General features: G+C 46.1%; 10 protein-coding genes and 4 non-coding genes across 17 annotated transcripts; 7 read left to right on the top strand and 7 right to left on the bottom strand.

Annotated features, from left to right (window-relative positions):
- Nucleotides 1-2720: 2720 nt before the first annotated feature.
- On the top strand, nt 2721-15885 carry Dph1 (diphthamide biosynthesis 1). Its single transcript, XM_051157950.1, has 12 exons — nt 2721-2886; nt 7564-7716; nt 7832-7895; nt 9699-9820; nt 10297-10454; nt 10575-10696; nt 12868-12936; nt 13277-13433; nt 13559-13659; nt 14830-14908; nt 15477-15653; nt 15811-15885. The coding sequence occupies exons 1-12, from the start codon at nt 2826-2828 to the stop codon at nt 15883-15885; spliced, it is 1338 nt and encodes a 445-aa protein (XP_051013907.1). The 5' UTR covers nt 2721-2825.
- Nucleotides 15886-16027: 142 nt separating this feature from the next.
- Ovca2 (OVCA2 serine hydrolase domain containing) lies at nt 16028-17033 on the top strand. The gene is made up of 2 exons (XM_051157949.1): nt 16028-16211; nt 16494-17033. Exons 1-2 carry the CDS (start codon nt 16028-16030, stop codon nt 16991-16993), a joined length of 684 nt encoding a protein of 227 aa, XP_051013906.1. The 3' UTR covers nt 16994-17033.
- Nucleotides 17034-26040: 9007 nt separating this feature from the next.
- On the top strand, nt 26041-30756 carry Hic1 (HIC ZBTB transcriptional repressor 1). Of its 3 annotated transcripts, none has more exons than XM_051157948.1 (2): nt 26041-26195; nt 27663-30754. In XM_051157948.1, exon 2 carries the CDS (start codon nt 27683-27685, stop codon nt 29831-29833), a length of 2151 nt encoding a protein of 716 aa, XP_051013905.1. In that variant the 5' UTR covers nt 26041-26195; nt 27663-27682; the 3' UTR covers nt 29834-30754. The 3 variants fall into 3 exon arrangements, with proteins under 3 accessions (XP_051013905.1, XP_051013904.1, XP_051013903.1); XM_051157947.1 differs by having other exon boundaries at nt 26058-26218; nt 27663-30755; XM_051157946.1 differs by lacking the exon at nt 26041-26195 and adding an exon at nt 26994-27301 and having other exon boundaries at nt 27663-30756.
- A 961-nt stretch (nt 30757-31717) lies between these two features.
- On the bottom strand, nt 31718-268250 carry Smg6 (SMG6 nonsense mediated mRNA decay factor). Its single transcript, XM_051157931.1, has 19 exons — nt 268070-268250; nt 263279-265037; nt 262439-262631; nt 261786-261896; nt 256227-256333; nt 255894-255972; nt 246191-246301; nt 245663-245875; nt 208716-208777; nt 200666-200811; nt 160219-160335; nt 157229-157397; nt 145165-145366; nt 58810-58986; nt 54982-55128; nt 39950-40103; nt 36679-36890; nt 35829-35910; nt 31718-32416 (listed from the first exon to the last, which is right to left on the bottom strand). The coding sequence occupies exons 1-19, from the start codon at nt 268155-268157 to the stop codon at nt 32286-32288; spliced, it is 4260 nt and encodes a 1419-aa protein (XP_051013888.1). The 5' UTR covers nt 268158-268250; the 3' UTR covers nt 31718-32285.
- Nucleotides 254742-254844, top strand: LOC127200869 (U6 spliceosomal RNA). The gene has a single exon (XR_007832093.1). It is a non-coding gene; the product is annotated as a U6 spliceosomal RNA (small nuclear RNA).
- Nucleotides 268251-268384: 134 nt separating the features above from the next.
- Nucleotides 268385-284831, top strand: Srr (serine racemase). The gene is made up of 9 exons (XM_051157944.1): nt 268385-268464; nt 273510-273732; nt 279319-279490; nt 280904-281030; nt 281212-281315; nt 283108-283227; nt 283517-283591; nt 283960-284169; nt 284576-284831. The coding sequence occupies exons 3-9, from the start codon at nt 279323-279325 to the stop codon at nt 284789-284791; spliced, it is 1020 nt and encodes a 339-aa protein (XP_051013901.1). The 5' UTR covers nt 268385-268464; nt 273510-273732; nt 279319-279322; the 3' UTR covers nt 284792-284831.
- Nucleotides 284832-284946: 115 nt separating this feature from the next.
- Tsr1 (TSR1 ribosome maturation factor) lies at nt 284947-296461 on the bottom strand. Its single transcript, XM_051157943.1, has 15 exons — nt 296150-296461; nt 295889-295992; nt 294673-294892; nt 294436-294570; nt 293173-293597; nt 292336-292495; nt 291668-291825; nt 290066-290259; nt 288793-288955; nt 288286-288396; nt 287545-287677; nt 285945-286061; nt 285493-285633; nt 285315-285389; nt 284947-285218 (listed from the first exon to the last, which is right to left on the bottom strand). The coding sequence occupies exons 1-15, from the start codon at nt 296244-296246 to the stop codon at nt 285040-285042; spliced, it is 2412 nt and encodes an 803-aa protein (XP_051013900.1). The 5' UTR covers nt 296247-296461; the 3' UTR covers nt 284947-285039.
- On the bottom strand, nt 287359-287448 carry LOC127200898 (small nucleolar RNA SNORD91 family). Its single transcript, XR_007832116.1, has one exon. It is a non-coding gene; the product is annotated as a small nucleolar RNA SNORD91 family (small nucleolar RNA).
- LOC127200895 (small nucleolar RNA SNORD91 family) lies at nt 288092-288181 on the bottom strand. The gene has a single exon (XR_007832114.1). It is a non-coding gene; the product is annotated as a small nucleolar RNA SNORD91 family (small nucleolar RNA).
- A 986-nt stretch (nt 296462-297447) lies between the features above and the next one.
- On the top strand, nt 297448-336562 carry Sgsm2 (small G protein signaling modulator 2). Of its 2 annotated transcripts, XM_051157941.1 has the most exons (24): nt 297448-297532; nt 303433-303508; nt 317269-317431; nt 317600-317761; nt 318058-318125; nt 318224-318369; nt 318640-318774; nt 319219-319343; nt 320244-320311; nt 321451-321611; nt 321746-321872; nt 323299-323433; nt 327082-327235; nt 327874-327938; nt 328020-328165; nt 328561-328689; nt 328960-329142; nt 332199-332579; nt 332833-332957; nt 333399-333481; nt 333620-333729; nt 334950-335046; nt 335854-336021; nt 336267-336562. In XM_051157941.1, the coding sequence occupies exons 1-24, from the start codon at nt 297476-297478 to the stop codon at nt 336353-336355; spliced, it is 3153 nt and encodes a 1050-aa protein (XP_051013898.1). In that variant the 5' UTR covers nt 297448-297475; the 3' UTR covers nt 336356-336562. The 2 variants fall into 2 exon arrangements, with proteins under 2 accessions (XP_051013898.1, XP_051013899.1); XM_051157942.1 differs by lacking the exon at nt 323299-323433.
- Nucleotides 336563-342196: 5634 nt separating this feature from the next.
- On the bottom strand, nt 342197-355006 carry Mnt (MAX network transcriptional repressor). Its single transcript, XM_051157937.1, has 6 exons — nt 354486-355006; nt 349266-349851; nt 348820-348861; nt 348580-348691; nt 343425-343617; nt 342197-343227 (listed from the first exon to the last, which is right to left on the bottom strand). The coding sequence occupies exons 1-6, from the start codon at nt 354556-354558 to the stop codon at nt 342461-342463; spliced, it is 1773 nt and encodes a 590-aa protein (XP_051013894.1). The 5' UTR covers nt 354559-355006; the 3' UTR covers nt 342197-342460.
- A 14936-nt stretch (nt 355007-369942) lies between these two features.
- Nucleotides 369943-414048, bottom strand: Mettl16 (methyltransferase 16, N6-methyladenosine). The gene is made up of 10 exons (XM_051157938.1): nt 413886-414048; nt 411835-411962; nt 399868-400067; nt 396691-396831; nt 389933-390048; nt 386559-386701; nt 378811-378880; nt 377452-377541; nt 370794-370967; nt 369943-370650 (listed from the first exon to the last, which is right to left on the bottom strand). Exons 2-10 carry the CDS (start codon nt 411960-411962, stop codon nt 370051-370053), a joined length of 1662 nt encoding a protein of 553 aa, XP_051013895.1. The 5' UTR covers nt 413886-414048; the 3' UTR covers nt 369943-370050.
- LOC127200889 (small nucleolar RNA SNORA48) lies at nt 406195-406339 on the bottom strand. Its single transcript, XR_007832109.1, has one exon. It is a non-coding gene; the product is annotated as a small nucleolar RNA SNORA48 (small nucleolar RNA).
- A 61480-nt stretch (nt 414049-475528) lies between the features above and the next one.
- Nucleotides 475529-505294, top strand: Pafah1b1 (platelet activating factor acetylhydrolase 1b regulatory subunit 1). The gene is made up of 11 exons (XM_051157939.1): nt 475529-475546; nt 479202-479416; nt 488401-488485; nt 488721-488795; nt 489781-489987; nt 494786-494954; nt 496944-497046; nt 497961-498189; nt 499505-499606; nt 502630-502786; nt 504503-505294. The coding sequence occupies exons 2-11, from the start codon at nt 479385-479387 to the stop codon at nt 504574-504576; spliced, it is 1233 nt and encodes a 410-aa protein (XP_051013896.1). The 5' UTR covers nt 475529-475546; nt 479202-479384; the 3' UTR covers nt 504577-505294.
- Nucleotides 505295-506269: the final 975 nt, after the last annotated feature.

The following is a 506269-nucleotide window of genomic DNA, read 5'->3' as shown; positions in this document are numbered from 1 at the left end:
GATGCTAAGGTGGAGGCCGGCACCCCCTACTGGCTTGTGATGAGAAGGACTCCGAAAGAGGAAAAAGCCAGGTCGCTCGTTGAACACATTAAGAGTTATATGTATTTACACTATGAAGGTGAAAAGAGGTTTCTGTCGTCCTGAAGTTTATAGTCTAATAGGACCAAACGAGAAAAGCCCAGGTTATTCTAAGTGCCTGGAAGAAAAACAAGTAGGGTACTGCTCTGGAGCTGATCTGGGGCGGGAGTTGGGGTGGGAGTGGAGTTGATTTGACGGCTGCCATCTAAACAGAGATCTACGTTCCCTGTGGAGTAAATTTGTGATAGAAATCAAAAGCCAGGCCGCCATCATTCACGGACTCATGCAGGCCCTCAGGACCCTAAAGCCCCCTCAGACCCCCCCAAGGCTTGAGCTCAGAATACATGCTTCAGGACAATCAAAAGTATGAGATACAGAAGAAAGATCCCCAAGCTGTGTGCGCAGATAACAAAGTTTACAAGGCACGGAAGGGCTAGCCAGCAAGCAACATGAAGGCATGAGGGAGAATCAGAGAAAGGCACCCTTGAAGTCTGGCTTCAACAGGTTGAGTGGAAAGGGCACCCAGGAAGGACAGAATGCACAAAATGTTTGAAGATCCAAAGTAACCTGATTTAGAGCATTACTCAGCTTGGGCCCTCTAGGGCTGGGAACACAGGCTGAGGCGTTTCTCCTCTTAGTTCCTGCCACCTGCAGGACTCCACTGGCCTTGCCCCCACCTGATTCTGGCCAGATTAAACTCTATAGGACAGAGCTGTGGGGCCCCAGACAACTTAAATGGCTTGGCTTGCTCAACAGCACCCAGAAATCAGTGATAAAGTGTGGGCCCGGTGAGGGTACGCTGCTAGTCCTTTTCCCATCTTCCCACACTGCCTCCCCATGACCCCCTTGCCCCCCAAACTCCAATATACCGGGTAGAGTTGGGCGGCATGAGTGTGAGCAGCAGTTATTTTGGGGTCTAGGAGGGCTGGTGTTGACTTGGAGTCCAGCCAGGGGAAGGGGGTGGCTGTAGGTTGGTGGTGTAGTGTAATGGGGGAGGGGGTTTACATTGAGCCTGTCTTTCTCATCAGAGAGTGACTCCTCAGACTGCTGCTGAGTAACTCAGAAGGGGGACCCCCCACGGACAGACGGAAGTGTGCTGAGTGGCAGCTACCACTGTCCTGTGTGCCCACAAGGTCTTGGAGACACAGTCACGACTGTTTTGAGCTGCAGTTTACCTCGGTACCACCTGGCTTCCTAACGGGGATGGGGGTGGGGCAGGGCTGCTCATTGGCGATAGAAGCAATGCAGCAATGTTAGGGGATGGAGCATACCTCTCTGACCAGGGAAAGGCCCTAGCAGGATGAGGGAGGCGGCTGCTGGGAGAAGCCACTGAGCCACTGGTGCCATTCTTTCCACCACAGAACTTGCAGCTTTGCAGAGCTAGACCAGAAGGAAGCTCCCCACAAGCACGCCAGCCTCTGGTATGCTGAGGTGGCAGAGTGGGCTTCCGTAGTAGAGTTCAGACCTGAGGGGTGGGGATGTCCAGAGAAACTGGGCAATATAGGAAGTTCAAGCTGGACTCCTATCAAGTGAAAGATGGATGAGAATATTCCAGGCCAAGACACACAAGTCTAAAGAGTTGCAAAGACTAGGGGGTGGGGGGTGGGGGTGGGGTAGGAGACTCACCCTCTATCCCTTCCCTTGGCTGCTCACTCGCAGCCTGCCTAGCTCTCTCTCCTCTAAGCAGCCTTCCAGGCAAGGCCTGTCCCTGGCGCTCTCTCTCTCTCTCTCTCTCTCTCTCTCTCTCTCTCTCTCTCTCTCTCTCTCTGTGTGTGTGTGTGTGTGTGTGTGTGTTTTTAAACATCTCTCCGCACCTTAATTAGGGGTTTCCAAGCAGGGAGGGCCTCCAGGGGAGCCTGAGGCCACAGAGCTGTCTTAAAGGGACAGCTGTGCTCACCACTGCAGAGGGAGGGAGGGAGGGAGGGAGGGAGGGAGGGAGGGAGGGAGAGACAGAGAGAGAGAGAGAGAGAGAGAGAGAGAGAGAGAGAGAGAGAGAGAGAGAGAAGGGTGGGAGTAGGGGGGTTTCAGAGTCCTGGTGACCACGGTTCAGACTGCTGAGGGTAAGTAAGGCCTGCAGGTGCTTTCTTCTTCCAAAGGTCAAGGCTGTCTCGCTGATGGCTGCCTTCTCATTGGGCTCCCAGGAGTGCTGTCCACTGATCAAGGGAAAGGCTATAGCCTGAAGGACAGCGCCAAGGCTCGCCAGGGCTCAGAAGGGTTAGGGAATTGGAGGCCTCAGGCTGCCCAGACCTGCCTAGAAAGCCTTTTCAGTTTCCAGCTTCTCTCCTCGAGTGCCAGCATCTTTCATGCCAACCCTCCACAAAGTGGGTTCGCAGCAATCTTCATCATGCTTTCTGGGCTGTTAGGCGGTAAGGCTCCATCCTGTCGGGACAGCAGAGTTCTCTGAGTCTGCTGACCGATTACAGTTTACCAGGCGAGGGCGGGGAGCAACAGGAAGACAAGGTAGGCCAGCGGAACTCGCATAGGCACACTAAGCGGCGAGTGACAGTTTTGAACCAGGCCAGGGAAGAGCATGGGGACAAGGGAGACCACTGGGGAAGCCGCAGAGTCCTGAGAGTCCAATCCTTTGGGACCAACCAGGGCCTAGTGTAGTACCGCCCACATCTGTTTAGTCTCCGCCCCGCGAGAATCCCCGCCCTCTGCCGGCCTCTCGGCAGTCGATCGTGCTGCCTGGGCTTTCCGCGTTCCTCCAGCGCTGCCTTTTTGGTCCCCACGTGGGCTGCAGGGAGATGGCGGCGCTGGTTGTGTCCGAGACACCGGAGCCTGGAAGCGGAATCGGCCCCAGCAGAGGTGGGTGCAGCAACGCTGTGGCCTCCAGACCTCACAACTCTGGGTGGAGCCCTCAGGTCCGCGACAGGGCAGGAGGTGACTCCTTTCTCCTTGAGACCCGAGAGTCTCCAAGCTGTTGGACGTTCCGGGCGGGCTCGTAAGCAACACTAGAGTCCCAGGGACCAGTCTTTTCTCTCGGGAAGAGAAGAGCCTTCTCTCCTGGGAGCTTATGATCCGCAGGGCGAAACGACACCCTGTTTTGGCTAGCAGACAGACTCCGGAAGATTGACGTATAGCACAGGTCCGACGGGAGGGAAGGGACTTGTGGCGCGTTTTACAAGTGGGCTCAGAATGAGGCGCTTGGTATCCTTCACCAGGCACTAGCCGGCGCCCACTAAATGTCCGCCCTGTGCTAGGTGTAGGGACTACAGTACCATACTGATTCAAACAGACGATGACAGACTGGATGAAGGAGGAGGTGCCTACTGCTCCTCTTCCTCTAGCTCCTCCTAGCAGTTGCGGTGCCCAAAAGGCCACAGGAGATTTGGCGCCCAAAGTCATGAAAACAACTGACCAAAGGCTCTATGAGTGGTAATCCTCAAGTGTGATCTCAGGAGCCCAGCCTTCCGGACTATGGAGTTCTTCCGTGCACTCCTCCACCGAAGCAGATGAAAGCACTGGTCAGGGAGCATCGCCCCTGTCATAGGGGCCCCAGGAGAATGAAGTACATAACAGAGGCTCTGTAGGTACGGAGTTAATTTTTTGTCTTTTCACATCTCCAGATTGGCTCCTGGTGAGATACGATGTTGAGGAGAGAAAGATTTCCAGCATAAGGCTTGCTGAAGAGCCTCGGTCTTGTATTTTGTTTTATTTTTTGGTTTTTCGAGACAGGGTTTCTCTGTGTAACTCCCCCCCTCCCCGACTGTCCTGGCACTCTCTCTGTAGACAAGGATGGCCTCGAACTCACCGAGATCTGAGATCTGCCTGCCTCTGCTGGGATTAAAGACCAGCACCGCCGGGCTCAGTATTTTTTTAAAAACTTAGTTATTATTGTTTACATATTCATGTATTTATTTTACATTATTTACACTTATTTGACCAGTGTGTCACAGTGCCTGTGGAACTCAAAGAATAACTAGCCTTTAATCCCAGCACTCGGGAGGCAGAGGCAGGTAGCTTGCTGTGAGTTCGAGGCCAGCCTGGTCTACAAAGCGAGTCTAGGACAGCCAAGGCTACACAGAGAAGCCCCATCTGGGAAAAAGCAAAACCAACCAACCAACCAAACTAGCGGAGTCAGTTTTCTCCATCTGGGCTAGAGATGCAACACAGGTCCCCAAGGGTAGTACCTCTACCCACTAAACTGTCTTGCTGGCTTCAGTGCTTTCTTTTTTCCTTTTTTGTTTTGTTTTTTCTTTTTTCGAGACTGGCTTTCTCTGTGTCACCTTGGCTGTCCTGTAGACCAGGCTGGCCTCCAACTCACTTTGATCCTCTGTCTTCCAAGTGCTGGGATTAAAGGCGTGCTCCACCACGCCTGGCTTCCATAATTTCTTCCTTGTTCAAGGGCTTATTTGTGTCCCTCTCTGCCCAGGCTAGGGAGTGTTAACTCCTAAGGTGTATGTATGGTCACCCTTCTGTCCAGAACTACTAGAGTGAGCTCTTTCTGGCCTTCCTCCATTGACATACAGATTAGGGAACTTAAGTCAATTCAATGTATGGTGCTTATTTCCCTATAGTTAAAAAACCTTTTTTTCTAAGTTTATTTTATTATTATTATTTTGTTGTTGTTCTTTTTGTTTTTGTTTTTCGAGACAGGGTTTTTCTGTATGTGTCCCTGGCTGTCCTGGACTCACTTTGTAGACCAGGCTGGCCTTGAACTCACAGGGATCCACCTTCTAAGTTTATTATTTTTTTAAAAAAGATTTATTTATTAAGTATTCAGTGCTCTGCCTGCATGTACACCTGCAGGCCAGAAGAGGGCATCAGATCACATTATAGATGGTTGTGAGCCAGTATGTGGTTGCTGGGAATTGAACTGAGGACCTCTGGAGGAGCAGTCAGTGCTCTTAACCTCTGAGCCACCTCTCCAGCTCCCTAAGTTTATTTTTTATGTGTCTGTGTGTCGCCTATGTGGGGCTGAGAGTATCACATTCCTCTGGAGCTGGAATTACGGGGTGGTTGTGAACGGCCTAATGTGGGTGCTGGGTATCAAACTCTGGTCTGCTAGAAAAGGAGCAAATGGCTCTAAGGACTGAGATGCCCCACCCCCAATTGTGGCAGTTTTGAGACAGGGTCTCAAACATGGTGGGCTAGGCAGCCACCATGACCACCACCACCACCACCACCAAAATTTAAGAATTACACACGGACACACACAAACACGTATGTCCCCCACAGATTCACACAGATACAAACACACATGCACAGCATACCCAGATAGACTCACGCAGACATAGAGATAGATACAACACAGGGGCTACTGGGGATTGAACCCAGAGCCCTGCCCATGCTAAGCAAGCAGTCTGAGTTATACGACCAAGCCTCTTTTCAATTTAAGACAGTCTCATTATATCACACCTAGTTAAATTGTAGTGTGTGTGTGTGTGTGTGTGTGTGTGTGTGTGTGTGTGTGTGTAGAGACCAAAGGTCAATGTCAGGTATTTGGTTTTTTGAGACAGGGTTCTCTGTGTAGCCTTGGCTGTCCTGAACTCGCTTTGTAGACCAGGCTGACCTCGAACTCACAGTGATCCACCTGCCTCTGCCTCCACCTCCCAAGTGCTGGGATTAAAGGCGTACAACTCCACACCTGGCTTTTTTTTTTTTTTTTTTTTTTTTTAATTATTAAAAAGAGGAGGTTTTTGGAGCTGGAAAGATGGTTCAGTGATGAAGAGCTCTCACTGTGCTTCCAAAGGTCCCAACTTCATTTCCCAGGCCCCCGTATGGCAGCCTGGAGAGGTGGCTCAGAGGTTAAGAGCACTGTCTGTTCTTCCAAAGGTTCAATTCCCTGAGTTCAATTTCCAGCAACCACATGGTGGCTCACAACCACCTATAATGAGATCTGGTGCCCTCTTTTGGCGTGCAGGTGTACATGCAGGCAGAATATTCTATAAATAATAAATAAGTAAATCTTTAAAAAAAAATACATAAGTAGCCAGGTGTGGTGGGGCACACCTTTAATCCCAGCACTCGGGAGGCAGAGGCAGGTGGATCACTGTGAGTTTGAGGCCAGCCTGGTCTACAAAGTGAGTTCAGGACAGCCAAGGCTACACAGAGAAACCCTGTCTTGAAAAACAAAAAAACAAAAACACTTATTTGTTGTGTATGTCTGTGTGTGTGCATGCATGTGTGCTCGTGTCACACACCTGTGTGGCGGCCCGTGTATAGAGATTATGACTCTTTTACCTTATGCATTCAGGGGGTTGAACTCAGGCCCTCAGGCACCTTTACCCTGGGTCATCTTTTCAGTCTTCATTTTAAAACTCATTTTTAAATTTATGTGTGTGTTTCTGTGTTGCACACATGTGTGCAGGTACCCAAGGAGGTCAGGAATGAGTGTTCGATCCCCTGGAGCTGGAATTATAGGCTATTTCAGTAATAGGTACTCATAACTGCCGGACCGTCTCTCCAGCACCTCACCTTTATTTTTTATTTTTGTTTTTTCGAGACGGGGTTTCTCTGTGTAGCTCTGTCTGTCCTGAACTCAGTTTGTAGACCAGGCTGGCCAGGAACTCACAGAGATCCCCCTGCCTCTGCCTCTCAAGTGCTGGGATTAAAGGTGTGCGCCACCACGCCCAGTTAATTTTTTTAATTCAGTCTATTGCTGAAAATGGAGCTCCTTGATCGGCTGGAATGGCTAACAAGCCTCTGCGCTGGGATCACAGGCCTGCTGTTGCGATCCACTTTACATGAGTTCTGCAGATATGAACTCAGGTCCTCAGGCTTGTGTGACGGGCACGTTACCTTTTCTGCACTCCTGGTTTGTCTGTGGATTTTTGTTGTTTTATGAGACAGGATCTCACTATGTAACTCTGAGTGGCCTGGAACTCCCTATAGAGGCCAGGCTAGCCTCAAACTCAAAAAAGATTTATTTATGTAGATGAACGCTCTATTTGCCGTTTTAGATGGTTGTGAGCCACCATGTGGTTGCTGGGAATTGAACTCAGCACCCCTGGGAGAGAAGCCAGCCAGTGTTTTGAACTGCTGAGCCATCTCTGCAGCCCTGTTTTTTTTTGTTTTGTTTTGTTTTGTTGAGACAAGGTCTTGTTATGTTGTCTTTGCTGGCCTTGACATCTTGATCCTCCTGCCTCAGCTTCTTGAGTGCTGAGATCATAGATGTGCTCACCAAATCCATCTTTCTTACCCTTTTCAGGAAGGAAAGGGACAAAGGCATGGCTTAATCAACGTGGGCCGAATCAATGGGGCTTTGCAGTTTAGTCTTTGTGTGTGTGTCATTTCTAGTCCTGAGGGGTGAGCCCTACCCCCATTTGTGTCTGGCTAGTCATCTCACGGCATAGAAGTTAATTGTGCAGACGTTTTCCCCCCTGGCTTATGGGCTGTCTCTGTCTGTAGGATGAGTTCAGTTGGGGCAAAAGCTGGGTGATGTCCTTTGTGTGCGGGATCTGGGCCTTCAGTTTAGAGTTAACAGACTAACCGCCTGTGCTTGTACGGCAGGTGCAGACTCAGGCCTTGTGTTTGTTCCAGGTCGCCTGTCTCGGGGCCGACTGGCCAACCAGATCCCCCCTGAGATCCTCAGTGACCCCCAGTTACAGGCTGCTGTCCAAGCTCTGCCTTCTAACTACAACTTTGAGATCCCCAAGACCATCTGGAGGATCCGACAAGCCCAGGCCAAGAAAGGTGAGCCCTGAAAGGATGGAGCTGGGGTGAGAGTGAACAGAGGTTGTCTGCACAGACGTGGGGCCATGTCCCCGTCCCAGCCTAGCCCTCTGCCTTTCCTGTATTTGTGTTGCAGTGGCCTTACAGATGCCAGAAGGGCTTCTACTCTTTGCCTGCACCATTGTGGACATCTTGGAAAGGTGAGGCCTGGGCACTGGAGAGCAAGCTGACCCTTCATCTAGTATACTTATGCCTCTTGGCATAACCTTTCTCTTCTAGACCACTGGCTAACCCCTAAGCCTCTTACACACATACACACACACACACACACACACACACATACTCTCTCTCTCTCTCTCTCTCTCTCTCTCTCTCTCTCTTTCCCAGGTTGCTGAGAACCTGGTTTGTCCATTTCCCTTCCCCTATAGAATCTGGGCAAGAGCAAAGAAGTTAATTTCAGTTTCTAGGCCAGAGCAAGTAGTGGCATCTGGGAGGAACCTGAAAAGCTAACCTTAAATGGGCGAGGGTCTGGCTGTCAAGGGTGGGGCAGAGTGGAGGGATGAGAGGCTGGGGGAGTTGAAGAGGGTGCATCTTTTTCTCAGGCTCAGTTTGGGTGGGAGTAGGCATGGGTGGCGGAGGTGATGGGAAAGGTGTTCAGTTCCTCTGCCCCCTCCTTCTAAGTTTCTTCGTGACAATGAACCATTGCTGGGGGTGGGGGGTGGGGTGAGGGAGGAAGAGTAGTGCTCAGCCATCTGGAGCCAGCTTGAGCACAGGGAGGGGAGGCCATCTCTCTCGATGGGAACCTCCTACTTCCCTGCCCTCACCCCTCTCCCTCCCTCCCTCCCACCACAGACCCACTTCCCTGCTCCCACCCTCTTACCCCTTGGGGATGCTCTCTGGGGCTCAGGCCAATTTGCATACATTTTAATCTATAAAAAATTAAGTGCTCTGGCTGACTCAGAGCCTGGGCTGCATTCTAAGGAGCTGAATAATCTGCTTCTGTGCACAGCCTGATTTGGGGAAGGGGGTGGAGGAGGGGGGCAGAGTGGCCGCAGTTCAGCTTCCCCCACCGCACCCCAGAGGAAGAGTGGGGGGAACCCAGTCAACAGAGGCAGCCTCTATGGCGTCTAGGTGTGGCCCCTTCCTAGGAGAGCTCAGCTTCCTGCTCTGTCCAAGCAGTGAGTTTAGGAGTTCAGAGTCTTTCCTAGCCACCCTGCCCCCCACCCCCAGTGATTCAGACCTGGCAGCAGATCTCATAACAATGTGCTGTCCAGAGCCCACTCTTCCTGATGCAATGAGGAGTGTGGGCAGCGCCATGTGCTGTGGGGGAGCTGAGCATGGGTCCTCTCCATCCTGGGCACTCATGGCCTTGCCTATGGGTGGAGCTGGCGGGGTCCGGGCAAGGGGAGACCATGTGTATCCATTCATCCAGGTCCACACAGACAAAAATGCCAGAGCTTGGTGGAGGGTTAGGGGTGGGGGGTGGGGAATCTTTACCTGCCCTGGGTAGGGTGGGTCAGAGTCTTGGGGTCTGTGATGGACTCTGCACATGCACTTAATGAGGGTTAGTTTTTTTGTTTTGTTTTGTTTTGTTTTTTTTTGGTTTTTCGAGACAGGGTTTCTCTGTGTAGCCTTGGCCATCCTGGACTCACTTTGTAGACCAGGCTGGCCTCGAACTCACAGCGATCCGCCTGCCTCTGCCTCCCGAGTGCTGGGATTAAAGGCGTGTGCCACGACGCCCGGCTTAGGGGTTCTTCTTGTAGTCTAAGGCTGGCCAGTGTGCTGCAGACATATCCTCACATAGCAACTGTTCCAGGAACTGCTGCCAGGGCTGAGGGAAGTGGCAGCTGCACCCCTCCTACTCTTGGTTGGCAGCTGCCAACTCAAGGAGTTGGAAGATGTGGGCAAAGAAGATCTGGGTCCTGAGACACCTCCAAAGTTAGGACTATCTCCCACCTCAATCCTTGCGTCTCTGTCCCATTGTTTCCCAACCACCCCTACAGGTTCACAGAGGCTGAGGTGATGGTGATGGGTGATGTGACCTATGGGGCTTGCTGTGTGGATGACTTTACTGCAAGGGCCTTGGGAGTCGACTTCCTGGTACACTATGGCCACAGCTGTCTAGGTATGGTAGGCTGGGACGCCCGACTACTGGCGGGGAGGCAGGCTGCACGCCAATCTCCATCACGTGTTTTTCTTGTTCTGCTCACAAGCACAAAGTCCCTTCTGGTTTCCGGGGTGGCCTTGGCCTTTCTGCTCCACTGGTGGCTCTTTGCTCTGGATCTGGCTGCCTTGAGAATCAGGCTACTGTGTCAGATGTGCATGTTTGATGTTTTTGTTTGTTTTTTTGAGACAATCTCACTCGGTAGCCCAAGAAGGCCTGGAACCTAACAGCTATCCTCCTGTTTTAGCCTCCCAGCTGCTAGGATTACAGGTGTGAGTTACCACACCTGGCAGATGCACTTGTTTGAAAGGCTCGTCCTGGTAGAACAGGCTGGGTACCCAGCTAAGGGATGAGTTCTGGGACTGGGCCGGGCTCTCTGCTCCTTCTGCCTTTCAGAACACCTTTTTTTTTTTTTTTTTTTTAACTCTTCTCTGTAGTCCCCATGGATACCTCAATCCAAGACTTGCGTGTGTTGTATGTCTTTGTGGATATCCGGATAGACACTGCCCATCTTCTGGACTCAGTCCGCCTCACCTTTACACCAGGCAGCTCACTTGCTCTGGTCAGCACTATTCAGTTTGTGTCAACTTTACAGGTAAGTAGATCTAGGATTGCCAGCATCCTGTGGGGTAGAGAGGCTACCCCAGGGTGCTACCGCCTCCTGTGCCTGGTGCTCTGGCCTGTTCCTCCCGCCCTTCCATCTCTATCAACACAGGCAGCTGCGCAGGAGCTGAAAGCTGATTATCACATCAGCGTCCCACAGTGCAAGCCCCTGTCCCCTGGGGAGATCCTAGGCTGCACATCTCCCCGACTACCCAAGGAAGTAGAAGCTGTTGTGTAAGTTAAAAACGGAGGCCAGTTTATAGAGACATACAAAATACTTACTCAGGGAAGGGAAGAAAGAAGCCGAGTCTAATGCCCCTAACCTGTGTGCTCAAGGTCACCTTGCAAGATGGGGCCCAAGAGGGGACTACAGACTTGCATTCCCTGGTGTTCCATCCTTCATCCAGAAGGCTGTGCCTAGTGTGGAGACAGAACTCAGAGGGCCTGATTCGGGCATCAGGATGGGTAGAAATGGAGGGAATATAATTGGAGAAGATGGATGGTCACGCCCAGGCTGCAGCCCCATTAATTTAGCATCCGGACAGCTAACAAGCAGGAGCAGCGTGTCTCCTGCCGCCTAATTATTTTAGGTAATGGAAATGCTTAATGTTGTGTGAATGCAGCCAGCCTCGCAGCAGCAGCAGCCGACAGCCCCTCCGGCTGGGACTGGGGAGGGGAGTCCTTTCCTAGCTAATGGCAAGAAAGGAAGGAGGGGCACCGTGACTCAGCCCCACCCCTAGGAGCTTCGGGTACTGGTTCCACAGGTTTTGCTACACCCACATAGGGTACTCCTGCCTTTAGGCCCACATACAGGCCTACCATAGGCCAGCCCTGGAGGCCTGCTCCCTGAGAGCCTCTCCTCATGTCCTTGTGCCAGCATTTATGGATGCCCATCATCTGGGGCCTCAGGGTGTGTGTTGAGGGAGGTAATCTGAGTGTTGGCCTCAAGAGGAGGTATAGACCATATAGACGGAGGGCAGCAGCTGCTATGGGTAAGCTATCTGGTAAGCTCTGGACTCTGCAGGTCCCAGGAAGGTACCATGAGAGACTGCATCTCTGCAGGTGTGTTCCATGTGGCCCTAGTGGTGAAACCTGGTATCAAATCTCAGATACACTGCTTGATGGCAGTGTTGATTGAGCAAGTGGGTTTTGGTTTATTTGCTTGTTTGCTTGTTTGTTTTTGAGACAAGGTCTCACTATGAAGCCCAGGCTGGCCTCAAATTCATAGAGATCCCCCTGCCTCTGCCTCCCAAGTGCTGGGATTAAAGACATGCACCACTATGCCTGGCTTGAGCAAGTGTATTAAAGTCCTTGGACCTTAGGTGTATCTCCTGTAAAATGGCAATAGTGCATGTGTTTTAGGTCCTTACTTCAGGCCTGGAACTCAGAAAGTACAAGAAATAGTAGCTGTTATAACCCAGCACTGGATCAGTGCCGCTGAGGCCCAAGAGCAGCCAGTGTGCACCCTGGAACCCCTTCGATAGCCTATGTATTTTTAAATTTTGTACTTTATTTTTGTTTATTTTGGATTTCCTAGATGGGGTTTCCTCTGTGTAGCCCTGGCTGTCCTGGAACTCAAACTGTACCCCTGGCTGGCCTCGATTTCAGATGTCCTACCTCAGCCTCCTGTGGGACACCACCGCCCAGCTTCTTTATTCTTACTGTGTGTGTTGCTTTTGTGTATGTCTGTTTGCTACCCGTGTGCTTGATCCATGGGGAAGTCAGAAGAGGGTATCAGATCCTCTAGGACAGGAGTTACAGGTGGCTGTGAGCCACTGTGTAGGTGGTGGGAATCGAACCCAGGTCCTCTGAAAGAGCAGTCAATGCTCTTAACTAATGAGCCATCTATCTTTCCAGCCCTGAGCACAGACAACATCTTGAACACAACTTTATTTATTTATTTATTTATTTATTTATTTATTTATTTATTTATTTCCCGAGACAGGGTTTCTTTGTGTAGGCTTGGCCGTCCTTCACTTTGTAGCCTAGACTGGCCTCAAACTCACAGCGATCCACTTGCCTTTGCTTCCCAAGTGCTGGGATTAAAGGTGTGCGCCACCACCCGCGGCTTGAACACAACTTCTTATGTCTATGTTGACCTTAATAAAAAACTGTCCCTCAGCTTTCAAATTAGGCTCTCCTGGGCCCCAGTGGCCTTTCCTTGGCCTTGGCACCACCTTGACTTTTGCCATGGGAGACCACTGCATTACACAGCTAGAGGTGTCTCTTGGGCATCTTTACTGTACAGATGAGAGGCCCTAAGAGGTGAACTGAGGACTGTCAGTTTTCACAGAAATCAGCAGCACGGGTGGCTGAGAACTCAGTCCCCTGCTCTGTAAGCCCCACCCCCACCCCACCCCCCTTGCTATCCTGTACCACACTCACACAGTCTTCCCACCCTACAGGTATCTTGGAGATGGCCGCTTCCATCTGGAGTCTGTCATGATTGCCAACCCTAATGTCCTTGCTTACCGGTACGGCTGGGGAGGGCTGGCCATCTGGCAGGGCGGGAGTCCCTCATTAGGCCGAATTGCCCCTCACTCCCTGGTCAGTGGCCGCCAGCTCTAACTGAAGCACATCTGGAATTTAGACCCCGGGTTGTTGTTGCCTACCTCGGAGTCACCCCCAAGCTCTTAAAACACTCTTCTGCTCTCCCCTGCTCTCACTGGGGGACTTATCTCTTGTTAGTAATCTCAGTAACAATCCTTGTTTCTGACTAGGGCCAGATTTCCTAATTCCATGCTTAGATTCCATGTCAGAGAAGCACTTAGCAGACTCTGGGCTGCTGTGGTGATTCTGGCAGCTTCTTTTCAGGTATGACCCATATAGCAAAGTCCTATCCAGAGAGCACTATGACCATCAGCGCATGCAGGCCACCCGCCAGGAAGCCATTGCTGCAGCACGCTCAGCCAAGACCTGGGGCCTTATTCTGGGAACTTTGGGCCGCCAGGGCAGCCCCAAGATCCTAGAGGTAAGAGGGCTCAGCATCAGGAGGAGGGGGCTGACAGGAATGCAGCTGAGAAAAGCAGGGAGCTGAAATATCTAGCCTTGGCTGCTTCATCGCAGAAACACCACCCGGCCCCCTTCTCCCAACAGCACTTGGAATCTCAGCTCAGAGACCTGGGACTTCCCTTTGTGCGACTGCTGCTCTCTGAGATCTTCCCCAGCAAGCTGAGTCTGTTTCCTGAGGTGGACGTGTGAGTTCCCCCACCTTGCCTATGTAGGGTGAGCAGCTTAGAAACCAGGTTCTAGGGCCAGAGAGATGGCTCAGAGGTTAAGAACACTGTCTGCTCTTCCAAAGGTCCTGAGTTCAATTCCAGCAACCACATGGTGGCTCACAACCATCTATAATGAGATCTGGTGCCCTCTTCTGGTGGGCAGGTGTACATGCAGGCAGAACACTGCATAAATAATAATTTTTTTTTTTTTTTTTTTTTTTAAAGAATGAAACCAGGTTCTAGCCTGGTGTAATGGCACACACCTATAATCCCAGCACTCGGAGACAGAGGCAGGTGGATCTCTGAGTTTGAGGCCAGCCTGGTCTACAAAGTGAGTCCGGGACAGCCAAGGCTCCACAGAGATACTCTGTCTCAAAAACCAAAATGGGGAAAAAAAAAAAAAAAAAAAAAAAAAGGTTCTGCAGCACAGGCTGTAGCCAATGGGAATAGCATGTGGTCGTGAAATCTTAATATTTATCAATTTCTTATCCAGCAGGGGCTACTCTTGACCCCGGGCCGGCCACCTGCATTGTCTGGTCATCATAGTAGTCTGGTGGCATGAGTTTAAGGGTACAATGTGCAAACTTTAGTTCTAGGTGGGTAATTGCAAATTAACTGTTCCCAGAAAGCTCTTACGGGCCTGGGGAGATGGCTTATGGAGCAAAGGTCTGATGACCTGAGTCTGATTGATTAAGGTAGGGTTGTTTTCTTTTGAATGTGTATTAGTGTAGATCTCTAGTGTCCACCCTGAGGTGCTGTCCCACTTCCCCCCCCACCCCCCCCCCAAGACGGTCCCTTACTGACCTGAAGTTTGTCAAGTACTCTAGCTGGCGATCTACCTGTCTGGACCTCTCCAGTGCTGGGGTACAAGTGTATATCATAACACACACACACACACACACACACACACACACACACACACACACACACACTTTTGGTTTTTAATGCAATGGTTCTGGGTGCTAAGGTCAAGTCCTTGGTTTACAAGGCAAGCACTTTACAGAGTTACCTTCCCAACAGTATAGTACTCTTAACCGTAGGATCAATACATGCCGTTGACAAATGGGTAATTAAGATACTGTCATCTTCAATGTGGTACCCCAGAGAGAGGTGGTCTCCATGTCACGTCTTACTGACTTCCCTTCTTAGGTGGGTGCAGGTGGCATGTCCACGCCTCTCCATTGACTGGGGCTCAGTCTTTCCCAAGCCACTGCTGACACCTTACGAGGTAACAACCACATTTTGAAACTCTGCGGGGGTAGTGTGCTTTGTACCTTCTCTCCGTTGTGAGATGTCTGGCATGGGTAAGCAGCACTTAGGATCTCTGGATTCTGCCAGGCAGTGGTGGCGCACGCCTTTAGTCCCAGTATTCTCGAAGCAGAGCTCTGTGAGTTTGCGGCCAGCTTGGTCTACAGATCGAGTTCCAGGACAGCCAACGCTACACAGAGAAACTCTGACATGAAAAGCTAAAGAGCAAGGGAGAGGGAGATGGGGAGAGGGAGGGATGGGAGGGCGAGATTGAGTCACCATCTTGCTGTTCCCTTTTTTTTTTTTTTTTTTTTGTATTTAAGACTTCGTTTTATGTAGTCCAGGCTGGCCTCAGTTGAACAGTGTTGAGGGGCATGAGCCATGCGTCCCACCTGACTCGCTGTGTAGCTGTGCCTCTCTTCACCTCACATTTTCTTTCTGCAGTATATATATTTACCCTTCATAAGCCGTGGTCTAATTTGCTAGTGCAGAGACTATAATTACATATATCTAAAAAATTCGAGACACCATTGCCTTTTCTCCTCTAGGCAGCCGTGGCTCTGAAGGGCATTTCTTGGCAGCAGCCCTACCCCATGGACTTCTACGCCGGCAGCTCCTTAGGGCCATGGACAGTGAACTACGGTCGGGACCGGGCACCCCCGGGGCTCCGCCAGCGGCCATCGCGCAAGGTAGGAGGGGACTACAACCTAGGGCGGAGAGGCAGAGCGGTAACCACCCGTGGGCGCAGCCTTGGCCCGGGCTGCCGTCCGTGCGACGTGAGCCTCGGCCGCCGCCCTGAGGACACCGGGGGAAATGCAGGGGGGCGGAGTGGGGGTCGCTGTAGAGACTTGGATCGGTCCGCTACCTCAGGTGCACCAGGAGTCCAAAGTCCCGGCCTGTGAGGGTTGCAGCTGCGCAGACCAGAAAGCCGTGGCGCCGGCCCCGGGAGACGTCTGAAGCGGCAGGTATTAGCAGCCACACACCCCACCTTTTTGTCTTAAGTGTGAGTCCCGCCTTCGGGGTGTTGCCGGCACGGGCCCCGCCCCCTCGTAGGTTCTACTTCCTCTTGGGGAAGGCCCGCTTCCGGTGGCGCTGCGGTATGGCGGCGCGGCCGCCCCTCCGTGTGCTGGGCCTGGCCGGCTTCCGGCAGAGCGAGCGGGGCTTCCGTGAGAAGACAGGGGCGCTGAGGAAGGCGCTGCGGGGCCGCGCGGAGCTCGTGTGCCTCAGCGGGCCGCACCCGGTCTCCGAGGCAGCGGCCCCCGAGGGCGCCGGGCCAGACTCCGGTGAGACAAGCCTGCTCCTTAAACACCCCGCCTTTGCTGGTCCCCATCACACACCCGGACCCCGAGATCTTCTCACCCAGCCCCTTTAACTCGGGCTCTGACCTGCGCCCCCGGGTTTTCTCTTTATCCGTGTCCAGTCCGTGCCAGTTCCCCTCTGCAGTGTCGTCCCCTCCGCCCCCCTCCCCCCAAGTCCCCAGCTGTGGCTTCCCCAAAACTCTGCCTTCTTTCTTCCTCCCCATCCCTCTAAGGCTGATCCTGGGCTCTTCTCCCACCTGCTCGTAGGACCCTGTGCTCCCGAGGAGCAGCCTCGAGGCTGGTGGTTTTCTGAACAAGAAGCAGATGTTTTCTCTGCGCTGGAAGAGCCCACCGTGTGCAGGGGGCTGGAGGCGGCGCTGGAAACGGTGGCCCAGGCCCTGGACACGCTGGGGCCTTTTGACGGACTTCTTGGCTTCAGCCAGGGGGCCGCACTCGCAGCTTCTGTGTGTGCCCTGGGTCAGGCAGGCGATCCCCGTTTCCCCTTGCCGAAATTTATCATACTCGTGTCGGGCTTCTGTCCCCGAGGCCTTGGCCTCAAGGAACCCACCCTGCAGAGCTCCTTGTCACTGCCTTCGCTCCATGTATTCGGGGACACTGATCGAGTCATACCTTCTCAGGAGAGTATGAAACTGGCTAGCCAGTTCCTTGGAGCTGTCACCCTCACCCACCCTGGCGGTCACTTCATACCGGCAGCTGCGTCTCAGCGTCAAGCCTACCTGAGGTTCTTGGACCAGTTTGCAGAATAAAGGATCAACAAATGTCTCCGGACTGCACCGGCTTGCTCCAGCAGCCAGTTGTCCCATGCCTTCCATGCCACTCCTCACCGTGGCTAGTTAAAAGACAGCTGTCAGGTCTTAGGACACATGTAAACCCTGCCCTTTACTGGAACAAAGCATAGCAGGAAACCTCAAGAGACTTGGATTTAGGATAAGCATGGAAAGGCCAGAGCGCCTGTGTGACCACAGTGATGGGCAAGCAGAGACTGGCACCCCTGTTATTTCGAAAAAAATAAAGTGATGGGTTTAGATTGTGAACATCTTTTTTCCTGGTACACAGACCCCAGGGTACCACCATGCTAGCAATCACTTGCAGCTGTGAGCCTCCAAAACACACTTTTGGCGGGAGTCATTTATTGTTTTGTGTCTTTAAATTCTGCGTATTTGTTGTATGGGTGTGCACATGCTATCACACAGGTGGAGGAGGTTGGCGGATTAACTACAGGGAGCTGGTCCAGGCTTGGCAGCTCGCCTTCACCTGCTGAGCCGTCTCACCATCCGTTGGTGGAAGCCTTAAGTCTCAGGCTGAAGCAGCCGCGTGTCTTGGTGACTGAGTCAGAGAGAACATTTCACATTTGGAGAGTTGGGCAAGAAAACTCTTGTCACACCTTCGCCTGGACCTGTCTGCCTTCTGGCTTCCTAGATGCTGAGGACTGAGAGTTGGCTTTCTTTTGGTCCGTGGCCCTGTTCTTTACTTTCTCTACCATAACTGCCCATCCCTTCTGAACTCTGAGCTTGAAGGCTTAGGTAATACCACGTGTTGGATCAAGGCCAAAGACAGCACAGAATAAACTGCCTTTTCCTAATGAACCCATCTGCAGGGCTTCTGAGATTAATGCTATTCATAATTGATGATGCTAATTACTGATGTGTTGAGGAAGCCAAAGCTTAAGTAGCCTGCCTGACTTGCCCTTGGGGAGTGCAGTCAGTCTCAGGCACTTTAAGGCTTGCCCTCTTGCCGTTTTCTAAGATATTACAAGCTCCTACTTAGTCCCAAGCCACAGTATCCTTTAGGGAGCTTGGTAACTGAGCAAGAGTTGGAGCTGGCCGGATACCCCAAGTCATTCTTGTAACAGTCACCTTCACCGGTTCAGTTACCCAAAGTAAGTGTTTCAAGTTATGGATGGGGCAGGGGGCTGCAAAAATGGCTTAAGAACACAGGCTGCTTTTTCAAAGGATCCAGGTTCAGTTCCCAGCACCTACACTGTAACTCACAAACATCTATAACTACTTCCAGAGGCTCTAACCTCAGGTCCAGGCATGCATATGGTATAGCTTGAAATCAGTGACCTGCTGGCCCAGTGTGGCGGCACATGCAGACAGAGGTAGGATCTCTGACTTAGAGAAACCCTTTTTCAAAAAACAGCCAGGTGGTAGTGGCACACGACACTCGGGAAGCAGAGGCAGGTGGATCTCTATGAGTTTGAGGCCAGTCTGGTCTACAAAGTGGGTCTAGGACAGCCGAGTCTACACAGAGAAACCCTGTCTACAAAACAAAAATGTTAGACTGAGGCAGAGCCTTCCAGGTGTTAAGTTCCCTCAAACTCGAAGATAACTGATTCAGTTACCAAGGCCTCTGGCTTCTTTAGTCTGGGACTTAGATTTTCACCAACAGACAAGGTGACAGCTCAGCAGGTGAAAGCATTGATTGGCTGGCAACATGTGCAAACAAACATACACACCAAGTCTTTTTTTAACATTTTACAAAAGGATAGACTGGAATTATACCCAAAAGCCCAACTTACTGGTTTTAAAACCCTTCATAACAAAGCTGGGGTAGGGAGTTGGTCTCTGTGCCTTGCTCTCATCTTACAGGGTTTGCTTCCTTGACAAAAGGAGATTGCCTGGCAGCGGTAGGACATGCCTTTATACTTGGCACTTGGGAGGCAGAGGCAGGCGTATCTGAGTTTGAGGTTAGCCTTGTCTACAAAGCGAGTCCAGGACAGCCAGGGCTACACGGAGTAACCCTCTGGAGAGACAAAAGACAAAAGGAGATTGCAACAGATGAGATTATCCCTATAAATTTATTGGCTTTGGTCCATTGGTATTCCTTGCGTTTCTTAGCAAATCAGTACTCAGACCCTCTGGCAGGCATAGGCTGCCACCTGTAGGTGGGCGCCAAGCTGGGGAAAAGGATGACTTGCACTCCTTGGGAGCCCTATAATGAAAAAAAGGGGAAGATCTATGTGAGTGGTCTCTTGGCCCTGGCTCTACAAGGAAAGAGGGTTCAGGTGGAACAGAAGTGTTCTTGCTTGGGGTAAAGAATGGCACTGGCTCCCAACAAGTGGGGTGTCACCTCTCACCATGCAGAATGAACCCAAAGACTACCACATGCACCTCCTGTGGGAATTCCTAGAGAAAACTATAGAGCTACTTGACAGACTGCCCCTGGTCATGCCTTGGGTAGACTTACGCCTCTGGTAAATATGTGTTATTAGGAAAGAGCCTTTAATGTGACTCAGAACCCTCTTGGGCAGAGAGAAAGCAGGCCTCCTGAGCAATTACTGTTCTAGCATTTTCAAATCATAGCCCAGGCAGATAAGGTCCAGAGGCTAGAAATAACATTTACTGAAAATTAACTATACCAGACAACGGGATAAGTGGAGGCCTGTCATCTAACTTATTTTTGAGACACGGATGGTCTCAATGTAGTTCTGGTTAGCACTGAACTCACAGAAGTTCACTTATCTCTGCCTCCCAAGAGCTGGGATTCAGAAGCATGCGCCACCATGGCCTAATTCATTTATTTTTGGTGCCAGGAACCAAACCCAGAACCTTGGGCATGCTAAGCACAGACCGTACCACAGAGCTCTATGCCCAGGCTCCTCCTGTTGCCTAATTTCATTTTTATAATTTCATGAATAAAGTACTGTTATCAAAAAAAAAAAATAAAGTATTGTTATCAACCTAATAACTGACCTTCACAATTGAGGAAACAGGCATAGAAAGGCTTAGTAACTTACTCAAGATTGGATGATTCAAATCCAAAAGCTCACATGCTTGTCTGTCGTCATCACCACACCACACCACACCCCACCCCACTCCTGTTTTGAGACAGATCTCATATTTATCACCCAGCCTAGCCTGGAGCTTCCGGGCTCAAGGGCTCACTTGGCTCAGTCTCTTGAGTAGCTGGGACTGCAAATATATACCACTGCTCCCGGGTGTGGTTGTTTTCTCTATTGCCCCGTGGAAAGCGGAAACTCACGATAGGCTAAACGCTTTCCTATGCGTGAAGCCAGGGAGGAACGCATGGCTTAAATGCTTTCTAGGACACCAAACGCTAGCAGCATTGTCTAGTCAACCTTCAAACCACATCTTCTGATGGGTTCAATCTACAAAAGATTTGTCCTCTGTTCAGAATATCCCTGCTGTTTGTTTTCTGCAGCTTAACTACACATAGGAGTCCTAAAGCTTTGCAGGAAGCCAGTAACCTAGCAGAATCAACAGCCGTACCGGCGGCCTCTGAGGTCCTCCTTTGTAGGATGCGTTATTTCGAGACCCACTGAAGGGAGAATGCTGCCTGATACTTTCAGACAATTCACTAGGGACCAGGTTAACTTTACTACCCTGCCAGCTTCTTGCTGGTTAAGGACCCTTTTAATCATCTCTTGGGGCTCAGGAGGAAGTTGGGGGATGGACTTATAGGAGGCTGGGGCTCTATTGGGAAATGGATTCTTTGCTCTCTTCCCTCTGTCTGCTCGCCTAGCGTTTTCTGGAAGAAAGATGTGATAAAACTTCCCAGGAAACGTGACTTCTTCCTCCTTGCGGGAGTCCTGGTTCCATCAGTTCTCCACCTCCCATGAGATAAGAATCCTTATCGCAGAAGCGCCCGTTTTCTCGCCGCCCTTAGGCAGCGATACCTCGACTGGAAAGACAGGATAGTCACTTAGGAGGATGCTCAGACACTCCGTGGACCTTGCTTGCTTCTGTGCCCGCCCGAGTGGATGCGCAGCAGCCTGCAGGCAGCCTCTCTGAACACACCCCCTGCCACCTCCCGCATACTCATCGGCCGTTGCGTCGCCGCCCCGCCTCCTCTTGCTCTGCATCTGCCCAAACCCAGGCTGACAGAACTCGGCGTGGTGGGGAGCGTGGGCGTGCTGCGGGGCGACCATGGCTGTAGACTGTTACCTCCGGTTCCCACAGTAACAATCGAAAGCCACGGTTGCCCTGGAGACGCGGGGGCGGAGCTTGCAAGCTGACGTCAGCACCGCGGGCGGCGGGGGCTATGCGAGCGTGTGGGGGGGGGGGGCAGCGCCCACCGCCGCCCACTGGGACCTTGGGACGGGCGGGCCCGAGGGAAGCGCTTGCGCTGAATCAGCACCGTGGACAGCGGCGCAGGGAGGGGCGGAGGGGCCCGGGGCCGCGGTCTTGGGGCGGGGCCAGGCGTCGGTGGCCGTGACTGGAGACTGTTACTGAGGGCGACCCGGGCAGTAAGCAGTCTAGAGCCAAGGTGCCGGCGCGCTGCCCGGGCAGGGATGTCCCATAGCCCCCCTGTTGGGGGCGCTGCTGCTTCTTACGTTCCCCTTCGCCCAAGCGCGCGCGGACGGGCACGCGACCGCTGACGTCAGAGTCCTGTGACGTCAAAGATGTCCCAGCGGGAGGCACTTCCGGCAGTGGGGGGCGGGGCGGCCCGATCGAAGTCCCGCCCCCGCCTGGTCCTGAGAGGACAGCTCCTCTTGCAGAGGCGGGAAGTCCTGGGCACAGTGGGACAGCACGCGGGACAAGACCGGACGGGACAGGGAAGGGGCGCGTGGGTAGCATGCGGGGTGGGGTGTTCCGAGAGAGCCGCAGGGCCGAGGTGTGCATCTGTCTGGCGTGGGCACCCTGGCTCAGTCAGTCGGGGCCATCTAGGCTGAGTCACCGCGCTGCGGACAGGGGAAGAGAATGAGGGGGCGCGTCTCCTGAGACGCCAGCACCTTCTCACTTTATTGAAAGGATGGCGCAGGAGCCGCTCAGCCCAGGGAAATGCGGTCGGGGGGCTTGGTTCTCCGCTAGATGTTTCTCCAGAGTGTCTGCTTCTTGATCTGGGTGCCGGCAGGTGCTGCATAGGGTTGGGTCAGGCTCCGGCCCCTGCTCCAGCAAGCTGCAAGAAACCTTCCTCCCTCCCACTCTGTCCCCATTCTCACTCGGGAGCGACCCTCCAACCCGCCGCCCACCGGTCCCCTCCTTGCCCTCCCACGGTGTCCGCGCATTGGCCCATCTCCGACTGTCTGTGGGTCCTTACCTGGCGGGCCGCGTCGCGCCAGTGCCGGCTTGCCTCCCGCAGCCCGGCCGGCGCCGCCGCTTTTATAGGCGCGCGTAGTACTCGTGCGGCGGCTCATTCATGCGGCTGCGGCTCCTACACACTGACGCGCTGCCGACGTCAGCAGGGAATTTAGGAAACGGGAAAAGAGGCTATTTATAGTGGCTAGCGAGGAGGGGGGGGCGTAAGGGAGGACGGGACGAAGCGGCAGGGAGTTGGGAGCGGGAGGAGGATGCGCGCGCGGAAGCAGGATTGGGCAGGGCTTGGGAGGGGAGTACCTAAGCCCAGGCTTAGCCTCTAAGGGGTTAACTTTCCGGAACTGCAGGCGGCGGGCTGGGGGAGGATAGTGCAGGGAGGGTGCGGCTTCGTTATGTGTTTATTCACTCTCCCCTTCCGGGGCTTTAGGAGTCCTGGGAGCTCAGACCTCAGACTTCTGGACCTTGGGGGTTCCTCCCCTGGTAGCCCCAAACCACATTGCTCAATTTCTAGACGTGACGCCAGAAGATGCCCCGCGGTGTTATCGCGCCCTATATGGTTGGTTACTGTGGAGTCCTCACTTTCTCTTGAGGGGCCAATGAAAGGAAACTGGACTGGCTTAGGAGGGGAATAGCGCGTACCTCAGGCTTTGGCGTTTAGGGGCTGGGGGTAAGATAGATGGAGAAGCTTGGGAGTCTTGAAAGGCTTCCGGACTGGGTCCTCTATAAGAGAATTTGGGAAATATGTCCGAAGCTTCTACAAAAGGAGGCGCTAGCCTGACAAGCGGTGGAGAAGGCAACTTGGCAGAGACCAGGTCTGGCACCGCGGGGCCACCTCAGTACTTATCTGTGGGATAGGCTTAGGTAGAACCTGTGAGAGAGGGAACGAGACTAGGGCTCAGCAGCTCGCGCGAGAGGGTGACAGGGACCTCTTTCTAGGAGTTAGAATTCACAAAAAGGGCCCATGAGATGGGGAGCTGGTTCCTCTAGAACAGCCCTGTTCTATCTCCAGGTTCTAAGTGGGGGTGTCATGTGTTCAGCGAGAGGAGAAAGCGGCATCAGCCTGACCAGGGGAGTTTAGGAAGAAGGGAAAAATAGAGTTAAAAGGCGGGACATGGTAGTGCGCATCTGCCACTAATCCCAGCACATGGGAAGCAGACAGATCTCTGTGAGTTTATGGCCAGCTTGGTCTACAAAGCGAGTCCAGAATAGGCAAGGCTACACAGAGAAACCCTATCTGGAAAAACCATTAAAAAGCCGGGCGGTGGTGGTGCACGCCTTTAATCCCAGCACTTGGGAGGCAGAGACTGGTGGATCGCTGTGAGTTCGATGCCAGCCTGGTCTGCAAAGCAAGTCCAGAACAGGCAGGGCTACACAGAGAAGCCCTGTCTCAAACAACAACAACAAAAATAAATAGAAAATAAAAGAAAAAGTAGGTGGAGTATAGTGGAGAGAGCTAGAACAAGAACGAACGACACAGAAGACCTTGTACGGGACAGACTCCGTTTTGTAAAAGACACACAGAGGCTGGAGGCTTCTTTCCAGACTCACACATCTAACTCCATTAAAAGGAGAAAAGACTAAGACAGAAGCGCGATCAGAGGCACCCTTGCTCGCCATTTGAGATTTGGCCTCTGATCTGGTGGGAGAATCCCTGTTTGTCTGCCAAAACCTATTCCTAAAAGCGTACTGGAGAGCCTGCTCATTCCCAGCACTCTACTTCAGCTCCAAAGCATTGTCTCGACAGTTCTAGAGCTCAGGAATTACGGAGCTCCCTGTGGAACTGCAGTGCTTGGCTTGTATGGATACTGTAGGGAGATGCTAGGAATTGCATGGATTAGATGGAGGCGGAGCACACCGCGGAACCCTGTCGAGGGGAAATCTTGAGGGCTTGGTTGTACCAGAAGCCTAGGCCAGGCACAGAAGTCTCCTGCCAAGGAAACGCAGCCTTTAGGGGGCGCCCAAGACCTTGGTGTCTCACTGGAACAGCCAGAGGCCGTGCCGGCGGCCCCGGGCGAGTGACTCAGCCACTACCTCAAGCGGGGGCGTGGGGGCTCGAGGACAGCGTGGGGTGCGGCGAGCGGGGCCCCCACCCGCCCAGCGATCCTGCGCGGTTGCTAAGCTTTCCAAGGCCTCCGAGAGATGAGATCCTGGGAACCTCATTGGTTACCATAGTAACTCTGCGCCCCAGCCTCTCCGGCTTGGCCACGGAGGAAGGCACAGCCAATAAGAAGCTGTGGGCGGTTTGGGGGGGACCCCCCCATGGTGTGGGCGGGGGTCAGGAGGTGCGGGGGAGAAGGCGGAGCGTGGGCCACCGAGGCGCGATGCTTGCTAGGGTGCTGGTGCAAGCAGCTATGTATGCAGGGACATTTCCGGAGAGGACCCACGAACTGGAGCATGGTCTCCTCCCTTCTAGAAGAGGAGTCGCCAATATGAATCGAGTCCTCCCTCTTGTGGCGTGTAGGATCTTTTGGGAGTGGGTGGGTCTCAAGCCGCTGGTTCTGATGATATTTCTTGAATGGTGGATTGGGGGGAAAAAACAACGTATGATCCCTCAAAACTGCTTATAGGAGGGATGAGTTGGTTGGGAGGCACGTCCCCAAGGAGCTTTGTCTAGCTATTTCCAGTCGAGGGTTCCAGGGTCCTTCTGGGGACCCGAAAGTTCAGGGAAGCCTTTTTGGTAAAACCTCTACTCTGTTTCACAGGGTACTCTATGTAGTAGTCTCCAGTAGCCCTAGAGTTGGGACTCCGGGAGGTGGCGGGCTGCCTGTGTAAACACGCGCGCCATTGAGTGTCACTGCTTGGACAGCGTTTGAGTGTCGACGGTTTATGATGTGCATACTGATAGCATGTGCCTGGGGGAGGGTTGGGATTTTTTTTTTTTTGAGCCTGAGTCCAAGTGGATAGTGGTGTTCAGAAATGCCTAATAAAACTCACCCCCGCGCCGGGGGTGGTGGCGCATGCCTTTAATCCCAGCACTCGGGAGGCAGAGGCAGGTGGATCGCTGTGAGTTTGAGGCCAGCCTGGACTACAAAGTGAGTCCAGGACAGTCAAGGCTACACAGAGAAACCCTGTCTCGAAAAACAAACAAAAAGAAAAACAAAAAGAAAAGAAAAACCAAAAACCAAAACAACCCCCCACAAACAAACAAAACAAAAGCAACAAAAGAAAACTCACCCCCACCCCGCTCCGAACTTACCTTCATTTCATTTAGGATTTCCAAAATCACCCTCTCACACCCCACCTTTAAAGAAGGGGCCACATGTTGTCGGGGTGGACCTTGAACTTGGTGCTAGGATTAATAGAATGTGCCACTAGCCTCGGCTTAAGAGTTCCCCTTTTGAGCCCGGCATTTTGGCATACACTGTAATCCAGCACTCAGGGAGGCAGAGGCAGGCGAATCTCTGTGAGTTCGAGGGCAGCCTGGTCTACAAAGTGAGTCCAGGACAGCCAAGAAACCCAGTGGAGGGGGGGAAAGTTCCCCTTTTGAAGACAGAACTTTCCCCGAATTGGTGCCATACTTCATAGAAATATGTACTCAGGAGCCAGGAGCACTCAGCTCAAAACCCCAGGGTTTATGGGACTCCCAGGTCCGATATATGGGTCCCCAGATGGGCACATCTGGAAGCCCGAACCTGCAGCTCTCCAGCTTAGCTCCGCATCTGCAAATCTCCAGCCCAGGTGTGCGCCAGAGGTCTCAGCTCGGCCGTACGCACACCCTGCGCGGCCGCGAGGTGGCGCCATGGCCGCGGCAGGGTCTGCCGGTTCGGGCCGCTCCAGATAAGAGTGTGCGGAAAGCGCGGCGGGGCTGAGACGCGACCGGGACGCGGGGAGGACGGACCGGCAGGACAGACCGACCGGGGGCCCGGCGGGCGGAGGGCAGCGCATTGCAGCCACGTCCCCCCCTGGATCCGCCGGCAGCCGGGCCCGGGGCTTCCGACATGCCCCCCAGGTGGGTCCTCGAGTTGGCGACGGGTAAGGGCAAGGGACCCGGGACAGCCTGGTCCTCGCGTGCCTGCCGACCGCCTCGGGAGCATCCTCAAGGCGCGGTGCCCGAGTCGTGGCTGGCGTTTAGGGCTCTAAGTGTCTTCCCTAGAGGACTCGGGACGGCTGGGCCGCTGCTCGGCGCCGGGTTCACAGCGGGGTCAGCGGCCCGGGGCCGGCTCTGCCCGCACATGGGCTGGGGAGGAGAGGGGAAGGCTAGGGGAGCCGGCGGGCGGGGCTGGCAGGGGCGCTGCCCTGGCACAGCTCGGCGCCTGGCAGCGGGGCGGGTGGGGCGCAGGCTAAGAGCTGCCACCGCCTCGGGGAGGGAAGCCGGGCTGGGCTGCCGCCGCAGGTAATGGGCCGGCGAGGCCCTGCGGGCCAGGCGGGGAACAGGGGCCCAGGCGCTCGCCGGAGGGCAGGGCGGCTTTAGATTAGGCGTGCGTTCCCCCTTGGGCCGCCAGGCTGCTGAAATTGGGGGCCTGGAGGAGAAGCGGGGGGCTGGCGGAATTGGGGCCGGCGCGCTCGTTCCGCCCTATCTGAAGTTGGGAAAAGTTTCCCCCAAGTTTGGGGCGGCAGAGTTTCGGGAGAGACGGGGAAGAGGGGAGCTAGGGAAGAGATGTAGAGCCGAGGCCGGGGCTGGGTCCGGAACGCGGGTAGGGCGCAGGCCGGGGTCAGGGCCGCAGCTGGCTGTGCCCGCCCGGGGCGCTGCCCCCTCCCTCCCCTGGGAGCTGCGTGGCTCCCCCCTCCCCCCCCACCTGCTTCCTGCCTCAGCCTCCTGCCCTGATATAACGCCCTCCCCGCGCCGGGGCCCGGCCTTCGTGCTCTGCCCGCCACCGCAGCCACTGTCTCCACTCCCCGCGACGGGGCGGCGGGCCCAAACGAAGGCCTGACAGCCCCCGGCCAGGGCGGCGCCTGGATGGGCATCGTGCTCCGGTCCTCCTTATCACTTCCCCTAATTGGGGCAACTTCTCTGGAGGCGGGAGGCGCTTCTTACTCAGCTCCTTTTCTCCCCACTTGGGCAAACTTCTCGGCCCTGAATGACTTTTCCTGAAGCGGACATTTTGCTTAAATCGGGTAATTGTCTCCGAAAGGGTCATTTCGTCCGAACAGTTTTCTCCTTGCAAGTTCCCAAAACCCAGCTCGAGTGCCCAGCAGCACCTGGGTCTGGGACAAATAGGCTAACCTGGCCTCCTCTCCATCCATAGCCTTTCTCCTCCTGCTCCTTCTGTCCGGGGTCAGCGGGCCTAGGCTTCCACTCCCGGAGGCCGCTGATCCTCCTCCGGCTAGTGTCCAGGCCGTGGTGCTCCATGTCCCTGCTCAGCTGAGGGGAAAGGGAAGCGGAGGGGAACAGTGCTGGGCTGGGTACAATTAGCCAGGGCACTGCACTGCGTAGCTCTTACCCAGCTGGTGTGTGTCGTCCCCCCCCCCCCCGCAGGAGAGTGTGCTGGGCAGACGATGCTGGACACGATGGAGGCGCCTGGTCACTCGAGGCAACTCCTGCTGCAGCTCAACAGCCAGCGCACCAAGGGGTTCTTGTGCGACGTGATCATCGTAGTACAGAACGCCCTCTTCCGCGCCCACAAGAACGTGCTGGCGGCCAGCAGTGCCTACCTCAAGTCCCTGGTGGTCCATGACAACCTGCTAAACCTGGACCATGACATGGTGAGCCCGGCCGTGTTCCGCCTGGTGCTGGACTTCATCTATACGGGCCGCCTGACTGACAGTGTTGAGGCCGCTGCCGCCGCAGCAGCAGCGGTGGCTCCGGGGGCCGAGCCGAGCCTGGGCGCTGTGCTGGCCGCTGCCAGCTACCTGCAGATCCCTGACCTCGTGGCTCTGTGTAAGAAGCGCCTCAAACGCCACGGCAAGTACTGCCACCTACGGGGAGGAGGCAGCGGCGGTGGCGGCTATGCGCCCTACGGGCGGCCCGGCAGGGGCTTGAGGGCCGCCACACCCGTCATCCAGGCCTGCTACTCGTCCCCAGCCGGGCCACCGCCGCCGCCTGCCGCTGAGCCGCCGTCGGGCCCGGAGGCAGCGGTCAACACCCACTGCGCCGAGCTGTATGCTTCAGGCCCGGGCCCAGCAGCCTCACTCTGCGCCCCGGAGCGTCGATGTTCCCCACTTTGCGGCCTGGATCTGTCCAAGAAGAGTCCTCCAGGTTCCTCGGTCCCCGAACGACCGCTGAGTGAGCGCGAACTGCCTCCACGCCCGGACAGCCCTCCCGGTGCGGGACCCGCAGTCTACAAGGAGCCACCGCTTGCCCTGCCGCCGCTGCCGCCTTTGCCCTTCCAGAAGTTGGAGGAGGCCGTACCGACTCCAGACCCGTTTCGAGGAAGCGGCGGCAGTCCTGGACCCGAGCCCCCCGGCCGCCCCGATGGTTCCAGCCTCCTCTACCGCTGGATGAAGCACGAGCCCGGCCTGGGTAGCTATGGCGATGAACTGGTCCGGGATCGAGGCTCCCCTGGCGAGCGCCTCGAGGAGCGTGGTGGGGATCCGACCGCCTCACCCGGGGCCCCCCCGCTCGGCCTGGTACCTCCGCCACGCTACCCTGGCAGCCTAGACGGGCCAGGCACAGGCGCCGACGGCGACGACTATAAGAGCAGCAGCGAGGAGACAGGTAGCAGCGAGGACCCCAGCCCACCCGGCGGCCACCTGGAGGGCTACCCGTGTCCGCACTTGGCTTACGGCGAGCCTGAGAGCTTTGGTGACAACCTGTATGTGTGCATCCCTTGTGGCAAAGGCTTCCCCAGCTCAGAACAGCTGAATGCACACGTGGAGGCTCACGTAGAGGAAGAGGAGGCACTGTATGGCAGGGCAGAGGCTGCAGAGGTGGCTGCCGGGGCCGCCGGCCTCGGGCCTCCCTTTGGTGGCGGTGGAGACAAGGTCGCTGGGGCGCCGGGTGGCCTAGGAGAACTGCTGCGGCCGTACCGCTGCGCGTCCTGCGACAAGAGCTACAAAGACCCGGCCACTCTGAGGCAGCACGAGAAGACGCACTGGCTGACACGGCCCTATCCGTGTACCATCTGCGGGAAGAAGTTCACGCAGCGCGGAACCATGACACGCCATATGCGCAGCCACTTAGGCCTAAAGCCCTTTGCGTGCGACGCGTGCGGCATGCGCTTCACCCGCCAGTACCGCCTCACGGAGCACATGCGCATCCACTCGGGAGAGAAGCCCTACGAGTGCCAGGTGTGCGGTGGCAAGTTTGCTCAACAGCGCAACCTCATCAGCCATATGAAGATGCACGCTGTAGGTGGAGCGGCCGGTGCAGCCGGGGCTCTGGCTGGCCTCGGGGGACTACCTGGCGTCCCCGGCCCCGACGGCAAGGGCAAGCTCGACTTCCCGGAGGGAGTCTTTGCTGTGGCCCGCCTCACAGCTGAACAGCTGAGCCTGAAGCAGCAGGACAAGGCAGCTGCGGCCGAGCTGCTGGCGCAGACCACGCACTTCCTGCACGACCCCAAGGTGGCGCTCGAGAGCCTCTACCCGCTGGCCAAATTCACGGCCGAGCTGGGACTCAGCCCTGATAAGGCCGCTGAGGTGCTGAGCCAGGGCGCGCACCTGGCTGCGGGACCGGACGGCCGGACCATCGACCGTTTCTCTCCCACCTAGAGCACCCTTCACAGGTGCACCCGGTGCTGCCCGGCGGCCCGGGGACAACTGGTAGCAGTGGCAGCGCCGCAGTGGTGGCCCCACCTTTGTACGCCTCACCTGGCCTCACTGTTTTGTGCCTTAGCCCGGGGCCGAGCCGGTGGGGAAAAACCCCGGGACGGGGGTGGGATAGGGGAAGGGAGATTTATATTTTTGATATCAGCTTTGACCAAAGGAGAACCCTGCCTCTCCCTGTGGTTCGTTGGCCCCCTCCCACGGCTCCGTGCTGCTCTTGGGGGGGAGGGGTGTCATCATTCGGACGCTCCCAGCCCTACCTCCGGCCCTTGCGACCACACCCATTCTCACTGTGAATCTCCCCGCTGGGGTCGGAGCATTGGGCACAGTTGGGGAGAAGGGAGGGGACTGAGCCGGCGGAGGGCCTCCCCGCCCCCGCTCCTGCCCAGCCCGGGACTGATAATGTGAAGTTCCTCGTTTTGCACAAGTGGCACTAGCCCCAGGGCCAACCCTTCCCTTCCTCACCACCAGGGTAGGCAGCTTTGGAGCCAGGGATGACAGCCCTGGTCCACCTGTCTCCGCTTCCAAGGTGTCCCCCTCCTCTCCCTGGGGCCCCCGACCATATTTATTGCATGCGCCCCAGGTGGCCCCTATCCTGAGCCCGGCTTTAGCTGGGCTGGGGCGAGGTCTCCTTAGTTCCCTTTCTGTCCCCTTTGTATATTCCCTACTCTGTACACAGGCTCTTCCAGAGCCGCTTCCATTTTCTATACTCAACCAAACAGCAATAAAGCAGTAACCAAGGCCCCTAATCTTGTGGCTCTCTTCTGATCCTGCACCAGGGTGGGTGGCAGGGCCCCAACACAGGTGTACAGGCTTGAACCCACTTCTCCCCAGTCCCCAAAATAGACCAGCAGAAGGTCAATTGTTTCATAACTAAAAATTTATTAAGGAAACAAAACCAGGGTTTCAAATGGGACAGAAAGAAGAAAGGTGTTCCCCACCCCCACATCCCCAGCCAATGGCCTACACAACCAGGGGAGAGGACATCAAAGTAAGTGCCCTGGGCCTTACAACTTAAGAGAGCCATCTTCTGAGCCCTGGGCACTTGTACCCCCGAATCACTGTTGGGGGGGGGGGGCTCTCCTGGTGGGATCTTGAGCACCAAGAGCAGAGTACCCTTGGTGCATCAACCAACCCCAGCGATGGGACAGCTGGGCAGTGGGCTGTGTGACCCTGCTCCACCTGAGATTGCCTTCTCAGTCCTTTACCTCTGTGCTGGACTGAAGGAATTCATTGCTGGTAGAGAGCCTCCAAGTGAGGTTGTGAACAGAGAGGCAGGAAAAACAAAACAAAAAACAAAAACCAAAAACAAACAAACAAAACCCTCAAAGGCTAAAGGGCCCCCTCATCCCCTTGTGAGTAGAGAAATGGAGGACAAAGGCAGAAACTGGCCCACCTCAACTCTACCTCTGGGTTTGGCTCTATCAGTCTGGAGGCTTCTCAAGAGGTGTGAGGGGCACTGGGAAGGGAGGGCAGCTGGGAAAGCTTTATTTGTTGTGGGCAGGGTAAGATTCAGAATGAGAAGCCCCACAGGGAACTGAGGTGAGGAAGCCTTGGGGCCTTGGGGGTGATGAAAGGGCCAACTAGCAAGGGAGGACAGGCGAAGAAGGAACAGGAAGAGTCTGAGGAAATTTCCCCAAGAGGGTACTAGAGTGAAAGGAAGGCCATTCAGGAAGCACAGACTGAAGACCAGATGTCTCTTCCCTCTAGACCCATGACTGCCCAAAGGGAAAAACAAGGGCAAAGTGCAAGGGCAAAGATTGATGTGGACAGGAAGAGAAATGTATGTTTGTGCGTGTAAGAGTGAGTCTGTGTGCGTGCACGCGTGCGTGTCGGTGTGCAGGGCTAGGGCTGTTGTTATGGACAGAATTCAGCGTGGGTCCATAGGGATGGAAGCCTCAGGGAGATGGACACCTGGGCACTCTTTCTGACAGCCAAAGCCTCTCAGACATTCAGGTCAGAGACTCTGCAGACTGAGGGGTCTACACTTCGCCTGCATCTGATGGAAACTCTCGAACCTCTGTCCATTGCCACTACAGAGTTGGCTGGGTACCCAGGGTGAGTAGGTTTCCCTCCAGCCCTGGAACCAGACACAAATAAGAAAGGCTGGGAGCTTGGTGGCCTATCTGGCTTGTCCACCTGTTGTCACTGTAGCCAGTCACCTCCCTGCTAAATCTTGGCAGCCCAGGAGGGTCCCAGCAGCTTCTGCCTGACCCTCGGGAGGGGCTCTGTGAGGAGCGTCTCCCCCACAGCACGGCCACGGCGTGAGGTTGGAAGAGGATGGTTTATTTTCTGGGTGGATTGGTGGCTCAGGCACGTGGACATCTTCAGTGCTACACTGGGTGCCTCGTGGCCTCTCAGGAATGGTTCCATGGGGGTGGGCCCCAGTGTGGACCCCTCAGCCCACCTGGGCCCACGTAAGGAAGGCTGGGATGTCCCTCACAGGCACATTCCTTGTCAGTGCCTTTACACGCAAGTTGCGATCGTCAGTCAGCAGCACCACCTCCCGTAGCAGGCGGATGGGTTCCTCTGTTGGCACAGAAAACAGATGGGCTCTACTGAGGATACAAGTGTCAAATGCCATCTCTTGTCCTGGGCACCTGGGCAGAATGTGGTCCTTTCCTTGTTCCAGACTCAGAGCACCACTTCCCTGATGCTTACAGGGTCAAGCTAGGCATGAGCTGTGCCGCTGCTGTGAACTCCCTCCCACACAGGACTCTTGTGCCTAGTGCCTGAGAGTACTCAAACTCTTGGCATCCACAGACCTGCCTTCCAGGATTCCCAAATTAATAGGAAGCAGCCCCTTGCCACCGACTCCGGACTACGCTACTGGCCCTGGAGTCCCACTGCCACCCCAGCACATCCTCTCCTTCCGAGGCTGGAGTGTGTGTGTTAATGTTTTATGTATCGAAAGGTTAAAAAACCAAAGATGAGCAGAAAGTAGGAACAGAGCTTACAAATGTGGGGAAAGGGGTGAGCACCAGGATAGGCTAAGCTAAAGGGGCCTTGTGGCTATGGCCAAAGGATCTACTAATATTAAATAAGCAGTCTACGTACATCTAACAGTACAGAGAATAAACAGAAAAGCAGAGGCAGGACTGTCCACCTAGCTATCTCATGCCCCAAGTAGCTCTGTGCCTTCTCAATTTCCTTGTGCGCTTTTGTAAATACTCACTGGAGAATGTACAGATTCTCCCTGTAACACTGAGATCATATTAGCCACACTTTTTTTTTACTCAAATTTTACACACTTAAAACATCCTTCTGGAGCCGGGCGTGGTGGCGCACGCCTATAATCCCAGCACTCAGGAGGCAGAGGCAGGTGGATCGCTGTGAGTTCGAGGCCAGCCTGGTCTACAAAGCGGGTTCAGGACAGCCAAAGCTACACAGAGAAACCCTGTTTCGAACAAACAAACAAACAAACAAAACAAAACAAAACAAACAACAAAAAAACCAAAAAACATCCTTCTGTACCAGTACAGACACTCCGCCCCCCCACCCTCTTTCTCCCTGAAAACAGGTTTCTCTCTGTAGCTCTGGCTGTTCTGGAACTTGTTCTGTAGACCAGGCTGGCCTGGAACTCAAGCCTTCATCTTTTTAGATAACTTTTACAGAAGTTTTTCCCTGTCTCTGACCAATATACACGAGAGGACTTAAAGAGGGGGCCCAGAAATCACTCAAATGACACTCTAAGCCCTAGGCATGCCTGCTTGGGTGGCAGGTCTACCCTTCAGCCCTGCCCTAGCACTTCCTAGTGGAGGTCTGGCAGAGAGCAAAGGCACAGGAAATGTCCTGTGGTGTTTGGGGACTGCTAGGGCAGGCGGACTAGGGGATTGCAAACATCCATGTCTGACCTGAGTAGTTCTGGGCTTGCCAGCTCCAGGCAGGGAGGCTGAGAATTGGCTTTCAGCCTAGGGAGGAATTTGGGGATGAAGAGGGAGAGGCTCGTGGGGCGGATGGGGCTGAGCAAACGAGAGGAGGAAGGAGAGGGCTGTGCATAGACGGTGAAGAACCTGCTTCATGATTCAGGGAGGTCTAAGACCCTTCTGCTGCTTGGGCCTGGAATGTGAGTGTGTGATGGGGTAGTGGTGTGGGGTGCTACATGGGGTTCCCAGCTGTTGTCTGGGTCTGTCTGCCATGGGCCTCAGCGCAGAAGAGCCCTAGGCCTTGGTCAGCCTACAAAGGCCCAGCACTGCCGGCAGGGTCTGCAGGGGTTTCTGTGGATACTTTGAGACATTTTTAACAATAAACATCCTCTGTTTTGACACTGGTAACTTCACTTTGTTAGAAACCAGAGACTGTCATCTTGTCAGGCTCCATCCGCCATAATCCACATGATTTTAAAATTCAACATCGTTTACACATAAACATTTGGTGACGGTTTCTCTGTGAATCTGACAAGTTAATCTGCTAAGAATTCACACTGACAAATGGGGTTTGATTACACCAGCCATTGCTGATGTAATTTTGATAGGGGCGGTCCCCAGGACGGCAGTGGGTTTCTGTAAGCTATTTGGGGGTAGCAGACTAGTAGAGGCTGAGTCCAAATGCATCTGGGCTAAGAGCAAAGTAGTTTGGTGTCTGAGAGTTATTGGAGCCACGCTTCTCCACAGGACCTCTGCAACCCTGCTTTCCTCTTGGAAGCTGCCCTAGGGCAGGGCACAAGCTCCTCTGTTTGGCTCAGGCAGGAGTCTAATTTGTCAGTTGAACATTCCAGGTCTGGCCCTCAGGGAGAGTGCATGTGGCAGGACCCTTTATGGTGGATTCCTGACTAGCTCCCAGTATGGAGACATAAGCACGAGTGAGGGCTACACTAATACAAGGGAAGAAACACCGAGGGGACAGCTCCTGGGCCAGACAGCCAAGGCTAAGGGCACGGCCAGAGGAGCTGGAGGTGTAAAACACACACAAAGAAATTCGCGAGGCTACACAGGTGTCAATAGAGACCCACTGATGAGAATTCCTAGTTTGCACACGACACTGAGCTAGGAGGGGCTAGGATTTTCTTCCACAAGAAGAAATGCCAGAGTCAGCCAGGCGTGGTGGCGCACGCCTGTAATCCCAGCACTCGGGAGGCAGAGGCAGGCGGATCTCTGTGAGTTCGAGGCCAGCCTGGTCTACAAAGTGAGTCCAGGATAGCCAAGGCTACACAGAGAAACCCTGTCTCGAAAAACCAGAAAAAATAAAAAAATAAAAAAGAAATGTCAAAGTCTTGGGAATCAGTTGCAGAACTCCCTGTGTGTCGCTGGCCCCATGAGGGGTGAGGTGGCCAGGCACTTGAGCGTTCTAGGGCGGCCCAGGGTGGGAGTCTGCTCACCAAAACATTTCACAGCTCAGCTACAGGGCTCGTTCTTACAGTTCTCCCCTCCCTCCTGCTCTAGTTAGCCTGTACAATGCTAGAGCTCACTGCAGTAGAGACCAGGAAGGAAGGCCTATTCCAGGCTGAGGGGAACCTCTACTGCAGGCCTGATATGGCTGACACTCAGAGGACACCCTGACATGGGTAGGGAGGTGAGCATGGCCAAGAAAGAGTGCCCACGAGAGGCTCTAGGGCTAGAGGGCTGGACTAAGGAGACCATGGCCTGAACAAGTCATACTGAATCATAGAGACATTCTTGCTGTCTGAAGGAACTCACTGAGGACCCAAGAAAGGAAATGGATGCAGACGGAGTGGGAGAGCTCATTGCCTAGAGCAGTGCTTCCTGGGCTAGAGAGGCTCATCCCTAGCTGGCTCCAGATCACCTGACATTCTCTGGGGACAGGGAAGCTATGACAGGAGATGTAACCTCTGGGAAGGTAGGACAACATGGCCTCAGGCTTGTACAGGCCCTGTACGGACTTCTCAGGCCAAAGTCAGTAGAGGGACTCTTCCTAGGGACTGTGGATGGTAGGACAGAGTAGGGCAGAAGGATGGGTGGCTCAGGGAGAGGGTGATCTGTACCTTTGCTGGTGGGCATGTAATCCTTAGCCTTGTCTTTGCAGTAGTGCAGGCAGCAGGAGAGGATCAGGTCATCGTTGTTACCCTGGAGGAAGACAGTGTGAAAAGCACCACTGGGCAGGAGGGGGCGCCATGCAGAGGCAGAGGCACTTCCAGGGCTATGTCCTAGAGTCTTGTTCAGGCATGCTCTGGCTCTGTTTGGCTGAGTCTAACAGTCCTCAATGATCTGGGGAACAAGGACTGCTCCCCTTCCTGGGTTCTTCATGGTGGCTACCCCTTAGCTGCCCATGTCAAAGGCCTTCTTTTACTCCCCTTTTGGGATTTTTTTTTTTTTTTTTTTTTTTTTTGGTTTTTCATGACAGGGCTTCTCTGTGTAGTTCTGACTGTCCTGGAACTAGCTCTGTAGATCAGGCTGGCTGCCTCCCTCTGCCTCCCTGAGTGTTGGGATTAAAGACAAGCACCAGCCGGGTGTGGTGACGCACACCTTTAATCCCAGTACTCGGGAGGCAGAGGCAGGTGGATCGCTGTGAGTTTGAGGCCAGCCTGGTCTACAAAGTGAGTCCAGGACAGCCAAGGCTACACAGAGAGACCCTGTCTCAAAAAACCAAAACCAAAACCAAAACCAAAAAAAGACAAGTACTTTTAATCCCAGCACTTGGGAGGTAGAGGCAGGAGGATCAATGTGAGTTCGAGGCCAGCCTGGACTACAAAGCAAGTCCACAACAGCCAAGGCTACACAGAGAGACCCTGTCTCGAAAAACAAAAAACAAAACAAAACAAAACAAAAAGACATGCACCATCATGCCTGGCTCAGGAACACTTGTACTAGCAGACTTTTTCCTGGGGGTCTCACCAGCTGTCCAGTGATGTCCTCACTACGGAAGGCGATAGATTCAAGTTCATTGCCACGGCTGGTCAAGGCCCGAAGGCAGGAATCCCGGCTCTCAAATCTCCTTTCGAGGAACTCAATGGATTTCCGGGCCTTTTCTTGCACCACACGGGCATAGCCCCCAGCGCGGTGGTCAGTCTCCTGCCCTTTGGCGAGGCCGTCCAGCTCATTGATGACTGATGAGACAGAGTTTATAGTCAGCAACTACATCTGCCCTCACCCCTGGCCTCTGATGAGTTCCTTCCTCAGCCAGGCCCCTTCACAGACGACAGAGGCTACCTTTCCACAGGAGGTTTCCACAGACACTGTGGTAGGATAGGCACTTGTGGGGATAAGAAAGGGTCCAAGACTTTATTGAGCCCCAGCTCCTTTCTGTGTCTTCCTCTGAGCCCCATCTTCCTCCTGGGAGGAACTTAATGGGGTTTCTGGTGCCAGCATTCCTCAGTTATAGAATCAAGTTAGAAGAGCACCTTGGGAGCACAGCGGCAGGGTAAGTGCGGGGCCTGCACCAGCTGCTTGGAGCTCAACAGCAGCATAAGGGGCAGGTCCTACTGCTTGCTCTAGCAGAGTACCGAGCAGGCCCCAAGGGACAAGGACAGCTAGACTTTCTTGCAAGGGCCCTGGTGTTTCATAAAACCATAACCTTGGCACATTACCTCCTTGATACTACACGTGTGTGTGTGTGTGTGTGTGTGTGTGTGTGTGTGTGTGTGTCTGTCTGTCTGCTGCTTGCCTATGTGTCTGGGACATGGCTTCATTTTCTGGTGAAGATTCTTTCCAAAATTCCAGCCAAAAGCCTGAGGTCAAGTGGGAAATATGCAGTCCTCGGGGGCTCGGGGAGAGTTTGGGGTCTGAGGCCTCTCCTCAGTACAATGATTCACGGCTCGGGGAGTCAGCGTGAGCATGCTGTTCCATGGTGAGCCTGGCACTCATTGTCTGGGTATTCAGAAACATTTTCTGAAAAGGGCCCATATGGGAACACACACATGGACACAGATACACAAAGGCATGTGAACACACAGACGCACAGACACACACATAAAGACACAGATACACACAGACACATGAACACACACACACTGGCCCATGCTTTTAGTGCCATGAAGCTGAAAGGTCCACACAATGTGTGGCAGTGGTGGATGGGTGTATGGTACAGCAAACAGAACATCAAACAGGAAAAACTGGTATTCTATCCCCAAATCTGCTTTCCTGCTTCCAAACTAAACAGGCTTCAAAGGGGCCGCTTGTTTGTGCTTCTGCACCAGGCGGGACTTCTCAATGCTGGGGTCAGACCTAAAGAGCACAGAGCAGGTTAAAGAGCACAAGACACAAGCAGGGAAGGCTGTCCACTTAACCCTTTGTTGCTCTGGCCATAAGGCAGGAGTTCACCAAGGAAAGCAGGAATGAACAGAAGCTCCCCTTACACCCTGCGCATAGGGATCTGCCTAGCTGATATGCAGGGTCAAAGCTCCTAGCCCAAGTCGCTGCAATACAGCTGTTAGTTGCTAGTACCCTTAGGGTCACTGGCTGTGCTCTGAATGTATCCTCTATGTTTTCTTTTTTCGAGACAGGGTTTCTCTGTGTAGTCTTGGCTGTCCTGGACTCACTCTGTAGACCAGGCTGGCCTCGAACTCACAGAGATCCACCTGCCTCTGCCTCCTGAGTGCTGGGATTACAGGCGTGCGACACCACGCCCGGCTCTCATGTTTTCTTATGTTTGTCCCTTTCCTACCAAATCTGGATTTTTTTCTATCAAACTCTTCAGGGACAAAGAGATTAAGCACACAGTAGGAGCCCAGGCAGCGCCAGCGACTGCTAGCCTAGGCAGGGTTAGGAGGCGTCTTCTCAGTCTGCTGAGGCAACCTTGAGGCATCAGTGAGCGTTCTTGGTTACACTGCCTACAGGTCATAGAACAAAAGGGACCAATCTATTTTCTTTTTCCTAACTAAAACCCTCCTGGGAGGAAAGTGCAGTGAGATCGCCTGTAAGCCAGTCCACCCAGTACCCAGAGGGGCAAGCAGAAAGCTCTGGGCAACGTGTGGTCTTGTTGCTTTGTCTTATGACAGAAGCTGCTCTTCTTTTGAAGTGGAGCAAACCTTCCCTTAGGTCTAAGGGCCTGGGTTTAAGAGGTTCTGTCCAGGCCACATGGGGAGGGGGAAGGAAGACAGGCAGGGAGGAGGACTGCTTCAGTGCCAACATTCTCAGGTGGTGCTAACGTGTTTCCCACAACCCCCCAGGGTTCTGCAGGCTCTGCAGGGGCGGATGTTTCCTGCCCTTTGTTTCCACCCCCATCTGGCACTAAGACACTTGGGACTGGGAGGGGAGGCCCAATGGAACATCTTGGCATGGATGTCAGAGGTGGCCTGTCAGGCAGACTGCCAGTCTGGTGCCTTTTCCAGAGAACAGTGTTCTCGAACTTGCTTCAAACGGCTGCTGGGAGAGGGACATTAAAGATCCTGGGCTTTGCAATCATCCTACACACCCCTTCCCCCCCCTCAGCCCCCCCCCCCCGCCCCCAGTACAGCCATCAGCTATAGTAGCTACATCAGCTGTATTTGACAGGTACCTAGAGACCAAAGCATAACCAGAGGCTGACCCACCATAAAACTGCAAGAACTAAGGGCACCCAATAGTCTCCCATGAGCACTCTGGCTAGGAAAAGCAGGCTTGCTGGACCCTGAGATGCTAACCAGTACCAATGGCCCAAGTGGTAGGAACTGAAAGGCATGAGCCAAAGGTCTGACTCTGAAGGGTTCCTGTCAGTCTGGCCTTAGGGTGACACTGGCCAGAAGAATGTTACCTCGAACCAACAGAATGGTCATGAAAAGCTACAAGACAATCAGACCAAAGGCATCTAACCACTTCAAAATCCTCCCAGCCTCCCTGCCAGACCACCCAGCAGCACTGCCGTTATCTGCCAGGGCTGAGTGTTTACCAATAACGGGAACCAGCTTTGCTGTTTTACTGCAAGCTTTATAAGGAAAAAACAAGGGCTGGGCTCATGCAGCCGCTGGTTGCTGGGACACAGGAGTCCATTTGCTCAAGCAGTTTAAGCCATGGATCAGCCATAATAATTTGAACTACTCTGATTATTAAACAATTTTCCTTGCCCCACACATTCCCTGCAAATCCTGTCTTACACACGCACAGCCAGGTCAGCCTGCCTGCCTCCAGCCATGTGTGGAGGGGGCTGCTGTGCACATGCAGGGCCGCTCTGTCCTCCCACCCAGCTCACCGATGAGGGGCACCACCAGGATGTACTTCCTGCTGTCCAGCAGCCGAGCCAAACTGGCCAGGTGGTCAATGAAGCCATTCGTATCTGGTACGAGAAACAAGGGTCTGATCTCCAGCTCCATCTGCCTCATCTGACTCTGGTCTTCCAAAACAGCCTACAGGGACACAGAATATGAGGGAGCAAAAGAGTGAGCTTGCGGATGAAGGAGGGCCCTGACTCAACAGCGTGTAAGCATCCTGCCCGATACAGCTCTTCCCCTCCAGAGGCAGAGCCTCCTCTTCAGGCCTGAGGGGCAGACGTACAGGCCGGGGGAGCAGTGCAATCAAAACCAAGAGAGGCCAAATGGTCCAGGCTAAGTGCTGGGATTAAAGGCGTGTACCACCACACCCGGCTTTTTTTAAAAAATAACTTATTTTTATTTTATGTGCATTGGTGTTTTGCCTGCATGTATATCTGTGTGATGGTGTCAGATATTGGAGTTACAGACAGTTTTGATTTGCCATGTGGGTGCTGGGAATTGAATTCGGGTCCTCTGGAAGAGCACTCAGTGCTCTTAACTGCTGGGCTACCTCTCCAGCGCTGGTGAGACCCTGCCTTAAAACAAAACAAAATCGCCGGGTGAGGTGGCACACACCTGTAATCCCAGTACTTGGGAGGCAGAGGCAGGCAGATCTCAGTGAGTTCAAGGCCAGCCTGGTCTACAAAGTGAGTCCAGGATAGCCAGGGCTGTTAAACAGAGAAACCCTAAGCTGGGTGTGGTGGCGCACGCCTTTAATCCCAGCACTCGGGAGGCAGAGGCAGGCGAATCGCTGTGAGTTCGAGGCCAGCCTGGTCTACAAAGTGAGTCCAGGATGGCCAAGGCTACACAGAGAGACCCTGTCTCGAAAAACCAAAAAAAAAAAAAAAAAAAAAAAAAAAAAACCAGAGAAACCCTGTCTCAAAAAAGAAAACACAACACAACAAAATAAAACATGGATTGGTAAGATACAACTCCTACAAATTACACTTATACATTATACACATACAGAACGTAAAAGAAATTTAAAAGTTGGATATTAGCAGAATGCTACTTATCATTTCCCAAACCAGGAGTCCATGAAGTAGTTATGACCAACCCACACAATCAGATCACAGCTGCTACCGCCTTTCCTTTTTTTGCACAGTATCTCCTAAATGTGGGTCTTTTTTGCTCTGTGGTGCCCCGCTCCCCTCTTTTTTTTTTTTTTTTAAGAGACAAGGTTTCTTCTCTATGTAGTTCTGACTGTCCTGATACTCAATATGTAGATGAAGCTGGCCTTGAACTCATAGAGATCTGCCTGTCTCTGCCTCCTGCTGGGGATAAAGGCACCAACCATTCAAGCATTTCTGCACTACTTTTAACCCTTTGTTTGCCACAACAACTCGGTACCAGTAACATCATTATCATTGTCTTCGATTTTCCTTTAAATTGGCATTAAGACCTTTGGTCTTAGGATTTTAGGGCTAGTATCTCTAGGATATTAAGGGTTTCTTAATCGTGTTGTATTCTAGTAGAAACTGAAATGACATAATAAAGTGCCCAGCCATACTACTCAACAATTGCCTTCATCACTACCAGCATGTCTGTGTACCAACCATTCTCTCTCTCTTGGAAGCTCACAAGACAGGGACTATTTGTGCTACAGGTTTCCACACCTCTGGGAAGCTTTGTAAACATCTGACAGTATTACATGGGTGCCGATGGGCTGCTGAGATGGGGTTAAGGTATAGCTGTCTCTACAGAGTATATTTAGCTGGATCTATCTGCTCTGGCAGAATTCTATGTAGGGAGCTAGCCAGTACCAATGGGAATCCAGAATAGCAGGTGGGTGGGTCCCAGCTCCCTCACTTCCTCTATGGGCTTCTGAAACAGCAACTACAAGGATACAGACCCAGAAACATTGTAGAGGAAGTGTATGTGCGTGCCAACTGAGATGGGGCCCACAGTGCTGGGTCTGGCCACCAACAGTCAGCAAGAAAGCTGCTTAGGCTTCACTCAGGGTGACAGTAAAACTGAAAGGGCATGCCTTCAAATGATGGGGGTGGCTTTTCGGTGACCTACCAGGGACCTTTCCCTATGAGTAAGTTGTTGCTGCCACTGCCACCACAGTTGGCGAAGACAAAGGCCACAGGACAGTGGTAGCATGAGAACTGTGGCTGAGAGGCTCAGTCTGCTGAAATTCTCTACTTGATCTCACCTCACAAGGGGAAAGTGTCAGCCACCTTCCCAGGGGTTTTGTCCCTCCCCAGAGAACTGCCAACAGGACAGTAACACTAACTTTTCCTTTTTTGTTTTTTGGAGACAGGCTTCTCTGTGTAGCCTTGGCTGTCCTGGACTTGCTTTGTAGACCAGGCTGGCAATTCAAACTCACAGGGATCTGCCTGCCTCTGCCTCCCGAGGGCTGGGATTAAAGGCGTGCGCCACCACGCCTGGCAACACTAACCTTTCTAACAGGACATTCTACTAATTTTGGCTTGGGCATTGAGAAGAATAGGAATGGTCCTGCTCAGATCAGATTCAGCAAACACTCTGCTGCCCTGCGTGCTGGAAAGCAGCCTTTTCCCAGGCTTCTGTCCTCCATACAACTCTACCAGAATGCATCTCCTGGAGCCCTGAGCTCCAAATCATTGTCTTTCCAGGAGACAGGAAATAACAGGCTCTGCCACATGGCTGGTAGATGATAGGAGACACTAGCACCTATAGAGACACACAGGCCCTAGTCTTAAGGAAGTACCATATCTCTTCCTCCCACATCTCTGTTTTTCTACTTAAAGAAATGACAGCCCTGGTTAGACTTCCATTAAGGAAATCACTGACTGTCATTTTTTTCACCCTGCACGAACAATGGGTTGCTAAGACCCTGATCGTCCCACTCGTACGCTGGTGGTATGCCGGAGGGCCATTACGCCAGGCAGCCGAGGCAGGCTGGGGACAGCCTGGTGTTTGAAGACAGGATAGATGTAAGGCCCAGAGTACGGTTTGGAGAAGCATTACTTCCTTGAGTACCTGGAGCTCTGGAGTCTGGCCAGAAAGGTGAACTGGCCACAGCCTCTCAGGGAGGTAGCACACGCTTCCCTGAGAATGCGACAGGCCAAGCTGCGTGTGGTGGTCAAAGCTGAGCTGCCCTCATCCGGTCCCAGGGACGCCTGCAGACAACTTCCCCTAACCTGGCTCTGCCCAGTGAGTCACCACACAACTGCTTCCTGTTCCCCACATGCCCCCATGGAGTCTCAGGAGATTAGACAAAGCTGCAGCCTCTTCTTTTGGGGTACCAGTGGGTTTGGCAGCTGAGGAGAGTAATACTTGGGTCACAAGATTAGTTCAGCACCAATAAAAAGAAGGGCAGATCAAGAAGACCTTAGGAGTCAGGCTTTCTGCGATGGGTGTCTGTGTTTCCGGCCCTTTCTGAGTGGCGCTGTGTGTGTTTAGCATTTGCCCTCCCAACTTTTCCAGATTTTACCCGTCAGATTCCTGGCAGCTGTGCACGGCGCCTGTGCTGGCCGTCACGTCCCATTCTGATCTCTGGGCCGCACGGTGAGAGGAGGACACAGGACGCACAGCGAGTGAAGAAGCGATGGCGATGGGGAGACTGCCAAGTCCCCACTCACAGCCGTGGGGCGCTCTGGGAGAAGGGGAAGCAGCTCTGTGCAGTGCAGAGGCCAGGAGTGAGATTTATTTTTGTTTGTACGAGTAAAAAGCTGCAGAAGCCTCTGGTGGGAGTGAGGGGGGGTGGTGGTGGTGCAACTGGAATGCTAAGATTCAGACAGCTCAGCCCTGGCCTGGAGTCAAGAGTGCTGACCCGGAAGGAGAGTTCCACGGGAGCCCTCCAACTGTAGCTCAGCCTGGGCCACACTGGTTCTTAGACAGTGCACTGGGAAAGTGTAGGTATTCCAAGGTGTGTGTGTGTGTGTGTGTGTGTGTGTGTATGTATGTGTGTGTTGGTGGCAAACAGGAGGACAGTCAAGATCATCCTTGGCAAGACATCTAAAACAAAAACAAAAACAAAAACAAACAAGCAAGCACAGAAAAGACTTAAACAAAAATAAAAATAAAAAGTCAGACTGGTAGCAATAAGGACCATGTTGACATGAAGTGTGCAAGAGAAAAATAACTTAAAATTTGGGAAAGTGCTGAGTGCCCAACTATCTCTGAGCAACAGGAGCTTTCTAGAGCAAACTGACTGTTGAGAAAGAGACACAGCATGGGACAGCTAAAGCAGAGGATGGGGTGCGTCTTTAAGTCTCTGGAAAGGCTCCTTCACAAGTTCAGTTACAACAGGGCGTGGTGGTGAACACCTTTCATCCCAGTACTGGGGATGGGGGCAAGGCCCCCCAAAAACAATCAAACAAACAAAAAACACCCAAAAAATCCAAGTTCAGTTCCTTCTACACAATGAGCATAATTTTATAATGCTAACTCACTGAAAATTGAGACACAAAATTATAGACAGACAAAAAAAGCAATGCATTTGGCTGAAATGGAAGGTGCACAATAGATTATAAAACAAGGCCAGACCAGCAGGGCGTGGTGGCGCATGCTAATCCCAGCACTTGGAAGGCAGAGGCAGGTGAATCGCTGTGAGTTCGAGGCCAGCCTGGTTTACAAAGCAAGTCTAGGACAGCCAAGGCTACAAGGCTACACAGAGAACCCCTGTCTCAAAAAACCAAACCTAACCAAACAAAACAACAACAACAAAAAACAAACAAACAAAGCCAGACCAGGTAGAGGTGTTAAGTCTTCTTTCTGCTTAAAAAATCCATACACAGTGCGGCTGCTCCCTTCCTTTCAAAGCTGATGGAATCTGGTAGGCTCTTTATGACTCGGGAGCCAGAGCAACGCCATTGCCACAAATAAGAGGTCTTATAACATGGCAGACTTCCATAGTCACCTTGCATGCCAGAGTACCTAACTTTGGGCCTGACACACATTAGTAACAACAATGACAATTCCTAATCTTCTTGAACAAGTTTCTGTTACATTCTGTGCCTCTGAGTGGCCATCAAAGACATCAGTAACTGGGAATAGGAAGAGGAGGCACAGGAGTATTTATTTCTTTTTAAGAACTTATTTTTTAGGAGGCTGGAGAGATGGCTCAGCAGTTAAGAGCACTGACTGCTTTTCCAGAGGTCCTGAGTTCAATTCCCAGCAATCACATAGTGGCTCACAACCATCTATAATGAGATCTGATGCCCTCTTCTGGCCTACAGGGGTAGAAGCAGGCAGAGCACTGTATATATAATAAATAAATAAATCTTTTTTTTTTTTTTTTTTGATTTTTCGAGACAGGGTTTCTCTGTGTAGCCTTGGCCATCCTGGACTCACTTTGTAGACCAGGCTGGCCTTGAACTCACAGCGATCCGCCTGCCTCTGCCTCCAGAGTGCTGGGATTAAAGGCGTGCGCCACCACACCCGGCTAAATAAATCTTTTTAAAAAATTATTTTAGCTGTGTAGTGGTGGTGGCACACACCTTTAATCCCAGCACTCAGGAGGCAGAGGCAGGTGTGAGTTCGAGGGCAGCCTGGCTTACAAAGGGAGTCCAGGACAGCCAAGGCTACACAGAGAAACCCTGTCTCAAAAACCAACCAAACAAAAAAAAAAACCAAAAACAAACAAAAAACCCTTATTTTAGTTGTTTGCGATTATTTGTGTGTGTGCATGTATGTATGTGCACATGTATGCAGGTGGCGATGGGGGCCACAGGTATTGGATCCGCTGGAGCTGGGGTTAAAGGTGGCTCTAAGGCTACGGTTGCTGGGATCTGAATTTGGATATTCTGGAAGAACAGTTAAATGCTCCTGAACTGCTGAGCCATCTGTCTGGTCCCAGGAATATTTGTTTTCGTTTTGAGACTAACAGCAGCTGGGTAGAGATATGTCATGTAATCCCAACTACCTGGGAGACTGAATCAAGAGGACTACTTGACCCATCTGTGAGTTCAAGGCCAGCCTACAGAGCAGAGCAAGACTCTCTCCTCTCCTTCTCCCTCTCTCTGGTGTACGTATGTGCACATGGGATATAAGTATGTGAATTTATGGACACATGTGCCCAAATATGCATATATAAAGGCCACACCAAAACATCCAGGTATCTTTCTCCATGGTTTTCCACTTTGTCTGGAGACAGGGTCTCTCTGGAGTGGAAACTTGGTGTTTCAGGAAGGCTGGCTAGCCAGCAGACTCCCAGGTCTACCTGATGTGTCTTTCCCCTCACACTAGGGTTACAGCGACACACAGCTATGTCTTGCTTTTTGCGTGGATGCTGAGTTTTCTAACTCAGTGTGCATGTGAAGCAAGTGCTTTACCCAGCGGGTGAGCTCCTCTGCCTCACCTTGTCTTTCAAGAGAAAAAGATACTTCTGATTTTCATTATTTGTTAATTTTTTGTTGTTTTTTTTTTTTTTTTTTTTTTTTTGAGACAGGGTTTCTCTGTGTAATAGCACTGGTCATCCTAGATTTGCTTGGTAGACCAGGCTGACCTCGAAACTCACAGCGATCCACCTACCTCCAACTCCCGAGTGCTGGGATTAAAGGTGTGCACCACCATGCCTGGATATTTATTTTTTTTGTTTGTTTGTTTTTTCGATACACGGTTTCTTTGGGTAGCCTTAGCTGTCCTGGAACACACTCTGTAGACCAGGCTGGCCTGGAATTCACAGAAATACACCTGCTTCTGCTTCCTGAGTGCTGGGATTCCAGGCGTGCTCCACCACTGCCACACGGCTTGGGTAGTACTCCCCTGCCCTGACTCCCCGAGACAGGGTTTCTTTGTGTAACAGCTTTGGCTGTCCTGGAACTCGCTGTGTAGACCAGGCTGGCCTTCAACTCCCTTGAACGGCTGGCTTTGGGTAGTACTCTGACTGTTGACCGATGTCTATTTTTGATAGAGGTTCACTATATTGCTCAGATTTACCTCATCCTTCTGATCCTCTTGCCTTGGCTTCCTGAGTAGCAGAAATCACTCAGCTGGTGTGGTGGCGTATGCCTTCACTCCCAGCGCTTGGGGAAGCAGAGGCAGCTGGATCTCTGTGAGTTGAAGGCCAGCCTGGTCTACAAGGGGAGTCTAGGACAGCAAGGACTACAAGAGAAACCCTGTCTTGAAACAAAACAAAACAAAAAACCAAGAGTGGTGCGATAATCATTGGCAGAAACTATAGGGAGCAGATAATACACTGGCTGTTGAGAAATTCTTAGAACTCCTTTCTGGATGTCCAAAATCACCCAGGGATGAGCTGGTGCTTCAGTCAGGTGTGGTACATGCTCACAACCCCAGCACCTGGGATGGGGAAAAATATATGAGGGTTAGCTGGGTGTGGTGGCGCACATCTTTAATTCCAGCACTTGGGAGGCAGAGACAGGCAGATTGCTCTGAGTTCAAGGCCAGCCTGGTCTACAAAGCAAGCCCAGGACAGCCAAGGCCACACAGAGAAACCCTGTCTGGAAAAACCAAAAAGAAAGAAAACCTGGGGGAGTTAAAACTTTTCGTATGCACAAATTACTTGCCTGCATGTATGGCTGTGTATCATGTGCATGTGTAGTGCCTCTGGAGGCCAAACCAGAGCATCAAATCTCCTAGACCTGTAGTTATAAACAGTTGTTTGTATCTGCCACGGTGATGCTGGGAACGGAATTCAGGTCTTTTAGAAGCAGCCAGTACTTTTACCAATGAACAATTGCTCTAGACACTGAATGTTAATAAATAACCCTTGTTCTGAAAAAGCCAAAGCCAGGTGTGGTGGTGCACACCTTTAATCCCAGCACGCAAGAGGCAGAGGCAGGTGGATCTCTGTGAGTTTGAGGCCAGCCTGGTCTACAAAGAGAGTTCCAGGACAGAGAAACCCTCTCTCTGACCCCTTCCTCCACCCCCCCAAAAAAGGAAAGAAAAAAAAAAGTATGTGTTCTCTCTTGCGGAGAATGAAGGGCTATGTCTGACACTTCTGAGGCGACTACAAACATCAATCTAAAGGTGCTTCAGCCAAAGGCTTGACTATTCTAGGATTCTGGGGAAGACAGAACCCTGTGGATGCAGTGGGAGCCAATGAGGTGGCAGAAGCTGGAGGCAGGAGCACCATGGTGTACAGAGAAGCTGGGGCAGGCCTGGGCGGTCCTCAGCTCTGTAGACTGATAGGCTTCCCGCCAGGGGTGAACGTGCCCCTGGACTGGTAGTATACTGGCCCCCACACTGCCTCCGACAGCTAGGAGCCAGGGCTGAGTGTCTGTCTTCCGCTAGCTTCCTTCCATACAGGTGTGTGTGTGTGGGGGGTGTTCTGTCTATACCCCATTGTTGCACAATGCCCTCCTCCTCCGGGCTGGGTGGCAGTGTGAATGGACTGTGACTATATTTAGAGCGAAACTCCTGGGGCTACCACAAAGGAGTGATTGCATCTTCAGGAGGGTGGGTGGGCGGGAAGGGGACAGGAGAGTGAAGCTATTTTCAGAACACATGTCATTGCTGGCTACAGAGCAAGACCATGGCCGTAACGCAGAGGGAAACAATAGCTGTGGCCAGAGGAAGAGCCTGTTATGTTTCAGGTGGGATGTTTGCAACTGCTCAGGAAACCTGACCCCGCCCAGCAGCAGCACAAATCACAGGAGAGACTCAAGGAGTCTGGGGAAGAGGAGAAGATTCACAGGGCCAGGACAGTATGAGGTGCCAACAGGCCAAGCCTGTGGCTGGAAGAGGATTTTCAGTGACTGCTTGGCCTTGGCTGCCTGGTTAAGAATGAAACCCTTCTGACCAACTTCTCAGACAAACCATGTATCTTGCTAAGAACTCTGAGCACCCCCCAAGGATGGCAGCGTAAATAAAAACACAGACAGAAAGCAATGAGGTAGACAAGACCACTACAGTAGGAGGTACCATCTTAGGCAACAAGGCAAGGCCTGGACTAGGCCAGAGTGTGTGGTCGCAAAGCCCTGAGTGGGTGGACTTGGCACCCCCCCACCCCCCGCATGCAGGGGCCTGCCTGGGCTCTGCAGCTCTAGTTGCACAGGCCCTGAGAGCTCCCCACACCCCTTTTCTGACCTCTAGTCGGCCCCACTCACCAGCCTCTGTGCAGTGCCGGAAGCAGGGAGGGACCGGGCTGCAGAAGGAGGCCAGGCCTCACCTCCCCCATCTCCACAGATGAGCCCAAGGGTCTATGTGGGAGCAGGGAAGTGGAGGTGTGGCTACAGCCCCAGGTCTCACTTGGACTTTATAGCCATCCTGGGGCGAAGGGGCTTTTGTTCAACCCCATCTTCATATCCCCTTCCCGAAACATGTGTGGTTCCTGTTTTGCTGCATCTGTAAAAGGCGCTGGGAGCTCAGGACCTGCCTTACACCTCTCGGTGAACACCCTGGAGACTGCTGGAGTTCAGAGCAGTGTAATTTACAGCCCATCTCTCCCATCTTAATTCACTAGATGCTCCTTTCTTCCTTATTGTATTAGTGTGACCCAGGTACCTGCCAACAATAATGGTCTCTCTAGCTTGGAGCCTCTCCCCTACTCCCAGGACAATTTATACCTTTTCCTTGGGATTTTCCCCCTTAAATTAAACAAAAAGAGGAAAAATAGAGAAGGTTAACACGGGTTTGAAGCACTGAGGCCCCGTGGTTCTGGGCAGGGAGCCAATGGCCTGAGGGCACACACATGTGTGTGCTCTCCCAGAAGGGCCTTCACCGGCCCTGTTTTACAGCTACCTCGGCACAGACTCCAGGGTTCACGCATATGGCCAGACAGATGTGTCTGGCTTACGTTCAAGGCTGGAAAATGAAGAATTATGGAAGTGAAGGGCCCCGGGCATTAAAGAGAAGGGGGAGGTAAAAGGGGGAATTTTTCCTCTGCTGAGAAATCCTCCTGTGGCTGTGGGGCTGGAGGAAGGAGGCTGACAGGAGGCAGGGCCGCCAGCAGTGGTGCATGTGGGGCCTGTTCTTAAAGGGGCCACAGCAGCCTCCTCTAAACAGAGCTGTGAGACACAGTTAGTCAGTGGTCCTGAAGTTAGGACTGCTTATTGCTTGCATGGCCAACCTGGACAGTGTACTCTGGCCAAAGACAGAGCTGCTATAGCACGTGTTCTCACAGCATCCGTCTCCCAGTTCAGGAGGGTCTCACCATGTAGCCCAACCTACATACTTCAGACTGCACAGCCCAACTCTGACCTTGAACTTGTAACCTTCCTGCCTAAGCCTCTTGAGCGTCAATCCACGAAGCTGTATTACCCTGGCTTTCAAAAATAATTTCCTAGCTCTCCTCTCTCTTTCTTCTCTCTCTCTCCTTCCCCTCCCTCCCTCCCTCCCTCTCTCTCTCTCTCTCTCTCTCTCTCTCTCTCTCTCTCTCTCTCTCTCTCTCTCTCTCTCCCTCTCCCTCTGTCTTGGAATTTACTATGCAGATCACGCTGGTCTCAAAACTTGAGATCACCTGCCTCTGCCTCCTGAGTGCTGCGACTAAAGGCATCTGCCAACACTCTCAGTTAATACCTGATTCTTTTAAAAGAAAATAATAGCTTCTCAAAGGGCGGTGGTGACATACACCTTTAATCTGAGGCAGAGGCAGAGTTGGAGGTCAGCCTGTACTACAGGATGAGTTCCAGGACAGCCAAGGCTACTCAGAGAAACCCTGTCTCAAAACAAACAAACAAAAAGCCCCCCAAATAAACCAAAAAACCTATAAGAATAGCATGTACGAAGCTGGGCGGTGGTCGCGCACACCTTTAATGCCAGCACTTGGGAGGCAGAGGCAGGTGGATCGCTGTGAGTTTGAGGCCAGCCTGGTTTACAGAGTGAGTCCAGGACAGTCAAAGCTACACAGAGAAATGCTGTCTCGAAAAACCAACCAACCAACCAACCAAACCAAAAAAAAAAAAAAAAAAAAAAAAAAGGCATTTACACTGTGCACTGCATGGTCAGCTCTAAGAGGCGCCCCCTGTGCATTCAGGCCATGAGAGTCAATGCTCAATACTCAATACCATTTGCTAGAGTAAGCTGAGAGCATGGTCCCTGACTCCTAGAAATTCATAGTAATGTTGTGTGAGGGGAGGCCCACAAATAACTGTAATATGAGATATAATAGCAGTCCCACAAATGAGGTATAAATCAACACTGCAGGAAACCTAGAGCAGAGAGACAAATTCCTCCTGGGAAAGGTCCGGGGAGGCTTCACTGGGGAGATGGAGTTTCATTGGGGAATGCAGGGAAAATACAATTTCAACAGGTAACAGAAAGTATGGGGCAGAAAACAAGCCCTCCAGATCGAGAGACAGACTCAACAAAGATCTAAAGGTAGGAAAGGGCAGAGTAGGTGTAGGGCAGTGAACAGAGAGGAATGTTGCCAGGCGTGGTGGCTCATGTTTTTAATCCCAGCATTCGGGAGGCAGAGGCAGGCGGATCACTGTGAGTTCAAGGCCAGCCTGGTCTACAAAGTGAGTCCAGGACAGCCAAGGCTACACAGAGAAACCTTGTCTCAACAAAACAAAACAACAACAAAAAACTAAAGAGAGAGAGAGAGAAAGAGAGAGAGAGAGAGAGAGAGAGAGAGAGAGAGAGAGAGGTGTGAATGTCACCTGGACTGGCATTTTAGAACACACTACAGCTCACCCTGAGAAGGTATAGCAACTGTGAGGCAGGTGCTGTGCTGAGTTCATTTTACAGACTCAGAAACAGAATTGGAAAAGTCAACCACTTTGCCTAGTGTCCATTTACTAGCTAATAATGTCTCACAGGGAGTGTTTTAATGGGAAACAAAGTAGGAAAAGCACACTGGGAGCAAACTGGAAGCCTAAAACGTCATTAGAAGGAATTAAACTTTAAGTCACTAGGCAAGCAAAGGCAGTGGTGATTTCTGATTAGGGGAACGGCTCTATGGGAAAAGAACTGTGAGTTCATAGTATGGCTGGAGCCTGGTGGCCAGACTGAGTATTATGTAAGTCCAACAGGGGCCACTCACGGATTATAAAGCCAGTGCCACCCTCTGGAATTATCCAGTGTAGAGCCATGGTTGCTATTAGCTAGCCCCTCAGCTACAGCAGCAGTGGCAATGGGCCTAGAAGAGGAGAACACACAGGTTATGATAAGAAATCAGATGCCAGGGATAAAAGGCCATGCTAGAACTTCAGATGATATTCTGCTTGCTGCCATCAATGAAGTCAACTAAAACTTTCTGTTAAATACCAACTCAGCTTGCTAGACTAAATCACAGTAGAAAGGATGGTGTAGTGAAAAAAATGGCGATAGGCTGGAGAGATGGCTCAGTAATCAAGAGCACTGTTTGGGGCTGGAGAGATGGCTTAGCAGGTAAGATCAATGTCTGCTCTCTCAGAGGTCCTGAGTTCAATTCCCAGCAACCATCTATAATGTGATCTGATGCCTCTTGTGGCCTGCAGGTGTCCATGCAGTTACAGCACTCATATACATAATAAATATGGGCGAAGAAAGCCTGGGAACATAGCTCTGAGTGGCAGGGAAGACAGCAGTGCTCACTGTGTCAGTGGGAACATAGCTCTGAGTGGCAGGGAAGACAGCAGTGTGCTCACTGTGTCAGTGGGAACATAGCTCTGAGTGGCAGGGAAGACAGCAGTGCTCACTGTGTCAGTGGGAACATAGCTCTGAGTGGCAGGGAAGACAGCAGTGCTCACTGTGTCAGTGGGAACATAGCTCTGAGTGGCAGGGAAGACAGCAGTGTGCTCACTGTGTCAGTGGGAACATAGCTCTGAGTTGCAGGAAAGACAGCAGTGCTCACTGTGTCAGTGGGAACACAGCTCTGAGTGGCAGGGAAGACAGCAGTGTGCTCACTGTGTCAGTGGGAACATAGCTCTGAGTCGCAGGGAAAACAGCAGTGTGCTCACTGTGTCAGTGGGAACATAGCTCTGAGTCGCAGGGAAAACAGCAGTGTGCTCACTGTGTCAGTGGGAACATAGCTCTGAGTCGCAGGGAAAACAGCAGTGTGCTCACTGTGTCAGTGGAAAGCTAGAGGAAAGAAGCTTAAGAACCCAAAGCCATGTGCAACTATAACAGGACTAGGGCTTTTTATTTTTTATTTTTAAAATTTTTGCTTTTGTTTTGTTTGTTTTGTTTTTCAAGACAGGGTTTCTCTGTGTAGCCTTGGCCATCCTGGACTCACTTTATATACCAGGCTGGCCTCCAACTCACAGCGATCTGCCTGCCTCTGCCTCCCGAGTGCTGGGATTAAAGGCGTGCGCCACCACGCCCGGCTGTTTTTATTTTTTTAAAAAGTGCATTTCAGGCTGGAGAGGTGGCTCAGTGGTTAAGAGCCCTGTCTGTTCTTCCAAAGGTCCTGAGTTCAATTCCCAGCAACGACATGGTGGCTCACAACCACCTACATTGAGATCTGGTGCCCTCTTCTGGTGTACAAGCTCACAATGCAGGCAGAATACTGTATAAGTAATAAATAAATAAATCTTTTTTTTTTTTAAGTGGGTTTCATGTAGCTCAGGCTGGCTTTGAACTTGCTTTGTAGCTGAGGATGGCTTTGAAATCCTACTTCCACATCACAACGGCTGGAATTACAGGCTGACACCTTCATGCACAGCAGGGCTAAGTTTGGTAACAATAGCTGGGCTGTGAGTTCGAGGCCAGCCTGTACTACAGAGTGAGTTCCAGGACAGTCAGAGCTGTTACACAGAGAAACCCTGTCTCAGAAAACCAAAAATAAAATAAAAATAAAATTAAAAAAGTTTGGTAATAATAGGTCCTAGGTGATTTCTGGCAGTAGTTTTTTTTAACAGCTGGACTGAGAGCCAAGACATGGAAGTAGTGACTTGACATGAAACTTTTTTGAAAGACTGATGGTGAGAAAGAAAATGGCAGAAAAAGAAGTGTGAGGATAATGCTGTTCTTTGGGCCACAACGAGGTCTACAGCCAGAGCCATGGGAAGGAAGTCTGTGCAGCGGGCACACTGGAACAGGCAGGCATGTAGGGTGCTGTATACTATACCCTAGCAGCAGCAGGACACGGCTATGTCCATACCAAAGACCTACGCCAGCTGTTACCGCTCCTCTCCTGGGACAGGCGGATGAGACTACTACCAGACAAAGGAAACGTCTGTCGGCTAAGCACTTTGGTGGCAGTGTCTCATGCCTCTGCAGACAGTAAAAGGGAGGCATTATCACTCTGCTTTGCAGATGAAGAAACAGGCTCTTCAAAGTTAAATAATTAGTTCAGTGTTAATAAGGCTAGTAAGTGTCAGACTCTGAATTACATCAAGTTTGCTTGGCTTTCTGAACTAAACCATACACTCAAGAGGAGAACAGAATGCCAGGAGTAGCAACAGCTGCCTTTGGAGGCACTCTGGATGCAGAGGCAAGTGAACTCTGTGAACATAAGGCCATCCTGGTATACACAGTGAGTTCCAGGCCAGCCAGAGCCACACGGGCCTTGTCTCCAAATGGAGAGAGGGAGGCGCTGGGGGCTGGGCAGGAGAAAGAGATGGATGGGAAAGAGAGGGAGAGGGAGAGGAGACGAACATCTGAAGAGAGACCTAAAGAAACATGCCTAGAGAGATAGGGAGAGAAGTTCACTGCTTCTCCAAGTACAAAGTCTATAGAGGGAGCTGAACTTCCTTGGAGAAGTAAGTATTTAGTACAAGGAGACAGATCTCGGAAGGCCAAGGAGCAAGGAGAAAAACTTGCTGGAAACGAAGGCCTAGACTTCCAGGAGGGCTGACAGTGAGGTCACCCCTGAATGTAGACTGGGTAGCTACTACCTGGGAGGATGTGGACGACGCTCTGTCCAACGGGGCCTCTCCCAGTGCCCTGAGAATCCAGTTAAGCAGCTGTGGCTCTGGCATCCCACGGGAAGGAGTGCCCTCCCTGAGTATCTACACATGGTGAAGAGATGAGTCCCTCACATTGTATGAAAGACGGCATGAGTGGTGTTGTCCGAGAAGACCCTCCCCCTCCTCAGAGCTCACCATGTGATGCTCAGCCACCCCCTGATCACATCATTTCCTGCCTTGTATGCACAGTAACACCCTCATGATAGCCACATTCCTCAGTGGAAGCAGAGTCTCCAGTGAGGTTTCACCTGGATCTTTTCCTGGCGACGCTGCTGCTCAGCTATCTTCCTTGCTAAAGCCAGTTTCTTGGCCCGAAGTTCCCTGATGTCATCCTCACAGCCACTGCCTTCAACCTCTGAATCTTCCTCAAAGTCTTCAATCACCACATCTTCTTCCTTGGGGTGAAGGCACAGACAGGGAGAAGGAGGAGATCATAAGCCATGGTACGTGGCTGACCCACCCTCTGTCTATAGTCCCCACACCATGGGGGGGGGGGCAGGGCAGTGGGCGGGGAGGTTACTCCTTGCCAAGGGTTCCCTGGAATATGTTGGCTGGAATTATTGTTCCCCTCAAACTGCACCCCAACATGCTAGAGCTTTTCTTACACACTCATACCTATGTCACTCATAATCACATACATGCTTGTGTTCACACTCCTTATTCTCCCTTGAACACACTCAACACAAACTTTGGACCTGTTTTCATTTTGAAATTACAAATGAGTCAAGAGGTAAACAATAGAGAAAGCTGAACTGCTCAATTTAAATCTAATTCGTGCTAATATCTGACAGGACTCATTCTGGCCAACATCTGGGAGTTAAGCAAGGAAGCTCCCTCGCCCCAGACAGTATCAGGAGTAGATGCTGCAGCTCTACAGACCTTGCTCTGATTTCTTTTTAAGACTACAGCCTGGTGGCGTGGGGACTTCTGGGCCCCATTAAAAAATTCACATAACATGGCCTTGCTCTGCTGCCCTCCAAGGGCCTAGGCAGAGTGAGGAGGAGGTGGCTGGCTAGTTTAAGGAGCCTCCTTGCCAGGCTGATGGAGCCTTCCCCAGGGATGGCACTTCCTCACTTGCAGACTTAGTTCTCAACAGCCACTGCTCCCCGGGTGGTCCTAGCTCTATTCCTCACTCTCTCACTTTTGGCCTTGGTCAGGAGAGAACATACAGCTGCCCAAGGGGACGGGGCTAGTAGGGGAACATAGGGAGTGATTCAACAGGAGAAGGAAGATTCCTGTAATTCTAACAGGATGATAATGATGACTACACTGACAGCTACCAGCTACTCAGTGCTTTTTACGGCCTGTGTACCGGGCTATGTGTTTTTCATACATTAACTCTTTTAGTTCTCACAATGGCCTGTGCAATAGCTATTGTCATCATCTGTGCTTTATAAATGAAGAAGGTTAGAGTAAAATGGCCTGTTCAGAGTCACAGAGGTGGCAGGAAGCAGAGCAGGGATTCAAATTCAAGTGAGACTGACTCCCATGCCTGCTCTTACCAACCACAACGCAGGACTGGGGTTCGGAATTGAGAGAGCAAGCTCAGATCCAGCCCTTAGAGGCTCAACTTTGTCAGGTCTGGGCCTACTCAGACAGACAGGGACTCCCTCCTTGGTGAAGAGTAGTTTATAAGTGTAGGTAAGGTGATGAGGAGGAGGACCTAAGGAAGATGGGTGGTTTGACATTATCCCTAAGAACTACAAATTGGCTGGGTGGTGGTGGCACACACTGTTAATCCCAGCACTTTGGAGGCCCAGCCAGGTGGATCTCTGTGAGTCTGAGTCCAGCCTGGGCTATGCAGAGAAACTGTGTCTTGAAAAACCAGAAAACCGAATCAAACTAAACAAAAAACCCAAAAAACCAAACCAACAAAGACAACCCCCTTCAATCCAAAAAATGGTGAAAAGAACTACAATTGTCCTTCTACACCCCCCCCCAACTTCTTCCAATTATTTGGGGAGATGGGAGCTAAGGATAAATAAAATATGTAACAGTCTGAGGGGGTCCAGGGTGCTGTCCACAGGCACCATTTACTTATCAATATCTGGCCATGGGAAGGAAGAAGACTGCACATTCATTTCCTTGCTGACAGGGTTAACTTGGACAAGAGCAAGTGCAACAAGATGCCTGCTGGCTCACGGAGGAAGAGTGTTCCTGCCTGCTCTGACCAGGCTGGGATGGACAGTTAGCACTGGTTTGGAGTGAGTAGGTTTAAGGTCAAAGGAGGGTCAGAGAAGCTTGTCTGAGGTTTGTTCAGCTCTCATAGCAAACGAGGAAGTGCAAGGTTATGAAATTACACAGACCAGGGTAAGTAGGGTTTCCCAGGGACCACTAACATAAAGGAACCCAGGAGACTCGTGGGAAAAGGAACAAGTGGGCAGCCTGGTGTGGGTCACGAACCTTTGCATGGTCTATAAGCCTCAGAAGGAGAGTACTGTGGCACAGCTAGAGCAGGCACCAGAGGCAGCCTGCTTCTTCCCGGGTGGGAGGAGAACCTTTTTGCCAAGCTAGGCTTGTGCTTCAAGCTCTACTGCGGGGAGGCATTTCCTACAGCCGTGCCGGCGAGCTGGCTTTGGTCATCCTCCACTGCCTCCGTTAGCCTTCCAGCATGGGTGAGAAAAAGGACAGAGGTACGGGCATCATGGACCTGTGTTTCCCGCACTGTTCTGCCTGCTAAAGTTTGGACACTTCAACGGCTCTGGCAGCTCCATTCTCTCTTCCCATGCTGACAGCTCATTCTTTCCCATTATTCCTTGCCCAGGTCTCATCTGGAGAGTCTGGAATCGTGGGCTTAGCTATAGCCCTGGAACCACCTCTGTCCTGGAAGCTGAGCCCTGTGTCATCAGGCATGGGGTGGAGCTCTCCAGCTATCCTAATGAAGCCAGGCCAGGACTGCTTCTCTGAAGACTCTGTTCCAAAGGTGGCCACTCTATCACCGCCTGAATCCTAAACGACAGCTTCCAGCTGACATCTGGCTTCCTTGGCCTGTTGCTGATTTCATCCCTGTACCCCGCCCTGCTCCACCGGGCGCTTGAGACTGCTGCGGGCCAAATGACTGTGTTGGCCTATGGTGACCTGGCCTTTGGCTAGAATTGCTTCCGTCCCTTCTCTCTATCCCATGTTTCTTTCTACCTAAGACCCCTGTCTTTAATACTATGGGGTAAACAGAAAAGAGCCAACCTTCAGGCAAAAGTGAGACGTGTGTACGCACCAAGACAAGAGTTACCCACATCCACACACAGAGCAAGGAGGCTGACAAGGGTGCTAAATGCACACATGCTCCATTTCCACCACACAGTCTCATTTACTCTGAACCCACAGACCGAAGGAGAATGGGAAGCAATGCTCACTTAAACTGACACACAACTGGGCCATCAGATCATATTCAATAGGGCAACTATCAAGGAAGTCTGCAGAGCTGGGTACACAGGCAAACATGCATAGTGGATACACACACACACACACACACACATAAACACACACACACACACACACACACACACACACACACACACACACACACACACACACACTTCTGGAGTGAAGCAAAGGCTACAGGAACAACCAAGGGCAAACAAACAAGAGGAGAATTCCTTAATCACATCAGGATGTGCAGGAGGGAGGGAGGGAGGGAGTAAGAGAGGGAGAGCAGACTGGGGGGGGGGGGCGGGCGGCGGGGTGATTTTCCACATGGGGCCAGCAATGTCAGCTCTTCCTGTACGTGAGCCGGAGGCCGGAGTTCAGGCCTGTGCTGTGCTGAGCTCTGCACATCTATAAACTTGATCCTCAGCCTGAACCCTAACACCCCTCTCTCTCTACTCTCTTTCCTAAGCCTCCAGAGCTGAACATTATTAAACTCCTTCCTCCAATGCAACATTAAAAAGAAGCATCTGGAACTCGTAGATGGAGGCATTGGGTGGACTGGCAGGAAGGGCACCAGCAGAGTGCACTCTTGAGAACAGACACTGAAGTGAGAGGTTATAAATAACCCCAAGGAGAAGCTCCAGCCTGGGCATCAGGGCATGGGGCAGGGAGCGTTCCCTCTGCCATAGCAGGCTCTTCCCGCATTGTACCTCATCTTCCAGTTGTTTTCCCTCTTGGCTTCCCATTTCCTTTCCCATGGTGTCTGGGACGGGTGCCACTGACACATATTTTCCACCCTTGAATGCCAGCAGAGGCTCTTCTTGTCCACAAAGGGCTTCCAGAAAATACTTCAGCACTGTGACCCTTTTGCAGTCAGCTGCAATAACCTACAGGGCGAGAGGGAGAGAAGAAAAACAGCGTCTTCTGAGAGGGGGATGAAGATGAGAGACCTTGTTAGCTGCAGGGCACATGAGAATTGTGTCAAAGTTCCTGTGGAGGGAGGCAGTATGAGCAACAGGAGTGTGCGTGTGGATGGAGGCAAGCAAGGACCAAGGTCTTCTGAAGGAAGGAAGTCACCAGGGCCTTGCTTTAGGTCATCCCTGGGGCAGCAGACAGCCTCAGGGCCAATGCCAGGTACCTTCAAGGCTTGTACTTTTCTCAAGTCTTATGAAAAAAGGAAAAGCAGAAAACAATTTCTTCTCTGTTTGGAGTAGAAGTAACAGGACAAGGAATGTACTGCAGCAGGCTGGCTGTCACAGAAAACTGCTTTCTAGTACCCTTGGCACTGCAGCTGCAGACTCCCTCCAGGACAATCTGCAGATTCAAAGATAAGCTTTCTGGGCCGTTTCATCTTAGCCGAGTCATTCTGAACTTACCTGGATGGGTCCTGCTTCACCTTAGAACTAGGTAGGGAATTATCAGGAGAGGCTGGGGCAGAGCAGGCGAGTTCGCCAAACCTCTGTCCTCCACGGCTCACACTGGCTGCTCCCATTTTGCTATAGCAGCACACACGACAGTGCTGTCCGAGAAGCTGGGGTTCAGTTAGCTGATGTGTGACTTATTATCCTGAGCAACTGTCAAATCTGTCAGGTCTCAGATGCAGTGTCCATAGTCATCTAGACTGGAATCCTCCCTACGAGACCATATATGCATACCTTCACCTCTCACTGTACCTGCGTTGCTTCTACTGTCCTCCTCTCTGCTATCTGGGGCCCTGTCTTGCCTACTGACTGGATGGTCATCAAGGAAGAAGAGGGCCCTGCTTGGTGTGCATTTAAGAAACAGAGGGCCATTTCCATGCCATATTGGTCAGGTACGACAGAGAGCAGCACTTTTATCATCAATGACTCCAGGACACACTAAATGACCAAGGCCCATTTTAAGATGCTATTTTACTTTATTTATGTGTATGGGTCTTCTGCTTGCATGTATGTTTGTACACCACATATATGCCTCGTGCATAAGGAATCCAGAAGGTGGTGTCAGATCGCCCGGAAGTGGAGCTACAGGTGATTGTGAGCTGCCATGTGGTGCTGAGAATGGACCCCAGGTCCTCTGGAAGGGCAGCCAGTGCTCTGACCTGATGAGTCCTATCTCTAGCCCCACCTTCTCCCGACTCATCTTCCAACCTGATTTCTGAATGTGAAAGGAGAGGTGAAGGACTGAGGTGGAGGCTGGACTGTGCAGGTCCCCACTTCACCACTTCACATGCTAACCCCTGCAGTCAGAGGGCAAGCCCACTGGTGCCAGAGATTGCATCTTGAACTTCCCACGGTTCCCTGGCAGGGTGCTATAAGAATAAAGTGGACACATACTAGGCTCATGGGGAAAGACTGGCAGCCACAGAGAAACCCACTGGGGATCACAGCAACAGGTGATCCAGGATGACCCATGCCTTCTAAGACAAGGTGGCACGAGTCAGCACTCTGCTAGGTGGCTGGCCAGGGAGAGTGCAGCGCATACCAGTCGTCTGTGCCACAGCCTCATTCTCTGCCACCTTCTCCCGTGCCCATGTGCCACTCACCTATGGCTACTGCCACCACAGGGTAGAATATAGGCTAAACATCTGACCGCCTCCATCTAGAGGTCCCCTGAAGAGGCTTAGAGCCCCTTGAACTTAATGGATCCTGGAGACCTCCTTGAAGGGCCAGAGCAGGTAAGCGTGGTGAGGAAGGCCAGCAATACAAAAGCAGGGGCTGAAGGCAGTAAAGAACAGAGCTGAAATGAGTAACAGCCTGGCAGGCGGCACGCACAGTGGCCTCCCTGCATCCCCAGTCTTTCACTTGCAGAGGAAACTTCTGCATTTCCACAAGACTGCCAGTTTCCTCTCTGTGGTCTAATTTTAACCACCTTGTCGTTACAGTGTGTGTCAGCCACCTGACCCCAGTATGACCTCTGACCTTATGCCCCAGCTACTGCTTGCACTATGGAGAATTATGTAATGGATACAGGACTTTCCTTTCTGGCATGAGACCGCTGCCACTGAATGGGGGTGGGAGTGAGGGGAGGAGAGGTAAAGGAGCGAGGAGAGAACAAGTTTGCAATGGTTGGTCCTTGGCTCACCTGGATGGTGAAAGGGCTCCAGGAGTCCCAGGCCACTGTAGCAGAAACCTGGCCAGGAGCAGACGGGTGTGTGCTTGGGCAGTGAGAAGAAACACCTTTGTCATTAAGGCAGGCCCTGGGTGGGTACATGGCTCGGGAAGCAGTGTGATTCCTCGCCAAGAGGGAGAAAGGCCACATGTGTGGACGTGGGACTCCTGGAGATGGGGATTTCCAGGGCACAGCAGGAGCCTGGGGTGCAGACATCCTGAGCCTGCCTGCAGCACATCCTTAGAGGTTCAATAGGAACTATCATGAAGAGAGACAAATGAAAAGGAACTCCTACTTTGCCCCAGCTCTCATTTGCACACCTTTCAGAATGAACCTGGTCTTCCTGGGAATTTTGTCTGCTATGGCCATTCAACCTTGTCCTTAAAGGGAATGACACTTCCTGTGGCTGGTAAAAGAGATTTGCTCCATTGGAGTATGTAAGTTGGAGCTAAGAGGTCTCAAAAGGATTCTACCTGTTTATATAGGACAATTCACCCAGATTTTGTAAGAGGGTCTTCTCTTCATTGCAATCCAACCAGCAGGAAGGACACAGTATTCTTGTTTGTTTGTTTTTTATTAAATAAAAATTTTTTACATATGTATTGTTGTTTTTGCTTTTGGAAACAGGGTCTCTCTGTGTACCCTTGGCTGTCCTGGACTCACTTAGTAGACCAGGCTGGACTCGAACTCACAGAGATCCGCCTGCCTCTGCCTCCTGAGTGCTGCGATTAAAGGTGTGTGCCACCACGCCCAGCTACATATACATTTATATTACACATATATACAATAAACTACCTACAGCAAGAAGAACCATGAAACAATCAGGAATTATATTAATGTTACATTTAGCTGGGCATGGTGGCGCATGCCTTTAATCCCAGCATTTGGGAGGCAGAGGCAGAGGCAGAGGCAGAAGGATCACTGTGCGTTCTAGGCCAGTTGGTCTACAAAGCGAGTCTAGGACAGCAAGATAACATAGAGAAACCCTGTCTGGAAAAACCAAAGAAACAAAACAAAACAAAAATAAATGTTACATTTTTTAGTATTTTGGCTATTTGTATTTGGCAGCCTTGAAGAAAACATCTTTTCTATCTTGGTGCATCTAAAATTCTGAATATAAATCAATATCTATCTTATCTTGTCATTATCAACTTAAAACATCTATCTAGACCTAAAAAGATCCTTTTTTAAAATGGTTTTTTTGAGACAGGGTTTCTCTGTGTAGCCTTGGCTGTCCTGGACTCACTTTGTAGACCAGGCTGTCCTTGAACTCACAGCGATCTGCCTGCCTCTGCCTCCCAAGTGCTAGGACTAAAGGCATGTGCCACCACGCCCAGCTCCTAAAAATATCTTAACCCCTAAATAACTAAGCGTAATTGTAAAACTAAACTATCTGGTCTTAATCCCATCAGAAACTTGACAAGGAATAAAATTGATTACCTGCGTATACAGGGAGTGCAGGTTAATAGCTTCCCAAATGAGAAGATGACAGAGACAGTTTGCTACCAGAGCCCAAAACGTACTCTTGGGTTTTTAAAGTACACTGTGGTGGTAATAAATGTATTCATGCTATTTTGTAAACTGGGAAGGTGAAGGGCAGAATGTCCACCGCTTGCACAAAGACACAGGAAACCTGTTCCCAGCATGCTGTGCTGGTTGTAAGAGCATTCGGCCGTAGGGTGGGAGTTGAATAAGCCTGGTGGAGAGAAAAACACAGTTCTCTTGACTCTGGAAGAGCTTCTCCCATATAAAGGAATCGAGCAGTTGAATCACAGAGGGACAAAATAACAAACAGTTTAATATGGTAAAGGATATATCAAAATAGAGAGAGTCCTTGGACCACCTGCTTTAAAAAGCAAACTCCAAGATGGGTGTGGTGGCGCACACCTTTAATCCCAGCACTCAGGAGGCAGAGGCAGGCAGATTGCTGTGAGTTTGAGGCCAGCCTGGTCTTCAAACAGAGTCCAGGACAGCCAATGCTACGAAGAGAAACCCTGTCTCAAAAAACCAAAACCAAAAACAACAACAACAAAACAAAACAAACAAACTCTAAGATGAGCTCTACTTGGCAATGAAGTTTCTGGCAGAAGGGTTAAAGGTTAAAGGTTAAAAGTTAAAGTTGGTCCTCTGCTTGGAAAGGAGGGAATACCTATGAAATCTATGACGTAATCCCCACTGTAACTCCATCAGAAGCATATTTTCCATTCTGTATCAACTTGAAAAGCAGAGAATGTAAATGGTTGGGTAGGACGAAGTTCCTTTCTGGACTGGGGCTAAAAGTGGGTAAAGGGCTGCTAGACTAAGAACAAAATGTCTCACATAAATCATTTCCACTTTGAACAGAAAACGGGGGTTCAGTCAGGGAAGAGCTGAAAGAAAAGCACCCTAAGAAAGCCCCTTTGTATCTCCTTGCAGGTCAGTGAAGCGCTCCCCACCAGCAGCAGGAACCGAAACCCTGAGCTTCAGGGCTCCAGCTATCTATCAGCCCATCGGGTCCACACGCCGTGGCACCACGCAGAAAGGAAAACTGAAAGCTCGATGTGGAGAGGTGATATGTGCCGGTTCTGTCCTAGCTCAGTTCCATAGAGAGATAAAGTAAGCAGGTACTGAGGTGGGGGCAGGGGCTAAGAGGCAGGTCCTGGGAAAAGCACAAGGAACCTTTAGGCCAACATAGGAAAAGGTTGGTCTATGGTCTGGGGTATTTTAGGTGAGGAGGTGGACAAACAAGAATGGTGGAAACTGAGCAGAGGCCCACACAGGAGCAGCAAAGGAGACAGGTTACTTTATGGAGTGTGGGGACAGCAAGAGAGAGGAAGGGAACCAAGCATCAGGCACCAGATACTGATTGATGTAAGCTGAGTTTCGAGATGCAACACCTCACAGCAGCCTTGGGGAAGGGAGAAAACCTGAACCAGGCAGGAAATAGGAGGAAGGGTTGGAATGCCGACAGGCCTCTGGAGCACGCTCCTCAGGCTTGCTGCTCAGTGCTCAGCAATAGCTAGTTTTCTGGCCACAATCCCTCCCCTTGGTTTAGGGGAGTCAGAACATGTACCACCAGCCAGTTCTTTTTTTCTGGTCTTGAAAGTCCAGCTTGCTACTGCTCTTCTGGTTACAGAAGGGGGTGGTGGGGGTGGTGAATAAATGAATATCACACGGGTTTCCCCCCTGCAAACTCAAGTTTACAGGTTGTTTTTCTTGTTTCTCTAAATGGAGCCAATTATTCTCACATTTGTTGAAGCCTTCAATCAAGCTTTATAGCTTGTTAATTTTACAAAATGTCCTTAGAGCAAATAAGATGCAGACAGGAAAAGTGAAGTCTTTACTGAGATTATTAGGAAACCTTAAAATAGACTCCAAATCTACCACCAAGGCTGGTAAAATACAGGCTGCTTGGCTGGCTTCTCAGGTCAATTAGCAATGGGTTAATTATCATCTTTAATGAGCCAAGCCTAGAGGATTGGCTATAAGAAACTGAACTCACACGAATGTGTTTTCACAAACCAGGAACTTGTAGCTATGGCGGACTCACCCTCACTGGAGACTGAGGGTGGGAAGCACACTTCTGCAGCAGCCAAGGGTGGGGCAGCTGAAGAAGGGGGTCTGCCAATGACAATTCAGACACAAGAAATAAAGAATCCCACACAGGGAATCCTCTGGAGCTGGGAGGACAGAGGAAATGGTTTATTCACATTCCTAGGGGGAGGGGCTTCCTGGCAGGGAGCAGACTCTCAGAGGCAGGAGGGAAACTGGCCACAGGATGCACAATCACTCTGAAGACAGAGGCAGTAGTTTAGGACCAAGAGATACACACTCATGGTCTGAGTCAGAAGAAGCAGGTATAAAATGGAGACAGGATCAGAGGTCAGAGGGGTGAGAAGGAGCTGCACTCAGGCTGAGTGACCAAGATGGAGAAAAGCCTGAGTCCTGCATGAGATACGCTGCTGATGACCCGGGGCGGACAGTGTCCAAGGGAGCAACTGAAACAGCCTTTTCCTGATCCCTGGCTAAACAACAGCCTCATTTCTATGCAATATGTCCTGCATAGGCCACTTTTGGTTACCTCGGATTCCAATGTCTAGGTCTAGCTCTCCTTAGATCCTCTGGTTGACTGTGTAGGCTAAGGGAGGGGTTAATAGGTCACAGGACAAAGTGCTAACAGCACTGCTCAACCCACAGCAGCCGCAGCATTCCACGACCTGGGTCCTATCCCTGCTTCTTCAGAGAAGGCAACGTGAACTGTCAGGCATCAGTGGGCACAGACGCCTGTTCTCCACACCCATGCTTGCCACACGTGCACACACACGCACAGCAGCAAGTCTCCTAAAGGCTGATAGGTGAGGTGTGGTAACCGGTTGGGTAGGAGGACTGCATAGCAGTAGGGTTACTGACAACTCTAAAAGGGGGGGGAGTCTGACCACTGGGAAAGAGGTCCTAACTGTGACTTCCTAGCTGTGCCTCTAAAGACAAGTTCATTTCTCGGAGCCTCTATTTGCTCAGGGTGTTTCTGTGGTGGAGAAGCTATAATGCATAGCAGATATTTAGCAAGGTGCCTGGCCCAGGAAGTGCTTAATAAAGTGGTTGCTATTGTTTTCCTTCCTCTCTGCTTCACTCTGTTAAGAGGTGTCTAACATCACTGAGAGGTTTAGAAGGCAGACTCAGGAAAGGCGGAAACAGGGCCGAGACAGACCAGAATGCTTACTAGCACGATGAGGTGCTAGACTCAGGCGACTGAGTAGGTCAGCTGATGGAGAAAGCCTGGCCTCTCTTTAGCACTCCTTTCTCTATTCCTAATCGCCAAAGACCTGGACCTAACCACAGGCATGCACGCACTCTACAAGGCTCTGAAGAGGACCTAAGGACCTCACCAAGCATGCCACTAGTAATATGACTTATCAGAAACAAAATCCCATCTTAAACCAAGTTCCTGGCCCCTTCACAGTGGGGTTATAGGGAGTAGATTTGCCTTAAATAAGGCTCAGCAACATCCTTGCCCCAGGTATTCTGATAGAAAAGTAACGATGAAAAAATATTCTCTCTGCAATTTTGAACCCACCTGAATTTCCTGATCTTCTCATGGCTTGCTCTTCATGAACTGTCTCCCCAAGAAGAAACTATTCTGTCCTCTCAGAGCGCAGAGCTCTGCTGTTTCAGCAAGGTGTGCTCTCTTCAGCTAGGGCACCGCACACAGCAGGCCAGGGAGCAGTAGCTTGGGCTGCAGTCCAATCCTGCTTCCCTTGCAGAGCGCTTCAGAGCAACCACCCACATTGGCAGGGGCCGGGGCGGAAACTGGCACTGCCAACACAAGCCCTTCAGGTCTGGCTAGCTTTAGCTGGTCTGAAACCTGGAACTCAGGCACTGGGAGCTCACTTATTGAACCAGCAGGGGAGGCTGCAAGCTCAGCCCCTGGGGATGAAAGCCCTCATTTGTCTTAATCTGTCTCCACACTGACAGCAAGTTCTGGGCCAGAATCACAGCATCTCATGAGCTAGTCGAGTGGTTCTCAACCTTTGGGGGTTGACTGACCTTTTCCTGGGGGTTGTTTAAGAGTATCTGTATATCAGTTATTTATGTGACGGTTCATAGCAGTAGCAAAATTACAGCTATGAAGTAGCAAGAAACTAATTTTACAGCTGGGGTCACCACAGCATGAGGAACTGTATTGGGGGTCGCAGCGTTAGGAAGGCTGAGCTCTAGCTGCTCTGAGCCACATTCTTATTTGCCTTTCAAATAGCCAGGTGCGGGAGCCCACTCTTTAGGGTTATATTCAGGCTCCCTTACCAAACCTGTTCCTAATTTTATTTATTCTGTGCCAGGAGAAGTATCCTTTTTCAGTCATTTGCAGCATTTGACAACACAGGCAACATTCAGTCATCAAATATTTATTAAGTGCCTACTGTATGCACAAGCATCACTACAAGGTCCCCGTTCCAGTGGGTAGGGACCACATTCATGCTAGCTAGAACAAGAGTCTCAAGTGCTTTTGCATTCTGCTAGGCAGAATTCTTACTACTCTTTCCTCAAAGGAGGATACAGCCTTACAGATACAGAGGCCTGACACACTGCTGCTTCATGCCTTTCAGGCTGACGGCTGTGGAAAGGCCAGGAGAGAGACCTCCCGCAGGCCCAGCCTTACTGCACAGCAAATTCCAACCTCTTCCTATTCGCTGTAATCATGAGTCCATACAGGTCACCGCTCCTGTACTTCTATTACTTCCTAAGCCTGGACTTCAGGCTCCAGGCAGTGACTCCTTCCCCCACCCCCACCCCCATTTGCTCCTTCTGTGACTTGGCAAATTTTACAGAAGACTCTCCAGGCTATAATGACTTTGCCTTTATGCAGTCACTTCATTCCTTCATTTTCCTTTAAGCTTGATAAAAGTAACTTCCTTCCTCCCTCACCTCCCTCTGAGATAGTTTTACTATGTAACATATTTTGATCTCATACTGGTGAGCGTCTGGCTCAGTCTCTGAAGTACCTGACTGATTTTAAAGCCTTTCTTTGTAAGAAGCCAATTGGCCTTTATCTACCCTACCCTGCTACTGCCCATAAATCTTTGCTGAAGACTTTTATCTCATGATAGGAGCTATGATAGACATCCTGAGCACCTAAGACAGAACTAGGTCAACAACAAGCCTTGATGTCACGGGACTCTCAGTCTAGCGAGAAGTCCCACAGATACCTGTGTGCTGTTCCTTCAGTGCCTACGTGCCAATGCTTTTTTCTCTTTTTTTGGTCCTATTTACAGTACTTTTGTTTTTTGGCTTTGTTTTGTTTTTCCAAACAGGGTTTGTCTGTGTAGCTCTGGCTGTCCTGGTATTTACTTTGTAGACCAGGCTGGCCTCGGACTCAGAGAGATCCGCCTGCCTCTACCTCCCAAGTGCTGAGATTAAAGACACACATACATCCCCAGTTATAAGTCAATTTGTTTTTACCTAAATAAACAGGTTTCTAACAATTCTGTGCCAGATATGGTAGTGCTTGCCTTTAATCCTAGCACCTGGGAGGCAGAGGCAGGCAGATCTCTGTGAGTTTTAAGGCCAGCCTGGTCTACAGAGCAAATTTCAAGACAGCCAGAGATACATTGAGAAACCCTATCTTGAAAAAACAAAACAAAACAAAAAATTCTATTAAATGGCCAGTCGTGGCCGTGTAGTATGAGAGGTCTGTTACTACCTGGGAGCTACCAGAGGGTTTACTTTCAATAACAGCATGGTAGCACATCCCTGAAATACCAGCACTCGCGAGGCAGAGGCAGTCAGAACTTGTCTCCTACCAAAGGGGAAAGGACTCATTTTCTAGAAGGAAATGAATCCATTTCTGTAAACATCTATCTCTTGCAAGCCCAAATCTGCCTCCTAATACATCGAACTCTTTTCTCTGGGGCCCCATGTAATTGGTAACTTGCACCAGATTGGTCTAAAATTCTTTGAGACCCGTTATGTTATACCTCCTCTAGGTTAGGCAACCCGTATCTGCTGCTCACTTTAGCTGTCTCCTCAGCATCCTGCTTACTTCACTAAGACTAATATACCAAATTCTCTCACTAAAATTAATTTAAAGCCCTGTACTAATGCTAATGCTTAGACAAAACAGCATTATCTGATGAAAAGTGATCTCTACTTTTTGCCTATTTTATCCACAAATATAAATGCAGCATGGAACATGGAGGTCCATGCCTGTAGGTCCCAGCACCTGGGAAGCGCAGGAAGGAGAAGCAGGAGTTTGATGAGTTTTGAGGCCAGCCTGAGATACACGGACGTTCACCCCCACAGAGTTCTTAACCCAGTGACGCCCAACCTTCCTAGTGCTGTGGCCCTTTAATACAGTTCCTCCTGTTGTGGTAACCCCCAACCATAAAATTGTTTTGCTGCTACCTTATAACTGTAATTTTGCTACTGTTATGAATTGCAACGAAAATGTCTGATATGTGATCCTTATGGGGTTTGTGACCTACAGCCTGAGGACCATTGCTAAGGCAACCTGAGATTTAACAGAGGCCACAGAGTCTCATATTCATAGCAGTCAGATCTACAAAGAAATACTTTTTAAAAAAGATTTATTTATTTATTATGTATACAGTGCTCTGCCTGCATGTATTCCTTCAAGCCAGAGGAGTGTGTTGGATCTCATTATAGATAGTTGTGAGCTACCATGTGGTTGCTGGGAATCGAACTCAGGACCTTTGGAAGAGCAGATAGTGCTCTTAACCTGTGAGCCATCTCTCCAGCTCCTGTTTTTTGTATTTTTGAGACAGGGTTTCTCTGTGTATCCTTCACTGTTCTGGTACTCACTTTGTAGACCAGGCTGGCCTCAAACTCAGAGATCCGCCTGCTTTGCCTCCTAGTGCTGGGATTAAAGGTATGCACCACAGCCACCCAGCTGTTTTTAAACTTTTTAAAGCAAGTCATACTAAGAACTGTCTAACTTCTGAGTGCTGAGATAAAAGATATGTGCCACCACATCTGGCCCCTTTTAAAATTATTTTCTGATTTTAGGATAGTATCTTGTTAAGTTAACCAAAGTGACCTTGAACCTGCTATCTAGTTCAAGGTCCTAACTTCCAATCCTCCTGCCTCAGGCATGCACTGCAGCACATTTGGCTTACTTTTAATATATGCTACTTCTACTGTAGCTAGTTGAATTTTTTTTTTTTAAATATCTGAGAAGGCACTAATTTTCTCTGAAGCTCAAACCACCCATAAACTTGGCCATAAACATTCATAAAGTTTGCAGATACTTTTCAGTATTTCTCCCATTATGATGCCTTGATTATTATTCTCCTAGATATGTGAGGATGTGTGTGTGTAAAGTAAAATCTACCTGTAGTGTCTAACACAAGCTGTGAGTACTCTGGCAACATGTCTAAGATCAGGGCATAAAGGACAGGGTGCCCGCTACACTGTACACATGCATCCTAAAGTTGTGAAGTACAGACCCCTGGGCCGACACAGAGGTGCAAGCTTGCTGAGTGACAGGCACGCTCTGCCAGCCTGCCTACCTCTCGAGGTTCTAATGTGAAGGAGTCTTCGCGAAGCAGAGCTCTCTGGGCATGTCTTACCTTGTCTTAACTGGAGGCTGCTGCTCCAGGGCAAGACATGACGCACACTGCACTGAGACCAAAGGTGAAACTTAATGCTCTTCAGAGCACTTATGACATGCTTTTTTTTTTTTTTTTTTCCCCCCTTTTTGGTACTGGGATTAGGATTAAATTCATGGCTACACACATGCTGAACACAGGCTCAGCTACACTGCTAGTGTTCAATGTTATGCTCTGAAAACAAACCCAACTAAGAACAGAACCCCACCATTATCTGGAAAGACTCCATAACACATATTAAAATATACATAGAGAGTCGGGCGTGGTGGCGCATGCCTTTAATCCCAGCACTCGGGAGGCAGAGGCAGGCGGATTGCTGTGAGTTCGAGGCCAGCCTGGTCTACAAAGTGAGTCCAGGTTGGCCAAGGCTACACAGAGAAACCCTGTCTCGAAAAACCAAAAACCAAAAACCAAAAAAAAAAAAAAAAAAAAGATAGAGACAGCCAGGCCCAGTGGCACAAGCCTGTAGTCCCAGCACTAAGGAGGCAGAGGCAGGTAGATCTCTGTGAATTCCAGGCCAGCCTAGTCTACGAAGGTAGTTCAGGACAGCCAAGGCTACACAGAAACCTGTCTCAAAAAGCAAAACAAAATAAAACAAAAAAGAAAAAACTGTATTTGTGTTTTTATACTATGTGTCCGAGTGTTTTGATGGCATGTATGTGCCACATGCTTGGTGCTGCCAATGCTAGAAGAGGGCATGGGAGCATTGAATCTCCCAGAACTGGAGTTACAGATGGCTATGAACTGTCATGTGGGTACTGGAACCAAATCTGGGTCTTCTGTAGTAAGCACTCCTAACTGCTGAGTCATCTTTCCAACTCTGAAATATGCACATAAAAACATTTTTAAATTTTATTTTGAATATATGGCTATTTTGCCTGCATGTACAACTGCTATGTAGAATAGGCTGGCCTTGAAGTCACAGAGAGCTGCCTGTGTCTCCCAAGTGCTGGAATTATAGGTGTGTGTGACACCACACCTGGTTTATTTTATTTTACTTATTTATTTTTAAATTAGGGTTTTGCTTCTATTTTGTGTACACTGGTGTTGCCTGCATGTGTGTGTGTGAGGGTGTTAGAGCTCCTGGAAGTGGTGCCTGTGGATGTGGATGTGGGTGCATAGTTGCGCACTCGTGCACGGAGGCTAGAAGATGACAGTGGCTATCTTCCTCAGTGGTGTGTGTGTGTGTCCATCTGGCTGTGTGGAAATCGGAGAGGATGATTTTGGTATCTTGCTTTTTTTTTCCTTGTTCTTTTGCGATGGTGCCTTTCACTGAGCCTGGAGCTAGGCTGCCCCAACAATCTTCCTATCTCTGTTCCCTATAGCTCTGGCTTTTTACATGTGTCCTACGGATTCAAATCAAGTCCCCATTTTTGTGCAGCAAGTGCTCTTCTTCCTACTCTCTCTCTCTCTCTTTCTACCTTAGTTTTTGAAATAAGGGCTTTCATTGAACACGAAATGCATACATCTAGCTAGACTGGTGGAGATGAGAATGACTTTTCAGGCTAGAAGGTGAGCAAGCAGTATGGCTCACTCCTGTAATCTCAGTCTTGGGAGGCGGAGGCAGAAGGATCACTGTGGATCTGAGGCAAACCTGGACTACATAGTGAGACCTTGTCTCAGAACAAAACCAACAACAAAATGATTAAACAAGGAAATAGAGGATGGAAGATTATGTCAAAAGTCACAATTTTATTCTATTTTTCAAAATACAATTTTATTTTGGCTAAGGTGTAGTATACAATCTTATTTTTTTTTCTTTTTGTGGTATAGGAATGGAACCCAGACTTCAATTGTGCTAGGCAAATACTCTACCACAGAGCTACATGCCTAGCTCACCTTTTTTTTTTTTTTTTTCTCTCCCTCCTGAGACAGGGTTTCTCTGTGTAGCCTTGGCTGTCCTGGACTTTATAGACCAGGTTGGCCTTGAACTCACAGAGATCCATCTGTTTCTGCCTCTCTGAGTGCTGCGATTACAGGCATGCACCGCCATGCTTGACATTATTTTTGTGTATGACGTGTGTGTGTGCATGCACATGTATACATGTGTCACAATGTACAAGTGGAGGTCAGAGGACAATTTTCAGAATTCAGTTCTCTCCTCTCAGGTGAGATCTGGGGATTGGACCCGGCCATGAGGTTCTGCGGTATGGTTGTGCTCACCTATGTCTCCTTATGCTGCCCAGGCTGGCTGACAGTTTTTCTTAAGTAGCTGGGAAAATAGGTATGAACCATGGTATCCAGCTCATACTTTGCAATTTTCTTTTCTTTTTGAAAGTGATTTATTATTAGTATTTTTTAAATTTTGTTTTGCCTACATGGTAGTCTGTGGGAGGGTGTCAGGTCCCCTGGAACTGAAATTCCAGAGCTGCCTTGTGGGTGCTGGGAATTGAACCTGAGTCTTCTGGAAGAGCAGCCGGTGCTATCTCATCAGCTCCCCATACTTTGCATTTTTATGATCTTGAAAATCCTCAGCACTCTATGAAGTAGTTACTACTCTATCTAGATGACAGACAGAAGGGAAACCGAAATCCAGCTCAATTAAATGAGATGCTTAGCAAAACTAAGATCTGAAAGCACACGCACTAATTTTGTAGCTAAAGGCTCCTGCCACCTCATACGTGTCTTCCTGGGAGAGTACCACTGGGCCTCCCAGGACACAACAACAAACCGCTGCATGCTCCACTCACCCTTAGCAGCTATGGCTAGTGCTCTGTGAACAGCTAATATGTGCCAGGCACTGTGCCAAATGATTAACAAACAGATTCAGGCAATCTCCACAACAACTTCACAAAGTGGGCACCTCATTATGTCAGTGATCCAGAAGAAGAAATCAGGCACAGAGACGTGAAGTGCCTTTCTCAAGGTGTGCAGCAGTGATGAAAGTGACTCTGCTTTCAACTCACTACTCTAACTGCTCACAGCTTTCAAGAATCTAGCACATTTGTATGTGAGGCAGAACCCTCAGCCTTTCTACAAGGGAAAAGGTCTGATTCAGTATGGAAATTCACAAGAATGGCAAGGGACACCCTATTGTTGCTGACTTTTATTGAAAAGAGGTCTCGTTAGCCGGGCAGTGGTAGCGCACACCTTTAATCTCGGCACTCGGGAGGCAGAGGCTGGCAGATCTCTGTGAGTTCGAGGTCAGCCTGGGCTACAGAGTAAGTCCAGGACAGCCAAGGATACACAGAGAAACCGGGTCCCAAAAAACCAATAAATAAATAAGAAAGAAAGAAAGAGAAATGTGGTCGAGTTATACAGGCCTCAAATGGTCTTGGACTTGTGATCCTCCTGCCCCAGGCTCTAAATGCGGAGATTACAGGTGTGTACAAACATCCTATAGCTATCGTGGGTTTTTTTCCTTCCTCACCTTCCTTCCCATGTAGTATGCATATGTGTATGTATGTTCACACGTGTACAGATGCATGTGGAGGCGGAAGGTTGACTTTAGTAGGAGTCTTCTTTGGTAACTCTCCACCTAGTCATTGAATCCAGGTCTCTGAGTTACCTCAGAGTTCACCGATAGAGCTAGTCTGGCTCGCCAGCTCGCTCCCTGTCTCTGCCTCATGAGCACTGAATTACTAGTGGGCCTCCATGTCCACATGGTATTCACATGGGTTTTGGGGAGCCAACTCCAGTTCTCACACTAAGCATCGAGCACTTTAACCTCTGAGCTATCTCTCCAGCTTCTGCTGCAGATTCTTGAAGAGCTAACTCCTGGTGCACTCCACAAGTGCAGCTGGCACGCCAGAGCAGGTCTGGGGAAGACCACACCACACTCTTAACTTCTATCAGTCCTGGGATTGCTAAGCTTTGACTGAGAAATGTTGATGGTGCTCGAGCACTCTCTAGAATTTTGTATAAAAATTTTTTGTTTACTAGTCCTGGACATGGTAGTTCTCGTCTGGGAAAAGAAACACCATGAGTTCTAGGTTATCTTGGGCTACAGAGTAAGACTTTGTCTCAATAAAAAATAAAATAGGAGGTAGAGAGATGGCAGCTACTCCTCCACACATGGTATGTGGATTTCAAAAACAAAAACAATAAAATCTCAACCAAACAACCCACCCCATGCTTCAGATTTCTTTTGTCTGAGGCTTTGTACCCTTTGGCCACCGACTTCCCACACCCTCCAGCCCCAGCCTCTGGTAACGATAACCACTATAACATGCTGTGCTTCTGTGAGCTCTGTCTTTTGTTGTTGTTTGTTTTAATGGTGCCAAGGGTTGAATCTATGGCCTTGTGCCTGCCAGGCAAGTGCTCTACCACTGAGACATGTCTCCAGCCCATTCTTATTGTTTTATATTCCACATAGAGAGACTATATGGAGTCTGTCTTTCTGTGCCTTGACTTACTTCATGGATAATGCTCTCCCATGCAGTTCCACCATGTTATAGTAAATGAAAGCATTTTTTTCTTTTAAAGGCTGTGTATTCACATACACACACTCTTTCCCTTTTGTGTGGCATAGGCCCCTGCGCTTGCCGGTGTGTGCTCACACAGAGGCCAGAGCTGACTCTGGTGTCCTTCTCCATTATGCTCCACCTAGTGCTACATTTTATCATCCCACTGATGAGCACTTAAGTTGATTCCGTAACTTGGCAACTGTGAACAATGCTGTCATGAGCATGGGAAGGTGTCTTTTGAACAAACTGATTTTTAGATTTGGGTGGGGGAGGGGTAAATATACAGGAGCAGGATTGCTAAATCGCTTTTCATTCTTCAAAGTCCCTATGATCCTGAACCTTGTAGAGGAGAAATGGAAAGACAGTTTGCTACAGAGTTTGATGCTGCAACTCAGCTTTTAGGGTGTAGTGCCAAGAGCTGGGTTTGGCCCTCTGGAAGAATTAAAGGCTCACAATGTGAACTGATAGCAAGAGGCTGGAGAGGATTCTGGTAGAGAAAGATGGTCCAGGTTCTTCTCATACGATAAGCTACTCAAAGAAGATGTGGAGGGTTTGAAGGCAACATCAGCATAAAGTTCTTCTGTGGCCGGAGCAGAGGAAGAAGTAGCAGACCAGAATGGAAAATCTCTACTGCTGTCAGCTGGCTTTCCTGTGAGGCTTGGACAGACTTACCCTGATGTTTTAATCACCTGGTTAGTGTTCTGGAGACTCCTCTCAGGGGCTTCAGTGAGCTTGCTCCAGCAGGCAGAAAGGAGCTCCTGGCTCACACACACTATGCACTAGGGTGAGCTGTTTCTTTCCCATGGCTATCTCCAACATCCCCCAACTCCCTCTGGGCCACATGGAGAGTGTAAGCCAAAGAGCCCTACAGGAGACTGGGCGGGCTGTTAGGCTGACTTCTCATCAGATCTGATGTTAGGTTGGACCCTTTAAGAGAAGCAGAGATGTACAGAGGCACCAGTCCACGGCTCTGTGTGTCCCAGTGACACCTCTGCTGTAGCGAGGAAGCAGGCTTGCCTTCCAGGACAGTCATTCTGAAGCTCTGAAGCCCTTGGCTACTGAGTGTAAAGCCAGCCAGTGCACTGTGGGGCTAAGTGCAGCCAGTCAACACTTTACTTCTCCTGCCTGCACTTTCCACTGGTCATAGTTTCTTAGTGGCTGCAATATCCCATTTTATTGGGAAAGCTGGGATGTGGGTGAAGTAGTGAGCGCAGCGGCATGGTGTTGTTTTATTTGATTATCACAGTAATCTTGTGAAAGCAAAAGAGGAAAACTGAATGGCAGAAAAAATGAGCATCTAATTAGTGAGGAAGCTGGATTTAGACTCAGAGTTGTCTCACTCCAAAGTCTGTACTCAGTCTTACCACTATGTGGCCTCTCAGGAAGGAGAGACAACGCTCCAGCAAAGGGAATACGGCTTCAAGTCATTGCTTAAAGGCACTTTACCTAGCTCAGTGACAGTCCCAAAGCAACCAGGACAAAAGAACAATTTTGAACAGTAGGTAACTAAAGATGAAAAACTTCTCAGGGAAAGAAGTTTTGTTATTTAGATAACTTTCATTTTCCTAGACAAAATACAGTAAGGCTTATTAGCTCACGAGACAGTGAGTTGCATGGATCTAAGAAACTAGTCCTGGCTGCATTGTTAGCATATAGGCAGCCCGCGAGCCCGCTCCTAGGTTGCCTAGCAACCTGACATCACCATCTGCTGCAGCCAGGTGTGTGCACACTTCAGCTGCACACCAGATATAAAGGAGAGACTAGTCACTAAGCTCTCTCTCTTTCTCTGCCTAGGTTTCTCTTCCCTTCTCCATGTCTGGGGTGCTCCCCTCCCCCCTCACTCTTATTTCACTCTGTCTCCCTCCATGCTCCCCCACTGCCTGTTTCTCTCTCTGTCCCTCCCCCCACTTCATACAATAAATCTCTTTGTACCAGGTCTGCTGTGTGGCATCATTCTTTATCAATACTATAACATGCATGCTCAGCTAAGGCTTACATTACATGGGTACCCTCTTTAAGGGGTCTGCTGTGTGGCATCATTCTTTATCAATACTATAACATGCATGCTCAGCTAAGGCTTACATTACATGGGTACCCTCTTTAAGGTCTTTGCGCTACACATATGTTTCGTCCCCAGCTCTGTCATGGTACAGTTTAAGGAGGTCAGTTGCCACCATGGTCTTTACTGGAGGAAGGGAGGGAGGGGAGAGGGCTTGAGGGAGGGAAGGAGTCTTTCAGGGAACTCTTGTTAATCAAGTGAGAGAGACTATAGCATTGACCAGCACACACTACTCTTCTTTGGAGACTTCAGAGGGAATCTACTTACAAAGGCTGTAGTGGGAAGGAGAGCTGAGAGTGGTGGTGCACGCCTTTAACCTCAACATTTGGGAGGTCACTGTGAGTTTGAGGGCTGCCAGGTTTACAAAGTGAGTCTAGGACAGCCAAGGCTACACAGAGAAACGAAGAAGAAGAAGAAGAGGAGGAGGAGGAGGAGGAGGAAGAAGAAGAGGAGGGGGAGGGGGAGGAGGAGGAGCAACAACAACAACAGCAACAACAGCAAAGAATGGGAAGGAAAATAAGAAAATAAGACAGATTCTGGAGGTCTCAAGTCCCACTGCAAAAACTAACTCAGTGAAGACAAAATTAACTAGACTCATGTGACTATAACAGAAAGAAGGGCATAGAGAGCAAACTTCTACGGGCTAGTGTAGGCACAGCAGATGGCTGCACGTTGGAGACAGCATTCAGATGATGACAAGGCAGACAGAAAGCTTCCATGGCCTTGCTGACAGGAAGGGAAGAGTGAAATTCTGGGTCTTGTCTCTTCACAGGATTTTCAATAGGCATCCAGGCCCCCACTCTCACCCTAGGATGTGCTGACAGTGGGGAATACTGTCCTTCAGGTCAGACAGGGCAGGGATCTAGACCTCTTAGGAGTTCATGAAGAGGTTCACCAGGATTCAAACCACGAGCCCAAACAAACAGGGCTGCCATTTCCTGTTAGGTTTCTATGCCATAAAAAGTCGGGGAGAACTGCCAGTTACAAAGAGCTCTCATTGTCTTCTGTGGAAAATGGCGTAGCCGGTCCAGGGTGACTTGTAAATCTAGGTGAGAAGCAGTTGCTAGTTGCTAGAGGCTTACAGTGCTGAGGAGGACGCTCTCCCCACTCCTCACCACCCTAAGGCCCTTCTGCTCCCAGCCCGTGGGCTTCCAGGGACATGAGGACGGCTCATCTTGGGCCATCACAGCAAGAGCAGTCTCAGACTTTGGCAGCTTCTTCTGGACCCCACTTCATTGTGCTGTGTTCTTGAACAGCTCTGATGGAACAAGCCATCTGTGAGGGTTATTTAACTTGGAGCTGGAAGAGGGTGAGGATGTGGAAAAAAAATAAAGCAAGGAGCCAAAGGATGGGGCCAGAGAGAGAGAAGGCAGGTGGCATGTCCCTGGGACTGGGTGCCAAGGCTGGATGGGCGGGGCTGTAGAAGGAACGGTGTGGAGAGGATGCCAGCAGAGAAAGGCAGCAACGCCCACAACAAGGTTTCATTTCCAAAATTGGGTGTGTTCCTGCAAGGGCTGCAGGCCCTGGCTCGGCAAGATTCGGTTTCTAGGAAAATCCTGGGGTGCTGTGCCTGTGAGCACACCTGTTTTGCCTTCTGAAAAGTCACCTAAGCCGGGCTCACTTCTGTTCTAGGCCTGAATGTTAGCCTACAAAGTGAACCTAACAGGGTTTTGACAGCCAAAGACTCAAGGCAACAGCAACAGCTCAAAGGGGAGATAATGGAAATGTGTCACAGAAAGCTATCTGTGTGAACTATAGAAACCCTAACATGTTTATTGCAATAGAGGAGTACGGGTAAGACAGCCCAGAGAAGGCAGCAAAGAAAGCAGATAGGAGAAAGATGTGCTCAAGCCCAATAGGTTGGGTCAGCCGCAACAGACTCCTCAGCCACAAAGGGTGTCCAAGGACCAAAGGCTGGGCAGAAGGGATTGCATTTACATGTCAGAAAAGCATGTGACAAGTGTGTATGCGCTCTAGTCTGAATACTGCCTAGAAGGAACTCCAATACCAATGCAGCAAACATCTGGATGGTCTTCAACCATTTCTTGTTGTTGTTGTTTGTTTTGTTTTTCAAGACAGGGCCTCTCTGTGTAGCCTTGGCTGTCCTGGACTCGCTTTGTAGACCAGGCTGGCCTTGAACTCACAGTGATCCTCCTGCCTCTGCCTTCCAAGTGCTGGGATTAAAGGCATGCGCCACCACTGCCCAGAGGTCTTCAACCATTTCAAAGACCAGAAACAAGCGCAACTTTTTTTTTGGTAAAAATGAAATTTTTACTTTGTGTACAAAAGGTGTCTGTGTATTTGAAGGCTTATGGACCACCTTTAGTGCCTTTCTCCACAAGGACTAGATAGTTTCCACTCCATAGAAAGTGTTGTGGTGGCACTTGCTTTTAGTCTAGGAGGCAGAGGCAGGTGGAGTGTGAGTTTGAGGCCAGCCTGTACTATAGAGTGAGTTCTAGGACAGGCAGAGCTACTGAGAAAAACCCTGTCTTAAAAAGCTACCACCTGTTCCATCCCAACGCACCTGCCACCAAAAAAAAAAAAAAAAAAAAAAAAAAAAAAGAAAAGAAAAGAAAAGAAAAGTAAGGTATTTGAGGTGTTTCAAGCTGATTTCATAGTTGGGGGGGGAGGTGTGGCAAGTGAGTGGGGCCCTCTCTAGACTACATTCTAAGGTACATCAGTGAGTGTCTGTATTAAGTATTTGTTACAAACCTGGTGTGGTGTGACAGTTCCTATTTCATGTACCAGGAATACAGCAGTGAACAAAACAATGTTCTTGCTCTCATAGAGCTTAAACTTTTCGAGAAACTAAGACTCAACTCTATAGACAGTGGTGGGATTTACTACAGGAAAGAAGAGTACAACACAGCGAGACATGTCACTGACATAAGAAGACACGTAAAGGTTCTGAGATGAAGTCCACATGGAAGCCACACACAGGAAAAAAGAAAACCACCTTGAAAGCCCAGCCCTGTAAGAAGAGTTTATCTGGTTTACACACCCTCCATGCAGTTTCTGGAAAGCTTCCATCACAGATGAGAATTTTATGTTGAGTTTTAAGTTTGACCACAACTATTTAAACTTCCCTGGATCACAAATACAGCATCTTCTTGTGGTTTTGATGGCACCAAGAATATATTTACGAATCTCTATATGTCTGCCTGTTATTTAAATTTCTTACAGAAGTGCCAACATTTTTAGCTGCACTTTACCACTCTCCACTGGTAGGTAGTACCTCAATCAGGCTGATTCTTGGGGAAAGGAGATGTCTTTTTTGTTGTTGTTGTTTGTTTGTTTTTTCAAGATAGGGTCTCTCTGTGTAGCCTTGGCTGTCCTGGACTTGCTTGTGTAGACCAGGCTGGCCTCGAACTCATAGTGATCCACCTGCCTCTGCCTCCTGAGTGCTGAGATTAAGGGCGTGCGCCACCATGCCCAGCTGAAGGAAATGTCTTTACAAGTAACATTCAGGGCCCTCTTAGTTAAGTCTTTTATTACTATATTTCTTTTCAAAACATGTCAACAAAGAACCTGTTCCAATTCCATGCATTTGCCTTATAATACAAAATTTAAAAAAATTACTATTCTTTCCCCAAATAGAGTTGAGAATAAAACTTAAGAGTTTTTGTTTTTTAATTCAACAGGATCTCTTTTTGTAGCCCAGGTTGGCCTTGAAGTTGAAAGTTCCTGCTTTAGTGTCCTGAGTGTTAGGACTACAAATATGAGCATCATGCCTTGTTAAATAAGCAAATCTTCATTTATAAAAAAAAGCAATAATCAGGAAACAATAAGCAGGAAATCTAAGATATGAGCCCCAAACTTCTAAAAAGGGCTTTATTTTCATATTAATTCCTAAAAATTATGCCCTGCATGAACACTGAGAAGACACTGTAGTCAGTCTTGACAAGCTGGTTTTGGAAAAAGGGCTTTGGCTCCATAAGACCATAACATTTTCAAACGTGGGTTACTCCTAACTCAACTTCTCCCCTACAGCTGCCAAAAGGGCCATGTGGCACTCTTGTCAAATAAAGGCATTCAGGTAAGTCACCTGGAACTTGAGTGTCACAACAATTGCCCCTGCTTCACTCTGTCATCGCCTTAACCTTGCTCTTACTGAACTCCTGAACTATTGTCCTGCCTCACATCAGTGTCTGCTGCACAAGTAGCAAAATGGATGCCCAGCACAGAAAGACTAGAGGGGGACACCTTCATGAATTACTGGGCTGTTCCCTCCTAAGTTTTTGTTTCTTTCTTTGGTTTATCGAGACAGGGTTTCTTTGCGTAGCCCTGGCTGTCCTCAAACTCGAGATCCACCTGTCTCTGCCTCCTGAGTGCTGGGATTAAAGGTGTACATCACCATGTCTGGCCTTTTTCCTGAGTTTTAAAGGATGGCAGCAGAAGTGCTTGTTATAAAGTAACAAATCCATGCATATAAATCCATATAAGGCAGCTATGGAAACGGCTCAGGAAATAGCACTTACCGTGCAAGAATGAGGACTCACGATATAAGACACCGGCCATGCTGCAGATTCATGTAATCTAAGTACTTCGGGAGGCAGGGTCATCAAGATTGCAGGGTCAGGAGTTTGTTGATAAAGAGTTTTAAAGCCATACAAATACATTCTACGTGAAACACCCATAAAACGAACAACTATCAAAATATTTAAGCTGGAAACCAGAAACTTAGGAATTAATTTTTTCTTCTTATGACTCAGAAGAAGCCAAGGTATAACCTTTGGTCATTAAGAGCCAAGGTTCACCTGACAGCAGATGCTTTCACCATGCTCCCCAAACGTGACTTCAGTGAGATTAAAAATTATATGTAAGGTAACTGATGGTGAGGTCAGCCCCACATCTGGTCTGGTCCCAAAAGGGAACTTGCAAGACAACCGGAGATGGACAGGTCTGCAGATGACAGTGACACTGACCATTCAGAACAGATGTGCCCAGACTCACTAGCTGGTACCTTCTGCTCTGCTCTGATCATCAGAGCCCACAAGGTACCACTAGGAGAGGGGGAAAAAAGAGGAAAACATTAAAAATATCAGAGTTGTCTGCCTGTTTTTATGAGATAGGCTCTAGCTATGTAGTCCAGATTAGCACTGAATTCATGATGCCAGTCAGAGACATTGTGCAGCCATTCTGCAATCTCTGTAGCAGTGCCTACTAAAATATTTTTATTCTTTGAAATTAATCATTTTGTGCTGTCTTTAGTTGTACATGTATATATGTGAGCACAAGAGTCCACGAATGCCAGATGCTTGTGAGCTTCTTGACATGGATGTTGGGAAATGTACCCAGGTCCTCTGCAAAGGGTACCACATGCTCTTAATCACTGAGTCATCTGTCCAGTCCCCATAATATCCCCCAGCCTCTTTTTTTTTTTTTTTAAAGATTTATTTATTTATTATGTATACAGTGCTCTGCCTGCATGTACACCTGCATGACAGAAGAGGGCATCAGATCACATTATAGATGGTTGTGAGCCACCATGTGGTTGCTGGGAATTGAACTCAGGACTTCTGGAAGAGTAGTCAGTGCTCTCAACCTCTGAGCCATCTCTCCAGACCTCCTCTTTTGGTTTTTTGAGACAGGGTTTCTCTGTGTAACCTTGGCTGTCCTGGATTCACTTTGTAGACCAGGCTGGCCTCGAACTTACAGAGATCCACCTGCTTCTGCCTCCTGGGTGCTGGGATTAAAGGTGTGCGCCAACGTAGCCTGGCTTCTTTCTTTTTGTAAATACCCTTCCTTTTATATTTTTATGTTTCGAGTTTTGAGACAGGGCTCAAGCTGGCCTTGACCTTCTGATCCTTCTGTTTTAGCCTGTCAAGCAGCCTGTGCTATTGCGCCTATCCTAAGTATACTTTATGACCTAATAATCCCACTTCTGGATATATATCAAACAAAATAAGAGTATATGGTCAACAAAGACACACACAGAAAAATGTTCATGGAAGCATTATTTACAATAGCCCCCAAACTGTTAGAACAAACAAAAAAGGTTCAGTATAATAAATAGAACACTATTAAAATATTATACAGCAATAAACAATGTATTACTCTAATATGCAATAAAATGGATGAAACTCTCATAGACAAATAAAAAGGCTATGCACTTTATGATTCAACTAATATGCATACCAAAAACAGATAACTAAGAGACACTGAAGGAGGTACAACAAGAAGCCATAGAGAAGCAGTGAGAAGTGGCGTAACGGAAGCTGCTGGGATGTTAGACACGCGCTGATCTTGACCATGGTAGCAGTCAGCATGAACAGAGCTATGAAGATGGAGGACACCAGGTGCTAGTGCACATCTGGAATTCCAAGTCCTTGGGAACCTGGGCACAACTGCAGGAGTTGGAAAGTAGCCTGGGCAACAAACACTTTGAGTCAATCAATCAACCGATCAATTAATTGAGCTTAAATTCAGTATATTACTCCATGGGGGTTAAGGGTCAATAAAAAAGGTAAAAATCTGACTGAATTTCAATCTGGAGTAGGCAGTCAGACAGAGAAAAACAATTAGGAAAACAACCACAGGAAATGTGGTAAGCACCATTTAAATAGAACAACAACAACAACAAAAAACCCCGAATTAGTCAAATAAATGACTTTTTGGAGCTTTTTCTACAAGACAAAAGAAAAAGATAAAGATGAACATAAGGGGGCAAATTTTTAAAAAGGGAATAGACATTTCCTCCACGCGACTCTACAAACAAGAACCGCCAGGATAATAAAGGAAAGAGGACAAGAACACTGGGAATCAAAAAGGTGGCAGGAGCCAGTGTGGTGGCGCACGCTGTTAATCCCAGCACTCGGGAGGCAGAGGTAGGCGGATCTCTGTGAGTTGAAGGCCAGCCTGGTCTACAAAAGAGTCCAGGACAGTCAAGGTTCTGTGTAACATAGAAATCCTGTCTCGAAAAACAAAAAACCAAACCCAAACAACAAGGTGATAGGACAGAGCTGGCAAGTATGCTGTAACAGAAAGGTGACACAAAAGACAGAGCCTGGGTCCTAAGGAGAGGGAAGCCCACGCCACAGCAGACAAGAAGCACTGGTGACAACAAATGGGCAGCCTTAGCTCCAAGAGAAAGTCAGGGCTCTTCAGAGCTCTAAATGCAGCACAGGGTTTGGTCTGGTTTAAATCAACCTGGCACATTAGCATTGAAGAATGAATCTACTATTTCTCATCCCACAGCTCAGAGTGATACAGTCACATGCCACACTGAAAGTTTTTGAGTTTGAGATACTCTGGGAATCTGAAAGCCACCCTGCTACAATGTCTAGGTGGAAAACAGCCAGGCGAGAAAGGGGTAGGAATTAGGGGACAGATGATGACCATCTGAGTTAAGTGCCTGCTATGAAGGGCATAGGGGTGCAGCTGTTGGTTCTCTACTCTCTATATGCCTGTGTATGACTGGTGGCCAGGGGACGGCTTAAGTGATTTCCTGCTCTGACCTCTGGCCTGGCAGATGGATGGTTTATTACTGGGTGGGGTCTGAAAATGTTAAGTTAACCCTCAGGGAAGCGCCTGGGTCTCTTGGTTCTCCTCTTCTAGAGCAGAACTGAGCGTTGTGTTTGCTACACATGGAGGAGGGGGTCAGAAGAGAGTAGAAACACACTTGGTTCACAACTCACAAAGTTAACTGGGGCCTGCTCACTGGGCTCTGGCTATGCAAAGGAAGCTGAAATGAAGGTCACTGGTCCTCAGGTGCTAAACTGTTGCATGCTCACAGTTAAGCTGCGCCTGCTTGTAAAGAAGTTCTTTCTATTGGCTGATGGATTCTGACCGTGGCCTACAGATCCCCCTCCTAGAAGGAGGGTGTGGGAGGACCAATGGACTCTAGGCTGCTGCTCTGTACAAGCCATGTATATGCAATCTGATCTCAGGGAGCAGTCAGGGCACAGAGGTTGGAGGAGACTAGAAGAGGACTGATGGTTCATCTTGGTTGTCAGCTTCACTGTATTTGGAATCAACTAAATCCCAAGCAGCTGGGCAAGTCTGTGAGGGATGTTTTTGCTTGGATCATTTGAGGTGAGACACCCCATTCTAAATCTGGGCCACACCTTCTTGCAGTAGCCCACAGAAAAGAACAGGCAGGCAGGCAGGCAGGCAGGCAGGCACACTTTCCCCATTCTATCAGATGTATTCCTTAGAGACCCCTGACTAATACAGGGGCTCCATCAGCCGAGCTGGAGAAAGACTTCCCAGGGTGGCTCTTTCATTTGACCCTGCTCTTGTTAGCAAACCCTGACTCATGTTCTGTATAGGCACCCAATAATCTCACTGGTTCCCAAGGGTGAACCGTGATGGAATCATACCTTGATTTATTGTCAGGCCTCAGGAGGAAAGGGTAGACATTGTTCACATCTCTTCCAGGGAAAGAATTGGCCAGCCTAGCCTTCGGCCCACACACAGCAGTAAGCAGTGTGGCAGGAGTGGTGAGCTACAACAGGCTCCCACTCAGACGCATGGCACTACAACAGAACTGGGGGACTGCACCAATTGGGAAGAAGAGTCTTCAGTTGCTCTGTGCTTTTAAAAGACAGTTCTTGTCAGACATGGTGGCGCACGCCTGTAATCCCAGCCCTCAGGAGGCAGAGGCAGGCGGACTGCTGTGAGTTTGAGGCCAGCCTGGTCTACAAAGTGAGTCCAGGACAGGCAGGGCTACACAGACAAACGCTGTGTGGGGGGGAGGGGAGGAGGATCCTAACCAATAACTGGAAGAGAAAGCCATCCCAACAGATGGGCAAACAGTAACATGCAAGAAACAGGAGAAAGTCTCTTACTGGCCTTGGGATCACCAGGCAGGCTTTCTGCTTCCAGTAGCCCAGTGCTGAGACTATAAATATTTGTCACCTTACTGACAGAGCTATCTCCCTAGGTTTGAATGTTGAATTCTATGAAACAGCTTTTTAAAAATCCAAAATATTTTTGTTTTGTTTTTTGAGACAGGGCTTCTCTGTGTAGCCCTGGCTGTCCTGGAACTAGCTCTGTAGACCAGGCTGGCCTTGAACTCACAGAGATCCGCCTGCTTCTGCCTCCTGAGTGCTGGGATTAAAGGCGTGCGTCATCACCGCCTGGCATCCAAAAGATTTTTTAAAAGGTTAAATGTGGGAAGGCAAGATGGCTCAGCAGGTAAAATAAAAGCACTTGTTATACAAGTCTGATGCCTGGAACTCATGGGGGAAGGAAAGGATGAACTCCTGAGTTGTCAATGGTGTACTGTGGTATACCTGTGCTCACATACGTAGCCAACAACAAAATTAAGTTCAAAGTATCAGTGTAGTGCTGGGCGTGGTGGCGCACGCCTTTAATCCCAGCACTCAGGAGGCAGAGGCAGGCGGATCGCTGTGAGTTTGAGACCAGCCTGGTCTACAAAATGAGTCCAGGGCAGCCAAGGCTACACAGAGAGACCCTGTCTCTAAAACAAACAAAAAGTACCAGTGTAACTGCTAATGTCTGGCAGTCCTGCTCCTACTCTATACAGCATGCTCCTGCTCCCTGCTTGCTCAAGTTGCACTCTTGATGGCTTGCAAAAAGAAAAAGAAAAAAGGAGGGAAAAAGATTAAGTATTATTAGGATATATTTTTTAAAAATCTAATGTAGGGGGCTGGAGAGATGGCTCAGTAGCTAAGAGCACTGTCTGCTTTTCCAGAAGTCCTGAGTTCAATTCCCAGGAACTATATGGTGGCTCACAACCATCTATACTGGGATCTAATGTAGAGCATTCCTACATAAAATAAATAAATCTTTGAAAAATTTTTACAAAATCTAATGTAGAAATAAAGTTAAGAAAAAAACCCCACAAAGATAAAAAATATTTTAAAAAATTCATCAATAGAATATTACTTTTAAAACCCGATTAGAATGCGGCCAAAGTATTAGTAATGGCATATTTAAGGCCATAAAGTTTATACATACATAAACTAACAGAAAATGAGATAGAAGATGCATTCTAAGTTAAAAAAAAAACCAAAGTGAATTGATGTAAGGAAGCATTTTTGAAAAACTAAGATATATATGTTGATATAAATTAAAAAGAGAGAGAGAAAATACAAATAGAATTAGGAATAAAAGAGGGTTATAAACAATAATCCATTCTTAACGTTTCGTAGAAGAAAGGGTCTCACCGTGTAGTGCACTCTGGCAACACTCTCCTACTTAGTTTCCTGAGGGCCAGGATTACGGGGAGCACCATTCTGAGCTCTATCCTCACTTCTCATGAGCTAAAGGGATTCCAAAGTAGATAATATTAAAACAAACAACCCCCCCCCCCAATGCTGGATGAGGTGGCACACAACTTTAATCTCGGCACTCAGGAGGCAGAGGCAGGTGGAGTTCTGAGTTTGAGACTACTCTGATCTACACAGTGAATTTCAGGCCAGTTAGGGCTATAGAGTGAGACACAGTCTCACTATATAAAAACAAGACTTGACACAGAACATATAAACCTGAGCTGGAGTTATACTTCAGTGGTAGAAAGCTTGCCTAGCATGGAAAAGGTCTTGGCTTTGTTCCTACCAGTGCAAAAATCCTAAGAGAGGGTGAGGAGACTAGGGAGAGCCATGGGCAGCAGTGATGAGATGGCTCAGCAGTTACAAACACTTGTTGCTCTTGTAGAAGACCCAAGTTCAGTTCTTAGCACCCACATGGCAGTTTACAGCTGCCTATAATTCTAGTTCTAGGTGATCCAGTGCCCTTTTCTGACCCCCTTGGCCTCCTGCATACATGTGGTACACATAAATAACTCAGGCACACAGGTACACATAAATATGTTAAAAAGTTTTTCTTTAAAAGCTACTATAGCTTTTGATCTTATCCATTCTGATAGGTGTAAGATGGAATCTCAAAGTCATTTTGTTTTGCATTTCCCTGATGACTAGGGATGTTGAGCATTTCTTTAAGTGTTTCTTGGCCATTTGCTATTCCTCTGTTGAGAATTCTGTTTAGCTCCGTACCCCATTTTTAAAATTGGATTATTTGGTTTGGTGGTGTTTAACTTCTTGAGTTCTTTATATATTTTAGATATTAGCCCTCTGTCAGATGTAGAGATGGTGAAGATCTTTTCCCAATCTGTAGGCTGTCGTTTTGTTCTGTTGACAGTGTCTTTTGCCTTACAGAGGCTTTTCCGTTTCATGAGGTCCAATTTATTAATTGTTGATCTTAGAGCCTGGGCTGTTGATGTTCCGTTCAAGAAGTTGTCTCCTGTGCCAATGAGTTCAAGCTTTTCCCCACCTTTTCTTATAACAGATTTAGTGTATCTGGTTTTATGTTGAGGTCTTTAATCCACTTGGACTTTAGTTTTGTGCAGAGTGATAAATATGAATCTATTTGCATTTTTCTACATGCAGACATACAGTTATTCCAGCACCATTTGTTGAAGATGCTGTCTTTTTTCCATTGTATGGTTTTGGCTTCTTTGTCAAAATCAAATGTCCAAGGATATGGAGAAAGGGGAACACTCCTCCATTGCTGGTGGGAGTGCAAATAACCAGTTTGGAAATCAATCTGGTGTTTTTTCAGAAAATTGGAAATAGTTCTACCTCAAGACCAGCTAGTCCACTCCTGGGCATGTACCTGAAAGATGTGCCACCACACAACAGGGACATTTGCTCAACTATGTTTCATAGCAGCTTTATTTGTAACAGCCAGAATCTGTAAACAACCTAGATGTCCTTCAACCGAAGAATGGGTAAAGAAACTGTGGTACACTTACACAATGGAATACTACTTAGCTATTAAAAACAAGGAAATCTTGAAATTTGCAGGCAAATGAATGGAACAAGAAATGATCATCCTGAGTGAGGCAACCCAGACCCAGAAAGACATGCATGGTGTATACTCACTTATAACTGGATATTAGCCAACATAGATGTCTTCTGAGAGACTCCACCCAGCAGGGGATTGGGACAGATACTGGGACTCAAAGCTGGACTCTGGGCAGAGTGCTGAGAATTGTAGGGAAGAGTGGGGGGATGGACGGTCCACGAGGGAGCAGGAGCCTCACAGGGAGATCGTCAAGGCCTGCGGATCTAGACACAGGGAGGCCTGCACACACTGATGCACCAACCAAGGACAATGCATGCAGAGAACCAAGACCCTCTGTTCAGATGTAACTGATGGACAGCTCATTCTCCAGGTGGGGTAGGGGAGGGGGGCTGCTGCTGAACCTCTGGCGCCCACAATTGGTCACTGCCCCTAGGCAAGACGGCCTAGGAGGCACACAGAGGAAGGGGATGCAGACCTGAAAGGAGAGAGCCCTAATAGGTTGTCACCAGACAGTTGGGATAGGAGGGACCTCCCAACAGAGGTATAGGGTAGGGGAATTAAGTAGAAGAGGGAGGGAGGGTGAGAATGGGAAGATAAGAGGGAGGGGACAACAATCAGGATGTAATGTGAATAAATTATAATAAATAAAATATACATTGAAAAACTACTATAAGCTGAATAGGCTTTATTGCTGAGTTCCTTCAATTCATTTATTTATTCAGTCAATTAAAATTTAGGAATTGCAGGGATGGGATTTATGGTCTAAGTGCCTTGGATTAGGACTGTAAATAAAAACTTTTTTTTAGTTTTTCAAGACAGGGTTTCTCTGTGTGTAGCCCTGGCTGTCCTGGAACTCATAGAGATCCACGTGCTTCTGCCTCCAGAGTGCTGGGATTAAAGGTGTGAGCCACCACCACCCAGCTAAATAAAAACTTTTAAAAAATATTTTCACAGGTTGGAGAGATGGCTCAGTGGTTAAGAGCACTGGCCATTCTTCAATTCCCAGCACGCACATGGCAGCTCACAACTGTCAGTAATTTCAGTTCTAGAGGATCCAATACCCTCACATAGACACATATATAAGCCAAACACCAAATTTACATATAATTTAAAAAATCTTCACAAAGGGATAAAAAAATAAGGAAAATAAACTCAACATTCAGTTGATGGCACATGCTAAGAATACAAGTTAACCTACGTTCTTAAGAGCTAGTGTCTGTGCAGAGGGCTCAGGTAAGCCATCCATCAAGGAAGTAGCCCCTGGTAAGGCCGGCCTCTGCATAGGTATCTGATGGAGTTAGAAAGCAGGCGCGCAGTGCAGTAACAGTGAATGGCACAGAGGAGAAGCACAAAGGCCTGGCAGCGTGAGCTGTCATGACTACAGAATAACTAGGACAGAGGGAACGAGAAGGACACGTGACCAGAAAGGAAAGGAAGTAAGCCTTGGTAGGGACTTGGTATTTTTCTCCCCACGAGTAACATGAAAAAAAGTATAGAGTAAACGTGTTCAATGCTCCAGTTTACATCTTAAGACATTACTCTGGCTGTAGTTTGGGGACTGGATTGAAGGGGGTAATAATGTGAACAAGGCTACACGGGAGAAAATAGCATTGCAGACCAGAGTAGACTCTGTATACATGCCAAAGCCAGTGAGAGCACTGTGCACAGACCCAAGGTAGGATGTCCAAGTCTGTTTTGTTTCTTTGGTTTTTCAAGACAGGGTTTCCCTGTGTAGCGCTGGCTGTTCTGGACTCACTTTGTAGACCAGGCTGGCCTCGAACTCACAGCGATCCGCCTGCCTCTGCTGGGATTAAAGGCGTGGGCCATCACCACCTGGCTTGGATGTCCAAGTCTGGAATGGCACTCCACTCAATTATTTATGATACAGAAACAGAGACTTGCTTCTCAGTTCTCATAAAGACAGGGTCCTAATACCCAAAGAAAACAGAGCCAAGCAGAAAGACTAGATGGAGTTATGGAATGGATGTATCTTAAGCAAATTAACTTGCAGATTGTTAAAATACAATTATACTGACTCCCAGAAAAGAGTATTAAGAAAATGACACACATTAAAAAAAAATAGGTGCAATAGTTGCTGAGAAACCATACTAATTTTCAAAGCATATTTTTCCTAACCTGATATTCAATAAATTAAAATAAAAAGGGCTTTAAAAAATACACTTAATATTGTCTTTAAAACCAGTCATTATAATAATGTTTAAAATCTTAAGGTAGCCTACCAAAGTATAAGAAAAATTATTAACATAATTTAACATAAAGTTTCAGATAAGTGGATTGAAAAAGATAACTGGCCAGACACAGTGGTGAAGATTTATAAGCCTAGAACTTGGAAATTGTTGGAGATAGAAAAACTTTTGAGTTCAAGGGCAACAAGGGTAACAGGGCAAGTTCTAGAACTTCTGGCCAACTTAGTGAGATCCTGTTTCAAAAATTCAAAGAAGATGATGGGTGTGTAGTGGCACACACCATTAGCCTCAGCACTGGGGATTCAGAGACCAGCTGGTCTATGTAACAAATTCTGGGCCAGCCAGAGTTCCATAATGTTACATTCCTTTAACCCCAGCATTCAGCTGTATCTCTGTGACGTAGGCCAGCCTGGTTGGAATATCAAGTTCCAGCCCGCAGCGGCCTTATCTTTAAAAATGAAAAAAAAAAAAAAAAAAAAAAAAAAAAAAAAGTCCAAGAAAGAAAAGACAATGTTGTCAGTATATGAAGCTAGCATGCACACAAAAAATCCAGCCAGGGGTGGTGGGGCACATTCTTTAATCCCAGCACTCCAGAGGCAGAGGCAGGGGGATCGCTGTGAGTCTGAGGCCAGCCTGGTCTACACAGAGAGTTCAGGACAGCCAAGGCTACACAGAGAGACCCTGTCTCTAAAAACAAACAAACAAACAAACAAACACAAAATACTTAGATCTTCCCAATTACTAGTCCATTTAAAAGTTCCATTCATTATAGCAAGAAAATTAATGAAAAATATGAGCATACAAAGATGACCATGTTCTAATAAGAACATTTCCCCTCTCCCTCTCTCTGAGGACGTGTGTGTCCACATGTACCATACGTATGGAGGCCAGAGGTTGAGGTTGAGGTTCAACTGCTCTGCATCTTTTAAAATGAATTTTTATTTATGTATGTGTGTCCCTGACAATGTATGCATGTGTGCCAGTGCTGAGGCCAGAAGAGGGTGCTGGATCCCAGGGAGCTGGAGTTACCAACAGCTATGAACCACCAGACATGGGTGCTGAGACGCGAACCCAGGTTCTCCCTCTGAAGGCCAGCAAGCACCATTAACCACTAAGCCATCTTTCTAGGCCTCCATCTTATTTTTTTAGATAGGGTCTGTCCAAGAACCGGAACTCACCAATTTGGCTAGACTAGCAAGTCTGAGTCATCTTCCTGTTTCCACCCTCACCCGCTCCTGCCTCCCACAATGGGATTACAGGAGTGCACTGCTGCTCCCAACTTTCTACCTGAGTGCTGGAATTCAAACTCAGGTCCCTATGCTTGCATGACAAGCATTTTATCAACTGAGCCATCTCCCAAACATCAAAGTGCTTCCTTTTTATTTATTTACTTACTTTTTTGTTTTTTCCAAGACTAGCTTTCTCTGTGCAGCCTTGGCTGTCCTGAACTTCCTTTGTAGACCAGGCTGGCCTCCAACTCACAAAGATCTGCCTGCCTCTGCCTCCCCAGTGCTGGGATTAAAGACAAGTGTGCACCATCACGCCCAACTTATTTATGTACTTTTTAAAGTGGGGGTGTATGGGCTAGAACTTAGGGCCTCACACAGCCTAGGCAAGCGCTCATCACTGAGTTGTAGGCCCTGCTCTCAGGAATTTGTAAAGGGAGTGCAGCTCCAACTGAAATGCACCAGTGTATATTTGATAGATTTCTGGGTTACCTAGGTACATATACTATTAGAACCTAGCAAAGGCACACTTACTATTTATACATTTCATTAGGGGTAAATTTGGCTTTAAACACTAAAAAGTATACTAAGATGAGTGTGGTGGAGCATGCCTTTAGTCCCAGCAGTCAAGAGGCTGAGGCAGGCACCTCTGTGAGTTTGAGGCCTGGTCTATAAAGTAGTTCTAGGACAGCTAGGGTTACATGAGGAAACTCTGTCTTTAAAAAAAAAAGCAAAAAGAAAATTGAAAAAGTATACTGATGACACACGCAGAAGAAAAGAGTGGACAGAGAAGGATCAATAACAGATAAGGCAAAGACAATGAAAAGGTTTTGACAGACTATAGGTATGTAATATAACTAAGCTTGCTAGAAATTTCTTTCAAATTTGTTACATAATAAAATGTTGGAAAATGAATTATATCATTAGAAACTAGACAACGATCAGATGTGCTGAGCATGGCTGGATTAGAAACAGAAAATCTGCCTCTATTCTTATGACCTTCACTAAGACACTGCCTGGCTCGCTGGTTGTTAAGGAAAGCAGCGGTGGAAAGCTGGCTGAGTCACCTGGAAGCAGCTGTCAGCCGCCGACTCCTAACCCTGCTGCTTCTGTAAATCTGCAGTCTGTAGGACAGAGACGATGTACATGCATGCGAGAGGCCATTTCAGCGCCCTGGAGGCAGGACTAGAACCAGAGGAACATATTTGGCTGAGGCGGAGGGTGGGGAGAGGCAACGGTCAAAACTACCTCAAATGGCAGGTCACAGCTCAGGTTCCCGCACTTGTGCGTCTGGGCATCAGCCCCATATATTGTCTAAAAACCCAGAAAAGCTAGACAATTTCACCAGTGGGACCTGCCAGAGCCCTTGAAATGCATCCAGTAAACAATAGATGTTTATCTGAGCAGATAACCTGGCAGATAGCCCCAGCCTGATCTTAGGAGCCTTGAAACCACACAGCAGGACACTGAGTGCAGAGGGGCCCTTCATTTGTGCCACATGGGTAGGAAGCAGAGATGGAAGGTGGTCCTGGCTTCTGCCACAAGAGAGGCAGCAGGAAGCTATTTTCTGCAAGTGCCAGCTTTTCCCCTACTGGGTGATGGCCAAATTCCCTGGCTTAAACACAGAGGGTGGGGATAGAGAAGTCAAGTCAACCAACACTAAACAATGCCACCGCATAAAGCTGGCTGTTACACCACAGCCCCGAAGGTATGAGGAGCTCTGGCGTATTTGGCTGTTGCCACAGGAACCACATTGGCTGAGGGCTTCCCCAGGCCTGGGTGGGTGGCTCATCAGTGACTGTGGCCACACACACAGGCTCAATCGCCACCTCTGTCAGTGGCAAACAGCTGCTGAGAAGGAAGAGTAGACTTTGGTACTGTGCACTGTACAGCAAACCACCCACAGGAGGAGGCTAGCTAACATTCTCAAGAAATCAGGAAGGTACCAGGTGAAACGCTGAGAGTGCAAGAGGCAGCTGGAAGGACTGGGCATAAGCTGATTGACAACTGACTACAAACCACGTTACTCCTGGTCTGAAACACGCACACTCCCTAACAGAGGGACTGGATTTTGGCAGTGGCTCTCCCTCCCACCTCGGCTTCTGCCTGCATTCTTCTTGGAAGTAGAGCAGGCATGAAAACAACCCAGAGTGTGCCTAGAGGAAAAAGTTCAGCTGTCATTCAGCAGGCTACTGCTGAGCGCTCCTCCAGAGCAGAGCAGGGCAACAGTCTTAACACAGTGCTTTGCTCTGAAACAGTACCACAGTTTAAGCCCAGCAGAAAAATAAGGGTGTGGGTCTTGGATGGAGTCTATCTGTTGCTTTTATTTTTTTGAGGCGGGTGTTCCAATCCATTTTTTAACTTTATTCACACTTACAGTTGCTTTATAATCATTTCCTGAAAACACAGAAGAAGAGAGTGGTATTTACTCACTCCACCCTCCATCCATGTCTACCCTAACAATCCAAATATGTGCTTTAAACTAAGAAGAGGCCAGCCTCTTGCCTTTGGCAGCCCTGAGGGCCAGACATTACCAGCACTCCTGTGACCAGCTCAAGGCTCCACCCACAGCAGACTACACAGGCTGAAACCCAGGAGGAGTATCATTCCAGCACAGCCCACCCCCACCCCCCCACCCTGGGCGGGGACAGCTGAGGAGCGGGGGTGGAGTGCTTGGGACACTCGTAAGGTCTGACAGCAGAACACCCAAGTGGTAGCGCAGGCATTTTGGTAGCATGGCAACAGATGAAACTGCAGTGTGGGAAAAGCCAAATGTTATAATAAACTATCTCTGTGCAAAGAGAGAGAAGGGTGGGTGGGGTACAGATGTTAGGGTGGCAGGTGAAGTCATCTTCAGGCGACTGGCTAGCTGCCAGGCTAGTCTAATTCTGGGAACACATGGGGCAATCAGCTTCTGTGTTTTGTATGTTTGGAGATAGGTTTTCTCTCTGTAGCCCTGGAACTCATATGTAGACCAGGCTGGCCTCTAACTCAGACATCCATCATTAAAGGTGTATACCACCAAGCTGGGTGATATTCGGTTTCTTTACAGGAGAAGCAGATGCTTGTGACTATGGGCGACAGAACACAGGAGTCATACTCTTGTCTAAACTGGACTGGAGGATTTCTCTGCAGCAGTAAGAAGAAAGCATTAATGGAAAACAGTAAACCCACTGCTTCTGGCTGTCCAAGGCCTTTGGAAAACACCTTCTTCCTGCTCTGTCTGATAGCCCCTGGGCACTAAGGTCCTAACATGCTTGTTAGTTTTCCTGTTTACTCCCTAAGAAGATGGAGAGCTCTCCCCTAGGAGTCTCTAGGAACAAATATGGGAGGGGAGTGGCTGGGACACTACTATAAACCCTGGAAAGGGACAGCTCTTTCACTCTACTATTCACTACTGTGTGTGTGAGTGAGTGAGTGGGGGGGGGGTGAAAGGGAGGGAGGGAGGGATAGATAGATATGCTGGGGCCTGGACTGAGCTCAGGGCCTTGCATGTTAGGCTCTACTGCTGAGATATATGCTTAGCCTTTTCTTTTCTTTTTTTTTTGGTTGCAGTTTATAGTGTTTCTTTTTGAGATAGGGTCTTAAACCACACTGGAAGACTGAATATTTTTAAGATGACAAATCTATACAATGTAATGTAGCCCTACTAAACCATGATGAATGCTGTCCCCCACCACGACCCTTAATAGAGAGGGTTTGATTATGCACACCTGCTTTAACTTATCACTGTGCAGATACACTGATCAATCTGGCTTTGAACCCTTGGCAATCCCTCTGCCTCAACCTTCCACATGCTAGGATTAAGGGAAGGGTATGTCTCACCACGCCTGGCTACAATGTCTGTATTTACCGAAACAAAACAGGATATTCTAAAGTTCATGTGTGCTCTCAAGGGACCCCAAATGATCTTGAAAAATAACAAAAGTTAGAGGCTGAAACTTCCTAATTTCAAAATGAACCAGCTATATAAACTACTGTAGGCAGGCACAGTGGCACATGCCTGTAATCCCACTGTTCAGGGAGTTAGAGGCAAGTGGATCACGGAGAAACTCTGTCCTGAAAAACCTAAACAAACAAACTACTGTAAAATACTGCACGATAACATAGTATATGATCAATGAAGCAGGGCTCTCAGAGATAAACCCTCACATGTATGTATGGTTACATGGTTTTAGTTTTTGTTTGTTTTTTATTTTCTGAGACAGGGTTTCTCTGTGTAGCCCTGGCTGTCCTGGAACTTACCCTATAAACCAGACTGACCTGTGCCATCACCTCCTGGCTTTAAAAAGTTTTATTTGGAAAGATACTAGAAAAAAAGCCAAGAGCTGCTTACATAAAACAGAAATAAAAAGGGGCACATTTGTCCTACTAGGCTTTGTATTGTTTGCTTTTGAAAAAGACTTATTCATGTACCCCAGGTTAGCCTGGATGATAATCTTCTTCTTCTCCTCCTCCTCCCTCCTTCCCTCCTCCTCTTCTTCTTCTTCTTTTTTTTTTTTTTTTTGGTTTTTCGAGACAGGGTTTCTTTGTGTAGCCCTGGCTGTCCTGGACTCACTTTGTAGACCAGGGTGGCCTCGAACTCAGTGATCCGCCTGCCTCTGCCTCACCAGTACTGGGATTACAGGTGTGTGCCACCATGCCCAGCAGCCTCGGTTACCGTAGGAAGCCATTACTGGCCATGGACTCACAATCTCTTGCCCTAGCCTCCTGACTGTAGGGTTTCTCTGTGTAGCCCTGGCTGTCCTGGACTCGCTTTGTAGACCAGACTGGCTTTGAACTCACAGTGATCCATCTGCCTCTGCTGGGATTAAAGGCGTGCGCTACCACGTCCGGCTTTTTTGATAATTTCTTAACCTAACAACAAAGTGATTAAAAGCACTGGAAAGACGGCTCAGTGGCTGAGAGCACAGGCTGCCCTCCCAGAGGACCCAGGTAAGATTCCCAGCATCTATATGATAACTCACAACCATCTGCACCTCCAGTTCCAGGGCTCTACAGCCCTTTTCTGATCTCTCTGGTGCCAGTCACATATGCAGCACACAGACATACATGCAGCCAAAATATCTATACATAAAAAAGTAAAACTGTAAAATTTAAAAACAAATCAAACCAGACATTGTGGCCTGGGCCTGAAGGCAAGGGGATCAGGGGTTCACTCATCCTCAGTTATATAAAAAGTTGGAGGCCTGCCTGGGCTACTGGAGGCTCTTTCTTAAAAATATAAAAACAAACAAAATCAAACCCCAAACAACTATCACCACCAAACAAACAAAAGAAAACTCACCAAACAAAACATAAAAAGATCAAATAACAAAGTCTAGAACACAGATAAACAAATCTTTAACTTAACACACAACATTATAAGCATTTTTTTTAAGGCATTTGTTTTGTTTTGTTTTGAGACAGACGTTCTCTGTGTAGCTTTGATTGTCCCAGACTCACTTTGTAGACCAGGCTGGCCTTGAACTCACAGAGATCATCTGTCTCAGCCTCCCGGAGTACTATGATTAAAGGCGTGTACCACCACTGCCTGACTTGCATTTGTTTTTTCTATACAATAAAAATTTAAAAATATTTGCAACAACTATATTTTATTGGTCTTGTTTTAATTAAAATTGTCTTCTCAGGAGGGCAGTGGCCCATGCCTTTAATTCCAGCACTCAGGAGGCAAAAGCAGGTGTGAGTTGGAGGTTAGCCAGGTCTACAGGGCAAGTTCCAGGACTGCCAGGGTTATACAGAGAAACTCTGTCTTGAAAAAACCAAACCAAACAACACCCTACCCTCCACCCCAAATGAACCAACCCAACCCAACCAACCAACCAAACAAACAAACAAAACTCCATAAAACCAAAACCAAACAAATAACCCTGAGAAACTTAAAATTGTCTTCTCATGGAAAATCTCTAACATACTCAAACACACAGACAAATGTAGTAAATACATTTGATTTACATTACTGTCACCCAGCTTCAACAACTGATAATACATGGCTAGTACTGCAAACCCAGAATGAATTTGTACTATTTTGTTTTGGTTTTGGCAGTACTGGGAATCAAACCAGTAACTTGTATGTTAGCCCAGTGCTCTAACACTGAGCTAATAAATCTCTATTTGAGGAACACTTTGCAATTTCTTTGAAACAGGGTCTCTCATTATTCTGCAGCTCAATGTTAGGATGGACTGGCTGACTAGGGAGCCTCTTGTCTCCTGCTCTCCAGTGCTGTAACTGTAAGCACGAACTGCCGCCCCCACCCCCGTTTAAGAACACATGGAACATGAGAACGCATGCATTTGCAGTACTGAGATCGAAGTGGGCACAGTCACTTTGAAAAGATAGGAAGTCCACGGTGAGCTTATTGACAACCTAGCAACCCTTCTCTCAGCACCTGCTTCCTTCCCGACTCCTGGACAGTGTTTCCTTATGTTGCCCAAGGTAACTTACGGTTCCCGGGCCACAGTGTTACTGTCACCACAGCCTCCCAGGATGTGGGGACTACAGGTACCTACCACTGTGCCCCTCTTCTTTAAAAAAAAAAAAGTGTGTGTGTGTGTTGCATGTGTTCACGTGTGTCCATGTGCAGGCACATACCACATACAAATATACACGTGTGTGAGATAATATCAGGCGTCTTCTATCACTATCTTTCTCCATCTCATTATTGTTTGGTTGCTTGTTGGATGTGTTTGTGTGTTTTGCTTGTTACACACCTGAACCCTGTAGAGGCCAGAGAGGGCATTATGTCTTCTGAGACTGGAATTACTGGTGCTGTGTGAGCCACCGTACGAGGGCTGGCAACTGGACCTGGGACCTCTGGAGGTGCAGCCTGTATTCTTAGTTGCTAAGCCATCTCTCCACCTTATTTTTTGAGACAGGAGCCTGAAGCCTACCAATCTAGGCAGACTGGCTGGGATCCTCTTGCCCTCACCTCCCCAGGACTAGGGTCATAGGAGTGTATGCAACGGCCAGCTTTACACGTGTTCTGGGGAGTCAAGCTCAGGACCCTGTGCATGCACAGGCAACGCTTTCCTTTACTGAGCTATTTCTCCATCCTCCTCCTCGTAAAGGAGAGCGCATATAGTAAAATAGACTCAGTGTTGCTGAATGATACAATGTTACGTCTGTAAGAGAACAGATGAAGTATATATAGCCAGAACTGGGCAATAATACGCGAACCAAAGTGAGAAAGACACAGAACTATACACAACAACACGGATACATCTAAAAATTGTCAGACTCAGTATGAAGAGCAACGCAAAACAGAGGAGCAGAGTCAGTATGCCATGTTCAAAGTACACACAGCAAAGGAACAGTACGTGGTTTATGAATATATACATGTTAATAAGATGCACAGATGCAGTGAATAGGAACAGGGCCCTGCAGGGGTAATAAAAGAGTTTGACTTTATTTAGGATATACTATTTCTTTTAAAGCTAGCTAGGTAGGACCTGAGGGACTTCTGAGAGGGAAGTGCCTGAGTGACGCCTGGTGGTGTTACAGGAGAAGGGGGAGGGGTTGAGATGTACTTTTCCAGAGGATCTGGCTTTAACTTCCAGGACCCAAATGGCAGTTCACAGCCATCTAACCTCCAGTCTCAGGGGACCTGACACCTTTCTTCTGGCCTTCTTGGGCCCTGCAGGCAGATGGTGCACAAACATATACTCAGACAGAACACTCATACATGGGAAAATAAAAATAATGGGCTAGAGAGATGGCTCAGTGGTTAAATCATTTATTGTTCTTTCACAGAATCTAGGTCTGATTCCCAGTACGCACATACCAGCCAACAACTGTCTACAACTTCTGTTCCAGGAGCCCCAACAGCTTCTTCTGACCTCTGCAGGCACCAGGAATACATGCGGTGCACAAATATATATGCGAGCAAAACATTCATCCATATAAAATAAATAAGTATGTAACATCAAAAATAAAATTTAGGTAATAAAAATGAAAAGAAAAAATAAACCAAAACCCAGCAACAACCCCAACTTGAAAAGCAGAAGAATGCTCCATTCTACCACCACCAGCGTGTACACATGGAATTCTGTGAGGAGGTCATCATTTGATGCGCCCATTTGACCTTGGGTCTCCAGACCTGTGGGCCATACCTAGCTGCTGTTTCTTCTTCCTTTTTTTTCCTCCCTCCTCCCCAGGCCCCCCTCCCCCCGCCCTGACACTTTTTGAAGACAGGGTTTCTCTGTGTAGCCCTGTCTATCCTCGAACTTAGAGATCTGGCCGCCGCTGCTCCCAAGTGAATGCATTTGCACATGACTGTGAACCACATGTGCATAGGTGCCTGTGAGGAGGCTAAAAGAGGGTGTCAGACCTACTAGAGGTGGAATCACAGGCAGCTGTGAGCCCTATGTGGATGCTGGGAACTGGAACGCTCTGCACTTAACCACTGAGCCATCTCTCCAGCCTCAGGAAATATTTATTTGGCTCATGTTTTCAGAGCATAGTTGGCAGGCTCCACTATGTGCAAAACACAGTGATGCACAGCATCATGGTAGAGATTAGCTGCTTGCCTCATAGCAGCTGAGAAGCAAAGATGGGGCAGACAGGCAAGCAGCCTAGACAAGATGCATCCCTCAAAGACTTGTCCTTGTGATTAACTGACTTCCTCCAACTAGGTCCTAAGGTTCAATTGCCCGTTCAGTATTAATTCAATCACAATCTGTTTCCAGACCAACCCCTCTTTGCATCTCTGAACTGTTCACCATTAACATTTTTCTGCTGTGTTATGTTATTTTCCTTGATCCCCACTATAACTCTAGGAGGCATTATCACACTTTATATATGAAAAAAAAAAAAAAACCCTCAAGATTTAGAGCGATGTATTTGAGCTCATACTGCAAAAGCAGGCCAGAACCCAGATATCACTTAGGTTTAGGTGATTAAAAGAGTAAAAATACTCCATAGAAGATCATGAAATCAGCCACTTTGGAAAAATATCCAATATCCTGAAAATTTTACTAATAGCTTATTTTAATTAGTATCTGTTGTTTACCTGTTTTGTTTTGTTTTGTTTTTTTTGAGACAGGGTTTCTCTGTGTAGCCTTGGCTGTCCTGGACCCGCTTTGTAGACCAGGCTGGTCTCAAACTCGCAGCGATCCGCCTGCCTCTGCCTCCTGAGTGCTGGGATTAAAGGCGTGCGCCACCACGCCTGGCTGTCATTTACTCTTTGCAGTCTACTGCCTTTGATGCTCAATCACCCCTAATGAAGTGGTTTTAGACATTCAGATCTCCTCTTCACAGCTCTCCTCATAGCCTCCATGCAATTATTTACAAGTTTTATTTTTAACTAAGAAATACAGCACTCAGGTGCCAGAGGCAGGTGGATCTCTGTGAGTTCGAGGCCAGCCTGGTCTGCAAAGAGAGTTTCCAGGACATCCAGGGCTATTATTACACAGAGAAACCCTGTCTCAAAAAACCAAAACCCAAACCAAACCAACAAACAAAACACATGCGCACGCGCACACACACGCGCACACACACCACAAACAAATAAACCAAAAGTAAAAAAAAAAAAAAAAAGAAAGAAAGAAAAGGAAAGAAAAAGAAAGAAAGAAAGAAAGAAGAAAAGAAATGCAGGGAGAGGGACTGAATGGTTCATCAGGTAAAGATGCCTCCAAGCACAATGACCTAGTCCGATACCTAGGATATACATGGCAGGAGGAAAGAATTGACTATTGCATGTATACTATGGCATACTGGCTCACCCCAATTTTAAAAAATAAACAAAAAAATTAGCAAACAAACAACACTGGCTTGTTGGAAACCTGACGGCTTGAGTTTGTCCCCTGCAGCCTACAGAGAGCTGGGAGAGAACTGACTCCACAAAGTTGTCTTCTGATCGTCACATCCTCACGGTGACACATACGTACTAGAATGATCAGATTTTTAAAATTAGCACATAAATAGGATATCTTACTTTTACCACTTGATTATTTTTGTTTTTTGAGACAGGGTTTCTCTATGTTTTTGCCCATTCTAGAACTCTGTAGACCAGGCTGGCCTCAAACTCAGAGATCTGCCCCCCTCTGCCTCTGAGTTGCTGGAGTCAAAGGCATACAGTGCCACCACTGTCAAGATCCATTGGATTGTCTTAAAAATACTTAAAATAATTCATTCTTTTATAAAAGCTGATTTGAAATATGCACTGCTTTTAGCCACTGCACTATGTGCTAGATGGGCCGTCATAAACCTCCTTTAGCTTTACTGTGTGTGTGTGTGTGTACATTAGCTGCTTGCCTCAAAGCAGCTGAGAAGCAAAGATGGGGCAGGATAGGCAAGAAGCCTGGACAAGATACGCGTGCCCCCACTGCACTCCCCACCATGGAACCCACAGAAGACAATTTGCAGGACTTGGTTCTCTCCTTCTACCAAACACTGTTCCCTGCCCAGCCATCTTGTAGGCCCCTTACCGAAACTTTCCCTTGCGCTTCTTCAGTCTCTAATCCTAATTACCAAGTCAACCCCTTGACTCTACCACACAACAGTGCTGTCCCAAGAGAGCTGGCAATGATAGACATTTTCAATACCTTGACAGCACAGGCGTTCAACTCACGTGGTAGCTGACCACTTGAATGTGGGTACTATGATCAAAGAACTAAAATTGACTTTTGTTTTGTTTTCTTATGGTATTGGGCATGGAACCCAGGACTTCATGCCTTTTGCCTCTGCTTCCCAAGTGTTGGAATCAAAGACCAACTGACTCTATGCTTGTTAGGCAAGTGCTGTACCACTGTACTAAACTCCCAGGACAATTGATTTTAAACAAACAAAAGTGGTTACTTATTATGGGGTTATTGGTTACTCATAACCAGCAACAGAATAAGCATTAAGAGAAGTAAATTACACACACACATACACATATATGTATGTATGTATTCATTCTTATGTATCTTTTCTTCTCAATATTCTAAGCTAAACTACTTCTTTCTTGACTATTCCTGATGTGACCCTAAGTCCTTGAAGTTTATTTCCTTGTTTAGATTCTGGTGTACTTTTCCCCAAAGAAACAGGCACATATGTTCAACACTCCTTTAAAAAAAAGTACCCGTATAACAAGATTTAGGGACCATGCTGAAAAATGCATAAAAGATGACTTAATTCTTGAAAAGGCTAGCATCCTTTTTGGCTGCTCACAAATTTGTAACAGGATGATCTTCCTGCCTCCCAAATGCTGGGATTACTTTGTAGTTGAACACTATAAGGGATAATTTAATGTTATTCTTTTTGATAAAGTACTATATAGCCAATATAAATTTTCTAAGTCTTTTTAATTAAATAAAATAAGAGGGGAAGCAGGCATGTTCTGCTCCTGGGAGATCAAATCTAAAAGAAATGCTTAAATCATGTTAAGTGATCATGGGAGCTTCAGGGCCTATAAAATAAAGCTGCTCAAATAAGCAACCTAGTCTGGAGTGCTCACATACACCCAGATTCCAGCAGTTAGGAGGCTGAGGCAGGAAGATCTTAAGTTCTGGGCTCTGTAGTGAGATCCGTGTGATATATTCTCTCTCTCTCTCTCTCTCTCTCTCTCTCTCTCTCTCTCTCTCTCTCTCTCTCTCTCTCACACACACACACACACACACACACACACACACTGACCAATAAAATAAGCTCCCCATTAACTAGATAAACTAGTAGTTTTATGATGAGGCAAAGGAAGTTTGATAAAGTAATGATGAAGATAATCTGCCTCCTAGGAAAGAGCTGTTACTTCTCAGCAGAGCGAGCCAAATCTCAGCAAGCACACATGATGGACAATTCATTGTTCTGTTTCATCTGCCTGGACAATGGAGGTCATTAAATTACAATCTGTGTATTGAGCTCAGGAGTGGGCATTAAACACCATCCTCAATACTTTGGCTCTTTGAGACAGGCACTCATAAAACTTTGAGGCTAGTCTTAAACTGATCTTAGCTTTCACCTCCCAAGCAGTGGGATTACTGGCATATGCTACATCTCCTGGCTGGGCAGCTTCTTTTGGTTTTCTACTCTCAGACTGACAGACTCGAGGGCAAGATAAATTCTGCTTCAGACAAGGTCACAGAAATGTTCCCTTGCTCACAGGACAGACCTGGGACAGACACCCTAACCTGATGGCTCTCTAGGCTCATTTAGGTGTTCATGTTTTAGATGGGAGCAAAGGATAATTCCTTCAAAAGCCCCTTGGTGTGACTCTAGAAAGTGATGTCACAGCACTTGCTGTAGATTTCCCTCAAAGGCACATCAGTATGACCCTTTCTTTCTTTCTTTCTTTCTTTCCTTCTTTCTGGTTTTTCAAGATAGGGTCTCTCTGTGTAGCCTTGGCTGTCCTGTAGACCAGGCTGGTCTTGAACTCACAGCCTGCCTCTGCCTCCAGAGTACTGGGATTAAAGGCATGCTGCACCATGACTGGCCAGTATGACCTTTTCAAATATAGACAGGCTTATTCAGTACAGCTGTCATATTTCTTGGGAAGAGTTTAAAAGAAAAGGCAACTCTCCCCCGCTGACTGAGCCATGGCCTGTGGCCAATCCGGATGAAGAAGGGCAGGCTAAAGAACACCTTCCAGAATGACCCCAGTTGAGTTTACAAGGCCAAGGGATTCTATCAGGACAGACTCTAGCAGAAAATGTCAGTCTTTGGCTTTACCGTCTCTCTGCTGATGTCTCACAACCTGATGCATTTAGTACAGCCCTACTGCTCACTCGCTTAGATATTCACTGATTTTCATGGAGAATACAGAAGTCCCTTATCTCTAAGTCAGCTCTCCAATGTCTTGAGGAATGTCTATAAACCATGTCACTCAGCCGTGCTCCACAACACCAGATACTCAGGGTATCCATTCCAAGTCTCAGGGAGCTCTCTGCTCATTCTTGGTAAAGATGCAGTATCACACAGGCAAACACAGGAGGTACAGAATAAAAAACAAGGAACTTCAGGAGAGACTAAGATGAGTAAAGGCTGCTAGTGACTGAGATGAAGAAAAACAACAGAATGAAAGATTAGATACTTTTAAGTTTAAAGGCCAAAGAGACAAGAACTAGAAATTCAAACATGCCTAAATTAAGGAGCTTGTTCCCACCTACAGGAAGTTTATCCCCGACATCTAAATAGTCATGTTTTAAAATCAACAAGTTTGCTGGTTTTCAGCTGCCACTGACTGCTACCCCCAGTGGCTCTGGCCCACAGTGCAGGCAGACTGTGCCCAGCCAGACTAGATGAAGACATGCAACCGGAAGCCAGCCAGCCAGCCTCACCCCTTCCTACTTCAGAAGTCTGAGCAAACTGTTACCCCACTGCAAGAGCAGTATACCAGATGCTTTAACCCTAGCCACACAGGACTGTATCACTGGCCCATCATCCAACCCAGAAAACTCCAAGAGTAAGTGGTGTAGGGCCCAAGGGGATTCCTAGAATGAGAACGGAAGCGTATGAGCAAGTTCAGCGGGACCTTTGCTGCCCTCCAGCCTCTGCCATGGCAGTTGCATATTCACGTCCATAGACACATAGTTTTAAATTTTGATATAATTATCTCCTAGAAATTACTGTATGTAGCCTTCTGGGATCTAAAGTAATTAAGTGAAGATAAATTTCTTTCATGGAGCAAGCTGTCAAAGGATGAAGCAATTTCATTCCCCATTTGAAGTGGAAGCTTTGGGTCACGCATGGTTTACTTGAAACAATGCCATCACCTAAAGCTGCTGATCTTATCTCCAACTCTGTTCTCCATTTCAAACTGCTGGAGATATGCAGCGTGGCACTGCCTGAAGTTATGACATCTGGCTCAAGGCCAGTAAGAGCAAGCCAACTTCTCTACTAGGTTTCAAGCAGAAGAGGACAAAAATCATATTAAAAGAAGATAGCTACACATCTTTAGTCTGCTAAACCCTAAAAAGGAGGAAGTAGTCTCAAGGCATTTGTTGAGCGTGATGAAAGAAGCGCCCTAGTAAAATGAGGTAGTGAAAGACTAGGTGGGGCGGCCTCCTCCTCAGAGGAGGATGGGGGTTACACATGCCAAAGAAGTGGGTTTTTCTATTTTATGAGACAACAAACCAGCAAACAAACAAACAAGCCAGCGGAGCTTATTTCACAGCTATCTGATACATGGAAAGCGTACCGACCAAGAAGCTCTAACCACCTACTGTGGGGCTGGCTAGGCTTGGCATTTAGTGGGATGGTTCCCTTAATTATTGCTCGATTTGTGTTGTGTGGGTGCGTGCCAAGCATCCATGGAGAGGTCGGGAGACAACTTATATGAGTAGGTTCTCTCCTTCAATCACGTGGGTCCTGGGGATCAATCTCATGTCCTCAGGCATGTTGGCAAATGCCTTTACAGGCTGAGCTACCTCACTGGCCTTGGCACCTTATTTTTTTGAAAGTCCTCTGTAATTACATGTTATAATATGCAGTCAGTGTGTTAGCAAACGACTTCAGGTAAAATGTATACATTTCACGTCTAAGTATGACTTTTAGCTTGAAGACCAAGAATTGGCTCTCAAATGTCAGGACACTGGGATTAGCAAAGGAGTTTGTCAAACTAGACTGCTGCACTCCAGGCCTTGAGTTTTCTGATTCATAGGGGTGTGAGAGAATTCACACCAGAACAGATTCTCTGGGGACTGGTGGCACACTATGAGAAACAGAGATATAGAGGAATTGGGAACCAGGCCAAGAGAATGATCTAGAATGGCAGTGTTAAAAATTGTTTCTGTTTCTCAGGTGCAGGAGTCACATTTCTAATGTTCAGCTGTCACAGATGACTAGTGGCCGCTGTATGGGATGCCGTAGGAAGAGAGTGACTCCACTGCCACAGAGAGTGACTCCACTGCCACAGAGAGTGACTCTACTGCCACAGAGAGTGACTCCACTGCCACAGAGAGTGACTTTACTGCCACAGAGAGTGACTCCACTGCCACAGAGAGTGACTCCACTGCCACAGAGTGACTCCACTGCCACAGCAGTTCTACCATATCGCCAAGCCCCTTCTCAAATAAGCAGTCTATTTCCTCTAGTTCCGCTGCTTCAGAAGGTTTGCTCAGAATCAGAGAGCTGCTCAAGCAGCCATCTGAGCACATGCTAAGGTGGTGCACTCCTTTAATCCCACATCTAGTAAGGGGTCAGGGTTGATAGTGCACACCTTAAATCTCAGCACTGCGGAGGCAGAGGCAGGTAGATAGGTCTCTGAGTTAGAGGCTGGCCTGGGCTATGTATCAACTTCATAGAGAGACCCTGTCATGCATGTGGTGCACAGACATACATGCAGGCAAAACAAAATAAAAGAAATGAGAGGCTGGAGAGATGGCTCAAGGTTCTGAACACTTGTGACTCTTGTAGAACATCCAGGGTTAGTTCCCAGCATTCACATGGCAGCTCAAAACCGTTTGTAACTCCAACTTCAGGTTCACAGTCACCATATGTATGTGGTGCACAGACACACACGCAGGCGAAACACGCACAGAGTAAGTAAGTCTCTTATAAGACTACACACACAACCAGACATCAGTTCACTTGCACATAGATAGCTATAATCAAAAAGGTACATGACAACAAGTGTTGGTGAAAATATGAAAAAAAGTTAACCCTACATAGATGTCACTAATGAGAACAAAAAATTTCACACTACCTTGGGGAACAGTCTAGTCTGGAAGTTTTCATATGACCAAACAATTACGCTTTTAGGTATGCACCCAAGAAAAATGGAACTATGTCTACACAAAAACTTAATTACAAGTTCAATGCAACATTATTAGTAATAGAAAGAAAAAATAACTCAAAATGCCCATCAACTTATGAACAAATAAGAGACATGGAATTTCCATACCGTGGATTATTCTTCCACAGAACGGAATAGAATTTTGATACATACCACCACATGATGAACCTTGAAAACATCACAATGAAAGAAACCATACCAATTCCAGTTACATAAAATATCCAGAGTAAGGCTAGGGTTTGGAGTTGGCTGATAGACTGCCTACCTAGCATGCATGAAGACCTCAGTGTAACCCCCAGCACTGAATAAACTGGGTAAAGTAGCATATGCTTGAAATCCTGGGTGGCAGAAGAAAGAGAAACAGAAGTTAAAGATCATCCTTCGCTACACTGAGAGTTTGAGGCCAGCATGGGTTCCATGAGACCTACTCAGAAGGGAGAGAGTATAATAAGAGACACAGACACACACACACACAAACACACACACTGTAGCATGTACATATACACCCCTACACAAAAGTAAATAATGTAATTTTAAAATGTTTATTTATTATTTTATTTTTATGTATGTGAGTGCTCTATTTGCATGTACACCTCCAGTCCAGAAGAGGGCATCAGATCTCATTATAGATGGTTGTGAGCCACCATGTGGTTGCTGGGAATTGAACTCAGGACCTCTGGAAGAGTGGACAGTGCTCTTAACCTCTGAGCCATCTCTCTAGCCCATAAATGTAATATTTATTTATTTATTTATTTTTAGTTTTTCGAGACAGGGTTTCTCTGCGTTGCTTTGGCTGTCCTGGACTCACTTTGTAGACCAGGCTGGCCTCAAACTCACAGTGATCCACCTGCCTCTGCCTCCCGAATGCTGAGATTAAAGGCGTGCGCCACCACACCCAGCCATAAATGTAAGTTTTAAAAGGTTAAAAAATAAACAAGGATTCTTGAGAGTAAGGCTGCCTGCTGCCAAGCCTGATAATGACCTGAGTTCAATCACCAAAACCAATGGATGGATGTAGAGAACCAATTCCAGAAAGTTCTCCTCTGACCTCCACACTAGCATAAATAAATGTGGTAATATAGACTATGAGTAAGGGTAGGTGAGACGCTCAGAAGGTAAAATTGCTTGTTCTGCAAGCCTGACAACCTGATCTCTGGAGCCTGAATGCAGCGGCATGCATCTGTAATTCCAGCACCCCTATGGGAGATGGGATTTAGAGACAGGAAAGTCACCCTGGGAGTTCTTGGGCTAGCTAGTCTGGAGTACAAAGTATGGCAGAGACAAGAAAGACCCATCTCAAAACAAGGTGGAAAGGGAAAAGTGCTTAAAATTGTCCTCTGACTCCCACAAGACCCATATGCATACACACAAATCATAAAATTACAAAATGAAAATGAGCAGCATCAATGTTTATGTGCAAGTCTTTGTGCAGACGTAAGGGTTTGCTTCTCTTGCTACCTTTCCTTTAAAGGACAGATTTGCTGGGAATGACAGGTCAGTTTCTCCAGCATATTCAAGAGCATGGGTTGACTTCCATGTCTTTTATCTATGGAAATTCTTTGTGACCTGACATGAAGTTGTATTTCACCTAAAAAGATTTTTCTTTGCTTCTGCTAGTCTGGGATACTAGCTAGAGAAACTGTGTTTAAGGCCTTTCAGAGTAAAAGGCAGTATTGAGACTGAGAACCTACCTGAGGGTTAGCTCGTGGTCACTGACTCTCCCAGTGAGGTTTGCTCCACTGCCCTCACAGTAAGGATCTAGAAGGATCTACTGTGACTCCTCCTGAGGTGGCTCCCATACTTTCTCACCTGTTCTTCCCACTCCAAGAAAGCTTTCTAAGTGGAAGCTCTTGTTTCCTAGCATTTGACATAAATTACCAGGCCAGTGCCAGCTGGCTTGGGCACTCAGAGCTAATGCTGGGCTTGGTGGCTCATGCCTCTAGTGCCACCGCTCCAGAGTTTAAGGAAAGAGGATTATCAAGAGTTCAAGTGAACCCCAAGCCCACCTTTGTCTTGAGAAAACAAAACAGAACAGATCTACAGACTCTTGTCATCATGCCTGCCCCGGAAGTAGGATATTAAAGTCAGCATTTGGTTGTGTCAATGAGGAGGACCCTCCAAAGGGCCCTACCGTAGTAGCAATGGTGAAAGACACTAGTGAGCTCTCTTTATCTTAAACGCCTCATGTAAAAGTGGGGGAATTAGAGCAGGGCATGGTAGCACACACTTTTAATTCTAGCACTAGGGAGGCAGAGGTGAGTGAATCTCTCGAAGTTCAAGGCCAGCGTGGTCTATGTAGTAAGTTATAGGACAGGCAGGGTTACAAGTGAGACCCTTTCTCAAAAAACCGAACCAAACAAAAAAACTACTTCCAAACTCAAACCGAACAACAATTAAAACAAACAAACAAACCTCGGAGAATTAGATAGATCTCAATACTGCTCCTCAGTAGAAGTATAGCTTGCACAAGTCACCTTATAGTTTCAGTTTCCTCATTCTATAAAATGGAGAGAGAGAGAGACATCACATCTTCCCAGGCTACTGGGAAGACAAAGGGAAAAAATCTGGGGCTAAGGGTACATATAGCTCAGTAGAGCAAACCTGTGCACGTAGCATTGTGAGGCTCCAGCACCACCTACAAAAAGTTAAAAGGAAGCTGAGCCTTTATGGTACATGCTTGCAGTCCCAGAGCTCAGGAGACTAAGGCAGGAGGTTCATGAGTTTGAGGCTAGTTTAGGCTATATGGAAGACCTTGTGTCAAAACAAACCAGGTAAGCAGAGAAAAAAAATCCAAGTGCTTAAGATGGAAGGCAGTACACAGTGAATACACATTTCACAGTTGCTAGTATTGTCACTAGCCTTACTTTACCATCATCATTGAATATTCCATGAGCCAAGAAAACTAGAGGATTCTCATATGTGTTTCCATAAATAAGCTTTTAGGAAAATTCAGAAGGTCAAAAGAAAAGAAAAGAAAAGAAAAGAAAAGAAAAGAAAAGAAAAGAAAAGAAAAGAAAAGAAAAGAAAAGAAAAGAAAAAGATAGTTAAAAGACCTTTGTAGTACTCTGAGTATCCTACTTCAAAGTAACTCAGCAAAGCCGAGGAACTAGGATGCAGAGAAAGGCGGGGCTGAGGGAAGGCTCTGCAGGTAAAGAAGCTAACGGAGGCCTGGTGCTAGGAGCAGCTGTGCTGTGGGCTGGGAGGCAGGGACAGGAGACCCCCTACAAGGTCATAGGTCAGCTTGTCTCAAGCAGGCAGCTCAGTAACAGAAGAGTGCTCTGTCTCAACAAGCACAAGGCAAGAACTAACTCCTGAAAGTCATCATGACCCTTAATGAGCACTCCCCCATCTCTCTCATACACAAACAAGTAATACATAAAAATTAAAATTTATGTTTAAATAAATAAAATGAAAAGGAGATACCTGTTTTCTCTTTTGGTAGCCACAGCACTTCTCTAGTTCCAAAAATGGGTCATGTACACTGAGAGAATTTGGGAAACAAGGCTGCACTGACAACACTGCCTAGCCGGGCATGGCGGTACATGCTGACAATCCAAGTTCTTGTGAAGTAGATTCAGGAGGATTAAGAGTTCAAGGTAATCATCAGTTTATAAAAGGCCAATCTGGGCTATATGAGACTCTCAAAATGCCAAAAAGCAAAGCAAAACAAAACAAACCACCCTAAACAAAATAAAAAACAAAAACCTGAATCCACTTTTCGATGTAAGAAGGAAGTGAAATCTATGTGGTAAAGTGTAGCTGAAGTCCCCATTTTTTTCTCCAAAAATTTCCAAAGGAAAATGCAGGTACTACTTTGGACCAGCAGCCAGATGGAGGAAATCTCCTTTCTCACCATCCATTCTGAGCTCAAGTAGGTGTCTATGTGGACACTGTGGGTTCTGGAGGGTAGACTCATCTTGAAGTTTCTGCATCTGTTCCTGAAGTGGATGATGCTCATCTAAATCTTTACTGTGTTTCATATCTTCTAGTCATTTATATCATCCCTCCCTCCCTAAATATTTTCTTTTTTGCTGTAAAGAAACAGCAGCATAAATGAGTCTAGATACATAACTAAGAAAAACAATGTGTGTGTAAGCACTGAGTTCCAAACCAGCAAAGTTACATGTCAGTGAAAGCCAGTGAAGTGTGTGAAAAGCATTAACACAGTGCCGGGAACAAAGTAAGTATAAAATATTCCCTTCATGTGCAAGTCTATGCCATCTACACCTCTAAACAAAGCTGCTCTGACTTTGTGGTCATGCAGCAAGGGAAACTATGTCAAGGATTTGACCCTTGACTGAGTTCAGAGAGGCTCCCTACGTTGGGAGATAGAAAGATAGGAAGATCAGCTGTGCTCTGCTCCCCTCACCTACCAAAGAAGCCCTGCCTTCAGCTTTGATAAAGGATTCTACTGACAGTGGACTTAAAGAGCCAGAATGATGTTATCTATATAGCATTTTCATAAATGTTTACAAGGTATTTTCACAAGCTTGATCTCCTTTTATTCGTATAGACAGCTATTAGAGTTGGGTAGGACCAATATAGCTTCTCTTGTTTTACTGAAAAAAGATAAAGGAGTCCAGAGAGGTTATATGAATTGCCGAAAGCCACACAAGTTGCCTATAGTAGGGGTAGATTGAAAGCTATATTTGTGCTTTACCTCAGAGGGGGGAAATGTTGAGACAATCCAAGGCCAATAAACTGAGAAAGCAGAAATAGTGTTTTTAAAGACTTATTTAATTTTAAATTATGTATATGTGTGTGTGTTCGTACGCATGAGCATGCTGGTGCCCAAAGAGGCCAGAAGAGGGTATCAGGTCCTCTAAAGCTAGGGTTACAGGCGGTTGTAAGCTGCCCTACACGGGTGTTGGGAACAACTGGTTCTCTGCAAGAGCAGTAACGGGGTATAATTCGGTAGGAGAGCATTTATTTACTATGTGCTAGATCCTGTTTGACTCACAGAAGACACACAAAAACACATGTAACAAAAATATACGAAAAGAAGCTCAGTCAGTAACTATGAAAAATTAGTACCATCATGTACGATCTGGGTAAGATGGTGCACTCCTTCAACCTGTACTTGGGAGACAGAGTTAGATGCTAGGCTATGCTACATAGCAGAGTTCTAGGACAGCCAAGGCTACACAGTGAGCTCTTGTCTCAAAACAACAAAAACAAATAAAACCAAAGCCACGCGCGTGTGCAGGCAGGCAGACAGACACACCCACACACCCACACACACACCCACACACACCCACACCCACACACACTCTACAAAAAGAAAATCAGAACTACTTCACATTTATTAGTACAGCATTATCACACAAAATCAAAATATAAACAGGGGGTGTAGAGTTGACTCAGCAGACAAAAGATTTTTTTGAGAGGACCTGGGGTTTGACTCCTGGCACCTTTATGATGGTTTCCAATCATCCTTAACTCTGGTTCCAGGGCTCTAATGCTTCCTTCTGACCTCCGTGGGCACCAGGCATATATGTGGTATACATATGTACAGGCACTCAATCATATTAAATAAGTAAATAGCTAAGTAAGCAAGTAAGTAAATCTTAATCTGTGTCAATCAACAGATGAATAGCTAAACAAAGTGTGGTAGATACCTACAATGAGGCAACTTAAAAGGAAGGAAATTCTGACATAGTTCACAGTAAGGATTATCCTGAAGAGGCTACACTAAGTGCAATCAGCCAGTCACAAAAAGAGAAATACAGAGTTTATAGCATAGTCAGATTCAAGAGAGAGAAAACAGAATGGTAGTTGTCAAGGGCAGGAGTTGAGGGAATGAGGAATGGGTGCAGAGATGCAAATGGAGAAGATGAAAAGCCCTGGACGGACGATGGTGATGACTGTATAACAGCGTGAATGTACTTAATGCCACCGAACTACACTTCTAAAAACAGCTAAGACGCTACGCTTCATGTTTTACCACAACAGAATGAAGACACTTTGAAGAACTAGACTAACCACATGTGGCAGCACATAGCTCAATCCCAGCACCCAGGAGGCAGAGGCAAGAGGGTCTCTGAGTTTGAGGCTATCCATAGAGAGCTCCCGGATAGCCACGGCTGCACAGTGAGACCCTGTCTCAAAAACCAAAACCAAAAGCAAAACCAAACCAAACCAAAACAGCTAAGGAGAATAATTAGAAAAAAAAAACTTAAAAAAAAAAAAAAAGATTTTAGTTCTGAAGCCCCTTGAACTGTCTGGTAAAGGAGTTTCACAGATTCTGGTAAATAAACATGGGCTTCCCTGTGAGCCTGTGGCTTCTGAAGATGCACTCCAGGCAGGCTGTGGGCTCTCCTGAATATTGTGGTCTGATTCGCAACATCAAAGGTCAGCTCTGTCTGTGTAAGACCCAGAGTTAGGAGCCATAAAAGACTCTTTCAATTGTCAGACTATAGCAACCCTACAGGAAACTGAGCTCTTATTTCTGTAAGATTAGAAATGGTCTTATATAAAAACGTAAGCCAGTGGTAGAACAGCAAAGGCCAGCATCCAGTGCTATGTCCACAGGTGTTTAATGTTCTTACAGAGATGACCCAGTAACGCTTTGTCTCCAATGGCAGACTGCTTGCCCACCCCCACTTTTTTTTTTTTTTTTGAGATAGTGTCACTGTAGAACTCATGTAGACCAGACTGTCTTGAACTCACAGAGAACCACCCCCTGCCTCTGCCTCCTGAATGCTGGGACTAAAGCTGTATGTTACCTTTCCAGGCAGGAACTCCTGTCCTTTAGTATTCAGTTTACTTTGAAGGCTAGAAAGGATACAGTCTGGATCTTGGGAGGATGTCTTCTTTGGCCTACTACTGTACCAAGGACCTTATACTAAAGTGTTGGATGGATACTGCTTAATGATTTCTACCATGCTCATCGATATCTCTTAAAAACAAAACACAACACACACTTATGAAGGTTAGGAAGATGGTTCGGGTTGTAAAGAGCTTGCCACACAAGCATCAGGACTGGAGTTCAACCCCAAACACGCATGTTAAAAGCCTGGAACAGTGGCATGTGTTTCTAATCTTAGCACTGGGGAGGTAAAAAGATGGGATCCCGGGAGCTTGCTGGCCAGCCAGCATAGCCCAGGTCCCAGGTGAGAGATCTTGTCTCAAAAAACAAGGTTAACAGCACATTAGTGGATTTCTGGCCTCTGCCTGTATGCATGAGTGTGAGCACATATGGACATGCACACAACAACAGAAAGAAAAAGAAAGGAAGGAAAGAAGGAAGGAAGGAAGAGGGAAGGGAAAGGGGGAAGGGAGGGAGGGAAAGAGGGAAAAAAGGGAATGGGAAGAGAAGGGAAGAAAAAGAAGCCCCACTCCTCCCTAAAATACACAGAAACTCCAGTCAGGGCTGGCAGTTCATCTCCCAGCTGCTGAAGTTACTGTGGCCTTGAAGGCCATGGTGGCAGTGGTCAGCTACAATTCTGATGGCTATCTTGAGCCGTTCTTTTTTACTGTACTTTGTATGTTGTTCCTGGAATTAGACAAAGGCAAATCATGAAAGATGTTTTCCTGTATGTCTAGTAAAACATGTTTTTTAAAAATATAAACAGCAGGATAGGGACTGGAGAGATGGCCGAGCAGGTAAGAACGTGTACTGCTTTGGAGAGGACCCAAGTTCCATTTCTAGCTTCCATGTCAGGAGGGTCACTACTATATCTAACTCCAGCTCCAGGGGAGCTGAGGCCCTCTTCTGGCATCTATGGGCACCTGTACACATGTAGCATAGACTGAGAGAAAACACACACACACACACACACACACACACACACACACACACACACACACACACACACACACACACAAAACCTACCTTTAAAATTATTCAAAAGGATTGATGTATTTCGGATAATTATTCTGAAGCCATTTAATACCTTTTTCCTCAACTCTCGAGCCCAAATCTCCGAGGGTGGAAGACCTTTTTATCCATAACCAGCTGTGACACTTGCCTTCCACCTCTACCTGTACAAGTGTTTCCTGCAGAGGGCTGCTCCCTCAAGTAAGATGTGTAAGGCTTCTGTAGATGCTGGGGAACAAGATGCAACAAAAATGCTTCACACCTGGCTCCCAAATTACAGGAACGCTGGACCGGAGCCAACATAAGCTGGCACAGCACCAGCTGAAATGGACATCAATTAATGAGCCTGTCATCTTTCAAGACTACAGTTTTTTGTTTTTTTTACTCCTCAGCCCGCATTGCTTCACAGCCCTGCCACAGCACCCCTCGTAGGGTTTTCCAGATGGGATTATTTCCTCAGATTCCACACTTGCAAATTTACTGCAGAACTTGTTTTTAGCCGCCCCCCACCTCCGTTTTTTAAACCGAAGTGATTACTCCACATTGCAGTTTTATTAAACTGAATTTATTTGTCCTTAGTGAAAAGAGAAAATTGTACCTTCAAAAGAAGAAAAAGAAAGCTCAGAGCTGCCGTGTTTACTAGAAGGCATTCTGAGCGGCTCAGGTGAGCAAAGGGTCAGAAATCCTTCTCTGCACACATCATTTCTCCTGGAGTCAGAGGTCACAGAGCGCTGCCCAGACATCATCCTGGAGACACGGACAGCCCTCCGGTACTTAAGCAGGCCTCCTCTGACCACAGCAGGCAGTGTCAGTGATCCACACCACATACAGAAAGGAAAAGAAACTCTGCTAATGTCTAGTCAGAGGCAAATGCTGTTTGAGAAAAATTCCTCAACAGGGACCAGCAATTAAAAAGTCACAGGATTCACCTGAGTGATGGCACACTCCTGTCATCTTCAGGAAGGTAAGATGAGAGGATTGTGAGTTGAGACCAGCCTGTGTATACAACAAAAAAGAAACAAAATTCCACACAGCATCTTCTCTTTTCTTTTGTCCAATGGGCAGAACATGTTTTCTATGCTGCACCTAAGTAAGATGTTGGATGTTCTGTGGAAAGAATTCCAAGGAACATGGAAGAACTTATGGTAAATATCCCATCGGTAATTAATGTATATTCTGAGAACAGAATCCAGCTGCCTTGGGGGCCGTCTACTGCGGCCATTTGTTCTCCTGTGGAGCCCATGTGGCAGAGCCCTAAGCTCAGCCGTCTCCTGTTTGAGTCCAGCTCTTCAAAGCAGGTGGCTCCTTGGAGGGGTCATTTTAGTGACTACTATCACAACTTCATTCTGGGACACACACAAAGCCTGTTCTCCGAAACTGACAAGGCTTCAGTGGGCCAGGAGTTGATGGCAACAGAGCCAAGGTGAAGGTAAGAGCACAGAATCAACATCAGAAGCAGGGACAGGAAATAGGGCTGAAGAAAGCATCACAGGCCTACCTGCAGACCTCAATCTCCACGCCCCCTTCTCCCTTTAAAAGTTTAAATAAACAGCTTCAAATAGGGTTTCTGCTGACTCAGGTCACCATCTCCTTACTTTCCTCTACCAAGAGCCTGGAAACGCCAGGTCTCAGCACTTAGTCAGTCTCAACAATCTCTGGAGTAAAGGACATGCCAGAGCATAAGAGAAAATATTTACAATACATATTTGACACAAGACCTTTATCCAAAACATATGAAGACCCTTTAAAACTCAGTAAGAGGGCTGGGTTTGCAGCTAGCTGGTGGGCACTTGCCTAGGATACAGGAAGCTCTGGACTTGACCCCAGCTCCGCACAAACCAGGCATGGCGCTACATGCCTGTAGTTCAAGCACTTGGGAAGTAGAAGCCAAAGGATCAGAAATTCGAGGTCATCCTTGGCTACCTTGTAAGTTCCAGGCCAGCCTCAGCTACATGAGACCATGCCTCAAAACAGACTTAGTAAACAAATCAACAGCCTTGAACTTCTGACCGTCCTGCCTCAACCTCCCAAGCACTGGTATCACAGGTGTGTGCCACTAGGACAGACCACCAATACTCTATTTTAAAAATAGGTGGGGCTGGAGAGATGGCTCAGTGGTTAAGGCTACTGACTGCTTTTTCAGAAGATCAGGGTTCAACCGCCAGCACCCACATGGCAGCTTACAACTGTCTGTAATTCCAAGATCTGACACCTTCATACATACTGACACGCAGGCAAAACACCACTGCATATAAAATAAAACAAAACAAAACAAAATAAAAAAATAGACAAGAGATGTAACCAGACACTTCATCAAAGAAGACATATAAACAGCAAATAAACATGAAACAATGCTCAACATCCTTAGCCACGAGAGAAATGCATATTAAAACCATGTATGAGATATCCATCACATGATTTGAAAACAAAACAAAACAAAACCAACAAGCCCCTCCAAATATCAAGACAGTGCCAAGTCCTTAACCACGCAGATACGGGGACATAGAATGGTACAGCCACTCTGGAAAAGAGCTGAGCAGTTACCCTTACACTATCCACCTTCCCATTGCTAGGCATTCATTCAAGAGAGATAAAAACTTAAACCCACATAAAAACCTACTCATAAATATGTACAGTTGTTCTATCTATAATTACCAAAAACTGCAAATGGCCGAAATATTCGCTAACCAGTGAGTTGATAAGCAAACTGTGGTCTATCTATACAATGCTTGGCAATGACAACAGGAAGAGTTACTGATAAAGGCAGCAACCTGGATGAATCTCAAATGAATTATATCACATGAAAGAAACCAGAGTGAAAAACTGTATATTGTTACGATTTTGTTTAGTGACATTCTAGAAAGGTTGGAGTAAAAAAGATAAAAAGCAGGTGAAAAGCTGCCTAGGGACAGGGTTGTATGCAGGAGGGAATTTTGGGGGTGATGTAAAACACTTTATATTTATGTATGTATGTATGTATGTATGTATGTATGTACGTATGTATGTGTGTATATATGTATATATAGGGATAGTTACACAATTACGGCTGTTTGTTAAACTACAAATCAGGGCTAGCAAGATGGCTCAGCAGGTGAAAGTGACTGGGTGTGCAAGCCTGAGGCCCTGAGATTTGTTCCCCAGAACTCATGGTGAAAAAAGAGAACTGATTGACTCCTGAAAGTTGTCTCCTGACTTCCACAGTCATACTATGGCATTTGTATACTTGCATGAACATGTGAGCGTGTGTGTGAATGTGTAAATTAAAATGCAACCCCCCCCAAAAAAAACTGAATTGGAGGAAAAGGGAACAAAACAAAGCCCCCATAACAACGGTGACCAACAACTTGGTCCATGGGGAAAAGAGATAAACTAGAGGACATGACTCCATTCTGAAGACGTACACTAGCTCATAATTAGTATACAGGCTTGCACCCAAGAGTAGAGGCAACAGTAAAAGAGAATCAACTTTCTATTAAAATAAAAGGCACTTTATGCTCCTAAATTTTCATTGTTACAGAGAGAAAACAACTTCATTATGCAGATAAAAATATACTAAGTCCTAGCCTGGTCCTCCTCTTCTCCCTCCTCTTTCTCTCCTGATTCTTTTGGCTAGCAGTCTCAGCTTCCGCAAACAGCAGTGTGTGAAAGCTGAAGTCACCAGGGAAGTCATGGGCCTAGGCTTGAATGGGTTAATGTGTACAGAACCTAATAAAAGCAAATCTTCAGACACATGTTTAATAAACAAACACCTGCTAAACAATAAAGAAACGTATACTTGAAGAAACACTGTGGTCTTTAGGAAGTGAAGTTAAAGACATAAAGTAGCTGTGCAAGGACAGCCTTTCTTTTTCTAGGCAAAGCCTTTGCTGTCCAGCAGGTTTCACCTGATTCGGGCTGACCTTAAACTCACTATGTAGCAGACGCTGGTTTGAGCTGATCTTTCTACCTCCACCTCCCAAGTGGTAGGATTTCAGGTAGGCACCACCAAACCTGGTAATATACATAGCTAGTGTTATGTATATCATTATCTCATAAAATACAATTCAATAGTGTGAAAGAAAAACACACTGTTTATAGTGAGGCCACACAACCAAGGGAAGTGAGTATGTTGTACGGCTAAGGCGAGCTGGGAAAGCCACGGCTTGAGCTGAAGAGCATACTCCCACTCCTGCAGCGGGGCTCAGCTCCACATCGCTGTCTCCCAGCACAGCCCTTCAAGTTCTTCTTGAGGGCTTCAAGAGAGGAAGGCACACCTGGAAACTCAGCACACACCTTTAAGGACACACGCATGCAGCCTAAGCACATACTCACACACAGGCAGAGAAAGGGCTTTCTCATTTAAATGGAGGAAGTTGCCATGTCTGCCTCTATAAGCAGAAGTATTCATCATCCACCGTCTGGTTTTAATCCTATGTTCCTGATCCTGCATCTGAATGTATTGTTATCAGGGGAAGGAGCATTTCTGCTCAATCTTATTCACCAGCCAAAAACCTGAAAATGTGAAAACCACATTGGTGAAGTACCTTCTTGGGGACCCAGAAAAACTGTGAACTAAGTTGCTTTTTCATTTGTTCTCAGCACCCTTCATCCCCCTCCCGCACAATGATGAACAAATGTGAATTTCAGAGAACTGGGGGTGGTGGTGAGGGCTCAAGTTGGGAAAGCTCAAGTTACACGTCTTTTCATATCTTGGAGTGACACTATCCTCAGGGAAATTAGCACTTTCTCTTCTGCATTTCCCAAAGGGGATCCTGCCAAACGACCTGACAGACATCAGCCTGTCAGATGCAAGCTTGGGCACCCAGGTGTATCCCTTACAAGCATTTACAAATGAAATGGCAAGCCTGAACAGCAGGCTTGCTTTCTTCTGCTTTGTGCTTTGCTGGCATTAAAAGCCGGGTCCAAAACGTGTCTATAGCCAAGCATGCTTTTCTCACTGTATGTGTTGGAGACCCTTCCCCCCTTCAGGGTAGCCCCACCAAGGGTCCCAATGCCCCCTATGTGTGCTTGAGTGCCTTCAAAGCCATCAGTCACCGCTCTTGTAGACTCACTCCAAAATACACATGGGGCCGCCAGGACACAAAAACTCTGGCAAGACTAGGGGATAGCACAAGCAGAAGAAACCACAATGTGCCTGACCCTCCCAGGGGAATAGTGCTAGTGCTGGTAGGGAACAGACTGACAGACAGAGCAGACAGACTCTAACCAGGCCTCCCTCTGTTTTTGATGCAACACAAATGTTTTTCATTAGAAGTTCTCTGCCCCACAAACACTCATACGTGCGGCTATGAAATCCACATACTTCTGCTTTCTTGGCAGCCTGACCCAACTACCTCTCCTATTTCTTGGGAAGAGAGCAGAGAGGAGGAGGAACAGATTCCAGTATCCTCAGTACAGGTAAGTGGAGGCAATCAGAAGCAAGCCTAGGAAGCACAAAATGTGACAGAGCTGCCTACAGCCCAGGGACGAGCAAGAACATCCCTTTCGCTGAAACAAGCAAGTCCTGGCTGGATCGTACTGACTGGTACCCATACTTCAAGCTTAAGGTTTGGCTTTACTTTCCCATAAAGTCTGTAGCCGATCTTCATCAGGTGGTGTTGACCAATACTAAAAGCAAAATAGGCAAACCGTCTCAGAACACTGCAAAATTCTAGTACTAAGACACTAGGGAATGCAGGCTGCTTAGGAACTCCGCTTCAAACACTCAGAAGCAGTCGAGCACATACTTGTAAGCAGCAGCTGCACCACAAACTCTGATGCCACGAGGGAACGCTGCTCTGCCCATTTCAAGTCAGATCTGAAGTGTGGGCACATGAATGTTTTATTAATCTCTTTAAAGAAAGACTAGGAAGAAAAACACATGATAAAACTTCAAAAAAAAATTAATGAAAAGACATAAACAGTGAAAAAAAGTGTAAAAGTAAGTGGCCTGTAAGAAATCAAAAGGAAATCCCCTATTCTGGCTGCATTAAAGTTCCCTAATTTCACAAGAGCACAAGACATTCCAGGCCAGGGAGAGGGCTCTGAGGGTACACCCACTCACCACCAACCCTGCCAACCTGAGCTCCATCCCTAGAACCCACATGGTGGAGGGAGGCAAAAATTCTTCCAAGTTACCTTCTGGCCCTCACCTCATGCTGTGCAAATGCCCCTTTCCCCACCAAATAAGTAAGTGCAATGAAAAATGCTTTAAGGAGGACCCTATGCTTTGCTAAGCAATTGCTCAACCTACACTCATTGTGCAACTCCAACCTTCCAAAGCTTTTGCCGCACACATGCAAACCATGTTTTCCTTTGCGCTCCAGAATTAAGAACAGTTTCTCATTTTTCTCTCCTTTAGTTGTGAGAGTGCATATGAAAAAAAAAAAAAAGGTATTGCTTGATAAGCATTACTCCAAATAAGGCTTGTACATGATTTCTGAGTTAACTGGTAGTAAAAAACATTTGAATTTTGTCTTTGGCAGCTAAAGATTAATGTTTTCTATCACTAATGGTAATGGTCACAGACAGACAGACAGACAGACAGAAATACAAACACACACACACACACACACACACACACATCAGCCCACAAAATTATCAAACTCTAAAAGCTTTTGTTTTGAATGATGACAATACTGGAATATATTCAGCAATTAAAAGTGGCAGTCTCCACTTCAGACTGAAAATTCCAATGAAAGCCTGGATGTACCATGGTGGACTCTGTTAATAACAAACTTTCTTTTTAGAGACACCAAATTAAACAAACAGAAAAAATAATAGGTATACTCAGAAAGAAGCATGACTAAAACCTGAGTGGTCACATAGGAAGCAGACACATCTGCCTATATAAAAATCTCAAGTTGTACATACGGTAAAAAAATATAAACAAGTTATTTATTTATTTAATGTGTATTAGTGTTTTACCTGTATATGCCTGTGCACCACATGCATGAGTTACATACAGTTATGAGTGGCCAAATGGTTGCTGGGAACTGAACCTAGGTCATCTGGAAGAGCAGCCAGTGCTCTCAACTATCAAGTCATCTCTCCAGCCCCATTTAAAAAATGAAAGAAAAAGTTTATATAAACAAGCCACTAACGAGAAGAAAGTATTTTCAATATGTAAAACTATAAACATATTAAAAGAACTCATATACCAATAACAATAATGATATAAAAATAAGCAAGGCCATAAATGTACAAGGAAGGTATATAAATAGATAATAGACAGCTCTTTTATTGTACTAGTAAATACATGGCAATTAAAGGTGTGTGTGTGTGTGTGTGTGTGTGTGTGTACACGCACGCCAAATTAGGACCATTCCCTGGGGATAAGAGAACTAGAGTCTGAGCTGCCAGAGTAAAGTGATTGTAACACTGTAACATTCATTATGAATAGCTACATTTGAGGAAAAAAGATCACACCTACAGTTAGGCCTAATTCATATTCCCTCCCCCCTCCCCTCCCCCCCCTCACACACACACACACACACACACACACACACAATTTGAGTAGTGTGTCTGCATGTATATCTGTGTACTACACGCAAGTCTGGTGCCTGATGAGGCCAGAAGGAGTGAGTCTCCAGGAACTGGAGTTACAGACAGTTGGGAGCTGCCACATGGGTGAGGGAATCCAACCTCGGTCTCTGTTAAAAGCACCCTTGAAGCTAACTAAACTATCTCTCCAGCCCTGAAACCCAGCTAGGTTAAAAGCCAGCCTAGAGCCAGACATGGAGGCTCACCTCTACAATCCTAGCTGAGGCAAGAGCTCCAGGCCAGCCCATACTATACAGTAAGTCTGTCTCAAAAAACTAAAACCCAGCCCACAGCAAAAAAAGTGAAGAGACATAAATATCACATGTGACAAATATAGGTAGGTGTCTACTCATAAATGACTGAAGCTGTGGATGCACTGAGTTCCTACATAGCTACACTAAGAAGATACAAACATCACGCTACCTGAGTGAGCTGTTGAATGCCTTTAATCTCAGCACTTGGGAATGAAAGACAGGCAGACAGATCTTTGAAAGCTCAAGGCCAGCCTGGCCACACATCAAGATCCTGTCTTAAGACAAAAACAAAAACAAAAACAAAAATCAAAAAAAAATAAAAAATAAAAAATCCCTTAACTTTTCTCCCCAAACCAAGCTTACCCAAGTACAGCATGATCAGACAGTGCTTTACTTACCAACTAAAATCACAAAAACAAGATTCTCCAGAGGACAGTAACAAAATCCAGAGTCTATTTGGACTAGCCAACACAAGGTCCACTGATATTAAAAGCCACTAGACATAAAGAAAGAGAAAAGTAAAATCCACATATGATAGAAAACAAACGTGAGATGGCCTAGATGCTGGAATTAGCCGAGACTTTAAAGACTTAAGAATCCCCACTTGATAATAGGGTCTTACTATGTAGTTCAGGATGGCCTTGGCCTCATAGTATCTCCCAACTCAGCTTTTCTTTTCTTTTCTGCCCCTCCCCCCACTCGCCCTCTTAAGACAGAGTCTCTCTGTGTAGCCTTGACTGTCCTGGACTCACTTTGTAGACCAGGCTGGCCTCGAACTCACAGAGATCCGCCTGCCTCTGCCTCCCGAGTGCTGGGATTAAAGGGCACCACGCCCGGCCAACTAAGCTGTTCAAGTGCTGTGATTGCAACACGATGAGCATAAATTTATAGCCTCATTGGGTGGAACTAACAGAAAATGACAGAAAAGAAAAGGAACTTATAAGAACGAAATGGAAATTCATGAACTGAAAAGCAAGGTGTTGAGAAAAAAAATGTACCAGACGAGTTTAACAGCAGATTGTGATAGTAGAAGAGGGGCTGAAAGCATCCATCTCAGTGCCTACCTAGCATGCATGAAGGCCGGGTACCAAAGCCAATACTTAAGAAAGATGGAAGAAGTCAGTCTTAACGGCTTTTACTTGTAATACTAGTGCTTGGGAGGCTGAGGAAAGGGGACTGCCGTAAGTCTGAGGCCACCCTGGCCTGCAGAGTGAGTCTGAGGCCAACATGGGTTAAGGAATGAAAGCTTGTCTCAAAAACAAACAAACAAAAACAAAGCACCAACAACCCAAGTCAGGCGCACTGGCTGTTTTTGTTAGTCAACATGACCACATCTGGAGTTAACAAACCCAATGGCTGACAATATTGAGGGACTTTTTTCTTTTCTTTTCTTTTTTTTTTTTTTTTTTTTTTTGAGACAGGATTTCTCTGTGTAGCCCTGGCTGTCCTAGACTTGCTTTGTAGACCAGGCTGGATCACTCACAGTGATCCACCTATCTATCTGCCTCTGCCTCCCAAGTGCTGGGATTAAAGGTCTGCGCTACCACACCCTGCTGTGATTTTTTTCTTAATCAAATGTTTTGACATGGTAAGATTCACTTTTAATCTGGATCTTTGAAACGGGAAGATCCACTTTTAATCTGCGCCACACCTGCTGGCAGTCTATATAAAGGACACGGAAGAAGGACGCTTGCTCTCCCTTTGCCTCTTAGCTTTCCTGGCAACCCCATTCTTTGACTGGCATTAGAGCTTACAACTTGGAGGACCAAACCTCCTGGACCAAACACTACCAGAATCTTGGACCTTCCACTGGTAGACAGCCATTGTTGGACTAGCTGAACCACTGCCTATAAACCATTCTAGTGCCCCTCCCTCTCCCCGGCCACATGCCTGGTCACAATGGAGAGTTCCAGGCCAGCCAAGGCTACATGGTCAGACTGTTTAGGAAAAAAAATCCCAAAAGGAACAAACAAAAACAATGGTGAGAAAGAGAGAAAGGGAGGAGGAAGAAGAGGAGGATGAAGAAGAAAAAGAGGAAGAGAAGGAGAAAAGGAGGAGGAGAAGAAAAAGAAAGATAGAAGGAGGAGGAGAAAAAGAAGAAGGGAGGGAGGGAGGGACAGGAAAAAGTCAATAAAATTGAAGGGGAAAAAATGAAAACAAAAACAAAAACAAACAAAACAAAAAAACCAAACCAGGAGCCTCACCAATCTATGGAGCCATATCTAGAGTTTTAACATATACATATAGAATTACAACTGGGTGTGGTGGCGCACGCCTTTAATCCCAGCACTCTGGGAGGCAGAGGCAGGTGGATCAGCCAAGGCTACACAGAGAAATCCTGTCTCAAAACAAAAAACAAAAAACAAAAAACAAAAACAAGGCCCCCAAACCCAAACAAACAAAAAAAACCCAACAAAAACAAAAACAACAACAACGAAAAAGAATTCCAAAAAGCACAGAAGAAAAGAGTATCCGAAAGATACTCTAAATCTGATGAAAACACATCAGCCTACAGGTCTAAGAAGCCCAGTAAACAAACGAATGAACAAACAAACAAACAAAACAACTCCAGAGAATGTAAAAGTAAATCCTCTTGACACAGATCTCAAACCTCTAAGACTGCAGCTAAAGAGGAACACTAGAGGGCCGGCCGCAGCAGGAGCCTGCTTGCTTTGCGTACAGGAGGCCCTGAGCTCCACCCATGCAGCCTGCATGGCGGGTGGCATGTGCTTGTAACTGCAACCCAGGAAAGGCCCTTGGGCTTGCTGGCTAGCTAGCTAGCCTAACTGCTGAGCTCCTGGTTAACAAGAGACCTTGTCTCAAAGGAGGAAAAAGAGAACACTTGAAGGTGTCCTCCGGCTTCACCTTACAGATGTGCACACTCATATACCCATGTGCATATAAAAACAAAGAAAAAAATGCAAAGGTGTGAGAGTAAAGCATTACAAAGAGGCCACGAGAATGGCTGCTACCTCCTTATGAAAAGCAGTGTCCCCTAGATGATAGTACAATCACATCCTGAAAGTGTGCAGTAAGGAAAAAAACCCCTTCAATACATAATTATATTAAAAAAAAAAAGCCACAAAAATTCTTTATGTGTGTGCATACATGCTCATCTATCTGTAGGTGCACTATGCATGCAGGTGACCGCAGAAACCAAAAGAGTGTCGGATACCCTGGATGGCGTTACAGGTGGTTGTGAGCTCCTTGGTGTGGGTGCTGGGATCTGAACTGAGACCCTCTGTAAGATCAGTTGAGTGTTCCTAACCATTGAGCTATCTCTCCAGCCCCATAAAGCAGAAAATTTTAAATCAATGAGGCGGGAAAAAAAAAAGATATACTTTTAAACAAAGGCTATGGAACCTGGATCTGGTGGTGGTTCCCTTAGAACTGGTCTCTAGAATCACTAATAGTGAATGATGTGTGTGCATGAGGGTGTATGTGTGTGCACAGTACGTGTGTGTGTGTATGTGTATGTGCGTGTGTGTGTGTGTGTGTGTGTGTGTGCATGTGAAACCAGTTTAAGAAGATAAAGTAGGGGCTGGAGAGATGGCTCAGCGGTTAAGAGCACTGACTGCTCTTCCAAAGGACCCGGGTTCAATTCCCAGGACCCACATGGCAGCTCACAACTGTAACTCCAAGATCTGGCGCCTTCACACAGACAAACATGCAGGCAAAACACCAACGCACATACGATAAAAATAAAAAAATAAAAGAAGACAAAGTTAGGGAGTTAGGGAGCTGGAGAGATAGCTCAAAGGTCAATAGCACTGTCTGCTCTTCCAAAGGTCCTGAGTTCAAATCCCAGCAACCACATGGTGGCTCACAACCATCTATAATGAAATCTGGTGCCCTATTCTGACCTGCAGGCAGAATACTGTATACATAATAAATAAAAAAAATATTAAAAAGACACAAAAAATTCAGCCGGATGTGGTGGTGCACACCTTTAATCCCAGCACTCAGGAGGCAGAGGCAGGCAGATCTATGTGAGTTTAAGGCCAGCCTGCTCTACAAAGCAAGTCCAGCATAACCAAGGCTGTTATACAGAGAAAACCTGGTCTAGAAAAAAGAAAAGAAAAGAAAAGAAAGGAAAAGAAAAGAAGAAAAGAGAAAGTGAAAAAAAAAAAAAAAAAAAAAAAAAGCAAGCAAACAAACACAAACTACCAAAATAATTCGCTATTTCTTCTCTGTAAACACAGTGACAAAGGGAGCCCACAACATGAATGAAATATTCACAGGTATATGTGACAAGTATTTGTATTCAGAATATATAAAGAGCTGTTACAATACAACCAGAATCCAAACAGCAAATAGTATTTATAAAACGCCAGCAGACCTGAATAGTTTCCAAGGGCACACACATCCCTAACTTGGAATGATTCAATTCAGAATTTTTTTGACATTACAATAGTGTGAGAGCACAGTATATTCAATAGAAACTATATTTCAAATTTTGAATTTTGATCTTTTCCCCAGCCTAATGATAAAATAACTGGTAGTCTTCAGTGTGAGGTGTTATGATTTTGGCATTTTAAGTATATCAAATGCATTTGGCTTAGAGTATTTCCAACTAATAATGGGTTTATTGTCCGCTGAGCATCTGTAGCGTGAATTGTCACCTTGAATATGATCACCAAGACCCACATGGTAAACAGAGAGCCCACTCCCACAAGCTGCCCTCTGACCTCCACACACATGCTGCAATACTCATACTCCTCTCAAACTAAGACATAAAAAGAAAACAACAAACACTTCCACCAAGGTGAGATACTACTTCTTACTTAATAGCAGACATAAAAATAACAAAGATTAGAGATACCAAGTGGTAGTTGGGCCTGTGTATAAGTTTATAATCATAAGCACTCAGGAGGCTGAGGAAGAATCTCCAGTTCTGAGCTCGTTTGGAGACTGTCAAATAAAAAGAAAACAAGACAAAACAAAACAAACAAACAAAAAGATGTAACTAGGAAATACCAAGTGGGGGCTAGAGAAGTGGTTCAGTGGTTAAGAGCACCGGCTGCTCTTACAGAGGACCCCAGTTCTGTTCCCAGCACCCATATGGCAGCTCACAGCCTATGTAACTCCAGTTCTAGGGAACTGAGGTCCTCTTTTGACCTCTAAGGACACCACGCACACACATGGTGCCCCAAAATTCATGCAGATAAAATGGGCATACACAAAAAAATCCTTTTTAAAAAAAGATTTATTTATTTATTATGCATACAATGTTCTGCCTGCATGTAACACCTGCATGCTAGAAGACGGCACCACATCTCATCATGTGGTTGCTGGGAATTGAACTCATGACCTTTAGAAGAGCAGGCAGTGCTCTTAACCTCTGAGCCATCTCTCCAGCCCCCATAAAATAAATCTTAAAAAAAAGAAAAAGAAAAACCCAAGTATTGGCAAAGATACAGAACTACTGGGACTTTCACACACTGCTCCTGGGAATGTAAAATTATGAAATATAGTAATTTTTGAAAAAAAGTCATAAAGTTACAATTTTTCAAAAATTATAAAACTTATGAAAACTCATAAAGTTGAGATACATACATACATAGACACATACACACATACATACATGACTAAGCAGTTATACTAGCTCTGTACCTGAAAGGAATGGAAACGAGGTGGGTGTGGCAGCACAGATCTATAACCTTGGTACTAAGGAGGCTGATGAAAGACTGCAGTGAGCTCAACACAAACTTGGGTTACCAATGAGCTCTAGGACACCAGGGCCAATGTGTGAGATGCTGCTACCCTGCCAACCCCTAAAATGGGGAAAAAAATTTATCTGTCTATCAAGAGACTTACAAAGTTTCATACAATAAGACAAAAACAGCTCAAATGCTTACTATCAAAGAATGAATAAAGTGTGATATATTCAGAAAATGGAATGTTATTCATCAATAAAAAGGAGTGTACTACTGAAAAAAATATAATGGCATGGATGAATTTCACATGCATTATATTGAACAAAAAGACAAAAACCATAAAAGTACAAGCAACAGTGTTTGGTTTATAGCTGGATGTGTTAATTCACATCTATAATCCAGAGTTAAGGTCACCCTTGATACATAATGAGTTCAAGATTAGCCTGGGCTTTGTGCATGGTGACAAATATGGGTCCAATTACATTTTTTCTACATGTAGACATCCAGTTAGCCTAGCACTCTTTGTTGAAGATGCTATCCTTTTTCCATTGAATAGATTTGGCTTCTTTATCAAAAATCAAGTGACCATATGTGTGTGGATTCATTTCTGGGTCTTCGATTCGATTCCACTGATTCACCAGCTTATTGCTGTGCCAGTGCCATGCTGTTTTAATTACTGTTGCTCTATAGTACAGCTTGAGATCCGGTTTGGGAATTCCTCCAGAGGATCTTTTATTGTATAGGATTGTTTTTACTATTCTGGGTTTTTTGTTTTTCCATATGAAGTTGAGAATTGATCTTTCAATGTCTTTAAAATATTGTGTAGGTGTTTTGATAGGATTGCATGAATCTGTAAATTGCTTTTGGTGAGATGGCCATTTTTACTATGTTAATTCTCCCAATCCACAAACAAGGGAGATCCCTCCATCTTCTGATGTCATGTTCAATCTCTTTCTTCAGAGATTTAAAGTTATTTTCAAACAAGTCCTTCACTTGCTTGGTTAGAGTTACTCCTAGATATTTTATATTGTTCGTGGTTATCGTGAAGGGTGTAGTTTTCCTAATTTCTTCCTCTGCATGTTTGTCATTTGTATATAGGAAGGCTACTGACTTTGTAATTTTGTATCTAGCCAATTTGCTGAAGGTGTTTATCAGCTGTAGGAGTTCTCTAGTGGAATTTTGGGGGTCACTTATGTACACTATCACATCATCTGTAAATAGGGATGATTTGAATTCCTCCTTTCCCATTTGGATCTCCTTTTGATGTCTTATTGTTGTGGCTAGAACTTCAAGAACTATATTGAAGAGATATGGAGAAAGTGGGCAGCCTTGTCTGGTCCCCGATTTTAGAGGAATTTCCTTGAGTATCTCTCTATTTAATTTGATCTTGCCCCTCAGTTGAAGAATGGATAAAGAAACTGTGGTCCGCTTACACTATGGAATACTACTCAGCTATTAAAAACAAGGAAATCCCGAAATGGATGGGACAAATGGATGGGACTAGAAATGATCATAATGAGTGAGTTAACCCAGAAGCAGAAAGACCCACATGGTATATACTCACTTATAATTGGGCACTAGCCCAAAAGGCACATCCCACAAAAGTCTTCACTTAGCAGGAGATTGGGATAGATGTGAGGACATCCTACTGGGATTCTAGGTAAGATAAATACAGAAGATGGGGAAATAGAAGGATCCAGAGGGTTATAGAAACCTACAAGAAGAACATCATGATGGGTGGATCAGGGCTCAGGGGGGTCTGCTCAAACTATTGCACTAACCAAGGACAATACAAGTAGTAAACATCAAACCCCTACTCTGATCTAACTAATGGACAGGGCATTCTCCAGAGTTATGTGGAGCGTGGGGACTGACTTTGACATGAACTCTGGTGCTCCATATTTGACAACCTCCCCTTGGTGGGGAGGCCTGGTGGCACTCAAAGAAAGAATAAGCAGGCTACCAAGATGAGACTTGATAGCCTATGACCATATAGTGGGGGAGGAGGGCCCCCTTGGTCATAGGCCTAGGGAAGGGGAATAGGGTGAAAGCGGGAGGGAGGGAGGAATAGGAAGATACAAGTGATGGAACAACAACTGAGTTGTAATCTGAATAAATTAATAAAATTAAAATAAAAAATAAAAACAAAACAAAAACACACCTAATTAAAAGTGTTTTAGTTGAAGATTTGATAGGAAAAAGGATTCAAACCAATACATAAATTAATGGGTTTATCTTGTAAATTATGCAAATACCAATAAATAAAAACATTTATGTAAAAAAAAAAAGAATAGCCTGGGCTACATGGAATCTAGAAACCCAGTCTTCGAAATCTATAGTAATTAAATCAATAGTTGGCTGGAATAGAGAATGAGAAAGAAGCCAACAGCCCTTGGGAACACACTGGGGAAATGGAAATATTTTTATCTCCACATTGCCCTTCCACATGTGTAGCACATAGAACATTCAAATGTGAATCTGACTGTAAGTCATATATCAAAATTAACCAAAATTTACATTTTAAATGTAATTGTATATCTCTAAAATTATTAAGTAAAATATTTTCATTAAAAAATTAACAGCTGGAGTAGAAAGAACTGGGACAGATGTTCACACCCACAGTTTTACTCTAATGATATTATGTCCTTCTCTTACCAATTCCATTGTTGTTTTGTGTCTTTAAGACAAGGTCTCATTAAGTAACCCCGCAGGCCTGGAACTTGCGATGTATACCAAGCTGGCCTTGAACTCACAGAGATCCACTTGTCAGCACTGTGATCACCACATTGACCCGTTGGCTGTTTCTTAAATCATTTTTACTTACCTATTTTTTGGCAGCTTTGGGGTGGCAGGGGGTGAGGGGGATGGGGGAAAGAAGGAGGTATGCATGCCACAATACGAACGTGTAAGTCAGAGGACGCCTTGTAAGAGCCTGTTATCTCCTGCTATTCTTGTCCCTAGGATCGAATTCAGGTCGGGCAACAAGTTCCTTTATCCACTAATATGCCTGACGGTCCTGTTGGTTTGAGGCGTGATCTCACAACATAGCCTAGCTGGAATTAATTCACTGTCCTCCCAAGTGCGTAAATTATAGGTGTTTGTCATCACATTCAGTTTCAAAGGCTTTGTTGTGGGGGGTATAGGTGAGAGGAAGGGAGATTTTTAAATTTATATTTATTTATTTGTTTGTTTGTTTATTTATTTTCAAGACAGGGTTTCTCTGTGTATCCTTGGCTGTCCTTGACTCACTTTGTAGACCAGGCTGGCCTCGAACTCACAGAGATCCGCCTGCCTCTGCCTCCCAAGTGGTAAAGAGACACCTGAAACAGACATTCTGCCTCAAGTCCCCATTCGCCTACTCTCCAGCCACCCCCCGGGGTGTGCTGTGGTGAACCTGTGGGCATGTGTGTGTCTTAGCTCCATAGAGAAGTCAGAGGACACCTATCTAGTGCCACCATAGGGGTCGCGGGACTCCAACTCAGATAGTAAGGACGAGGAGCAGGCATCCTTACCCGAGCCAACTAACTCCCCAGGCTCCTTGCTTTAACTCTAAGAGTGACAGTAGTCCGTTTTCAGCCTAGTCGAATTTAACACCACCAGTCTCCGGCCAGTTCACCTAATAACCCCGGATCTCAACAGACAAACTGGAAGGGAGATTTATAGCTCAAACAGTACTAGAATTTGCCTAATCCTTCTCTTCTGTCTCCTAGATGCAGGTGTTTATCAACCATGAATGACCACCAATTTCACCCATTTGTATGTGTGCGTGTGTCTGTGTGTGTATGTGGAGGCCAAAGGCTGATGTCTGGTGTCTTCCCCAATTGTTCTCCGCCTTATCTTTCTAAGATAGAGTTTCTCAGTCAACCTGGACTGTCTCTGATTGGCTAGAATGGCTAGCTAACACGCCTCAGGGACCCTTCTGTCTCTGCCCTAGTCCTAGCATGAGATTACAAGCACGCACACTTGCCACGTCCAGCTTTCTATGTGACCCTGGGAATCCAAACTCAGGGCCTCATGCTTGTTCAGCAAACACTTCCTGATTGAGTCATTTTCTTTTTTTCTTTTTTGATTGAGTCATTTTCTCAGCCTCCAGTTTATTTCTAATTGTGGGCCCAAATTTATTAAGACTAGAGCCGGAGATTGCTTGAATACCTGACTGCATTTAGGTAGGTTTCACAGGTAAGGGACTCAGGCTGCTTACACAGCTGACTTTCAGGTTTTATCTATCAGTTTTTCATATCCGTCAACTGCACGTGTAATTACTGGTTATCTACAGGCTGTCTTGCCTGGAGAAATTAAGAGTCCAAGACACTATAAAGGTTTTCTATGTGGGTTTAGAACTCACTTCTAAAATGTACACATCAGCCTAAGAACACTCGTTGGAGAATTCACAATGGTTTGCTTTTTTTTTTTTTTTCAATCAAATCTATTCTCCAAAGACTTACATTCTAGATACTCAAAATTTTTTCAAGATTTGAAGACACTCAACCCAGAGAGAAAGCCAGAATGAAAGAAACTCAATCCAAGTTCTTCTGAAGAACTATTCTGAAAGATCAGATATCTCCCTCAAACCAGGTTAATGGTTCCCAAGCTCCTGGTGAGAAACCACGTTTTTCAGAGGTAATAAAACTGTCACGGTCTCAAGGACTGGAAGCACCAAGTCACTGTTTGTCCAACCATACTCCTCCTGCACTTCTCCAAGCACACACATTACACTTAGATTTCAAGGATTTGAATCCACCATGCTTAGCTATGCCATCCTGGGCACTGTTTTTTTTTTTTTTTTTTTTTTGGTTTTTCGAGACAGGGTTTCTCTGTGTAGCCTTGGCCATCATGGACTCGCTTTGTAGATCAGGCTGGCCTCGAACTCACAGCGATCCGCCTGCCTCTGCCTCCCGAGTGCTGGGATTAAAGGCGTGCGCCACCACGCCCGGCTCTGGGCACTGTTTTAAGGCTTAACATTACTCCAGGGTTTCCTGGAACCTTAAAGGAAATAACGTAAAGCCTTCTGACAGCAGAGATCCGTGATAAGCACTCAGTGTCAGCTGTGCGGCTCAGAGCCCTCTTAGGAAAAGAGACTATCCAGACCTGTGACTCTCTGCTTACGTTCACGAGAGAGAGGTTCATAGCAATCTAAGGAGATTTTTGATTTTTTTTCCCCCTTGAGCTCAGAAAGTTACCTGGCAAGAAGAGGTGTGGTGTGTGAGCTCTCAGATGATATTTCTGCATTCAAAAGTTAAAGCCAGAATTGGTAACTACTACTCATAATCTTCCTGTAAGTTTTCCAAATATCCATGGAACCTTTATTCTTACCAAAAGCTTCACCTTGTAGCTACAATTTTATCAGGTATTTAGTCCCTAAAAACAGCTGTTCTCAATATGTGGAACCCTTAAGACTAGCGTGGCCTAAGAATGTGTTAGAAATACAATTTCAGTCTCTCTCTCCACATCGAGGAACATTTGTGTGAAGCTCAGAAACTGGTGTTTTAATAAGCTACCAACATGGTTTTAATGAATGCTAAAGTGCGAGAATTACTAGCCCAGAACTAAAAAGAATACTTAAGACACTTGACTTACCAAAGACACAAACATAAAAACATTGTCCCCACGGCTGGAGATATGGCTCAGAGGTTAAGGACTCTTGTTGCTCTCACAAAGAGCCTAGGTTTGGTTCCTAGCACCCACAAGGTAATGACAATCATCTATAGCTCTAAGGTATCTAATGTCCTCTTCTGACCTCCATGGGCAGCAGGCACATAAACATACATGCAGGCAAAACATTAATTCACATAGAATAAATAAATCTTTAAAAAATGCCAAAAAAAATAGAATCTTGCATCTGAGGAATTAGATTTATATATTAAACAACAACTGATACAATCTGAAAATACTGGAGTAAATCAAGGTGATAATAATTCATAAAATTACAAAGGATTCATAAAGCGGTAGGAGAGCACAAAAAGATAAGAGAGAGAGAGAGAGAGAGAGAGAGAGAGAGAGAGAGAGAGAGAGAGAGAGAAAGGCATATAGAGAGACATACAGTAAGATGGTTACGGCCAGCAAGATAGCTCAGGGGGTAAAGCTACCTTCCACCAAACCAGATTGACGTGGTGATAGGATAGAACAGATTCCTAATAAATGCCTCCTGACTTCCACAGCTACACTGTGGCATGTGCATCTCCCATGCAAAATAAGTAAAACATAAAAAGAGAGGTCAGTGAAGGTCAGAAAGCCATTTGTGAAATAGATAATGAAAAGTTCCTCATCTAAAGTGAGAAAAGGCATGCATTAACAAACAAACAAATAAATCTGGGCTTATAATGTTTCCTTCCTATAACCAGAGGACTTTACAAAACAAAATATATGTTTACACTCAGAACAAAGACTCTGGATCATACAGATAAAACAGAGAAGGAAACATATACATAATAGTTTGTTTCTAAAATTTGGCTGGTTTAATTTTTCTGCAGATACCTATAGCTGATGTGTGCGCTACTTGCATAAATGTCTGACCACCAGCTGCAAGCAGTGCCCAAGGAGACCAGAGAGGATGTCGGAGTTAAAGATGTTGTGAGCTGCCATGTGGGTACTGGGAATTGAACCCAGGTCCTCTGGAAGAGAAACCAGTGCTCTTAACTACTAAGCCATCTCTCTACCCTGAAACATTTCTTTTTTTTGAGACAGAGCCAGCCTTAAACTGTAGCTGAGGATGACAATGAGCTCTGATCCTGCTGACTCCACCTGGGATTATAAGCTCAGACCGCCATGCCTGGCTTTATGTGTTCCTGGGGATCAAACCTAGGATCTGCATGCCAGGCAAGGACTCTCCCACTGAGCTGCATCTGCAGTGGGAGTATTTGTTATTACCTATATAGAGAAAAATGCTGCACCTCTTCTTCCAACAGCTCTCCAAATTCTCATTTCACTCAACATAAAAACAAAACAGCTACACAAGACCAACTGAAGGTGCTGAGTACGGTGACCTGTCTTCAGTTTCAGCATGTGGGAGGCGGAAGATATTTTTGTCCATCTCAGGAAAAGTTACAAAAAGCTAAATTATTCAGCATTGTAAGGAGGTTAGAAAGCAGATACTCTTATATTCTACAACTGGTCTTATACAAGAAAAGTCCTAAAATTTGGCACAACCCTTATGGTCTAGCAATTCTACTCACAAGTTTATCCCTGTAAAATTAATGAAGAAACGTGTGTGTGTGTGTGTGTGTGTGTGTGTGTGTGTACACACATATGTAATGTTGCTTGATATGACATCATTGATAAAACAGTAACTTCCTAAATATAAATGACTAAGGGACTACACAAAACTTCATGACATGTGATATAAACTATATAACCGCATGCATTTATGTTATAGGAGATAATTCAGCATTGTTTGTTTTGGTATGGTTTAGTATGGTCTCACTATGTTCCCAAAGCTTTGAAGTCCTGGGCTCAGCCACTGCTCCTGTCTCAGCCTTGCCAGCAGGCTATACTGATTTCTATTAAGCTTTCTATAGTCATACGACAACATGTATCTTTTTCTAATATTGTCCTTCTCATCGCTTCCCACCAGGTACTACTTACACAGCTGCTGGGATTTTGGTGAGAAGATGCATATGTGAAAAACTTATTATCACATTGCCTGGAACACGATCAGTGGCGGAAAACAGTTGCTATCAATGCTATGGCTTCATGACTTGCACTGTAACTTAAACAATACAACGTGGTAGAGAGACAACTGTGTTTTTATTTGCCTTCAAGATGGCTTGGCAGGTAAACGTACTTGCCACACAAAGCTGACAACTTTAGTTAAATTTCTAGAACCTAAATGGTGGAAGGAGAGAGCCAACCCAAAGGTGTCCCCTAACTAGTTCCCCCTGCGCCTTATGAGGCATGAGCGTGTGCGTGGAGGGCTGCCGCCAACACTCAAGCCCTCGTCACCTACTGTGTTTAAGATCCTGGGTACAATTCCTACCCCACCAGCAAACAAAACATGAGTAAACAACTAAAGAGAAAAGTTGTTATTCTTTTAAAAACTTTTAATGAAAAATTTATATACATAAGAAAGTAGAATGTTGTAATGGATTCAACATATCTATTATTCAGATTCAACAAGAACCAACATTTAGCTTCCCCATCCCGTTAATATTTTTTCCCATTTATATTCTTAAAAAATATTTTGTTGGCTGGGCGGTAGTGGCACTCGCCTTTAATCCCAGGACTCGGGAGGCAGAGCCAGGTGGATCACTGTGAGTTCAAGGCCAGCCTGGTCTACAAAGAGTCTAGGACAGCCAAGGCTACACAGGGAAACCCTGTCTCAAAAAACCAAAAAAAAAAAAAAAAAAAAAAAAAAAAAAAAAAAAAAAAAAAGTTATAATTTATTCACATTACATCCCAGTTGTTATCCCCTCCCTTGTATCTTGCTGTTCCTACCCTCCCTCTTCCTTCTGCCCTTTTCCTCTCCCCTAAACCTCTGACTGGGGGGTGGGGTGGGCTCCTCGACCACCAGCTGACCACAGCCTATCAGGTCTCATCAGGATAACCTGCATCTCTTTCCTCTGTGTGCCAACAAAGGGGCCCTGCCAAGGGGAAGATATCAAATCTCAGGCACCAGAGTTCATGTCAGGGGCAGCCTCCACTCCGCCCTCCCCTCAAGTGGAGAATGAGCTGTCCATCAGCTACATCTGAACTGGGTCTAGGTTGTCTGCATGCATTGTCCTTGGTTGGTGCTTCCGTTTGTGGACACCCCCCCCCCAGATCCGCTGGCCTTGATGGCCTCCATGTGGAGCTCCTGACCCCTCTGGGTCCTTCCATACAACTCTCAGCTTCTGCCCAGAGTCCAGCTGCCAGTCCTGATATCTGCCCAAATGCCCTGCTGAGTGGATCTCAAAGGGCATCTATGTTTGGCTACTATCCACTTATAAGTGAGTTTATACCATGCGTGTCTTTCTGGGCCTGGGTTACCTCACTCAGGATGATCTTTTCTAGTTTCACCCATTTGCCTGCAAATTTCAAGATTTCCTTGTTTTTAATAGTTGAGTGGCATTCCATTGTGTAAACGTACCACCGTTTCTTTAACAGTTTTTCAGTTCAGGGACATCTAGGTTGTTTCCAGATTCTGGCTATTATGAATAAAAGGCTGCTATGACCACAGTTGAGCAAATGTCCTTTTTGTACCATGGGGCAACTTTTGGCACTATTCCAAGTGTTCTGAGACAGCACCAGGTATGTTTCCAAAGTGTTGTACAAGTTTGTGTAGTAGATTTAAACATGGCTTTTTGGTTTTGGGGTGTTTTTTTTTTTTTCCCCTGATCCCAAGTGAATATGAAACAGACCTGTGTAAACGTAGGCAATGTTTTTTCACTGAAAAGAGACTTGTGAGAGAACAGGTGATACTTGTCCACTGGAAAGGGAACCGTCTCTTGTGGGGGCACAGTCTTTGCCCAGTGATAAAGATCCTAGGATGGCCTCTGAGAGGACATATATGTGTGTGTGTGTGTGTGTGTGTGTGTGTGTGTGTGTCTCTCACACACACACACACACACACACACACACACACACACACACACACACACACACTCTCTACTTCGAGATGCTCCTAGAGAGAACAGCTCCAGTGAACGCTTTGAGGTTCCGGAATCCAGTGGCTGCGGTTGTGGTCACCTTTGCTGAATTGCTGGTGTGCTGTTTAATGGGTCTGCTGGAATCCTGCCGACTATGCCAATGGAATAATTCCAAGGAACTGAGTCTAAAAAGGTCTACTTCTCCTGTTCCCATTAACCTCTTTTCTCTCCTATCTAGGGTAGGTGGGTTGGAAGGGAGGTGTAAGCATTAAAGAACCCCAAATAAAGTAGGTCTTAAAAAGTTCAAAGCCTACAGGTTTGCACTCCCCCAGCAATGGAGGAGTGTTCCCCTTTCTCCCCATCCAGCGTGTGCTGTCACTTGGGTTGTTACTCTTAGCCATTTATATATGCTTACCTGCCTCCACTCACCCAGCTAGTTTTGAGGTAAATCCTAGTATACATTAGAGATTTCTGGTGGTTTTTGTTGTTTTGTTTTGAAATCTGTTTTTGCTGATCTGGTTTCTGTTTTTGTTTTTTAAAGATTTATTTATTTATTACATATCAGTACTCTGCCTGCATGTATGCCTCCAGTCCAGAAGAGGGCATCAGATCTCATTATAGATGGTTGTGAGCCGCCATGTGGGTGCTGGGAATTGAACTCAGGACCTATGGAAGAGCAGCCAGTGCTCTTAACCACTGAGCCATCTCTCCAGCCCGACTGTTCAGTTCTTTACTAGGTAGTTCACTTTGGTTTGCAGAGCTTAGCTATCTACCCTCTGAATTTAGGTGCCCACCAGCTGCTCAGTGAGATCACTTTCCTTTTTTCCCTGGTGGTTGGCTCTAGATAGGTCCCTCCCTACTTCACTGCTATTTTCCCCTCTCCCTTCTCCTGGCTGACTTGGAACATGCAGTGAGTCACCATGCTTGCTTATACCTGAGCTTTCTACTATGGCTTCTTTATTACATACAGAATATTAATCCTTCAAGATGTTCAGAACACTCAAAAAAGGCAAGGGTTGGGCTGGAGAGACGGCTCAGTAGTTAAGAGTACCTAAGTTTGGTTTCCAGTACTCATGTCCCGACAGCTAACAACTGCCTATGACTGCAACCCCCAGGGATCGCTTTCTGGCCTTCATGGTCACTTACACACTGATGTCATCCACACACACACACATACATAAAATAAATCTAAAGAAGATCAAGAGTAAAGCCAGACTGAAAAGTTTACAAAGGCTATCCCTGTAACAAATTTCATAATATAAAAGATCCAAGTCATTCAGTGATGTGCCCTGCTTGTTTCAATGAAAAGCATTCATTTTTATTTATTTAATTTATATGTCTGAGTGTCCTACTTGCAAGTATGTGTATGTGCACCACCTGTGTGCCTGATACACACAAAAGGCACCAGATCTCCAGGAACTAAGGATCTGGAGTCATGGATAGTTATGAGCTACCTACCACTGGGATCTGACCCCAGGTCCTCTGCAAGAGCACCGAGTATTACTCACCACTGAGACACGCTCCTTCCCACAATTGTATTTTCATTTACAACTCACAACTCAAAAACCAAACCAAACCAACCCTAGAGTACCACAGGACTTGCCTGGGAATGTTGATATCAAATCAGTGCTCATAAGGCAATGCATTCACCATCTCAAGAAAACCCACCGGGCTCCTCGTGTCTTACAGGGTTCAGTAACTGTATGTGGTACTGAGCATCTATATACACCACAGACGGTTTCCCAAACTGGCATGTTTGCTGTATGTGTTTGGAGAACCTACACTGTGTGGGTAGTTACATGCTCAATGAGCTTCTGTTGACCAATCTCTACCATTAATGAAGTCACTAATGTTACAATGAGTTCTTGAGATATTTCACATTTCTTAGTAATAGCCACTAGAGGCTCGAGAAAATGCCTATCAGATTGCTTAAAAGGCCAGGAGTTCCTGAAGATTCTTTCTGGCATGTTCATACATATCTTCTGGGTTAGCCATGGAGGTGACCTTTGTGAGTTTAGCATCATCCTTTAGTCCCCTCTTGAGCCGCTGCCCCTCTTTTATAAATGCTTAGATAAGTGTACCGAGAGGAAATACTAGACAGAAGACTCTAGTTCACAGCCTAACGTGTGATAGATGATTGATTTTGCCCTGCCATGTAAGTCAACGGAAAAAGGTAACATTTTTAGACAGGGAAGACAGTTCCAACAAGGTGACAACCACAAGGAAGTGATCACCCATCTGGTTCAGAGCATTTCTAGATTAGGCTAGGAGTAATTGCAGAGACCCCAAGGCATGCATGCTTGGTCAGTCTGAGGAATAGCAAGGACGACCAATATGCAATGTGACCAGAGAGCTCAGCGAGGACAAAGAGGGCAGTAGGAGCTGAGGTTGGAGAGTTAGCACGTGAAGGCACTGTCAGATAAGAAAGGGTACTGGAGCCCATTTTTAAACTTTTGGCTTTTTACTTCAAGAAGAAAAGTTATCATAATGTTTGGAAGTAAAATTAGCATGATGTGGTGACTTTATTTTAAAAAAATTTGGGGGGGGGGGGCAGGGCTTTGTGTATACTAGGAAAGCATCCTTCACTTTGAGACCAGGCCTCACTAAGTTATCCAGTCAGCCCCAAATCTGCCCTGTAACCCAGGAAGGTCTTGAATTTGTAATGCCCCTGCCTCCACCTCCTGAGTAGCTAGGATTACAGGCCTATACCACCAGTGTCAGCTCTGATGTTCTATAATCACAGGTCACGGTCATTACTATGCCAGGAAACAGATTAGGAGCTAGAAGCAGAGTTAGAAGGTACTTCAGTGAATGGAACAAAGGTATGGAAAAAAATCATACCTACACACTGTTAAAGGTACTGCTAACGAGATACAAAGATCTGAGAAAACAAGAGCCAAGAACTCTAAGATTCTGCAACAAGCAACCAAAAGCCATGCTCCTATTTCCTCAGGATGGGAAAGAATAAAGACCAAATTTAGGAGCTAGTAATGAGAGATGACATCTCTGAAATACCTTCTCACACTTGAAGTGAGTTACTGCTGCCATCGGGCAGCTGGTGACCACCTACAATAGGGTGAGGGTGCACAGAGGACCTCATTCTTCTCCATCCAGGCCGCAGACTGGCATCCAACACTATAGCTGGGAGCACCAATGAGGTAATAAAAATGAGGCAAAGGAAACTTAAGCTGGTTAGGACCCCTCCCTTGTTTTGCACTAAGTGACAGTTAACTCCCAGAAGGATCTTCTGGAATCAAGTCCACTTAGTGATCAAAAATATCAGAAGAAAGAGAGGAAGATAGCTCGACTGGCTGATTACTAAATGCATGTACCCAAGCTACTGATAACTAGTTTTTCTCTTACCTCAATATCTTCCTCAGAGGTATAAACAGTTCTTTGCTCTCTTCAGCCTCCTACTATACAAACTCTTATTATTACCACCTTCTGAGACCAGACAAGCAGGGCAGAATTTTATCCTCTTTTTTCCCCACAAAAGCATAAGACAAGTATTCCTCTTTGGAAAGAAAGGTTCTCCCAAGAGTCACTAGTTATTAAACATATCCTAAGAGTGTGATTTTTAAAAGATTTATTATCATATTTTGTGCCTAAGTGTTTCTTCTGCATGCATATCTGTGTACAGGTACCCACAGAAACCAGGGAGGGCAATGAATCCCATAGAACCAGAGTTAGTGATGACTGTGTGCAACCACACGGGTGCTAAGACTCAAACCCAGGTCTTCTGGAAGAGGAGCAAGTGTTCTTAGCCACTGCCCCACTTTTTAGCCTCTAGTTTTTATTTTTATTTACTATTTTCTTATTTTTGGTGCTAAGGATTGAACCCTGGGCCCTTGCACAATCTAGGTAAGTTTTTAACCTTTAAACTATGCCCCCAGGGCTTACTTGCTTTCTTTTTTGAGGCAGGGTCTCCTGTTGTCCACACGTCACCTTGAACTAACTTATATAGCTAAGGATGACCTTGAACTCCTTACTACTCCGGCCTCCACTGTTCAAGTCACCAAGGGGTTACAATGGTTGCTGCTGGGCAGTTGAGTATTGACTTCGGTTAGGCCCATGCCTAGAACCTCTCTTCACTTAAAAAGAAATTTAACTATAGGAAATAAATACATGCCCTAATTTTGCTATAAGGCATAAATTCACTGTTTATAATAATAATAAAAAAATCAGGTTCCACCTCTCTTGGGTTGATAAAACAAAGACTAAGTAAAGAAAACTCAGCATGGGCACGGTAGCATGCCAGTAATCCCAGCACTCAGGGAGTCAAAGGCAGGCAGATCTCTGAGAGTTCGAGGCCAGCCTAGTCTACAAAGCGAGTCCAGGAAAGCCAAGGCTACACAGAGAAACTCTGTGTTGGAAAAAACAAAACAAAACAAAAAACCAAAACCAACCCCTCCCCCACAAAATCTTGGCACATAAAAAATACTAAGAAATCATTTTTAAAAATCATTCCGGCTGGGCGTGGTGGTGCACGCCTTTAATCCCAGCACTTGGGAGGCAGAGGCAGGTGGATCGCTGTGAGTTCGAGGCCAGCCTGGTCTACAAAGTGAGTCTAGGACAGCCAAAGCTATCACAGAGAAACCTTGTCTCAAAAAAAAAAAAAAAAAAAACCAAACAAACAAAAAACAAAAAACATTCCATATTTGGTTCCCTGAACATATGACAATTTTCACTTAAGAATACATTAAAATATGTGAAAAGAGACAATAGTGCATACATGACCCCACGGTTTTAGTTTTTTGCTCTGTACTTATTTTCCTAGTGCTGAGGATCACACCTAGGGCCGCGTGCTTGGGAAACATCCTCAGTCCTTCTGCTTTACTTTTATTTTTGTAATGATTTATTTATTATGTATACAGCATTTTGTCTGCATGTACACCTGCAGGCCAGAAGAGGGCACCAGATCTCATTATAGATGGTTGTGAGCCACTATGTGGTTGCTGGGAATTGAACTCAGGACCTTTGGAAGAGCAGCCAGTGCTCTTATCCTCTGAGCCATCTCTCTATTTCACTGCTTTTTTTTTTTTTTTAAAACCATGCATGTTTAAATTATATTAATAAATAAACATAGTCACTTAGGCAGCATATTAATAAAACTTCTCATAGGCCAGGTATGGTGACACACGTCTTTAATCCTAGCACTCAAAAGACAGAGGCAAAAGGATCTCTTTGGATTCTATGCCAGCCAGGGCTATATGGTGAGACCCTGAACCAAAAATAATTAAATATTTACAGGTCATGTTTAGAATTCAGTTTTTATTTTCTACCCTGGTGTGGGAAATTGAACTCAAGACATTAAAATCGTGTGTGTGTGTGCGCGCGCGTGCATGCGCATGCGTGCGTGAAGTGGTATTTTGCCTGTACATGTTTCTGTGTGAGGATGTCAGATCCCCTGGAAGTAGAGTTATAGACAGTTGGTAGCTGGCTGCCATGTGGGAGCTAGGAATTGAACCCACATCTTCTGGAAGAGCAGCCAGCGCCTTAACCACTGAGCCATCTCTCCAGCCCTTGAACTCAAGGCTTTGAGCATGCTAGGTCCACGATCCTGGAAGTCAGTTTACTGACTTTTATGTACTTCATCTTGATCAGAAGACTTCTTCCTCCTTTCTGTGGTGACACGTATCTTATCTCAGCGTTTGGGAGGTTTAGACAGGAGAATCATTAGTTTAAGGCCAGTCTCTACTACACATCCATTTTGAGGCCAGCCTGGGCTATATGTGAAACCCTTTCACAAAAATCCAAAACCTAAAAATAAAAATTCATAAAAAAAAAAAAAGACTTCCTCCCGAGAAGTCATTCACAGAGTACTCCCCAAAGGCCTGTCCCTTAGGGAGTGTGAAGTCACGCACTCTGTGAAGCATCAGGCACAAGTGCCTTAGCACAGGAGATGCTGCTAACTCCCCATGACTGCTGTGGAGCAGCCCAGACTGCCCTACTCTCCACTGGCTCAAGACCCAACTGTTAAATTAGAAGCTACACCATCCCCACCAGGGCAACAGGGAATGGCCTTTGTTTTCTATAAACAGACAAGAAAAAAGTCAAGTTAAAACAGTCTTTAGAGGAAGGAAAATAGAAACCAGGCAGCGGAGAATGCTTCATATTCCTAAAAGCTTTTTTTGTAAGTTAACACATGGTGTCTGCTTCCCTCTAGTCACCTATTTATCACTCTCCCCCTTAGAGAAGGGAAAAGGCCCTGGCTGTTTTCCTAGAGCAGAGTTCTGTGGCTGGGGAAGGAGGGAGAGGGAAGGAAGGAGGGTGCTTTAAGCATGATGCAAACCATTTGGAGCTGAGTGAGAGCACTGCCAACACAAGCTGCACTATTTAAACAAGTGAGGAAATGATCGTATATACAACATGCCAGGAGTGCGCGCTTGCGCTCTCTCTCTCTCTCTCTCTCCCTCCCTCCCTCCCCCCACACATGTACTTGCGCGCGCGCGCTCTCACACACACACACACACACACACACACACACACACTCCAGAGGAAGTCAAGAGAGATTTTTTTTCAGGACACAGAAGTGGATGTCAGCGGCTAAAAGGTCGATATTTTCCCTTAACACCCTTCTCAATGACTTAATCATGTTCCGTTTGCACAGAAAACTTCCCAAGAATAAAAAAAGTCTGGAGAATTAAGAGAATGGGTAAACGGGGAGGGATGTTTGGCCTGCAGCTGACCTTATCCGAGGTTTTCTCCACGTAGCAGGGGTCCTGGGGGGCAGCCAGCAAGGGGACAAAGCCAGAGAGAAGCCGGTCCTCTTCCAGGGTGAGGAGGGTGAGGTCATCATCTGGGTCCTTGTACAGTGGCACCTCAGACTGATTCACCGCCGTCAGTATGTTACAGAAATCAGCCAGTGTCGCCCACACATCCACAGCAACCCTGTAAGAAACGAGACGAGACAAGAAGAGTGGCTCTAAAGAGGAGATCGTGAATGTGTTCTGAGTGCTTTGAGGACAGAAAGGTACTTGCAACAAAAGCTGCAAGGCTGGCCGGCAGCTGCCCAGACATACTCTCAAAACCGCAATATGAAGCTGCGCCCATGGCAACCATCTGAGGTGTGCGTATTGCTCTGTGTAAAGCTGAAATTGATTAGGGGAGTTTTAATCCTAACCAGAGAGGAGAAAAAAGAATTTTGAGAATCAGTTGCCTAATGCAGGTCCTGTCACCTTTCCAGGCAGTGTGATGAGACACTTACTCAAACACTCTAGATACCCAGTGCCTGAGGCAGTTTCCGGAAGTCCCTGCTCCTGCACAGTCAAGTGTATGCCACACAGACAGAAACTGGGCAGTCTCCTCTTTCCTTCAGCCACAGGCACACAGAGAGCAGGCACACTGTGTAGCCACACAGGTTTCCCTCTTAGAAACGCTTTATACATGTATTCTCTATACACAAGCAGTGAAATGAATACACATCCAAGAAAATCCCCCTCCATGTCCTGCCAAGATCTATCTGCCCAGGAAGGGAAAGCGCATGCTCACCTCAACACTGTCTTGGCTACCCCATGCCTTCTTCCTTCTCTTACTTGCACATTAGACACAAGATGACTAACCATCCTGGGGACTGTCCCAGTTTTAGCACTAAAGTTTTCACATCCCTTAAGTCCCCTAGTCTGACACAAACCAGGATGATTGGTCACCGTGGTCCCACATTACCAGGTTCTGACTGAACCTGAGAAGAAACATTAAAAACACAAAACCTTTCTCTCTCTGCTTAAAACTCCAAGATAGAATTGGCTCTATGGCTCAGATTCTTGTTTGGGGCGTGCTAAACATCCCCCAAACTTTACCTGTCTAGGTAAACCTCAAATTGTAGTTGGATACAATGCCTGCCAAGTTCACAGACTTGACTTTCTCCTCCAAAAAGCCTCTAAGCCAGGAGCCTGGACTAGGAGGTGCCCTCTAGAGAGATGCCAAGGTATGAGATGTTAGGAGAGTTATAATAATAAAAAGAAACAAACAAAACCACACTCCACAGGAAAGATGGACTATGAAGAAGCACTATGCCAAGAAGTTCTAAGAGTCCCTCTGACATCTCCCAGGAGTCCTGGCCTACCTGGCAGGGAGAGGTATTAGACCTAAGCCATTCATTCCCCACCGAACCCCACCCCACCGCATCCCGCCTCACCCCATCCCATCCCCAGATGACAGGAAAGAAGGCATACCAGCAAGTGTCACTGAAAGGGACGCTAGGGGAGAATGTGGACTAAGGAAAGGTATGGGGACTTCCTCAACGGCTCCAGGTGGAAGGAGGCTGAGCTGGTTTATTTACTGTAATCACTACACTAGGAAAAGGCAATGAAATGAAACATCTTGTTTTCAAGAGCGTCCTGGGAACCAGGCGGAACACAGTCCCATTAATCACATAAAGGCACATAATCAACACACGTGTACTGCAGAAGTAACTCACTTCCCAGGCCCTGCCTAGGAAAAAGAGCACGTTTGGGGAGAATCACCAGAGGGATGAGAGCTCTCTAAGCCCCTCTGCACGGACACCAACAAGCAGACTCATTCACAAAGCTCCATCTTTTGGCTCAGCTGAGTTTGGCTGTCAGAAATGTTTAAATATGGAAAAAAATAAACAGTTGCAACACGTTTCTGTGCAGAAATCTGCCTGGGCTCCTCTGTGATGTAATGGGAAACGCGGCACTCAGGCTACCAGCTGTAGAATAAACAGAACTTTGAGGGTTAAAAGGAACTGAACTTTCCACGACCTCATCTGCAGAGAAGAAAATAATAAGAGGAATGATGCACTGCCCCACAGCTCTGATAGTTTATCCTCCGGTCCGGCTGCAGAGACAAGCACCGGATGTGATAGGGCTGCTCAGGGCTGCCTCTGAGGTTAGTGCTGCCCATGGGAGACACACAGGGAGGCTCTTCCAGTCCCCTGCTTCCTCCCCCAGTGCCCTGCTGGCCACTTGAGCCCACTGCCTGAGTCTGATCCCACAGCTTGGTGAGCTTTGGCCAACAGGCACTGCTCGGCTGCAGAGCAGCAATTTAGAAAATAAACAGGAAAAACGCCAGTGAGAAGGAAGAAGGTGAAAAGTCTCCCATCTGAATTCTTGGCTTGGAGGCCCTGGTTGGTGCTATACAGGTCAAGGCTGCTTGAGGACATAGTTAAGGATGGGGGTGTGGGCAGCAATATCCCCAGCCAGAGAGAGGCGGCAGAAAATCACCCACAGTTTCCTCAGTGGGAGGCCCCACATCCCTCTCATCCTCCCACCCTTACCATCTTGGATCCAAGAAGAAGAAATATGTGGTACCATGTGGTTCTCATTACCATGCTCTCCTGTCCCCTAAGGCTCAGATAAACCAGACTGCCTCCTCCCAGAGGCTGCGGCCACCACGAGGGACCCCTGCCCACGCCTATCTTTTGCCCATTACCACCCACCTTGTGCCAAACCTTATGACACACTGCAGTGATAAGGTGGATGAGAGAGTTCTTACCCTGTTGATTTTATAAGACAGCAACTGGTGCCAAAAGACATAGGAAGTGCCCTGAGTTCCCAAGTCAGAAATATAAATAAAAGCAGTCTAAGGGTCAAGCTAGACTGATCAGAATCAAGGGGATATACAAAAATGCTTCAATGAAAAGTCAGCCCTGCAGTCAGTTCAGCCTGATCTTGTTGGTACCCACGGGCCAACCTATGACAAGGATGTGGGAAAGGGTCTCCAAAAACCATGCCGAGCTGCCTGAACTCAAAAGCTAATGTCTGCAAGAGGATAGTGTAGTTTCTGAATGCTCACTGCAGCTGGGCCACTAGGCTGGTCAGTTCCAGGAGTCAGTTCCATGGGTGCACAGTTTCCTAAGTAGAAGGGGGACATCTTCAATATTTTCCCGTGTTTCTTCCTTATCCCAATAAGAAGTGCCATCTAACCTTCACCTCAGAGCAGCCCTTGGACCGCAAGGAATCAAGGTTGGTGGAAGAGCACAACATCAAAATCTTTTGGCTATGAAGAGCTTGAGAATCCTGTGGGGTTCAGTCAAGCCCTCATCACCGATTCCTATCCAGCTTTTTCCTGAGAAGGAGACTGGAGGGTTACAGGTGGGCCGGAGGGTTGGCAGCTGGGTGTGAGAGTCTCACTCTGTAGTCCAGGCTGGCTTCATGGCCTCAGTGATCCTGGCTCCTATATTTGGCTCAAGAAAACCCTTCTGGTTTCTTTTGTTGCAACTTGTAGTTTGGGGGATGTACCAGAGCCCACAAAATCCCACTAAAGTTAGGGTACACTCACACCAAGCAGACCCAAATCAGCCAGAGAACAGAGAATACGAAATTGTGTTCAATAAACCCATTTGTGGTTCCCAGAATGGTGGCAAGGGAGTCTCTCAGCAGCTGGGGTGCCATTAGTGCTCAGAGATATCAGCAGCTGCAAGGTGACCCACTGGCCCAACCTCACAGACCGTACCACACACCAGGGAAACAGAGCCCTGGCTTCAGTCTGAATGCCAGAGCCCAGCCTGGGACAGAGCAGAAACAACTAGTTAGAGGTGTGCACTCAGTACCAAGGTTCACCACAGACATGCATGCACTTACTCCACCAGCAAGGGAAAAAAATAAGAGTTAATTTACTTTTTATTGCCTCAGAATTCCAAGGTTTAATGTAGCTGTCAGTTTGAGTGCAGTGCAGCTGCTGGCCGATACAATGCAGCCCAGGCCAGCCCAGGCGACTGGGGAAACACATTTCACAGAAATGAACCAACACACACTCCTGGCTGCTTGTTTCGAGGATATTGACTTGGGGAATCAGATTAACCCTTCAGGCTGAGGTAAGTTCTGAAAATAGCATTAGAAGGCTCTTCGGTCCTGGGAGCTGAGAAGCTTTCCTGTCAGGTGGGCCCACAGTTTTCTGTGTTTCTAAAGTTCTCGAGTTCTCTCACAGGTGATGCTACACAGCTGTGTGCCCTGCAGGACTAAGGTGTGGAACATACGAGGCATGGTATACCACAGCCATCATCTCCTTGCTGGAAACTCAGGAAGAGCCAGGTCTGCTCTCTGCCAGGGGCAGAGTTGGAGAGGACTGTTCCCAAAGCGGCAGCAGACAAAACTAAGGCAAGGCAACAACAGGTTGGAATGGTCTAACCAGAGCTCAGTCTGTCTTTCTGGAAAGACAGGGGAAGACTAAGCACTCACACACTTCTTCATACTTTTGCTGGGGACTAGGCTGACTGGTGATTAATATCGAGTACAATGACCCCATGTTACAAGCCTGCAGGGGCCTGTGGAGGTGGCCATTTCCTGTGTAATACCAGCTTGTTTAAACACTAACATTCAAACTCACAGCTGCAGAACAAACCCGGAAAGAGTTGAGCGAGAAGAAGCCCTGCATTGTGTTTCAGAGCTGTGGAAGATCAGAGAAGCAGGACAGATGGGAAACAAGTTGGGTTTTGGGTTGCTGGGGTGAAGAGATCTGGAAACGGCCAAGGTGGTACAGAAAGTAAGTACGCGGGAGCTGAAGGCCCACTCGGCACAGACTCCCTGGGAGAGACGGAAACCTATCAAGCGCACGCTTCAAGACTGGCATCATTCCTTCTAAAACATGTTTTTCCCTCTGGGAGCCCAACTCACTGGTGACAGATAACAGCAGCCCCTGGTCGCCTCGGCACACTCGGCATTTCCCTGCAGAAAAGTGGCAGGGTATTAGCAGGTGGTAGCAGAAATGGAACTAAACCTAACAAGTCTAATGGTGTTAAAAGAATAATCTTTGAGCTTAGCACAGTGGTGTACCCCCTAGCACTCGGGAGGCAGAGGCAGGTGGATCACTGTGAGTTCCACGCCAGCCTGGTCTACAGAGTGAGTCCAGGACAGCCAAGGCTACACAGAGAAACCCTGTCTCAAAAAACCAAAACAACAACAACAACAACAACCAGGTTTAAAATGTTAGTAAGTTCAGTCAAAAGTCTGTTTGCAGTGGGATGAGTATATGGTTCTGGAACCTCAGTGCTAGAAACTGCAGTAAGCTCTGTGACAGGGTGGAGATGCACCCCTCTCAGAGACACAGGAATTACAAAGCTTGTGTTTTTAGATGCTGCCATGATACAAAGAGATCACTATTCTAGGAGGTAAGACAAGCGGCACGGTACTATGCTCCATGAGAACATAAGATCTGGTTGAAGACTCTCCCTTTAACAATCCTAGTTCATAGAAAAGCAAGTGAGCTGGGGCCTCTGAGAAAGCACTCTGCCCTAAACCAGTTCCGCCTAGAACAGCAAAGCAGATTCTGACGCTGTACTAGAGCAAGGACATAGCTTCTCCATGTTTCCAGGCAGTGAAGCTAGAACCCTCCAGTCAGTAGCAGGTCACTGCAATCTCATGGTAGGATTTCTCAAGTACCGAAGTGTCTCTCCTACGTCATCTCCCCAAACTTTATCTAGGCCACCGCCTTATTTGATTTCAGTTCACCATGCTCGGATGTATGGCCTCTGTAACGTCACTGGGGTGTGTTAAACCCATCAGCACTGGGTTTGGGAAAAAGCGGCCCCTAGGGGATTCTGACATCTCCATGGCCTGAGCAGAGCCCTTGGCGGCCTCCCTGGTGCGGATTCTCACGGTTCCTGCCTCTCCAAACTTTTAGCTGTAACCACTCCAACACGTCTTCTCAGTTTAGCGTACACTGGACCCAAATAACCTTAGCCCAGTGCTGGAAAGTCTCTCCCTGGGGTCATCTGCTGTACCCTGCTAGGGTCAGACTAAAGCCTTAGCCCAACACCCCTTCCTCTCACAAGGAGTCCTGTGGGAGGAATGGGGAAAAAGACAGAGGCTCCTGCCATGGGAGAGATCATGTGTGCCCCACACTCAGCTCTTAGAGGAAGAGGAACCCCTTGGTGCCAGGCTGCAGTGCTGACACCTCAAACTGGAGCCAGGGAGACTGGGTGGGGAGCCAGGGTAGCAAAGGGGCTTCCCACTGTCACCAGCACTTCCTTCAGGGAAGTGCTGATGGGCTGTTACTTAGTAACCTCCTAAAATGCTCATTGGGAAGACTTACTACGTGTCCTTGAAAGGCTGCCGGTTAGACTTGGGATTAGTTCTCATTCACAGTGGCCTATGAGGGTGCGTGAACTAGCTGCTTCTTTAGCTCAAGAATTTCTATCTCATCTACAAGGCCAGCATATGTGAGCTCCCTGAGGACACGCCCCTTTTCTCTCTGATGAGGGAGCCACAGAGAGCTCCCTCGGAGTATTTTCAAGTATGCTATGCAAACTGTATAGGACAAGCAATGGAAAAGCAGCAAGTCCAGGAATTTCTAGATTTTTTTAAAACAGTACTCCAATCCAACAGTGTGATAAATGCATCCAAGCTACAATTAGGAAGATATATAGCATCAGAATGCGAAGGTCTGGGCAGCCTGGTGAAACGCGGGCTCTCCAGAGCCCCAGCTATGTTTCCCATTATGTAACCCTGGTCATGGGCAGACAGCCAGACTCCAAATGAAAAAGAGACTCTGGCTTGGCACTGGTTCTATTTTCCTATCCTCATTCGGGGTCAGCACAGTGTCATACAGCTGCAGAGAAAGCTCTGGGGATTAAACCTGGGAAAGCCTCCAAGACCAGGACCTGGGTTCAAGTACCAGCTGAAAGCAATAAACCAACTGCCACAGCTGGGCTAGGTTTGGATGTTCTCAAAGTCCCCTGACTCTTTCACTTACTGAGAACTAGAGATCAAGATGAGGGAAGATTTGGCTTCAGCAGAAACTGTGAAATGAGGTAGGTTGTCCCACTGCCCTGGCTCTGCCCAAGGTCCTGGGATACAAGGAGTTCCTATGTCTAGGTTCATGGAAGACTGCTGCTCAGCTTCTCTTCCCTGGCTGACATTAATACCTTTCCTCGTGGTCATTTGGTGAAGTTGAAAGTAGCTTGCCTGCCTTTCCTGCCTCAAAAGAGACGTGGTGTAGTAGAGCTAAGAAACTGTGCTACCTAACAGGTCAAGTAGGTGGTCCCTCCAAACCCTGAAGTCTGTTCTAAAGTCACCAAAACCCTCTATACTACCTTTTACAGTGGGCAAGGAAGCCACTTGCCACAGCCTACTACAATGCTTCTGCATATAAAATCTCCTGGGACACGAAGCCAGTCTATCACACCTTTTAGCAGATCCAAGTTAAGTCTCCTTACCTACATGCTGACTCCAGATCTACTAAATGCTGCTGTGGAGAACAAGTGGCCCTGCACACCTTCCTTTATGAGCTCCTCAAGAACGATGAGGCTCTGTGGCCATCGTTCTAAGTGCTCCCCGTGTGCCTGCCGAGGAGCAGTAGGAAGAAGAGGACCAAGAAGACTCGGGGTGAGCTTTGGAACCCCAAGACAGTGGAGGCCTGTGTGTCATGAATCTCTCTAACATCCAGGGAGAGAAGGCAACAAACGAAGAGGTCAGAGGGGTCATCAGGAGTGGGTTTCCTAGGGGAAATGCAAGAGGAAGTATGGATTATCTGGTCACCTTATCTTAAGATCAGGAAACCTGTCTTTTGCAGAGAAGTGCAGGCAGAGACCAATGAAGGCATATAAGTGGAAGCCATTTCTTTTTTACTCCCTGGAGAACATTCCCAAATCTTTAAAAAAGGAACTTTCCAGTGTCAGGGGTGTTATGGTTCTGACCTCTACAGAACTATCTAGGGTATGTCACTGCCTATGGCCTCAAAAAATGACTTCATAGAAGCCATGTCTGGTAACTCACACCTGTAATATCAGTACTTCAAGGAAGACTACCACAAATCTGAAGTCAGCCTAGACTACATAGTGAGTTCCAGGTCAGCCTGGGTTATAGCTGTCGAATACCAGACAGACCAAATGAAAACAAGAGAAAGGAAAAGGTCTCCATGGAGTGGATGGATGAGTACAAGACACAATTTGAAAGGGACAGAGTCACCAAAGCTTGTCAATGATCTCAAGCATGGTATTTACTGGGAGTACGCAGGTGGCTAGTTATAGAAAAAACTAGAAAAGAGAAAAAAGAAAGAAGTTATTTTGGTGTAGCCCAGGCTGGCCTCATGATCCTCCTGCCTCCGCCTCCTTCAGCAAATGCTACCGCTGTGCACCACCACAACTGGCAAAAAGTAAAGTTCTTAATTCACCTTTGCAATGCTCAGGTCTTAAGGCTGGAAGGCGGAACTACCCCCTGTGTTAGTCACACCAGGTCTGTTCTGCTGAACTTAGTCCTTATATGACCATGCCTTGGGGTCAGGCCCAAGGACAGCAACTGCTGCTTGACACTTAAACTTGCATTCCAGAGACAGTCAGCTGCTGATCCTGATGAGGGGAAGAGGAGGGAGAAGAGAGGAGTGGAGGGAAGAAGAGGGGAGGGGAAGAGAACAGGAGGGGAGGGGAGGGGAGGGGAGGAGGGAGAACACAGGAACAAGGGGACCTAGTTCCTGACCACACTGACATTTCTCCTGCCGAGATTCACAGGAGTGAATGTCTATAGTCGCAAAAACGTCTGTACTGGGAAGTCACATTCAATATAGTATTCGGTCAGATTTTTTTTTTCCCTGTGAAGTCTGAATAAATGAAGCAAGCAGGATTCACGTGAACCAACCGCCTCCAGTTCTACTGGAGATGGCTGTAGCTTGGACCACGGGTTTACCTACTGATTGAGCCTTTAATCCAGAGATGGGCAGCAAGACACAGAGTCGGCAAGGGACCATTTGCTCCAACATCCAAAGGGAAAACAAGCTCAGCACCTCCTGTATAAGCACTGAGTTTCAAAAGCCAAACAAAAGCCAAAGGGAGGAAAGGAGAGAAGGATGAAGGGAGAAGGCTGCCGAAGAATTAACAAACCTGACGACCCAGGACATGGGTGGACCTAAGGGATCATGTGGGCTGACATGACCCAGAAAGACTCAAGCTCCAGGGACAGATGGTCTGCTTCCCTGTCCATGACAGAAGAAAACACTACTCAGTGGCCCTTTACACATCAGAAGCAGGCTCAGATACTAGTTACTTTTCCCCAAAACTTGCAAATTGCCTAGTCTGCATTACAGATTAATAGCCCAAAAAGTTGAGGCTGTAGATGCTAGCTCTTCAGGGATCACTGCTGGGAAACAGCTGCCCTGGCCAGCAGGTCTATTAGTTCTTTTGTGTAGCTCCAGCTGCCCAACTCAGGGGTCAACCCTGCTCCAGAGACTTCAGTCTGGAACACATTTTGGAAACCCAGGAAGGCTCACAGGAAGCATGTGAACTGTCGGATGCCGAGAACACTGAGAACACAAAGCCTGAGTTAGGGAGAAACCAGAAGAAGCAGGAGGAACAGTCCTGGGGTGCCTCTTGGGTTGAGGGACAAGGAAAAGTAGACTAAGCGTCAAGACTCCACAACCCACACAGAAAGTTCAGTGACTACTGAGCATCAGTGCCTGCTGCAGCCTTCCCTCTGTGGGTCACCCGTGAGCACAGAAGATGTACATGCCTGGCAGCCGATCCAAAGAACCCCTCCTCATTCCCCAGCAGCAGCAGCCACGGTGTCCATACTCTACCCTCTAATGTTTCCTTCTCCTGGAGAAGAGCCTTGGGCATGAATGATGAGGTACTAGGTACAAATGCTTGTTCCAAAACACATAATCACACAACTATACATCCCCCAGAGTAGTTTCCACTGCACACACCTATGGGAAGAGAAAAGGGAGAAGCTGAGCGTTAGGTGGATCAGAGAGAAAAATCAGTGACATGGAGAGAGATCACGAGATAAGTGGAGAAAAATAAGAAAAAGAGAAAGAGGGGGAGAGAGTACTAATAGAGATGATGCCTACATGCAGACACTACTGTGAAAACATAGAATAAAAGAATGAGAGATTAGAGTCTTCTTTGTAATGGGCTGTGGAGTCACTATTTTAGGCTTTGTGGGCTGTATGGTCCCTGTGCCAAACACTCAACTTGCTGCTGTTATATAAAAACAGCCATAGACCAAAAGTAAACAAATAAGCCTGGCTATGCTTGCATACATCATCACTGAAATCTGACTTGTATATAATTTTCATGAGTTTAAATTAGTTTTCTTGTGATTTTTTTCAAACCATTTAAAATGTATACCATTCTTGGGTGGCGGGATGATTTGTAGAGCCCTGATATAATCATATATACACCTAATAAAAGGAGACAAAAAAAAGACAAATAGAAACAAGCTGGAACAAGCAGAGACAGACACCAAGACACAGACAGACCCTCAGACAAAGGATCTTTCTCTAACAGAGACTTTCATATTAGCACACACAGACAATCAAACTGACAAATATATCATATCAATGTATAAATTTGGATAAAGGCATGGGCTTTCAAGACCAACTGAGGTAGTGGAAAGACGATGGCTTAGTGGCTCAGAGCACTTATTGTTCTTACAGAAGATCCAGGTTCAATTCTCAACGCCCCACATGGCAGCTTACAGCTGTCCATCATTCAAATTCTAGAGGATCCAATCCCCTCTTCTGAACTCTGTGGACATGCGCGCGTGCACGTGTGTGTGTGTGTGTGTGTGTGTGTGTGTGTGTGTGTGTATGTATGTATCAAGCAAAACATTCATACACACACACACACACACACACACACACACACACAAAGAATGAAAAATACATCTAAAAAAGAAAAAGACACTGACATCGATCCAGACACTGGAACAGACAGACCCCTTAAGGGAATGAATGTATGCATGATTCCAAACACAGACCTAAGAACACAAAAAGCACAGATGCAAATGGGCACAGGCCCAGACAGAAACATGTCATGTGTATATAGCACATGTAGCCATAGACTGATATACATAGACACATATAGACAGTCACATATAGACACATATTGGCATATTGAATTGCTCCTCAACAGTCAACCACAAAGAAGTAAAAACACACAGAACTTCATACTTGGTGCAGACAGACACAAAGACACACAGATCCATAGATACACAAGGACAGGGCTAGTAGACTAAATCCAGACATAGACAAAGAGCACACCTGGTTGTGTAAAATTCTGGGTGTAATTTATGTCAATGAATTGTAATTACAGAAATTGTTACAATGTCAAATTCCATTATATGTTTTACTACTATTTTGAAACAACAAAACTCAAAAAAAACCTGCCCTATGAATACACAGATCCATACAGAAGACCAGCTTTGCAAAATTACATATCCTCAGACCAATACACCTCACCCCAATAGATAACCCTAGAGACACTGCACAGAGACTGCACGAGGCAAAGGAAAGCAGACAGGGAATGAGTGAACAGAGAAAGAAGGCAGAGAGGGATGTATCCACTCATGCCCTAGCACACATTAAACGCCACAAGAGAAAGTGAAAAACACTTAATACAGAAGGTAACATACACTGAAGTGACATCAGTTCACAAAGAAAAACTAAAAAGGAGAGAAAGAGGTAAGTTTCACACATGCATCAAAATATATCCGCACCGCAGAGCCGCTGCAAAGACGGTCAGCATGGGCAGTATGAGGGAGGGCGGGGCAGTAAGAACAAGGACAGAGAACCAGACAGACAACTACGGAGCAAGAAAAAAGAGTAGAGTTCAAGAGAAGCAGAGGGAAGGACTAGACAACAGGTTAAAATTACCTAAAACATCAGAGACAAGGAAAGTCTTATGTAAGGGAATGGAAAAAAATCAGGGCTCAAATAAGGAAGAAATAAAGAAGCTTCCTTCTAGAAAGAAGCAGACAATGACTAGGGACTGTGTGTGCGTGTGCGTGTGCGTGCGCACGTTGGGGTAGGAACACACTGAACCACTGTCATAGTGTGGAAGGAACAGGCAAGCCAACTTACTGCAAGGGCAGATCCAAAGATGTGGGTGGAGGATTCCAGGTGTCTGGGTAGCCAAGCATCCAGTCTGACCAGACTTTCACACTGGGGAGCAGCTCCTTCAGGTCCGGGACGAAGGAAGATACTTTGATGTCATCTTGGTCCTCTTGGTCCTCAGGAGAGGCCAGCTGAGCTGCAGAGGCAAAGCATGAGAACTGGGCCTATGTGCACTGTGGCCCTGCAGTGAAGCCTGGAGTGCTGGGACAGCAGCAAACTTCTTAGCAAAGGGAGATTGAGCTTGTAAGAGAGCTGGGCCCAAACGTGAGGACATGCACCCGCACCTTTGGGGACCCTGAAAGTAGGACAAAGAGGGAACCAGTGACTGGCTTCACCTGGAGACACCTTAGGGTCCAGCACAAGTCTCCACTCTGGCCTCCACTCACACTGTTAGAGTCCCTTTAGCATAGTGCCAACACGGCATCAAAGTTCCTGTCACAACTGCAAAACCAGAACGCAGTAAAAGGAAACATCAGAAAAGCCCAAATTGCGGAACATTCTACAAAGTAAATGGTTTATACTTCAATAATATGAAGGTTATGAAGGACAAAGAGAGATAGACTGAAGGAGACTACATACAATGTGTGATCCTGGATTAGAGCCTAGGGCAGAACCCCACTCCCACCCCACCCCCACCCTGCAGCACAAAGAACATTATCAGAGCTGAACACAGCAGCACATGCCTGTAATTCCAGTATTCAGGAGGCTGAGCCAGGAGGAATTTTGAGTTTGGAGTCAGAGTGGGGGACAGAGTGACTTTACACATTTCTTTCTCAACAAAGATCATTATCAGGAAAATTCATAAAATCGAATAAGGCCTACAATAGTACTCAATAATAGTACTATATGAACATTGATTTTCTAATTTTGTTTTTAAAATTGATTTTATTTTTAATTATGTGTACTTGTGTGTATCTATATGTGGGTATCCACACATGAGTGCAGGTGCCCTTAGAAGCCAGAAGGACATTTGGATGCCCTGGAGCTGGAGTTACAGGTGGTTGTGAGTTGCCCAGTGTGAGTGTGGAAGAACAGAACTCGGGTTCTCTGCAAGAGTGATATGTGCTCTTAGGCACTGAGCCAGTCCTGTAGCCCCGACGCCCTGGTTTTGGTCATTGTTCTTATTTGTTTATTGTTTTTCTAGGGATATAACCTAGGGCTCATAAATGCCAGGCAAAAACTCTACCACTGCACTACATCCTCAGCCCCCAGGTTCTGGTAACTGCTAGGACATGGTTCTTACTGTAAGGAAACACAAGGTCAAGTATTCAAAGTCAAATGGTCACCACGCTTGCAATGTAAGATCAAATGGTTCTCCCAGCACTCGGGAGGCAGAGGCAGGAGGATCGCTGTGAGTTTGGGGCCAGCCTGGTCTACAAAGTGAGTCCAGGGTGGCCAAGGCTACACAGAGAAACCCTGTCTCGGAAAAAAAAAAAAAATCAAATGGTTCAAAACAGAAACAATAAGCGTGAATGGGACATGGTGAGATATTAACTACCTGGAGTCTAGAAGAAGCATATATAAAATGCTTTGCATTATTCTTTTAAATTTTATTATTACCGTGTGTGTGTGTGTGTGTGCGCGCGCGCGCGCTCACATATGAACATCAGGGAACAATTTTGCGGAGTCAGTTGTCTCCACTTTTAAATGGGTTCTGAGGGAGGAACTCAGTTTTCAGTCTCTGTGCTTTACCTACGGAGCCATATTGCTGGCCCTATTTTTGTTTTTTGAGACAGGGTATCATGTAGTCCAGTCTGATCTCAAACTCTATAGCCAAGAGAGATCCTGAATTCTTCTTAGTCTTCCTGGTTCTACCTCCTGAGTCACTGGGATTACAGGCATACACCACTAAACTATTTTGTAAATGTGAAACTGTTTCAAACTAAAAAGTTGTTCCTATCCTTAGACAAAAGGCAACTCTAGAAGCAGGAAGCAGTCACAGTCCCGGTATAATGGGGTAACAGAGGGGGAGCCTTACTGCTTACCAGTACTGACACAAGAGCTGAGAGGAAGGTACGGCCTTAGTCTCACCTTTCTTGGCTACAATGCTCTAAAGGAGAATTCTAGATCAGGCATAATACCTCAAGGCAAGGGCTAGTAGCACCTGCTTAGTTCAGTGAGCGTCAGACAGCTGGCCCACAGTGAGTACAGCAGCTACCACATACCAAAAAGAGACACAAATACAAAAGCATAAAAAACAAAAATTGTGAAAATATAGGGAAACATCTTTAGTCCCTAGCACTGGGCAGATAGGAAGATGAAAGGGAAGGCTCATTTCTCAGTCTTCAGATCTTTTTATTTGTTTTTATTTTTTATGTGTGTGAGTGTTTTGCCTACATATGTCTGTGCACCACGTGCATTCCTGATGTCCTCAGAAGCCAAGAGAGGGCATCAGAGCTCCTGAAACTGGAGTTACATTTGGCTGTGAGCTAACATGTAGGTGCTGGGAATCATATCCAGGTCCTCTGAAAGAGCAGACAGAGCTCTTAACCACTGAGCCGCCATCCAGTCCCTCTTCAGGGCTTTGTAAAGATAAGGGAGCACATGAAAAGCCAGGTATGATGGCTTATGCCTTTTTGCAGCACAGCGGAAACAGAGGCAGGCAGATCTTCTGTTGAGTTCCAAGCCAACCTGGTCTATATATAGAGTTCCAGGCCAACAAAGACTTCACAGTGAGAGAGAGAGACCAAGCCAACAAGCAAACAAACAAAGGATCCCACATAACAGCCCACAAGCAGAATGAAATTCCTAACTACTAAAAAAGAAAAGAGAAGGAACAGAGCCACAAAGGGCAGAGGGCCAGATCGGCCACCAGACTTTAGACATAGATGGGCTGGTTGGTGCAACAAAAAGAAGGACATGCTGGGAGGAGGAAGGCCAGAGAACAGGAAGAAGACTGAGCACCGCACTCTGAGATTCATCTGGCCAGGGCTATGGCCAGGGGCCCTCCTGCTTACCTTTGGCCGAGTCCTTAAGTAAGCATGTGCAGCGCTGCACCAGTAGAGAAAACATAGCCAAGCCCAGGGATGCAGCTTGTTCCTGGATTACAGAGCGACACTCCTCTGAGAAGCAGTCTGCAAAGAAGCAAAGGAAGCTCCATCACATTCCAGGGGCCAAGTGCTAGAAAGGGCCTCCCTGACCACACAGCTAAGCTCTGTTTTCTCCCTCTAAAACTAGAGGTGGTGGTAGTGAGCTCTCTTGAAGTAGATCCAAATGGCCTTGTGTTATATTTGGAGCACTTACTAGGAGGCCATGCACACAGATAACTGTGTGATAATATCACAAAAGTCCCCTATATAAGTCTCTTAAAATTATTATTTTTAATAAAAAACATGTATCACTTGTTACATGGACTTAAAAAAAAATCTTTACAAATTGGGGCTGGAGAGATGGCTCTGCTCTTCCAAAGGTCCTGAGTTCAATACCCAACAACCACATGGTGGCTCATAACCATCTATACTGGGATCTGATGCCCTCTTCTGGCACGCAGGTGTACATGCAGACAGAGCACTCATATACATACAATTAAAAAATATATATGTATTTTAAAAATCAGCACAAATCAATTTTAGGCTCCTCTTGAGTACACAGTATGAGAAAATTTTTAACAAATAAAGCGTGTTTAAGAAGGCAGTACCGCAAAGATACCTTCATTTTTAGAATGCTCAAGGTTTTTTGTTTTTTTCCGGAGACAGGGTTTCTCTGTGTAACCTTGGCTGTCCTGGACTCTCTTTGTAGACCAGGCTGGCCTCGAACTCACAGAGATCCACCTGCCTCTGCCTCCCAAGTGCTGGGATTAAAGGCGTGTGCCACCATACGCTGCTGGGTTAGATAATGGAAAAGGTGCTCAACTGTAGCGTGTATATTTATTTTAAAAAATATTTTAATTCATTGATAATGTCATACATGTAAACACTATAGCTGGAGCATGTTCGCCCTGTGCCTTTATCTTGCCCCCAGCCAGCCAAGCCCCTTGTACTTCACAAGTTCCCCTCCTATTTTCACCTTTTATTTTTAATTTTCATTGTTTTAAATATTTTAAAATTTTTATTTTATGTGCGTAAGTACTTTGACTACATGTAAATATGTAGACTGTGTCCATCACTACCCTGTGCCTGGGGAGGCCAGAGAGGGCATGGGATCCTCTGAGAGTTCTAGACAACTGTGAGCCTCCATGTAGGTGGTGTGACTCCAGCCCCTTTAGTGTCTTTGAAGAACATTATTTATTCTTTGGTAATTTCATATATGAATGCATTTAGATCATATGTACCTCCCCACTCCACCCTCTTTTATTTTCAGTGACCCGCCATGATTATCGCTGCCAGCATGAGCATGGGTGTTTAAGCAATTCCCCACAGGCTGGCTGCACCGCTGATGACAGATGATTCCTCCCTGCCTGTATAAAGTCACTTCCGTGAGCCCCACTACCTCATACTGGACAAAATGGGCTGGAGCTCGAGAGTCTCTGTTTTAGTTAACTACTGATAATTTAAAACTATAATATCAAAACCTTATTTTATCAGCAGGAGCACAATCAACAACAGATTTAAACTTATCTTCTCAGATCACCAACTTTGGTTCTAGGCCTAGGCCCTCTATATTCCTCATCCTGAGACAGCACACATGAGATAAAAGCACATTAACCTATTTTTGCTGAATGAATTACTTTTATAGAATACAATACTTATCACCTAATGTACTTGATCAGTGTTAGCTTTTCTTTTCCCCCACTAAAAACATAAATCTGGGTCCTAATACCCACACTCTTGCCTCTTACTCTTAAATCCTGGCTTTAGGGCTCTAGAGATGGCTCAGAGGTTAAGAGCACTGTCTGCTCTTCCAGAGGTCCTGAGTTCAATCCCCAGCAACCACATGGTGGCTCACAACCATCTATAATGAGATCTGATGCCCTCTTCTGGTGTTCAGGTGCACATGAAGTCAGAGTACTGTATACACAATAAATAAATAAATAAATAAATAAATATTTTTTTTAAAAAAATTCTGGCTTTAACTTCCTTCTAGTTTTAGGCCGCTGAAAGGAGCCACTCTGTTGATGGGCGGAGTTAGTCTCTGATAGGAGCTATATAATAATATCCCACATCCCTGCCTTTACCTACATATTATCAGTGGTCTCCTCAGCACCCATTCATCCGGGCTTGGGAGCAATCAACAGCATGCTAGAAGCAGTAATTTAACTTCAGCCTCAGAGGAGGAGACAAGCAACATGCACAGGGAGATGGCAAAGCTTTGACAACAGTTAATCTGTTAATCCCCTCAGCAACACAGGAGAACTCTGAATCCCCAAGTGCTAAAAGGATAATTATCCACACATTTGGTCTCTGTTCCTGCCTGCTTTTTGACCTGTCAGCTTGCTAGTCTTGCCATGGACCTAAACAAGTAACTCCAGGAGACACTACACAACCACAGCTACTCCCAAGTCTCCACCACAGGAGCAAGAATGCCTGGAGCACACAATGCCTGCCCCACACCACTTCCAAAGTTCTCGACATGAGAAGCCAGCTGCTGCTCAGAAGGGCTTCACATATGAACAGCATAAGGGAGCAATCCTTCTATTGTGGTTTTCCACCATCTTTCCAGATGCCCAATGGTCCCAAATGTCACCCTCTAACTTTACAACTCAACTGTGGCAGGCAGTAAGGAAGTGGTAACAATCCAAGAGATTAGAGTAAATCACCACTCCCTGTCTTCTGCTAAGGCGAAACCTCTGTTTCAAAAGATAGAAAGCAAGAGAGCAGGTGAGATGGCTCAATGGGCAGGGGGCACTCGCCTCTAAGCCTTAAAACTTGAGTTAAATTCCTGGAATGCAAACACTGGAAGGGGAGAACTGGAAACTTGTGCTTTGGCTCCCACACGTGCATGCACGTACATGTAAATATGATCATTTTAAAAAAAGAGACAGAAAGGAAACAAGCATGTAAGAATCAAGAGGAGAAAGGTTATAGGCAGAGAAGAGGGAGACCTGTAATTCATCCCAAGAAGAGCTGCAGCGTTGCTTTGCTTCCCAACCATAGGCAGCAGCACTGTCAATTCCATTCTGTCTCAGCATGGCTTCCTGCAGGCCACTGCCAGTTGCCTGCCTGTTCTATGCAACAATGTCCAGAGTCAAGGAGTAAGACCAGGACAGAGGGATCTGGGAGAGGATGAGCAGAGGCCATGTCCTGGTAGCTGACACACTTGATCAAATTAGTATCCCCTCACCAACTGGATATCTTAGGCAGAAGTCACCTGCAAAGGATACAGGGATGGAGAGAGATGTCTTTGCTCCAAAAAATACTGGCTACAAGTAGTTTATTCTCAATAGATGTAAAGCCGCCAGAGAGAGATTACTTTCTCCAAGCTCATCTTTACTTTTATGATAAACAGCAATCTCAGACTGAGTTCAAAGTGGGAGCGAGGGCACAACAGGAAGAATGAAGAGCTTAAGGGCAATGGTATCCGTGGCCTCTGAGGAGTCGGCTGGGTAATCTAAGAAGGTATAGAGCCAGCTAGACAAAACCATGAACCCCTGGTGTAGAACTGGAGGAGAGCCTGAAGGCAGTTTTGCGTGTTCGCCTTTCTCTCACCATGTTCTTTTAGGCAGAGAGAGGCTCCACAGCACAGTGCCTGCTAATGTGGGTGGCCCAACTAGCAAGAAGGCACAAACTAGGGGAGTGGTCTGCATTAACAAGCTATCCAAGAATGTCTGGGTCTTGGTCAGCCCGAAACTGGCCTTGCTATCTGGCAACACTTAACAGGCTTGTTCTCCAGGGCTTGGTGGTATGACAAGAAAATACCAAGCATCTATGATGTGCTAGATTCAGTAGAGGACATAGCTACAAATAATTGTGGTTTTATAACTAAAGGATCTTTCAGTAGGTTGATTAAAATTATTATTTGCCCAAGTAACCATGACAACCACAGACCCAATACATTGCAAGTGAAAAAATGTATTGAGCATGCAGTATATTCAGGATGCTCTTGGCCTCATATAGGCTTCTGTGAGCTAGATGTAGGAAGACACCGTTCCACGAGAATACTCACTCTGATGAAAGTAGAAAAACAGCACCTAGAGTCCAGAGCCCACCTACTTCAGAAGCAGATTTAGGAAGCTGGCCCTAGTCTCATGAACATCCATATATATCCCTGAAGTTGGGCTGGGGCAGGCCAGCAAGTGATGTGGGTGGGGAGGAAAAGGCATTGTTTGCCTTGATACTTGCCTGGTTCCTCTGGCTTTGTGTCAGGTAGCCGAGGCTGACATGAGCTGAGGAACTCATTAACATTGTGAAATAGCCTTTCCCCTTCTTTCCAAAAGCAGGCTTTCTTAAGGATTTGGGGGATGGTTTTGGCTAGGAATGTCAGACGGAAATATTTCCTACCAAGAAAGTCCACTGAGGTCTAAAGTTGGCTTTGCTCATTCCTACAAGTGGGCAAGTGACCATATTTCCCAGTGTTCCTGGGGCCAAATACCTGCTCAGGCAGAAATGCTCTTCTTGCTCCCATGTAACAGGGATACTTTCTCATTTTTCTGAGAACATATTCATGGAAAACATAAACCAACTGTCGTCAAAGTTGTATGAAATCAGGAAATGGGGCGGCCGGGAGAAGGCTGCCATGTGGCCGGATGTTATGTATTTCTAATTAGTGCTATACATCTTTCAACAGCAAGTGTCCTTCTGCTGGAAACACAACACACTGCCCTTGTTATTGTAACTGTCAGAGAAGTGCTTAAACAGATAATCTCCAGGAAAAGTGATAAACACGTCCCCTCTCCCACCAGTGTGTGTGTGCAATGGTGCTGCCAAAGCAAAGTTGTGCCTGATGGCTCCAGGATGGCAAAGCATCCTCCTGCAGGAAATGGGAGAGAGGTGGGGAGGGGACAGGAGGAAAGTAGAATAGAGGCCTGCCCACCTGCTTGGACCTGTAAGCCCAGCCAAGAGACAGTGACTCAGAATCACTGCTTTTGATCAACTCCGGGGATAGGGTACCAAGTCTTTGTAAGGGAGAGATTTGGAAAAAAAAAAAAAACCCTAGTAGTGGGATGGGGTTTGGCTGGACATAGGAAAAAGAAAAAACAAACAAACAAACAAACAAAAAACTTGCCAGCAATGAAACCAGCAGAATTCTCTTAGTACACATAGCCAGCTAGCTTCCTGGCGAGAGGCTGGGAACAGTAATGAAAGACTGACTCAGGGTGAGTGCTATGTAAGTCCACTACCCTGACAGCAGTGGGAAAGGTGCAGAGGGCACTGGATTCACCACCCAGCCTATCACTGACAAGCAACTATCTCCTTGGCTGCCTTACTAACAACTAAAGATAAATGCTGTCGACCACTTCTTCACAGATTCCCTCCCCCATCTACTCTCAGAGGAAATGAGCGGCCAGCCACCTCCAAACTAGCACCACCTGGAGGCAATTTGTTGGCTCTTTTGTATCTTTCAGACATCAGGCTGCTTCTCTCATGAGTCAGTCACCAGTTAGATGCAGGGCTGGCATAGGTCCTATACAGCCCACCCAAACCTCCCTGTCTACAGGAAGTGGGCAGAGAGAGTATCCCTCTGCTGTTCTTGAGCCACAGAGTTCTCTGTGGCAGCTGCTGGCTAATGGAGGTAGGAGGTAGGAGTAAGATCTCGGATCAAAAGCAGAGATGTGTTCAAAAAAAAAAGCAAAGATGTTCTTGCCCTTGGGGCATTTTATTCCCTGAAGCCTGAAGTATGGCTTCATGGTAGATCCATGGTATGGAACACTGGTAGATCCAAGCAACATGCTCATGCACACTGGGGGAGAGTTAAATTAACTGAGTCTACAGCAAGCTGTGACATGTCCTAAACAGGGTACACACAGGCAAGAGATCAGACAGACGGACATGGAAACTAGTGTTTCCTCCTGATGAGCCTTCACTGACATACCTGATGCTTCTATTAGGTCTTCCAAGATTGTAAAACTGTCTTCTTTTGTAAAAGTTCTTTCCAAAGTGGTAGATGTAGGGGAAAAACCATCTAAACTTCCTACCAAAGTGACCTCTCCCAAATATTTATCTAGATGTGCAACTGTAGGAAACAGAAATTTAAATAGGATTCTGGCCACATAAAGATGATAATTTGGTTTGTTCTGTTTCCCAGACAGGGTTTCTTTGCGTAGCCTTGGCTGGCCTGGACTCATTTTGTAGACCAGGTTGGCCTTGAATTCACAGAGATCCGCCTGCCTCTGCCTCCCGAGTGCTGGGATTAAAGGCAAGTGTCACTGCACCCTGCTTTGGGGAGGGGGGATAATCTAATGAAGAGAAGTCATAGGGAAGCAGGGAAATAGATGCCTTTGCCTCTGAAAAGAAAGGAAAATAATTTCATCTACTATCTATCAAAGGTTTTATGGAAGAGACCATTTCTGAGTTGGGTTCGGCTGTAAGATATGAACACTCATAGTGGCTGACTCAGGAGGAAACGTGTACGTTACACAAGGGATGCAGGTTAGAGCATATAAAACACTCAATGATCTTTCCCTGTAGCAAAGCAGGAGCCAAAACATACAGAGCCTGCAATGCAGAGACCTGACCTCAACAGACAATAAGAGAGCACTCACTTAAGATTCGTGAATGGGAAAAAAAAAAAAAAAAAAGATTCGTGAATGAAGCTATGTTGAGTATTTTTTAAGATTAATCTAGTTAAGGGCTAAGGGTAAAACAGCTCAGTAGAGAAGCGCTTGCCTAGCATAAGTGAGGTCCTGGGCTCAATCCCAGACACCACACACACATGGCATTAACCTAGTAAAAACACCATAGATTAGGAGGGTAGCCAGAAAAGGGCAATGGGGGAGGAGCAGTTAGAAAGCTAACAAAGCATGAATGCATTTGAATTAAGAGAAATTATATAATTATGTGGGTAGGGCATAGAAGAACATGCTTATAATACCAGCATTTGGGAGATGGAGGCGGGGGATCCGTAATATAAGGTCAATTTCAGCTACATGGGCCAACCTAGGCTCCAAGAGACACTATCTCAAAAACTAAGAAAATGTGTATAACCCTTGTAACACCAAATAAGTGACACATCCAAGTGTGGAAAGTCCTGCAGGAGGAGCATGAGAGAGGGCGACAACAGAAGGATGTTGGGAAGCAGCGGCCACTAGGAGAGGGGACTGTCAGCGTGATGCTCTCCTCCAGCTCCACACAGTCTGGCCAACTGAAGACCGACAGCCTACACCAAAAGAGACGCAACAAAGGGGCAGAGACCTAGGACTGCAGAGCACCTGGAGACCAGGAAGTGTCTCACCGAGTCCCCAGTACCTCCCCCAAAACACACACACACACACACACACACACACACACACACACACACACACACACACACACTTGGCTCTGGGCCAAATCCTGTCTTTCCAGAACAAAGACACTTCAGGGGGTCAGAAATACTTGGGGGGGGGGGAGCTGCAGGAGTAGGCCTGGGAAGCCTGACTGGGCTATCCCTGTGGAAGCTATTAGATACTCAGCACTTCATTTGTTTCCAATCCTTGGAGGAGTACAGCTCTGTGCTGTGGGGTGAGAGGCTCCTCTCTGACGTAATCAGGAAGCAGCTGCAAAATTAAGGAATCCCTCATGACATCATAAAAAGGGTCGATGGTTTACTGGGGAAAGTATAAAAATTAATTATATATCCCCACATGACTCCTTTCTCCTCAATCTCTATGTAGCCCCCTTTACACTCACACATTCTCTACCAACAACACCCAGAAGCTGCTCAATGGACAAAATATAAAAGGGGGGAAAAAAAAGCCTGGAAGCGAATGTTTTCCGACACACTGTGTTCCGTGAATTTGGAACGCGACAGGTAATACCTACCTTACCCTAGCACTATGTTTGTGGCGCGCTTCACCAACAAGATTCTAAGTTCCTTGAGGACAAAGCTATTTCAAGATCTTATACCCATGACAATCAGAACCATGAGGAAGCTCAGGAACTGAACTATTCATGTCAAGCAGGCACATGCCTCTCACAGCTGTGGGCCTAGCTATGCACGGCACAATTCTACCACAGCCAGGCGTGATGTCTACAACACGAGATCTGGGTGGTGCTGTCTAAGATACAGTGAGATCTGTGTTACGCACTCAAAATTTAAATACGTTATTTCAAAACTCTTCTGGCATTTATGCAGAACCCATTGTTCCTGTTTTGACATCTGAAGAAATGAGCTCAAAAGGACATGTCCATAGACACAAAGCTAATGATACCAGAGCTGCGACCCATGTTGCTTCCATATCTGGTTTTCTTTTCTTCTTCTTTTTTTCGTTTTTCAAGTCAAGGTCCCTCTGTGTAGTCCTGGCTGTCCTCAAGTTCAGAGATCCCCCTGCTTCTGCCTCCTGAGTGCTGAGATTAAAGATATGTTCAGCCACCACTTGGCTCCATATCTGGTTTTTTTAAGGCCTGTGACTCAATCTCTCCACTTCAGCTGTGCCTCTCTTTACCTTGTATAGAAGAAAAACCTCAGATCACTCTAACTACAGTTCTACATAAAAAGCCCTAGCCAGGCGTGGTGGCGCACGCCTTTAATCCCAGCACTCAGGCAGATCTCTGTGAGTTCGAGGCCAGCCTGGTCTACAAAGCGAGTCCAGGACAGCCAAGGCTACACAGAGAAACCCTGTCTCGAAAAACCAAAAAAACAAAAAACAACAACAAAAAAGAGGACTTGCTGCTGCTGGGGCTGGAGAGATGGCTCAGTGGTTAAGAGCACTATCCGCTCTCCCAGAGGTCCTGAGTTCAAATCCCAGCAGCCACATGGTGGCTCACAACCATCTTTACTGAAATTTGATGCCCTCTTTGGGCATGCAGGTGTACATGCAAACAGAGCATTGATACATACAAAATAAATAAAATCTTAAAAAAAAAAAAAAAAAAAAAAAAAAAGAGGACTTGTTGCTTTTGCAAAGGGCGTGGGATCAATTCACAGCACCCATGTGTCAGCTCACAGTAGTCTGTAGCTCAGTTTCAAGGGACATGACAACCTCTTCTGGCTTAGATGGGTGCTGGGTACATGTGTACTTCACAAAGATGCACACAAACATTCAAGCACATAAAAATAAAGAGGAGGAGTTCGAGGAGGGAGCGGAGCAGAGGAGGAGGAGAAAGACATCAACTAAGCCATGGCCTGCTCCTCCAAAGGACCTTGATTCAGTTCTCAGCATCCACACATTGGCTCACAGCTGTCTGTGACTCCAGCTCCAGCGGATCTGATGTCCTCTTTTTTGCTCCACAAGACCATGCATGCATGTGGGGCATATAAGCTCACACAACCACACACATACATATAAAAATAAAAGGCACATAAATAATTTAAGAAATGAAAACCTTTTGCTCTACAAAAGACCCTGTGAAGAAGATGAAATAGCAAGTTACAGGGAAGGACCAGGTACCGACATCACCTACCAGACACTGACAGCTAGATGAGGAAGTCCTTAGACTATATAAAGAACTGACAAAACACAACAAAATAAATAGTATGTTTATAAAGTGAGCAAATTACATGAGTAGGCCTCTCACAAAAAATTATATGTAAATAGGAAATAAGCACATGAAAACATGTTCAATATTGGACATTAGAGAAATGAAAACTAAAACAATTATTACATCTATCCAAATGGTTGAAATATCACCAAATTGTTAAATGCTGAGAATATGTTGTGAGTGGGGGAAAAAGAATCATATTGCCATTCTAAAAAATAGTTCAGCAGTTTTTTTTCTTTAAAAAAAAAAAAAAAAAAAAAAAAGAGCCGGGCGTGGTGGCGCACGTCTTTAATCCCAGCACTCGGGAGGCAGAGGCAGGCGGATCGCTGTGAGTTCGAGGCCAGCCTGGTCTACAAAGTGAGTCCAGGACGGCTAAGGCTACACAGAGAAACCTTGTCTTGAAAAAACAAACAAATAAAGAAATAAAAAGAGTCCTTATAATGTAACATCTAGCAATTCAACTTCTGAGATTTATCTAGAGAAACGAAAATATGTACACCAATATCTACAACACTTTTATTCCTGACCGCCTAAACTAGAAAAAACCTAAATGTTCTCCTATAGGTGAAACTGGGGAACATTCATGCCACAAAATACACTCAGCAATAAAAATAAACAATAGATACAGGCAACATGATAAACAGACCTTCAGGAAATCCAGTGAGTGACAGATCCAACCTGAAAAGGTCATGCACTATACCTGGGTTTGGGGCGGCCTGTATTTCAGCACTTGGGAAGTAAAAGCAGGAAGACTGAAAACTCAATGTTATCCTCAGACACATAGCAAGTTCAAGGCCAGCCTACGCTACATAAGACTTTGCCTTTAAAAAATAAATAAGATGGTTCTACATTATATAACTCAATTTATATTCTACTAAAGTAATGTAATTATGGAGATGAAAAACAGAGTCGTGGTTGTAAAGAGGGACAGAAGGAAGAGGGGAATCTTAATGAGAACCGTGAGGGAGCCTTGTTGTAATAGAGCGGTTCTGCACATCAATTTTGGAGTAGTTTGTGAAACTGCCATTGTGGTAAGAAACCACATAAAGCTATGCACACATATATCCACATGCCTGCATGTGCATGAACACACACAAATGAAAACACAGGTGAAAGCTGAATAAAGTTTGTAGATTATGCTATAATCTGATATGTACTCAAGTTATTTAGTGTGAACTGGGAGAAGTGGTGACTGGTACACAGATCTCTTTGTTGTTCTGCTTATTTTACTGTTGCGGGACAAAGGTCTCACTATGTAGCCTTGGCTGGCCTCAGACTCACTATGTAGACTCTGCCAGCCTTAAGCTCAGAGATTTGCCTGCCTGCGTCTCCTGAAAGCTGGTATTAAAGGTGTGCACCATCATACTTGGCTTTTGTATGTTTTCTCTTGTTTTTTTAATTTTTGTTTTACATATATGGGTGTGCTGCCTGAATATGTCTGTAAACCACCAGCATGTATTATCCACTGAGGCCAGAAGAGGGAATCAGATGCCCTGGGACTGGAGTGGTTGTGAGTCACTACATGGATGCTGGGAATTAAACCTGGGTCCTCTTGCAAGAACAGCCAATGATCTTAACTGCTGAGCCACCTCTGCAGACCTTGATTTGTGCTTTAGAGTCATGGTCTTGTCCCACAGTGCTGGGATTAAAGGTGTGTACCACTACAACTATGCCCAGTTCATTGTACATTTTAAACTAAATTCCTATGACTCTAATTATTTCCAACTAAAAAGTTTAAAACAAGAAAAAAAAAGAAAAAAAAAAAAAAATAAAAGGCAAATAACGGCCCCCAAGAAATCTGTTATAGGATGTCAGAGACTTTTCTATATATAAAAAGGTAATTTACACATTTGGGGGACATTTTCTCTATGAGCAGTGGTTGGTAACCTTGCCCTGCTTATTATTTTGTGGTGTGTGGTCTGAGATGATGGAGATGTCCAGGCATCCTGTCCTTACAGGGCGCAAGCAAGACAATGTCAGGTGCACCAGAGAAAAGTAAGACAAAAGGGAAGGCCCACTGAAGACAGAACTTCCACCTGACACGTAAGGCCTAAACAAGACAACTCCTTCAGCAACGATACGATTCATCAGATAGTAAAATCCACAAGGTGAAGGTGATGAGAAAGTGAAGACAGATGGCGAAAACAAGCAACTGCAAATACTAAGTGAACTGTTCAAACATGTCCTGCCTCTCAAAAATAAAAGGGCAAATCTCAAGCCAATGGTATGTGTATCTTCCAAGAAAAGGCAGTCAGGGGGGAAAGTTGATTAAAAGAGAGTCTTAACACTGTTTTTTTCATAAATGAAAACTGTTTGCACATTTTCATTGCATCTTTGTATCATTAATCAGACAATGCTGAGATGCATTTAAAAAAAAATAGGTAGCCAAGCTGCAATCCTTTGTTAACAACTCGGCACTATATCTGTAACACTAAACTTAAGAAAAATGTCCTCACTAGAAGCTGGGCTTTAATCTCAGCACTCAGGAGGCAGATCTCTGTGAGTTCTAGTCCAGCCTGGAACACAGTGTATTCTAGGCCAGCTAGAGCTACATAATAATAAATACACTGTCTCAATAGGTATATGTGTATGTGTATGTGTGTGTGGTATGTATGGCATATATATATATATATTGCATAAATATACACGTATGCATATAGTGTATACATGTATGTGTAGTGTATGTGTGTGTGTGCACATGCACATGCACGCTTTCCAGTGTGTGTACATGGAACCTGGGTCAGTGTCAGATGTCTTTTCTCTATTGCTCTGTACCCAATTTTCTAAAACAAGGTGACTTATTGGATCTGGAGCTTGCAGTTTTGCTGCACTTACTGGCCAGTGAGCTCCTGGCATTGACCTGTCTCCACTCTCAAGCACTGGAGTTACAGACACATGCCACCACAGTCAGCTTTTACATGAGTGCCAAGAGTTCAAACTCAGATCTTCATCCATACCTATTAGGCATTACAACGTCATCTCTCCAGCCCCTATATATATTCCTCCTCCTCCTCCTCCTCCTCCTATCACCACCACTACCACCACTATTATTATTATTATTATTATTATTATTATTATTATTATTATTATTATTATTAGTGTTTTGCCTGCATGTATATCTGTGTGAGGGTACTGGATCCTCTGGAACTAGAGTTACAGACAGCTCTGAGCTGCCATGTGGGTACTGGAAACTGAAACCAAATCCTCTGGAAGAGCAGTCAATGCTCTTAACCTCGGAACCATTTCTCCAGCCTCCTCCCCTTTTTACTTTTTATCTTGAGACAAAGTCTCACTAAGTTGCCCACCTGGTCTTGAACTCACATTGTAGCTAGCTAGGGCTGTAACTCATGACCTTACTGCTCCTGCTTTGTGAGTAGTTTTACCTAGTTTTACAATCCCATAATCCCAGCATCTGGGGTAGAAGAGACAGGAGGGTTTGATCATGTTTTCCCCTCCCCCACTTCCTCTATAAACTCTTGCTAACTGGCTTGTAGGATGCCCAGGTTCTGTAAGGTGTTTTCGGCAGCCTTTGGGCTAAGAAGGCAGCACAGACTCTATCTCGATGCTCCAGGGCAGAATTCATCCTTGTCGAGCTGACAGGCGAAGAAAAGCTGAAAATGGTGTTGTATACAAAGCCAGGCGGGCCAAGGTGTGATGCAGCTGTTGAGTAATTTGGATAACCCTGTGTTTTATTTAATTAATTTATTCAGATTTCAACTCAATTGTTATCCCATCACTTGTATCCTCCCGTTCCTCCCTCCCTCCCGCTTTCAACCTACTCCCCTCCCCTAGGGCTATGACCGAGGGGGACCTCCTCCCCCATACAGGGTCATAGGCTATCAAGTCTCATCTTGGTAGCCTGCTTATTCTTTGAGTGTCATCAGGCCTCTCCACCAAGAGGAGGTGTTCAAATATGGGGCACCAGAGTTCATGTCAGAGTCAGTCCCCACTCTCCACATAACATGTCCTGACCATTGGCTAGATCAGAGTAGGGGTTCGATGCTTACTACTCGTATTGTCCTTGGTTAGTGCAATAGTTTGAGCAGACTCCCCTGGGCCTCGATCCACCCATCACGATGGAGAACCCTGTTTTTAAAAGCTTCTTACTTTAACAATATTCCTAGGAATCTAAATCAACTCCTGAGGTCCTTGAGGAGAATCTCTGTGTTTGCTGACCAAATTCTAGCCTCAGTCAAATACCTAACCCTGATTCTAATATATTTGTACCTAAGCCGCAGGTTTGAAAGGGGGGAAAGCAAGGCAAGCACTACAACATTAACAGCACCACACGCTCTGAATGCCAATAATGAGCTGTTCTTACCAATGGCATTGTAAAGAGAATAAAACTGGCCGTGGTAGCACATGCCTGTAATCCTAGCATCAGGGAAGCAGAAACATCAAGATTAGAAGTTCAAGGTCATCCTTTACTATGTAGCAAGCTCAAAGGCAGCCTTAGCCACAAGAAATCCCGTCTCAAAAGAAAAGCCTGAGCCACACATCCAGGTGTTAGTGGCTGATAGCCTTGATTACAGTAAACTGAAGGACTGACCTTCTGTTTCCCTGGCCCAACACAGGAACGCAATATTCTTCCATGGCTCACTGACTTTCCCTTTTTCTTCTGGGTGTGACTGGGAATTCCCACATCTGCCTCTGCCTCAATTTGGCCTACCCAACTACCAAGCCAAGGCCAAAGCTCAAAGTGTTGTAGACTTCCTAAGAGCCAGTGTGACTGTGTTTCCTATAGAGATCTGAAAACCTGTTGAGGTTCCAAAAGCCAGCACCAATTTTCAAATCTGATCAGGAGCTCTGAAAGTCAGTTACCATACAGCTGAGTGAAATATTTTTCATAAATTTAACGCCAGCATGTCTGTGTTTGGAAACTTTGAAAATCATGTTGTATGGTTTACTACACTGGAAAAGGTGCCAAACAGTTTCAAAGGAGGGGAAGTGTATAACTGTTTCCTTTCAAATGCATTTTCCAATGGGATCCATTCAGGGAAAAGGCTGGAACTAACTAAAACATTATTAAAAACTGTTATGGAAAGAGACAGAAAGATGGAAAAAGATAAACCCCCCCAAAGTGAAATATATAACCAAGGAGAAGACAAGGGAGGAGAAAGAAAGGCGACCTGGGCAGAGAGACAGGTTGGGGAAGGGAATGGGGTGAGATAGAGTTTTGTCTGGCCGTTGCCCTTCGTGGTTTGTCATTGTTGCAGAGCAATCGATCAGGACTGCAGTGCTGCTGGCCCAGTGGCATAAGACAAACCACAGAGTTGGCGTCAAGCTCAGCACTTGCGAACTGCTGGCCTTCAGTTTTCAAACCAAAAATATTCTTTGGGAAGCAGTAATACCAAGCTCAGTTCAAGCAGCTAGCAAAGCAAGGGCCCCTACCCTGAGCAGCGCCCTATTCAGTTACAGCAGGCACCAACACTCTGCAAGCATCAGCTAGGAAGGAAGTTTGCAAACCTGAAACTACACTACACCCTACCAAACCAGCTCCAAGCTCTGACTCAACCAAGTGGCAGCAGCTGCTGGATGTTGCTTTAACCAGAACCTACTAAATGGGAAAGCTGGTCTCGCCCACACTGCCATAGATAAAGCAATTCCTGCTAAGGTCACATGTGCATGATCCAGGGGACTCTGTATACAATGTTTAGGACAGAGTTTGGTGCTGCACACCCCACCCGCCTACCAAGCCCTCCCCCACATACACAGTTTGTACGGAGGGTTCTTTTTTTGTTTGTCCCCCACACACCCCTAAATTCCTCTAGCTAGAGCAAAAACTCCATCAGCTAAACTGAGATCCTTCTGAAAATTGAAGAATGTGCCATTAGTAATCTTTTAGAAATAGGACTATACTCTGGGCAAACAAGAATTTTTTTCCCTATCCTAAGCCACTGTAGTATTTGGATATGAAATCTTAGCTCACAGGAATCTATTTTGAAAGGAAGAACAGAACCACGCTCCTTATCAGTGCCAAAGTACTTTCTTTTTGAGCTCCTCCAATGGAGAGGTAAACAAATCAATTAAGTTAACTGCAAAAACTAACAAGACTGAGCTGACAATTGGGATTCTAGAACTCAAAATTCCAGGCAACAGCTTCAGGAGAAAGGGGAGATGTGCCACAGATGGGGCTGTTGGGGCTAATCTGCAGCCTCCCAGTGCTAGGCCTTCCGCCTCAGCCAGCTTCAAACAGCGTAGGGCGGGCAGACCTTGGTGCAAGCTTGCTGAGTTCCAGGACATCATTCTTGAGGGTGTAATAAGCATGGGCTGTAGCACACATGTTGAGGGATGAGGGAAAAAAATAAACAGAGAGACAAAAGAATGAGGATGCACTGCCAATTTCAATTGTGCAGCTTTTATTTTTAAATGCTTATCAAGCTGAGAGAGAGCAGAGTTCTTGGAAAACAAGGTTTCCTTTTTTCCAATGCCAGTGTCAAACACCCTCAAGGACGGGCACTGCACAGACTGTAACAACAAGGAACGTGGCTTTGCATCCTCCCAGCACCACTGTTCTCTACGGGTCCCACGCTGCTCTGATTTCGGCTCAGCTGAGAACTCTAAGTAACAGGTCCATTGCCTCTGTTAAAAACTGTTCTTTTTACGTTTTTGAAATCTGGAAACTGGCTGCATTACAATTATAGCCCATCACACACCAGCTCGCTCCACTAATAAAATTAATGTGTAAAATGCCTAATTATTACTTTTACTGAACTACAGTGCTTAGGGATCAAATACAGGAAGCTGAAGGCTCAACTAGTTGTTAGCTACAGCATAGAAGGAGGGGCCAAAGGAAGAACTACAGTTAGCGGCAGGAAAGAACATTAAGTCCCGATACAAGCCTTAAAAGCCCATGCCCAAAAAGAAACAAAGGGGCACTAACCCTGGTTTTGTTCTGACCAGCTCCACAAGGATTCATGCCATCATGGCACGCTGGGAGGCCTGGTATGAGTTAGCCCGGCCTAAGCTGCTCACGCCCCAGCTCAGCACAAAAAGAAAAGTGTAGTCCAAGACAGATGGATCCTGCCTGACCACTCAGCAGAGGGCCTGGAGAGTCTGACCAGTAAGGAAACAAATAACACATCTTCTTCCCCATCCCCAAACCCTGCCAGGTCCCAAAAGAGGCAAAACAAAGGACAACAGAAGCAGGCAATTATACAAGATCTGTGTTGTGAAGGCGAGCAGACTACAGCCACTTCTGGACTGTGCCCCATACCGCATCCCAGAACGCTGATCACAATGCTGGAAATGTTACTCACAGGATGAGCCAGTCGGTCCCTCCTCAGGGCCAGTGCTGAGAAGTCTGACTAGAAACTGGCAGTCACCTCTAACATGCTCATTTATAATAAAAGGTATGCATAAAACAAACTTGCCTGAACCTTTAACAAAGAGTAAGAGGGCAGATCATGACTGTCATCCTGTTTTATTGTGTTTTGGTTTTAAACAGTGCTAGGGATTGAACCCAGGGCCTCATGCACACTAGGCAAGGGCCCGGCCACTAAGCCACTCCTCCAGCCTGTGACTGTCACTCTTAATCACCCACAGACTCCTCCTTGGCAGATCTTGCCCACCTCTTGGACTCTGACAAAAGGTTTTGTTTTGTTTTTGTTTTTGTTTTCTCATTCAGCACACATGAGAAAGCAACTCCCTCATAAAGAAACTTAGGAAGAAAACCAAAGGCAGGTAAGTTAATAAACCTGTTGTGGACATCCCTTCTGGGGATGACCAGACTGGAACAGTAATTCACAGAGGCAGAGGGGTCTGCAGTCACTCTGCATGCCATATGTCTAACCCTTAAGAAGTGAGGAATGCTCTCAACAGGAAAAACACAGCAGCAAATGCTATGATACCAAAGCCACAACTCCATAGGTCCCTGGAGCCTCTCAAACTAAGCTGCCAGCTAGGGAGCTAACACTAGCTTTGGATGAAACACAGCTCTGGTAGAGTAATTAATTTTTTTCTTAACTAGGATTACATTAATTTTCAAGGACTAATGGAGTCCAGCTGTAATGGGAAGAGCGGCTGCTGATGCACAAAGGCACTTGTGCTTACAACATTATAAACACATACATACACAGAGAGCGAGACAGAGTGAGAGACCTATAAAAAGGATCCACTATAACAGGATATTTTTAGTTTCTACAATGTTGCACTAAAAATACAGCCCTGGCTGATACATCATGGCAGAACTATTCTCTCCTTATCCCTTCAGGAACAGTTTAAAACATTTATTTTTGTTTCCTTTTGCGATGGTCAGAGTAGAGAGAGAAAATAGCAACTCATTGATAAGAGGAAACGAGAGAGACATGAAAAATTGAAAACTACCTAAAAACTCATGGAGAGGTTTATTTTATTAGTTCTTAATAAATATCTTGCAGATTTCCTCAGGAAATACACCAGATCACATGTAAAATAGTTTGATACTGATGTCAACTGCATCAACATATGAAGTCTATTAGGGTGAAGCCGCAGCAGGGTGATCAGCGAGCTGAAAAACTCCACAGTACTTGGGGAGGGGGGATCTCATGGCCTTCCAAATTCTTCGAGAGGTAAAAAAGTCAGCCAAGACACAGAGAGAGAAAGAGAGGAAAAAAAAAAAAGAAAGAAAGAAAGAAAGAAAAAAAAAAAAAAATCCCACATCCTGCTTTCAGCTGCCAGCAATGTGAAGTGCCCAGAGATTAATTCTACGTCTGGCCTGGAAATGTGACTTTAAAGCACGAGGGAGGGGAGGCTGGGGGAAGGGGTGAGGAGGAAAGAGGAGGGCAGGCTAACTGAGGCTGGCAGCAGGCCACCAACCCCCTCCCAAGCCATGTTTCAATGTAGACAGAAGTAAACCCCAACAGACAGCAGCGCCTCAGCCTGCCAGGGCCTTACACCAGCTGCAGTGCATCTCGCTTTCTCCACTCAGCCCAAGTGCAGATGTTCCCTGCACATCACTTCCTCTAGGCTTTCTCTTAAAGGACTAGCACACAGATGTGAAGGCATTTCCCGCCCTCAGTAACACAGTTCTGCCTTTGGGGGCCAAGAGGAAGGCCAAAAATGCTGAGAGCAAGTATCACTAAGGCCAAATGATCCACTCCATCTCCCCACAGAGCATCTGGACTAAAGAGCAGTGTGATCATGAGACTGGAGTTCAGGTCCCAGGCCTATATAGCAAACCAAGTGACCCACAAACTCCAGCTCTTAGTGGTCAGTGTCTTACAGCCTCTACACATGTATATGTATTCACAGACAAAAATAAATGAACGCACGGGGGCGAGTAGAAGCCCTGAGTGAGCATGTGCTGTTAAATGCACAGCTATGTCAAAGACCTCAGACCAATGGGAATATTGTAAATCCCCCGACTCTGGCAAGCAGGGGCTGTGGGTGGGGCTCAGAGGGAAATGGCAAAGGGCTTCCTCAGGGATGAGAGTGTGAATACTGGTGTCAGGTGCAGACAACCATAGCTCCCTTCCAGCTGTGTCTGCAGCCTAAAGACTGGGTGACCTGTCCCTTGATCCATCTACACACCATAAACTCTACTTTCTGGTGTGTCTCTGTATTAACCTCGTCTCCTTGTTCAGCTGTATGGGGCATGCCGTTCCCCCACCCCAAATCTATATGGTAAGCAGTTGAGCTTCTGGGTGCTGTGATTTCTCCATCAGAGATATTGTAGCCCACCTGACCCCAGCTTCTCTGCACATGGGTCTGTGTGTCTATCTTTTCTTCATTCTCTCACCACTCCAGTTGGTCTGTCCCTGTAGCTGTGTTGGAGGCAGCAGTAAATAATTAAAAAACAAACAAACAAACAAACCTCAAATGCACACAAGGAATTACCAATGAGAGGCCACCAACGACAGCTCTGTGGGTAAAGATTTTTCTCATGCAAGCCTATCCACCTATGTTTAATTCTTAGAACTCACATAAAAGTGTAAAGTGAGAATCAACTCCACAAAGTTGTCCTCTGACCTTCATATCAATAATGGCATACACTCCATCCATAATAGTAAGTAAAAAAAAAACAAAAACAAAAACAAACAAACAAACAAAAAAACTACCAATGAATATACCAAGTACTTGTTATACTTACTATCTGCTCAAATAAATTGATGTAAAAAGATAATTAGGCTATATAAAACTATAACTATATAGAACTTTAAATGGCTAATAAAACTTGGGAATTTTTTTCATTCTTTATAATCGTCAACAAAATGTAATTTACAACAAGACAAGTTGGAAGACAGTTTGGCAGTTTCTTACAAAATTTAGTATCACTTGGGCATGGTAATTACATACCCGTAATCCTAGTATTCTACATTGCTGAAGCAGGAGGATCAGGTTTTCAAGACCAGCCTGAGCTACAGTGAGGCCCTGTCTCAGCAAAGCTGGACCTGGGAGACGGCTTAGTGGGTGCGAGCTCTTACTGTGCAAGCATGAGGACCTGAATTCAAATCCCCAGCGACCACATAAGTCACCGGGCAGAGATGCCATGCCTGTAATCCTAGCATTCAGGGGCAGAGACAATCTGAGTTCTTGCCAAAATGGAGAGCTTCTAGTTCAATGAAAGATCCTGTCTCAGGGCAGTAAGTACAAGTATCACAAAGGAACACACCCAGGGTCCATTTCTAGCCTCCACCAGTGTGTGCTTTACCTAACTACACACACACACCACAGACCTCAAAACATAAATATACAGACCAGCTATCAGGTTGCCAGATATTCAACCAAATAGTGAAAAACATAGGTCTACAACAATAGTCTGTACGTGGATGTACTTAGAATTGCCAGTACTTGGAAACAATCAAGATACCTTCCAGTAGGTGAATTAATAAACCGTAGTATACCCAGACAATAGAATATCCATCAATGGCTGGAGAGAAGGCTCAATGGTTAAGAGTACTTGTTCTTCTTGCAGGGGACCCAAGTTTGGTTCCAGAACCTACATGGGGATCCACAGGATCCAATAACCCTCTTCTGGCCTCCATAGGCACCCAGGTACACACATGGTATAAGCAAGCAAAACACTTATATAGCAAAAAAATGCTGGTGCACACCTTTAATCCCAGCACTCAAAGAGACGGAGACAGGTGGATCTCTATGAGTTCAAGACCAGCCTGGTCTACTTATTGAGCTCCATGCCAACCAAGACTATATACTGAGACTCTGTCTCAAAACAAAACGAAACAAACATAAGTGCACATCAGTAATTGAAAGAAGGCAACATGAAAAGGACACATAGTACACGATTCCAACTATATCACAGTATGGAAATAATAAAACATATATGGGTAAAACCCCTATATATTATATAGCAGTGTACCTATATATAATAATATATAGGGATAAAATCCACTCCTAGTGGTTACCTAGGAGTCAAAAGGAAAAATAGATGACAAGATGGCGTACGGGAATTTTTAAGGGCTGCAAAACTAATTCACAGCCATGGTAACAGTAGATATATGTCACTGTATATCTGTCAAAAACAAACATATAGTGTACAACAGTGAACAGGAATATAAACTACAAACTTGAGGCAATATGTCCCACTAAAAGTGACTGCACATAATCACTTTGGTGTGGGGTGTTTGACAGTGGAGGAGGTTGTAGGTCTCTGCACCGTCTGTTCAGTTTTACTATGAACTAGAAACTACTCTAACACATAGGTTCTGTTTTCAAAGAAAGGATAAGTTTTCTTATATCTTTTTTCAACAAATATATGAAGACCCACATTAGAAAAACACTATAAAAATCAAAATGCTCTCTATTCATAAGAAAGTAGTGTTTAAGCCAGGCAGAGGTGACGTACACCTTTAATCCCAGTACACAGGAGGCAGAAGCAGGCCAATCTCTGAGTTCAAAGCCAGCCTGGTCTAGAGAGTTCTAGGACAGCCAGGGATACACAGAAAAACCCTGCCTGGAACAAAAAAAAAAAAAAAAAAAACAGACAAGCACACACACACACAAACAAACAAACAAGGAAAGTAGTCTTTGGACTTCTTTAAACATTGCTGTTAAAATTTTTAAAAACCTGAGAGCTGAAGACGGCTTAGTGGTTAAGAGCACTGTCTCTAAATCCCACAGAGTAGCTTACAGTCTTCCTTAACTCCAACTCTAGGGAATCTGATACAATTAAGCCCACCCAGTATATGCAGGCCTATCACTCACACATAGAATAAAGTAAAATAAAACAAAATGTCAACTGGGAGCAAGTGTAACCTACTTGGCAGAGTGCTTGTCTGGTGTGCATGAGGCCCCAACTTCAATACCAGGACACACAAGTCAAGAGCAAACCTCAGGAGAGTCAGGAGGTCAAGCTCATCCTCATCTGGATAGAGAGATCCAGGCCAGCTAAGAAAACATAAAACACTGACACCAAGACAAAACAAAAAAGTGTATACTGGTGCTGGAGGTGTAGCTCAGTTAGCAGAGTGCTTGCCTAATACGCATGAAGCTCAGGCCCCAGCACTTCAGAGAGCCGGGCATAGTGGCTTACATGTCAGTTACACAGCAAGTTGGGAGCCAGCCTCAGCTAAAAGAGAGCATCCTCCTCTCAAAACACAAAACCAGAAACTGGCCAGGTGTGATGGTGCAATCTGTAATCCCAGCTACTAAGGAAACTGAGGCAAGAGGATCACAAATTCTAGATCAGGCTGGGCAAGTTAGAGAAATGAAAAAATTGAAAAGGGCTAGGAATGTAGCTCAGTAGTAATGCACTTAACATATAAAAGGCCCTAGGGTCATTCTCTGGGATTCCATCCTCCAAAAGCTTAAACTAGTATTGCATCTAAGAAAGTAATGTAGTGGACTGTAAAGATGCCTCAAAGGTTAAGAGCCCTGACTGCCCTTCCAGACGTCCTGAGTTCAATTCCCAGAAACCACATGGTGGCTCACAACCATCTATAATGAGATCTGATGCCCTCTTCTGGCCTGCAGGTGTACATGCAGGCAGAGCACTGTACACATAATAAATAAATAAATAAATAAACAAACAAACAAATAACCAAATAAATAAATAAGATGTTAAGATGTAACCTAGCATCATGTATCAGAAATGTTGATAAACTTCAAATCTTTTAACCCAACAACTGAACTTCTAGAAAAAATATATTCTAGCTGGATGTGGTAGCTCAGACCTGTAATCCCAGTATTTGAGAGAGGAAGGCATGATGTTAACCACAAGTACAGAATGAGACTCTGTTTTAAAAGTCCAACAGCCACTATGAAAACAGTGTGAGGTTCCTCAGGAAGCTGGGAATGCATCTACTACAAGACCCTAGCTATACCACTCTTGGGCACAAACCCAAACGACACGACATCCCACTGTAGAGATTCTTGCTCCTCCATGCTCATTGCTACTCAGTATGAAGAGAGCCAGAAACTGGAAACAACTTAGATAGTAAGCAACTGGCAAATGGATAATAATAATGTGGCACGTTTAAACAATGCAATACTATGCAGCTGTTGAGAAAAATAAAATCTGAGGGTAAATGGAGGCATAAAAAAAAAATCTGAGGTAACCCAAATCCAAAAAGACAAATAATGCATGTTTTCTCTTACATGTGGATGTTAGCTTTTAAGCTTTTAATATGTGAGCTCTAATCAGAGTAACTACGGGTTAGGGACCTGGTAAGGGGCATGGGCAGGAGAGAACCTCCCAGGGAAGGGAGAGATAAAGGGAAACTAGGCTAGGAGGGTTAGTACGAGGAGGGAGTGAAGGAGAGCCAGGTAGAAGAGGAATTATGGAGAGGGAACTAGCACTAAAGGCTTTTGAAGGTCCATATATAACCCTATTACTGCAGAAGGCTCTTTACATATATACATCATATGAGAAGAACTTAAAGAAGTGAGCCTGGCGCGGTGGCCTTTAATCCCAGCACTCACAAGGCAGAGGCAGGAGGATCTCTGTGACTTTGAAGCCAGCCTGGTCTACAAATCATGTCCAGGTCAGCCAGGGCCACCCAGAGAAACCTGTCTTAAAAAACAAAGCAAGCAAACAAACAAAGCCAACAACAAAAAAGAAGTTACCACATAATGGTGGAATCAATGCCCCAACTAGACAGCTGATGCTACAAATAAAACCTCCAGCTCCTGGAATGACTTGTATGTTGCTGGGTTGCTGGCCAAAGAGGTCCCCATCAAACACCACAGGCTGCTGGCATGGCTGCTGGCTGCTGTTGGTATGGCCTACTCCTGAAGTCAGCACCTACGTCATCAAACATGGACATGGTGAACTAGGTCTCCACTAGACGCTCCAGCCTACTGACTAGCATTCATGGTGCTGGAAGGTGCTCTAAATGACACCAAAGGAAAATGGTAATTATCAATATCACCCAATTACAAACCCTATACGCTACAACAACGAATTGCCTGCAGGATATACGGGCACAACAGTGGCATAAATGTTATAGGAGTAACCAATCACTTTTTTAAATTGGGTTTTGATTTGATTTTGACATGGATCCCATATCTGACACTGCTAATGTGGCCAAGGACCTGAAACTAGATAGGTCATGGACCTAGAGGAAAACCTAACGCTATCATTCTGCTAACAGAAAATAGCCATAAAATGACTTATAATGACATATCCCTATACGCATAAATCACTTCTTCGCTGAACCCTTATCAGAGAAACAGATTTTTGCAGTACATAGTTATTAAAACAGAGACCCACAACTGGACAATATGCAGAGAGTAAGAAGTGAAAGATGTGGAAACTTCAATCTTAAAGGGAATGTCTTTATCAGAGCCCTCCCCTCAAGACTCAGGGATCTGCATAGAAGAGCAGGCAGAAAAACTTGAGGCAGAGATGGTGGATGACTCCAAGAAAACATTATCTTCTAGACACAACAGGAGTGGTGCACATACACAGAACCTGAGGCATCAGCCACAGACTTACACAGGTTCAAGGCAGATAAAGAGTCCTAGCAGTAAGAGAAAGAAGTAGACACAGGATCTCACCTCTAATCAGGAAGCTATTTAAAATTGATATCAGACAGCAAAGGGAAAATCAGTGTTTTTCCAATGGAGTGTATATCAGCCACACTCTAAGAGGGCCCATGCCTAGGAGTACCTGGCCAACACAAAATGAACTCATATTTTCTTGTGGCCTTTTGTGTGTGTGTGTGTGTGCGCGCGCGCGCGCGCGCGCTTTAATTTTTGTATTTTTGCTTTGGTTTGGTTTGGTTTATCTAAACAGGGTAGCTTTCGTTGTCCTGGACTCACTTTGTAGACCAGGCTGGCCTCGAACTCACAGCGATTCGCCTGCCTCTGTCTCCCGAGTGCTAGGATTACAGGCGTGAGGAACTAATACACCTGGCTTGGTTTTTGAGAGAGTGAGAACATACATGAAGTTGGGTCGGTAAGGAGATAAGAAGGATATGAGAGGAGTTGGAAAAGAGGAAAAATATGATCAAAATACATTATGAAAAAAATTTTAAGTAAAAGGAGGAGAAATAATGCTGCTTCAAATTTGAAGATAATATAGTTAAATCCTAGAGAAGTGTACAAAATAAAGTTCTGTGGAAAAGGCAAGCATATTAAAAAACTAATAAGTATTTTAGCTGAGCATGATAGGGCATGCCTTTAATCACAGTATAGGTGCATCTTCTGTAAGGCCACCTTGAGTTGCAGGACAGCATGGGCATGTATAGAGACCCTGTCTCCAAAAAAATTTAAATAAGTGAATATTCTAATAAAAAACAAATGCAAACAAATTTTATGTACAAAGATGTTAATTACAATTCTTTCCATGGAGGCATATGTCTATAATCTCAGCACTTAGGCAGCTAAGAAGAAATCTAAGGCCAGACTAGACTACAAAGAGTGACGCTGTCTCCAATAAACAAACAATATCACAAACGGAGAATTTACACCTTGAATACTCGTAAGAAATGAAAGACAGCACAACCAAACATTTTATACTCAGTACCTTGAATATACATACACAAAACCAAAAAAAAAATCAACGTTAAGAAGTTGGCTTAGGGGGCCGGGTGTGGTGGCGCACGCCTTTAATCCCAGCACTCAGGAGGCAGAGGCAGGTGGATCGCTGTGAGTTCAAGGCCAGCCTGGTCTACAAAGAGAGTCCAGGACAGCCAAGGATACACAGAGAGACCCTGTCACAAAAAAAAAAAAAAAAGAGGAGGAGGAGGAGGAGAAGGAAGAGGAAGAGGAGGAAGAGGAGGAGGAGGAGGAGGAGGAGGAGGAGGAAGAAGAAGAAGAAGAAGAAGAAGAAGAAGGAGAAGGAGAAGGAGAAGGAGAAGGAGAAGGAGAAGGAGAAGGAGAAGGAGAAGAAGAAGAAGAAGAAGAAGTCGCCGTCGACGTCGTCGTTGTCGTCGTAGTCGGCTTAGAAGTGTCTTCCACAGCCAGGCGATGGGGCTCACACCTTTAATTCCAGCACTCAGGGAGCCAGGGGCAGGAGGATGGAGGTCAGCCTGGTCTATAGAGTGAGTTCCAGGAGAGGCAAGGCTACACAGAGAAACCCTGTCTCCAAAAACAAGAACAACAAAAAAGAAGTATCTTCCACGTTATCTTTTTCAGTCCTGCACATTATTTTTTAAGTTACCTAGTTTATGTAAATGGGATAGAAATGCTCTAAGGTAACAGTATAAATACAATAACTGAACACAGAAGAAGATATTAAAGAATCAGGCAGGTAAATATGATAGCAAAAGATTAAAATCTTAAGAGACTAGATAAGAAAGGACTTGCACTTTTCTGAGGAAATTTCACTTTCCAAAGCCCCAAAGATACTGGCTCCATGATTACTGGCAAGTACCAATGCACACTTAATGTATTTTAATTAAATTTCAGGATGTAAAACATGTAACTAGAAATTATTTTTTAAGGAAATTAACCTTAACAAACCCCACAAAAAGAAAGTAACAGTAATATAATTAGTGAAAACCCAGTGAGCAAGGGGCTTGAAAGATGGTTCAGTTGTTAAGAGCACTGGCTGCTCTTCAGAGCACCCAGGTTGATTCCTAGCACCTACATACACAATGGCTTATAGCCATATGTAACTCCAATCCTAGCAGATCCAGCACCTCTTCTGGCTTCCATGGGTACCAGGCACACATGATATGCATGCAGGCAAACACCCATACACACAATATTAAAATAAAGGTTAAAAAATTTAGAAAAGATAATGATCAGCAAGCAAATGTCACTCGACTTTCATTGCTCAGACTAGGTTACTAACAAACCAAGTGTTTGACTTGCCATCATATGCATTCACTGAAAACTTACAATGAGCCAGCCACTGCTCTAGATGTTCAATTCTTTCCTGAAGACACCAGGTCAAAACAAACAAATAAACAAATACAAACAAAGACACTACATGCAGGACACTCATGTTCTCGCACAGTAGTAGAGAGAAGAATACAAATACACACAGGAAAGTGCAGATTCTTTACCATCTGCAACACAGGGGAGCAGGGCAGGGAGAGCAGGAGTGTGGTGCGGAAGCAGGAAACAGGAGGCTTCACATTAGACAGACTACAGAGAAAGAGGTTCACCACTCAGCTGGACATACTATTCCAAGTAGTGAAAACAGTAATGAAAAAGCCTGAAGGTCGAAGAGTCTCCAGCTTCTCAGAGGACCTGCAAGAAGACCAATATGGCTACAGATGAGCAAATAAAAAGGGAGAAAACAGAAGTGAATAGGGTAAAAAAAAAAATTGCAAAACAGCTGGAAGTAAAGCAAAGTCCTCACAGGAAGTCCTTGTCAATAGGCTGCCACTGTAAATGAAATAGACAGATAGAGACTTTGAACAGTGACATGGTCTGATCCTTTTAAAAGAGTCACATGTGCACATGTGCTGTGTGCCTGTGCTTAGAAGGAAGAGGGGCGCACCAGTGAGAATGACATGGGGATAGGGGAAGGTGTCTGAGACCAAGCCTGAGGACCTAAGTTTTAATTCCGCAAACACACATGGTAGAAGGAGAGAGCTGACTTCTACAAGTTGTTTTCCATCCTCTATATGTACTGTAGTACATTTGGGCATGTGCACACACACATGCATATACACACACTCAATAAATACAATAACATTTTTAAGGGGCTGAAGAAATGTCTTATCCACTGCACTGACTGCTCTTCCAGAGGACCTGGGTTTGACTCCTAGCACTCACATGGCAGTTTATAACCATCTATAATTTCAGTTTCAGGGGATCTGGAGCCTCTTCTGACCTCCGCCTGCACCAGGCCCACAAACCGTGCATATACATGCATGCAGGCAAAAGTATTCATGCATAAAATAAAATACCTAAATAAAGATTTTTTTTTTTAAAGTTTCAAAACTATGCCAGGTGTGGTAGCACACTGCTGTAATCCCAGAACTTAGGGAGGTAGATTGCTGTGAGTTCGAGGCCAGCCTGGTCTACAAAGCATGTCCAGGACAGCCAGGGCTACACAGAGAAACATTGTCTCAAAAAACCAATTCCCCCCCCCCCCAAAAAAAAGTTCCAAAACTTTCTGGATTTCACTTAAAAAAAAAAAAAAAAAGATTTAACCACAATGGATAATCAGGCCACGTTTGCATTGAAGGTTTTTCCCCTTCCACTAAGAAGTCTTGAAGAATGTAGCAATGGCCTGGCTGTGTACTCTTAGCAGGCATCTCAAAAATAATGGTTACCAAACAGTTCCCTGTGCTCACTGCCCTGACATGAATTCTGGGCATCACCCTCTCCCAGGGGAGAGGTGAAAAGAGGTTATGCAGAACAGACAGTGATAACAAGGTGATGTCACAGATGTGTCTCACAGAAGTCTCCAGCGAGTTCAGCTCATAATCACTCTGTGGTGATTTACTCTACCCTACCAACGCCAGCTGGAGAAGAGAGGAAGAAAGCTGACACAGCCTTCAGCCATGGGCAGGCATTATGAGAGCTTTCCCCCTCTGGTCCCCTGCTAGCCCCTCCTCTCTTTTAACCACTGCTCTTTCCCTCAGAAGCCAAAGTGTGAACAGCACGTGTCTGGAGTTTAGAAAGCTGCCCAGCAGTTGGACTCCCAGCAGCGTGTCAACTGCTGCATCTGCTGCTGGCACTTGGGGCAAGGAATCACACGGGCATTTTCTGAACACAAGCTTTAAAATGGGAGTCTTAGATCTGAAGGGAGGACTTAACCAAGCTAAAAAGCTCCAATTACTGTATACATTCCAAAACATATGACTGTCTGCCTTCTAAAAAGGAAATTGAGACATGCAAGCAACCAACAGCTCTAAGAACAGCAGCAGTCAAGAACAAAAGCACAGAGTACCCTGACTAATGGGAAGGATTTTATGGGCCAATAGGGTTCACCAGATATGCAATGTAATGTGGCTGAAACAAGAGAGCCCTCTTTTCCAGATCGCTAGCTCACACTCTCTTGGCAGTAAATGATATCCATCACTTCAGCTGTAGGCTTCTCCCTTGCTTTCCAGTACCTTTTTTCCTCATCCAATTAGCTCTCAGAGCAAGTGTCCTCTACACCAAACACTTCTGGAGAAAACTAAAATTACGAACCTGATCATTTCAGCTGCCATAAGCCAAGAATACAAACAGGCAGAAGCTGGAGCAGGGCAGAGGAAGCTAGGCACCTCGGCCCCTGCGTCTGCGTGCTCCAGTCACAGTACTTGAAGCTGGCGCTGAAGAGGCAGAAGCTGAAGCCTGATGTTACCCACAGAGCCAGGGGTGGAGTCCACGCCTGTCATCCCAGCATTCAGCAGGCTGACTGAGTCTAGATCAGCCTGTGCTACACTCAGAACTTATGATTAAAAAGCAAACTAAACAAAACAAAGAAAAGTAAAGTGGAAAGGAATTGTAGCATTTTTTATGGTAAACTAAATACCCAGAACCACTCTCGCAATACAACAAACTATCAGGAAAAATTACTTCCAAAATCTTAGAAAGCACTGATGATGGCTGGGATAGTGGCACTCTCCTTTAATCCCAGCACTCTGTGGGCACAGGCAATCGGATCTCTGAGTTTGAGACCAGCCTGGTCTACAAGTTCCAGACAGCCAGAGCTACACAGAGAAACCCTATCTTGAAAAACACCTGACTCAGGGCTGGAGAGATGGCTCATAGGTTGAGAGCATCGGCTGCTCTTCCAGAGGTCCTGAGTTCAATTCCCAGCAACCACATGGTGGCTCATAACCGTATATAATGAGATCAAGTGCTCTCGTCTGGTAGACAGGAAGAACACCATATACATAATAAATCCTTAAGAAAAAAAAGAAAGGAAGGGAGGAAGAAAAAAAACTACAGACAAGAATCTTTTCGCAACATTTTTTTAAAAAGATTTATTTATTTATTATGTATACAGTGTTCTGTCTGCATGTACACATGCACACCAGAAGAGGGCATCCAATCTCATTATAGATGGTTGTGAGTTACCATGTGGTTGCTGGGAATTGAACTCAGGACCTTTGGAAGAGCAGACAGTGCTTTTAACGCTGAACCATCTCTCCAGCCCCCTTTTCACAACATTTATACTACATGTGTTTATTTAGTGTGTGGGGTAGAGGAGGTGTGGGGTAGAGGAGGTGTGGGGCTCAAAGGACAACTGTGGGGAGTTAGTTCTCTCTTCCCACCACCCATGTGGGACCTGAGGACTGAATTTAGGTTGTCAGGCTTGGTTGTAACTACTTTTATCTGGTAAGGCATCTTGCTAGCCCTAAAACAGACTCTTTTAAAGATTAAATAAAGTAAGTAGGGTCATTCAAACAATCTTTGGCCTCAGAAAATGTGTGCAACCTTATGGAGTTGAACTTTGGTTTCCAAAGCTTTGTAGGCACAAAAACAAGAAAAGAAGCTAATGTGTGGCATAAGGCTAGGGTTCGACAGGGCTGTATCTAAAGCATCCCATTACCTACTATAATCTCTAAATTAAGCACGCTTAAAATATTCAAAGAAATAAGAGACTAAGCTTACAAGTATGCTCAGAGAACAAGAAATTATACAGAAAAATCAAAGCATATAACAAAAGCCTAAAGATACTAAAACTTTCAATGGAGCGTATTTAACAACAGATTAAATATAGTTAAGGGAAAGTTTGATAAACGAAAAGAAAGAGGGGGATGGTGGAGACAAAGTGTTAAGAAATATCAAAGAACGGGGGGCGGGGGGCTGGAGAGATGGCTCAGAGGTTAAGAGCACTGACTGCTCTTCCAAAGGTCCCAGCAACCACATGGTGGCTCACAACCATCTGTAATGTGATCTAGTGCCCTCCACTGGCCTGCAGATGTACATGTAGACACAACATTGTGCACATAATAAATAAGTAAATCTTTAAAAAAGAAAGAAAAAAACATCAAAGACAACAGAAAAACAAGTCTAATGTGGATGTGTTGTTCAATGGGAAGGACTAGGAATTTCCCAAGACTGAAAGACAAAAATTTAAAAGACACATGAAATTCATCAAATTCCCAGCAAAAAAATAAAACCCAAACCTAGACAAACCACTAGATCCAAAGTTTTTTGCTTTTTGCTTTTTACATGTATTTACTCATTTTGAAGAGAATGTACATGCCTTGGTACATCTGTAGAGGTCAGAGGACAGCTTGTAGGAGTTACTAAGTTTTTGTTTGTTTGTTTTGTTTTTACATGAAAAGCATGAGCTACTTTAAAAAAATAAAGAATCACATAAATATATATGTTGGACATATATATTTGGACATATCTTTTTTCAAGACAGGGTTTCTCTGTGTAGCCTTGGCTCTCCTAGGCTTGCTTTGTAGACCAGGCTGGCCTCAAGCTCAGATATCCACCTGCCTTTGCCTCCCTGAGTGCTGAGATTACAAGTGTGAGCCACTGTACCTGGCTCAAATATTTCTTTTATAATTTGTTTATTTTTATGCTATGTGCATTGGTGTTTTGACTACATGTATGTCTGTATGAGAGTGTTAAATGCCCTGGAACAGGAGTTACAGACAGATGCGAGCTGCCTGGGTCCTCTGAAAGAGCAGCCAGTGCTCTCAACCAATGAGCTATCTCTCTCGCCCAAGGAACAGATATTTGACCTTACTCAGCAACAGTGGGAACTCAGATCATTTTGGGTTTTTTGTTTTGTTTTGTTTTTCCAAACAGTGTTTCTCTGTGAAGACCTGGCTGTCCTGGAGCTCACTCTGTAGTCCAGGCTGGCCTCAAAGTCACAGAGATCCGCCTGCCTCTGTCTCCCAAGTGCTGGGATTAAAGGTGTGTGCCACCACACCTGCCTGTTCTGTATCTTGTAATGATTAACTAGTTACTTGGGTATATATGTTCAACATGTCTGTTCACCACCCATAGTCATCAAGGAAATACAAACTACTTAAAGATTTCATCTTATAATACATGTGTAGTGGTGCACATTTGTAATTCCAGCACTCAGGGAGGCAGAGGCAGGAGGATCTTGAGACCAGCCTGGTCTATAAAGTGAGTACAGGACAGCTAAAGATATACTGAGAAACCTTTTCAAAAGACAAAAAACAAACAAACAAAAAAGATTTCATGTTACTCCAGTCAGAATGGTTAATAATAAGAAAATGAAAGCTGGAGCTGGAGAAATGACTCTGTGGTTAAAAGCACTTGTTGCTCTTGCAGAGGACTTGGGTTCAGTTGCCAGCACCCACAGTACAGGGTTCCAGAGAATTCAATGCCCCATTCTGGACTCCTTGGCACTTCGGGCATGTGGTAGACAGTCATACACACAGGCGAAACACATATAAAATAAAAGTAAATCTTCAGAAAAAGAAAGAATTAGTTGAGCACAGTAGCCCACACCTTTAATCCTAACACTGGGGAAGCTGAGGCAAGAACTCTGAGTTCAAAGCCAGCGTAGTCTATACAGTGAGTTCCAGGCCAGCCAGGATGACATGGTGAGACCCTGTCCCATAAAACAAAATAAAAGGTAACACATGTTGGCAGCAACATGGGCAGCAATGAATGCAGTGTTCATGTAAATTGAAACTGATACAGCCATTATGAAAATCAGTATGGCAGTCCCTCAAAAAGCTAGAAATAGACCTACCATATAACCCAGGTAGACGGCTCCTAGGCATGTGCCCAAGGGGCTCATTTTCCTACTACAGAGACACATTCTCACCTATATTCATCACTGCTCTATTCATAAAACTTAGGACATGGAAACAGCTTAGATGCTCATCAGCTGATGAACTGATAATGAAATGTGGTACCTACATACAATGGAATTGGATTCAGCTGTAAAGAAAAATTGAAATTACAAAATTTCCATGTAAATTAATGGAGCTTAGAAACATTTTTACTAAGTAAGGAAACCTAAACCCAGAAAGACAAATGCTGTGTGTTCTCACTCACATATGGATCTTAGCTTTGAATCTCTAGATCTGTTTGTTTAGTTTGGGAGTACCTGTAGACTCCAGGAAACTAGAAAGGAACCATCGATGGGGAGGTAGAAAAGGATCTTAAAAGAGAGAGGACAGCAGAACACAGGTGCTGTGAAGGGGAAGGAGGAGTAATGGGAGGATGAGGGAGGTGACACTCCCCACCCCCACCCCCCAATTCAAATAAAACAGTTGAATTGAAGTTATCCTACATTGCAGATTATGCTCATTCCAGAAGCTACAAGCTGCCAAATGCAAAGGCCAGTGGCAGGTGTTGGATACCTCTTTTTGAGTTGATCAGAGGGTCCTGAGACACCCTCCCTCCAGAATAATTCAGGCCAATTACCATTGCTCTTGTTTGCCAACCATAACTGAATGTGAGGCCCTACTGCTACACACACTGTTCACAGGATACAGAGAAATGAAATTGGTAATAGTTAGAAAGTTCTCTTCTTCCTGGCTAGCTTTCATGGTACTGGAAGGTGTTATACAGTCTGGTTGGAGTTTGAGGGAAGTCATCAACAACTTTAACCAGCCACAAACCTTGTAATTGAGATAAGAATAAAAGAGGCAGGGCAAGATGTGCCCACTGGTGCGACAGTGGCAGAAATGCTATAGGGGTAACCAATCACTTTCTGATTGAACTTAAGGTCTATTCCACAGGAGAAAACAACTTCCTGATACTAAAAATGTGGCCAACAACTCATAGCTGGGGGAATTCCAGGCCCATGGGGTGAACCTACTACTGTTTCTCAGCTAAACAGACACAGATTAGTATAGATCTCGTTCGTGACTCTTTGTGCACTGTGGGGTAACACAGAAACGCACGTCTGGCCAAAGAGCAGAGGATACTGTCGGTGAGTGCTCAGTCACAAATAGGACATCTCTATCACATGCCCTGCCAAGGCACAGGAATCATTAAGGAAGAGGTGGGGAGGGGGGAAATTTGAATAAGGGGTCAGAGATGATTAGAGCACAACAGTATCTTCTGGACATTACAGAACTACTGGGCTCTTGAACTCACAAGACCTGTAAAGGACCAAACTAGTCAACATTCTAGCTTGGAGGGAGAAGGGATTTACAAGTCCCAGCTCCTAAGTATCAAGAAGCCATGTACAGTACCAGTTTCTGAGGGATAGAGACTCAATTTTCTTTAAGGGTATGTTGCTTGGTAGTTCCATCAGGCTCAGTGGATAGCCCCACACCCAGGGGTACATGGGCAGTACAAATCAGATTCAATGGGTTATTTAAAAAAAAAAAAAGTGGTGGCATATATGCATTCCCAGCACTCAAGAGGCAGAAGCAGGTACATCTCTGTGAGTTTGAGGCCAGCCTGGTCTACAGTTTCAGGACAGCCAAGGCTACACTGAGAAACCCTCAAAAAACAAACAAACATAAGCAATAAAAAGGCATAAGAAAAAAAAAAGACATAAGGTTGGGTGAGTATGAAGGTAGGGTGGAACTTGGAAGAATGGGGGCAAATATTATCAAAATATAGTGTATGGCATATACAAAATATAGTACTTATGCTAGGCGGTGGTGGCGCATGCCTTTAATCCCAGCACTTGGGAGGCAGAGGCAGGTGGATCTCTGTGAGTTCAAGGCCAGCCTGGTCCACAGAGTGAGTTCCAAGACAGTTAGAGCTTTTACACAGAGAAACCCTGTCTCAAAAAACATACAGTTCTTATGTAAACTATAAATTAAACTTCAATTTTTTCCTCTTGAAATAGGCCTTTATGTATTTCTAATAAAGAAATTTAGGCCTATTGAAAAGTCTAATGACTCAAGCTTTAAATACAGATTTGGGCTAGGAATTTGACTCAGTGATAAAGTGTTTACCTAGATGTGCTAGGCCCTAAATTTGAGTGCCAACATTGAAAAATAAGTAAGTAAATAAATGGGGAAAAGAATGGAAAAGGTGAAGCTGGGCAGTGGTGGCGCACGCCTTTAATCCCAGCACTTGGAAGGCAGAGGCAGGTGGATCTCTGTGAGTTTGAGGCCAGCCTGGTCTACAGAGCTAGTTCCAGGACAAAGAAAGAAAGAGAAAGAAGAAAAAGAAAGAAAGAAAGGAAGGAAGGAAGGAAGGAGGGAAGGAAGGAAGGAAAGTAGGTAGGTAGGTAGGTAGCAAATCCTGCTGCCAAAATTCCCCTAAACAGTATTTCTTCTTTAGTGTAAGTCTTTCCAGGCAGAGGGAAAAAAAAATGCCAAATTGAGAAGCAATAAAATGGTAACAAGACCCACTTAGCTTCATCACTAACAATGGGAAGTGGTACCAAACCACACTGCTGTCCTCAAGTAAACAAAGGCTGTTTCCTTAACAGATAGGCTAAGAGTAATTTTTAAAATTTTATTGGCAAAATTTTCTCAAATCTTTTCACTACTGTTTCTCTGTCCTTAGTCTAAAGCAGTAGCTTCATTCTGAAAACAAGAAAGACACTGGAATTTCAAACTGGGAAAGTAGGTAAGTCCCTTGACATGTCTACTTTCACTATTCTTTTCCAGGAACTTCAGCGACAAGCACCATCAGACTGTCAAGGGAAAGCACTCTGCCTAAGCAGCCTGGTGGCAAGAGGCCACCTCCAGCCTGCCTTCCCAAGGCTAACCCATTCTGACCTTCCTACCCACAGAATTTGCTGGCCACGCTGGCTTTCTTTCTGTTAATTTACTCTACCTTGAGGGGTTGTGGAAACGACAGCCAGTGGTGCTATTAGAGAACTCACCTACTCACGGCTCTTACTGAGGAAGAGCCAAGGGCTCCCTAGCAACAGCGAGAGGAGAGGGAATGAGGGACAGCTTACACAGCGCAACTCCAGTCTAACCCTTATGAAAGGTGCATTTCCTTCGTACAACTGTTATGTCATGTAGAGGATTAGACACTTCATACATTCTGCTTGAGTAAAGACTTAGAAGTGATTCGGCAGAGAGAACAAACTGCTCTTCCTAAAGTCTTAGGGATGCTATATGCTGAAAGACAAATTCTGACTGTGAAAGGAACTTTTCAACTAGAGTCAACTCCTATATGTAATTAATGGCTTGAAGAAGTTCGTGCCAGCTAGTTAGTTAGTCCCAGGTAGGCAGCTGCAGTTCCCAATTCCCCCAAGACACCCATGTAGCACTTCCTCTATCTCCTGCAACTCAGGAATATTAATACCATGAGGCATGTATATGCTAGGTGACGTGGTGCTTACCTGTCATCTTAGTACCCAGGAGGTGAGGCCAAGTATTTTTTTGAGATCATCCTGGGCTACAAAGTGAGATGCGGTCTCAAAAAACAGAAACCAAAGCAATCGCAAATAGGAAGGGTCATGAAATGAAGCCAGGCTAGCTCCACCTCCATTCTAAGCCTCCACATTCCCTCAGCGAAAGCAACATAACCGCATACACAGGCAGCATCTCTCGGCGCCCTCTTCTGCAGGGCTGCAGTGGAGACACTCGATGAACTGGTAGAGACGGGAAATGCAAAGGTCAGGGCACAGAAAGGGAAGTTATTCCAGTGGTGGCCAGTGAGCAACATGCAGTGATTTATAGGAAATATAATCCAATAATACAGTAAAATAAAACAGTGTGCCTGCGATGGTTTTTATTCCAAAAATTATAAAACATATCTTTGCAAAGGGCGAGGGCAATGAGGGGAAGTCCAGATTGGAGCAAATTGGGCACAAATGGGGGTGCAAAAAGGATTCCATGATGCCCTACCACAAATGTTGCTTAAGTCATTCATCTTCAAGAAACTAGTTTTATTTCCTTAAATTATACACACACACATATTTTTTTTTTTTTAATTTAAGTTCTTGGAGTACTTGTGGTTTCGTTCAACAGTTTACCATGTATCCTCTTATCAGCCACCCAGACAGCTGCTAAAGTGTTAATACTGAGGCACACAAAGGCAGCTCTTTCTCCTTTCAGACCTGGAATGCCATAGGCACTGTGATATCACTCCAGGAACCACCTATTCAGCCACCAACTTTGGATACTGGCCAGGAAAATAATACAACTTTCCTAGAGCCATGGCCTCCCTTACTCATGCAGTCAACAGACAGATACCTGTGTCTAACAACAGAACGCCAGCCTTGAGCCAGAACACCTAAATATCCCTGCTCTGACGTCAAGTGTATCTGTCTCCAACCATCTCACACAGAGCACCAGGATTCTAAGCTAACTACAATGCCACGAAGTAGGATCTTATACAGGACTCACGATCAAGGAAGTCAGTCTCCCCAAATCCTACTGCAGAAAAAGGGAAAGGGCACCACTCTCTCCACCACACACTTTCACCCCTCTATTTTGTCTGCTACCATATCCAAAGCTTTAAAATATTCCAGGTCTGTAATAAGAGCGTATTTGAAAAGTAAACCCAATAAAGTGTTAGCAGCCATGTCATTTCCACCCCTGGCCTACTGATGTGAAAAGTTATCACAAAGGGAACACTGAAAACAAAAACGATCCATGACCGCATTGTTGCATTAGAGGCCACCAGCAAAGGACATACTTTTTAAGGAAGGACATCTCTGTTGCTCTCCAAAGCATGATCCTGACCACACACTTATGGAGTTGGCTCTGGCACCGACAAAGGATCTAACTTTCTTGTGGGCTACAAGATCACCTCTGCTTCAGGCTGGAATGTTCTTCTCCACAGAGTCCAGGAACTGACATATGCAAACACCCACCCAGAAGAACACATCCAAGAGGGAATGGAGAGAAAAATGATGGTCCAGATGTTCTGTAACTTGCAATGACTGCCAAATCACCGTGGACCCCGAGCACCTGGGAGGCCAGGCTGCATCAGGCCCTGTTTCCTGGTTTCAGACAGCCAGGGACGTGTGGCTGGGTGGTGACTGTGACAGCCTGCAGACTGGCCGGGAGAGAACCCGTTAGAAGGGCACCAGCTGACAGGACTTGGGGGCTGAACACACAGAGCTTGATTTATCGCTTCCTTACTCATAAAAATGTGATTCAAAGTGCTGCTGATTAGTGAAGGGTTTAAATCGTTACCCTCCCCAGCCCTCTCTCTCCCCACCCCCGGGACAGATGCTGCTACTCAGCCACAACACCCCCTTCTTGCCACTGTCCGTGCAAGCACAGCACAGGGGCCCAGAGAAGATGACTCATGTGCTGGGAAATGGAAAAGTGCATCTTCCCACCAACCAGCCCTGCTGAGTGCTCTGCTCACCCCTCTCCCAATGGCAGCCCACACAGTGGGGTCTGGATGGCCGCCTCAGCTGCACACCGGGTACTTGGCAGCACGTCCGCAGAGCTCTGTGTCCCAGTTGAGTGTTATATCCTGTGGCCTGGGCTGTTTTTCCCTGAACCACCCTGGGAGCCTGTGACCACCTCAGCTCAGGCTCCTCTTGCCTCATGGAGGTGAGAGCCAGGGCAAGGGCAGTACAGGGAGTGGGGCCACAGGCCTTTGTCATTCCTGACTGAGGATCCACCTTATGACCAGCTACAGAAAAGTCCTACAAAAGTATCTTAGCCTTAAATATGTAATGGTCGTCCTCTATCCTCACCCGTATTTGTCCATCCCCTCCCCTGCTCCTCTCCAGGGTTTATCTGTGTAGCCTTGGCTGTCCTGGACTGGTTTTGTAGATTAGGCGGGCCTCAAACTCATAACAATCCGTCTAGCTCTGCCTTCCTGAGTGCTGGGATTAGAGGTGTGCATCACTGCACCCAGCAGTCACCTATATTTTCTTAACCTTTACCCAACAGCTACAAGAAAAAGACTCACTGGTAGTCTATGCAAAGTCCAGTCCTTCCCACAGAGCAGACGCGGCAAAAAACAGGCGCTTTACATTCACACCGACAGAGGTCATAGGTCATCTGTTGCTAAACTATGTGCCCCAGCTCTCCAGTGCACACGGCAGTGCGTGGTTTGGGTAGGAGAGCAGAAAATGAATACAGGGGCAACTGGAGGTCCTACTTCCAGAGCCCAGCGAGCAGACAGCGTCACGATGTAACTCTGGCTGGCCAGAATCTCTGTAAGCTGTGTGCCACCATACCCTGAGAGTAGTAAAATTGGTAGCAAAATTTCCCTCCATTTAGGACTGCACAGCCTCACCAAGGCAGCACTTCACAAACTTTATTTCCTTCTTCTTAGAAACCAGTGCTGCCCTGCAAGGCTCCAGGCCTTCTTGCAGCCCCACTTAGCAGTCACCTCAGCAGTAATTGACAGAGTTGAGCCGGGCATGGTGGCGCACGCCTTTAATCCCAGCACTCGGGAGGCAGAGGCAGGCGGATCGCTGTGAGTTCGAGGCCAGCCTGGTCTACAAAATGAGTCCAGGATGGCCAAGGCTACACAGAGAAACCCTGTCTCGAAAAACCCAAAAAAAAAAAAAAAAAAAAAAAAAAAAAAAAAAATTGACAGAGTTGAGAAAGGCTTCTAATTCTAAGCCTCTGCATCTTGCCCACTGCTGAACATTCTGGATGCTCTATCAGTCAGCCTAATGGGAAAAAGTCTTCCAGGATTCAGATATGATTGAAAACCCAGACATACCAGCTAAGAAGCACCTCAAATCCCAAGGAACCCATGTCTGTAGGGAAAGTGTGGCACTCTCACTCGCTAGGGAAGTTTGCCACAGCAGCAAGGTGAGCATAAATCCTGATACAGTCACAAAGGGAAAAAGACTGACTGCTGGGTGAGAGAAGAAATCTGAGGAAAGGTAAAACCAAAGAGCCAGTGGCACTGTCCAGAAACACTAGCTCTGCTTTATGACATAGTCTCCATGGGGCAATTCCTACTTCCTGGCACTGCAGATAAGAATCTGACCAAACATTCTTTGTTGACGCTCTGGAATGACTCCTCGGCAACATGTTATAAAGAAACACAAAATAATGTCACTGAAACTACGTATTTCTATCAAGGCAAGCCACACCAGCCTTACCTACGAGAGATATAGGGCGGGAGATTGGGGGTGGGGTGGGTGGGAAGGAATCCTAGAAACATCTTTCAAACGTGACATCGTCATCAGGGCATTTTAAAACCCTGCCAATCTGCTCTTCCCTCCTTCCCTCCCCATTAAAAAACAAAAAAACAAAAAAACAAACAAAACAAAACAATCTTTCAGAAAAACACTTCAGAATGCATACCAGTACACTAGCCAAATTCTGGGCCTGGTAGTTTTTGTGCTTCCAGATTTGAGTCACCAAAGCTCATCAATTCTCTGTTCCTACTCTCTGGCAGGGTCCCATAAGGGATATCCCATAGGGAACTAGACTTTTCCATATTGAACAAACAGGGTACACGAGTCCAGAAACAGCAACTCCCAATCCCTGCCAAGCATACGGTCTCTGGAATGAAACATTTCAGCAATGCCTCTCCCTGGGGAGAAACACTGGGTCTGCAGCCTCTAAGAGGCCTTGCTGCTGCCTTCACTGTGGCCAGATGTGCAACAGCATCTCTGGATTTTTAAATTAAACTTTACACTCGTGAATCTCTCCTTTTATCCCACCCAAGCACTAGAGAGTCTTACAAAATTCAGAGACAACAATAAAGATCTAAGAAGCACTAGTGGGGAGGGCTGTGTGGCTGTGTGCGTGAAGGTGGGGCAGGGAGAAAGTAGCACAGGAAAGATATTGAATTCAACTTTGCCTAGATGGAAACACTCAATTGTCCTTACCTTTTAACTGGGAGTTATGTACAGCAAACATGTTGATGGTCATAAGCTGCAGCATACGGGTACTTCCAATAGGAGATGGGCTATGCTGCAGCAATACTTGGAACTCCTTAAGGACCTTCTCAGCCACTGCAGGGAATGTCTCCATCCTACAGATACACGGAGCCCATTATTGAGGCATATCCTTAAAATCACTTGGAAAAGCAACTCCCCTCCCCCAAGCGGACAGCTAATACCTAGGACATTTCTTTGCTACTTATCCCACAGTTTTGCACAAATAGAAGGGAACAAAGTGTTCAAAGTTTGGAGATGAAAAACGACTCAATTAGTGGATAAATAGCTGTAAGTTATTACACTTTGGAAGGCTATTTCTTAACCCCCAATATTAAATGGATTCATACTGGCATAAGAGTTTCTCTTTGAGACTGATTTTCTAAATAGTAAACAAACTTCCATTAAGTTCTAAAGTCCACACTGTCCCTAAAAGTCTCCTATATGAAAACTATACTTTATAAAAGGAGTCTCATGACATAAAAGAGTCTTTATTGAAAGAATTACTTCAGAAACAAAACATGGTGGCTCATGCCTATTAACTCAGCACTTAAGTGGCTGTGGCAGGATGATCTCAAGTTCAAAGTCAGGCAAGGATACACAGCAAGGAAGGAAAGGACTTAAGACATCACTCTGAGCTGGTCATGGTGGCGCACACCTATAATCCTAGCACTCTGGGAGGCAGAGGCAGGCGGATCTCTGTGACTTTGGGGCCAGCCTGGTCTAGGAAGTGAGTCGAGGACAGTCAGGGCTACACAGAGAAACTGTGTCTCGGGGCAAGGAAAAAAAAAAAAGAAAAAAGAAAAAGATATTGCTCTGCCTTCTCAGGTACTATCACACTCACTGCCCACCCATGGGTCCCCAAATTCCCTTTGAAGGACCCCATACCTAGGGGCCCCAATAGTCTGTTTCCAGTCTTCCCTGTGCTGCTACCCTCCCGCTCACAAGCCTCTGCTCATCACGGTCTGTATGTCTTCAGGCCAGTGGAAATACAATGCTCTGGCCAACTGCCACTCCCAATACAGGAAGAGCCTGTAATGTAGGGAGGCAGAAATCCAGCCAGTGACCTAGGGCTCCTAAGGAGAGGTCATTCAAACCAATGCTTGCCAAATGCGGCCACTGGATCCTAAACAGTGGTGCATGCCTGGAGCTCCTTTGGCAACAGGAGTAAACCACAGCTGAAATCCTCTGAAATAAAAAGCAAACTCAAACTTGGTGCTAGAGAGAGAAACCAGGCACACAGGCCTTAGGGCTATGCTGAACAATTCGTGGTCAGCAAAGTATCTTTTACCACCCCCCACCCCACCCCCATCAAATTGCTTGTGGTACATTGAGGGTGCAGTGGGGAACAGCTCTAGGCTGGATTAATAAATAGCTTTCTGGAAAGCCAAGACAGGACTCCTTCTCAAAACCTGGAGAAGGTGGTGTGGGCTTCACCCCAGGCTTAGTCTTTACCACTGAACAACACCCTTCCCAGAGCAAACAACCCCAGTGTTTTATGGAATCTTGGCCATCTTCAGACCTTGTCTTTGGATGGCACTCACACCGCTGGCCCTGTGGTGCCCAGAGGTCATGCCACAGCTTCGGGTCAAGCACAGTTTACACTCCAGTTCGCCTCTGCTCAACTGTCCTCATTTTCACTGGCACAAAACATGCCGTGCATTTGCTTTCCGCATCCCCATGCCATTTTAAATGCCTGCCCCAAATCAAAACAAAGCAAAGCAAAACAAAACAAAGCAAAAACTGTTTCCTCTAAAAAACTTCAGAGCTGCTAAAACTCTCTATAGACTAGGAATGGCAGGGAGTGATGCTTGTGGCTGGACTGAATCCATTTTTCCCCGTGGGCTGTAACAAAGGTTTCATTTTAAATCCTGACACTGTGCAGCACACTCTCTGGATGGAGGTGGGGAGGGGGCTAGTACTGCTCATTACAAGAAGAGCAGAGTTCACTCTGCAAGAAAAGCAGCCACGCTGGGCAAGTTTCAGGGTCATGTGTCTCCGTGTTGAAAGGCAGCAGAGAGCCAGCACAGCATGACAGGACAGCCGTGTCACGTGGGGCGTGTGTCTGAGGGAGCCTCCTCCCTGGGGTAGGAACTGAAACAGATCCATTAACTCCGTGGGTCACACGAAAATCTCAAGTGAGTACAAATCAATGTGCAGATTCTCTTTTTCAGAAACAACAACAACAAACACAAACCTCTCCCTTTTAGATTAGCACAACATAATTAAAAAGAATCAATGGGTAAGAACGTAGATTACTCTCACACAGCAAATGAAAGAGAATATGGCTCTTTCTCAGAACTCGGGAGGCATAGACAGAAAGATCTCTGTAAGTTTGAGGCTGGTCTTGTCTACAGAGCAAGTTCCAGCCCAGCGAGGGCTCTAAATGAGACTCTGTCTTAAAAAGAGAAACTGAGAACCTGTTGTGGGGGTGGTAAATAAAATCAGTGTTGTTAAGCAACAAATGAAGAAAGCACAATTAAAAGCCACCTTTCCAGAGGCAGGAGGATCTCTCTGAGCTTGAGGCCAGTCTGGTCTATATAGTGAGTTCCAGGACAGCCAAGGACTACAAAAGAGAAACCATGTCTCAAAACAAACAAAAATCACAACAACCAAATCTTTTCAAAATTCAACAATGAATTTCTGATTTTGGTTTCACACTGTAAGTAGTTTCATGTCTTTTTCTTTGAGAAATATCTTTGCTCCTTACCTACTACATATTACAAAAAAATTATACTAACACTAATATAATGCTGGTATATAATTTATATTTTTTAAGTGCATGTGTGTGCACACACACAAATGCAAAACCCAAAGCTGTACATGGCAGCACACGTCTGTGATCTCAGCACTGAGAAGACTGAGGCAGGGATAGCTGAACTTGAGATCAGCTGGGGCTACTACATATTGAGACCTGTCTGTCTCGAAACAAAACAAACAAATACATCTGGAAGTATGCAAAAAGGCCTTGAAAGACACATAAGTCGATGTCCAGAGCACTCTATTTGAAGAGCACAGGATAGAGGTAGAGGTGAGCTGGAGCAGAGTTGAGAGAAATTTTAACCTTGGCTATCGTTTTGTATTCTGTAAGAGTTTTTGGATGTTACTTATGAAATAACTGTAAAATTTAAGACAAGAAGAAAGAACACTAGCAACAACAATAAAGGGAGAAGATGAACAGAGAAACTGTCAGAAGCACCTAAAATGCACAGACACTGGAAGCCAGGTATGGTAGCATCCAGGACCTGGGAACCTCATCAACTGAGGATGGAGGGCTGCTGTGAGCTCAAGGCCAGCATGGGCTAGCTATGAAGACAAACAAATGAAAATAAAAACAACAATAACAACAAAAAGCATCTCCATCAGTACTGCCTGTAAGGCTACTACTGATTTTGTAATCACATGAGGCAAACATCAATAATACCTAGTGAATAGTTGTAAGGCAATGTAATATGATTAATTCACAGACACACAAAACTTAAAATATACACTAAGCATTAAAGTATTCAGTTAGCTCTGGCTATTAAGAATATAAGTAACGGGCTGGAGAGATGGCTCAGAGGTTAAGAGCACTGTCTGCTCTTCCAAAGGTTCTGAGTTCAATTCCCAGCAACCGCGTGGTGGCTTACAACCACCTGTCATGAGATCTGGTGCCTTCTTGTGGTGGGCAGGCACACATGTGGGCAGAATACTGCATAAATAATAAATAAATCTTAAAAAAAAAAAAAAAAAGAATATAAGTAACTTAGCTAGGTCTAGAAGCTCATGTCTTTAATTCTAGCACTTGAGAGGCAGAGGCAGCGTCAGGTGGATCTCTTTGAGTTCAGTCCAGGACAGCCACATAGAGAAACCTTGTTGAAGAACTCAACATCTAAAATAACTATATGGGTTTTTAAATTCCAAGACCTTGAAGCTGTCCAAATAGCATGACTAGGCAAGCAAGCACAAACTAAAGCGGTAACTTTAACCAACGCAATAATCGGAGGCAAAATGATTCCACTTGTCGTGATTCAATAGTCTTCGCCACAGGTTGCCAGCTTTTGACCTCTCAGCTGAGGCCAGTGCAGGCCGCACCCTCCTCACTGGGAAAGCATCTATCTATCTATCTATCTATCTATCTATCTATCTATCGGAAGCCTCCGGGCAACCCTGACTGATTCCTCTCCCAAAGTCTGAGAGGACTCAGCTCTGATTCTTTCAAACATAAGAAGACAGCTCTTTTTCACATGCACTTCACTGAGTTACATGGCGAACTTGTGATCTCTAGAGACACCTTGTTTCATTTGGATGGCAATTTCAAGAGACCAATCTTTCAGACAACACTGGGACCCAGAGTCAAGAATGCCTCAGACAGTGACTAACAGGGCAGGCCCAATCCCTCAGACGCTGAGGACACAGCTGGGCTAGACAACACTCTCTGCAGAAAAAAAAAAAAAATCAGGCATCCTAACTTTTCTCAACTTCTTGATTCTTTAAAAACTTAGAACACCACAGGAGCAAAACTTTTTTTTTTTTTTTTTTAAATTAAACCATGTCATGAGGTGGAGCTGAGAGAAAACATCGTACTGCTGTAGAACACAGGGACTAGAATGGCCCTCAGCAATAATCTACTTTAACCCCTACTAGGAAACTGAAGTGCACAAAGCAAAACCTTCTGACTTGTTTAATCTGGAGGTCTTCTAACTAGCCACTGTTTTTTTGTTTTGTTTAATTTAATTTAAAAAAAAAAAACATCTATTGGCATTTAATCTCATTAAAACCTCCTGTCAGCTGACGTCAACAGTAAGCAGACTTGCCTTGCACACAGTAGGCATTCAAGTACATACAAATACAACATGGAACCCCAGGCATAGCAAAGACCAGGAGTAGTGTCAGGGCTTCTCTGAGAAGGGAGGCATAGCATGTTAGCATGTGCTTTCAGCTGTTCGCCATCACAGTGTCCGCAGTCTTAAGTCATCTTCAGCACCGCCCACATTTCACATCTTGATAATTAGGCATCAGTCCATGATGTTATATGTAGCTTGCACTCACTGCTTTTCTAGACTGACAAGAGTTCTACTTATTTTTTTCTTTTTGTTTGTGTGTGTGTGCGCGTGTGAGTGAGTGAGTGAGTGAGAGAGAGAGAGAGTGTGAGTGTGTGTGTGTGTGTGTGTGTGTGTGTGTGTTGGTGCACATGTGCCTCAATGCATGTATGGAGGGCAGAGGAAAAATTACAGGAATCAACTTTCTCTTTTCACCAAGAGCTGGAACTCAGGTCAGCACTCTTGTGGCAAGCACCTTTGCCCACTGAGCCATCTCACCAGCCCTGGATTAACTAACTTTTCAGCACCCAATGTTACACTCAAGAACAGAAGAGATAATGACAATTACTCTAGACCAGAGTAAACCACCTCAGATAATTGAGATAAGATAATCTATTCCTTAAAAAACAAAACAAAAACAACTTCCCCAGGGAAGGAAATTCCAAAACACATGGCCTCTGTGAAATTCATTCATCTTCTCCTCCACTTCCAGTCTCATGTGTACCCGAGGCTGACTCTGAACTTCTGACCCTTCTGCCTCCGCCTCTTGAGTGATAGAAGCACAGGTGTGCACCACTACACCCAGTTCTCACTGGTGCTGGAGACTGAACTCAGACTCTGCTGAATGCTAAGCAAGTAAACAAACCAACTTAGCTACATCCGTTGCCCTCGTTTTCCAGCTGTTTAATCAGTATTATGGCTTTCCCCAAGATTTTTTCCAAAATATCTGTGCTTAAATATGAGAATTTTAAAAAAGAGAAATGAAATATAATTAACACTTAATCTGATTAAAAAATAGATTCTAAATATTTTTACCATACATTCTAAAGTAAGATTTATATAAGCTTTTCAGTTCCAGTTTCCAGTGAACAAGAGACATCTAAAACCATAGTTGTCCACAAGGGTGGTCCGGGCGTCAAGGAACATTTGCCTGGAGACAATTTTAATCACGAATTGGGAGTGGAGTGTTTGATTGTTATGCTGTAGAAAGGTGCTACAACATACAGGCTCTCAAAGCTCAAAATGTCAATAGTACTGAAGTTAATAAACTTTGACACAGACAACATGTTATAGGAAACCTAGTGAACAAGCATAAGAGGGAAAAGGGAAAGCCAGGTGTGGGCACGCAAGCTGTAATCCCAGCAGTTAGGAGGTGGCTGCAAGAAGGACCAGAATTTTAAGAATACCTTGGGCTATGTGACATTCTGGCCTCTTAAAAGGGGATAAGGAAGGAAGGAAGGGAAGGAAGAAGGGAGGAAGACAAAATGAAAGGAAAGGAGTAAAAGAGAAGGGAAAAGGAGTTAAAGAGTTGAGTGTAAGGTAGTAAGAGAAAGATGGACATGGTAACTACAAAGGACAGACAATAGGAAAACCATCAGCTGCTATGTCAAGTGCAGCAATTTGTACTTCCTGCTCTCTTGTTCTTCCACCAGTCTACACTGACCATGTTAGCTACCACCGTAAGTGCGGCTTTGCCCTCCATGATGCCACCCTGGGTCTACTGTGACCTGTGGCAATACCGGATACTTTTCTCTGGTCCTTTGCAATCTGTCTATTTCTTCTAAGCCTTTATTTCTTCATTCATGCACTGTTAACTGGGCACCCAGGACACTGCTGAGTTAGGCAAAGCTTCTCCCACTGGAGCACATGCTGATGGTGCCAAGGAGAAATTAAAAGCAACTAACATATGTAGTTTACTTTTCCCTGGTAAATTACTCCGTGCTTATCTTTTGGCACTTCTCCAATGTTCCCAAGTCATTTCAGAATCTAAAATACAGAAATGGCCTTGAAATGGCCACAACTGTCACTCTTGCCCAGGATGACGTCAGAGGAATACATGTGAAGCACAGTTTCATGCACAATCCACAGGGCAATGGTTTTCCAAGCAGGACCAAGCCTTTTAGCATCTCAAAAGAGTAAATACAAAGTAAATGGAAACTGACATGACTCCTGCATCTAACTGCAGTAACCTTACAAGTTTATGGCAGAAAAGTAAAAGGGAAACACAATGACAGAGATTTGCAATATGAAGCCAATCACCTCAAGGGGCAGCTCACAATAAAACTTCTAATTCAGAAAAGATTAAAACTCAACAAGAATCCAAGCATGGTGGTACACTAGGGAATTCCACCACTTAGGAAGCTGAGGTAGGAAGGTCGCCAAGTTCTAAGCCAGCCTGGGCTACAGGGAGACCCTGTCTCAAAAAAATAAAAAATAAAAATAAAAACCAAGACAACCAAACAAAAATCAAGCAGCAGACCAGTGTGGAAGGGTCACTGTGTCCTCTCTTCACTGTCCTTTACCCAGGGCGGCCCTATGCAGACACTCAGTACATGTCTCTGACGTGAGGCTCTGTCCAGCTTCTGGATGATGAGCTTGCACTGTCAGGACAAACTCTTCTGATGCACCAGAGACTCCTCCCAGGGACTCAGGGAGAAAACATTCCGTTTCTGCACATGCTGCCTTCCCTAGGACTTACAGGTAAATCCATGGAGGTACCATGCAACAGTCATGGAATTTACTGAGAACACCAATGTAGCACCGGGGACTGAGCACACAGGAAGGGGGATGGGCCAGGAGAACACAGAGGAAGGCAATTGTTAACTCTTGTTTTTGAGGAAAAAGTAGGAGATAGTTTTTCCCAAGGAGGACCCCTGGTAGTAGCACCAAGGAGTACAGCATGACTATGTCAGGGCTACTGGGGGTTAATCTGGAAGACAGAGCCACAGAAACCCAAGGGGGCTAGGAGAGGGGACTGGGGTACGCCCGTCCTTAAACAAAGAGAAAAGAGAGACAAAGCTAGAGGGTGATATCTTTCCAACTGTAGAAGCACAGTAGGAAAGAGAGTGAAGGTTAGGTGGAGGCCTCTAAGAATTCACACCCTGTGCCCTCAGTTACAAACACAGGCTAGTTGCTAACAATATTAAATTCCAAAATGACTTGTAATGTAGGGAAATAAAATAAACATCCTGCACACTTACCCAATCCGGGTAAACAGCTTCCCATGGGCATGGAGAAAACTGAGGATGAACCTTTTGTTCAGCTGCATGGGAAAAAGGGAGAGGAGAAAACAATTAACTTTCCCCAGTTTCCTGTTTCTGAATACAGTCCCCAGTGACACAATAACCTGGCCAGGGTCTAAAGGGGTGGGCACTGGGGATGGGAACCAAATGAACATGCCCAAACTCTCACACAGACCCGGGGCACATGCCCAACAGCTGCTGTTCAGCTGAGCCAAGACAAGAGAAGGCTCAGTGGGTGGACAGCACCCTCTGCTGGTCGTGGCACCCCTGTGCAGAAATGAAAGCAGCGCATCTCAACTGAGCGGTTACAGAGAGTGGGTACTGGCGCCATCATACTGGAAATGAGATTCTGACAGGAATAGGGTAACACTGATTTTAGAGAAACTTCTGACTCTACTTACGAGCTATTTTCCTGCCTATGGAGGAAAGCAGGTCTCTTTTATACCTAAGGTCAAGGTATTCACCACTAAAATACATCATCAATACTTTACTAGCTTTTGAAACTGGAGTTGAGTTCTGGATCTGGAGGTAAAGATTTGAGTGTCTACAGAGGCCAGGCCTAAAATAGGCTGATGGTGACAGCAGAAACCTCTGGCAGTTACTCCCCAGTCCCAACAGATGCTCTCTGTAGAACCAAGCAGGGAAGTAGAGTATGAGCATGCATGTTAAAATGTTCTGGCTTTTTAAGAATTAGCTACAAATAAAAACCATTTAAACATGAGGTAAGTCCCAAATTCGTTTGCCAGCCACATGTAGCCTGTGAGCCACCAGTATGCAATCTTGATTCAAAGACTCTAGAAAAATCTATCTCAGTCAAAACTGAGATAATTCCTTCAGGCAAAATAAAGGGGGGAAGTAAAGACATTTTAAAGCCTCAATCTCAGGGTCTCCCCTGCTCTCCTAGAAACAGTGCCCCGTGGCCTGCCGGGAAGGAGGGCTGAAGCTGTTGACTTCTGCTCAGAGTGTGGTGCAACGCCTCTAATCTCAGCACTTGGGCGGCTGAGGCAGGCTGATTGAGCCCTGTGAGTTCAAGGCCAGCCTGGTCTACAAAATGACTTCCAGGACAGCCAGAGAGCTACATAGTATGACCCTGCCTCAAAACTTTTTTTAAAAGAATTTAAGGAGTGTTGATTCCAAATGGGAAATTAGTGGGTCAGCAAGATGGCTCCTAGGTAAAGGCACTTGCCACCAAGCCTGGCGACCTGAGCTCAATCTGTAGGATCCACATGGTAGAAGAAAAGCGATCTCACAAGTTATTCTGATGTCTAGAGAGCACTCACACCCCGCCGTGCCACACACACACACACACACACACACACACACACACACACACACACACACACTAAATAAAGATAAATAGATGTAAAATTAAAGCAAAAAGAGTAACTACTAGAATAAGGAAAACTCCAATAGCCCTGGAGAGTATACTCCCAAAGAATAAAAACTACTTGGTCATCAACCTACAGACCAGTAAAATTATGTCAGTTCTCTCTCTCTCTCATACAGAAATGAGATGGAGCGATGATTTCAACATCAAACTTGGTGCATAAGTGTCCATTTTTATTTTTGCTTTAAGTGTATTAATTACTCTGAACAGCTATTAAAGAGCTAAATGATGATGGTGTCTATAGTTTGAATGTTATGTCAAGGCCGGGGACAGTGGGAAAGGGTTTACCAACTGTTTTTACCAAAATGAGCAGCAAAACCGTGAACAGAGTACAGCTCTCAGGATCCACAGTAGAGAAGGATGGTGTGAACACAGACTGCCTTCCCATCAAACAGACTCGAGGTTAATTCCTCCGACCATTTACCTTCTGCAGGGGCTCAGGCTGCTGACCCAACCTCCCTAAGTTCCTTCCTCATCCCTTCAGACCTGGTCTTGCTATGTGGCCCAGACTGGTCTTAAATTTGCAATTTTCCTGCCTCCACCTCCTCAATGCAGCACACACATACCCTGTTCCTTGTAACTTTCCTATAGGTATGAAATCGTGTCAGCTGGAAGGGTAAACACACGCACTCTCTATTCCTACGTTAGCTTAGTCACTTCTTTTCTTACAGCTATCAATTACACAGGTGAATTCATAATTAGAAGAAATCTTCCTTAAGTTGCTTATATTTACAAGTAAAGGACACTTCAGTAAGAAAAGAATTATTAGTCGCTCACTAATCCAAGCCTGAAGACATCCTTTAAGCCCGAAGGCAAGCCCAACATGGAAGCTGCTTTACATAGGAAACTGAGATTTGAACCCAGGTCTTCTGACTCTATGCATAACTTTCCTTCTCTTAACCTCAGAACAGAACTTGTAAACTGATTCAAAGAGCAGTAAATGAGAACAGCTGAAAAGCAATACGATTCTGCTTTTACGTTCTCTTTACTGAATGGACATGAAACCCTGAACCAGAAAGCCCCTGCAGTCAAGTGAAACCCCCAAGACATTTTGGAACATCATCCTGGCATGACCCCTATTTCCTAAAGGGACTTTCTATAGGAAGACAAGTGAAGTCTTCCTAATCATTTGAATCCGTATTTGCTACTATTATATTTTAACTGCATTAGTTTGTTGGGCTTTTTGTTTGTTTGGCTGGTTTTGAGACAGAATCTCAATATGTAGCTGACCTAAAACTCACAGAGATGCGCCTGTCTCAGCTTCTGCCTCTGCCAGGATCATTGGAGTTAAAGATGTGCACCACCATTCACAGTTTTTTTTTTAATGGAAACTTTATTTGGAAAGTACACACAGACTTTCTCCCTGACCTTGAGAACTAAGGTTTTATGTTCCTCCCCAAATACCCTTATTGTCCTTGAAATAATTTGTTTTCCAGAAATTTGTTTTCTGCACAATTCTGGGGAAATGGAATGGTGCGCATTTTAGACTCTCCCTTTTATGGGATTGTTTTGCTGCCACCAAGCAGGTATTTTTTCTTTGTTCCAGGGATAACAAAGTACGTATGTGCAGTTTCAAGGAATATTCTCTATGGTTTGTATAAAACATTTACTTCTCATGAAAAAAAATTTAAACAAATATTTTTGAGACAAGGCTTCATACTATAGCCAAGGTTGGCTTCAAACTCATTAGCAAAGGCTGGTTTCAAATCCATGGCAACTTTTTTCCTTGGGTTGGGAAGTGCTGGGATTGCAAGTATGATCATACTCAGCCTAGTTTGCTTGGTTTTTGAGACAGAGTCTTTTTTTTTTTTTTTTTTTTTTTTTTGCCTTTTTAAGACAGGGTTTTTCTGTGTAGCGTTGGCTGTCTTGGACTTGCTTTGTAGACCAGGCTGGCCTCAAACTCACAGAGATCCACTTGCTGGGATTAAAGGCATGTGCCACCAGGCCTGGCCCTTGAGACAGAGTCTTATGTAACCCAAGCTAGCTTCAAACTTGCCATGTGGCGAGGATGACTTTTTGATGATGGTTACAAAGACTGGTAAGTACTCTGTAGCCCTGGGATTAACACTGTATGCAAGGAGACAGTTCTATGATTTGATTTGATTTGATTTGATTTTGTGGGGCTCTGTTTTGTTTTTGAGACAGGCTCTCACTGTGTAGCTCTGTCTGTCCTGGAACTCACTATTAGATCCAGGCTGGGCTCAAACTCACATTGATCCATTTGTCTTTCCATCCCAAGTCCTAGGATTAAAGGCATGGGCTACCACTCCCAAATAAGGAGACAGCTTTTAAAGTGCTAGATCAACTTAATTTTCTTGGTGAAATTTCTTTGTTCCTTTTAACATGGGGCTGTTGTGTCGCCCAAGCGGCCCAGGTTTGCTGTGCAGCCAGAGACAACCCTGAGCTCCTGACCCTTCTGCTTCTCCTCGTGAAGTGCAAGGGCTTCAGCTGTGGGTCATCGTGATCTCTTGGCTCCAGAATTATTTTATTTGTATTTTAATCTTTTCATTTATGAACTAGGTAATGTCACTAGTAGAAACTCCATTTTACAGTGTGTCAAGGGTGACAGTAAAAACAAAATACAGTTGAGGAACAATAAAAAAAAAAAAAAAAAATTAAGCTCAGAATTTTAGCCAGTAGCAGACAGGCTTTATTCGGGAGACCTACCCATTATCCCTAATGCCATTAGTATCTGTTTGGAATAAGCTTAGAGCCAGTCCACAGTGAGTTGGCTCTAGTCTTGAGTTGAAGAGACAGTCTTAGTAATTTCAATACTGTCTCTACGGACTGTACCTATCAAGCATTTTTTTTAGTTTCTGCTGAATAGTAGATAAATGTACAAGAGTGACGTACAGGCAGATGGTCTCACATTTCTTTCTCTGCCTGAGCGAGACTGTCTAGGTGTGTGTTAAAAATAAGTTACAGAAGGCTGGGCATGGCAGTACCATCCTTTAATACCAGCACTTAGGAGGCAGAGGTGAGCAGATTTCTGTGAGTTTGAGGCCAGCCTGTTGTACATATTAAGCTCCAGGTCAGTCAGGGTTGCCTTCTGAGACCCTGCCTCAAAAAAGGGGCTGGGGGAGGGAGACTCTAGCGATGTCTCAGTGGTCTACAGAGTGAGTTCCAGAGTGCTGTCTCCCGCGGGCTTGAGCTCGGTTCTCAGAACTCATGTCAGGAGCTGACAAATGCCTGTTACTCTAGCCGTCCTTCTAGGGTACCTGCGTGCTCATACCGACACATACTCCTAAGAAAAAAATGAACATAAGTTGCAGGAATGGATGTCAGTCTGTGGTAATGTGTTGAAAGAAAAGCCCATATGAAAGTTTTCTTGACTCAGAAAAACTTGGTTTCTGTTATAAGGTCTTTGTGTGTTTGCTTGCTTGCTTGGTTTTTTTGAGACAGGGTTTCTCTGTATAGCCTTGGCTGTCCTGGACTCTCTTTGTAGACCAGGCTGGCCTTGAACTGACAGAGATCCACCTGCTTTTGCCTCCCCCAAATGCTGGGATTAAAGGCGTGTGCCACCGTGCCTGGCCAGTTATGAGTTCTTTTATGGGCCACCCATAATTTTATCATTGGAGAGAATTAAATGTTAGAGGCCAGTCTGAGCTACCTAATGAGACCCTGTCTCAAAGGACTAGGGTCAGGAATAAAGTTCGGTAGCAGACCACTTGCCTCCTGTGGGCAACGCCCTAGGTTTGATTCCTGTGTGTTTTTTTTGCTTGCTTTTAGAATTCTCCGAAGATCCTGCTTCAGGGCTAGCTGACTTCATATTGTCATTTGTGAATATTGTCTTAAGACCTGTTTGTATCAATGTGTAACAAATCTGCTCTCTCTGGGTAGCATGCTTTACCTCTATGACATACCCACGTTTTTACTCCTTTCCTAATTAAAGTGGTTTTGGTGAGAACAAAGCAGAACAAAGTCAGGGTAACAGTCCTGAGTTCAATTCCCAGCAACCACATGGTGGCCCACAACCATCTATGAGATGTGATGCCCTCTTCTGGCATACATGCTGGCATAACACTGTATGTATAATAAATAAATAATAAATCTTTTTTTTTTTAAAGGAGTATTCAGAATTCGTCCAGGCATGGTGGCGCATGGCTGTAATCCCAGCCCTGGGGAGGCAAAGGCAGGCAGATCACTGTGAGTTCGAGGCCAGCCTGGTCTACAAAGCGAGTCCAGGACAGCCAGGGCTACACAGAGAAACCCTGTCTTGAAAAACAAAATCAAAACAAAACAAAAAAGCAGTATTCATAATTCAAAGGTGGATTTTTAAATACTTTTCCGAGGGAGGAGCATAAATTACAATTCTTATTTTGAATCTATTTTCATAGGTATCACATATTTCAAAAGAAGTCAACTTTTCTGTGATTGGAAAGGGGTCCTGTCCTTAAATGAGACAACACTGGTAGAAACCATAAGTAAAGTGCCTAGGGCTTTCAGAGCAGGCCACTTAGACACCTCTGTAAAGGCTAACCTCACAGGGAAGCAAGGGATGTGAGGGCATCTGCAGTGCTGTCTATTGTCTGCCTCAGCCCAGGGCTTCTTGGTTGGCAAAAGAGAGGCTTACAGGTCAAGAAGACAAACAGGTAATAAACCAACCTCCAACCCCGGGTGTATTTTAAAACCTAAAACAGGGCCTGTCAACTCTGAAGGTGCCAGGAGGTACTGGGATTTCCTTACTTAAGGCTTAGACAGAGGATGCCTTAGAGGAGGTGACATCTAAGGAAGTGATAGAGAGAGTCTGGCACAGAGTATGCTCTTGTAGCACAACAATCATTATAGAAATAAAAGCTATTAGTAGCATTTCAGAATTTTTTTTAAAGATATGGTCTCAGTATACCTGGCTGGCCTGGATGGAACTCAAAGACACACCTATTCTTGCCCTCCTAGTGCTGGGCTAAAGGCTTGCCCACCACAACCAGCCTATTTTGAGCATCGTTTATAGGATGCAGATAGAAGAGAAGCTGAGGAGAGCCAATAAGCATGGCTTCAATACATGCAGAATGGAAAAGCAAACAAACAACCCAGGCTAGAAAGACAGCTCGCTGATTAAGCGCATACTACTTTTCCAGAGGGTCAGAGTTTTATTCCCAGCACTCCTATCAGAAGTTACCCTGACACTTGTGACCTCCACGGGCACCTACATGTGCATACACACATGCACACACACACTTAAAAATAATAAAAATAAACCTTTAAAAATATTCAGAATGGGGGGCTAGAGAGGTTAAAAGCACTGAATGTTCTTTCAGAGGACTCTGGCTCAATTCCCAGCACCCACATGGCAGCTAAAAACTGTCTGTAACTCTAAGATATGACATCCTCACACAGAATACATGTAGGCAAAACACCAGTGCACATAAAATAAAAATAAATAAGTAATTTTTAAAAATTCAGAACGGAACCTGAGTTCAAGCTCCTGGACTCACATGATAGAAAGTTGTTCCTGACGTGTACACACTCTGACGTACACACACACACAAAGCAGGCAGGTAGGTAGGTTATTTGATGATTTCTAAAATCAATCCACATGTGAGTTACTTGAAGCAAAGAGCCACCCAGCGCTGAGGATCATCAGGGGTGGTGGCCACTCCACCGTCACTGCTGACCCCCCGCCCTAGGCAGAACAGCAGCTCAATTAGCTATAATTAAGTGCCAGTTTCAGGCCAAGATCCTGAGACAACGGGGCCTGACCCATATGAATTTAAAATTTAAAAACAGCCCTTCTAAAACTGCCTTTTCTGGAGTAGTGAGATGGTTCAACAAGTACAGGTACTTACCACCAAGTTAAGTGGAAAGCAGGATGGAAAGAGAAGGCAGCTGGGCCAGACTCCTCCTGAACATCTCAATAGCATCACTAAGCAAAGGGAAAGTATCACATTAAGAATCATGAGACCCTACATCTGGTTGGACAATCTGTAGCAATCTACTCAAAAGTGCCACCAAACTTAGAATCTCAAGGTGTCTAGAAAAGGAGAGAGAAAGTTCAGCCAAAGGGTAGCACTGTTGCTCTGACTGGCTTCCTTTCTGAATGACTTTTCTTTCTGACTCATCTCTTTCAATGTCTGAGAACTCTCATGCCCATTTACCAAATACTTGGGGAGACTGAAACCTCTTGTGCCTGTACTGTTTTCAGGGAGGGAACCAGAAAAAAGTTCCTCATGGACAAATACACAAATCTATCTTGTAAATGAATATTTTGACAAAGTGTAAGAAAGATGGTGAGATCCTTCTCATACCATCAGAAAAACTGTCTCAGAAGATATCCTCCTGAGTTGAAATCTGAAGTATGAGACAAGTAGCTGGGATTGGAAGAGATAAGTAGTCTTGGCTTGGTGCGTCATAAACAAAGAAAACAATGTAAGTGATGGTCCCAAGAGTAACATATTGTAGGCTGCCGTGGCAGGATGAGTGTCTTCTACAGGAAGGTAAGGAAGGCAAGGACAAGCTCAAGAAGCCCTTGACAAGAGTTTGCTCTTAAGGCGCATGAAGGGTCTTGAACAGGTACGTAACCTGAGCAAAGCTGTATTTCTAAAGGTCATTTTGATTATGAGAAAATTGAAGACTCTTGAGGATTGGATGGGGGTTAAAGGCAGGAGGCTAGGCTGTCACCGGATTCACTCAATGACAACAGAGTCAGTAGAAAGTGAAAACACAGGAAGGACTTCATAAGGTCACTGCACACAAAGAAACCATGACCTCTATTGTAAGTCCAGTGGCTGTAATCCATGCAGCACCAGCAGAAGCCCAGAGCCATGGAGAAACCTTCAAAAAGATAGACTAAGTGCAACACTGAATTCATTTTTAAGAGATAAGTCAGCAATTTTTTTCCTTTCAATGTTTTCCTCTCAATTTGTTTTATTTTATATTTATTAGTGTTTTGCTTGTGTGTATGTATGTACATTATATGCATGTCTGACGCCCAAGGATATTAGAAAAGGGCATACTGATTGTTGTAAGCAGCCATGTGGGTGCTGGGAACTGAAGCCAGGTCCTGTGGAGGAGCGGCAAGTGGTTGTAAACATCTCTCCCCTTCTCATTGTCTTCTGTTTTCGTTTTTTGAGGGGTTCTCTGTGTAGCTCTGGCTGTCCTGGAACTCACTCCTTAGACCAGGCTGTCCTCGAACCCAGAGACCTGCTACCTCGGCCTCCCGAGTGCTGGGGCTAGGGGTGTGTAACACCAATACCCAGATTCCCTTTTCAGTGTCTTTAAATGCCTTAGCATGGTGCTTAGCTCTTAAAACACATGTAATAAATGGTCACTGAAAACCTATTATAGATTTAACAGATTAAATATGTTGTCTACATATTACACACAGATGGGCACACACATACAGTACACTGTTAATATTAACACTGCATGGAAAGTGAATACTTATATTGTCTGTAACCATTTCAAAATCATCTTTTTGGAGGGTGATTAGGCAGAATAAAGACAATGATACCCAAAAGAAATGATTTTAGGATTTAGTTTCATCTGCTAATGCTCCAGTCCAAGTGACTGAGCTAAAAAAAAAAAAAAAAAATGACCACATTAACATTAGAATAAAACCGCAAGTGGGAGATGGCTCCATAAATAAAGGCACTTGAGTGCATGCCTGGCAACATGGGTTCATCCCCAGACCCATATAAAGGTAGGAGTAAGCTGACTGCACAAAGGTGTCCTCTGACCTCCACAGCGCGCCATGGAGCACACAATCTCCCATCATCTATGTTCCAACTACATGGGAGTATTAAGTACTTTATAGATAACTAGAGTGACTGGGGAAGCAGCTTTTATTTTATGTCTTTGTCACTAATTAATAAAGCTATTATATTTACTGACCATCATGACTCTAGACCAGAGGTTCTAGACTGTGGGTTGCGACCCCTGGGGAGTGAACAATCCTTTCACAGGGGTCAACTAAGGCCATCAGAAAACACAGGTACTGACATTACAATGTGTAACAGTAGCAAAATTATAGTTATGAAGTAGTAATAAAAATAAGTCTATGGTTGGGGGTCACAACATGAGGAACGGTATTAAAGTGTCACAGCATTAGGGAGGTTGAGAACCACTGCATCAGACTGTGAGTTGCTCCTTTAGTGAACAATTCAGTTTTATAGCCCAGGATAAAGCAGTTTTCAGGTGGCATGTGAGTAAACAGAGAGACAGATGAGAAGAGCTAACACCAAAGATTAGTATCTTTCTATCGTTTCTGGGTTGCTGTAAGGTAGGGGCTCAAGGGCAGCTCAGTGGGAACAGAGGACTGAAGGGCCTGTCTACCCAGTGCTCTAGGATTCTGCCCTGCTCTGTAACCAGACAGAAAGCAGCACGGCCTAACACCTGATTCCAGTCAGTGGACTTTACCTATTAGATGCTTGGCCACAGCCCCCAACCATAGGACACACTGAACTTACAGAACTGGTTCTATACTTAAGAGTTAAAAATACAGCCCGGTGCCATGGGCACAGGCCTGTAACCCCAGCACTCAGGGAGGCAGACACAGACAGATCTCTGTGAGTTCAAGGCCAGCCTGGTCTACAAAGTCCAGGACAGCCAAGGCTACACAGAAAAACCCTGTTTTGAAAAGAAAAAAAAACAAACAAACAAACACTAAAAGATACTCAGACACAACTCAAACATTAGTGGTTGGCTCAAGTTTTCCTAGCCAAACAAAGCAAATATGTCATACCACCATCACCACGGCACGTTCTATAGACTCTTCAATGCATAAGGCAATATTCTAAGCTCTTTATGGACTATTCACTTATCCTTCAATTGTCCTGTAAGGTAAGAACTACTTTTCATGTTACAGATGAGGAAATTAAGCACAGAAAAGTTAGGTAATTGCCCAAGGAAAATGCAAAAAGTCTGTTCCAAAATCCGGACTCTTGATCTTCAGCAGAACCAGAGGACACCGCAGATGTTGGTTTAAAAACCAAAATCTAGTAGAAACCTCAACTACAACCCCTAACAGTCCCTGATGGCATTCACTGCGCCCACTGGAATAAGCAATTGAGGAGCTTTGCAGATTAAAGGAGATCGGTATATACAGGTTGGTGGAAGCACTGAAGTGCACGCTAAGGAAATGCCGCCCAAGTACATAGGTGCACATCTGTAATCTCTACCTCTGTAACCCTGGAGGCAGAGGCAGGAGGATCAAGAAGTGAAAGTTATCCTGGGGCACCTAAGAACCTGCTTCCCCCACCCCACCCCCAAAACAGGAGGAAGAGGAAGGAAAAACAATATTTTCTACAGGAATAAAATAGTAGCTACAAAAATGAATTTTTATTTTGTTTGTTTTTTCAAGACAGGGTTTCTCTGTGTAGCTTTGGCTGTCCTCAAACTCCCGAGTGCTGGGATTAAAGGCATGTACCACCACGCCCAGCCGCAAGAAATGAATTTTTAAAACCCAACACTTTTCCTGGAAAAATTCACAATCTGACAATAAAGGAAAAGTTCTTCAAGAGTTAAAGAATGCAAACACGCGCACATGTCAGATGAGGACATGTGCAAACACAGCTTCTGCCTATACTCCTACCACAGCTCAAGAGAACGCCCAGGCCTCTCAGGAAAGGGAGGAGAGTCACCTAAGCACCAAGGGAGAACGTGGTTACAAAGATGCTTTTATTAACTACTCTGCCTGCTGTGGGCACCAAAAAGCAAGTAACCAGCATACAGGGAGCGCTGGTAACCTCATGCACGCTTCAGATTTAAGCAAGGCACCAAATAAGGGAAGGATTCTGGCGTGTCAACTCTAGGAAAAGTGTTTCGAGTTAAAAATGGCTATTCAGGTTTGGATATGAACTTCTGTATCTGCTCTTTATCAACAGAGGCAACTCTACCTCACCAGCAGCTAACAACAGAAAGAGAAAACTTAGAATCAAAACAGATCACACAGGATAACCATGGCCTGGTACAGCCTGCGTGCTATCAAAGCCAAGGCTGCAGAATTCAGACCCCACCTGACCTAAAGTCAGCACATCTAGGCGTAGGGAGGCCACGTTGTCATCCTACTCCCCCAAACCCCAGCCCTAAGTTCAGTCAGGAATAAGGTGAAAAAGACACAGCACTATTAGTGTGAGACCCAGTTTCACTGTCACTAGAAGCAAGGCCTGCTTTCAGCGAGGATTGTTTAGTGGGTTGGTTTATGGGATTGAGTTCTTACTTTTTCCTATGCTGCTTACCAGACCAAAACAATTCAAGAGAACACCTTTCAATCAATCTCTCCCTCCCTCCCGCCCTCCTCACCCAGCCTCATGGGTGTGTGCATCTGTGTGTCTCTGTTTCTCTTTCAATGGCCACTAAAGCCAGGCCCTTATGCACACTCGGCAAGCACTCTGCCACCCTACTACAACGTAAGCCCCAATCTTATCTTTGGTTTAATTCTGTATCTTCCAAGTTTTCCATCATTTAGTTAGTTTTTGCTGTCCACTAGTTGAAGTAGGGCCACTTCTTTCTGCTGCTATATTGCTTGCTCCGGCTACCTGGCGCTCAGGTTTCCAGAGCATTCTCCTGTCTTCACCATCCATCTTGCTATGGCATTGCTGGGATTATAGGTAAGTACCAACCTTTTACATGGGTTCAGGCAGACCGGACTCAGGCTGCTAACCTTGCTGGGGGCTAGCCCTTTTATCCACTGAACCATCTTTCTGTCCACCTCCATCCTTATCTCTCAACAATCAATCCTAGCATGCTTATCTGAAAACATAAACATTAGCCGTTTCTTGCTTTATTTGCAATGCCTACTCGCTGTCACTATTAAAAATATAGGAAATATTTAAGTTCAAAGCTAAAAGGAAAGAGTGAAAGTGGTATTAGTATAAAACCACAGATCATATAACAACTTGCCAACCTGTATAGCACTCATAAATATAACACTTTTCTGCTACACATTATAATTTCTTTCCTTTCTTTTTTTTAATTCATAGCCTTTTATTTACTGTTCGACAAAAGAAGCCTCTGTTCTAGGGGCTGGAGAGCTTGCTGCTCTTGTGAGGTACCTGGACTTGGTTCCCGGCACCAGCATCAGGCAGCTTGAACCTCCTATAATTCTAGTTCCACGGTGTTCAGCAGCCCTCTGGCCTCCACAGACACCTGCACGCAGGTGGCAGCACACATAAATTCATACAGGTACCACATAAACATAAATTAAAATAATATTTAAAAATTAAAAGCTTTTATTCTAATACTCTCATATACCCTAACCCTCACCAAGACTTCTAATTCTGAAGCAGTAGAAATGAAGGTGATTATGTTAAAAGTTTGGAGTCCCCTTTAAAGCAAAAAGCAGCACTGGTAGGGCTGGATAGATGGCTGTCAGTCAAGAACACTGGCTGCCCCTGCAGAGGACATGGGTTCTGTTCCCAGCAGCCACATGGTGGCTCACAGTTGTCTGTAACTCCAGTTCCAAGTGGTCTAATGTCCTCTTCTGGCCTCCACAGGCTCCTGCACAATCATGGCTCACATACATACATGCAGGTAAAACACTCATACACAAACTAAAAATAAATAAATCTTAAGAACAACAACAAGAAGCCTGCTCTAGTGTTAGATACCAAACCTCTCCCTAGTTTAGACATGAATCCAGGAACGACATTAAAAGAACTTGCTTGTGGAAACCAAAAAAATTTAGAAATGCATTCCAGAAGACTCAACTCCTTGTGTACGCTGGCCTCAAGAACAGCATCTCAGGGCACCAAGAGTGTTTATCCATGCCTTATTCAGTCTTCTGACATATGTCACTTACAAGGACTTTAAAAGCCATACTTTTTGCAGATCTGTCCAGAAGTCTAAAGGAAAACCTGCCAAAGAAATTCCTCAGAGCGAATGTCAACTGCCTCAACATAGTTTGCTATACAAATTAGGAGCTAGCATCTCAGAGATTTGTGGCACATGTCAGCTCAAAATTTCATTAGCGACTTAAGCCAGAAACTCTTCAGGAAACATGCAAGCTCATGGAAAGCCCAATCCCAACCGCTGTTTTCTCTTATGCTTCAGTAGCTGATGTCCTACTGTGTGTGTGAAAGGCGAGAAGAGAACTTACTGTGGATGGCTACAACACAGAGCATAACTTTCTCCTGAGCCAGGCTGGGTTGACTCAGAAAGCTCCCCAGAATGATAGAAGGCATGATTTTGGGGTGAGTCAACCTTAGCTAATGTACAAAATAAAGCAGAGAACTATTTAAAGGATTCGTTGCTAAGACTGGGCCAAATCAATCTACTTTGTGATGAATCCTGAGTTCCAAACCAGTGAATAGATTTCATCAATGTAGACATCTGTACCATGATCCAAGATATTCCACTGCAGACTCTAGGCCAGAAATACAAGAAGCAACCATCCCTAATAGGTTTCCTTTCTTTTCTTTCTTTCTTTCTTTCTTTTTTTTTTATTACTTGTTTGTTTGTCTGTTTTGTAGTGAGAGGTATACTGGAGCACAGAGCTAGAGCCTCAGGCGTGCTAGTCAAGTTTAGTAATAACTAAACTACTTGGCTACTTGGTCAGCTTTTCTGCTTGTTTTGAGGTAGAGTCTCACTACACACACCAGGCTGGCCTCAAACTCAGAAATCTGTCTACCTCAGTCTCCTGAATTCTGCAACTAAACGTGTGTGCCCATTTTGGTATGTCTGTTCTAGGCATGAACAGCAGAGCAGATATCTAATGGTTCCTATATTAGATGCTTAATACATTTAGACCCACAGATAAAAAACAATTTTAAAATCATAGAGACACTTAAAAGTAGAAGTGTTGCTGATATACCTTATAATGCTTCAGATCTGGATCATTTTAATCCCTTCTGATCTAGAGTCTATACACTAATTCTCAGGAGCATAAAACTGAGCAGTAACTTCAATACTGAATATTTATGAGTAGAATAAAAAGCTTCCAAGATGGGGAAAAACCCAGAGTATCCCTCAGGAGCCAAAAATAGTCCACAGACTGGAGAAAGAGTACAAGCCAAGAAAACAACTATTTCATATTCTTCATCCTAGCTGAAACATCATATCCAAAATGGTTAAAACAGAGAACACAGATGAAGTTCTGGAACGTTTAAGAACAGGGAACGAGTGCAGAACAAGAGAACTGTGGCTCTATCTCCCCAAGAGAAAGGTCAGAAACAGAAACTAGTATAGGAAGTCTTGGGAAAGGCAACACGGGGGAAGCGTGAAGGTTGTGCGGTCTCTTGCCCCACACGACAGGCAGTGTTACGTCACCGCTGCAGGCTGAGCAGGGAACAGTGTACAGGACTCACTCTTATTGGAAGGCTCTTCACAACTAGAAGCTAGGCCCTAAGGGACAATTTATAGTACACCCTCACACCCATGCCAGCTGGCTACAACTCAGCAGCTCATTGCTCCCTTGTCTAACTTGGTAAGGAGCCAGAGGAGAACTTTTCGTAGTCAGTTCTCCCATGCTGGAAATTCTCTAACGCCAGAGTTCTGGCTTAAGTCAGGATATCAGGTTATTCATGAGATGCCAAAATTCTATCTTTACATTGGCTTTGAACAACTCTCCCAAGTATACCATACTGACTCCCACAATCTTCAACACCATCTGGACACCAAGGCCAAAGGCAGCAACTTCTACATAGAGAGAAACAAGCCTTCCAAAATATGAGCAATATCAAAAGAAACTTTTCATAAATTATGAATCAATCTCACCGACTCTTAAGTGGGCAAGTGGACAATACAATCAATAAACGGTTTCCTTAAAACTTACTCTAGTGTTCTACTGGGCATGCTCCCTTTTCCAACAGATACTCAAACTCTCCCTCCCTAGTGTTGACTTAGTCTATAAAGATCAAACCACCAGTCAGTTGCTCTAAGGAGAAATGTTGGAAGAAATCTAACAAGGTGTTTTTTGTTGTTGATTTTTCTTTTAATATCATAAAGCCCCAAAATCTGTGGTTCTCGTGTACTCCTCCTTCCAAAAAGTGTTTGAAAACATATGGGGGCCACTAATGGCATCTCGTGGGCAATGCCAATGCTATGGATTCTGCAGTGGCAAGCATGCAGAATGAACTATTGCTAAAACCTTGATTAACGGGGTCTGAAAGGAAGGCCCTCAGCATTCACTGCCTTCTAGGTCAATGAGGAAAGGACTACCAACAGGGCTTAGAGCTACCCTGGACAATGTAAACATCTTCACCTGGAAAAATCAACGACAGCTCAATAGGTAAAAGTGCTTCCAGTAGAATGTAAGGACCAGAGTTCAGACTCTAGCATCCATACAGCACACTGGGCAGGAGTCTACAAATGCCTAGAACCCAAGGACAGGGGGAAAAAAGAGGAAAATCACTAGGGGTTGCTAGCTGCCAGCCGAGCCAATAAAATGTGAGTTTCAGGTTCAAGAAGAAACCCTAAAAGAATAAAGGTGGAAAATGATAGGACATCTGATATCCTTTTGGGGCCTCAAGAAGAGCATGCATGCACAAGCAAACACATGCCATGCATACATACAGGTCAATAATGAAAATGTGCTGGGCACAGTAGCAAATCTCTGAGTTCAAAAATAATCTTTAAAACAGTAAAGATACAAGTAAAATAAAGTGTAACAGTGTGATTTGAACAACTTCAATACTATATAATAATAATGTGTTTGGTTTTTTGAGACAGGGTCTCATTATATATCCCTGGATGGCCTGGAACACGCTACAAAGACCAAGTTGGCCTTGAATTTATAGAGACCTGCCTGCTCCTGCCTCTGCCTCCTAATTGCTGGAATTAACGGCATGTAGGCCATGCTCAACCAATGATGTATGTAATGACTGGTTCCACACTTAAGACCACTAGCTATTGATGACCTGGGTTTAGTTTCTACTACCCACTTGGTGACTCACAACAGAGCGTTAACTCCAGTTCCAGAGGATCTGACACTCTGCTCTAGCTATTCAAGACAAAATGCCAACACATATAAAATGAAAATTCATTTAAAAAATGTAATGGGGCTAGTTAAGATGGCTCAGCTCTTAAGACCATGTACTCCTCTTATAGAATAAGCAGGTTTGGTTCACAGTATCCATATTTGACAGCTAATAACTGCCTACAACTCCAGCTCCAGGGCCATCAACACCTCTGCTGCCAGCACCATATACACACGACTACAGATAGTATTTAAAAAAAAAATCTCTTCAAAAAATGTTTTTAAAAACAAAAGTTTAGCCAGGCATGGTGGCATATACCTTAAATCTCAGCACTCGGGAGGCAGAGGCAGGCGGATCGCTGTGAGTTCGAGGCCAGCCTGGACTACAAAGTGAGTCCAGGACAGCCAGGGCTACACAGAGAAACCCCGTCTCAAAAACAAATAGCCAACAAAAAACCAAAGCAAAACAAAAAAAACCCAAAAGATTAAATACCTAAGGATTGTCCCGGAGCCTGACAACCTGAGTTCAATCCCTGGGGCCCACATAATGAAAACAGAAAATCAACTCCCACAAAATGTTCTCTGACCTACATAGTTGCGCGTGCGTGTACACACACACACACACACACACACACACACACACACACACACACACACACACACGAAGACGGAAGAATGTGTCTGATTTCTAACCAAATGGTTCTCTGATCACTTTAGCTGCTTCGTGTTTTCTTCTGAATGTTCACTCTCAAACACACTACTGCAAAAGCACAGAGCCCCTCTCCTTCCTCCCTCAGGAAGTATTGCTCCACAATTGCTGTGCGTGCCACTCAAAAGACTTCTTTTTACAATTATTGCCACTACCATTTTCTAAAATGTCTAAACTAAACCAAAGCTTGGAAACTCTGACTGGTATCTGGGTCCACCTTTCCGGATGGTAACCGAAGGTCATGGGGGGTGGAAAGTGGCCTGTGGGTAACAGACTACACACACGCACGCGAACAGGATATGTTGGTAACCTGGCTTCCTGAGACCTACTAAGTTATGAGAGTTCTCACCATCACCCCTGGAGAAGATAAAAACCCAAAGTTGGGAAATGCTGGATTTAAAGAAAATGCTCATCCTTAGCATGCAATGGCTAGGACTGGGAAGGGGCATCTTCTCCTCCTGTGCCATTTTACTTGTCTAAAAGTAAAAAACAAACAAAATGAACTGAAGCGTTCTCACGGCCTGGAAGCTGGTGCTTGCAGCACAGCTGATGTCACGTCTCAACCCCAGAAACACGAAGAGTGTGGTTTTGGTGTTTAACCAGCCTCTACTGCACCCTGGCACTGTTTCTTCCCCCAGAGAACTTTAGAGGAAAGAAACCACCCTCCTATCTTAAAACGAACAGCCAGGGTAAAAATAAAGCTCTTGAAGTGGTTTGATGACCAAGGTCACACAGGGTGCCATGGGTCTGAAGGTAGGGCCAGTGTGCTCTGAGAAACTTCAGTGCAGTCAACCGCAGAGACAAAGACCTCAGCCCGACAGTCCAGCACGGTCTAGGAAGATACCTTAGGCCTTACAAGAGCTGCTCCTCACAGAGCAGTTTATATTCTCTGAAAACCCCAAGTCCTAGTCCTGACTTTAACAGCAGTCTGGCTAAGCTCTTCCTATAACCTATGAAAAGCAGAGCTGGGGCTGGAGAGATGGGTCAGCGGTTAAGAGCACTGGCTGCTCTTCCAGAGGTCCTGAGTTCAATTCCCAGCAACCACATAGTGGTTCACAACCATCTATAATGTGATCTGATGCCTTAAAAACAAAGACAGACAGACAGAGAGAGAGAGAGAGAGAGAGAGAGAGAGAGAGAGAGAGAGAGAGAAAGAAAGAAAGAAAGAAAGAAAACAGACCGACAGACTGACTGGCTGGAGAGATGGCTCAGAGGTTAAGAGCACTCTTCCAAAGGTCCTGAGTTCAATTCCCAGCAACCACATGGTGGCTCACAGCCATCTATGTGCCCTCTTCTGGTGTGCAGGTACACATGTGGGCAGAGCATTGTATACATAATAAATAAATCTTTAATTAAAAAAAGAAAGAAAAGGAAAGCAGCGCCAGCCCGGAGCCTTGCCCTACAGGAGGCTGCCGTGAACTCTGTATCTTACTGCCCAGTGTTCATTCACAGAAGCACACTGTAAATTTGCTTCCAGGTGAAGGAGCAGAACATGAGGGTCACACTACTAGAGAAGTGAACTAGCACCTGACAGGAAATCAACCACAGCAACCCTGAAAAAAATCTGGTGGCACATGCCTTTAATTCATGTACTTGGGAGAAAGAGGCAGGCAGATTTCTATGAATTACAGGCTAGCCTGGTCTACAGAGGGAATTCCAGGCCAGGCAAGGCTACACACACACAGTGAGACCCTGTTGTAAAAAAACAAACCAAGCAGGGCATGGTGGCGCACGCCTTTAATCCCAGCACTCGGGAGGCAGAGGCAGGTGGATCGCTGTGAGTTTGAGGCCAGCCTGGTCTAGAAAGTGAGTCCAGGACAACCAAGGCTACACAGAGAAACCCTGTATCAATAAACCAAAAATAAATAAATAAATAAATAAATAAATAAAAACAAAAGAACCAAACCGAAAACAAATATGAAATCCTTAATCTTCCTCTGCTATGATCACATAACTACAGGACAACAAAACAGCTGGGCTATCAGAAACGAAATGCCTGCCTATTAGTAAACACAGAGAGCCAGCTCTTCTCTGACAGTCTGCGCTGCCCAGGACAAAAGAGGGAACGCCGTTACTGCTCGATCACACGGGCAGGAACTCTGAAACCGCTTAAGGCATCATGAGTTATACCCAGGCAACTAGAACTCACTCCAAAATGTGCCAAGTGATCGGGTCTGGGGAACAGGCTTCAAAACCATGGCTGACTGTGGTTGTCCCGGGTGTGGGAGGTGGGGAGGAGAGAGAGGAAGGAGGCACAGCAGCTTTCTTTAGCATTGTGGTAGTGGCCGTGGCGGGAGCAGCAGCAGCTTAACATACAAACTGCACAAGGGACAACCGAAAAGCGATACAAATGATAAGTCTAAAGAAAATGTCATCTGTATAATTTTTTAAAAAATTTAAAATTCTCAAGAAAATCCAAGCTGAGAATGCGGAACCCTGCACTACAGCTGTCGAGCTCTTTGTAAAGCACAAAACACCCAGGCCAGATCCACATGCAAATTCTCAGGCAGGAACTGTGATTCTCAACCCTGGGAACCTACATTACCATTACTACCATCTTGCAGATAACGAGGCTCAAGTTCAGGCAGTTATGGATGGGGCCCCAGGCCTCAGAGCTAACAGCTAATAAAATTAGGACTTAAAAATCAGAGATTTTCAAAGCCCAGACTCTTAAGTACCCTCTGTATTACACTGACTGTCAAGCAAGATACTAAACAAAATTAATCAAAGTTACCAAAATACTATGCTCTGAGATATATTAGACTTGAAGGGAATTATTCACTGAAAGATCTCAAGTTTAGTGATAATAAGAGGGAAAAAAAGGAAGGCGATTAACAATTGTACGCATACACACACACACACACACACACACACACACATATACATATGAGCATACTACCTACTTATTTATTTTAATAACTGGGAGGGGATCTTTAGGACTATGGCTAGTTATCCATGTGGCAGTGGACAATCTCACTGCTATGCACATATTGGCAGCACTAGAACTCGCAGAATTGGACTCAGTAGAATTAAAAAAAAAAAAAAAAAAAAAAAGCTCAGAGGGACATGTGAAAGAGAACCCTAAGAGGACTTAAAGGGGAAAAGTAGAGGGAGAATACAATCAAAATATGTTATATATATGCATGAAATTCTGAAAGTTTAAAAACCACCAAATTAAAAATATACAACACTTCATTAAGTTGGTATTTTTGCACAGGAGTCATGCTAATCTCTGCATCACTCCAATTGAACTACAGAAGTCATACATTTTGATTAAGATATTTTAAGAGGTTGAGGCAGCTCAGCAGTAGAGCAAATACAGGCACAGGGCCTCCTAGTACCCACGTGAGGCAGCTCACAAATACCTGTAACTCCAGCTCCAGGGCACCCTCTTTTGGCCTCCATGGGTACCTATACTCATGTACAAATACCTACAACAGAGATGCATAAATAAATAAAAATAAAATAACTCCTTAAAAATAGAGGTGGCACCGGGTGGTGGTGGCGGCACATCCCTTTAATCCCAGCACTTGGGAGGCAGAGGCAGGTGGATCCCTGTGAGTTCGAGGCCAGCCTGGTCTACAATGTGAGTCCAGGCCAGCCACGGCTACATAGAGAAACCCTCTCTCGGGGGAAAAAAAAAATAGAGATGACACACACCTTTAATCCCAGCACTCAGGAGGCAGAAGCAGGCAAATCTTCTTGAGTTTGAGGCTAGCTTGGTCTATAGAGAGAGTTCAAAGACAGCCAGGACTACACAGATAAACCCTGTCTCAAAAACAAACAAATAAAAGCATATAAGTAGAATAAAAATCATGGTTCTCTCCAGGTTATTAAAATTTATGATCTGCAATATTCATTTACTGGCTCTGTTTTGAAGTTTTCTTTTTTTTTTTTCTTTTGAAACAAGGTCTCAAACTGTAGCCCAGCTGGCCTTAACACTGTAATAATCCTCTTGCCTCAGTCTCCTGAGTGCTAGAATTATAGATATGAGCTACCAAGCCTGGCTCATAATCTTAAAATATTTTAAAATAACAAAAAAGTCTTAATGGAAAAAAAGAAGCTTTGCCCTAATAATTCCAAGCAATTTGGCAACTTTCTTCAACGACTGGCATCAGAAGATACGAATATGTTTAGATTCAACAAGCTTTTGTCAGGCCACCTGTGGCCCCACACCCCTTCAATCCCAGCGTGCTGTGACTCTTAGGCCAGCCTGGCTTACCCAGGAGGTTCTAGCCTGTCAGAGCTAGAGAGACCCCGCCTCAAACCAAACCATAAAGCTTTGTTTTAGAGTGGTCCTTACACTTTCATCAATCATAAAACTGTAATGAAAAAAGATTCAGACAACATCCAACCAATAAAATTTAATGCATGACATTCAAATTGCATGGAACCAACAATGCAGACATGACAAGTAACACGAGATTTGAAAAATATAATTTCCAAAATCCAGAAACATTAGGGGAAAACGAGCTATGATGGCTGATCCTGCCAATTCGACTAGACTGAGAGATGCCAAGGTGCTGAGATTACTACAGCACATTTCTCTGTGTGGCACACATGAGCATTACATACACGGATAAGTATTTCCACAGAAGATTATTGAGGAGGGGAAATTGCTGAGAGGACAGCACCATTAAACAGACAAAACAGGGAGGAAGGGGAAGACAGCCAACACAAGCATCCTTCTCTCTGCATCCTGGCCACTGTCAAGCTAGGGCAGCCTCTGCTGAGTGCTCTGGCCTCACCTTGGCCCAAAGCAATGATTCCAGCCAACGAGAACTATAAGCTGAAATCTCTAAAACCGTGACCAAAATAATCTTTCCTCCCCTTTAAGTTCTCTCAGGTATTTTTCACAGTGACAAAACTAACACATCAGTCCACTAACTTCCTCCCACAACACCGCAGCATCAATTGAGAACAGAGCTACAGGAGAAGGCTCAGCCTCAACCCCACCATTCCCACATTTTCACACAGTCCCTCAACTGACCATAGGTAGGTAAACCTGCAGCCCTCTGCCATGCCTCGCCTTCTTTGTATTTTTGTTCCTGGAATGTTCTTTTTGACTCTGGTTAGGTTCTCCAAGAAGCCTTCTGAATCCACGCCCCCTTTCCACCCCAGACCCATGTCTGCCAGCTCTGGACCAAGGTCCCAGGAGGCCTCACAGTGCTCATAAGTTGACTTAATCACCACAATTCATTTGTAACGATACCAGCACGTATATCGTGCGCAGACATACATAAAACAGCAAATGTGACTCACTGTGTACATGGTCCCAGCAAGTCAAACAAAACAATTCTTTGACCTCAGGTTTCATGGTTCGTTTTTTGTTTTTAAGATTTATTTATTTGCCGGGTGTGGTGGTGCACGCCTTTAATCCCAGCACTCGGGAGGCAGAGGCAGGCGGATTGCTGTGAGTTCGAGGCCAGCCTGGTCTACAAAGTGAGTCCAGGATGGCCAAGGCTACACAGAGGGAAAAAAAAAAAAAAAAAAAAAAGAAAGAAAAGTTAAAAAAAAAAAAAAAAGATTTATTTATTTAATGTGCATTGGTGTTTTGCCTGTATGTATATCGGTGTGAGCATGGCAGATCTCTTGGAACAGTTGCAAGCTGCCATGTGGGAATTGAACTCGAGTCCTCTGGAAGAACAGCCAGTGCTTTTAACCACTGAGCCATCTCCAGCCCTCTCAGGATTTAGTTTTATTAAGTGACCTTTGTTTCTAATTAGCCCCTAGTTGCTCACATTTTTGTGCTTTTTGTTGGCTATTTTTCTGTTTAAAATTATCCCGGGCATAATGGTGTCTAGAGTTCCTAAGTACAAGAACGTTGTGATTCATGTATGAAGAAAATACAGACCATATTTATCCAAGTAGCAAGAATCACCTGCAAGCCAGGTGTGGCAGCACACACCTTTACTCTCAGCGCTGGGGAGGTAGAAACAGGAGAATCAGGAGGCCAAGGCTATCACAGCCTACATAACAAGTTTGAGGCCAACCTGGTTGACATTCTCTACCAGGTCTCAAAAAAACAAACAAAAAAAGCAAAACAAACAAAAACAAAACCAAAATCTAGACACTAAAACCTAGACTTTATGCACCATTGGCCCACCAGAGGAGAAGATGGCAAACTAGGCCAAAGCCAAATCAACCTGGCCCAGCACAGCCTGTCTTAACCAATAAAGTTTTCCTGAAACGCAGCCATGTCTATTTAATCCCACAGTGGCATGGTAACAAGAAGAGACACGAGGTCTGCGAGGCTTACAGTATTTATCTGGCCCTCCATGGGAGGAGTTTGCTGATTCACCCCCCAGACACAAGGCAGTCTGAAAACAAAAGCATCGAGCTGGGCACACCTTTGACTGAAGGCAACGGGGAGGCAGATGTACGTGGATCTCTGAGAATTTGAGGCCATCTTGATCTACAAAGTGAGACAGTGTCTCAAAACCAACAACAACAACAACAACAAAAAACAACATAGGAGCTGAGCAGCTGGCCCAGCCACTGACGACAACCCTGTAGCCCACATAAAGGCAGAAGTCAGATCTCACTCCACAAGGCAGCCCTCTAATGTCCACACAAGGACTGTGGCATGTGTGTCCCCTCCTTGCATCATGTTCACAAACATGCACACACAATAATAATTGAAAATAACAATGTTTTATTTCTCTTTGCAGTCCTAGCTCAAAGCTGGCACAGTGGGACAGACAGGTACATTTCAATCTGGTTAAGCACTGGGCCCAGAAACAACTACCCACTCCAAAACCTCAGCACAACTGCATACAAGAACATAACAAGTTTTTGAAAAAAGACATTGTACAAAGAAAAGAACTAAATAATGATGTGACAAAAAAAAGCAAAAAGAAAGAAACACAAACAAAGTAAAATAAGATAATAATAAAAGCCTGGCACATGACAGGCATGCAGAATCCTAAACACAGAGGAATCAGATGCTTCAAAGACTGGGGCTGGAGAGTCAACTTAGTGCTTATAAGCACTTGTTGCTCTTGTAGAAGATCTGGGTTCAATTCCAGGTACCCACAAGGCAAGTCACAGTTGTCTATAAGTCAAGTCACAGACAATATGATACCCTTCTCTGACTTCTTCAGGCACCAGGAATGCATGTGGTACATTTATATACATGCAGGCAAAACAGTCATACACATAAAAAAAATTTTAATTAAATAATTAAATCTGACAAAGGTTGACTTTGTTTTTTGGGTTGTTGTTGTTTTTGTTTATTTTTTATCCTTGGCAGTTCCATCACAGACCTTTGCCTTTTAAGTGTGAAACGTATTTCTAGTACTGTAATTTAGTATCCTTGGCCAATTCACTGACAGCAACAATCCACTGTGAGATAATAAGTATTCCTATAGTCTGAAACATAACAAAGGAAGAGCCACCACAAATGCCCAGAACTCTCTCAATACTGACTGAACAGCAAGGAGAGTTTTAACTGGGAATCTCAACAGGACACCACTTGCATCGGCCATCCCTCTATTCAACTCAAACCACACCTCAACACTTAAAACCAGCAACCCACGACCTAACCCTCCCGCAAGCATTCAGAGAGCAGAGAAGCAAAGCCCACACCTAGTAGATTCAGAACAAACTGGTTGGGGCATTATCATTACTAATAACTACATTAAGTCAAACTTCCTGTTTATTCATGGATTTCTAATAGTTTATGCTAGAAGCTCTAGAAATGCTTAAAGGAGAATATCCTAATACAGCTGCTAATACTCAAAATATGGACAAGCAATGACATAAGACACAAGACATATGGTAGGGCATAATAGGGCAAGCATTTAATCCCAACACTGAGGAGACAGAGGAAGGTGGATCTCGGTGAGTTTAAGGTCAGCCTAGTACACAGTTGGTTCCAGGACAGCCTAGGGGTACAGAGACATCCTATCTCAAAAACACAAGCAAAATACATTAACATATATGTTTGTAATAAAATATATATACCTAAATTAAGAACATATGATGATAGAAAAAGAACACACTGAAAAGATACCAATTGGAAACAGTTCTGTACAGTATTCATGTCAAAAATGGAGCAAGGGGCATAGCTCAGGGATAGAGAGCTTGCCTAACACATGAGACACTAAGTTAGACTCAGCACTATAAACACAACACAAGAACAAAAAATGAGAACAGGAATTTGTTTCATCATGACCAGTAAGGAACATTTTGACCCTAATGCAAATCTTGTGCTTGCTTATGTGTGACTCTGATCAGAAGAACCACATGTGTATGGGGCACACTGGCACATGCCTCTGTTCCCAGTACTCAGGAGAAAGGGAGGGTTAAAAGTTCAAGGCCACGTCAGGAGGTGGTACAGGCCCTTAATCCCAGCACTTGAGAGGGAGAGGCAGGTGGATCTCTGTGAGTTCTTACAGAGCTTCATTCCAGGATAGCCAAGGCTACACCAAGAAACCTCATCTTGAAAAAGCAAAGAAAAACAAACACACCAAAAGAGTTCAAGGCCATCGTAAGCTAAAGACTGAGACACTGGAAATTTTCCTCAGCTGAACAAAGCTGCCCAAGTGTACATAAAACACACACACAGACTGCAAATACACCACCTCCTCCATTCCATATTTGACCACCTTGCACTTGTATGTGCAACACTCACCCTTGTGATGTCATGAAAGCCTCCTTTCCCAGTACCTCACTACTGAAACCCTCCAGCAGCTCACTCTCACAAGCATCCTTTAACATTACTTATTGTAGTGTTTACATATTTATTGAGTATTTAACACATATAAAATTGAACAGCTGCTTTTACTTAGGTTCCCATCTCTTTTTTCTTCAATATGTCACTGAGTAAACCTCTTGAGTGTTGGGCCCCAACTCCATTTCCCCATAAGCTTTTGGTTTGTGTTGCACAACTTTGTAGCACATAGTGATTTCCAGGAGCATATGTGTTGCATTACAGCAAAAACATATCATATATCCAACTGATAATTTTAAAAAGCAAGCTACAGGTTGCTGCATATAGATTAATTTTTTAAATAATATTTCAGAACTAGGGGTGATAACTCAGTGGTAGAAAACAATGCTTACCATACATGATACCCAGGGTTCAACTGATAGTATCACCCAAACACACACACACACACACACACAAAAACACGACAGAGAGAGAGAGAGAGAGAGAGAGAGCGCACGCGAACGTGCACGCGCGTGCACAAGTACACTATTTCATGGTCCTCAAAGTATGTGTTAACATGTACGACTTATAAACTATTAGAAAAAAGTCTAAAGTTATATCTACCAAGTATTCTACAGTGCTATCTAGGGAGGTAGGAATGTAAGTGACTTTCATTATAAACTATGTATGCATTTTTAGTTGACTTAAGAGATGATTAACATTACTTCTTTTTTTTTTTTTAAGATTTATTTATTATTTATACAGTATTCTGCCCATGTGTACACCTGCACACCAGAAGCGGGCACCAGATCTCATTATAGATGGTTGTGAGCCACCATGTGGTTGCTGGGAATTGAACTCGGGAGCTCTGGAAGAGTAGGCAGTGCTCTTAACCTCTGAGCCATCTCTCTAGTCCTAACATTACTTCTATAATACAAAATATTTCCCTTAAAAAAACAAATGCTGGGGGGCTGGAGAGATGGCTCAGCGGCTAAGAGCACTGACTGCTCTTCCAGAGGTCCTGAGTTCAATTCCCAGCAACCACATGGTGGCTCACAACCATCTGTAATGAGATCTGGTGCCCTCTTCTGGCCTGCAGATGTACATGCAGGCAGAGCATTGTATACATAATAAATAAATAAATAAATAAATAAATAGATAGATAGATAGATAGATAAATAAATAAATAAATCTTTTTTTTTAAATGCTGTAAGGCTGAAGAGATGGCTCAGAGGTTAAGAACACTTGCTACTCTTCCAGAGGCCTTGAGTTGTGATCCTGACATACACTTCAGGCAATTCACAATAGCCGGTAACACCTGTTCCTGGGGAATCTGGTAGCTTCTACCAGCCTCCACATGTACCTGCACATGTTCACACAGACACAAACACACAAATACCTATGTTTCTCCAAAAAACAAAACCCACAAGTACTGTTGGCTGGTACTCACAGTGCCAAAAAGTAGTATGCAGGTTGCTGATGGACAGCTGTCATCAACAGTTTTTCTCAGCTGTAGAACCTTAGTGCTACACTACCAAATGCGCCTGCTGGTAAAACAACGGCAGGTCTGTTATGAAGACAATCAATCATCTTCTGAGTGGATGCAATGCCCACTCCACGGGGGGGGGGGGGGGGGGCAGGGGGGGCCGTGGGGGGAATGTGTGTATGGGATTCTGAACTCATTCACAGGTCTCTGGCTAAGAAGCTACTAGGTCCTGATGGAGAAGGTACTGATGTTTTGTTAAGCAGACACAATGTGCCTGTCAAACTGCCTTGTAAATACTTTGTGTGTGCCGTGTGGCACACGCCTTTAATCCTAGCACTGGGGAAACAGAAGAAGGTGGATCTCTTGAGTTGGAGGCCAGCCTAGTCAACAGAACAAATTCCAGGACAGCCAGGGCTGCACAAGAAAACCTTGTCTTGAAAAACAAACAAACAACACTTATTTTTGTTTGTGCTCATAACTCAGTGCTACTGTCAGCTTTAGTCAGAGGCTTCTGTTTGTAATAGGCAGTAGTTGTTATACAAACACATAACAAGCCAAGTGCTTAGGATAACTGTTGAAGCTGAGCCTTCAACAACTCAGAAGAGACGGCACAAAGAAAGAAAGCGCACAAAGGAGAGCGACTGGGTGTCATACAGAGGGTGAGGAGTTGCACAGTTGAGCTCCAGTCAGCTAAGGTTATCAACACAAGACCTGCAAAGATGAAGCCTTTTAATGCTCTGTCTCACCAGGTAACTGTAGCTCTCCTGAACTATGAATACTAGGCTAGCCTCAAACTCACAGTGATTCTCCTGTCTCTGCCTCCCACATGCTGGGAGTAAGGTGTGTGACACCTAGTTCACTAATTAGGAAAGTAGCCATTCAAATGAGGGTTAGGGGCTGGTGAAGATGGCTGTGTGAGCAGGAGGACCTGGGTTCAGGTCCCACTACTCAGGCAGGGCAGGACATGTACATGTGTATAATAACTCCACCTAAGGCTAGGGGCATAGGGACACGAAGAAAACACGCCTGACATGGCCTTCTGGGTTCCACACCCACATACATACATCATATATTCACAAAGAGAAATAGCTAATCTTGGGGGTTAGAAAACTATTTCTTGGGAAGAACTCTAGACTGAGACATCACAGATAATCAAGAATGGGGCTAAGACTGGCAAAAACTAGTAAATACACTGAGGCATAGGCCCTGGGAGAGTTTGGACACAAACAAAGAGAAGAGATACAAGGTTGGATTAGGGGGTCAGATCATGAGGGGCCCAACAGACTGTCAGAGACACTTGCACTTGATTCTAAAGACAAACGAAAGGTTTCTAAGACAAGCTGTGGAGATGGCTAGGTAGGTAAAATGCCTGCCATGTAAGAATGAGGACCTGAGTCTGGATCCCCAAAGCCCATATGAAAGCTGGGCACAGTGGCACAGGCCTGTGGTGCCAGATCAGGAAAGGGAGGACAGGTGGATCCCTGGGGCTTGAGGGCCAGCTAGACTAGCTCATCAGGTGAGCTCCAGGGTCTGTCAAAGACTCTGTCTGAAAAATACGGTGGAAAAATTCCTAATCCCACTGCATGGGAATGGCTCTGAGACTGGCTAAGATACGAAGGTCTATGAAGAGACAAAGCTTCATGTTTGCCACAGATTCTGTGGGACGGGTAATTAGAGGCATTCTTAGGATGGCATGAAGGGAGATTTGCAGATTGTCTTACTTCGGCTCATATAATAAGCAGAGAACCACCTTACTTGCTCTGTGCATCCTGCACACTTCATACCATCACAGTGTTAGAACTATGTAATGCTTGTGAGAAATTATGTTTTCAGAAGAAAAGAAGCAGACACTGATGCTGGATCAGACCTGACAGGATTCATTCCTCTTAGCATTCTGGATGCTGACATACTGCATCCTTCATGTTTCAGCCAAAGGTGCCTCACTTGCTGTTACTCATCAGAACAGGACAGCTTCCAGGACAGTGTTATAGAACACTTCTGGTCCCAATTGGTCCAGCAATTCAGACTGTCCCACACAGCACTCCTATTAAGTCACAACATTTGGAAAATGGCCCACAAATGCTATCCCTGGCTTACTTAACCATTTTCCCCAATTTTTTTTGAGGGGGAGGGGCCTTCAATGGTATTATTTGCCTGAAATCAGCCTGAGAAAACCATAAGAGAATGATGTTCCATTTCCTCTAAGGGGGGTTGGGTAGGTTTCTGTTTACTCTCTTGGTCTACAGATGCTTATTTTCATTGGGAGTTGGTTGTAAGTATTATTGGTCTTTTACAGAGTAGAAACTAGGTTTGACTCAGGGACGTCTCTCTTTTCCTTTATCTTTCTTTTGTAAGGAGATAGGAGATGAAAAGGAAGAAAGGGGGATATAGAAATATAGAGGGAAGATGGAACAAAAAGTTGATTATTGAATCTACTCCTCATCTCAAGGTCTTAATTGTTACTCACAAATAAGGTTATTTTTTAATTTAATGGTACTGAATTTTGTATATTGATGCAAATCATGGTCATGTCAAAAACTAATTTTATCACAAGAATATATATTCTAGATCTAATAGATAAATATAATTCTATAAATATATAAAATAGTTAAATAAGGTCTTCAAAAGCCTCAAAGACCTACAGAATATGGCATTTAAAGATGATTTTATTATTCTAAAGATTCTCTGACAACAAGACAAGTTAACTCCTGACAACACCCACCCTGCCTCAAAGAAGATGATGAGCATCAAAGAACCTCTTGATGGAGATGGCTTCAAATGTGGCAAACAAGCCACTGGGCAAAATGTGCTAGTTACTGCCACAGACAGAATTCTGCCTAAAAATGGGCAAGTTTAGATGCAGGCAGAGTCAACAGCTGAACTCTGCCAAGACAGGGTAAGCAAGTCCTCAATAGTTCCTGCCTGGCAAATATGTCTGTCAGATATATTGAGCCAGAAGGCTGAAAATGATGCTCCAAAGTTACAGAGAGTGTTGGGTGCCTGTTCAGGCAGTAAACTGTCTCAATCATTTTTTTCATTTTAGAAGCTGCTAACTTGCACTTCTGGTTCACTCAGATATTTAAGTTTTATTCCTTCCCAAATCTCTGATGGGGTTGATGACCAGATTAGACGCCGACTGCATGCTCCTGAAGCCTCTCGGGCTTGCCTTTGTCACAACACTTGCCACACTGCACTGTAATCATACACAATTGAGACTGCGCAGGTAATCCAAGAAAAGCACTGTTAGGCAAACTTCATCACAAACTAAGACAGCAAGCAACCTCACTAGGTAGGTACGGGCACTACTGAGGGGCCACCACTGTATATGTGGCCCATCTCTGAAAGAAACACCACTCAACAAAACCTGACAAAAAGAAATAGGGAAGGAAGGAAGGAAAGAAACAGAAAAAGAAAAAGAAATAAATAAGAAAACACCACAGAAGCTGACTGAGGTGGGAGCAGCCGCGCAGTTTCAAGAGTGGATAGAATGGCTTCAAAATTGCAGGTTTTTTCCTCAAAAGTGCTAGAAGTCTACATAGAAAGTTTTGGGGTTTTTTTGTCTGTTTACAAGTTTTGTTTTATTTTTCAAGAAAGGGTTTCTCTATGTAGTCCTGGCTGGCCTGGAATTCACTTTGTAGATCATACTGCCCTCAAAGTCAAGATATCCACCTGCCTCTCCCTCCCAAGTGCTAGAATTAAAGGTGTATGCCTGGCAAAATGTAAATTGTTTTAAAAGTTAAAGAATATTTAAAATTTGTTTACTCATGATGATATATAGGCTAAAAAACTAAGAATAGCTATATAAGTAGTTTAGAAAACAAATTGTCACCTTTAACTCTATGTATACCTGCAATTATTTGAAATTTTTACTTTGGAATATATTCATGTATTTAAACAACTGAGCCTTGGGACATAGCTCAGTAGTAGAATATTCGTCTGCCGTGCTCAAGGCCCTGGGTTCAATCCCAGGAACGTCCATATACATAACACACACCCCATCAATATAACTAACACAGCTGGGCATGGTGGTGTATAAGTGTTATGTCAGATACTCAGGATGTAAAGGAGTTCAAGATCATCCCCAGCTACGTAGGGAGTCTGAAGTCGGCCTAAGCTACGACACTCTCTAAAAACAAAAAGCTGGGAGCGCAGCATAGCTCAGCTGGTAAGGGGCTTGCCTAGAATGTACAAGGTTCCAAGTGTGTTCCCAAGAACTATTTAAAACTGGTTGTGAGACGGGCGTGGTGGCGCACACCTTTGATCCCAGCCCTCGGGAGGCAGAGGCAGGCGGATCACTGATTTTTTGAGGCCAGCCTGGTCTACAAAGCAAGTCCAGGACAGCCAAGGCTACACAGAGAAACTCTGTCTCAAAAAAAAAAAAACACACAACAAAACAAGACAAAAAACACAAAGCTGGGCATGGTAGCACACGCCTTTGATCCCAGCACTCAGGAGGCAGAGGCAGGCAGATCTCTGTGAGTTCGAGGCCAGGCTGGTCTACAGAGGGAATTCAGGACAACCAGGGCTCTGTATAACAGAGAAACCCTGTCTCAAAAAACAAACAAATAAATTGGTTGTGGTGGCCCACATCTGTAGCACTGTAGTGCCAGTACTTGGGAGGTAGAGGCAGGGAAGGATCAGAAGTTCAAGGTTGAGCCGGCAAGGTAGCTCAGTGGGTAAAGCTGCTTGCTGCCAAGCCTGACAACATGAGTTAAATTCCTGTGACCTACATAAGGGAAGAGGAGAACAGACTCATAGAGGTTGTTCTCCAACCTGGTGCTTACAAGTTACTTACTGCACAAATAAATAAATGTTTTTTTTAAAAAAAGCCAATGTGGTGGTACATATCTGCAATCCTAGCACTAATACTGATTTAGGAAACAGAGGCAGGAGAATGCCTGGAAGATTGAGGAATGGTTATCCTGAAGTGCAGGGGCAGAACAGAATGAGAGAGACTGCCTCAACAAGAAGAGCTTGAAGACCAGCTCTTAGAAGATGACGTATGACTTCCACTAGCTAGCCATGGCATGAGTATACACACAGAGGCAAGTGAGATGGCTCAGTTGCTTGCCACTAACCCAAATTCAGTTCCAGGCCCCACACTGTAAAAGCAAAGAACTGACTCCCACTGGTTCTCTTCTGACCACACATGCACATGCACTATGGCACATGCATACTCTAAATAAGTGTAAAAAGGTTAAAAATTTTAGAAATGGGCAAGAAAGATAGTTCAATGGTTAACTGCACTTGCTATGCAAGCATGAAAACCATATACAACTCAGGTGTGATCGCACACATGCCTATAACCTTTGCACGGAGGGGGACAGAGACAGGAAGCTAACTGGAGTTTACTGCCCATCAGCCCAGATGAATAACATGAGCTCAGGTTCAACAAGAGACTCCACCACAATGGAACAAGGTAGAGTGTGCTAGAAAGACATCTGACACCCTTCTCAACCTTCTGGGTGTGCTGGGGTACAAGCGTGTATCATAACACACACACACACACACACACACACACACACACACACACCTCTAATAAAGTAATAGAATCAGTAACAGCTTACTTGCTGAAAACGTATTTGCTGAGACATACATTATAAAACCAGAGTTGCATAACTATTACTTTTTTCAGTGGTGGAACTCAGCTTAAAATCAGCAATTATGTATGTAGGTAAGCAAGCATCCTACCTCTAAGCCTCATGTCCAGCCGCAACTTCTAACGTAAAGAGAGTTCTACAAAAGATTAGTTGTATCTGTGTAAGAGATATTCCCCAATGGTGAGGCCAGCATAATAGAAAGTCACAAAATTTTTTTTTAAACTGTCTTTTGTTTTCACTTTAAAAATATTTGAGGGCGGGTTGGAGAGATGGCTCAGAAATTAAGACCACAGCCTGCTTTTCTCAAGGCCCTGAGTTCAATTCCCAGCAACCATACGGTGGCTCACAACCATCTACAATGTGATCTGATGCCCTCTTCTGTCATGTAGGCGTTACATGCAGGCAGAACACTATACATAATAAATAAATAAATAAGTCTTTAAAAAAAATAAATACTTGAGGGCCTGTGGGATGCTTGTCAAGTAAAGGCATTTGCTGTGCAGGCCTGACTACCTGAGTTTGATCCCTGGAATCCACCTAAGACTGGGGAGAAAGAGAAAACTGAACTGACTCCACAAATCTGTCCTGACTGCCACTTGAGGGCCATGGTTTGTGGAACCACACATATCACGCAGATACTTATACATACAATAATAAAAAATGAAAAATTAAACAGCACAGTCCTACCCAAAAAGACAACATATTTAGTTAAACAGACGTCCAGTTTGGGCTGTAATATCCAAAGCAGCAAAAGCAGCAGTGAGGGATTCTAACAGCAGAAACCAAAACATGTTACTCGGCACACACTAATAGGGAGCCCCGGTACACCACAGTACACAAGAAGGGAGCGCTGTCGTTATCAACGACTACTTTCCAAGTCATCCACAAAACAGCTACAGAATAGGAAGGAAAAGAAACAGGAAGATAAATGGAATTTAAAACTAAACCCAAAAGAATTGGGCCTCGGGGCTGGAGAGATGGCTCAGTGGTTAAGAGCACTGCCTGCTCTTTGAAAGGACCCGGGTTCAATTCCTAGCACCCACATGGCAGCTCACAACTGTCTGTAACTCCAAGATCTGGCATCCTCACACCAACACACATAAATTAAAATTAAATAAAAATATTTTAAAAAAAAAAAGAAAAAAAAAAAAAAAAAGAATTGGGCCTCGTAGCTCATACCTGTAATTTGATACCCAGAAGGCAGAGGCAGGAGAATTGTCATGACTTAGAGGGCACGGGGCTACAGTATGGGATGCTATCTCAAAAATAATAAACAAACAAAAAAACAAACAGACACGGTGTTGCACTTGGGAGGTAGATGCAGGAAGGCTGAGTTCAGGGTCATCCTCGGCTACACATTGAGATCAAGGCCAGCCTGAGCTACAGGAGACCATCCCAACAACAAAACCTAGGAAGTTATCCTTTCCCACCATTTTAAACTGATTCTTACGAGAAAACTATGCTTCCAACCAGGTAAGGTGGCACACGCCTTCAATCCCAGCACTCAGGAGGCAGAGGCAGGCGGATCGCTGTGGGTTCGAGGCCAGAGTGGTCTACAGAGAGTTCCAAGACAGCCAGGGCTACACGGAGAAACCTTGGCTCAAAAAACCAAAAAAAAAAAAAAAAAAAAGTAAACCATGTTTCCAACTTCAAGAAAATAAGCTTTTTCCTCCTGTGTGCCTACAAAACCTGTATGTTGCTGGGTGTGGTGGTGCACGCCTTTAATCCCAGCACTCAGGAGGCAGAGGCAGGCGGATTGCTGTGAGTTCGAGGCCAGTCTAGTCTACAAAGTGAGTCCAGGACAGCTAGGGCTACACAGAGAGACCATGTCTCAAAAAACAAAAACAAACAAAAGAAACCCCTGCATCATGTTTACCTGTATCCACAGATGAGCCCCACGCGTGCCCCTTCCCTAGTTATAAGACAGGTTCTTTGTCTCCTGCCCAGCCACTGTCCTCCCCTATCCTCCAGATCGTGTGTCCTTCTCAGACTGTTCAAGGATCATCTTTCTTAGTTCTTCAACTTATTTCATCCTGGTGTTTTTTTCTACTTTTACATGTGTGTGTATGTGGTGTGTATATGTGTGTATGCATGAGGGCACGTGAGCATGTAGGTGTATGTGCGTGTGGAAGCCTGATGTTGGTTGGTGTCCAAAATCATCCTCAATTATTCTTCTAACCTATTCAATAAAGCAGAGTTTCTCAAATCAAACCCAGAGCTTGTCAATATAGCTAGTTTTGATAGCCAGCTTGTTCTGGGTTTCTCAAGACTCCATTTTCCAAGGCTGGAACTGTACATGGGCTGGCGTGCCCACCTCGCATTCACCTGTATTATGGGAATTCCAACCCTAGTCCTAACACTTACAGAGCAGGTGGTTTGACCACTGCTCCATCCCCTCAGTCTTGGCTTTGGTTTTTGGTTGTTTGTTTGTTTGTTTGTTTTTGGGGGGGGGGGGTAGTTTAAGACAGGGTTTCTCAATGTAGCCTTGGCTGACCTGGACTCACTTTGTAGACCAGGCTGGCCTCGAACTCACAGAGATCCGCCTGCCTCTGCCTCCCAAACGCTGGGATTAAAGGCATGCGCCACCACCGCCCAGCTGCCCATTCAGTTTTTAAACCAGAAACCTAGGTGCTGTTCTGACTACTACTTCTCTCTGAGCTCCCCATGTCTAATCAAGCCCTTTGGATTCATCTCTTTCCCATCTCTGAAACCATTTATTGGTTCAGATCCTTCTACAACTAACTTGAATTCCTCTCACTGAACCATGAACCAGGCTCTTACATTTTTCTCCATGTTCTTTTTCCCTAACCTCAGGAATCTGCACATGGCTTGTCCATTTGCTTAGAATGTACTTTATCATTCTCCTTGCCTTCCGCTTCTAGTCAATCTCTTTTTTTTTTTTTTTTTTTTTTTTTTTTTTTTGGTTTTCCGAGACAGGCTTTCTCTGTGTAGCCCTGGCTGTCCTGGACTTGCTTTGTAGACCAGGCTGGCCTTGAACTCACAGCAATCCACCTGCCTCTGCCTCCCAAGTGCTGGGATTAAAGGCGTGCGCCACCACCAGCCGGCTTTCTATTCATTCTTAACACTTCACTGACCACTGACTACTGTGCAACCAGAAAATCAGTAACAAACCCCTAAACAAAGTTCATTACACTTCATTACCTTCTCACTCGTTAGAATGCTTCCTTGAAAACAAAGAGAAATACTATGTTCTGAATCTTTAGTTTGGCACACTCTAAGCTGTAAGAGATTACCTCATAAAAGGCTTGGGGACGGTGAGATGGCTGAGTGGTTAGGAAAGGACCCTGGGGGGGCTAGAGAGATGGCTCAGTGGTTAAGAGCACTGACTGCTCTTGCAGAGGTCCTGAGTTCAATTCCCAGCACCACATGGTGGCTCACAACCATCTATAATGTGATTGGATGTATACTGTATACATAATAAATAAAATTAAAAAAAAAAAAAGGATCCAGATTCAGTTCTCATTACCCATACTGTGGCTCAAAAACCTCTTTCCTTCCAGGTCCAGGGGATCTGACCTCATCTGACTTCCACTGGCACCCAAGTCTCATGTAGTACACATATATAATGCAAGCAAAACATTTGTGCAGAAAAACAAACAAATCCAAAAATAAATGAACAATAAATGGCTGATCACAAAACAGACTAACAACCTACCCATGATGCTTTAGTTCATACTCCAAACAGAAGGCCAACCAGGTTAAAAGCATTAAGTACAAAATCTCAGCGAATCCTCATACATACTGGTGATGTCCAACTCAAAGCAGGAAAACAATTTCTAATTCTACACTTCCTAAATTCTACAGTGCCACATAGTGGTGAGTGAGGGAAGCACATGCTAAATATAAAGGGAGTGTGTTCAGAAGCAAGGAGGCATGAGGGAACCTAGAGTTGGTAGGTCCTATTCTCCAGAGTAAGTGGGAGGTGCCAAGCAAGCACAGGGGCTCACCCCTATATGCCCAGCATTTGAGCAACTGAGGTAGGAGGGCTGTGAGGAGTTAGAGGCCAGTCTGGGCCACATAGTAAGTTCCAGGCCAGCCTGGTACACGGAATGAGCTTCTTTTCTTTGTAAATAAATAGGTAAATGTCTTAAAGCTGAGAACCGTCTATGCCTCAGCCCCAGGCTGCAGAGCTGTACAGCCTGAGGCAGCCAGACTTCCTGAGCTAGACTGGCTCACTACATCGCTCTCAGGAACTTACATCACTGGGACTCAGGCTGCCAAGACCATTCTCCTGCTCAGAATCCTTCCCCGACTCAGTGCCCTGGGAGGACCGAGAATGAGATGGATGAATCCAGATCTCCAGGCGAGTAGTGTCATCCCCAACGTGCCGGAAAGTAGACTTCCTTCTTTTACGCCACTGGTCAGGACTCAGGTCCGACTCCTCGTGCTGCTTCTTTTCCATCTGCTCAGCCTACACAACGGACACACAAGCTCAGATCCCCAAGTTCAGCAAACGACAAAGTCCTCACACCTATGCTTTTGTCTAAGGACTGGTGCAGGACCGCAGTGGCCATCTGTGCTGACTCTGGGAACTGACGCTGTGATGCAGGCACACCCCAAAAGCCCGGCAAGCTGCCCTGAAGACCCACGTCAATGTCTGCTCTTCACAGAGGCTAACCGATGAGCCGTGAGTGAAGCCCAGCGGGCATGTGTGAACATGGTTTCAGTCATCTCACACGCTTCGCAGAGGAGGCAGTGGGTCTACTCTGCCTGCATTCTTACTCACCTTTCGTTTAGTCTCTTCAAATAAACTCATAAGACTCTCCTTGGCAGTCAGGATAGGGTTGCTCGCTGCTAAACTGCGCATATAGTAATAGACAGCATCAAGCTTCCTCCTCTGTGGAAAGAAGCAGACATTTGGCCAACTGACTTCCTTTTTTCTCCTTTAACAATAAGGTACTGGCAACTGAACTCAGGGAATTGCACACGTGAGGCACTACCACTGAGCTACAACCCAGACTTTTTACAAAGTTTACTTCGAGGGAAAGGCTCACTAAGCTACCCACTCTGGCCTTGAGTTTCTATAATCCAAGCAGGCCTTGAACTTGTAATTCTCCTGAGGTCTTAGCTTCCTCTCCCCAGTAGCTGGATTATACCACCTGGCCAAGCTCAGCTTTCTTTGTGACACCATACACCACAGCTGATTCAAGAAACCCTGTTATCTCTCCCGTCCTGTCCCTCCAACTGTACAGACTCCAAGAAAGAAAACCAGAATGAGATCCATTTGGAAAGCCAAGGTGATCACTGCAGAGAGTTTTTGGCCAGCATGGTTCTCTTATCTTACAAGCAGATGCACCCTAAGAACCAAATATTCAGAGGGGAAGAACAAAGAACTCTCTTAAAATATAAACAGCAAGTATGTTTTGTTTTTAGAGACTGTCCAGCCTACTACTATTACTCAGAATGCTATAACGAAATCCTCAATACAATTAGGAGCTAGACAGACCCAGATTCAAACACTAACACATCAGGATTTGACTGAGACTTTGGAAAAGCTCCTAACAATCCTCCTAAGATTCCCACATCTTCCTTTTTTTGTTTGTTTTGTTTTAAGATTTATTTATTTATTAAGTATACAGTGTTTGGCCTACATGTACACCTGCAGGCCAGAAGGCACCAGATCACATTATAGATGGTTGTGAGCCACCATGTGGTTGCTGGGAATTGAACTCAAGACCTCTGGAAGAGCAGGCAGTGCTCTTAATCTCTAAGCCATCTCTCCAGCCCCCTTGTTTTTTTGTTTTTTTAAAGACAGGGTCTCACTAGGTAGTCCTGGCTGGCGTAGAAATCACTAGTACAACAGGTTGGCCTTGAATTCAGAAATCGGCCTGCCTTTACCTCCTGAGTCTGGGATTAAAGACAAGAGCCAACATACCCAACCTAAAAAATGCTATTATATGTACTTATTAGGGTGAGAAGCACGCATAAACCACAAGTGCATGCCTCCACATATGTGTGCAGTCAATCTTCAGGAGTCAGTTCTGTCCTTTCACCATGTGGGCCCCAAGGATTGACTTCAGGTAGTCAGGCTTGGGAGAGAGCACTACTATGACCTGCGGAGCCACTTTGCTGGTCCATCCTCACCTTTAATATAGGAATAATAGCATCCTTGAATAGATGCTGCCTCTAAGTCTATAGGTTTAGAGGCAATATCTACTATCTATGATGTCCCTGGATCTATCCGAGTTAGCTGGTGACAAAGCTATAATATATAAATGCAGGTTTATTGGAAGCAGCACAGGAAGGGGAAGAGAAGGAAGAGGGCACGCTGGGGGTTGGAGGAAGAAGGGAAGGAGAGGGCAGGGAGGTAGGGCAAGGGCAAGGGCAGCAGGGGTGGGAAAGGGAGGCAAATGGGGTGGGGGCTACTGAACCCAAAATGTCTGGTTTATATTGTGAGTCTCTAGGAGAGGGGAAGCTCTGTCCCTAGGTACAGGGCAGGGCACGCCAGCTACGCCCTGCAGCAGGACCTAACATCCTTGAGCTTAGTGGTACTTAATGAGACCAGTTGTTTACAGTTTTTTAAAAATTAATAGGTATATTGAATATTCTATGAACCTTATTGAATAAATATAACAAATTAGTGTTTTGGCCTATTTTATAACTATAGGCAATAGAATAAAGGAACCTGTCAGGCATGGTGGAACATGTGTTTAATCCCAGCAGAAGCAAGTGGATCTCTGTGAATTGAGGCCAACCTAGCCTACACAACAAATCCCAGAACATCCCAGAGCTATGTAGAGAGAACATGTCTCTAAAAACATCAAAAAAGTAAAGGAAGCTGAGCATAGTAGCATGAACCTATAATCCCAGCAACTCTAGATACCAACAGGACGGGAGGATTGTTTGAGCCCAGGTGTTGAAGGCTGGCCTGGCGCCATAACCAGACCACGTATACACCAGAGAAAAGGCAATGGGAACGGCTCCGAGAGTAGCTCAGGACATAGTTTCTAGTTTGCTACTTCCCGGGAGGGAGGGAGGGAGGGAGAGAGGGAGGGAGACTGCAGAAGGCAGGCAGGTAGGCTGACAACAGAAGCACAAAGCAGACTATCAGACTATCTGGAGGTCTCTCCTACTTCATAGACACTCTCACCATTCCCCACTAATGTCTCAAAGCATTTTTTTTAAATGTTCTCTCGGCATCTACTCTTTCATCAAAACTTTTTTTTGTTTTTGTTTTTATAGACAGGGTTTCTCTGTGTAGCCTTGGCTGTCCTGGATGCACTTTGTAGACCAGGCTGGCCTTAAACTCAAGATCCACCTGCCTAGTGCTGAGATTAAAGGCATGGTGGCCTTCTTCAAAACACTTATCTAGTATTTACTCTAGCATGGTTACTGGCCCAGGTTTAAAGGGCAAGTGTCTGAGTTTAAATTCGGTTCTGCATTTATTAGATATGGTTTACTAAGTAACGTTTCCTTATTTGCAAATTGCTAATATTTGCACACACATGGCTATGGTAAAAATTCAATTCCATAATTCATACATAAGCATATCTAGCACAACATCTGAAACACCATTGTATTCAGTAGCTTTTTCTTTTTTTCTGAGACACGGTTTCTCTGTGTAGCCTTGGCTGTCCTGGAACTCTCTCTGTAGAACAATCTGGCCTTAAACTCAGAACTCAAAGATCCACCTGCCTCTGCCTCCTGCGTGCTGGAATTAAAGGTGCACTACCACACCCAGCTTCAGGAGCTATTTTTAGTATTGCCCCAATTCAAACGAATCTCTGCTTATACCAACTCACTTGATTTGAAACTTTTATTTACTCTACTTATCATATTTAAACTTGTTTGTTTGTTTGTTTGTTTTTTGAGAAAGGGTTTCTCTGTGTAACAGCCCTGGCTGTCCTGGAACTCTCTTTGTAGAGCAGGCTGGCCTCGAACTCAGAGATTTGCCTGCCTCTGCTTCCCAAGTGCTGGGATTAAAGGTGTGCACCACCATACCTGGCATATTTAAACATTTTTAAGATTGAGAGCTACACATAAAACCCTGTCTCAAAAAGCAAAACAAAACAAACACACACAAAAAAGCTATCATTGTGCCATATTTATTACTTTATTTTCTTTTGTTATGTCTGTACATGTGTGTTGGAGAAGGGTAACGTATATGAGTGCAGCAACAGCGAAGGGCAGAAGAGGATGTCAGCTCCTCTGGGACTGAAGTAACAGCAGGTTATAAACCACCAGATGTGGTACTGAGAACCAACCTTGATCTACAAAATCTCTTACACTCTAGGCTAGCGGCTCTCAGCCTGTGGGCTGTAACCGCTCTGGGGGCTGCACAGTCTTTTCATAGGGGTCACACATCAGACATCCTGCATATCAGGTATTTACATCACAATTCGTAACAGTAGCAAGATGACACTTATGAAGTAGCTACAAAAACGATCTTAGGGCTGGAGAGATGGCTCAGTGGTTCCGAGTACCAACTGCCCTTCCAGAGGCCCTGAGTTCAATTCCCAGCAACCACATGGTGGCTCACAGCCATCTATAATGTGATCTGATGCCCTCTTGTGGCCTGCAGGTGTACATGCAGGCAGAACATTGTATACATAATAAATACATAAATAAATAGTTTTTAAAAATGATTTTATAGTTGGGGGTCACCACAGCATGAGGAAATGTATTAAAAAAGGTTGCAGCATTAGGAAGGTTAAGAACCCCTGCTCTAGACCATCTCTCCTGCCTCTTATCACATATATCTGAATTGGCAGGGGCTTTTTAAGTTTAACACAAAATAATAGTGTATCTAACAATTAATGAAGTATGTTTTAGGGAAGAAAACCATACTATGTATTTCATCACTCACAGCACCCTGAAAAGACTACACACAAGCATGTTTTCAATCCCTGAAATTCACTGACTGACTAATTGGAGGAGACAGAAAAGCTGGAAACAAAGATAGACAATAAAGATGTGAAAGAGACGAAGAAAAAATTCAAAGGGAGCCTGCAAAAGAAAAATACAATTCTGCCAGAATGGCAAACCCCATGGAGAAAATGTGGCAACACTGTTTGAGCAACAATCTGAAAAGGGAGTGAAGGACACAATTTCTTTATCAACAGTGTCAAGAAAAATAATCGTTTAGCAATAACTTGAATCAAGAAAGCCTAATACTTTTTTTTTAAAGATTTATTTATTTATTATGCATACAGTGCTCTGCCTGCATGTACACCTGCAGGCCAGAAGAGGGCATCAGATCACATTATAGATGGTTGTGAGCCACCATGTGGTTGCTGGGAATTGAACTCATGACCTCTGGAAGAGCAGCCAGTGCTCTTAACCTATGAGCCATGTCTCTAGCCCAAAAGCCTAATACTTATACTCTAAAGAAAACTACAGAACAGTGCTAAACAAAATTAAAGACCTAAATAAACAAGAGACATCTTGTGAGGTCATTTGAGGATGAAAGCACTTCCCAAAGAAGCTACAAGCTTATTACTTAATCAAAATGTAATTACTGCCCCAGTGGAAATACAAATTAAATGCAAATACAAAAAAACCAATCCTAAAATTCATAGAAATTCTCAGGGACCCCACACAGTGAAAACAATCTTGAAAGAGAGAACAGCTGGAAGGCTAACATTTTTCACATTTTTAGAAGAAACCTAAAACTCCTAAGAGTTGTGGTACTAGCATAAAGCAGACATTGACCATATATTAGCTGGTTTTTAATCTATGTTAAGACCCTTGTAATCTTAGTACCTGGGGTAAGAGACAAAAGGAAAAACATTCAAAATCATCCTCAGTTAAATGGTAGTTCCAGGCCAACTGGGCTATCATGAGGCCCTGTCTCAAATGCTGCCCTGACTACAAAAAGTGTTAACATCACTCTAAGGACAACAGGAATGTAGTTCTGTACTAGAGCATCTGTGCCAGGCCCTGGAAGGACACTGTGATGGTTAATCTTGACTGTCAACTGACAGGATTTGTAATACCCTAATACATACACCTCTGGTTAGGTCTGTGAGGGTGCTTCCAGCAATGCTCAACTGACCCAGCCTGCATGCGGTGGCACCCGTGGAAGGGGGAAAGTGTCCCTAACTGAATGTAGAGAGGAAGGCAACCAAGTAGCAACATTCACCCCGCTCTGCCCTGACTGTGGCGCACTGTGAGCAGCTCCTGCCACATCTTCCCTGAGCTACCCCCTCAGACTGTGAGTCAAAATAAGCCTCCCCTCTTCAGTTGCTCCCTGCTATGTCTAATACCTAGAACGTTTGAAGAGCTCAAACAACTCAAGAAAAAAGGTAACTCAATTTTTAATGTTGTGGTTTATGTATATGGGTGTTTTGCCGGTATACATGACTGTGGACCATGTGTGTGCCTGGCATACACATGCCATAAAAAGGCTTGGGGGGGGAGGCTTCAGATCCTTTGGAACTGTAGTTACAGATGGCTATGAGCTGCCATATGGGTGCTGGGAATTGAATACAGGTCCTGTGGAAAAGCAGCTAGTGCTCTTAACCACTGAGCCATCTCTCCAGCCTAATAAATCAACCTGAAAATGACAAATGATTTCAATAGACATTTCTCTAATGATATGTAAGTGGCCAAAAAGCATATAAAAATGTTTAAAGGATTAGGTATACATGATTCCACGGGAGAATGCTTTCCTGGCATATATAAGGCCTTCCCTAAGGATTAATATACAGTCAACAGTTGATGGGGATTTTTTTTCCCACTAGCCACTTTTAAGATACCTATGCTCTTATAAACAACCTTAAAGAAGCTCAGTGTGCCAGGAGTGGCGGCACCCACCTTTAATCCCAGCACTTAGGAGCCAGAGCCAGGCAGACTACAGTGAGTTCGAGGTCAGGCTGGTTTACAAAGCAAGTCCAGGACAGGACAGCCAGGACAGAGAAACCCTGTTTCAAGAAAAAAGAAAAAGAAAGAAAGAAAAGAAAAAAGAAACTCGATGTATCACAAAAACAAAAAACAAAAATAACTTATGAAAATAGAAAAGGAGCTAGTTGAAAAGGGGAACCAACAAACAAAAAGGGTTGGGCATAAAGGCTCACAGCCATAACCACAAGCACCTCAGAAGCAGAACTGCCTCAAAACCAGGTGCGCCTAGGCGACAAAGGGAGTTCAAGGCCAGTCTGAGCTCAGAATGAGTCCAGAACATCCAAGACTACAGAGAGAAGCCTGTCTCGAAGAAAAAAAACCCAAAGAATAGAAACTGTCAAGCATCCATCCCAGAGGCTGGGAATAGAGCTTAGTTGATAGTATGCTTATGTATCATGCATAAAGCTCTGGATTTGATCTCTAGCACCAGATATAAATGGACATGGAGCCAGGCAGTGGTGGCGCACACCTTTAATCCCAGCACTTAGGAAGCAAGGGCAGGTGGATCTCTGTAAGTTCGAGGCCAGCCTGGTCTACAAAGCACGTTCCAGGACAGCCAAGGCTAACACAAAGAAAACGTGTCTCAGGAAAAAAAAAAAAAAGTGAGGAACGCAATACCATATGCCTGTAATTAGAGGGGTGGGGGAAGTAGAGACATAAGATCAGATTTAGTGTCATCCTCAGCTGTACAACAAGTTCAAGGCCAGCCTGGGCTATGTGAAACCCTATCTCACTACAATTAAAAAAACAAAAACAAAAGCAAGAGCCTGGTACAGTGGCACATGGTTTGCAATCCCAGCACTTGATGGACTTAGGCAAGGATTGGCAACCTGAGCAATACAGCTAAATCCTGTCGAGAAAAGAAAAAGGAAAAATATTTAATAAAAATTTTTGAAAAAGAAAAGGAAAACAGAAAATTAGGCAGAAAAGGAGGAGAAAGGAGGGAAAGACTGACTTTTCTCTTTCTGATAATCACATAATCAGAAGTAAAACAATATTCTTATTCTGCTTCTTTTTCCTAATACTTTAGTACCTACCACTGCCCCACCTAACCCCCATCTTGTCCTCTTCCTGAAGTTTCCTGCCTAGAATCCTCTTAGCTCCCAAGGTCCATTTCTCCTGATTAGAACCACATTCGAAGGAAGCTAATAAAATCTAGAGAGGCATGATCAAGTGCTTACTGTGTGTCTGCTAGGCAACCACTTTACATGAAAAGTTAGGGATGCCAAGAGATCTGGGCTGGCAGGACTTAGTGGCTCAGAATTTAATCTCAGCATTGGGGAGGCAGAGGCAGAGTCTGTGAGTCTGAAGCCAGCCTGGTATATTGAGTTCCAGGCCAGCCAAACCTACTCAATGAGACTGTCTCAAAAAAGTTATCTGGGGAAAGAAACAAGATCTGGATGCTGAGGGCTGGGTGAGGTCCTAAGGGAAGGAGGTGAGTGTTCTTATCTTCTTTCTAGAACAGCTTAGGGAAAGAAAAGGAACCAAGGTTAAAATGAGAGTAACAAGCTCTTGTTTGTCTGGAGACAACAGTCCTTTGGGAAATTAAATGCAGTGAAGTGGAGGTATGGACCAAGTTAACAAAAGTGTGGGATCCCTGACAACTCCCCTCAAAGTAAAGGAAGCAGGGTCTGGAGAGACAGCTCAGTGCATAAAGACACTGCCACCAATCCTAAGGGCCCATGTTCGAAACTGTGAACCCACATGGCAATAGGACAGAATCTACCCTTCAAGTTGTCCTGTCATCTTCATATTCAAACAGTGGTGCACACTCACACACATGCACACACACACATGTACACACAACAACAAATAATACATGTAAATTAAAAAAATAAAACAACAAAATAAGTTTGAGATTTAAAGACTGAAAGGGCTGCTATTCTTTGGAGTACAGGGACCAGAAGAAATTAATCTCAAGGAGTTGACAATATCAAAATTGTATTTTAAAGGACTAGAGAGATCAGTCATCAATTAAGAGCACTAGCTACTTTTGCAGAGTACCCAAGTTTCGATTCCCAGCACCCACATGGCAGCTCACAAGAGTTTCTAACTGAAGTCCAAGAACATCTAACATCCTCTTCTGGCCTCTAAGGCTGTACAAAGGCAAAATACTCACACATGTACATATATGTGATAAAAAATGAAAAGTAAATCCCTATTTTAAGAGAGAGACGATAGTACATGCCTTTCAACTCAGTGTCTGAGAGGAACACAACTTCAAGGTCAGCCTGGGCTACAAAATAAGACTGTTTAAAACTAAATCCAGTGCAGGGCTGTGCTGGGACATGATTTTAATCCCAGCACTTAGGAGGCACAGGCAGGCAAATCTCTGTGAGTTTAAGGCTAGCATGGTCTACAGAGTGAGTTCTAAGATAGCCAACGTTACACAGTAAAACCTGTCTTGAAAAAAAAAAACCAATCAATCAATCAATCCATTTTGGTAACACATATATTAAAATTGAAACAACACAGAAAAGATTAGCATGTTCCCTTCACAAGGACAATTTTTTAAAAAAACAAAAGAATAAAATAAAGCTGAGCATTGCAGCGCACACCTTTAATCCCAGCACTCGGGAGGCAGAGGCAAGTGGATCTCTGTGAGTTCAAGGCCAGCCTGGTCTACAAAGTGAGTCCAGGGCATCCAGGGCTACACAGAAAACACTGTCTCAAAACAACGACAACAACAACAAAAAAAAAAAAAACGGGGCTAGAGAGGTGGCTCAGAGGTTAAGAGCACTGACTGCTCTTCCAAAGGTCCTGAGTTCAATCCCCAGCAACTACATGGTGGCTCACAACCATCTATAATGTGATCTGGTGCCCTCTTCTGGCCTGCAGGAGTACATGTAGGCAGAGCACTGTATACTTAATAATAAATAAATCTTTGAAAAACAGATAAACATGTGAATAAATTCTGAAGCCATTGAGAGGCTCAGTATATAAAGTGCTTGCTGCAAAGGCTGCCCATTTAAGTACAATCCCTGCGACCTTCATGGTAAGATAGAATCAACTCTCAAAGTCTTCTCACCTCTACATGCATACCTTCACACATTTAATGAGTCAATTTAATACACTTAATAAAACATGAATGTAATAATACAATGTGTGGTGTGGTAGAACATGCCTCTAATCTCAGCACGTGGGAGGCTGAAGCAAAGACGACAAGTCTGAAGCCTGGGCTATATAGTGAAACAAAACTCTAGCTCAAAAAATAAAGTCGAGCGTGGTGGCGCACGCCTTTAATCCCAGCACTCGAGAGGCAGAGGCAGGCGGATCGCTGTGAGTTTGAGGCCAGCCTGGTCTACAAAGTGAGTCCAGGATGGCCAAGGCTACACAGAGAAACCCTGTCTTGAAAAACCAAAAAAAAAAAAAAAAAAACCAAAAAAACTGCCAGGTGGGCAGCGGTGGTGCACGCCTTTAATCCCAGCACTCGGGAGGCAGAGGCAGGTGGATCGCCGTGAGTTCAAGGCCAGCCTGGTCTACAGAGTGAGTTCAGGACAGCCAAGGCTACACAGAGAAACCCTGTCTCGAAAAACCAAAAAAGAAACTGCCTAGGAAACAGCTCCCCTATTCATGGAATTTCTTACCGTATACACTGCCAGCAAAGCCAACTGGTTATAGGGGCGCCCATTCTTGGGAGCAATATGCTGGGCCTTCAGGTACCAACTAGAATAGAAAACAGAATGAAATGCTAACTACTATCAACTCTTTCCCAGTCCATCCTCATAGCCCTTCTACTGAGGTCACAGACGTGAAAGTTAACTAGATATAGCCCTTGAGTGGCCAATTCTCCATTAACGGGACCAATTAAGGACACCTGTAGGGCATCGCATATGGGACGCAGCTCTATTGGCTGGATGCCTTACAGAGATTCACTTAATACAGGGAAGACAGCTAATGAGCTGAGAGGTGAAAAGTACCTGCGTGCCTTCCCATAGTTTGCTGTATCATTGGCTTGCTCCCGGTACCTAGAGATATCTCCTTGGCAAATCATACAGCGTTGAGCACTGATCAAGGCATATTTTACCTACAGAAGAGACAACTGTTAGTAGAGCACCCCAAAAACACAATTCAATACCAGAAGAAATGGGTAGACTTAAATGACAGAGTGACAAGGTAAAACACAGACCTCGTAAAAGTCAAGCTTTCACCCTGACCTTGAGCATTAAAAAAAGAGGCAACAACATCATATAAACAAAACAGAATAGAGAGTGGTAATTCCTACTTTGAGGCCCAGGCAAATGGAACAATGCATTCTGAAACTAGAAGTTGTGTAATCTCAAGAAAGCTTTTAGAGGAGCTGGGGAGATGGCTCAGAGGTTAAGAACACTGGCTGCTCTTCCAAAGGTCCTGAGTTCAATTCTCAGCAACTACATGGTGGCTCACAACCATCTATAATGTGATCTAAGGCCCTCTTCTGGCAGAACGCCATATATGTAATAAATAAACAAATCTTTAAAAAAAAAAGAAAGAAAGAAAGAAAGAAAGCTTTTAGAATGCCTGGACTTAGGTTTCCTCATCTGTGTTTAAAAATACATATTCAGGGACTGGGAAGCAGCTCAGTTGCTAAAAGCATCTGTTGGTCTTGTCTAAGACCAGGGTTCAGTTCTCAGAACCCCACATGATGACTCACTGCCATTTGTAACTCCAGTTCCAGGCAATCTGACACCCTGTGTTGACCTCAGTGGGTATCAGGTACACACATGTATGCAGGCAAAACACTTATACACATAAAATAAATAAAACTGAAACCAATTTTTATAATACATATTCTAAGGGCTAGAGAGATGGGTAATAGGTAAAATACCTGCTGCACAAACATGAGGGCCTGACTCTGGATTCCCCATGTGCCTGTTTGTAGGGCGTATGGGGGAAGCCAGAGGATTGCTGGGACTTGCTGGCCAGTCAGTCTAGCCAAAGTGGTGAGCGCCACACGGGCCAGGCCCATCTCTGTGTGCCTGCATCCAACTGCAATGGCCTGTGCATGTCAAGCAGGTGGAGGCACTTAGTGCTGACTGACCTGATTAAGGTGGATGACAAGAAACTAGGGGAGGAAAAAATAAATAAATAAATAAATAAATAAATAAAAAAGAAACTAGGGGAGGGATAAAGCTCTGTAAAACCATGGAGAGGGGAAGCCAGGAACAGTGGTTGGTTGCAGTTGCATAGTGGCTAAGGACTATGGCAAAGAAGCTCAGGCCAAGGATGTTACCGAGGAATACTTCAAAAGCACGAAATGAATAAATAAAAACTTTGACTCAAAAGAAAATAGTAAAAATCAAAGCAAAAGATCAGGCATATAATAGTCACTCTGGAGACGAGGCAGGCAGATCTTGCCTTCAAGGCCAGCCAGTACCACACAGTCAATTCCAGGGTATCTGGCCTACACATCAAGAGTCTAGCTCAAAAAGAGTAAAAACCACAAAACTTGGGACAGGGCACACCACAAACTTGTTTGTGAGACAAGGTTTCTGTGTAGCCCTGGCTTTCCTAGAACTCTCTATGTAGACCAGGCTGGCCTCAAACTCAAGAGAGGCACCTGTCTCTGCCTCCTAAATGCTAGGATTAAAGGTATGTACCACTACCATGCAGCTAAGACACACACTTTTAATCCTAGCACTTGGAAGGCAGAAGGCAAAAGAATGTTAGAAGTTCAAGGCTAGCCTGGTCTATATATTGAGTTTTAGGCCAGCTGAGGCTACTTAACAAAACTGTTTTAATAAAAATAAAAATAAAATCTGAACAAAAGCTTCTCTTGACCTTAAATGTCTAGCTATCCCTTCTCTTTGCCTCACAGACACAGTCCTATAAGCATGACCTACACTGTGCCTAACCTAACAGCATAATCCATCTCCTGCCCTTTCAACAAAAGTATCTCCTAGGGACAGGAATACTCTAGCTACTGCCCGATCTGTTGCCTTTTACAGTGTTCTCAATAATTAGCTTTTTTCTATTCTGATCTAAAAAAACAAAACTCTTGATAAGGTCGTTTGATCCAATGGACAATTTTTATTATATTTGTGTGTGTGTGTGCGCGCATGTTTGGAAAATAGAGAACTTCCCTAAATCAGTTTTGCTTCCACCATGTAGGTCACAGGGTTCAAACACAGGTCTTTAGCCTTGCCTTTACCCATTAAATCCATCTTCCCAGCCTCAATGGACACAGTTGTAAAATAATCTTGATATCTGAAAACTCTTTAAATGTTTTAAAATGTTATCCACCCTCACCATGCAATCTAATCAACTCTTCTGGCCAGCCTTCTCAATATCACAACTTCTGTTCCAACTACCACCTGCACACTGATGACTGCTGAATTTTTATCACCAGCCTAGCTTTCTGCAAAATTCCATCAAATCAAAATATCCTTGTAAACCCCGTATAGTAACACACACCAATAACCCTAGGACTTAGAAGATAAAGGCAGGAAGATCAGGAGTTCAAGATCAGCCTCAGCCACAATCAAGTTCTGCACTAGTGTGGGCTACATAATCATTTTTCAGATCCAGCCTGAAAATAATTTATTTTCAAGGTCATTCTATACATCTCACGCAAATATATCTAACCCTAACAAAGCGTGGGGTATTTCAGCACTACTGGTTTCTGGAGGCAGGAGGATCAAGAGCTTAAAACTAAGCGAGAGCGGTGGCGCACGCCTGTAATCCCAGAACTCTGGGAGGCAGAGGCAGGCGGATCTCTGTGAATTTGAGGCCAGCCTGGTCTACAAAGAGACTACAGGACAGCCAGGGCTACACAGAGATACCCTGTCTTTAAAAAAAAAAAAAAAAGGAGTTCAAGACTAGTATTAGCTATAGAGCATGTCTGAGGACAGCCTGGACTACACAAGACTCGGTTTAAAAAAAAAAAGGTGCGTTTGTATAAAATCTTAACCTGCACTTTTCCTTCACAGCCACTCCTCCAAGGCCATAAACTAAGAGATAACCTTGATTTTTCATGCCTCCTATTATAACTTTCACATGGGCTAGCAATTTATTTCTATTTTCTTTTTTTGATTGCTGGTTTTGGAGACGGGTCTCTCGTAGCCTAGTCTGATCTCAACCTTGCTATGTAGCTAAGAATAACCTTGAACTACTTTCTCTTTTTTGTTTTGTTTTGTTTTCTTGAGAAAGGATTTCTCTGTAGCCTTGACTGTCTTGGACTTGTTTAATAGACCGGGCTAGCCTAGAACTCACAGACTTCTGCCTGCCTCTGCCTCCCCTAGGGCTGGTATTACAGGTGTGTGCCATCACAATCAGCTGATAACCTTTTCTAAAGACCCTCCCTAGAGGTACCGGAGACAGAACCCAGGACTTCATGCACACCAGTCAGGCACTTCCCCAGCTAGGCTACATCCCCAGTCCTTTTTGTTTTGGGACAGGGTCTGACTACGTACCATTGACTGGGTTTGAACCTGAGACAATCCTGCTGCCTCAGTCTCCCAAGTGCAGAGATTATAAACACAAACCACCATGCCTGCCCTTCTAATCTATCTTTTTATTTTCACCTCCACTACATCTCTCTTTACCTTGCCTTTAACCTGACTCCCCTACATCCACCCTTGCTTAACATCTCTCAGAGTCAACAATTTGCCAAAATGATTTATTTTTAACAACAAAGCAACTACTCTTTTGTTAAAAAGCAACCAATGGTTAAAGAATAAAGTCCAAATCTTCACTATAGCACCTAAGGGTTTATGATTGGTTGTTTCCTACTTCCTTAGCTTTGCCTAACGCAGCATTGCCAACATCCACAGAACAAACTTCTTGCAATTTCTCAACAACACCTGACTCTTGCTCACTGTGCCTTAAGTATCTAACTCCTCCCCCACCCTTCAAACTCCTATTTATGTTTCAAGACTCTCTTTGGCTAGGAATATACCTCTGGTATAGTTCTTGCCTGGTATTCATGAGGCCAATTTTGATGCTCAGAACTATTTACCATTGCATTTTTGCCTCTGAAAAACCTTCTTGGAGTCCACTGACCCTGAGTTCAATTACTTCCCGTGTTGCTTTACTATTCCATACTCTTCCCATAGTGCTCAGTTCCCTTTCCTTTTTGTATTTTTTTGTTTTATTTTGTTGTTTTGTTTGGGTTTTTCGAAACAGGGTTTCTCTGTGTAGCCTTGGCTGTCCTGGACTCACTTTGTAAACCAGGTTGGCCTGAAACTCACAGTGATCCACTTGCCTCTGGCTCCCGAGTGCTGGGATTAAAGACGTGCGCCACCATGCCCGGCTCTTTTTTTTTTTTTTAAAGAAAAAAACTGCTGAACTATTTTTTAGAATGGCAATATGATTCTTTTTCCCCCACTCTCTTCAGAATTAAGGTGATGAGAGTCAGGTGGGGTTAGTTCCTCTATAGAAAATGTACGTTGTCCCAAAGAATAGGATCACAGACTGTGTTTTGTTTTTATTTTTGATCTGTGTGATGTGTAGCTACACATGCATGGTGTGTGTGTGTGTGTGTGTGTGTGTGTGTGTGTGTGTGTGTGTGTGTGTGTGTGCGTGTAGAGTCCCAAGGTTGATGTTACGAATTAGCCAATTGCTTCTTACTTTTCACCTTTAAAATTTTTTTTTTTTTTGTCTTTTTCAAGACAGGGTTTCTCTGTGTAGCCTGGCTGTCCTGGACTCACTCTGTAGACCAGGCTGACCTTAAATTCGCATTGATCCACCTGCCTCTACATCCCTGAGTGCTGGGATTAAAGGAGTGCACCACGACACCTGGTTTTAAAATTTTATTTTGTAGGCTGCAATCTGAATGTAAAGTGAATAAATAAATTAAATTTGAAAAAAAATTTATTTTGTGTGTTTGAGTGTTTTGTCTGCATGTATTTATGTCTATCATGTGCATGCCTGGTACCTGCAGAAGTCTGAAGAAGGCACTGGATGCCCTGGATGTGGAGTTACAGATGGCTGGAAGCAGTCATGTGGATAGTAGGAACAAAACCTAGGTCTTGTGATAAGAGCAACAAGTGCTCTGAACAACTGAGTCATCACTCTAGCCTCTGTAGTTCAGACTGTCCTAAAACTCACTATATAGCCCAGATTGGCCTCAAACTCATAGCAATTCTCCTGCTTCATTTTCCCAAGTGCTGAGATTACAAGAGTGAAAGGCATCAGAGTATTTATCATATGACTTTACAGTTTGTTTGTCTGGTTTTTTGTTTTTGTTTTTCTGATTTTATGCAACTCAGACTTGCTTGGAATTCAATCTGTAGCAAGGCTGCCCCTGAACTCCTGATCCAGGGTTACTGACAACTGCCACAGTGTGTCCCTGAGTTCGCTTCATCCATCTGTCCCCTATTACAGTGTATCTTTCACGATTACATCCTCAACATGCAGCATGCTGCCTAGGTCACAGCTCCTACTAGACCAATACTTACTAAACAGATGGTCTGCCTGTGCCTCACAAATACTGCAATTAAAGGTGTGCACCACGGTGCCAGGCCTAGATGAATAAATTTACAGGAAAGAAAGCGGCTCACTGTCTTTCGTAGAGGCTTGCTTCGAATGGCAAGCCCGTCCATGTAGTCCTCCAGCTTGAACTTGTAAGTAATCTGTAGCTTCTGAAGCAAACTATCAAAGAAGTCACTGCCCTATAAAGAAAAAGAGAAAGAAAAAAACATGTGAATCAATCGGCTTTTTTCCGATGTGCATAGCAGACACTGGAGCAAATGACCCTTTTGCAGTCTATCAACGCCCAGACATCCTCTATAACAAGGTACATACAGTGAGGAACTAAAGGCCTTCAAGTAAGCACAACAGCAGGTTATAGCATAAGCCTCCCATGTTCTAAAGATAGGATTCATTCACCCCTTCCTCCCTCTTTCAGCTCTTACTCCCCACCCCATCCCCAATTCAGAAAGCTTTCAAGCTCAGAAATAACTCCAGGAACGTGGTGTAGCTCAGAGTGTTGGCCTGACATGCATGAACGCCAACTGTCAGTGAGCATAGTTCGAAAAGAAGCAACAGGTAGGCCAGTCTAAACGCACGAAAAAGACAGAAGGGCTTCGGTGATACTCTGCTCTAAAACAACTCAGGTAGAAAAGACAAACAAACAAACTAGAAAGCTGTTGCAGACTCTATCCTGAGGACAACAAAAACAACAATAATAACAATAAGTAGTAGTAGTAATTACCTCATCCAAGAGCTCCAAGAGTCTGTTCCGAATCTGTTCTGGGTTCTCAATATTTGGATCCTTGAGAAGCTGCCTGAACTTCTCAATCACCTGATAGAAAGCATTCTTCCACAGGATCTGATCTACATTCTGATTGTCAGAAAATTCAATATCTAATAGAATACAGCGCTCATACAGCTGCAGTAATTCAGTTCTGGAATAAAATACATGTAACATCTAGCCCCGACATATCACAGAGGAAACTAGACCCAAGACATGAACTTCCTGCAAACCAGCCACCTCCCTCCTGACAAGAGCTCTGAAACGTGACCAGGCTTCCTACTCACACTAGGCTCCGCTCTGCACAAGGGAATGTCACTCCAAAGACATTTACATCCAGGAAAATAGCACAGTCCCATATGTGCACACCTACCCTGAAGAGCTGAAGTAAGCTCTGGTGGCACACACCTGTAATCTCAGCATTTGGGAGGCAGATGCAAGTGGATCTCTGTGAGTTTGAGGCCAGCCTGGTCTACAGAGTGAGTTCAGGACACAAAGAAGCCCTGTCTCAAAAAACAAAACCACCCCCCCTCAAAAAAAAAAAAAAAAAAAAAAAAAAACACTTATTATCCCAATTGCCTGTTCCTTATTTAAAAAACAACAATGTAAAGGGACTTCAAGTGTAGCACACAAGATACACCCATCTCCAGGCTTGACACCCATGCCCAAATGAGGTTGTTGGGGGTAGGGATTCCTGTGAGAGGGAGGAACACTCAGTGGCTTACCTAAAGCGTCTCTACCTCCCTCACCCACAGGAGCCTCACAGCAGCTCATTTCCCTCTAAGCGAGACCACACAATACCTGAGCTGAGCCATCTTCTCCATGCCCTCAGTGCTGATGCGGTCCCTGGAAAGCAGGTTGCTGAGCTGCAGTTCTTGGTTGTCAGCCACTCGGAGAAACCTATGGAGCTCCTGTTGCTGCAGGTTGCGCACATGCTGCTCTATTTCCTCAGGACTCATGGTACTAGCAGGGAGAGGGCTACAGACATACTGTCCTGAGGGGGCCGGATAGCCTGGGTAGTAAGGCCCTGTGTACATACCATTTGCAGGGCTCACTGGGTATTGCAGAGGGCTATAACCTGTATAGGGGTACTGAGAGGCAGGGCCTGGTGTCCGAGGGTAATAATAGGGATTGTCAGAATTTTGAAATTTATAGTAAGATGCTTGGGCCTGACGTGAATCACCCCAAGATGTAGGACTGACTTCATCATCAGTGTCCAAGAAATGTAGCTGGGGTGTCTGGCTTTTCAGAGCAGGCTTCTGATCAGGATTGTTGGGGTCCCACAATCGGCGGGTCGTGCCTCCACGGCCCCAACTCCGAGATCCCTTATTACCAGATCCAAATAAAAGTCGAGGTCCCAAAGGTGTAGACTCTGGAGAACCCGCTGAACTGACAGATAGGGCCGTATGGGCAGGCAGAATCAGAATGCCACGACCTCGACCCCGAAGTTCTTGCTTCGGGTTTTTGAACTCCTGCTTCTCAGAGGAGCTCTTGCCCCCACTGCTTGGGCCTTTGTCAGACTTCATTCTGTCCACACTCTCCCTGGCTGACCTCACCTCGGGGGAATCTTTACTCATGGTTTCTGCATCAAAAGTAACACGAAGGGTCCCTCGGTTTTCTTTACCATTACTTTTCTGTTCACCCTCGCTGTGGCCAGACCAATTTCTTTCTAAATGTTTCTTCCTTTCTGAGTTCCTCCTGGTCCCTAGTCCGTCAGCCTCATCAACTCTGTCCTCATCTAAGGAGTCGGTTGAGGACATAGACACCTGCTTCTTCAGCCGTGGTCTCTCCTTGGTCCGATCCTGGCGCCTGCGGCGACATCCGCTATCAGTCAGGCCGGCTCCCTCAGCACTGTTGTTGCTACCAGCTGAGCTGGTACTGCAAGTGCGGTAGCGATTCCTGCGTTTGTCTGACCGGGAGTACCGCTTTACAGAACCAGGTTTCCCTTGGCCAGAGTCTTCGGTCACCTTCTTTGTCCCCTCCCCCTTCTCACTCCTTTTTCCCTTTTCTCCCTTGGCAGCTCTTACTCTGTCATTAGTTTGGCTCTTTTCTAGCTCAGTTTTCTCCGGTTTGCTCATGACGTCTTCTTTTACAACTTTTCCCTTACACTCATCCTCTTCGATCCTCAACTGTTCCACTTGGTTGAGGATTTCTTCCTCGTCTGCCCTGTTAGCTGACTCTTTGGTAACGGTCTGCAACCGCCTTCCAGGCTGATAGATCTGCAGGTCTGGTTTCTTCATTCTCTTTATGATTTTTAGACTTCGGTCCTCTAGTCCAACAGTCTTTGAGAAAGTCTCCTGTGCCTGACTATTTTCAGGATCTGCAGGACCGTTTTGCTGTTGGCTGTCCAATTCCTTGCAAACCTTAATAAGCTGTGTATCACTTCCAAGCGCAGAAGAATCTCTGTCATTAACAATCTCATCCTTAAATTCCTCACTCCCAGAAGCCTCCTTAGTTTTAGGCCTGTTCCTTAGACGAGAAAGTCCAGGCTTATAGATTTCCAAATCTGGGCGCCTACTGTCTTTGCGCTGCCTGGGCTCCTTTACCTCCTTCATGTTTTCTATTGCGTTAAGAGGGAACACCACAGAAGAGAAGGATAATGGAGAAGAGAGGGAGGGAAAGTTGTCACTCCACTCACATAACAGCAATGACGACAACAACAAAAAATGAGCAAGAATTACATATCTAAAAGGTAATGGTGGGGGGGGGCTGGCCTGGATAGCTCAATTGGTAAAACTTCAGGCCCTAAGTCTGAAAGTCCAGGGTTCAAATGGTAATATTGGTGGGTAGGGAAGAATGTTTCTGTAAAGGCAGAAATGTGTAGTTTTGTGTTCAGTAGCCAGTGAGGCTAAGAGCCTGACTGTGCTAGAGCTATTTGCATATGAGTTATGGAAATGCGATGGGGAATTTGTTTTCTCTTGACCTACCCAAGCCATACTCATATTCAGGCCTCAGAGACCTCAAACTGCCTCATTATTTCAGAATCAAAGATCTCTAAGGTAGTCAGGCATGCGCGCACACGCCTTTGATCCCAGCACTCGGGGAGGGCGAGTGTGCCAGAGGCAAGCGGATCGCTGTAAATTCAAGGCCAACCTGGTCTACAAAGATAGTCCAGGACAGCCAGGACTACAAAAACAGAAAACAAATAATAATAATAAAAAAAATGTTCAGCCATTAAACTAGTCTGTCTATAGATAGCCTATCGTCTATAAATCAACTCCTGTCTTTTTTGAGTCAGGGTCTCACTATATATATCCCAGAAAGACTTCACACCCACAACCCTTCTGCCTCAACCATGCAAGTTCTGGGATTGCAGGAGTATGTAATCACATCTGGTTTTAGTCTTTCCTCCTGTCTAGGTGGCTAGAGTCTTTTACCATATTAGAAGGGTACAGGGAATGTAGTTCAGTGGTCAGTATTTGCCTAGCATATGGGAGACCACTGGGGCAATCCTCAGCGTTGTATAAACATATTTACTGGTATGTATATATATGTATGTATGTATTATATTATAATCATATATTTATTTACTATATTATATATGTAAACATATATTTGTAAATACATACACATATTACAGGGGGTATGCATAACAACGCACAATCCTAGATATTTCTGGAAAAATATCTGCCACTCCAGTGTGTGAACTTGACCAGGACATGTCTGCACCTTCAGGACACTAGACTCCAATCACATACCTCCTACTGAAGCAAGAGGAGGCAGCTCCTTCCACAATTCTCAACTCCACTCATCCTCAACAACCAGCATAATCATCTCAAGAAAACACGGCCAAGACTTCGTCATTAGAATACTGAGACTAACAGCTACTATGATGTAGAATATAAGAAAAAAAAGTTCCACTAGAGGAGATTTTCCTAGGCACCAACAGAAGGATTGTGACATGCTCTCAAAATACCAAAGAACTAAAGGACTCAAAAATATTAAAGCCCAGACAAATTTATGCCTGCAAATCTCATCACTTGGGAAGTGACAGCAAGATCAGGACATGCCCGGTTACAAAGAGTTTGGGGCCTACTTGGAATGTCTCAAAAACAAAGGAAAAAGAAAAGTAGGACTCTAAGCCACACTGCAAGCTCCACAAACTTGCTGAGCAGTGAACAGATGTTTTTGTAAGTATCTGTCCCTTAAAGTGGAAAGACTACTACAAATGGCTACTAAATGTAACAAGAAAGTGACAGAAACTGGTGAGAATGCTATCCAGCGCTCAAGTTATATAAAATCCTAGTTCGGAATTATTATAAACACATCGCAAACAAGCTGATGGCGAGCATTTATGCTCCAGCATCTATACCCGCTTTTTGTTGGGGGAGGTGGGTGTGTGAAATGAAACTGAAATTTTAGATCACTGCTTTGGAAGTTGGGTGTGGTGGCACATGCTTGTAATTCCGGCACTCTGGAGGCTGAGACAGGAGAATCATCCAAACTCAAGGCCAGGCTGGGTTACACTGTAAATTCAAGGCCAGTCTTGGCTACAAGATGAGACTATGTCCCAAAAGAAAAGCAGTTAACAGCCCGGCGAGGTGTTGCACACCTTTTATCCCTGCACTCGGGACTCAGAGGCAGGTGGATCTCTGTGAGTTCCGGGGTAGCCTAGTCTACAAAGAGTCCAGGGCGGGCAAGGCTACGCAGAGAAACAAAAAAGAAAAACAACAAAAAGATACTGCTGCCTAGGCAAAAGTTTAGCCTCTCCACCAACTGCGAAACAAGATAAAGCCGGTTAACCTCAGCAACCCTCAGTAAAACTTTTAAACTTAGTTTTGGGGCGGAGCCAGGGGAGGTGGTGACTACTATTTTCCAGAGCAGTGAGAGCAAACACCCCAGTTAATCCAATTCAGTTGGCCAGTGAAAACCAACCTCACAGATTCTAGCCACAATCTCAGAGAAAGCAGCAGTTTGTAACTGTCATCCTAAGCAATACTGACTAATGAAGGGAAGGCGAGACACTCAAGTATTTCTCCCGCTTTTCTGATGTGTATGGAGACTGGCAAATTAAACATTCTCTCTGAGCAGAACTGCTCTCAATCACGCCAAGACCAAAACAGAACAGAGTCAGCTCCCTGAGGTCCTGAACCCCTCCCGTGGCGCAGCATTGGAAACCTGCCGGGGGCGCGGGGCGGGGGGGTAAAAAGTTGAGCAAGGGAAGTCCTAGTCTGTTAAGTCTTTCTCTTCCATTTCCCTAGCTCCTCCTCTCCGACGCGGAACGGAGGTGTACGGAAGGTACCCGAACGTTTCTTTTGGGAACGATACGTCCGGGGCGGGGGGGGGGGCGGCTATCCCGGACCCCAGCACCATCGCCAATTCGCCAATTGAGAGGGCTGGGGCAAGGCAACAACACAGCCGCCGTGGTGAGCAAGAGGGCGGAGGCAGGAACTCAAGCTGGGTTCTGTCCCTACGGGCCCAAGTAAGCGGAGAACCGGGGCCGCGCTCTCCGAGGGGTGGTCGCAGGCCCCGGGGCGCACTGTTGGGGGAAGGGGCGGGGGCTCGGAGCGCCGCCGACCCGGCGGGGAGGAGGCAGAAGGGAGGGAGGCGGGGCGGGCAGGCCCGGCCCAGCAGCTGGGCGGCGCAACTCACCTCTGCTCTCGGCCTGAGGAGCCAGAGTGGCCAGGATCCCTCGCAGCTCGGACGCGGAGATCCGCACACGCTCCAACCCCTCCGCCATCTTCGCGGCGGCTGCTACAGCTGCGGCGACTCCGCCACCGCCGCCGCGCGCAGCCAGGAAACCACGACGGACGGGCGGGCGGCGCGCGCTCACCCACTCCCACCCTTTTCCCCGCCCCCTCCCTGCGCCTGGCCTCCCCCAAAGGACGGTGGCCGCATTGGGAGCAAAAGCGTTCAGCACGTTCAACTAGGGCCAACGCCGGAGCGTGCGCTCAGACCCCAGAGACGGCGTGTGCGCGTGCGCAGAGGTGTACCGCTGGAAGGTGCGCTGGAGCTTGGAGGTGGAGGCGGCGCGCCGGGGAGGTGAGGTGAGGCTCGCAGGTGTGGCTTGCCCATGTCAGGTGGGCGTTGGGGTCTAGGGACGCCAGTGTTGCTGCGGTGGCCGTTGAGGGCGCTGCTTTTGGTGTGGGGCCCGGATTGACGGAGACATCCTGCAATCCGGCCTTCTCTGGTCATTTTAGGCCGAGGTCTCCTTAACATAGGTCCGGATTGTGGAGCTTAAAATCTTTTAACGACAGTTATTATTGTGCCCGTTTCAGATAAACTGAATCTTAGATAATGGAAGAAGTAGATTGCCCCGTGTAACAATTGGTTGCACCCGAGTATCAAAGTCTGTGACAAGGTTCGTCCCGAAGACCTGCTGGAGGGGGTTGTGTGGAAGTAAAACAGAAAGGGAATGTTATCTGACCGAGGAATTTCTGTAATACTGAGAATTTTTTAAATTACTTTTTTAGAGCTCAGATTAATTCTATCCTCCACTGCCATCTTGACATCTTTAATTTTTCTCTGATGCTGGTAAAGGTAGCTCGTTCCTATAAGTCACGGTATTTGAAAGGCTGAGGCAGGAGGATTGCAAGTTCACGGCCAGCCTGGGCAGCATAGCACAGTTGAGGCCAGTCACGGCAACATATTAGAAGACCTTGTTCCCCCCCCCCCCCAAAAAGAAACAAAAATTAATTAGACTAGAAGATTGGTACTTTGGCCTCATTGACTTTCATTGACCATTAACTATTACAAACTGGGGCAGAGACACTTCCCACCCAAAGACTGCCTCCCTCCAGCTGTTGCCTTTTCCCTGTTTCACACAGTCCACTAGACCTTTAGACCCTCAAAAAAATAAATAAATAAATAAATGGGGGCTGGAGAGATGGCTCAGTGGTTAAGAGCGCCGCCTGCTCTTCCAGAGCTCCTGAGTTCAATTCCCAGCAACCACATGGTGGCTCATAACCATATGGCGCCCTCTTCTGGCTTGCAGGAGTACATGCAAGCAGAGCACTGTATACATAATAATAAATAAATAAATCTTTTAAAAATAAATAAATAAATGGTGACCACTTATCCTTGACCATAATATAAAATACCTGATCCTTACCGAACTCATTCAGTTTCCGTTTTGCACTAGATAGGTCACTGTCAGAAGAGAAAGACAATGACTCGGAAATGTTTCAACGGTTCAAAAGAAGGGGTATAATTAGAGTGGCCAGAAAAAGTAGCAGGCTTTGACAAAAGATTTGAGAGAAGTAGAAATATGAAAACTGGCTTGAGAGCCTGGCACTGTGCCACGTGGCTGTAACCTCAGCATTTGGAAGGAAGATGAAACTTTAAGCTGTTCTCCACCACTGAGTTCAAGGCGAAACTAAAGTTACATAAGGCCCTGTCTCCAAAACATAGACCAGACACATGCCTGTAATCCCAGCACCAAGCATACAGAGGCAAGAGGCTCTCTTCAAGTTCAAAGGCATCTTGGTTTACATAGTGAATTCCAAGCCAGCTAGAGCTGTATAGTAAGACCTATCTCAAAACAGTGCAACAGGACTTTTGGAATATGTAGGTAATACAAAAACGATAAAGCAGATTCAGCTAACAGAAGTTGAAGAAATTCCGTTTTTAGAAATTCAAATTGGGGCTGGGGAGATGGTTTAGCGGAACAATCCTGTGGAGCTGAGTTCAGACCCGAGGACCCCATGTGAAAAGCCAGGCATGGTGGTGCACACCTGGAATCCCAGTGCTGGAAAGTAGAGACAGGTGCAGCTCAGAGGCTTGCCGGTTAGCAAGTCCAGCCGCTCTGGCAGGCTTACTGACCTTGTCTTAAAAAAAACATTAAGTGGGTGCTGGTTAAATGGCCCTTGTCACCGAGCTTGGCAACCTGAGTTCAGCTCCTGGGACCTTCATAGTAGAAGGAGACAGCACACATACACAGAAATAAATAATAGTCTAAATTTTTTTAAATACTATAGGAGCTTACCAGCTGCTCAAGCATGTAACAAACAGTGCTTGCCTACCAAGCCTGATGACCTGCATTTGATCCTCCAGACCTACATGGTGTAAGGAGAAAACCAACTCTCCCATGGTGACCTCTGACCTCCATACATGTGATATGGCATACTTGCACCCACACAGGGAATCACACAGGATAAGTTAATAAGTAAATGTTGGGAACTAAGAAGTAGAGGAAGGTGCCAGCATCAGCCTTTGCTCTCCATACCACACACAGTTAACATTGAACACGTTACATAAAACCAGAAGTTAATGACTACAGATTAAGTGAATCGAACCATTTGTAATTTTATTTTTTTAAGAATTATTTATTTATTTATTTTTTTATTATACAGTGCTCTGCCTGCATGCACACCCACAGGCCAGAAGAGGGCATCAGATTGGATTGTAGATGGTTGTGAGCCACCATGTGGTCGCTGGGAACCGAACTCAGGACCTCCGGAAGAGCAGACAGTGCTCTTAACCTCTGAGCCATCTCCCCAGCCCCCATTTGTATTTTTAAAAAGTGGGCGGGGGGAGGGTGCTGAAGAGATAGCTCAGAGATTAAGAGCACTGACTACTCTTCCAGAGGACCCAGGTTCAATTTCCAGCACCCACATGACAGCTCACAACTGTCTGTAACTCCAGTTCCAGGGATCTGACACCCTCACTCAGACATACGTGCAGGCAAAACACCAATCCACATAATTTTTTTTTTAATTAACTCACAGGGCAAAAAAGTAAATAGAGGGCTGGAGAGATGGCTCAGTGGTTAAGAGTGTCGCCTGCTCTTCCAAAGGTCCTGAGTTCAATTCCCAGCAACCACATGGTGGCTCATAACTATCTGTAATGTGATATGGCGCCCTCTTCTGGCTTGCAGGAGTACATGCAAGCAGAGCACTGTATACATAATAATAAATAAATAAATCTTTTTTTTTTTTTTTAAGTAAATAGACCAGTTATTGTAGTGTGCATCTATATATAGTCTCGGCTAGTTGGAAAACTGATGCAGGTGGAGGCATCATATGAGTCCAGGTAAAAGTCTGAAAAACAGCAGGACCTCATCTCAAAAAGAAATTAGAGGCACTCGGGAGGCAGAGGGAGGTGGATCGTTGTGAGTTCTTGGCCAGCCCTGTCTTCAAAGCAAGTCTAGGACAGCCAAGGCTACACAGAGAAACCCGTCTTAAAAAACCAAAAAAAAAAAAAAAAAAAGAAAGAAAGAAAGAAATTCAAGGCTAGAAAAAAGGTTGAGCAGTTAATACTGGCTGCTTTTCCAGAGGACCTGGGGTTAACTTCTAGTACCCACATTTATGATCACAACTGTTAGCCGGGCGTGGTGGCGCACGCCTTTAATCCCAGCACTCGGGAGGCAGAGGCAGGCGGATCGCTGTGAGTTCGAGGCCAGCCTGGTCTACAAAGTGAGTCCAGGACAGCCAAGGCTACACAGAGAAACCCTGTCTCGAAAAACCAAAAAAAAAAAAAAAAACAAAAAAAAAAACAACTGTCCAGAACTCTGGTTCCAGGGCACCAGGCACACACATGGTACACAAACACAAATGCAGGCAAAATGGCCATACACATAAAATAAAAATAAATGAAAGAAAGTAAACAATTTAATTCGGTTCTGGAGTTCATCAGTTAGGAGCACTTGCTAATCTTTAGAGGACCCCAGTTCCATTCCCATCACCCACACGGCAGCTCACAGTTGTCTATAACCCTAGCCTAGGAAACCCAACATTCTCATGTGTTACACAGACATGCATGCAGACAAGACATCCATTTAATCCATTTACATTAAGTAAATAAATGTAAAGGCTGGGGATGTACCTCAGCCTGATGCCTGTAATCACAGCACTAGGGAGGGTGAGGCAGGAGAATCTAAAATTGAAGGTCATCCTTAATTATATAGTTTAAGGCTAGGACCTGTCCCAAAACATTTAGCTAATTAAAATAAATATCTAGGGAGATGGCTTTATTAGTAAAGTACTTAAGTGTAAGGACCTGAGTTCAATCCCCAGCATCCACTTACAAAGCCAGGAATGGTGTCATGGGTTTGTAATGCAAGTTCTAGGGAGGTACAGATGAGTGACTCTCCGAGGCTCACTAGTCAGCCAGCTTCAGTCAGTAAGCCCCAGTTCCCAGTGAGAGACTATTGTAAGAAAAAACTTTTAAAACCTACAGCCAAGGTGAGTAGCTCCTGAGGGATAACACCCTCACCCAGGGTTCACTCACATTTGTGTGCACACACATACACCTGTACGTACGAACACCATGGACAAAAATAATATTTTAAAAAAACGAATAACTGCACTTGAGAGATGACTCAGAAGTTATGAGCAGTTTTGTTCTTCAGAGGACTATAACTTCAGTACCTACTGAATAGGACACCCGCTTCTGGTGTCTGCAGGCAGCACACACACACACACACACACACACACACACACATACAAAGGAGGGACTGGGCATGGCTGTGCATACTTGGGAGACAGAGGCAGGTGGATCTATGAGAGTGAGGCCATTCTGGTCTATATCATGAGTCCCATGGTGTCCAGGGCTACACAGAGAGCCCCTGTCCCAGCAAAGTTGTATTTATATTATTTATTGTGTGTGGCTTACAGGTGGAGGTCAGAGGACAACCCACAGGAGTCAGTCCTCTCCCTCCACCGTGTGGGTTCAGGAATGGAACTCAGGTTGTTGGCCTTGCAGCAGGTGCCTTCACCAGCTGAGCCGTGGCTCCAGCTCTCATCCTTTTCCGGAAACTGCCTTTTACTACTACTTGGAAGTTTTGTTTAGTTTTTTCCCTCCATCATTTCCTCTTACGCTGTTTTCCTTCAGAAGCAGGAAATTGCTGTGATCATGCTAGTTGTTCTCACTGTCATTTCTCACTTTATCGTTTTTGCTCATTTCAATGCCCAAGTATCTTTCATCACTCCTGTAGTGGCTTTGACGTGCTAGGTATGTGTCCTTAATTATACATGTATCTTTGCATAATATATAATGTTTTATGTATGTATTTTAAATGTACATAACTGATACTGTGTTATAGAGCTCATTCTGTTTCTTTTTCATGTTTCCATAAATACTTCTATTTACATAGTATTTCCTAAATGACCTTACACTCTTTGCCACACTGGTCCTGGGCCACGATGGGCCAGTCAGAGTCCTTACCCAGAATTTTTTGAACTGAAATTGAGAGAAAAGCCTTCAGTATGGAAGCCATAAAAGGTAAAACACAGGAGCTGTCAGCAGCCATGTGTCCTGCCCTACGGAACCAGCTGGCCTGCTGTGAAAAGGAAGCCGACATGCCAAAGGCGGCAGAGGTGAGAAACTGAGAGTCACAGGAGCTACCGACCCCCTGGGTGCAGTTGTTGCTGAAGCTCCACACCCCCTCAGCGGTTTCTTCAACCCTTTGTTGGACTCCATGATCCACTGAACCTAAACACCATCATTTGCCTAAGCTACTTCAGACTGGGGTTCTGTCCCTTGCAGGGTTCTCTAAAGGAACAGAATAGGATGAAATGTGTATGTATTACAGGCTGTGGTGGCTAGTCCCACAATGGCTGTCTCTTGGCAGAAAATCCAGGAATCTGGTAGTGTTCAGTCCACACTATGTTGGAATCCCAAAGAAGCTGATTCTAGTATCAATAAAGGAATGTCTCAGCAACAGGATAGATGAACTTGCCAGCAAGAGTGGGGGCAAGCAGGCAAAAAGCAGAAGCTTCCTTCTTTCATGTCCTTTTCTGTGGGCTGCCACCAAAAGTATGGCCCAGATTTAGGGTGCATTGTCTTCACCTCAAATGATCCAGTCAACTTAACAAGGGAGAGTAGTCGCCTTACAACCTATAAGCCTAATTGTAACTTCTATTATCTTTTTTTCAGTTTGTTTCTGCTGTAGTAAAATACACAAAAATTTATCACTTAACTGTTTTTTAAGTGTATGCTTTTTGTTGTTTACTGTATCCTGTTGTATACCCAAACCCAATTGTACCCATCAAAGAGCCCTCCAGTGCCCTAAACCCCTGTCAACTTTTCTTCTTTCCTTGAATTTGGTTGCTCTAAGTACCCCACATAACTGGAGCATGTAGTAAGTATCTTTGCAAATAGCCCATTTCCCTTAGCATAATTTTCTCAGTGTTCATCTGTTGTAACATGTTAGAATGTTTTATTAAATGTGAGTCTGTGCATATTACATATGTATAGACATTTGTCTGTCGGTGGCTACTGGTTTCTTTTGGTTATTATGAATAATGCAGCTATGAACATGGGAGTGCAAAAATCTTTTTGATGAGTTAGAGATCTGCTTGCCCCTGCCCCTGCCCCTGCCCCTGCCCTGCCCCTGCCCCTGCCCCTGCCCCTGCCTCCACCGGGATTAAAGGCATGCACCACCACATCTGGTCTGGTACAGCTTCTGTTTCTTTTGGTCTGCCTCTAGGAGTAGAGTTGTTGGTTCAGGTGATAGGGTTGTGTCAATTGATTTTAGGAACTAGCATAGCGTTTGCCGTAAGCCCTTCACTACTTTATAGTCTAACCAACAGTACATTGTATTTCCCATTTCCTCTGTCCTGGTCTAGCGCCTCATGGTTATGAGGGAGTATCCTTTTGTAGTTCTGATTTCCATTCTTCTAATAATTAGTGATTTAGGGCATTTTTCATGTGCTCACTGGCCATTTGTGTATCTCATCTAGGGAGGTTTCAGTTTTTGGAAGGATTTTTGTGTTTTGATACAGGGTCTCATGCAGCATAGGCTGGCCTGGAACTCGCTGTGCAGCCCAAGGATGACCTTGAACTTACGCCCCTGCCTCCACCTGGTACCAACCTGTGCCATCCTCCTTGCTTTATGCAGAGTTGAGAATCAAGCCCAGGGCTTCCTCTATCTGAAGGACATCTTAAGTCCCTTAAAATTCGTGTTTCATGAAAGTATCATAACTGATTGTTTTTTCTATCTCCGATTTTGTCATTCAAGTCCCCTTTGTCCCTTATGTGTACTGACATGCCTCTGACTTGGGCTCCCTAGTTACACTTTTGTCCTTTCCTTTTTATTCTCTGTAAGGCAGTCAGAGTAGTTGTCTAAAAATGGCGGTGTATCCCTGAAGCCTCATCCCTTGGGAGAAGGAGGCAAATGATGACGCGTTCAAAGGCCAGGCCAGCTCAGCCTACACAATAAGAACCTGTCTCCAGCACCACCCAGTCTCATTATGGTGGCACTTACCTCATAGGAGCTTCATAGCATTCCATTACTCTTTTAAAAAATTGAAAGTTGAACATAGTAATATGCAGCTGTAATTCTGCTACTTTAAAAGAGCCAGGAGTGGCGGTGCACACTTTTAGCCCAGCAGACGGGAGGCAGAAGCAGGTGGATCTCTGTGAGTTCCAGCCATCTGAGTTCCACAAAGAAACCCTGTCTCAAAATACACACAAACAACAACAAACTACCTTAAGCCATACCTAAAGATAAGGCGAAGGGACGCAGCTGTAAACAGGTAGGCCTGGCAGTACAGAGGTGGCTCAGTGGCCACATCAGGTGGCTTACAACCACCTGTAACTCTAGTTCCAGAATTTTTGTGGTGCACAAAGCTTGCACAGGCAAACCCATTCACATAAATAAAAAATACATCTTTTTAAAAAGAAATCAGCTAGGACCATGGGTGATGCTCATTGACAGTGTTTACTCTGAGCCCTGGGGTCCTGGTGCCAGCCATGCCCCCTCTTAAGCATGGAGAGAGTGGGGACACACTTTAAAAGCTAACAGGATAATCTGGTAAAGTGTCTCATTACATGATAAGTTTGCAAAAATCTAACTCTTCATATTAAGAGTAGTAAATAATCTTAAGTTTTCATGGTAGGGGCTGGAGAGCTGCTCAGGAGTTAAGAACACTAGCTGTTCTTTAAAGGGCCTGGGTTTAATTCTCAGCGTCCACGTGGCAGCTCACCACCACCTGGAACTCAGTTCCAGGATGCCTGATTCCTTCTGGCCTCCATGGTCGCCAGGCACAGCTGTGCTACACACACTTACACCAAGGACAAATATTCATCCTTACAAATCTAAAAACCATGATTTAAGAAATGATAGAGCAGACTGGCAAAATGGCTGAGTGGGTAAGACCCTGGAATGGAGCCTGACAACCTAAGTATGCTCCCTGGGACCCACATGGTGAAAGAAAAGAACCAACTCCCAAAGCTATTCTCTGGTGCCGTAGCAGGGGCGCCCACCCCAACACACACGGAGAGTAAAATTTATTTTAAAAAGCAATATAGTGAGCCAGGTGATTGATAGCACATGCCTTTAATCCCAGCACAGAGGCAGGAGGATCTTTGAGTTCGAGGCCAGCCTGGTCTAGAGATCCAGGACAGCCAAGGCTACCCAGAGAAACCCTGTCTCAAAAAGTAAATAAATAACAAATAAATGAATGAATGAATAGAAGCGGTAGAACAAGGCACACATGAATGGACAGCCTGACGTGCTGCTGTTAAGAGTACGGCCTTAGGTATCGGGTGTCACAAGTCTGACACTCGAGATGTCTTACAACAATTACAAAAACCGGCCGGGTGTGGTGGCGCACGCCTTTAATCCCAGCACTAGGGGAGGCAGAGGCAGGCAGACCATTGTCAGTTCAAGGCCAGCCTGGTCTACAAAGTGAGTCCAGGACAGCCAAGGCTACACAAAGAAACCCTGTCTCAGAAAAAAAAAAAAAAATTACAAAAATCTTTGAGGAAACTAAGCCAAATGAAGCAAGAAAATCTGTAACAGTCATGTAATATATGTTTTGGAAACAGAAAATTATTTATTAAAATGGTACTAAAGCCAGACACAGTAGTATAGGCCCAGAATCTCAGCACTGGGAAGCTGGAAGCCAATCAGGGTTTCACCGTCATCTTCTGCTACCTGGTGAGTTTGAGACCAGTCTGGGCAAATGAGACCTTGTCTCAAAAACCAAAGTAAATCAAAAATGAAAATGGTAGGACTGAGCCAGATATGGTAGCTCATACTGTAGTTCCAGGGACTAGGTGGCCAAGGCAAGGGCACTGCTCTGAGTTCAAGGACATCCTAGTCCACACAGTTGAATCCCAAGCCAGCCTGGGCTACAGAAGCAAGATTCATTCCCAAAGGAATAAAAATTACCAATACAGCCAGGCTCAATGGCACATACCTGCAACCCTAGCCTTTGAAAGGTAGAGGCAGAATTGATCAGGAATTCAAGGTTATCCTTGGCTACATGACGCCCTGCCTCAAAACAGAACCTGTAAACCAGAAATGTCGGCACATGGCTGTGACTCTTGCACCCAGGAGGTGGAAGCGATAGGATCACAGCCTGGTTACCCAGCGTGAGAATGACAGTCGTCATCACCACCATTCCAGATGACTCGACTTCCTAGCTTAACAGACGCTCCAGGAACCCAGTGGCCTCAGTGGGCACATGCACACCTGAGTACATGCTATGCACACATAAGCATTCACATAGATGCACAAGCATTTCTAAATCTTTAAGAAATAAAATTTAGCCAGGCAGTGGTGGCATATTCCTTTAATCCTACCATTTGGAAGGCAGAGGCTGGTGGATCTCTTGAGTTCCAGCCCAGACTGGTCTACAAAGCGAGTTCCAAGACAGCCAGAGCTACACAGAGAAAAATCTCAAAAAACCAAGAGGGGCCGGGCAGAGGCCGGCAGATAGCTGTGAGTTCAAGGCCTGCCTGGTCTACAAAGTGAGTCTAGGACAGCCAAGGCTACACAGAAAAACTCTTATCTTGAAAAACCAAGAGGGGGGAAAAAACTTTTTTTTTCCAAAACAGCTTTTGTTCATTTATTTAGTCAGTCCCAAAATAAATGACCTAGCTAACCTTAATCTGTTGACTAGGCTGGCCTTGGACTCACAGTAATCCACCTACCTCTGCCTCCAGAGTGCTGGAATTAAAAGTGTGCACCATTATTTCTGGATAAAAGTGTTTGGGTGTGGTGTGTGTGTGTGTGTGTGTGTGTGTGTGTGTGTGTGTGTGTAAGGCACATGTGGTGGTCATAGGATATTTCTCTTCATCTATCATGTAACTTGTGGGGACCAAACTTAGGTTATCAGGCCTGGCAGTAAGTGCCTTAAGCTGCACTTGGTTTTTTGAGACAGGGTTTCTCTGTGTAGCCTTGGCTGTCCTGGACTCACTTTGTAGACCAGATTGACCCTGAACTCAGTGATCCACCTGCCTCTGCCTTTCAGGTGCTGGGATTTAAGCATGTGCCGCCACCACCACCACCACCTGGCTTTAATTTTTTTAATACAAAATATAAGCCAGGTACAATGGCAGACACGGTGGTTGAAGGAATCATAAGGCTATGACAGGAAGATCCTTGGATATTTTTTTTTTTTAAGATTTATTTATTATTGATACAGTGGTCTACATGTACACCTACAGGCCACAAGAGGGCATCAGATCACATTATAGATGGTTGTGAGCAACCATGTGGTTGCTGGGAATTGAACTCAGGACCTCTGGAAGGTCAGTCAGTGCTCTTAACCTCTGAGCCATCTCTCCAGCCCACATCCTTGGATTTTATACCAGCCTGGACAACATAGTGAGACTTATAACTCTCAAAACAAGCAAAATAGCAGGTGTAGAGGCATAAGCCTTTGGCCCCAGTATTTAGGAGGCAGAGGCAAGTTTACCTCTAAATTCAAGGCCAGCCTGGCTACGTAATGATGTGCCTGCAGCAGTGCCAAGAGGTATGAACAGGGGATGAAAACTTCAGCTTCCGCAGGCACAAGAATACTTACATCAGCTTCAAGGAAGTTCCTCTCTGAACAGAAATTCCAAATGCTAGTAATGAGAGCACACAATACTACACCCCAGGCTATTCTGTTTCAGTATTTTAAACATTGTTTGCACTGTGCTTTGACCCCTTGCCTTGTTCTGGGTTTCAGAACCATGTGTGCTCAGTACTGCATCTCCTTTGCTGATGTTGAAAAAGCTCATAGCAACATTCAGGATTTTGTCCACCTCACGCCTGTGCTAACAAGCTCCGTTCTGAATCAAATAGCAGGTCGCAGTCTTTTCTTCAAATGTGAACTCTTCCAGAAAACTGGGTCTTTTAAGGTAAAAATCCATTTTATTTTATGTTTTCCAAATCTGTTTTGTCTTTTTGCAGCTAGAAACAAAAGGTGCACAATTTTCATGTCCTGGTCACCAGGTTTATATCATTTGGTATGCCACTTTCACACAACCTAAAAATCTCTTATAACTGTGATCCCATGAATATTGTCTGAATAATTTAAAGGTGTGGACTACCACACCTGGCTGTGTTTTTGTACAGCTGTACGTTTTTGTATTCTAAGAAGGGTCAGGAATAAGGTTGTCCATAGTTACATAGCAAATTCAATGCCAGCCTGAGCCACATGAGACACTCTTTTGTTTTGTTTCTTTTTATACAAAGTAAAGCAGTTCTAATAAGCTAATTTACTTTTATGACTAATATTTGGGGCTGGAGAGATGGCTCCAGATTAAAAGCACTGTCTATTATTCCAGAGAACACTGTTTCAATTCCCAGCAACCACATGGCAGCTCACAACTGTAAGCAAAACACCAATGCACATAAAAAATAAAAAGGAGTTATCAAGGAAAAAATTTTTTTCTTTATGTCCATTGGTGTTGGTGGTTTGCCTGCATTTATGTGTGTGTGAGGGTGTCAGATTGCCTAGAACTGGAGTTAGACAGTTGTAAGCTGCCGTGCGTGTGCTGGGAAGTGAGCCTGGGTCCTCTCTGGAAGAGTAATCAGTGCTCTTAACCACTGAGCCATCTGTCCAGCCCGAGAAAAATACTCTTTAAACTTAAGTGTAGTTGAAGTGTACACTGTTTGGCTTACACTACCATGTAGCAGTGTCTTTAGATATTCCCAGATCTACCTTCTGTCCTGCAAAACATTCACTAAATGTTCTTTATGGCTGGGTGTGGCAGCATCTGGGAGACTGAGGCAAGATGACTGCCATGAGTTCAAAGCCGCCCTGAACTATATAGTTAAGTTCTAGGCCAGCTAGGGCAAAAGAACAAGACTCAAACCAAAAACGGAGGTGGTGGCCAGAGAGATGGCCCAGCATTAAAGAGCACTTGTCCTTGCAGAGGACCTGGGTTTCAAACACACACATAGTGGCTCACAACCATTCACAGCCCAGTTCCAGAGAATCCAACAGGCTCCCACATCATGTACACACATGCATGCAAACAAAACATTCATACACATAAATCTAAAACATAAAAAAGGAGGAAAATGTCCTGTATAAGTATTGTACCATTACCTTTTTGTCTTTTTCTTCTAGGACAAATGCCACTGTAGTGCAATTGTCTTATGTAGTATTGCTTGGTATTTCTAACATGCTTCAGTTAATGCTTGGAAGCAGCGGGCTCTATTACGTGTGTTCTCTTCAGTTTGCACAGTGAAACAAGTGAATGCATGTCTCTGACCATATCCCATTGTTAAATGATGCACCATTTATAATTCACCATCTCTTCCAGATTCGAGGTGCCCTTAACGCCATCAGAGGCTTAATTCCTGACACTTCGGAAGGGAAACCCAAAGCTGTTGTGACTCACAGCAGCGGAAACCATGGCCAGGCTCTCACCTATGCTGCCAAACTGGAAGGTAATTTTCTCAGGGTACAGAGTAGATATCAAAAAGTCATGGGAAAATACCCTAATGTTAGGAAGAGGGGTGACAGCTGTCCCTGTTAGTAAGAGGGGTGACAACTGTCCCTGGTGATCATAAGCCGAATGAGGCTTCTATCCTAGGCGGTCCTCATTTTACACAATCTTGCCCCTCCCAGGAATTCCTGCTTACATTGTGGTGCCCCGGACGGCTCCCAGCTGCAAGAAACTGGCCATCCAAGCTTATGGAGCCTCTATAGTGTACAGTGAGCCAAGTGATGAGGTAAGGACGCAGCAGAATTCCCCATCACTTGACTCTGCCTTCCTTGACTGGATGCTTCATCTGTCTCAATATGGCCTTACCTATCTTTACTTGATGTCATCAGTCAGCTTAATGCAACTAAAGCCAGCATGGTGGCACAGGCCTAGTCTAGCACTCAGGAGTCTAAGACAGAATGGCAAGCTCCAGACCGGCTGAGCTACAGACTTTTTATCAAGTTTCAACAGCTGGGTATGGTTGCTGCATACCCGTAATCTCAGCTCTTGGAAAGTACAGGCAGTTCAGTATCATCATAGGCACAAGTTCTAAGACCAGCCTAAGGGCCTGAGCTACATGGGACCCTGTATTTTTTTTTTTTTTAAAAGAAAAATAGTCTTGTTTCTTTTAAGATAGGATCTGTCTACATTGCACCAGAACTCACTACATAGACCAGCTGGTCTTGAACTCAGAGTACTGGGATTAAAGGCATATGCCACCATACCCAATCACAAAATTTTACGTGCAACTAGTGTTTTGCCTACATGCATGTCTGTATAAGGGCACTGGGTGCCCTGGAACCAGTTACAGTTGTGAGCTGCCATGTGGGTCCTGGCGATTGAAGCCAGATGACCTCTGCAAGAGAGACAGTGCTCGTAACCACCGAGCCATCTCTCCAGCCCCAGAAATGAAACTTCTAAAACTTTCATCTGTGCTTCAACAACCCAACTTTCCTTCTGGGGTGTCAATTGGTTTTTTTCTTATACCAGATCCCTGGTCTTACTCCCCATTTCAGTCTTCCTCACCTCAGCAAAGAGCATTTATCTTAAAGTTTTTTTTTATAAGCCCCAAACACCACATCCAGATAGATCTGTCCTTTCAAATTATTTCCTGCTGCCAAACTTGATTACCCATTTAACACACACACACACACACACACACACAGTGATAAAATTTTTAAAAAGAAAACCCAGAAGCCAGGCGTGGCGATGCACACCTTTAATCCCAGCACTCCAGAGGCAGAGGTAGGTGGATCACTGAGTTCGAGGCCAGCCTGGTCTAGAGTCTAGGACAAACCCTGTCTCAGAACAGTCCCCACCCCTTCCCAAAAAAGAACTTCAGTTCCTTTTCATTTTAAGTCTCTACCAGTATCACCCATATTCCATTCATTATCAGTTCTCGCCTAATTTGTCTTTACTTCCCAGTATGTTCTCAGATTGTCCATTTGTCACCTCAAATCTTAGCTTTCCACCCCGAAGCTTGGAGAGTTTTAGTTCTTACTAGAGCTAGTTCCTTGCACATGCTAAGCAGTCACTTATTATCCCAGCCTCCAATTCTTAGGATGATCTAAGGCCTAGATGAACAGCCCATTCCATCCTTCTGCCTAATCTACTTTACTTCCCTCTACTAACTGTTCTCCAGAAAGGCCAAATACCTAAACCTTGTACACTCCGCACTTACTACTTAGTTCTCTTAAAAGATCCATAGCAAGCCAGGCATGGTGGCGCCGCCTTTAATCCCAGCACTCAAGGCAGAGGCTGGGGGAATCACTGAGTTCAAGGCCAGCCTGGTCTACAAAGGGAGTCCAGGACTGCCACGGCTACACAGAGAAACCCTGTGTGGAAACATCCATAGCTTGTTCATGTCATGTATTAGAGGCCTCGTGGTCACCCAATGGAAAACCCATTTTTCTCACAAGTACCAAAATGTTTACTTATAGCTACTCTCCTGAAATGTGAAAATTTATGACTTTGAAGTGTTAAGTGATTTAAGTGAACTCACTGTTAGTCAAGTAAGCTACATTAATACTACCTTTTAGTCCAGAGAAAAGGTCACTCAGAGAATTGTGGAAGAAACAGAAGGGATCTTGGTCCATCCCAACCAGGAGCCTGCAGTGATAGCTGGACAAGGGACAATTGCCCTGGAAGTGCTGAACCAGGTAAAATGGCATAATTTCTATTCAGCTACTAGGAAAAGTGATTTTGTTGTAGATTATATGCAAACTTAACTAACGGGGTTGGGTGTGGGCTGTTCTCTGTCCCGGGCAGCTGATGGTGGAATAGAATGAAGTGGAAGGGCCAGGCAGTGGTGGCGCATGCCTTTAATCCCAACACTTGGGAGACAGAGGCAGGCAGATCACAAAATGAGTCCTAGACAGCAGCAGCTAACACAGAGAAACCCTGTCTCAACGCAACAATTAACGGACCTATTTATATTTTTAATTAAAGGTTCCTTTGGTGGATGCACTGGTGGTACCAGTAGGTGGAGGGGGAATGGTTGCTGGAATAGCCATTACAATTAAGGTGAGAAAAAGAGCTTCTAACAGACTTCCTGGACTAGGTACACAGGAGCCATCACACTTCACTGTGCATAGCTGCTCACTGTTTTCCCTAATTACCATCTCTCATGGCCTCCTTTGCCTCACTGTCCTGTTCATCTAAGAGGATAAACAGCAGTTACAATGGTAGTATCCTCACTCCTTACCAACTAAACCAAGTTACTAGAATCAGTTGTAATCTACACAATTAAGCCAGTTATCAGATACAACTTTTATTAAAGTGCTTCCAAGTCATATTTCCATTTTGGAGATCAAAAGAAAAACCCTTCAACACAAACATGTTACCCATCACGCCTCCTTTAGGTGTGCAGGCAAGTCTATACCTTCCCCTAGGCCCTGAAACCTAGCGTGAAGGTGTACGCTGCTGAGCCCTTGAACGCAGATGACTGCTACCAGTCCAAACTGAGAGGACAACTGACGCCCAATCTTCAGCCTCCAGAAACCATAGCAGATGGTGTCAAGTCAAGCATTGGCCTAAATACCTGGCCTATTATAAGGGACCTTGTGGACGACGTCTTCACTGTCACAGAGGAAGAAATCAAGGTGAGTCTCAGATGAGAAAGTAGCAACAGTCTGACTTCCTAGGGAAAAGAAATTTACGAACAATTCACCTAACCAGGTGACCTGTGGGCACCCTGACAGTAGCAAGGCCAGGCTCAGTTGTATGTGCATACTTTATTACTAAGCATACTCATTATTTGGCATTAAGAATTTAACCTACGGCCAGGCATGGTGGCTCACACCTTTAATCCCAGTACTCAGACGGCAGAGGCAGGCAGATCTCTGAGTTCAAGGCCAGTTTGGTCTACAAAAGCGAGGCCAGAATAGGCCAGGGCTACACAGAGAAACCCTGTCTTTAAAAAAAAAAAAAACACAAAACCAACCTAACCTACTAGACTCTAGCTCCAGTTCTTGTTTCATTAACCCTTGCTCCTTTCTGTGCCAACAGTATGCAACCCAGCTGGTGTGGGAGAGAATGAAGCTGCTCATTGAGCCTACTGCTGGCGTTGGGCTGGCTGCAGTGCTGTCTCCACACTTCCAAACGGTCTCTCCAGAGGTGAAGAACATCTGTGTTGTGCTCAGTGGTGGGAATGTAGACTTAACCTCCCTAAACTGGGTGAGGCAGGCTGAAAGGCCAGTTCCTTACCACACTGCTTCTGTTTAGATTCATGGAAAAGATATGATTGTCTCTAGATTTTGTTTTCCATCTTTTTAAAAACTTTTCAAAAATCCTAATGGAGAAAAGTATTTCAGTAAGATTTACAGTTTGGGGACGACGCTGTAAATAACAACAGTGTAAACACTGTACTTAGCAGAGACCGCTGAAATAGAAAGCACAAATTGCCTAGTCACAACCCACAGACTCCATGCTGGAGTCCTGGCTGTAGGAGAGACAGAACCCCACAGAATCCATTACTCCATGTCCACTTCAGACACTGCTGAAGAGATCTCACTTTTCACCCAAGGTACTGGTTCTGGTACATAGGGATCGTAAGTCCATTTGGGGAAAACTCGCTTATAGAGATTCATTAATACTGTATCCTGAGATTTTAGCTTCCCATCAAAACTACACTTCATATGGCCATGGGTACCTAGAAGGAAAACAGAAAATTGGTCAAAGTAGGCTTCTAAGCAGTAAACTCACAGCCCAATAGTCCCTTGGTAACACTCAGAAATCCCACTCTTACCTAGAGGCTCCTTGATGTGTCCCCTGCGGCCCCACTTGGTTCTCAGTTCCACAGGCTTAAACCACATCACATCCTCTTAAAAGGAGCACACAGACCCAAAATCAAACATTTACCCACGCAGTGTCAAGACCATCCTCCCACCACAAGGAAGTTCCCCCTCTCCTTCACTCATGCCTACCTCTGTTGAAGAACATGTAACGCACTACTGCCATCTTAGTGAAGATCTTGAAAGGATGACCACTCAGAACAACTCTCTTGATGACCATCCTGTCTGGATCCACTGATAACAGATGGCCTGTAGCAATAAGGCTATGCATTCCTAAAAAAGGAGAGCAGCTGTTAATCTCCAGGCCAAATCCTTCAGCTAAATTTTCTTGGAGAAATACACTCTGCTACCTTCCTACGGCCACAGGAAGACCACTGAAAGATACTTCTATTACACCAGTCCCCCAAACCCACGTTAAGCAGCCTGCACTGAAGTGAGCCAACAAGTAAGAACTAGTTTATCATCCTGGGCTTACACCCACCAGTATAACTTGATACAGGGAGACCCCTAAGTCTAAGTCAGAAGAGCAATGGTCATAGTGGGTACCTGTATGTTCACTATTTACCATTCAGAAGTCAACATACCATTGCTTCTCTGCTTGAAAAGCAGCACAGACGCAGGAGGAAAAGTGATTGGTGCAAACACTGTCGCCACTAAGGCCGCATCAGCAGTCAGGAATCTCTGAAATTTGTGTTTATCAGCTTCCATAGTAAGGGTCCAAAATAAAGAAAGAAAAGTGAAAAGTCATTTGAGAAACCATAAGCAATCCAAAGGCTGCCGAAAGCTGTAGTGCTGCGCACATAGCCCCACCTTTTCAAGTTACGGTAATGTGTATCAAACCCAGGGTCTTGTATGCGCTAAGTGCTCTGCCATAGAGCACATCATACTCTCAGTGTTTAAGACCCATACTTTATATGCGCATGTGCTGGGTGTAGGTATTTTTGAGTGCAGTGCCTCTAAGTTGACCAGTGTCACTCCTGGGAATCCAACCCAGGTCCCTCTACAAGCTCCAGTCTGTTTTGTTTTGAGACAGGTCTCATGTATTGTAGGTTGGCCTTGAACTTGCTATGTACCTTCCTCCATTTCTCAAGGGCTGAGATTACCAGCTTCATCTTGTGTTTCTTTACACTAACTGCCAAACATTCCCCCCAACTAAAAGATAAATAGCCTCGTCCTGTCAGACGCATTGAAAGTGTCCTCCAGGTGACCTGGTCTCACTGCCTCCACAGCCAGTGCTTTTACTCGGACTACTACATCAGCACCTCAGTCTTGAGCAAGGCTTTCTACCCAGAGAGTAAATACGGCTCTGGGCTGAGCTCTTTTGTGCTGGGTGTAAGACAAACTCTGTTCATCTGCAACACCATCATTACTTTCTTAAAATAATAAAAGCTTCTGAATGAATTTTATTTTGGTGGTGTGGGGACCCATGTGCTACAGCACTAGAGCAGAAGTCCACGACAGGTCTTTGCTCCATCACATGCAGCCAGGCACTCACTGAACGAGGTCCTCAGGCTCAGCAACTAGTACTGAGCCTGCTCCAATTACTTTCTATTCCAGCTACTCAGGTCTGCCCGTGTGAGCTGAGCATGGTGGGTGCGTCTACCCACGTACTCCAGCATTCTGAAGGCCAAGAAGGACCAGCTGGGTGACATATTAAGACCTTACCTCTCAAATCTTAGTAAATTAAAATAGAAAATAAAAGAGTCATACACAATAATTAGATACTTATCCAACAAGCAGGCAATAATAATAATAGGTAAAGGTGGGAGGCCCCAAGTTCAAGGCCTTCTAGGCCAATATTAACCCTGTCTCAAAGTCAAAAAACTAAACACACATGTAACAAGATATGCTAGAAAATGACAACATAATGGGGGAGAAAATGTACCCAGAGCACCAGTAGTGCTGTCACCATCTCTGTCTCCTGTCACTGAAAGGCCAAAGCCCTGAGCAGGTAACATGGACAGAGTCTGATCTAAACCCACTCTGGAACAATACTCATAGCAGAGAGGCCCCAGCACACACAGCTTGCATCACTAGGATGCTTCAGACAGGTTCAGACAGTAAGATAAAACATCACTGGCTCCCAAGTCGAGTACTCAAAATGTTTCTAACCCCAGAGACCTAAGTGTTGCAAGTTGTGTAAAGGACAACAGGTGGCAAGACCTCAGCAGCGTCCATGCTTACCCGCTGTGTGCTGGGAGAATAAAGGCGAGGCGCGGAAGCGCCTGAATCCACAATGGAAGATCAGCTCTTCTTTGGCCTTCACGGGTTCCGTGTTGCCAGGGTTCCGGCTCACCACCATGTTCAACACTGACATCTGAGGACCAAATAAGAAAAAGCTTCACAGTCTAGGCATTTAACAGCCCAACCTGAAAGGCAAACCAAGCAAACATCAGATTCACTCTAAGAACTGACCATGCGAGTCAGTATCATACACATGTCATTTTAAGCAGTCCTTTACCCAACAACTGGCATTATAGGTGCATTTAGGCCTCCTTGGTGCTTCACGTACCACGTCTAAGCTAGCTTACCATTCCACATCAACACTGAAAGCGCCAGACATAGTGACCGCTGCTCCCATTACCATATACCCTCCCAACCACAATCATCCAAGCCTTCTCAACCATCCTCAGTACACACGACTACTGGCTACCTAGCAAGAACAGATGTACACATGGCACAGGCGCTTGCTTTTATGACTGGTAACCCCCATTCTGCTCTTAAAAAAAAGCCCCAGAGAAGCCTCAGAACCACAGACTGCATCACGAGAATGCTTCAGACAGGTTCAGACATCCTGGCATAACCATCATTGACTTCTCTGATTCCTCAACCAAAAAGGTAGCCACTTTCATCTCAACGAGCAAAATGTTGAACATTTTGGAAAAGTATTTGTAACTCTCCATCTGCCACAAAGCACTGATTTACCTTCTGTTCATAAGGTAGCAAAGAAAATGCAATCAAAGGTGCTCCTTGCCTGAAATACTCAATCACTGAGACAGGAACATCAGAGACATGAAGTGTGACATACCAGCCAACCTGCCAGGAAGAAGCACAAGACAGTCACAGGGTTACCTAATGTCCCAATAATGACAGATGCGTTCTCCAAACATATGCCAAGCCTAATTGACACTCGGGGATATGTCAACCATCCAGAATCAACCTTTTCAGTTAATTATCTCTGATCCCTCTTTATTCCCGAACAAGCAGCATGGTTGTCAAATAAAAACAAATGACAAGTCCGGCATGGTGTCCCACACCTTTAATCCCAGCACCCGGGAGCCAGAGGCAGAGGCAGGTGGATCTCCTGAGTTCAAGACCAGCCTGGTCTACAGAACGAGTCTAAGACAGCCAGGGTTGTTACATAGAGAAACCCTGTCTCGAAAAAACAAACAAAACAACACAAAATTTACAAGGTGGGCAGAAGACAGGTACCTCAGCTCCTTCAACTTCTTTTCCCTCAATCTCTTTAAAAATTCTTTTCCTAGTATTAATGAAATTCTGAAACTGGAAGATCCGAGCATAATCTCTAGGAAGGTTCTCCTTAGGGTCCCAAGGAGACGTCCGGAAGCTCTTGAGGCCTCTATATTTCTGAAATCTAGAACACAGGTTTAAAGTAGGAGGGTTAGATGGTGCTATATAAGACACACCTCACGTGCAAAATGGTTAAGGCTCTAGGTTTTTCAAAGTGCTCTTATCTAGAATGTACCTCAGTGGTAAAATGCTTACCTAGCATACACATGGCTGCCCAGGGTTCAATCCCCAGCACAGCACAACAAGCAAGTTTTTAAATCTGGCTCTATAGTATATACCTCTACTCCCACCTAGCACTGGGAGTCATGTGTTCCATGTCAGCCTGGGCTACAAAGCAAAGCTGTCTCAAAAAATTAAGGCACTGGGGCTGGACAGATGGTTCAATGATTAAGAGCACCGTCTGCTCTTCCAGGGGTCCTGAGTTCAATTCCCAGCAACCGCATGGTGGCTCATAAACGTGAGATCTGGTGCCCTCTTCTAGCATGCATGCAGAATACTGTATATGTAATAAATAAATAAATCTTTTGGAAAACAAAAGAATTAAGGCACCAAAATACTCTTATAAACTAGAACTGGCCGTGGAAGTACACACCTACAATCCCAGCACTTGGGAGGTGGAGGCAGGAGGATCGAGGCTTGCTGGTCTACATGAGACCCTGTTTTTCAGACAACTCCAAACTAATAGCTTTAGCAAAAAAGCATGTTATCTAAAATAGCTCCTAACAAGCATTTCAGAATCAAACTAGACTTTTCACAGGGGACAAAGTTGCCTATCAGGGAATGGGGTCCTTCAATCTGCCTTACAGCTTGCTTCTAAAATCACCTACATTTTCTGACTTTTTTTTGTTTTTGTTTTTCGAGACAGGGTTTCTCTGTGTAGCCTTGGCTGTCCTGGACTCGCTTTGTAGACCAGGCTGGCCTGGAACTCACAGCGATCCGCCTGCCTCTGCCTCCCAAGTGCTGGGATTAAAGGCGTGCGCCACCACGCCCGGCCATTTTCTTACTTTACAAGCATTCATTCAAAACATACACTCTTACTTCCCAAATATGCAGCTCCGGGTATTTACTCTGCAAGGAATGTCTGCTCGTTAGCTGTAGCCCTCCATTTCCTCCCTACTCAATTCTAGAGCATCGAAGTTTTAAGTTCACTTGTGTGAAGTGACTGTTGACTAACCGGATTCTGGCAGCCACGTCGCGGGGGGTGTCCATCTCATCTGGAAACATTTCTTCTAGTCGCTCCTGTTTATACTTCTCCAACATCCTCTCCTCGGCCTCGTCATCAACCTTCTCATCATACAGGTCGTCACGCACAGACTCCCCTAGAGTCATAGTCTCACACTCCTCCTCCTCCTCCTCACCACTCCCATCCTGCAAAGCAGGGGTAACAAATATGCAACATGAAACACACCTGTAGTCTTTTTTAAATTTGTCTTTTCTCTGTGCCAAGCACTTCAACAAGACTTCCTAGGGAGGTACAGGAAAAGCAGCACACAGGGCAGATGGGACACAAAGGAACTGTGGGAGGTAGAAGTGGAGACAGCTGCCCCATGGCCTTTGAGAGGGCAAAGCCCAGATTCACGCAGAAGAGCTGTTGCTTCAGGGAAGGGTTCCTGGCATAGACAATGAGGCTCCCCAAAACAGTCCCAATCCCAGCCCCAGAGCCAGCCCCAGCTGTAGCAGCTCCAGCCCCAGTGAACTTGGGGGCTGTGTCGATGTCCCTTGAAACAGTGCTGGTCTGGAAGCTGTGGCTGGAGATGAGGGAGGTCAGAGGCCACTGGGCTGCCAAGCTATGGGGGCCTCATCTGCTGGCCCATGTAGACGACTCAGCAGCTGAGAGGTGCTCCCGATCAAGGATCTAATAGACAAACTTGGAGCAGGCACACATTTTCAAGGGTGAGGGGCCAAGGCAGGAGAGCTGCTCCCACAAGCAGAGAAGGTAGAGAGGGCCACACTTGTAGTCTTAACATTTAAAAAGGGGAGGCAGGAAACTCACTGTGAGTTTGATGGCAGCTTGGGTGACAAAGTAAGATTAACAACCCAGGAAGCACAGGGGATGCAGCTCAATTGGCAGAATGCTTTCCTACCTAGTGCGCATGACGCTCTCGTTCACACCCCAGCACGGCCTCAAGCCAGGCAGATCCCACATGCCTATGACAGGCAGAAAGCAAAGCCACAGCACCAGCAAGGTGGCTAAGTACGTAAAGGCACTTGTTTCCAACACTGATGACCGGATTTCTAGACCTGAGTTCTATCCAGGGAACCGAGATGACTCCAGCAAGCTGCTCCTAACTGCCATACATTGGCTCACATTTAACCGCAAGCACGAGTGTGAAATGAGCAAAGCGATGCGCACCTCTTTTTTTTTAAAGATTAGTATACAGTGTTCTGCCTGACCTGACAGGCAACCAAAGTTGTCCTCTGACCTCTAAAATCATGCTTTTACTCATAAACACATTCTCACACGCCTGTCCTCACCTTCTACCATGAGACACATCTTTTACTTGTTAACTTGGCCCTAGTCCCCCAGAGATCCTGTCTCTACCCCTAACCCTGCCATCAGCACAGTACCACATCTGGCTTTACATGGGTTCTGAGGATTCAAACTCAAGTCCTCTAACACTTAGGTGGCACTATACTCAACCTCAAAATCAATTATACTAAGAGAATTTAGTTATGAAAACCTCTTTTCTATAATTACAGGCACGCTTACGCAGCTGATTTCATAGTTTTGTTTTTAGAGCTACTCACACAGGCGGCTCAGTGGCCCATTTCTTACCTGAGACTCCTCCTCCATAAAGCCTTCATGTTGTACGTCATCATATTCATTGCCGTCCCCACCGCTTTCATCCCCTTCATCCACAATCCACTCAGCTTGGTAAGTGGATGTTCCCTTAGGGACCTTCTTCACCACCCTGGGCGGCTGCTTCAGTAAGTCTGTTGTAAAAACACAAACAATTCATTGATATATTCTCACCTTTGCAGACACTGCTACCAACATGAGACAACAGCAGCTGCCCCGAGGCCAGACTCCTCCAAACTTCACTCAGGCGGCGCACAGTCAGCAACCAATACACGGCCGTGCTGGGCCCTGTGATGGACCTAATGTCACTTATTATTTAAAAAGACAAGCCTGGAGTGACTTCTAGAGAGGAAGCAGAGCGGGACACGGTGCCTGCTTAGTACAGTCATGTAGTACTTGACCTTCAATCTCCTCCTCATGCAGCCCTCTAAGCAAATGAGCAGTAACCAAGTAAAGAGCTATACAAAAGTCAAGTCAGGCCGGGCGAGGTGGCGCACTCCTGATTTCCCAGCTCTCGGGAGGCAGAGGCAGGCAGATGTGTGAGTCCAGGACAGCCAAGGTGACACAGAGAAACTATGTCTCGAAAAACAAAATAAACACAAACAAATTAAAGTCAGATGAGTAACATGTTTGCTACCACTGACCGTTTGCCTCATCCAGCTCCTCTTCCGTGGGCCAGGTTTGCTCCCCTTCCATGGGATCTGGAACAACCTCTGTTTGTAAAGTCTCCTGCTGGTCAGGGTCTGCCTTCATCAGAACTTTAAGGTCTTCTTCCATGTCATCTGCAGCATCTGTAACACAAATCTAAAACCAAAAGCGGATTAACAGTCTGTCATTAACCTGTAACAGGAATCTGAAAGAGCCAAAAAGTAAACAGAAAATCAAAACATACCAAGGTTTCCACATGGCTCTCTCCTAGCATTCCAACTCTGCTCCCCTGACATTGTTTAACCTTGGCCCTCTCCTGTTTATATACCTACGTTTACACAGTCCCCAACATATTCACTCATCCCTTCTGTATACCTGGTTGACCTGATCTTTCCTTTGTAGCTTGCTACTGTACTTGATTTCCACAGCAGGTCTGCACCTTAACTACATGCGATGGTAATTTTTAAATTCACAAGTTGTGTTTTCTCCTAATTCAAATTAAGTTCTGCCAACTGTGCAGAATATCTAGGAAATGCTAGATAAATATACTTGATCAACATATATCTGTTTACTGCCTTACATTGCAAACTAGCAGTAGTCTCCTCACGACCTAAGCATGCCAACTATCTGCTTTGAAAACTTAAACACAGCCTGGGCCCACAAGGTAGGAAGAGAACCAAAGCCTGTCAGGTTGTCCACACTAGTGATATGCCCTCTCCAGCATACAAAAGTAAGATAAGTAAAAAAGTCAAAAACAACGTTAGGCAAAGAAGGTAGCCAACAAACAGAGGGCCGCCCAGCCCGGTCAGAAGTAAAAACCGTATCAGTCTTACCTCCATTGTCATGCTTGGTTTCTTCTGGGATTTATTCACTCTAGGATTTAACGGGAAAGGGTCCACAGGCGCATCTATCTGATTCATTTGGAAATCACCATGTCCAACAATATGCAGCAAGCTATTTACATTCAGAGCCCTCCCTCGAACATAGCCTGAGATTTTCAAGGTGCCCACAGAGCTGTTTTCCTCACTTGGCATGAAGTCAGCAACATGGGCAAACAAATAAGCTCGCCGCTCTCGAAAAGCAAGATGTCGTTGCTTCTGGTTAGCCAACTGTCTAAGCAGCATTCCTACTTCCTGCTGGGTGTCTAGGGACAGGACTCTGTCTTCAGGAAAGCGTTTCTCCGCTGTTTTACTGAGCTTTTTTCTGGCATCTATCTGTTTCTTTGGTGGAAGACCAGAAAGCCCCTGGACAGCTAGTGCTGGAGAGAGAGACAAAAAAAAAAAAAAAAGAGCTTAGTAACTTATTCTTTCACTACTTGAAAATTCCTCTCCAGTTCAACACCAACCCAGCAGTTCTACTGTGATTCCTAAAGAAATGTCACAGCCCAGCACAGTGGCGCATGGCTGTAATCCCAGCACTTGGGAGGCAGAGGCAGGCAGATCATTGTTAGTTCAAGGCCAACCTGGTCTACAAGGCGAGTACAGGACAGTCAAAAGACTACACAGAGAAACCGTCTCAAAAAAAGGAAAACAAAAATATAATAATAATGTTCAATTTGGACACCTATATCCCACATCAGAATACAACCCATTGTTTTTGTTTTGTTTTAGTGTTTCGAGACAGGGTTTCTCTGTGTTGCCTTGGCTGTCCTGGACTCACTTTGTAGACCAGGCTGGCCTCGAACTCACAGTGATCCGCCTGCCTCTCGAGTACTGGGATTAAAGGCCTGTGCCATCACGCCTGGCTAACCCATTGTTTCTTTAATTATTTATTAAGTATACAATGTTCTGTCTGCATGTACACCTGCAGGCCAGAAGAGGGCATTAAATCACATTATAGATGGTTATGAGCAACCATGTGGTTGCTGGGATTTGAACTCAGAACCTCTGGCAGAGCCATCAGTGCTCTTAACCTCTAAGCCATCTCTCCAGCCCCTACAACCTATCGATTGTATTCCTAAATCAAATGCTAAACTTTGAGCCTGGGAAGATCGGAGTTGCACACGCGCACAAAGAAAAAAAAAGAAAGGAAGAAAGGAAGGAAGAAAAGTGCAAATTTACTTTCTTTGCTGGTCTCCAATACTCCAACACACTTACTATAGGTGGGAAGGCCCTGAGCAAACAGACAAGACAGACAGTAATCCCCAGTACTGTCCCAGCCTTCTAGCGGGTCCAGGAGGAACAGAATGGTATCAGCAACTTTTGCCATGTCTAATACAGTATGCAGATCCCCTGGATACAGAAGACACAGTAAAAACAGGTAAGTTAGCACATTATAATCAAGAAACGGAACTACTTAGAACACAACGACAGGAAAGCATTGGATACTCTAACCTGGTCTGGCACATGTGAAAAACCATCGATGTTTCAAACCGGGACACAGAAGCATAAAGCTGTGGGTGTTCCCCCAGTCGTTCAAGTACACTGTCCCCAAGGCTTCATTCTGAAGCAGTGTAAATGCCTCTGGAAGGGAAATGCTGGTGTGCAGAGGTACCACCAGCACCTGATGAGGAGGCCCATCCTTGCTGCCCAGCTGCCTCTTCTCTGCCAGAACCTGGGAACACAGAGGTTCACAGCTATCATTTGCTTCACCAACTACACCTTCAAAACTACAGATGCTGCCACACCAACGCAGCACTCCCTAGATGCACATTGTAGATCAGGCTGGCCTCGAACTCACAGGGATCCACCTGAGTCTGCCTTCTAAGCGCTGGGATTAAAGGCGTGCGCCACCACTGCGCCGGCTGGGAATTTTATCTAATGTAAAACTTAGAAAGGAATCAGAGAAGCTAGAGACACAGCTCAGCGGCTAAGAGCACTGACTGTTCTTCTAGAGGACCCGTGGTTCAATTCCTAGCACCCACATGGCAGGTCACAACTGTTAACTCCAAAATCTGACACCCACAGACACACATGCGGGCAAACACCAGTGCACAAAAATAATAAATAGCTAATTAATTAAAAAGGAAAAAAAGGGGCTGGAGAGATGGCTCAGCGGTTAAGCGCACTGACTGCTCTTTCAGAGGACCCAAGTTCAATTCCCAGCACCCACACGGCAGCTCACAACTGTCAATAACTCCTGCTTCAGGGGATCTGACACCCTCACACAGATGTACATGCAGTCAAAACATTAATGTACATAAAATGAAAAGCATTTTTTAAAGAAGGGAAAATAAAGATCAGAATGGCTCGGGCCTTTAAACTGAGCACTCAGGAGGCAGAGGAGTTGGAGGCCAGTCTTGACTTACTTGGGAACTCTAAGCCAGCCAGGGCTTCACACTGTAAGACCCTTTGTTTTAAATAAATAACAACAACAACACCCTGCAAAAGAGCAGCAGCGGTCCGTATAAATGAATTCGCCCAAGTGCTAAGCATTCTCTTGAAAGCCAGAGTTTGGCAGGACCTCAACTAAAACGAACACCGGCCGAAGGTACCTGGAATTACTTCCATTTTCGTCCCATTTCGATCACATTTCCCTATCTAGTTTGAGACATTACCCACCCGTCCAAAACCATAAGCCGCACCGTTTCCCAACCCCCGCTCTTCTCACCGCCTCCCTTTTCTGCTTTCGGAGCTGGGTGGCGCGATGCCTCTGGTCTACTCGGCTGAGCTGCTTCTTCAGCTTCTTGCTCAGGATCTTCGGTCCTACACGGCCTGAAAGGCAGAGCAGAAGTGGCTGTTCTCCACCATGAGATTAACCAACAAGAACCTCCCGGCGCTCCTTAAAAAGAGCTTTTGGCTAGGGTCCCAATCTAGTCTCTGCCTGGGCATGGATATCCGCTAAGCAGCCCTTCCGCCTCTGTCTACTCACCTTTACTGTCCCGTTGTGCAGACCCACCACCGTGGTGCCGCCCGCCTTTATGAGCTTTATTCTGCTGCTTCAGCGGGCCGGAGCGGTGAGCCGCCATTCTGCAGCCCACGTGCACCGAATAAACACTACTTCCGGGCGGACCGGAGCGTTTCCGGCCCCGGAAACTGGCCTGGGTCTTAGGTCCCGCACCTTCTCGCGAGGTTTCCTCCGCCTGCCTGAGATCCCGGAGTGCCAGATTCTCCGCAGATCCATCGTGGGAACTTTTCCCACGTTCCAGCCCACAGTTGAGGGCTGAGAGGCGCCGGCTGTAGTCTCCCGGCTTCAGCTCGTAATTCAGAGGGCCTATTTTGCGCTCACTTTTCTATTTTTTGCACGCTAAAGTTGCATCACATGGGGGAAAAAAAATAGAAGTCCTGTCATGTAGATTTTGCACGTCGCTCTCCGGTCCCCTTGAATTGCATGAACGGATGAAATTTGTAACTGAGTGGCCTTTTCTTTTCCTCTATTACTCTAGTTTGCCACGTGAAGTCACCTAGAAGGGGCTCGTCTCAGCCTCACCGGCTCCGTTCAAGCCTGTGTCTTACTCCAACTCGTGCCCCTCTTCCCACAAATCTGCAAGATTAGCCAAACGGGCCGTGGAGACCCTAAAGAGGGTTCCTCTGGTCCTCGGGCTCCGGGTCTCCGTAGCTCGCGGCCGGGCTCTGGCTTTCTCCCACAAACTTTGAGGCTAAGAGCTACTGGCAGGCCCCAATATTCGGAGGGGTGATGGGACCCATATTCGAACCCAGAGCCAGGATCCTGGCATCCTTGCTTCTCTCGGAGGGGCCAGAAGTCGGGAGCAGTCACTGTAGTCGAGGACAGCCCAGACTCAACCAAGCTCCTCTCAGAGCCTGCCCGCCCCGCAGCTCCTGGCACGATGCTGACTCCCAGCGCTCACAATGCGGGTTCGCGCCCACGGGGCGGGAGCCCGCCCAGTCACCATAACAACCATCCCTGCGGCGCGCGCCGGGGCCCGACGCCCCCAGGCGTCCCCACCCGCCCTGACCCCCCCCCTCCTCCTCCCTCCCAGTCGCGGCGCACACACCCCCTCCCTGCCGGCTGTGGGAAGGGGCCGGGCCTGCTGCCTGACGTCTGCGGGGCTCGGAAGATGGCTGCGGAGCTGAGCACCGGGCAGTGGCTGCAGCGGGAGCAGGCGGGGAGTGCTGCGGGCGGGGGCTCCGCCTCGCGCGTGGGGCGCTGAGTCCGGAGGCGCGCGGAGGCGGCGAGGGCGCGCGGGGGCTCGGGTGGGGGGGCGCTTCGTGCCGCCAGCCCGCCACCTGCCCCACCATGGGCAGCGCAGAGGACGCAGTCAAAGAAAAGCTGCTGTGGAACGTGAAAAAGGAGGTACGGTCGGGGCAGGGACTCGGGGGCTCGTAGCCCTCCCGCGCTGCCCCAGGAGCAGAGGGGTCGTGGCCCTCCTGCGCGCAGCCGCCTGCCCACCCGGCCGGGGCCAGGCGGGGGCGGGGTCCTGTGCGCCTCACGCCCCCCTCTGCCCCTAGGTAGCTCCCTCCGCCGGAGTCAGGCTAGCGCCCCGGGGCTTGTTTGCTCCGCCGTTCCTCCCGCTCCCCGCCCTGTGACGGCAGCAGCTCGGGGAGACCGAGGTCGGGGGAGGGGTGGTGGCGATTGCTGGAGAACCCGCGTTGCCCATTCATAGCCCGTACAGCCCGGGGAGGGGGCGGGGTCCCCGCGGGCCTCCGCAGGCGTTGAGCCAGAGAGATCTAGGGGCTCAGGTCCCCGGTGTCCAACACCGCCCTCTTGTATGCCTCTGGCAAGTGAGTCGTGGCTGGCTGAGGGTTCTCCGCACACCTCACTGTTTCTCCCTCCACGCCCACCTTCTTACCCAGAAACCCCGGGTATTTTTAAGAATGGTTTTTTTTTAGACTCAGATTATTTTTCCCCTTTTGAGGGAAATCCTTCAGAAAGAAGAGTGTTTCTCTCTCTACTAATCCCCCCTTTTCTTGACCCTGCTTTAAAGCTCATTTCAATTTCTGGGCGGGGGGGGGTGCGGTTTCCCCATATGTATGACTCACCAGATAGTGAGAGAGTCTGCAGTGTACATGAAATGAACGAGACGTCCTTCCCCGGGCCTGCCACCGTAGCTAGGTCTGCCAGGTGTGAACTGCGTGAAGGCAAGAAACCTGTCTGCTTGTTCACTATTTTGTATCCAGAGCCTGGCACACTTGTGGGCACTCTTGGAAACGTAGGTCTAGTGGGCAAGTCTTGAATCATCCAGATTTAGTTCTGTGTGAACTCAAGTCAAGTTACTTAAACCCATTCGAGCCGTGGTGTCGTAGGTTGGAACTAGTTATCTCACATATACAGAAGTACCATATTTCATGCCCCCTTAGAGTCTGCGTTAACCGTGACCTGTGACCTGGCTCTTGTGCCCTAACTGTCCCCTTCCTTCTTGACAGAAAAGTCAAAGCCTTCTTACCAGCTTGTGCGAGCCGCTTCATTATGCTCACCACGCCAAATAGTCATTGGGAGTACACTGGGAGACACTTTTGAGAACATGATTCTCCTCCCAATACTCAAAGACTCTATTTCACCAATGACTCCTTTGTGCTGCACGGGTGTATCTTCCTAGCAAAGGCAAACCTGCCCTGAACACGGATTTTCCCCCTTCAGCGCTTGGTTTACAGAAAGGGCTGCTCTCTCACAGAGCAACAGCTGAGAACCAGAGGCAAGGCTGCTCTCACAGAGGACCTCTGGACTGATCCTAAAAAGCATCAGTGGGTCCCCCAACCCAACCTGTGTCCCTCCAGCTGCTTCCGATGCCTGTAGGTCTTCAGTTGTGAGTTCCTGCAAAGACCTCTGGGAAGTAATCAAGGAAGCTTTTAGCAGTCAGGAGTGCAAGAATTGATCCAAGAACATCACCATTGACATAACCACCAACCATGAGCAGTTCCAACAGGGAGCAATCTCCGGCTCCCTGCTTCTTCCTTAGGCCGTAGGTGTTCTGCCATTCTCCATATAATACAGTGCATTTTAAGAGAGGACCTTGGGCTGGCATGATGGTTTATTTATTTTTGTTTTGTATTTCTTTTTTTTTTTTTCTTCTTCTTTTTTTGGTTTTTTCGAGACAGGGTTTCTCCGTGTAGCCTTGGCCATCCTGGACTCACTTTGTAGACCAGGCTAGCCTCGAACTCACAGTGATCTGCCTGCCTCTGCCTCCTGAGTGCTGGGATTAAAGGCGTGGGCCACCACGCCCGGCTCTTGTTTTGTTTTTCAAGACAGGGTTTCTCTGTGTAACAGCTCTGGCTGTCCTGGACTCAGTTTGTAGACCAGGCTGGCCTTGAACTCACAAGAGAACTGCCTGCCTCTGCCTCCCAAGTGCTGGGATGAAAGGTGTGCGCCATTAATCCATTTTAATGCCAGCACTTGGGCAGCTGGATCTCTATGATACTCAGGCCAAACCATGGTTACAGTAAGACCCTATTGCCGGGTGGTGGTGGCGCACGCCTTTAATCCCAGCACTTGGGAGGTAGAGGCAGGCGATCTCCGTGAGTTCGAGGCCAGCCTGGACTACAGAGTGAGTTCCAAGACAACCAGAGCTGTTACACAGAGAGACCCTGTCTCAAAAAAAAAAAAAAAAAAGACCCTATCTCAAAATAAATAGTAGACAGACCGATGAAATAAAATAAAAACACATGGGGGCTGGAGAGATGGCTCAGAGGTTAAGCGTACTGACTGTGCCTCCGAAGGTCCTGAGTTCAATTCCCAGCAACCACATGGTGGCTCACAACCATCTGTAATGTGATCTCATGCCCTCTTCTGGCCTGCAGGTGTGCATGCAGGCAGAGCATTGTATGCATAATAAATAAATAAATAAATAAATAAATAAATAAATATTTTTAAAAAAATAAAAAAAAATAAAAACACATTGGGAGCCAGGGTGTCATCAGGACAGGACACTGCATCCTTTCCAAAGGATGATAGGAGAGACTAATGCTGAGTGTGGGAGATATGCCTACAACCCCAGCACTCAGGAGCCTGAAGTCGAATTACAGGAAATTTGAGTCAAACCTAGCCTATATAGGGAACTTGAGACCAGCCTGGGCTACACTGTGAGACCTTGTTTCAAAAAGCGAAAGAAAGAGAGAGAGCTGGAGAGCTTTCTCTGTAGTTCAGAGCACTGGCTGCTCTTCCAAGTTTGATTCCCAGAAGAGACAAGTCAGCTAACAACTGTGAGCTTCGGTTCCAGGGGAGCTGGTGGCCTTTCTAGCTTCTGCAGGTACAGACAGACATGCAGAGAAGCATCCCTACACATAAAATGAAGATAAGGCCTGTCTCGACCATGGCTTCCTTTTCCGTAGGATTTGACGCTGGGGTTGAGGAAACCCATCTCTGAGTCCCAGCTGTGGTAGTTGTCCCCGGCAGATTCCCCATGGGGTCTGGTGTAAGCATTAAGAGCAACTGGAACCTCAGGCTGTTGGTGGCAGTGTAAATTGCTACAGCCACTTTGGAGAACGTTTGGCAGCATCTTGTAAAGCAGAATATATGCATCAAATTCCTTGCCTAGAAATACAAGTTTTAAAAAGCCAACACATATGTTCACCAGATGTTCATATGATTCAAAACAACTCCAAGTGGGAAAGTACCTAAATGCCAGTTAGCTGTGGTGTCTTCACACAATTGGGAATAAAAAAATCGACATCCCCAGCATACACAACAGAAACAAATCACACAATCATTCAAGTCACAAAACACATACCATTATTTATTTATTTATTTATTTATTTATTTATTTATTTTTAAGTGCAAAACTAACATAAGGACACAGAGCTTGGGCCTGATGGCACAGACCTATAATCTCAGCACCTGGGAAGGCAAAGGTGTTAGGATTCTGCTTCAGTCCGCCTACCTATGATGTCATCCGTACCTGCCAGGGGGCATGGCCCTGCCCAGTATCTGAAAGGACACACCCACCTGGCCCCTTCTTTTTACTCTCTTTCTCTCTCACCTCTCTCCCCTCCCTCCCTCCTCTCTCTTCCTCTCTACTCTTCTCTCTCTCTCTCTCTCTCTCTCTCTCTCTCTCTCTCTCTCACCGCCTTCCGTCTTCCCATACACATAATAAACCTCCATATAATATCTGTTGTCTGGTATCTTATCTTATTTTTTAATTATTAAAAAAAGGAAAATTCAGGCTTGCATGGTTATAGAGTCAGGCCGGCTTAGGGAACTTAGTAAGATCCTGTCTCAGAAAATGAAAAAGAAGTCTTGGTGGCTCACGCTTTTGATCCCAGCACTCAAGAGGCAGAGGCAGGTGGATCGCTGTGAGTTCCTGGACTGCAAAGTGAGTCCAGGACTGCCAAGGCTACACAAAGAAACCCTGTCTCAACAAAACAAACAAACGAGGCAGAGGCAGGCGGATTGCTGTGGGTTCGAGGCCGGCCTTGTTTATAGAGTAAGTTCCAGACCAACCAAGGCTACATTGTGAGTCTCTGTCTCAAAAAGAGGCCTGAAAACTGGCTCCATTTGGCTTTCTTGCCAAACATGCACAGGGCCCTGGGTTCAGTTACTACTGCCACAGGGGGAAAGAAATGAAGGAAGAAAAGGTAATGGCAACTTGAGTAGTCTTAGGGAAAAGTGGTGGCTGAAGGGGAGGGTAATAAAACGGGGCTCTGGCAAATGAGCTACGTGTTCTATTCTGTCTGTTTGTTGTTTACGACAAATTGTTGTAGCCCAGACTTAGCCCTGTACTGGCTCTGTAGCCCAGGTTGGCCTTGGCCTTGAACTCTTCTTTCACTATGTGTGTGAGGTGCACACAGGGTAGGGGTGTGTGTGTGTGTGTGTGTGTGTGTGTGTGTGTGTGTGTGTGTGTGTGTGTGTGTGTGTGTGTGCGCGCGCGCACATGTGCGCCACAGTGTACTTGTGTGGGTCAGAGGACATCTTGTAGAGTCTCTTTTCTCCTGCCGCTTTTTCATGGGTTCTGGAAACATGAACTTGCCATCAGACTTGCTCAGGAGGGACTTGTGTCTGATGAGCCATCTAGCCAGCCCGCGGCTCAAACGCTTGATACTCTTGCCTCCGTCTCCCAAGGGCTGGGATTCCGGGCATGTGCCCCCACATCTGGCACTTTTGTTTCCTGCTCTAAAAGTATCCAGTGTGTGAGAACTCACCAAGCCTGTGAGGTTATCTTATAAGTTCTCTCTCTCTCTCTCTCTCTCTCTCTCTCTCTCTCTCTCTCTCTCTCTCTTTCTCTCTCTCTCTCTCTCTCAATATTTTTATTTAATTTTTAATTTATGTGCATTGGTGTGAGGGTGTCAGACCTTGGAGTTATAGACAGTTGTGAGCTGCCATGTGGGTGCTGGGAATCGAACCCGGGTCCTTTGGAAGAGCAGACGGTGCTCTTAACCACTTAGACAACTCTCCAGCCCCTCTTTTTTTTTTTTTTTTTTTTAAATGTGTAAAGAATGATAATAAACAAGAGAACACACTTTTGTGGTCCTAGAGAGCACATCTGAGGAGCTTAAATGACAGGCACTCTACCGTAGAGCTACATCCCTGCTCTGTAAGGGCCTTCGGGGGCTGGGAGTTGAGACAGAGTCTCACTCTGTAGCCCAGGCTCTGTAACACACTATGTAGCTCAGGTTAGCCTCTAATTCAAACTCCAAAACATCAGAGTTTTAGAACCTAGCTGGAACAGTGAGATGGACCACTCCTAACCTCGACAATGGAGGGGCAAGTTGTTCTGAGACTGCCTGACCCAGAGGACAGTGTGTTTGCCCAGGAGCCCTTCTCCAGCTGCGGGGGAGGGGGGGAAGCACAGATCTCCTCCTGCCCTTTCCTTCTAGGCAGGAGGACCCTTCTGTCTGAAATGGAGCCTCCACACTGATGGCTTGGTGGGTCGGACATATCTTAGTTTTCTCTCCAGAAGGCTTGGGGCAGACTATTTGAAAGGACATTTGTTTTCCTACCCCCTTCCGACTTTGTCATCTCTGCCAGTATCTAAAAATACAGACCATGAGGTCACAACCAGGTTTAGAGAGACCTGTTCTGTTGCTGATTTTTTTTCCAACCCCTTTTGGTGCTAGGAATTGAATCTAGAGCCTTGTGTGTCCAAAATATGCCTGACCACTGAGCTATACATACTTCAAACCCCAGGAGGTTAAAAAAAAATGCTAAGGAGAAAACATTTTAAATAATAATGGTAGCCTGAGGATGTAGCCCAGTGGTAGAGTGTTTGCCCTGAGTTTGATCAAAAATAAGTTAAAATACTGAAGATGTCCATTTGTCCCCAGGTAAAGCAGGTCATGGAGGACGCGGTGACCAGGAAGTTTGTGCATGAAGACAGCAGCCACGTCATTGCTCTGTGTGGTGAGTGAGCACCTTACAGGGACCTGGGAAAGGTCCTCTGGGTTAGTAACTCTCAGATATGAACGCAAGTCTCAATCAATTCAATCACCTTTGAGGTGTATTTTGAGCCCCATCCCAGACCTGCTCAAGCAGTCTTCAGATCCCAAGAATTTGTGTGTTTTAGTATCCTAAGACAAGACTTACCACAATTCACCTGAAAGTATGTTAAAAACATTCACAGCTGCGTCGTGCCTGGTGTCCCAAGCCTGTGATCCCAGCTATTTGGAGGGCGAAAAGTTCAAGGCTTCTCTTAGCTGTGGAGTATCCAGGGCCAGCCTGGGCAACTTAGTGAGAGCTTGTCTCAAAATGAAAACTGAAAAGAGGTGGCTAAAGAGATGGCTCAGCAGTTAAGAATCCTGCCTCCTCCAGGCAGTGATGACACTTGCCTTTAGTCCAGCACTCAGGAGGCAGAGGCGTTCAAGGCCAGCCTGGTCTACAGAGTGAGTTCCAGGACAGCCAGAGTGACACAGAGAAGCCCTGTCCAAAAATTTTAGAAAATTAAAAAAATAATAATAATAAGCCTGGCTTCTCTTCCAGAGGACCTAGGTTTGATCCCTGCACCTGCATGGTGGCTCACAACAATCCCAAGAGAGCCAACGCCCTCTTCTGGCCTCCTCTAGAACTGCAGTCACATGGCATATAGACACATATGCAGACAAAACACCCATACACATAAAATAAAATTTAATTTTTTGAAAAAGTAAAAAGAGACCAAGGGACACAGCCCAGTGGTTGAGCGCTTACCTGGCATGTATGAGGCCCCAGGTCCAAGACTCAACGCCACAGAACAGAACATGCCTGTCCTCCCCAATGCGTTGGTGGTTCTGGTAGGTCTGGAGCGGCCTGCAGCTAGATTTCTGCCATGTTCAGGGAGGAGGCTGGGGTACTGTCCAGGGACACACTTTGAGAACCTCGCCCTGAGTGCTTTGGATTTCGGAGCTACCCACCTTCTCTGTCCTTGTGCCCTCTGGGGAAGGATTGGTACTGTGGGGACATTTTTCAGTGCATTTTGGCTGCCACGTTTTTCTAGTTGTTCCATTCTCCTGATTCCCCATACACTGGGTTAGATGCAAAAGAGCATGAACGCAGGAAGAGGACCGGCCAGAGCCTCTGTGTGTGCGCTTTTAAAATGCATGACGGGGTGGCATCTGTAATGTAGAAAAAAAGCTACCTCTACGCAAGGGCAAGGTTTTCCTTTGCTTTCCAGAAACTTGGCCACCCTCTAACATCCCCTAAGGTGAGGAGGGTACCAGAGCCTAGCGTGTGCCAACCGCACACGCCAAAGAGAGGGTCTGTTTTGTTTTGTGGTTTGTTTGGTTTTTTTAAACATTACATTTATTTTGTGTGGTCTGCATATGCACATGTGTGCACTATGGCACATGTGTGGGGTACAGGGGGAAATGGTTGGGCTCTGCTCTCTCTTTCCACTGTGTGGGCTGGCTTTTGGCAACAGAGAGACAGAGCTGCCTCTCCTCTGGGTCCAGCGACACTCCAGACAGTGTCCCCTAGGCAGCAGAATGGCAGGGACAAGACAGGCAGCCTCTGCCGGGGAAACACACATTCTGTTGAGAGGCAGACAGACAGAAGGGAAAAAAAAATTCATGACAAAAAGATGTATCATGTGATAATACACAGCAACAAGATCTTTGTTTTTTGTTTTGGTTTTTGCTTTTTGCTTTTTGCTTTTCCAGACATGGTCTCTCTGTGTAGCCTTGACTGTCCTAGACTCACTTTGTGGACCAGGCTGGCCTCAACTCAGAGCAATCCACCTGCCTCTGCCTCCCAAATGCTGGGATTAAAGGTGTGCACCACCACCGCCCGGCGAGTAACAAGATCTACGGATGAAAGTAAAACAGTTCTAGGGAGTGGTTGGGAGAGGCAGCCAGTAAGCAGAGGCTGTGTGACACAGGGCTTTGAAAAGTAGTGTTCTAGCCAGGTGGTGGTGGGGTAAGCCTTTAATCCCAGCACTTGGCAGGCAGAGGCAGGCGGATCTCTGAGTTCGAGGCCAGCCTGGTCTACAAAGTAAACCCAGGACAGCCAAGGCTACACAGAGAAACCCTGTCTCAAAAAACCAAAAAAAAAAAAAAAAAGAAAAAAGAAAAAAGTAGTGATGTTCTCATTCTCTCTTCCTCTTCCCCTTTCCCCCTCCCCTCTCCCTCTCCGTCCCCCCCTCTATCTGTTCATGGCTGGCCTTAAACACGCTTGCATCCACCACCATGCCGTGCCCATCTTGGACTGTCTCTTATCACCCAGATGTGCTCTTTTAAAATCAGAGCAGTGGTCTCCGCCTCATACTTTTGGCGTCTTTGCAGTGCCATTGTTTCTCCCTTTTGGATGAGTTCCCCTGCCTCTTTCCTATGGCGCCCTGATTCATCAGTCTACAGCCTGCGCTTAGCCCTTCTCCGTGGAATCCATACTCTAGAGAAGAAAAGGCTCCCGGTGCCGTGATTATTAGCCTAGAAACATATTAGAAGTCTGGCTCCGCGCTAGGCGAACAGCTTGTGCATGGGTGCCATGTGGGTAGCCAGGGGAGAATGGAGGGAAGAGGCTGGATGAAGGCCAGCAGGGGGAGAGCACTGACTAGCCCACATTCAGGCTGCCAGCTTTCCTGCAGCTGGCCTGGGATCCCCAGCCCTCTGGCAGCTCTGGGCCTCAGGCCGTCTAAAGCACTGAGCTCTTCCATCAGCCAGAAGATCACACTCAGCAAGAATGGTTTTCCTTTGAACCATTTCAGTTCCTGTAGTAGACAAAACAAAGCCTTTTAGTTTCCAGAGTTTTAAACCGAGTCCAGGAGCAGGGGGAACCCTGGCCTGCTGGTCCTCCAGGGTTCCTAAGAACCACTGCTGCAAACAGAGATTCCGCGGGCATCAGACAACTGTTTGCCAAAGAAGCTGCTTAGAAGTGAGGCAGCCGTGTCAGGGGCAAAGTGACCCGCCCACTAGCACTTGCTCTGTGTCAAGTGTCAGCCCTTTTGAGTTGCCACAGGAATTCTGGCACAGGGTTCTCCTGGCCTCCAAGAAGTATCTGGGGCTTTGTGTGTACTAGTGTGTTTGTGGGTGTGGTTGTTTGTAGGTGTGGGTACATGTGGAGGCCAGGGTCAACCTCAGATGCCATTCTCAGAGGCTATCTACCTTGTCTGTGGGGACACGGTCTCTTCACTGGCACCTGGAGTTTATGGATTAAGCTACGTTGGGGGGTCAGCAAACCCTAGATAGAGCCTTTTCCTCAGATCCGATCTGGGCTTCCCTCCCCTTTGTGTTTTGTTTGTTTGTTTGTTTGTTTGATTTGGTATTTGCGTGTGTGTTCATGCATATGGGGAGGGCAGCCTGGTCTACAAAGCAAATCCAGGTCAGCCAAGGCTACACAGAGAAATCCTGCTCAAAAAACAGACAAACAAAAAAAGGTTTACTGCTGGACTGGATCCCAGACTAGAATACTTCCATGTCTGAGAGTCTGGGTCCAGTCTCTCTCTAGTTGAATCAGATTAACAATGGGTTTCCTCTATGGCTTTGTCAACATGTCTTCCACCTCCGCATTGACTGGTATCTGCTGCCACCTCCTCCTGTGGCGGGAAGAAGGTGCTCTTAACAAATACTAGCCACAGAGCACCCGGGGTCAGCATTAAGCAGAGGATTCTCTCAGGTTGTGCCCTGAACCTTGCATCTGAACTAACAAGGCCTGTGCGCGTACAGCATTAGTCTCTTGTCATCGGCTGATTTGAGATAATTGAGGCATCAACCCACAAAGCTGTGTTTCTCTGAGGCTGACCTCCTACCTCAGTGCCATTCTAGTTGGTAACTAGGATTGTGTGGGTTTTGTTTGGTTTTTGAAACAAGCTTCACTGAGTATCCGTGACTGGCCTGAAACTCAACATATAGACTAGGCTAACCTTGAACTCAGAAATCTGCCTCCTGTCTGCCTCCTGAGACCTGGGATAAAAGGCCTGCAGCACCATGCCTGGCCCTAGGATTGGTTGTTTCTGGGGTTTTGTTTCTTTGTTTTGGGGTGTATGTGTTTCTGTGCTGGGGATTGAACCTTGATCCTGAGACAGGCCAGGCAAGCATCTACCACAGAGCTACACCCTTAGCCCTGTGGGGGATTTTGTTTTTGGTTTTGTTTTGTTTGCTTGTTTTTTAGCCCTGTGGATCTTAACCTTGGTGACTGAGAGGAGTCTGTCTGTAAAGAGCAGTTCTCAGCCTCAGTGTATCTTCTCACACCATCAGCAGCTGCTAGGCATTGTCTCCTCAGCCATCCGCTTTCCAGGACCAACCTGAGGGTTCCTTGAGGCTGAGGCTGAGCTGTAATGGGAGGTGGGGGTGGAGCCTGGAACTGGGAATAACATGGGGCTTTATTAACCAGCTCCCTGTTGCTAAGCAGCTTTCATTAGCCAGTTAGGTGGCCCCTGCAGTGAGCTCCCTCAGGGACTGGCAGGGAGATACTAATAAGCTGGGGAGCAGCAGGTGCTGCAGGAGGCTCATCCCACCTGGGTTGAGATGCTTCTGCACACGCTGTGATTCCGACTGCAGGCAGGCGGTCTAGCCTGACCCTTCAGCGAAAGGGATTCCTTCCCGCCTGCGGGCAGTGAACAGCTTAGTCCCACACACTATCTAGATGCTGCCCACCCAGGAATGAACAGGTCAGGGAGTGCTTCTCAGCTCTGAGCAGGCAGGAAGGCAGCTGGGTTCTCTCCCCCTGTGCTAGGGCATTGCCAAGGGCATGACATTCGGTCTGTTGCTGAGTCTTTGGAGTCAGACAGGCCACGGTTTGCATGCTCGTCTTGTCTAACCCGTAGCCAGTTGCCCGATTTCAGCTCTGAGCCACCTACCCCCGGAAGGTAGACTCTGGCACGGGAAAAGCTACTCAGGGCTTGGGGTGGGTGGTTAGGTTACCTCGGGGGATAAAAACCCAAAAGAGCCATGCGGGTAAAGCATGTAACGCGGTGTCCAGTGACCCGCCTTGCTCTCCAACCATCTCTGGAAACCCTCCTCAGACATACCCCAGGATTCCGTCCAGGATGCTGCAAGTTTGAGGCCATCCTGGTTGACATAAGTTCTGGCTTAGCCAGAGCGATACAGCAAGACCTTGGCTCCAAAAAGAAAGGAAAGAAGTAATTAATTACTGTGGGTTCAATAACGGTATTTGTCCGTGGGTCAGGAGTTTAAACATTACCTCAAGTAACCCAAAGATAAAGCTGGGTGGTGGCACACCTTTAATCCCAGCACTCAGGGAGGCAGGCAGACCACTGAGTTTGAGACCAGCCTGGTCTACAGAGTGAGTTCCAGGACAGTTAGGGCAAAGAGAAACCCTGTCTCAAAACAAACAAACAAGCAAATAAATAAATATAAAAGTAATTCAGCCAGGCCGTGGTGGCACATGCCTTTAATTCCAGCACTCAGGAAGCAGAGGCAGGTGGATCGCTGTGAGTTCGAGGCCAGCCTGGTCTACAGAGGGAGTCCAGGACAGCCAAGGTTACACAGAGACTGTCTCAAAGGGGAAAAAAAAAAAAAAAGTAATTCAGAGATAGGAAAAAATTGGTAACATGTGGTTTAGCTGAAACAAAATTTGGCTGAGACCTTTAACTATTTACATTGGGCAATGGGCTTTGTTATAGCCTCCTCCTTACGTTTGTGTGTGCTTGAAATTTCCCTCAACAAAATGATTTCCTAAAAAGGATAGGCTGAGATATGCAGCTCGGGGGCCAGTGTTTGAACCCATGGCTGTCTTAGTCCACAGACAGCTGTGCTACACAGAGATTGCCTGATGTACCTGTGAGGGCTACCCCGGAGTGGAGTCTAGAGGAACTGGGACATTGTAAAGGAGTAGCCTTTGTACAGTCATAGCTACGATCATCTGACAGGGCCCATGGCAACCAAAGACCCTAGGAGGTAGTGGGTCTCTTGTCACAGGGTGAATGTGCTCAACCTGTGTGCAGAGGAAGGAGCTGTCTCTTGCCTGGCTCCCTGGGAAGGCACAGTGTCCCTTCAGGGCAAAGGAGGTGAGCGCCTGTGACATGGTTCTCACTTCCCTCACCTTGGTTCCAGAAAATCAGACCAGTTATTTCTCCTCCCCATCCAGATCTAAGGGGGAGTGTTGCTTTCTTATCTTTGGGAGTTGAGCAAAGCGGAGTGCCCCAAAGTTGGTGTGAAGTCAATATCACCTTGCAAGCTGTGAGGAAACGCGTCCCTAACACAGTTGAGATATTCACTGTGAGTGCAGGCAGCCATTGCCAACCCAGGGCAGAAGTGGGCAGGGGTATAAGAAGCTGGTGCTAGGGGAGGCCTTTCTGCTCCTCCTGGCAGTTCTGAAGTTACATAGTGAAGAGCCCCACTGTTCATAGGCCTGAGCCAGGAGCCCCAAAACTCTGCTCTGAGTTTTGCCCCCACACCTGTAGCTGACTGCTCAGCCCCCATTTTCCTCCCACAGGTTCTCTATGGGAACCACAACCCAACTCCCCCACCGCACAGATGGCCAGGGGTGGTGTGCCAGCCACTCGCCACACTTGCCTTCCTCCCATCCTCGACTTTAGGAACCTCAGGCCAGCTTCCTGCCATGCATGTGTCCCACCCCTGTCCTAGCCCAGCTGGGTAGTCCCAAAAGCCATTTAGTAAGTTCCACAGTTGCCAGGACTTTTAACTGCTGAACAGAGTTGTAAATACGAATGAACATGCATCTGAGACACAAGGTGGGTTGACAGGCTGTCCTGGCACCGTCCTTCTTTCTGAGGCCTTTCCTAGCCACTGCCATAGCGTCAGTTTTGTGATGTTCCTGAGACCCAGGCTTGTCATAGCACTTAGAATTGCTTCTATGGTCCTGCTGCTGCTGTAAGCAGCGGGTGCTGGCTCAGCATGAGGAAGCAAACCATGTGCAAGACCCAGTTCGCTGCAGGAGCTGTGAAAGAGTGGGTACTAAGGACAGGGTGACCATCCTGGGCTTGATTCTCTCCCAGACTAGAGAGGGTCTCCAGCATCACCTCATGCTGGGAACCTTGGTGCTCACCTATTCTGTGGAGCTGGGGAGCCATTAGACCAGGGGAGCCAGCCTGGAGTAAGAGGAAGGTCAAGGTGTGTCCAAACCCCAACAATTTTATCTTGAGACTAGCAGGAGTAGAACTGCTCCCTCCCGGCTTGGGCCTACGTACAGCCTTACAGTCCCAATTTCTGCCACCCTTCAGGTGGTCATGGAACCTGGCAGCCAGCTTACAGGTTAAACTTCTTCTCTCCTTATAAGGTCATATCCAACAAGCACCTGGAATTCCTCTTTCTGCAAATGAGGCATTCCTAGCACCTTGGCCCTGGCCAATGATATACACTCACCCCAAAAGCCTCTACCCACTCCCTAAAGGTTTAAATAGCCCTTATTGTCTCCCTCCCACCCCCAAATTAATTGAGCTATCTCACGGAAGTTGTCTCCCTAGAAGGCTGTTTCTTGTGCACTAACCGTGGACCAAGACTCTGCATTGCACCCACCCGCCCCAGCTGAGCTTCGCTCCCTCCAGTGCAGCTCGGTTAGCAGTGAGCTCCAGGGGAGAAGCAGACACTGGAGCAGCGCCACTCAATTATTATTATTTTGAACTAGTAATATATGTATCTGCTTCTAAAATTAACACTATATGAAAGGAACACTTCCATTACCTTACTCCTTTCCCGGCACTGCTCACCACCTCCCACAGGGCACCTCAGCGCGCCTGTGTGTATGTACCCACCTAGAGGGGTTATGTTATTGGTTTGGTTGTCCTAGCCTTTAATGGCTGATCCATCCCTCCAGCCCATTGTTACTGTTGTTAATCCTGATAAAGATGTGAGCTAAACACAGTGGCACCGCCTGTAATCTCAGCACTTGGTAGGTACAGCAGGAGGACCAGGGACATGTAGGCTACACAAGAGCCTGCCGCCTATCAAGAATATGTGACGTCTGCCCATCACACCCTCTTTACTTTGAGACAACTCACATGGAAACTCACTATGTAGCCCAGGCTGGTTCTGAACTTATGTCAGCTGTTCTGCCTCTGCCTCCTAAGTACTAGACTTACAGGCATGAGCAGCCACACCACAAATCATATTTACTTAGCCTGACTCCTGCTGATGGACACATGGGTGGTTTCTATGTCTTTACTATTGTAACTAATAATGCACTTAGATCAGTAGGGAAAATCCCAGAAGAGAGGCTGCCGGGTCAAAGGTTATCTGCACCTTTGATTGAAAGTGTCAGACTGCTAAATAGGAATGCCATCACTAACCTCCCCGTCAGCAGCATAGTAGCTTTATACCTGACTTCCAGAACTCCTCCATCTTTGTTCCCCTGGCAAACTTTGAACCCTCCTGCTGTAGTCTGGGTAGCAGAGATTAGAGGCGGGTGCCACCAGCTCTGACCCAGTGTCTCCACTCTAAATGATCCCTTGGAATGGTTAAGGCCGTGTGGGGTAGGCTGAGACCAAGGCTGACAGGCTCCATCAGCACTATGCTCTCCAGCTCCAGATAGTGTTTGCTAAGCTCCATAGCTCTCACGGGCCTGAGGACCCTTCAGGCTGGTCTGGCCCGTGGTCCTCGGCCTTCCTTGGAAGGACAGTATCAGTGTTCGGTGAGTGTTCACAGCAAGATGCTAGCGTTAAATTGAGCCATGCTTCTGCCATCTGTGAGCTTTCCTGTCAGTGTGTGATGGGATGGACCACAATGGAGAAGGATCTCTGGGATCATCTGACCAAACTCTAAGACCCCAGAAGATGAAGAGGCAGTGAGAAGGTCATACTTGTTAAGTCCTCCTCCCTCCCTCCCCCACCCTCCCCCTCCTCTCTGTCTCTGTCTCTGTCTCTGTCTCTCTCTCTCTCTCTCTCTCTCTTGTCCCCTCTCTGTCTCCCCTTCTCCTTCTCTCTCTCTCTTGTCCCCTCTCTGTCTCCCCTTCTCTCTCTCTCTCTCTCTCTCTCTCTCTCTCTCTCTCTCTCTCTCTCTCTCTCTCTCTCTCTCTCTCTCTCTCTCTCTCTCTGTCTCCCCTACCCTGCCCTCTCCCCCATCTCTGTTTTTATCCCTTTTTTGTTTTTGTTTTTTAAGACAGGGTCTCTCTGTGTTAGCCTTGGCTGTCCTGGACTTGCTGTGTAGACCAGGCTGGCCTTGAACTCACAGAATTACGCCTGCCTCTGTGTCCCAAGTGCTGGGATTAAAGGCTTTTGTCCTTTTTTTTTTTTTTTTAATTTTTTCTACTTCTGTTAAAATTAATTTTTCTAAGCCTTTCTATGTTGAGATTTATTAACTAGTACATGTTTTTCTCATATGAATTAAGCCAAAAGATGTCAGGGCTTTGATTTTATGGTATATCCACATGCTGCCAGGATTCCGAGACAGAGGACCCTGAAGCCTCCATGGCTGAATGCCCAGAGCTCAGATTTCCAGGGGATGGCCGTACAAGTCAGCGCGTCAGTCCTGTGCTTACCTACAGCCTCTGCAATGGTGTAGTGCTCTGGGGGCAGGTTGCGGGGAGTGAGGACCTGGAGTTGCCTGGTGTCTTTGGACATGAGGCGGTCACACAGGTCTTTCTGGACTTGTTCCTGGGGAGTGGGGCTTCACAGTACACTACTCAGTCTGTCTGCAAAAGGCTTTCTCCAGGGAGAAAATTCAGAACAAGTTAGAAACATAAATTTGAATTTCTGCTCAACTCAGAAGTCTCAGAGCCTGGGGCCTGCAAGACGGCTCAGCAAGTAAAGGCTTACTACTACTACTGCCAGGTCTGAGTCTGACTCCTACAAGTTGTCCTCTGACCCATATACACACTAAATAAGTGTTTTGTTTTGTTTTTTTAATTTTTTTTTTTCTTGAGATAAGTTACTTTGCGGGCGGGGGAGGGGGTAGTGGTGGTGTTTTTTGTTTGTTTTTCGTTTTTTGAGACAGGGTATAACAGAGCCTTGGCTGTCCGGCACTCATTTTGTAGACCAGACTAGCCTGGATCTCACAAAGATCCACCTGCTTCTGCCTTCCAAGTGCCGGCATTAAACACATGTGCCACCACACCCAGCTGGAGATAGGTTCTTACTACTTAGCCCTGACTGGCCTTGGAGCTCACTATGTAGATCAGGCTGGCCTAGAATCAGAGATTTTGCCTGCCTTGGCCTCTTGAATGTTGGGGTTAAAGACATGTACCATGGTGGGCAACATTAATTAATTAACAAACCAGAACAAAGATTCTTAATTTTTTTAGAGTCTGGGCCCTCACTTAGAAGTTGATACCTTATCCTGGGCAGGGGGCACTTAAGCATTGTAACACTTAATGGAAATTTACATTAAAAGTCGTACATGATTTTAATGTGTTTTTGGACCCCAGGAAGCCCATCCACAAGCCCTGTCAGGTAACAGTTCTCTGTTCTCCTCGTCGCTACTTTTATTATTTAGCCTCCACACTGCACACAATCGCATCTTCATCTCTGCAGTGGGAGCCGGGCAGGAGACTGTGGCTTCGTCAATCACTGACGAGGGCGGGTATGGAACTAGGCCAAGAGCACCTGGCCTCACAGGTCCCTGAGGCCTGTCACGGCGAGAGGGATTCCGCCTCCCCCAGACACAGCTTGGCACTTTGAATTTCCCAGATGGAATTGAGAAGCCATGGTGCGAGCCCAGCGATGGGTGTGATGTTTGGGCTTCCCCCAGCCATCTCTCTTGTGATAACTGCTGAGCTCTGATCTCAGTCTCTCAGGAGAACCTGCTCCCGTGCTGAGCTCTGCTGGCAGGGCAGGTGAGGCCAAAGGGGGTGGCTGCTCCCCAGATCGCAGCCTGCTTGGCTGCCTCTGCAGTGGCTCGGGGAAGGTGGGAAGGCTAATGACTCATTATGGTCACAATGAGTCACATCACTGAGGCACGTGATTCCCTCAGGACTGATGCCACCTGCTGCCACACAGGCTTCCTTCAGTGTCCTTTCTTTTCCTTCCATACGATGAGGATTGAACATCAGGAAATGGTGGCCACTCCCCCACAAACACAGATCTACAGCTGCCGCAGCCCCAGATTAAAAGATTGAGGCTGGAGAGCCATCCCCTGGACACTCCAGGGCCACACAGGGTCCTCAGAGGGCAGGATTGAGGCTAGAGAGCCATCCCTTGGACAATCCAGGGTCACACAGGGTCCTCAGAGAGCAGGACTAGCCATGAGGAGGGGCACATGGATGCTTAAAACAAGGATTTCCTATATGTTTGAGACATGTGTGACATCACATCTTCACATACAAGTGTACTTTGAGAAGGAAAAGCTGTGCCTTGTGAAACAGTCCTCCAAAGCAAGAAGCCTACCTGTTTCCGTCCCCTCTGGTACTGTCACTGAGCTGACAGTAGACCTCAGAGTCCCGATCCCTTCTTGACTCCAGTGCAAGAGAAAGATTAAAAAATAAATAAATAAAAATCCTTTATAGCCGGGCGTGGTGGCGCACGCCTTTAATCCCAGCACTCGGGAGGCAGAGGCAGGCGGATCGCTGTAAGTTCGAGGCCAGCCTGGTCTACAAAGTGAGTCCAGGATGGCCAAGCTACACAGAGAAACCCTGTCTCGAAAAGCCAAAAAAAAAAAAAAAAAAAAAAATCCTTTATAGGAAAGCAGCCTGTTAGTTGCTCAAATGAAGTCAGAAAAACAGGTGAAAAAAATCTATTTGAAAAGTAATTATTGAGCTGGGTGGTGGTAGTGCATGCCTTTAGTCTCAGCATCTGGGAGGCAGAGGCAGGTGGATCTCTGTGAATTCAAGGCCAGCCTGGTCTACAGAGTGAGTTTTGGGACAGCCAGGGCTGTTACACAGAGAAACCCTGTCTCGAAAAACCAAAGAAAAAAAGAAAAATAATTACTGGCTACTTACGTTGATGCAACCCAGCACTTGGGCCATAGTGGCAGGAAGCTCTCATGAGTTCAAAGCCGCACTCTACTACATAGCAAACTTGAGGGCTCTGGGCTGCATGAGACTTTGCCTTTAAAATAAATTAGTAGGTGTTTCGTGATCCAAGTTTCATATCCTGCCTGTGCTGATCAGAGCTATCTTGAAGCTGGCTCAAGCAGTTAGGAGCACATGAAGTGCAGTCTGCAGCCATGAGTACTAGAGTTTGGATCGCAGCTCCTGTGTAACAGGCCAGACATTACAAACATGCCTGTGCCCATCTCTGAGGACAGTGGACAGGAGAACAGCGTTCAGCGTAGTCTAGGAAACATGAGCCTTGAGTTCAGGGAGAGACCCTGTCTCAGAGGAGCAAGTGAAGAGTGATGGAGGATGCCTGCCGTCCTCCCTGAGTGGTGAAGGAGGATGCCTGCCGTCCTCCCTGAGTGGTGGAGGAGGATGCCTGCTGTCCTCCCTGAGTGGTGGAGGAGGATGCCTGCCGTCCTCTCTGCCTGTAACATGGTATACATGCTCAAACTAAATAACTCCTTTAAAAAAAATAATAAAACGTCGTCGACAGGGCCTCACTTCTCCCATACCAAAGAAAGCATCACTTTTATGCACCTGTGGGGCAGCCCATGATCCTCTGGGGCATCCAGGTCCTACCACACTGGCTCTTACTGACTGACTGGATGTCAGACAGTGTTTGAACAGAGAGAGTGAGGAGTCAGGAGTAGACGTGGACCTTGTGCCTCCGCAGAGTCAGAGCCTGGGGAAGGAAGGGGTTTGACATGCCACCTAATGTGACATCACACCAGCCCTAGGAAGTCTCCCCTGGTGCACAGGCAGCAAAGCTGAGGCGTAGAGCATGAAGCCCTACTCACCAGGATTCCCAGAAGCATCGTCACTAGACTAGTCTTAGTCCCTGGGCTGCTTGTCCTCAGGTACTGCTTAGTTTGGCCTCAGTAATGGCCGGGCACTTTGTACCATACATGTGCACCAGTGTTTTAAGAGTCTGTATATGCCAAGGGCAACTCTTTGCTTTTCCCTGCCAAGACTTCTTTCCTTGCTGTGGGGTCTTGGTGATAAGCAGGATCCAGAGGGAGGGATTCAGGGTAGCCCCTGAAAACATGAGTAAATTGAAGGAAGCCCTCCAGTGCAGAAGGGAGAATCAATCAATCTCTCCCTCTCTCGCCCCCCTCAGCTCCTGTGCTCATAAGTAACCCAGAGGCTGCTGACAGGGCTGACCTCAGCAGAGGCTTCATCAATATTTCAGCTTCTTGGGAGCCTTGTTCCTTAGCAACCATGTCACCATGCTCTCCAGAAGGGCTGCTGGGCCATGCACTCCCTACACCCATTTCCTGTAGGTGCTCGTTCCTCTTTGTCCTTCTGGTCAGGTGGAAACACTCGTGTCAACCCTAGAGCAGCAGCTCTGCTCCTCACAGGCCCACTGAGGTGACACTGCATACAGGAGGCACATGACAACTCTCACAAGTCCACCATAGGCTTGGGGGCGGAAGGACAGGATGGAAAGATCTGGGAGGAGGTCAGGATGTGGTTTCTCCGCAACCCCTAGTTCCAGCACAGTTCAGGCGTTGCCCTGGCCCCTGCCTCTCGTAGTCTGTGGTGTCAAGGCAGGAGGGAGTTCTCCTTCAGGTGGCTTAGCACCTTACCCGAGCTTACCAGGAATTCAGAAGCCACAGTGTCAACAGGGAGCTTGGCGCGATGTTCCTGTTTCTCTCTGCATTCCTTCCTAGTGAGAGCTGCCCAGCCCTGCTGCCTCTCGGGAGAGCTAACTCATCCTTCTGCTGAGAGGCTGCTTGGAGGGCAGGTAAGGCTAAGTGGAGAGACCTCTACCCCAGGCTCAGATACTGTTTTACTTTATGGCCCAGGTGCTGTGGAGGCTTGCCTCCTGCATCAGCTAAGACGCCGAGCCGCTGGCTTTCTGCGCAGCGACAAGATGGCAGCCCTGTTCACCAAAGTGGGGAAGACGTGCCCCGTGGCTGGAGATATTTGCCGCAAGGTGCAGGAGCTGCAGCAACAAGCAGAGGGCAAGTAAGTCCCAGGCCCAGCCTGAGAGCGGGGGTTGGCCCTTTGCAGTCTCCATATCCTGTCTCTACGCCAGTTCTGTGTCTCAGCCTGGGCACTCTGCTCCTGTTCTCGCTTCAGGGCCACTAACCTGGGGCCTGTGCTTCTGAAACCTCCCTTACTGTCTCATCACAGGAAACCCTTGGGAAGCCACCAAGAAGCCCTTCGGAAACAGGGCTCAACAGGTGGAAAGGCCCCATCTCTCAGCCCACAGGCCTTGAAGCACATATGGGTACGCACAGCACTCATGGAGAAAGTTCTGGACAGGGTTGTACAGTACCTGGCCGAAAACTGCAGGTGACTGCCCACACACCCACCCCACCCCATTGGTCCTTTCCTTGGCCCACCTCAGCTTCACCCCTCTTCATGCTTAATAGCCCATGGCAGTGTGTAGGCATGCCTCCAGCCCTCTTTTGGCACCCCAAGAATATAGACCACACCAAGAACCCTACAATACTTCATCCTGTGGACTCATTCATTTTTGGTGACTGATATGAATCTGGTCTTTGGGCATGCTTCTCCTGAGTGAGCTTGACCACCCTGGCCTGAGTCCAGGAGCCCTGATCGTCTCCCCGTCTGTCTCCTCTCGGCAGCAAATACTACGAGAAGGAAGCGTTATTGGCAGACCCTGTGTTTGGCCCAATCCTGGCCTGTCTCCTAGGTGAGTTTGAAAACGTAAAGGGTGAGGTGTCGGGTCAGTGGCATGAGGAGTGGGTGATGAAAGAGCCCCAGCTAAATTAACCATCCCTGTCTCCATAGTGGGACCCTGTGCCTTGGAATACACAAAGCTCAAGACAGCTGATCACTACTGGACGGACCCCTCTGCTGATGAGCTAGTCCAGAGGCACCGTATCCGGGGTCCCCCTAGTCGGCAGGACTCCCCAGCAAAGCGCCCTGCCCTGGGGGTTAGTATCCTTCTTCTCTGCACCTTTTGTGCTGAGAATAATCACTGACTAATCTCTTATTTAGACCCTTTGAATGGGCCCCCAGGCAGTAGCCACCCAAGAGAACCTTCTGTCTACACTAAGCCTTGCACAAATGCCAGCAGCCAGAGCCTACTGTCGATGAGAGGGCAGAGGGTGGTAAAGTGTCAGCCAGCACAAGAGACTGCAGGTTCTCAAGTCCTAAGGCCAGTTTCCTAGGGCAGGGGCCTGAGCCATTGACTTTCCTGGCAGATCCGGAAGCGCCACTCTAGTGGCAGCACTTCGGAAGACCGTCTAGCTGCCTGTGCCCGCGAGTACGTGGAGTCTTTGCACCAGAATTCGAGAACACGGCTGCTCTATGGCAAGAACAACGTGCTGGTGCAGCCGGTAGGAATGCTTTGTGCTGCAAATCTTCCCTCACTGCTTGCTTTAGAAGGTACCAGAACTTGACCAGAGAGAAGGGAATGCCTCCCTATCATACCTCACTGTCACGTTGACTCGTGCCCAGCTTGGAGTTGGCAGGAGAGGAGACTGAGGTGACATCTGCCCTGGCTAGCTAGCTGAAATCCAGGCTGTCCAAGGCTTGGATGGTAGCCAGCTGGCAGTGAATGCCCAACATGGGTGTGGTTGGCCAGTGGTACACCTGGCACTCAGGCTGACAGGACAGAGCCAATGGCACGGAGCCAACTAGGAAGAGTCATCCAGATGTAGCGTCTGCCCCAGCCTGTAGCCCCAGGACTGCACTGCTGGCCGGACATGTACTCATGGACCATCCTATGAGTCTCTCAGACCCCAAATCTCTCTGTCTTCTGGTGTATCTCTTCCCTGTAGAAGGAGGACATGGAGGCAGTCCCTGGCTACCTCTCCCTGCACCAGTCTGCAGAGAACCTAACCCTGAAGTGGACTCCCAACCAACTCATGAACGGGACTCTCGGGGACTCGGAGCTAGAAAAGAGGTGGGTGTTGTTGTTAAATTACCAGTATAACCTAATAATTGCCCCACGTCGGGCGCCACTTGTTATTTTACCAGTGCGTCTAACAATGTTTATCATCAGGCCTATAATTATTATCACGGTAGTATAGCCCACTAGCAATCAGTCAAGACACAGGCACCTGTTAGATTTTAAAACAGCCTTAGTTAACTTGGGGAAGGGCTAAACTACTTCCCATAGTGGGTAAGGTATTCCACCCCATGCCATCTGGTTCTGATAATGTCTATCAAGCTACCTCCCATCCATAATTCCATATACTTGCTAATGGTTCTTTTCTGGGCCAAATCTCCCTCCACTCCACGCCGGCCATGTGCTTCTCTACCTAATGCACGATGGCTCAACCTTCTTCTCCTCTCTCCCTCCCAAGATTCTTTTTTGTCTCCAAGCCCGGGAACCTTAGCCACGCCCATCTCCTCAGCCCTGCCCAGGTGTGATGGCTTTTTATTAATTAGCATCAAAATACATCAGACCACCCCAAACAGGTGGGGGTTTTACCCTTGCTCTAAGCACGCAGGGAAGGGAGTGGAAGCTTGGCCCAGGGAGAAACAGAGGTGCGAGGGACAGGCCTTGCTCCTATCCCAGTGCCAAGAACTAGAGGGAGAGGCTGGCTGCCTGGACTGACTCCCAAGCTTTCTGAGACTGAGCCACGCCTGGCCATGGGGCGGTCTGCACACGCCAAGTGCTGGATAGCCAAGCCTGCCAGGCTCTGCGCCAGGAAAGCAGCATGAGCCGTAGAGGGACAAGGCTGGCCACGGTCACTGCTTGGCTGTGGCTGCCTATCTTCAGCACAGTTTCAGGGGGTGGTAGGACCAGTTGACAGAGGCAGGTCTTAGGACATAGTGACACCATATGGTTCCTTTTCAGTGTGTACTGGGACTATGCCTTGGTGGTGCCCTTCAGTCAGATCGTCTGCATCCACTGCCACCAGCAGAGTGAGTCTGTTTGTCTGAGGCCCAGAGGCAAGAGGGCAGGCACTGTCTTGCTGTTGTACACTGTGCATGGGGCCTGTCAGATGGCTTTTGTCCCTCCTGATGTCCTTATTTTGCAGTGTTGGGAGTCAAACTCAGGGCATTGTGCATGCTAAACATGTGCTCTGCTACTAGGCACACTTCCAACCTTCCTGCTGTCCTTATTTTTTTAACTTTCAAATTGTTTTAGAAAACAGTTTATAGCCAGGTGGTAGTAGCGCACACCTTTAATCACAGCACTCGGGAGGCAGAGGCAGGCGGGTCACTGTGAGTTCGAGGCCAGCCTGGTCTACAAAGTGAGTCCAGGACAGCTAGGGCTATTACACAGAGAAACTCTGAATCGAAAATACAAAACAAAACAAACCCAAACAACAAAAAAAATTTTTTTATGTGTATGGGTGTTTCTGCCTTCATGTATATGTGCCATGTGCATGGTGCCCAGAGAGGCCATTGGATGCTCAGAACTAGAATTGCAAACAGCTGTGAGCTGCCATTTGGGTGCGGGGAATTGAACCTGGATCCTCTGCAAGAGCAATGAGTGCTCTTAACCACTGGACCAAACTCCAGCTTCATTTTTTTTTTTTTAAAACACATTACTTAAGAGTATGTGTGTAGGGCCGAGCGTGGTGGCGCACGCCTTTAATCCCAGCACTCAGGAGGCAGAGGCAGGCGGATCGCTGTGAGTTCGAGGCCAGCCTGGTCTACAAAGCGAGTCCAGGGCAGCCAAGGCTGCACAGAGAAACCCTGTCTGGTAAAAACAAACAAGCAAACAAACAAACAAGAGTATGTGTGTAAGCACACATGTTCACACCTACACCACAATACACATGGAGACCTGAGGACAGTTTGCAGGAGTCGGCTCTCTCCTTCCACCACATGGGTTCTAGGGCTAGGAATGAAACTCAAGTTGTTAGGCTCTGCACCTTTACCCGCCAAGCCATCCTGCCAGCCCTCTACCGTTCCTATTAAGGGAGCAGCAAAGCACGGTCTAGCCTGTCTCCCCTCCGTGCTAGCTGGGAAGTCCCACCAGCGAGGCCAGGGGGATGGGTCGGGAGGTCTCAAGAAGGGCTCTCGCCTTACTCGTGAGCATTCACCCCCACCAGAGAGCGGTGGCACACTTGTGCTGGTGAGCCAGGATGGCATCCAGAGGCCTCCACTGCACTTCCCACAGGGAGGACACCTGCTGTCCTTTCTGTCATGTCTGGAGAATGGGCTGCTGCCCCGTGGACAGCTGGAGCCCCCGCTGTGGACCCAGCAGGGAAAGGTACCTCGGCAGGGGAGGCTCTGGGTGCAGGGCTGCATGAAGGAAGGTCTCTTCCCTTCCTTTTCCACATAGAGTTCTCAGGAACAGCTTGGGGTGGGCCCTCGGGTGGGGCTGACCATCCGCTCCCCCCACAGGGCAAGGTTTTCCCCAAGCTAAGGAAACGCAGCAGCATCCGCTCCGTTGATATGGAGGAGCTGGCTGTAGGGCGGGCCACAGACTACGTGTTCCGGATCATCTACCCAGGACATAGGCACGAGCACAGTGAGTGTCCCCCATGTTCCCTTTGAAGGATGCTCAGGGTATGTGGGGGCACTGTGTCACCTGGAGTCAGGCAGGCCAGCTTGAGACCAGAGGCTCATCACCTACAGCCTCCCGCTGAACCCTTTACTCACAGACCATCCCATCTTCTCCCTACACGTGTCCCCCCCACCCCCCACCCCAGCGGCCCTGAGGCTCTCAGCTCAGCAGGCCCAGGCATCGCCATTCATGTTTCTTAGACATCAGGCCATGATGCAGAAAAAAGGGAGACTAGAAATATTAATAGAAGGTAGAAAAGTCTCCATTCCTCTTCAGCCTGAGCTAAAAGATAGCGAACTCTCCTCCCCTCTTTAGTCCACCATCCGACCCTGACGAATTAGCCTGGGCACCAGAACCGCATTTCTTGGACAGTGCAGGTTCACTTCCAGAGCCAAAGTCGCCCTCAGGCCAGCTCCTGACACAGATGCGAGGGCTGCCTCTGAGGAGTGTGACACCCCGAGCTTGGATACTGAGGTCTAGTGCAGCTGGGCCTCAGGTGGGTCTGGGGGGAAGTGTCTGCCGCGTCAGCTCTCTTCCTGCTCAGCAATGCTGCCCACCATGGGCTTCTCTGCACTGGAATTGCATTTCTTGAAGATGAAGGCAGGCCCTCTGCGAGTCCACCGTAATCACTGCAGCCAGACACCTGCCCTCCCTGCATTTCCTAACTTGTGCCAAAAAGTTGTCTACAGTGTGTCTCTGTTGCTGGGCGGGTGAACCAGACTTCACACAGACAGCTACACCACAGATGATCCCAATGGGCTTGGATGGAGCTGTGCTTGGGGACTCTGTCCCCCCCAGGTGTACCAGCTAAGAGACAGATACAGCCAGAATGTTGTAGACTGACATTTCACCTCAGGCTCTGCTTGGTTTTGATTTGCAGCCTGTTTCCCTCCTTCAGTGTTCCTATCACTGTGAGGACCTCTTCCCTCCCAGGAGGGGGAGCCAGGCTCCAGGAGCTGAAACGCAGCAGAGCGACTCCTGCTCCGCCAGTAGGACCCGGGGTCATCTCTAGGCTAAGTGCAGCCGACTATGACAGCAGCTATAGAAAGATTGGGACCCATCTGACCAGAGTCCCAACTAGCCTTAGTCAGGGTTGGTGGTCTCCTAGATGCACGCGCGCGCGCACACACACACACACACACACCTTCTCTTCTGTTCTTCCTAGAGAAGAACGCACACACGCTTGCGCTTGCACACACACACACCCCTCCCATCATCCTCTCATAATAACCACAGAAGGTTCCCAGCCCACCCCACTTCCCTCTGTGCCTTGCAGGATCAAGGTGATCCCAGTCTCCCTGCCATTCACCTCAAGGAGGGCAGTTGGTCTCTCCTGCCCTGGGACTAGGGTCCTCATGCCTCTGCCTCTCTCGCTATTCTCTTTGAGCAGTCACTATTAACTACCACCACCTAGCGGCCAGCCGTGCGGCCTCGGTGGACGATGATGAGGAAGAGGAGGATAAACTACACGCGATGCTGTCAATGATCTGCTCGCGGAACCTCACAGCTCCCAATCCGATGAAAGGTTTTTATCCCTCCCCGTCTCCGACTCACCTCATCCTCCGCCCTAACCCCCCTGGGCCCACTTGCCACCCACTGCAGGGGCTCAAACAGCAGTGTTGGCATTAGGGGACTTGCACACAGGGTTGTTTCCTTCTGTCAGAGGCATATCGGTGAGGACACAAGGAGGCCAGAATGGCACTGGCAAAAAGAGGGGACGTGCAGCGCAAATGGTTCTGCTTGAGGGGAGGGGCTTTATGCTGGAAGAAAGAGAGCCAGTGGAGGAGGGCTGGCCATCTGATGGCCTCTTAGGGACCTGAATGGCTCTCAGAGCCTCTGCCTATTCCTGCCACTCATGTTGGACAAGTGCCAGGCAGTGGTCTTTTCCTCTCCTGCAGACAGGAAAGACAGCTGCAGCCCTATGCTTCTGACTCTGACTTAATAAGACGGGGCAGAGGTTGGGCTAGGCAGGTCAGATGAGGGGTGAGGGTCACCATGAGACCCAGGGAGTGTCCTTCCCACGGGGGAAGGCTGTGGTATATGACGTGGTACGTTAGCGTGCAGCTAGAAATACTTAGCACAGGGTGTCCAGGGACTGGTACAGGCTCCCGGCAGCCACATGAATTCCTGCCCCACATGCCCCTGGTTCTCTTTGTGGGTTTGAGCAAATATCTTACTGGTGCTAGGTGCCGTGACAGTGATGCTACCCAGGTATCCCCATACTCCGTGGTCCATTTCCATTGTGGCAGGGCTGTCCTTCACTGGAGACAACACAGCACAGTAGTCATAGCCTGTTAGCATTCCTCTGCCCACCAATTTTTTTTTTTTTTAAACACAGAGCTTGGTGAGAAGGAACCACATTCCTTGGAGAAACATCAACCAGGGCCCTGTGAGGGCTGAGGAGGGGCTCCAGGAAGGCCGGACAGAGCCACTGAGGCTAGAACAGCTAGCTCTTAGATGCTAGGAGTTTCCCCTGCCCAGCGTTTCTATGCCACACAGTTCATTTGTTCTCAGCCTCACAGAGGGAGTCTTAATATATTACATCCCTTACAGATATGCTGTTCGCTCCCTTGTCTCCTTACACTTGTAAAGACTGCTGCTGAGGGGCACAGCTCCCTAGCCCATCAGCACTCCTGCCTGCCAGGCTCATGGCTCAGAACATGCCCAGCACTCCTTAGGCAACCCTGCCAGCTGCTCTTTTTCCTGCCACACCTCTGCCTGCCTTCCCAGTCCTGTAGGCCATGGAGCGCCCTACTCTTCAGGTTATTGACACACACTTGCCGTCCAGCTGTCTGCACCATGGACTCAGACAACACTGCTTGCTTACAGGTTAACTGGCCTGGCGTAGTGTGGGAAGGTTGAACTCACTGCCCCTCAAACTGGCATCTTGGAAATAGAAAAGGCACTGACTGCTGGGTGGAGTGGCACATACACCTGTAATCCCAGCCCTCTGGGGGTGGAAGGAAGTGGGATCAGGAGGTCAAGATCAGTGTTAGCTATGTCAGGAGTTTGAAGGTTGCTCAGGCAACTTGAGATCTCAGAAGAAAAAAGAAAAGAAAAGAAAGCCCACTAATTAGTATTAGGACTGAGGCCTCCAATCAGACAAATTTCTAGGCCCATGGAGTCCAGAGGCCTTGGAAGTAGTTGAGATACACTTTTGTAGCATTTAGGGATTAGAGCAACCTGTTGCGTAGCCCCTCTGCCCTCAGTACTTGGGGGAGGGGTACAGATATGAGACGAAAATCCGCAGGGAAGTGAAAAGTAGGGATGGGGTGGGAGTGCCCCTCTGCACGGCAGTCCATAATGACAACACTGTTGAGTTCTGCAGCCATTGCTATTTCAGGCCTGCAACATGCTTGACTTGTGCATGTGACTCAAGTGGCGGGGTGTCCAGGTCTCTTCCTGCCCCCCATTTCCCGCTGCCTCCCCTACAGAGCAGAGATGCTGTTCACTCTAATTCTGCTCCAGGCACCTTTCACTCGGAGTCCTCGGGGCTGTGGGGTTCACCCACCTTGACTGTTTGCTTTATGCTTTCCTCATGCTCAGAGGAGAGAGTCAGAGTCAAAGCTGACCCCTGTCCAGCCTGCTGCCTCACCAGTCACTCACCCAGTCACTCCAGAGCTCCAGCTGCCTGCACTGGGTTGTCACAGTGTAGAGCGTGCAATGCTGGCTGGTTCAGCTCCTTCCTGGAGAATTAAGGTGAAGAGCATTGACCCAGGAGATGTGCCTTGGTTGGGCCCAGCTTTCTGGGCACGAGCTTGTTTCCCTCTGTGCCCATTCTCCACCCTCTGCTCCTGTTACCATCCTTGCCTGTTGCCTGCTGCCTGCCTGGCTGGGCTGACTCCTCCCACCCACCCCTACCCCTGGCTCCTCCCACCCCAGGGCCTCCTCCTGCCTGCTGCAGGACCTTGAGCTAGGCTACCCCCACCCCCTCCACCTGCACTTACCCTCTCCCACTCTCCCTAAAGTCTTCAGCATGGCTTGAACCCCTCGCTCCCAGAGCCGCAGCCCCCTACCAAACACATTCCCTTAATTTACCTCCCAGTGGAGCTGGGGGGTGGGGCAGGGGCAAGACAGGTCAGCCCTCGAGGGGACTGGAGGGAAATCAGCTCAGCCCTCTCCACCAAGGCACACCCAGAGCTGGAGTCTGGCTATCCAAAAACACCAGACTTAGGGCTCCAGACTGTAGGGAGCCAGGGTCTCTTACTAGATTGACCTAGAAAACCAATGCTGAAAAGACCTCAGCACACACAGCTCCCCTGTTCCTCACTCTTTCTATGCCCCCCCCCCCCCAGTGACACCAGGCTTTCACTTCCCACCTTCACTGTGTGTCATCTCTGGGCCCACATGCACCCTGAGCAGTGTTCGGCCCAGCGCAGGCCCCAGAAACCCTGAAGCGCCTTGACTCAGTTCTCATTCAGATCAGCAGGGATGGCTGAGGCAGCTTCACCTGCAGAAGCACAGACAGGCCCGAGGATCTGTCTTCTGATGCTGCACCTGGGCGTGCTCAGCCGTGACGGGTGTGTTGGATCACTGGGCCCATGTGCCCAGACACCACTTCACCCCGCCAGCCCTGGGAAGTCCCCCTGCATTCCAGCAGCCGTGCTGAGTACCCTCAGAGTAGGCCTCAGGGTGTCTGGGTTGGGCAGACTGCTCCTGCTTAGCGTTGTTCCGACTTAGCCACTGGCCACCAGATCTTGGAAGGCCAAGGCTGGTGAGACACAGCTTGATGCTCCCTCAGGGATCTTGGTCATTGACCCTGGGGCTTCCACATACATCCCTGAGCATCTCAGAAGCAGGCTGAGCCTGTATAGCCCAGGCTAACCAGCAGCATTCCAGGGGAGGGGAGCCCTCTGCCCTTCCAGCTTTTCCTCTAGGAAAGCATGTGTTCTCTGGCATTGGTGGAGGTGGGTAGGCAAGTCACCCACAACTCAGTCCATGACATGGGAAAAGCCTTCTGTCCTGTCTAGGCTCAGGGCAGCTGGGCAGTGCCAGGCACCCTGCCACTGTCTCCATTTCTGGATTCTCAGCCAGGCAGGCACCACCTTATGAGTTTCCACCAGTGGGTGGTTTCGTCTGCAGCTCTGGGCAGAGGTGGGCATGTTGCAGGGCACTCGACGGGGGGGAGGAAGCAGCCCACCAGGCATTGAGCTTACCCCCTTCCTGCCCTCAGATGCTGGTGACATGATTGAGATGCAGGGGTTTGGACCCAGCCTGACAGCCTGGCACCTAGAGCCCCTGTGTGGCCAGGGCTCTTCCTGTCTCTCCTGTTCCTCCAGTAGCTCCCCGTATGCAACCCCCAGTCACTGCAGCTGCATTCCTGACAGGTGAGTGGGAAAGACAGGAGCTAGCCCCCTCCTAATGCATCTGTCCCTGTGTGTACCCTTCTGTCCTCACAGGTTATGCCACTGGCATGACAGGCTGGCCTCTTTAAATTGGACAGACCTGGATTCAAATTTCATTTATGTTACCATCATGATTTCAGCAGGTTGCTGAGTCTCTGTGAGCCTCTCTGTTCCTTCTTATTTGTTTGAGATAGGGTCTGTGTAGCTCTGGCTGGCCTGGAACTCTCTTTGTAGACCAGGCTGGCCTCTAATTCACTGAGATCTGCCTGCCTCTGCCTCCCGAGTGCTGGGATTACAGGCATGGCACATCCATGTTTCTCAACCTCAGTTTTTTCCCCCTGCAAAACGGGGCTATCCCACCTCCTCCCTAAGGCAGGTGAGGACCCCGTGAGTGCCCAGGGTGCTCCCTTTCCTGTTATGGGCACAGTCCCCCTGTCAGGCTGTCTGTCTGGGAACACTTAGTACTACCACGTGTGTATGAAGGCAACATGGAAACAGTTTGAGCCCACTGATGCTAAGCTGTGTATCCTAGTCCCCACGTGGCCCCCTGAAGCTACAGTGTCAGCCCTTCCTCCCAGTGGGCTGCAGTCCCCGCCCGCTGAGCCAGGCTGTTTCCACAGGTTGCCCCTCAGGCTGCTGTGTGAGCGCATGAAGAGGCAGATTGTGTCCCGGGCCTTCTATGGCTGTGAGTGTGTGGTGAGGTGGGGCACTGAGGGGCTGGGGGTGGAGAAGCACCCCATCACAGCCTCCTCCTTGCCCACTGTAGGGCTGGCCTACTGTCGCCACCTGTCCACAGTGAGGACCCACCTGTCGGCACTGGTGCAGCACAACATTATCCCACCGGACAGGCCTGCGGGGGCCTCAGGGGGCCTCACCAAGGATGTGTGGAGCAAGTACCAGAAGGACAGAAAGGTGCAAACTGGGCTTCCGAGGGCAGAGGCTGTGGAGTGGGGACTTGGGAGGCCAGTTATATGTAGCTGCCTGTTCTGAACTGAATGCTCACCTGGGGGGAAAGATGCCATGGGGTGACCTGCATCATCGATGCGTGGCTGGATCTCACACGCGTGGGAAGGGGCGGGGCTCAGAGTCCAGTCTACTTCCACAGTGATGTGAGAACTGACAGGTCTTTGTTAGAGCTCTCTTCCCTGCCGAGTGAGGAAGGAGGTGGGACAAGGTCTCTTGAGACCATGGCTGCCCCGTGCAGGGTGAGCCACTAAAGCCCAGGCCTAGCTCGCTCTGGGATGTGGCTTGGCCACTAGGCCACCGTGACTAGAGGCCACATAGTCTCTCTCCTCTGGACCACTCAGAACTACAAGGAGCTGGAGCTGCTACGGCAGGTATACTACGGAGGTGTGGAACACGAGATCCGCAAGGAAGTCTGGCCCTTCCTGCTCGGTCACTACAAGTTTGGCATAAGCAAGAAGGAGATGGAACAGGTAAGGGTGCCTGCTCCTGCCGGCCAAGTGACCCCAGGGAGGGAGCCCTGGAGGCCTTAGTCCCTCCCACCTAGAAACAACACAGGAAGATGGTAGTGAGCAGCCCACCCCACACCCCACACCACCCCCATCCTCACCTGAGGCCCTGCTCCCATCCAACCATCTCAGCTCCTGAGTCCCCTCTAGGTTGACGCTCCAGTGCCTGGCCAGTCCTGAGGAGAAGGCCCCGGGCACCCTCCCCCTCACAGTCATGGTGTGGTCTGAGCACAGGTGGATGCAGCGGTGGCATCGCGGTACCAGCAGGTGCTGGCAGAGTGGAAGGCCTGCGAGGTGGCGGTGAGGCGGCGGGAGCGAGAGGCTCACCCAGCCATGCTCACTAAGTACTCCTCAGGCAGCAGCATCGACAGCCACGTGCAGCGCCTCGTGCACCGAGATTCCACCATCAGCAACGATGTGAGCCAGCTCTGGGGAAGGGCCGGTGGGGAGGGTCGGTGGGGAGGGCTAGCGGGCCACCAATCCTAAGCACAGGCCAGCCTCCGTTGCTGGCAGCTGGGCCATGGGCAGAGGCTTCGTGTGTGTCAACATTTCAGCTGAGGAATCGGCAATAACTTCTGGTGCTTTCACACCAAAACGAGTCATTGACTTGTGCTGTGTTTAGTGGAACAGCAGGGGGACATGGATCCTTCTCTGTCACTGCAGTGAGATAGTCACGGGTGCCCGTGAGTCCCAGCACTGCATGGTAAGATCTGGGTCTCCGAGCACAAGTGTCTCACGCCTGGCTTCAGCCTCTAAGCCTCTCTGTTCCTGTGCCTCCGGTTGCAGAGGCTCTGTGGAAAGCGGTTGGCCAAAGAACAGAGCAGCGCTGAGAGCCCTTGCCCGCCACTGACAGGGCCCTTTCTGCAGGTGTCTGTCACCCTGTAGGAAAGACTGTGCAGGGGGTGGGGCTTGTGGGTGGCTCTTCCTGCTTCCATTTCCGCCTTGAGAACAGCAGTTGTAATTCCTGCCTGCCGCTGGCGCCCCACCCATATCTAAGTTTCTTTCTTTTTTTTTTTTTTTCCTTTCTTCTTTGCTCTCCCCAGCCCCTTCTATCTTTTTTTCCCTCTTTGTTTGTTTCAAGACAGGGTTTCTCGGTGTAACCTTGGCTGTCCGGGACTCTATTTGTAGACCCACCTGCCTCTGCCTCCCAAGTGCTGGGATTAAAGGCATGTGCCACCACGCCCCAGCTTCCCTTTCTATCTCAAACTGGCTTTACCTCTCCTACTTCAGCCTCCCCAGTGCAAGTGCTGAGATTACGTACCTGGCATAAACTGATTTTATTCTTGTATTTATTTAATATGTTTGAGACAGGATCTCACTCTGTAGTTCTGGAACTCAGTATGTAGACCAGGGTAGCCTTGAGCTCACAGAGATCCACCTGCCTCTGCTTCCCAAGTGTTGGTATTAAAACTGTGTCGTTTTGTTTTCAAGATGTATTTATTTTTATGTGTATAGCTGTTTTGCCTGCTTGTATTGTTGGTGCCCTGTGTGTGTGCCTGGTGCCCTTGGAGGTCAGAGGACAGCATCAGATTCCCTAGGACTAGAGTTAGGGATGATCAGGAACCACCACACGAACGCTGGGGACCCACCCTGGTCCTCCAAAGGGCAACTAGTGCTTTTAGCTGCTGAGCCATCCCTCCAGCCCCCATTGTGCCACCCCTCAAAATTGTCCCTTTCCAAAATATAATGGCTCAGAAGTAGGAGATGCCACAGTGAGGCCCATTGCTTTGAATGCTAAATTAACATTAAAATTAAAAAAGCCAGGCTGGTGTCTCACATCTGAATTCCCAGTATTGGAGATGAAGTAGGAGGGTCAGGAATTCAAGGCCAGCCTTAGCTACACAGCAGAGTCAGAGCCATCCTGGGCTATGTTACTCCCTGATTCCAAAAGAAGAAAAGACCTCTTTGGATAGTTTGTTCTTGACACTTTACTTATTGTGAATGTTAACAGAAAATATAAGGTAGAGCAATACTTAAAAGAATATAACCCCAGCCAGAGAGCTGGCTCAGCTGAGCAGTTAAGAGCACTGGCTGTTCTTCTAGAGTTCCTGGGTTCAACTCCCAGCATCCACATGGCCACTCATAAAACCTCCATAACTCCAGTTCCATATGGTGGCCTCTTCTGACCTCGGTGGACACTGATTGCATGTGATGCACAGACACACATCAAAACACCCACATAAAATAAGAATAAAAGTAAATCTGAAGGGTCTAAGTAAAAGACATTCTCCCTCCCTGTGTGCTCTGTTTCTCATCCTTGCTCTTGGGCATACTTTGTGCTCTGGCTTTTGTAAACACCCGAGTCAGCCGCTGAGGCCCCAGCAGGTAAGGCAAGGCCGATGACCTGAATCTGCTCCCAGAACCCACTCACAGGTGAAAGGAGAGACTGACTCCGCGAAACTGCCCTCTGGCCTTGTGTGTACCATGGCACATGCATCAGCACCACCCCAAACCGCACATACACAGCCCTAAGAACATGAAAACAAGTCTGAGCCTGTTGTGGTAATCCCCAGACATACCAACTCTTGGAGGCTGAGGCCAGCCTAGCACGGAGTTCCACAAGTATGGCTTTACCCAGTGTTTCAGATTTTTTTGCCCAAAGTGAAAACTTGTAGCATCCCTTTGGCTACACTGTCCAATTAGAAAAAGAAAAGACAGACGCTGCGTTTCCCTGGGGGGGCTTGTGTTTCCTTTTCCTTCTGCACTGTGTCTGAGGACTACTATGACTGACTTGGTATTGCTACTGAAGTTTCCTATCTTGTCTGCTCAACATTCAATACCATGAATAAAGTACTTGCTTTTCCTGAAAGCTGTAGTTTATTCTCCCCACACCTCTCAGCAGCCACTTCAAAGCACTAGTGCAGCTCTCTCACCTCCTTTATGACTTCAGGGATTTGTAGAATGACACTGACTTTAAACTGGCTACCAAGAGCTGGGGCCTACAGGCTGGAGACAGCTCAACTATTAAATCACATACTGCTTTTTCAGGGGACCTGAGTTCAGTTCTTTGTGGCTCTGGCCTCAGTGGGTACTTACACTCAGGTACACGTGCCTACACGCAGACACATAATTAAAAATAAAAATATGAATCTTTAAAAAAACATGGGCAGTGGTGAGGGATACTTCTGCACTCAGGAGGCAGAGGCAGGCAGATCTGAGTGTAAGGGCAGCCTGGTCAATAAAATGAGTTCTAAGACAGCCAGAGCTACACAGAGAAAACTTTGTCTTGAAAAATACAAAAACAAACAAAACAACAACAAACCAGGGGCCTCTTCTCCCCTTCCTGTAGCCGTCCCCACGAACTGTGGACTGTATTGGTTGGCTGGGTCATAAGCCAGGGTTGGTACCCAGGGCCGGCAGTGTTGGGAGTTGGGAGTGGCAGGAAAGAGTAAAAATTCTCTTCCCTGGCTCCATCTGACCCAAGGAAGACCCTTGAGTCTTAGATAGAGCCACCATCTGTTTACTCCCACCAGGTATTTATCTCTGTGGATGATCTCGAGCCTCCAGGGCCGCAGGACCCTGAAGATTCCAAACCAAAGCAGGACCAGGAACCAGGAACTGGGACTCCAGGCATGGCTGCTGCAGAGCAGCAGTCAGTGGAGTTTGACTCTCCAGACTCGGGGCTGCCTTCCTCCCGCAACTACTCCGTGGCCTCAGGCATCCAGTCCAGCCTAGATGAGGCACAGAGTGTGGGCTTTGAAGAGGATGGCGGCGGGGAGGAAGGCTCCGAAGGGCCGGCCACTGCAACCCACACTTTCTCTGAACTCCACGATCCAGGCCAGGAGAAGCTTGCACCTGCCACCGAGCTTGAAGCAGGGGAGGACCTCACAGCTGTGTGTGCTACGGCCTATACTGTACGTGGATGCTCCCGGCTCTGCGGCCAGTGGCCCCGGGAGTCCTGACACCCTAAGACATGGGGACTGGCTACAAGAGGAGAGTGGGTGGTATGGCTATCCTGAAAGGGCTCTCTGAGCATCACCAAGAGGCCACTGTTCTCAGAGCTCTGAGATCTTTATGGGCTGGGCTTTCTTTGTTTGGGTACCATGTCCTACCCCAACCTGGGAGCTGCTGGCCAGCCTGACCTCTGAGGGACACCCTCTTTTCCAGATAGAATTACTGGACACCGTGGCCTTAAATCTGCACCGCATAGACAAGGACGTGCAGAGGTGTGACCGCAACTACTGGTACTTCACGACTCCCAACCTCGAGAGGCTTAGAGACATCATGTGCAGGTGCCATTGGGGGCGGGCTGTGGGAGATGTGGGGACCCAGCCCGTTGTTCTGTGTCAGGTCTCCCTACATCCCGGCTATAGCACTGTCTCTGCAGGGCCATTCCCGCACCGCACTGCCCCAGATGCATCCATCCTCCGTCTGGAGCACTGTCCTGCAGCACACTGCCATCCCACTCCATTTTGAGGTCTTTCAGAAGCTTACCTATTTTCACTCCCTTGTCCTTCACATCACACTGTGGTGGTCTTTTGTCTCCCTCACTATCTTAGTGACAAGGGCATTGGTAGTTCCCACTGCTGCATAGGGTAGAGCCATAGTCAGTGTTTCACGACCGTGGAAAGAAAGGCTGATTTGTAGGAATAGAATGTTCTAGGGACCATGTCCTTGACAATCCCCAAGAAAAAAGAACGGCATGGCCACACTGACCATCTCTGGCATTTCAGCTACGTGTGGGAACACCTGGATGTGGGCTACGTGCAGGGCATGTGTGACCTCCTGGCACCCCTCCTGGTGGTCCTTGACAACGGTAAGGGATGGGATGTGGGGCTTCCCAAAGCAAAGTGACAAAGTAGGAGAAAGGGGGTAATAACCTGGTTTAGAAGGTGTGGGAATATTAGCCAGTCTGTTCTGGTGTCACGAGGGCCTCATATCCATCTGCTTGCAGACCAGCTGGCCTACAGCTGTTTTAGCCACCTCATGAAGAGGATGAGCCAGAACTTCCCCAATGGGGGTGCCATGGACGCTCACTTCGCCAACATGCGTTCCCTCATCCAGGTGAGTGCTGCAGCCACCTGTGGGGGCCAGTGTGGCCATGGCTTCTCATCAGCTATAGGGAGGCTTGAGACTGGGCCAGAAATGTCCTTTACCTATAAACTATTTCACATATATACTTAGGGGCTGGTATTGGATTTGTAGCAATCCTCCTGCCTCTGCCTCCCTGAGTGCTGGAATTATTGGGATGCACCACCAGTCCTAGCTGAATTTGCTTCGTTTTTTTAAAAAATGCGAGCAGGGCATGGTGGCACACGCCTTTCATCCTAGCACTTGAGAGGCAGGCGGATCTCTGTGAGTTTGAGGCCCTCCTGGTCTACAAAGTGAGTCCAGGGCAGCCAAGGCGACACAGAGAAACCCTGTCTCAGGAGGGAAAATGCTGCTAGGCATGTACTCATAATCCCAGCACTTGGGATGTAGAGGCAGCAAGATTAGGGTTGCTGTGGAGTGAAGATGAGTGTAGGCTACAGTGTGAGAACCTGTCTCAAACAAAAATAAAAAACATAAATCCACAGGGCTAGAGAAATGCCTTAGTCTAGGAACAGAGTTTGATCCCAATGGTTTTGTTTTGTTTTTAAAGCCACATAGTGGCTTATGATCCTAGTGCTGGGAAGTGGGGCCAGGTGGATCCCTGGGGCCTCCGGCCAGCGGACTTGCTTGACTTCCAGGCCAGCAAATGGCCTTGTATCCAAAAAACAGTAAAAGTAAGGTGGACAAAATGATACCTGCGGCCATGCCCTAGTAAGCAACAGTGTGCTCACACCCCCACGGTCACCTATGAACACATGCAGGCAAAGACAGTCAAACACTGAGTTAATTAGTTGGGGCTGGAGAGACGGCTTCGTGATTAAGAGCACCGGCTGTTCTTCCAGAGGCCCTAGGTTCAGTTCCCAGCACCCACATGGTGGTTCATAACCATTATAATGAGATCTGGTGCCCTCTTCTGGCCTGCAGGTGTACATGTAAACATAATAAATAAATAAATAAATCTTTTTTTTAAAAAAACTGGAGTGGTGGTGTGGCCACCTGCTTGAGCCTGTTTTGGTGAGAAGCAGGGTTGGTGGTTAAATCAACTGCCCAGAAAGTGGAGTAACTAACTGCGAAGAGAGTGTAACTGAGGGAACAGATGAGCATGGCAGTGCAACGATGGCTGAGGACAGCTGGGGGCCGGGGGAGGGGGGAGGAGAGGCAGCTCGGGTCAGTCTCTCCCTCTCCCCCATGAGATCTTGGACTCGGAGCTGTTCGAGCTGATGCATCAAAATGGAGACTACACCCACTTCTACTTCTGCTATCGCTGGTTCCTTCTGGACTTTAAAAGAGGTGAGAAGTGGGTGGGGTCATGACACATGCCTGCAGTGCCAACACTCCAGAACACGGCAGGAGGGGCAGTGGGAACTCAAGGCCAGGCTCAGCTACACAACAAGACCCTGTCTTTAAGAGTATCATCAGCCAGGCGTGGTGCTACACGCTTTTAATCCCAGAACTCAGGGAGGCAGAGGCAGGTGGATCGCTGTGAGTTTGAGGCCAGCCTGATCTACAAAGCAAGTCCAGGACAGCCAAGACTACACAGAGAGACCCTGTCTCCCCTAAATCAGTGGTGTCCTAACTTGACTCTGTACCCTGTGTCCAAGCCTGAGTCCAAGCCTGAGTCTTACTAAGGTCACCTGGCCTGTGAGGTCTCAGGCTTGTGAGGTATCTCCATAGCACAGGCAGTGCTCTCTGTGTCGCAGGTGATGGTTTTCAGAACCTTTTTCTTTTCTTTCCTTTTTGGTTTTTTTGAGACAGGGTCTCTCTGTGTAGCCTTGGTTGGCCTGGACTCGCTTTGTAGACCAGGCTGGCCTTGAACTCACAGTGCTGGGATTAAAGGCGTTGAACCACCATGCCAGGCTTCAGAACCTTTTTCAAATTCCAGCCTCCCTGAGTACTAAAAGTGGGGACCGCCACATGGAATCTGCAGAAATAACCAAAGAAAGGGAGTGGGGACTAGGGCTTGGGTATAGAGCCCCCCGCCATTCTGGAGCCAGGCTGAGCCAAGCTGGGGCAAATTCACTTGCTAGAGCAGACCCCATGTGTCACCACCAAGCCACGTGCCTCGACTGTTAAGTGCCAGCTCCTTCCCGTCCCCAGAGCTGCCGTATGAGGATGTGTTCGCGGTGTGGGAGGTGATCTGGGCAGCCAGGCACGTCTCGTCAGAGCACTTCGTCCTGTTCATCGCCCTGGCCCTGGTGGAGGCCTACAGAGAGATCATCCGGGACAACGACATGGACTTCACTGACGTCATCAAGTTCTTCAACGGTACAAGCTGAGCCAGCTGCCTGGCGGCCCTCTAGCAGGGCACTGGGCCTCCAGTCGTGGACTGGGCAGAGTTGGGGCGGGTGCTCAGGAATTGTAGGATCCCTTCCCACCCCCACCCCCCGCCCCCTGTAGGCAGGTGTCAAGAGCATAGCCGGTGAAAACTAAGAAGGGTTTCAGCCACAGGGCTCTCCCAGCCTCCCCGTAACCCCTCCCAGCCTCCCCGTAACCATCCCTGTTTCTCCCAGAGCGGGCTGAGCGCCATGATGCCCAGGAGATCCTGCGGATTGCCCGGGACTTGGTCCATAAGGTGCAGACGCTCATAGACAACAAGTGAACGCTGCTGCGGCTGGGGACAGCAAAGTGGGGAGCCCAGGTACCAGGCCCTGAGCTCCAGCAGGAAGAGGCAGAAGTCACGTTCTACCACAGACTGCCTCACCCCACATCCCCTACCCCTACCCCGCCTCTGCCAGCCCTGCCCACTCAGCCGTGTACCCTAACAAGGTGACTGAAAGCCTGCGATGTGAGTGTGGGCAGTGTGGGGGCGGGGAGAGGCGGGAGGCCTGCAGGTCACAGCTGGGTGGGCGGGGTCGGCCTCAGGGAAACTGGCTGCCTTGGGGGACACCTTCTCTGTTCCCCTCTCAAACAACTTAGAGTAGCCCTGCTGCCACCTGCAGCCTCAGCCTGGACTGTTTCCCAATGCCTCTTCCTGGTCAGCCTGGGGCCCTGTAAGCTTAGTGGGGTCTACAGTGGCCTGAGCCTCATCTAGCAAGAGTTGCATGGGGCAAGGAGCTCTGTGCCATATCTCTCCCGAGGCCTTTCGTGGTCTCATCAAGCGCCTATTCAGGCATATGCCCCAGGGGCAGGAGACCTGGCTCTTCTGAGACACTAGGGGCAGTCAGATGTGAGCTCTGGGTGAGCACCCCATCTCAACAGCACTGCCATAGCCTCTGACCACCAGAGTGACCCCATAGCTCCCCACACACTGCACAATGCCCACTCCCGTCTGTACAGTGTCACTCTCCTCACCCTGCCTTGCTAATGCACTGCACATAAGTAGCACACTTGCCCACTGTATGGTATGGAGGGCAGTGGGTGTGCTTGCTCCCCAGGGAAACCCCAGGAAAGCAGCACTGTCACAACGTCCTTCCCAGGACAGGCCTGTGCGCTCCTTTCCAGGTTACCCTTTACCTGTTCAGACATCTGTGCGTTCCTGAGGCTGAGGGAGGTGGCAGTGCCTGGGTATTCCTGCTTCACCCCTAGTGAGAGGCAAGGCCAGCTCCACATGCTTCTCGGAGTGCTGAGAGGCCTGGGGACCCAGAAAGGCCCTTGGAGGAATTTGCAGGGGTGTCACCAAAGGCCCAGCCCTTGACTTGAGGCCTAGGCATGCTGCTTGTTTGTTCTGTCACCCCATATCCCCCACACCTGAGTACATGCAGGCCAGGTCTGGGACTTCGCCTGGCTCCTTCCCAGACGTACTTCATTTGAAAACACAGGAGAAAGGACCAGCAGCGTTCTGCATAGAGCACAGCCTTCCCTGCCGCGCCCCCGGGCACTGCACGGCCTTTGTGGGGCCAGCCACCCCATTGCCCACCCTTGTTTATCATTCCTCTGCGTCCACCAAGCACGAGTGGCCAATGTGTGCCTGCCTTAGTGACTCTGGTTTTGTGAGGAGCCAACTGTATGGGGTTTTGGGTTCTGTTTTTGTTTGCTTTTTTTTTTTTTTTTTTTTTTTTTTTTCATTTGTTTGTTAGTTTGACCGGTTGGTTTTGTTGTGCTCAGAAACTATACTCTCCAATGTAACAGACCAATAAAATGCATTTGGCAGTGCCTGCGGCTCTGATGGCTGCTTGTGGGACTAGCTGGACACAAAACAGTCATGTGCTAGATAGTTCTGTACATTCCAGCAGTAAAGGGTGACAGCTTTAAAAAAAAAAAAAAAAAAAAAAGTAAGAATGCTGTAAGAGAGCCAAAGATTTTCCTAGCAAAGGGGCTCCAGTTTTGGAGTTCCATAGCATGGGCTAGTTGGGAAGTCAGGTACCCAGAATTCCATTGTCCTTAACCCACCTACACTGCTGGCTGGGCATGTAGACACTACATGTAGACCCCCATGTCCAAAAGGGGTCTCTGGATGGTTTAGCAGCCTTCAGGCACACTGGGCTTTGTGGACACAACCTCGCTGATGAATATCTTTACAGCGCAGGGGCTCAGGCTCTGAGCACAGGGAAGATGCAGCCCCATATCTCAGGTGGTGGTTCCAGTGCTAGGCACAAGTATTAGCACCCACTGCACGGGTGGACACGACAGAGCTCTTCCTGGTACCACCAGCAGAGAGCGCCCACACTTCGTGAGTCAGAAGGGCCAACGAGGCTGGCAGTGGGAGATTGGAACTAACATTTCTTAGCACTGGCCCTCCAGAAAATAAGTGTCCAGGTCATTTATGCCAGCCTTTCCTTCCTGAAGATAATGCCCCCTCCCCAACCCTAGGAAGGGGGCTGAGGGTCAAATGCAATCAGGGAGACGCCTACCTAACCCGCACCTGGCCCAGCTACCGGCTCCCTGATCTTATTTCCCGCTACCTGCCTCCATGACAGCCTTGCCCACAACGAGGCTGGAGGAAATGGAGCTCCGTGGTCAGAAGTCTTCTGTACCCAGCTGAGGTGTTGGCTCCCTAGATCCTGACCCCTAACCTCACCAAGCTTCCTAGAGTGGAATGAATTGTCTCAATGTGGCTTTGAAAAGCCTCCTACTATCTGTCCCCAGGTCCTGGGGGGGAATAGGCTCTGCTATCTATGTCCCTCTTTATCCCCTGATGGGCAGGTCAGGGTGCCTAATGATGATGAGAGATTAATTGGACTAAGCAACACTCAGAATTGCAGTCCTAACCAACAAGGTGCAACCGTGGGACTTCAACAAGTCGTTGACCATTTCTAAGGACCAGCTCTTGCTTTATTTACTCCACTAGGCTGTCTCAATTGTGAGGCCGGATCCTTAAATGTTCCAGGGTAGCCAGGCGGTGACACACACCTCTAATGCCAGTACTTGGGAGGCAGAGACAGGCCAATCTCTGAGTTCCACAGCCAGAGCTACAGAGACACCCTGTCTCAGGTGGGAGTGGGTGGGGAGGAAAACAACAAACTGCCTGCCCCCTCACCTCCCAGACAGGCTTTCCCTGTGTAGCCCTGGCTGCCCTGGAACTCTCTGTAGGCAAGGTTGGCCTCAAACTCAGATCCACCTGCTTCTGCCTCCTGAGTGCTGAGACCAAAGGTATATGCGACCACTGTCCAGCTTGTTTTAAGATGTGGGGGTGTTTTGCCAGTGCCTGATCCCCACAGAAGCCAGAAAAGGGTATAGAATATCCTGGGCCTGAAGTTACAGTTCGGAGCTGGCAATCAAGCAAGTCCTCCAGAAGAGCACCTAGTGGTCCTTTTTTAAAAGACAGGGTCTTTCTGTGTAGCCGTGGCTGTCCTGGACTTGCTTTGTAGACCAGGCCGGCCTCTGCTGGGATTAAAGGCGTGCACCACCACCACCCAGCCTACAGTCAGTGCTCTTAAGTGCTGAGCCATCTTTCCAGCCCTTAATAAGGAATTTAAATTCATTTACATTTGCCTGCTTGTGTATGCGTGGGTCACATGCATGCAGGTGCACATGGAGGCCACAAGGCGGAGTAGAACCCCAGCAACTGGGCTACTTGTGAACTACTTGATGCTGGTGTCATAAACCGAATCTGGGTCCCCTGGAAGTGCAGCAAACGCTGTCTTGCTTAGTTGCCTCTGGAACCCCATTACCAGGGTTTTAATTACGACTCAGGCCATCACCCAACTTTCCTCATCCTCCTGCATCAGCCTTCAGAGTGCAGCCTCTTGCTGTCTTTAGCTGACAAGTCCCTGTGGGCCTCTGCCCCTCACAATGGAATGACCCAGATGCTGAGACTGGCAGCTCCGTCTCAGGTTTCAGTGCAGATTTATTTCAGTTTTATATTTTATTCCAGGCAAGTGCTTATTACATGGGTAGTATTCATGTCTCAATACCTAAAGTCTCAGAGCATGAACAGCCACTAGAGTACAGTTCAATAGTAAAAATACAATATGTACAAAATTAGGGTTTTTGTAGTTTTGTTTTGTTTTTTTTTTTTTTCCCACACAGCAGATGTACCCAAACACATAAAAATCTCTACAGTCTGGGGCGCTACAATTCATATTTCAGGAAACAGAGACACAGTGACCAAGTCCTCACTGTAAACAAGGGCCACCTCTTTGGGGATTGGGAGTGGGACCCTGGGACAGGGAGGAGAAGCAGCTGTTCCTAGAGAGACTATGGTGACCCAACTACCCTCCAGATGTCCCCTGCCCTTCTTTGGCCCCCAGGGAACCACTCTCCCCACTTTTCCTCCCCGAGGTAAAGATCCCAGGCAGTGAGCCACTCCAAACAGCACAGGTAAAACACGCATATGAGAGGTAAGGTGTGTGTGTGTGTGTGTCCCAGGCTGGAAGGATAGGAAGGGAAGGGCCAGGCGGTCCCACAGGGTGAGGACAGATGTGGTCCTAACAGCTCTCAAGGGGAAGATGCCCAAGAAAGGGCTGGGAGGTGGCTGCCCACTTGGGCACACAGCAGTCACAAACATCAAAAACAGCAACAACACCCATCACCACCAATCTGGACATAGTCATTCGGCACTAGGTCTGGAGGAGCCCCTGTTGGGGCGCGTGGAGGAACCCCTGTTGGGGCGGGAGGGGCGGGTGGATGATGAGGTATCTGTGCAGGCTTGGGGGCCAACACGATGGTGCAAACTCTGGAACTGGCCTCAAGACAGAGAGGGGGTAAATAGGACGAGTGGTCTGACCGTGCCAGCACCAGACTCTGCTCTTCATCACAACACAGAGAGCGGAGAGTGGAGGTGGCCCCCAGAGTCAGGGTGTGGGGAGAGGTGGCTGCAGCCACAGGAAGGCAGCCAGCTTGTGGGTTGGGATTTCTGCGCCAGGGCAGAGACCTGGTCCTAGCAACCATTTCCCACTCCAGGAGACAAATAATAATAAAGTGCCCTGGGGGGGGGGGTCTCCCAGGGTCAGAAGGACCTGTGAGTTCTGAGGCATCTGAGGAATCTGTATTCAAAATCTCCGCTGGCCTCAGTGCCCTGCTCACAGTGTCATCTGAAGGACCCTGAGCCCTCCCCTCTGGCCCCTCGACTACCTTAGCCCCCAGTGCAAACTTCATACCTTAGGGACACTTGCTTCCTGCCCCACACTGAAAGGCCATTGGTGAGTGTCCAGTGGGGAGCTGAATGTGCACACGTGTAACTGAGTGTCTGACACAAGGCCACTTGTAATAAATATCCATTAAAAAGAGAAGCCAAAGCGGTCTGCAAAAGCAGAGGCAGGAGACGCAGCATCCCCCAAGCATGGGACTCTCGCTTTCCCCAAACCTTCGCCCAGCAAAGGCCCATCCCACAGCGGACACTGCAACGCCCACCAGGAAGGGGGTCTCAAAACTGCCACTGAGAAGGGGTCGATGGGAAAAGCCCCAGGATTTCAGCTCATTAATACCTCAGCCTCAGTCCATGCCTCCCAAGCTGCAGGCGGTACCTAACCGCAGGGGCCTGGGGAGCACTAGACAGAGCAAGAAACCAACCAGACAGTGAGTGTCAAGTCCAAGGACGGAGTTTCTCCAAGTCCAGAGGAACTGAGATGAGAGGCAGGACTGCCAGCTCCCACCTCCCCTGCCCTGAGCTCAGCCTGCTCTTCAGAGGCCAGAAGCCCAGGGCCAGGCGTGGGAAACTTGCCCACAGCCTGGATTTTGTTTATTGTTAGTTGAGACTCACTCAAACAGTTTCTACTGGAACCAATCACAGTGACCACAGGTGGGTCAGAGATTGCCAGGCCCTGACTCTGCCAGATCTTAGGATCTGTCAACCTGTACTCAGAGCTGGGCCCCACCACCCATTTCCCATCTTTCTGGGGCTCCCTGTTTCCTACACAGAGGTCCCACAAGACTCTTGAGGCTGTGGAGGGGCGGCCAGGGAGCTCAGCCACCTCACCAGACACAGCAATAGCAGCAACAGCACAGGAAAGCAGGCTGGGAAGGAGAAGCCAGAGAAGAAAGCGGCAGCGGAGACTTCCTGCAGGAACAAGGTAGGGAGGCAGGAGTGGCACCAAGAGCCGGCACCAGGCTGGGTAGGCTGGGTAGGCAAGGTGTCCACCAAAGCATCCTCATGTCTACCAAGTCCTAGTGCAGCAGGGTCAGTCACTTCCTGCCTGCACCCAACTCCCTGGGGGCCCTTCCTTCCCCTGGCTCAGAGTCTCTGCACCCCCTTCCCCTACGAGGCCTGGGGGTGGTATGGGTGGGGCGGGCCTGGGCCTGGCTGGAATGTGTGGAGCTGGTGGGTGGGAGAGGGGCAGTCAGGTCCCCTTCCCTGCCCCCACTGGGGGCCTAAGTGGCCTCATCCTCAAGCCAGCTTGAGTGTGCTGACTGGAAAGGAGGGCATGGTGACCATAGTCACAGGGTTGAGCACTGTTTGGCCCACCAGCTGGGGGTGGTGCACCACCTGGGCCCCCACAGCTGGCTTTGCCATGACAGTGGCTGGGGGCCCCAGCCCGGCTGTGCCATTCACTTGCTGGTGGGAAAGGGTGTGCGCAATGTGGCTCACCGCCACAGGCTGGCTCACCGCCACAGGCTGTGGGTACAAGGGCAGCTGGGAGCCGAGGTGGGCCACATGGTTGAGGGTGGCAGGGTGAACTGTGATGTGGCCAATGGGAGGTGTGGCAGGTGCCAGCTGCACAGCAGGGCTGGGGGCGGAGGGGGCAATGTGGGCGATGTGCTTGCCCCCCGTCCCCTGCAGAACATGGTTCACAGTCTGGATGACTGAGGCGTGGGTGGTGGCTGTGTGGGCGATGACTGTAGAGCCACCCCCGGCCGTGGCCACCAGATGGGCTGGAGCGGGCACTAGTGTCTGGGTCGGGGTGGCAGGTGGGGGAGGAGGGGCTGGCAGAGGGGTCTTTTGCTGTGGTGGCTGCTGCTGCACAGGGGGGTGGGCAGGGGACAGGGCTACTGGGTGGGGGTGAGGGTGCGGATGGGTAGGCAGAGGTGCAGGGGCGGGGCTAGGAGTTGGCAGGGTGGATTTCAGCAGCTCCGGCTGGGGACGATGGTTGAGCTTAGGTGGGCCCAGGCCTGCCCGGTCGTCCTCCATATCCTCGTCCATGTTGTCCTCGCCCTCTGTCAGGGAACACAGGGCAGGGGGCAGGTCAGAAGAGCTTGGGAAACAAGTGGCTGGACGCACGGGTGTGCCTGGGGGTCTGGAAATACGATGCAACTGGGACGGACGGCCTCTTTCCTAGCAGGGAAAAACCTACTCGAGGAAGCCAGGGACAACATTCAGGAGTGATAGGACCAGCACAGGGGCCGAGGCTCACCAGAGGCTGTGGAGGTGGAGGCCTGGTCATCCTCGGGCTGGCCTGTCTGCCGGAGCACACGGTCAATCTCCAACACGTCCATCCACTGGCTCAGCTCATGCTTGAGCTCTGCCAGCCGCTGCTGCGTGGCAATCTTCTCCCGTGCAAGCCGCTCCATCTCATGCTCATACTCTTTTTCCTTCCTCTTCAGGGACTGGGGACAGGGCAAGGGACAGCACGTGTCCTTAAGCAGCAACCATAAGCTCCGTGGCCCTCAAAACCTTTGGACCAGTGGTTCTCAACTTCTCTAAGACTGCGACCCTTTAACACAGTTCCACATGCAGTGGTGATGCCCAACCAGTTATTTTCTTGCAACCTCAAAACTGTAATTTTGCTACTGTTACAAACCATAATGTAGGACCCCCCAAAGGGGTCTCAACCCACAGATTAGAAACCGCTACTCTGACAGTGACCAGAGCAACTGGGAGGCCACACCTGTCTATTTCATTGCTCTGCCCAGTAAGGACCAGCACCTGCATCACTGTGGTTACCTAAGCAGACACCATTAAATGTTAACACCGAAACCTTTGATACCAGCACTTGGGAGGCAGAGGCAGGTGGATCGCTGTGAATTCGAGGCCAGCCTGGTCTACAAAGCGAGTCCAGGAGAGCCAAGGATACACAGAGAAACCCTGTCTCAAAAAACCAAAAGAAAAAAAAAAGTTAACACAGAATTGGCGGCAGGGGGGGGGGGGGCTGCCTTTAGTCTGAGCACACTCCAGAGACAGAGGCAGGTAGATCTCTGTGAGTTTGAGGCCAGCCTGGTCTACAGAGCAAGTTTCAGGACAGCCAGAACTGTCAAAATCCACCCCCACCAAAAAAAACCAAACCAAACCAAAACCTAGCAGAGATCCAAGTCTCGGGGCCCTTGCCCACACTACCTTAACTGGGTCCTGAGGGGACTTCACAGTCTCCCAGCCCGCATCTTAGTTTGCTCAGTCAACTCAAGCCACAGCAACCCTCCTTGGTACGCACGCCTTTCTTCCTTTGTCCTTGGAGGGTTACTCACTCGACCCTGCGACAGCACAGTGCCCACCACAGCTGTCTATCTTCTTGGGAGCAACACGGGCTCCTCTGCCCCCTGAACTCAGCTACACCTTGGCCCACCTATGCTTCCTCTCCAGCCTGCAATGCACCCACTGCTCCCCACTCAGGGCCCTGCCTATGACCTTCCAGACTTCACAGGATGCTGAACCCGAAAAACCTATGGTGCGCACCACTGGCCAACAACAAAGGATCTCGGGGTGCTCCACAGCCCTCCAGATCTGACTGCACACCCCTAGAGGCTTCTCGCAAGGTCCAGACAGACTACCTTCCTCACCACAGACAGATATCCCTGCCTTCCTCCAGAACACAGGAGGGTCTTCCTTACCCACAATACCCCAGTCAGAACCCTCGCTGGGTCCCCTTTGCACACGCTTAGGAGCAGCTCCAGAAGGCCAGTCCCGGTGTTCTAAAGCAAAGCGCTTCCATGACCTCCAGACCCCAATACAGTCCAAGCCTAGGTATGTCAGGGACGGCTCCTACCCTTGCTGACTCCAGAGGCCATTTCTCTACCAGCTCATGGTTCCACAGCACAGGTCACCTCCAGGTGCAGAAACCACGGGCAACCCACATACTAACTAGCTTGTCTCTGAACCCTGTCTGCCTTGCTGTTCACACATGGATGTCCCTGCCTTCATCCCTGGGCAGAGCCGGTCTGTCTCTCTCAATGACACTTACTGACTTGCAGGGGAAGGGGACACACGTGCTACACTGCAAGTCACGGGAGAACGTGTACAATGTGTGCCCCCGGTGACGTGCCTTGGCTCCTTTACCCTGGGAGCCACCTCACAGTCTATCCCTGGTCCTTTCTGCTCTTAGATCACACTTGTGTGCCAATCTCCTCACTACCCTTTCCCAGCCAGAGGCCATGTCAGCACGCCCATCCTCCTGCCTCAGCCCCAGTGCTCCTACTGTAGCCGAGCACTAAACGAGTCTGCGATGGGTCTCCATTGGCCCTGGCACACGTGACTAGAATAACTGTCTCAGCACACACACGGCCCGTCTAGCCTGTGGTGAGGGACGGTAAAGGCTGTTCCACATTCAGTTTATACCCCTGACCCTACAGTGGCCAGCAGTGTGCTTACTCAGGACCCTGAGGCTCCGGGAGCCCGGCACCCCGCTTTCGGGTGAGGGTGTCAGACCCTGTCTAGGCTTCCCCTTGTTACAGGGAAGCCAGCAGACTCAGTCTCCCCTGCTTCCACAACTTCGCAGCTGCTCAGTAGCTTCTCCTCTGACAAGATAGAATCCAACCCCCAGATCAGTAGACTCCGTTTCTCTATACTCCTCCAGCCACTCCAAGCTCTGGACATTCCTGATGCACTGAGAAGCTTCTGCCAGTGCCTACAGCACAAGGAGGCCCAGAGCCGTGCCATGCTGCCCTTGACACACCTGCCGTCAGTTCCCATACCACAGTGCTCTACCATCCCGACAACAGCTTGCCTGTTTCTCTTCACATTTCTGCTAGCAACAGCAGGAAAGACCTCGTCTCCACCCTACACACAAACACACACGGCACCTGTGTGTGCTCTCACCTGGCTCTGTTCCTGAGGCCACATATGACAACAGAGGAGGCCACAGGCCCTTTGTGTCTCAGTCCTCACTTGAACCTTGCGGATCCTGGCTGGAGCTGTCCCCCTGAGCTCTAGCCACTGCTTGTAGAGAGACTATATTTTGGGTCAGGGAGACAAAGTGTCAGGGGCCAAAGCCCACTCTTTTCACACAGCTCAGCCCACAGGCCTAGAGACCCTGGCAGGTTCCCCAGAGCCAAAGGTGAGTCCACTGTCTCGTGGTGCTAGTCCCCAGCCTAAAGAATGCCCGGCAAGTACTCTATTGAGCTAATGCCCCCTGCCCAAGAGGCTTGGTTTAAACCCACTTATTTTAGGTGTCAATCTGGATCCATGCCTGTTTTTTCTGTCTCTGCCCACTTCACTGTGGCTTTCTTCAAGTACCTCACCCCCTCCATGCAACCCTCGAGACCAACTGGGGCCTCAACACCCTCCTGTAGCATCCCTGCCCCTAGAAAAGACAAGGTCTTTGATTCATTTGCTTCTCCCTCCAGAGTGCTGAGGTTCAAGCCAGGCGACACCACAATAGACCTTCCTAAAGCGGTTCCCTTCTGGACACACTACCAAAGCCATAGGTCCTCAGGGCCCCGGTGCTCTCTCCAGGATCAACTTTCAATCACCTAGTGCCTGCTGCCTCTCTGCATGATGAACCATTCTACCATCTTTTACAACCAAGCATATATCTCTTTCTCCCTCTCTCCTCCTGCTGAAAAAAACAACCACTCTGTCCTCCACTTTGCCTAGTTCACCTAGATGCAGCCCCCAAATGTCCTTTTCTAATGCCCCCCAAAGATCCTATCACCCCTCTAGGCTTTTGAGATTTGCTGCAAGACCAATCTCATCTCTCTCTCTCTCTCTCTCTTTTTTTTTTTTTTTTCCTTTTCAGTCTCTGGTCCTCAGAAGCACATCTGGAACATAACTAAAAATGTTTTTTTTTTCCTTCTTCCAGAGCTGAGGGCCTTGAAAGTGCTCGACCACCGAGGTGAATCCTCAACACTGAATAAAAATACTTAATGAAATACGGGAGCAGGTGCCACAGAGGGTTTCCAATCTTGTGACTTGTTTCGGCGTCTATGACCAAGGGAGCATTTTCAGCAACAGTCTGGGGCTCCTCCCACTGCCTCGTCTGATCAGACCTAATCCTAGGGAATTTCCTTGGGCTGGTTCTACTGCAGCTGAGCTATTTTCAAATCCACACATTATGCAAGGCTCCTTTTCCCAAGTACAAATCTAAAAAAAGGCACTTGCTCCAGCAGTCACAACTGCTATTAATGTTTAGAGACCGCAATTTCTTTGCATAAATTTCAATCCTTCTACCCTCTCTATGGTAGTTTCTTTTCTTAGCATCCTCAAATGAGAAAAACTGGTATTCTGAGAAAATGTCACAGCATAACGGTAGAGGTCTGCTAAGAGGCGGCATTGGTAAAAAAAAGAAAATCAAGTGAATTACGCCCAAGCCTAAAGTCAGTAAAATCATCACGGAAATAAGCCACAGCCTCTGCTGGGCCCCTTAGCCCGCAAGCGAGGCCCCGCCCCTCCGGAGCACGCGCGTACCCACGCGGACCTGTCCGCTGCGTCACCGCGGGCAGGCGGCCCCGCCCCCAGCTGCCGGGAAGCTCCGGGAGGCGGGCGGGCGGAAAGGCATGTGAGTCTGCTGGCAGCCTGGAGGGGAGGCCAAGGGCCTCAAGCACCGGGGTCCGGTTACCTCCGGGTTGTGACCCAGCTGCCGAAGCCCTGCTGGGGAGCGGGCACTCCTCCCACGGAAGCTGTGATGTAGCCGCGCTCCCGCGAGCGAGCATCCTGAGTGGGCGGACGGAAACCCCGACGTCCGCCCTGCCCCCCCTCCCCCGCGCCGCGAGGGAGCGCGAGGTCCCTCCCCATTCCCCAACGGTTTGGTCTCCCGCGCCGCCAAGCCTGGCCGCGCCCATCCATCCCCCCCCCCCAGCCCCGGGCACGCGGAACCCTACGCGGTTGCCAGGGCAACAGCAACTTCGCGCTGCAGCAGAGGGCAGCCGGTGCCCAAGACGAAAGGCGACATCACCAGCGAGGACACCTTCCCGGCACTCGCGGAAAGGAAAGAGTTAAGGCTCGCTGGCCCCCACGTCGTCACCCCGCCCGCCCCACCCCGACCGTAATCCTGAGCACTGCCGAGTGAACGCAGACACCCCGTTCCTCCCGACTCATTAACCCCCACTAGTGACCGCCCTTGACCCGGGAACTGCGGGTAGGGAGGTGGGGGGCCCGCTTCGTGCCCTTGTCACCCGGGGCTGAGCAGACGCGGCCCGTGGGGGAGGGGAAGGCTGAGGAGGGAAGCGCCGCCGCCCTCCGGCGCAGGCGCCCTCCTGCCCTCCCCCCCTCCTGGGCTGGGAGCCCCGCTGACGTCAGCCAGGCCATGTGCTCAGCGCCCGCTTGGAGGCGGGCGGGGGAGCCTGCCGGTAGCAGGAGGAAGCTGCCGCTGCGGCCGCCAAGGCACCGCCCAACCCTCCCTCTCTCCCTCCCCACCATACCTGGATGTACCGCAGCGCCGTCCGCAGCACGCTCAGATTTGAAGTCTTCTTGTCGTCTACGTTGGGGATATTGCGCTTCAGGGTCTCAAAACATTCCTTCAGATGGGCCCTCCTGGGGGGAAGGGGGAGGGCTGGTCAGTCCAGGGCCTGAGGGCATAGGAGGAGCTGGAAGCAGGGGCAAAGCCCAATGGCACCAGAGGGGTGGGCCCAGAGTCACATTAGCAAGCGCAACTCACACACCTGTTCTTCTCCAATTTGTTGTGGACTTCTCTGGTTCCAATCCTGAAAACCCAGACAGACAGGAGGATACTCAGGGAGGAAGGCTCAACTGCATGCAGCCTTCTGGACCCACACCCCCATACCGCCACTGACCAAGTGCCCCCCTCCCCAACATTCTCTATAGATTGAAAGTGTTGGGCCTGTGTTGAGCCCATCCACCCCCTTGGTACCTCTGTGCTCATAACCCTCCATCCCACTGGCCCAACTAAGAGACAAAAGGAATCGTGGAGGGAGTTCTAGAATCTACTTTCAGGAGGATAGTGCTTTATTTTTGAGAGGTACTTCTAAGTTGCACGTGGCATTCCGTGGCCAGCGTACCTTCTCCTGCCCCTGCCCCCCCCCCCCCAGCTCAAGATGAACAGTTCTCTCCCGTCCCACCAGCCTCTCTGCCATGTCCCCCCACTTACCCCCCAGGCCGCTTCTTTTGTTCACTGGCTTTGGCTTCTTCAGCTGGTGCTAACTTTAGGGTCCCGAGCGTGGGTGGGGGTGGTTGCTGGGGGGCCAGCTGGGGCTGGACTCCGGGGTGTGGTGCAATGGTCAGGATGGGTGTAGGGAGGGGCTGCAAAGGCTTGGGGCTGCCAGTGGGTGCAACTGTGGTCTTCGGATCAGGCAGTAAGGGAGCAGGGGTGGGCACCTGCGGTCTGGTGGGCAGGGGAACCGGCTCCTTAATGCTGAGTCCAGGGGTGCTGACCAAGGCTGGCTGGCGAGGTGCCAGGGGCAGAGGCTGGGCTGCCGGGGGCAGAGGCGGAGGCGGGGGTAGGGACTGCGGGGAGTTGGTCACCACAGGAATAGGAATGACAGTCAGCGAAGTAGGGGTGGCTAGCGGCGGTGGTGGTGCAGGCGGTGGCGCAGGTGGTGAGAGTGGTAGCGGTGGAGCCTCGATTCGGGGTTCCTCCACAGGCAGGGCATGGGCCAACCTGGCCAAGCTACTTGCTCTCTTCTGCTCCTGTTCTCGCTCGCGTTCCCGCTCCAGGCGAAGGCGTTCCTGCTCCTCTACGCAGAGAGAACACACGGGGGGGGGGAGGGGGGGTGCTTAGCCAGGGTCCGGGTCCCATTTTGACCAGTCCTCCAACCCTAACTGTCCCAGTCTGGGCTCAGGGACATCCTGCCCAGGCAGAGACACCAGACTTGGCCAAGCATGTCCAGGCAAGGCAGCACTGAACAAACAAAGCACAAGCCTGGTCCCTACCACTGGGGACTCACAGCCTGGGGCAGGGTTGGGGCAAAAAAAGGATAGGGGTGCCAGGCTGTGTTAGGGGAAGTCAGGGGCTCATGAAAAGTGAGCAGAGGCAGCGAGGGGATGGGGTGCTGCAGGCGAGGCAATCTGGGGTGAATGGACTAGACAGGTGACCAACAGGAGTATCCAGGGAGGACACAGAGCTAAAGTGTGCACAGGGACAGATGACGCCTGAGAGCCAGCAACAGGCCAAATCCCCACAGGAGAACAGAGGCCTTCCACAGAATTTACCAAGCACCTGTTGGGGAGCAGGCAGTACCTTTGTCTCACCAACAATGAGCAGAGACAAATGATTTGTTGAGTTACAGAGCAAGCCTGACACCTAGCCAAAGGCCCTGCACGTGTCAACAGCCACATACCCTGTTCTCATAAGCACCTCAGTTACAGGACAAACACATTTACATGAAAAAATGGTCCCCGGGGCAAACCGTTAAGACCCTAGCTGAAAACAGGACTGGGACCCTACCTAGGAATCTGTCTTCTCAGACTCCACCATTAGGTTCCCTGGCTATGGCTTTTGTACAGGGCTGCGTCACCATCCCCAGGGAGGGGAAGGAGCCCAGGCCTTTCTGCTGTGGACACACCCCAAACAGGCCATGTGATGTGGGGCCGGAGTTAAGTCCTCAATTGGAAGGAGGGTCATAGCCCGCCTTCCCGCCCTCAGGTCCAAGACTCCATGGCCTCTTGGGGATGCAACACTTGGCGAGATGCAGGCTCACCTCCAGCCATAGGAGGCAAGGAAGGAGCCGAGGAGGAAGTAGAGGGTGAAGCGTTTGAAGGAATCATAAACTGTTTCTCAGCAGGCAGAGTTCAGGGCTGCCACTGGTTGGCTTCTTCCCACCTCTCCTGCCCTTCAGGAAGGGGAGGGCAGGCTTGCTGCAATGAGGCCTTGCTCTCCCTGTCAGCAGTGACTTATGTCCCAGCCCATCTCCAGCTGGGCCTGGGAACACTTCTGGCCCACACTGTCAACTCAGGGCCCAATACAGCTCCTTTGAACGGCCCAGTTTGTTTACTTCATCAAATCATTGTTTTCTGTGTTAGTGAGGGTGTGCACAGGTGGGTGGACCACTTTGAGGAGTTGTCTGTCCTCTCCCACCCACCATGGGCTCCTGGGATCCATCTCAGGAAGTCAGCCGGGCTTTCTCTTGAGAATGTTTACTGGTGCAGCCATCTCTCTGGCCGGAGAACAAATATTTAAGTCACCATAGGCAGAGGGGCCCACGGCCAGGTACTGGCCTGGAAGCAAAGCCTGCATTTTAAAGCTCCCAGAGAAGACATGCTCCCTACATACCACGAAGGACTCACCGAATGAAGCTCCACCCCTACCTCACCCAGCCCAGCACTGTCAACCCTGACTGGACAGCACAGGCTACTCCATGACTGCACCCATCCACCACAGCTTCCCCGCCCTGCCCCTAGTTCTCCCTCATTTCCCCCACACAGTCCCTGAGTGCACTGGAGGGTGAGGCGTGCTGGCACTGCCAGGCCCTCTTATAGGTACAATCTGTGTTTAGGCCATTGTTAAGAATGTTCTGACCTGTGGAGTAGTCCTGTTGTTCTCACACGCACATTCACACCATCTCCAGGTTCCACAGACACCGACTCCAAGGAAGTTATCAGCAGGACCATCTGGCTGAGAGAGCACGGGCCTCATGCTGCCTGCAACCTTTCTAAGCGACTGGATGCTGACGTGTACAGGGACCCTCCCCTTCCATGTGCCACCAGAGCTTGGCACATAAGGAAGGCCCAGAGCAGGACAGGTGCCAGGCACCTCTGCACACAACAGCAGGCCCCCTCCATCAAAGGAGGGAGGCCAAGTCATCTCCACAAATGCTGGCAATGACCCGGCTAACAACAACTCTGGGCACTAGCACTGGCCTTGTCCTTTCTTCTCTCTCACACTCACTCACACGTGCATCACACTCTCAGGTCTGTCATGTGGGCAAAGTGGTCTACGCCAGTCTTGACCTTGTAGGTGGAAATGCAAAGGACAAGAGAATCCCTGCTCGGAGCTGGTAACCTGGTCAGCAGGTTGATGTCATCTGTGGCAGTTTTATCCTGTGGGAACTGAACTGAGTCCCTGGAGTGGATCTGGCTTTCCAGTAGCTGCCCAGCAAAGACTGTCTGATCCAACGCCAAGCTGAACTTTGCTTCTCCCCAGTGCTCAATACTTGGGAAAGAGCTCTGCAATTTCTTAAGAGGACTTTTCCCAGGCTCCTTTGCAGAGCTTCATCTACTAGCCCCCACCACCTAATTGGTCAGCTCTTGGCTTAATTGAGGAAGGGTAAAAGCACGGCAGTAGGGGGTCTTCTCCCCTGTCTGTATGGCTGGCTAGTTAGATTAATGTGAAATGAGAGTTCCTTAGAGGCAACAGATGGGTAAATCCTGTTCACCTCTCACGGACTGCCTGGTACAGAGTGGGGACGTAACTGGTACTCCTGAACTACACTGTGTTGACCCTAGCAGCAGGTGACTCCTCCTCCTCAAACCCTCCAGCTCCCCCCCCAACACATCCGCAGCTGAAACCGCACATTAGTCATCCTGGTTAACCACCAGCGCTGCCCATTGCTTGACCCTGCTGTAGACACAAAGGGAGCAGCATGTGGGTGGATACCCCAGACCATCGATTCTGCAAAAAATCTAAGCACTTGGGTCTTGCAGATCTCCAGTGACTCCTGACCTTGAGAGGCTGGTCTGACTAGGCCTGCAGACCTGCAGCTCCTCCGCCCCCTTGCCGGCTACCACTCACTCCTCCCGCCCCATCGCGCGCGGAACAAACTGCAGGCGTGCGCGCGCCTTTGCGCGCGGGCACACACAAAACACACACACACACACACACACACACTACTACCTCTTGCATGACTCATCATTGAAGCAACAATAGGCAGAAAGAAAAGGGAAGGAAGACGAAGAACTCTCTCCACCACAACATTGCCAACTGAGAGGGTCTGAGGGGGCAGAGGAACCAGGAAGCCTCGGGAACTACACACACATTTCAGGGCTGAGGCCCTCCCAAGCGCCTGGAAAGCGGAGGTCTTTTCCCTTGAACCTCTATTTCAGCAGCATTCGAAGGCTAGGGACCACCGCCAAAGGGGGTTGGTGACAGGATCATAAACCCTTATCCATCCTCTCTGAGGGCGCGCCAAAGTTTGCCCTTCTCATGCCGGCTCACTCCAGTGTGACCGGGGTGTTGCCAGAAGGGTCGCTGGGACACTGTAGGTGGGTCAGTGATACGTTAGTTGTAGGTGTCACCCTGAGATTATGAGGGTGTCCCAGGATCAAAAACAGGACGATAGGCAAGAGCCGAGGTGCCCTTTCCTAGGGCAAAGGCTCTCCCCGGGAGATGGCTAGCAACCAGAGCCGGAGCCCTACCCAACTCAAGGCCCCTCGCCGGCCCCGCCCAGGCCCCGCCCCCGGGCGGGCGCTTAGGCGGCGTGGAGGGCTGAGCCGCGCAGTCCCTAGCGGGAGTGTCCCCCGTGCACGTGGTCGGAGGCGGAGCCTGCCCACGTCACCACTCAATGTAACCAACGGGCTTGGGACGCAGGCACACGCAACATTCCAGCCAAGAGCGGGTTTGAAACGCGCAGACACGCCACATTCCACACCGGCTAAAGCAGGGCAAAGCAGGGGGGCCTAGGGGCTGCCCCCAGCGACCCGCGGGACACTCACAGGCACCCAATCAGCGCAGCTCTCAGCCAAACCTAGACGTGCGACCCAGCCCAGCTCTGGGAGGCGGGGTCAGGCGGGGCTGGCCAGGATCATAAGACACGCGATGTCATTTCATTCTGCAAAGGCCGCCTCCGCCCCAAGCAGCGCGTAGATCTGCCGGGAGCGCTCCCCGCACCCTCCTACCGGGGCCAGGGAATCCGAAGAGCTGCTCCGCGTAGAGTATTCCCCACCCCCACCCAGTTACGCACACGCCCACTCGTGTGCTGTACAAACACCCGTGTACACGTCCGTTCATCCGCTCTCCCCTGACTCTCACCATACATATCTTGGTGCACACACGCACGCACACGCGGGTCTGCCACCCCTGCACACATCAACATCCCTCTCCCCGTCCCCGGTTCATACATCCTCAATGGTAGCGAGGGCCCCGCCCGCCCACACCTAAGGAGCCCCTCACTGAAGGTGTACTGGAGATGCCAGGCAGCTAGGGTGGCACCCGCAGAAGCTGGGTTCCTCTTTGCATGTTAATGAATTCATTAATTATTTTCACTGCTCGCACCACTCCTCCGGGACGGCAGCCCTTGCGGGGAGCCCGTGCTCTGCTCGGCTTTTCAGGTCGCGCCGTAGAGGGGCCTGCCTGCGATTTCCAGTGGATCTGGGTATCAGGGTCACTGGCCTCCCCTTTTGCCCAGTGCCCCAGGGGCCCAGCCGGGCCGCTCACCACGTGCTCTCTGTTGTTGCTGCGCTTGCCATTCCAGGAAGCGGGCCGCCTCCAGTAGCGTCTCTATGCTCATCGCGCCGAGAGCAGCCGGGGGCGCGCCGGGGCCGAGGCTGCGGCCCGCGAGCCAAGCACAGGTCAGGCTGGCGGGCCGGCAGGAGGGAGGGATCACCTCCGGGGGGCGACAGGGCTGGGCGGCGCAGCGCGCTCCTCAGGAAAGAACGGGGGAGCACGGGGAGGAAAAAAAAATCAATGTCTTCCAAAATATTTGCAAAATAGGAATTTGCAAATTAAAAAAATTTTGATGCATAAAAATTAAAAAGGCGGCACTGCCTTCTTTCTTCCTTCTTCCTCTTCCTCCCTTCCGATGCCTCCCGCCCCGCGGCCCCGGGAGTCCCGCCGACAAGAAAGGGCTTTGCAACAAGATGGCGAGGAGGCACCGACACACACAACAAGGGAAGGAGCCGCGCTGCCCCCGGCCGCCGCCCCCGCTACTACACCGGGGCCGCAGCCAAAGCCCGGACCGGAGCCCCCGCCCGCAGGGCCGCGGCGTCTCACGGAGGGCGGGGTCGCGCCGGGGATGGCCCCGCCCACCGCGCGCGCACACGTGGCCTGGGGTGGGGGTGAGAAGATGGAACCGGGCTTCCTCGCTGTTTCCGCTTTCCCGCCTTGCCCCTACTCTCTTCTGGGCCAGCCACAAGTTAAACGGGGTTGCGTGCCTGGGGCGTTCACGGCGGGATCTGTCTTACAGAGAGAAGGGATGGGACGGCTAAGACTTCAGTTAGCAGACAGCGGTGGCACAGGTCGGGGGGGACCTACGGTGTGACCCCTGGGTCTCCACGCCCTACGTAGACACGACCCAGCTCCCGCAGCCGTCCGGTCTGTCGCAATTCCCCCGGGATCCGCCCCTGGGCGGAGCTGACGGCAGCAAGCTGCTAGAGTACCCACAGAGGGACGGGGCGAGCGGATCCGGTTCCGCATTTTGTCTCTGTTCCTCCCCCCGCAGTGCGTTCGCATCCTATTAGGCTACATCACCAGGCCGCCCGCCAATGGGCGGGCAGGACAACACGGCATGGAGCAGCTCCACATGGACACCCCGCGCCGCCAGCCTCCTTTTTAAAGGGCCAGCGTCTGCCGGGTCGTATTAGCGGGTGCAGATAGGGCCACCGGGTGAACGTGGGGTGAGACACCTAGAGGGGAATTCCGCAGTCGTGCTCATCCCCGTCCCCTGCTTTACATCAACGTCCCATTCAAAACCAAGTCTTCCTTCCCTTCCCCTAAACTCTTTGTCCACCGTGTCTGATATGGGTGGGGACTAAAAACGTGCCGCTCCGGGAGACACCCTTGATTGCGGGGGCCCCCCCAAAAGCAGTGGCCAAAAGGCAAAGCGTCCACGGCCCAGGCCTAGGAGGCGTGGCCTAAACCAGGAACAACAACGTGGAGGGCGGAAGCCGCGCGCTCCCCCGACTGCCCGCTGGGCGCGGGGCGGGGTCGCTCGCTCGGTCGGGCTGGAACCGCGCTCTCTCCTAGGCTCGCCAGCCAGCCTTTAGCCTGGCTCCAGGGCTTAGGACCTTCTCTGGGTACAACCAGAGAGACCTTTGAAGTCAGCTTGCCCGAACCATTGCACTTTGCAGGTTTAAAAAAAAAAAAAGCGAGGGCCGAGTAAAGGGATTATTCCAACTGCTCCTAGTTCCACCTCGAAGTGAGGTCTAAGGCCAGACTTCTCTTACTACCACCGGTCTCCTACCTCCTCTCGTCCCCGCAAAAGGACGGTCGTACTGCAGCGCAGGAAGGGGTCTGAGCATTTACATATTATTGATTAGGACAACAGAAATGTCCTATACGTGAAACCCAACCATACTGTCGTCTGTTCTCTTTGATGGGAGCCACTCCATTAGTACAGTTAGCATTGAAAAGCACTGGCATATTATGGGCACTATAGAGCAGATCCAATTCTGTTGTCCCAGTGCGAAGCATAGACCTTTACCTGTTAATGCCTCGACCTCCATTTTTAACCAGTGTAGGGACAGTGGAGACATGCCAGGGCTTTCAGGATCTTAGGCTCCATCGCACAACACTGGAAAGCACATACTAAGCCCTTAGAGGCAGGCCACTATGACAATGTGCGGGATGGGGGTGGGGAGAAGTCTCACCTCAGAGGTTAAGAGCAGTGACTGCTCTTCCAGAGGACGGCAGTTCCATTCCCAGCACCCATATGGCAGCTGTCCGTGATTCCTGTTCCAGGGGATCCAACACCCTCACACAGACATGCATGCACATAAAATTAAACATTTAAAGAGAGAGAGAGAGAGAGAGAGAGAGAGAGAGAGAGAGAGAGGAGAGAGAGGAGGGAGAGAGAGGAGGCGAGAGAGAGAGGCGAGAGGAGGGAGAGAGAGGGGAGAGAGAGAGAGCGGGAGAGGGAGAGAGGGAGAGAGAGAGAGGAGGAGAGAGAGAGGAGGGGAGAGCGGAGAGAGGAGAGAGAGGAGAGCGAGGAGAGAGAGAGAGAGAGAGAGAGAGAGAGAGAGAGAGAGAGAGAGAGAGAGAGAGAGCGAGAGAGCATGTGCTTACTTCAGGGGCTGCTAGAACAGCCAGGGGCACGGAACAAAAGAGAGTGGTGGTCTCTTTTCCATTTGAGGTTTATCCTAGACAAAGGCAGCCACCCTGTACCGCTGAGTGGAGCCCGTGAAGCAGAGCATGAATAGCCCTTACACAAAAGGCTGGTGTCACTGCCTTTAAAGATGGAGCAAAGAGAAGTAGACCCTGAGAGCCCAGATCTGAGGGTAAGTAACCCTCTCCCAGGAAGACCACTGGGTGCAAACTCTAACCTTGCTTGTTTCCGTCCTGGTGCAAGCTACCTGTTTCGGGTGTGGTTGGACCTGACCTACTCAGACGACTGAAAGTGGAGATAGAGATGCTGGAGGCCAAAGACCTGAGGGTGGTACTACCATAGCCTTCACTCGGACTGTCCAGCTGGCCCTGTACAGCACTTATAGGACCCTGAAATCTTTTCTAGAGGCCAAAGCCTCTTGTGAGGACCCAGTTCTGTGACAAAGTTACTTTTCTGAGCAGTATTTTGAAGGAACCCCTCTCGTCTCAGGGGAGAGGGAAGCAAAGTGGGCTGAATAGACTTGACTGTTGGCCTTTCCCTTGTCCCAAGTACCCCATCTGCTCCAGAGCTTAGTGGAGATGCTTACTAATAAAACAAACAGCCTTACAGGCTTCACATGATCGTGTTTATTTGGGTCACATGGGGACAGCAGCCAGGGGATGTCAGGCAAAAGCACGGGGTTTAGAAAGGTTTCTGCTAGGCCTGTTGTCGCCTCTGGGAGCCTAAAAATGGCCACCAGAACTTCTCATCAACCGAGGTTCGGGAGTGGACACCTGTAAAGGGAAACGATGGGAGGGCTGTTTCAACATGTTGGAGTTTTCTGTCCCAGTGGGTGGAGCCAGGGTATAAGCTGGCAAGCACACTCAAGGGAAAAAGTCTTTTTGATGTTTCAGCAAAAGTGTAGCAGGTTTGGAGAATGATCGCAGAGCCAGCCATCTTCTAAGACTCACTCTTCAAGTCCTGTTATGGCTTCTAGGTGCTGAGGATGAGACAGGCTGGCAACAAGGCATCCCACCACTGTGCACTTCCTCATGAACATTCCCGACTTCTTTTTCTTGTCTTGTGCACCTCAGTGCCTCGCCCACATCCCACAATGAGCTCCCCTCTCCTGTCTTCCTATCCCCTCACCGTTCATCCCAACAGTCAATACACACACAGTTCCAAGTGCTATATGAAATCACTTCCCTGACCAGTTGCAAACAGAGATATGGGAAAGGGTGTGGAGCTAAATAAATATGCAGATATCCACACTGGATCCCAGGAGATGGGCCTCAGCCTTTCAGCCTTGACCCTGGTCAGTGTTTTTAGGTAACTTTTCACCAGTCATAACTCAAACAAAACCAAAGGGAAACACCCGGCTATAAGTAAGATGAAGGGATTATCGGACAGCCACACTCAGGGATACACCAGGCAACATTCATTTAACAAGCACGTGCCAGACAACTGGCTAATAAGTATGTTTATAGGTAAGGCCAGGTGATCTTTAGTAAGCTGAGGGGGGCAGAAAGTGGGGAGGTGGCATTGACTACTAGCTCATACCGGGCAGAGTTCATTTTGCTCCTCCATACTGGATACAGTAAGAGACAATACAACTACAGCAAACCCCGAAGGGCCATGCAATACTAAGTCAGCCTCCTAGATTTCTCCAAAAACATGAAGAAACCAATCAGGCCTGGTGGCCCATATTTAACCACCTCAACACTTGGCCTCAAGCAGAGGGATTGTTTCCCAGTTGTGAGGTTTGCTTGGACTACAAACTGAGACTGTCTCCAATAACAAATGAAAATAATATCGAAGAAATAACTGTGTTTAAGGCTGAGGTACCCTGAACCCAAGTCTTAACGAAGCAATCAGGATAATTCTAATATTACTGCGACAGAGGTCCCCTGAAAGAACACCTGTGCAATCATCAGCCAAGTGGGTTCCTCAGGAGTCTACTACCCCGCCCTGCCTCTACAGCATCCACCTAACAGGTAGTTTTGTTCCTCCCCCTGTCTAAAATATTCCTCTGCACTGCCCCACTGGATGTCACAGCCGGAAGAGTATGACACAGGGTCTAAGATGCCACAAAAAGGTGTCTTATTGACGGCAGTCAAGTTGTCAGGTCGAGAAGTGGCCTGATCCTCTTCTGTCTGGGCCAGTAGTATCTGTATGGGGTCCAGAGTCCCCACGATTCTCCCGGAAGTGAGCGCACAAGGGAAGAAGCACGCATGCGCGCGGACACGATGGCTAAAAACAGATAATCATTAACTTGGCTTAGTGCTGCTCCATAGACAGGTTTACTCTGTAAGAATGCCTCAGGGGAACCTCTAACTGAGCCTAGGAAGGTGAGAGAAAAAGGGTAGCCCTGTACCCCGGCACCCACCCTGGGTGTGAGCACTGAGTAATCAAGACAGAAATGCAGTTCAGACGCAAGAGGAGGCGCCTCACGACAGGTTTTCTCTGAGACAGGGCGAGCCTTGGTGTCTTGTCTAGAGACTTGGAGCTGGGGGTGCCAGGGGCTAGGAGAAGCTGGTCAGCTCGAAAGGCACCGGAGACGCATGAGGACTTCAGACATTCCTTTGAAGGAAAACGGATGTGGCTTCCTGAGACCAATTAATTCAGGTCAAGGGAGTGGGACTGGGCAGGGTTATGAGTAAAGGGAGGCGGAGTCGTGCGGCATGACTCAAGAGCCAGCCAGATCACTCGGGTGGAGATGAGCTGGCGATAGGGAAGGCTCCTCTCAAGGCGGAGGGCTGGCGAGGCCTGCCATCCAGTTCACACCTAACAGGCAGGGCCGCAGGACAGTCTGCCCTGGGCATCGCTGGGGCCACTCTTCACAGCTTAGTGGCCACAGGCTATCTTGAGTTTCTACTTTCAGGTTAGGGGTGGCGTGGGAGTGAAAGGCTACAGTGTCCACATCTATTCCCTAGCCTGTCTGCTCCCTGCGCCCACTGGTGATCCTAGACGGAATGGTGCTTTATTGGCTGTATCTAAAGTCACTCTGTGGCAACTGTACCTTTAAACAGATCCGTAAGAAGGGTGCCATTATCCTATAGATTGTCAAGCGTTATGTAACAAGAGAAAAAAAACATAATGAAAACTAAACAAACATTTTCTACTCCAGAGCAATGGAGTTTTCTACTCACAAAAGCAAATATAAAGGCAGAGTATGATGGATTTAGTATCCCTAGAAATTCATAACTGTAAAAATAAAGTCATCATTAAAAGGGGAGAGAAATGACAAAATGGAAGAAGTCTTGCAATAGAAACGTTCAATTTTCAATAGTTAAGATATAAATCTAAAAAAATTTTTAAAAAGATTTATTTATTATTGTGCATACAGTGCTCTGCCTGAATGCACACCTGCAGGCCAGAAGAGGGCACCAGATCTCATTATAGATGGTTGTGAGCCACCATGTGGTTGCTGGGAATTGAACTCAGGACCTCTGGAAGAGCAGTCAGTGCTCTTACCCTCTGAGCCATCTCTCCAGTCATAAATCTAAAAATTTAAAATACATCCATGAAATAGCACATACATAGCTGAAGACACCTTGTCAGTCCCATAATGTAATTCAAACAATGAAACTTTTTTTTTTTTTTTTTTGGCTTTTCAATTGATAAAGAATCTTTCAAAAATAGCTTTCTGGGGCTGGATAGCTCAAAGACTAATAGCACGAGCTACTTTTGCAGAGAACTGACTTTAGTTGCTAGTATGCATGTCCAGCAGCTCATTCTACGTGTGACCTCCTAGGACATGAATACTTACATGTAAGGACAGACAGACAGACCCAACTAAAAATTCATACAAAAAAAAAAAAAATCACTCTCCTAGCATTATCAAAGGTATGGCAAAAACAAATGTTCATTGATGGAAATATACATTAGCCTAGAGCCTTTTCAGTGAGCAAATTAGGGGACATATTTCCTGCCTCAATAACTATAGGCAAATTTATCCTACAAAAAGAAAATCACATTAAAACTTCCACACAAAGACATCTGGTAAAATGTCATTTACAACAGTGAAAACATTTTTTCTTTTTTTTTCTTTTTTTTTTTTTTTTTTTTTGAAAACATTTTTTCAGGACAATCTCCATTTCCAACTATCAACAGCCAGCTTGGTGCAGTGTACACGCACACAGCACACCAGAGCAGAGAAGGCGCGGGCTGCCAGCATGGAACCAGCAGTAGCTGGCTTCAGGCAGGGTGGTTACTGGTAATTCTTGTTTTCACAGCTTTCATAAATCACATTATTAGCATTACATTCAGAAAGGAAAAAAAAAAAATCACAATAATCTGCTAAATAAAAGATTCTAAGTATTAGTGTACAATATGACTGACCCAGTTGGGGTGGTGCACGCCTTTAATCTCAGCACTCATGGAGGCAGGCAGATTGGTGTGAGTTTCAGCTCAGCCTAATCTACAAAGCAAGTCCAAGACAGACAAGGCTACACAGAGAAACCCTGACACAGAAAAACAAGAGAGTCTGACTGACCCCAAAGTTGCTTAAAATGCATATGCACGCCAAGACAACAAAGTATAGAATAATTTCATTTGAATAATGGAATCGTAGGTTATTCATCACCCTTTAATATTTTATATGAAAACGTATTACAATTATAAAATGAAGTCACTGAAAGACTAGAAATGTGGTAGCATGGCAGGGCTCTGGGCAGGACGGGAAGTGTCCTTGGAGGGGAAGCTTGCCTTTGAGCTGCTCAGGAAGGCCACCCTTTTCTCTGAGATGTCATGGCATTTAATCCCCCCTGAACTGCATCTGTGCACTGCTTTGCACTCTTTCTTCTGAAAACATCCCCAATACATTGTTTTTTGTCTTTTTTTTTCATCTTGTTGCACCCCAACCCCATCTAAATCCGCTCTTTCTGAATCATTACTTTGACACTCCTCAGCTGGGCCGCGCTCCTAGGGCTGGTGAGATCCGGGCGGACTCAGGGGACTTCTGGAACTGACTGGGTTAGTGAAAGTACCTTCATGCTGGCCAGGAAAGGAGCAGAAAGATCTCACCAGCACAGGGAGGGTGACGGGCAGACACAGGAGGGAGGGTGACAGTCAGACACAGGAGGGGAAGTGACAGAACCACGCGACTGCCCCGCGATGCTCCGTGTGCTGTGATGCAAGCTCAGGACACGCAGATTAGGGCACAGTGGATGTGTGGGTTAACTCTCAGACGTGGGTGGCTGTAGCCTGAATAGAGAGAATTGTACAAGCAGGAGTTATGAATATGATCCTTGAGGTTTCCCCCTGAAGGAGTAGGAAGGGCCCTAGAAAAAGGGCAGGCAGTAACCAAACTTCAGAGGCCAAGTGAGCAAGAGTTAGGAAAGGTGGGGGCAGAAATAAGTGTTAGTTTGTGGAGGTCACAGATTGATGTTTTACTACACTTTGTCTTTCAAATACAACAGTGAATTATCAGGACTCATAATCAACGATGAATTTAATAAGTCTAGATTTCTGGCTTCCCATAAAGCATTCACCAGCATGGTACCCATCATCTGCAGGGGAAAAGCCACTCCGTGCTAGTGAGGGCTGGAGTGCACCCCTTTCTTGTTTGACTCCTGTGTCTCAGAGAGGAAGAACAAGTTCCTTGTAAATGAAGACCCACCCTCACCAAATCCTCACAGGGATCTGTCCAGAGCCCAGTGACACAGCCGCCCTTAGCCTACAAGGCAGAAATCCTGGTACACTTGTGTCAGGCAGCGCACAGATCCTCTATCAGACCAGACCAACTCCCCCGATGACAATAAGAAACACCAGCCTCACCAGTCCCCAGAGGGTCGGTCACGCTCTCCAAATAGGATGCTCTTTTTTAACAGTTAGCAGAACAAGCTGCCATCTCCTCCGGGGGTCCACTAGCTACAGCATCTAGCCAAGTCCTCCAGCTGGGAATCCCTGGCTTTCCTTCTTGACTCCAAGGCCATACTGTCTCTTGAGGGCCTAGCAGATGGCAGGCAGCCTCTGCGGTTCCCAACCCTACAGTTTATCTCACCTACTGGGAAGAGAACTCGATGATCCTCTGACAATTCTACCTTCTCTAGCAAGCTTGCAAAGCACATGGGTTTTGTGTAGCTCCGTAAGTGACATATTTGGAAATATAGTATTTAAAACAGAATAAAACCTCCCTTCTATTATTATACAATTATGTATTGTCAAAGAGTCATTACCTAATTATCAGTTATTTCACATTGATTCTGGTCCAACACTTATTCTGTGGTTTCACTAACTACTTAATTATCTGCATTACTGCCAAATACAAGATTCTGTGAAGATTTGGTGGCATAAATTACGAAGTAACTGTAGGTAATTTCACTTACTAGATCTCACTCATTGATCAGAGGGAAGAAAACGATACCACCTTAAGTGCTCAACAATGAGGGATAAACATGGTTGCTCTGGCGTCCCTGTCATGGAACTGAAATCTCCTCCTGCAGAGGTGGAGCAAATGGGCCTGCAAGTTTTCATTTTGTTTTTTACCTTAAGTGAATCATTTGTTCTAACATTTCTAAACTTGGCACCAGAGCCCAGCCTTAGCTTCTTGGACCTGAGTTCAGAGCCCGCTTCTCTGCGTTTGCTCAGCAAATAACATTAGGATAAGCTGCCTTGGCTCTTGAAGCTTCCATTGCCTTCGGCTGCCATACAGGGATACCACATCACCTAGCAGTTACCAAATGAGACGATCTGGGCTACCGAAGGTCATTTCCTAATCGTTCCATAAGCCAGAAGTTGGCTTTGCTCTGGTCCACAGGCAGCACTCTACATCTGCCTACCTGCCCTTAGCGATGGAATGAAGGCTTAGCTTTCCTAGTGGAGTGCAGACCAAAGCTCTGAAATGCTCTACACAGCAGGGAGAGAAGACAAACTGCAAGTGCCACTGTTTCTGAACTACCCTAGATGGAGAGACCTTCTCTGACTGGCACAGTAGAGCAGGCAGCCCTTAGTCCTCCCAAGGAGGCCAGAGCTCAGTCAGCCTGGTGGCCTATATAAGGAGTGGAACAGCACTGCAAACCCAGGGCTGCTAAGCTGCCAAGCTCTACTCTTTCCCACTGTTCACAGGCCTGGGGTGAACAGTACCTGATCACTGCTTGCAAGCCACTTCTGCTAAGTATGGCTGAACTACTTCTGCCCTCCACCGCCTCTTGCTCACTCTCCCTGCTGCTAAGGAACACCCATGACCCTCTACCTCCTAAAGAGAACCTAGAGGCCCTAAGGTTTCTGCTAACTGAGACAGGCAGACAGGCTACATCTCAAAGAGGTACTAGGTCTTCACTCAGTCACAACACAGCTTCCCAGAGTGAAAGCACAGACTCAAAAAGGCAGCATTAGCTGTTCCAACCAGCAATTAAAGAAGTGAACCGCTGTTTTAGTCATTTGAGTGAGTCACAGCAGATCTTTCCAGAACAATACAATCTCAGCATGTGTAAGCTCTACTCCTATGGGTCCCCTGAGCCAGGCATTTTAACACTGCAGTGGAACCCACACAGGCGCATGCAATGATTAGCACCTTTCAAAACCATTAATGCCCACCTTCAAGAGGCCAACTGTTCTACTAATGACCACGACAACACTTACTGAGGTGACAACAAGTTCCCTAAAAACAAGAAAGCCATGTTCCCTTCTCCCCTTCCCCAGGGCACCCCTGAGACTTCTCTGTATCCAAAGAGCAGTAACTTATTTTGCAAATGGGGCGGAAGGGTCACCACTGACCCTAACCTTGGGCGTACAGCCACACCAGTCTGGTCACATGCATGTTACTAACCTACACAGAAACATCCTTCTTACATAAGGCCCAACTAGTTTACATAAAGACACAACAGAGAACTCTCACAGCATAACTCATCACACACATAGTCTGCCAACAAGATCAAATTCAAAGCAAGATGAAAACCCATTTCTCTAGGAGATCTCTATCTTACTAGTCCTGGAACATAAAAGCCTTTGGCAAGTTACTAACACTCTTCTCTGGGATTCCCCCACCCACCCACCCAAGACAGGGTTCCTCTATGTAACCTTGGCTGTCCTGGACTCATTTTGTAGACCAGGCTGGCCTCACAGTGGTCCTCCTGCCTCTGCCTTCCGAGGGCTGGGATTAAAGGCGTGGGCCACCACACCCAGCTTCTGGGATCCTTATCAACTCCACACCAATTAAAATAAGTGGGTCCAAAGGACAGGCCCAATGTGAGTATATCCCAGAGGACAGGTGCGAAGAAAAGAAAAGCTGGTCCGTTGAGACTATAAAAAACACAAAACATCTGAAAGGAATTATGCCAAATAAAGGCTACATAGGTAGTGACCTTTTTTCTTCCTTATACTTTCATTTTAATTTTTTGTGTGTGAAAATACAGTTGTTTACACAAATACTTCTCTAGAGACAAGTGGATTTCAAGAAAATTCTATAGATACATTCTATCCTTCCCCACAGTGAAGCTCAAGAGCATGACTGCAGGTCTCAAGGTGCCCCCGTGTGGCTCTGTAAGAAAGTGCTGCAAGCTAAGGAAGACCAAGGGGCTTCCACAACCTCTCACCCTGACACCCAGTACAGCTCCGCCTGGCTCTGAACTAAAAATGTATGCAAGGGCAACTTTGAACTGAGCCTTGATCTCCAGCTCCTGCTCCTCCCACCTCCCAGGTGCTGAGATTACAGGGAGGCCATCATACCCAGCATGATTCCCTTCTCTTGTGTGTCTAGGGGGCAGGAATTCAGCTCAAATGCTATAGGGCTTGCTTGGCACCAACAGAGCCCTGGGTTCAATCAAGCCCCAGCACCACATAAAACCAGGTATGGAGGCAACAGTCTGCAAACCCAGAACCCAGGGAGGTGGAGGCAGGACAACCAGGAGCTAAGTAGCAGCCAGAGCCTCACTGAGACCCTGCTGCAAAATCCAAACAAACTGACGTAAAACAACATGGCCTTGGATTGCTTTTGCATAGGATTTTTACGTCTCTCCACATGTGGGTATTTAATTATTCCTGTCAGACTAAAAGCTTCTGTAGCTTTGATTTCCATTGGGAAAAGAAAAGTTTTGTTTTCTAAACAAACTAGTGGACCTGAACCCTTAAGGTTAACTGAAACTTCTCAAGAGCTCTAGTGTGGGAACAGCTAAACACAGATGGGGTGGAGGAACCAAACAGACAAAACCAAAGCAGATTCTAAACAAAGGCACCTCAGTTCACACTGGAAAACAAGTTCAGCTTCAGTTCCCATTTTAGCTATCACGAGATCAGAAGTCAATTCCAGGGAGCAGAACAGACTTTAAGATAATACCACAAAGATTTAATTTCATATCAGTCTACCAACACCAACACAAACTTGACCTCCAGACACTTAAGTTGAGCGTCACTCTATACTGTGACACTTTAGCAAGAGCTTTTCTTCAGTTATAAAGCACATATGTAACCAGAACATCAGAGGCCCCTTTAAAATGTTTTCAATGTGGCCAGATGGTGGTAGTGCACACCTTCAATTCCAGCACCTGGATCTCTGTGAGCTGGAGGCCAGCCCAGTCTACAGAGTGAGTTTTAGGACAGCCAGGGCTACACAGAGAAGTCCTGTCTCAAGACAGGAGCGGTGGCGCATGCCTTTAAGCCCAGCACTTAGAAGGCAGAGGTAGGCAGATCTCTATGAGTTTCAGGCCAGCCTGGTCTACAGAGTGAATCCAGGACAGCCAAGGCTAGTACACAGAGAAACCCTGTCTCAAAAAGCTGGGCATGGTGGCACACACCTCTAATCCCAGCACTCAAGGAGGCAGGGGCAGGTGGATCACTGTGAGTTCAAGGCCAGCCTGGACTACAAAGGGAGTCTAGGACAGCTAAGGCTACACAGAAACCATGTCTCAAAAACAAAACAAAACAAAAAACAAAAGCTTTCATTGTCCTCTCACTAGACAATGTAAGAAAAATATGGTGTTCAAGTACAAAAGTAGTCATGCTGTCCTCTTTTCAAAAGCATAAGCGCCACATTTTCTTTCATTCTAGGAATCACCTGAACATCTATCTATACAACCTTCTCCATACCGAGTCTCAATCCTAGGACAGAAATACATACCGACATAGATCCAACATTTTTATCTCCTCCAGTAACACGGGATATTCTCTAAGAACTTCTAGGAACTAGACATACGCAGAATCAACACTGTGCCTGAAGAACATTTTGAATGGGCAGTGTTAAAAAAAAAAGTCACATTTCCAAGATAAATACAATCCAAATTAACCATATACACACTGATATCAACACAGAAAGACTAGGAGAAATCACTAGTAACAGCTGTTAAAGACCCTGGGTAACTGATGTGCTCATTTTGCAGTGGTAAGGATTGAACTCAGGGCTTTGTGCACGCTAAGCATCTGTTTGTACCACAAAGCCACATCTCTAGGCATTTCTGTTTCAAAATCATTGAAGAGCTGCTAATTTATGATGGAGCAAACATTTATTATCTATCGAAAATCATCCAGGTCTTCTGGCACTTATCTGCCACTGAACTTGGAGGTCCTAAGAGTCGGGAGGCTCAGTTTGCAGAGCCTAGCGCACAGAAAGTGGGGGCTCAACAGACCATTGGCACCACAGAAACCTTGCAATCCCACAGTTCACCATGCAGACACCGGAGGGTGTTGAGGACACATGAGCAACAACAGGGGCTGGGGAGATGGCTCAATGCTAAGAGGATTAACTGTTCTTGCACAAAACCCAGGTTTGGTTGGCAGCACCTGCCATGAGGCAGCTCACCACACCCTGTAACTTCAGCCGCAGGGATCTGATGCCTCTAAGGGCACCTGCACTCACAATCGCACACCCCCACACACAGCCGTAACCACCAGATGTAGGTAACACACGGGTGTGGATTGTCTGGGCGTGGTCTGTGACCCGGCTGTCAGTTCTTCACGCTGTCAAACAAATGGACTAGAACGGTGCTTCTCTCCCTAGCTGTTTCTGATCGCTGTGTCATGGACCAGATCTCCAGAGGGAAGGAATGGGAGGAAGAAACCACACTCCTAGGAGCCTCTGGAAGACCAGGGCTACAATAAAAAGAACAAAAAAAAGGAACTCCTCCAGCTGGGGGTGGGGTGGGGTGGCGCACGCCTTTGATATCAGCACTCGGGAGCAAAAGCAGGTGGATTATTGTGAGTTTGAGGCCAGCCTGGGCTACAAAGTGAATCCAGGACAGCCAAGGCTACACAGAGAAACCAAACAAACAAAAACAAGAAACTCCTCCAGAAGTATCTGCAGAACATTGGAGTTCCCATCAGAAATATGTTTCAGATATGGTTACCCCAGCCTCAGCATTGTCCAGTGTTAGCAGATAAGCAGAGAACAAGGGAAGCCACCAAAAGAAGTAAAGATTTGGTCAAGGAATCAGTTGTCAACAAAGAAGACAACCTTCCACAGCATACCAATACCTGCTTTCCCTTGTGTTGAGGAGAGAGCCCAGGGCCTCCACATATCTAGGTGAATGTTCTACCAGTGACACACCTGCAGACCCTACTTAGCACACATAGGACCTTACCTAGTTTCTCATTTGTCACATGAACTATTTACCCAACTCAAATACAAGAAAGTATTTCCCCAATTCCAGGATTCAAACAGGATCAATAGCTTTCAATTCTGAAGTTTTATATTATAAATCAAAACATATTCCATTTTACTGTTTCAAAAAAAGCAGTACAGCTGCTACAGAACAACACTGTCAGTGGGTGGCAGGAGGGTGATAGGGACATTTTGTTGTGCCTCAGCTACATCTCAGAGTTTTGCTTCTTCAATTCTGTTCCTGAAAACAGGTAGCATTGGAATAGCAGCTTAGATGAATGTGCAGCTTCCCGTGTGTCCCCAGACAGGCCCTCTCCTTGGCCTAAGCTGTCTCCCTGACACTCTGGCCACCTATCAGGAGGCCGGCTCCTTTCTGGGGACTGGCTCTATCAACCCTAGGTACCTGAGAAAGCAGGTGTCTTGCAGGCCTCGGCTCTGCTGTATCGTCTCCACTGGGGAGCACCGCTGCCCTCTTCACCAAGCGAGCCTTAGTGAAGACATGCTCGAGGTAGCACTGACCCACCAGATGCCCGCAGCCACGCAGGATGACACGAGCTGCTGGAGCAGGACGAAGCCTCCTCAGTGAGTGTACCTGCTGCTGCCCTGGGCACTCCTCCTCCTGAGTGTGTACACCTGCTGCTGCCCCGGGCACTCCTCCTCCTGAGTGAGTGTACCTGCTGCCGCCCTGGGCACTCCTCCTCCTGAGTGTGTACACCTGCTGCTGCCCTGGGCACTCCTCCTCCTGAGTGAGTGTACCTGCTGCTGCACTGGGCACTCCTCCTCCTGAGTTTGAGTGTACCTGCTGCTGCCCTGGGCACTCCTCCTCCTGAGTGAGTGTACCTGCTGCTGCACTGGGCACTCCTCCTCCTGAGTGAGTGCACCTGCTGCTGCCCTGGGCACTCCTCCTCCTGAGTGCGTACACCTGCTGCTGCACTGGGCACTCCTCCTCCTGAGTGAGTGTACCTGCTGCTGCACTGGGCACTCCTCCTGAATCGTGTTCTGTGCGTACAACGCCAGAGAACTTTAAGAGGGGAAGGGTTAAGAATGGATTCATTTCTGCTTTCCTTTTTTTTTTTTTTTTCTTTTTATTTAGACAAGTGTCTTTCTCTGTAGCATAGGCTGACCTTAAAATCACAACAATCTTCCTGCCTCAGCCTCCAAGTACTGGGATTACAAGAGTTAAAAGACCACATCCACTAAAAGTCTGCTTTGTAAGAAAAGACTCCACATGGTGTCGCTGATGGACCTGTGGTGGAATTCCTCTGGCCTCACAGCAGGCTCCACCTCCAAAGCAAGCTATTTTATAGGGTGTGTGTGTGTGTGTGCACGCGTGCGTGTTAGATGTAAGGGACGCACCCAGTGCCTTCTGCATACTAAGCACACACGGCCATTGCACCACATCCCTAGCCCCATCCAGACACTTTTCTAACTATAGAAGAAATTAAGAATTAACTACCAACAAGCCTCAGAATTTGGTTACGTATGTAGGTACAGAGCTGATTCATCAAATCCCTGTTCTGGCCTTCAACCCAATGCATTTCAACTAAGGCATCGTCTACTTCCTTCTTAATGTTGATTAAACACTTGAACAGGTAACGTCCAGCCGCTCTGTCCAGGTGCTCCCCCTTCTCGGAAGCCTCTCCGTCTGGAGCTCCATTGTGGGCGCCTTTACAACCTTCCATGACCTCCAGCCCTCCCCTTTCCTCACTCCCCTCGTCCTCCATGGCTTCTGCAGTTTCCTCCTGGCACAGTGACTCTTGGCTGAGGCCATGGCCACCAAGAGTGGCAGACTGGCCTTCCGGCTCAGCAAGCCCACACAAGGCACTCTCCTGGGAGCATGGGGCCATGTCCTGGCTACCACTCAACTCTTTGGGAGTGGACTTTCTCTCCTCCAAGGCCAAGAAAACATCCTCAGGAGCTCGAGGCACCTCCCTGAGTTGTCTCACTCGCTCTCTCTTCTTGCGCCTTAAATGAATCCAAGAGTTTTCTATGGCTGTCAGGAAAAGGCTAACTTCTTCTTTTCCACAGGGAATTCGTTTATGTTGGACCTATGTGGAAGGAAAAAAAAAAAACAAAAAACCAGAATTTTATAGGAAATCACCTGTCACTACTTAACAAATTCCTTCAGTAAAATATAAACCAAGCATAACGGTCACGGATAAGCACATCATCAATACGCATGGCTACCCACCTTCAGATCAGTGAGAATTTTTTCTATCCATGTTGTCACAACTACTATGCCTTCCACTGTGCCAGAGCCCAAAGATGAGGCCTTGAGAGATAATTCTTTCATCACAGACTCCAACACTACAAATGTAATGGGTTTCCTTGGCTTTTCTAATTTTCTTCGTTTACTTGGAGGTGACTGAAAGAAAAAAGAAAGTTGTCCCAACAATTAAACAGCACACTGTAATGGACACGGGTAGGGACATTTCCAGGGTTCCCAGCCCCAGGGATCAGACAAAGACCTTCACAGGGTTGTTTCCGATGCTGAAGGCAGCTCTACCACATCCTTCCCTTTACAAAAAGAGCAGGAAGATAAAGGCTGCCAGGACAGCACAGAGTCACACCATTAGCAATGGCAGACAGATTCAAGCTCCAAATCCACTCTCTTTCAAACCCAGATCACCTTGCTCTATTCGAGCTAAACCATCTTCTCCATCTGTGGTGCCCCATGCAGTCACACAGGCAGGGGACCACAGCCCAGTCTGTAAAGTATCTGTCATGCAAGCCTTAGACTTGAATCTGATCCCAAGAATCTGCATAAAAAGCGCGGTGGCTCACTCTAATGAGGTGGTGAAGCCAGGATGGTCCCTGGGCTCACCAGCCAGCCAGCTCCACTTAACTGGTAAGCCCCAGGCCAAGGAGAAGCCCTGTAGCTGAGGTCGTCCCCTGGTCTCCACACTAAGAGCCACTACTTCCGTTTATGCTTGCATAGCAAGGCTGGTTAGAGATGTAGCTCAGTGGTAAAGCACATGCCTAACATAGAAACACCAACTGATAGTTTATTTGAGTTTAAATGTGTTAAGTAGTGGTGGTAGCTCACCCCTTTAATGAGAACATCCGGGAGACAAAGGCAAGCAAAGCTGAGTCTGAAGCCAGCATAATCTACATAGCATGTTTAGGGTTAAACAAGGATACAAAGGGGACCACAACCAATCAGGGCACTTGATGAGGCTTGAAATACAGCGGCCTGCAAAATCCCAGCCAGGAATCAGGGCCACTGAGAATCACACAGGTGGAGGTTGGGGCCAGACACGGGCTGCCTGTCAGCTGGGGATGAAGAAAACCAGTGCCAATGAGAACACTACATTTGAAAGCTGGAGCCCGGGGAATCCAAAACACCTCCCCACTTTGTACCTAGGGTTTAGGCAGATTGCACTCCACCCACTAGAGGGACTCTGGTTCCACTTAAAACATCAAAAGTAACACTAGGGTAACTGAGTTACTTCTTTAAAGTTAAAATGCTCTACATGGTACTAAAGTTACATTTAGCTAAAAACACACATGCAAGCGCTTTTTTTGGTGGGGGGGGGGGTTGTTTCACTATGTTGTTAGGCTGGCCTAGAACTCAGAAATCCAACTGCCTACCTCCTGAGTAAAACAATGGGGGTAGGAGTGGGGACACCACTGCAGAGGGAGGACAGACACTTTAAACATACAGATTTGTGCCTGTTGATATAAGTAAAAACCTTAAGAATATTAAGACAATTCTAAAGGTCAGGGCAAAGCGAACAGGAATCCCTGGGAACCGTGCCACCCCTAACTCCAGTTCTGCCTGGCATGTGCACACACCCAGAGCCTTGGTGAAGCTTTGTCAGTTACCAGCCACTTCAAACAGAACACACTCAGAAAACAGCCAGTGATTCCTATACTGAATATGTAAGGTAATGTCACAACCACTTTTCTTTTTTTGGTTTTTCAAGACAGGGTTTCTCTGTGTAGCCTTGGCTGTCCTGAACTTACTTTGTAGACCAGGCTGGTCTTGAACTCACAGCTCTCTGCATGCCTCTGCCTCCCGAGTGCTGGGATTAAAGGCGTGAGCCACCACGCCTGAAACAATCTGTTTTTAATTTCTTTTTTTGGCAGCTGAGGACAGACAAAGTGGTAGTGGTACATACCTTTAATCCCAGTACTTGGGAGGCAGAGACAGGCAGATCTTTGCTTTCATGGCCAACCTGGTTTATAGAGCAAGTTCTAAGACAGCCAGGGCCACACAGAAAAACCAGATCTTGAAAAGAAATACAGCAAACTAGCCAGTTATGGTATCACTTGCTTTACTGGGAGGCAGGGGCAAGCAAATCTCAAGTTTGAGGCAAACATGGTCTACACAGAGAACCCCTATCTCAAAACAAAAACAAAAGCAGACAAACCTAGTAACTCAAGAGATATAATTTATACTCTAGAACTTTTCTTTTTTTGGTTTTACGAGACAAGGTTTCTCTGTGTAGCCTTGGCTGTCCTGGACTCACTTTGTAGACCAGGCTGGCCTGGAACTCACAGAGCTCTGCCTGCCTCTGGCATTACAGGCACTGACTGTGCTTGGCTTAGAACTTTTCAAATAAGGTTTGCAAATGATCAAAGACTAACTTAACTATGGCATTTAGTAATAATTCTAACCCCTACTCTGTCTTGTTTGTAATTAAAAATACCCAGTATACAGAGCAATAACAAATGTGAAATCATGTCTGAAGAAACTGATAGTCACCAGGCTTGGTAGTACACACCAAAGAGACACACAGGCAGACTTTCCTGAAGTCATTTCTGACTAGCTTAGACTTGTTTCTTTTTCTAAAATGCTCTTGTCCCCACCATTCATCTCAGCACTTACGCATATACAACTATTATATACATTGTTTCAGGTGTGTTTTGCTTTGACACAAAACTAACAATTAAGGAACTGATGAGGGTCTTTCTGGTTGCTTTATCACCACAGTAAGGATCATACCTTGACTCTGCTCAAACTTCAGTTCCCTAATCACCACATCTGTTTTGTAGCCTAATATAGAAATTGGCAAGTTTTTGTTTGTTTGTTTGAGATTTCTCTGTGTAGCCTTGGCTGTCCTGGACTCACTTTGTAGACCAGGCTGGCCTCGAACTCACAGAGATCTGCCTGCCTCTGCCTCCCAAGTGCTGAGGTTAAAGGCATGCGCCACCAAGCCCAAAAATAAAAAACAAAAAGAATTTATGAGGTATAGAGAGAAAGCACACGACATCCACACCTTTTATTGCGACCCTTCCCCACCTAGTCTGCAAAAGCCTGCTGCTAATAAGCTAGACGAGGAAGCCCAGGCTAAGAGAAATGCCTTGACCAGGGTGGACCACTTTTAAATCTTTTTATTTTTATGTCTATATGTAGCCTGCATGTATATATGTACTCCCAAATGCATGCTCAGAGACTGAAAGAGGGTGTGGGACTCCCAGGAATTAAAGCGGTTTGTGGGCTATCACAGGGGTGCAGGGAACCTGACCCAGGGCCTCTCAGAGAACAGTACAGCTCTTGTAACTGCTGACGCATCGCCACAGCCCTGGGAATACTTTATAAACCATGGTTCCTGGGCAATGCTCACAATTTACTAGAGCTATGTGTCACCCTCTACCCTTATCCTCTACCAACGTCAAACTTGTTAAAACAAATAGACCTAAAGCACCACCTTGCAGGACTGGGGAAGGTGTGCTAAGAGCAGCTGCTCAGCATCCTATAAAGAACAGCCTTACACTGCTTCCCTGTGTCAGTCAGAAATGATGGTACAAAAATTCCACCAACATTACGACTGTCATTTTGTTGCTAAAATGAGTCCAGACAACAGCAGTGGGCTTAGTGTAGGCACTTGCATGGCTTGAATTAGAATTTTCAGCATTCAGTATCAACAGAAACAAGTCAGGAGGCCTAACATAAGTGAAAACACGAGTTGCTATGGAAACTTGCACATCACGCTAAATGGCAGGGTGGGTAGGGAAGTAGGTCAGTATTTCTGCTTAGCGAGCTCTATTACGCGTCTTCCTCTCTTTGACTGAAACAGCATTCTCCTCCTGCCTGATCCCCAACAGGAGCAAGAAAGTTGGCTGAGCTTTCCACAGAAGCAGTGACTGGGGAGAGAGAGAGACTAAGTAGAAGGAAGGGCAACCGAGGAAGATCAACCCAAAATCTCCTGAGTAACCTGGATCTACCTGCAGGTGGTTGATCAAGGGCGCCCGCGCTAAGAAACTGTTGCTGGGTTACTACAAATGAAAAGCTGCCCCCCAGCCCCCAGAGCAGTTTAAGTGCATCTAACAGAACACTGGGGAATGCATTATTAGCAGCTTAGGGATGATGGCAGCGGTGGGGAGGGAGAAATACACTGTAGCATGGGAGGAATCTCAGGCCCTTAGCGAGACATTCTCTGATGGCTGGAAACTATGCAGGACTACAAGATACCCTAAAAAGGAGATAGGAAAGCTCACAGGTTCTTTTTCTAAGTAAGATGACTTTTTTAAAAAATAAAAATAAAAATAAACTGATCTTGTAGAAGGACACTGCCCTTCAACACTAGTATCTGTGATGACTCCTTCATCAAGGAGGGCAAAGAAGAATGTCGCTAAGCTGCCATGGGGACTGTCAGAGCCCACTGTCACCTCCTCCCAGCTGTGACAAAAATGTGGGCATCAGGTTACGAAGACACTCTTGGAAGCAGGTGCTGCTCCGATTTCCCACAGCTGTTTATATCTGCACAGGGACAGTTTAGGGTGCTCTAATGATGCGAACCATCTGCTGTGTAGGTCCTAGTAGTGTAGAAAACAATAGGATGATATCTGGAGGAGGCAGGCAGGAGCTATAGACAGCAGAGGCATCTTTTTAACTAGTGATCAAATCAAACACTAATCTCTAGCTGCCCTACTTCACAGTGCATGCTAGTCCAGGCTTCCAGGGAAAGGACACTTCTAGGGGCAGTATCCACCCTGCAGTTCATCCAGCTGTGGAGGAAGAATTGGCTCAGCTTTAAATGTGACCTGGTGTTTTCAGAAACAAACAGCATCTGCGAGTCATCCCTTGGCACTCCCACACACATCTATCTATCTCTGTCCATAACAACAGGAAGAGTGTTGGGGGATGGTTTGATGTATTTTGATGCTAATTACTGCTTGCTGTCTCTGAGCCACCTTTTGCTTAATAAAAAGCCATCCCACCTGGGCAGGACAAAAAGAGATAGGTGGCACTAAAAGAAAAAAAAATTCTAAAGACAAAACAAAACAACAACAAAAAACCCTGCCACAAAGAGAAAGAAGAGAGACTTAAAATACAGAAAGGAAGGCCACTATGGGTTAGCTAAAAACAAAAACAAAAACAAAAACAAAAACCATCGCCAGTGGCATGGATGGAGAAACCAGCCCAGATGATGAAGAACATTAATAAGTATTTGGGGTTATGGATGGGAGGTAGCTTGATAGAAGTTATTAGAAGCAGATGGCATGGGATTGAGGCAGGGATCCCATGCCTGCCCCACTATGGAAAGTAGTTTAGAGGATTAATGTCTGCCCTGCCCCAGGTTAACTAAGGCTATTTCAAAATATAGCAAGTGCCTGTGTTTTGACTGATTGCTAGCTGGGTCTACAGATAATACATTTAATTATAAAACAACAGAAGAGACTCAAACATAACAACATTTAGGATAGCTCTGGAGACCAAGAATCGTCAAGTCCTTGGAAGAGATGCTCCCAACACATGCCTGCCACACGGGCTGGGACAGAGGCATGTGGGAGCCAGTACCAGCCTCCACACACACCATGAGAAGCAAGAGAGGAGGAGGTGAACACAGGGTAGAAGGTGTGCTTCTGGGCAACAAGAAGCAGGCCAGGCTTGCAGGGAGGTGTGAGACAGACACATGCTATCTGCTCTGTCACCACGTCCCAGGGTGGCCCAGAAAACACTGAGTCTGTCTGTTGAGTCTGCATGTGTGGCAGCATTTCATTCTGTAGCCCAGGCTGGTCTAGACCTCTCATGTTCTGCGTTAGCCTCCTGGGGGCTGCCATTACTGCTGGGCGCCACCATTTCTAGCCAAGGCAACTTTTCCTTGAGGATATAATAGTACAGAGAACAGAGAGAAATTTGGTAACAATTTTTTTGAAGGTGTGTTTCTGTGCACATGTGTGTGCTCATCTGTGCATATTCACATACTCACACAGGTACCCAGGAGGGCCAGAGGAGAGTACTGTAGCCCCCGGAGCTGCAGTTACTGGTGTTGTGAGCTGTCAGATATGGGGTAAGAATTTGAACTCCAGACTCCGATAGAGCAGAAAGCACTCCTAACTTCTGAGCCACATCTCCAGCTCTCGGCTCTCTCTTTTTGAGGCACTTTCCTTGACACTACTATAGGCTGGCCTCAAACTCAGTTCTTCTGCCTCTGCTTTCCTGTACTGGGACTGGCACATGCTGCTCACACCCACTTTCTACTGGTAATGCTAAAAGATGAGCTAAAGCCTTTTACTGGGATCAACACAGTTCCTAAGTGTTACACAAAAAGAGGATAGAGCTGCGGAGCAGGAGTATAGCACAGGGGTCCAGCATTTGCCCCAGAAATAAAAAACCAGAGAAAGACAGACTGCAGCCTCAACAGCAGCTCTCCAGCAGGCTAGAAGCAGCAGTGACCACGCAGCCCAACAGAATAGTTACGCTGGCCAGGTGTTCCTACACATTAGGTTCCCCAACTTCTAACCGCTACATGATCCTAGGAATGCTCTTGCTTACAAACATTTGACATTTACCATAAACATCTGGAGAAACCTTTAGAAAAATAGGAGAGCACAGATTTAGTACCTGTGTGATCTACGAAAGCTGATCACATAACAGGCTTTGGACAGACTTCACTTACCGGTACTGTGACATCATCGTAAAAACTCCAGGCCAAGGCCCATCTCATTGTACGACCCTGACAGAACTCCGTGAAGGTGACTTTAGGAACCTGAAACCAACAAACACTGCATCTCACATGGAAGTTTTGTTTGATTTAATAGAGGTTCTCAGAGCCGGATGTGGTGGCACACACCTTTAGTCCCAGCACTCGGGAGGCAGAGGCAGGCGGATCGCTGTGAGTTCGAGACCAGCCTGGTCTAAGCAAGTCTAGGACAGCCAAGGCTAACATAGAGAGACCCTGTCTCAAAAAACAAAAACAGAAACAAAAAAGAGGCTCTCAGATAGCTAAGGGTAGCCTTGAACCCACGATCCTCCTGCCTCAGCCTCCTGAGTACTACTGACAAGACAAATGCACACCTCCGTGCCACCTTCAAACTAACGTCTGTCCTCATGTTTCTGGCAGCTAACTCCTGTTGTTATTTTTTATTAACAAACATTATTAAAATATAAGTTACACATGGCTGTCATAACAAAAAAGTTATCTCTCTGTAGAATTTTTACCTCATAAAATATTAGAATTTATAGATATCTCAAAGGTCAAATAAAATATCCATAATAGTCTTCTGAAGAGTCACTGTAAAGTGATTTAAGTAGTTTTTCTTTATTTCTTTGACAGAGGACTTGGCTAAGTGGCACCAAACTGGCCTCCAACTTGTGATCTTTGATTCAATTCTAGCATTTGGGATTCCACCTCCCAAGTGCTGGAATTACAGATGTATACATTCCCAGCAGTGCTGGAATTACAGATGTATACATTCCCAGCAGTGCTGGGGATTGGCTGCAGGGCCTCAGGCACTCAGCACTCACTCCTAAGGCTTTGTTCACAGTTGTGAGACAAGGTCTCAATATGTAGCCCCGGCTGGCCTCAAACTCAAAACACCCGCTTCTTCCTGAGTACTAGAGTAAAGGCATGCACCCACCACACCTGGCCTTTGTTTACTCTTTTAAAGACAAGGGCCAACCAAAGTCTGGCCAGAAGCGGCTTTGTCATGTCCCTTTCATGTATCAGATTTCAGAAAAAGAAAAAGAAACTACTTTGTAGTTTTTAATATACTTAACAAGAAATATTGGGCTGGAGAGATGGCTTAGCAACCAGGGGCAATTCCGGTTCTTACAGAGAACCCAGTTTGGTTCCCAGAACCCACAGGACAGATTACAGCCACCCACACTCCAGAAGAGGATCTGGCCTCTTCTCACCTTAGTGGGCACAAACATACCTGCAGACAAAACATTCATACATCTAATGCATGTTTAAAAACTGTAAGAACACATTTAGCCTTAGGGAGTAAACACTTGAATGGTAAGGACAAACCCTCACCCCTTGGATTCTAAGCTCTTCCTTCAGTGGCGCCAGACTGCATTTTTTCCCCAGCATACAGCTATACCACCTTGGAAAAAAAAAAAAAAAAAAAACAAGACAAATGACAGACTGGTTATAAGCACTGTTCATGAGAACACAAGAACAGCAGCAAACAAATATTGAGTTAAATTACAAATGACAACATTTGCACAAATTAAACAAATATTTAATCACTGAATAGGGGGAAGCCCAAGACAACTTAAAAACAGAATTTTGTTTTGCAAAATGGCTCCATAAACAAAAGCTCAAGTTCAATAACCAGATCCCACTGTGGAAGGAGAAAAGCTGGTCTCTGCCTGCCACATAACTACACACACAAGTAATAACAAAAAATGTAATTAAAAGAAAACTACTTACGGGTGGGGCATGATGGTGCACATGTTTTTTTTTGGGGTGGGGGTGGGGGAAGGGGTTTCAAGACAGGGTTTCTCTGTGTAGCCTCGGCTGTCCTGGATTCTTTGTAGACCTGGCTTTGTAGACCAGGCTGGCTTCCAAGGTGCACATCTTCTTATGGTTAGTTGGTTGAGTCTTTTTTGTTTTTGAAGACAGGGTTTAGCCTAGTATAGCCCTGACTGTCTTAGAACTCACAATATACACTAGGATATCCAGGGGTGCACAGTGAGAACTAGTCATCAGCCCCCACCCACTCCCCCCCCAAAAAAACATGGCCGGGTGTGGTGGTGCACGCTTTTAGTCCCAGCACTCGGGAGGCAGAGGCAGGGGAATTGCTCTGAGTTCAAGGCCAGCCTGGTGTACAAAGTGAGTCTAGGGCAGCCAAGACTACATAGAGAAAATCTGTTTCGAAAAACCAATAAAATAAAGTAAAAAGTTGTTTATAAGTATTTTTTTTCTTCAGGCTAGGGACTTGGGTGCATTGGTAGAGTTCTTGGCTGGCGTGCCTGGATCTCTGGGTCCAATCCCAGTGCACAGCACTAACAGACCCAGTGTGGAGCTACTTGCTTGTAATGCTAACACTGGTGGTCAGGTGGGGGCTGAAGGCAGGAGGGTCAGAAGTTCAAAAGCTACACAGAAAGTAGGTGCCAGCCTGAGCTATATTCTGTAATGATGTTAACTCTTTCAAACCTGGTAATTTGTCTTTTTCACGGATCTGGGCTGGAGAGATTTATTTATTTATGGTTACAGTGTTTTGCCCACTTGTCACCTGCACACTAGAAGAAGGCACCAGATCTTACTATAGATGGTTATGAGCCACCACATAGTTGATAGGAATTGAACTCAGGACCTTTAGAGCCATTTCTCCAGCCCAAAACAACTTTTATTATACAATCTCACACTAAATGAAGCAAATTCCTTGGAAGACACAAACTACTATCATACTTACTCTAGAAGTAGACAACTCAAATGGCTCATTATCAACTAAAGAAACCAAATTCATACTAAAATTATTCCTGCCAAGTACTTTTGCTGCTAAGTACATTTAAAGAAGATATATGGGCTAGGTATGGTACAAACCTGTAAGGGCAGCATCAGAGCCAAGTCAGTCTCAAACACATAGTTGGACTATATGAAACTGTCTCAAAAAAGGGGGTCGGGTGGAGTGCTTGCCTAGCAAGCACAAAGCCCTGGACAAAATGGTGCCTACCTTTGGGAGGAAGAGGTAGGAAGATCAGAAACCCAGTGTAATCTTCCACTAAACAGAGAATTCAAAAGTTGGCCTAATACATGAAAACCATCTCAAAGGCAAACAAAACGGCTCCAACTAGCTTCATGTGGCAATGTGCCTAGCCACTGAATGCTGGCTGCAATCTCAAGAGATATCCTGTGACAACTAATCAAAATGCAAGTAGAACAAAAAAGAACAAAGGAAGATCTGGTTACCCAAGAGACTTTGAACCCATTACAGTATTTTAATCATGGAAGTAGTCTCTACTCATTACAACATTTCAAAATTCCTCTGAGATGCTAGGTTTCAAGAAAAATTATTTTGAAACAATTTCTGGCCTTTTGGAGTTACAAGATTAATACAAATGACTCTCCTATACCCTTCACCCAGATTTACCAATTAACAAGTTCTCCGTGCATTTGTTCTGTATCTTTTCTAAAATATCTGGGAGGAGGTAGCTATGAAGCACTCCTGAACTCTAATATTTGAGAGGGAGCTATGAAACATTCCTGTTTTGGCCTGTACATTTTACAAAGACTTTCCTGTTGGTAACAACACTGAACAATTATCAAAATTAGGAAAGGGTAATGTTCATATGACATTCCCATGGTCTAGACTGGAATATAGTCCATATTCACCTTCCCAATTATCCCCATTTTCCCTGCACACACACTCCAGTGTGGGGTTTGCATTTCAGTTACCTGTCATGTCTCCTCAGTGTCCTCGTGCATCTTTTACTTTCATCTCAGGATGTGAATTAGATTCTGAGTGCCCATTTTTGTTGTGAAGGGCACACAGGTTCCCCTGTGTCCTTCTAGGACTATCAGATCGGAAGCTCCTGGGTGGGAGCAGTCCGCATGGCTTCTCCACTTCCAGTGTCCCTCAGCCCTTCTTGAAAGTCAGTACTCTTTGGAGAGATTCTGAAACTATGTAAATACCCCGTCCTTTGCTGGTTTTCAATGCTTGGGATCAAACCCAGGGTTCAAAAATACTCCACACACACTATACCACTGAGCTATAGCCCCAGTCAATAATATCCAGTTTTTCAAATTTCCCACTGTTGATTTTTCCCACAGACCAATTATTTCTATGACAACAACAAAATGATCTTTCTAGTCTCACTGTTTACGGACTTATTCATTAGAAAACAATTTGGCTTGAACTAGGCCTTATGCCCATTTAACATATGTCATTTAGGGGCACGGAGAGATTTCACAGCTGGATATTGTAGCAGACACCTGTAATCCCAGCACTCTGGAAGGCAGAGGTAGGCGGATCACTGTTGGGGTTAAGGCCAGTCTGGTCTACAAAGTCCAGGACAGCCAAGGCTACACAGAGAAACCCTGTCTCCAAATCAAGGCGGGGGGGGGGGGGGGGGGGAGTGGCATTTTGATCTAGCTCTGTTATCAATTGTTTGAAAGATTACCAAACAACTGTCATTATAAAGACCCACCCATGGAAAAACTCAACAGTAAGAAACTTGAGAATGTCTCATTTCACGAGGGAAAGGTTAGTTAGGTCTTTAAGCCTTTTTTGTTGTTGTTGTTTCAAGATAGAGTTTTTCTGTGTAGCCTTGGCTGTCTTAGACTCGATTTGTAGATAAGGCTAATCCCTAACTCAGAGACCCACCCTGCCTCTGCCACCTGAGTGCTGAAATTAAAGGTGTATGACACCACTCCTGGCTACTCTCTGGCTCTTTACTTAGGATGTGCATCGAAGTCGTATGGATTACGCTTTATCTAAGCCACCATGCCCAGCCTTTAAGCCAAATTTTACATTTAAGTTGTAATACAGAAAAGCAAGTTACAAGCAGAGGCTTGGGGTGAAAATGGCCAGGAGCTCACCACCTTGGTGCACATAAGTGGACTGCTAGAGCAAAGGCTCCAGTCACCAAAGCGGCTGAAGGGTCTGCTTCACCTCAAAACCCATCATTTAAACTGACATAAATTCTCAACTGTCATGGCTAAAATTAAACTTTTATATTTCCCCCTGCAATCTCATGTAGGCCAGGATGGCTACACACTTCAATTGTGGTCTATTTAGAAATATAGCTGCATTACAGACCACTAAAACAGAATCAGAAAATCTGCCTTATAAGTAAAACCAAGTTGTTTAACTTGACTCTTTCAAGTTCCTCACAACAAAACAAAATACGGTCACTGTGAACTAAATTGTCACTAGGCATGACTTCAACCTTATGAGTTCCTGTGTATCTTTAGGAACAAGAAGACAAAAATAGTATTTAATTTTTTAAAAAAGATTTCTTTTATATATATGTGTGTTTTGCTTGTTTCTTTTGTGTGGATGGATGTTAGGAGCATCATGTACATGCTTAATGCTTTCTGGGGTCAGAAGAAGCCGTTGGCGCTCCTGAAACTGGAGTTATATATGGGTGTAAGGGCTGTGGTAAAGGCTAGTGTTAAGGGCTGGGAACTGATCCTGAACAAGTGCTTTAAACACTAGCTGAACACAAGAAAAATACTTTAGATGGATTAAAAGCAGCAGGTGGTGCTGTGCGTGGTGGCGCAAGCCTTAAATCCCAGCACTCAGGAGGCAGAGGCAGGCAGATCGCTGTGAGTTCAAGGCCAGCCTGGTCTACAAAGTGAGTCTAGGACAGCCAAGGCTACACAGAGAAACCCTGGAGAGAGAGAGAGAGAGAGAGAGCAGCAGCAGGTGGGAGGGAGGGTACCTTGACATTTTTTTCCTTTTTTTTCAGACAGGGTCTCCTGTGGCCAGGTCTGGCCTTGAACCCCTGATCCTCTTGCCTCTACTTCCCATACGCTGGGATTACACGGCATGTGCTCCACACCCACCTAAAATACTTGTTTTTACTCTCTGATTCTCACAGAGCCTCAGCATACATATACAACTTTCACAGCAGTCTAAAAGCTGAGTCACTAGTGATTTAAACGTGACGATGACAAACTCTTAGCCTGCCTGAGCCCTAACCACAGACAGACGAACACTTTCTACATCAAATGGCCAACTATCCAGAGGCACATAGCTCTTCTCTGCCAATCTACACCTCTTATTCAACTTTGGGGCTGCAGAGTCAGGCATAAGCAGACCTACAAAATACTCAAAATAACTTTGTGTTCCTTAGAATGCTTCTTTATTTTCATTTTTATTTATTTATCTTTTAAGATTTGTTTATTGTCACATTATAGATGGCTGTGAGCCACCATGTGGTTTCTGGAAATTGAACTCAAACTCAAGACCTCTGGAAGATCAAGCTGTGCTCTTAACCTTTGAGCCATCTCTCCAGCCCAGAATGCTCCTTTAAAATGCCTTTTTTTTAAAAAGATTTATTTATTATTATGTATACAGTGCTCTGCCTGCAAATACACCTGTAGGCTGGAAGAGGGCATCATGTCATATTACAGATGGTTGTGAACCACCATGTGGTTGCTGGGAATTGAACTCAGGACCTTTGGAAGAGCAGGCGGCACTCTTAAGCACTGAGCCATCTCTCCAGCCCCCCTCCCCCCACCTTTTTTTCTAACTCAAGGACAATTTCATTGATTTAAAGCACACCCCACCCACCACCCACCAAGGCAGGCAGGTTGTAATCCTCAGCAGTAGCCCAGAGAAGAATTCAGAAAAGTCAGACTTGCAGAGCTGCATGCCTATGATCCAAAAGCCACTGCCTAATGCCTAAAACTTAGTTGTGATGCCGGGTGTGGTGGCACATGCCTTTAATCCCAGCACTTAGGGAGGCAGAGGCAGAAAGATCTCTGTGAGTTTGAGGCCAGCCTGGTCTACAAAGCCAAGGCTACACAGAGAAACTGTCTTGAAAAAAAAAAACATACTTAGTTGTGTAGATTAATGTATAATTTAAAAGTCTCCTAATCAAAGTAACAGCTTCCTCCCCATTAAATGGTAGCCTAAAAGAACCATCAACAGTTTCCCCATTTTCCTGTTTACCCAATGCCCCAAAAGTCAACACATAGCCAGGCATGGGCTGCCAAAGCTAAATAAATGAAATCCTATCTAAAAAAAAACAAAACGAAACAAAACAAAAACAAAAGCCAGCAGATGATGAAATAGTCATTTATTACAGCTAGACCACAATCCTCATATACCCATTTCTTCTTCAAGTTTCATTACTCTATTGACTTTCTTTCTTTTGTTTTTTTTTTAAAGATTTATTTATTATTTATACAGTATTCTGCCCACACGTGTGCCTGCCCACCACAAGAAGATACCAGATCTCATTATTGGTGGTTGTCAACCACCATGTGGTTGCTGGGAACTGAACTTGGGACCTTCAGGAAGAGCAGACAGTGCTCTTAACCTCTGAGCCATCTCTCCAGCCCATCTATTGACTTTCTTTAAATTTACTTTACTTGGGAGCTGGAGAAATGGAAGTTAAGATCTGTTCTTCCAGGAACCAAATGGTGGCTAACATCCATCTATAATGAGATCTTGCCCTCTTCTGGTGTGCAGGTGTACATGAGGGCAGAACACTGTGTAAATAATAAATAAATAAAATATATTTTCTAAAATTTAATTTACTTTGCCAGGTGTGGTGGGGCACGCCTTTAATCCCAGCACTAGGGAGGTAGAAGCAGGCAGATCGAGGGCAGCCTGGTCTACAAAGTGAGTTTAAGACAGGCAAGGCTACAAAGAGAAATTCTGTCTCAAAAAAAGAAAAAAGAAAAGAAAAAGAAAAAAATTACCTACTTTACTTTTTCAGGCTTTTCCTTCAGGCTATTTAGCCTGAGCCTCTTTCTCCTTTACCATACTCTAATGTGTTTGAAGAAATCAATTGAAGCAAAGCACACTAACCTTAAGCCAAAGGGTCACCAAGCTATTGTCCTCTTTTTCTTTTAATGATTTATTTAAGTGTTTATCTGTGGGAGTCGGGGAGGGAGTTCTTATGTGTCTATGAAAAGCCAGGCGCCCTCTATCATATTCTTCCCATTCCTTTGAGGCAGGCTTTCCCCCTGAACTGGGGGGGGGGGGGGGGGGGGGGGCGCGGCAGGTTGGTGCTTTCTTGCTAGGCTGTAAGTCAGCAAGCTACTAAGACCCTACTGTCTCTCTGTAACGCCCATAGCTGGTTTTGCAGATGAGATGCCCAGTTCATTACGTAGGGGCTAGGAGAAAAGCTTTGGCCCTCATTGTCAAATGACTAAGTACTCTTAACTACTCAGTCACCTCTACAGCCTCAAAGCTGCTTTCCATAAGAACTGCAAGCTGGCCCAGCCTTAATCCGAGCACTTGGGAGGCAGAGGCTGCAAGTTCGGGGCCAGCCTGGTCTACAAAGTGAGTCTAGGACAGCCAAGGGTACACAGAGAAACCATGTCTCAACAAAACAAAAACCAAAACAAACAAAAACCACTTTCTCTACTTCACAAAACTATTTCCTGGGTTGAGAGCTCTTTAACTTTTTTTAAAAAAAATACATTGTTCTGCTTGCATGTACACTTGCACACCAGAAGAGGGCACCGGATCTCCTTATAGATGGCTGTGAGCCACCATGTGGTTGCTGGGACTTGAACTCAGGACCTCTGGAAGAGCAGCCAGTGCTCTTACCCTCTGAGCCATCTCCCTAGCCCTCTTTTTAACTTTCAGCTACCACCTTATCCATCAGATCAACAACATGTGGCAGAGTGCAAAGTGGCATGAGACAAGCTGCTCTGAGTACCTAACACTGGCCAATGACAGGTATATCGTCCAAAATAATTAGCTTTTAAAAGAGAACAGCCCTACCCCATATCTCTGGAGATGGTTGGTAATCTGTTTCCCTTCATTAAGTTCCTGACAGCTCAATGTCCTCACATCTGTCACTGTTTAGGAAACTGAGTCCAAGAACCTCAATTGCTTTGAATATTAGGCAACAAATTGATTCTGGTTCATGGGACAGATTCAAACCCATCTGTTTTCTAATCAAAGCCGTCTTTGAGTTGACTCTGCCTCATCACAGGACACACTGATGGAGCAGCACAACCACCTGGGAGGCCCCTCCTGTCACCTGTGCAGGCCTGTGGACATTATCGACTTGTTTGTCAGTCGCAGTGAGTATTTTTCCTAGAGAGACATCACTTTTTCAGGATCACACGAGGTGCATACTCCTACTTACCTTAGTCTCCTTTTAAGTTGTAAACTGTCATGGATGATCCTTTTAACAAATTCAAGTTCGCCTCCTTCCGCCATGATCTCTGTGATGCCTCCTGTGTTTACGGAACTAGGTGGAGGTCTTCGAGAATTCCGAGAGTTTACACCCTGAGTGACAACAAGAGCCACAGCCTTTGAATGTAGCCTAGCCATTATTGTGCTACACCGAGGACCTACCGATCACACAGCCTAGCTGGGCTGCAGTGTGGTGATAAAGCACTTGCCTAGCATGCGCAAGGCCCTGGGGATGAAACATGAGAACATTTACCTTTTATATAGCCCAATCTGTTGCTTTTTCTTTATGCTTTCTGTCTTGATACCATGGCCAGGAAATCTACCCAAAGATTAAATAAATATTTACTTATGTTTTCTTCTAATTCTGTTATGGTTCTTTCCTTATAGTTAAGTATTTAACTTATCCTTACCACACTTCATAGGAAAAAAATGAACTCAAATGCATCAATGACCTAAATGTAAGAACTTAAACTAAAGAACTCCCAAGAAGAAAACATAGAAGTAAATTTTCATTAACTTGGTAGCCAATGGTTTCTTAGATACAACACCAAAAAGCATAAAAACAACACCGAATAGATGAATTGTATTTTATCAAAACTAAAAAGAGCTTCACTATAACAAATTCCATCAAAATGGCAGACAAGCCGGCTTGTAATCCCAGCACTCAGGGGGCAGAGGCAGGCAGATTGCTGTGAGTTCGAGCCCAGCCTGGTCTACAAAGTGAGTCTAGAACAGTCAAGGCTACACAGAGAGACCCTGTCTTGAAAAGAAAAAAAAAAAAAAAAAAAAAAAAGATTTGAAGACAAGGCCGGTATGGTGGCGCATGCCTTTAATCCCAGCACTCAGGGAGGCAGAGGCAGGGGGGTCTCTGTGGATTCGAGGCCAACCTGGTCTACAAAGTGAGTCCAGGACAGCCAAGGCTTCACAGAGAAACTTTGTCTTGAAAAACAAAAAGGAACAACAGAGGAAGAATCCTTAAAACAGCAGCCCGGCAGCAGTGGTGCACATCTTTAATCCTAGCACTCAGAGGCAAAGGCAGTGGGATCTCTGAGGCCAACATGGCATACAGAGTGAATTCCAGGACAGCCAAAACTACACAGAGAAATCGTGGGGGTAGAGGGGAAGGCCCTTAATAGGAAGAAAAGTAACCCAAATTTAAAATGGACAAAGAGGCAGATGAAGACACAAGTTTAGTGAGACAGTGCTTGTTGCTTGCCCAGCATGTGCAAGGCCTAGGGTTGCTCAATGAAAAATCTGTAAGGGTCTGATCAGATCCTTGACATTGGAAGAGGGTAGGTGAGGCAAGGGATCTGAATGGTGTTATTCCATGGAAGATGAGCAAGGGGCCACTAAGAACATGAAAAGATGCTCAGCATAGCCAGCCATCAGGAAAACGTCATCCATACCCACTGGGGTAGCATCTAAGCTACAGATGCTTAGAGGTGCTGAGGAACCTCACAGGAGCTGGAGCACAGGCAACAGTCACTGTAAAACACTGGCAGGCCGGACAGGCAACCTATTAACACTGCCTCAAATTTTAAAAGATGATAAAATAAGAGACATTTAGGGAGTTAGAAATGGCTCACAGGTGAGACTCCCTGCTGTTCTCAGTACTGTGCGCCCAAGTACTTAGGGAAGCCAAAACCCCTATCTATATTTCTAAATGCAGGGAAACACTTTTAATAAATTTTACTGCAGGATATGGTTATTTTTGCTCATAAGCTCAAAAGCTAAATTTTTAATTACTTAAGTAGTATTTTGCTTTATTTTCTAATCAAGAATGTTAGTACTTTTAGTAAATTACCGCCTAAATTCTTGATTTTGTCAAAAAACAATATTTTAAAAAATTTATTTTTGGCTGGGCATGATGAGGCACACCTTTAATCCCAGCACATGAAAGAAAGATGCTGCTTTTGAGAGTCCTAGGCCACATAATGAGCTCCAGGCAGCCTACATGGTGATGAGACCTTATCTAATAAAAAACAGTAATTTAAAAAATTTTTATGTGTAATTATATGTGTTTGCACTCATGTATGTGTACTACTGGTGCCCAAGAGGCCAGAAGAGGGTGTCAGATGACCTGAAACTGACATTATAAATAAGTTGCGAGCAGCTATGCAGGGGCTGGGAGACAAACGCAGGTCCTCTGCAAGAGCAGTAAAGTGCTTTTAACTGCTGAGCCATCTCTTTTGGCTCCAAACTAGTTTTAAATACATTATGTTTTGGTTGTTTTAAGTGCTGAGGTTTGAAGCTAGGGACTCTCAGATGCTAGGCAAACACTCTAACCCTGAGATATATTCCTAGCTCTCTCTTAAATTTTGAGTAGGGTCTTACTAAGTTGCTTCAGGCAGGATGAAATTTACTAAGTTCAAACTAGACTGGCACTTGCAATCCTCCTGCCTCAGCCTCCCATGTAGTAGGAATTACAGATCCTCACACATCAGTTTATTATATCCAATAGATTCTGTTCAGTATCTACAAGCAAATACATGTTTTCAACATTCAGCCATTTATTTATTATCAAATAACAAAAAGCAGTAATTTTTGTCCCTAGTGTGACAAGCTCAGTCCAGCAGAGACTGGGACCTACACTGGTTCAATGCTGAAAGTTCAAACTCTAGGGGCTGGAGAGATGGCTCAGTGGTTAAAAACAGTAGCTGCTCTTCCAGAGGACCTGGGTTCCAGTCCCAGCACCCACATGGTGACTCACAACCATGAGGCCCAGGGGCTGGTCCCTGAAGGCTCCTGGCACACACGTGGTACACAAACATTCACACAGGCAAAACACTCATGCACGTAAAGTTTAAAAATGGTTTTAGCCAGGCAGTGGTGGCACACACCTTTAATCCCAGCACTCAGGAGGCAGGGGCAGTTCAATGGCACCTGGTCTGCAGAGCAAATTCCAGGAGCTACACAGAGGAATTCTGTCTCAAAAATCAAAGGAAAAAAAAGTTTTAAGACCACAGTTTGAGGAAGAACTCTCTCATCATCATCTCACCTCCTAAGTGCTGCTTACCCACAAGCAAACAAGCCTGAAAAACATTGCAGAGAGCCAGGACAGAGCCAAGTGGAAACTAGAAACAAAAAGCCTCAGTGTTTATGACACTGCGAGTTCCTTGGTCAAACTGCTCCTGAAGCCTCACTATCTGGACCTTTCAGCTACAGAGATTGTCCAACTGAAATCTATCTATAACAGGGCTGACAGAATCTCAAACCAACAGCACTATAACCTGCACAGCTGCTAAAGAAAAACTGCCTACTGTTCTTATCTCTGCAAATGAGGTCAAATTAGCTAAGCTTTCAGTAACTTTAAAGGTACTTTACCTTGGCTTCCAATTGGTTGGCAAAAAAGGGAGGGTTGCACATGCAGAAGTCATAAACTATCTCAGACTCCTCCTTAAGCGCGTCCATCAGGAGTGTCTTCTGGGGCACTTTTACCACTAGGGAGAAAATGGGAACTGTTAGTTACTATTTGTTTTGCAATGGCTTTAAAATAAGTGCACAAAGCAATACACAGCTGAGGAAGACAACATTGACAAGTAGTGGGTGCACATGCCTTCACACGACTCCCCGTGAGAGGCAGAACTGCAGAAATGGCTAAGCACAGCAGATGCATTAACCATGTCCATGTTCCCCTTTCCAGTGTGTGTCAACACTACTAGGAAAAGTATTAGTCCCTTTCTAAAGAGACATAGTAAAATCTGCTTAATAAAACAAGAGGTTTCGCCCCTGGAACTCCTACTCTTTAGAGTTCTCACTTTCCTGTAATAAATTTATGTCCATTCTGCTAAATCTAGATTTTAAAAATCAGTAACAAGGCGCTGGAGAGTGTAAGAGCACTCATTGCTTTCCCAGGATCCATGTTTGATTCGCTGTACCCACACGGTGGCTCACAACTATCTCAAACTTCTGTTCGATAGAGCTCACACCTCCTCCTGACATCCAAAGGTACCAGGTATAAATGTAGTGCACAAATATATATGCAGGCAACACATTCATTCACATAAAATAAATCTTTAAAAAATTAAAAATGGTGTCACTATATGATGGTCATAAAAGGTAAACGATCATGACCGAGGAATTGGACTAGTTCTTGCAAATTAAGCTTATATAATTTAGCAGGAGTAGTGGCACATAACTATAATCTGAGCAAATGGGAAGCAGAAGCAGGATAGAAAAATCAAGGCCAGGATGAATTACAAACTTAAGCCCCTTTTTTGGAAGACAGTCTCACTCTGTAGACCAGGCTGGCCTCAAGTTCACAGAGGTCTACTTGTCTCTGCCACCCTAATATTGGGATAAACCCTGGGCTAACACAGCTAACCCTAGTTTTTTTGTTTGTTTGTTTTGTTTTTCAAGACAGGGTTTCTCTGCATAGCCCTGGTTGTCCTGGACTCGCTTTGTAGACCAGGCTAGCCTCCAACTCACAGCAATCCGCCTGCCTCTGCCTCCCAAGTGCTGGGATTAAAGGCATGCGCCACCATGCCCGGCAGTTTTTTGGTTTTTTAAAATAAAAACATAGTTGAAGCCAGGTGTGGTGACGCACACCTTTAATCCCAGCACTCGGTCTAAAAAACAGGTATGCAAGTGGACATAATAGTCCACATCTATAATCCCAGAGTTCCAGGTCATCTTAAGATACACAGTGAGTTTAAAAGCCAGCCTGGAATACAGAGAGACCCTGTCTCAAAAAAATAGAAAGAAAGAAAGAAAAAAAAAAAATTTGAGTGGCAGTGGAAATGTAGCTCAGTTTGTAGAGTGACTGCTTAGCATTCACAAAGCCCTCGTATAAATGCCCTGCACCTGCACAATATAGGTAATGACAGACACCTATAATCTCAGCACTTATAAAGTGAAGACAAGATCAGCAAGTTCAAGCTCATTATCAGCTACACAGAGTTCAAGACCAGCCTACACTAGAGGCCTTGTCTAAAATAAACAATTCACAGGTATACAAATCAAACATTTAATGATAAAGCATTAAGCAATTATTTGGCATAAATATAATTTTCCATTCATTAATGGTGAAAGTAAATTTGCAGTAGAAATGGATATGCTTTGCTTTATTTATTTTTATATAAAAATTAAATCTTGGTTGAGCATGTAAGTCATAGAATATCTTCAATGAAGTCAGGCATGGTGGTGCACATCTTTAATCCCAGCCTCAGGGAGACAGAAGCAGGTGGATCTCTGTGAGTTTGAGGCCAGCCTGGTCTAAAAGTGAGCTCAGGACTGCCAATGCTAAACAAAAAACAAAAATAAGAGGGGACATTTTCAATGTTTTTCAGATGATCAAATATTTTGATCATATAACAATCTGAGAGGGTTGCTTTACAAAAACAACATAAAATGGTAAAACAACTCATAAATTCTTGGAAATTCTGTTTTGATCCTACACTAAAATTCACTTAAACAATTTTCTAAAGAATTTAAGTTAGCAATTCAAACAACACTTTGTTTTTCTTTTTCTTTTCTTTTTTTTAAACACTTTGTTTTTCAAGATAGGGTTTCTCTGTGTAACAGAGCCCTGGCTGTCCTGGACTTGCCTTTAGACCAGGCTGGCCTCAAACTCAAAGATCTGCCTGCCTCTGCCTCCCCAAGTCCTGGGATTACAGGCGTGTGCCACCATGCCCAGCTCAAACATAATTTTTGGTTTTTTTTTTTTTTATTCTATTACTACTATTATTATTAATATTGGCGAAAAGGTCTCACTGTGTAGTTCTAGCTGGCCCAGAACTTGCTCTGTAGACCAAGCTGAGAGAGATCCACCTGCTTCGGCCTCTCGAAAACACTACCATGGCTGGCTTTTGGTATTGTTGGAGATATATTATTTTTCCTCAAGTGTGTGTATGACTGAGTTTGCGTATATCCTGCCTGTGCAGGTGCCTAAAGAAGTGAGGCATCCTAGCCGGGTGTGGTGGCGCATGCCTTTAATCCCAGCACTTGGGAGGTAGAGGCAGGCGGATCGCTGTGAGTTCGAGGCCAGCCTGGTCTACAAAGTGAGTCCAGGATGCCCAAGGCTACACAGAGAAACCCTGTCTCGAAAAACAAAAAAAAAAAAAAAAAAGAAGTGAGGCATCCAATAATCTGGAACTGGAGTTACAGGCACATGTGAGTCACCTGATCTCAGTGCTGGGAACTAAACTGGGATCCTCTGCCAGAGCAGTAAGCTTTCTCCATCTCCCCAGGCCACAAACACCAATGTAAACACGTGTGTGTGTGTGTGTGTGTGTGTGTGTGTGTGTGTGTGTGTGTTAGTTATGCACAAGTCACACATACACACACAGGCTCAAGAATGTGGAGGTCAGAGGACAACTTGGTTTCTCTCCTTCTAACATATGGGTCCTGGAGATTGAACTCTGGTCATCAGGCTTGGCATAAAGTGCATTTACCCACTGACCCATCTTGTTGGCTCCCAAATAGCCTCAAATATTCTAATATAATATGACCCCAAATTATACTAATTTGATAGTTACATTCTGGAGAATGGCAATAGGAAAAATCCTAGTTTTTCTTTTCCATAGCTAAAGCATGGAACAGAAAAATAGTAGTTCCTTACACAACAGCCTCAAATCTGAACAAGGTGTTTCACGTAGTCTTTCTGTGTCACACGGTACGCTGGCTTTCACAGTGCAAAGTGCATGTTCTATGTTTAGAACCAAAGCTACAGTGAAGTCTTATTATGCAACATCGACAGGTGCTTCCAGGAATACCTCAGATTCATTTTGCACTTAATCCTGAATTAATCTCTGGTTACTGGATATTCAGAAACCTTGTGAGCAACCTCTTCCACCTCCTGCCACCCCTCCCACATTCAGTGATACTACCCTGTATGAGGTCACAAGCCAGAGCCTTGAAGCCTTGGTGTAGGTGACCCTGTGACCATTTCCACCTAAGAAAGAGGTGAAGTACTTCCTCTGGAGGGCTGTGATGGTGGATAGTGCTAAGAGGCAGGGTTATGACTGGTCCTTTGCTGGTATGTAAGCAGGCTGCTCAGGCTCACTTGGTGAGTCAAGTGGGAACACTGTCCTGGGCTACCTTACCCGGTGTTTCCACATTAGAGCCAATAAAAGCCTCCCTTCAAGTGGCCTTTTCTTGCCAACTTTCACTGGAGTGGTATGACCTTGTCAGAAAAAGAAGACAGCAGCAGAGACAGTAGAGCAGCAAACAGCACCAGCTGGGGAAGTCAAAAGGCAGCCAGCAGCCAAAGCAGGAAGAGGGACAGAAGCAGAAGGACAAGAAGTAAGAGAGGGCAGCGAACTAAAACTGAGAAGGGGAAAGGTTTTAGAAGTCAGCCGGAAAAAGCAATGCAAGCCCTGGTCTGGAAGTTTCAATGACAGGCTACACTGGCTGGTAAAGATGGCTAAGGACTCCTCGGAGCCAGCCAGTTTTCACCTACAGCCTACAGAGGGACATCAGAGGACATAGCTGCTGCTGCTTCTACTAGCCTACTGTACCCCTCACTGCTGCCAAACTTGGGAGAGAAACCAAAGCTGCCCAAGCGTTCTTGCCTGCTCATGGCCCAGCTGGTTCATTTATGCAGGAAGATCCCAAGTCTCAGGCCAATCTACATAACATGGCATAGATCAGAGAGAGAAACTGCACTGAGAAGCAATGTTTAGGGGCTAGAGAGGTGGCTCAGAGGTTAAGAGGTCCTGAGTTCAATTCCCAGAAACCACATAGTGGCTCAAAGCCATCTATAATGTAATCTAATGCCCTCTTCTGGGCTGCAGATGTACATGCAGGCAGAACACTGTATATGTAATAAATCTTAAAAAAAAAAAAAGTTTAAGGCCAGGCACACCTTTAATCCCAGTACTTGGGAAGCAGATGTCAGCTTACACTACAGAGTGAGTACAGGACAGCCAAGGAAGGCTATACAGAGAAACCCTGTCTCAGGAAAAGAGAGAGGTTTGAAAAGTGCAAAGCTAAGAGCCTGAGGATATAGCGCAGTGACAAAGTGCTTGCCTAACACATAAAACTCCCTACGATGTTCTTCTCATCCTCCTACGCCAATTCACTCAAAACATATCACAGACCTAAAAATAAAAACAAACAAACAAACAAAAAACTAGAAAATAATATAAGAAAAGACAACCTTGGCCAGGTGGTGGCTTTAGGCATGGTTCATGAAGAAAAAGTTCTGGGTTTCACATTAAGTAAGCATTTTGCTCTGGAAAACACTTTGTCAAGAGAATGAAAAGCCACAAGCTGAAACAAAACATTTCAAAAAACATATCCACACCTTTAATCCCAGCAACCGGGAGGCAGAGGCAGGGGGATCAGTATGAGTTCGAGGCCAGCCTGGTCTACAAGGTGAGTCTAGGACAGCCAGGGCTATGCAGAGAAATCCTGTCCCAAAAAAAAGAAAAAAGAAAAAAGAAAGAAAATCTGACTGGATGTGGTGGCCCATGCCTTTAACCCCAGCACTCATGAGGGTAGGGGACATTCATTCAATCTTGCTGTGAACAGTTCTATAAAATAAAGTATATTAAAATAGAGACCAAAAGCATTTGAGAACATTTAACAAAATAGCAATGACTTAACAGCCGCATATAGTAGTCCGTGGCTTAATATTTATTTTTAACTTTACATGTAAGAGTGCTTTGTGTGCATGTGTGTGCATCATATGCATGCCTATTGTTCTCAGAAGCCAGAGGCATCAAATCCCCAGGGATTAAAAATTACAGACTGAGCCGGGCGTGGTGGTGCACGCCTTTAATCCCAGCACTCGGGAGGCAGAGGCAGGCGGATCACTGTGGGTTCCAGGCCAGCCTGGTCTACAAAGCGAGTCCAGGATGGCCAAGGCTACACAGAGAAACCCTGCCTCGAAAAACAGAAAAAAAAAAAATTATAGACTGTGAGTTTGAGGCCAGCTTGGTCTACAAAGCGAGTCCAGGCTACACAGAGAAACCCTGTCTTAAAAAACAAAAAACAGAAAACAAACCACCGCTCCAAAAAAAAAGAAAGAAAAGGACAGTTGTGAACCATCACATGAGTGCTGGAAATAGTAAGCACTCTCAACCCCTGAGCCATTGCAACATAGCAAATTTTTAAGATCTACTAGGGAAAACACACACACACACACACACACACACACACCACCCTACTTAATTAACTAAACTAGAAGGTGTGATATTTTGAATAAGAATGCCCCCATGCCTGAAAAGAATTAGGAGGTGTGGCCTTGATGGAGGAGGTGGGTCTTTGAGGTTGAAAGCACACCATTGAGGTTGCTTCCCAAAATGCTGCTCCAGCACCTGTCTGCCCGCCACCACAATAGTCATGAATTCTAACCTTCTGAAACTATACGCCTTCTGAAACTATATGCCCCAAATAAAACTCTCTTCCACACACTGTCTTGGTCATACTGTCTTATCTCAGCAATAGAACAGTAACCAAGACAGAAACAAATTCACAAATCACAACATAAAAACAACAAGGAGCAGCTATATTTAATATGTTAATTCTGGAATCAAAACCAACTAGAATAGACTGGATAATGTACAATTTGAAGTCTTTTTTTGCTTTTTGAGACAGGGTTTCTCTGTGTAGCCTTGGCTCTCCTGGACTCACTTTGTAGACCAGGCTGGTTTGGAACTCTCAGAGATCCGCCTGCCTCTGCCTCCGTAATGAGTGCTGGGATTAAATGTGTGTGCCACTACGCCCAGCTGAAGTCTATACATCTAAGCAAAAGATAACAAGCCAGGCTGGGGGCACTCATCTTTTTTTTTTTTTTTTTAAAGACAGGGTCTTTGTGTAGCCTTGACTGTCCTGGACCCGCTTTGTAGACCAGGCTGGCCTCGAACTCATAGCCATCCGCCTGCCTCTGCCTCCCGAGTGCTGGGTTTGAAGGCGTGCACCACCATTCATCTTTAATCTCAGCACTGGGAGGCAGATGCAAGATCTCCATGAGTTTGAGGTCAACCTGGTGTACAAAGTGAGTTCCAGGACAGCCAGAGCTGCATAGAGACTGTCTCAAACAAACAAAATATATTCACAGTAGATGATAATATTACATGTTAAATTATTAAAGTTTTAATAAACAAATCTTGAGGGGCTATTTATTCAGAGGAACCAACCTTTAATGAGATCAGACAGGTTATTCCGCTCCACGTTTTTCTTAGCATAATTGAAGCACATATCATCCACTTCTGTTGCCAGGAAATACCAGCCGTTTAAGGTTGCTCCGAGTAAGGGATAGATGCAGGATGCCCCAGTACCTAGTAGATAAAAACCGAGAGGGGAAGGATCATCTTTCCAGCCTGCACTGTAACTCACACAGGAGGGTATTCTGCGGCTACTGGGCTCACTCCTCTTTTCACCCAGGAGTCTTACCTTGTACCCACAAACTCCCAAGAGGACAAAATCCTTCCTGCACTATACTTATATGCTGTGTGTAAAATGAAGTGTGGCTAACTGGAGGCCCATGAAAACATAGCTTATTAACCTAATGTGACCAAAATACTTTATAAAATTCAAATTGCTTATACAAATCAACAAAACTCAATTTCCTCAATGTAATGCTATTGTCACAACGCCACAGTAGTGCCTTCAGGCAGATCAATGCAGTGGCACACACCTGCAATTCCAGCACTTGGGAAGCAGAGGCAGTAAGGCTGTGAATTTGAGACCCTGTCTCAAAGGGAAGGGAGAAATACAAACAAAACAAAACATGAGGACAAACATAGTTCATTCTCAAAAAGCAGAAGAATGGCATATCTGTGTGTGTGATTTTCAAGGCATCGATGGTCCAGTTCTCTGTGGTGGTGGAGAATGTCAGTATGTCAGTAACTGACTAGCCCTAGCACAGATACATACTGAGATGCTTTGTTCGGGGAGAGGGGGAGGATCAGCTTTAATAGCCAGTATCTGTTCCTAAATTTGCATGTAGGGCCCCTAACCGTAGACTAATCCACTTTTCCCCTCAAAGGCTGCCTTTACAGCCAGTGACAAATCTCCAGTGAGTTTTTCAAAGGAAAGGAAAGCTAGGGTCTCTCCCAATAGCTACAGGCTGGACCAGCCACTGCAGGGCTGGTTCCCCTGACCACAAACTGACTGCACTGCAGCTTCTAGTTCAGAGACGCCCTCGCTCATCCCGTCACCTCTTCATGACCTATTCTCAACAGGCTAGGAGACAGAGACCAAAGTAAATGCTGCAATATTTAACCTCTTTGCCTGCCATAGTTACTGTCATCAGCAAACACCTCCTTGGGACTTGAGAGGTAGAAAGAAGAGGACAGCCAGCTCCTCAAGAGTCACAGTTGTTTAGGCCTGGGCATTCCAAAGAGCTACAGTCACTTAGAATGCTTTCACCTCTGAAGGAAAAAAATAAAGGACCTTCTTTTTTATTTTGTCTCAAAGGGGGAAAACGCAGGTAATCCCACACCCTCCTCAAGTTGTTCCTCAACCCTAAGACCAAGAAACTTGCATTCTGACATACTGATAGCCCCAGAAAGCCAAATGACATTTTAAGTGAGTAATAATCTTCTAATGATAAATAAAAATGACAAGCATAGTCATAGAATTAGAGCAAACTGATGGGAGTCTGGGGGAAGAGTTTATATAGAACCCTAATTAGAAAGAATATGATTTCAACAAGCATTGCCCCTTGTGAAGAGCTAAAATCCATTAACCTCATGTATCCCCAGGTGCTATGTAAGAGGGTTTGGGGCATAATTAAAATGCAATTAGCACCAAATAGGCTAGAGTCTCTTTTCTCCACCTCTTCCCCTACTTATGGTCTCACTGCATGGTCCAGGCCAGCACTGGCATGGAACTTGCTATCCTCTCACTGCCACAGCCCAGTGCTGGGATCCCAGATGCCACCACACCTTTCTTTCCTTCTTCCTTTCTTTCTTTTTCCTAAGCCCATCAGCCACCTTCTATCATGAACATAAAAGGTAAGAGCTTTAAGTGAACTCCATCAGGTCTCCATGCTTACCTCATATAAAGCTTAGAATTTGAATGTTAAAAGAATAATGCCTAGGCTGGATGGATGGCTCAGTGGTTAAGAACACTGACTGCTCGTCCAGAGGACCCGTGTTCAATTCCCAGCATCCACATGGCAGCTCACAACTGTCTGTAATTCTAAGAGCTGACATCCTCACACAGACATACATACGGGCAAAACACCAATGCACATAAAATGAAAATAAATAAACTGTTTTAAAAGAGTAATCCCTTTATCCAACAACTTTGGTAGGCCTTGAGAGATAATAACTATAGTTTACTGTGTAGTGACAAATAAAAGTATTAACAAAGTATTATAACTAAGAAAGTAACCTTTCTTAGGTTCAAGGTCAGATAAAGTGTTTTTTGAAAACGCAGATTTGAGTTGACAAGTATAGTATTAATAGGAGTGAACACGATGGAGACGGGCGAGGTCTCAGGCACACAAAACAGCACAGGAAAAAGGTCTGGGGCTCTAAAAGACAAGCGTGGAAAACAAAAGAAAAATTATGTAAGATGGGGCTTACAGAACCAAGGAAGATTGTGAGTTTGAGGACAGCCTGGTCTATAAAGTGAGTTCAGGACAGCCAAGGCTACACAGAGAAACTCTGTCTCAAAAAAACCAAAACCAAATCAAAACAAAAGAACCCAGAGAAGAGGGTAAGACACAAACAGCAGAAATTCTGATAGGCCAAACCAAAGGCTTTAAGTATAAGTGTTAGTATTCTGCTTAAGTCTGCCTACCTGTGATGTCACTGCTTACCTGCCACGGGGGCGTGGCCCTACCCAGAGTCATACATGCAGACAGAACACTGTATACTTAATAAATAAATTTTTTTAAAAAGATTTATTATTTATTTATTATCATGTATACAGTGCTCTGCCTGCTTGTACATCTGCAGGCCAGAAGAGGGCATTAGATCACATTATAGATGGTTGTGAGCCACCATGTGGTTGCTAGGAATTGAACTCAGGACCTCCAGAAGAGCAGGCGGAACCTTTAACCTCTGAGCCATCTTTCCAGACCCTAAAAACTGTTTAATAACGGAGTAAACAATGCCCAAAACCACAGATGTTAAGGTAGCAACTGGAAAGCTAAGTGGACAAGGGCTTCTTTCTCCTTCCGCACTTCTCTTCCCGCTTGCTCCCTAACTGACATGGACATCCCTTCTCAGGAGGAACCAGGGCCACGTGCCGCAAATAAAGGCTTCTGTCATAGCTAGTGTTAGAAGAGCTTACAGAAAATCTGACAATGCAAAGCCTATGCAGCTTACTTTTAGCCCCAAAAGGAAAAATGAACTACCCACCTATGTCAATTCCTCTTCGGAGAGTACTTTTGTCAGAGTCCTGGTGACCAATCAGATCTTCAACCCAGTGAATATAGTTAAGCCTCAGGGGAACCGTGGGAATCAGTCTCTCTAAAGGAATGTCAATACAAAGTCCAAAGTCCTCTCTCAGGAGCGTACAAGTCAGAGCTCTGACTGCTTCCGGGTCTTTGAAATTAAGACTGAGGAGCAGAGAAAGAGAAGACAACTCGTTAGTATGCACCACTGTGCGGTACTAGCCCCTTCGCCTTATCAGGTAGCTATACTAGGGAACCAATGACCATTTCAATTCCCTAAAGAAATAGCACATGGAGCCAGGCGTGGTGGCGCACGCCTTTAATCCCAGCACTCGGGAGGCAGAGGCAGGCGGATCGCTGTGAGTTCGAGGCCAGCCTGGTCTACAAAGTGAGTCCAGGATGGCCAAGGCTACACAGAGAAACCCTGTCTCGAAAAACCAAAAAAAAAAAAAAAAAAAAAAAGAAATAGCACACGGGGCTGGAGAGATGGCTCAGAGGTTAAGAGCGCTGCCTGCTCTTCCAAAGGTCATGAGTTCAATTCCCAGCAACCACATGGTGACTCACAGCCATCTATAATGAGATCTAATGCTCTCTTCTGGCCTGCAGGCATACATACAGACAGATCACTGTATGCATAATAAATAAATAAAATCTTTTTAAAAAAGAAAGATAGAACAAAGAAATAGCACATGGAAAGTTACACTCAGCCAGGTGTGGAGGCAGAGGCAGGCGGATCGCTGTGAGTTCGAGGCCAGCCTGGTCTACAAAGCGAGTCCAGGACAGCCCAGGCTACACAGAGAAACCCTGTCTCAAAAATCAAAAAAGAAAAAGAAAAGTTATATTCAGCATGCAGTACAACAGCAGATACACAGGGATCCTTGACATCTTCACAGCCTATGAAAAGCAGTATAGTTATCCACAGGGGTTAAGAGTACCTCTGTTAGCCAGGCAGTAGTGTCGCACGCCTTTAATCGCAGCGCTCGGGAGGCAGAGGCAGGTGGATCGCTGTGAGTTCGAGGCCAGCCTGGTCTACAAAGGGAGTCTAGGACAGCCAAGGCTACACAGAGAAACCCTGTCTCGAGGGGGAAAAAAAAAAAAAGAATACCTCTGTTCCAATTCCTGTTTCCTGTCTTAGCTATAAGAATCTGGGCAGGCCTAGCTGATTAAGGGTAGGAGTACCAACATCAGTTCCAAATTACAGTCTCTGAAAAGAACACAGCTTTTGATCTGTACTAAGTACACAAATGCTGGGGTTTTTGGTTTGTTTTGTTTTGTTTTGTTTTGTTTTTTACTATCATCAACATCATTGACACTAACACATTCTTCAAAAACTCACTCAAAAATGGGGGGAAATGGCTGGGCAGTGGTGGCATGCACCTTCAATCCCAGCACTCAAGAGGTAGAGGGCAAGAGGGTCTCTATGGGCTTGAGATGGACACACTATCTACAGAGTAAATTCCAGGACAGCCAAGGCTACAGAGAAACCCTGTTTAAAAAAAAACAAAAGAAACAAGACAACCACAGCAAAAGCAGCATAAAGATGCTCAGTAACAGTCAGGTGTGTTGGCGCGCCCTCTCCTCTCCACACTGGGAGAGCAGAGAGCAGCCTGTGAGGTCTACGTAGCTCCAGATAACTCAGAGATCCTAGCTCCAAATCAGACTGAACACAATACTCTATTTTACTCCTTTGGACCCAATCAAGTTTATTAAAAGAGTGAACTACCTCCATCTTCTTCAAGGACAGAAATAAAATTGAATCATACACATTGAAAAAAACCCATATTCAATTAAGACACTAAATATTCACCTCCTATTCCAATACACTAGGTGATCTAATATCCCATCATACTGTGTTTGTAAAGTCTTACATTTTCAAATGTAAAGCTTTTAAAATTAGGCCAGTGGTGGTGGTGCATGCCTTTAATCGCAGCACTCGGGAGGCAGAGGCTAGCGGATCACTTTGAGTTTGAGGCCAGCCTGGTCTACAAAGCGAGTCTAGGCCACAGAGAAACTCTGTCTTGAAAAAAAAAAAAAAAAAAAAAAAAAAGTGTTTCTAGGTTACTAGGTTTAATTTAAAAGGCTTTTTATTTATTTATTTTTGTTTTGTTTTTCAAGACAAGGTTTCTTCTCTGTGTAGCCTTGGCTGTTCTGGACTTGCTGTATATACCAGGCTGGTCTTGAAGGTGTAGTTAAATATTTCTGTTTTCTGCCAGGCATAGTGGTGCACGCCTTTAATCCCAGCAACCAGGGAGGCAGAGGCAGGTGGATCTCTCAAGTTTGAGACCAGCCTGATCCATAGTGAGGAAAAGGCCAGCCAAAACTACATAGTGAGACCCTGCCTGTCTCAAAGAAAAAAAAAAAGTATAGGTGAGACTATATGTACAAAGCCCTGGGTCAGACTCCCAGGACCACATTAAACTGGGCATAGTTGTATATACCCGTGTAATCTCAGTACTTGGGAGGATCAGAAATCCACAGCTATCCTTGGTCACACAGCAAGTTCAAGGCTAGCCTAAGCTTCATAAGATCCTCTGCCAAAAATATCCACCTCTCTGTCACACCCCACCATCACTAGCAACAACAAAGAAAAGGAAGCTATAAAATTGAGAGAAAGCAAAGGAAAGAGGAAAAAGGAAGAGGGAAGGGAAAGGGGGAATGATGTAACTATACATAATTTCATTTTTTTTTTTTAATTTAAAATGTGCCTCCCTGTCTCTCTCTGACCTCCCCTTGCCTTTGCAACTATGCGGATTAAGTGTTTACCTAGTATGCACAGGAACCCTGGGTTTGACCCTCAGTTGCACGAAACTAAAATCTACTGTCAGGCATAAAAGCACATATCTGAAGTCTCAACAATTAAGAGGCAGAAGCAGAAAGATCTTTGCAAGTTCAAGGCTATCCAGGTCTACACAGTGAAGGCCAAACAGACTGTCTCCAACAGCAATCCCCCAAACACACACACATAACTTTCTCTCTCATTCTAATAAATTATAACACTTGCTTTATTAATGAGAAGCTATAACCTATCACCAAAATCACTGCATATGAAGTGGAGGGAAGACCAATGAAGGGAATGAATGGAAACAGATTCTTAGCCTCTATGAACAAAGTTGAGTGTTCATTTTGTAGTTCTAAGAAGAGGCAGACATTAGTCGAAGTGTTGGAAATCCTTTGTAGGGCAAACTCTAGTCACCCAACTTCGCCACTTAAATATCTAGGTCACATTATCACCCTGGGACACTGCAAATCCTAAGCACAGGCAAGATCTTTTTTTATTCTCATTTCCAAGATCACAGGGAGGCCAAGGAACTAAATTTAGCTCTCATGTGAAAATTAGCATTTATTCATTCCATCAGTCTTTGTTGTTTGTTTAACACATGCAGCTTCACAAAACAGCCTATTGTCAACAGACTTCTCATTTCCCCAGAATGATTACCACTCTGCTGTAAATGAATACTTTAATTATGTCATCTCTAGAGATGAGTTCTAGAATGTGCATTTCCACTATACAAGGATGGCCTAACAATGGTTATAATACTGCAGAAGCTGAACCTCAAATGTGTCCATAAACAACCAAAGCCTGTCGGCCTTGTTGCAACACTGGCCTCAGCCACTGGATCATCAATGAGATGCTAAAAACACTAAACACTTGTGGAAGAGTACAACCAACCTTCAGTGTTGGTCTTTGGTTTAAAAACAAAGCTGGGGGTTGGAGAGATGGTTCAGAGGTTGAGAGCACTGTCTATTCTTCCAAAGGTCATGAGTTCAATTCCCAGCAACCACATGATGGCTCACAACCATCTACAATGAAATCTGGTGCCCTCTTCTGGTATGCAGACACATTTGGGCAAAATATTGTATAAATAATAATACATCTTTTTTAAAATTTAAAAAAAATAAAAAGAGCGGGGCGTGGTGATGCACACCTTTAATCCCAGCACTCAGGAAGCAGAGGCCAGCAGGCTGCTGTGAGTTCAAGGCCAGCATGGTCTACAAAGAGCGTTCCAGGACAGCCAAGATAACACAGAGAAACCCAATCTCGAGAAACTAAAAAACAAAAACAAAAAACCACTATGTTCACACTATGTCACACTATGTTCAAGATCAACTAACAGAGCTCACACAAACAGCAGGCTGTTGCTATGGAGTTGGGAACTATGAAAAAAACAAAACCTAAAATTAAATTGCAGCACTCTGATACAATTATCACAAAGCAGTTGAGGGATACAGGAGAGAACAGAGACATCATTACATTGTCAATACTGGCTACCTCAGCCCTACCAAGCTTTGTAACAATAGGGATATCTGCCCTTAATCAAGTGTTATATGTTAATCACTATACATAAGTCATCACTAAGCTTTTCTTTTTTCTCTTTTTTTTTTTAAATGCAAATGGCTTATTTAACAATTGCAGGTCACCCCATGGGTGAAGTGGTGGATATCCAGGACCCAGCAGCAGGGTCAGCGCAACCTCTGAGCCGATTTCTGACTCCAATAGAGTGAGCACATCACCCTCTCGAACAGGTCTTTGACATTTTGAATGCTAGAGTGGCTGGCGTCATCCATAAATTCCACATGCACCTGCGTGCACTGTCCCTGCGAACCGGTCCTGACCAGCACTTTGGTTACCCTAGCCAGCTTTATGGGTTGCACCCAGCTCAAGGCGGAGAGCCTTTTTCTTTTTCTTTTCAAGATTTGTTTATTAGGTACACAGTGTTCTATTTGCATATACTCCTGGAGGCCAGAAGAGGACACCAGATTTTAGGGGGGGATGGACTGATGTATTTTGATGCTAATTAGTGTTATTGTCTCTGTGACCAACCTTTTACTTAATAAAAAGCCATTCCACCTGGGCAGGGCAAAGGAGATAGTGAGGCTAGAAGAGAGAATTCTGGGAAGAAGACGGACCGCCACCAGAAAGGAGAAGGGGAAACACCTAAAGTGAAGAGAAGAAGGTCGCCAAGGGTTAGTTGGAGGAGAAGCACATGGCCGGCGGTGTGGATGGAGAATCCAGCCCAGATGAAGAACATTAGCAAGTATTTGGGATTGATAGAAGTTATTAGAAACAGATGGCATGAGATTGAGGCAGGGATCCCATGCCTGCCCCACTATGGGAGGTAGTTTAAAGGATTGTTATCTGCCCTGCCCCAGGTTAACTAAGGCTATTTTAAAATATACCAAGTGTCTGTGTCTTAATTGATTGCTAGCAGGGCCTACAGATAATACATGTAATTAAAAAAAAAAAAAAAGAAAGAAAGAAAGAAAAGAAAAGGGGCATTTTAGCAATACAGGGAATCACGAACTCTGACCTAATCAGACAGGAAGGCAGTTTTTCTGCTAGAAGCAGCTAGGCCACTGACACAGGAGAGCTCACCTCCCATCTCCTATACATAGGTATACATAGGTATAGGAGATCCCTTCTACATGGTAGTCATATGCATAATGCATATAACAGTGTTCTTTTTCCTGTAAAAGTAAATATACAATCCAGCAAGATAGCTCAGTAGGTAAAAGCATCTGTCACACAACCTGATGACCTAGTTCAATCTCCCACCACCAATGACTAAGTAAAAGAAGAGCTCTCAAATGCTGAGCTATGTACGGAGAGGCTGAAGAGACGGCACAACAGTGAAGTACATAAGCTGCTTTCCCACAAATCCCAGATTTGACTCCCCAACACCCACATGGCCATTCACAACAATCTGTAACTCCAGTTCCGGGAGATCTGAGCCTCTTCTGGCCTCCACATGCTCCGGAATACATGTGGTGCAGAGACATACATGCAGTTATACACACAAAATAAAATTAAAAACAAACAAAAATTTAAAGTTAGCAGACATTAGAAAGAAAAAAAAGGACATTACTTGGCCAGTCTTTTTCAAGTATGTATTCATCCCAGAGGGTGGTGGCACACGTCTTTAATCCCAGCACTCAGAGGCAAAGGCAGGCAGATCTCTGTGAGTTCAAGGCACAGTTTACAGTGAAAACAAATATGGCCATATGACTCTCATCATTAAGGAAAGTAGGGGAAGGGTTCTCCAGATTGCCCTATGCTCAGCTCCCCCAACACAAGATAGGGTAGAAGCCCCACATCACAGCCTAACAATCTAATCCAATCCCTGGATGCCACAGTGAGAGGACCAGCTGCTCAAAGTTGTTCTCTGACCTCCATACACTCATATGCAGTAACAAATAAGTTAAGAAAAAGTGTTAACAATGGCCATGTCTTCTTTTTATAGGCATATATGCTTTCCTCTGTGAAAGCTTTTTAATTTTTTAAATTCCTTCTTTTTTAAGTGTCCCCTAGCATGAAATAGCTTTGGCCACCAGATCAGGCATCAAGCTAGGATGAACAAAGGACTGATCTCTGCTATGCCCGTGCCTGACATAAGAACACCACCAGCAGCAAGGTGTCTCTTTGCCCATTGCCAGGGGTAATTCTTTACATCTATTATAAAACAGACACTTAAAGGACTGGCAAGATGGCTCAGTGTATAATGCCAGGTGCTGTCTGATAATGTGCGTTTGAGCCCAGAATCCACAAGCAGAGTAAAGGACTTCCATAAGCTCTAGCCTGATCTCCACACATGCTATGGCACATGACTGCACTCATGCACAAATGACAAACAAATGTAATAAAAACTTTTAATTTAAAAAAATTTTTGTTTTATGTATACAGGTGTTTTGCCTGTATGCATGACTGTGCACCACATGTATACAGTGCCCTCAGACACCAGAAGTGGCTATCAGATCATCTGGTATTTGAGTTAAACTGTTGTTAGCCACCAAGTGGGTGCTGGGAACCAAATTCAAGTCCTCAGTAAGCACTCTTAACCACTAAGTAATCTCTCCAGTCACAGAAATAATTTCTTTTAATTAACTATGAGCTGGGCTGTGGTGACACGTACCTTTAATCCCAACACTCGGGAAGCAGAGGCAGGCAGATCTCTGAATTTGAGGACAGTCTATTCTACAGAGCTAGTTTCAGGACAGCCAAGGCTAAATTAAAAAAAACAAAACAAAACAGTCTCTTGCTGGGTGGTAGTGGCCCATGCCTGTAATCCCAACACTTGGAAGGCAGAAGTAAGTGGACTGCTACAAGTTCGAGGCCAGTCTGGTCTATAATGAGAGTCCAGGACAGGCAAGGCCACACAGAGAAACCCTGTCTCAGAAAAAAGAAAAAAAGAAACAAAGAACTGGAGAGGCAGAGACAGGTGGATCTCTGAGTTCAAGGCCAACCTGGCCTACAAAGTGAGTCCAGGACAGCCAGAGTGAAACCCTGTCTTGCAAAGCCAAAAAAAAAGAAAGAAAGTCCAATCTCAAAAAAACAAAAAGCAAAATCTTTGCCAAGCATAAATGGCAAACACCTATAAGGCCTATGTATAATATGCCAATAAAAATAATTTAAAAAGCCGGGCGTGGTGGGGCACGCCTTTAATCCCAGCACTCGGGAGGCAGAGGCAGACAGATTGCTGTGAGTTCGAGGCCAGCCTGGTCTACAAAGTGAGTCCAGGATGGCCAAGGCTACACAGAGAAACCCTGACTCGAAAAACAAAAAAAAAAAACAAAACAAAAAAATTTAAAAGTCCAATTCAAAGAGACTGGAGAGATGGCTTAGTGGTTAAGAGCACTGGCTAGGCTGCACACTGTGCATTCTGGGAGGCAGAGGCAGGCAGGTCTCTGTGAGTCTAAGACAGCCAAGGCTACAGAGAAACCCACATGGCAGCTCACAACTGTCTGAACTCCAGTTCTAAAGGATCCATACCCTCACACAAGCACATGCAGGCAAACATCAATGCATGTGGGGAGCCAAGACCCTAGCCGGCAAGCATCTCGGACCTTGGCATAATACATTGAGTGGACCTGGGGCAGGATGCCTTGTGACCTCTACCCTCCTTGCCTCAGGGTACATTCCAGAAGGCTGCCTTGTGACCTCTTCCCCTCCCTCAAGATATTCTCCAGCTGTTCTCAGTGTTCCCAGAATTACAGAGGCTTTCAGAGGACGAGCAGAATAAAGTCTATAGATAACACCTTGTGGTTCCAGATGCCTAACAATTCCACCCAGCCCCAGAACCACAGGGGCCCTCGCCCTGCCAAACTTCCTGGCTTCCTGATATCTTGCGAAAACCGCCCACCCGGATCACCGGACTCAGCCTCCTGCTTCAGTGGTACATAATTGCCTGTGAGAAAATAAAATTTGGTCAGCTTGATCAGACTCCTTGACTTGCTGTCCGTTCTTTGCATCTCTTGTCCCCCATCCTCTCCCTAGGGGTCCGAGGGTCCCAGTTGATTGTCCCTCGGGTCCGGACAAATGCACATAAAATAAAACTCCAAAGTGTGAGATAAATGTACAGATTTTCACAGGAGAATAAAACACTCACTGTCAGCATTTCACATTGTACTGACTTAAAGAGGCAGCATCCTGGCACAATAGTACAACCTTTAGTCTCAAAAATCTGTCTGGGGATGGGGAGACTTGTGGTATTACAAAGGACCTGAGTTCAGCACCCACAGAACAGCTCACAACCACATGTGACTCCCTCTTATGACCTCTACAGACACATGGACGCTTACTTACACTCAGACACACAACCCACGCATGCACGGTACCCAGGACGGAGGAACAGCTCAGTAACAGTGCTTGCTTCACAGGCATGGAGCCCTGTACTAAAGCCCTGCAGCACAAATTAACCAACCCTTTTCAGGCTCCCCAATATGAAGAATTATATCTAGGAATAATCAAAATGCTACACAATGCTTTTAAATGTTTATTATGTGCATTTGTGCACGGGCTACAGAGTGTTTGTGGGAGTTGGCTCTCTTCTTGCACTACTGTGGGACCCTGGAGGATCACACTCAGGTCCTCAGGCTGGGGTCAGGGCCCTCTATCACCAGCCGACTCTGCACCTGACTGTTCTTTGTGACTTGTTCTTTGCTTTCCTTGCTTCCTCCTTCCTCTTAATCATCCACACCCGCACGGTTCTCCACACTGACTACATCTATGTCCTAAACACTGAATTCTTGCTTCACTTCTATTCAACCTTCAACAAGCTGCCATCCCACCACCACTGTGCCCCTTTCTTTGAACTTATTTCCCGCCGCCTATGAAACAGTCCCCTCAGGTATTCCAAAGTCCTCAGACCCAATACGCCCAACTGAAACTATCATCTCCTGAAAGTCAGCTGATGGGTGTTCTGTACTTTTCTTATAATTGGCACTACATTTTCCCTCTGGCTATGGGAGGACCACAGGCTCCACACATGGGCTCTTCTCTTCCTAACTTCTACCACATATTGCTAATTGTACTTGGGAATTTCTCTGGGCTCCACTCACCGCCTTCACCTAGACAGGCCACTAATATACTTAATCTGGGATAAAAACAAACCATTTCTTAGCTACCTTAATTCTCTCTGCAACTCATTCTCTACAGTGTTCTTAGAAATATTAGCTATTTATGAGCTGGAGAGATGGCTCAGCAGTTAAGAACACTCGCTATCCCTGCAGAGGACCCAGGTTTGATTCCCAGCACTCACATGGTGGCGCCTTAGGAGGCTCCTGCACACATACTGCACATACATACACCAAGTTCTCACACACACACACATACACACACACACACAGACAACACAAATGGGAAAAATGTGTATGTTTAAACACAATTCTTGAGCCAGACATGATTGCACATGCCTTTAATCCCAGCACTCAGGGAGGCAGAGGAAGGCAGGTGGATTCTGTGAGTTTGACACCAGCTTGGTCTACAGAGTCCAGGACAGCCAAGGCTACACAGAGAAACCCTGTCTGGAAAATAAAAGAAAGAAAGAAAAGCCAAACCAAAGGGGGCATGGGTGGACTTATAAAATTAATAGAAAACAATACAATTACCAGCCAAAACTCAGGGTTTAGTAACATAAAAAAGCCACACTTGGGGTCAGAGAGACAGCTCAGTGGTTGAGATCACTGACTGCTCTTGGAGAGGTCCTGAGTTCAATTCCCAGCACCCATATGGCATCTCATAACTGCCTGTAACTCCAGTTTCAGAGAATCCGATACCCTCTCACAGACATACATGCAGGCAGAACACCAATGCAAGTAAAATAAATAAATAATTTAAATTTTAAAAATTTTAAAAACACACACACACTCAAAGCCTGGAGAGGTATGCCTTTAATGCCAGCACTTGAGAGGCAGAGGCAGGCAGATCTGAAGCCAACCCAGTCTACAGAGCAAGTTCAAGAACAGCCAGGACTACACAGAAAAACCCCGACTCAAAAAACAAACAAACAACAACAACAAAAAAAAACCCCAACACATTGACAATAGCATTAAAAATGGGTAAGATCATGCAAACAAGCCTGAATTTCAGGGGAGCTGGAAAGATAGCTTAGTGGTTAAGAGCACTGGCTGCTCTTCCAGAGAGACACCAGTTCCATTCTCAGCACCCACCTGGGTGTAACTCTAATTCAGAAGACCTGATGCCAGAAGCTTCTGAGCTCCACAGTGCCAGATGCACACGTGGTACAGACACACATGCAGGTAAAACACCCATACACATAAAAAAATTACAAAGACAACAATAAAAACCTGAATTTCAGGTGGCAGAGATGGCCCGTTGTGTAAAGGAGTTTGCCACCAAGCCGCAGTTCCATCCCTGGGGCCCATCCAGTAGGAGAGCACCTACTTGTGGTAAGTTGTCCTAACTTCCATACATGCGCCATGGCGACCATAGCCTTCCCACCACCATGTGCACAAACAAATGCAAAGATATCTGTCCCTGATAGAGGACTATTCTTTTGGGTTTTTCCCTTTATTTTTATTTTATGTGTATGGCTATTTTATCTGCATGTTTAAACCTCAGGGATGCAGTACCTTCAGAGGCCAGAAGAGGGTGTTATAACCAGTGGAAGTGGAGTTCCAGGCAATTGTGAGCCAGAATGTGTGCTGGAAATCAAACCCAGGTCTTCTGAAAGAGCAGCCAGTGCTCTAACCACTAAACCACCTCTCCAGCCTCCTGAGAACTATTCTTGGTTTCTTTTCTGTTTTGGTTTTTTCAAGACAGGGTTTCTCTGTGTAGTCTTGGCTGTCCTGGACTTTCTTTGTAGACCAGGCTGGCCTCGAACTAACAGCGATCCGCCTGCCTCTGCCTCCCGAGTGCTGGGATTAAAGGCATGCGCCACAATGCCTGGCTTTAAGAACTATTCTTTTTCAATTTATTATTTATACAATATTCTGCCGGCATGCGGGAAGAGGATACTAGATCTCGTTATAGATGGTTGTGAGCCACCATGTCGTTGCTAGGAATTGAACTCAGGACCTTTGGAAGAACAAACAGTGCTCTTAACCTCTGAGCCATCTCTCCAGCCCCCAAGAACTATTCTTTACTGAAAGATATATAAATAACTTTTCTCTGATACCAGAACCCCAACACAAACCCTAAGAACTATGAATTTCTTTTTTGTCTGTTTTCTTGTTCTGTTTTATTTTTTTTCAAGACAGGGTTTCTGTATAGCACTCATAAAGGTATGTCCTGGAATTCACTCTGTAGACCAGGTTGACCTCAAAATCAGAGATTTAAAAAAACAACAACAAAAGGGCCCAGCATGGTGGCACATGCCTTAGTCCCAGCATTCTAGAGGCGGAGGCCAGCCTGGTCTACAAAGCAAGTCCAGGACAGCCAAGGCTACACAGAGAAACCCTGTCTCGGAAAAAGAGAGAGAGAGACAGAGAGAGATTTTCCACTTTTCTCACCTGGTAGATTTAAAAAATTGACACTCAGAGTAGATAATGAATTTATCCAAGATCATGTGAGGCTTTTCATGAAATGTGACGGTTAACATTCAGGTCTTCCGTGGGTCCAGCTTGCTTCCTATCACATCGTGTCCACTTGGATCACACACAAGTGATACATATTAGTAACTTGTCATGTGTTACCTACCTTACTCTCCCATTCAGATTTATCTGAATATGTTGCTTAAAATCTGGGTATTTGGATGCCAGATATGCGAAGTCAGGCGGCTTGTCCTTGTATCTATTTCTTGCATGCATTGATTTGCTCAGTGCCATCTTTAAAGAGAGAGGGAAGAGGAGATGAGAGAGAGGGAGAGAAAATCAGCATATTTAGTTTGGAAGCAACATGCCCCTAACACCAGTACTTGAGAGGCAAAGACAGGATCACAGTTACCTTGAAACCAGCCTGGGCTACAGAGTGAGTTCCAGGCCAGCCTGGGATACACAGTGAGTTCCAAGCCAGTCTGGGCTACAATATGAAACCCTGCCTCAAAAGCAAACAGTAAGAAGCTGGGCTGGTGGCACAAGCCTTTAATCCCAGCAGTACCAGGTGGATCACTGAGTTCCAGGACAGCCAGGTCTACAACATGTGTCCAACACAACCAAGGCTACTGCCCTGTCTCAAAAAAACAAAAAGGAAGCAAACAGTAAGGCACTGGCTGCTATTCGGGGTGGCATGAAATGTACATACAAGGAACACATTCCCACTTTGTTTAGGTCTTTGGTCAGATGTCACCTCATTAACATCTTCCCTGAGCACCTCACAAAAACATCCCAGTGGCAGAAAAGGAACACACACTTTATTACCTTCCTAGCTTCTGTCTTTTGAATTTACTCCCTTGACATTATATACACATTGGCTTTAGTCTTTACAATCTTCCTTACAAGTAAGCTTCATGAGGGGAGGCATTTGTTCACTGAGGGAACTCACAACAGGACCGGTAAAAATAGACAAATAATAATAATAATAATAATAATAATAATAATAATAATAATAATAATAATAATAATAGTAATAATAATAATAATTGATTATATTTTTTTTAATTTCTATTTATTTATTAAGTATACAATGTTTTGCCTGCATATATGCCCACGCTCCAGAAGAGGGCACCAGGTTGCCTAGATGGTTGTGAGCCACCATGTGGTTGCTGGGAATTGAACTCAGGACCTTTGGAAGAGCAGCCAGTGCTCTTAACCACTGCGCTATCTCTCCAGCGTCTAATTTTTAAAATTTACAAAAGAGTAGGCACTCAACTACTTGTTGATTGTGAGGAATATTTAGTCCCCTGGAGACACAGCTCAGAGTAACAGAGCATTTCTCTAGTATGTGCCAAGCTTGGGTTCAAGGAAACTACTGTGTGAATCACTGAAACATAGGGCTCTCTTTCTGAATGGGCAGTCCAGTTGAGTCTCAACAATGACCCAAAAAAAAAAAAAAAAAAAAAAAAAAAAAAAAAAAAGGCTCATCTGAGTGGGTCCAAAAACTAAAGCCATTGAGGCCAACCTTCTCTCCTCTTTAACATTTCATGTTTCCTCAGTTCCTCTTGACTTTTTCATCTTCACACACCATTTCTATAGAATAGTCTATCTAGATTTGGCTTTTAGAATATCAACCTTTGGGGCAGTAGTGATGGATCTGCGGTTTAGAGCACTGGCTACTCTTCCTAAGGACCTGGGTTTGATTCCTAGCACCCAGTTGGCTGCTCACGACCATGTGTAACTCAGTCCCACGGCATCATCCTCTTCTGGTCTCCGCCGGCACTGTGCACGTGGTGCAGACCCAGATGCAAGCCAGACACCCACGTACAAAGCAAATAAAAGGGAGGGAGGGAGGAATATTTTTAAAAAGAACAGCAAACTCAGCAGATACCTCCCACCTCGACCCCAACACCTCCGTTTTCTCTCCATGCCCCCACCTCACAAATTTGACTTTTCTAGTTCCGCCGCTTCTCTGGCTCATGCTCGCCTTCCTCCCGCCTCGGCTTCAGCGCTCTCTAAACATCAGCCTAGGCGGGTGAAGGGGGCGATCTCTCCATCAACTCCTCCCACCCACCCACCCACACTCCCGCCTCGGGTCCCCGGTTTCAGATACCACATTAAGCCCCTGAGGAGCCGAGAACCGGAGGATAAAAGCCGGTGATGCACTGGTTAGGCGACCCATGAGCACAACCGGACGAGAGATTTTGGACCACGCACCTCGAAGGGCAATGTACTAGCCGGACGGCGTGCGCGGCGGGGGCCTGCACAAGCCCAGAATCCCAACCTACTCAGTCAGTCCAAGCTCCTAGAAACGCAGATGCTACGCTCCCAGCACGCCGCCATCTTGTGAAACCAATCAGCGCCGTGATTGGACAGGCCACTCTCGCGACATCTTTGGCCAGCCGGGGGGGGGGGGGGGGGGGGTGTAGAGGGAACTGTCGCGATACCTGGAGTTTACGGGGGAGCGTTTTCACCAGGACGTGGGGGCGTGGTCGCAAGCCTTCCGCCTCTCTGATGAGCTCACCAAATGGCTAGAGAGCTTGTCTTTTTGTTTGGCTGTGTCTCTCCTTTAGTTTTGTTTGAGACAGGGCCCTACAGTGGCCCAGGCTGGCATGGAATTAACTCCGTAACCCAGACTGGCCAGGGAGTTGGAGACATCCTTCTGCTGAGATAACCGGTGTGAGCTACCCCACCAAACTGTAAAACTTTTCTTCACCTTACTCCAGGCTTCCTAAATCATACTCTCTAGGCTTGGGCAGGGAATAGGAAGGCTAGAAAAGGATACTCTTGGGTTTGCTGGCAATTAATAGTTCTTGTACAGCAAGTCTATATGATGACACAGGCAGTAGTTACAGATAAACCTGTAAGGTGGCTACAATAATAGTAATAATGACAATAACTGGCATTTAGAAGCTGCTTTGGGGGCCGGGCGCGGTGGCGCACGCCTTTAATCCCAGGAGTCAGAGGCAGGCGGATCGCTGTGAGTTCGAGGCTAACCTGATCTACAAAGCAAGTCCAGGACAGCCAAGGCTAACCACGGAGAAAATCTGTCTCTGGGGAAAAACAAAAAAACAAAGCGAGTCCAGGACAGCCAAGACTACGCAGAGACACCCTATCTTGAAAAAACAAAACAAAACCTTGACGTCTTGCTTTCATTTTCTATCTACCACCTTTAGGCCTTTTATTGTCAACTTTTACAATGTTCTATTCTTGTGTGTCATAAAAAGCCAGTCACCTTGTATTCCTGAAACAAGACTGATCAATAAATACTTTTATGAAGCAATGCTAGGCCTCAAAGGACAGAACTTGCTCCTCTACACACACTGAGGGCAGTTAATTATCTGCGTAGATGAAGTTGTAGGCTGCAGCAGGAGTAATTGTCCTAAGGGAGCTCAATTGCTTCCCTCCAGCAAAAGGTCTTGGAAGCCACCTTGTAGATTCAAACAGATCAAGACCAACTAGACCGAATTGACTTTGGCTACTTAATTAGCTATTAAATATGCTAATATTTCCCTCAATTGCTTCACCCCCAATGTTTCATGTAGCCCTGATCAGAGGCCTGTAAATCCCAGCATTTGGGATGTTGAAAGCTGGAGGATGAGTTTGTACTCTGCTATATATCGAGTTCGAGGCCAGCCTAGTCTATGTGAGACCCTGCTCAAAACACCAAAACAACAGTATACCATTAGATCAGCGCTAGAGTGTGAAGGCCTGTGCACACTAACACCACACAGACAAAAGAAATGTGTATCTACTAACTATAAAACGGGCTGGAGAGATGGTTCAGCACTGAACACTCGATGCACCGTCATGAAGATCAGAATTTAGACCCCCACCATCCACATAGCAAGCAAGGCATGCTTGGGGCTTGATGCTTCCAGCCTATTTAAGAGAAACCATTAGCCTGAAGTTCAGGGAGAGATTTTTTGTGTCAAAAGACTAAGGAGACAGTGACAGATGACATCTAATGGCCTTTTCTGGTTTCCACATATGTACACACACACACATGTGCATATGCCATATACTCATACAAGTTAGTTCTGGCTTTTTTTTTTTTTTTTTTTTTTTTTTTTTTTTTTTTTTTTTTTTTAGGTTTTGTTTTGGTTTTCGGTTTTTTGTTTGTTTTGTTCTTTCAAGACAGGGTTTCTCTGTGTAGCCTTGGCTGTCCTGGACTTGCTTTGTAGACCAGGCTGGCCTCGAACTCACAGCGATCCACCTGCCTCTGCCTCCCGAGTGTTGGGATTAAAGGCGTGCGCCACCATGCCCACCTCCCAAAACAGTGCCCATGAAAGCCAAAGGAAGGTGTGGGAATCCCCTTGGAACTGGTGTTAGAGACAGTTGTGAACTGCCATCTGAGTGCTGAAAATTCTCTAGAAAAGCAGCCAGTACTTTTAACTGCTGAGCATCCCTTCAGCCACTAAAATAAAATAGAGAGAGAGAGGCCAGGCAGTGGTGACACTTATATCTAATACCAGCATTCAGGAGGCAGAGGCAGGTGAATCTCTGTGGGTTCGAGGACAGCCTGGTTTACAGAACGAGGTCCAGGACAGCCAGGACTACACAGAGAGACCCTGTGACAAAAAGAAAAGAAACGAAAAAATAATAATAATTCCTCTACCGCTCTGTAGCTGACCAGGCTTCTATTGCCAGGGCCTCTTTTCAGTTCCCTCTGTCCTCACTGCTCTATGAGAGGCAATAGAAGTAGGAAACAGACCAGAAGGAAATGAAGAGTGTCTCACTCTTGGAAGAGCTGTTGGGAGAGACGCTGAAAGTGCCTGGAGATGACCTTGGCCTCACCTCTTTTCTAGCAGTCCCCAGACGAGCAGATCCCAAATCGAAATGTGCATGTCACCTGGGGAACTCATTATGCAGAAAGCTCTGTGCAGCACCCCTGAGAGCCTGAGTCAGCGTGAGAGGGTCTGGGAATATGCTTTGCCCCCAGCACCCTACCAGATTTTGACAGGTTCTCTGATGTAACTGGTCCTGTCTTGTGGACCACACTTCAAGAAGCACAGAGAGAGACAATTGTGTTCACCTGAGAAGCAGGAAAGGCCATTGGGGGTAGTGATGGGAAAAATTAATTAGGTATCTTCAGTCACGCCAGGAGACAGAGCTTTTAGGGTGCACTCTGGGGTGGAGCAGAAGTGACAGATGTGCAGGAGGATCCTGTGGTTCTGATTGACACGTGAAAAGGCCTCATGACTGACATTCCTGCCCTCCCTGGTACTCAGTGTTGTTCAGTCAGGGCTTCAGAGATACAGAAGGACATCTCTACAGATTCACTGGGGTATTTAAAAGGGCATGGCTCTGGCTGAGAAAGATGAGAACTTCCCCATAGTCACCAGCAGAGGTGCCCAAAATTAGGAATGCTGATGAGGTAGAAGGACACTGAGATGTTAGGAGTATCTGTCGCAACAGGAACATTGGGAGGAGTCACCAATGGGTCCATCAGCTCTAAAAAGCAGCTGGACCCGTAATTCCACTCCAGGGCATATATACCAGAGAAACTTTTTTATTTTTATTTTTGGTTTTTTGAGACAGGATTTTTCTGTGTAGCCTTGCCTGTCCCGGACTTGTTTTGTGGACCAGGCTGGCCTAGAACTCAGAGATCCACCAGCCTCTACCTCCCCAAGTGTTGGGATTACAGGCCTCACCACCACACCTGACTCAGAGAAACCATTCTTATTCAGAAAACCTAAAGATCCAGGATGTTCTTAGCAGTATTGATTAAGCTAAAAAAAAAAAATATATATATATATATATATATATATATATATATATATATATATATATATATAATACTAATACTTTTAGACAGGTAGATAAATTGTGGTACAATATAACAATAGAATGCCATGTACAGTTCAAATGAATGAACTACATTACATACACACTACATGGATAAAGCTTAGAAACGTAATAAATTCGTTGTGTTAAATTGCAAGATGAGGAGGCTGAAGAAATGGCTCAGTGGTTAAGAGCACTGTTTGTTCTTCCAGTGGTCCTGAGTTCAATTCCCGGCAACCACATGATGGCTCACAGCCATCTATATAGGAATCTGATGCCCTCTTCTGTCAAGCAGGTGCATCTGCTGATAGAGCACTCATATACAGAAAATAAATCTTAGAAGAAGAGGAGGAGGAGGCAGCCGCGCAGGCGGTAGTAGCAGTGCAGGCAGCGGCGACAGCAGCAGTAGCATCAGCCAAGGAGGTAGAGGCAGGCAGATGTCTGTGAGTTCGAGGCCAGCCTGGTCTACAAAGTGAGTCCAGAACAGCCAAAGCTACACAGAGAAACCCTGTCTTGGGAAGGAAAAAAAAAGGTGGAGAAAGATGAAAAAGGAAGGAGAAAGAGAGAGAGAGAAGAAAGAAAGAAGAATTGCGAAATGAGCAAAGTAGAAAAACTTGTTGCTTGGGAATCTGTGTGTGTGAAAAACATAATGAAAAGAAGATCATGGCTGGTCTACAAAGTGAGTCCAGGATGGCCAAGGCTACACAGAGAAAAAAAAAAAAAAGAAGAAGAAGATCATGGAACAAACTCAGAACGGTGGCTCTGCATAAGGCAGGGAACAGGGGCTTTAGAGCACTGGTCCTGTTCACAGTCTTCAGTGTTCGATTCACAGGGGTCTGTTTTAGTCTACCTTTGATAATGTATACATACCATGTACCCTTTGGCCTATATATTTCAATATTAAAAAAAAAAACAAGGCTTCTTCAGTTTCATAGATACCATTCTGTTCTTTCTCTTTTCTTTTCTTCCCCACAAGAGTACTGATCTCTGCACTTCACCTGTGGTCTAGTAGGCATTCTGGAAAAGGAAATAAAGTATAGGACAACAGCTTTAAAAATTCATCTGAAGCCAGCCATGGTGCTGCATGCCTTTAATCCCAGCACTTAAGAGGTAAAACATGAGAAATGAGTCCACAAAGGAGTACAGTCAGAGTTGGGCATGGTAGCGCACGCCTTTAATCCCAGCACTTGGGAGGCAGAGGCAGGTGGATCACTGTGAGTTCAAGGACAGCCTGGTCTACAGAGTGAGTCCAGGACAGCCAAAGTTACACAGAAAAACCCTGTCTTAAAGGGGGGAAAAAAAAGAGTACAGTCAGCCAGGCACAGTAGCATATCCTGTAATTCCAGCATTCAGGAGGCAGAGGCAGGTGGATTTCTGTGAGTTCAAGGCCAGTATAGTCATCAACTGTGAGCAGAACCCCTGTGTACCTTGCTGGAGTGCACACTGCCAGCCCTGTTCTCAGAGGTGCAGTTGCAGCAGCAGTGGCATTCCTTCTTTTTCTTTGTGTTTGTTTTCATTTCCATGTGGGAGTGAGACAGTATCTTACCATGTAACTCTGGCTAGCCTCGAGCTCACTATGAAGACCAGGCTGCCCAGGAACTCCCTGCCTCTGAAGTGCTGGCATCAGAGCCGCACCCAGGCAAATTGCATTCTTAGCAAGCAGAGGTGAGATTGCCAACCCCAGGATTGCACTTCGAGAACTGATGGCTTACTCAACGATAGAGGTCTCCTCTCCTTCCCATCCACAAAGCCTCGCGTTCATCATCAGGTCCACCATCCCTTGGCCATCATGACCATGACATCACCCAGTATTTACCTGCCAGGTAGGAAGAATGAGATAACTGATGACTAACTTAGAGCCGCAGAGGAGGACAGAGTTAGCAGGGCCTGTTCAATCCTGTCTCCATTCCCCCTTTTCTCCAGTCGCTTTAGTGTCAAGTCATGGGTCAAACCAGGCTTACTGTAATACAGACATTTCTGGGCCTGGGGATGCAGGGGTAGAGGGCTTGCCTAGCACCACATAAACGTGCATGGCAGCACTGGCCTGAAATCCCAGGACTTTGGAGGTTGAGGCAGGAGTTTGAAAAGTTCAAGGTCATCTTCAGCTACAGAGCCTGAGATAAGACCTTGCCTTAAAGCAGCAAAAGAGATTTTTTTTTATTTAATTTAATTTAATTTGTATGACCTCAGAATAGTGGTTCTGGTTTTCTCCTGCTGAATAAGTTTTCATTCTTATACCCTAGGGTCTCTACAAGTAGAAATCATGAAAATCAGGTAAACTCAGTCAAAACCAGACTTAGATTTTTTTCCCAGTCCTTTATCTCTGTGATACTGAGAGAGTTAGGCAAATATCACAAGGAGTAAGGACTGAAGGGCAGCCTGTACAGGATCTTCATCTGTTGGTGACCTCCTCCTCCAGGTGGGACAGGTGGGCATCCCACAGGCTCAGGCCGGGGTGGAAAGGAACGGAAATGGGGCGAGGTGATGATATGTGACTAGGAGGTAGGACATTTTGCATGCTGACAACCTAGCTTAGCCATGAAATCCCTTCCTTTCTCTAAGCCTAGAGCAGAAAGGCTGAGAGAAGGCTTCTGAGCTCAAGCCTAGACATGCCGTGCTGCCCTGTCTGCTTTGAGCTCCCACACTGAGGTGATGAGATATTTGCCTATGCAGTTTGCTGCCTGCCTAGCTGGTGCCTAGGAGTCAAGTTCGTGCCAATCTCCAATTAAAGGGGTTTCAGTAAGCCAGGTGTGGTGCTTGGCCCTTATAACCCCAGGACTAGGAAGACAGAGACAGGAGGCCCACCTGCAGGTTCCAGCCCAGCCTGGTCTATATAGGGAGTCCCAGTCTAGGCAAGACCCTGACTCAAACACACAGGGATACACGCACAACAAAACATCAAAAACGAGCTGGGCGTGGTGGCGCACGCCTTTAATCCCAGCACTCGGGAAGCAGAAGCAGGTGGGTTGATGTGAGTTTGAGGCCAGCCTGGTCTACAAAGAGAGTCCAGGACAGCCAGGCCTACAAAGAGAAACCCTGTCTCTAAAAAACAAACAAATAAACAAAACAAAAAACACAGAAATAGGGCTAGAAAGATGGCTCAGAGTTTAAGAGCACTGCCTGCACTTCTAAAGGTCCTGAGTTCAATTCCCAGCAACCACGTGGTAGCTCACAACTATCTATAATGAGATCTGATACCCTCTTCTGGCCTGCTGGCTCACACCAATGCATATAAAATACATTTTATTTATTTATTTTTATTTTTTGGTTTTTTGAGATAGGGTCTCTCTGTGTTAGCCTTGGCTGTCCTATACTTGCTTTGTAGACCAGGCTGGCCTTGAACTCACAGCACTCTGCCTGTCTCTGCCTCCCGAGTGCTGGGATTAAAGGAGTGCACCACCATGCCCGGCATAAATAAAATAAATTTTAAAAGAACACAGAAATACTAGTAATGTTATTTCATTTTAATCCCAGGTGTAGGATATGGGGCTGCCTTGGTCTGTTTGAAGCAGCTGATTATGATTAGCTCCTGCTCTGGTAGAAGCATGGTTTTGCCAGCTGCAGATAGTTTCTGTGATTTTGTGACTTTTGGAATTCTCAGGACTTTTCAAAGCATATATAAATGCCAGGTCCTCAAGAGCTGGAGTCCGTGGTTGTTGGTCATTTAGGAAGATCGGTTGCAGTTTGCTAGTAGCCGTGGTCAAAGAAGAAACAAAAGGAAAAAAAAATTAGATTCAGGCATTTTCCTAATTCCTCTCTCCCTTCCATCCTTGTTTCTCTCCTATCTAGCCTTAGGAGTTGAAACCAGGGCGGATAAAGGATAGGAAAAAGAAGTACCACAAGTTTGTTTTGGTTTTTCGAGACAGAGTTTCTCTGTGTAATCCTTGCTGTCCTGGACTCATTATGTGGACCAGGCTGGCCTCAAACTAATGGCGATCCACCTGCTACTGCCTCCCTTACTGCTGGGATTGCAGGTGTGTGCCACTGTGCCCAGCAGGCATTTATTTTATATAACACAATTTCTCTTTTCTGAAGCCAGTCTTTTGCTTTTGTGTGTTTGTTCTGAGACAATATCTCACTCTGTAGCCCAGGCTGGCCATGAATTCATATGGCCTTTCGCCTCATCCTCGTGAGTGCTGGGATTGTGTGTGTGCATCACCAAATCTGGTGTTTGTACTCAATCTTGAAATTTTTTTTTTTTTTTTTGGTTTTTCGAGACAGGGTTTCTCTGTGTAGCCTTGGCCATCCTGGACTCACTTTGTAGACCAGGCTGACCTCGAACTCACAGCGATCCGCCTGCCTCTGCCTCCCGAGTGCTGGGATTAAAGGCGTGCGCCACCACGCCCGGCTTTTGAAATTTTCTAATATGAAACAGGAAAAAAATTGACTTAGTAGTTGTTCCAATCCCATATTTCAATCATATTGTATAGGTTAATAGACAAAATTAGATATTCCAATAATGTAAGTGAGCACATTTTGAAGTCTTTTTTTAAAGATTTATTTATTATGTATAGTGTTCTTCCTGCATGTACACCTACAGGCCAGAAGAAGGCATCAGATCTCATTACAGATGGTTTTGAGCCACCATGTGGGTGCTGAGAATTGAACTCAGGACCTCTGGAGGAGCAGCCAGAGCTCTTAACCCCTGAGCCATCTCTCCAGCTCCATGTGCACATGTTTTAATAATTCATATATTTTTAAGTCTTTGACTCTAATGAGATCCACCTATATGCAAACAAACCATTAAGGCTCCGTGCCTCATTTCTCTGCTGTCAGCTCAAGCCTTGCTTTTCCTCTGTGGTAACTGCCACTCCTGTCTCCCCTCTCCTCCCCTCATGCTCTTTCCCACAGGCCCTATTCTTGCCCTGCCACACTTCCCTAGTCACCATTCTTTTTTTTCTTTTTTTTTTTTTTAACCACTTTTCAACAGTGGGCTGTGCTGCCAGATCCTCCTGCCATATCCCTCACCCTAGAAAATTCCTTTGAAGGTCCTTCACTGACCTTCAGCAAGGCTAGAAACAGGTCTCTTGAGGCACGAGGCCTAGCATGGCTGAGAGTGCCAACCCAAGTGGCACTTCAGGACACTTCACAAAGTCCAGTGCCAAGTAGTCACCGGGCTGGGCCAGTCAGTAATGGACTCTGATAAAAGTCTAGGCTTCAACCCTTGGACTGCAGCCATGGGAGGAGTCCCAGAATGCAGTGTCCTGCTCATTTATCTGGCCCTGGCCTCAGGTGTGCCGGCGCCTACTGTGGAAGATAGGCATGAGAGCCTGAAAGCCAGATGTGGGGACATGGCTGGGAGAGACCTTTGAATTCAGGAAGCATCTCTCATATGCAGCCCTTTGACCCACTGAGATCATCCACCCACACTCCTCTACTTCCCAGAGAACACTGGGGCTGACGTCCTCTTGATGACTGTGGATCACGGACTCACCTGGGTCTCTGAGCTGAAATGCCGTTAGAGCATCTATCTATTATAATGCCATACTTTGTGACACAGAGGTCAGACTACCATCCCAGTGCCACTTGCCTTATGGCACTTTCCGAGCTCACGTTTCCTGACTAAGGTTCTCAGCCTTGAACTATCTTTCTTTATACCAATCTTGTATTGTATTTAAACATTTACTCTATGTGTACAGATGTTTTGCTTACAGGTATGCCTGTGCATCACGTGTGGAGGGCAGAAGGGGGTGCTGGGTCCTCTAGAACTAGAGTAATAGAAAGTTGTAAGGCACCCTGTGGGTTCTGGGACTCGTGCCTGGGTCCTCGGGAAGAACAGGCAGTGCTCTTCACCACTGAGCCATCTCTCCAGCTCCTTACCGGGACTTCCCGACTTCATCCCTTGGCCTCCTGAGAAACGGGATTACAGGCATATGTCACCAGTCTTAGCCAAATAGGATACTTAAATTAAAAAAAAAAAAAAAAAAAGGCAAAAAACAGAATTAAAAAAAAAAAAACTTAAAGCGGGCGGGGTGGTACATACCTTTAATTCCAGCACTCGGGAGGCAGAGGCAGACAGATCACTGTGAGTTGGAGGCCAGCCTGGTCTACAAAGCAAGTCTAGGACAGCCAAGGCTACACAGAGAAACCTTGTCTCGAAAACAAAACAAAACAAAAACCCAAAAACAAAAGCAAAAAACCAAAGCCCTTTTCTTAACAGCTAGACATGGTGGGACACTCCTTTAAGACCAGCACTGGTGGATGTAGAAGAATTGAAAGGCCAGCCTGGTCTAAAGAGAGAGTTTTAGGCCAGCCAGGGTTACATAGTAAAACCCTGTCTGAAAACAAAACAAATGAACAAATTGTGTGGAGGTCAAAGGACAATTTATGAGAGTGAGTTCTCTCCTCACCGTGTGGACCCCAGGGATTAAACTCAGGTCAGCAGGCTTGGCAGGAAGTGTCTTTACCTGCTGTGCTGGCTAGGTCTTTTTGTTTTGTTCCGTTGGCTTTTTTGTTTTTGTTTTGAGACAGGGTTTCTCTGTGTAGCCTTGGCTGTCCTGGACTCACTTTGTAGACCAGGCTGGCCTCAAGTTCACAGAGATCCACCTGCCTCTGCTCCCGAGTGCTGGGATTAAAGGTGTGCATCACCATGCCCGGCTTATTTTTATTTTGTGTACATTGGTGTTCTGACGGCATGTATGTCTGTGTGAGCAGGAGTTACAGTTTTTAGCTGCCATATGGATGCTGGGAATTGAGCCTGAGTCCTCTGGAAGAGCAGCCAGTGCTCTTAACCACTGAGCCATCTCTCCAGGCCCTTTTTTCTTTTCTTTTTTTTTTTTTTTTTTTCTTTTTTTTAAATTAAGTTATACATATTACATCTCAATAGTTATCCCATCCCTTGTATCCTCCCATTCCTCCCTCCCTCTCATTTTCCCCTTACTCCCTCCCCTATGACTGTGACTGAGGGGGCTTCCTCCCCCTTTATATGCTCATAGGGTATCAAGTCTCTTCTTGGTCTTTTTTATTTTCTTAATGTAGTATTTTCCCTAGTATTACAGCCAGACTGAAGCCTCCCCTCCGCCTCCTCCCCCAGCCAAATCCCTTCCCTTCTGCAACTCCCTCTCCAGAAAAGGGCAGGCTTACCAGGGACATCAACCAAACACAGCACATCAAGCCACTACAGGACCAGGCCCATCCCCTCATATTAAAGCTGGGTGAGGCAAGCCAGCAGGGGGAAAGAGTCTCAAAAACAGGCAAAAGAGCCGGGCGCAGTGGCGCACACCTGTAATCCCAGCACTCAGGAGGCAGAGGCAGGCGGATCGTTGTGAGCTTGAGGCCAGCCTGGTCTACAAAGTAAGTCCAGTACAGCCAAGGCTACAAAAGCGCCAGAGACAGCCAACACTCCACAAACACAACTCTGTGGGCTGTTTTTGTATGGTGTCCTTGTCCCCTCTGGATCCTACAATCCTTCCTTATCCTCTTCTGCAGAGTTCCCCCAGCCCCGCCTAATGTTTGGTGTGGGTCTCTGTCTCTGCTTCCATCAGTTGCTGGATGAAGCCTCTCTGATAATGATTATGCTAGACTCTTGTCTGTTCTGGCTGTCATGGCCTGCTGACAGTGTTTCTTTCTTTTCTTTCTATCTTTTTTGGTTTGGGTTTGGGTTTTTTTGGGGGCAGGGTCCCTCTGTGTAGCACTGGCTGTTTGGAGCTCACTTTGTAGACCAGGTTGGCCTCAAACTCAGAGCGATCAGCCTCCCTCTGCCTCCCGAGTGCTGGCATTAAAGGCGTGCGCCACCACCGCCTGTAGAGAAGTATGTGTAGCATGTGCAAACTGGGTTTGTTCCTCAGCTTCACGGAAAAACAGAGAAAGAGAATGGTGACATGGAAACTCAAAGGAAGCCACAAATGTATATGACCCAGTGTCTGCCTGGAGTTGGCATTAATTCTGGCCTCAACCTTTCCTGATTGTTCAAGTTCAATGACTCCATCCTGCCGTTCACCTTTTTTTGTTTTTTCCTTTTTCTTTTTCCGTTCACCTTATAAATCTCAGGTGTTTCCAGGGGCTCATTTTTGGGTTTTGAAAGTCTCCATTTTTACCCAATTCATCTTGCTTTCATCACCATTTTTTGTTCACATGGAACCCTTGCATTTCTTGAAACACTGGCCCGGAGCCACTCATACTGTACAAACAGATTTTCCTGAAGACTTGAGGTACATAACAACAGCACTATACAGTCTAGACTATGACTCAGAATTGCATATTAGCTATCACTGTCTGAAATAGTCACCTGCTGTTCTCCTGATTTCTGTGCAGGTGTCTGTCCCTCCCGCCAGGGTGGCCCACTAACTCATACTGGGCTATTGTGTAAACTAGAAAAAGGTGCCTGCTCTGAGGGGCCTGATGCAGCACCACAAAGAGAACATTTGGCAGATGGAAAGTCTGTGCCCCAGCTTCTCTCAGAAGCTAATATTCAGGCTTTGTGGGGATGTAAGCCGGGGCTGCCAGGCCTTGTAAAAAGGGGAAAAAAAGAAAAAGCCAGAAACCCAGTTAGTCAGTGTTCGTTGCTGTGTCAAGTGCCGGAGAATTTCAGCTGAAGAGTGGAGGAAAGAGTGACGTAGGCCACTATGTCAGAGGTGATGGGTGATGCTTGACCAGCTCCTTTGTTTCTGGGCCTGCTGTGAGGAGGAACCTAACAGAGGAGAGTCCTAGTGAGTCGAGCCCTTCAACTTCATGGCATCAGGAAGCAGAGAGAGAGGTGAAGAGGGGCCTGAGGCAAGACATAGCACCCCAAGACAGGCTCCCATTTACCTATTTCCTGCAGCTAGACTCTGCCTCTGAACCTTTCCTTTACTGCCCAGCTCTGCCATCCAATTATGAATACACAGGTGAGAGAATCCATTCTTAGGTAAGTCAGAGCCATTATGTTCCAATCATCTCAGTGACTAGAGCTGCAGGACAGGGAGCAAGCTGTAGACTTGGGTACAGAGGACACTTCACATCCAAAACTCGGCACCTATATTTTTTATTTCAAATAACTAAGTCCAGTTGTTAATAACTAAAAAGCAAATCAAAGCATGTTACTATGTGGTTCCTGTGCGTGTTGGAAACTTTCCAGAGCCCTTTGTAGATATTAATTATCTGATGCTCCTGGCAAGCTATGAAGTGGTTGCTGTCGTTATCTCACTTTACAGGTGAAGTAACCAAACTGCAGAACTTAAGTCCAAAGTCACATGGAAAATGAAGAACAGTGCAGGATGTCAGTGCCCACATCTGTTCCCAGAGGCCTCACTCTTAATCTTCTTGCTTTGCTTGATAGGACCTGGAAGTGTTGTGAGTATTTGATCTTTGTTAAAGAATAATACTGTGGGCTAGGTGTGGTGGCGCACGCCTTTAATCCCAGTACTTGGGAGGCAGAGGCAGGCAGATCAATGTGAGTTCGAGGCCAGCCTGGTCTACAAAGTGAGTCCAGGACGGCCAAGGCTGCACAGAGAAACCCTGTCTTGAAAAACTAAAAAGAAAAAAGAAAGAAAGAAAGAAAAGGAATAATAGACATTCTCTGCTGATTCTGCACTGTCTAGTGTGGTAGCCACTTGCCACTTGTTCCTCCACAGTTTAATCAGAATAAAGAATTGAAGCCAGGCAGTGATGGTGCACACCTTTGATCCCAGCACTCAGTAGACAGAGACAGGCCGAGCTCTGTGACTTCAAGGCCAGCATGGTCTACATAGAGAATCCAGGACAGCCAGGGCTCTGTGTAACAGAGAAACCCTGTCTAAAAAAAAAAGAAAGAAGAGAAAAAGAAAGAAAGGGAGGAGAAGGAGGAGCAAGTGGCTGCTGGTCTTCCTTTAAGTCTGTCTCTTCTATTTGCTTAAACAAAACAAAACAAAACTTTGTGCTGTTGCCTGACGATCTGAGTTTAATTCTCTGAGCAAACCCAGGTAATTACCTTGCCCTGACCCACTGTGGTCCACTAGGAAGTGTCAACTACCAGAGGTCAGAAAGGATCACAGGGGACAGACAAGACCTGGTGGTCAGCAGACCCCCTTCCAAGCCATCCAGGGAACAAGCATCGCACTCACATGAACCCGTATGCATGCTCCTATACACACACACACACACACACACACACACACACACACACACACCTCTCTCTCTCTCTCTCTCTCTCTCTCCAGGGCTTCCCAGGGCCACTTCTGGGCTGGCTTGGGGGTGGGGCAAGGTTGCAGAGAAGAGGAGGTAGGCCTAGATGCCTTAGTCCCTCTGCCTCCAATGGGTTGTGTGGTGAGAAGAGCCTGGATCTTCTGGGAGGAATTTGAACTCTTCCTTGCCCCCTTACCATTTCCAGTGTATGGTTCAGTGACATTAGCCCTGTTCACAGGGTTACATAACCATCACCACCATCTATCTCCAGAATAATGTCTGTCTGTCTGTCTGTCTGTCTGTCTGTCTGTCTCTCTCTCTCTCTCTCTCTCTCTCCTCATTGATTTTCAACAGGGTTTCTCTGTGTAGCCGTGGCTGTCCTAGACTCACTTTGTAGACCAGGCTGGCTTCAAACTCAGAGACCCACTTGCCTGTGCGGAGATTATAGGCATGTGCCACCAGGCCGGCTGAATGCTTTTCTCTTTCTCACCTATCGTAAACTCAGTCTCCTCGTGTCTTCTCACCCCAGCTGCTGTTCTACTCACCCTCTCTATCGATTTGACTAACAGATGCTGAGCTCAGTATCTGTCCCTCTGCTACTGGCTCATTTCACTTCTATGTCATCAACATTCATCCACTATATTCTAGCATATACTCTTGCTTTAAAAAATATTTTTAGCCAGAGCAGTGATGGAGATGGCTGTGCACTGCCATGTGGGTGCTGGGAAGTGAATCTAGGTCCTCTGGGAAAGCAGCCAGTAGTTTGTTTGTTTGTTTGTTTGTTTGTTTTTTACAGTATTCAGCCCGAATGTGTGCATGCCAGAAGAACACCAAATCTCATTCTAGATGTTTGTGAGCCACCATGTGCCTGCTGGAAATTGAACTCAGGACCTCTGGAAGAGCAGCCAGTGCTCTTAACCTCTGAGCCACTTCTCAGCACCTTTAGTTTTTTTTTTTATTTTTTTTTTTTTTTTTTTTTTTTTTTTTTTTTGGTTTTTCGAGACAGGGTTTCTCTGTGTAGCCTTGGCCATCCTGGACTCACTTTGTAGACCAGGCTGGCCTCGAACTCACAGCGATCCGCCTGCCTCTGCCTCCCGAGGGCTGGGATTAAAGGCGTGCGCCACCACGCCCGACTTATTTTTTTAATATTTATTTATTATTGTTATGTATTGAGTGTTCTTCCTGCATGTACACCTGTAGGCCAGATCACATTACAGATGGTTGTGAGCCACCATGTAGTTGCTGGGAATTGAACTCAAGACCTTTGGAAGAGCAGACAGCACTCTTAACCACTGAGCCATCTCTCCAGCCCCAGCACCTTTAGTTTTTAAATGCTGATTAATATTTCTTTGTGTGTGAGTGTGTGTGTGTGGGTGTGGGTGTGTGTATGAGAGAGAGAGAGAGAGAGAGAGAGAGAGAGAGAGAGAGAGAGAGAGATTTTGCTTATCTTTTTTATTTGTTGTTTTTTTTTTTTTTTTTTTTTTTTTTGGTTTTTCGAGACAGGGTTTCTCTGTGTAGCCTTGGCCATCCTGGACTCACTTTGTAGACCAGGCTGGCCTCGAACTCACAGCGATCCGCCTGCCTCTGCCTCCCGAGTGCTGGGATTACAGGCGTGCGCCACCACGCCCGGCTCTTTTTTATTTGTTTAGACAGGGTCTTGCTATGTTCATTCTGGCTTTAAATTCTCCATCCTTCTGCCTTATGCCCCCAAGTGTTAGAATTATAGGCATGCGCCACATGACTGGTTTTATGGGGTGCTAAGAATCAAACCCCGGGTTTCCTATGTGCTGGGCAAGCGCTCCACCCGCAGTGCTGCAGCCTGAGCCCTGTCTCTCTCAGATGTTTAAGCAGATGTCACCTCTTCAGGTTCCCCCTCCCTTGTCCTTCCTCCCTTTGCTTCCTCCCCCTCTCTTTCCCTTCTCCACACTGACTTTCCAGGTTGGCCTTGAACCTTCACAGTGATTTAGATTCCGGGGATGAACCACAGTGCATTGCTGTGATGCCGACTTCTATTTGTAAAGCATTAGCTCTCCCGACAGATGTGAGCACAGTTGTTATGTTGTCTGTCCTTTTGTTTTTGTTTTTGTTTTTTGAGGCAGGGTTTCTTTATGTAGCCTTGGCTGTCCTGGACTCACTTGGCAGACCAGGCTGGCCTTGAACTCACAGCGGTTTGCCTGCCTCTGCCTCCCTAGTGCTGGGATTAAAGGCATACGCCACCACCATACTGTCTCTCTGCCTGGATCTGGTCTCCTTATAATGGTAGACTAAGTTAAATTAGACTGAGTTAGCCTGAGCTGCCAAGCTGGCAGTGAGAGATGGTGAGCTAGCCCGGGACTATTAGGCAGAATGAAGAGAAAAAATTTACTACCTTAGAGCATAGGCATGAAATAGACTTGACTGATGGTTACTGGGCCAGACTCGAGTGTCAGAGCCTTTAACTGGAGCTGTGAATCACAGCACCTTCCTCCCAACACAGCACAGTAACTGCCCCACCAGCGATGCTCCCAAGTCAGGGACAATGCCTGCTACATAGCAAACACACAATTCTCATTTACAACCCCCTCCCTGTGTGTGCGTGCGTGTGTGTGTGTGTGTGCGTGTGTGTGCGTGTGTGTGCGTGTGTGTGCGTGTGTGTAACTACAGTGTCTTTATGCAGCTTACACTGACTTGGACTTACTATGTAGCTCAGGCTAAAATAAAACCTTCATCTTCATAAGCTAGCCTTGCAAATGCTGGTTTTACAGGCATGTTCCACCACACCTAGCAACATGCAACTTAACAACATGCAATTTATTTATTTTTCTTTCTCTTTTCTTTTCTTTCTTTCTTTCGTTCTTTCTGAACAGGAACTCATTTATTCCAGGCACTTGCTATGTAGATCTGAGTGGCCTTGAGCTCCTGCTCTTCCTGCCTCCTAGCCGAGGGCTGGAATTGCAGGCAGGCACCGCCCCTTGGTTTATATGGTACTAGCGACTAAGCCTAGGCCCTCATGATTCCAGGCAAGCACTCTTCCAAGTGAGCTACCAGAGCAGCCCATTATTACTGCCAGCACTTTTTTTTTTTAACTTCAGGGTTTTTTTGCTTGTTTGTTTTTAACTTTTCTGAGACAGGGTATTATGTACTTCAAATGGGTTTTGTTGTGGTTATTGTTGTTTGAGACAGGGCTTCTTTGTGTAGCCCTGGCTGTCCTGGAACTCGCTTTGTAGATTAGGCTGGCCTCAAACTCACAGAGATCCACCTGTCTCTGCCTTCTGAGTCCTGGAATTAAAGGTATGCACCATTACAACAGATCCCAGGTGGGTGTTGAACTCATTTGTGTAGCTGAGAATAACCCTGGCCCTTCTGATCCTCCTGTTTCAATCTCCCAGGAGCTGAGGTCGTAGGCATCAGACACTATGCCTGCTTTTATACCGTAATGGGGCCTGGACCCAGGGTTTTCTGCAGGATAGGCAAGCATCCTACCATCTGAGCAATAACCCCAGCTAGACCTAGACTTCCGCTGTGTGTGTGTGTGTCCCTGCAACAGTCATTGGGTCTGTTCCTAGAAAGTGGACTGTGGGCTTCGAGGAGAAGACAGCTGGGACAGACTAAGGAATGTCACATGCCAGCCAGCAGCTCTGAGGATCTGTCAGCTGTCACAAGATAGGCTATTTCATATGCTTACTTAAGGAAAGGATTAGCCCCTGAACTGGACCCAGGGTAGAGACCAGACTTCAGTGAGCTGAACTCTGAGTGCTGAAAGCAGTTAGAAAAACATTCCAATTCCATTCACCTGCCAGAGAATTCCAGTGATGACTTAACTGGTTTGTTTCACAGCTTGGGGCAAACAGTTTTCTGTCTGTACAATGGTAAGCGCAAACCCATGACCTCCAGGAGAAATAGGACTTTTTCATTTCCTTTCTTTCTCTTCTCTTTCTCCTCTCCCTCCTTCCTTTCCTTCTTCTTCTTCTTCTTCTTCTTTTTTTTTTTTTTTTTTTTTTTTTAGTATTTGTTTGGCCTGATAGGAAACAATTCGTGTTATTTTATTTCCAAATAAATGTGCACATCTTATATGACAGAAGAGGCTGTGGTGACCTGTAAGGGTAAAGCTTGAGGCTTTGAAGACGTTGGCCTTGCTGCTTTGGGCCCCAATCCCACTGCCAGGAGAATGGGTCCCTTTCTCTTGCCAACAGGGGTATTTTGGTGTGATACAGTGATTAAGAGTAGATGCCCAGGCCAAACAGCCTAGAGTCACTGCTCTGACCTTCCTCCTTGGGCAAATTATGTAACTTAGCTGGGTCTCAGTTTCCTAATCTGTGAAACAAGAAAATAATTGTAGGTAACTCACAGAGTTACTGTAAGGTATAATTGTGTAATAAATGCTCATAAAGTGCTGCACACAAGGAGACTTCACGGAGAGTCAGGGCAGGGTGCTGCAGCAGCAGATGGAGAGGCTTGACCTTCAATTCTGCTCAAAGATTTTCAATTTTTTATTTATCTTTTTTGTTTTGTTTTTCAAGACAGGTTTGTTTTTTGTTTTTTGTTTTTGTTTTTTTCTGTGTAGCCCTGGCTGTCATGGACTCACTTTGAGACCATGCTGGTCTCGAACTCACAAAGATCCACCTGCCTCTACCTTCCGAGTGCTGGGATTAAAGGCGTGCGCCACCACACCTGGCCTAAGATTTTCAATTTTTTTTTTTAAAGATTTTCAATTTTTAAAATACTTTTAAAAATACGCAAGTGTGTGTATGCATGTGCGTGCATACGTGCATGTGTGTGTGCTCTCAGAAGTTAGAGGTGGTATTGGAACCTCTGGTGCTGGACTTAGAGGCAGTTGTGAGCCACCTAACATGAGTGCTGGGAACTGAACTTAGGTCCTCTAAGAGAGTAGCAAACACTCTTGACTGCTATGCCATCACCCCAGTCTTCCTTAAAGATTTAAAATAACACTGACTGAGTAAAATATTCTAACAAGGGTCCGAAGAGATGGCTCAGCAGTTAAGATCACTGGTTGCTCTTCTAAAGGATATGGGTTCAATCCAGATGGTGATGGTGCATTGCTTCAACCCCAGCACTTGGGTGTAAAAGTAATTTTTATTCTCCTGTCTAGGAGGCTTACTACTTCCTTCTGCTGGCCAAGGCCTAGTCCTGGAAGCTTATAGTCTGTACAATCTAACCTATAGGCCTAGAATGCTTCCAGCCTCTGAGACTTACTGCTTAAGGAGCTCACCCTTACTTGTTCTTTCTGAGCTCTGGACTGGCTGAACTCAGCTGTTCTGGCTCAAACTCTTCTCCCAACTCACTTATTTCATCTGACTTCTCTTGGCCCAGAATTGTTCTGCTCGATTTCAACATAACTCAGCCATCTGCTCTAATCTTCTGGCTTCTTCTCATTTTCTGGCTCATTCCACCTTCACCTGAGTTCTCTCTCTGCAACCCATCTCTCTATTACTGTCCTGGTAAAACTGCCTCTTAAGTAGCTTCCCTTTCCGCTCTCTTCTCGTGAGAGTTGGCTGTATCCTATTCTGTCAGATCTTCTCTGATTTGTCACCTTTTCTGCCACTCAATTAGACATCACTTTCAAACATGGGTGCTTCCTTCTACAAACTAACTTTACTTTTGTTTGGGATTAAAGGTATGTATCACCACTCCTGGACCTAAGCTTTTCTTTACCTGGAGCTTGCTCTATGCCAGGCTGGCCTTGAACTCAGATCTGCTTGCCTCTGTCTCCTGGTTTGTATTCCAGCCGGATCATGGATCACATAGACCTAGAAGTTCTATAGATGTGATATCTTACCAGAACAGCCATGTTCTGAATTAGCATTCTTCTACACTTGGGAGGCAGAGGCAGGTGGATTTCTGTGAATTTAAGTCATCTTGTCTATGGGGGGGAGGGGATTATATTTCCAGCACCCACATGACAGTTCACAACCACCTATAACTCCAGTTGCAGAGAACCTGACCCTCTCTTCTGGCCTCTACAGGCACCAGGCTTGGTACACATGCATACTTGCAAGCAAAATACTTATATACATCAAGCACATGTATTTATTTATTTTATTTATTTTGGTTTTTTGAGACAGGGTTTCTCTGTGTGGCCTTGGCTGTTCTGGGCTAACTTTGTAGACTATGCTGGCCTCAAACTCACAGAGATCTGCCTGCCTCTGCCTCTCAAGTGCTGGGATTAAAGGTGTTTGCCACCACCACCCGGCCCCATGAAATAGGGTTTTTTTTGTTTTGTTTTTTTGTTTTTTTGTTTTTCGAGACAGGGTTTCTCTGTGTAGTCTTGGCCATCCTGGACTCGCTTTGTAGACCAGGCTGGCCTTGAACTCACAGCGATCCGCCTGCCTCTGCCTCCTGAGTGCTGGGATTAAAGGCATGCGCCACCACGCCCAGCTATGAAATAGTTTTTAAAAAGACATAAAATATTAGAACAATACAGAAGTATAGAAGAACCTAATATCTCTCTCTCTCTCTCTCTCTCTCTCTCTCTCTCTCTCTCTCTCTCTCTATCTCTCTCTCTCAACAGGATTTCTCTGTGTTATCATGGTTGTCCTACTCAATTTGTAGACCAGGCTGGCCTTGAACTCACAAGTGCTGGCATCAGAGGCGTGTGCCAGCACGCCTGGCAGAGCACCTAAGCTTTCTGCTTCTTGTGTATTCCAGTAGCCAGGTCTGAAATAAACACATAGGTGTTGGGTAAACCCTTTTCTCCATGCACTTTCCGTCACTGTAATCATTATACTTCTTACAGTGCTGGGATTGAACCCTAGGCCTCACGCAGGCCAGGCAAATGCTCTACCATGGAGCCATTCAACAGTCATTTATACATCACCAACTGCATACTGTGAGTCACAGTTACAATTTTATCCTTGTTGTTTTGTTGTTGTTACTGCTTTTGTCTTGAGAAACAAGCTCACTTAGTAGCCCAGGCTGGCTTCAAACTTGCAACAACCTTCCTGCCTCAGGCCTCCCCAGGGACGGGATGACAGGTATGTGCTACCCGTTATGCCCTGCTCCTACTCATTCTGATTTTATGTTTCTAGCATTTTGGCTGCCATATTAGCTTCCTTCCAGAAAATTCTGAAAGCTAAGCCATCAAGGAAAACAAGAAAAGACTGTTCCAGACTCAAAGCCATTGTTCACAAACTTCCAATAGGAAAATGAGTCTCATGAATAAATTCTGAGACTATATTGAGGAACTCAGGAGCCACGTGTGAAGTAGTCTTGGCGTCTCATTTAGCTGTGCTTGATTTCAGAGGTCTATGTCGTTGATGGTAGAGACAGAGTTGGGCGTACAATCATGCCCATTTAGCCTTCCATCTTGATCTTCTGAGTTCATTCATGAGGGGGAGAGGGTAACTGAAGATCAGTTCTTTTTTGTTTTTGTTTTTTGAGACAGGGTTTCTCTGTGTAGCCTTGGCTGTCCTAGACTCGCTTTGTAGACCAGGCTGGCCTTGAACTCACAGCGATCCGCCTGCCTCTGCCTCCCGAGTGCCAGGATTAAAGGCGTGCACCACCACGCCCAGCTGAAGACCAGTTCTTTAAAAGAGGAAAGCAAGGGGCTGGAAAGATGGCTCAGTGGTTAAGGGCACTGGTTGTTCTTTCAGAGGATCTGAGTTCATTTCCCAGTACCCACATGGCAGCTCACAACTGTCTAACTCTAGGTCCAGGGGATCTGACACCTCACACAGATATATGTGCAGCACAAACATTAATGCACATAAAATAAAGATAAATGCTTTTTTAAAAATTAAAAAGAGAAAAACAAACAAACCACACACACACACACACACACACACACACACACACACACACACACACACACACACAATCATTTATTTCTTTAGTCATTTGTATGGGCTGAGAAGTCCGAGGACAACTTGCAGGAGTCAGTTCTTTCTTTCCACCAGGTGAGTCCCAGGGTAGCAAGTGCCTTTACCTGCTGAGTCAGCTTTCTGGGCCCAAGCTCCTAGTTCTTCGACTTCATTTCTCTCTGTTCACTTGAATCATTGGCAGGCTCATTGATCTGAGACAGAGTCTCATGTGGCCCAGGCTAGCCTTGAGCAGCCTCTGTCGTCAAGGCCAGTCTTGAACATCTGAACTGCCTCCTTCCCAAGGGCTGACCCTCACACCCAGCTTCTTCAGACTTTGCCTTCTTCCTACTTCCCTACTTTGCCTTCTCAATCTCAAGACCTTCCTCAGAGGTCCCCTGCTCTAGGAAGTCTGCACGGTGTTCCTTGCCCGGTGTGAATCAGGTGCCCGTCAGCCAATCTGCATAATGTCCTCTAGACTTTACTGGGGATCCCAAGGCACTTTGCGACGATGTCCGCTCAGAAAACATGCCTGGTTCCTTTTCATCCCTGGAACTTGGCACACAGAGCATAGTATTTACCAAATAAGCATGTGATGCGTTGATGAACAGGCATGTTAGTCACACTGTTCACCACTGTGACCAAACACCCAACACAAGCGCCATACAGGAGGAAGGATTTATTTTGGCCAGTTTCTGTGTATTTGTCTCTGTTCATTCCCAGCCTATGGTGAAACTTTTATTTTTATTTTTTATTTTTTATTTTTTTGCGTAAGTTTTTTGAGACAGGGTTTCTCTGTGTCACCTGGCTGCCCTGGAATCACTCTGCAGACCAGGCTGGACCAGGAACAAATTAATCCCCAAGAACTTTGCTCCAGTGACCCACTTCCTCCAGCAAGGCCTCACATACAAAGTCTCTAGCACCTCCCCAAACTGCATCACCAGGCTTGCCTTTAAAGTGTGAATCTGTAAGGGATTTATATCCAGATTGTAGTAGTAGGTACTACACAGTCATTTATTTATATTAAAAATGGCTATAATTAAGCTGTTAGAATGCCTAGCTAACATGCAAGAAGCCCTGAGTTCAGTCCCCAGCATCATATAAAAAAAACTGGTTGTGCCAGTGTATACCTGAAATCCCAGTAATCTCAGCACAAGCGAGGTAAAAACACAAAGGTCAGAAGTTCAAAGTCATCATCAGCTACACAGCAGACTGAAATATTTGAGACCCTGACTCATTGGAGGGGGGTGCTACGATTGTTTTCTTTTGTCCCTTTATGCAAATCCTCGTTGCTATGTGATTTTGCAGTTTTCCTTCATGGGTGCAAGTTTTTTCCTTATTCTTTATATCTAAGGTTTGCCAATGGGACATAGGGAATACGGTGTAGGCAGAGGCTTTAAAAGTGTGAAAAAGAGCCCGGCGTGGTGGCACACGCCTTTAATCCCAGCACTCGGGAGGCAGAGGCAGGCGGATCGCTGTGAGTTCAAGGCCAGCCTGGTCTACAAAGTGAGTCCAGGATGGCCAAGGCTACACAGAGAGACCTTGTCTCAAAAAACAAAACAAAACAAAAATAAAATAAAAGTTTAAAAAGTGTGAAAAAGAGCCGGGCATGGTGGCTCACACCTTTAATCCCAGCACTTGGGAGGCAGAGGCAGGCGGATCACTGTGAGTTCGAGGCCAGCCTGGTCTACAAAGGGAGTCCAGGACAGCCAAGGCTACACAGAGAAACCCTGTCTCGGAAAAACAAAAACAAAAACAAAACAAAACAAAAAAAGGTGTGAAAAAGACTGAGCTAGCCCAGTAGAAAGGCCTTGTACAGGAGGGCAGCGCGGCCAGCCACCTGTTAGGCCCAATTGCTCATAAAGCTGTTCTTGACTACCCAGCCCGATGGAGACACTTGGATGGCACTAGGAGAGACCAGAAGTAGAGTCACCCAGATGACAGCACCTCAGTTACTGGCCCAGCAGGTGACGTAGAAGGCACTTTATAAGTGACAGCTCTTCCATGCAGGGTCTCCCTCTCACATACCTTTAGTAGCTCTCTTTGGCTTTGCCTATTTCAACCTTTATTTCATTTTCCTGTGATAGTAGCAGATAGGTATCTCTTTCTTTTCTTTTTCTTTTTTCTTTTTTTGGTTTTTTGAGACAGGGTTTCTCTGTGTAGCCTTGGCTGTCCTTGACTCTCTTTGTAGACCAGGCTGGCCTAGAACTCACAGCGATCTGCCTGCCTCTGCTTCTAGAGTGCTGGGATTACAGGTGTGCGCCACCGTGCTCAGCTTGTAATCTCCTAAAGGAACAATTTTTTTTCAAAAATATTTATTTTTATTTTATTTATTAGTAGTAATATTAGTTTGTTTCTTTTTTTCCTTGAGACAGGGTCTCTTTGTGTAGTCTTGGCTGGGTTGGATTTGCTTTGTAGACCAGGCTCTCAAACTCACAAAGATATGCCTGCCTCTATCTCCCAATTGCTAGGATTACAGGCATGTACCACCATGCCTGACTAGATATTTCAAAAGTGTGCTTCCTAGTCAGGCATGGTGGTGCATGCCTGTAATCCTAGCACTCGGGAGGCAGAAGCAGGTAAATCTCTCTGAGTTCAAGGCCAACCTGATCTACAAAGGGAGTACAGGACAAGAAAAAGCCTGTCTGAAAAATCAAAAAAGAAAAAAAAAGTGTGCCTCCTGGGCATCTAACCACAGTCCAGCCCTGTGTACAAGCATAGGTGGTCAACACAAAACTGAGTTTTTGTAGTTTTTGTGTACTTTTTGTATTATTATTATTAATTTATTAATTTTGGGTTTTTGAGACAGGATTTCTCTATGTCACAGCTCTAGCTGTCCTGGAACTCACTCTGTAGACCAGGCTGGCCTTAAACTGCCTCTGCCTCCCAAGTTCTGGGATTAAAGGCGTGAGCCACCACCGCCCAGCTTGTTTTATTATTATTTTTTGTCTTACTGCTTTTTTGTCTGTTTTGATTTATTCTGAGGGGGAGGTTTGCTGAGTTTTGTCTTTGTGTTTTTGGGAAAGAGAGAACATGGAGTTGAGTGGGTAAGATCTGGGAAGAGGTGGGAGAGAGTAAAAAAATATGAGTGAAACGTATTGTCTGAAGAAATCTACTTGAAACAGGGTCTCTGGATTTACAGATGGCTGTGAGCCACCATGTGGGTGCTGGGAATTAAACTCAGGGCCTCTGGAAGAGCAGTGAGCACTCTTAACGCCTGAGCCATCTCTCCAGTTGCCAGAGAGCAATGTTACGATGCATCTTACAAGCAGCTTCTGCCTTCATTTTCTTTTCTTTTTTTTTTTTTTTTTTTTGCTTTTTCAAGATAGGGTTTCTCTGTGTAGCCTTGGCCATCCTGGACTCACTTTGTAGACCAGGCTGGCCTCGAACTCACAGCAATCTGCCTGCCTCTGCCTCCCGAGTGCTGGGATTAAAGGCGTGTGCCACGACTCCCTGCTCTTTTCTTTTTTCTTTTTTTTTTTTAAGGTTTATTTGTTTATTATGTATACAGCACTCTGCCTGCATGTTTACCTGCAGGCCAGAAGGCACACCAGATCTCATTATAGATGGTTGTGAGCCACCATGTGGTTGCTAGGAATTGAACTCAGGACCTTTGGAAGAACAGTCAGTGCCCTTAACCTCTGAGCCATCTTTCCAGCCCCATTTTATTTTATTTTTTAAGATTTATTTATTTTATTTATTGCATATGGGTGCTTTACAGAAGAGGGCAACAGATCTCATTATAGATGGTTGTGAGCCACCAGGTGGTTGCTGGGAGTTGAACTCAGGACCTCTTGAAGAGCAGGTGGCACTCTTAATCACCGAGCCTTTCCCAGCCTGCTGCCTTCATTTTAAATGAGAAGGATGGCTGCAGCCCCCACGTGGGTCCAGAGACCCCCACCCTCTATTACGCGCCACCCACCGAGCATGGACTGGTAGATGACCCATTCCTGAGAATAGAAAGGGAGCCACCAGGTGACATGTTTACTAGGGTGACTAAAGCTGTAGGAGCACAGTAGCACATTACAAGCATCAGAGAATCCAGGCCAAGCACTTATTGGATAGGCCAGACCAAATCAAGGATGTAACACCCACTTTAACCCTATAAAACGATGGACCCATAAAATAACACTGTGATCACATGGCCCCACAGCATCCTATTATCCAATACCAGGTATGTGCATCAAAGACTGAGGAGCAAAGGACTTTGCTAACTGTCTGGAAGCTGCAACTGTCCTTTTTGTTTTTGTATTTTGTTTTGTTTTGTTTTCTGAGACAGGGTTTCTCTGTGTAACCCTGCCTGCCCTGGCCTCACTTTGTAGACCAGGCTGGCCACAAACTCACAAAGATCCACTGCCTCTGCCTCCTAAGTGCTGGGACTAGAGTGCGCCACGACGCCCAGCTGTGTGTGTGATGTTATAATGTTTGTGTGGGTATGTGTGCTGCAGCTTGCATACAGAAGTCAAACCATAAGGGTGTGGAGTTCTCTCCAGAACCTTCACGTGAGTTCTGGTGGCTTATGTACAGCAAGAACCTTTACTCATGGAGCCATCTCCCCATCTTAAAATCTCTTCTTTTTACTTAAAAAATATTTTATGGGGCGAGGCAGCCAGATCTCTGTGAGTTCGAGGCCAGCCTGGTCTACATAGTGAGTCCAGGACAGCCAGGGCTACACAGAGAAACCCTGTCTCGAAAAAATTATTTTGTGTGTATGAATGTATGAGTCTGCATGTGTGTATACCACATGCGTGCCTGGTGCCCAAGGAAGCCAGAAGAGAATTCTCTGAGATGTGTTAAAACAGTCGTGAGTCGACAATGTGGGCACTGGAGCCCAAACCTGGGTCCTCCAGGAGAGCAGCCAGGGCTCTTACCTGCTGAGGCATATTTCCAGTCTTCTTTTTTTTTTCCCAGTACCAACAATTAAACCCAGGGACTTGACTACACACTCTACCACTGAGCTTCAGCCATAAATTTTCAGTTTGTATACTGTATTACTTTTCTTCTGCTTTGTAGACAGTTTTTATATGAACATAAAGTTATGATGCTATTTAACTAAATTAGTCACCTTTAAAATATTTCAACAATGGGCAAATACATTCACAACATAATCTAATTAAAAGATCCCAGCAGAGTTTCCAACAGCTAGGAAAGAGATCGCATTAGAAGTAAGTTCTGGATCAAGCCTGTCAGCACATGCCTGTAATCCCATCACTCTGGAGGCTGAGGCAGGGTTTTAAGTCTGGGCCAGTCTAGGTTATGAAGCAAGACCCTGTTTCAAACAAAGGAAGAAGAAAAGGAGGAAGAGGTTGGGGAAATAAGTCAGTTTTCCAAAAAAATTAATCTATAAATTGGTTGGATTTTCAACCGAAATGCCTTCAAGACTTTTTTCCTAAACAAAGAACAGTAGCAGGAGAACAGCTGATCGGATTTGATCCAGTCCTGTAAAACTTTAATCAAACTAGAATGTCCAAGGAACAGGACAGAGCACTCTGAGACAGATGGATATGTTTCTAGAAGCCTGATCTCAGATGGCGAGGACACCACAGATCAATAAGGACAGGCCATGCAATTCAGCTGATGGTGTCAGGCAAACCGGAGAAGGATCATGCCTGGTTCCCATCGCCTCCTAGTTATGCCATTTATTTCCTTTCCTCGAACAACTCTCACTGAAACACTGCCCCCCAAAATAGCACTGAGAGGTTAGGCCTTTAGGGCATTAGGAGCTGCTGAGGGCGCCTCCTTGTGCATGGCTTCAGGTGGTTACAAGTCAGGCTCTCCGGTTGCCCACCGTGAGAGGATGGACCAGTCACAGTGCCTTCTCGGAAGCAGGCTGCCTGCACTGGATACAGAATGTACTGGATTCCTGATCTCGGGCTTCCCAGCTCCTAGAACAGAGAGAAGTAGGTTTCTATTATTTATAAATAATTCAGTCTAAAGGATTTTGCTATAGAATTACAAAAAGACCAAGAGAGCTTCACAATTTTAACCTACACTATAGAGGAATGAAATGCGCAGGGAACCCACTACAAAAGCCATCACTGTGTAACTCTTTTTTTTTTTTTCCCGAGACAGGGTTTCTCTGTGTAGCCTTGGCTGTCCTGGACTCACTTTGTAGAGCAGGCTGGCCTCCAACTCACAGCGATCCACCTGCCTCTGCCTCCTGAGGCCTGGGATTAAAGGTGTGCGCCACCTCCACCCGGCTTATTTTTTCTTTTTTGTAACAGGATTTCTTTGTGTAACAGCTCTGGCTGTCCTGGAACTCACTCTGTAGACCAGGCTGTCCTCAAACTCACAGAGATCCACTTGCCTCTGCCTCCCAAGTGCTGAGATTAAAGGTGTATAGCAGTAAATTTACATGTAAAGGCATACTAATTTTGAATGATTTTTTAAAGAGTTGTTAAAATTAAGTTGTTACAATTAAAAGAATTAGCCAGGTGTGGTGGTGTATGCCTGTAACCCCAGCACTCTGGAGGCAGAGGCAGGCAGATCTCTGTAAGTTCAAGGACAGCCTGGTCTACAAGACAAGGCTACACAGAAAAACTTTGTCTCAAAAAAACTTAAATAAATAAATTGCTAAAACTTAAAAATTGTTACAAATAGGGCTAGAGACATGGCTCAGTGGTTAAGAGCACTGTCTGCTCTTCCAGAGGTCATGAGTTCAATTCCCAGCAATCACATGGTGGCTCACAACCATCTATAATGAGATCTGGTGCCATCTTCTGGCCTGCAGATGTACATGCAGGCAGAGCACGGTAAACATAATAATAAAATCTTTTAAAAAATTGTTACAAATAATCTTGGAAGAAAAAAAAAAACAAAAAAACAACAACAACAAAAAAAACCTCTAGCAGTAGCTGGGCATGGTGGTGTGTGCCTTTAATGCCAGCACTCAGGAGGTAGAGGCAGGTGGATCTCTGTGAGTTCGAGACCAGCCTAGTCTACAAAGCAAGTCCAAGGCAGCCAAGGCTACACAGAGAGACCCTGTCTCAGAAAGAAAAGAGAAGGGGCTGGAGAGATGACTCAGAGGTTAAGAGCACACTGACTGCTCTTCCAAAGGTCCTGAGTTCTTTTTTTTTTTTTTTGTGGTTTTTCGAGACAGGGTTTCTCTATGTAGCCTTGGCTGTCCTGGACTCACTTTGTAGACCAGGCTGGCCTCGAACTCACAGAGATCCGCCTGCCTCTGCCTCCCGAGTGCTGGGATTAAAGGTGTGCGCCACCACGCCGGGCTAAGGTCCTGAGTTCTATTCCCAGCAACCACATGGTGGCTCACAACCATCTAGAATGAGATCTAGTGCCCTCTTCTGGCCAGCAGGCATACTTACAGACAGAACATTGTGTACATAATACATAAATAAATGTTTTTTAAAAAAAGAAAAGAAAAGAAAGAAAGCCATCAGGGAATGAGAACCTTTCTGGGCTCAGTGGCATGTGCGTGTTATTGACCCAGCACTCCAGACCAGCAGTTCTCAACCTTCCTAATGCTGAGGCCCTCTAACTCAGTTCCTCATGTTGTGGTGACCTTCAACCATAAAATTATTTTGTTGCTGCTTAACGAATGTAATTTTGCTGCTGTTATGAATCAAAATGTAAATGTCCATGTTTTCCAGTGGTCTTAGGCAACCCCAGTGAGAGGGTCACGACCCACAAGTTGAGAACCGCCGCTTGAGAGGCAAAGGACTGAAGCAAGTTCAAGACCTGCCTGGGTTACATAGTGAGTTTCAGGGCAGTCAAAGTTACAGAACAAGACCATCTCAAATAAACAAAAACCAAAGCTGAGGTGGCAGCTCAGTTGGTAGAGTGCTCACTGCACATGCATAAAGCCCAGAGCTCAGACCCTGATATCACATAAACTGAGCTAAGTGGCATCTGCTATTATTACCAGCACGTGGGAAGTAGAGGCCTGAACGACTTTCATATGTTTATTTCTTAGCTGGTTTGTGGAGCAGGCAGAAGGTGTCAGGTGCTACAGTGTGAGGAGTGTGGAGGGCGGAGGACATCTTGCAGGAGACAGTTCTTTCCTTCCATCATGCCGGTTCCAAGTCTTGCTTGGCACCAAGCACCTTTACCTACTGAGCCATGTCACTACCCCATCCCACCCAAGTCGCTGAGGATGACTTTGAACTTCTGATCCTTCTGCTTCTAACTCTCAGGTGCTGGGATTACAGGTGCCACCCATGGAATGGTTTATGGGGTGCTGGGGATGGAACCCAGACCTTTGTGTGTATTAGACAACACTGGAACCCACTACACTGTGTCGCAGACTCTTTCTCATACACACCCAGCCTACATCAGTCAATCTTAAAGTCTTAGTGTTAAACAAAAGGCATCAGGCCTTAATGATTCTATTTCTGTGATTTTTTTCTTTTTCTTTTTTTTTTCTTTTGAGAAAGGATCTCCCTATGTAGCCTAGGCTGCTCTCAAGCTCACTATGTAACCCAAGCTGGTCTCAAACACTTTTGCTGTTGTTGCTTGTTTGTTTTTGTTTGCTTTTCAAGATAAGTTTTCTCTGGGTAACTGCCCTGACTGTCCTGGACTTGCTTTGTAGACCAGGCTGGCCTCAAACTCACAGACATCCTTCTGCCTCTGCCTCCCAGAGTGCTGGGATTAAAGAAGTGAGCCATCTAGCCTGGCTGGTCTCAACTTCAACAACTTCTTTCTTCTTCTTCCTCTTCTTCTCCTTCTCCTCCTCCTCCTCATTCTTCTCCTCCTCCTCTTCCTCTTCCTCTTCTTCCTTCTTACTTTTCTTTTTGGTTTTTCAAGACAGGGTTTGTCTGTGTACCGCTGGCTGTCCTGGAACTTGCTCTGTAGACCAGGCTGACCTAGAACCCAGAGATCCGTCTGCCTCCCCATCCCGAGTGCTAGGATTAAAGGTGTGCTCCACTATGCCCAGCTTTTGGTCTCAAATTCTTTATCTTTCTGTCTTTACCTTCCAACTTCTAAGATTACAGGAATATGACATTATACCCAGCTTACACAAGATTCTTGAAAAATCAGAACTGTAGGGACAGAAATGAGGTCAGTGGTTGCCAGGGGCTTCAGAAAGGAATAAGAGATTGAGTACACAGACACACAGGGGACGGGAAGGGGGGAACTGTCCTATATCTTGATTATGGTGGTGCTCACACAATTGCATATGCCGGGCAAGATCCAGGGACAAAGCATTTCAAACGAGATTCTTCTCAATGTAAACATTTCTAAATAAACTTGCTGTTTTACAAAAATAATGCAGTCTGGTAGTTCTTCCTCTGTGAAATACATTTGGGGGCTGGAGAGAAGGCTTAGCAGTTCCTAGTGCTTACTGATGCTTACTGATCTTCTCGGCACTCATGTCACCCAGATCACGTATCACCTCATATCATCCCAGATCTCAGAGGTCTGACATCTAAAGCTGTCTTTCGGTCTCTGCGCGCGCGCGCGTACACACACACACACACACACACACACACACACACACACACACACACATATATATATAAGGGTAAATCTTATTTTTTATTTCAGGTTCTTTTTGGTTTTTGTTTTTGTTGTTGTTGTTTGTTTGTTTTTCAAGACAGGGTTTCTCTATGATAACCTTGGTTGTCCTGGACTCACTTTGTAGACTAGGCTGGCCTCAAACTCACAGAGATCCTCCTGCCTCTGCCTCCTGAATGCTGGGATTAAAGGAATGCGCCACCACACCCGGCTTATTTCAGGTTCTTATGATGATAAAATAATATATATATATATTTTAAGATTTATTTATTATCTTATACAGTGCACTGTTTGCATGTACACCCACAGGCCGGAAGAGGGCACCAGATCACATTATAGATGGTTATGAGCCACCATGTGGTTGCTGGGAATTGAACTCAGAACCTCTGGAAGAGCAGTCAATGCTTTTAACCTTGAGCCATTCCTCCAGCCTCCTAGTTTTCTTTTTTGTTGTTGTTATTGTTTTGGGTTTTTTTTTTCTTTTCTTTTTGTTTTTGTTTTTGTTTTGAGACAGGGTTTCTCTGTGTAGTCTTGGCTGTCCTTGACTTGCTTTGTAGACCAGGCTAATACAAAAGTGAGTCCAGGATAGGCAGGGATACATGCAGAAACCCTGTCACAAAAAACCGAAACCCAAAAAAACCCTCAAAAACCACCACCACCACCACCAACAACAAAGCCTCTGGGAGACAGAGGCAGGCAGATCTCTGTGAGTTCTAGGCCAGTCTGGTCTACAAAGAGAGTCCAAGACTGCCAGAGCTACACAGAGAAACCCTATCTTGAAAAAAAAAGAAAAGGAAAGAAAAAAGAAATCCAAGTTATCTCCTCCTCCTTCTCTCTTTTTTTTTTTTTTTTTTTTTTTGTTTTTCAAGACAGAGTCTCTCTGTGTTAGCCTTGGCTGTCCTGGGCTCACTTTGTAGACCAGGCTGGCCTCGAACTCACAGCGATCCGCCTGCCTCTGCCTCCCGAGGGCTGGGCTTAAAGGCGTGTGCCACCACGCCTTTCTTTTCTTCTTCTTTTAGGCCGGTTTCACTGTGTAGCTGTGGCTATTCTAGAATTCACTGTGTAGACAGACCAGATTGGCCTCAGGGATTCCTCTGCCTCTGTCTCCCTAGTGCTGGGGTTAAAGACGTGTGCCACTTTGCCCAGCTTAAAAAAAAAAATTTTTTTTTTTTTTTTAATGCCAAGAAGACTGAGGGAGGAAAAAAACAGTTGTGGATATCCATTACATATTGTTGGGTTATTGCACATTGAAACCTGAAACAAACAGATATTTGAGATCCAAGGCCACAGCTGTTTGGACCTCCCTCAGAAGTGGTTATGCATCCCCACTTTGCTCTGTGAACTAGCCATAATCTTGCAAACTTTATTTTATAACTATATAATTGGAAACCTTTCCTTTAGTATATTTCTCAACTTCAATGAGGAAAACAAAATCTCATTAAATATTAAATTAAATATTCCAAAAATGTAATTTAAGGTTGTGGTAATCTTTCCGTCTTAGTTTCCTTAGTATTACAATTGCATATGTATACCATCACATCCAAAAATTTCCCCCAATTTATGTGGTTTATATATATAAGTGTTCTGTGTGCATGTGTGTCAGTGTCATGTACCATGTTCATTCTTGGTAGCTAAGGAGGCAAGAAGAGGGTGTCATGCCGGGCATGGTGGCACATGCCTTTAATCCCAGCACTTGGAGGCAGAGAAAGGTGGACCTCTGAGTTCTAGGTCAGCCTGGTCTATAGAGTGAGTTCCAGGACAGCCAGGGCTACACAGAGGCACCCTGTCTCCAATAACAAAAAAGCTGAGTGCGGTGTCAGGAAGGCAGAGGCAAGCGGATCTCTGTGAGTTCACCCTGGTCCACAAAGCAAGTCCAGGACAGCCAAGGCTACACAGAGACACCTTGTCTTGAAAAGCCAAAAGAAAGGGGTGTCCAGCTCAGAGGTTAAGAGCATTGGCTGCTCTTCCAAAGGTCCTGAATTCAATTCCCGGCAACCACATGGTTGCTCACAACCATCTATAATGTGATCTGATGCCCTCTTCTGGCATGTAGGTGTACATGCAGGCAGAGCACTGAATAAATAAATAATAAATAAATAAATAAATATAAAAGGGGAGGGTGTCAGAGCCCTTGGAACTGGAACTACAGATGGTTGTGAGCCGCTATGTGGGTGCTGGCAATCAATCAAACCTGGTCCTCTGCAAGAGCAGCCAGTGTTTTTATTTTTTATTTACTTTTTGTTTTTTTGGAGGGGGGGCGGTTTGAGATAGCGTTTCCCTCTGTAACCCTGCCTGTCCTGAAACATATTCTGTAGACCAGACTGGCCTCAAACTGAGAGATTTACCTGTCTCTGTCTTCCAAGTACTGGGATTAAAGGTATGTACCATCACTGTCCAGTCTTTCTTCTCTCTCTAATGGCAATAAAACATAGGGATGGCTCAGTAGATGAAGGTTCTGGCCATTCAATGCCTCGGACTGCACAGGGTAGAAGGATAACATTCGCATTTCAGACTCTTCTACCTTTGAATGAAAAAAAAAAAAACAAAAAACACACAAAAAAAAAACAGTCTGCTGCCAAGTACTATTTTTATCAATTACATGTCGTCCATAAAAATCAGCTTTCTGACAGGTTTCCAAGGACTTTTCTGAAGCTGTCCAGGAGAAAGCCTGACTCTGCCGAAAGCAGAACCAATGGTGTAGCTTCATGCTCCCCTCTTGCCCCAGAGTCTCCGTTTCTCTGCCGTGTTCTTGGCTCTGCCGTTAGCTGGTGAGCAGAATAAGCGATGTGCAGCACTCAGTGGGACAATGGGGCTGATTCATGGCTTGGGAAACACAGGGAATTGTCGCTAAGCAAACACTGGCCCTACTTTTTGCTGGGGACGCTGCAACGTTCAGCTGAAAGCATCTCGTTTTGGATTCTTCCAACCACTGGGTTAGCATCTAAATGACAGAGGCATCGTGGGCCTCCCAGGGTCCCCTGGGGAGCTTAGAGCAACCCTGAGATACCCTGACAAAGCTTATGATCTTTGTAAGTGAGCAGAGAGAGGTTATTCAAACAGCTGTTAATTTCATTAAGAAGCCTCATTTTAAGGTCCCAGAACAGGCATTTCTTTTTATGCTAGGATTATCTCTGGCTTTTATGTTTGCATCAACTATGGCTGGCTTAGCTTGTGTGTGTGGGTAAAGCTCACGTTTGGATTTGTGCTTTGGTTGGGCTTCCACAAGAATGCGTCTTTAGAATAGACCAGTTTCCCCACCCCCACGATTCACCTTCTGCCTAAGAATATCTGATTGTTCCAGCTCCGTTGGGTGAAACCAACCTATACTTAACTTCCTTGCCAAGTTATGTTGTAGATAATCTGTGCAGAATGCCCATGGGCACAAACAGAAAAGAAGTATGGTTTTCCCTGTGTGAAAGAGTGGTTTGGGGCTGAACTCTCACACCCTCCAGAGTCCTTCTGTGGGAGTGAATGTGTCATTAGCTTTTCAGTGGTCCTAGTGCTTGACAGTATTTACAACCTACACCAGAATCCCCCCTCTCTCCCCTTCCATCTTGCTCCTTCCTTCTCCTCCCTCTCCCCTCACTTTTTGTGGTACTGTGGATTGAACATAGGCTTGCTAGACAAGTGCTCTAACCCTGAACTCAAGCCAGGCTATTAGGATATTTTTATTTTATTTTTGTTAAATATTTATTTATTGCATATGAGTGCTTTATCTGCAGAAGAGGGCATCAGATCACATTATAGATGGTTGTGAGCCAACATGTGGTTGCTGGGAATTGAACTCAGGACCTCTGGAAGAGCAGGTGGTGCCCTTAACCACTGAGCCACGTCTCCGGCCCAGGATATTTTTATTTATTGAATTCTATTAAAGCCTTTTTTTTTTTGTTGTTACTGAGAAAAATAACCATATGACTGTTTTGTTGTTTCTTTTTAGTTTGGTTAGTATGATGAATTGCACCAATACGTTTTTACATGTTGAGCAATCCCAGCATTCTTACCTTGAATCATTCTGCATTATAACATTATTGAATATGTTAGATTTAGTATGCTATGTTATTTAGCACATTGAATTAATAAAAACCATATAGCTTAAGGTTGAGTACAGGTCCGTGTAGAGTGCTTGGCTAGCATGTAGAAGGTCCCGTGTTCTCAGCATCTCCTCTCAATGCTCATATACATATTGCCATCTTAATCTTTTAATTTGTACAACTCAATAATGTCTTCTTTTATTATTTTTTTCTATTTATTTTACTTTTAACCGTGTGTCTGTCTGTCTGTGTGTGTGTGTGTGTGTACATGAAAAAGTTCTAGAGAGCTACAGTACAGCAATAAGAATATAAAACAATTTCTGAACTGGAGATGGTGAGGTCTCTCAGTAGTGAGGTCACAGAAGAGGGCATCGGATCGTGTGGAGCTGTAATTACTTACTGGTGGGCTGTGAATGCTAGGGACTGAACTCTAGTTTTCCACAAAAACAGTAAGTGTTCTTTTGTTTTGTTTTGTTATTTTGTTTTTCAAGACAGGGTTTCTCTGTGCAGCCTTAGCTATCTTGGACTCACTTTGCATAGCAGGCTGGCCTTGAACTCACAGAGATCAGCCTAGCTCTGCCTACCTGAGTGCTGGGATTACAGGCATGAGCCGCCATGCCCAGCTTGCATACAACTTTTGTTACATTGTTATTAATTTCTCTTGTATACCTCTGTGTGTGTGGTGTGTGTGCCCTCGTGAGCCATGACTCCAGTGAGGAGGTTAGAGGATAGCTTTCCAAAGATGGTTTCCCTCTTCCACTGTATAGTTTTCAGGTGATGGATATCCATTGGTAGCAAGTATGTTCACCACAGAGCCATCTCACCAGTCCCAGTCCTCAGTGTTGCACACTAGATCTCCAGAACTTTCCATCCATTAAAATAACTCCCCCACCACCCCTAGTATGACTGTTTGGGTTTTTGTTTTGTTTTGTTTTTTGAGACAGGGTTTCTCTGTGTAGTCCTGGCTGTCCTGGACTCTCTTTGTAGACCAGGCTGGCCTCAAACTCACAGCAATCTGCTTGTCTCTGCCTCCCAAGTGCTGGTATTAAAGGCGTGCGCCACCACCACCTGGCTTGTTTTTTTTTTGTTTTTAGTGTGACTATTTGACTTTCTGATTCTGTGAATTAAATTATCTAATCACTGTAAATATTATTGTTGACATATTATCATTAGATCACTGTAACACCTCCCTATATTACTGGTCTTGGAGCTTGCTCTGTAGATCAGGCTTGCCTCAAACTTAGAGAGATCCACCTGTCTCTGCCTCCCAAGTTTTGGGATAAAAGTTGTATAGCACTACCACCTGGCCTTAGACTGCTTTCTCCCCTCAAAAAGGTCTCTTGAATCCCAGGATGGCCTCACATGCGTTGGGAACTAAGGATGACTTTGAACCACTGAGCCTCTTGTCTTCACTTCCCAAGTGCTGGAATCACAGGTGTGTGTCACTGCACCTCCTTTATTCAGTACCAGAGCTTCCTGCCTGAGAAGCAAGGATGTCACTGACTGAGCTACATCATCAGTCACCCCCCACCTTTGGCTTATTTAAATATTTATGTCCTTATTATTGCTTGTACCAATGTATGTGCTTCCTGGAACTGGAGTTGTGGGTGACCCCATGAGTCACTGTGGGTGCTGGGAGTCAAACTCTGCAAGAACAGCAATGGTCTCAAGCACGCAGCCATCTCTCCAGCCACCACCTTTTGGGTTTTTTTTTTTCCCCCTCCTTGGAGGCCAGGCCCAGAGGCACATACCTGTAATTCCAGCACTCAGGAAGCAGAGGCAGAGGCAGAAGATGATTTCAAGTTCAAGACCAGCCTGGTCAAGGCTATGAATGAGACCCTGTCTCAAAACAAAATCTCTCCTCTTAAAATTTAAATATCAAGATGAAAAGAACTCACTTTGTAGACCAGGCTGGCCTCGAACTCACAGAGATCTACCTGCCTCGGCCTCCCAAGTGCTGGGAATAAAGGCGAGCGCCACCCGGCTCATTCCCACATTTGTAACTGTACTTTTGCCGAGACCATACTTTCTACCTGAATAGAGTTCTTCTCGTCCAATTGTATTATTTGCTATGGTAGCAAAACTAGCCATATATGACTCTTAGGTCTGTAAAATGTGCTTAGTGGAGGCTGAGATGTGCAGGGAGGTAAATTATGTGCCAGATTTCCAATAATTGATACCAAAGAAACATACAAATTAATCTCAAGCCAAAAGCAGTGGTTGGGAAGCTATGTGAGCCGGGAGAAATGGAAATTAAAATTAGGACCTTGTACATACATGCCTACCAATGACTTATCTTTGAGCTATGTAGCCCCAGCCATTCAGAGTCTGTCTCAAAACAAAACAATACAGAAGCCAACACATGACACCCCTCCCCACTCCCCGATGTTTTCGAGGCAGGGGCTTACTATGTAGCCTAACTTGGCCTTGACTTTATGATCCTGCTGTCTCAGCCTCCCAAGGGCTGAGGTTACAGGTGTGCACCAAGCATGCTTTGCAGGTATAGCAGGCTTGTCCAATCATACCAGGTTTGACTTTTCCTTTTTTCAATTTGGCTGCCACAGGATATACAAATAATATGGTTCAGCCGGGCGAGGTGGTGCATGCCTTTAATCCCAGCACTTGGGAGGCAGAGGCAGGCAGATCACTGTGAGTTTGAGGCCAGCCTGGTCTACAGAGTGAGTTCCAGGACAGCCAAGGATAACACAGAGAAACTCTATCTTGGAAAAAACCCAAATAAACAAATAAATGTTTCATATTATTTTACAATTGGGAAGTTTTGACTCTCACCTACTAAACAGGGCACAGTGTTCTGTGTGTGTATGTGTGTGCTTATGTGTGTGTGCATGCACATTAGCGTTGGCAGCCTAATTCTAGGCAAGTATTGAAGTACATCTCCAACTTTGCCTTTAAATGTTTAAAATAATTTGTTACTGTTGTTTGTGTGTATGATGCGGAGGGCGGGGAGACGGGGAGTCCTGGTGTGCATGGGGAGGTCAGAAGACAACTTTGTAGAGTTGTTTCTCTTTTTCCATCTTTACTTGTATTCTGGGATTTGAACTGAGGGACAATTGCCTTTACCCACCTTTAAAATGGGTAAAGTCCAAGTGTTAAAATGCAAGTGCTGCCAAATGGCGGCACAGGACTTTAATCCCGGCATTTAGGAGGCAGAGGTAGGCTGATCTCTGAGTTCAAGGCCAGTCTTGTCTACAGAGCAAGTTCCAGGACAGCTAGAGCTACACAGATAAACCATGTTTAGAAAAACAAAAAACAAAACAACAACAAAAGTAACAAGCCAATGAGGCCAATGAGGTGTATGTTAGGGGAAAAACCTTTATCAAAGCAAAGTATTCAATTTAATTTTTGACCAATACTCTTTCCAATCTTTTTTTTTTTTCCAATCTTTCTCTTTTTCTCTTTCGCTCTTCCCTTCTTTTCTTTTCATGATTTTTTTTGTTTTTGTTTTTGTTTTTTTTTTTGAGACAGGGTTTCTCTGTGTATCCTTGGCTGTCCTAAACTTCCTTTGTAGACCAAGCTGGCCTCGAACTCACAGCGATCCACCTGCCTCTGCCTCCCGAGTGCTGTTTTTTTATGATTTTTATTTGTTTGCTTGCATTTATTTTGTTTTTAAGACAAGGTGTCATATAGCCCAGGCTGGTCTCTAACTCTGGCTGTAAATGAGGATGACTTTGAACTTTTTTTTGTTTTGTTTTTGTTTTTTTGAGACAGGGTTTCTCTGTGTAGACGTCGCTGTCGTGGACTCACCTTGTTGTTGACAGGCTGGCCTCGAACTTACAGAGATCTGCCTGCCTCTGCTTCTGAGTGCTGGGACTAAAGGCGTGCACCACCACAACTGGTTTGGTCATGATTTTGACCATATGCAATTTTTTGTTTTTGGTTTTTGTTTTTCAAGACAGGTTTTCTCTGTGTAGCTCTGGCTGTCCTGGAACTTGTTCTGTAGGCCAGGCTGGCCTCGAACTCACGGAGATCCACCTCCCTCTGCTTCCCAAGTGCTGGGATTAAAAGTGTGCACCACCATGCCTGGCTGACCACATGCAACTTTTCTGTGTCAAAATTAGTAGATCAAAATTTCATTCAAAGCCAGGTGATGGTGGCACACACCTTTGATCCCAGCATTTGGGAGGCAAAGGCCAGCCTGGTCTACAAGTGAGTCCAGGACAGCTAAGGCTACACAGAGAAACCCTGTCTCAAAAAACAAAAAGCAAAAACAAAAACATTCAAAAGCCAGGCATGATGGCACACGCCTTTAACTCTAGCACTCCAGAAGCAGAGGCAGGTCAATCACTGTGAGTTCAAGGCCACCCTGGTCTACAAAGTGAGTCTAGGACAGCTAGGACCATCACAGAGAAACCCTGTCTCATTCACGATAAGGACTGGTGTGCTGTGGAACTATAAGCACATGATGTGTACAACTTTATTAATTTCTTTTATTTTTTATGAATTTTTTGTTTTGCTTTGCTTTGTTTCTTGAGGTAAGCCCTGGATGTCTTGGAACCAGATATGTAGACCAGGCTGGCCTCGAACTCACAGAGATTTACCTGCCTCCATGTCCTGAGTACTGGGATTGAAGGCATGTGTCACCATGCCCAGCCAAACTATACTGTTAAATATATTTGTGAAAGACGATAGCAGTTCTCAGATACTCCAGGGTAGTTCCGCCATGCAGGACTGCTTAATTGTATTGCTTGTTCCATTTCTCTGTGGCTTCTAATCACTTCATGCCTTTAGGGGAACAAAGAACAAAGGGCAATTTTATTACTAACCTTTTAGGTATTCTAATGTTATAATGTTGCCAGGGTCCATGGTGGAACACACCTGTAGTCCCAGCACTCTGAGAGCCAGGGGCAGGTGGGTCTCTGTGAATTCCAGGCCAGCCTGGTCTACAGATTGATTCCAGGACAGCCAGGGTGACATAGAGAAACTCTGTCTCAGAAAATAAAATTAAAAAAAATTAGAATGTGAAGTGTTTTATGAATTTGTGTGTCATCACTGCATAGGGTCGTGTTAATCTGTTCTATGTGGCTTCAATTTTAGTATATGTGCTGCCAAAGTGAGTACCAAGATTCTATTTAAAAGCACGTCTTTCACAGAGATTTTTTCTTTCCTTTTTTTTTTTTTTCTTTCTTTTCTTTTTTTTTCTTTTGGTTTTCCAAGACAGGAGTTCTCTGTCTAGTCTTGGCTGTCTTGGACTTGCTTTGTAGACCAGGCTGGCCTCGAACTCACATTGATTCACCTGCCTCCCAAGTGCTGAGATTAAAGGTGTGTGCCACTATGCCTGGCTCTCTTTTCTTTTTAATGCGCTTTTTTGTTTTGTTTTTCTTTGTTTGTTTGATATAGGGTTTCTCTGTGTAGCCCTGGCTGTACTGGACTTGCTTTGTAGAGCAAGCTGGCCTCAAATTTCCAGAGATCTTCCTGCCTCTGTCTCTGGAGCTCAGGGATTGCAGGTGTATGCAATGGAGACGGCTTCCTCTTCCTCCTTCTCCTCCTCCTCTTCCTCCTGAGACAGGGTTTCTCTGTGTAGCCTTGGCTGTCCTGGACGAGCTTTGTCGACCAGGCTGGCCTTGAACTCACAAAGATCTACCTGCCTCTGCCTCCCGAGTGCTGCAATTAAAGGTGTGCACCATCAACTCTGGCTCACAGAGATTTCTTTAAGTTCTCCAAATAAGTTAATCTTTCCTCCACTAGGTACACACCAATCAGCATAAAAGGAAAGGAAACATATTTTGGTCTATGCAGTGACATCACAATGAATGCCATATATCCTTGTATTGTTTATATTAGTACTTTAAATTTTATTTATTTGTATTATTGAGCATATGTCAGTGTGGGCATTATTATGCCATAGCGTAATTGTGGTAGGTCATAGGATAACTCGTAGGATTCAGTTTTTTCATTTCACCAATGGATCTTGGACTGGAACTCAGGTTGTCTCATCAAAAGTGTTTACCTACTGAGCCATCTCCCCACGCTCTTCCTGTTGTTTATTTTTCTCTCTATGTATATTTAAAGGTCTGGGTTATACATGTTCCTTCTACATACTCCCTCTACAACTAAGTTGAGAGTTTGACTCTGCTAATTCCCTTTAATTTGTTTTTATGTCCTTCCAGTGTTCATGACACATGAGGATGTCATGAAGCCAAGAGGAATGACTGGTCTTGTTGGATCCGCCCACGTGGACATATCTCTGCCTGTGGGACTGCAGGTACACAAGTTAATGAATGAAAAATCCTTTGTCAGCTGGGTCCTGGTTCTCTTCTAATGGACTTTAACTTATATAACATGCACGCCCCAAAGCCTCCTTCCTCCGTGCCATTTGCTGATTTCTTTCTCTATGATTTTCACACACCAGCATTGGACTCGTTCCTATAAACTGCAGAGCTCAGTTGAATTTTCAAAATAAAAGGATTTTTTTTTTTGAGACAGAGTTTCTCTGTGTTATCTTGGCTGTCCTGGACTCTCTTGTAGACCAGGCTGGCCTCGAACTCACAGCGATCTACCTGCCTCTGCCTCCCGAGTGCTGGGATTAAAGACGTGTGCCACCACGCCCGGCTTAAACGGGATTTTTTTGAGGAATGATTTTTCTTTTATTTTGTGCATTGCTGTTCATGTTCACATGTGGGGGTTTGCTTGCATTTGATTTTTACCAGGTGCTGGGCATCAAACTTAGGACCTTATGTTTGAGAAGCAAGCACGTTCCCTACAGAGCAATCTCCCTAGTTCCTGGGAACAAAGTTTTAACATTTTTTTTTCTTACTCTTTTTAAACCATTTTTGCTTTGCCATACCTTTAGAAGACATTTTGTTCTTGCCCCAGTAGCAGTATTTTTGGAGTGTTTCTTCCAGTCAGCTTATTTGCAGAATTGTTTAAGTAACACTAATTTCCCTGGCAGCAATTGAAACAAATGTTTCCATTTTGAAAATGTCTGCTGGAAAAATAAAGACTTGTAATTCATTCAAATGAATGGTGAGATTGTTAGATTGTATTTAGGAAAACAAATGTTTATATTTTCCCCAAGAAAATATATTCAAAATATCTAGTAAATGTATTCTTCGGAGACATAGGTTGTATATAAGTCCTTATGAATTATGATTGATGGCACAGATGTCCTAATTCTCCATTTTCAGTAGCCAAATGTTTATTAAAATGGATATATAGTGTTAGCAACTAACTGAAAACAGAACTGTAACGCAATTGCTTCATGTCAAGTTAAGCATATAACACAGTTTTCTGTTCAGAAAAATTATAATCCAGGGAGAAAAATTTTATACCTTTCCCCAAAGGAGACTTAGCACTTTTGAAGGATTGCTATAAAAGTAAAATCTGATTTTAATTTATATTATATATAATATGTAAATATATAAATATTATATTATACACTTTTATATATAATATTATATATAATTTATATATATAATTATGCAACACAGCTTTTATATTTTTCTAAATATAAAAAATGGACCTCTCAAGGCTTATAGGAGTTGGGTTACCTATTTGTTTTTTTGTTTTTTGTTTTTTGGAGACAGGATTTCTCTGTTAGCCTTGGCTATCCTAGACTCACTTTGTAGACCAGCCTGGCCTGGAACTCACAGTGATCCGCCGGCCTCTGCCTCCCGAGTGCTGGGACTAAAAATGTGTGCCACTGTGCCTGGCTCGCTTGGATCTTTTTGAAGCATACAGACCCTACCTCTGAGACCTCACCATGGGAGGATCCATTTACCCAACATCCTATTCACCCAAAAGCCTTACAAAGAAGCCTATTCTAATATTCTTTCTTTTCTTTTTCTCTTTCAGCAAATACTCTACATTTCAGTTGCCCAGGCAGCCCTTGACCTTGTGACCCTCATTCCTCAGCCATTCCAGGCTGGAATTAAGTCATATGCCGCTACTCAAGGTTTACTTGCTTACTATTTATTTCTTTTTTTTTTTTAAAGGTAGTTTCTCCATGTAGCTCTTGTCTGGCCTGAAATTCACTGTGTAGACAAGGCTGGTCTTGAACTCACAGAGACCAATCTGCCCCTGCTGCCAGACAGCCCATGTTAAAGTACTATGCATGGCTTGAATTATTTTAAGGTATAGTCATACTATGTGTACTCATGCTGGCCTCACACTTGTGGCAGTCCTCTTGCCTCTGTCTCCTCAGTGTTAGGATTACAGATGTGAGCCACCATAACTTATTACTATTCTCTTTATTTGAAAATATGCTGCTCCTGAGGCTGGCCCAGAATTTCTGGGCTCCTTTGGTTCTCCTCCCTCCCAAGCAGCTTGGGCTATATGCCACTTTGTTTGGCTACTAGGTTTATTTTATACTGATACTGAGGCCAAAAAGAGATATGGTACTTTAGTCAAGGTCATATTCCCAGCCAGTGGTGCCACCAGGTTTCATATCGGAGACGTTAACTCTGCAGCTTCCCGAGTGCACAATGTACAATATTTTATCTTCATGAAGGGAAGTAATAGAATCATTTAAGCCTGAGTGTTGGAAAACACAAGTGAATAATGAAGTAATCTCACTCAATACTTATTAAAATAATATCCTATATTGAATTATTCAGAACCCTAAACCTACCCTTTCAAAAACCAAGTGTCTTTTATGGAATAAATTGACAACAAATCCCCCCAGAGCTGTCATTAAACACTTCAATTCGCAATTTAATAAAACATAGACATGCCTTGTACGGATAAAGTTCCAGGTCTTTCTGTGGACGTCCGTTTCCAGAATCTCTGATGTGTATGTGTGACTAAGGAAAAGAATAGCTGAATCACATCTACGGGCGATTCCTTCCAATTAAAAAAAATCTGTAACAGAAAGGAACCCAAGGCAGTCCATCTGCCGTTTAACCTCAACAGCTCTTCATTCTAAGACCACCAATTTACTCTCGCCCTTTTGGGGGAGACGGGGAATAATCCTACAGGCTAAGATGCAGAAAGGAAGCAGCCTGGCTCGGCTCCCATTCGAGCAAGCCGGGACCCGCGGTCCTCCGGACAGCGCAGTGAGGGCAAAGCAGAACTCGGGTTCGTGATGGGCCCCAATAATCAGACGAGATCCTAGGGCAAGAGGGGGCTCCTCCCAAGGGTACAGCGGGTAGAGGAGCGAGAAAAACCGCGCCCAGGGCGCAAGCTCATCCATCAGCCCCGAGAACAGTCGCCAGACCACCCCGCAGAAGGCAGCGCGGCCCAGGCCGACCGGCCGGCGCATGCGCCTCAGCCCTTCGCTCCCCTCCCTCTTCCTGGCGGGTCTGGGGCGGCGGCGGCGCGGTGACGTCAGGGCGTTGGGGCAGCTCCTGTGACAGACGGAGCTGGAGCGGCGGGGCGGCGGCGGAGTCCGGCGGCCGTGATAGCGAGCGAGGGAGCGAGCGAGCAGCGACCCGAGGGTCCAGGGAGCGAGGAGGAGCCGGAGGGGAGCGCTCGGGCGCGAGCGAGAGGACACGCGAGCGCCGGGGCTAGGGCTCGAGCCCCGGAACGGCTGAGGAGCCCGCCCGCGGCCCTCCCCTCCCCCTCCCCGGGACCGGGCCCAGCGCGCCATCCTCCCCCTCCCTCCCTCCCTCCCTCCTTCCTCCCTTCCCTCTCCCTCCCCCTCCCCCGCCGGTGGATGGGAGTGAAGGACGGAAGAGGCCCTGCGGAGGCGGCGGTGCAGCGCTCCGGTAAGGCGGCGACGCTCTGCGCTCTCCCCTCTGTCCCTTCCACCGCGCTCGGGCGGCTGCGGGCCGGGCCGGCGGCCTGACGATGTGGCTGCGCCGGTCCCCTCCCTCCCATTCTCCCCTCCCCCTGCCGCCGCTGCCTCCTCCTTCTTCTTCTCCTCTCCTCGCTCTCAAAATGGCGGCCGCGACGGCCGTTGAGTGAGAGGCACCGAGGAGGGGGGCCTGGCCGCGGAGGGCGCTGCCCTGGCTCTGGTCCTCCGACCCTGGCTGCGGGTTACCCCGGGCCGTCGCGGCTTCAGCGGTAGCCTCTCGGGCGGCATCGCCCTCCTGCCGCCGTGACTTAGCAAGAAAAGTATTCTTGGGTGGGAAGGGCGTGGAGAGCAAGTCGCTCTCTGATCTTGGGGAAAGGGCTCAGCCCTCCTGGGCCGCGGAAGCGAACCCGCATCCCCACCCGTCCGCGGCTGGCGGCTCCAGCGCCGCCGGGCCTTCCAGGGGTCCGGTTCCCCACCTGTCCTTAGGCTGGGGGTCCTTAGGTAGGAGGATGGCCCGCCGCCTAGGCCCCCGGCCCCCCGGTGCGGTGGTGGTCCAGCCTCTGCACTCAGTAAAGATCTGCAGCATCCACCCACCGAATCGGGCAGGATTTCCCTTTTTGCCACTGGCTCCTCTCACGGGAGTTGCCTTTTGACGTTGCTCACCCTGAGCTCCTTCCCTTCAACCCATCTCCACTCCATTAGGAAACGCTGTGACTATTTACCCTCTCTAGCCTCCCAGGTGAGAAGATGGTTTTGAGGTGGTGGGTTTATTTTGACTCCCATGAGGAGAGGTTTTTACTGTCTGAGATGGGAGAAAGCAAGGTGCTTGGCTTATTTGTTATTCTGCCGTTTTTTTTTTTTTTTTCCCAGTGACTTAGCAAGAAACTCCTTGGAAGGAGGGCAGGAAATTTTCCGTTGTGGTCTAATTCCTATCAGTTTTTTGGTTAAGAAATTATGCTTTGAAGAAGAGTACCGATTTGTGGTCTTACTTTCAATGGGCGATGTCATGCCAAGGATCAACCCCCCCCCCCTTTTCATAAGAGGCAATTGGGAAAATAAAATTATTACTGTTTTTCCAACCTTTAGTTTTAAGCACACGTTCCTTAAGATTCACAACCATTAAAAGATTCAGCAACACAAAGGTCATTTTAGCAATTCTCTTTTTGTTGGGGTGGGTTGTTTTGTGTGAAATTCTTTTCTGGGGTTGGGATGGTGGAGAGAGAGACCTTGTTTGGGCCTTCAGTACAGTCTTCTCTTTTTATTTTACCACAGCAGTGTTTGTTTAATATTTCCCCCTGCAGTAGAGCTTGATTGCTGCAGGATTCAATCCCTGAATCAGGAATATTTTTAGTCGTGTATGCCAGTAATAATATGTTGAATATACGTTAAAAGCTTTAACTTTAAAAATTGGTTTAGTTTTAAGGCTCTAGCAAGCTTTTATTTGTAATGGGTGTCTTTCAGGACATGGTACTGCAAAATAATTGGCAGTTAGAAATTGCAGCTTTATTAAAGCAGAATATATATATATATATAGGATAAGTCTTTCATGGTCTGTTTAAAAGATCATTGTCTGATTTCAGAGGGAAGGATTTCCTACAATAAATTTAAAATTGATATATATATATATAATTTTAAAAGTCAGAGAAAAGAACTCAGTTTTTCACAGAATATTTCTGCAAATGTTGGTTTTGATCGAGTACACCCTGTTTTGGTACATCTTCCCACCTCCTTGAAAATGGGCTAATATTTGTGGATGCTGTGAACAGCCATTGAGCCGGGAGGACTGGGTGGAGTAAGGGAGTGCCAGCAGAAGCTGTGAAATGCTCCATTGCCCTTTCATCGCATTCCCTTCATCCTTATGATTTGTAAGGTTGATACTAATTGTGGCTACAACAAAGGCATTTCTCTGTAGTAGATCTTAAAATCTCAGGGTTCCCATCTTTTTTTTTTTTTTCTTTCCAAGAAGGGCATTAAATAATTGGAATAAAGCAGAACCCCACCTCTAAAACAAGTACTTACTGTCCACATGTGTGTATGTATAAAAATCATCTACATATCTGCTCTGCCTAAAGTCTTTTAATTATTCTAGCCAAATGAGTGTTAAACCCATGAATGCCAGGAATATTTGGCAACAAAAGCATGGTATACTGGGGAAAAAAATCTAGTTGAGAATACTTGTTTTCACTAAAACAGTTTTTTTCCTCCTTAATGAACATCAAAGATAAGATAATAAAGATTGCCTATTTTGTGTAGAGATCTTTAAATAGGCCTTTTCTCTTGTGTTGCTTCTTGCATAGGACTTTTTGTGATAAAAGAGCACAACTCACTTTAGTGTCTATGGTTCTTAAAGAATTTTAAATGGGATAAATATAATTTTGGTGAACCTTATATTTGTAACTTTGTATATATTTTTACATTTTTGTTATTTTTCTTTTTTGATTTTTTCCAGACAGGGTCTTTTGTAGCCTTGGCTGTCCTGGACTCCTTTGTAGACTAGGGTAGCCTGGAACTCACTGAGATTTGACTGCCTCTGCCTTCTGCGTGCTGGGGCTAAAATTGTGTGCCTGGCCGTTTTTGTTATTTTTCACACAGTTAGAAATTAGAAAGGCTGTTATGGTGATGGATGAATATGTTGGGATTAGTGTTTCACTGTATTGTGACTGACCGATCCCTAGCCCTGTTTCTAGTTAATGGTGAATCCTATCCCGACCCTGCCCCACCTTCACGCAGGAGTTTACTGATAATTTGGTTGAGAGTACAAATGTATATGTGCTTATGTTTCTGGTATATATTAGAATTCTGCTAACTTTGAAGGAATCAGTTTTTAAAATTCTTTACAATTTTATGTTTATAAAGGCCTTAGCGAAGCTGAGGTGAGTTTCTATTTTCACTAGTTCGTTTATGTGTGTTTGGGTGTACCAGCTTATGGGATCCTGTCCTTTCTGCCACCATGAGTTCCTGTGGATTGAACTCAGCCATGTTAGAGTTGGCGTCACACATCTTTCTTTATCCAGTGAGCCATCTCAACAGCTCAAGAGAACTAACTGAGCTGCTTTTGAGATGGGGTCTTTCTCCCTCCCCAGACAGGGTTTCTCTGTGTAGCCTTGGCTGTCCTAGACTCACTTTGTGGACCAGGCTGGCCTCTAACTCACAGTGATTCTCCTGCCTCTGTCTCCCGAGTGCTAGGATTAAAGGTGTGCATCACCAGGTCAGTGAGATGGGGTCTTATTTTAGCCTAGGCTGGCCTTGAATTTGCTGTGGAGTTGGTCCTGACCTTGAGCTCTTGACAGTTATCTTCTACCTTTGAAAGTGTTGGGGGTACAGGACACTGTAGCCTTGACTGGCTTAATACTCACTCCTGTGTATCCTAGGTGAGCATCTAACCTCCTCTTTCTGCCTTAGAAGCCTTAGTAGTAGTGTTTGTTTGTTTTTTGTTTTTCTAGACACGGTTTCTATGTGTAGTCTTGCCTGTCTACGACTCACTTTATAGACGAGGCTGGCCTCAAACTCACAGAGATCTGCCTGCCTCTGCCTCCCTAGTGCTAGGATTAAAGGTGTGCGCCACCATGCCCAGCCTGGTATCTATTTTTAAATTCTGTTAATATACATAACTTTCTGGATAAAATATCCCTAGCATGAAAAGGATTTGTTTCTGGGAATGAAAAGTCTGTATCTTATAATTGGTTTCTTAATTTAGAACATTTATGCTATATTAATGTTTAAGAAAAGGGCCAGGCATGGTGGTGCATGCCTTTAATCCTAGCAGTTGGGAGGTAGAGGCAGGTGGATCACTGTGAGTTCGAGGCCAGCCTGGTCTACAAATCAAGTCCAGGACTGTTAAGGCTACACAGAGAAACCCTGTCTTGAAAAACCAAAAAAGAAAAGGAAAGTAGGGCTGGTGAGATGGTTTAGCACTTGCTGCTAAGCTTATCAAGATGAGTTTGATTCCTGGTACTCACATTGTCGACAGAGCCAATTTGTCTTCTGACTGACAGACATACATAATAATAAAAAAGGAAAAGAAATGTTGCTCTCTCTTGGATTATATACAAAGCTATCTGGATATCTAGGTATGCATGTGTGTAAATGACTTTATGCATTTTAAGTATTCAGGGAAAAGAGGTCTTTTTGTTTACATATGGTTCTTTTTTGTTTGATTTTTCTTTTTCCAGACAGAGTCTCTCTGTGTAGCTTTGGCTGTCCTGCACTCACTTTGTAGACCAGGCTGGCCTCGAACTCACAGCGATCCACCTGCCTCTGCCTCCCAAGTGCTGGGATTGAAGGTATACGCGACCACGCCCGGCTTACATATGGTTTGTATCAGGCACAGTTGTCATCTCAGTGAGCTATTGATATTGTAGACCATGTCATTACTAAGGTAGAACTATCTTTTTCTCAGATTTATTATTTTTGATTTTGTGTGTGTGTGTAGTTAGAGAGTGTGCAAGTGAGTACAAGTGCCAGATACTGGATCATCTGAAGCTGGAGTTCCAGATGATCGTCATCTGTCCATGGGTGTTTGGACCTAAACTGTACTCCTCTGTGAGAGCAGTAAATGCTCTTAACTACTGAACTCTCTTTCCAGCCTCTTGTTTATTTGTTACATTTTGTATATGTGTTTGTGAGTTCTCTGTGTGGCTAGAGGTCAGAGTACAGGTTTCAGGAGTTGCTTCTCTCCTCGCACTGTGAGTCCCAAGGATCAGACTCAGGATGACAGGCAAGCGCCTTCACCTTCTATGCTATTTTGCCAGCCCCATAGCGCAGAGCTATTTTAAGTTGTTTCCAGCACCCAGGAGGCAGAGTGGTAGGTTGATCTGTGAGGTCAAGACCAACTTGTCTCAAAGATACTCCCCATCATCTCCCCCCTCAAAAAGTCCTGAATAAACCCTGCGTTTTTAAATAAGAAATGGAAGAGAAAAGCAAAATTGCTTCCATTCTGAAGACGTTTAGCTGTAGAATGAGTCCTGGGTATTAAAAGCCACTTTGGAGCTGGGCATGGTAGCGCAGGCCTTTAATCCCAGCACTAGGGAGGCAGAGGCAGGCCTCGATGTGAATTTGAGACCAGCCTGGTCTACAATGTGAGTCCAGGACAGCCAAGGCTACACAGAGAAACCCTGTCTCAAAAAAACCAAAAAACCAAACAAAACAACAACAACAAAAAAACCCAAACCATTTTGAGAAATGTGTATGTGTGTATACAGTTCTTGTTTGAAGGTGGGGTCTCCAGTAGTCCAGGTCTTGAAACCGCGCTTAACTGAGTCTGGCCTACTCTCATCATCTTTCAACTTCCAAAGAAAGATGCTATGACACATTATGTAAACAGTGATGATTAAATTCACTAAAGTCAGCCACACCTGTAAGCCCAGAACTCAGGGAGGTGAGTTCGAGGCCAGCCCAGTTTACAAAGTTAGTCCAGAATAGCTAAGGCTACACAGAGAAACCCTGTCTCAAAAAACCAAAGACCAACCAACCAAAAACAAAAACAAACAAACAAAAAAAACTTCACTAAAGTCTTTCTGGATTGTTCTAGCAATGTTACTGGTTTGGTATGATAATACAGAACTTTAGTTAACTTTTATTAAGTTTTGTCACTGACACAGGAGTTACGGATTCTAATTGATATTTGTGCTATATATCTACTCATTGGATTACAATCATAAGTATTATTTGGTTGCTTTTTATTTTTAAAAATGGTTGGGTTTTGGTTAAAACAGGGTTAATGTGTCAGGGATCTTCTACACAGATACTTCCTTAGTATTACTTAGCTGTGCCAAACATCTGTCTAGTTTTTCACCGCTGAATTGATACCCATCTCAACTTATTTTTTCACCTCTTTTAGATACACGGGTATTTTCATTTATAAGAGAACTAAAATTCCACGAGTTTCTTTTCCTGAGGCCATTTAGGTGGTAAGTAGCTGGAGTGCCGCGTAGGTGCTAGCTTCCATGGTCAAATAGTTCTTCTCTATAGCGATTGACTCTTCGGAAAAGTTTGCAAAAGATTTCATTTTCATGTTTATACCATGGAGCACAAATATTAAAGGTATATAGTCAAACAACTATACATCAAATGTCACTCATTTAAGAGGTGAACATTTTTACATTCTAAAATTTTTACAGGCTCTCTTAAATATTTAAAAATATGTTTTGTGCGTTGGGAGCATATGCCACATTATGAGTTGCAGGAGTCAGAGGACAAATTAAAAAAATGTATCTATCTTTATTTTTTGTGCATTGGTGTTTTGCCTGCATGCATGTCTGTTATAGACAGTTGTGAGTTGCCTTGTGGTTGTTGGGATTTGAACCCTGGTCCTCCTCTCTAAGAGCAGTCAATGAGTACCCTTAACTGCTGAGCCATCTCTCCAGCCCCCAGAGGACAACTTTTAAGATTTTATTCTACTATTTGGGTCCCAGAGATTAAACTCAGGCACTCAAACCTGTCAGTAAGCAGCTTCTCCCCTGAGCCATCTTGCCAGCCCCTTTTGTTTTGTTTTGTTTTTGTTTTTCTCCTTTCTTTTTTCTTTTTGAGATAGAGTTTCTCTGTGTATCCTTGGCTGTCTTGGACTCTCTTTTGTAGACAAGGCTGGCCTTGAACTCATAGCCATCCATCTGCCAGTGCTGGGATTAAAGATCCCAGCTTTCCCACCATGCTCAGCTTTACCTTAAAATTTTTGTTTGTTTGTTTTTGTTTTTCCAGTCAGAGTTTCTCCTTTTAGCCTTGGCTGTCCTGGACTTGCTTTGTTGACCAGGCTGGCCTTGATCTCAACAGAAATCCACCTGCCTCTGCCTCTCAGAGTGCTGGAATTACAGGTGTGCACCACCTTGAGCCAGCTCCTCTCAAAGATTTTTTGTTGTTTATATGTTTGTTTATTCCATCTAAGTATAGTCATGTTTCAGGGGTATAATTTGAAATGTTTTCATTTGGGTTGGCATAGAGCACTGATTTTCTTTCTTTCTTTTTTTTTTTTTTTTGGTTTTTCGAGACAGGGTTTCTCTGTGTAGCCTTGGCCATCCTGGACTCACTTTGTAGACCAGGCCGGCCTCGAACTCACAGCGATCCGCCTGCCTCTGCCTCCCGAGTGCTGGGATTAAAGGCGTGCGCCACCACGCCCGGCAGAGCACTAATTTTCATTGAGCAAATTTAGAGGTTAGTATTTTGCTTCTTTACTTTTTAATTTATTATTTTTAACTTTTTTGTTTGTTTCTGAGACAAGGTTGTTCTATGTAGCCCTGACTGCCCTGGACTTAGCTTGTAGACCAGGCTGGCCTTCAGCTCACAGTGATTGGCCTCCCTGAGTGCTGGGATTAGAGGCCTGCACTACTCACTGTGCTTGCCTTGCATTTTAAATGAAATTCAAAGTTCTAGAGGCTGGCAGTCAAGTACCAAGGTGCCAGGATCTGGTGAGAGACCTCCTTCTCTTCCTTCTCCTTCCCCCTTTTTGTTTTTTTGGTTTTTTTTTTCAAGACATGGTCTCTCTGTGTAAGGTGTGTCACACTACTGCTCAGCTGAGAGACCTTGCTGCATCTTCCTTTTGCAGAGTGCAGCATTATGATGATATCAAATTGGGTTGGTTTCACCCCTCCCCCCCTTCGGACCCATCCCTTATCCTTTCTATCTTAATTTTGAAAATGGTAATTGCAGCATTTATTGCTTATGTTTAATTTGGCACTTGTTAACTTTGTTCCTGCATTGAATATTTTGCATGCATAAGGCTTTAGACATTTGAGTCGGGGTTGTTAGACAACACCAACATTGCTTTAAGATAATTATTTTAGCGGGGTGGTGGTGGTATATGCCTTTAATCCCAGTACTCAGGAGGCAGGCCAATCCTTTTTTATTTTTATTTATTTATTTATTTATTTTTGGTTTTTCGAGACAAAGTCTCTGCCTGCCTCAGTGGGATTACAGATGTGCACCACCAGGCCTGGCTAATGTAATTTTTTTTTTTTTTTTTTGCTTTTGTTTTGTTTTTGTTGTTGTTGTTGTTGTTTTTTCGAGACAGGGTTTCTCTATGTAGCCTTGGCCATCCTGGACTCACTTTGTAGACCAGGCTGGCCTCGAACTCACAGCGATCCGCCTGCCTCTGCCTCCCGAGTGCTGGGATTAAAGGCGTGCGCCACCACGCCTGGCTCATTTTTTTTTGTTTTTGTTTTTCCAGAGACAGGGTTTCTCTGTGTAGCCTTGGCTGTCCTGGACTCGCCTTGTAGACCAGGCTGGCCTCAAACTCACAGCAATCCTCCTGCCTCTGCGAGCGTTGGGACTAAAGGCGTGCGCCGCCGCCACCCCCCCCCCCCCCCCCCCCCCCCGGCTGGCTAATGTAATTCTTATAGGTTTGTTTGCTTGTTTTTTGGTTTTTCGAGACAGGGTTTTTCTGTGTAGCCTTGACTGTCCTGAACTCACTTTGTAGTCCAGGCTAGCCTCGAACTCACAGCGATCCACCTGCCTCTGCCTCCCGAGTGCTGGGATTAAAGGCATGCACCACCACGCCCGGCTCTTGTTTTTGTTTTTTAAGCAGGATCTTGGGGTTTATTGGTGGTGTGCATTGAGACAGGGTTTCATTAGGTATCTCTGCGTGTCCTGGAACTCAAAGAGATCTGTCTGCCTCCTGAATGCTGGGATTAAAGCCATGCTCCATCATGTGGGTGGTAAGAGAGTACCTTGTAATGTGGTCTAGTTTTAGCCTGCAACTCCTGCATTAAAGCAGTCCTCCTCCCTCAGCCTCCTAAGGCTAGAATTATATTATATACAATTATAGTTGGCCCTAAATAAGATCCTCCACCCCGCCGGCCCCCCCACCCCCCCCAAGGTTTCTCTGTGTAACTTTTGCTTTTCTGGATTTGTTTTGTAGAACAGGCTGGTCTCGAACTCAGAGTGATCCACTTGCCTCTGCCTCCCGAGTGCTGGGATTAAAGGCGTGTGTCACCACTGCCTGGCTTCCCAAATAATATTTAAGTACATCAGTTAAAAATTAAAGAGTGCCACATGGTGGTGACACATGCCTTTAGTTCCAACACTTGGGAGGCAGAGGCAGATGGATCTCTGAGTTCCAGGATAGCAAGGACACACAAAGAAACCCTGTCTTGAAAAACAAAACAACCCAAACAAACTAACAAAAAAATTTTAAAAATATTTTGACTAATTAGAACCTGAGGGTTTTTTTTTTCAATTCCATATTTGTTTAGGGGCCCTCGAAAGAGAGGTAGGATTCTTGTTTGCTTGTTTGTTTTTGTTCTTTGAGACGGGGTTTTTCTGTGTAACAAGCCTTAGCTGTCTTAGACTTTTTGTAGACCAGGCTGGCCTGGAACTCACAGAGACCTGCCTGCCTCTACCTCCCCGAGTGTTGAGATTAAAGGCTTGCGCTACCACGTCCAGCTGAGAGGTAGGATTCTTTAGAACCAGCATTAAAGGCAGTTGTGATTCATCATGTGAGTGCCTAAAATACAACTTGGGTCCTTTGCAAGAAAACAGGCCCTCTTAACTACTGACTTCAGCCCTCCCTTTATGTTCTTTGTATGTAGTCCTGTACTGGAACTTTGTAGAACAGGCTGACCTGTTCTACGCTGCGATTCTCCTGTCTCTGCTTCCCAAGTGCTGCAATTAAAGTTGTATGTCATAACACCTGGCCCTTTTAGACTCCACAAGTTGTTGTTTTTTTGTTTTGTTTTTGTTTGTTTGTTTGTTTCCTGTGTAGTCCTGGCTGTTTTGGAGCATATTCTGTAGATCCAGGCTGGCCTTCACCTCACAGAGATCCACCTGTCTCTGCCTCCTGAGTGCTGGGATTAAAGGGGTGCGCCACCATGCCTTGCAATAATGACTCTTTAAGAATAATTAGCCCATGCCTTTAATTCTAGCACTCAGGGAGGGAGAGGCAGGCAGCCTAGTTTTTTTGTTTTGTTTTTTTTTTTTTTGTTTTTCCAGACAGGGTTTCTCTGTGTAGCCCTGGCTGTCGTGGAACTAGCTCTGTAGACCAGGCTGGCCTCTAACTCACAGAGATCCACTTGCCTCTACCTTCAGAGTGCTGGGATTAAAGGCATTTACCATCACTGACCGTTGAGGCCAGCCTAGTTTACGAAGTGAGTTTAGGACAGCCAGGGTTACACAGAGAAACCCTGTCTCCAAAAACAAAAAATGAAACAAAAAAATGAAGCAGAGACTGGGGAAAATAATTTTAGATGGTAGAAACAGCAACATATTGGTACAAAAGCATGGAAACTCCTTTATATGTATGCTGGTAAAGTTTGGGAGAGAAGATTGTGGCATATGAAGCTGGAAAATTATATGAGTTAAATTGGTATAATTTATATGTTCTGTATAGCTAGTAGGTAATCTGGACGTCATTAAACAAGTTCAAGTATCTGGGCGTGGTGCCGCACGCCTTTAATCCCAGCAGTTGGGAGCCAGAGGCAGGTGGATCTCTGTGAGTTCGAGGCTAGCCTGGTCTACAAAGTGAGTCCAGAACAGCCAAGGCTACACAGAGAAGCCCTGTCTTGAAAAACCAAAACAAGTTCAAGTAAAGGCAAACATTCTGATCGGTTGTATATTACAGTTTTATGTGGGTGACAACAAAGACAGATCAGTGTGGGGGTCACAGTTTTTCAGGAAAGAATGATTATTGCTTGAAATACAATGACAGTGAAGATTGTTGACTGGAGAAAGGTTTAGGAAGTAGAATTGTGAATGCTTAGTGCAGTGGGAAGAGGACAATGTAGATTGTAGCTTGAGAGTGAGAGTGGAATCGGAAAAAGGATTTACAGAGTAAGAGGAATTGTATAGGTTAGTAAATAAAGCTGTCAGATAAATTTTCCTAAACCACAGTTCTTAAGTCTTTCTCCCCCCCCCTTTTTTTTCTTATTAAATCTTATTGTATGTGAGTGTTTTGCTGCATTTATATTTGTGCATCACATTTGTTCCTGTTGCTGCAGGAGCCCAGAAGAGGGTGTTGAATCCCTTGGAACTGGAATTAGAAAAGTTGTGGGTTGCTGGGAATTGACCAAGTCCTCTGGAAGACCAGCCATCTCTCCTTGGTTTATGAATGGCTTTTTTTTTTTTTTTTTTGCTTTTCGAGACAGGGTTTCTCTGTGTAGCCTTGGCCATCCTGGACTCACTTTGTAGACCTGGCTGGCCTCGAACTCACAGTGATCCGCCTGCCTCTGCCTCCTGAGTGCTGGAATTAAAGGCGTGCGCCACCACGCCCAGCTATGAATGGCTATTTTGATTCACAAAAGACCATACTGATTTTCCCCCTGGTGATGAGAAATCAGTCCCTTATCATGAAGCACACGTTCTACCACAGACCTGTACCTCTTTTTTCCCCTCCCTGAGATAGGGTTTCTCTTGTAGTCCTGGCTGTCCTGGACTTGCTTTGTAGGCCAGGAAGGCTTCGAACTCATAGTGATCTGCCTGCCTCTGCCTCCTGAGTGCTGGAATAAATGGGGTGCACTACCACAGCCAGCTCCCACCCTGGTATTTTCTAGGTAGACTTCAGAAATAGATGTTAGACTGTTTGTAACATTGCACTGTTATAGGACTGCTGTGATTATAAGTAAGGTATTTACAGATGAGAGGGTTTGGTTTTTGTATGCAGAGTTCATTCTTAGGTTTATTAAAATGTTTTTCTCTTAGTAATCTTTATGATCGCAATTTAATAAAGAATAATTAATAGTGTTAGTATCGATTTTAGACCACAAATCCCTGAACTCTTCCCCCCCCCCCCCTTTCCTTGACCATGAAAACAATGAGTTTATTCACCTAGAGGTTGCATGCTGGCCACCTTCAGGTCAGACCAAGTTTGTAGATAAATTTTGTTGGCCTTGTATAGCTAAACAGTGTTTAAGCTATATTTAAAATAATATACTTTGCTTGATCTCTTCAGATCATTCTGAAAAATTAGACAAGACTGGAGCAGCATTGCATTATCACCATACAAGCAAAGCTGGGCTTGGAGGTGTGTGCCTTAATCTCAGTATTAAGGATAAGGAAGGATATCTAGGTTCAGGGTCTACACAGTCAGACTCGGTCCCAATAGCAATAATAATAAAAGAAAAGAAACTCTACAACTTGTATTTTTTGTATTGACACTAGTTTGTGATTCATTCCTTTTTTGTGTCCAGATTATTGAAGAGTTCCCCACAGTACACTTAAATGATAACAAGACAGAACTGTATAAATCATGGTGTTTTCTGCAAATGCCAAGCACTTACAGTTCTATACCCACAGATTCTAGAAAATGATACAATCTTCTCACTAAGTAGCTCTGACCAGCCTGGAATTAGATGCTAGGTCAGGCTGGCCTTGAATTTGCAGAGATCCAACTGCCATGGCCTCTGCCTCTGGGGGGCTGGGATTGGTTAAATATGGGTACCATCCTGCTTGCCTCAGAGCATATTCTTCCAGAGTGTTCAATAATTATTAGCAGAGAGACTCAGAAAAACTTGATACTGAGCTGGGCGTGGTGGCGCACCCTTTAATCCCAGCACTTGGGAGGTAGAGGCAGGCGGATCTCTGTGAATTCGAGGCCAGCCTGGTCTACAAAGCTAGTCCAGGACAGCCAGCGCTACACAGAAACCCTGTCTCCAAAAACCAAGGGGAAACAAAAACAAAAACAAAAAACCTTGATACTGCTAGATTTCTTTGACAGAATGCAATTCCCTAAACCAAGACTCAGTTTTCAGCATAAAATAAATGTAGGGTGGGTTTTTGGTTTTGTTTTATTGATTTGTTTTGCGGTGTGGCCAGTTCCCCAAACTCCGACCTCAGCCTCCAAGTACTGGGGGATTACAGGTGTGCTCTACTTTACCTTCTATAGTGTTAGGAGTTTTACTGATGCCTATGATAAATATAGCTTTGTCTCTTTCCCAAGCATAATTCACCTTTACTTAGAAATAAGTTTTGTGAGCCACTACGCCTTTAATCCCATACTCGGGAGGTAGAGGCAGGTGGATCTCTAAGTTTCGAGGATAGCCTGGTCTACAAAGAGTCTAGGACAGCCAGGGCTCTATGTAACAGAGAAACCCTGTCTCAAAAAACAAACAAAAATTTCTTTTTGTTTTCTTTGACACTGTGAGAGCTACATGTTTTTGTCACTGCTGAACATCTGGACTTTAGATAACTCTTATTGGTGATTGCCTTTTGAAACTGTTTGCAATCTTTATCTTTTATAGTAATACCCTTTCCTAACTATGTAAAAATTTGCACTTGAATATTTTTCATATTATTTCTTCTTTCAAAACCTACCTCAAAGAATTGTCAGCCAATTCTATCACTTTTTAAATTATTTATTTATTTATTTATTTATTATATATACAGTATTCTGGCAGCATGTGTGCCTCAAAGAATTGTCAGGCAATTCTATTGCATTTTAAATATTTTTTGATTTATTTATTGTGTATACAGTATTCTGGCTGCATGTGTACCTGATGCCAGAAGAGGGCACCAGATTTCATTATAGATGGTTATGAGCCGCCTTGTAGTTGCTGAAAATTGAACTCAGCGTCTTTGGAAGAACAGCCAGGGCTCTTATCCTCTGAGGCATCTCCCCATCTTCCACTCTTTAAAATTTGAAGTCACTTTTTGGCTTAAAATGCTGACTTGGTCGGTACAAGCAACAGTTCTGTTAGTGTCTTTATGTCCTCCTTCCCATCCCTGTCCTTCTAGCTTTTAACGGGGTTAAACGGGGTTTAGTAGAGTGTATCTTACTAATCTTTATGTATGTTATAGTAGAGCGCCTAGCAAGATAGGTAATGAATAAGAGCTATTTAGCTTATATTTTCAGTTATTTTGTAAGTTTCTTTTTTTTTTTTAAAGATTTATTTATTTATAACATATACAGAGTTTCGCCTACATGTATGCCTGCACACTGGAAGAGAGCACCAGATCACATCATAGATGGTTGTGAGCCACCATGTGGTTGCTGGAAATTGAACTCAGGACCTCTGTAAGAGCAGACAGTGCTCTTGACCTCTGAGCCATCTGTCCAGCCCCCTATTTTGTAAGTTTCTTAAGGGCAGAGACAGGCCGGGCGTGGTGGCTCACACCTTTAATCCCAGCACTCGGGAGGCAGAGGCAGGTGGATCGCTGTGAGTTCGAGGCCAGCCTGGTCTACAAAGTGATTCCAGGATGGCCAAAGCTACACAGAGAAACCCTGTCTCGAAAAACAAACAAACAAAACAAAAACAAACAAACAAACAAAACAAAACACAACAAAACACAACAAACAAAAAAAGGGCAGAGACAGTCTTTAAGTTTTTTGAGACAGAGTTTCTCTATGTAGCCTTAGTTGTCCTGAATTCACTTTGTAGAGCAGGTTGGCCTTGAATTCATAGCGATCCATCTGCCTCTGCCTCCCAAGTGCTGGGATTAAAGATGTGCGCCACCACGCCCCACTGGCAGAGACAGTCTTAACATTACTTTATTTATTTATCTATTTATCTATTTATTTATTTATTTTTTACATTACATTGTGTGTTTGTGAGTGTGCACTTGCATGCCATACCTCATGTATGGAGGTCAGAGAACAGTTTTCAGGAGTTGGCTTTCCCCTTCCACTGTGCGGGATGCATGGACTACAGATGAGGCTTGACGGTAAGCACCTTTACCTGCAGAGCCGTCTTGCTGTTCTTTTTCTTGGTTTTGTTTTTGTTTTTCAAGACAGGGTCTCTCTGTGTAGCCTTGGCTCTCCTGGTCTCACATTGTAGATCAGGCTGGCCTAGAACTCAGGGATCCACCTGTCTCTGCCTCCTGAGTGCTGGGATTAAAGGCGTGCCCCACCATACCTGACGCTGCCCTATTTCTAAGTTTGTACAAATGGAGACAGTCATTATTAGTATGGGTGATAATAGGTTAGAAGTCAGTGTCGAATATCACTTACACAGCTTGTGAGCAACATTGAGCAGTTAGAGTTTAATAGAAATGAGGTCTGCCTTCAGGACCAAGATCTACCCTAGAGAAAACCGTCTTTGGGACTGGGGCATACCTCAGTGGGTAAATGACTGTTGTGGCATAAGCATAACAATTTGAGTTTGGATCCCCAACACCCACATAAGAACACGTGTGTGGCGGCATCTAAACACAGGTCTTGGGGTGAGGCAGAAAAAAATGCCTTGTTCTGGGAGTTCACTGGACAGCCAGTGTAGTTAATTGGCAAACCCTGAGTCCATGAGAGACCTTACTTAAAACTAAAAGGTGAAAAGCTATAGAGGAAATAACACCTAACATTAGCTTTAGTCTTGTGCATGCACACACAGAAAAAGACCATCTTCAAGACCAAGAACAGATAGTAGACTGTTTCAAACAAAAATGGCCATCTTCATCTAATTGCACAGAGAAACCCTGTCTTGAAAAACCTAATTATTTATTTATTAATTAATGCTTATAACGTTTTACCTTTTATTTATGGCAGATTTCAAATATGTATAATACTAGACAGTTAAGTTATGAAACTTTATGTACCAGGGTTAACAGAATCATAGCAGATTTTGTGTCATCTACTTGAATACATCTCTTAACATTATTTTAATGTGATATATATGTTAGTTTATGTACTGATAAATTAGTATGTCATTTTAAGACAAAAGCAGCCTATTTACCTAAGATCTCACTATGTACCAATGCTAGCCCAGAACTCACATGATTCTCCTACCTCAGTGCAAAGGGTAGTTAAAAAGATAAAAAGCAAAATTAAAAAAAGAAAAAGGAACCATCCGTGTCAGAAAAATACTATGTTTAACTGGGGTATGGCTCAGTGTAGATAGTATAATCTGTCTAGATTGGATTTACTTTGTATGTAAATCTGCTTTTAAAGCCCTAAACCTACTTTCACAATCAAATCTATAACCCATCTATTCTCATCTATTAAAGCTCTTTGCTTTAAGGTGGGCACACACCTTTAACCCCAGCTCAGGGAGGGAAGCAGGTTTATCTTCATGAGTTCGAGGCCAGCCTGGCCTACAAAGTGAGTCCAAGACAGCCAAACCTATTACACAGAGAAGCCTTGTCTTGAAAAACAAAAAAACCAAAAACAAAACAGTGGTTGTTTTAATTTGTGAGTTGCTGCACTTGAGAGTCTTGCTGAGAGGGAAGAACCTTTTAATGGACAGATCTTGCTGTGTGACCCAGGCTGGATTCAGATTCCATATTCTCCTGCCTCAACCTTGGAGTGTTAGAGTTTTAGGTGTGATTTCTGCCACACGCAGTCCTAATCTTTGGTCTAAGTTATTGTAAAAATATGTAAAACATTATTTGCGGGGGCTGGAGAGATGGCTCAGAGGTCAAGAGCACTGATTGCTCTTCCAGAGTTCAATTCCCAGCAGCCACAGGGTGGCTCACAACCATCTATAATGTGATCTGATGCCCTCTTCTGCCCTGCAGGTGTACATGCAAGCAGAGCACTGTATACAATAATAAATAAATAAATCCCTAGAAAACATTGTTTGCAAACGTTACGTGAATGAGCTGGCAGTGGTGCATGTCTTTAATCTGAACACCTGGGAGGCAGAGGCAGGCGGATCTCTGTGAGTTCGAGGCCAGCCTGGTCTACAAAGTGAGTCCAGGACAGCCAGTGCTACATAGAGAAACCCTGTCTCGAAAACAAAAAAGAAAAAGTTAAATGAATGGCTTTAAATGCACACAGATTACTTGTAACTAATAGAAAACCGAGATCTAGGAAGGTGGCTCAATGGATAAACTGTTGCGGTGTAGCACGAAGACCCGAGTTTAGCTTCCCAGTGCCCACTGCCTTAGTTACTTTTGTGTTGCTATGCTAGGACACCTTGACTAAGGCAACTTTTAAAAAACAGTGTTTTAATTGGATTTATGGCTTCAGAGGATTAGAGTCCATGATGGCAGAGTACAGGCATGTCAGCAGGAGCAGCTGAGAAATCACGGCTTGATCTGAAAGCAGGAGGCAGAAAGGGCACACTGGGAATGGCAGGAAGCTTTTGAAGCCTCAGCTCATCTCCAAGACACATCTCCTCTGAGTTCACACTTCCTCGTCCTTCCCTAACAGTTTCACCAACTGGAGACCAAGTAGTAAGTATTCCCTAGCCATGGGGCATTTATCAGAAGCATCTGATTTGCTGATGCAGCTGAAAGACAGGAAGCAATCACATTGGCTGGACTGGCTTACATATGCTTTTAGCAAGTCCAAAGCTCAGCAGCTTGCAGTCCATAGGTGATCCCTGGATGGAGTCTTGTCGGTCAATTGAAAATCTGTGGAGACAAATACAGACCAGGGACAGAAGTTAAAGTCGTCAATTAGTGGTCGGGCGTGGTGAGGCACTTGGGAGGCAGATCACTGTGAGTTCGAGGCCAGCCTGGTCTACAAAGTAAGACTAGGACAGCCAAGACTACACAGAGAAACCCTGTCTTGAAAAACAAAACAAAACAAAAAACAAAAAAGTCTATTGGAGAAGATAAGGAATTCTAAGCCTGGGGGTGGAGGTGGGGCAAAACCCCATTTTCAAGAGCAGGCAGGTATACTTACCTGGAGTCCATTCAGTCTGTGGCAGGTGGATCCAAGTTTTATGACTTGTTTGTTTTTTGTTTTTCGAGACAGGGTTTCTCTGTGTAACCTTGGCTGTTCTGGACTCTTGTAGACCAGGCTGGCCTCGAACTCACAGAGATCCTTCTGCCTCTGCCTCCCGAGTGCTGGGATAAAAAGCATGCACCACCGTGCCCAGCTGAGTGAAGATCTTGTTTTAACTTGTCAAGTACTGTAATTGGAGGGTCAAACCACCATACACAGCTACTTGTCTTTGAATCCACAGTTTCCTTTTCTGTTTCTTTGCTTGAAAAAACTAAATAAATTTGATTTCTAAGGCTGCTTGTGCTCTCATGTGTCCTCTGCCCTCTATTTATTGCAAATTGATAATTGGAGTAAAAAAATTTGCTTAGATTCATTTTATGGCAAGGTATTTCAGTATTCTTTCATTACGTTGATGCAAAATACATAAGTATCATTGTACATCCTGTTTGTTTGTTGTTTAATATTTAATTCATGTGTGCTGGTGTGAGGTTGTCAGATCTTGGAGTTACAAACAGTTGTAAGCTGTCATGTGGGTGCTGGGAATTGAACCCGGGTCCTTTGGAAGAGCAGGCAGTGCTCTTAACCACTGAGCCATCTCTCCAGCCCCTCTGTTTGTTATTGTAATAGCGCTTGTTTAGAGTACCTACATTAAAGCTGGGAATATTTTACTTAAAATGGTATTAAATTCTTTATAACTAGCCAAGGGGCAGTGGTGCACACCTGTAATCTCAACACTTGGGAGGCAGAGTCAGAGACAGGCATCTCTGTGAGGCCAGCCTGGTCTACAGAGTGGGTCTCAGAACAACCAGGACTACACAAAGAAACCCTGTCTCAAAACACAGACAAAAAAAATATACTTTTGTTTCTTTTGTGTCTTCCCCCTCCTCCATTGGCCCCCCCCCCCCCCCCCCCCATCCCTGTTCAAATGTCTCAAATGGCAGGGAAAACAAATGCTTATATTTTCCTGTAAAAAGTTTTATGATGTCATCTTCACTCTTGTCCATTTAAATATTGTTTTCTAGCCAGGCATGGTGGTTCATTCCTGTAATCCAGTACCTGGTAGGCTGAGGTGGAGGACTGCCTTGGATTCCAGGATAGCCCAGGTTGTAACATGATACCTACTGGCGTTTTTTTTCCCCCCCTTCTCTCAGCTGCTCCCACCCACAGTTTCTCTGTGTAATAATAGCCCAGACTGTCCTGGACTCAATTTGTAGAGCAGGCTGACCTGGAACTCACAGAGATCTGCCTGTTTCTGCCTCACCCTTGTAGTCCTGGCTGTCCTGGACTCACTTTGTAGACCAGGCTGGCCTTGAACTCACATCCATTTGCCTGGCTCTGCCTCCCAAATGTTGGGATCACAGGTGGGCGTCACCACATCTAGCTTGAAGAAAAATTTTTTTGTTTAATAATTAATACTGTTTCTCCCACATTAAGCCATTTTTCTAATGTTTCAAAACCATTCTCATCAAGGTTACCAGTGAACTGTGCTGAATGTAGCCAACCTGTTCTCTCATATTTAATAACTTTGGATACTATTAATTGCCTCTCCTCAAAAAATGCTTTTTTGGTTTACATGATGTACCTTTACTTTTACTCCATTAATTGCTTTTTCAGCCTTAGTTGTAATCAGTTCTCCTTCCATAATGCCCATACTCACACATATAGGCACTACATGCTCATTTATATATATTCACTCAAATATATACACTCTGTACTTATGGACACTGACTCTTATACACATAGACACTCCGTACTCACATTGTCACTCAAATAGACTGGCATGCTTACTCATATCCTCTGCCACTTGGGCGCATACATGTGCTATGATAGGTACTTCCCTTTTCCTGTTTCCCTGTCTCCCATTCAAGCTATTGAATCCAGAGCCTTGTCCAAGCGAGGTAAGCAGTTTAGCTGTTAAACCTCCAGATCTAATCTAATTTTTTTTGATCAATTGGGTGCTTGTGTGTGTACTCACCTCTGGAGATCAGAAAACTTGAGGAATTGATTCCCTCTTTCCACTATGTGTCTCCCAGGGTTTTAGGATGTCAGGCTTGGCAGCGGAGTGCCTTTACCACTGAGCTATTAGTGAATATTTCCTTTAGGTCCATTCACTCTTCAGTAATTTTTCTAAAGAACATGTCTGTGACTCCTTTCACCCTAGGCTGAATTATAAAGACCAGAGCTGGTTTTTTGCTTCATCCTCTGGAGGAGGATTGCTATGAGTTGAGGGCACCCACAACATAGTGAGATCCTGAGTCCAAAAATAAAGATAAAAACTACCTTTAAGCAGAGTTAGAGTTTTTTTTGTTGTTGTTGTTGTTTGTTTGTTTGGGTTGTTGTTTTGTTGTTGTTGTTGTTGTTTTTTTTAGATGGTTTCTTTATGTAGTCCTGGCTGTCCTGGAACTCTGCCTGCCTCTGCCTTCTGAGTCTTGGGATCAAAGGCATGCATACCACCCCTGGCAGTAGAATTGGAATTTTCTAGGGCAGCTGTATATTAATAATTGAAATTAAACAGGTAAATATGTTGTTTAAAATTAATGCTGTGGGGCTGGAGAGATGGCTCAGAGATCAAGAACACTGTCTGTTCCTCCAGAGGTCCTGAGTTCAATTCCTAGCCACCACATGGTGGCTCACAACCATCTATAATGAGATCTGGTGCCTTCTTCTGGTGTGTGGGCAGAATCCTGTATAAATAGTAAATATGTAAATCTTTTAAATTAATTCTGTGTTGCTGGGATGGGGATGTATATCAGTAAACCCAGCACTAGAGGCTGAGGCAGGAGAGTTGCCAAGAGTCTTAGCCAGCGAGGGCTACCTAATAAGACCTTACCTCAAAAACAGCAACAAAAGAACTGTTTTTGCATCATTTGACTGTTGCAGGTAATTTCAACTACATAAAATGTGCCTGCGTTTAAGGGTACTGCCTGGGTCTAAAATGGAAACACACTTAGGGGGGCAGGAGGATACTTGGTCTACATAGAAGTTTATGGTTTTTTGAGATAGGGACTTATTTTGACATTGTCTATTTTTCTTTAAACTATAGGCTGTAGTCCATATTAGCATCATTTGCAACCATGCTCTACAATTAATAGTTTAGAAATAATACAAGTTTTAAATGAGGGGATTAATTTTATTTATTTTTTCTTTCTTTCTCTTTAGGTGGAATGAACCTTACTTGTTGACTTTTTCCTGGTTGCTGATTGGATTCACTTGAAAAAGAATCATTTTCTTCTCTGTGGAAGCCACTTAGTGGCATACTTAATTCAAATCCAGAGATCACAAAACTTGATTTTTCTGGAGGGACATACCACTATATCAGATAAGCTTGACATTATAGCCAAAATGGTGCTGTCCCAGAGACAACGAGATGAACTGTAAGTTTTCCTGTTTTCTGCTATTTAGAAATATCCTATAATCCCTGGTGTAGTCCCAGCACTCAGGCAAGCAGGGGCAGGCCTGTGAGTTGAGGCCAGCCTAGTCTACAAAGTGAGTCCAGGACAGCTAAGGTGAAACCCTGTCTCAGAAAAAAGAAAGAAAGAAACCTCTGAGAATAGTAAACTAGGCATGATTGATTGTACATAGGGTGATTAAGGTATCCTCTGCTACCTTGGAAATTTGAGGCCAGCCCTGGGCTACCTGATACCTTGTCACAAAAATGGAGGGAAGGGGAGGGGGGAGACAAAGTGTTAACATTGCAATCCTAGGAACTCTATCATAAGTTTAAAGTTGTTTGTTTGTTTTTTTGGTTTTTCAAGACCGTTTCTCTGTGTAGCCTTGACTGTCCTAGAGTCACTTTGTAGACCAGGCTGGCCTCGAACTCACAGAGATCTGCCTGCCTTTGCCTCTGAGTGCTGGGATTAAAGGTGTGTGCCACCACGCCCAGTGTGTCTTATCCTTTTAAGCACAGACTTAACCCACTAGACATGTCTTATAAGTGGTATTAAAAAATGTTTTAGAGGGCTGGAAAGATGGCTCAGTGGTTAAGAGCATTGACTACTCTTCCAGAAGACTTGGCTTCAATTTCCACCACCCCCATGGCAGTTCACAATTGTCTGTAACTCAAGTTCCAGTGGATCCGCCTCCCTCACACAGACATTCTTGTAGGCCAAACACCACATGTACATTAAAAATAAATATTTTTTTAAAATGTTTTAGAGCTGGGTGTGGAGGTGCGTGACTAAAATCCCAGCACCCAGGCAAAGGCAGGTATGATATACACTAAATGAAGCACGACAGCTATAAACAGCAGGCACTGCCTTTCTGCTTATACGAAGTACCCAGAGTGGTCAAACTCAGAGGTGGTCGCCAGGGGGGAAGCCTGAATGGCCTTGATTTACTCTGTAGGGAGATTCAGTTTTGCGAGAAGAAAAGCACCCCAGAGGCTGGGGCACAGCAGTCTTGAGCTGTGCTTGAACGTGGTTAAGAAGATAGCTTCAGGGCTGGAGAGATGGCTGAGAGATCAAGAGCACTGACTGCTCTTCCAGAGGTCCTGAGTTCAAGTCCCAGCAACCACATGGTGGCTCACAACCATCTGTAATGAGATCTGATGCCCTCTTCTGGCCTGCAGGTGTACATGCAGGCAGAGCACTGTATACATAATAATAAATGTAAACAAACAAACAAAAGTTTTAATTATGTATATATGACTGTCTCTTTGTGGGCTGTGAATGTGAGTGCAAGTGCCCACAGAGGCCAGAGGCATTGGATTTCCACGTAGCTGCAGTTACGGGCAATTGATAGCTTTCAGGGGGTACTGGGAACTGGGCTCCAATCTTCTGCAAGAGCAGTATATACTTATAACCTCTAAGCACCTCCTCAGCTCCTTATATGTATTTGCTTTTTTAGGCTTCTCTTTTCTTCACATATTCTAGAACTACTTCCTATCCATTCACAGAGATCTTTCTTATATGTATAGATGCCTTTGTATTATGTGTATGTATGTAAGGAGAACACATAATATTCCATTATATATATGCACCTTAGGTTTTTTTGTTTTTTTTTTAATTTGTCATCCATGTTCGGTGCATTAGTTGTAATCTTATAATGAATAGCCCTATGTATATGTACTTTTGTATCATTGGAGGTATTCTTAGAACGGATGTGTGTGCATGTGTAGTTATTTTATGTACATGGGTGTTGTGCCTATATGTATGGTGTATTCTGTGTGTGTGCACCTGGTCCCCATGACGTTCATGGGATCCTGTGGATGGAACCTAGGTTCTGGAGGATAGCAAGTGCTGAGCTCTCTCTCCACACCCTACCCCCTTTGAGATAGGGTCTTACTGTGTGGCATGAGATAGTATCCACTAATAGTCCTGCTTCCTGGGTCTGCTGAACATTTGTGGTCCTTTGATTTTTGAGGGTTCCATGTAATTTAGGCTGGCACTAAACTCAGATAGTGAGGATGGTTTTTGAACGTCCAATCTTTCTGACTTGACTTCTTCAGATGTAGTATGGGGTTTACAGGCATTTTCCCGTGTTTGGGTTTTGTTCTGGAGCTACAGCCCAGTGCCTCATGCATGCTACGCAATGCTCTGCCAACCAAACTACTTTGCCAGATCTGCTTAGTATTATTTGAGCCAGTTCAGGCCTTTTTCTGACCTTATAATCTGGTTGCTGGGAATTGAACTCAGGACCTCTGAAAGAGCTGACAAGTGCTCTTAATCTCTGAGACATCTCTCCAGCCCTGGCCTTTTCTTTTTAATGTTTGAAGGCCTTCTTTACAATTTGTGTTCTTCTAAATAAGCGTTTAAATTTAATTTAAAAACATTTTATTAATGAACATGCTTTAAAATTGTTTTAACAAAGTTTTGGATGCCTTGAGTAGTAGTTTTCATTTTATCTTAATGAAACAAAATGGTCTGGAAAAAGCTCTCATACACCTCTCCCACACCGTAACCCTCACTGCTATCTCAACTGGCCATTATTTTGTATTGTGGTTGTTGAGTCAGGGTCTTATTGTAGCTTGTGTTGGCTTAGTACTCACTGTGTAACTAGGCTGGCCTTGACTTCAGAGATCTGCCTGTCTCTGTCTCTGAAGTACTGCCATCAAAAATGAGTGCCACCACACCTGGCCTTGTGTGTTTTTTCTTCTTATTTTCCTGGCCTGTTTTACATGACAGCTTACAGTTAGTTTTCTTTAACTCCAGTTCCACAGTGTTTGATGCCTCCATGACCTCTTTAGGCACTAGGCACACATGTGCTGGACAAATAGATAAACATGCAGGCAAAATGTCCCCCGCCCCTCAAAAACAAAAGAACAAACCTGAATAGGTCTGGTGACTTGAAATTGTCCAGTACTGATGAGGCTGGAGAAGGTGGATTCTTGAATTCACCACCCAGCTAGCCTGGCCTACTTGATAAGTTTTAGTCTATGAAGAGAGGGCATCTCAAAAGGGAAAAGAAGAGAACAGTCCAAGCAGGCACAAGAGTCTACACAAAGCAAGATCTTTATTTGAATTAGGCAGCAAAAACTGACCAGTCAGGGACAATAACGCAGGCTTCGGGAGCTGACTGCATTTCTGAGACAGAATGTTAGAGAGCTTTTAAGTTTGAAAACCATCAACATTGGTGCCAAGTTACAGTTACATTTTCCCACCAATCAGGATTTAGGGATAGGAAACTTAGTTATCCATATACATGTTTCTGCCAGGAAGGATATTTGCTACCCCAGGATATCTTGGGAACTATTCAAAATGTAAGTTTTACTAAAAATGGCTTCAGTTTGGGTCATTATATACCTCAGGAACAACACCCCTTGTAGTCCTATGCTTTTTATATGCACATACACTCAAAAATTTGTTAACATTTTTTAGAACTCAAAGTCCATTTATTGTGCCATAATACTTTGTTTCCTAGAAGACTTGATGTTATTCTAGAGGATTGAATTAGAAGAACAAACAAGAGCCAGGCTGTCATGATGCACACCTTAATCCCAGCACTAGGGAGGCAGAGGCAGGTGGATCTCTGAGTTTGAGGCCAGTCTGGTCTACGTAGAGACAGCCGGGGCTACATGAGGAAACCCTGTCTAGGGGTGGGATGGGACGATAAAGAAGAACAAGACACACAGTAGATAAAGAAAGGAAATGTAAAAAACTAACTATTTAGGAAAGTATGAGTTTAGAGGCCAACTGAAAGATAAAGAGTAGCTGGGTATTTGAAAGAGGGACAGGAGCAGGTGACTGACCAGATAGTCCTAAAACAACAACCAGATATTATGGCTTGACTAGTACTGAGTCTTAAAATGTGTGCCAATTTTTAAAAAAAGAATTACTTACTTTTATGTATACAGTGCACATTAGATGACATTATAGATGGTCATGAGCCAATGTGTGGTTGCTGGGAATTGAACCTCAGGACCTCTGAAAGAACAGACAGTGAGTGCTCTTAACCGCTGAGCCATCTCTCCAGCCCATGTGTGCCAGGTTTTTTGTTTGTTTGTTTTGTTTTGTTTTGTCTTTTTGGTTTTTCGAGACAGGGTTTCTCTGTGTAGCCTTGGCCATCCTGGACTCACTTTGTAGACCAGGCTGGCCTCGAACTCACAGTGATCCGCCTGCCGCTGCTTCCCGAGTGCTGGGATTAAAGGCGTGCGCCACCACGCCTGGCTATGTGCCAGTTTTAAACTATACTGTAGATGATATTGATCAGGTACCATGTTCATTCAGAGTAAAAACTGCTCTATGAGCTACCCTACAGGGGATCAGAGGGTTTGTCATGTTTCATGAGACTGGAGAGTTAGTTAGGGGACACCAAGTGGGTGCTGAGAATCTAACCTGGGTCTTCTGTTAGAACAGCCAACGCTCTGTGGAGCCATCTCTCCATCCTTTGCCACGCCTTACCATTTTTATTTTTATTTCTCTTGTGTATGTGGGAGCCAGGGGATGATTTGTTGGGTGTCTTTCTTAACTGTTTTCCAACTTTTTTCTTTTTAATTTATTATTATTATTATTATTATTATTATTATTATTATTATTATTATTATTATTATTAATTATTTTTATTAGGAGGGGTTTGAGATAGAGTTTCTCTGTAACCCTGGCTGTCCTGGAGCTCACTCTGTAGACCATGTTGGCCTGGGATTAAAGGTGTGCACTACCACGCCTGGCCTTTTTTTTTTTTTTTTAATTTAGTTTTCCGAGACAGGGTTTCTCTGTGTAGCTTTGGCTGTGCTGGACTCACTTTGTAGACCATACTGGCCTCGAACTCACAGAGATCCGCCTGCCTCTGCTTCCCACGTGCTGGGATTAAAGGCGTGCGCCACCACGCCCGGCTAGAATGGTTCTTTCCTGTTCATTTAAACCTTTCAAAAAACATAACAGATAAACCCAAAAGGCGAGTTTCTGTGGTGATTCTAAATCCTTTTGAGTTGCTATAAGAATGGATCATAATATATTTTCCTATTTGACTATTTAAAAGAATTGCAACTTGCCATGCTTAATAAATTTTACTACAGTTATCATGTAGAAGCTGAGTTCAATGTCAGAATATTTAAAAACCTGGGTCTCAGGTAATTGTAATTGACAATTTGTTTCATGGTAAAGTTGAAGGCTTACTTGATTTCATTCTCTTACTCTCATTGGCTAAGCAGAAGCTCATACATAGTAACCTCTCTCTGACTTACGACTGAATTGTAGTTGAATTGTGAAACACCTTTTTGAATTAAATACTGTATGGTGACCTGTGGTCATGAAGAGTGATCTTAAGAAATCTTTGTCAGATTTCTTTGGGCCTATCACATTGTACACAGATCCAGAACTTATCCGACCTGTGCTGCCTCTTCCCGTAAAACTCAGCGGAATGTTGTATCATATTTAGGAAAATCTTATTGGAGGGCTGGCTCAGTGGGTAAAAGTGCCTGTTGCACCAGAATGTTGGGAGTTCAAATCCCCTGGCCCCATGATGGAGGGAGCCAACCCACCTGACCCAACCCCCATGTCCTCACCCCCCCCCCACAAGACTAGTAATAAATGCAGTGAATTAACTTTATTACTCTTCTCTGTTAATAAATGTATGGAAATTTTCTTTGAGTGAAATAGTCTGATCTCAGCATAGTATCCCCAGCACTTGGATGGCTGAAACAGGATCCTAAGTTCTGGGCTACCCTAAGCTTCATAGTAAGCTTTAATTATTTATTAATTATATACACAGTGTTTTGCCTTCATGTACACCTGCACTCTGGAAGAGGGCACCAGATCTCATTATAGATGGTTGTGAGCCCCCATGTGGTTGTTGTGAATTAAACTCAGGACCTTTGGAAGAGCAGCCCGTGCTCTTAACCTCTGAGCCATCTCTCCAGCCCCCATAGTAAGCCCTTTACTTCAAAAGAAAAAAAAAAAACCCAATTATTTTATAGAATGATTCTTTATTTGATTTCATGTGTCTTATAAAAGTAGAATCAAGCTGGGCACTGGTGGTGCACACCTTTCACTTGGGAGGCAGAGGCAGGTAGATCTCTGTGAGTTCGAGGCTAGCCTGGACTACAGAGCAAGTTCCAGAACAGCCAGAGCCGTTACACAGAGAAACCCTGTCTCAAACAAACAAACAAAAGAATCAAAACTTCATCAAGCAAAAGAACACCAAGTTATTCTAGGACAGCCAGGACTCTGTAGTTTGACCTTGTCTCAAAGGGGGAAAGGGCAGTAATCTAGAACACTATGAAATATTGGAGATTGTCCTATTGGGTAAGGCTGGGTTGGGTATTGATATATTGTGTATAATCCTTAGGTTTGATTTGTAGTGCCTTGAATTTGCCAAGTATAGTGGGCTATTCTTTTAGGATCAGAAATTCAAGGTCATCATCCTACTTAGGTAGTTTCTCTCCAACCTGGGATACACAAACTCTGTCTTATAAAAGCAGGGAGAGCCGGGCGTGGTGGCGCACACCTTTAATCCAGCACTTGGGGAGGCAGAGGCAGGTGGATTGATGTGAGTTCAAGGCCAGCCTGGTCTACAGAGTGAGTCCAGGACAGCCAAGGCTACACAGAGAAACTCTGTCTTGAAAAACCAACCAACCAACCAAACAAACAAACAAAAAACTCCAAAAAAACAAAAACAGGGAGGACTGGAAAACAACACGTGCTAAAGGATGTGATGATACTGTTACTATGCGTGGGGTGAAGGACGTGATCATAGTTACTATATATGTATATTTAAATTTTGTTTAGCCTTAGGCTTTAACTTTTTAATTAATTGTTATATTAAAGTCCTAGAGGAGACCTAAGTCAACCTTTTCTATAGTTTTGTGACTGAAGGCTTAGAATAATTAGGAGATGTTGAAATAGGAGAGTAGGGATATTTGCTAATATTGTCAGGACAGAGAATGAAAGGGAAGCAAGAAAAGAAGTCATTTCAAGCTATTTTAGCTTCTCTGCCTTTAAATTATAATTAATTTTATATGTCATTCTAAGACACTATACTGTGTATTTTTAGTTCATTGAAATGCTTTAGAGTTATTTCTTTGTTTTTGGGATTGGGGGTGCTTTTTTGAGACAGGGCTTCTCTGTGTAGCCATAGCTGTCCTGGAACTCACTCTGTAGACCAGTCTGGCTTCAAATTCAGAGATCCACCTGCCTCTGCCTCCTGCATGCTGGGATTAAAGGTGTGCACCTCAATGGCCTGGCTTTTTTTTTTTTTTTGGTTTTTTTTTTTTTTTTTTGTTTTTTTTTTTTTTTTTTTTCAGACAGGTTTCTCTGTGTAGCCTTGGCTGTCCTGGACTCAGTTTGTAGACCAGGCTGGCCTTGAACTCAGAACAATCCACCTGAGTGCTGGGATTAAAGGCATGTGCCACCACGCCTGGCCTTGTTTCTTTTCCTCCTTCTTCTCCTCCTCTTCCTCCTCCTCTTTTTTTTTTTTTTTTTTTTTTTTTTTTGAGACAGGTTTTCTCTGTGTAGACCAGGCTGGCCTCAAACTCACAGCGATCCACCTGCCTCTGCCTCCTGAGTGCTGGAATTAAAGGCGTGCACCACGATGCCCAGTGTCTGGTTCTTCTTTTGAACAAGGTCTCACTCTGCTACATAGTTCCAAAATGGCCTTGAACTCCAGATCCTCCTATTTTAGCCTTCAGAGTGCTGGGATTAAATGCGTGTATCACCACCACCTGGTGTTGAGAGTTGTTTTTAGGCTGTCTTTGGCTCACTTTGTACAGCAGGCTGGCCCCAGACTCACAGCCATCCACCTGCCTCTGCCTCCCTGAATGCTGGGACTAAAGATGCCCACCACCACACTCTGGAAAGTATTTTTATGGTATGTGCATATGTGTCTACCTGGAGGAAGCAAGAAGGCTTTGCTTGTCTTCCTGTTGTTTTTTACTTGTTTTTTTTTTAATAGCAGGGTCACTTCTTGAACCTGGAGCTGGAATCAGAAAGCCAGCAAGCCCCAGAGAGCCTCCTGTCTCCACCTACCTTGTGCTAGGTCTACAGAGTTGGCACAGCACAGTCAGCCTTTTACATGAGTGCTGACACATAAACTACAACCCTCATGCTTGCACAGCAAAACACTAGTAACCATTGAGCCGTCTTTCCATATTCTTACTATAGTTTTATCAGAAACATTTCTATGTAAAACTTTTAATCTTCAGTGCTTGAATTTGTATATCAAATACTCAGGGAAGGGGCATGTCAACACTAGCAAAACTGATTGTTACTTTTTCAATAGATATCTAGGTGTAGGAAGATATCTAGCAGGGTGGTGGTGGCACGTTCCTTTGGTTCCTGCACTTGGGATACAAAGACAGACAGATCTTTGTGAGTTTGAGGCCAGACTAGTCTACAAAGTGAGTCCAGGACAACCAGTGCTATATAGAGACATCTCTCTTGAAAAACAAAAGAAAAAGAAATTAATCTATGGCTGTGGAGGGGCCACAATTTATAAACTAAGCAGTAAGTTAGAGCTTACAAAGTGTCAAAAGCTGGGAATGTAGCTCAGAGGTAGGTCACTTGCTAGTATATGCAATGTTCTGGATCCAGCCCCTGGCATCTCTACTAAAAGGAAAAGATGCTAAAAACAATATAGATACATTGTGACAGTGGCTAAATGTTTTAGAGCCTTTGGAAGTGTGTCCATTTTACTTCCAGAAATACTATATAATTTAATGCTCTTTTAAAATAGATTTTTCACAGATTTTTAATACCTGCGTAGTGGTGCTGGCACACACCTTTAATCCCAGTACTCAAAAGGCAAAGGCAGGCAAATCTCTTGAATTTAAGGTTAGCCTGGTCTACAAAGTGAGTTTTAGGACAGCCAGGGATACACAGAGAAACTCTGTCTTGAACTACTGCCCCTCTAAAGATTTTTAATAAGTGTTGTTCTTCAGATAGAAATGAGGTATATTTATGACTCATTTGAATTTGTTTTCTTCCAGAAATCGAGCTATAGCAGATTACCTTCGTTCAAATGGCTATGAAGAAGCATATTCCGTTTTTAAAAAGGAAGCTGAATTAGATATGGTATGCTTGACTTTATAATTAACAGTCTTGGAATTTCTTAGTATAGTTAATGGGTCGTATCCTAAGTTTCAGTAGTTAAGTCAATTCAGCTATACAAAGCTTGCCATTTGTTGCAGGGATTGACTTAGCATTGAATTTAATTTCCCACTTTTTTGTATAATCAGATATTTAATAATGGTTAGGCTTAAAGGTGTCATGATTAAGACATTTTTTAAAGGATCTTTTTCTCTTCTAGAATGAAGAATTAGATAAGAAGTATGCTGGTCTTTTGGAAAAAAAATGGACATCTGTTATTAGATTACAAAAAAAGGTAACTAGCTCTTCTTTAGTCAGTTGTGTTCAGCGTGCTCTTAAAAGTTTTCTGAAAATATTGCCATAAACTACTAATCTGCTGATACTTATCTGATCTTGAAAAAAACAAAAATCATTGTCTTAGCCTTATGCAGACTTTGATTTTAAGGTCATTACCGGTGTGTGCTACTCTATACAGCCTTGTTGACTATGCACTGTCCTGACTCAGAAACTGATGTTAAGGAGTCAGTTGTGCCCTTAGAACACTGAGTGGTTCCCAGACCTGCGGGTTGCCACCTTTTTAGTGGTTAATGGGTCGCAGCGTTAGGAAGGTTGAGAACCACTGCCTTAGAAGGATGCAGCTGGTTGAAACTGGAAAGGAGGACTAAATATGGCTTTACAGAAGTCGTTCTCAGCTCTGAGGATTTGTTGGTTTGTTTGTCTTTTTGGGGTTTGTTTGATTTGCCTCTGCCTCCCCTAGTGCTGGGATTACAGCCATATACTACCATACCTGTTTGTTTTGTTTGTTTGTTTTGTTTTGTTTTGTTTTGTTTTACCTGTAAGATGAAAGCAACAAGCACTATTCGATTTCTAAAATACATACTCTTTACAAAGTTAAAATAGATAACCCTGTTCTAGTGTGAGCCCAACTACACTAAGCTACACTAAGATAAGAACTAGTACCTACTAGGTACTCAGGAAATATTAGCTTTATCATAAATAATAAACTGTAATGTAGGAAAAAAAAGACTAAAAATAGCAAGTGTAAAGTGAGCAAGACAAGTTTGTTGATCTATGTTAATAAATGTAAATGAAAATTTTCTTTGAGTGAAATATTTCAGGTTGGCCATAGTAACCCCAGTCCTTGGGAGCTGAGACCTAGCTCTTAAGTTCTGGACTACCCTAAGTTTCATAGTGAGAGCTTACCTAAAAGGATACAAAACAAAAAAATAAAAACTACAATATAGAATGTGTTTTTATTTAACTTCATGTTCCCTTCCAAGGTTATGGAATTAGAATCAAAACTAAATGAAGCAAAAGAAGAATTTACGTCGGGTGGTCCTCTTGGTCAGAAGCGAGACCCAAAAGAATGGATTCCTCGTCCACCAGAGAAGTATGCTTTGAGTGGTCATAGGAGTCCAGTTACTCGAGTCATTTTCCATCCTGTGTTCAGTGTTATGGTCTCTGCTTCAGAGGATGCCACGATTAAGGCAAGTTCTTTTTGGTTGTTCATTTTGCTTTTTGTTTCATTTGTTTGTTTTTGAGAGACCGGATCTCTCAGACTGGCCTTGAACTGACAATTATCCTGCACCACACCTAAGTAAGGCAAGTTTTTCTTAAAGGCAGATTTGATATAAGTTAACGAAAAGATTTTGAAAGAAAGGACCTAAACAAAAGGACATGGGGGAGTTCTGAGTTTACCTCTGTTCATTTGGGGTGTGTGTTTGTGTGTGTACCTGTTGTGTATGCACGCATACTTGCCATGGCGTGTGTGATTGCCAAAGAAAATTTATGAAAAAATTTCTCCCTTCTACCATATGGATCCCAGGAATCAAACTCAGAGTGTCAGGTGCTTGAAACTGTGTTGAGTGATTTGGTACTAAGTCTTAACAGCAGACTTAACTTCATTACAACTTAGAGAGGCATTGTTCTTGTTTTGTTGTTGGTGGTTTTTGATTGGTTGGTTGGTTGGTTGGTTTTGGTTTTGGTTTTTTTGAGACAGGGTCTCTCTTGGACTCGCTTTGTAGACCAGGCTGGCCTCGAACTCACAGCGATCCACTTGCCTCTGCCTCCCGAGTGCTGGGATTAAAGGCGGGGGCTACCAGGCCCAGTTTGGTTTTTGTTTGTTTGTTTGTTTTTGTTTTTAAGACAGGGTTTTTCTGTGTATCCTTGGCTTCGATCGTAGACCAGGCTGGCCACAGACTCACAGAGATCCCTTTGTCTCTACCTCCCTGAGTGCTGGGATTACAGGTGTGCACCACCATGTCCAGCTCTTTAATAGTTCATATTCTTGGAGAATGAGAAGTTTGTTCCTTATTTTTAAGCAGTCAATAAGAAAATACTAGTTTTGCCGAGTGCAGCAATGCACGCCTTTAATTCCAGCACTTGGGAGGCAGAGGCAGGTGGATCACTGTGAGTTTGAGGCCACCCTGTTCTACAAAGTGAGTCCAGGACAGCTAAGGCTACACAGAGAAACCTTGTCTTAAAACAAAACAAAACAAAAGAAAGAAGATACTAGTTTTTAAAGCCATTCTTTACATATTTCTTTAATCTACCCTTAATAAACCGACAGTTGTATAACATACATAGAAAGATGGGTTTCTTCTTCTAAGGTGAGATCTGGTGCCCTCTTCTGGCATGTAGGCACACATGCGAGCAGAACACTATATAAATAATACATATTTTTAAAAAAAATTTAAGTTACTTTTTTATTTGCTTTTCATAGTTTTAATTACCCGAGGTAACTGTAGTCAAGAATACCAGTATAATAGGATCTTTTCTGAGAAAGAGCACATTGACATGTTTACTACAATGCAGTGTTGTGACTGTTTATTTTAATACTAGCTATTGTTACTTTGTTTGTCTTGATGCTACCTGTAGTTTTTAGGTTTACATGTGGTATTGGAAATATGTTACCCATGAGTTAGGGGAGACTGCTCTAATAGGCGTAGTCTCAGTGCTTTAGAAAACAAGGGCATGAGCTCGAGAGATGGGTCAGAGCTTAAGACCCCTGTCTGCTCTTCCAGAGGTCCCGAGTTGAATTGTCAGCAACCACATGGTGGCTCACAGCCATCTATAATGTGATCTGATGCCCTCTTCTGGCCTGCAGGTGTACATGCAGATAGAGTAGTCATATACATAAAATAAATAAATCTTAAAAAAAAAAAAAACGAAAAAAGAAAGAAAGGTGAGACAGTGGTGGTGCACGCCTTTAATCCCAGCACTCGGGAGGCAGAGGCAGGAAGATCGCTGTGAGTTCGAGGCCAGCTTGGTCTACAAAGTGAGTCCAAGACAGTCAAGGCTACACAGAGAAACCCTTTTTCTTTTCTTTTCTTTTCTTTCTTTCTTTCTTTCTTTCTTTCTTTCTTTCTTTCTTTCTTTCTTTCTTTCAAGATTTATTTATTTATTATGTATACAGCATTCTGCCTGTAGGCCAGAAGAGATGGTTGTGAGCCACCATGTGGTTGCTGGGAATTGAACTCATTACCTTTGGAAGAGCAGTCAGTGCTCTTAACCTCTGAGCCATCTCTCCAGCCCCCAAGAAACTCTTTCTTGGAAAAAAAAAAACAAAAACAAAAAAGAAAACAGGGGCAAAGGGAAAAGCCACATTCAGTAATAGGTTTATGTATGTTCTTAGTCTCCTGATAGAAGTACATTATAGTTTTATTCACAGGTATGAAGAGACAAGGTTTTTGGTTTTTTGTTTGTTTGTTTGTTTTTTTAATTTTACATATGGCTATTTTGTGTGTGTGTCTGTCTGTCTGTCTAGGGTCTCTCTGTGCAGTTCACACTGACTTGGACTTGCTGTATAGCCTGGGCTACACAGATTAGCCTAATCTACCTGAAACCCTGATATACTTAGGGATGAATTCAGCTAAGCAAGCACAAAATTCAACACACAGTGATGTCTTCCACTGTGCTTGAATGGTTGGTAGTAAAGGGTTTTGTTTGTTTGTTTGTTTAGAGCTCATCATGCTGATATGTGCCCAGCACCCCAGAGAGGGAGGCGCAAAGTTCATGACAGCTCATGCTACCAATAAGAGGGCTTTTAAAAAACATTCTGGCTGGGCATGTAAAGCACACCTTTAGTCCTAACTCCTATGAGACAGAGGCAAACGGATCTCTCAGCTTAAGACCATCATGATCTATGTAATGAGACTTTCTCTCTAACAACAAAATTAGGAAAATACTTTATACAGTGGTGGTAAGATATAAATTTGTATTTTATACATAACATCATTCATACTAGACATTCTTTATAAATATTGTGAGGTTTTGTTTTGTTTTGGATTTTGTTTTTTTGGTTTTGTTGTTGTTTTTGAAGACAGGGTTTCTCTATAGCCTTTGCTGTCCTGCAACTCTGTGGACCAGGCTGGCCTTGAACTCAGGAGATCCACCTGCCTCTGTCTCCTGAGTGCTGAGATTAAAGTTGTGTGCCACCACTGCATTGCTTAGATACATATTTTATATTTGCTTATCTGTCTTCTTATGTTGACTATTTAGATTAAATTTAAAATGTGAGCTGAGAGATGGCTCAGTGGTTAAGAACACATTGTGTGTGTGTGTACACCCTGTTACATTTAAATTTGTGCTTACTGTAGGTAGAATGGAGCCAACTGTTTGATTTTAGAGCATGGTATCAGTATTCGGGTTTTTTGTTTTTGTTGTTTGTTTTTTGGGAGACAGGGTTTCTCTGTGAAGCCCTGGCTGTCCTGGAACTTTGTAGACCAAGCTGGCCTCAAACTCAAGAGATCTACCTGCCTCTGCCTTCTGAGTGCTGGGATTAAAGGCGTGTGTTACCACAGCCCTGCTGGTATTCAGGTTTGTTTGTTTTTTGTTTTTGTTTTGTTTTTATTAGTTATTTGTGGCTGTTGTCTTTGTTTGGGTTTTTAATGTTTTTGTTTTCCTGAGTTGCTGGAGATTGAATTGAACTCAGGACTTGCTGCTTGTGAAGTAAGTGCTGGATTCTTTTTTTTTTTTTTTTTTAATTATTTCAACCAGCCTATAGTTTGGCCACCAGAACAAAGTTTTTTGTTTTTTGTTTTTTTGTGATATCTGTAATATTGATTCTTGGTAACTCATAATTCTGTTTTAGGAAAAAAATGCCTTTTAAAAAAACAAGACTTTAGTCGGGCGTGGTGGCGCACGCCTTTAATCCCAGCACTCGGGAGGCAGAGGCAGGCGGATCGCTGTGAGTTCGAGGCCAGCCTGGTCTACAAAGAGAGTCCAGGACAGCCAAGGCTACACAGAGAGACCTTGTCTCGAAAAACCAAAATAAATAAATAAATAAAGCCGAGACTTTAAAAAGTTGGGCATGGTGGCACACACCTTTAATCCCAGCACTTGGTAAGTGGAAACAGGTGATTTTCTGAGTTAGAGGCCAACCTTCCAAGCGAGTTCCAGGATAGCAAAAGCCACACAAAGAAACCCTGTAGGAGGGATGTTTTTGCTAATTATGAATACTTGATTCAGGAATAGTTTGTATTTTATGATTTCTTCTTAGTCCCCTAAATATCTGAGCTCTGCTGCTCTAGTAGAATTAAGGATTAAAATCAGTTCACTGCTCTACATACAAATGCCGCCTTTGTCCGTAACATCTTCTTTGCAAATGAATAGTCTTGATAGTGCTTACTATCAGACTATTGTGCTTTGACTTTCTATACCTTCTCATTACCATAGTTAAATGGTAGAGACTTAATGAACGAGATATTGGAGGTCTACTGGGATAATTGGAGCATCAGTTTTTCTCTGTAGAGAAAGGCCAGCTTGTACATGAATTTGATGGTTTTTTGGTTTTTGTTGTTGTTGTTGTTGGTTTTTTTTTTTTTTTTTTTTTTTTTTTTTTGGTTTTTCAAGACAGGGTTTCTCTGTGTAGCCTTGGCCATCCTGGACTCACTTTGTAGACCAGGCTGGCCTCGAACTCACAGCGATCCACCTGCCTCTGCCTCCCGAGTGCTGGGATTAAAGGCGTGCGCCGCCACGCCTGGCCTGGTTTTTTGTTTTTGTTTTTGTGTTTTGGTTTTTCGAGACAGGTCTCTGTGCAGCCTTGGCTGTCCTGGACTCACTTTGTAGACCAGGCTGGCCTTGAACTCACAGCGATCCACCTGCCTCTGCCTCCCAAGTGCTGGGATTAAAGGTATGCACCACCACCATCTGGCAAGATTTGATTTTTTTAAACATAGATTATTTGTTAGTTAATCACTAAAGTGCCAGACTGAACTGCTATGTGTAGATGTGAAATGAGGAAGTGATAGATTGTTGGTAACTATTTCTCTATTCTACTGACAGGTGTGGGATTATGAGACTGGAGATTTTGAACGAACTCTCAAGGGGCACACAGACTCTGTACAGGACATTTCCTTTGACCACAGTGGCAAGCTTTTGGCTTCCTGTTCTGCAGATATGACAATTAAACTATGGGATTTTCAGGGTTTTGAATGCATCAGAACCATGCACGGTAAGGGGTAAAGGACAGTACTTTAATCTCAGGCAGACCACTTGAGAGAAGAAATAATTTGGTAATTGTGTATAGGTGCCCTCCATTTAATTCCTAGTTGTCTGCATTGATGGGTAAGCTTGATGGTTGGTAAGTTTACATGAGATACTAATTTGTATTCAGAAGTATATTTAGATAAGAAAATTGCCAGATCAGATTAGTCCAAGAGAAAAGGACAATTAATTTACTGATGTTGTTGGTTCGTTTCCCAGAGTCACTTGGTGTCCCTAAGAGTGTTCATGGTTTTTTTTTTTTTTTTTTCCCCTTTCTGGAAAATAAAGGGGATAATATCTATGTATAGAATTGTAAAGATAAATGAGTCATACTTAAATCATCTGCGTATATGGGAGATACGACTTTTGCTGTTTTTAGGATTTTGGGACAGGGTCTTACAATGTAACCTTGGGTGGCTTGCTTCTACCTGAAGTGCTGAGATCAAAGGTGTGTACCATCACACCTGGCTCCGTTGTCTTTAAAGATAGATAGTGTGTAAAAACAAATGCTGTGTTGGTGATTTTAAAACAAGCCAGGTGTATTGGTGCGGGCATATAATGCCAGCAGGCAGGAGGCCTTAGTGGGAGAATCACTAGTTTAAAGTGGCCTTCACTACAAAGCAAGATCAGTCCAACTGGACTGCACAGTACCACAGTCTTGAGAAAAGTCAAAACAAAGCTGGGCCTGGTAGCAGAGGCCTTTAATCCAAACACTTGGGAGGCAGAGGTAGTGAGTTCAAGGCCAGCCTGGTCTACAAAGAGAGTCTAGGACAGCCAGGGCTCTGTGTAATAGAGAAAACCAAAAAACGGAAAAGAAATCAAAACAAGGCTGGTGGTGCTGGTGTACATCTTTATCCTGGGACTCAGGAGGCAGAGGCAGGTGGTTTGAGGCTAACCTGGTCTACAGAGTGAGTTCTGGGACAGCCGGGCTGTACTTAAAGTTTGTTTTTTCCACCCATTTAAATGCATTATAGCAGTTAACTCAACTAAAGGAGTTTTGGCAGATGCATGTTATCTAAAATTCTGTAGGTTGCTGCTGTATTACTGACGTCACTTAAAAGAGTTTGTGCTTGTAGGAAGCCATTAGTTTGATTCCAATTGTTACTATACTCCTGTAATTTCATTGCTCAAGAATTAGAAACAACAGCCAGTCCATGGTGATGCATGCCTTTAATCCCAGTGCTTGGGAGGCACAGGAATGTGGATCTTTGTGAGTTTGAAGCCAGCCTGGTCTACAGAGTGAGTTCCAGGACAGTCAGGGCCACACAGAGAAACCCTGTGTTGAAAAGCAAAAAAAAAAAAAAAAAAAGAAGTAACTGAAGGGTCAAAGGTTCATTTCTAGTTTGAGGTCAACCTGGGATACATGAGGTCCTATCTCAAAAAGAATTTTGCTGGGCATGGTGGCACATACCTATGATCCCAATTTTGAGGGCTGAGGCAGGACTGTTGAGTGTTCCAGGCTAGCCTGGGCTCTGTACTAAGACCTGTCTTAAAAGACAGAAAGGTCTTTGTAGTCACTGTCTATATAAAAAAAAAAAGTCTTGTGCTTTTTCCAGAAAGCATAGGTAATTTTGAATGTGAACAGTGTTTATAAACATCTATGTCAAATAAACATAAATTTCTATCAAAAATAATTTTAAGGGCCAACCAAGGTGGCACACGCCTTTAATCCCAGCACTTGGGAGGCAGAGGCAGGTGGATCGCTGTGAGTTCAAGACCAGCCTGGTCTACAAAGCGAGTCCAGGACAGCCAAGGCTACACAGAGAAACCCTGTCTCGAAAAACAAAAACAAAAAAATTTTTTTTAAAATAAAGGGCCAAATTTTGCTCTTCCCACTCTTTTTCACTTACTACTTTTTAATAATCTTGTCAAGTTTACATAAAGCTCAGTATAAGAGTACTTTCTGTAGTTTTTAAGTACTGTGTAAAAACTCACTTTGCTGTATTGTGTGTTTTAGGCCATGACCACAATGTCTCTTCAGTAGCCATCATGCCTAATGGAGACCATATAGTATCTGCCTCAAGGGATAAGAGCATAAAAATGTGGGAAGTGCAAACTGGGTAAGTACATCTAGTTGGAAAGCATCAGCCAAAAAGATTTTAAAGACAAACAAAATTGTTTTCTAAGTGCTTAGTAATTTTATTTTTAGAATGACCACCAGGACAGTTCATATATATATTTGAGGATTGGAAATGTAGCCTAGTAGTAGAGAACTTGCTTTACAAGCACAAGGGACTAGCTTCCATCCCCAGCACCAAGTTAACACTTTGTACCTATATATACACACATTCATTCTCATATTCTCTCTCTCTCTCTCTCTCTCTCTCTCTCCCCCTCCCTCTCCTTCTCTCCCCAAAAGAATCATGTAAGAACGATTTCTTGAAAGCCAGTTCTGTGTGATGTCAACTTTCTATCTTCTCTATGATTTGTGTTTGTTGTGTGTGTGTCGTGTGTTTCCCACCCCCCCCCCCCCCCCCCCCCAGATTTAAATAACATTTATGCTGGTATACCTTTGTCAGACTGGAGATTTTTAAGTTTCATTCTGTGTTTAGTTCTGAACATTTTTATTCCTTTTATATATTTTACCTATATTTCATATTTTGTTTGTGGTATTTTGTTAGCTTATTTTAGCTAGTGGCGTTTGACTATGAGTGGTGCCTATTTTTTATTATTTATTCAGTATTCTGCCTGCAGGCCAGAAGAGGCATCACAGTATAGATGGCTGTGAGCCACCATGTGGTTGCTGGACATTGAACTCAAGACCTTTGGAAGAACAGCCAGTGCTCTCAACCTCTGAGCCATCTCTCCATTTCCATGGTTCCCACTTAACATTTATTTTGTTGACATGCCATATAGTTTCTCTAACTAATGCTATTCTCTTCACCTTGATTCGTAACTAATTTTGTATCACTTTTGGAAAGTTTTCTAATGATCACCATTTATTTACAATGTACACTATTACTTAAATTGACAGCTACTGTGTGAAGACATTCACAGGACACAGAGAATGGGTACGGATGGTGCGGCCAAATCAGGATGGCACTCTGATAGCCAGTTGTTCCAATGACCAGACTGTGCGTGTATGGGTTGTAGCAACAAAAGAATGCAAGGCTGAGCTCCGAGAACATGAACATGTGGTAGAATGCATTTCCTGGGCTCCAGAAAGTTCATATTCTTCCATCTCTGAAGCAACAGGATCTGAGGTACTGTATGGCCACACGTTGCCATATAAGTTCTGTTACTGTGTCATAGGACAAAGCCTTAGATAGCTCGTCTGAGTCTGTTGATGCACCTAAGCCTACGAGTCTGGATTTTGAGGCTTTTGGCTCTCTCCAGTGGTCAGTAGTGTATATATTTTTAAATCATTTATTATTGGGCCAGTATAATAGGTAAAGGCACTTGCCACCAAGCTTAGTGATCCCTGAAACCCGCACCTCTCTCCAATTGTCCTCTGACCTCTACCTACATGCCATGTCATGAGTTGTGTACATATACAAATAAATAAGCAGTTAGCTCACCCTTGATTTGATGTATGTTGGAAATCATCTACTAAAGAGAGAATTGATCATTTAAATCCATGTGTGATGGCCCTTGCCTTATAGTCTCATCTCAGTGAGGCTAAAGACTCAGAGCAGGATTCTGTCTCAAAAACAAACAAAAACAGAGCAAAAGAAAAAAATACGAGGCTGGAGAGATGGCTCAGTGGTTAAGAGTGACGCCTGCTCTTCCAGAGGTCCTGAGTTCAATTCCCAGCAACCACATGGTGCCTCAAAAACCCATCTATAGTGTGATCTGATGCCCTCTTCTGCAGATAAAGCACTCATACAATAAATAAATCTTTAAAAAAAAGAAAAAAATAACCCCCCTCCCTCAAAAAACAAAGAAAAAGAAAAGAAAACCAGACCAAAAAACCTTATATTTTAATAAAATTTTGTTTGTTTGTTTTTAAAGACAGGGTCTTGCTATGTAGCCCTGGCTGTCCTAGAAGTCACTTTGTAGAGCAGACTGGCCTTGAACTCAAAGATGATGTGGCTGCCTCTGCCTCCAGAATATTGGGATCAAAGGAGTGTGACACAACATCTGGCTCTAAATTAATATTCTGTTTGTGATCTCTTCATTACAAATTATGAATTCTAAATGCTGTATTTACAGTATGGTGGCTGTTATATACAGTATATAATAAATTTGACATTTACTTTATAAAAAAAAATACTGATTGGTTTAAAATTCTCTTTGATCATAAAATTTGATACCAAGGCCGAAACTCGGGGCCTCTTTCATGCTAGGAGAGAACTTGGCCACTTAGCTATCTATACCTAAACCTTGATTGCAGAACCAGTGTTAGTGTTATCAAGGTATAGCCCATTTTTTCTTTGTAGGCTAGGTACAGTTGTGTGTCCAAATAGATGACAACAGCCTTGGGGGGTGGCCAAGATTTGGAAAAAATGTCATTTTAGAGAAATCATTTAAGTCCTTATGTTTTTGCATGGGAAAAATATTTTTTTATGTTTTCTATAGACTAAAAAAAGTGGCAAACCTGGACCCTTCTTGCTATCTGGTTCCAGAGACAAAACGATTAAGATGTGGGACGTCAGTACTGGCATGTGCCTTATGACTCTTGTAAGTTGGCATGATCTTATTGCTTCTTTAGCGTCCTTGTTGTGGTCTTAACTTTTGGATTAGATACTTTGTGCTTTCTTACTAAATTTCAGTTTTGGGACTTGAAAATAACCGTATACATTCATAAACTTCATTAAGGTTTTGTAATTACACAAGATAAAGTGATAGTCTAGGGAAAGCAGTATTTTGGTTTTGTTTCGTTTTTTCGAGACAGGGTTTCTCTGTGTAGCCCTGGCTGTCCTAGACTCTCTTTGTAGACCAGGCCGGCCTTGAACTCACAGAGATCTGCCTGCGTCTGCCTTCCAAGTGCTGGGATTAAAGGTATGTGCCACCACGCCCAGCTGGAAAGCAGTGTGATATAAAACAAATCTATAAAACCAGTCAGTCCTGTGGGGAAAAGTCTAAGCTTACTGTGACTGTCTACTCTGGAGGAGAAAGAATGCTCTTTCAAACTTGTTTACTTTTTTAATTAATTATTTTATGTGCATTGGTATTTTGCTTGTATATCTGTGAGGGTGTTGGATCCTCTAGAACTGGATGGAGTTATAGACAGTTGTGACAGTGGGTGCTGGGACCTGAGCCAGGTCTTCTAGAAGAGCAGCCAGTGCTCTTCACCACTGACCCATCTTTGTGGCCCCATTTGTTTACTTTTTAAAGATATTTGCATCTCCAGTTTATTTGACTTCTTTCAGCTGCAATCTCTTTGCTAATGTCTACCTTATTTGGTTTATTTTCCTATTGTGAAATTAATTATTCTAGCTTAATGAGTTAAAAGGTATTCAAGTAATTGTAGCAGCATTGGAGATTAGTATGGGGGCAGGCATTGGATATTCTGGTTTGCCTAAGGAGTTCCAAGTGGATATTGCTAATCTAGGATTTATAGAATATTACCAACATGTTAAAGTATTCTAACGGATTACTGAGAAGGGAATACTGGAAGCCGAAGGGTACAGTAGGAGAAAGGGAGGAGAAAGATAAGGAAGGAGCAGGACAATTTCAACCAAAACTAAGTAAGTGTATGTGTCAACGCTGAGAGAAAACCCATTACTGAAAGGTAGGACCAGTTAGAGGATGTGGTGATGGTGTACACCTTTAATTTCAGCAGAGGCAGGCAGATTTCTTGAGTTCAGCTCACATCAGTGTGAGTTCCAGGACAGCCAGGGCTACACACAGAAACCATGTCTAGACAGACAAAAACAAACAAAAAAGATAAAGTAGGGTTTGTTGTTCTCTGGTTGGTTGGTTTTTTGCTTTTGAGACATGATTTTACAACATGATCCTGGCTGGCCTGTATTGTAAGTAACTTTCTCTGTAGACCCACTTGACCACAAACTCAACCTGCCTCTCCCTTCCAAATACTGAGTGTGCACTACCATGCTCCATTCATTGTGTGTGTGTTTATTATGTACTTGTGTATTTCTTCATGTGTATGCAGATGTGTGTGCTAGGTCCTGAGTAGGCCAGAAACATTGGATCCTCCTGAAGCAGGAGTTACAGGCAGTTGTGAATATTGTCTTGAGTTCTGGGAACCAAACAAGCAATATATGCGCTTACCTGCTCATTCTTCTCTTCCCCTCTTTTGTTTCCCTGTTGTGTACACCTGGTTGGGACTCACACTGTAGATGAGGCCACCTGCCCTACCTCCTCAGTGCTGGGATTAATGTGTTAACCACCTCCTGGCTCCTCCATGCTCTTAACTGTTGTTTATTTGTTTTGTTTTTTGAGACAGGGTTTCTCTGTGTAACAGCCCTAGCTCCTGGACTCACTTTGTAGACCAGGCTGTCCTCAAACTCAAAGCAATCCACCTGCCTCTGCCTCCAGAGTACTGGGATTAATGGTGTACGCCTGGCAGCCCCTCTTTTTTTTTTTTTTTCTTTTTTTTTTTTTTAATTGTCTTACTGCAATTCATGTTATTACATAAAATCTTCAGAATGGTCAATTTATTTCAGAAATAGATCATTTTATCATATTTTGGTGACTGGCTCAACTTTTAATTAGTTGGAGTGTTTTGTTTGTTTGTTTTTTAAAGACAGTGTCTAGGGCCCGGAGAGATGGTTCAGTGGTTAAGAGCACTAGCACAGGTTAAGAGCTCTTCCAGAAACCAGGTATGGTAGTGTACATATGTAATTCTAGCGCTCTGGGAGACAGAGGCAGGCAGGATCTCTGTGAGTTGGCTACCAGCCTGGTCTACAACATGAATCCGGGACAGCCAAGGCTACACAGAGAAACCCTGTCTGGAAAAATCTTGATTCCAGCACCCCTGTGACAGCTTGCAGCCTGTAACCCCAGCTCTAAGAGCTCCAGTGTGCTCTTCTGGCCTCTGAGGGCACTGCACTCAGTGTGTTGCATAGGTATAACATGCAGGCAAAATACCCACACATGGTAATTTTAAAAAAGAATGATGAAAAGCCTAAAAGAATACTAGTGTGTTTTGAGAGTATAGCTCAGTTGGTAGGGTGTCTGCCTAGCATACACAGCATGCACAGAGCTCTGTGTTCAAGCCCCAGCACTGTACATGCCTATGATTCCGGCACTTGAGGTGGGATCATGGAGAATCATTTCAATAGGAGTGAGTTTAGGCAACTCTTGAGCTCCATGGAACCCAGTTTCAAGGTGGGGGTGTCTAGGAGTGTGCCTCGCTTGGTAGAACAGATATGTAAATGCACAGAAACCCTGGACTTGGGCTGGAGAGATGGCTCAACGGTTAAGAGTACTGTCTGCTCTTTCAGAGGTCCTGAGTTCAATTTCCAGCAACCACATGGTGGCTCACAACCATCTATAACGTGATCTGGTGCCCTGGCCTTAGTCCCCAATACCGTGTAACTGGGTGTGGTAACACATGCATGCCATCCCAGCACTTGGCAGGCTGTGGCAGAAGGATCAGAAACTAAGGTTATCCTAGGCTGCATAAGACCTTGTCAAGGGGGGGAAAAAAAAGAGCACTGATATATATTGTTTCAGTGTTACACTATATTATTTCCCAAATGTTACTTAAATAAGAAAAATACCTTTTTGTCTTTAAGGTGGGTCATGATAATTGGGTGCGTGGAGTTCTGTTCCATTCTGGGGGGAAGTTTATTTTGAGTTGTGCTGACGACAAGACTCTCCGTGTGTGGGATTACAAGAACAAGCGATGCATGAAGACCCTCAGTGCGCACGAGCACTTTGTTACCTCCTTGGGTATGTACGCATTATGAGGTTTCCGACATTTTGAATTTTGGAGTGCCAGATGTAGCAGTTTTATGTACCATGTGGACTTCTCCAGGTAAGAGATGACCAAGTTCTTTTAGGGAAAAGTAGAAAAAAGGCCCATTTCAATTTGTGAGTTCCTACCAGTGGCTCTAAACTTCTCTTTATAGAGTTAAGCTTATAATAAAATTATTGTTTCCTCTGTTCTGCATTGATTTTTGGAAACTAGACTTATGAAAGGATACTTAATGATCACTCTGACGAACTGACTGGTAATTTTTTTCTTTCTATAACTTGTAAATTTATCAAAAGAAATCTTAAGTTCTCAACCTGTGGATTGACTCTGCTTTGGGGTTGCATATCATATTTTTACATAATTGATATCAGTAGCAAAATTATAGTTAAGAAGTAGTAACGACAGCCGGGCGTGGTGGCGCATGCCTTTAATCCCAGCACTCGGGAGGCAGAGGCAGGCGGATCGCTGTGAGTTCGAGGCCAGCCTGGTCTATAAAGCGAGTCCAGAACAGCCAAGGCTACACAGAGAAACCCTGTCTTGAAAAACCAAAAATAAAAACAAAAATAAAGAAGTAGCAATGAATTAATTTTATGTTTGGAGGGTCCCTACAACAGAAGGAGCTGTATTAAAAGGATCTGCCGCATTGGGAAGTGTTAAGGTTGTAGATGTGGCTCAGTGGTGTAACAGCATCGCTTGACTGAGATGTTAGTTTCAGTCCCCAATAATGCAGAACACAACAAATGGAAATCTTAATAGCCTGTGCTAGGTGCAAGAGCTTCTTTCAAGGGAAAGACAAACAACCAAACAGAACGCAAATAAGGCTAACAAGATGGTTCAGTAGGAAAGGTGCTGTTGGGCAGACCTTAAGTCCTTTGTTTAATTTCCATACACCAAATGATGACAAGAGAGAAGTGCCGCCTCTCAGAGTTACTCTCTGATCTCTATACTTGAGCCCACGTGTGTATGTGTGCACACAGGCACACAGACAAATCACCTCCAGACATGGTCATAAACTCTAGCATTTGGGTAGCAGAGACAGGATGATCATGTCCCAAATTTGACACCAGCCTGATGTACATAGGAAGGGATATATTGCAGGACTGTGTTTAAAAAGAACAGCAACAAAACAAACTTGACTTTGATCCATATACCACCATGTGCTAGAAACTCAGGGAGTTTTGTATAAAAGTGTCCTGTCTTTAGTATCATCTGGAGTTCTCGAAGTGAATTCAGTAAGTTGTAATGGTGACAATAAAGCCCTTGGTAAATTAGGCAGGAGTGTTGTGAGGACTAGGTGCCCATGTGAGGCATTGATTAATCAGTACTGAGCCTGAAGCACGGCATTCAGGGGGTGGGTATGCCACGTGTGCCCTTGTTAGTAGATTGGAGCATCGATTGAGATGGTACTTGTGACATCAAGTGGGATTTAATAGTTGAGTTTCAACTCCCCTCACCCAGTTGGTAAGCTTAGTAATTTCTAGAAGTGTGGGTATGTATATAGAGAAAATCATAGGTACTGTATCCAGGTGTGGAGGCACATGCTCATAGAATCCCAGAGGTTAGGAAGTTGAACTGCAGGAAAACCAGATTCAAGGCCTGTTGGGGCTATATCAAAGACTGTCTCAAAAATGAGCAAAAAATTCTATCTGGCTTAGTATGGTTTGAAAACAAGCCTTTTCTTCTCTTTTCAGATTTCCACAAGACGGCACCCTATGTGGTTACTGGCAGTGTAGATCAAACAGTAAAGGTGTGGGAGTGCCGTTGATTGAGTCGCATTTGGTTCTTCCTCCCTTTTTTCCTCTGGATGCACTCTGATGATACCATGGTTATCCCATTTGAGCTCTGTTTAAATAAATATTGTCCTTTCATGTAAATTATTCTGGATGTAGATTGAGCTTATTAAATGTTACACACAAAGTATTCATGCATGGTGAATCCAAATTGTATACTGTAAATTTACATATGTTGTCTAGAAGTACCATAGGGTTTAAAAACCTGGGCTGGCATTGGTCACACCAGGCCTACAAGGGCAGAAGTTGAATAAATTGAACTAGGGCACTAAACTGAACAGTTGACAGTGTCATTTTAGGTTGGACTATTAATTATTGTTTTCCTTCCTGCTATCTGTTGGTGCCTGACTTGATGGCCTCATTTTGGGGAAAGTGGTGGTTATTAGGGCTTTTTCTGAAATGTGTATCTATGTAACATCACTTAAGTGTGCTTAATAACTCTTTAAGGGTGTTAGATATTAAGACTACAATTCAGAATCTTTTGCTCCATCTATGTAATTAATGGGGATTACATACACAATGAAGTTTTTGTCATGACCCCATTGCCAAATCAATAGGATATGTTTGTTTTGGCAGCCTATCAAGCAAAGGCTAGTGGTATATTTATGTAAGAAAATGATCGTAAATCTCAAGAAAAATCTCAGCAGCTAATAGTGAATCCGTTTTTCATTTGGGTCTTACTGCTTTGTAAACAGGTCAGGAAACAACTGTCCTACTCTGAGCTTCTCTTCCACACTAGACATACAAGTTGTATCCTCCATACTGTTGGACTGTGTAGTGATGTGACTCCCCAGTAGAATTTGATCTTCCCATTGAGTGTCCTGGTACAAATCACTATGTGTTTATGATGTTTTTAGGGATGTGCAATGTGCATTTCAGAATGACAAATGCTGACAAAGTTGCGTGCTCATTTTAAAGGAGTGGGAGAAACAGCAGTTTCCAACATGAACCTGATAACAATTTGAACTGTTTGACTTACAAGTTATAAAAAGTGCAGGGTTTAATGAACCGTGCATAGAAATACACGGAGTTTTTTTTTTTTCCATCTTTTTTTATATGTGTAAATGTTTGTAAGTATATGGGCCTGTCTATAAGTGGATATGTCTGTCTATGTGTCACACACATACAACCTCCATGTTGTTGAGTTTTGAGGTTTTGAAGAAGTGCTGAAACATGAGTAGAGTAAATCTTGCTGCGGAATATCAACCACAGCCATGCTTTAGGACAGCCTCTTCTGATACCTCTGACTCTGAGGGGCTTTTTCCTAGGCTAAAAGAAAGTCACTTCCTTTACTCTCCTCTCCTGTGGCCATTTGACATTTTACACATCCTTGATAAGTTGTACATTTTGATCCAAAGTTAGTACAGTAGCGGGTTTAAGAGAAATTTTCCCATGACTTTTTAACACTTCCATTGTCAATTGCTAATAAATTCTAGCGGGTGTGTTGGCACACGTCTTTAATCCCAGCACTCGGGAGGCAGAGGCAGGTAGATCGTTGTGAATTTGAGGCCAGCCTGGTCTACAAAGCGAGTCCAGGACAGCCAAGGCCACACAGAGAAACCCTGTCTCTAAAACAAACAAAAAAGAATTCTATTGCCTAGCTAACCAATTTTCTTTTCCTTTAAAAAAAAATCAATTTGCAAAGTTAACAGAATGAAATAACAATGA

Source organism: Acomys russatus, chromosome 16 (genome assembly GCF_903995435.1).
Source record: "Acomys russatus chromosome 16, mAcoRus1.1, whole genome shotgun sequence".
Lineage (NCBI taxonomy): Eukaryota > Metazoa > Chordata > Mammalia > Rodentia > Muridae > Acomys > Acomys russatus.
The sequence above is the reverse complement of the archived record's forward strand: the minus strand, read 5'-3'. Positions and strand labels throughout refer to the sequence as shown.

Excerpts from the sequence above, each read along its gene's own strand:
- Dph1 (XM_051157950.1), top strand. The coding sequence starts at position 2,826 with ATGGCGGCGCTGGTTGTGTCCGAGACACCGGAGCCTGGAAGCGGAATC. Across the intron at positions 7,896-9,698 it reads ATTGTGGACATCTTGGAAAG|GTTCACAGAGGCTGAGGTGA; the intron begins GTGAGGCCTGGG and ends CCACCCCTACAG. Across the intron at positions 14,909-15,476 it reads CACTGCTGACACCTTACGAG|GCAGCCGTGGCTCTGAAGGG; the intron begins GTAACAACCACA and ends TTTCTCCTCTAG.
- Ovca2 (XM_051157949.1), top strand. The coding sequence starts at position 16,028 with ATGGCGGCGCGGCCGCCCCTCCGTGTGCTGGGCCTGGCCGGCTTCCGG. Across the intron at positions 16,212-16,493 it reads GGGCGCCGGGCCAGACTCCG|GACCCTGTGCTCCCGAGGAG; the intron begins GTGAGACAAGCC and ends ACCTGCTCGTAG.
- Hic1 (XM_051157946.1), top strand. The coding sequence starts at position 27,265 with ATGACTTTTCCTGAAGCGGACATTTTGCTTAAATCGG. Across the intron at positions 27,302-27,662 it reads GGACATTTTGCTTAAATCGG|GAGAGTGTGCTGGGCAGACG; the intron begins GTAATTGTCTCC and ends CCCCCCCCGCAG.
- Smg6 (XM_051157931.1), bottom strand. The coding sequence starts at position 268,157 with ATGGCGGAGGGGTTGGAGCGTGTGCGGATCTCCGCGTCCGAGCTGCGA. Across the intron at positions 160,336-200,665 it reads ACATAACTCCCAGTTAAAAG|ACTGCTTCTCAGAGGAGTGT; the intron begins GTAAGGACAATT and ends GCTTCTTTGCAG. Across the intron at positions 58,987-145,164 it reads TGGAGAAAACCTCGGATAAG|GTTATTGCAGCTGACTGCAA; the intron begins GTCAGCTGCAGG and ends CTCGCCCTGTAG.
- Srr (XM_051157944.1), top strand. The coding sequence starts at position 279,323 with ATGTGTGCTCAGTACTGCATCTCCTTTGCTGATGTTGAAAAAGCTCAT. Across the intron at positions 283,228-283,516 it reads CCCTGGAAGTGCTGAACCAG|GTTCCTTTGGTGGATGCACT; the intron begins GTAAAATGGCAT and ends TTTTAATTAAAG. Across the intron at positions 284,170-284,575 it reads TCACAGAGGAAGAAATCAAG|TATGCAACCCAGCTGGTGTG; the intron begins GTGAGTCTCAGA and ends CTGTGCCAACAG.
- Tsr1 (XM_051157943.1), bottom strand. The coding sequence starts at position 296,246 with ATGGCGGCTCACCGCTCCGGCCCGCTGAAGCAGCAGAATAAAGCTCAT. Across the intron at positions 292,496-293,172 it reads AACCAAGCATGACAATGGAG|ATTTGTGTTACAGATGCTGC; the intron begins GTAAGACTGATA and ends TTTTGGTTTTAG. Across the intron at positions 291,826-292,335 it reads GGAGCTGGATGAGGCAAACG|ACTTACTGAAGCAGCCGCCC; the intron begins GTCAGTGGTAGC and ends TTTTTACAACAG.
- Sgsm2 (XM_051157941.1), top strand. The coding sequence starts at position 297,476 with ATGGGCAGCGCAGAGGACGCAGTCAAAGAAAAGCTGCTGTGGAACGTG. Across the intron at positions 321,612-321,745 it reads TGTGGACCCAGCAGGGAAAG|GGCAAGGTTTTCCCCAAGCT; the intron begins GTACCTCGGCAG and ends CTCCCCCCACAG. Across the intron at positions 333,482-333,619 it reads CCTGGTGGTCCTTGACAACG|ACCAGCTGGCCTACAGCTGT; the intron begins GTAAGGGATGGG and ends ATCTGCTTGCAG.
- Mnt (XM_051157937.1), bottom strand. The coding sequence starts at position 354,558 with ATGAGCATAGAGACGCTACTGGAGGCGGCCCGCTTCCTGGAATGGCAA. Across the intron at positions 349,852-354,485 it reads GCAACAACAGAGAGCACGTG|AGGAGCAGGAACGCCTTCGC; the intron begins GTGAGCGGCCCG and ends CTCTCTGCGTAG. Across the intron at positions 348,692-348,819 it reads AACAAATTGGAGAAGAACAG|GAGGGCCCATCTGAAGGAAT; the intron begins GTGTGTGAGTTG and ends CCTTCCCCCCAG.
- Mettl16 (XM_051157938.1), bottom strand. The coding sequence starts at position 411,962 with ATGGCACTGAGCAAATCAATGCATGCAAGAAATAGATACAAGGACAAG. Across the intron at positions 396,832-399,867 it reads CCGAAGAGGAATTGACATAG|GTACTGGGGCATCCTGCATC; the intron begins GTGGGTAGTTCA and ends TTTATCTACTAG. Across the intron at positions 377,542-378,810 it reads AAGAGCTTAGAATCCAAGGG|GTTCCTAAAGTCACCTTCAC; the intron begins GTGAGGGTTTGT and ends TGTTGGTTTCAG.
- Pafah1b1 (XM_051157939.1), top strand. The coding sequence starts at position 479,385 with ATGGTGCTGTCCCAGAGACAACGAGATGAACT. Across the intron at positions 494,955-496,943 it reads ATGCATCAGAACCATGCACG|GCCATGACCACAATGTCTCT; the intron begins GTAAGGGGTAAA and ends TGTGTGTTTTAG. Across the intron at positions 502,787-504,502 it reads GCACTTTGTTACCTCCTTGG|ATTTCCACAAGACGGCACCC; the intron begins GTATGTACGCAT and ends TTCTCTTTTCAG.